Source organism: Pinus tabuliformis, chromosome X, assembly GCF_031772625.1.
Source record: "Pinus tabuliformis cultivar Carrire ecotype Pingquan chromosome X, CPIR1, whole genome shotgun sequence".
NCBI lineage: Eukaryota > Viridiplantae > Streptophyta > Pinopsida > Pinales > Pinaceae > Pinus > Pinus tabuliformis.
Genome location: NC_142308.1, coordinates 487,122,480 through 487,548,077, shown reverse-complemented (window position 1 = coordinate 487,548,077; position 425,598 = coordinate 487,122,480). Strand labels below are relative to the sequence as shown.

The 425,598-nt window shown below is 39.5% G+C and overlaps 1 protein-coding gene across 1 annotated transcript; it reads left to right on the top strand.

Annotated features, from left to right (window-relative positions):
• Positions 1-108,940: 108,940 nt before the first annotated feature.
• Positions 108,941-369,421, top strand: LOC149140797 (bifunctional purple acid phosphatase 26-like). The gene is made up of 10 exons (XM_089446580.1): positions 108,941-109,454; positions 173,942-174,147; positions 227,384-227,584; positions 228,628-228,739; positions 275,880-276,103; positions 324,874-325,012; positions 338,373-338,593; positions 368,025-368,146; positions 368,332-368,493; positions 369,096-369,421. Exons 1-10 carry the CDS (start codon positions 109,310-109,312, stop codon positions 369,184-369,186), a joined length of 1,623 nt encoding a protein of 540 aa, XP_089302706.1. The 5' UTR covers positions 108,941-109,309; the 3' UTR covers positions 369,187-369,421.
• The last annotated feature ends 56,177 nt before the right edge of the window (positions 369,422-425,598 follow it).

The window sequence follows — 425,598 nt, the reverse complement described above, 5'->3', positions numbered from 1 at the left end:
TTTAAATTTGGATAGAATAAGAGTCCAACAAAGGGCGAGAAAATGTTTCAAACTGATAGAATGTCTATAGATTAGAATTGGATCATTATATTGTTTGATCCAAGTCCTAATCCACACAGCATAAGTTGTCCATATAAGTCTCTCACGGTGAAAAATAACCCACCCCCACACCCCCGCCAACCACCTAAGTATTATTCTTTGAGGAACCATAAAAACAAAGAATATGATGGGATTAAATACATAGCCATTGATCAAACTCCTTCCAGGGAGGGAAAACTGTAGATTTTCTTTGCAATCCAAAGTCTTGAGAGATGAAGAGTATGGGCTTGAATCTTGAGAGCTGAATTGAGATGACCAAATATTTTCCCTAGGAACCATTATTTGAGAAGTAATGTTAGCATTGGATTTGTGATACCAATATTATAAAAGTAGAGAGAGAGAATTTACAATGGTGGAGTGGGGTTGGGCTCTTCCTTCATGAAAAGCTACTCTATTTCTAGTTAACTATACTTTCCAACAAACAAATATTGGCAGGTACAACCATTTTTGCTTGAGAGAGGACTTACTTTTCAACTTTCCAACATAATGCTTATCCCAAGAATAAAAGTACTTTGCATAGAATTCAATTAGACCAATCTCACTGCAAAGGGTTGTAAGACAAGATTCCATATGGACTGTGAAATTTCATTCAAGGAAGAGTTGTTGAATATATTCTCCCTTACTTTGACATAGAGAAAAATGGGAGGGACCACATATCTTGTGTTTCTTTAATTTTTATGTTGTAAGGATTTTATGATGGGCTAAGGAGTAGTTGAAGATATTGATTTTGGGAAGAACATCTAAATGCCACAAATTTGACCAAATATGAGATTTAGGAGGAGTTCCTCGAGGAACAAATAGTGTTAAGTATCCATTTTTAATAGAATATTCAACTACCTTCCATCTCCGAGAATATTCCTCATCCAAGAGATTGGAAGCATAGTCTGATAATTGACTTTTTGATAAGCACACTGCTAGTTTTAATTGGGTTGAAACCTCATGGAAATCCCAATATACCTAGTGGCCATCCCCTGAACAAATAGAAATATCTGCAAGAGAATATTTACCTTGGTTAGCAAGCCATTCACGTAGAGGCAAAAGAGACATATTTCATCCCAAAGGGGGCCATCCCATTATTCCACAAGTTCAAATTTTTGCCAACCAATATGGTGAATCTAAGTTAAATGGTCCTTCATAAGAGAAGCAACTACTATCATAAGCTTCCAAGTAGATGAGCTACCCCTATGGCACGATGCAGAGTCCAAACAAGGTTTCCTATGTCTAGGAAAATATTTATGCCTGGTCATACTTTTCCATCATTCTTCTAGTAAAGTAATCATACATCACACTAGCTTAACACCAATGCTGATATTCATTAAAGAAGGATCTCGTATTCCCAATACCCCATGAATTTTGGGAGTGTAAATAATTTCCCAACTGACTAGATGGAATTTTTTTTATTTTTGTTTAACTCCTTTCCATAGGATTTTTTGAATTTCTTTAGCCATTTTCATATGGATCCCTGTAGGGGCCCACAAAGTTGAGAATCGATACAAAGGGAGAATAGATAATACCACTTTTATCATAATCACTCTTCCAACTAGATTCAACCAATGGGAACCCAAATTATCAAATTTCTATTTAAAGTTGTATACAACAATCGTCCAAGAAGAGTGAGAAAAAAGCTTCAAATTGATGGTACTTAAATTCCTTCCAGACATTAGAAACATGAAATTCTAGAGTGTGCAATAATTTTGATTCGATTATTTTACTAACATTCAAGATATAGATTTGTATTTTTTTCTTTGTTTATCATTCCTCTAGAAACCAATACATTTTTTCTAATATAGAATAATAATCGAGACTCCTAAGAGTAGAGTATCATATGCAAATTGTGAATGGTTGACGTTTTTCATACCTCTGAAATATCTTATCCCTAGTACAAATTATATTATTTGTACAAAATATAATCTTATGTTGAGTGAGCTGACCATTAAAATATACATAATAGAAGATAAAGGGAAGTCATGCCACAAACCTCTAGAGGCTTTAAAACAATCAATTGATTTCCCATTTACCAAAGGGGAGATCCTAGGACCAAAAATACAAGAAGGAATCCAATGAACCACTTGTTCCTCAATTCCAAACTTTCTCAAAACCTCAAATAAGAACTTATGGTAAGCCACGTCAAAGGCATTTTACATGTATAATTTAATTAGCATCCCTTTATCTCCTATAGATTTTTAAGAATACTATAATATATTGATTACCAAAAAACCATCATTAATTTTCAAAGATTAATTTAGGGAGTAATGGTTAGATTCAAATAGCAATAATTTTGGATATTAGCTTGTAAGAGACATTGCAAAAAGAGTTAGGCTTGAATCAAGAAAAAGGGGGAGGATTCACTTCTTTAGGATCCAAGGCCAAGAAAGAGGAATTGATACCACCCCCTACATAATTTTTCTTAAACACATAGACAATCATCCAACATAAATCTATTTTAATGATGTCCCAACATTTTTGGTAATAATGTGTTGAAAAGCTATCTAGTCTAGAAGCCTTGTTTGGATTAAACGTATTCAATACTTTCCAAATTTATTCTTCTGTGACAGGTTTAAGGATTGAGTCATTATATTCTTGTGTAAGTTTATAGGGGATATCTTCCAACATATATTGCACATATTCCTCTTCATAAATTATAGGTTCCATGAAAAATATTGCTAAAGTGTTGAATTGCCACTTCTTTAATTTGGGGATATTCAGTAATATTTTTCGCTTAACAACAATATATTTTAAGTTATTTCTCCACTGTCTCATTTTGGCTTGATTGCGAAAAAAAATCATTGTTCTTGTCCCCTTTTTGAAGCCACAAACTTCTTGATTTCATCTTCCACAATTATTCTTCTTCCTTTAAGACCTTATGATATAGATCAAACTTATTCCTTTTCTTTTGCAATACCTCCAAATAAATGGATTCTTATTCCATTCTTTGTTGCATGCCTTATAAATTGAATTTATGTTAGAGAGATGCTTTCTCCAGATCGTGGTAGTTTTCTTTTGCCCACATCTTTAGAGTTATCTTTGCCTCTTAATTTTTTTATTCCCATATAAAAATTAGGGAACCAAAGATCCATTCCCCCCATGAATTAGACACAACATATGATAATCCCTACTTATGGAACCATGGAAGGTTGAAATAGAATGGAAGCAAACCATAATCAACATAAGGACGAAGAGTCAAAGTAATTGGTCGATGATCCAATCTTCCCACACCAAAATATGTGATGAGAAAGAAAACTATTGAGCTAGGAAATCACTATGGACTAAAAATATATCAAGTCACACCACAATATGCCCTAGAATGACACACTTGTTGCTCCAAGTGAATTTAATGGAAACTAGTTTGATATCTATTGAGTTCAAGCTAGAAATGAGGTCTTCCAACTTCCTCTGAAAAGGGTCTCTAAGAGGAGAGAATCCTTCTTTTTTGTTTTTGTTTTTGTTTTTGTTTTTGTTTTTGTTTTTTTGTTTTTGTTTTTTTGTTTTTGTTTTTTTGTTTGTTTTTGTTTTTGTTTTTGTTTTTTTGTTTTCGTTTTTGTTTTTGTTTTTGTTTTTTTTGTTTTGTTTTTTTTGTTTTTTTTGTTTTTTTTTGTTTTTTTGTTTTTTTTTCCCTGAAGGATATATAGTTTTGTTGAAGCGTGCCCCCCCCCCCCCCACCGAAAAAGAAATTAAAAAAAAATATAGTTTTGTTTGAACACTAAATCCCTAAGAGTAATAAAAGATGACCAACAAGATATCTTCTTTTGATAAATAACTATCATGTCAACATTGAAAATACAACATACCTTTTGACTTGGAAGGTGAAGAAAAAGAATAATGATCCAATGTAGAGAGCATTGGTGAGAAAGGAACTAAAAAATAGAAGAGTACCATATTGTGTGAAAATGAACAATTATCCAATGGAGATAACATTGGTGAGAGAGGAACTAAAAAATTACCAAAAGAGCATATTGTACATAAACCTCCTGAGGCACCATGAGAGTTTATTACATTTTCCCCATAACCATGCCATAAATTCCTATATTTTCTGAGGACTTCTTGATCCCCCTATTTCATCTCCCATAGAAGGAGGACTAGGGGTTTTCATTTATTAGATTTTTGACTTCTAAGAATATTCTTTCTGAACCTATTCCTGTACAACTCTAGGATATCATTTTCATCATTTATCAGTTGATTTTGAGCACCCTTGAGCAAGGACCTAACTACATCCTTTCTTGGTAATCCTTGGTTCTTTATGAAAAGCTACCTTGATCTTTTTATGTATTCCCATTTACTTTTCCCTAGCCTCATGTTCGTTCTTGATATCCCTACTAGATTTTATCCTTGTCTTTTTATGTTCTTCTTGGGTCTAGTTATTTATATTTTTCTCCTTCATATTTTTCATCTGTTGACCCAAAGAAAAAGGAATCGTTGAATCTTTCTTAGATTTTTAAGAGAAAAATACTTCTTCTTCTTATGAAGCCACATATTCATCGAGTCTTTCATTAAGTGGTACATCTTCTAATGATGACATGTCTTCATTCCTTCCATCAATGTTCTTATTTGGAGAGACTTCCAAAGGGTCTTCTTTATTTTCAATTTTGCCTTCTTCTTCTAGTTGTCCCAACACTTCATACTTATTCCCTTGAGAACTTAGATCCTTTTTTTTGAAGAGGAGCCTAGAGCCTCATTAGAAGATACTTTTGAGGAGAAAGGGGAAGCTTATGACAAACATAATTTAATTCCAATATTTTTGTTGCTACATTTAGATGCATAGGGCCTCTTATACACTTCGGTTGCTACCATTTTTCTTCATATACAACCTACTTGTGTTGTTCCTTTGATTTTTTAATATCACTAGAAAAATGTTCATACTCATGGAACTATTTTCACTTAAAGGGAAGCTAATCATAATCAAATTCTTGGAGAAAAATTCAATTATCCAGATTCAGATGAACCATTGCAAGTAAAATCTTATTTAGATCTACTTCAATGTAGATCCAATCACATGAAAACATCCCTCCCCATAGCTTGACCTAATCAGTATAATTCCCTAGAGCATTCATGATATTTTAAACATCTCATTCCAACAATGAAGGGAAAAGTGAGGTAATTTAACACAAACTAGAAATGCATATGGGACATCATTCTTAGGATTAAAATTAGGACTCCACCTATCCAGGGAGAGGCCTTTATCCCTTGTAAAATATGGCCCAATTCTGAAGATGAGACCCCGATCCACCTTTTCTTCAAACAAAAAGGTAAAAAACCACATCCATAGAAAGAGAGTGAATTTTTTCCTTTGATGAGAAGGTGCAAATTTTTGTTTAGAGATCAAAAAACCTTGGACGAGGCCCATATACCAGTGAATTTCCCTACTAAACCATGATATGCCAACTTTAAAGCCATCACTGATATGCCAACTTTAAAGCCATCACACAAGACCAATTGACATGCACTATGGGGATTTCATCAAATTTTTAAACAAATTGGGCTAGTCTAGCTCACTGAACATGTGGGCCTCCTAAAACCAACACATTGAACAAGAATATGTCAAGAGTAGGTGGAGGTAGTGGAAGGACAAGCCTTCTTGAGCCTAAATCCACGAAGCCAAGCAAATGTGTGACTAGGGTTTAGTTAAAGACACATGAAAAAAAGAAAAAAAAATATTTATATGAGATTTTATCTTTTGACATTATTAAAAATATTATATTATATTTATTTTTCTTCGAACATATAATATTAGATAATTGAAAACATCATACATTTTAAATACAATTAAAATTATTGTATTTTCACAACTTTAAGTTTTAATTCAATGCATAGCTAATAGTTCTAACTAACTAACACCCCACACACATATATATATCAAATAAATCATGTTAGAATTGAAAAAAATAAAATAAACAATATTGTTTTTTTTATACATTTTATTATGTGTTTATAGATTTCATGTATAAAAATAAGAATATGTAATTTTCTTTTTCTTTTTTTCTAAAATAACAATTCCCTTAAAAATACTGACAAAATGTAAATTAAATAATATAATAAACATGTTAAAAACATTAAACATAAAATAACTATATTGAAATATTTATAATTAATGTATAGTTTTAAAGTTCAAAACATTAAAAATATAAATTATTAACAATATGACAAATTGAGTCAAAGGAAAATAGTTTGAGTGGTAGCTAGCGTGTTTAGTTCCCCTTTCATGTAGGTTCTATTCTCCAGACAAATGTTAGCTTATGTGAAAAAAATTGAACATATTGAAAATCATGATGAGTAATTCTTATAAGTTTGGAAAGGAAAGAAAATTTGAATATCTTGATATTGAGGTGAATAATGGCGACCATTGTGATTCGATCATAGGACTTTTCCATAATAGTCTTCTGAAGTTATCATTTAAAAAAATAACATAATAAACTAAACATTTTCTTGAATAATGTATTAAAATTAGTTGATAATATTGAATCTATCAAATTCGTTATTTTCAATAAATACATCTTAAATTTCAAACATGGATTTACTTTTCTATTAAATCTTCTACATGTATAAGTTGTTCAAAATGATACTTTTCAAGAAACCCTTTTGATGGTGGTTGGGGTCCTTTAACATTTTTTCCAGATGTTATGCACTAAATTTTCATTTCTTCCAAGAAAAATCTAACAACAACAATTTTTTGCTTAATAAAATTGTGTTGTGTACCATTTTCAATATATATGCAATATCTTCCTTTATGTGCAAACTTTGAAGAAATTTTTTATATTTATTATATCATAAATGTTACATGAACCTAAATACAAATTCAAAACCTAATTGGCTTCACTTTATAAAAGAATTAATCAATACTTGTGGCTTTGAATAAATGTTAATAACCTCTTCATTCAAATATTTTTCATAATATGTTAGTTTTCTAACCACAACATTATGAGTCAATAATTAACTATGTTTGTTTCCAAAATCTTCATTGGTAGGAATAAAATCATAAGTACCATCTTTTATCAAACATAAAATATGTATGATTTCAATATTATTCATAAATGGATCACTGTTGGAAATGACAAATATTAGGTTTTTACATATAATATAAACTAGTGCAGCCATATAAAATAAATAGATGATAAATTCGAATAGGCATCAACCTATGATAAGTGCCAAAACACTTCATGATACATATCATATTGCCAAGTATTAAAAAAAAACATAAAAAGAATTAATATATGAGCATATACATTCAAAAAACATGTAACAAAATTTTTAACCGTGGAGATTCATCCTCACTTTACCATGGAGATTCTTAACATATATATAGGCTTTGTTATAATATTATGGGTCAATAACATGACCTATCAATACTACATGCACAAAAAAGCATAACTCATTTCATATGACACATGTTCATATGACATTTTTTTTTAATTTAATCAATTTAATTAAAAGGGTGGAAAATACTTTTGAAATAAATCTCAACCTTTGACCTGTGACTTCTACTAAGAATATTCTAGAATATTTCATGGAGGTTAAATCTCTAACGTCCACCTAATAATTATTAATAATTAAATTAAAATTTTGGAAGCCCTATTCCAAAATAGACACACCTATGGGCATAAATATAATATAAACTAGGGAAGCTATAAAAATTAAATAGTTTTTAAATGTCAATAGGCATCAACCCATGACAAGTGTCAAAAAAATTCATGATACATCTCATATTGCCAATAATAATAATAATAATAACCATAAAAATTAACTAAATTATAACTATATTTTAAATTTTTATTGTTAGTTATAAAAATAATTAATACATGAGTATATGCATTTAGAAAAACATGTAACAATTCAAAGTACAAAATATCGAGTGGTACCTAGCAGGTTTATCTCCCCTCTCCACCCAGATTCTATTCTTTAGAGACATTTTAGTCGGTGTGGAAATAATTTGAAAAAGTTGAAAATCTTGACGACTAATTCCTATAGCCCCAAAGGGGTAGGAAAATTTGAATATCTTGATATTGAGTTGAATAGTAGTAGCTATTATGATTCGATCATGGGTCTTACCTATAACAATCCTCCAAAGTTAGTCTATCACCGTAATAAATAAGGACTTAGTCAATTTGCAAATAATTAAAACTGATTTCTAACTTTAAACACTAAATAATACACTTTAAATCTTTTATCAATAAAGTTGCTTTGTTGATCTTGTGACCATGAGGGATATCTATAATAACTAAGAAGTACTCCATTTTAGAAACAATATTTAGAATGTTTTCATAGGTGCATAATGTCAATCCCATTCCAAATGTATTCATTTAGGTATCAATGGATGAAAATTTTAAAAATGTTACCTGTATTTTTCAAACTTTGGCTCTCTGAATGAAACATTTAAAGGTCTTTAGCACTCCACTCATTTTCCCCTTCAATATTTTTTATGAAAAACAATACTTCCATTTTTTTTAATGAAAAAAAGAAAAATATAATAAGAATAAAATAGAAATGGTCAATTGGGTATAATTGAGGTTTTAATTTCCATCTAGGGTTCAAATTGTTCTAATGAGATGTTTGTTTTTTATGATCCATGAAGAATATATCTTCTTTGCTTATTATTATTTTTTGTTCTTGGGGAATCGATAATTAGGCCTTCCCCATACTTGCGTGACATAGGGTTAATTACAACTACTACCACTATAACCCTAGCGTGAACCATGTCACCCCCATCATGCAGCCCAAGGTCAAAATCTCAAGTATTTGAACATGAGACCTTTCACTCACCTTTACTTCACATTTTCAGAGGATTTCCAAGTGAGCTCCCTAAGGGGGATATGTTAAAAATGGTTGTAATTGATGTCAAAGGTTGTCCAAAATGAAAGAGAAAGTTACATAGTCAAATAACATATTTCGAGATCTTTTCGACAATATATGGTACATCTTCTAACTCCTCATGTTTCAAGAGAAATTATTTTTTGAATATTTATTTATATATTATACATCTTACGAGTAGCACAAGTCGACCCAACGAGTGGACAATAAATAAGTGTGAGAAGGATAGGTTTTAACCATTTCTCAAGCCAATTTGGTTCTATTTTAGCATGCAAGAGGAGTAGCTATGAGGTTGATACCTCATGAACCATTAAGAAGTGAAGTAAAGCCGAGTTGTAGTAGTATTTTGTGAAGTATTTTCTACCCTACCAGAGTTGTAAGAGGGTATTTGGCACACTTTTAGGGAATTTTTTTTGGTCCTTTTGGTTTTGGTTTTGGTTTGAAGAAGACTAAGTTCTAATGTGAAGGAGGTTGAGTTATGCTCGATTGGAGGCCAAGCCCTATGTGAGGTCAATTTCTATGGAAGGCAAGTTTTGTTAAGGAGGTTGAGTCTTGTTGAAGGTTGATTTATGTTCTGTTAGACTAAGTTTTATTGGAGGTTGATCTCAGTGTGGAGGTTGAGATCTCAACTAGTTTGGGTGCAAGTTGCCAAAAGGGCATACCTTCTTTTGAACAATTTTTATGCCTAAACATGATTTCTTGAACAGTAAACAACTATAAGTTGGTGCTTACTGAGGATTGGTGTCCTCATCTTCTTTACAGGTTAGAGCCTGCAGTTTTTATAAGTTTGTGCTTATAGAGGATTGGTATCCTCACAATTGGTTGTAATAAACCAAGGAATCTTTGGAAATAATTCAAGTGTTTTTCCTTCAAGTTTGGATTTTTACTTTAATCTCTGTGTTTATGTATTGTATTGATGATTGATTATGTGATGCAATTTTATTTGAAAATAATTTAAATCTAAGTGATATTGATTCACCCCCTCTTGGTATCACTATGTATTTCTAACAGACTCATCTTTACCTATTATTACATTAAAAAAATAGAAATAAAATATTAAAAAAATAACCTGCAAAGTATAAAATAAACAAAAAAATGTCAACACACCTTTTTGGATGCAACAAAACTTGTCTCGAGATTGTTCTAGAGATTGGATTGAAATATTTGCATCCCAAATCTCTTCATTGTATAATATAAACATTTTCTTTTGTTACTTCATATAAAATTTGTAATTAGATAAAAATAATATACATATATATAGATAAAAATAATATATATATATATATATATATAACTAACAAAACACTTACTATGTTAATACATTGAATTGAATTGAATTGAAATGATATATATATATATATATAAACAAACTTTTCAAACTTAGTGTTCATGTCTTCCATTGATAATTTGCTTACTTTTACATGTGATAATATGGTGATGATTATTTCATCCTTAACTCATTACATAAGTTTCAAAGATGCTATATTCATGTCCTTTCTAGAAATTTTAAGAATTAGACAATTAATGCACTTATGAAAATTTACCCTATTTATTTAAGGATTTCTAAATCTAATTATTTTTTTTGAATTTTCAACCTTAAGGATAATTTGAAATATTAAATTATAGTAGTAAAGTTTCGCTCGTGTTAAATCCAATTTTACATAAAAACTTAAAATATACTTATCAATTTGATAATTAGAAAAAAAACCCTATACCTAAAAACTCAAATTTTTGAATTAAAAACACCAAAACCAATAATATCAAGGAATTAAAAAAATATTAATATTAAGATATTAGTGATGTCATGATAATATAATCATTCATATATATGAAGGTGCCACCTTAATTTAAAAGATACAAGGTTAACATAATGACTATATTGTACAATTATAACATATCATTATTATTATAGTTATAATGCAATATACTTTTATCATCTTGGACATTCATAAAATATATCGTATATTTATCATACTACTTACTTTTATCACGAATTTATGTGATTTTTTAAAATATTTTTTTAATTATTTTTAATAGTTTCTAAAATTATTTTAGTATTTTATAGTAACATATTTTTCTGTCCTAAGGATTGGTTTTAATATTTTGGTTTTAAGGGTATTGGATGTTAATATTATGAATTCAAAGAGCTTGCAATCTAATACCAAAAAGGTAGGGGTGGAGTGTGTAGTAACATATTTTTCTGTCTTAAAGATTGGTCTTAATATTTTGGTTTTAAGGGTATTGGACGTTAAGATTATGAATTCAAAGAGCTTGCAATCTAATACCAAAAAGGTAGGGGTGGAGTGTGTAGGGTTGGGTGAGGGAAGGGTTGCAACTCGGAGCACTATTTTTTGACGTAAAAATGTATTTTAAGGTTTTTGTTGCAATAATACTAATTGTATTTTTAACCTCGAAAAAAATGTTGTATTGTTAGCTTCACTTTTGGATTTCAAGGTTGATTTTAAGGTTTTTTCCAACAACATTATGACATTTCTAAGGCCATGGTTACATAAGGTGGTAATTTTAGGCCCCCCAAAAAAGGGTGTTATTTGTGGCACCACCTTTTGAAATAGTGTTGCGGGGGGGTGTGGTTGCTGATGCGGGAATTAGCCACTAACTGCAACCTCTAAAAAATTATAACTTTAGAGGGTTTTCTTCAAGTAGGCGAGTTCTAATAAAATATAATCCATATGCTCATTGTGCTTCATTACCATACTACAATAGCCCTTGAGCAAATAAAAGTAGAATGTCTTATTACAATATTTTATAATAGTGAAAATATACTCTTCTATATTCTAGATATATGTTAAATCAATTAACCAGAGCATTGATACAATATGTCAAATTAATATGAACAATAAGGGTTGAATCTATCATTTAATATCATTTGCAAATGAAATATGCAGCTATTGTTGGCATTATGATACAGGTGTTGTCCTTGATGGCAACTCACATATATGATGAATGATGGCAGTTCACAATGCAACAGGTTAACATCAAAGGATTATAGATAAGACTCCAAAGATTGAAGAAAGATAGTGGTTTAAGAAGTATACACTGGTTCACCTTGTCCAAGTAGCGTATACACGCGGGTTCATAGAACAAAAGGAGTGTATATGTATGCACGCACTTTCACAGAAGGAAAAGCGCATATGGGATGGAAAATCAAGGATAATGAATACCAGGGGTTCCTACCATGGTATTGACCCATGGTAATGAGCACGAAAAAGAATATTGATACCATCAAAGAATACCAGCAGCATAACTATGGTTTTGGTCCGAGGTATTGATAAAGGATATAAGTATATAAGGAGGAGAAGATCAAAGGGCTAGGTGTGCAAGTAATGAATATCTTATGAAAAACAAATATGCATGTTTCTGGTGCTTTGCTTGATCTGAACCAAGTATGCACATAAGTGGTTGATGATGGATGAGATCTAATGATGGATCAGGTTCATAAGACCTTAAATGAATTATCATTATGTGGTCTGATAATGGATAGTTTAGATCTAATTGCTAACACATGTTTTATCCTTTATATGCTATGATCTTAGTATATGTAAAGTTTGGAACAACTGCGAAGTTATAAGTATTTATCTGCAGATCTATATGCTGGTTTGCCTTGGTGAAGGCGTGTGTACACGTTGGTTCAGTTATTCAAAGTAGTGTATACATTATGAAATATGATGTTTGAAGTTACAGTTGGTTCTGGTTGTTGATGCAAAGTTCTGGGTTTTGCTCTATGTTCTTGTGACAGTGTTCTGAATGTTCAGATTGATTGATTGTGATTTGCTTCAGTGTTGATGGGCTTTCAGTGATTGGTTGTATTGCAGTGGTGATTGATTTTGAGCTTCAATGTTGCTGATGGGTCCAGTATAAAAATTGGATGAAATGTGGCCTTCATATTGTGTTGTTGTGTACTAGGAGTATCTAGTCTGAAAATTTATGAAACATGGTCCCTAGAGGGAGAGAGAAGGTCGTAGCCTTCTGTAGGCCAACGCCTATGTACTAGTAAATATATCGGCTAGTACAAGAGCCAGGGGGTTGGAGCTTCCTTCGAGTAGCATCTAGAGAACGAGTGAAGGTTAGAGCTTTCTGTAGGTCGGCGCCTACGTACTAGTAAGCATATTGGCGAGTACAAGAGCTAGGGGGTTGGAGCTCCCTTCTAGTAGTAGTTGGAGAACGAGTGAAGGTTGGAGCCTTCTATAGGTCGGTGCCTACATATCATTCAGTATAAGAGCCAGGGGGTTGGAGCTCCCTTCCAGTAGCATCTGGAGAATGAGTGAAGGTTGGAGTCTTCTATAGGTCGACACCTACATACTAGTAAACATATCAGCTAGTACAAGAGCTAGGGGGTTGTAGCTCCCTTCCAGTATAAGCTGGAGAATGAGAGAAGGTTGTAGCCTTCTGCAGGTGGGTGCCTACGTACTAGTATGAGTTTGTGCCAGTATGAGATTGTAAACAGGTTTTTCTTATATTAAAAAAAGACAGAGATGACAACAACAGGTGGTTTTTCTCCCGCATTGGGTTTCCACCTTAAATATCGGTGTTCATGTGTGTTACTTATGTGTGATGGTTTATTTCGTTATTACTACACATGGTTATTGTTAAATGGTTAATAAAGTATTGATGCACTAATTAAAGATCAACATATGATGAATTAACTGAATCATAAGTTCACTGGATATACGATGGTTGCCTTAAAGACAATTGTGTGCACACGCGAGTTCCCTTCACTGAAGTAGCGTATATAAATCTGATTATGAAATGAAAAAGTTATTGATTTGTAAATACTGATTCACCCCCCCTCTCAGTATTATTCCCAACAACTACACAATATTAGATAGTTGGAAAATTCTTATGTGTGTGTGTGTGTGATGAAGTACAAGTATAAATTACAACCTTATTACAAAGCTAGTACAAGTAAAGCTCTCTAAACCTTATCCAGGGAAACCATAAGAAAACATTAGCTACCAACTCCTCCTAGCGAGGAATCACTCGCAACCAAAGTTTGTCACTCTACCAAAAATCCTTTACATTCTAACATCAACACCAATAAGTCCTCCTTGGAACATACAATAATACTGTCGAACTCTCCACACTACACTATTGTCTTCCATTAGGGTTTACAAACCCTAACCATATTACATCACACAAGTACATAGTAATATAACTCTAGTGCCAACCTCCAAATCTACATATCCATCCTAGGGTTTGACTCTTCAATACTTAGGTATTTAACTCTTACATCAAAACAAGAAACAAGACTTTTTTGGAACACTAAATATATTATAATAATGAATTATTCTAAAAAGGGCATCACAACAAGCTCAAGAATCATCAATCTAGTCGCTCCATGATCTTACCCTAGCCTCATATCCCATGAAAACAAGGATCCAAAATCATACAAGGTATTAGCTCCGCTCTCCGTGTCTTCTGGTAGGGTAGAAACCTGATCACTATAACAAGAGCCTAAATAACTATCATTGATCCCCACCATCAAGTTTTTCTCTAGGGTTTATATGCACATCACAAACCCTGTCATGATAAGAGAAAATCATAGTGTCACATAAGATAACTCCATATTTTCCCTTATCTTATCTTAGGGTTTCTTCATTAACCTTAACACCATGCTCTTAGGGTTTCATCATGAATTCCAGTGTCTTACAACCTATGAGACTCCTCCAAGAAAATATAATTAATAGAATACAATGATAACAATAAATACAAGAGATATCTCTTCCCTTCATATGTCAAAGAGGTGAGGAAGGAAAACATAAAACAAGGACATAATTCTACAAATAACTAGCAAGGAAACCCCACATGGAGTGACCTATTGGGTATGTGTTATATTCTTTGAAAAAATACCCCCACATGCTATACATTACACCGAGCATAATGGGGGGTTGAAGCCCCCCTACTTGGGGGTTTCAGGGTATTTTTGCCAACGAAGAGTTTTTAGGTGGTATTTTGCATTTGTTTTGGTGGTTTTTGGCACACAATTCTTGATTTTAGTGGTTTTGTGGCACATGTAGTTTAGCCCATGGTTCTATAGTTTCAGTTAAGGAACTGTAGTTGTATTTTTATTGAGGGTAATTGGATTGACAAATTTTCCATTTGTATCTATATTATTTCTTGTGATTCCCTTCTTTTTGACATCTCCAACATACCTTTACAAATTTTTCCAGAGATTTATATCTGCCTCTAGATTTAGATCTCCCACTTAAAAACTTATTTTTATTTTTATTGTAGGAGCATCCTCTTATAGACATGGCATCTATTATTTGATTTTCCATGTTTTCCCAACTCATATCTTCTAATAACAAATATAATAATATACTGTAAAAACTTAAAGCAACTAGTTTATGAATGAAAAGATCTATAACTTTCTAATTATAAAGCTAATTATGCAACATAAAAAATTCAATTCTATGCTAAATGTTTCTAACCAAGAAAAAAACAAAAAAATATATATGAGATCAAGTGGTGTAAATGCAAGATGAATTATACTTGCACAAATTTCAGGCAGTGAACTACAAATAAATATTATCCCATTTTTAAAACATGATCTCATATCAATTTGTTAGAGAAATTTGTAAAAATGAGTGAAAAAACTATAAACAACATAAGATTAGTCTATACCATATAAATTAGATTTTACAAGAATCCTAGAACACATGAAAGCAATGAGTAGTATTAGATATGATGCATACTCTGGAATTAATCTCCCAAAAGTTAGACAACAACGTTCTTATGTTAACAAAGAAAGTAGTTTGACAAGTCAAACCAAAAAGCCCCATTATTCTTTCTATTTATAAAAAAAAAGTAAACACGAAAAGAAGTTAAACCATTTCATTTCTCCACCACTTGAACCCCGACAATACTTGTCGATGCTTGTTATTTTTCGTTCTTGTTATCAACGAAAAATAAAACAAGGTATCATTGGCATAGTCATCTTTTATGAAACAATGTTGATCCAATGGAACTTTAAGCAAGGTAAGGTTCCTCTTCAAACTACTTATATACTTTTCCACTTATGATAAAGTGGCTTTAAGCATTGTGAGCCTCTACATAATTATTCAATTTCTAAATGCTAATCATGGGAATAAAATAAGAATTATGTATTTCTTGCAAAATAACATCTTCTTATGCTTTGGTTACTTCCTCCCATGGATAGAAATTCTCAATTGAACGAAAAGAATGAAGACAACTTTCATATACAACCTTTTCTATAATATTCCCCACTTGAATGATGTTAACTATCTCCAATTGAATATTTCTCTAGGCTTTTTTAGCTAAATATTTTTAAAAACCAAGACCACAACTAATGCTTAGTATTTTAATCCTCTCTTAAGTAGCAGATATCTAAAGAAAATATTCCAAGATAATATTGCTATCTTTTAGCAAAGTCAGATTGCAGCTGCACCTATTCCTATTTGATCTTCCATGTCTAGATATTTTTGTGAAGATCTATAAAAGTACTAATCTATTTCTAAAACTATTGAACTTTTTTATAAGACTTTCTCTAAGTGACATTTATCTTATCTTGGATTTCAAATCTATAAAATTATTAATCTATTTCTAAAACTATTGAACTTCCTTAGAAGACTTTTCTCTAAGGCTTTCAAAAGGATTTTAATATCACATCAATTTGACTGATATTATTTCACCTCATTTTCCATCTTGGCTATTTTCTCTGGTTGATTACTCATTTTATTAAAATTTTGTCCAACTTTCTCCATAGTAGCTTCATTAAAACCAAATCTTGCAAAGGCCAAAGCTTCCAACTAGTACCTTTGGCACTACACACAACAAAATTTGAAGCTAGTACAATCTCTTAATATACAACGAGCTAACTTCTCTTGTCCAAACATTTGAATACCTGTTTTGTTTTGTTATCAAATGTCAAAATTTCCAAATTAGCCACATCCACAAATGTGGTTTTGTGCATATCAACCCCTATGATTAATGTAAATGGAAATCACTCAGGTGAAAACTTGAGGAGTATAAAATTCCTTGTTAGGTCCTCTTCCAATAAGTGTGGTTATACCTCCTAGATTCATATATTAATTTTTTTCCAATCTCTCAAATTTGGAATATGTCTCAACCTTCTTTCTTTTCTTCTCCTCTTCAATTATTTTATTTTCCTATTATAATCTTCCCTCAACATTTACCTTTTCGTTGGCTAAAATTTCATTAATGGGTCTTTCTTTCTCAAACTCTCTTGAGAAATCAATCTCTTGTTGCAACTTCTCTACCTTGTCGTTTACCTCAAAATTATTATTCATTTCCTATTAAATTTTCCTAGCAACTTCAATATCTACCTTCTTGTTTTCTTTTTTATATCTTCTACAATAATTATTTATTCTCATATTCTTGCAATTTCCTCTATCATAATTCTTTAAAATATTTCCCACCTCACCACCATTTCCTTTTCTTCATCCTAATCTTCATCGGAATATAATCAGGTGAAATCTACCTCCATAGCATATTCCTCCACTATTAACCTTATATTATGGATTTTGCCAATGTGTCATCTCTAAAATTATGTTTTTATATGCATGAGCTTCCATTTCTATAAACTTGGATGTTTTCAAACTCTAAATTCATATGTAAATAGGACATGGTGGATAACACTTCTCGTGAGCTTCACTTAAGGATGTACTAAAACCATGTAATATTGTTTGATAGGTAATATTCCTTATTTCTAGCCTAAATGGAACAAATTTATGCAATACATGTGTTGGATTATTTTTCGTATATATCATAACATAGGGGCATTTCTCTTCAATGTAACAATGACATATCTCACTCAATATTGTGATAGCCTTGGTAGTCAATCTTAGTATTTCTTCGCAAAATATAAATTCATATAATTAGAAAATAAGCAATCATATATCTTAGTGTATTGCCCCATGTATTTTTGTCTCCATAAAATTTGATAATAAACCTATATTGTAGTTTCTATTAGTCTTCATGACCAATCCATTCCTCTAAGTTTGTCACTCACACAAATGATATCTGAGAGGTAGGATAACACATAAAACTATAGAGGAGAGATTAGCTCAATGAATTAACTCTTACTAAATCCTTCTTCCTATCTTCCTATTTATAAATATTAATCAATTCTAACAATAGTGTCACAATGGAGGCATCTAAGAAACTTTGAATTTGAGGGCATCATTTTCCTTATATAGCCTACTAATGAAAGTCGCACCATAAATCAAAGGTTCTCTTAAGTTTCTATATGGATAAATTTCATTACTTCATGATCTAAAATACTTACCCTCAATCCACCATTTCTCAAGTTATCTTGACACAATGCAACATAGAGAACCTTATAGTTACATACATTCTCATAAGTTTTGGTACACCTCTTCATCCTTCTCATCATCATCATCAACTGGGTCTACGAGCATAAGTAGTGGATGATATCTCTTATATTTAAAGATTTGAAACAAATATGACCATTTTTATAAATTAGATGACCATGGATTATTTCAGGTAATAAGGAAAATTTCCCTCTCATGATCTATCAGAGACCTTTATAGGTATTTGTTCCTTCCCCAGTTTCTGGTTCTCTTTCTTCTGAAGTTTAAGAGTCTGCTTTTCTGCAAACATGTAGGAATTTTTAGCAAGTCATTTTAAATGATAAAATATCTTAAAACTATTAACTTAGAATATGAAATCATTGATAGTTCACATGGAAAAAATCATTCCCTCTTCTTAAAGTAACATTCTAGTGCTTAAGTTATAACACAAGAAGATCAACAATGAATTTATTGACAAAAATTGCAATCAACATGAACCTTGATTTCAAATGCATATCAATAATAACAAACAAAAAACACAAGTAAAATTTATTGCCGTTCAAAAATTTGACATCCCCGATTTTGGTTGGGATCATAATTCAAATTCAATTGAAAATCATGTGTAGGCTCTAAAAATAGATTTTAAGATATCATGAATAGGGGACTCAACAAGGGAATTACTGACTAAACTGCGACGCCATAAATAAAAATTAGAATGAATGGGAAAAGTATCAAATAACACCAATAATCCACAAATTTAATATGACAATGATTAATAGACAATTCCAATCTAACAACTAAATCTTAAGAATTCAAGACAATGTTAAAATTCAATATATGTAAACACACACACAACACCTAATATGGCAAAAATAGAATCAAATTCACTTAGTAAGCACAATTAGTTTTTCAAGATAAAATATTTATTCTTTGTTTTTCATATTGAATAAAAAAAACATGTACATGCCCAATTTTGCAGCTTTTAGCATGACAAATTACATATAACTGTAAAAAGAAGTATGACAACAATTATAGAAATAAACACCAATACAATCTATTATGACATAAAATATTCCCTTGAAACTTAAGTAAGTACATAAAAGCCTTCATTATACATAATTGACTACTAAGGAAAAATCATAGATTAACCTATAGACATCCATGTACTTCCATAAACATGACAAAATGTTGCATGTATATAGAGGCATGTAGTTTAAAAAATGGCAAAATACAAAACCACTGTATACTTAACTTATGACCATAGTACACCATCATAATGACCTGTAACCTATGTCTAATAGAGACCAATAGTATCAGTACTTTGCAAAATATTGCCAATGTATTCTTCATAAATTAGAAAACATGTGTCCAAGTATAATGCTCTTTTAGACAGAGCATTAGTCGTAGAGTTTAATTCTCTATGAATATGTTGGAAGGTGATTTCCTGGAAGTTCTCCTTCATCTCTAGGATGGATTTCCAATAGTCCAAGTTTAAGACCTCAAGTTGTGTTATACCTACCAACCAATCTATCACACATTTGGAGTCACCAAGAATTTGTAAGCATCTTATTCTTTTAAAATTAGCAAAAAACATAAGTTCCCAACACAATAATTTCCGCTTTCATATTTGATCCTTGTTCAATAGAATTTCTAAATTGATAGGACTTGTTTCTCGATAATCTGATAAGACCTCCACCCCCACATCTTTCCCTTTGGGCTTCACCATCAAACAAGCCCACTAGGAAGCACTATAACATATTAGGTATTCTAAACCTTCTCTAATGTTTTTCTTTTTGTTTAGGATTTTATTCCCTATAAATACCCTCAATCCTAGGAGTTTGTACTTTTATATTAATAGAAGAAGTCTTAAAGATAACCTTGTTCCTTAAATTACATTTCCACAAGCCACAAAGATGGGAAGGGTGCAAGGTTTCCTTATCTTAATACTCCAATATTGCAAAAAATACACAAAGGGGATTTGACTTATCTTTTCTTTTATGCCTAAAACTTGTAAACTAATTTCCACTATTCCTGTGCGATTTTACAGAAGAAAAATAGATGATCCAAGGTTTCTTATTTAGTCTTATAGATATTACATAGGTTTAGGCCAAAAAAGTATATTTGCTGGTGGATTTCCTAGGTTAAGATGAACCAACTATATGAAACATCTTAGCTTGTTTGCAATGCTCCATTTCAAAATTAAATTGGTCCACCAGTGGACATTATGGTCTACAACTAAGTGTGAGATGGCTTCGTAAGCAAGCCTTGGTTTCACCTTTCCAAAAGTATTACCCTAGCTCCAGACCATGGAATCATTTGATTCATTTAGGAATATGCCATTATTATAAATTCCCTTTACAAAGGTATTTCATTCTTCAGCTAGTCAACTACCAACCCAATGTCCGCAGGACCCATCCAGTAGCCACTAGAAAAGAGATGTGAATCAAACTTCTTGACATTTTTCAAAAAGTAATAACCCTTACAGTTTAAGATACTTACCAAGTCCAATGAAAATTTATACCAGGTTGCTTTTCCATGCATCACCATTTTTCCATCCCTAATCTTCCAAGCCAACCATTTGTTAGGAAAAATACTAAGAGAAGGATGAGGGTGGGGGGTTGTGTGTGGTGGGGTTGAATCAATATTTTCAATTCACTTTAACTTTCAATTTCGATTTCAGAATTGTGTATGCTATTGTTATTAAGGCAACTCGTGTGTGTACATGCCTTCACTGAATTAGAACCAGGTATATCCATATTACTTATTTTTCATAATTTCCATAATATGTTTAACTTTACCATTGCATTATTAATTCATTAGCCATTCGTAAAGAGAAAATAAATCAAAACACACAAGCAGCACAACAACACATAAGGACGTCTGGAATTTAGATGGAAACCCAATGTGGGAGAAAACCAACATTGTTGTCATATTTATCTTCTTCTTTTATTATAAATAAAATTCTTCTTACAACTTTGTACTAGAGCAAACTATTAACAACACGTAGGATCCTACCTGCAAGAGGCTACCCCCTAAATAAGTTTATTGGCTCCTACCGGAAGGAAGCTCCTACTCCCTCAACAAGTTTACTAGCTACTACTGGAAGGAATCTTTCACTCCCTCACTAAAAGCTCCAACCCTCAACACCCTTTGTGGATGACGTTTCATAATATTTCATATTGGATCCACATGAATAAAACCAATAAAACATGCAGGCCACCTTTCACGAAATTTTCAAACTGGACCCACACCCACCAATATGCTCAATAACAATTAACCATTGTAAACTCAAACACCGAATTCTAAACCATTGCATCATTGAATATTGAACCAAACACTCAAATATAAATACTGAATCATTGAATACCAATATTGAATTCCTACAACCAGATCAAATCAATGCACAACCAAAGGTATACCAATCCACAATAGATACAAACCATCCTGATGAAGACATTATTGACAAACAACAAAAAATAATACATAATTCATCAAATTTCATCACCAAGCAGCAATTACAAACCCTCGAATATATACGCGATTGTAGTAAAACGAACTCATGTATATACACGCTTCTCATTCATGGAACTTGCGTACATATTTCAATTCACCAACAACTTCTTAACCAAGCCATTCGGTTTAAGTCGATCACATCTATAAGCATCATACTCATCAGTCAACATCAAATAAACTAACAACCATCCAAATGAAGCAACAATATAAAGGAAAATTATCTCATAATATATATGCCCGACTATACTGAAGCAGATATGTGTATGTATGTGACACTAAGGAGGCCAATCCACGTACAAATCTCGACGCATCAATAAACACATCAAACCTTTATCGGAACACATAATCCAGGTCAAACATAGATCCCTACATATTTTCAGATCTCTACAAACAGATCATATTCACCATAGATCTTACATCATTAAATACTCAATCATAAACAAATAAGTCAAGTATATCCCCTAGTTCTCAATTCACTTTCATATCTATCAGATCTAAGCCTTCTCCTTACTCCCTGGTGTACACCTATTTCAAATCATATCACACATGAATAATCCATTTCATTTCCCACTGAACTCCTTGATCTCCATCTCCTTATATAGTTGTTATTATTTCCAATACCATAGGAAAATCCCTTAGTAATGTTGTTGGTAATTGTTGATGGGATCAAATAGACGTTGACGTCGCAATAATATGGGCGATTATTATGGTAAAGACTCTTGGTTTTTATTTTCCATGTTTACTGTTTCTATACGTCACTTTTGTTCATAGAAATTGCATATGTATGCGACTATTATTCACAAGAGTTACGTATACTTTTCAAACTTCAAACTTTCAATATTTCTCAAGTGAAACCTAAACAATGTTGCCAATACCTATACCAATATTCCTGACATCTGCATTAGTTCCATAATCATGATATTATAACCAAGTTGACATCAAGGGCATATTTATAATGCAGGCTTCCATCAAGGACAACACATTAGCCATAATGCCAACAATATCCCCCTTTGGAATTCATGGAAACCACTTTGGTATTTGAAAAACCTCCTGCAAACACAAAGTCTCTCTCCCTTTAACATAAAGGGAAAAGGGTTGAACCAGACTAAATGAATTACTTTACCTTGCAGCACTCATAACTGTAAGTCATATTTGCTGGTACAAACTATGATGTTTGCATACGACCATGCTCCCTCTGAGCATATGTTGGACCTTCTAAAGAGAGGCAATAAACAGACAAGAATTTATGATTCAAATACATGGCTATTCATTACATATCCTATAATCAATGATTCTATGACCAGTCACCCAACATAATGGGGTCACACATTTGACCCAAATTTTACATCAATCACCTAAAATAATGGGATTACATACATAGTATGACTTGATCCCAAAATCCCATACATAATTGAAGTTTGCAATGACTACAACGTGGGTAATTTTATGACCTTTACATCAAGAAACATATGGGACATCTATAACCATAAACAAGAATCCCAAACTCAAGAGATCATAATGCCAACAATGAACCATTAGAATCATAGAAGATGCTCCCCCTGAACCTATGCCAACTCTTCATCATAAATTCTGATCACATTATATCCTTCTTACCAACAACAAAGAGACATATCATCAACAGTAATAAGACTTTGCAACAATTCATCACTCATCATGAACCAATACTCTTTCATACATTCTAAAACTTGCATAAGGGTATTATCAATAGACTTCAGCAAACCAATGTCAGAACCAAAAATGCCAAAAATGCACTAATGAAAGCATATAAGAAGCTCACCCTGAATTTGCGTCACTTCTTTATCATCAAAAAAAATGTACATGACTGTTTAATTCAAAAACTGCATACACACGTGACTGTCATTCATATGAAATGTGTACAAAATATGAAATGTTGATTTTTCCTGGCAACAACTCCCCCTGAACATGTCATGTCTGTTCCTGATCACAATCACTTCATCAGATGCAACATTAATAATATAAACATCACCAAAAGAATAACATAACAACATATGGAATTACCATCAAGGTACACATGCATAGCTCCCCCTGAGATCATACACCACTAATCTCGTGGACTTGATAATCATCACCTATTTTCCATTAGGCTATGTACCTCACATTTACTTTTGCATTCTCTATTAGAAGTATGCATTAAGAAAAATAGACTGTGTTGTCGCTTCCAGAGACAGGCTCAGATTGCTTACAAGACTAGTGTCTGGTAACATCTAGATTTTATGTGTCTCGTATGATTTTTAGGAAAATATAGACATCATATGCATTTTATACACGTATGTAAATACATACAATAAACAACATGGGTTGGTTCATTCATCCAAGGACATAATCCATGTATTTTTGGTAATCTTTCACATATACAGTTCACAGAAATATATGTATGAACTAGTGGAGGCCGAGGAGTTCGAGGACCTACAGTTTAATTAGCTTTTGCAGAGCAATGAGAGAAGAGAAGGAGATAGAATAACTCATCATATAGAGCTTGAAACTTCAAGAATTCTACACTTATCTGAGTTGAAGACAAACATAATGGATGAAATAGGATTCGGTTAATCCCAAAGATACATACAGACATGTTCATTAACAAGTCAATAAAAATGAATCTGTAAGAACATATGAAATATTTCTAGCAGCTACAATTACATGAAATCAGAGAGGAAATGTGAACATAATGGAATTTAAACAGAGAGGGAACATACTGTAGTACTCGAATGTAGGAATCACCACCATTTCATTAATATTCTGAAAGATGCAAGTCTTGAAGTCATACAGTCTCAGAAATAACATGTAGTTAATCTTTAGGATTCAGAACCCTTTTTAAGTATTTCTTCCTGCCTTTTATAAGGAAAGGGAGAACATGGAAATTAGTTACAAAAATATCTTTAGGATAGAGTTTCCATCTACCTCTATGACTAGTTGTCTCAGCGTGCAGGCTTTGTCGCCTCCAATTATGACAACATAAAGATACCTTTCTTGGAAATAAAACAACATAACAATATCAATCAAAAACAATAAAACAAATTTAACAAGTGAATTGAAATGATGGTCTTGTAGAAATATCTCCACGCCACTCTCTTTGTTGACCTCTGGTTCAACTGAGTTTTTGCTACATCATGCCTCATCCTCTCTCGGTTGGTTCCATGTCGCTCTCGATCTTAACAATTTTAATTATTTTCTTTCAGGAAGTGGGAGAGATCACCCATAACGGCCATAACATATTCAAAACACCGCTGCCAACTCATCCATCCCTTTAACTTCCTGTATCATGCTATCAGAGCCATGATATGCCCAATAATACTACCTTAACGTTGAATCAGGGGTTCTCGTTATTAGCCCTTTGCACTTAAAAACATTACAAAATAGGCAAGTTCCAAGATCTTTAGGCCCCTTATGTTTATCCCTTTTCTCCATTCCTTCTCATATTACCGGGGGCAGTGACCTGGTGCTTATCCTTATATCGAAGATCAGCAATCATGACTTTTCTAATCCATGCCTCTGGTTGCACCCTCCTAACTCTTGCGATTATGATATGCGATGAGCCGAGACCTCCGATCGTTGATTTGCGATATGACATCATACTTTACCACGTGTCAACTTGTGAGTGGTGACACATGTCACCCTGTGTTGGCCCCTTATGACCCCTAAAAACGCCAAATTTGCATGCCATGTGTCCTCTGTACTACCACGTCATGATGACGTCAGCCACCACGTGGGTTTATCGGGACCAATAGTATTTCATCACGTGGCATGTTGGAGGAGAGAGAAAAGGCCTGTCCTTCTCTAGTTTTGCAACTGATTTCCTTTGTTAATTGCAATTGGCCTTTCCTGACACTTTAACACTAGAGGCCCGAATCTCGGCAATTTTTGATGTTATCGGCCTTCGGAAATTTCATGACGTTGTATTTGGTTGTACCCTCCAATACTTGCGATCATCGATATGCTAATTCACCTTGAACCTATGATTTCCTACTCATCCATCACTGCCAAGACCTCCAGTCGCCGATAGACTATGGTCCATGGACCTCCGATCACAGATTGCCAATATTGGCGATTGCTGATCGCAAGTTTGTTGTGCCCTCTCTTGCTGCTGCTTTGTCAAAACTCCGATTGCAATCTAAACATGACTATGACCTCCGATGCACGAGGCCACTGATATAGAACCTCTGATTGTCGATAGACCGTGCCTTGAAACTCTGATTTTTGATTTGCGATATCGAAATTACCCTTGGTCCTTTTCTCTTTGTTTTCTGGCTTTCAAAGGGTAACTTCAATCTGCTCTAACTTCTGATCCAAGAGTCCATTTTTGGACTTCCATATACTGTTGGAAAGCTTATTCCAAGAACTATCCAATGGAGAAGCCTAATTTAGTTTTGAGAGCTTATGTGGCTTTGAATATGGCTTCAAAATTCACTTCTCTTTTTCACTTTGGACAACTAGAAACACATTTGGCAGTGAGTGACAACATTGGCTCCACCGGGGGACGAGGAATTGGATTGCAATGCATCGAGAACCTACAGTCCATGAACTTCTCTTTTTTGGGAATGGAGTCTTTTTTAAACAAGTGAAATTTTTTAAAGTGGAACTTTAAAGAGAAAAATGAAATTTCATACGATAATTACGACACACACACCAGTATTTACAATGAGTGCAAGATAGGTACCTTTAATTCTGGAAATAGAGTTTGAGGAACTAACCATTTATTGGTAGCTCTAATGATTCAACTTCTAGATTTTTGAGCACATATGTATTATTTCCTTTCTCTTCTAAAATTTTGAAAGGGTCGAACCAAAGTGAATCAAATTTTCCATGTTTACCTTTTTCTTCCCGTTGACATCCCATCGGAGAACTAAATCCCCTAGTTGAAGAGTTTGATCCTTGGCCTTTCTATCAAACAAGGATTTCATCTTCTGTTGGTAATTTTCCAATTTAGTCCCCACTTGTTCCCTGTTTTCATGAAGCTCAACTAGTTGGTTTATCCTTCATGTCAAAGAACTTGGCTCCTCCTCAGCTTCTTGTAGTAACTTCACCACTAGCATTGCTAATTGGATTGGGAAGACTGCAACCTTACCATACACTAGCTCAAAAGGAAATTTTCCAATGGAATGTTTAGGAGTCACTCGGTTGGCCCAGAGGGAAAACTTCAATTGGGTGTCCCAGTTTCTTTGATTCTTGGTGATGGTCTTCTTCAGCACTCTCACCACGGTTTTGTTTGAGGACTCAGCTAAATTGTTTCCTTGAGGATAGTAGGTAGTGGAGTGTCCGATGATGATATTGAACTTCTGATAGAGGCTGGTGTATTTTGCATATTCGAAGACTTGAGCATTATCAGTGATACTTTTGATAGGACAACCAAAACGAGCTAATATGTTCTCCTCTAAAAACTGATTACCATTGAATCTGTAGTGTTTCTGGCTAGGATGGCCTCTACCCACTTGGTGAAATAATCTGTGGTCGTTAATATCCACTTATGTTGGCCACTGGAAGGTGGGTTTATCTCTCCTATGAAGTCTAGTCCCCACTGTCTGAAGGGTTCTTCCACATGCACTGGGATCAGGGGAAGAGGAGAAAGTTTTTGTCTCTTAGCAAAGACTTGGCACTTCTGACATGACCTGACTTGTAAATGAACATTTCCAAATAGTGTAGGCCAATAGAATCCTGCCTTGAGGATTTTGTGAGCTGTGGTCTTCCAGCTGTAGTGACCTCCACAAACTCCTCCATGGAATTCCTCAATCAGTTTATGAGTTTCGCCTTCTACCAAACATAACAACAAAAATCCGTCGGGTCCTTCCAGTAGAGTTGACCATTGGATATGATATACTTTTGAGCTTGCAGTCTCAAAGTCCTGTATTTAGATTTGTCCAGCCTTAGTGGGCACCCTAGGAACAAGAGATAATGGATGATATTCTTATACCAAGGTGACCCCTCATATTTAGCATAGATCTTTTTCTTTGATGTTTTAATCCCGTTCTGTTGAACTTCTATTATGCCTTCCTTTGTTATCAGGTTTATTCCCAAAGCTTGGAAATTAGATTCTGATAAAATCTTAGCCAACCCCTGGCCTTTTATGAGCTTAGTAGGTTTTATGTCTAACTCATATTCCTGTATCTTTGCTATCCACCTACCCCTTTTTCCTTCACTGTCTCCTTGCACAAGGATGTCCTTGACCATTGTCGTTGGGACAAATGTTGTGTTTTCTGGCTGTAGCACATACACGCAAAATGCCTTCAAATATTTGACTAGTGCATATGCTTGTTCTTCTAAGATGTTATATTTCAACTCAACATCCCTTAGGAATTGGATGAAGAAGGCGATGGGCTACTCATAATATTCTTTATTCTTCTGTAACAAAACTACAACAATAGTATGCAGAGAAGCAAAATAAAAGATATAGAAAGGTGTTGAGTAGTCAGGGTTGACTAGTACCGGTGCTTCAGCAAAAGCTTCTTTAATTCTGGTAAAAGAATCTCGAGAGGTAGGGCTCCATTTAACTTCATTTTCCTTTTTAATCATATATGTAATACCCTTCACTATTTCTGCATAGTTGGGTGTGAACCTTCTCAAGATATTGCTTCTCCCTAAGAAGACTTGGACCTATTTCTTATTTTTGGGTAGAGGAATGTGACTGATAGGTTCGACTCACTTATGATCAATTTTCACTCCTTCTTGTGCTACTATATGTCCTAGTAGCTTCCCCTCACTCAAGGCAAATTGAGATTTCTCGGGATTCAAAGAGAGTCCATATCTCCTGCATTCCTGAAAGGTGAGCTTCAAGTGGAGGATATGCTCTTCATCGGTCTTAGAGAAGACTATGATATCATCCAAATATATCACTATGAACTTGTCTTGTTCTCCTACAAAAGTTATATCCATATCTCTCTAAAAGGTGGCCCCTGCATTGATAAGACCGAAAGGCATGTGAGCATACATGAAATTTCCCCAAGGGGTGGTGAAAGCAGTCTTCTTCTGATCATTAGGGTGGACTGCCACTTGGTTGTAACCAGAGAACCCATCCATCATGGACATTCTAACTGATCCAACCACCTTCTGTAATATGTAATCCATCTTGGGCAGTGGGTAATTATCTTTCAAAGATGCCCTGTTAAGGTTACGAAAAGCCACACATAACCTTATTTCTCTATTCTTTTTTCAGACTCGGACTAAGTTGGCCACCCACTCCGAGTACCTTAAAGGCACTATGATTTTAGCCTATAGAAGTTTCCTCACTTCTTTTTCAATAGAGGGGAGTAAGAGTGGATTAATCTTCCTGAGCTTTTGCTTGCATGGTTTTACTCCACTCTTTAGAGGAATCTTATGTTGTATGATGTTAGTATCAAATGATTTTAAATCCTCATAAGACCAAGCAAAAACATCCTTATATGTTTTGAAGATATTTAAATACACATATTTATATTGCGGGGGGATTCCTTTTGATAGTTTGACCATCTAGGGTTCATCTTTTGAGCCGATATTTCAATATTCTACTTGTTCATCCATCTTCGGAGCCATTGTTTTGAAGGTTACGTCATTATTGTTAAATAATATTTCGAGTGGAACTAGACCACGAGGAACAATATTCCCTTCCATTTGTAGAATTTTCTTTCCAACCACTATGTCTTCCCACAAAGTTGAAACTTGATCTGCCTCTTTTTCCTCTCCTTGATCAACAGTTTATCTAGTGAACTCCCCAACTACTTCTATAAATCGTTTGATCTGCTCATCGTCCTCGAATACCTGCCAGTGCTTGACATTATCAGGTATAGAGGGTCTGTGTCTGACCTCCACCTCGTACCTGAAAAGCGGATTTTGAGGATATTTGAAATTGCTTACTGCTACCACAGGGAATCAATCATTATGTTTCCTTCTCTGGGCAGAAATTGGATACTAAAGGCTAGGAAGAAGTTATCAATTAAATCCAATACTTCATTCTAGAAAGTCCTCAATCTCGAGTGTTTAGCCTAGCATTGATTTCAGATCTGCTTTACAATCATCTCAGAGTCTCCATGCACAATTAAGCATTCAATACCATATTCCTTGTTGTTTGTAGCCCAAGGAGCAATGCTTCATACTTTGCCACATTATTAGTTGCCTCAAACTCCAGCTTGAATGAGAGGGGTATCAAGCTGCCCTCAGGACTTAACAATAATACTCCTGCTCCATTTCCTTCTTTGGAATTCGCTCCATCAATGTATAATTTCCATACTTTGTTTTTATTTATATGTTTTTCGTCAAACTGCATCATTATATGTACTTGTCTTTCTTCTAAGATGGTCTCATCTTCTTCTAGGAACAGGTAGGAGAGGTCGCTTTCTTTTCCATACATTGGAGAATTTTTAGAACCTTCAGCTCGGGTCACAGTTTTTACAAATCTGCACTCTCTGTACAATCTCCTTTCTTCACCTCCAAAAGTGATCCGGATGTTGGGGGTAGGCCCCCAAGATCTAAAAAAAATAGAAATGTATCTTAGGGGGAGGCCCCCAAGATCTGAAAAATTGCAGTGCCAAAAGAAAAAGAGGAGAATGCCCAATAAACAAAACCATAAAGAAATTTTTTATTAAAACGGAGAATAACTATAAAAGCTACATTGTGGTGGACAATCTGTCCTTTTACAAAATGTGACTTGTTACTTATAGTATTTTCAGTTACAATACCACGGGTCAATTCCATGGGTGAATGAATACCATAGGTGGATGTCACAATACCATGGGCAAATACCATGGGTGAATGAATACCATGGGTGGATGTCACTTACAATACCATGGGTGGATAAATACCATGGGTGGATGCCACTTACAATACCATGGGTAAATTCCATGGGTGGATGAATAACATGGGTGGATGAATACCATGGGTTGATGCCATTTTCCATTTGGATCATTCCTCCCTCCTTAAGAAGCAATGGTCCCCATTTCATGAAGTTCCCTCCTGTGAAGCCTTTGTTGAATATGAAGAGCCACTGAAGAGAAGGGTTTTATCTGGTTAACCCATAACCATGATGAACGAAGATCTGAGGATAGAGATACCTTGTAATGCTTGTGACCAACTATGACACTGACAGTGTGCAGCCTAGCAAATGGACTTCAATGAAGTGTGGGTTTGTGGATGACCCATAACCATGATGAACGAAGATTCGAGGATAGAGATACCCTGTAATGCTTGTGACCAACTGTGATACTGATAGTGTGCGGCCTAGAAAATGGACTTCGATGAAGTGTGAGTTTGTGGATGACCCATAACCATGACAAACAAAGATCTGAGGATAGAGATACCCTATAATGCTTGTGACCAACTGTGATACTAATAGTGTGCAGCCTAGCAAATGGACTTCGATGACAAGGATTTTGTGTGGTTGACCCATAATCGTGATGTTGGTTATTGATGAAGTAGCAGGTGCCTACATAACCTGGGGTGGGATGACACGTCTCCAAAGAACCCAAGCTGAATGCTGCTATGCTGAAACTGATGAATGTGAAGCAGGTGCCTACTAAAGCGGGGTGGGAGAGCACGTCTCCAAAAGGAACCCGCTCCGAATGTTGTTCCAGAATTAACATGGACATAACTTGGTCAATATAACTCAAAATATTTATTATAACCTATTTTTGGAAACAAAAAGACCATTTTGGATCTTCCCATGTGTTGGGAATCCTTATCTGGACACTCCAGAATCTCATATTCGTGCTGCAATTTTTCTGTCGTCACAAAAGTTTTGAAAAAACAACTGATTTTAAATCACTGATATCTCTCACATCTGAACTCTGATTCGACCCTTTTTTTCTGGAACTAAGTGACTTTTCAAGAGGAGATCAGATCTGAAATCACTTTTCTAGAATTCTACACAAAAATTGCAAAAAAAATAGGAGAGTCATCATCCACGAATTTCTGTCAAAACATTTCTGCAACATAGCTGATTTTAAATCGGCAATATCTCCCTCATTTGAACTTCGATTTGATCGATTTTTTTTTTAATTTGGGTATTTTTTCGTAAGGAATCCAAATCTGTTATTTTTTTCATAAATTTTACACCAAAAATTTCATATCGGATCTGAAAACTCGCCACCCAAAAACATTCCTGCAAATAAATGAAAAAAGAAAAATTCTTCCCACTTGGCCCAAGAAAATGCTCCATGGAGGATGTAGCACATGCCTGAATTTTTTTTAATATTGCTGAAAAATTTGAAACTGAAATATGCATCAAACCCTCATTCCCATGGAATCATAACATGCTCTGATACCACTGATTCAGATCTTGGGGGGAGGCCTTGAAGATCTAAAAAAAATTGAAACGGATCTTTAGGGGAGACCCCAAGATGTAAAAAATTGCAATGTGAGAAGAAAAAGAGGAGAACGCCTAGTAAACAAAACCACAAAGAAATTTTTTATTAAAACAGAGAATAATTGTAAAAGCTACATTGTGGTGGACAATTTGTCCTTTTACAAAATGCGACTTGTTACTTATAGTATTTTTCAGTTACAATACCATGGGTCAATTCCATGGGTGAACGAATACCATGGGTGAATGTCACTTACAATACCATGGGTGGATGCCACTTACAATATCATGGATGGCTGAATAACATGGATGGATGAATACCATGGGTTGATGCCATTTTCCATTCGCATCATTCCTCCCTCCTTAAGAAGCAATGGTCCACATTGCATGAAGTTCCCTCATGCAAAGCCTTTGTTGAATATGAACAGCAAGTGAAGAGAAGGGTTTTATCTAGTAACCTATAACCATGATGAACGAAGGTCTGAGGATAGAGATACCCTATAATGCTTGTGATCAACTGTGATACTCACAGTGTGCAGCCTAGCAAATGGACTTCGATGAAGTGTGGGTTTGTGGATGACCCATAACCATGATGAACGAAGATCCGAGGATAGAGATACCCTGTAATGCTTGTGAGCAATTATGATACTGACAGTGTGCGGCCTAGCAAATGGACTTCGATGAAGTGTGAGTTTGTGGATGACCCATAACCATGAAAAACGAAGATCCGAGGATAGAGATACCCTGTAATTCTTGTGACCAACTGTAATACTAACAGTGTGCGACCTAGCAAATGGACTTCAATGACAAGGATTGTGTGCGGTTGACCCATAACCGTGATGTTGGTTGTTGATGAAGTAGCAGGTGCCTACATAGCCTAGGGTGGGATGGCACGTCTCCAAATAACCCAAGCTGAATGCTATTATGTTGAAACTGATGAATGTGAAGCAGGTGCCTACTAAAGCGGGGTGGGAGGGAACGTCTCCAAAAAGAACCCGCTCTGAATGTTGCTCCAGAATTAAAATGGACGTAACCCGGTCAATATAACTCAGAATATTTATTATAACCTATTTTTGGAAACAGAAAGACCATTTTGGATCTTTCCAGGTGTTGGGAATCCTTATTTGGACACTCTAGAATCTCAAATTTGCAATGCAATGTTTCTGTCATCACAAAAGTTCTGAAAAAACAGCTGATTTTAAATCACCGATATCTCCCACATCCGAACTCCTATTCGACCCATTTTTTTTTGAAATTGAGTGATTTGTTGAGAGGAGATCAGATCTACAATTACTTTTTTGGAATTATGCATAAAAATTGCAAAAAAATATAGGAAAGTTGTCGTCCATGAATTTCGATCAGAAACATTTCTGCAACATAGCTGATTTTAAATCAGCGATATCTCCCTCATCCGGACTCTGATTTGGCCGATGTTTTTTTTTGTTTTTGGTATTTTTTCGCAAGGAATCCATATCTAGTATTTTTTTTTTTTTTTTTTTTTTTGTACACCAAAAATTTCAGATCTGATCTGCAAACTCACCGCCCAAAAACATTCCTGCAAAAAAATGAAAAAAGAAAAATTATTCCCGCTTGGCCCAAGAAAATGCTCTATGGAGGACGTAACACATGCCTGAATTTTTTTAATATCGCTGAAAAATTAGAAACTGAAATATGCATCAAATCCTCATTCTCATGGAATCATAAACTGCTCTAATACCACTGATCCGGATCTTTGGGGGAGGCCCCCAGGATCTAAAAAAATGAAACAGATCTTGGGGGGGAGGCCCCCAAGATTTGAAAAATTGCAGTAAGAGAAGAAAAAGAGGAGAATGCCCAATAAACAAAACCACAAAGAAATTTTTTATTAAAATAGAGAATAACTGTAAAAGCTACATTGTAGTGGACAATCTGTCATTTTACAAAATGTGATTTGTTACTTATAGTATTTTTCAGTTACAATACCACAAGTCAATTCCATGGGTGAATGTCACAATACCATGGATGAATGAATACCATGGGTGGATGTCACTTACAATACCATGGGTGGATGCCACTTACAATACCATGGGTAATTTCCATGGGTGGATGAATAACATGGGTGGATGAATACCATGGGTTGATGCCATTTTCCATTCGCATCATTCCTCCCTCCTTAAGAAGCAATGGTCCCCATTGCATGAAGTTCCCTCATGCAAAGCCTTTGTTGAATATGAACAGCGACTGAAGAGAAGGGTTTTATCTAGTAACCCATAACCATGATGAACGAAGGTCTGAGGATAGATATACCCTATAATGCTTGTGACCAACGGTGATGCTCACAGTGTGCGGCCTAGCAAATGGACTTCGATGAAGTGTGGGTTTGTGGATGACCCATAACCATGATGAACGAAGATCCAAGGATAGAGATACCTTGTAATGCTTGTGACCAACTATGATACTGACAGTGTGCGGCCTAGCAAATGGACTTCGATGAAGTGTGGGTTTGTGGATGACCCATAACCATGAAAAACGGAGATCTGAGGATAGAGATACCCTGCAATTCTTGTGACCAATTGTGATACTAACAATGCGCGGCCTAGCAAATGGACTTTGATGACAAGGATTTTGTGCGGTTGACCCATAACCGTGATGTTGGTTGTTGATGAAGTAGCAGGTGCCTACATAGCCTGGGGTGGGATGGCACGTCTCCAAAGAACCCAAGCCAAATGTTGCTATGCTAAAACTGATGAATGTGAAGCAGGTGCCTACTAAAGCGGGGTGTGAGGGAATGTGTCCAAAAGGAACCCGCTCTGAATGTTGCTCCAGAATTAAAATGGACATAACTCGGTCAATATAACTCAGAATATTTATTATAACTTATTTTTGGAAACAGAAAGACCATTTTGGATCTTTCCATGTGTTGGGAATCCTTATTTGGACACTCTAGAATCTCAAATTCGCACTGCAATGTTTCTATAATCACAAAAGTTTAAAAAAAACAGTCGATTTTAAATCAGCGATATCTCCCACATCCGAACTCCGATTCGACCCATTTTTTTTTTGGAATTGAGTGATTTTTCGAGAGGAGTTCAGATCTACAATCACTTTTCTGGAATTCTGCACCAAAATTGAAAAAATAATATAGGAGAGCCACCGTCCACGAATTTCCGTAAGAAACATTTCTGCAACATCGCTGATTTTAAATCGATGATATCTCCCTCATCTGGACTTTGATTCGGCTTTTTTTTTTTTTGAATTTAGGTATTTTTTCGCAAGGAATCCAGATCTATTATTTTTTTCATAATTTTTACACCAAAAAATTTCAGATCTGATCTACAAATTCGCCGTCCAAAAACATTCCTGCAAAAAAAAGGAAAAATAAAAATTCTTCCCACTTGGCCCAAGAAAATGCTCCGTGGAGGACGTAGCACATGCTTGAATTTTTTTGAATATTGCTGAAAATTTTGAAATAGAAATATGCATCAAACCCTCATTCCCATGGAATCATAACCTGTTCTGATACCACTAGTTCGGATCTTGGGGGGAGGCCCCCAAGATCTGAAAAATTGCAATGCTAAAAGAAAAAGAGGAGAACGCCCAGTAAACAAAACCACAAAGAAATTTTTTATTAAAATGGAGAATAACTGTAAAAGCTACATTGTGGTGGACAATCTGTCCTTTTACAAAATACGACTTGTTACTTTTAGTATTTTTCAGTTACAATATCATGGGTCAATTCCATGGGTAGATGTCACAATACCATGGGAAAATACCATGGGTGGATATCACTTACAATACCATGGGTGGATAAATACCATGGGTGAATGCCACTTACAATACCATGGGTGGCTAAATAACATGGGTGGATGAATACCATGGGTTGATGCCATTTTCCATTCGCATCATTCCTCCCTCCTTAAGAAGCAATGGTCCCCATTGCGTGAAGTTCCCTCATGCGAAGCCTTTGTTGAATATGAACAGCCACTGAAGAGAATGGTTTTATCTAGTTAACCCATAACCATGATGAACGAAGGTCTGAGGATAGAGATACCCTGTAATGCTTGTGACCAACTGTGATACTCACAGTGTGCAGCCTAGCAAATGGACTTCGATGAAGTGTGGGTTTGTGGATGATCCATAACCATGATGAACGAAGATCCGAGGATAGAGATATCCTGTAATGCTTGTGACCAACTATGATACTGACAGTGTGCGGCCTAGCAAATGGACTTTGATGAAGTGTGAGTTTGTGGATGACCCATAACCATGAAAAACGAAGATCCGAGGATAGAGATACCCTATAATTCTTGTGACCAACTGTGATACTAACAGTGTGCGGCCTAGCAAATGGACTTCGATGACAAGGATTTTGTGCGGTTGACCCATAACCATGATGTTGGTTGTTGATGAAGTAGCAGGTGCCTACATAGCCTAGGGTGGGATGGCACATTTCTAAAGAACCCAAGCCAAATGCTATTATGTTGAAACTACTGAATGTGAAGTAGGTGCCTATTAAAGCGGGGTGGGAGGGCACGTCTCCAAAGCGAACCCGCTCTGAATGCTGCTCCAAAATTAAAATGGACATAACTTAGTCAATATAACTCAGAATATTTATTATAACCTATTTTTGGAAACAGAAAGACCATTTTGGATCTTCTCATGCGTTGGGAATCCTTATCTGGACACTCTAGAATCTCATATTCGCACTGCAATTTTTCTATCGTCACAAAAGTTCTGAAAAACAGTTGATTTTAAATTAGCAATATCTCCCACATCCAAACTCCAATTCGACCCATTTTATTTTTGAAATTGAGTGATTTTTCGAGAGGAGATAAGATCTACAATCAATTTTCTAGAATTTTGCACCAAAATTGCAAAAAATATATAGGAGAGCCGCCATCCACGAATTTCTGTCGGAAACATTTATGCAACATAGCTGATTTTAAATCGGCGATATCTCCCTCATCCAGACTACGATTCGGCCATTTTTTTTTTTTTGAAATTGGGTATTTTTTCGCAAGGAATCTAGATCTGTTATTATTTTTCATAAAATTTGCACCAAAAATTTCAGATCTGATCTGCAACCTCGTCGCCCAAAAACATTCCTACAAAAAAATGAAAAAAGAAAAGGTATTCCCGCTTGGCCCAAGAAAATGCTCCGTGGAGGACGTAGCACATGCCTGAATTTTTTTTAATATTGCTGAAAATATTGAAACTAAAATATGAATGAAACCCTCATTCTCATGGAATCATAATCTGCTCTGATACCACTAATCCGAATCTTAGGGTGAGGCCCCCAAGATCTAAAAAAATTGAAATGGATCTTGGGGGGGAGGCCCCCAAGATCTAAAAAATTGCAATGCCAGAAGAAAAAGAAGAGAACGCCCAATAAAAAAAAATCACAAAGAAACTTTTTATTAAAACGAAGAATAACTGTAAAAGCTACATTGTGCTGGACAATCTGCTCTTTTACAAAATGTGACTTGTTACTTATAGTATTTTTCAGTTACAATACCATGGTTCAATTCCATGGGTGAATGAATACTAAGGGTGGATGTCACAATAACATGGGCAAATACCATGGGTGAATGAATACCAGGGGTGGATTCCACTTACAATACCATGGGTAAATTCCATGGGTGGCTGAATAACATGGGTGGATGAATACCATGGGTTGATGCCATTTTCCATTCGAATCAAAAAGTGGGAATAATGGCATAAGTTAGATCTAATTTAATAGAGCCCCCACCTTGGAACCCCAAGACCTAGATAGGAGCATGTCGAATCAATGGGGAATATCTACCACTACTATGTCCATCACTACGCTCTTCACAGGGATTTTAGCTAAGTTTACCACCATATCTTTTATCATTCCCAAGCATTTGACTCTCTTAGAGTCAAAGGAGTATAGGTCCTTGTAGGGTTTGGTGATCTGCAAGCCAACTTGTTACATCACAACTAAGTGTATGAGGTTATGTGAGGCTCCATAGTCCAATATACAGTTATGAAATAAGAGGTCATGAATTACCAAGGTCAGATAGAAGGGTGATGTGGAAGGATCAAGTTCTTCAACATGAGGCCCAAGGACAACCATTGGTCTCTCTTCTTGAAGGTTTAAACAATCATGGGTCGGTATTGATCTGGATGGGAGCATGAACTAGGAGACTTGAGCTTTATAAGTGGATTGTTTTAGAAGTTCAGTTAGAGGAACATGGATCTTTACCTTCTCAAGTTCCTTCTAAATATTGAATGCAAACTGGCCCTTTTCTACACCTTCCAGTTTTACCTCTCTTTCTTTATCATTAGTAGCTTTTATCGGAACAGGTGCCTTCTCTTCTATGTGTTCCTCAGAGCTATTGCATTCCTTATTTAAGGAGACTTTTACTTTGGATGAGTCAGGGTTCAACTTCCCTTTCCCTTTATTTAACACTAGGGGAATATCTTGGGGAGCAATTTCCTCTTGTTGTTCAGGTTCCCTTGACCTCTTTTTTGAAGATCTGAGATCATACCTTCGATGTAGTTGTGCTTGCATGAAATCCGCAAATTGTTTACAATAATCCCCTATGTCCTCCTCATTTACTGTTGCTTCTCTATCATGGCACATCTCATGGTGAGCCATGTTTTCCTGTTCCTCTTCAGAGAAGGAGGAATACAAGTTTCCCTGCATCTCAGGTGTATCTGGTGGTTGTTCATCTAGATAATATTCTATATATAGAGGAGGAGGGATTTGATCAAGTTGATCTTTTCTTTCCCTTTGAAGTATTTGCAATGGTGGCCTTTTGTACTGTGGGTTATGTTGTAACATGATTAGTTTTGATAATTTAAATTTGTTGATATAATAGGTTTTAGTAGTTTAGAAATAATAAATGGGTCTACAAGAGTAAATGTGCCCTCAAAATGTAAATTTAAGTTTCATTAGCTGGTTGATTTAGTTAATCATGCATTTAAACATGATTAAATGATGTAATAAAGTAAATTCAAACATGGTTTACAAATCTCTGAGAATGAATTTTCAAAAACTGAAAGAAATTTTTGTTGATAACATCCTCATGTACAAAAACCTCTCTCAGTTTTGTAACAACTATTATGGATTTGGAGATGCAAATGCATCTTTGAAGGAATGTTTTCCATAAATTTCCTGTTTTAGTCACCTTTTTGCAGAGAATAGTGTGAATAAACAAAGATGAATATTTGGAAACTAGAAGAGGTTTTGGTTCATAAGATTCAAAAATACAAAATCTTGCCTCACTTTTCACACAAGTGTCAGGGGTTGGTATATACACTCTCACCATGTTTAGCCTATATTTCTGATTGTGCAATGTCTTGTTTAAGCCACCTTTTTGCAAAAACTATTATGGATAATCAGAGATGAATCTTGGAAAATTGGAGGATTTTTTGTTCTTAAGATAATAGGCTACAAAAACCTCTCTCAGTTTTCACACGGCTAGCACGTATTGAAATATTCAAAGGGATGACTGGACCCTATTTTTCAGAAATTCGTGAGCAAAAAGCTCAAAGAGAGTTAGTGACTTGGAGGCCACCTCATCAAATATGAGTTGCAATCAAATTCAAATTTATCTTCTTTATCAATAGAAATCCTCAAGGATAGTACAAGAACTCTTCAAATAGTTTTAGTTACATTTATTTGTATTTTTGTAATACAGTTTTCAGATATTTGTAATAGCACTTGATATTTTTTTTTTTTTTTTTTTGACAATATCGGTTGCTATATATTGATTGAAAAAAGTGATAAGGCATGAAGCCGTACATAGATTACTTCGATAGCACTACAAATCCAAGGATAGAGCATGAGGTTCCTATCCTTGAATTGGTTTCTGTAACTTCTGACTAATAAACAACTAGTACTACTATAAATCCGGACGTATTGATGACACAAAAGTTTGCATTTACAATACATAGTTAATCAATGGAAATATGACTGATATTTCTCGCTGTGGAGTCCTCTGGGTGCTGTTCTGCTTCCATTGGCTTTGCGCTTGAAGATGTTGATTTTTCTTTCTGCTTTGTTTCCATGATTTCCCTTAGAATTGCCAGCGATTCCTCAGCATGAATGCATCTATTGTTGAGCCCGTTGAACTGCTCCTGAAGTGAATGAACCCTGTGGAGAAACAAATTCATTTCTGTGCGGTATTTGGAGTGGAGATTTCTGAACTGTTCATCGAATTTTGCTTCCAGGCTTCGTATCTGCTCAGCGTGCCTAGCTTCCATATTTCGCACTTGATCTTCCAGAATTCGTTGTTGAGCTCTGACCTCATCAAATTCGGCTTGGAGGTCGCGGCAATGGAAGCATTGCTCAGAACGAGCCATCACAAATTGAGATTGGATTCTAAGAGGGACAGTTTCACTGTGATGGTCAGTTGACTCCTTCTGGCTGCAGGAGAAGAAGGGGAGGGGCCGGGTTATGATGCACGGGTTATCGACAGAGCTGTAAGAGATTGAAGATAAACAGAAGAACTTCGAACCCACCGAACTCACTTCCAAGGAAAAGGAGAGGTAATAAAGAAGGTTCTGATTGATAGCGCACAGAACAAAGAGGTATAAACTTGAAAATAGAGGGGATGAGCCGGTTAGAGGCGAACTGAGGAGGCAGGATGGAAGGAAGGGGGACGGCCAGCAAGGGCGCAGAGAGAGAAGCAGAAAATGGTGAAGGAGGGGCACTAAAGCTCTTAGCTTCCCTCCGAAGCTATTCCTGAAAAAAACCACGAGATTGATTAGAGAAAAGATAGACAGAGCATAAAAAGCCGATACCAGAGCAGGGGATCTCCGTCGTGACTGATCCAGGGCGCCTTCTTCGTTCCCGCGGGGCTGCTCTTGATCATAGTGATGAATGACAATAATATGCCTTCCTGAGCCCGTATTTATGGATCGGGACCAACTGCAACGGCCTGAATGCATATCAAAGATCGGATCCTCTAAAATAATTAGATATTTTTCTATATCTCTAGGACGATTCACTGTGGCAGCAGGATCATTCTTCCGTCCTTCTCTGTGGTGATGATTTTTCCTCGGGATATCAATTGATCTGAGGATCGAATCCTGAGTGTGACTGCTTGAGCACTTCGAGCTATGCCCTGAGGCTGTTTTTGCCATACCCATCACACGCTTGCTGGGATTGCGCGCCTGAGCGTTGTCAGTATCAACCTGCTTCATGGCAGAGGCTGGAAAAATGCTCTTTGACTGTGCCTCAATGCACCTTCCGCTTGTCCGACTGCTTTATTTGCATGTTTATCCGCTTCCCTATTGTATGTGCGAAGGATGTGACAGAATCGGATTTTTTCAAAATGTTCGATGAGGAGGTTGATGCGTTGGATATGCTGTTGAAGACTACTGTTTGGGGATTTCCTGTAATGGTTCATGCAGCCAATGATTATAGAGGAGTCTCCTAGAACAAGTGCATTTCTGATTCCCCTGCTTTTTAATTGCAACAATCCTTGATACAGAGCAAGAGCCTCGGCGTTATTGTTTGTTTTTTCCCCTAGACTCCATTCGTAGTTGCCTATTTCTTCTCCTGATTCGTCTATGATAATGCCTCCTGCGCCTGCTGGTCCTGGATTGGACTTGGAGGCTCCGTCAAAGAATAGGATTGGGCAGTTGTTGCTCAGTATCCATCTTTTGAATTCCTGAGATGGTAGCCTTATTTCCCAGTCTTTGGTCTTATGTTGAAGCTGCATGACATTTCTCTGAATGCTCTGGTGTTGGCCTGAGCTACCTAGGATATGCCTGATCATGAGCCTCTCTTCAATTGTATAATCAGTTGCTTTAATTGTTCTTGAACATTTGACAGCCATTGTCTCCTGCGCCAATAGATGAGCACTGCTACACGTTTTCCAGACATTGCCTTCTTTGTTTTGAAATATTTTCTTGTTTCTAGTGAGCCAGATTTTCCAAAGGAGGTTGTGGGGAATGATGTCCCAGGTTCTTGTAACTATCTTGCTCCGTTTATCTTTCCAGGGGCAATTCCTTCTCCAATCTTGGATTGTCTCAGCAATGTTTTGCTGAGGCTGCCATGTTATGTTGCCCAGATTGGCCATGATGGTCCAGCATTTCTTCGCAAAGGCGCAATCAAGAAATAGATGGTGGATGGTTTCCTCCTCGGAGCAGCAGTTAGGACAGATTGAAGGTCCATATATCCCTCTCTTTCTCAGATTTTCCGAAGTGAGGATTCTGCCCTTAAGCAGCAGCCAAATGAAGAATTTGACCTTGGGGATGGCCTCAGACTTCCATATTATTCTCCATTGGTTCCAGACCGGAGCCTGATAAGTATTGTTGCAAATGAATTGGTAGCCAGATTTAATGGTGTAACATGAGCCCGTGGGGTCCCATCTAAACCCATCTAAAGCTCCTTTTTTAATAGGGGCTCTGTTTTGAAGATTTTTAAGGAGGGCTTGGTAGCTAGAATCCAAGTATGGGGGAATAACTGGGAATTCCCAGCTAATCCAAGCACCGCTCTCAGCATCCCATTTTGAAATTTGGTCCAGCCTCTGTATGCCTTTGCTGTGAAGATAAAGGATGAAGGGAATGGCTTCTTCAACAGTGTTTAAGGGTTGAAAGCCCATGATTTTGTCAGTGGCATAATTAATACTGCTCCCATCCCCCGGAATCTTTGAGGTGTTTTGAATAAGAGTGGGGATTGCTTTCTTGCAAAGATGCCAGATTTTGGTGGAGTCTCTTATAGGAATATCAGATTCAAGAAGTCTTTGTCTGTTGTCCGAAAGATATTTGCATTCAATGACCTGTTTCCACCAGGCTTTTGGTTCACTAATTAGTCTCCAAGCCATTTTAATCCCAAAGGCGAGGTTTAGAATTTTGGGGGATCTGATTCCCAATCCACCTCTGTCTGGAGATTGAATTACACTTTTCCAATTGACCAAATTGTATCTATTTTTTTCTTTTTTCCCTCCTTGCCATAAAAAATTGCGGAGAGCTATTTCAAGCTTATTGTGGAACGAAGCAGGAGCTTGGTAAAGAGTGAAACGATATAAAGGTAAGGAGGAAATGCCTGATTTGAGCAGGATTAGTCTGCCCGCTGGGTTAAGCCATTGAGTCCCCCATTGCTGTACCTTTCTTTTGACTTTGTCGATTATTTCATTCCAGGTGGAGGCTTTAAGAGAGCCCAAGGTGACCGGCATCCCAAGATAGGTGAAGTGGTCCCAGGTTTCTTTGTAGGCTACTCCAAAGATATTGGCAATATTGTGGGCTGTTTGGTTGGAGATGTTCCATCCATAGATGCAGCTTTTCTGAAAGTTGACTTCTCCTCCAGAGCACTCCATAAATTGATCGAGAAGATTTTTGAAGCGCCTTGCTATTGTGGTGGAAGCCCCACCAATAAGCAGGGTGTCATCAGCAAATTGTGAATGATTGATATTTTTTACTCCATTCCCAAACTTTATACCAGAGATGAGGCCAACTCTTCGGTTGTGATCGAGGTTGCTGCTGAAGGATTCAGCCATCAAGATGAATAGGTAGGGAGAAAGAGGACATCCTTGCCTTAGTCCTCTTGAAGATTGAAAAGCTTCACAAGGGCGGCCATTAATGAGGGGCGAGATCCAGGGTCCAGAGATGCATGCGGCAATGGTGCTAATGAAGTCAGAATTGAAGCCCATTTTTCTCATGACAGCGTACAAGAATGAATGTCTGACTCGATCGAAGGCGTTGGCTAAGTCAAGCTTGAGGACGAAGCCTTTCTCTTGCCTAGAGGTGCTAGAATGGATAGCTTCTTGAACCAAGGTGATGGAATCATGTATTTGCCTGTTGGTCATGAAGCCCCCCTGGTTTTCAGATATAAGGGAAGGAAGCAAAGGCTGGAGCCTGGCTGCTATAATTTTTGCAAAAATCTTATAAGAAGTATTGCACAAGGAGATAGGTCTAAATCTGGAGAAGGAAGTGGGCCTGGTTTCCTTGGGAATGAGGGCGAGAAAAGTTGAGTTTGTGAAACCCCCCATTTTCTTTTTTCTTTGTATTCCTTTCATCATTTTTACAAGATCTTTTTTTATCAAATGCCAATGGTCCCTGTAAAAATTTATGGAGAAACCGTCTGGACCTGGGGACTTGTCTGGTTGAAGAGTCCAGATAGCTTTTCTTATCTCTTCCTCTGTTATTTCACTGTTTATTCTCTCATTCTCCTGAGCAGAGATTTTTTCTGGTAGGTACTTAAGGAAAGCCGTATAGTCCGTGGCTCCTTGATTTTCAGTGAGGAGGCAATTGTAATGATGGAAGGCTGCTCTTTTAATAGATTCCTGGTCATCATGCTGGCTGCCTTGACTATCTGTAATAGTGGTAACAATGTTCCTTGATTTTTTTACAGCGGCCTGCTTATGGAAATATGCCGTATTTTTATCACCTTCCTTTAGCCATATTTCTCGCGACTTGAGCCTCCATTTGATCTCTTCCGCTCTCTTAATTTGAGTTAGCTGTCCCTGTACCTCCCATTCCTTACTTTTCAGCTGATTAGTGAATCCATGATCTTCTATTTGTTTATGAATCTCTTCCAAACTCTGCTGCATTTTTTTCTTTATTTTTTCTGGCTCTTGGTAGCTGACTTTTGCCCAATCCTTGAGCGCTTTCCTTGTGTTTCGAAGTTTTGTTTCCCAAATGAAAGTTGGGGAACCTTCCACGTGATTCTTCCATGTATCTTCTATGATTGACTCGGCCTCAACGCTGTCTCTCCACAAGGGATTATACCTGAATGGGATTGGTCCCAAGTTGGCGTGGGAGTCCAACGTTAATAGAATGGGGAAGTGATCTGAGGCTGTGGCGCTAAGAATTTTGGTGTGGCCTGCTGCAAAGGAGGAAAGAAGGGAAACATTGATCAGAATTCTGTCCAACCTTTCCATAATGTTACCTGGCCCCAATCGTCTATTGTTCCAAGTGAATTTTCTATTTTTTGGAATGATGTCCATCAATTCGTGCTCAGCCATTATAATTTCCAGCTGCCTTCTGAAGGGATCGGGGGTGAAGACGCCCCCCCTTTTCTCATTCGCATGGAGAATTAAATTGAGGTCTCCAGCAAGGATAACATTTGAATTCTGCTCCTTGTCGATTTCCTCCTTCAATTCCTTCCAGCATTGTTCCTTATCCCGGAAATGGTTGGGGATATAGACATTGTAAATAATTAAGTCACAGCTCTCTTCCTTGTTGACAAGGTTGGTCCTGATCCAGTTTTGCTTGAGGACAGAGGATTTACAATTCCACTGCTGCTTATTCCACATAGTTGTGATTCCTCCAGAGGCTCCTCTGGAATTACTACTGGCCCCTGTGAAAGACTTTTGGGCTTCTATGATTAACTGCATTTCACTCTGATTTTGTTTGGTTTCCTGAATTAGAACAATTTCGGGTCTTTCTGATTGAAGGAGATCTCGAAGGGCCGCTGATTTAGAGGGGTGCCCCATACCCCTGCTGTTCCAAGATAAAAGCTTCATCATGAGACATTCGAGCGAGGAGGTGCTCGCCTCTCAAGTTCTTTAGCTGCTGTATCTTTCTCTTGTGAACCTGTAATAAAAGAGTCCATAGGAGTTTGGATCCCTAGAGCTATGTCTTTTTGCGTGCTTTCTTCCCGATGCTGCTTGGCTGATTTTCTGCCTGGTCCAGGTTTCTTGTGGATATCCCCGGATGCACCAAGGTCCTTGGAGGAACTTCTGGTAGTTCTGATGAGGGGAGGGCCAAGGACAGGCTGAGATGGGGTCGAAGAGATCAAGGGGGGCTCAGTTCGAGTCAGTAATGATTGATCAGGTTGAGGATCATCATAGGTTACCTTCGATTTGTTTTTTGATAAGGTCCTTTCCACTGAGGGAGGAGGGGAGGCTTGGAGGGGGGAAGAGGGGGAGGTTCCGGGGCCTTTGGGGGAAGGAGGGGGAGATGGGAGATCCTCTGAAGCCAGGGATCCAAAGGGGTTGGAGGACGAGGGGAAGACAGAGGGGAAGGGAGGGGTTCCGGAGTGAGGCTTCTCAGACTCAGGGGGAGGATGTGATTTCTTCTTTTTCCTTACTATTTCCCATGATTCCTCAGGGGTTTCAGCATTATTATTGATTTCTGTTTTAGATTTAGAGCACCTATTGGCAAAATGACCATACTCATGACATACCTTACACTTGAAGGGGAGTTGCTCGTAGTCGACCTGTTGAATATGCGTCCACTGATCCACTCTGAGCTTAACTGCCTCTGGAAGACCTTTGCCCAAATCTACCTCCACACAGATCCTCGCGCATGCATGCATATTTTCTTTTGGTTCAGATCTATCCACATATTTGCCTATTGCATTTCCAATTGCTCGAACAGATTCATCAGCCCAACAGTGGAGCGGTAGATGCGGAAGGCGAACCCAAACAGGGACTGCGTTGGGGACATCCATTTCAGGGTCGAAGTCCGGGGTCCAACGGTTGAGATAAAGACCTCTAGTGTCCATGAAGTATGGCCCATTCCTGAAAATAAGGTTGCGATCCTCGACTGTTTCGAAAAGGAAGGTAAAGAAGCCTCTTCCACAAAACCTTATCGCAATTTTCCCCTGGACCATGGCATTCCAATTTCTTTCCACCCAACGCTGAACAGAGCGAGGGGAGGGCCATAGCCCCGTGAACTGGCCAACCAATCCTCGTTCAGCTAATGCAACAGCAGATCTCCTTGGAAGAGAAGGAGGGAGAGGGATTTCCGGAATTTCATCAAGTTTTTTGATAAATTTGGAGGCAGTAGGTCGAATCCTTTCAGAGTTATTCTCAGGAATAAGTGAAGCAAAGGCTTTCTCGAGGTCGGACTGATCTGAAGAAGGAGGATCCATCGAGCCTGGGGCGCTCGACGAAGGGCAAGGGGGGAAAGGGGGGGCAGGAGGCCCAGGAAAGCAGAGAAGCAGCAGAAGGCTGCCCTCAAAGGCAGCACGAAAAGCCAGAGACGGGCAGAAGGCCCAGGAAGCAAGCAGAAGGAAGGGCGCAGCGAGGGGAGCCCGTAGAAGGCCTGCAAGCCCGGCAGCAGGGCTGCCAAGCTCGATCGAGGGCGGTCAGGGCGTCCAGGGGCGGGAGAGCTCCATCTCCAGCGCGCGCGATCAGATACACATATAATTTATTATATAATAGCACTTGATATTTTTATCAAGATATTTTGTGAGGAAATTGTATAAATACTTCATCAATTGAAGTAATATGGGTTGGAATTTGATGACAAGGCTCTTAAACTATGTAATAGCTTCTCTTGTAGAATTCCAATGAAAGCCTTCCGGCTCCAGTTATGATAGAATTTTGTGTTTCTCGTATGTCGTTCTGGTGTTTTCATAACTTATTTCTACATATGTTCAAAGCAATTGTGGGAAGGTATGGGTAAGGTAGATCAAGTCTTAATCTCTCTGTAATTCTCTACAAAATCATAACATTTAGAAAGAGATTATCTTATTGGACTGTTTGTCCAAGATAAATCCTCTTTGACTAGTTTTTGCTTTATGTTTTCTGATATTCATTAAAAGAGATTAGCTTATTAGAATATCTATCTAAAATAGCTCCTCTTGGAATCGGTTTCACTTTGGCCTTATGCTACCTTTGAATATGTTTTTGTTGGGTTGTAGAAATCTTCTACACGCATCTAAATTTCCCTAGTTGTTAAGTAGTTAGTCTGACTGCTCAATTATTAGGAATCCCCTTACATTCTTCTACCATAATTCTTGAAAAAGCTAAGTCATTATGTCAGGCTGGAAGCTGACACTTTCAGAAGGGACCCTGTGAGAGAGGCCTTTAATCATGATTAGGGATTGTCATTGATCACCAACCACCCCAATTAAAACCATAAATCTGTCCATTGTGCTTCATAGGCTGTTGTTCAGTGATAGGTGAACAACGTTAAACAAAGCCTCGTAAACATTGAGGGAGCCCCCTCTGGTTCAAGGGCCAGCTTGAACCTAAAGGCTGGTTGAGTTGGTTTCCTGGCGTAGTTTTTGTAGCCAAGGACTACCTACAGGAAACAGGTACAACAGGTTAAAACCTCGGTTGTTACCTTGAGCATTCTATTTCGGGAGACACTTGTTCTCAAGCTCAAACTTCACCACCTTATGAGATAAACTCTTAATGAGTTTATCCATTTCTTCCCACTTCAGATCTGGTAATTCTTTAGCTTGACCAGAGGAGGAAGTTTCTTCTTTCCCCTTTTTCTTCTTAGTAGGTTCATTCTTTCCTCTTGACTTCACTACAGAGGTGAAATTTGTTTCTACCTTAAGAGCATCAACTTGGAGTTGATACAAAGTACAAGACTTCCTCTCCCTTAGGGTAAAGCCAATTTCATACTCAAATTCTCTCACAAATATTACATGAGCAACAACTTGAGGAGGCTTTATCTCAACAGGCAGGTTATTATACTGCTTATTGAACCTTTTTATGAATTCTGAAATATCCTATTCTGGCTTCTTCCTTATATCATTGAACTCTGTGAGGACATACTCATGATCTCCCTTCTCATCCCACTTTTGTGTGAAAGAATTTTCGAGTTCTTTCCAAGTAGTGATGGATGCATTTGGTAGGGCTTTAAACCATTTTCTATCTTCTCCATCAAGGGATTGCACAAAGAGTCTCCATCAAGGGATTGCACAAAGAGTCTAAGGACCACATCTAGTTGTTCTACGTTTAGATTCTCAGCAAAAGCATATAAGGTTTCAATGTTTCTCTCTGCAGTGTTTTCATCTTCCCCATTGAACCTAGGAAAAATATTTAGGTATTCCTGAGGCATAGCACTTAGGGGTTGAGGTAAATCAAGAGGGGCATAGTTATTTAGTAACAAACCCAAAACAACCATCTAGATTAATGGGGGAGGATTAATATTCATAGGAGGAACTTGGGCCAAAACCATAGTGGTTGGAGTAACTAGACTGGGAGCAGTGTGAATGAGTGTATAGTGGATATTACTATTATTGAGGATAAATTTTCCTTTTTCAATCTCAATAGGAGGAGGAAATGAAATGAAAGGAGTCATAACTGAGGTTTCTTCCTCTTTAGTCTCTGATTTGGGGGCACGATGCTCTAGATCATCTTTTGTAGGGTATGTAAGGACCTTAGGAGTAAAATTTGCAGAGTGGATGGCAGCATGTTGGGAGATGGATGAGGAAGCTTCAAAGGATGATGAGACAGTAGCACAGGTATTAGGTATTTTCTCCTTCTAGACTCTCCTGAAAATTAATTTCTTTGGGTCAGATACAGAAGGGGTTTTCTATTGAGAGGTATCTGAGCGAGTGTGAGGCTTTCTAAAAGCCAGGATGATAAATGATAATGAGATTTGTGGAGTCACCAAGGTGATGAGGATGCAATCAGAACGTCTTAGATCACGTACACAAAGAGTGCTTAACTTGTCGTATCCCAGGGGAAAATCCTTCAATGCGTTCCCCAACAATGGCGCCAAAAGATGTTGTCACTTCCAGAGACAGCCTCAAATTTCTTACAAGACCAGTGCCTAGTAACATCTAGATTTTATGTGTCTCATATGATTTTCAGGAAAACAGAGACATCATATACATTTTATACACATATGTAAATACATACAATAAACAACATGGGTTGGTTCATTCATCCAAGGACATAAGCCATGTATTTTTGGTACTCTTTCACATATACAATTCACAAAAATATATGTATGAACTAGTGGAGGCCGAGTAGTTCAAGGACCTACAGTTTAATCAGCTTTTGCAGAGGAATGAGAGAAGAGAAGGAGATAGAATAACTCATCATATAGAGCTTGAAACTTCAAGAATTATACACTTATCTAAGTTAAAGACAAACATAATGAATGAAATAGGATTGGGTGCTTTGATTCATGGAGCGCTATTTAAAGATATAATCCCAAAGATGCATACAGGAATGTGCATTAACAAGTCAATAAAAATGAATCTGTAAGAACATATGAAATATTTTTGGCAGCTACAATTACATGAAATCATAGAGGAAATGTGAACATAATGGAATTTAAACAGAGAGGGAACATATTGTAGTACTTGAATGTAGGAATCACCACCATTTCATTAATATTATGAAATATGCAAGTCTTGAAATCATACAGTCTCAGAAATAATATGTAGTTAATTTTTAGGATTCAGAACCCTTTCTAAGTATTTCTTCCAACCCTTTATAAGGAAAGGGAGAACATGGAAATTAGTTACAAAAATATCTTCAGGCTAGAGTTTCCATCTACCTCTATGACTAGTTGTCTCAGCATGCAGGCTCTATCACCTCCAATTATGAAAACATAAAGATATCCTTTTTGGAAATAAAACAACATAACAATATCAATAAAAAACAACAACATATTTAACAAGTGAACTGAAATGATGGTCTTGTAGAAATATCTCCACGCCACTCTCTTTGCTAGCCTCTGGTTCAACTGAGTTTCTGCTACATCATGCCTCATCCTCTCTCGGTTGGTTCCCTGTCGCTTTTGGTCTTAACAATTTTAATTATTTTCTTTTAGGAAGCGGGAGAGATCACCCATAACGGTCATAACATATACAAAACATTGTTTCCGACTCATCCGTCCCTTTAACTTCCTATATCATGCTATCAGAGCCATGATATGCCTGGTAATATTGCATTAAAGTTGAATTAGGGGTTCTCGTTATTAGTCCTTTGCACTTAAAAACATTGCAAAATAAGCGAGTTCCAAGATCTTTAGGCCCTTATGGTTTATCCCCTTTCTACATTCCTTCTCATATGACCAGGGGCAGTGACCTGGTGCTTAGCCTTATATCGGAGATAAGAAATCATGACTTTTCTAATCCATGCCTCTGGTTACACCCTCCTAACTCTTTGAATTATGATATATGATCAGTCAGGACCTTTGATCGCCGACTTGCGATATGACATCATACTTTGTCACGTGTCAACTTATGAGTGGTGACATGTGTCACCCTGTGTTGGCCCCTTATGACCCCTTAAAATGGAAAATCTACATGTCATGTGTCCTCTGTATTGCCACATCATGATGACGTCAACCACCATGTGGGTTTATCGGGACCAATAGTATTTCGTCACGTGGCCTATTGGAGGAGAGAGAAAAGGCCTGTCCTTCTTTGGTTTTGCAACTGATTTCCTTTGTTAATCGCAATTGGCCCTCCCTGACGCTTTAACACTAGAGGCCCGAATCTCGGTGATTTTTAATGTTATCGGCCTTCAGTAGTTTCATGACACCATATTTGGTTGTACCCTCCGATACTTGCGATCGTTGATATGTCGATTCACCTCGAACCTCTGATTTCCTACTCATCCATCGCTGCCAAGACCTTTGATTACCAATAGACTATGGGTCATGGACCTCTGATCATTGATTGCTGATATCGGCAATCACTGATCACAAGTTCGTTGTGCCCTCTCTTGCTACTTTCTTTGTCAAAACTCTGATTTCAATCTACAACATGACTATGACCTCCAATGTGCGAGCCCACCGATACAGGACCTTCGATCACCGATAGACCGTGCCTTTAAACTCCGATTTGCAATTTGTGATATCGACCTTACCCTTGGTCCTTTTCTCTCTTTTTTTCTGGCTTTCAAAGGGTAGCTTCAATCTACTCTAACTTCTGATCTAGGAGTCCATTTTTGGACTTCCACATACCGTTGGAAAGCTTATTCCAAGCACTATCCAATGGAGAGGGTATGATTTAGTTTTGAGAGATTCTATGGCTTGGAAGATGGCTTCAAACTTCACTTCTCTTTTTCACTTTGGACAACTTAAAACACATTTGGCAGTGAGTGACAACATACTACAATAGGGACGGTCTTCCTTTACTCTAAATCTGAAGAATATGAGATAAACCTCTTATTTCTACCTGGATTCTTCTTTAGCACATATAATTTTTATGAAATTTTGAATCCTTTTTCTATAGTTTTCCCAATGTCTTCTTCTATAATTTTTCATCCAATATAGGTAAATAAAATTACATGACCTTTCTTAGCTATTTGACTTACACTTAGAATGTTATCCTTTAGCCCATCAACCAGTAGTACATTAGTTGCTTTTGTATTTTTAATATCAACATCAACACTATCCTTACCTAGTACTTTTGCAAATGTAACATTTCTAAGAATAATATTATCACTCTTATTTTTGAGAAAGATGAATTTTTCCTTATTTCTAGACATGTGATGAGAGCATCCATTGTCTATGTGTAATTGATCTTCTTCTTCAAATAAGCATAGAGCAAGGCCACACCTTACTTATTCTTCTTCTTTCTGCTTTGTATGAGGAATGTTGGTGGGTCCAACAATGTTCTTGTCTTTCTATGTGTTTTGTTGTTTGAATGAATTCATTGATTTGTTCCTGCATTCTTTTGCTACATGCCTAAAATCTTTACAAGTATAACATCTCACATGACCAGAGAAGGGAGGAAAAGAATCATAATATTTATGTTTCATATTCCTCCTATTGCAATCAATAACTTTGTGACCAAACATATTACAAGTAAAACAATATCCCTTGAAGAAACTTGAGTACGTCGAGGATGATGATCTTCCTATGAATATGCTTCTATAATTGGCTGCAAAGTCTCCAAATTTATGTGAGATAAAACATTCAACGTCATTATCTAGAGGAGAGAATGAATTGTTATTTCTATTGTTAGGAGCAAATGATTTCCTTTGAAAAGTCACTTTTCTTGGTTGTTGATTTGATTGACTTCTTTATTATTTACCCAATTTATCAAAGTTTTCTTTGTTAACCGCAAGATTTCTTGCACCAACTTGTGAATTGGATTCTCCTTTTACATTTTCATGAAATCCAAGACCAGATTTAATGGAGGGATATCTTTTACTGTTAAGTATATTATCCAACATCTTTGATCTATCTTGAAATATCAATTTCTTGTCATTTTCTTCTAATTTAACTTATAGAATAATTACCTCAACCTCTTTTTATGTTTTTGTCTTTTATAGCCAAGTTCTCAACTTGATGATCTCTCCCTTAAGTTCATTTTCTTCATCTTCAAATACTTGAAGTATCTCCTCGTATCATTTGTTTGACTTTTCAAGATCATGTTTGAGAGAGATGATTTTGTTTCAAGTCCTTCATAGTAACTGATTCCTTCTTTAAGTTTCTTGATTGTTGGATCTTTTTCAAAAACAAATTGCCTCCTGTGGCTAGGAGAATTTCTATCCGAGTTCATTTCTCAATGAAGCTACTTCATCCTCCAGTCTTTGACACTAATCTTCTTTTTCCTTATACTTCTTCCTCATTCCTTCTTCAATTTTTCTTCCCTCTTCCAACTGAGTCTTTAACCTGATAATTTCTTCTTTGTAGGAACTCTCCTTTTCATTAAAAATTTGTAATAACTTTTGATGATCTCTATTCTCAGTTTTGAGCCTTTTAATCTCTACTTCTAAGGCCATTATTTTTTAATATGATTTCTATATAGAATGATTACTTTCACTTCTACCCATGAGAGCAATTTCAGTTGATTCACTATCATCATCACTATGTGAGCAAGAGAATGGAAAATCATTTATACAATGTTCATCACATATAAAATTAAAACAAAAACCAATACCTAATGATTCTCGGTCACTATCTTCACCATCTTCCTCATCCTTGATCAAAAGAAAATGGGGTGTTACTGAAGATGAAAATTTATTGACATATTTCAATACAGTTTGTCATTGATCTATAATTGTTGAAACTACTACTGCATCTGATATATCACTTTCATTGCCACAGTGTTCTTGAACTGACTTCTTCATTTGAGTTGCCTTCTTATTTTGCTTCTTTCCCATTGTCCCTAATCCACTCCCAAGCAGTTAAGCTTCTACTGGAGTGACATGTTCTGATACCAATTGTTAGGAAAAATACTGAGATTGTGGGGGGGGAGAGAATTAATATTTTTAATTCACTTTAAATTTCATTTTCAAATTCAGAATTTAATACGCTACTATTATTCAAACAATTCGTGTGTGTACGCATCTTCAGTGAATTAAAATTGTGTATATCCAGATTACTTCTTTTTCATAATTTCTATCAGATGTTTAACTTTACCATTACATTATTAATTCATTAGCCATTCAATATGCAATAAAGAGAAGATAAATCACAACACATAAGAAACACAACAACACATAAGAACACTGGGATTTTAGGTGGAAACAAAATGTGGGTTAAAACCACAACTATAGTAATCTCTGTCTTCTTCTTTTATCATAAAAAATAAATAAATAAATAAATAAAATTTAAAAAATTTAAAAAATCAAAAAATAAATAAATATTAATTCTTAAAATTTTGTACTGGCGAAGACTCTTACCAACATGTAGACTGCTACCTATAGGAGGCTACAACCTCCACTCATTCTCCAACACCCACTTAAGGGAGCTACAACCACCTACATAGTTTTATTGGCTCCTATCAGAAAGATGCTCCCTTCTCCCTCAACAAGTTTACCAGCTACTACTGGAAGGAAGTTATGACTCCCTCACCGAAGGCTTCAACCCTCAACACCCTTTGTGGACCACGTTTCATACTATTTGATACTGGATCCACATGACTAAAACCAATAAAACATGCAGACCACCTTTCATCAAATTTTCAAACTAGACCCACACCCAACAATATGCTCAATACCAATTAACCATTCTGAAATCAAACATTGAATTTTTAACCATTGAATCATCGAATATTGAACGAAACACTGAATATCAACACTGAATTCACTGAATACCAATATTGAATTACTGCAACTAGATCAAATCAATGCACAACAAAAGATATACCAATCCACAAAAGATACAAACCATCCCGATAAAGACATCATTGACATACAATGATAAATAATTCATAATTCATTAAATTTCATCACCAAGCAACAATTACAAACCTTGGAATATATATGTGACTGTAGTAAAGCAAACTCATCTATATATGATCTTCTCATGCATGGGACCCAGGTACATATTTCAATTCACCAAGAACTTCTTAACCAAGTCATTATGTTTAAGTTGATCACATCTATAAGCATCATACTCATCAAACGACATTAAATCAACTAACAACCACCAAAATCAAGCAACAATATAAAGGAAAATTATCTGAGAATATATATACGTGACTATAGTGAAGTAAATACGCATAGGTACGTGACACTAAGGAGGCCAACCTGCGTACATATATTGACACATCAACAAACACATCAAACCCTTCTCTAAACACATAATCCAAGTCAAACATAGATCCCTGCATACTCTCAAATTTGTGCAAACACATCATAGTCACCACAAATCATACATCATTATATACTCAATCATAAATAAATCAGTCAAGTATATCCATTAATTCTCAATGCAATTTCAGGTCTATCATATCTGAGCCTTATCCTTGCTCCCTGGTGCAAACTTGTTTCAAATCATATCACACAAGAATAATCCATTGCATTTCCCACTGAACTCCTTGATATCCATATCCTTATATAACTTTTAGTCTTTTCAATACCACAGGAAAATCCCTTGGTAATGTTGTTGGTAATTGTTGACGGGATCAAATAGATGTTGACGTCGCAATACTATGGGTGATTACCATGATAAAGGCTCTTGGTTTTTATTTTCCATGGTTAGAATTTTCGTACGTGACTTTTTTTGACAAAAACTGCATATGCACACGACTATTATTCACAAGTGTCGCATACACTTTTCAAACTTCATACTTTCAATATTTTCTCAGTGAAACCTAAACAAGGATTCCAATACCTATGCCAATATTCCTGACAGATGCATTAGTTCCATAATCATCATATTATAACTAGGTTGACATCAGGGACATATTTGTCATGCAATTTTCGATCAAGGGCAACACGTTAACCGTAATGCCAACAAAATATAAAGAAAAATGGAAAGGAATACATATTAACCTTCTAAGAAAGTGAACCCCGAAGCACCAACATAACCACCATTGGCATTATGATACAAGTGTTGTCCTTGATGGTAACTCACTCACAGGTTAGTTCAGGTTTGATGAAAGGCAACCAACAGCGTAATAGATCCATTCAGATGTAGCAGAGCATTAGTACAGAAGAACAGGAAGATGGAACTAAAGTCTACTAATGAGAATGAAGAAGTTGAAGGTAAAGGATGGTGAAAAGCAGTTTAAGATGTATACGCAGGTCCACTTAGTCAAAACAGCGTGTACATGCAGGTCCACAGACCAAAAAACGTGTATACGTATACACACACTCCTGCAAGAGGAAAAGCACGTACAGGTTGGAAAATCAAGGAATTTCAAGAGTAGAGAATACAAGGGGTCAATACCATGGTATTAGCCCACAATAATGAGCGAAGTAACAACTATTTGATCTTGCCCAAGAATACCACGAGTCCTACATGGTTTTGGGCTGAGGCATTGAGAAAGGCCTAAAACTATATAAGGAGGAGAAGATCATATGGCTAAAGTGTGCAAGTGAAAAAGGTTTCTAAGGAATACTTCTATCTGAAGTATATTTTATGTTGCAGGGGCTATGTTGGTGATTTGATCTTAAATATTTTTTGCACCTTGAATTCAATGTTGGATCAAGATCATGAGACCTAAAATGACTTATCATTGAATGATCTGATTTTGGTTAGGCCAGATCTAATTGTGTGCACTTGTTTTATTCTTTGAATGTCATGATTTGGGTTTGTCTAAAGTCCAGAATAGCAGCGAAGTTATGAGTTAATATTTACAGATCTGTATGCTGGTTTGCTTTGGTGAAGTTGCATATACACGCTGGTTCAACTCTTCCAAGTAGCCTATGCAAAAGAAAAGTATGTTGTTCAAAGATGACTGATATATTTGATTAGTACTATTGTTTTACTGTTGTCTGTCAATGAAGTCTTCTTAGATCTTTTTGAAAATTGAATGCATAAGGAGTTTGATATCTGATTGATTGATTGTATAAGTGAGAAGGTGATCTCTGCTACTGCCTATGTAAAGCTCTGTAAATTGACAGTAGATGTTCATAATATTGTTGGTTGGTACAAACTTGATTCAGAAGTTTTATGTTTCAGTGGTTTTGAAGGTATACGCAGGTTTGATTAAAGAAAGTAGCGTATACACGCAGGTTGGGTTCAGTAAAGTAGCGTATACATTCTAATGCATGATTTTTAAGGTTGTAGCTGGTTCTGAATGATGATGCAGTTTTATGGGATCAACACAGTGTTCTGGTGACAGTGATCTGATTGTTCAGATTAACTGATTGTTGGTTGATGCAGTTTGAGTTTCAAAGTTTCTGATGGGTCCAGTATGAAAATTTGATGAAATGAGGCCTTCATGTGTATTGTTGTGTACCAAGAGCATCCAATCTAAAAATTTATGAAACGCGGTCCCTGAAGGAAGAGAGAAGGTTGTAGCCTTCTGTGGCTGATGCCTACGTACTAGTAAACACATTGGCTAGTACAAGAGCTAGGGGGTTGTAGCTCCCTTCCAGTAGAAGTTGGAAAACGAGAGAAGGTTGTAGCCTTCTGCAGGTGGGTGCTTGCGTACTAGTATGATTCTGCACCAGTACAAGATTGTAAACAAATTTTCTTATTATTAAAATAAGACAGAGACGACAACAACAGGTGGTTTTCACCCACATTGGGTTTCCACCTTAAATCTTGGTGTTCATGTGTGTTTCTTATGTGTGATGGTTTATTATATTTTTACTGCACTGTTTAATAAGTTACTGATGCACTGGTTATAGATCAACACATGATAAATTAACTAAATCACAAGTTCTCTGGGTATACGTTGGTTTCACTAATCATAGTAGTGTGTACACACTAGTTCACTTCACAGAAGTAGCATATATAAATCTATTTGGGAAATGAAAAATTATTGATCTGATAATAATGATTCACCCCCCCTCTCAGTATTATTTCCAACAATTGGTATCAAAGCAAGTCCTTCAGAAGAAGCTTAATCGCTTGAAGGAAGATCTTTCAAGATGAATAATCACAAAGGCATGGGATCCATCAGACCACCAATCTTTAATGGGAGAAACTTGGTATATTGGAAAGTAAGAACCAGACCCTATCTACAATCGTTTGGAGCCGATGTTTGGGAAATTGTGGAAGGAGGATATCAATTTCCAGCAGCAATTCCTACAGACTCTACAGGTAAGAAGTTATACGAAACCAATGCCAAAGTTGTCAATACGTTATTGGGAAGTCTGTCAGAATCAGAATTTTTCAAAGTCATGCAGCTCAAGACAGCCAAAGAGATATGGGACAAAATCATTCAGAGCTACGAAGGAGACTCTCAGGTAAAACATGTTAAGCTTCAAACTCTCAGAATTCAGTATGAAACTCTTAAGATGCATAGTGATGAGAGTGTTGCTAGTTACTTTTTACGTATAAATGAGATTGTTAATTGTATGAAGAATCTGGGTGAAGAGATAAAGGAAGCTACTTTAGTTGAGAAAATTTTGAGATCTTTGTCTTCTAAATTTGAGTCAAAAGTGTCTACCATAGAAGAAAAACAGGATCTTCAAACTATTATTGTGACTCAACTCCATGGAATCCTAATTTCCTTTGAAATGAGAAAAGGAGGTCCATCAGATATGAGAGAAGCCACTTTTAAAGCGTCAGCAAAGGGAAAAGAAAAGGAAGAGCACAATGAATCAGAACACATTTCAGAAGAAGAAGATGAAGTAAATTTTGTCAAGAAGCTTCAACGGGATTCGGGAAGATTCAAAGGTAAGCTACCTTTCAAATGCTTTTCTTGTGGTAGAGTCGTCCATTATGCTACCAAATGTCCACATAAAGATAAATATGAAAAAGGAAAGGAACATGCAAAAGGAAATATAAAACGAGTTGTGAATAGAAGGAGTTACTATACACATGAAGATAGTGATGGCTTATCCAATAGTGATGAAGATGAAAATGACCAAGATTATAGACTACTCATGGCTTATGACAGTGCTGATTTTTTGGATACCTTAGAAGAGGAAGACTTTCTTGAAGAAATTACTAAACTCAAAATCTATTCAGAAGAAAAGAATATGGTCATCGATATGTTGACACACCAACTCACTAAAAGAGAAAAACACAATGAAAATCTAGAATGTGAAATTGTGGGTCTAAGAAAAGAACTTGAGAAGACAAAATCTCTTAATCTTAGATTTTCTAAAGGATATGAAACTTTAAATGAAATCATCAAATTTCAGTGTTCTCTTCTAATAAAGATAGGTCTTGGATATACTGAAGAATCATCTCAATCACAGAAGCCATCAGCCTCCACCAGAAGCTATCTTGATGCATCAAATACCAATGAACAGTATGTCAATCATTAGCAAAGGCCTAAAATTACTCATCAGGTAAATCATACCTAATTTACTCCAAGGATCAATATCAATAGAATCTTCAACCAACAAGTAAACAATGCCAAAAGATTCTATGATCGCAGAAACTTCTTTAATGGGCAATGTTTTTCATGTCATAACTTTGGGCATAAGGCTGCTCAATGTGCTGCTTACAAAACCATCATGACTAGAGAAGCACGAAATGAAAAGAGTGTAACAGGGATCAAGAAAAGTTGCTATAATAACTTTTATCCTCTTGAAAATGAAGTAGAATGTTTGATTTGTAACAACTTTGGTTATGAAGAATCTAAATGCGGGAGAAAATTTCGACCATCACTTCAAATTTAGGAGCAAACATCATTAAATCCCAAGATATGGAGAAAGAAGGAATCTCGATCAGAAAGATGTGGCATAGCTCTGTATGCAGGACAAGAAAATCAGTGGTACATTGATAGCAGATGCTCCAAACACATGACATGTGATAAAGAGAAACTTCATTCATATAATGTTTTAGAAAAAGAAAAGAATGTCTCATTTGGAAATGACACTCCAATTTTCATTAAAGGTAAAGGTGTTGTCTTCTTGAAAGAAAAGGTTAAAGCTGGAAATGTCATGTATGTAGATGGCTTAAAGAATAACTTGTTGAGTGTCATTCAAATGTGTGATCAAGGAAATGAAGTTGTGTTTTGATCAAACAAATCTGTGGTTCATGGGCTTGATACAGGAAATACCGTGATCAAAGGAACAAGAAATCCAAACAACTTATACATACTCAAAGGAGGACAAAAACAATGCTATCTAAGCAAAACCGATGAAAACTGGCTATGGCATAGAAGATTGGGACATCTAATATTTTCTCAAATAAGAAAAGCATGCAGGCTCAAGGAAGTTCGTGATCTTCCAGATATCAGAATCCAAAAAATACTATATGCAAACCATGTCAAGTCGGTAAGCAAACCAAAGTTCACTTCAATGAAAAATAAGGATCAACAAGTAAGCCTCTTGAACTCATCCATACTGATTTATGTGGACCAACAAGGAAAAAGTCACCTCATGGAGAAGAATACTTTATTTTATTTATTGATGATTTTTCCAAGATGTGTTGGATAGGTCTACTAAAGCATAAAGATGAAGCATTTGAAAAGTTTAAAGCCTTCAAAGATTTAGTTGAAAATGAATCAGATCGAAAAATAAAATGTCTCAAATATGATAGAGGGGGAGAATTCATATCAAATGAATTCTTTGACTTTTGTAAACAACATGGAATAAAGAGGCAATTCTCTGTCGCAAGAACTCCTCAACAAAATGGGCGTGGTGGAAAGAATGAATAGAACAGTTCAATAAATGGATCGAGCAATGCTTGATGAATCTGGAACTCCTGCAACCTTCTGGAGTGAAGCTGCATTTGTTGCCGTAACTATTCTCAACAAAGCATATGTTCAGATAAATAGCAATCAAACTCCATATGAACTTTGGTATGGTAAGCCTCCTACTGTAAAACACTTTAGAGTGTTTGGAAGCAAATGTTTCATCAAAAGGACTAATGAAAAACTTGGTAAGTTCGAACCTAGAGCAGACGAAGGAATTCTTCTTGGTTATTCATCCAGAAGTAAAGGATACAAATGTTATAATAAATGACTTCGGAGAATTTTTGAAAGCATTGATGTTGTAATTGATGAAGCATATAGAAATATGGAACAAATGAAATCAACAGAGGAATATGATAGTGAGGAAGTTGGGGAATGATTTCCCGCATCAAATCAAAATGATATAGAAGAAGAAACCAATGAAGCACCAGAAGAAGATAGAACAGATAGGGAAAAGACTCCATCCAGGTATGTTCAGAAGAATCATCCAGAATCTCGAATTCTAGGAGAACAGGGGGCTGGAGTACAGACAAGAAGAAATCTTATAGGGACCTAAAGCTATCTAGCATTACTATCCTCCTCTAAACCTTAGAATGTAAATGAAGCTTGCAAAGATGAATGTTGGGTCAAGGCCATGGATGAAGAACTTGACCAAATTGAAAAGAATGATACTTGGGAGTTAGTTCCTAGACCTCATGATAAAAATGTTATAGGAACAAAATGGATATTTAAGAACAAGCTAAATGAAAATGGAGAAGTTATTAGAAACGAGGCCAGACTTGTTTGTAAAGGGTATGCTCAACAAGAAGGTATAGATTTTGAAGAAATTTTTGCACCTGTTGCCAGACTTGAAGCCATAAGGATCTTTCTTGCTCTTTCTAGTTTTTGAAAATTCAAAGTATATCAAATGGATGTAAAATCAACCTTCCTTAATGGAGATTTAGAAGAATAAGTTTATATTGAACAACCAGAAGGATTCATTCTTGGAAATGATGCAAAACTCGTATGCAAGCTTAAAAAGGCTCTCTATGGTTTGAAATAGGCTCCAAGGGCTTGGTATTACCGCCTTGAAAAATATCTACAACAACAAGGTTTCATAAAGGTTCTGCAGATAGCAATTTATACACAAAGGTTGAAAATGATAAACTGCTAATTATTGTTGTTTATGTTGATGATATCATCTTTGGTAGCAATGAAGAATCCATGAGTCAAAATTTTGCTTCAGTAATGCAGCAAGAATTTGAAATGTCCTTACTTGGTGAACTTACTTATTTTCTTGGTCTACAAGTACAACAAACAAAAGATGGTATCTTTCTTTCACAAACCAAATATCTCAAGCAGATCTTGAAGTACAGAATGGAAGATTCTAAACCAGTATGTACTCCAATGGTAACAGGATGTAGTCTCAGTTCTAACGATGAATCACCAGCAGTAAACCAACCAACTTACAAATCTATGATTGGAATTTTTATTTATCTAACATGTACCAGACCTGATATCATGCATGTAGTAGGAATTGTTGGAAGGTTCCACGCAAATCCAAAGGAATCACATCTCCAGGTAGTCAAAATAATTTTCAAATATATTCAAGGAACTCAGGACTTTGGACTATGGTATCCTAAAGATACAGACCTTACTTTTCATGCATATACAGAGGTAGATTGGGTAGGAAATGTTAATGATCAAAAGAGCACTAGTGGAGGTGCATTCTATATGGGTGCTCGGTTAGTGTCATGGTTCAACAAGAAACAAAGTTTGATTGCCTTATCTACAGTTGAAGCAGAATATGTGGCTGCTGCATCTTGCTTCACACAACTACTTTGGATAATGCAAACATTGCAATACATTCAGATCACATGTACTCCACCCATCTCCATTCTATGTGATAATACAAGTGCCATTAATATTTCGAAAAATCCTATCATGCACTCCAAGACCAAGCACATACCCATTATGTGCCATTTTCTACGAGAACAAGTGCTTGAACAAAAGGTTAAATTGGAGTATGTTCCCTCCAAAGGATAGGTTGTTGATATATTCACTAAACCGCTTCCCAGAGAAATATTTTAATATCTCAGACAAAAGCTGGGAGTAGTTGTTGCGTCATCCTGCTATTAAATCTAGTTTTCAGAGGAAGGTTATTATACACGGGTTTCATGAAGTATAGTCATGTATACACATAGGTTTCTATGGTTGAAGGAGCGTATATGTTTTTCTGAAAGAAAAATAGTGGGTCAGATTCTGATATGGATGCTCTGTCTGATATTGATGATTACAGTCTGACAATATGCTTTGTTCATTGATTTTTATCTGACTAACAAAGATGCCTTGATGAATGACTTGTTGACAATGCACAGGTAACATAGGTTCAAGGGGAGCATTAGCCTTCACTCACATTTAACATTGTTGGCATCATGGTTGTTGAGTTTAGCTACGGCTTCAGATACTTATATAATTTGTTTCATAAGTCATGTAAAGATCTAGGATGTGATATGACTTCTTTTGTCATGGTCTATATTTCAATAAGTCCTATTGAACATATGATGTAATTTGTATCCCCACTTTGCATGGGATGGATGATGTAATAATTGTTGTATTTATGTCATGTATAAACAATTGGTATATCCCCACTTGGTTGGGTGATTGATGTATGTATGATTCATTGGTCATAGGGAGGTCAAACTCACTTAGTTGAGTTATAGAATCATGTTATTCTTTTGAAACATATCTCTGTAGACTCGGCATGTACTCAGGGGGAGCATGGACAACATAATGAATATCAAAGGGGGGAATAACTTGGTCCACCCTTTACCCTTGATGTCAAAGGGGGAGAATATTTTGGTGTTGCTTGTTATCTCTAACAGTTTCTACAGCTTGCAGTAATCAACACCAACATGGTTGCCATCAAGTCCAAAGGGGGAGATTGTTGGCATTATGATACAAGTGTTGTCCTTGATGGCAACTCACTCACAGGTCAGTTCAGTTTTGATGAAAGGAAACCCACAATGTAACAGATCCATTCATATGTAACAAGGCATTGGTATAGAAGAACAAGAAGTTGGAACTAAAGTCTACTAATCGGACTGAATAAGTTGAAGGTAAAGGATGGTGAAAAACAGTTTAAGATGCATATACAGGTCCACTTAGTCAAAACAGCGTGTACATGCAGGTCCACAGAACAAAAAGCGCATATATGTATACACGCACTCCCACAAGAGGAAAAACATGTACATGTTGGAAAATCAAGGAATTTCAAGAGTAGAGAATACCAGGGGTCAATACCCCCACAATATTGAGCAGAGTAATGACTATTTGATCCCGCCCAAGAATACCACAGGTCCTAAGTGGTTTTGGTCTGAGGTATTGAGAAAGGCCTAAAACTATATAAGGAGGAGAAGATCATATGGCCAAAGTGTGCAAGTGAAAAGGGTTTCTAAGGAATACTTCTATATGAAGTATATTTTATGTTGTAGGGGCTATGCTGATGATTTGATTTGAAATATTGTGTGCACCTTGAATTCAATGTTGGATCAAGATCATGAGACCTGAAATGACTTATCATTGAATGATCTGATATTGGTTGGGCCAGATCTAATTGTGTACACCTATTTTACTCATTGAATTCCATGATCTGGGTTTGTCTGAAGTCCAGAATAGCAGCGAAGTTATGAGTTAATATTTGCAGATCTGTGCATTAGTTCGCTTTGGTGAAGTTGCGTATACACGCCGGTTCGGCTCTTCCAAGTAGCATATGAAAAAGAAAAATATGTTGTTCAGAGATGACTGATCTATTTGATCAGTACTATTGTTTTACTATTGTCTGTCAATGGAGTCTTCTTAGAACTGAATGAACACTGAATGCATAAGGAGTTTGATATATGATTGATTGATTGTATAAGTGAGAAGGGTGATCTCTGCTACTGCCTGTGTAAGGCTCTGTAAATTGACAGTAGATGTTCAGTATATTGCTGGTTGGTACATACTTGATTTAGAAGTTTTATGTTTTAGTAGTTTTGAAGGTATACGCAGGTTTGATTAAAGGAAGTAGCGTATACACACAAGTTGGGTTCAGTAAAGTAGCGTATACATTCTGATGCATGATTTTTAAGGTTGCAGTTGGTTTTGAATGATGATGCAGGTTTCTGGGTTCAACACAGTGTTCTGGTGACAGTGATCTAATTGTTCAGATTAACTGATTGTTGGTTGATGCAGTTTGAGTTTCAAAGTTTCTAATGGGTCCAGTATGAAAATTTGATGAAACGAGGCCTTCATGTGTATTGTTGTGTACTAGGAGCATCTAGTCTGAAAATTTATGAAACATGGTCCCTGGAGGAAGAGAGAAGGTCATAGCCTTCTATAGGCCAACGCCTACGTACTAGTAAACACATTGGCTAGTACAAGAGCTAGGGGGTTGTAGCTCCCTTCCAGTAGAAGCTGGAAAATGGGAGAAGGTTATAGCCTTCTGCAGGTGGGTGCTTGCGTACTGGTATGAGTCTACACCAGTACAAGATTGTAAACAGATTTTCTTATTATTAAAAGAAGACAAAGACGACATCAGTAGGTGGTTTTCACCCACATTGGGTTTCCACCTTAAATCTTGGTGTTCATGTGTGTTGCTTACGTGTGATGGTTTATTCTATTTTTACTGCACTGTTTAATAAGTTATTGATGCACTGGTTAAAGATCAACACACGATAAATTAACTAAATCACTAGTTCTCTGGGTATACACTGGTTTCACTAATCACAGTAGCGTGTACACGCTAGTTCACTTCACAGAAGTAGCGTATATAAATCTATTTCGAAAATGAAAAATTATTGATCTGATAATATTGATTCACTCCCCCTCTCAGTATTATTTCCAAAAACAACTACTTTTATAATCCAATTTACCACTATCAATTTCTAAGAAATTTATCCCAAATAACTTGAATCCAAAGTCCTCTTCCAAAAATTCCTCACCATAAGTTTTTCATTGCTAATTTCTTTCCAAACCAAACTAGATTCTTAAATCCCCAACCTCCTAGCTTTTGGCCTAGACAAATTTTCCCAATTAACAAGATGAACCCCTTCCCTACTTTTATTTCTTGTCCACAAAAAACTAAACATTTTTTGTCTTATTTTGCTCAAAAAAGATTTGGTAATCTTCAACAAGGGTAGCCAAAATACTGGAATATTTTCCAATACAGATTTCACTAGAACCATTCTTCCTCCCAGAGAAAGCCATTTATAGCACCACAAGCTAATAGATTTCATAAATTTCCTAAGAAGCCACATCCAATCCTCCTTTTGATAACAATTAGGTTTGAGATAAAAACCCAATTATTTGAAGCCTTTGTCTAGTTCTTCCACTTGAAATGGTAGGAAAGACTTTATGTGGGATAGGGTATTTGTATTAACCCCATTCTGTAGAAAATAATATTTTTTCCCACTTACCTCCATACCAGAGGCCTGACAAAATAATTTTATCACTATAGAGAACACTTGTCATTCAAATACTATTCCAGCCCCCATCAATAGTACATCATCCACAAAAAGAAAATAAGCAATGCACTATGAGATCAAGACTTTTATCCCTTTTATGTTTCCTTAATTTTTTTCCTTTAGCAATAAGAGGCTCAATCCTTCCACAACTAGAAGGAAAAGGAGAGGGGATAATGGGCACCCCTATCTAAGACCTCTTGTGCTGGTGAAATTGTTAGAAGGGGACCCATTGATCAAAACCAAAAAGTTTGTTGAAGTCACGCAACCCATTATCCAATTCATGACTTCCAACTCCAAACCTATCTGAAGTAAAATCAATCTTAAGAATGTCTAGTTCACTTTGTCATAAGCCTTAATAAGGTCTATCTTGAGGACCATGGCTTCCAATTTTTTTATTTTAATGGAGTGAAGTGCCCCTTGGGTTGCACAAATAGCATTGTGAATCTGCTTATCTGTCAGGAAACCAAATTGTTCTTGGGACATCTTCTCTACCAACTTATCTTTGATCCTATTGGAAATAAATTTAGAGATGATCTTATAAACCAAGTTGCATAATGAAATGAACATATAATCATTAAAGGTCATAACTTTAGACATTTTGGAATCAATGTTAAATAGGTTGCATTCATGGCTTTAGAAACTTTCCCATTCATTCTAGAATCTTCCACAACCTTACAATCATAAGTTCGATAAATAAAAGAAAGAGTTCCACATCCCACCATCTAGCCATAGACTTTTTAAGATACGTATGCTTTGACATTGGCTAGAGCTCTAGTGTAAATCAAATAGTAAATGCAAAATAATTGTATTATGTAAAACCATTTTGCAGCTCGAAAACAACCGATATTGCGGCTCGTGAAGGAATATGCAATGATTGGCCATGTCAAATCAAAAGGTATGAAGCCATGATGCAATTATAAATTGGTATTAAAAAATTGTTCAAACCATCAACGTTGTTTGAAAAGTGTTTGTAGTGTCGGAGGAAAAGGTGGCATTGGTGTTTAAATGGTCTTCCAATGCTATCAAAGCAAAACAAAAACAAAAAATATGGGTTAAAAGTTCTTGATATTATTAAAAGCAAGTGAAGCAATTATTGCAATAGGAACTTTGAAAATGAGTTGTTTTTAATGTGATTTTTTGGAAGTTTTTTCTAGTGAAGTTTTTGGGTCTAATTTCTTTAAAATCGGGCAGGAATTTATTGAAATTACAAGCTTGATGGGTAACCCTTGCACAATCGAAGTGCCCTAGAAGTTTTTCAGGGTGTTAAGCTATATATAGAGTCTAAAAACCAGTTTAAATAACACAAATCAAGATTTCATGTCAATTTTTTCTACGGGTTTCGGCACCAGAAAGTCCAAAAAATCACACTAAAGACAACTCCCTTTAAAAATGCCACAATACATTATCAAAAAGAAATATGAAAAAAAAATAAGGTTAAGTCTGGTAGACCATTGGGTATCCCAATAGAAAGTGAAAATGGCTTCAATACGTTATGAAAGAGTTTGAAAATTATGAAGTAGGCGAAAATTTAGATTAAAAATATTGCTTTTAAAACAATATTTTGATAAATTAGTGAAATAAAATGAAAAACGATAATGATTTTTTTTGGGTGTGATTCACGGACACCCTGGTCATTGGGTGGCGGCTATGTCCATGGAATATCTGGGCTGATCAACCTCAAAGGGAATCGAGCCCCGCAACCAATAACTAGGCCTAATCCAAGGGCTTCGAGGAGAATTAACCCTGTGACCTCCTGATTGGCGAGGCACTGATTTAACAGATTAAGCTAACATTTAGAGTTGAAAAATAATAATGATTTGTTAGTATATTAAAAAAATTTAAAAAAAGATGGAGCGCTGGTGATGGAGCTCTTCCGCCGCTGTAAACCCTGATCGCTCCCGCTCGAGCTTGGCAGCCCTGCTGCCGGGCTTGCAGGCCCCCTCGGGCTCCCCTTGCTGCGCCCTCCTTGCTCGTTGCTTCCTGGGCCTCCTGCCCGTCCCTGGCCCTTCGTGCTGCCCTGAGGGCAGCTCTCTTCTGCCGCTATTTCCTTCCCTGGGCCTCCTGCCCCCCTCCCCCTTGCCCTTCGAGGTTCGTCCCAGCCCGATGGATTCTCATTCTTCTCAACAGACCGATTTTGAGAAAGCCTTTGCATCTCTAGTTCCTGAGAATAACTCTGAAAAGATCCGTCCTGCTGCCTCCAAATTTATTAAAAAACTTGATGAAATCCCGGAAATCCCTCTTCCTCTCTCTCTTCCAAGGAGATCGGCTGTAGCCTTAGCTGAACGTGGATTGGTTGGCCAGTTCACGGGGCTATGGCCCTCCCCTCGAACTGTTCAACGTTGGGTAGAACGAAATTGGAACGCCATGGTCCAAGGAAAAATTGCCATAAGGTTCTGTGGAAGAGGCTTCTTCACCTTCCTTTTCGAGTCAGTGGAGGATCGCAATCTAATTTTCAGGAATGGCCCATACTTCATGGACACAAGAGGCCTTTACCTCAACCGCTGGACTCCGGATTTCGATCCAGAAATGGATGTACCCAATGCAGTCCCTGTCTGGGTTCGTCTTCCGCATCTGCCGCTCCATTGCTGGGCTGATGAAACTGTTCGAGCGATTGGGAATGCGATAGGCAAATACGTGGACAGATCTGAACCAAAGGAAAATATGTATGCATGCGCGAGGATCTGTGTGGAGGTAGACTTGGGCAAAGGCCTTCCAGAGGCAGTCAAACTCAGAGTGGACCAGTGGACGCATATTCAACAGGTGGACTATGAACAACTTCCCTTCAAGTGTAAGGTATGTCATGAGTACGGTCATTTTGCCAATAGGTGTCCTAAATCTAATTCAGAAGTCGCCAATAATAATTCTGAATCTCATGAGGAAGCATGGGAAATAGTAAGGAAAAAGAAGAAATCAAACCCTCCTCCTGAGCCTGAGGTACCTCACTCCGGAACTCCTCCCTCACCCCCTGTCTTTCCCTCGTCCTCCAACCCCTTTGGATCCCTTGCTTCAGAGGACCTCCCATCTCCCCCTCCCTCCCGCAAAGGCCCCAGAATCCCCTCCTCTTCCCCCCTCCAAGCATCCCCTCCTCACTCAGTGGAAAGGAACTTATCCAAAGACAAATCGAAAGTGTCTGATGATGGCCCACATCCTGATCAACCAGTTCTAATCCGCGCTGATCCTCCTTTGATCTCTTCGACTCCATCTCAGCCAGTCCTCGGATCACAGCCCATCAGGGCTACCAGAAGTTCCTCCAAGGACCTTGGTGCATCTGGCGAAATCCACAAGAAACCTGGACCAGGTAGAAAATCAGCCAAGCAGCATCGGGAAGAAAGTACGCAAAAGGACATAGCACTAGGGATACAAACTCCTATGGACTCCTTCATCACAGGTCCTCAAGAGAATGACACAGTAGCTAAGGAACTTGAGAGGCGAGCACCTCTCCATTCGAAAGTCTTATGATGAAGCTTTTATCTTGGAACAGCAGGGGTATGGGGCACCCCTCTAAATCAGCTGCCCTAAAAGACCTCCTCCTTTCAGAAAGGCCTGAAATTGTTCTTATTCAGGAGACCAAGCAAAATCAGAATGATATGCAGTTAATTATAGAAGCGCAAAAATCCTTCACAGGGACCAGTAGCAATTCCAGAGGAGCCTCTGGAGGAATCACAACTATGTGGAATAAGCAGAAGTGGAACTCCAAATTCTCTGTCCTCAATCCAAACTGGATCAGGACCAATCTCGTCAACAAGGAAGAAAGCTGTGACTTAATTATTTACAATGTTTATATCCCCAACCATTTCCGGGAAAAGGAACAATGTTGGAAAGAATTAAAGGAAGAAATTGATAAGGAGCAGAATTCAAATATTATTCTTGCTGGAGATCTCAATCTAATTCTCCACGCAAATGAGAAAAGGGGGGGTACCTTCACACCTGACCCCTTTAGAAGGCAGCTGGAAATTATCATGGCTGAACACGAATTGATGGACATCATTCCAAAAAATAGAAAATACACTTGGAACAATAGACGCCTGGGTCCAGGTAACATTATGGAAAGGTTGGACAGAATTATGGTTAATGTTTCCCTGCTTTCCTCCTATGCAGCAGGCCACACCAAAATCCTTAGTGCCACAGCCTCAGATCATTTCCCCATCTTATTAGAGCTGGACACCCACGCTAATTTGGGACCCATTCCATTCAGATACAATCCATTGTGGAGAGACAGCCTTGAGGCCGAATCAATTATAGAAAATACATGGAAGAATCACGTGGAAGGCTCCCCAAACCACATTTGGGAAACCAAACTTCGAAACACAAGGAAAGCAATCAAGGATTGGGCAAAACTCAGCTACCAAGAACCAGAAAAAATAAAAGGAAAAGTGCAGCAGAAATTGGAAGAGATACATAAACAAATAGAAGAACATGGATTCACTAATCAGCTAAAAAGTAAGGAGTGGGAAGTGCAGGGACAGCTAACACAAATTAAGAGGGCGGAAGAAATCAAATGGAGGCTCAAATCACGAGAGATATGGCTGAAGGAAGGTGATAAAAATACGGCATATTTCCATAAGCAGGCCACAGTAAAAAAATCAAGGAACATTGTTACTACTATCACAGACAGTCAAGGTAGCCAGCATGATGACCAGGATTCTATTAAAAGAGCAGCCTTCCACCATTACAAGTGCCTTCTCACTGAAACTCAAGGCGCCATGGACTATACGGCTTTTCTTCGACACCTTCCAGGAAAAATCTCAGCTGAGGAGAATGAGAAGCTGAATAGTGAAATAACAGAGGAAGAGATAAGAAAAGCTATCTGGACTCTTCAACCAGATAAATCTCCAGGCCCAGACGGTTTCTCTATTAATTTTTACAGGGACCATTGGCACTTGATAAAAAAGGATTTCGTAAAAATGATGAAAGGAATCCAAAGAAAAAAGAAAATGGGAGGTTTCACAAATTCAACCTTTCTTGCTCTCATTCCTAAGGAAACCAGGCCCACTTCCTTTTCCAGATTCAGGCCTATCTCTCTGTGCAACACTTCTTATAAGATTTTTGCAAAAATCATAGCAGCTAGACTTCAGCCCTTGCTCCCTTCCATCATATCTGAAAATCAGGGGGGCTTCATGGCTAACAGGCAAATACATGATTCCATCTCCTTGGTCCAAGAAGCTATCCACTCTAGCACCTCTAGACAAGAGAAAGGTTTCGTCCTCAAGCTTGACTTAGCCAACGCTTTCGATCGAGTAAGACACTCTTTCTTGTATGCTGTTATGGGAAAAATGGGCTTTAACCCTGAATTCATAAGCACCATTGCTGCATGCATCTCTGGGCCCTGGATCTCGCCTCTCATTAATGGCCGCCCCTGTGAAGCTTTTCAATCTTCAAGAGGACTAAGGCAAGGATGTCCTCTCTCTCCCTATCTTTTCATATTGATGGCAGAATCCTTCAGCAGCAACCTCGACCACTGTCGAAGAGTCGGCCTCATCTCTGGTATCAAGTTCGGGAATGGAGTTAAAAACATTAATCATTCGCAATTTGCTGATGATACCCTGCTTATTGGTGGGGCTTCCACCACAATTGCAAAGCGTTTCAAAACTCTTCTTGATCAATTTATGGAGTGTTCTGGAGGAGAAGTTAACATTCAGAAAAGCTGCATATATGGCTGGAATATCTCCAAACAAACAGCTCATAATATTGCTAATATCTTTGGAGTAGCATACAAAGAAACTTGGGATCACTTCTCCTATCTTGGGATGCCGGTCACCTTGGGTGCTCTAAAAGCGGCTACCTGGAATGAAATAATCGACAAAGTCAAAAGAAAGGTTCAGCAATGGGGGACTCAATGGCTTAACCCAGCGGGCAGACTAATCCTTCTTAAATCAGGTATTTCCTCCTTACCTTTATATCGCTTCACTCTTTACCAAGCTCCTGCTTCGTTCCACAACAAGCTAGAAATTATCCTCCGGAATTTTTTATGGCAAGGAGGAAAAAAAGAAAAAAATAGATATAATTTGGTCAACTGGAAAAGTGTAATTCAATCTCCAGACAGAGGTGGATTAGGAATCAGAATGCCCAAAATTCTAAACCTAGCCTTTGGGATCAAAATGGCTTGGAGACTCATTAGTGAACCAAAAGCCTGGTGGAAACAGGTCATGGAATGCAAATATCTCTCGGATCATAGACAAAGACTCCTTGAATCTGATATCCCTTTAAGAAACTCCACCAAAATCTGGCAACTATGCAAGAAAGCAATTCCCAATCTTATTCAAAACACCTCAAAGATTCCGGGAGATGGAAGCAGTATCAATTATGCCACTGACAAAATCATGGGCCTCCAACCCTTAAACACTGTCGATGAAGCCATTCCCATCATACATTACCTTCACAGCAAAGGCATCAAAAGGCTGGATCAAATCTCAAAATGGGACGCTGAATGCGGTGCTTGGCTTAGCTGGGAATTCCCAGCTATTCCCCCAAATCTGGAATCTAGTTATCAAGCCCTTCTCAAAAATCTTCAAAACAGAGCCCCTATCAAAAAAGGAGCTTTAGATGGGCTTAGATGGGATCCCACGGGCTCAGGTTACACCATTAAATCGGGCTACCAATTCATCTGCAACAATACATATCAGGCCCCGGTCTGGAATCAATGGAGAATAATTTGGAAGTCTGAGGCCATCCCAAAGGTCAAATTCTTCATCTGGCTGCTGCTTAAGGGCAGAATTCTCACTTCGGAAAATCTGAGAAAGAGAGGGATACATGGTCCTTCAATTTGCCCTAACTGCTGCTCTGAGGAGGAAACCATCCACCATCTATTCCTTGATTGCGCCTTTGCGAAGAAATGCTGGACTATCATGGCCAACCTGGGCAACATAACTTGGCAGCCTCAACAAAACATTGCTGAGACAATCCAGGATTGGAGGAGGAACTGCCCCTGGAAAGACAAGCGGAGCAAGATTGTTAAAAGAACCTGGGACATCATCCCCCACAACCTCCTTTGGAAAATCTGGCTAACTAGAAACAAGAAAATATTCCAAAATAAAGAAGGCAATGTCTGGAAAACAAGTAGCAGTGCCCATCTACTGGCTCAGGAGACGATGGCTGTCAAAATTTCGGGGACAATTAAAGCAACAGATTACACAATTGAAGAGAGGCTCATGATCAGGTATATTCTAGGCAGTCCAGGTCAACACAATGGCATTCATAGGAAAGCCATTAAACCTCAGCATAAGATCAAAGATTGGGAAATAAGGCTTACTTCTCAGGAACTCAAAAGATGGCTAAGGAGCAATAATTGTCCAATCCTATTTTTTGACGGAGCCTCCAAGTCCAATCCAGGACCAGCAGGCGCAGGAGGTATCATTCTAGATGAATCAGGAGAGGAAATATGCAGCTATGAATGGAGTTTAGGGGAAAACACAAATAATAATGCTGAGGCCCTTGCTCTGTATCAAGGATTACTGCAATTAAAAAATAAGGGAATTAAAAACGCTCTTGTCCTAGGAGATTCCTCAGTCATCATTGGCCATATGAATCATTACAGGACCTCTGCAAACAGTAGTCTTCAGCAGCACCTACAACGCATCAAACTTCTCATTGAAAACTTTGAAAAAATTCGATTCTGCCATATCCTCCGCACTCACAATGGGGAAGCGGATAATCATGCTAATAATGCAGTCGGGCGCCAGGAAGGGGCATTGAGGCACAGTCAACAAGCCTTCTTCCAACCTCTGCCATGAATCAAGTCAATACTGACAATCCTCAAGCGCGCAAATACAGTAAGCGTGTGAGGGGTATGGTAAATTCTGCTCCAGGGTACAGCTTGAAATGCGTATACAGTCACACCCAGGATCCGCCTTTCAGATCAGCTGAAATCCCAAGTAAAACTCATAATCACAGCTACATGAAGTGCTCAAGCCGTCACGCTCAGGATGCGATCTTCAAGACAGTAGATATCCTAAGCAAAAATCTTAACCACAGCGAGAGATGGAGGACGGATCCTGCTGTCACAGTGAATCGTTCTGGAGAAATAAAAAAAAATCTAATAATCACAGAGAATCCGATCTATGATAAGAAACCAGGGCGCTGTAGATGGCTTCGATCTATAAATTTGAATCCAGGAAGGCATCCTAATGACATTCAGTGCTTCGATCAAGAACAGCCCCGTGGAAGCGAAGAAGGCGCTTTGGATCAGTCAACAAGGAGATTCCTTGCTCTGGTATCGGTTCTTTTCTCTCTGTATACTCTTACTTTAACCAAGCTTGCGGTTTTTTTCAGGATCAGATACGCAGGGAAGCCAAGAGCCTTGGAGCCCCTCCTTCTCCAACTTCTGCTTCTCGCTAAGTGCCCTTGCTGGCTGTTACCCTGCCTCCCATCTTGCCCTTCCAGTTTGCATCTATCTGGCTCACCCCCCCTTCTTCCTTATCTTCTTCTTCGGATCGATCATATTCAGACCCTTCCCTCTTATCGTTCCTCCCTCTTGCAAGAGCGTTCGGTGGGTTTGACCTGCTTTAAACCTGCCCCTTTCAATTCTGTCATCCTCCCGCGCCTCCCTTTACGGCCCCTCCCCTTCTTATCCTGCAGACAAAAGGAGTCTATTGAACATCTCTGTGAACCCGTCCTTCTTAGAAACCACCTCATTTTTAATATGGCTCGATCTGAGCAATGCTTTCATTGCCGCGACCTTCAGGCGGAATTTGATGAGGTCAGAGCCCAGCAACGAATTCTAGAAGATCAAGTGCGCAATATGGAAGGTAGGCATGTCGAGCAGATTCGAAGTCTGGAAGCAAAATTCGAGGAGCAGTTCAGAAATCTCCATACCAAATACCGCACAGAAATGAATTTGTTTCTCCACAAGGTTCACTCTCTTCAGGAACAGTTTAATGGGCTCAGCAACAGATGTATCCATGCTGAGGAATCGCTGGCAATCCTAAGGGAAATTTTGGAAGCAAAACAGAAAGAAAAATCAACATCTTCAAGTGCAAAGCCGATGGAAGCAGATCAGCACCCCGAGGACTCCACAGCGAGAAATATCAGCCATATCTCCATTGACTGATTATGTATTGCAAATGCAAATTTTTGTGTCACCAATTTGTCCGGATTTATAGTAGTATTAGTTCTTTAGTAGTCAGAATTTTCAGAAATCAATTTCAGGATAGGGAACCCAAGCAGTGTCTTTGGAATTGTAACGCTCTTGAAGCATCCTATGTACGGCTTTATGCCTTATCTCTTTTTTCAATCAATACATAGCATCCGACCTTGTTATAAAAAAAAAAAAAAAAAAAATTTAAAAAAAATCCAAAAACATTAAAAAAATATAATATATTAATTTTTAAAATTACCAAAAAAAATAATATTCTAAAATATTAAAATTAAAATTCTACTTTATTAATATTCCAAAGCAAATCAAGAAACAAATTTAAGTGAAAAAATCCTCTAAATATATAGAAAAGAACATAATTCACATTTGAACAAAGAAAAACCTTTTTCAAATAAAAATTCAAATATAAGACAAAGAAGATTAAATAATATAAGCAAATATAACACAAAGAAAAGTAAATGATATTAAGTAATCCATAAGTCAAAATGCATTTAAAATAGAGCTTCAGGTAAAATCGCTGGTTCACACAATTCTAGAAAAAGGGAGCTCCGAATTTCTTAATACCTCAACCCATTGAAAGGCATAGATGACAGGTGTGATATTCGATTTCATAGAATAAATTTATATTATTTATTATTATTATTATTATTATTATTATTATTATTGCATGAATTTTTTTGTTTATAGAATAAAGAATTTGTTTCTATTTTATGCAATAATTTGACTATTAAATTTAAAAAAAAAACATACATATTTTATTTTTTTTAATTTTAAATCTATAATTCCTTTAAAAAAACACATACTCTTAATTATTAAACTCACTCAAACTATACAAATATAATATTATAAAATTTAATAAATAAAAATAAACAAATTTATTTTAATTTTTAATATCCGCTATGTGAAACTTTCTTCTATATTATAATTGCTCATTTTGAAAAATATATAATCTTGCTACATGTCCTGTAACAATCCAATTAGTCCGTAATTTAATTACATGTGTTCACAAATTAATGTAATATAAAAATATGTTTACTCGTTAGGTCAAGAATGGTCCACGTTGTTTTACTCCGACGTGGATTTTCAATTCTAACATTTTTCATAATCTTTTATAGCTCAATTACCAAACCTCGAACACAAATGATATTATTTTGTTTGCTAGCAATTTTAGAAGCTTGATTGTAGTTTTGGAGACTATAATCATAAATATGATCTTTATAAATACCTTTCTTAGTTTCATTTTCCTAACCTGAAAAATGTATAAATCATTATCTTACTAATGATAATATTTCTATATTAAAGTAAAAATAAAAATAAAAAACCTCATAAACAATTATTAGAAACAAAAACACCTAAATTATATATTTTTAATATACATTAATTAAAATTAATAAAAAATTGAAACTATATTACTTCAAAAATAAACCCATCTAAACCAAAAAATAAAAAATCAAATTGAAACTATATTACTTCAAAAATAAACCCATCTAAACCAAAAAATAAAAAATTAATTTTGTTTTGTTTACATGATATAAATACATGGATATTAAACAAAACTTCAAAGATATATTTTAGAACAAAAATTAATTACTATTAATAATGATAAAAAGATATTAATTAAAGAGCTAGGATTTACTTTAATTTGAATCATGGCTAATTTTGTTTGGTATAATTGTGGATTATCATATTAAGTAATAGAGAATTTTTTGGCAACAAAAATATGTGATTCTTAGTGGAAATAATGATATAACAATTGAGAAATGAAAATTAAAAGAAAATTAATAATACTAATTCATTTTTAAGGACATTATGAATCTAAACACCAAATCAGTATATAAATTCTCTTCTTTGTGGAACAAGAGACCCTTCCATACAATAATTTGATTACTAGTCTATAGAAATGTACATTCTCTAGCCTTATTTGTATTTGAACCTATAATTTTTAAAAAAGAAACACATGTTTTTAATCATTAAATCTACTAAAAAACAAAACATACACAAAACAAAACAAAAATAAAAATAACAAAAATTAAATTGAAATTTTCAATAACAAGAATCTCTCTTCAACTACTTCCCCATTTATTTCTCACATCCCTTCTCTAAACATTTCCCTTCACCATGGTATAAGTTAGGTGAATGGGGAAGAATTTTCAAAATCTCACACCTCCCATCCCATTTATATGCTTGAGAGCTTCTTCCATGGCCACTTAAAGCAATGAGAGGATTTGGGTTTAGAATGGTGAATAGAAGTCCAAGGACTAGGGAGAATTATTTATTTATTTTATTTTATTATATATAAATATATATACGAAAAGTGAAATATATATATATATATTTATTTATTTATTGGTTTTGAAATTTTATTTTTTATTTTGGTTTAAATTTTTCATTTAATTGTTGTTTACATAAAAATTTTAAAACCACTTTAAATATTTAAATATTTGTTTTGATAAAAGTGAAATTAAATAAATAAATTTAAAAAATATATAAGGTTTAGCATTTGTTACAAAAATATTTGTATTTCTAACTATAAATATTGAGAATTGGAAAAAAATTATTGTTTTTTTTTAAGGTGTAATAAAGTATCATCGTATGGGATGACAAGGGATGTTACATGTGGGAGGGAATTGAGGCCATCATCCCATTGGACAATGAATGGGGAGAACGTTGCACATTGCCCCTCCCACTTGAGCAGATTAATACCACTCCATAACTGATTTGGGTCATGTAAGATATTTATTACAGTGATTGCCTTGTCACACAAGGAGGATGTGGTTATAATGTTCCATCTTGTAACATAATATGACCCTATTCACTCCTAGTCACTTCTCCAATAATTATATATTCCTCTTTCAAAATCTGTCGTCACCCCCATCCCATCCTCTAGACTCTTACACACCAATTGTTTGTTGTTTCCTTCCTCCACATATTATTTTGGAAATATCTTTGTTATCATCTTTGAATTATATGCCTCACCTTAACCTTGAATGGTTTACCCTTGCATCACTAAAGTTGTTTGGGTGGGTTCTAAGCCCTCCTTCTCCTGATTGACATTCCTTCTACCTTTGGTGTGGTTCTTGTCATTCTTCTTCTACATGGACCATTTCCTATTATTGTACTTTCTCCTAAATTTACCAATGACACATCAACAAGGCCAAAGCCAAAGAGGAGTTGGAAATCATGGATCTCAAGGGTGTTCACATGCTATATTTAGAGAAGAGTCTCCGGCCAAGTTGTTTTGAGCTCAAATTCCTATGGACATTCAACAAGAGCTTTAAGAGGCCAAACGGGAAGCTACTAAAGAAATAGAATGATTATCATATACTAAAAATTGTTTTATTGGTTAATGAGAATGTCTTTTGGATTAATCAGATCATTAGGATTTGATTGATGTTTCGAACCAACTAATGTGGTTAATCCTTAGGACAAAGGCAAAAAAATCCATTAATCCTAAAGAATAAACAACAAGGATGCATCAAGGTCCAGAGTTGGCCGTTAGGATTTAGTTATTGAATTAACTAAAATAATATTTATTAATGTTTAGTTATAGACTAGTTGTTATAAATTAGCCGTTATTTATTTATATCTATATAAAATTAATTAATTATTGGTTGTTGCATGGGTTCTTGATATAGAGCATACCATAATATGATAGAATTAGTGTCTTCACACTATAGACCTCTATTAGGAAATGAAGATGCTATTGGGTAAGATGCTCCTAGAATGAAGCAATGTCAAGGACGAAATTCTTCTTATGCTCGACGAAATACATCTACAAATGAAAGATGTAGCCAACATAATGGAGCACATTAAAACCCTCCTAGCCCCATCATTTGATCCGGGGACAACTAGTAAACATGTTGAAGACTCCATTATGGTGGACACCTTTGTTCTCTTCCTTGATTTATATGGTTTTCAATTTTTCAAAGGTACTCTATAGGTTTTCAACCTTAACATGTTAGTCTAGTGCTAGATAATTACAATTTTGAATAGAAGCATACTATCATATTCTTTATAAATTTTGATTTTAAAACTATCATGAAAAAGTGTCTCTTGCATTGCCACCAATTTGGTTTCCCTTGTGGCGGACTAGGGCCTTGCACTAATCTTCTTAATTTAAAATCTTAATGAAAATTAATAGAACAAATTAGCTTAAAAAAAGTGTAATAAAACAATTAATTACCTAATGTATACGAAAAATTAATAGAAAATTTTTATTTAAATTGAAACATTCTAAAATATGAATTAGAAATATTAGAATATATAATAATAATATAGTATTATAATTAATATTTAAGGGGATGTTTTGGAAATAAACTTAAGAGAAAATTGTATTCTCCAAGTTATGAGGTTATTTGTGGAAGGGTGAATAGTTGTATAGTTCTTTGCTTTTAATGAAAAATCATTAGTTCATTTAATAGAGAATATTCTTTTTTTGAATCTCTCATATTTTGTGTACTTTTTAATTTGGTATCAATGAATGTTATTTAGATACTTCCATGTTAATCAAAAGTTATATTTTTTTTTCCAAGTGAGGAATTGATTATAGCATTGTTGACTACTTTTTCCTATTAAGAACTACAATCAATCTTTCAGGGGGAATTCTTAAAGTTTCCTCTACGTTTCTATAGAGGTGGTACTCTTTTTTTCCACTTAAAATTTCCAATTAACTCAAATAATGATAATTAAGAATTAAACACATTCACATCTATGAATGAATGAAGTGATAAAGAATAAAAAATAAGTAAAACATAATTAAATAATAACCTCACAAATGATTCATTCCACCATATACATCCATTCACACATAATGAGGAAGACACATTTAAAGCAATATGAATAAACAGAAAATAAAAGAGACACTCAAGGTATTTCAAAGAGCTTTAAATGATTTCATTCATTCAAGATCATAAGAATCATAGGAGAACATTCATGAGGTCTCATGCATGATAAAATTATATAAAATCGCAAATGTTACACACTCTTGAAATAGCTCTCTATGAGACTGAAAATATTACAAATTGGAATTTAAGTTCGAATAGAATGTATGCCTAAACTATTCCACAAAATTCTTAATACTTAAATAAAAATTAAATGCATTTGTCCCTAAAAGACTAGAATGAGGCTCATATGGACCAAATAAATAGTACAATAACATAGAAGAAAGAAAAGAATTGCAGTCCGCAATTAACTTTACAATTAAACAAAACAATTCATAAAATTGGATGATCTGATATTGAGATGAAATAGAAAAGAAAAATTACTTCAAATAAAATGCAAGAAACTTTCAAAGTTGCAAAAGAATGATGGGTGGAATGAATCCTCTATCCACCTTTTCAAAATCTAGATGTTGGAATATATGTTGGCTTCAAATGTGTAAACACCCTTGGCATTTATTCAAGATTAACAATTTCAGTAAAAATCCTTTAATCCCATCATCAATGTAGTCCTTCACGGGATGAACAATTATCTCTTATTTCACTCTTAACCTAAAGATTCACCTTCCATTTCCTTAGAATATGAGTGTAATTGTTTAATAATCAATAGGAGATTTTCATGATTTCCTCTTCTAGGGAATTAGTAAGATTGTCGAAATCATTGGCTTGGGACGTTTTAATGACGTTTAAGTTTTCCTCTCGCTGGTCCTTCAAAATCAACATATAATATGAATATTAGCCCTTCAAGGTTTTAAATAACCTTGATTTTAATCTTTGCACAATTAATTATAGTATCCTTTGACATATAAATTCTTACAAACTGTCTTTCTCGTATCTTTTTTATTTGCTTTCTTGATGGAAGTCCCTAATGAGTCTTCTAAAAATCACTTAGAATGGTAATTTTTGTCATGAATGTATTTAAATATTGTTTGAAAAAATGTTGATTATGGTCAAGGTCATTAGTAAAATAAGAATTTTTCCAAAATAATTCTTAAATACAAAATATTTTATGTTGAAGAAATGATGCTTAGTTGTTTAGTAATGTTTTTTGCAACATAGTCTTATTCCACTAAGTAGATTTGTTGCCTTCTTTATCTTATTGGGTGTGTCAAGTTTAGTTCATGGTACATGATCTCGAGGTACAATATCCAAAGAGGGTGTAAATAGAGGTGTAGAGATTAGGGCTTCTTGAAGCTCATTGAATTTCTTCTTTAATCACATATTTTGCTCTATGACAGAATGGGAAAAAGAATCCCTTGTATTCGTATTAAAAGTCTAAAAGGCCCTATTCTTGAAACATCTACTCTAGACTTCAATTACTTTGTAATGTTTTTATTTTTAACATGAACCCTTTCAATTTGTAATTTTCTTTCGACCTTATTATAATGGGCATTGTACATAGTCAACGGTTGTTCTTCAAATATTATTGGATCTTCAGTAGCCAACTCCTCTACCATCTTTTGACTTTGTACTATTCATAGTGCCACCTTGTTGGGCACTATGGCATTGTCTACCTATATATCCATGGGTCCTTATGATTTTTTGGATCCTTTCTTACTAGAGATTATCTTACTTTTTGATGGTGCAACAACATGAAAACTTTCCAAATCAATATGCAGGGGTCATTCTTTGGCATCATCTCCTCTAGAATGTTGATCATTACCCTCTTCTCTAACCATGCATATTTTGTTATGAAACCAGCTCAAGAAAAGATAGATCAACGCCTTAGAATTCAGCCTCTTCGAGGGGGCAACCTCCTTTACATTACATAAATGAACAATTCTTGGATGATACAAATGACAAAACCTCCTTTCTATATATAGGAGTCTAAGGAGTCACAATATAATCCAGCCGACCTAACAATAATAATATAAAGCCACAAAAATAACAATAGAGGGATTCTATGGGGCACAGAAATAACAATATGGGGGTAATAGGGGCACAACAATATAAATAAGGGGTATAACTACAATAGTAATGGGGTAATCACTAGTATTATAGGGACCCAACATGCCCCTCTCCTTCAAAAAAGTGTTGTCCTCAACGCTTGAGTAGTTCTGGATACTTCTGCATAAAATTCTCATCCTCCCATGTGGAATCTTCAGCGGATAAGTTCTTCCACTTGATAAGATACTCTGAAATTGATCGATTTCGTAGCTGTCGAGTTCTTGTTTCTGTGACTGCTTCCGGTTCCAATATAATTTTTCCTTCCTCGTCAAGTTCTGGCAATATTGTTTGAACTGGGAGCTTGTCGCCTATAACCTTCTTTAAACATGAAACATGGAAAACTGGGTGCAATCGAGAAGCTGCAGGAAGCTCCAATTTGTATGCCATAGTACCAATCTTTTGCAACACCTTGTACGGACCATAATACTTTGGTGATAATTTATTATCCTTCTTAGCTTGCTTTAGGGACATTTGCTTATATGGTTGTAGCCGTAGGAATACCCAATCACCTACATCAAAACTTCTTTCACTGCGATGTTGATCTGCCTGTTGTTTCATTCTATTTTGTGCCAACACGAGGTTATCCTTTAAGAGTTGGAGGACTTGTTGTTGATGTTCGATGTGATGTTCCACTGCCTGAACCTTAGAATTTTCTCTTAAATATGATGTGATGGATGGTGGTTGATACCCATAAAGTGCCATAAATGGGGTCATTTTTGTTGCTGTATGGAAGGAAGTGTTATACCACCATTCAGCCAGAGGCAACCATTTGACCCATTGTGTCTGTTTATCAGATACAAAGCAACGAAGATATCCTTCCAAACATTTGTTTACTATCTCAGTTTGCCCATCAGATTGAGGATGATAAGATGAGCTATGAGCTAACTGAGTACCAAGACAAGAAAATAATTCTGTCCAAAAATTTCCAGTGAAAATGGGATCTCTGTCACTTACAATAATCTTTGGGTTTCCATGTAGCTTTTGAATTGTTTCCATAAATGCAGTAGAAACTGTACTGGCTTTAAATGGATGTGATAATGCACAAAAGTGTGCATACTTGGTAAGTCTGTCAACTACCACCATGATGACACTCTTTCCCTCAGACTTGGGTAAACCTGTGATAAAATCCATTGAAACCTCCTCCCAACGTTGGCTTGGAATGGATAAAGGTTGTAATAGACCCGGTGTCTTAATTGTTTCAACTTTATTTTGTTGGCAAACCAAACATTCCGCCACAAACTTTTGAATATCTGATTTAAGGCCATCCCAAAAAAATTCCTTCTTAACCCTGTGGTAAGTTTTTAAAAATCCTGAGTGCCCTCCTAAGGGAGAAGTGTGCAATTCCATAAGAATCTTTTGTTTTAGCTGGGAATTCTTACAGAGGTATAAGCGATCTTTGTACCATAACGAATCATTTTCCAGCTAAATGTATCAGACGTACTGGAATCTTGTTGTAGCTTTCGAATAAGTGCCCAAACTTCTTCGTCATTCTTCCATTCCTCCCTTGCTTCGTTTATCCAATCTGGTTGGATAATAGAAATGGCGCACAACAATGCTTCCACATCCTCATCCTTTCTTGAGAGTGCATCTGCCACCACATTTTGCTTCCCTTTTTTGTAGATGATTTCAAAGTCATAACCCAACATCTTTGTGACCCACTTTTGTTGCTCTTCAGAGGATAATCTTTGTTCTAAAAAGTATTTAAGGCTATCATGATCCGTTTTTACCTTGAAGTGTCTTCCCATTAGGTAGGGTCGCCATTTCTTAAGTGCATGGAGTATTGCCAACATTTCCTTCTCATAAATAGCTTTGCTTAAAAACTTTCCCTTGATTGGACGACTTTCAAAAGCAATGGGTCTTTCATCTTGCATTAGAACAGCACCAATTCCATTTCCTGAAGCATCACATTCCACAATAAAGGTTTTTGTGAAGTCCGGTGTAGCTAAGACCGGTGCTTGGCACATTGCCTCTTTAAGATGTTCAAAGGCCTTTGTTGCTTCCGGAGTCCATGAAAATGCATCTTTCTTCAATAATGTTGTTAGAGGTGCTGCTATTCTCCCATAATTCTTAACAAACTTGCGATAATACCCTGTCAACCCAAGAAATCCTCGCAGATGCTTTATGGATGTGGGGATTTTCCATTCCTTAATGGCTTTAATTTTGCTAGGGTCTACCTTAACTCCTTCATGAGATACAATATGACCCAAATATTCCACCTCCTGGACTCCAAAGAAACATTTGGATCTTTTTGCATATAATTGTTTCTCCTCCAATAGTTGTAGCACCCTGTCAACATGTTCAACATGATCCTTCCAAGACTTGCTGTAGATTAGTATATCATCAAAAAATACTAACACAAATTTTCTAAGGAATGGTTTGAAAATTGAATTCATCAAACCTTGAAATGTTGAAGGTGCATTGGTAAGGCCAAAAGGCATGACCAAAAATTCATAATGACCCTCATGAGTTCTAAATGCCGTTTTCGGAATGTCTTCAATCTTCATTCTGATTTGATGATATCCCGAACGAAGATCCAACTTGGTGAAGTAAATTGATCCATGCAATTCATCCAGTAATTCATCAATGACAGGAATGGGGAACTTATCTTTAATAGTGAGCTTGTTGAGCTCCCTATAATCCGGACACATGCGCCATGATCCATCCTTCTTGTGCACCAATACTACTGGAGCAGAGAAAGAACTTTGACTCGGTTGAATTATACCAGCCTCTAGCATTTCTGCAACCATACGTTCAATTTCACTTTTTTGGACATAGGGATATCTGTACGGCCTGATGTTTGGAGGAACACTTCCTGGAATCAGATGAATAGCATGATCATGATCACGCATAGGTGGGAGACCTTTGGGAGTCTCAAATACCTTGGAATGATTGTCCAGGACTTTTTGGAGATCTGGAGAAATAGATGATTCCAATGTGGAAACATCTAGCGAACATAATTGTGCAATTACACCTCTTTGCTCCTTTTTTAGAAGCTTTGTCATACCATTAGAGCTGATTATCTTTCCTGGTTTCCCTGCAATACCCCTTAATTCAACTTCCTTTCCTTCCGTAGAAAATTTGATGAAAAGTTCTTGAAAATTAAAAGCTATTGTACCCAAGGATTGTAGCCATTGGACTCCTAGTACAACATCAGCACCTCCCATTGGAATGGAAAGCATTGGGCTAGTCAATACATATTCTCCCATGGATAGCTTGATATTATGGCACTTTCCAGAGCAATTTATTGTTCCTCCATTTGCAATCATCACTTGACACTCTGGTGCTGGATATAGGAAGCAATTCAATTCTTTTGCTACCCTACAATGAATAAAATTGTGGGTGCTTCCTGAATCAATCAACACTATTACCTTTTTCTTCTTGATTTGTCCTTCTATCTTGATGGTTTGAGGAGTGGTAATTCCCGCCAATGCATTACAAGATATGGTCGGATTTATTTGTTCTTCATCTAGGCTTTGTTCCTGGAGTATATCCTCTTCTTTTGACCTTTCTTGCTCCTTTTCTTCTTCCTCTTCACAATCTATGTAGAATAATTTCTTCTCAGCACACTTATGACCTTTAGTGTATTTGCTATCACAACTGTAACAAAGCCCTTTTGCTCTTTTTTCTTCCAATTGTTGTGGTGTCAACCTTATAGGTTGTGGAAGACTAGGGGCAACAACACTTCCGTCTTTATAGTTGTGAGTGGTATGCTTCCTAGTTGCCATAATTTTGCTTTCCATTTTTCTTGCTAACCTGAATGCCTTCTCTAATGAATCAGGTTCCCAAAGGCGAACATCATGTTGGATATTATCCTTTAAAGACCCTATGAACACATCAATCCTATGCTCCTCTGGAATATCTTTTACCCTTATGTTCAATTTTTGGAACTCCTCAATGTGCTCCATTATTGAACCCTTTTGTTTGAGACTTATCAATTGGCTAAAAAAAGTGTTGCTTTTTGTATCCTCATAATGTGCTATCAATTCTTCCGTAAAAATTGCCCAAGTGATAAATTTTTTACGAGAGCAAAGCCATTGATACCATACAAACTGATTTGGTTCCAAATATACAGTTGCCATACGTACCTTTTGTGTGTTTTGCACATTATTGAGATCGAAGAATTGCTCCATCTGTAATATCCATGTGGCGGGATCCTTGCCATCAAACTTCCTCATATCGATTTTTGGAATATGGTGAGTCTTCGATCCAACATTAGAGTCTATGGAATCATGATTAACATTTCTTTTGTTCTCATCATGAGTTTCCTTTACTACCTTTTCACCATTAGTAAGTATTTCTTGTAGAAAATTTGTCAAATCTATCTTCAAATCTGCCATGTCTGTCTTCAAATCTGTCTTCAAATCTGCCATGTTTGTCTTCAAATCTGTCTTCAAATCATCCATCTTAGCTTCCATGCCCTTTATCTTAGATTCCACGCCATTTATCTTAGATTCCACGCCATTTATCTTAGCTTCTGTTAGCTTTTGTGAGCGTGACATTTGTTGCACTTGTTCTTGTAATTTTGATATATCATGTAGCATTTCTTCCTCTTCTTCATGAGTCATGCTAGAGCTTTCAGGTTCCTTACTAGGTGTTTGCATTTTCTTTCCTCGGGGCATCAGTTACCGATAATAATGCTTTACTATGCCCTTTGAATTCCGTTAAACCAAGCTTACACAAAAATTTAAAAAAAACTACACACCTTTTTTCACTTTATAGAAGCCTGATATTGAATCTGATGTATCTCTGTAATTTCAAATCATCCGATTCTGAAATTGCAACCTGTAGTAGCCTTCTGTGTCCTCTTTCCAATGCCACAAGTCTGACCCAAATTGGATTCTCCAAGGAAGAGTTATGTGAAATCTCCCACAGTGACTTGCTTTTAGACTAGTTCAGTAGAGCGAACTTGTACGACGTGCCACGAGTCACTGTTTCAACCTTTGGATCTGAAACACGTATACAAGAAACTACAGTCCGTCCTCTTTCTGTACCTTCTTACGAAATTTCAATCCGATCCCCAGAGAGAAAGTTATGACGATTTTCCCCAGGTCACCTGTTTTGAATGTAATTCAGGAGTCTGCAAAAAGACCAACTTCCTCAGATCATATCTCCGCAAATATCGCGCGAAAAGCTCTGAAATTCGGACCCAAGGTTCAGCGCGATTTCTTCTCAAATGGGTTTTTTTTTGCGACTTCTGAAACGTCACAGAAAAAAAGTTATAGCGAAAATTCCACGATGACCTGTTTGGAGCAGCGAAACCCTAGAATCCAAAGCTCTGATACCAAATGTTATGAAACCAGCTCAAGAAAAGATAGAAAAGATAGATCAACGCCTTAGAATTCAGCCTCTTCGAGGGGGTAACCTCCTTTACATTACATAAATGAACAATTCTTGGATGATACAAATGACAAAACCTCCTTTCTATATATAGGAGTCTAAGGAGTCACAATATAATCCAGCCGACCTAACAATAATAATATAAAGCCACAAAAATAACAATAGAGGGATTCTATGGGGCACAGAAATAACAACATGGGGGTAATAGGGGCACAACAATATAAATAAGGGGTATAACTACAATAGTAATGGGGTAATCACTAGTATTATAGGGACCCAACATATTTCCTATTTCTTACATACAAAAGGAGTGGAGGAAGATTGTATATTGTTGGTGCTTTTTACCCATTGTTTGGTTTTAGTTTTTTGTTGTCGAGAGTTTATACTGATTTCGGTGCCCAGGTCTTCATTTATTATTTCTTCTTCCTTTTTATTTACAACCTATAGGTCACTATCTCCTATTACTTTTGTAATACTAGTAAATAAATTACCATACCTAAGGGATTTTAAATGTTCTAAGAATATCCCTTCAAGGTCAAATCCTTTAATATGTTTAGCTTATTTTAAATAGAATGCCTTGAGATTTTCAAGCACTTTGTGTAAATCAGAAGACTTATTTACTATAACATTATATACATGAAAGGATAGAGGAATACCTTGTTTCCTTTTCCTTTTATTAAATAATATATACTAAGAGAGATAGTTCATATAGACTTCCACAAAAAAATATTTATCACAGATGAAGACAAGAAGAAACAAAGGGCGTACTTCATACCCATACATTCTTATGTAAGTGTGATTTTCTTCATGTACACAAAATCCTTAAGGAAATTTTGTGTTTCTTGAGTTTGTGTTTCAAGTCCTATTAACATATGTTTTAATTCTTGAACAAAATTATCTTGAAGGTAGCAAAAATGAAAAGGGTGCCTTATGTCTCCAAATGATAGGGTACCAAAATTGAACTAATTCAATCTTAGGATTCACATTATTCCTTAAAGACAAGTTGTTCAACAAATTAAAATATACGACTGATAATACCAAATAATACATCATGAAAAATATCTAGGTCTTTAAATGATTTTTCAATTGGAATGAAATTTCATTGGAAATCACTTATGCCTAGTCAAACATAGTTTCCCTTTTGAAAGAGAAGTATATATTGTAAAGGACCAACTTGGGTATATGGGATGTTGAATCTTGTCCCATTATCCTTACAAGTAACTGGGATAATTCTTGATAAGGCTTTGAAAATACCAAAATATCAATGGATGAGAGATTTTTTTGGCATGTACCGATCGAGCCATGATTTCCTTGAGTACATTTAAGAATCCAATTTTGGATATTTAAGTTCCCTATTTAAGTAAGGAAAAGTTAGCAATTTTTTGAAGACCTTGGGAGTTAAGAATATTGCATTCATTCCCTAGAGAGTCACCCTAACCTTTCTGGTCTTGGAGTCAAAATAACAAGCACACCAGGAAATGAGTTCTCTAAAATCAAATACTTTGTGAATGTACCCAAAATTTGTTAGGCCATTTCTCCATATTTTATTATTTAGCTTCTACTTGTAGAAAATCCTGTAGATTCACAAGCTCATGTAATCTACTAAAACAAGAGACAAGAATCTACTTCTACTCTTTACAGCAGAATCCCATAAACGTCGAGAAAACAATAATCAATAGAGGAAGAGAACCAAAGGCACATAACATAGTAAATATCCAGGGAAAGCCACAGCTCAAAACCCCATTATCTATTTTGTATTAATCCAGAAAATCAAGATGAAATTACAATGCTTGTTCTCTCTAGAACAATCCTAGCACTCAGAAAATTCAATCTCCAACTCATAAGCAAGCTCAAGGCCAAATCTTAGCCTTTTCACAAGCTCTCCAAGTCTCTATTCCAATGTGTAATTCCTATGAAGGATAGCTTGTATTTAAAGGGAAATAAAGCCTCTAAAAATAGCGCAATCCCTCAAGGATCAGTTCCTGATTACATGCACTATCAGTGCAACTCAGAAAAATCTAAAACAAATAGTACATTGTCCCTACACTCTAGTCTCAATTGGGTCTTTCTCATAATCAACATGCATGAGTTTCTGATGGTGGAATCTTCAGTTAACTAGAGTAGCACTAATTAGGTCACTAGTGTCCCAACTGGCTGTTTACTTACTATTAGTTCCTGAATCTGATTGGAACTTATTTAACTGGACTTAACTCAATAAACTGAGTTAACTAATTACAACTCATTCATAACTCATCCTTAACTCCTATAAGTTAGGGAGAACATATACATGTCTTCTAAAATACTTCCAATTCGAATTTCCTAAATTAATTAAGTTAATTAAACTTAATTAATTATTTTCAAATTTCTATGAGAAAAGAATTCTATTTTAATTCACAGTTTAATTCAAGGACAAATTAAACTGGAATTTCTTGTTGCCATTTCTCAACACTCCCTCTCAACAAGAAAGGGATTATCCACTACCCCGATCATGTCTCTGTGAAACTCGAATTTACATCTTGGCAATGCCTTTGTCAAGATGTCAACATCTTGCTCCTCCGTGGGAATGTAATCTAACAACATGATCTGCCTCAATACACAATCTCTGAGATGATGATATTGATATCTATATGCTTGGACCGATCATGAAAAATTGGATTTTTAGAGAGTTTGATACAACTCTGATTATCACAATAAATCATTGTCAGATCCATCTGCTGACCAAACAAACCAACCAGGATCTTCCTCATCCAGATAGCCTCACATGTTGCTTGACTTGCAGCCATGTACTCTGCCTCTGTCGAACTGAGTGCAACCAATATTTGTTTCTTGTTGTACCAAGAAACTGCAGCTAACCCAATACTAAAGATCCCTCTTGTTGTTCTCTTCCTGTCAAATGGACTCCCCGCCCAATCTGCATCGGTGAAGCCTTGAAGCTTCACTCCCTCTGTCCATCTGTACCACAACCCAAATTGAGTAGTGCCTATGAGGTATCTCAATACATGCTTTGCCACCTTCCAATACAACTTGGTAGGCCTAACCATCACTTGACTAAGTTGGTTAACTGCATAACACATATATGGTCGTGTTTCACCAAATACATGATTGAACCCACAAGCTACCAGTAAATAGTAGCTTCCACTACTTCCCCTGAAGTAGCATCCTCCTTCCTCCAGTTACTAGCTAGAGGAGTCTCCATGGGTTTACTGCTCTCCATGTGGAATCTCTTGAGTATCTCATTGGCATACTTGCCTTGAGAAACAAACAACTCCCCATCTCCCTGCCATACCTCCATGCCAAGAAATTAATGCATGAGCCCCATGTCCTTCATCTCAAACTCTCTTGCAAGGTCCTCCTTGCAAGATTTGTTGAGTGTCTCTCATCACCTGTCAGTATGAAAATCATCTACATAAAGTACAATGATCAAAATCTTACCTTCCACCACTATGTGATATAGGTTCGCATTTGCTTCACTCTTTGTGAAGCCCAACCCAGTGAAGTAGCTACCTATCTTGTTGTACCAAGCACGAGGTGCTTGCTTCAACCCATACAACGCTCTCTTGAGTTGGCACACATGCGACTCACGGTCCAAGGTTTCAAAACCTTCGAGCTGCTCTATGTACACCTCTTCCTCAATCATTCCATTGAAGAAGGTAGTCTTCACATCAATTTGATGGATACTCCAACTCATATGTGCAGATAGTGGCAAAATAGATTTGATAGATGAGTACCTTGCAACAGGAGCAAAGGTCTCATATAGCCAATCCCCTCTACCTGTGAAAAGCCACGGGCCAGAAATTTGGCCTTATACTTCTCCACACTACCATTTCCAGCTTTCTTTACCTTGTAAAGCCAATAGGAGCTCAAAACTGACTTGTCCTCCGGTCTTGGGACCACATCCCAAACACTGTTTCGAACTATGGAGTCATACTCCTCCACCATCGCATCAACCCAAACTCACTGTTGCACTACTTCCTAAAAGGAAGATGGCTTTGTCACAACACATGCACCCATAAGTGCCATGTATCTAGTGTACCTCTATGGTGACCTCCTTTGTCTGCGTTGAGAAGAGAGTGCTCCCATATTCTCCCATGCATCATCCAACAATTTGTCAGCCTTTCTAGTGCACTTTCTTCCCTCTCTGGAAGACTCTGCCTGAGTGGATGTCTCCACTCCCAGAACCTATGCATGTGGCTGCTCCACATCAATCTGAGGCTCCTCAACCTTAGGAACTAAAATTTCCTCCTCTGCATGTAGCTCAAGCTCCCTCTCAAGGGATACTCGCATGGCCTTCTCCTCATCAAACTTGACATCCCTACGAACCACTATCATCCGATTGGTCGACATGTACACTTGATAGTTTTGGTGTGTATCAGTGTGCCCCATAAAGATCACCAACTCTTCTATTGGCTCAAGCTTCTTCCGTGCATCTTTGGTCACGTGGCAATAAACCGATGACCAAAAATCCTGAAGTGACCAACATATGGCCTCTTACAGGAATAAGCCTCCTAAGGTGTCTTCATCTCAAGTATCCGATGTGGGCTACAGTTCTAAACATAAAAAGTTGTGTTGCATGCCTCAGCCCATAAGTGTAGTCGTAGGCCCTAATCATGCAACATCACCCTTGTTGCCCCTACAATGCTCCTGTTCTTCTTCTCGGAAAACCCATTTTGTTGAGGGTTATGAGGTGCCGTCAACTCTCGTTTAATCCCTTCGGCTGCATAGAATTTCTTAAACTCATTGGAGACATATTCTCCACTGTTATAACTCCGTAGAGATTTAACCTTCTTTCTTGACACATTCTCAGCCAACAAAGTACAAAAATAATACTTTAGATAATACTTCACCTGTTCAGGAAGGACAACAAAGTACGAGAAAATGTCAAATTGATCCATTAAAGCAATCAAATTGTATCAAAGCCCATATCTTATTGTAAATTTGGTTGGTGGTCAATTATGACCCCTCCACACATAGGTTAGCAGAGATTTTTTGTGAACAAACTCTATATATACCTAGAAGAAATATGTAATGAGGTTGATGACTCTTATTTTGGTGTAAACTTCAACTTCTGGAGACTGCAACTATTGTGACACCTGTAGCTTCTGGTCTTCATTTTTAGCTAGTGCAAGCTTCTTTTGTTGTTAATTGCTCACTTTCCACTTCTTCTTCTTTGTTCCAGGCTGTGCCTGTTGTGCATTTATTCATGTGCTACTAATGTTTAGCATTAGAGGGGCTGTCATCCCACCTCTGTGTTAGAATCTAGTTAGTTTCATTGAATTTGTATGCAGGTTTCTGTTGTTTTAATGCCAGAGAGTTGTCATCCTGTCTGTGCATTAGGAAATAGATTTACAGACCTTTAAACTGGTTGCAGCTGGCCATCACAGGGTCTTGTGCATCTGCTGGTGTGATCAGTGTTCTCCATCATCACATTTTCCTTAAACTGTGAGTAATTGGTGGTCTAAAGCCTTGTAGTCTGGGGGTGTTCACCCATGTCTGGGGTTAAGCATATTAGAAGTGGTTAACTGGCTTGAATATGCAACATTTCTATCATTCATCCACCATTTTCCAACATTTTTGTTGAGTTTGTAATGTTCCCGAGCATCTCTGATATACAACCTAGGAGAGTTTTTTGGGGTCATAACATTAATTGGTGCCATTGCCGGGGAGAGGAGAATTGAAGCACAGCTTCCCTGGGAGAACGACACAGTTTCAAGCTTTAATGATAGACAAGCTTTGAACACAGTTTCTGGTTGTAATCATCTATCTGACGACTCCATTGGAGGAAGACCATCCTTTGGTAACTCCACATTGAAGTTCTGGCTCAGTTTGTGAGACATACTTGAAGAAATCCTCAGAAATCCCCAACTGAACCAGTGCCTGAACCTGAGAGGATTGTCAAATTGAAGAAAGCATCATAGAAAGGGGCATCAAGATCAAGTAAGCATAAGAAAACTCATGTATCTCTGAAAGATAAAGTTATAGCTGAAGATATACAGATTGAGGATTTAGAACTCAGCACTGTTAATAAAGAAATTCCTTCAGAGATTAATTCGGCTCCTTGTTCAGTTAGTTTCCCTTTCAATCTCAGTCCAAAGAAAGCTTCCCATTCAGTCCAAAACATCCCTTTGTCTCTGCCATCCATCACATTACTTCCTAGTGCTCAATCTGCTAGTATTCTTCCACATATTCCAATCACGGCAAGCCAGCAAACACCCACGAATATAGAGAGAATTGTTGCTGCCAGATATGGACCTTTGGTCTTGCCTGTCCCTTTAAATCCTATGCCTGTGGGAGAATATCAGAAATATATGCCTAAATTCACTGGCACAGAGGGAGTAACAGCAGAAGAACACTTAGAAGCTTTATACAGTTATGCTGAGAACTTAGATATAAGTGAAAATGATGTATGGATGAGAGTTTTTGTCCAGAGCCTTGATGGAGAGGCTAGGAAGTGGTTCAAAGAATTACCCCAGAGATCTATAACATACATTGAAGCATTAGATGATGCGCATTTATGAAGCACTGGGGAGATAAAAAAGACCTATTGTATTACCATACTGAGTTTGGTAACCTGAAGAGGGAAATTGGTGAATCTTTGCTTGATTTTAATAAAAGATTTAATCGAATGTATAGTAAGATACCAGCTGAGGTAAAACCTACCCCCACCTCTGCCAAACTCACCTATACCAATGCTTTTGACTCTAATTTCTACTTGTTATTGAGAGAAAGAAGATGTGCCACTCTAGCTGATATGCAGGATGCAGCATTAGAAGTGGAATCCAATATTATGGCAGCAGAAAAGCTTAAAAATCAAGCTGACAGGAGGAGACAGAGAAATCAGGCTTCTACTTCTTCTGCATCATCTTCAGAGCCTAAATTAGACAAAATGACTAAGATGATAGAGTCATTGGCTGCTGAAATTTCTAAGCTGAAAGTTGAACAGAATTCAGGGAAAACAAGGCAACAGAACACATTTGCTCCAAGAAATCAGAATCCATTCAGAAGAGAAAATGAACAGTTGCAAATTATTCAAAGGGGTGAAGAATCAAAAGAAGATCAGAAAGTTAAAGCTCCTTTCCAAAATGTAGTCATGGAGGAGGAACAATTTGAAGAATATGAGGATGAAATTCACTGCATGGAAGATAAAGGCAGTGCTGCATTTTTGACTTTGGCTGCTTATGAAGAGTCTTTGTTGTAGGAACAAGACAGTCAAGAATGGGATAGAGAAGCTGTCCTACAAGCTGAACAGCAGCAGAGATATAACATGAGGTCGAATGAAAAGAATGTCAAAGAAAACTATGCCCAAAGAGCTGTTGTCCAAACAGAGTCACAGAATAACAGGCAGAGAAGACCAGTAGTTGATCCAGTCATCCTCAAAGCTCCAGTTCAAGAGGTAAAAGGTTCTGATAAGTTAGCTTCTTCTTTCAGCTTTGAGTCAGAAGTCCAGAAAATGAAAATTTATGTGCCTTTGGTAGAGTTGGTGAAGAGTGAAGTATTTAGAAAGCCTATCCTTGAAGCCCTTGAGCTAGAAACCACACAAACCTCCATTGACTTTGTCAATTTGCAATATGACAAGCATGCCATTGTGCTCAGCCCTATGATTGAACCTGCTGATAATAGTTCTCCATCTTTTTATGTCTCCTTGACCATTCATGACAAAATCCTTCACAATTGCCTGCTAGACACAGGGGCCAACCACAATTTGATGCCTAAAGCTATCATGGAAGAGTTAGGCCTTGATATCACCAGACCCTATCATGATTTATTCTATTTTGATTCAAGGAAAGTGAAATGCCTAGGATTGATCAAAGACCTGGCCATTACCTTAACTCAGCTTCCCATGAAGAGTATGATGATGGATATTGTGGTAGCAGATGTCCCTCCTAAGTTTGGCATGTTGCTTTCCAGGGGTGGATTAAGAGACTAGGTGGGACACTACAGATATTTCTTATGCCACTGTCCCAGTTTTTGGAGGGGAAAGCAGGAGATTGTATAGAGAAGCATAGTTGACATACATCATCAGTGATGAGAAGAATCCTATAAATCATCCCATATATGCAGTGGACACTGATTTTGGAGCATGTATTCTCCAAATAGAAGAATCTCATAAGGCCTCAATGCAGATCAGGAAACCAACAGTTCAGGCTGAAGAAGAGCAAGGAAGTCAGGTTTGGGAAATGTTTTTTAATGGAGCATGTTCTAAGGAGACTGCAGGAGCAGGAGTGGTGCTAATATCTCCACAACAAGAAAGCATTCAACTGTCTTTTAAGCTGGTTTTCCAAGTCACAAACAATATAGCAGAGCATGAGGCTTTACTATTGGGCCTTAATGCAGCAAAAGACAGAGGAATCAAGAATCTGAAGGTGGTTGGAGATGCTGATTTGATCATTCAGCAAGTAAATAAAACATTTCAAGCAAAGCACCCAAGGTTGAAAGCATACAGAGATGAGGTATGGAGAATCAAAGATTTCTTTGAAAATCTTTGTATTTCATATATTCCTAGAGCCCAAAATCAGCTTGCTGATTCCCTTGCTGTCTCTACTAGTCTATTTATACCTCCCATGCCTCCCAGACTGGTTTATGAAGTCCAAATGAAATATAGACCATCCCTGCCCAATAATGTCCACCATTGGAAAGTTTTTGATGATGATGATGAGATAAATAGGTTTTTGCAAGTCATTGATGAGTTTTCTGAGATGCAAATTGTCCAATAGAATGATGCCTTGGAAGAAAAACCCCAGTCCCAGCTTAGAAATAAAATTGGCAAAAACAACATTGTTCAGCTTCCCAGCAACCATATTCCTAAGGGTTTAATTCTTCTCGAAAGGCTGTTTGACCAAAATGATGTGCCTTACAAGGCTGTCCAAAAAGAAGACCAATCTGCAGTATGTAAGCATGATATAGGAAGTCCAGGTCAGCCTAGGTATGTGAATTTGTCCACTCATTTGTTTGCTGATCAAAGTGTTGAATACTGCAATTTAATGAGGCAATTTGCTGATGTGTTTGCCTGGGAGTATAGTGACCTGAAAACTTATGATAAGAGCATAATTCAACATAAAATCCCTCTGGAGAAAGACACTATTCCTTTCAAACAAAAGCTGAGACCAATAAATCCCATGCTTCTTCCTCTAATTGAAAAAGAAATTAAAAATTTGCTGGCTACCAAGATCATTGTCCCTCTCAAGTATTCAAAATGGGTAGCCAATTTGGTGGTGGTGAGGAAGAAGAGTGGAGAAATCAGACTATGTGTTGATTTCCGAAACTTAAACAAGTGCTCCAAGAAAGACAACTATCCTTTACCAAAGATGGAGCATTTGCTGCAAAAAGTCTCAGGAGCTAAAGTAATGTCTTTCTTGGATGGATTTTTAGGCTTTAATCAGATTGTTGTGCACCCAGATGATCAAGAAAACACTGCATTTACCACTCCTTGGGGCACTTTTATGTATGCCAAGATGCCTTTTGGATTGATGAATGCTGGAGCCACTTTTCAGAGAGCTATGGATATAGCATTTGTAGGGGAGAAGGATAAATTTGTCCTCATCTACCTTGATGACATAACTGTTTACTCCAGCAGCCATCAAGATCATTTGCAGCATCTGAAAATTTGAAAAAGGTGTTTTTGAAGTGCAGGAGGTTTGAATTTCAGTCAATCCCAAAAAATCACAATTTGCTTTAGAAGAAGGCAAGCTGTTAGGACATGTTGTGTTTGTTGCAGGTGTCCGAATTGACCCAGAAAGAGTAAAAGCAATACAGACTTTATCTATTCTGAGATCGAAGAAGGATATCTAGTCCTTTCTGGGCAAAATTAACTTTGTAAGGAGGTTTATCCCAAATTTTGCTAAATATGTGAAACACATTACCTCCATGTTGAAGAAAGGGGCAGAAATCAAATGGACTGATATAGTAAGAAAATCATTTGATTCCATCAAAAAAGCTATTATGGAGGCTCCCACTTTAATAATTCCATATTATAGCAAGGAGTTTCATGTATTCTCATTTGCCTTTGAAGAAACCATTGCAGCAGTTTTATTGCAGCAAGATGAAGAAGGTTCAGAACATCCAGTAGCATTTTTCAGCAAGAACTTGAGGGATGCTGAACTGAGGTATGATATTATTGAGAAACATCTATATGCTCTTATCAAATCCTTAAAAGCTTTCAGAGTTTATATCTTGCATTCAAAGATAATAGCATATGTACCCTCTGTTGCAATAAAAGATGTCTTGACACAACCTGATGCTGATGGAAGAAGGGCAAAATGGATTGCAAAAATGATAGAATTTAATATAGAGCTGAAGCCCACCAAGTTGGTTAGAGGTCAGGGGCTTGCCAAGTTGTTGGCTAAAGAAAATTGCAGATCATTAGATATAGATTTCCTGTGCACAATTGCAGAAAATGGTCAGGCAGAAGAGGAAGAAACAACTGAAACAGAAAGGAAGCAGTTAGTGGCTGAGAATCTAGCTTCTTGTAATTGGTATGCTACAATAATTAATTTCTTGCTGAAGCTAGAAATCCCTTCAGAACTTACTCAAAGTCAAGCCAGAACTTTGAAACTTAGGGCAGCAAAGTATTGCATCAATGAAAATCTGCTTTACTGGAGGGATCCATCTAGAATATTTTTAAGGTGTCTGGACAAGGAACAGTCAAAAGAAGTTATGCAGCAGTTTCATTCCAGCATGTGTGGAGGACACCATTATTGGAAAACTACAGCCCATAAAATTCTCAGAGCTGGGTACTATTGGCCCACTTTATTTTCTGATGTATTTTCTTTTGTTAAGTCTTGTGACAGGTGCCAAAGGTTTGAAGGAAAACAACAGTTGAATTCCCTACTCTTGAAACCAATAATTGCAAAAGGACCTTTTCCGCAGTGGGGTTTGGATTTCATTGGAGAAATCAATCCACATTCCAGTGGCCAGCACAGGTGGATATTAGTAGCTACTGATTATTTCACTAAGTGGATTGAAGCAGTCCCTACTAGGAAGGCTGATCATAATGTGGTCATGAGGTTTTTGACAGAAAATATCTTCAGTAGATTTGGTTGTCCACATAAACTGATCACAGATAATGCAACAACTTTCAGGGCAAAAGAATTGGTGGAAATGTGTGATTCAATGGGTATTAAACTTGTTCATTCCACCTCATATTATCCACAAGGAAATGGTCTGGTTCTTGAGACCTCACAGGGAGGATCTCATCCCCAAAAGGAGCCAGTGTTAGCTCTGCTACAGTTTGAAACATTTGATGGGTAAAATCAGGTTAAGCAGTGCTAGTTTGGTTGTATAAGGCTAGCAGCAGTTTTTCATGCTTTCTCCTTTATTTGCCCTTTTCTCCTTATAACTCCCACACCTTCGTTTCCACCTCCTCTTTCGTTCTCCTTATTTCCCCTAAATCCCATTATTTCCATCTTCCTCATTCTTCTTTAAACCCCGCTTAAGCCCTTTTTCTGGCTCCCGGGCGTTTTTGTTTTAATACTATAAAACCCCGCATTAACCTATTTTTCATTGTAACGCTGGCACTAAAGTCTTAATCCTTATAACGCCGCGCATACAAAGAAAATCATAACCCACCGCGGCTTTACCTGTCACATCAACCCCGAAACATGTGTGTTAACCTGTCAACCGTCCAATCCTCCGCTTGATGATCCAACGACATGCGCAGCCCCCGCTCCCATAAACTGCACGTCCTATAACCCACAGGGAAGCAGTTTCCCACCAGACCCTACAATCACATGTCATAATTTAACTGGATCGTACCTTGCGGTATGAATACCGCCCACTCCCGAAAAGCGGTGTGGGGAAACCGCTTACCGCCCTTTCGGTATGGCTCCCTGCTTGTTAACCCGCGCTCACCTCCGTCGCCCAATAGCCGTCGGATCTGCCCGACCGCAATCCGACGGCCCTCGATCCTCCATTCCTGTTTGCTCCCAATGGCTTCTGTAATCTAATCTCCACCATTCGATTTGCCAGATCTAATGGCTAATATTCCATCGCGCTTCTGTTTCCTCCCGACGCTGCCCTCCAAGAGATCTAGGCCGTCCATCTGAGCTATCCAACGGTCAGCATTCATGCCCAGTTCATCGTCCATTTTCAATGTATTTTTCAGTGTTTTCGGCCTGTTTTGTGCGCACGAAGAAGGAAGAGATGATCCGGTACTCAGTGCATTGAATCCTCAGCAACTTCATTCAAAGAGCAGCACGGCCAAGGACGAGAAGGACGATCCTCGAACAGTTCAATGACTGCAACAGTTATTGAAATTTATTCAGATAATACTTCACCTGTTCAGGAAGGACAACAAAGTACCAGTAAATGTCAAATTGATCCATTAAAGCAATCAAATTGTATCAAAGCCCATATCTGATTGTAAATGCGGTTGGTGGTCAGTTATGACCCCTCCACGCATAGGTTAGCAGAGTTTTTTGTGAACAAACTCTATATATACCCAGAAGAAAGATGTAATGAGGTTGATGAATGTTATTTTGGTGTAAACTTCAACTTCTGGAGACTGCAACTATTGTGACACCTGCAGCTTCTGGTCTTCATTTTCAGCTAATGCAAGCTTCTTTTGCTGTTAATTGCTCACTTTCCACTTCTTCTTCTTTGTTCCAGGCTGTGCCTGTTGTGCATTTATTCATGTGCTGCTGATGTTTAGCATTAGAGGGGTTGTCATCCCACCTCTGTGTTAGAATCTAGTTAGTTTCATTGAATTTGTATGCAGGTTTATGTTGTTTTAATGCCAGAGAGTTGTCATCCTGTCTGTGCATTAGGAAATAGATTTACAGACCTTTAAACTGGTTGTCGCTGGCCATAACAGGGTCCTGTGCATCTGCTGGTGTGATCAGTGTTCTCCATCATCACATTTTCCTTAAACTGTGAGTAATTGGTGGTCTAAAGCCTTGTAGTATGGGGGTGTTCACCCATGTCTGGGGTTAAGCATAGTGGAAGTGGTTAGCTGGCTTGAATATGTAGCATTTCTATCATTCATCCACCATTTTCCAACATTTTTGTTGAGTTTGTAATGTTCCTGAGCATCTCTGATATACAACCTAGGAGAGTTTCTTGGGGTGATAACAGATACCATAGAAAAGAACACAATGAGATGATAACGATGGAAATATTTTATTAAGATCTACAACAATAATGTTCACTTTGTTAATTTTTCTTCGGGATATATTTTTCTTTGCTTTGATAATTGCATTTCATTATTTCCATATTTAAATTCACCCCATGGCATCATATCATTATTCAGATTTACATCATTATTCAACAACATACGCAACTATGTAGAAAGAACAATATCACCATCAATGCACCAAAACATAAAGGAACAATAGAAGACAAGCATTCACACATAGAGACAATAGGATTGGTCGGAGGCCAAGGAAAAACCCACTATGGGGAAAACCCTTTCAAATTCTTCTTCTTATTAGATTTTCATTGAATGATTTAACAAAGAGAGAGTACAATGATCCATATCTTCAACCATAACCCTATCTAACAAAAATCAACTAAAAATTATCCATGAGATGAACCTAACCATGCCAATAATCAAAACCATGATTAATAGCATGTAATCAACTCTCACTCTCTATGCTCAACTGGCAAAAACTTTGGTCAACTGAAAAATTAATCTTTAGATTCCATTTGCATGGAGGAAGAGACATGCATGTGACTCAGAGCTTCCTGTCACTACCTTTAGCCTTCAAGCTTGCGACTACAGTCGAAAATTGCTTTTGGCAAGCCTGCAACTGAGACCCAAAACCCTAGAAACAAATGCGAGCTTTGGACCCTGTGATCTTGGACCTCTGCCAACCAATTTCAATGAACTTACCTCAAACTTGTGCAAGCCAAACCAAGGAAGAGAATAGAAGAATGTCTCATGATGATGTCTAAAAGAGGTTGAGGTCACTTGTATTTATAGCCTTTTAAGGGTGTCCAATTTTCTTTGAGGCCGACCTGATCAAATATGCACATGTGGGATTTTAATTCAAAAATACACCTTCCCTTATCCAAATTAAGCACTTCACTAGGCAAAATTCATCCTCTTGAAAAGAGGAATCTCGACCCATGGTTGGAATTTGTCACTGAGCTGCCAAATTTTCACTCCCTCTCATTTAGGGAGAAATTCCAACTGCACCATGTAATCATCGCAAGTGTCTTGTCATCAAATCATTATCTCGTCATCAAATGTGATCACTGATCATCTCTGCTTATCTCTTGATTGTTTCTGCTCATATGCTGAACATTCTTGAATCTAAAAGAAGAATAATTTAACATCAGAGTGGAGCTCAATCTACCACCCTCTATCCATCGGGGAGCCACTACTACCACTCAGAATCATTGCCAGTAGGGAGCCCAATGCCACTACTTGGAAAACATCAGCAGGGAGCCAAATCTACGACCCACATCAACATAAAAGAGCCTAGCTCAATCCGAAACAACATCATGGAGCACATCTCAACTTGAAACCACATCGAGGAGCTTAATATCAACTCGAAATGTCATGGGGGAGCAAAACATCTTCAACCCCATATCAAGCAATATGTGATATATGGGAGCACATCTCAACCCATCCTATTGCCCACTGATCTTCCCAATAATGACCCTCAAGATTCATGTGGTATAACACCTGCATCATAATCAACTTGGGTTGTACACCCCCAAGTACACTCTCAACCCGTTGGCCAGACGAGGAGCAGTATTCCCAACAAGCCCATCTTGTGGGTATAATGCCAACTAGGGTATACTATGCAAAGACCAAGATAGGGGAGCAACATATCCAACCCTATGGGTAACATATGGGGTAGAAACATCTATGACCCTATTGTCCAGAGATACCTCAACTCTAGGAGCCCTCCATCTTAATTCCTTACCCTGGGAGCTTAGACAGGGGGAAAGGGTTGGCTCAGTGTTCTTGATCGGTCCTGCTCCCTGTAGATCAGAAACATATCATCATGCTCATATATGGTCATATATATCATCAAAAGGATACCTTGTTCAACCTCCCTCTAATGAAGGCAACAACCACAAGCCTAATCTTGTCTCGTACAACAACACTGTCTCAATATATGAAGGCATCTCAGTCCCAACAATATACATGATTCTTTGCCAATTAGATCCCACTCATTATTGTCACAATGTATTCATGTCATATTTAGAACCTGCTCAAACAACTCTCCAAAGAGCTTCTTCATATTGCTTAACAACTAGCCATGCTAGCAACATCGTACTTAACCTTGGTCATGCTTAAAGTTACAGACTTCTCATTCAAAGTATCATGGAAGATATCATACTAAGGAAGCACCCAAATGTGCTCATCAATAACGATCCAAAACATCATCAATAAATCCATGTAATCACATATCATAGGATGAATATCACAAATCAAAAATTTATCATCCCATGCAAATATCTTGAAGGGTGCTTGGTGACAACTCAATGTGTATGAAGTGGCTAAATCATGAATTCACTAAGGTTCTATGCATAACATATTTATATATATATACGGACAAGTGTTCAAACAGAACGTCAATGCTTCAATCGAATGTCAGTTTCCAAGTCAAGTTCAACAATATCTCTTCACAACTTCTTGAAATTCAATCAGAGTGTCCAAGGATTTTCATTTCCACTTTCAAAAAACTCTTCAATAGTTTTATGATGTAGATTTTATTTTCCAAACTTTAGAAAGTAATTCATTATGCCATGATTATTCATTTTGAACTTAAGAGGCCAACTCCCTCTTACTTTGATCATCAGAGGCTCATTGCCTGTCAAGCGAAGACTACCAGTATGTAAAACCAAAATCAAAGTCATACCTTGGACCACTTTTAAAGAAGAGGTTTGATTGGAACATCTTCCTCGCTTCACGAGGTAACTGTCAATGCAGACACACCGGGATCGAGGAGCTTGCTTTATACAAACATAACACTTGAACAAACCAATATGCTTAGCCTTACATAAATCAATATTGTGCAATCAAATCAACTAAGTCAGCTTATCAAAGTTTAGATGCCAGATCAAAACTAATATCAAAATCATCAATATCATTGTAACAAATTCTTTGGACCAGGTGACAGATAGATCTCACATCCAAATATCAAGTTATGACTTCATCTATTGTCATGCCAAAAAATTGTCATTTACCAAGCAATATCAAACCAAACTTCATCAAGTCATCCTCATGATCATAATATAAATCATTTTTTTCATTAGATGCAAATGCATACACCAAGGATAAATCATGCAAACTTTATCCATTTATTATGAGGTTACTTCATACTGAATCACAATTGTTTATACTTCAACCATTGTGCCAAGGACAATGAGGCCAATACAAAACCATTATTGAATACCAATATTAGTCATTGAAAGTTACTATGCTCACATAGCACTGTCATCAAGGCAACTCATCAGATATCAAGTCAAAACCCTAATTTGTTATCATAGTGAGTTCAATCAGTCCATAACCCAAAAACATATGAAGCATCATGTCAATGTTCTAAAGAATATTTATGAACTATCAAGCATAATGTCATTGCTCATCTATATTAATCAACCATATCTTGTCAGACCCTCGCAACTGTTATCAAATATTGTCATACACTAGCTTTAATGATCAAATCAAAATAACATACTAGTATGCATATTTTGGTCACCTGCAAACACAAGTTTAATCAACATATTCACATTATAGTAAGTCAAACATTCAAACTTCCTTGCTCATAGAAATTTTTGTTGTCTACTCCATATCTGTAGGACTGCCATACTCCTGGTGCATTCCTGATTTTATGCATAAAGCTTTAGATTTTATGACCTGCAGGCATAACCACACCCATAGGCTTTCTTCCATGCGGTTGTGAGGCTTATAGTCGCATTGATAAGATTGATTTCATGCGGTTGGGGTTTAAAATAAGGGAACCCCTCTCCTCTTAGACCAGAACTTGTTGCAGAATATCAACATCATATATTTAGTATCTTCATGTCGAAAATCTTACTTCTCTATTCATGTCGAAAAGCTTACTTCAACAATAAAGAGTCTTCTATACATATACTACAAATGATAATAAGTGTAGGGATCTTATGGATAGATTCTCCATCTAAATCAACAACCCTTTCAACAATTATTATTCAAGTCATCAACTTGTCTACAATACTGTCATGTATCAAAACTGTTAGATCATAAAATAAAGCTATATCAGATTCTAAAACATATATCCATCATGGTCATAACATGTCAGCATCAACTACTTCATCATCACATCAAACTTTTATCGAGGGTTAGAGTCATATGATTAGGGCAGTTGATAAGTCTATTATCATACTTCAAGGATTATGATCACTTCATCACTTCTTTATAATTAACCATCAAGTTAGGGCATCCAATTTTACCACATGTTATAATTACCAAGCTAGCCAAGGTTAACAAGAAGACCTTGAATATCAATCTTATTGTTGCACTTCTATCATCAAGGTTGTCATGCGTATCAAAAGCATTATCAATAGTATCAAGCTACCATATAAGAATCAATAAGCTAGCCTTCTATACGAAATCCATCATGACTATAATGAAAGATGAATGCCAAATATCAACTATACCAATATATCAAAATTCAATGTAGCTTTACCTAACTAGAATGTAAGATACTTGTCCAATACCAAGTGCACCATCTCATCGTAAATACCGCAAATCAAACTTACTTTCATATGCATGCATGAACCATTTGTGAAGGTGATATAATCATCATACCTTAGGGCTTACCTTTCCATCCAATATTGCAGCTGAAATATAACATCGAAACAATATACCATGCATACCTTGTAGTATTCAAATACATGTGCACCTTCTTATTTTACATAGGCAACTGTAGCACTTTGTCACCTTTTCATCAAGTGCATTTTCCAATGCTAGTTATTCTCTTCCTGCACTAGCCATGATCCTCAAGAAGGATCCACTTATCACAACTCATTAGGAGGTTAGAAGCATCCAAATACTCAAATATACATGTAGGAAGTATAAGTAATAATCAAAACAACAATAAGATCTAAACAAAAGTAAAGACATAAAGGAGCACCATAAATTGAAAAGTACATATATTCAATGAGAGGTGATCATCTCCCTCTTGAATCAACCTTCAAGATCCATGGCTATCCATTGGCCATATAACATTGTTTCCTTCAATATATCTACCAACTTCATCAACAACCAAGCCTAATAGAGACTATCCCATCTAGGGCTTCAACAAATCTGTCACAAGTGCTTGAACATCTTCACATTGATCATGCTAGGGTCTCTAGATTGTATATCTCAAATATTTTCCATAAACCAGGGTTTCTTCCAAACCATAACCTTATAATATCCATTAAACCCTAATAAACAAATTGCCTAGGGTTTCCTTCAAACCCTAGAATTCTTTTAGGTCTCCTCCAAATTCTCTTGCATCCATCAAGGGTGTCTTCATATGGGTGATCTTCAATGACTTTTTTTAGCCCAACTATGATACCATGTTAATTTTTCTTAGGGCTATATTGTCCTTTTCTTTGATAATTGCATTTCATTATTTCCATATTTAAATTCACCCCATGGCATCATATCATTATTTAGATTTACATTATTATTCAACAACATATGCAACTATGTAGAAAGAAAAAAATCATCATCAATGCAGAGGAACATAAAGGAACAATAGAAGAAAAACATTCACACATAGAGACACCAATATTGGTTGGAGACCAGGGAAAAACCCACGACGGAGAAAACCCTTTCAAATTCTTCTTCTTATTAGATATACATTGAATGATTCAACAAAGACAAAGTACAATGATCCATATCTTCAACCATAAACCTATCTAACAAAAATCAACTAAACAATATCCATGAGATGAACCCAACCATGCCAATAATCAAAACCTTGATTCAAGAGCCCGTAATCAACTGTCGCCGTCTACGGTCAATTGCCAAACTCTGCAGGCAACTGGCGGAAACTTTGGTCTACTGAAAAATCAAGCTTTAGATTCTAGTTGCATGGAGGAAGAGACATGCGTGCGACTAAGAGCTTCCAATTTTTACCTTAAGCTTGCAAGCCTACGACTATAGTCAAAAATTTCCTTTGACAAGCCTACCACTGTGACCCAAAACCCTAGAAACACGCGCGAGCTTCAGACCCTATAATCTCAGACTCGTGCCAACCAATTTCTGTGAACTTACCTTAGACCTGTGCAACCCAAACTAAGGAAGAGAATATAAGAATGTCTCATGATGATGTCCAAATGAGGTTGAAGTCACTTGTATTTATAACCTTTCAAGGGTGCCCAATTTGCTTTGAGGCCGGCCTAATCAAATATGCACATGTGGGCTTTTAATTCAAAAATACACTTCCCTTATCCAAATTAAGCGTTTCAATAGTCAAAATTGGTGCTCTTGAAAAGAGGAATCTCGTCCCATGGTTATAGTTTGTCACTAAGCTTCCAAATTAACACACTTGCCTCTTCGAGGGGGTAACCTCTAGTAGAGAAGAACTCAATTACACAAGACAAGACGAGACAAGACTCTCCTTACTATCTTTGACAATATATAGTTTCATGAGACCCAAAACCCTAACTACTTGCTATCCCTTTTATAATGCAAGTTAGTCACTTTAATTATTAGCTTTGTCCTATTATAACTGATTGTGGTCCCTTTTTATAATGCGGGTCAACCACTTACAATGCTTACGGGCTTTATTTACTAAAATAACTATTCATGACTCTTATGGGGCCTCTTGTGCTTATTACATTAATAAAGGGGTTAGGGTTGAACCCTAACATGGAACCTCAAGGGAAAAATAGTTTTGGAGCTAAGAGAAAACTGGTTCTTGACAATATTTTTTTCCATCTAGGAAGATAGAAAGAGGGTCTTACTTTTGATAATGTTGGGCTCTTCATGTGATTGTTAAAAGAGTGGTTATGAATATTTCGTAGCCTCTTCTAGCTTCAATAGACATTTATTATCGAGATAACATTTAATAATAAACACTAGATTATGAGAATGTCCCATTTAGATGCAAGTGTTGTCACGAAATGAGCATCTTTTTAGAAATTATCCTTTGATTGCAAATGATTTATCAACATATCAATCAACTCATAAAAACAAGATGGTTTTGGAAAATTCCCCCAAAGGACAAGGAATTTGAGACCTCAGGGAACCACAAATTCTAATAAGAACCCCAGATGTGGAAATAGGTTAGTGTCTCTCTCTTCTATGGACGAGACCTCAACTTGAGAAGTTAACCAATTAGTCCCTCAATCAATTGCTGGAAGTATTCCCAAGTCTTTGTCGCCCACAACAAAGCCTGATAAAAAAAATCAAGAAAGTATTTTGCAAAATTCTCTGCCGAAGGAACCAACTAACACAATAATGGAAAAGGATGAGACTAAAGACCTCCTAGAAGACATGGATCTAGATGTTCAACACATGATTGCTTTGGCAAAGGCTCGCCTTAATAAAGATCTGCAATCCATGGCAAACCATCAAACAAATAATGCTCATTCTGGTTCAAGTTATTCAAATCCCCATTTAGGAGTTCATACACAATCTTTCAAAGACCCCCCAAAATGTTTCAAGAGGACAAAAAAAGGGGGTGCAAGAGCATTAAGGCCTTGGTGCAAGTAGATGGAGAAAAGTTAGTCAACCTAGGGAAAGTCATGCCAATATAGGAGGCATTTCTTCCTTTTCAACCTAAAAGACTTTGAAATTTTCATCCTGAATCTTTAGAGAATAAGCATGTTCTTAGTTGTAATTACTATTATTGTGAATCTATGAAAATTTACTATTAATTAGTAAATTTACTAATATCTTTGGTTAGTAAACCAGATTTGTAATCATTTAATAAACCACAATTTATAAACTTCAAAAAACCAAATTACATGTAATTTTTCTCAAAAAAACTCTTATACTTCACATATATATATATAAAATTAATAAAATAAAATAAATAATAAAAAAATTAAAATTAAAATTAAAATTAAACTTTTATCTTTACAATAATAATAATAATAATAATTTATTTTATTAAAAAATTAAATATAAATATAAATTTTACATTTTGTTATACCATACCATTCAAAATAAACTCATACCACTATATAGATCCATTTCCAACAACATTTTAATCATTCTCAAGTATCCAACTTTATATCGAAGTTGCCATATCAACCTCAAAACAAACTCAATTCTCAATCATTTTGGTATAACAAAATAGCCCACACCAATATATAAGGCCATTTCCAACCACATTTTAATCATGCTTAAGAATTTAAAAGTTTGGCCATGTCAACCTAAAAAGCAAACTCAATTCTCAATCATTCTAAGATTAAACCACCCATTTATGTCTCAATCCAAATTCAAACTGAAATCGATAATTACATTTTATATTCTTTTCAAGAATGGATATACCTTTGAAGTGGGCCAGGCTGTCTAAATGAATGACAACATTAGAATATGATTTCCCAATAAATCCCTACGAAAACGGGCCTTTGATTTCTGAGTGGATCTCTATGAAAATGGCCTTTGAGTGCCTTTACAACAAAGCTTGCCCACAGGAAAATCCACTCCACTAACACCGTGGTTGGATTCACCAGCGACCCCGCAGGCTAGTTTTAATCCAATAATAATTATCGACGGCTGGTCCACTTATTTATCTGTCGCACTCGGTTTGTAAAATGCTAATCTAACTTGTGAGGAATTCGTCAAATTTACGTTTGGCCCAGTTAACTTTAAAATTCCTGTGACATCCCTTAAGTTAATTATCCATTGCACTCAGTTTTGTGAAATATCTTATGTTAATTTGGAGGAATTAATAGCATTTCGTAAGTTTTGCGAGGGGAGCGGTAAAATGTGAGTTTGGTATTCACGGGCTCCATGGTGCTGACTGGCCACCTGCTCTGGTTTCACAATGTGCGATTTTGGGGACAAATTTATGAAACAGTGATGCCATTCTCCGATTCAGGATTTTATTCCTCCTGCCTTATTATTTCAAAGGGAGCGCTCTGGAATTCAATGCCAGGTTCATTCTGTTTTGCATTTTCTCGTGGAGAAATTTATCCATATTGTATTGTTTTTGTATTTTCAGCCTTTGAAAATCAATGGAGTATGGAACTTGGTCTCCGTGGATTCCACAAAATTGAATGATTGAAATATATCGTGTATGTAATTAATCAAACACATGGGAACTATTGAATTCTTGTGAACTTGGGGTTTTTCTTAATATTGCTACCTTGTAGATGCCAAATCGACTGGCCTTTGAGGTTTTTCTTAATATTGCTTCATTGTAGATGCGAAATCGATCGGCCTCTGAGGCCTTCAGGTTAGTCGAGTTGAGTTAAGGACTGATCAGATCTGTCAGTTGAATGTCATAATTGCCAGTGGAAAATTCCCCTTGGTTAAAAAAAACCAATTATGGAACTTTACATCCAAAATATCGCCAAAAACTGTCAACATAAAGCCAAGTAATGGCCGAATATGGAAACTACAAGCCGATAATGAAAATATGATTGGCCATGATCATGCTCATGCAACCCGAAAACCAATTAGACGTGGAACAAATATGGCATACTAGAGTTGTAGGGCGTTAAAATTATCTTTTTTGGTATTAAGACAATCTGGGAACCACATGGAGAAATGCTTGGTTCGTTTCTTAGTTAAGGATTGATAAGGAGATGACAGGTTGACGCTAGATTGATACCACTTTGTTAGCTAAGGGTTGTGAAGGAAATGGATGGTTTACTTCACTTTGTTAGAAAGAAGAAAGAAAGAAATTATTTTAACGTCTACGAGGCTAAAGATAGCCTATGGGACACATTGCTTCTTCATCTGCTTGATGTATTCGACCCTTTTTCTGTGAAGCTTCAAAATAAATGCTCCCAGCTTCTTGACAAACCTCTCGCTAAATAGATTATCCCAAGAGCTAGCTGTCAGCATATATGCATAACTTTCCTTGTTGTCTTTGAAGGCCTCATATTCTAAAATGAAATGTTTTTTTGTTTCCACTTTTCGGGAAGAAAAAAAATGCATACTTTTTCCTCCCACACTTTCTTGGGCCTTTTCCAACGCTTTGTTTCACAACGGAGTTGATGAGAATTAGTCCTTAACTGAGCAATATGAATTTTGGCTCTCCAAGAGATATTGGCCTCTATGTATGCTTTTGGTTGATGACTATGAGTGAGATTGAACACTTCAATATAGTAATTTTTCTTTCTTCCTAGCCCCTTATCCCAAGTACGCTTGTGCAACTTTTCCATAACAAAATCTTTTATCTCTTTGTTGTTTATGGGACACGCGTTCAAGCAAATAACCCATTTACTAAACCATTTGTTATTTTGCTGCATCCAAGTTTTTTTGCTCTTGTATAATCTATCATTAAAGACAACCTTAGGCCATCTACCCTCTTCCATTTGCTCAATTTTTTTAAATACCTTATGACTTGCACCATATCAATTGCTTCAATAGGAGCAGTCCCTGTTTCACTTAACAAGATATCATAAAGAATTGCACTTTTAATCTTAAATTTGTTTGTAATCAAACGCTTCTGAATTTTCTCAATTTGCTCCACTGCATGTCAAATGTACTGCTGGCCCATAGTTCACAACCATAGAGAATCACGGAATCGCTAGAAGCCCAAAAAGAGTTTGAGTGGTTTTCCAGTTCCATAACTCTACCTCTCTACACCTATTTTGAAAAGCATAAAATGCTTTCCAACCCCCCAAAGTTCTTTTCTTTCTACAACCATTCCAGCTTAGTTAAAGGTTGATAAGGAGATATTTGTTTATTTAGATTGATATTTCTAGCGAAGGGTTTATAAGGAGATGGAGGATCTTTCTCAATCTTTTTCCAGATTGGAAGTCCTATACAACACAACATTAGGCAATGGAGATTATTAAAGTTGAAAGGAAATCTATGGCTTGCTTAATTTCCCTGGTTGGAGGCAATCTAGTAGCTGGTCAGACTGCACCTTGATATTCCAATATGTTGTGCTTGCTATTGCATAGCTTGTACGACCCAGAAAATAAATATTTGATCGATCCACGTAGTCTCCACCTTGAGCAAATAAACTTTTGCTAGGCATAAGTTTTATAGACTAGGTTGTTGATAGGCATTGGTATTTTTCCAAACACTTTTAATCACCTTGTCCTTATTAGGGTTACACTTGTACATGGCATTTGTACAAGGCATCTCTATCCAAATATAACACCACAAATGTCAATTCATGTTACACCACTTTCTTTCAAATTAATGAAAGAAAAGAGATTGCAAACACGCTAAAGTGCCTTTTACTTGGTGAAGGCAGCCAAAGAAGTATGATGATGCATATGGAGTGGTCATATTTAATTTATTGTCTAGTGTCTACAAAACATTTCTTCTTGGCTTCTAGGATCAAAGGTTTTTGCACCTTAATTTTTTATTGTTTTGGATAATTCTTCTTCTTCTTTTTTCTTTTGTCTTTGAAGCTTCTCTATTGTTCATGTATTGCAAGTTAGCTTGTGCAAAGTTTGGTAAATGAATATGAGCTTCTTCATCACCACAATTCTATCATGAGGCTTTTATTTTATGATGACAAACTTGGACAATCATGTGTTATGTGGGTATGTTTCTAGCTAAGTGGTTGGGATGGTGTGCCACCATGTAAATAGCCTAGTTTCAAACCCTACTGGGTGTAGAGCTGTTGTGTGCACAAACATGTCTATGAGGGAACATTATTGACATTTTGGAGTTGGTTTCCCTTTACCATGAAAGTGGCTTAACACATGTCAAACAAATTAATTTTTTTAAGTGGACGTTAGTAGGATACTTTATTCTTTATGATGCCTGCCAACCCTACATTTTTTGCAATTGCTCTATGATATTTCTTTCAAAGTAAGGAACTTTGGAAGTTATTTTCTTAGGACATTTGTGTCATAGGTTCCTTGCTTTTGTTACGTAGGTGGTGATCTAGGAAAGGACTTGACATGTTTTGAATTTTTATGATCTAAGTTAAATATAGTCTAGTTTTACAAGGCCATAGAGACTTGATAAAGTGGAAGAATCTATGAATTAGAATTTGTGGCATTGTTGAGGGCCAAAAGGCCTAGTTGTGATAATGAGAAATACGACCATGATGCAAGTATAGATTGCAAGTTATGTTGTGGTGTTGATCATGGAAACAATTCCAAGTTTGTGGAAAGGCATATTTCCATTACCCCATAGTTGTGGGATGGCTCTATGTTCACAATCATAAAGTTATATGGTTCTAGACAAGACAAGGTCATGGGACAATCAATTCTTACAATATAAATTGCATAGTTGGATGGGATTACAATCAAATGTTGTAAAAGAGCTACTGTGAGACCCTTGGTGCTCAAGATAGGTGTGTGTGCCCACCTCTCATGCTAGAGGTTCAATTTAGGCAAAGGTCAGTCCAAATGAGTAGGAGTTCGGGTGGAATGACAGTTTGGGCAATTAGGTGCATGAAGGTATGGATTGTGTGCTTGCATGAGGCACAAGGCAGCCAATGGACTACCTTACTTATAAGGCACAAGGCAACCAATGGACTGCCTTACTTATAAGGCGTAGCAGTACAGTGGGGCACGGCCTACCCAAGGAGATCCATGCCAAACCTTGCACAAGATGATATTTGGTTAGAGAGTTGGCGTGAGACAAAAGGAAGTGGACCAAGGGAACGTTGGATGCGAAATGGTTCAACTGTGGACATCTTGGTGACAAGTGACAACATGACTCATTTGGATGAGCGTTAGCACATTAGCTTGAGTTGGAACCAATGATTGGTGTATTAGTTCGCCCATGCACCTCAATAGTGCGATGACCCAACAACTTGGTTGGATGTGTATAAGTAGGGCAGTGGAACAAGTCGAGACAACAAGGTAGATTGGGCAACAAGTCGATGACAAATGGAAATAGGAGAAGGAAGACAGAGAACAAAGGAAGGTTGAGGTGTGGCCCATGGTCACCTATTTTGGGGTAAATGGGTGAATTGCAGTGCACTCCATTAGCATGGTTGGTACAACTAGCAACCTACACGACAAGTTCAGCTAGGGATGATATTATATGTTTATATACGTATGAATTGTGAGGTAATCATATGAATTTCCCGTTTGTATATATATGAGCTACATGCTCCTTGTAATTGTTGTAAACTTTGTATTGTAAGGAAAGGGCGTTAGGCATCAATTTGTGTTAAACTTGTGTTGTGCTTACTTGTTGGAACAATTATTAAAAGGGTTAAGGGTGAAGTCTTGACTCACCCGTAGCTCGAAACGAAGAATGGGTAGTTTTGAGTGAAGAGGTTTAGTCTGAACTTGGTGCGAATTGAGCTAGTTGTACCACCAATCCAGAAACATTGTGGTGTTGCATACTCATGGTAAAGAAGGATTGCTGTTATTTGGGCATGAACCATAGGAGGGTGAAAAGTGGTATTATAACATATTCACACAACTCTAAGGAATTGTTAGGCATTCTTCACCATGATGGGCAAGGTAGAATGCAGTTCGATAGACTTTATGCAGTTTGAGAGTCGTTCGACCTAGGCACCGAACAAATCAATATGTTGGACAATAGAGGCAATTAAGATGGTGATGCAATAGGTTGTGAAGGACTACAAGTCCAGTACTTGATTGCAAATTGGAAAGACTCATACGATGTGGCATGACAAGTTAGAAAGCGTAGGGCACATGAAGTCTATGGAAGGATGCGACCTAAAGCAATGTATGCTATATTGTGTTTCTGTATGTTGTTCATTTCACCCGACACAATGGTTATGACAGGGTTCAAAGGGTGAAATGCCACAACGGATTGGTGCCTTGGCAAGGAAACAAGGTTGGCATATTCATGGATTGTGTTTTGTTGACATGATTGTAAGTGGAAGAATGATGCAAGCCTTGGTAGACTCGGGTGCATCGCATAACTTTTTGCAGTCAAATTTGGCCAAAGAATTGGGAATTAGGGTCACTGCAAGTGGAGTTGCTGTGAAAGCGGTGAACTATAAGGTGAAGGCAACCACATGACTTGCCTTCTTGGTTCACTTACAACCGGGGAAATGGAAGGGTTGTGCCAACTTCACAGTGTTGCCTATGGATGACTTTGAGGTTATATTTCGGCTAGTATTTCCCAGGAGAAGAAGTTCACTTCTCGTGCCATGGATGGATAGATTGGTTATACTTGGTGAGTAGCGAGCTTGGTTTGTGTGCACAATTGCAAGGAAGCCTGGTGGATGTTGATTTGGGGTAGCATCGGATGTGCTCTAGTCATGAAAATTGGTGGAGAAGCTAAAACACATGAGATCTCCAAGACCCAGAAATGGTTTGCGCAGATTCTAACCGGTTTGGGAGATATTAAAATAATTAATATTTTTAATGGAGTACATAAGTCTAAACTTAGGAAAAATAAAATATTAATGGGTATTAATATAAAACTGGGTTAGAAGGGTCCAAAAGTCATGGATCAAGCCAAATCTAATCTTAGCTGTTGATTAGAGATTTAATCTCGGTCGTTGATGGACCAACAAGAAAAGTATAAGAGGAGGCTTGAGGGTCAGTTGGAGAACACACCAAGAGAGATCAAGAATTCAATTTTCTGGGGCAGGGTTTGCTGAGGAAATCGAGTGAGTGATCTGAGTTATAGTTGAGGGGCAGTGAATACATAGCAAAGAGGCAGAGTTAGTACCAGGAGGATCAATGCAAAGCCGGGAGAGGTTGACGTAGAGCCAGCTAGAGGCCATGCAGAGGCAACCAGGAGCTGCGCAGAGCCAGAGAGGCTAGCGTGTGAGACGCAGAGGGTCTAGGGGCTGATGCAGAGGCTCCAGAAGCTGACGCAGAGGCCAGAGAGGCTGACGCAAGGACTAGAGGCAGCGCTAGAGGCATTGTTTTAAAAAACGGCTGAGTCGGCTTCGATTCGGTCGAGTCAGACCGAGCCAATGCTTCACCGGGTCGGCTTGGTGGCTGAAACAGAACGGCTGGCCGACTTGTTACCGAGCCAGTCATTGACTCGGTCGAATCGGTAATGACTCGGCCGACTCGGTAATGACTCGGCCGACTCGGTAACAATTCGGTCGGCTCAACTCTTTGACAAAATTCTTGAAGCACATTTGTCAAAAGTTGTTCCGCCTCCTACTTATCAAAGGTTGGGTTGTTGTTTATTGCATATTTATAGCCCTAAAGTAATCTATCAATGTGAGAAAGTTTTGAAAATTACAAGGCCAAAGTATGGTTATCCTAGTGGCATGAATTAGAAAACTAAAACAATGCATTGAGCCATATAATGTTTTTAAAAAGGCAAACGTTTTGGCAATGGACTAATAAATACACATTTACCTCTGATTGTTCTGGAGCTTGACCATAATTAAATCAAGGGTTTTGAGACTTCATTAGGGACAAAGAATTGGTATTGTTGTTGTTGTAGTCTAGTGATTGTCCTTAGGCTGAGGCAGAAAAGAATCCTGGCATTGGTGGCTAAGTATGAACTTTGTATTGGACAGTGCACTGGGTGCCATTTTGATATAATGGATATATTCATGAGCCTACTTTGATAATATGTTGTCTTCTCTCTATATTCTAAAGCTTTGTGTTTGGAAACATGAATGAAAATCTTTAAAATTATGTTCTTCATAAAAAAATAAATATTTAATGTATTTTTTACAACGACCGAGTCATTGAAATCAAACCGGCCGAGTCGATACTGAATCAGAGCCGACCCGAGGCCGTTTCCAAACCGGAGTCAGAGTTTTAAAGCATTGGTTGGAGGATTTCGTGAGACAGACTGGCAGCTGGAGAGTCGGATAGGGTGACGCAGTCCCTATCAGTGTAACGCAGAGCAACAAAAGCTGCATTGTTGTTGTGGGATTGTTCATCCGGTGATTTAGCCAGAATATCTATCTTCGACTGAGATATACTACTGCCGAGGCCATTCTTTGTTGGGTGAGCCATTTCTGGCACCCAGGTTGTATTCTGAAACTGCATAATAATAAAACCCTCTGAATAGCTGCACCGGTTTTCCCGCATTGGGTTTTTCCGGGGACATTAGTCCAAAAACAACGGTGTCACTTGTGTGCTTGTTTACTTTCAGTTGATGATCTGTATGTGTTGATACTGTACTTGTATTTATTTTCATTTTTTACATGGTAAATAGCTTGTTAAGTAATTGAACAAGTAGGAAGAAATAAATAAGATAGTACAGGAAGAATTTCTAACAGGTTAAACTTAGAAATTCCAACATGGTATCAGAGTGTGGTTGCAGATCACAGGATAACTGAAGGCATCAGCCGAGCAGAGCAGTAGCAGCAGAAACAGCTGTCCCGAGTGACAAAAGTTGTTCCTAGCAGAAAGCAACAAGGAAGGGGTGACGCAGAGGGCTTGCGTCATTAGTTCGAGCTAGGAGGAGGATTAACGTAGAGGCAGAGAGGAGCAGACCTGACCTACACAGTGCCCGGTCATCTTTGTCAGTTAGGAAGGATCGACTTTGTGGCCAGGAGGTGCAGATTTTGCCAGTGCTGGGATTGCGCAGAGCCTAGAGGCTCAGTGCTTCAAGTTGCTGGGGTATAGGAGGCTGCGAATAATTTGCGGAGCGAAGCTGGTGGGGTATTGTGGTCAAAACAGTACCTAACAGGGCAAGACCAAGGAGGAGGGATTTCCAGAAAGGAAATCGAGACTCAGAGGGAGTCGAACCGAGGACTTCCAGGAGGGAAGTAAAGAGACTCAGAGGAGTCGGAAGAAGAGCAACATAATGGCCGTGAATGGACTAAGAGATCAGGATAGGTTGGACGGAGCATCCAACTTCGTGGTCTGGAAGGCCAAGATCTTGTCCATTCTAGACAAATATCGCATCAAGGACTTCGCCTTGAAAACAATAGCAATCCCAGTTGACCCAGCTGAAAATGAGAAGTACGAGGAGGCAATGGCCAGGGCGAAGTGCATCATTCTTGATGGGGTCAAGGATCATGTGGTGTTGCATATTGTCGAGAAGGACACAACAAATGAGATGTGGGATGCCCTTAGAAATTGTACCAGGATACTTCCGTGCAGAGGAAGATGTTACTTGAAAATCAGCCGCGACCATACCAGATGCAGAAGGGAGAGCAGATAGATGTCTTCCTCGGTGGATTGAAGGAGATTCGTGACCAACTAACTTCCATAGGGGCCACGCTGGATCAGGTACTGATGGTGAGCACCGCATTGAACACAGTCTCAGAGGATTGGGAGGTATTTGTCCAAAGAATACTGGGCAGGTCGAGCCTTCTAGATTGGGAGGAACTGTGGGCGGCTCTTCGTCAAGAAGAGATCAGACGGGTGACCAAGGCGGGTAGTAGCGGAAAAGGGGTTAGAATCAAAAAGGAGGAAGAAGAAGATGCTGCTCTCGCATTTGCGGGAAAGCAGGAGAAGCAAAAGAAGGACCTCTCCAAGGTCAAGTGCTTCCATTGTGGGGAACTGGGTCACTATGCGAACTAGTGTCCGAGGAAGAAGAGTAAGGGAGAGGCTTCTGACTCGAAGGCAGCGCCAGCAAAGGCAGAGAAAGAAGTCGAGGAGGATGACGACTGTGCCATGAGTGCTCATGCGCCACTTGAGAGGAAGTGGGGTGACATCGAGTTGTAGTCTGACGGACTACAGGCGATGAGGGGCAGGATCCTTGAGGTACCCAACCTCTTGGATTATACCTTGCTATGGGAGCCCTGAAGAGGAGTAGTAGGACTAGTAGATGTTGGTAGAGACGGATGCAGATGAAGCGACAAAGAGTGCTACAGTGCAGGAGTCCCGGGACAGCAGGCTGCAATAGTGCGAGAAGCATGGGAGTGTTGCACCAGTGCAAGATGGCACGGAGAGGTGTGCAACAGTGCGAGATGCATGGAGTTGTTGCAGTAGCGCACAGGTCACTAGAGGGAGCTTCAGCATCGGGAGAGTCTCTAGCCTGACAGGGATGTCAGAGTTGGGTGGATCAGTTACTTCCTTCTCAGTAACTGGGTTGCAGTGCAGCAGTTAGCAGTGGTAGTGCTATGGGAAGCACGATGCAGTGTGAGGAGAAGGGGATGCAGTGCAGATGCAGTGCTGGGTATATGGACCAACAACAGCACAGATGCAGAAGGAGTTGCCGTATGGATGCAGCAGTGGCAGTGGCAGGGTCATGGGCAACAGTACATGATGCAACAGTGTAGAGGATGTTGGGCAGGGAGGCTTAGCATCAGCACAGGGACCAATGCTGGATGATCAGGGTGATACTCAGTGAGGAGTATTACTAGAGCACAGTCCTCGCTAAGAGGGAGTGTTGATTTGGGGTAGCATCGGATGTGCTCTAGCCATGAAAATTGGTGGAGAGGCTAAAGCACATGAGATCTCCAAGACCCAGAAATGGTTTGGGCAGATTCTAACCGGTTTGGGAGATATTAAAATAATTAATATTTTTAATGGAGTTCCTAAGTCTAAACTTAGGAAAAATAAAATATTAATGGGTATTAATATAAAACTGGGTTAGAAGGGTCCAAAAGTCATGGATCAAGCCAAATCTAATCTTAGCTGTTGATTAGAGATTTAATCTTGGCCATTGATGGACCAACAAGAAAAGTATAAGAGGAGGCTTGAGGGTCAGTTGGAGAACACACCAAGAGAGATCAAGAATTCAATTTTCTGGGGCAGGGTTTGCTGAGGAAATCGAGTGAGTGATCTGAGTTGCAGCTGAGGGGTAGTGAATACATAGCAGAGAGGCAGAGTTAGTACCAGGAGGATCAGCGCAGAGCTGGGAGAGGTTGACACAGAGCCAGCTAGAGGCCATGCAGAGGCAGCCAGGAGCTGTGTAGAGCCAGAGAGGCCAGCGTGTGAGACGCAGAGGGTCTAGGGGCTGACGCAAAGGCTCCAGAAGCTGATGCAGAGGCCAGAGAGGCTGACGCAGGGCCTAGAGGCAGCGCTAGAGGATTTCGTGGGACAGACTGGGAGTTGGAGAGCTGGATAGGGTGACACAGTCCCTATTAGAGTGACGCAGAGCAGCAAAAGCTGCATTGTTGCTGTGGGATCGTTCATCTAGTGATTTAGTCAAAATATCTATCTACGACTAAGAGATACTATTGCCGAGGGCATTCTCTGTTGGGTGAGCCATTTTTGGCACCTAGGTTGTATTCTAAAACTGCATAATAATAAAACACTCTGAATAGCTGCACTGGTTTTCCCGCATTGGGTTTTTCCGAAGACATCAGTCCAAAAACAATGGTGTCACTTGTGTGCTTGTTTACTTTCAGTTGATGATCTGTATGTGTTGATACTGTACTTGTATTTATTTTTAGTATTTACATGGTAAATAAATTGTTAAGTAATTGAACAAGTAGGAAGAGATAAATCAGATAGTACAGGAAGAATTTTTAACGGGTTAAACTTAGAAATTCCAATAGTGGAGGCTTGCAACTCGTGTCTATACTGAGCGTGAAGAAGGTAGCAAGGCGATCAGGATTACACATTTATGTGGTAGTGATTGGGGAAGTTGAGGAAGATGGAGTGGGGATACCTATTCCATTGGAACTAACTAACCTATTGGATGACTTTGTGGATAGAATGTCAGATGAGTTGCCAAAAGTGTTCCCACCACTGCACAATGGTGACAATTGTATAGAACATGAGGTAGGGCCCTTAAAGCTCCCTATCAATTGTTCAAACTTGAGTTGGAAGATTTGGAGTGTGTAGTGTCCTCTTCCAATTAATTGCCCAAAGGAGGACAAAATAGCCTATCCAACCCCATGGGCTATAGTCGATGATAAAGGGGGAAACCCATTATCCAATGTTTTTGGGGCAACACTGGGTAAATTTGGGGTAAGTAGGGCAAAAAGCTAGAATTGGGGGCTAAACTTGTAACTCTCTCACACTAAAATAAGGACGAGGGGCTCCATAAGGAATCTATAAATAGGAGAGAGATGGAATCATTTGATCATCATTATGGATTGGATATTTCTATTTTTTGAGTTGAGTCTCTGAGGGTTTTCTGGATTTCTAACATTCAAGGAGAGAAGATGTGCGTTGTTTGTTTGGGAGATACTTTATGGCAAAGGACAATGAAGACTTGGGGAGTAGCGAGTCAGTATAGGCACCTAGTTAAGACAACAACCCCCATTTCCAGGCTTGTTGTTTGACATATCAAGAGCAATACCATGGTGAGCTTGACCTAGGGCTTGCGGATGGTTTCCTAAAGAAGATTTTTTGGACAACGGTTGTTTTTGGAGCAAATTTGTTATGTATCCAGATCAAAAATAGCACAAAAACATAAGAAAAGATAGAACAATGACTAAATAATTCCTCAGACAGAACACCAAAGGACACTGCTCACAAACAGATCACAGATCAATACATCAGTATTGTTGACGTGGTTAAAACCCTCAAAGAGGGAAACAGTCCACGGCCTGAGCCAACACGGCCACTTCAGGCAATTTATTAATAAAAGAATGAAAATTTACATAAGCTTCTCTCATGAACGGTTACCCTACAAATGACCCTCCATGCTCTTTAAATAGAGATCATGGACCAATCGGGTGTTAAGCCACGGATCAAGTGTCGGTAATACCGAGGAGAGAATGAACCGTTGGATCACTACATATCGTGACCGTTGGATTGTAAGTTACAAAAGTACATAGTAAAGAAACACACTTTACCTAACTCTACACTAGACCAAGTTATACTTAACTATTTCCTATGTGTCAGAATATCCTAACATCCCCCCTTAAGAACAACTTGGGATAGGATTGAAGGATGTACAAATATGACACAATAGGAGAAGGAAGGAGGCATTAGAGCCTATCCCCCCTTAGTGACAACTTCCTGAACTCCAACCATAAATCGAAGTTTAGTAAACTTCGCCTCTGTGAGAGCCTTTGTAAAGATGTCTGCAACTTGATCATCTGTTGAACAATATTGCACTTCAAGAACATGGTCGTGAATGAGCTTTCTGATAAAGTGCATGTGTAGTTCAATGTGTTTGTTGCGCTGATGTTGGACTGGATCTTTGCATAGTTGAATGGCACTTTGATTATCACACCAAAGTGTAGTCGGATGTTGCTGCTGAAAGCCAAACTCTGACAGGATTTGACGAAGCCACAGGGCTTCCTTACTAGCTTCTACGACACCACGATACTCTGCTTCTGCTGAAGAAAGAGAAATGGCACTTTGTTTCTTGCAAGCCCATGTAATAGGTCCTGAACCAAGAGTGAACACATAACCGGCAGTAGAATTTCGATCATCAGGGTCACCAGCCCAATCAGAATCAGTGAAACCAACCAATAGAGGAGATGCTTCTGCACTGTAATGAATCCCAAACTGAACTGTACCTCGAACATAACGAAGTATTCTTTTAGCTGCTTTCCAATGACTTTCATGTGGGTTTTGCATAAACCGAGCAATAAGGCCAACAACAAAGGAAAGGTCAGGACGAGTATGGGTCAGATACAAAAGTTTTCCTACAAGCTGACGGTATAAGGTAGCATCAACTTCAGGGGTGTTAGGATATTCCGACACATAGGAAATAGTTAAGTACAACTTGGTCTAGTATAGAGTTAGGTAAAGTGTGTTTCTTTACCTTGTACATTTTGTAACTTACAATCCGACGGTCACGATATGTAGTGATCCGACGGTTCATTCTCTCCTCGGTATTACCGACACTTGATCTGTGGCTTGACACCCAATTGGTCCATGATTTCTATTTAAAGCGCATGGAGGGTCATTTGTAGGGTAATCCGTCTATGAGAAAAGCATATGTAAATTTTCATTCTTTTATTAATAAATTGCCTGAAGTGGCCGCGTTGGCTCAGGCCGTGGACTGTTTCCCTCTTTGAGGGTTTTAACCACGTCAAAAATACTGGTGTATTGATCTGCGATCTGGTTGTGAGCGGTGTCCTTTGGTGTTCTGTCTGAGGAACTTACCCTGTAAATTCCTACATGGTATCAGAGCTATTTGAGGGCCGCGTCCGTTGGTGATCCAAATCTGAAGCTGGTAGAACTGCATCCGACTGTTGTTTCCCAGATCTACTGTTTCTGACTACTTTCGGGCCGAGAGGACTGCTCTATTGTGTTGGGAGCATCTGTTCCAGTGAGGAACCCCTTTCGTTTCACGCGAAAAGGTTTCCGGTAGCCCTAGCTGCGTCATTTTTAAGATCTGGAGGTATATAGTGTTTATTTGTAGTTTACAGTTATTTTCTCTCTGTTTATTTCGGTTTTGGTTTATTTAGCCTTTTTTATTACCGGATCTATACCTTTCATTTCTGCGTATGCTCTTTGCCCTGCGACTTTGCGCGATCTGGGCTAATCAGAAACAGAAAGGAAGGATTTTTTTCATGCGTATGCTCTTTTCCCTGCGCCTTAGTGTGATCTCGGAAAATCAGAAACATTGAGGAAAATATTTAGTTTCCGGCTAAAGCTAACTTTGAGCCGCAAGGTTCATTTTTGAAAATATTTAGTTTTTCGGCTAAAGCTAACTTTGAGCCGCAAGGTTCGTTTTTTTTTCGTATGCCCGCGTTGGGTTTTGTGTTTTTTATTTTGTAGGGAAAAAGAGCCTTCTCAAAGCAAGCACGCAACCCAAAGCATCACCCCCCCCTTCTCTCTCTCTCTCTCAAATTTTTTGTATAGCTCAATTGGTTCAAAGCTATTTTAAGAGAGTAGAGGTCTTGGGTTCAAATCTCCTTTTTGTGAGGGCGGATTTTTCATTTCCGCACATTCCCGCACTTCGTCGGCATCTTCAACAACTTTTTTTCAAAAAGCCATAACTTCTTCATCCGGAAGCCGTTTTCAGAGCCGTTTTTTTTAAACCAGCCTAATTTTTCGAGATCTATCCATTGGAACACTTAGTTTCAGCATCTTTAGCTTCAGTTTCCGTTGAAATGGAAAGTCAATACCAAGTTACCCTTGACAGCACCAACTACTTCCAATGGTTGTCCTACATTGAGGATTTACTTAGAAGTAAAGGTCTCTACAGAATAGCCTCAGGCCAAGAAAAGAAACCGAAGGATGAAGATAAGGCTGCTAAATGGGAAAATAGGCAAGATCAAGCACGTGGATTGATAGGGATGTCTATTTCTCCAGATCTTAGATTCCATATTGCAGAACTTGATACTCCTGATGAAGCAATGAAACAAATCAATAAAGTTTTTGGGATTAAAAATGAACTTAGAGCCCATCAACTTGAAAATGAGTTGCTTACATTGGACCCTAATAATTTTTCTTGCATTGAAGATTTCTTGTCCAAGTTCAAGACCCTTAGATATCTCTTGGAAGGTGTTAAGGTTAAGAAAGAAGATAGTAACCTTATCTATTCCATTCTTACTAAGTTGGGACCAGCCTACTCTGTGTTTGTTTCCACCTTCCATTCAGAAGAGAAGCCTTCATTTCTCAAGGAACAGACTACAAGTCCCCTTCCTTTGACTCTTTTTGTGATTTTTTAATAAGAGAACAAGAAAAACTCTTACACCTTGGTCTTCTTAATCTTGGAAACTCTTCCAAGAAAGCGTTAGCCGCCCAGCAGCAACCAAATTCAAAGAATCCTAAGAAGTCATATCCTAAAAAGAATGGTCCTAAACCAAACAAGGGTCCTAAGCAATTTCAGCCTCAAAATGAAAAATCATTTCAACAAAATGATAAGACAAATAAAAACAAAGGGAAGAAGACTGATAGACATTGCAACTTTTGTAATCGAGATGGCCACTTAGAATCCAAATGCTTTAAGAAGATGGAAGCCTTGGAAGCAGCGATGAAGAAACATAACATCCATTTGGAGCAATCTTCAACTTCAACTTCATCTTCAGGAATGGCACTTTCTGCATGTGGTTGTCAAGCATCTCGGTCTGGCTATGCACTAAATGTATCTTCTTCTTCTCATTCTCATGAGTGGCTCATTGATTCTGGAGCTTCTTATCACATGGCAAAAAACAAAGCCATGTTTTCTTCTTTAAATGATTGTAACACCAAAAATATATATGTTGTTGATGATAGATCTCTTAGTGTTGTAGGGACTGGAACTGTTCATCTAGACAATGGTCAGTTTAATGATGTATTATGTGTTCCAACCTTATCCTGCAACCTTCTATCTGTATATCAGATAACTCATTTAGGTGAAGGTAAAATCGTTGAATTTTCACCTCATGATGTTGTAATCAAGGACCTAAGAGATCCTAAACAGATTTTAGCTACTGGCATTGCTGATGATTCTATAAGGTTGTATAAGTTTCACAACTTTGGGTCATCAAATCTTCCCTCAGTATTTGTTGCTCATAACGATGAAGTGAGCAAACTTTGGCATGAGCGATTTGGTCACTTAAACTATCGCTCCCTTCAGCATCTATGTAAAGAAAATATGGTGACAAGTCTTCCTATGGTATCTTGCAGAGATGGTGTTTGTTCCGGATGTGTACTCGGAAAACATCATCGGGACAGTTTTGAAAAACGTGCCTCTTGGCACGCCTCAGCCCCTTTACAGCTTGTGCATAGTGATTTATGTGGTCCACTTCCAGTTGTTTCATTCTCTGGCTGCAAGTATTTCTCAACTTTCATTGATGATTTCTCCAGACGCACTTGGGTATACTTCTTAAAACTCAAGAGTGAAGTATTTAACACATTTTTGGCCTTCAAGGCCTTTGTTGAAAAACAATCTGGACATCAAATTCTTAAGCTAAGATCTGATAATGGCGGAGAATATGTTAAAAACACATTCATCAACTTTTGCACTAAGAATGGAATTCAAATGCAACATACTGTTCCATATACTCCACAACGAAATGGTGTAGCTGAAAGGAAGAATCGCACCTTAAAGGAAATGGCTAATTGTATGCTACAATCTAAAGGACTTGGTCTTAGTTTTTGGGCAGAAGCAATTAACTGTGCAAATTACATAATAAATCGCACTGCTACTAAGGCTTTAAAGAATATCACTCCAGAAGAAGCATGGAGCTCAATCAAACCAGATGTAAGTCACTTTCGTGTTTTTGGAAGTGAAGCGTGGGCCCATATTCCAGATGAAAAGCATAAAGCTTTAGAACCTAAGAGTGAAAAATGTACTTTTGTTGGATATTCTGAAGATGTCAAAGGCTATAGACTTATTCCATTTAAGTGACTGAAAGTGTGGCTCCAGACTGAAAGAGAGAAGGGGCTGGCTTACAGTCTTTCATGTGAAAATGGCATAGAATATCACAAGCATACTTGGACTGGGAAAGGGAAATACCTTCCTTGGATTGCAAGACTTGAAGACCAAGAAAATAATGCAAGTGTCCTAAGTCTGTCATTTCAAACTTCTTTTTAAGGCTGGACTTCACATGGTTTATAAGGTTGGGATCACTACCAGTAAGGATAAGATCATCAACATAAAGAACAAGAATGATAAGAGACTTGCCCACTTTCTTGGTGTAGACAGTATTGTCAGAATGACACCTAGAAAAGCCAGTTTCTAAAAGAAAGCTATCCATTTTGGCATACCAAGCCCGAGGAGCTTGCTTGAGACCATAAAGGGATTTCTTAAGCCGACATACAAGGCTGGAGTTTGTTTTTATAAAGCCAGTAGGTTGTTCCATATAGATTTCTTCATGCAAGTCCCCATGCAAGAAGGCAGATTTAACATCCATCTGATGGACTTCCCATTTGAAAGAGGCAGCAAGGGAAAGAACAAGGCAGATAGAGTTCATTTGGCAACAGGGGAGAAGGTTTCAGTGTAGTCAATGCCTTCAACTTGTGAAAAACCCTTAGCAACAAGACGAGCTTTATGTTTATCAACTTTTCCATCTGGTCCATACTTAGTTCTGTAAACCCATTTGCATCTAACAAGTTTTCGTCCCTTTGGTAGAGGAACAATATCCCATGTATCATTTGCCAATAATGAACGATATTCTTCATTCATAGCTGCATCCCAATTTGGATGGCCTGAAGCTTCCGCAAAGGTGTCAGGATCATAATTCGTTGAAGCTTGAGCCAGTAAAGAAGAAGCTCTATCGAACTGAGAACGTCTATGTTGCTGATCTGTAGGATCACTGGCAAGAGCGCCTGCTGCATCCCGAGTATCACGGACCCATTTTGGAAGCTGAGGAGTTGAAGGAGGATCCTGAGAAGGTGGGGGAGGATTGTCATCCTTGCTTTCATCATCTGAAGAAGAAATATTTTCAAAAGTAAAAGAGATAGAGAGAGGTGGCATATCCGCCGAACTAGGCTCATAGGTCGATATATTTTCAGCAAACTTTACATCTCTTCTAATGATAACATTTTTGGACTTAAGTGGAATAAGTCTATATCCTTTGACATCTTCAGAATATCCAACAAAAATACATTTTTCACTCTTAGGTTCTAAAACTTTATGTTTCTCATCTGGAATATGGGCCCATGCTTCACTTCCAAAAACACGATAGTGACTTACATCTGGTTTAATTGAGCTCCATGCTTCTTCTGGAGTGATATTCTTTAAAACCTTAGTAGGAGTGTGATTTGTTATGTAATTTGCACAGTTAATTGCTTCTGCCCAAAAATTAAGAATAAGTCCTTTAGATTGAAGCATACAATTAGCCATTTCCTTTAAGGTGCAATTCTTCCTTTCAGCTACACCATTTTGTTGTGGAGTATATGGAACAGTATGTTGCATTTGAATTCCATTCTCAGTGCAAAAGTTGATGAATTTGTTGTTAACATATTCTTCGCCATTATCAGATCTTTAGCTTAAGGATTTGATGTCCAGACTGTTTTTCAACAAAGGCCTTAAAGGCCAAGAACATGTTAAAGACTTCACTCTTGAGTTTTAAGAAGTATACCCAAGTGCGTCTGGAGAAATCATCAATGAAAGTTAAGAAATACTTGTAGCCAGAGAATGAAACAACTGGAAGTGAACCACATAAATCACCATGCACAAGTTGTAAAGGGGCTGAGGCGTGCCAAGAGGCACGTTTTTCAAAACTATCTGATGATGTTTTCCAAGTACACATCCGGAACAAACACCATCTCTGCAGGATACCATTGGAAGACTTGTCACCATATTTTCTTTACATAGATTCTGAAGGGAGTGATAGTTTAAGTGACCAAATTGCTCATGCCAAAGTTTGCTCACTTCATCATTATGAGCAACAAATACCGAGGGAAGATTTGATGACCCAAAGTTGTTAAACTTATACAACCTTGTAGAATCATTAGCAATGCCAGTAGCTAAAATCTGTCTAGGATCTCTTAGGTCCTTAATTACAACATTGTGAGGTGAAAATTCAATGATTTTACCTTCACCTGAATGAGTTATCTGATATACAGATAGAAGGTTGCAGGATAAGGTTGGAACACATAATACATCATTAAATTGACCATTGTCTATATGAACAGTTCTAGTCCCTACAACACTAAGAGATTTATCATCACCAAAATATATATTTTTGGTGTTACAATCATTTAAAGAAGAAAACATGGCTTTGTTTTTAGCCATGTGATAAGAAGCTCCAAAATCAATGAGCCACTCATGAGAATTAGAAGAAGAAGATACATTTAGTGCATATCCAGACCGAGATGTTTGACAACCACATGCAGAAAGTGCTATTCCTGAAGATGAAGTTGAAGTTGAAGAGTGCTCCAAATGGATGTTATGCTTCTTCATTGCTGCTTCCAAGGCTTCCATCTTCTTAAAGCATTTGGATTCTAAGTGGCCATCTCGATTACAAAAGTGGCAATGTCTATCAGTCTTCTTCCCTTTGTTTTTATTTGCCTTATCATTTTGTTGAAATGATTTTTCATTTTGAGGCTGAAATTGCTTAAGACCCTTGTTTGGTTTAGGACCATTCTTTTTAGGATACGGCTTCTTAGGATTCTTTGAATTTGGTTGCTGCTGGGCGGCTAAGGCTTTCTTAGAAGAGTTTCCAAGATTAAGAAGACCAAGGTGTAAGAGTTTTTCTTGTTCTCTTATTAAAGAATCACAAAAGGCATCAAAGGAAGGGGACTTGTAGTCTTGTCCTTGAGAAATGAAGGCTTCTCTTGTAGAAAGGAAGGTGGAAACAAACACAGAGTAGGCTGGTCCCAATTTAGTAAGAATGGAATAGATAAGGTTACCATCTTCTTTCTTAACCTTAACACCTTCCAAGAAAAGTCTAAGGGTCTTGAACTTGGACAAAAAATTTTCAATGGAAGAAAAATTATTGGGGTCCAATGTAAGCAACTCATTTTCGAGTTGATGGGCTCTAAGTTCATTTTTAATTCCAAAAACTTTAGTGATCTGTTTCATTGCTTCATTAGGAGTATCAAGTTCTGTGATATGGAATCTAAGGTCTGGAGAAATAAACATCCCTATCAACCTACGTGCTTGATCTTGCCTATTTTCCCATGTGGCTGCCTTATCTTCATCTTTCAGTTTGGTTTCTTGGCCTGAGGCTATTCTGTAAAGACCTTTACTTCTAAGTAAATCCACAATGTAGGACCACCATTGGAAGTAGTTGGTGCTGTCAATAATAACTTGGCATGGACTTTCCATTTTAACAGAAACTGAAGCTATAGATGTTGAAATTAAGTGTTCCAATGGAAAGATCTCGAAAAATTAGGCTGATTAAAAAAAACAGTTCTGAAAATGGCTTCCAGATGAAGAAGTTACGACTTTTTGAAGAAAAGTTGTTGAAGATGCCAACGAAGTGCGGGAATGTGCAGAAATGAATGATAATGTTATATTAAAAAAAAAATCTGCCCCCTTTCCAAACTTAATCTAATTAGTTCAACAAAAAGAAGACTTGAACTCAAGGCCTCTACTCTCATAAAGCATCTTTGGACCAAGTGAGCTATATTAAAATGTTAGTAATTTTTGGAAAAGAGGAAGGGGTGTTTTTTTTTTTTCCTCAGTCACTAAAGCTTTGGGGTGCATGCTTACTTGAGAAAGCTCTTTTTGCCTGCAAAACAAAAAACACAAAACCCAACACAAATATACAAAAAAAAAACCTTACGGCTTGAAGTTAGCTTTCGCCGGAAACTAAATATTTTCCTCAATGTTTTTGATTTTTCGAGATCACACTTAGGCGCGGCGGAAAAGAGCATACGCATGAGAAAAATCCTTCATTTCTGTTTCTGATTTGCCCAGATCGCACAGAGTCGCGGGGCAAAGAGCATACGTAGAAATGAAATGTATAGATCCGGTAATAAAAATGGCAAAGAGCTAAATAAACCGAAATATACGGAGAGAAAATAACTAAAAACTGCAAATAAACACTGTATACCTCCAGATCTTAAAAATGACGTAGCTAGGGCTACTGGAAACCTTTTCGTGGGAAACGAAAGGGGTTCCCCATTGGAACAGGTGCTCCTAACACAATAGCGTAGTCCTCTCAGCCCGAAAGCAGTCAGAAATAGTAGATCTAGGAAACGACAATTAGATGCAGTTCTACTGGTTTCAGATTTGGATCACCAACGGATGCGGCTTTCAAATATCACTGATACCATGTAGGAATTTACAGGGTAAGTTCCTCAGACAGAACACCAAAGGACATCGCTCACAAACAGATCACAGATCAATACACCAATATTGTTGACGTGGTTAAAACCCTCAAAGAGGGAAACAGTCCACGGCCTAAGCCAACGCGGCCGCTTCAGGCAATTTATTAATAAAAGAATGAAAATTTACATAAGCTTCTCTCATGAACGGTTACCCTACAAATGACCCTCCATGCTCTTTAAATAGAGCTCATGGACCAATCGGGTGTTAAGCCACGAATCAAGCGTCGGTAATATCGAGGAGAGAATTAACCGTTGGATCACTACATATTGTGACTGTTGGATTGTAAGTTACAAAAGTACTTAGTAAAGAAACACAGTTACCTAACTCTACACTAGACCAAGTTATACTTAACTATTTCCTATGTGTCGGAATATCCTAATAGATTCAAATGACAAGACCTCCTTGGTATATATAGGAGCCTAAAGGGTCAAAATATAATTAGGACCTACATAACAATAATAATGTAAGGGCACAACAATAACAATAGTGGGCTTCTCTAGGGCACAACAATAACAATATGGGGGCTACACTAGTATTATAGGGACCTAACATGCCTCTCTCCTTTAAAAAAGTGTTGTCCTTAACGCTTGAGTAGTTTTGGATGTTCGTGTATAAAATACTCTTCCTCCCATGTGGAATCTTAAGCAGGTAAGTTCTTCCACTTAATGAGATGCTTTGAAATCGATTTATTTCCTAGCTACCAGATTCTTGTTTCTGTGATTGCTTTGGGCTCCAAAATGATTTTTCCTTCCTTGTCAAGTTCTAGCAATATAGTTTGAACTGGGAGCTTGTCACCTATAACCTTCTTTAAGCATGAAACATGGAAATCTAGGTGTACTCGCGAAGATGCAGGTAGCTCCAATTTGTATGCCATAGTACCAATCTTTTGCAACACCTTGTAAGGGCCATAGTACTTGGGTGATAATTTATTATCTTTCTTAGTTTGCTTGAGGGACATTTGTTTATATGGTTGTAGTTGTAAAAATACCCAATCGCCCACACCAAAACTTCTTTCACTACGATGCTGATCTTCATATTGTTTCATTCATTTATGCGCCAAAGTTAGGTTATCCTTTAAGAGTTGGAAAACTTGTTGATGCTCGATGTGATCTTTCACTGCTTGAACCTTATAATTGTCTTTTAAAGACGATGTGATGGACGATAGATGATATCCATAAAGTGCCATAAATGGAGTCATTTTTGCTGTGGTATGGAAGGAAGTTTTATACCACCATTCTGCTAGAAGTAACCACTTGACCCATTGTGTTCTTTTATCAGATTCAAAGCAACGAAGATATCCTTCTAAACATTTGTTCTCTATCTCAGTTTGCCCATCAGATTGAGGATGATAAGACGAGTTATGAGTTAATTGAGTACCAAGACAATAAAATAATTCCGTTCAAAAATTTCCAGTGAAAATGGGATCTTTGTCACTTACAATAATCTTTGGGTTTCCATGTAGCTTTTGAACTGTTTCCACAAATGCTGTAGCGACTGTAATGGCTTTGAAAGGATGAGATAGTGCACAAAAGTGTGCATAGTTGGTAAGTCTACCAACTACCACCATGATGACACTCTTTTCTTCAGACTTGGGTAAACATGTGTTAAAATCCATTGAGACCTTCCAATGCTGACTTGGAATGGCTACTGGTTGTAAAAGACTTGGGGTCTTAATTGTCTTAAATTTATTTTGTTGGAAAACCAAACATTCCACCTCAAACTTCTGAATATCAGATAAAAAATTCCTTCTTGACCATGTGGTAAGTTTTTAAAAATCCTGAGTGCCCTCCTATAGGAGAGGTTGCAATTTCAAAAGAACCTTTTGTTTGAGTTGGGAGTTCTTACATAGATATAAGCGATCTTTGTACCACAGTGAATCATTTTTCTAGATAAATTTATTAGATGCACTGAGATCTTGCTGCAACATTTGAATGAGTGTCCACACCTCTTTATCATTCTTCCATTCATCTCTTTCTTCAGTTATCCAATCAGGTTGGATAACAGAAATGGCACAGAGTGTTGATTTGGGGTAGCATTGGATGTGCTCTAGCCATGAAAATTGGTGGAGAGGCTAAAGCGCATGAGATCTCCAAGACCCAGAAATGGTTTGGGCAGATTCTACCCGGTTTAGGAGATATTAAAATAATTAATATTTTTAATGGAGTTCCTAAGTCTAAACTTAGGAAAAATAAAATTTTAATGGGTATTAATATAAAACTGGGTTAGAAGGTTCTAAAAGATATGGATCAAGCCAAATCTAATCTTAGCCGTTGATTAGAGATATAATTTCGGCTGTTGAAGGATGAACAGGAAAAGTATAAGAGGAGGCTTGAGGGTCAGTTGGAGAACACACCAGAATGATCAGTCATTTGATTTACTAGAGCAGGGTTTGTTAAGTAAAGTCGAATCAGTGATCAGTTTGCAGCGAGGGACAGTGAGTATTGGACAGAGAGGCATAGATAATGCCGAGAGACCAGCGCAGAGGCAGACGCACAAGTCAGAGCAGGCCACACAGAGGCTAGCTGAGACAACACAGAGGCCAGAGGGCCTGCGTCATCCACGCAAAGAGCTTTTGGAGTGACGCAGAAGGCCATAGAGGCTACGCAGTGCCTTAGAGGGCTGACGCAGAGGCATTTGAGGCTGACGCAGAGGCCAGGATGGCTGATGCAATGCTTCAATGGTGTTGGAGAGGATTTCGTGGGGCAGATTTTCTGAATATCTGCTTCCAAATAGAGAGGTATTATTATCGGTTATTTTTCTGTCGGGTGAGCCAGTTTGGCACCTAGTTGTACTCGAGGATAGACTGCATAATGAAATAAACCCTCAGAATTGTGGCACCGGTTTTCCCAAGTTGGGTTTTTTCCCGGGGACGAGTTGCCCAAAAATAACAGTGTCACTTGTGTGTTTGCTATTCCTTCAGCTGTTGATCTGTAGATGGTTGAGACTGTATTGTGTTTATTTCGATGTTTATATGTTTAAATAACTTGTTTGTAATTAACAAGTAGGAGAAATAAGCCAGAAAAATACAGATACAATTTCTAACGGTTAGACTTAGAAATTTCAGCATTGTATCAGAGTTTGGTTGCAGATCACAGGAAATTTGAAGGCATCAGCTGAAGCAGAGCATTTGTAGTAGAAACAACTCTCCCGAGTGATAGAAGTTGTTCCTTGCAGAAAGCAATAGAAGAAGAGTTGACGTAGAGGGACTGCGTCATCAGTCCGGGCCAGAGAGAGGCCAGCGTAGAGGCTGAGGAGGGCAGAAAAGGCTCATGCAGAGCCACGCAGAGACCAGAAGGGTTGACACAATTGGCTAGGGGAGCATTTCAGCCAGTGCCAGGATTGCACATAACCTAGAGGCTCTGTGCTTCGGTTGCTGGGGTTTAGGAAGCTATGGGCAGTTTGCGAGGAGTGAAGCTGGTGGGGTGCTGTGGGCAGAATAATACCTAACAGGGAAAAACCAAGGTAGAGGGAGTCGCTACCAAGGTGGATTTCTAGCCAAGGAATCCAGATCAGTGTTGCAGGTGCACAGGAGATCGGAGAGGTGCGACTCGACGGTTGGCAGGCAGATTTCCAGAGGGAAATCGAGACTCAGAGGGAGTCTAGCAGAGAACTTCCAGATGGGAAGTAGCAACTCAGAGGGAGTCGAAGAGAGAACTTCTAGAGGGAAGTAGAGACTCGGAGGAGTCGAACGAGAGAGCAGAGAGATGGCCATGAATGGACTGAGGGATTAGGACAGGCTGGATGGGGCATCCAACTTTGTGGTCTGGAAGGCCAGGATCCTGTCCATTCTAGATAGACATCGCATCAAGGCCTTCGCCTTGAGAATAATGGCTATCCTAGTTGACCCGGCTGATAATGAGAAGTACGAGGAGGCAATGGCCAAGGCGAAATGCATCATCCTTGATGGGGTCAAGGATCATGTGGTCCAACATATTGCCGAGAAGGAGACGGCAAAGGAAATGTGGGACACCTTGAAGACATTGTACCAGCATACTTCCGTGCAGAGGAAGATGTTACTTGAGAATTAGCAGTGGTCATACCAGATGCAGAAGGGGGAGCAGATAGATCACTTCCTTGGTCTGTTGAAGGAGATTTGGGACCAACTGACTTCCCTAGGGGCCACGCCGGATTAGGAGTTGATGGTGAAGACCGCACTAAATGTAGTTTCCAAGGAGTGGGAGACATTTGTCCAGAGCATACTGGGTAGGGCGAATCTTCCAGATTGGGAAGAATTGTGGGCGACTCTTCGCCAAGAAGAGATCAGACGGCTGAGCAAGACGGGAAGTAGCAGCAAAGGAGTCCGGATCAAGAAGGAAGAGGAAGAGGATGCAACTCTGGCATTTGCGGGGAAGCAGGAGAAGAGGAAGAAAAAGGACCTCTCCAAGGTTAAGTGCTTCAACTATGGGGAACTGGGTCATTATGCGAACCAGTGTCCGAGGAAGAAGAACAAAGGAGAGGTGTTTGACTCCAAGGCAGCGCCAACGAAGGCAGAAAAGGAGGTAGAGGAGGATGACGATTGTGCCATGAGTGCTCATGTACCTCTAGAGAAGAGGTGGGGAGACATCGAGCTGTAGTTAGGAAGACTACAGGCAATGAGGGGCAGGATCCTTGAGGTACCCAACCTCTTAGATTATACCTTGCTATGGGAGTCTTGAAGAGAGAGTAGCAGGACTGGTGGATGTCGGTAGAGACAGATGCGGATGACGCGGCGGAGAGTGCTACAGTACAGGAGTCTCGGGCAGCGCAGAGCTAGCAGGTTGCAGTAGTGCGAGAGGCACAAAGGAGGTTGCAACGGTGCAGGATGGCACATAGAGGTTTGCAGCAGTGCGAGATGTAGGGAGTTGTTGCAGCAGTGGAGAGGCAGTAGAGGGAGCACTTGTTAGCGACAGAGAGTTTCAACATCGGGAGTGTTTCTAGCCTGATAGGGAGGTCAGTAGTTGGGTGGATCAATTACTTACTTCTTAGTAACTGAGTTACAATGCAGTAGCATGATGCAGCATGATGAGAGGGGGTTGCAGTGCAGATGCAGTGTTGGGAGAAAGGACCAGCAGCAACACAGATGCAGAGGGAGCTGCGTATGGATGTAGTAGTGGTAGTGGCAGAGCCATGGGAAACAGTATAGGATGCAGCAGTGCAGAAGATGTTGGGCGGGGAGGCCTAGCATCAACACAAGTACTGATGCTGTATAATCAGGGTGATGCTCAGTGTGGAGTATTACTAGAGCACAGTCCTCGCTAAGAGGGAGTGTTGATTTGGGGTAGCATCGGATGTGCTTTAGCAATGAAAATTGGTGAAGAGGTTAAAGTGCATGAGATCTCTATGACCCAGGAATGGTTTGGGCAGATTCTACCTGGTTTAGGAGATATTAAAATAATTAATATTTTTAATGGAGTTCCTAAGTCTAAACTTAGGAAAAATAAAATATTAATGGGTATTAATATAAACTGGGTTAGAAGGTTCTAAAAGACATGGATCAAGCCAAATCTAATCTTAGCCGTTAATTAGAGATGTAATCTCGCTTGTTGAAGGACCAACAAGAAAAGTAAAAGAGCAGGCTTGAGGGTCAGTTGGAGAACACACCAGAGTAATCAATGATTCGATTTACTAGAGCGGGGTTTGCTAAGTAAAGTCGAATTAGTGATCAGTTTGCAGCGAGGGGCAGTGAGTATTGGACAAAGAGGCAAAGATAGTGCTGAGAGACTAGCGCAAAGGCAGACACAGAAGCCAGAGCAGGCCACGCAGAGGCTAGCTAAGACAGCGCAGAGGTCAGAGGGCCTTCCTCATCCACACAGAGGGCAATAGGAGTGACGCAGAAGGCCGTAGAGGCTGCACAGTGCCTTAGAGGGTTGACACATAGGGTTTGAAGCTGACACAGTACTTCAGTGGTGCTGGAGAGGGTTTCGTGGGGCAGATTTTCTGAATATCTGCTTCCGAATAGAGAGGTGTTACTGCCGGTTATTTTTCTTTGTCGGGTGAGCCAGTTTGGCACCCATTTGTACTCGAGGATAGACTACATAATAAAATAAACCCTCAGAATTGTTGCACCGGTTTTCCCAAGTTTGGTTTTTCCGGGGACGAGTTGTCCAAAAATAACGGTGTCACTTGTGTGTTTGCTATTCTTTCAGCTGTTGATCTGTAGATGGTTGAGACTGTATTGTGTTTATTTCGATGTTTATATGTTTAAATAACTTGTTTGTAATTAACAAGTAGGAGAAATAAACCTGAAGAATACAGATACAATTTCTAATGGTTAGACTTAGAAATTTCAACACAAAGCAATGCCTCCACATCCTCATCCCTTCTTGAGAGTGCATTTGCAACAACATTTTGCTTGCCTTTTTTGTAGATGATTTCAAAGTCATAATGCAACATTTTTGTGACCCATTTTTGTTGCTCTTCTGAAGATGATGTTTGTTCCAAGAAGTATTTATGACTATCATAATCCGTTTTTACCTTGAAGTGTTTTCCAATTAGGTAAGAGTGCCATTGGTTCAGGGCATGTAGTATTGCCAACATTTCCTTCTCATAAATAGGTTTGTGTAAATATTTTCCCTTGATTGGAGAACTTTCAAGAGTAATGGGTTTTCCTTTTTGCATTAAAACAAGACCAATTCCATTTCCTGAGACTTCACATTCCACAATAAAGGTTTTTGTGAAGTTTGGTGTAGCTAAGACCGGAGCTTGGCACATTGCCTCTTTAAGATGTTCAAAGGCCTTAGTTGCTTCTGGAGTCCAAAAAAATGCATCTTTCTTTAGTAATGTTGTTAGAGGTGCTGCTATTTTCCCATAATTCTTAACAAACTTGCGATAATACCTTGTCAACCTGAGGAATCCTCGAAGATGCCTCAAGGTCTTGGGGATTTTCCAGTCCTTGACAGCTTGAATTTTGTTAGGGTCTACCTTAACACCCTCATGAGATACAATATGACCCAAATATTCCACTTCTTGTACCCCAAAGAAACATTTGGAGGGTTTTGCATACAATTGTTTCTCCTCCAATAGTTTGAGCACCCTATCAACATGTTGAACATGATCTTTCCAATACTTGCTATAGATTAATATATCATCAAAAAATACTAACACAAATTTTCTAAGGAAGCGTTTGAAAGTGGAATTCATCAGACCTTGAAATGTAGAAGGTGCATAGTAAGGCCAAAAGGCATGACCAAAAATCTATAATGACCTTCATGAGTTATAAATGCTGTTTTCAAAATGTCTTTTGTCCTCACTCTAATTTGATGATATCCTGAAAGAAGATCCAACTTGGTGAATTAATTACTCCATGTTGTTCATCCAACGATTCATCAATGATAGGAATGGGAAATTTATCTTTAATAGTGAGCTTGTTGAGCTCTCTATAATCCAGACACATACACCATGATCCATCCTTCTTGTGTACCACTACTACTGAAGAAGAGAAAGAACTTTGGCTAGGTTGAATTATACCTGCTTCTAGCATTTTTGCAACCATGTATTCAATTTCAATGTTCTGGGCATAAGGATATCTATAAGACCTAATGTTTGGAGGAGCACTTCTTGAAATCAAGTGAATAGCATGATCATGATCGCGAATAGGTGGAAGACCTTTGGGAGTCTCAAAGACCTTGGAATGATAGTCAAGGAATCTTTGGATATTTGGAGAAATGGATGACTTAGATGTTTGAACATGTAGTGAGCTTAATTGCATAATTACCCCTAATTGTTCCTTCTTCAAAAGCTTTGTCATGCCATTAGAGATGACTATCTTCCCAGGTTTTCTTGTGATACCTTTTAATTCAACTTCCTTTCTTTCCTAAAAAAATTTCAAGAGACATTCTTGAAGATTAAAAGCTATCATCCCCAAAGATTGTAATCATTGGACTTCTAATACAACATCAACACCACTCATTGGAATGGAAAGCATCGGACTATTCAATACATATTCGCCCATGCTTAAATTGATATTATGGCATTTCCCTGAGCAATTTATAGTTCCTCCATTTGCAACCATCACTTAACACTTGGTGCTGAATATAGAAAGCAATTCAAATCCTTGGCTACAATGAAAAAAATTATGGGTATTACCTGAATCAATCAATACTATTGCCTTTTTCTTCTTCATATATCCTCCTATCTTGAGAGTTTGAGGAGTGGTAATTCCCGCTAATGCATTACAAGATATGGTCAGATTAATTTCTTCTTTTTCAACCCCTAAGGTTGGTTCTTAGTGTATATCTTTTTCTTTTCTTCCTCCTCTTCACAATCTATGTAAAATAATTTCTTCTCGGCACATTTATGACCTCTAGTGTATTTGCTATCACAACTGTAATAAAGGCCTTTTACTCTTTTTTCCTCTAGCTGTTGTGGTGTCAACCTTGTAGGTGTGGGAAGCTAGGAGCGACAACACTTCCATCTTTATAGTTGTGAGTGGTAGACCTCTTTGTGGCCATAATTTTGCTTTCAACTTTTCTTGCCACCCTGAATGCATTCTCCAATGACTTAGGTTCCTAAAGGCGAACTTCATGTTGGATGTTAACCTTTAAGGTCCGTATGAAGACATCAATCACATGCTCTTCTAGAATATAAGTTACCTTGTCTTTCAATATTTGGAAGTCATCTATGTGATCCCCAACTGAACCCTTTTGTTTGAGATTTATCAATTGGCTAAAGAAGGTATTGGTCTTTGTATCCTCATAATGTGCTATCGATTCCACCGTAAAAATTGTCCAAGTGACAAGTGATTTATGAGAGAAAAACCATTGATACCACACAAACTCACTGGGTTCTAAATATAAAGATGCAATGCGTACCTTTTGTGTGCGGGCAGCGCTGGGAGGATTTTCGTGGGGCAGATTGGGTGATGAGCCAGATAGGGTGACATGGTCCCTATCAAAGTGACACAGAGAAGTGGAAGCTGCAATTGTTGCTGTGGGATCATTCATCAGGTGATTAATCAGCCAGAATATCTGTCTCCGAGGAGAGGTACTACTGCCGAGGGCATTCTCTGTTGGGTGAGCCATTTCTGGCACCCTAGTTGTATTATGAAAACTGCATAATAATAAAACCCTCTGAATAGCTGCACCGGTTTTCCCGCATTGGGTTTTTCTGAGGACATTGGTCCAAAAATAATGGTGTCATTTGTGTGCTTGTTTTCTTTCAATTGATGATCTGTAGATGTTGATACTGTACTTGTGTTTATTTTCAGTATTTACATGGTAAATAACTTGTTAAATAATTAAACAAGTAGGAAGAAATAAACCAGATAGTACAGGAAGAATTTCTAACGGGTTAAAATTAGAAATTCCAACATTACGACCCCTGGTTGCATGGACCCTTTAGACTGACAACGATGTTAGTGCATGAATTGGAATGCTCCTGTGGCTCCGTACGCATATGTAAAGGCGCTACATATGTTGGGACTTCAGTATGGAAATACAAGTTATAAAGCCAGAGATGGGGCTTGCACCATTGTTTATGGAGGGTTTCCCTCTAGCACTTGGCATTACGCCTCTGCACAACTCCTTCCCGACACTGTTTTTTATATATATAAAGAACGTTGTCTCTCTTGAGCTTAAATGGGATTTCAATCCATTCCAGCCAATAATACATAAATGGAATACATGCTTCCCGTGAACACTTTCCATAATGTAGGGCCTGCCTGTGAGAATCTTTTTAACACAAGATCAGTCAATTAAACTGAGACATGATACATCTCTTACCCTCATGCAATTAGATTGGATTTCAAGCTCGCAACTAGACACAAAGGTTAGCCATTTTTCATCAATCACACAAGAATCATCATTTCTCATTTTTCCTGTAGGAAATGAACCTTTCCTCATTAATTCACACAAACATGGCATTCTTTATCATTGACACAAAGATTAAACCATTTATACAGGAAATGAGCCACTCCTCATTAATCCCACAAGAAAATAACTTTTCCTACTATTGACACAAATAATAAACATTTCCCAAAACCATGCAGGAAATAACATTCCTTTCACACAGGAGATGACATTCCTCAGCATTAGCATGAGCATTCTAACAGTACATTAAACATGTACACAATATTCACATGCACAGGAACTTAAGTAAGCACTTATCTTACCATCCTCATACTGACTTGCACGCACATAAACATGTTTATATATATCACTATCTCCCCCAAGCTTTACCATTACATATCCAGATCTGTTATTCACATTGTTTCTATACAAGAACTTAATCACCACAGAGATTACAAATCTGCTGTATTCAGGCCGTTATTCTGAGTTTAAGCTTATGAAATAAACACGGGAACTAGACCATTCCTCAAGAATTTCACCAGAGATGAGCATTACAGGAAATTACATTCCTTAGCATTAACATATGCATTTTACCATTAATTAGAAAATACACAGGACATCAACATTCTATATTCATATAGGAAATAAGCATTCCTCACATTCATAATGACATTTAAATAGCATAGCAAGCATACATATGGAATTCACTTGCACATAGAGCAAATAATCAGTTATCTTATGGTGAAGGACCTGACAACTGAGATTGGGACTCTAACTCTCCACCCAACCTCAGATTTCCCTGCACTGCAACCTGTCTTCCATCCATTCACCTCCGAGCTAGATTTAGAGCTTGAGGAGCTTAGAGGTTAATGCTAAAGGAGCCTAGAGCACCTATGTTTCAAATCTTTCCTTAAAGATGCCAATGGTCTTAAGATAATAAAAGAACCCAGAAAAGGGATTTCTGGGGTTCATCTCCCCTTTATCCAAGGGACCACTGACAAAATTGCTAGGATCCTAAAGAAGCACAAGGTTCCTTCAACCTTTACACCCCTAAAAAAAATTTGGAGCTCCCTAAGATCAGTCAAAGACCTGGTGGATCCTAAGGATACAAAAGGTGTGTATATAATCCCATGTTCTTGTGGGACCCCCTGCATTGGTGAAACTGGCTGCTCAATTAATCAAAGGATTTATGAGCATGCAGCTGACATCAAACATGGTAGGACTCGCTCCTCAGCATTGGCAGAACATGCTGAAAAGACAAAACACCACATCTGTATTGAAGAGGCCCAGGTCATTGCAAGGATTGATCATTTCCATCACTGAAAGTTCAGGGAAGCCTTAGAGATTGAAAGGAGGCCTAATAACCTTAATAGAGAAGATGACTGGAAAATCAATAACTATTGGATCCCCACCCTTTCTTCTTAAGGGCTTAAGGTTTTTGGTCCTTGCATTTCCTTTGGTTTGACTCTTCCTAATTGTCTTGGCTTCATTTTGTTTGTTCTTTTATTAATTATTATTATTATTAGTTAATCACTGTTGTTATTTATCCTTTTTATTTATATTATAATTTCCTAATTTTTTAATTTCCTCTATTTATTATAATTCTCATTGAATCTTTTAATTTTGTATTCAAATTTACATTGGATTGATTTACACATATATGTATATATGTATATATTTTAGTTTTATTATTTTCTCCATTGTTTTAGTAGAATTATTGATAATTTTCTAAAGTATTAATTTAATTTTAGTGTCTTTCTAATTTTAAATTTTTTTTTTTTTGGGTTGAATTTTGGAATTTTGATAATTGATTCATATATATATATATATATATAATTTCTATTTGGTCCAATTCCTCTCATTGTTTACTAGTCTAGTTTATCCTTTCTTTAAAATACTTTATAGTTATTTGATTTTTATATATTTTTAATGTTTTAGTTAGTTTTTATTTCTTGACTTTGTTATATCCTTTTTATTTTTATTATTTTGATATTTGTATTTAATTTTGTCCTTATGATTCTATTGTTAGGTTTGCTTTTAATAATATAATTCTTCTTTATTCTTATTTTTCTATTTATATATTTTTAATTTAATTTTTTGATTATTTTGAACAATTAGTTATTCTTTAGTATTTTTTAGTCAACATATGAACGTTATATTCTAAATGTTTGAATGATTGTTCTTCATCACTTTCATTATTTATTCTCATGCCTAGATTAGACTCCCATCTTAGTCTTGACGATGAACCAGACTGGGTGGTTTGAAACACGTAGACTCAACAAATATAATGTAATCTCTACCGAAAGTTTTCTAATATACAAAATATGGATCACAAAACCCTGAATTCAGAAATATACAAGGGTTATGCAAGTAAAATATTTATAAAATTATTTACAAATCTAAAAAGGCTATTTCGATGGAATATGAGTACAACTCAGTTCCATGATTAGCAAATAATAGCTCTATGTTTAGCAAATCTATTCAATTAAGCACTTTAGAATAAGAGAAATAGATGAAGATTAATAAGCTTTTTTCCAAAGCAATGACTAAGAAGTTCCTGCAACACTCGTTAGATAAATCTTTGGGAAGAGACAAAGTAGGCTCTTCGATCTGTCTTGGGAGTTGGTTGGTCCAACCAAAGACTTCCCCTCACGCCCAAGATCTGAAAGTGATTGATCTCTACACACTTAAAATACAATTGTTAAATCACAAGGGTCAAATAACAAAATTGAAACCAAAGATCTAGAGATACCTGCTAGATCTATTAAATTCCAAATTGATTCTTTAACCCAAAAATTAATCCAAGATACCTATGCAAATAGTTAGTCCACAAATGGCTAGTGAAATAACAATATATCAATTTAGATCCAATAGAGAATTAAGAGCATTATTCAAAATACATTACCATAGAGGAAAGAAGAGAAACACCACCATGAATGAACCCCAAAGACTTGTGCTTTTATTATTCAGGAAAAAATACGAATTCCAGCAGAGCTTTGCTATTCTAGAGCTTGATTACATCATCCAAAGATTTTACAATGAGGAGCATAAGCTTCCTTATATAGAAAAAATGAGAGATCTAGATCCCTATCCAAGTGAAAACGGATAGGTGCACAAAGTTGACTTGATCCCGGAGAAAAACGACTAGTTGAAAGGTTGATCCATGTCAAATTAATCTCGACCCTTGATTGCCTTGAGAAAAAAATCGATCTCCTTGATGATGAGCTAGAGTTGACCAAAAAATAATTTTTCTAATTCCTTTTCTCGAAAATCCCTCATTCAATTTAACCACCTCGGTCCACTAATTCAATTTTCCTCAAAAAATCGATTTTTCTTGGTAATTAAACCCTTTTTTTTTCTATCCCGATGAATTTTTCTAGGACTTTTCTTCGCTTGATTTGTGGAGATTCCTTTCTTGGAAAGTGCACATTCCTTTTTAAATATTTTTCACTTGGAGAGAATTTTATTTTTCTCTCATTTTTATTTTTTTACAATTTCCGACTAATTATTTTGTCATTTTTGCCGGAAAATAGAAAATATGACTCTAGGGGTATAAACATATTTTTCCACCCTCAAAGTGTGTCTAAATAGAAATTTTAGGCGATGAGGTCTAATTATGATTACTCATACCACCTATAACTTTTATAGACAACACCTTTTTACATTTTTACATCAAATATTACATAAAAATCCCGTTTAGAAGGGGAAATTTGACAATTAAAAATTGACCCCTAGACACAACCAAATTCTGCGAAACTTTAGACATGATCTAGTATGGTAATTTACATTGAATCTATACACTAGGAATCACTGAACTTTGAAGACTTCACCATCAAACCCCACTCTAGCTTTGGGGTATGTTTGGGAGAAAAACTCAACCAATTATTTGCAATTGAAAAACACAAATAATTACTCGAGGAATAAAAACTCCCTAGAGTGAAACTCTCTAGCAAAAATTCTTAAGCTTACCTAAGTGTGTTACATGGCTTTATAAACATACTAGAATCATTTTTACATAATGGCCCACAGGGCTGCAGGATTTGGATTACATTTGAAAACCAAACTCTGTAGATAATGATGAAATCTAAAAAAATTATGACTGCTCTGACATGTGTTCTACTCATGGGGTAGTTGACACTTGGTGGTCAACAGGTTCAAGGATGACAATAATGAGGGATGCCCACATATTGGGTGCATAGATGTAGGAGGGAACAGTCGCAGATACATGAGTTACTTTGGCCTTTGTTTTTCCACTCCTCTTTATTTTCCTTTTGCCTTTTCTTGTTTTTTCTTTGTATTACTGCTCGGGGCTCCAGGAAATGAGAGCATGCTATGTATGATGTGAAGTAGTTATTACCCCCTTAAGGTGGGGCAATTCATCGCCCACCAGGGGTTGGGATGTGCATGGGTTCCTTGATGATGTGGGGGCACTCATGGGGCCCTAGGAACTAGGGTGATGGCCATGATAAGGGGTAGAGCTCATGTTTGGCTTTTGCCCACGCACTATATTAAATGTCCCGACCATCTTTTGAATTTTATAATATTATTTTTCTTTTGTTTTTTGCTTATGACCATGATATGTTTTTAAATTTATTTTAGCTACGTCAACCTCCGGGGAAACATTTCTAGGCCCGACCTAGATATGTGGACAAGGGACCTTGTGGACCTAGTGGTCATGTGGACCCAAAGAAGGAAAATGATGAAAAAGGGCTTGCATTGTGCAAAGGGGAGTGAAAATTTGGAACAGGAAAATGGGACCATGCTACCAAAGTCGAGGTTTCCTAAGTAGTGCCCTTCCTAAAACCATAAGTCAATAGGGGATATCCCATGGGACTAGGATTGAGGAATAACCCCCCATTTAAGGTGAGGGAAAAAACCATGGTCAAAGCCCTTCCTTCTTCCAAGTCACCTAATAATCCATGCCCCAGATGCCCAAGAGAAACAAGCATAAGCACCTGATTGTACAATGAAAAACATACATTTTGGGTTGGATTGCCCACCTTTTAACATATGCTCTCGATAGATGGGTGGGGGACATATGACTATTGTAGGGAGCGGAGATCAGGTGGCACAATATATCGGCTACATCGGTGGCTATCAGGGGGCTATTGGCTGCCTGCTGAAGAGATATCTAGGAGAAAAATTCTCCTATGGGGTCACCCACTTTTGGTGGGTAACAAGTCCATTGAAGGCTATGCATGCTGTCTTGTTCTAGAAGAAGCGCAGTGTCATGATGAGGTACACTCGCATAAATATAAGGGTTTGGTAACTTAAATTCCCTTTCAAATTTCTGAATTTGTTGAGGAGTCTTATGATGAATTGGAGAGGACAAACTTTGTAGAGATACCGTTGGAAGGTGAAGAATTTTCAGATGTTCTCAATGCTCATTCCCTCGTGTGAGGGGGAACATGGCAACCAAAAGGATGAGGATTTGAGCACTCTTTTTTGATTGGAAGGCATAGATGGGATTTGGATCATTGGTTTCCTTATGAAGGTCCCATCTATGATGTCACAAACAGTAAGAGCTCAATGAAGAAAAATATGATCTGCAATACTCCACTTCCAAGATGACGCTTCAAGCCTAATCTTTGACGATCTTGGAAAGCTAAGCATGGTTGAGGTATGTGAAGTATTTTTCATGGTGAATGAGCAGCCATGTGTCTCAATCAGTGAGGCTGATTTAGCGCAGCATAAGGAACATTTTCATGGTAATAAAAATGCAGAATTTATTTAACCATTAATGTTTTCACCTCTTCCCCAATTTGTGTAAAATGTCAGTAAGAGAACGTGTTCTTGACGCTTCAATTTCTTTGGGACAGCATTGTTTTTAATCTTTGATTTATTGCAGAAATTTTCAGCCTCCCAAAAGAGAGCAGCAACCCTAAATTATGAACTTGTGTGTGTTTTCAAATCTTATATTTTATATGCTTGTTTGATAGAGTGGCAGCAAAGATTTGTTTGCAGGATTATCTTGGAGTCACGCTCTAATTCTTTTTTGTTTGAGGGCATTTGGTGCAATTTTAACAGCAGCAAGGGAGGGAGAGTATTGGATTTTTCAGATCAGTCTTTGAGGATGCTTTGTGCAAGTCCTTGTTATGATGGTTTACTAAAAGGAGGGTTGTCTTATTCTTCCAATATATTAGCCCTTCTTGATATTGGATAGAGCATACTTGTAGCAGTACATGCAAACCTTGTTATGATCTTAGTGTTCTTGATGAGACTCTAGAATGGTTACATTGGCTGTATAATTTCAGTTAGCATGTACATCTTCCTATGTTAGAGTAGGTTAGGAATAATAATCTCGAGTCCTGTTTGAGATTTTTCTTTCCGTTGAAAGATTGCACTGTAAGTTTTAGTCACGGTGAAACTTTCCTCTTGTTTCTGGCCTGGATTGCCTGGAATTGGCCAAACTATATCTTAATTCTGCAATCATAATTCTCCTCCCCATTTTTTGCCTCCTAATAAATCCCAAGAGGATCAGTCAATTTGTTTAGATCTACTGTAGTTTGACTGCTTTGCAGACTTTAGTCTTGTCTAGGTTTTCCTTATAGATAACAGAACTATGGTGCACAGGTTTGAGCATAACCCTATGTTTGACAATTAATAAAGTATATCTAGATCTTCAACTTGACTGTGAAAAAGGAAGCACCTGACATCATGGAAGATTATTATTAATTTACATGGTTGAATTTGTTTCATTGTTTTAGAAAATGTGGCAGTTCTGCATGCTAATCACACTATACAAGTGTCATGAGTCGTGACAAGGAAATTATACACGATTTGAGTAAGCCTTATGTAATATTCTAACTAGGGAAATACAGTGTAATATCAAAACACGAACTAGCTACAACAAACAAATAAACATGCAATCTGAAAACTCCACAAGAACAACAAAGTTAGAAAACTGTTGAGCAGAAATTATAGAGCCGAGAGATTTTATTGAATATCCAATGAGAAGCTGAGTACAAAATATAGTGGAATGTGTGCACCTAGGCTTGCTAAAGCAAGCACACAAAACCCAAGTGAGAATGAAGAAAACTCCACGCTAAAATGGCTCACTGGCTGTACGCTCTGCCCAGAAATTTACTGCTGCTGCTGCTGGAGGCAAACTGATATTTGAGGCCTCAAATCTGCTCCAAAAATTCTGAAAAATTAGGACAATGCTCTCCAACCCCGGACCAACAAAACCCAAAAAGATTTTGGGCTAATTCCAACCTCCTAAAATTACCCAAAAATCAAGTGAAATCACCAACTGCCCAACTCTATGTCCCACCAGAAAATCTACAACTGCTCCACCCAAAATCCTCCACAAAAATAACTGAGAAACCACTGAAAGATAGCACTGAAATGATAGAGTGAAATTCCAGCTATTTCCCGGCACAAGGTTGCAACAATTGCTTCAACAAAAACGGCCCAGAAAACCCCTGCGCAGGCCCTAAGGAAGAATAATACGGCCCACACAAATGCAACAGTCTCGGGCTCTGAAACTCCACAAGGAAAGTCGTCCTCCTCCAAGTGAAATTCCTGCAAATTCTCAAGGCAAATTTCCCTGGCAATCTCTTCCTCCAAGCAACTCTACTTCTGCTACTGTGTCCTTTGAAAATTTCGTCCCACCTATTACAGAGATGAAATGGATCACAAAATGTAGGAAAAGAAGTATCCAATCAACTCCAAATTTCTCTTCTAGAGTGGCACTCTCGGTTCACCAAAAGAGAGTTGGGATTCTCCACTTGGAAATCCCTGTGCTAAGCAGCACTGGTTGACTTAGCTCAACAACTTAAGCAAACCTTCCAATTTAGAAATGAAATGCCAAAACCAGAATGATCAAAATGAGGCTCTAACCTTCCTTTTATTTTTGCTTTCCCTTCCTCATACCATGGTTCAATTTCTTTCACACTATGATTTGATACCATGGTTTGATTCTTCCCATGGGTCGATTTCCATGCTTGGTAATCTCCACAACTTAACTTCACTTTAATTTTTCTTCTTTTCCTAAGTCCCAACCATTGCCTTTTCTTCAAAATTTATTAAATATCTCCGCAACTTATTTCTCCTAATTTTATTTATCTAAATATATATATTAATCGCCAAAATTGCAAAATTGGGAATTTCCTTGTCAAATTTTTTAATTGGGGACATGACAATCCTCCTGTCCCAAATGTTGCTAGTCCTCAAGCAACTGTAGTGCCGGATGCTACAAATATGTTCTCCCTCCCAAGTGGCATCTTTTTCAGGCAAATCCTTCCACTTGACAAGGAATTCTCTAATGGTCTTGCTCCTCAACTTCCTTTCCCTCTCCTGTAAAATGGCCTCTAGTGTCAAAATCAAATGCCCCTCATCATCTAATGGTGGTAACTCAGTGGCAGCCGTCACTTGTTGTCCCAAAGCCTTTTTCAAGCAAGAGACATGGAATACATTATGCACCCTGCTTCCTGGTGGAAGCTCCAACTCATAAGCTACCTCTCCCACTCATCGGATCACCCTATATGGCCCATAAAAACAAGGTTGAAGCTTCTCAGCTCCCTTATGCTTCAGTGTGGATTGCTTGTATGGTTGCAATCTCAGGAAAACCAAATCTCCTACCTCAAAATGTCTCTCTATTTTTCCCCTCTTTGCATCTAACTTCTGCTAGTTTTGTGCCATTTGCAAGTTATCTTTGAGTGCTCTAAGGATATCTTGGCTCTCTTATATCCAATCCTTAGCCCCTGGAGCTCTGCTATCTCCAAAAACAATATTAGCAAAATTCAGTGCATCATAACCATATAAAGCACGAAAGGGTGTCATACCTATGGACATATGGTATGATACTCCCCAAGGTGCAACCACTTCATCCATGCTCTTTCCTGTCCAGTCACATAGTTGCACAGATATCCGTCCAACCACTTATTCACTATCTCTGTCTGCCCATCTGTCTGAGGCTGTTTGTTAGTGCTCGGAGTCAGCGCCGTGCCCACAAGGAGAAATAACTCTTGCCGAAATCTACCCATAAATTTGGCATCCCTGTCACTAACAATCGTCTTAGGCAACCTCTGCAGCCTAAACACCTCCCAAAAAAACAACTTGGCCACTTGTGAGGCTGAGTATCGAGCTGGAATAGCGAAAAAGTGCGCAAACTTCATCAGCCTGTCAACAACCACATAGATACAATCTCTCCCTTATACTGTTGGAAATCCTATGATAAAATCCATCGATATGCTCTCCAACTTCCTCTCAGGAATAGGAAGAGGCTGTTGCAATCTAGTTGGGTGTGCTTGCTCTCCCTTGTTCCTCTGGCATGTATCACACTCCCTAACATGCTTCAGAACATCCTCCTTAAGACTCCTACAAGTGAAGTGCTCCCTAATGGCCCTGTAAGTCTTGTAGAATCCCTGATGCCCTGCCAAAGGTGAGTCATGAGCTGCGTGCAGGATCTTCTCCCTCAACTGTGAACCTGGTACCAAATAAATCCTGTCTTTGTAGTAGATAACATCATCCATCACTCGGTACCTATCATCCCCATGAGTACCATCCAAGATCTCACATGCCTGCTGATCCTTGGAGTACTCCACCAAAAGCTACGCCTTCCAATCCTATGTGATATCCATTAAAGAAAGCGTCACGGGCCTCCATGATAATGCATCAGCTACTATGTTCTGCTTTCCCTTGACATACTCAATCTCAAAATCACAGGCTTGGATCTTACTAACACATTTATGCTGCCTCTCTTGCAAGTTCTGTTACTCCAAGAAAAATTGAAGACTATTCTGATTAGTCTTAACCTTCAACCTGTTCCCTACTAAGTATTTCTGAAACTTAGCCAACACATGCATGATTGCTAGCATCTCTTTATCATATATGGGATACAATCTCTCATATGGCTGAAGTTTTCGACTCTCAAAGGCTATGGGGTGACCTCCCTGTGAGAAAACTACTCCAATACCTTCTTTCGATGCAACACACTCCAAAACAAACGAGAGTGAAAAATATGGAAGGGCCAAGACTGACAACTACTCATCACCCTCTTGAGGCGCTCAAAAGCCTCCTGCGCCACATCAATCCACTCAAAATCTCCTTTCCTTTTCAAATCTGTGAGGGGTGTTGTTAGCTAGGAAAATCCTTCACGAACCTCCTTTAATAAGTACAGATGCCCACGAATCCCCTCAACTCTGTCACAATCTTGGGCGTAGGCCAATCCAAGATGGCCCTAATCTTCTCTTGATGCATCCATACTCCATCCGCCCCAATCACATGTCCAAGATATTGTGAAAATTTCTAACAAAAAATTCCACTGCAGTAACTAATTTATTTCTCCTACTTATTTTCCACAACAAGTTATTTACGAAACACTTCAGTAAACATTAAAATAAATTCTACTACAGTTATCACATAATTACATAGAGAAAATAACAGTGATATACAAGCACAAGAATCATTCACACCAACACAGTTGTTTTTGGACAATTGTCCCCGGAAAAACCCAATTCGGGAAAACCGGTGCAACATATAGAGGGTTTGTATTATTAAGCAGATTTCTGAATACAACTAGGGTGTCAAATCCGGCTCACCCAATAGAGAATAAACCCAACAAAAGTACCTCTATCCAGAGATAGATGAACAAACCCCACAGGTGGCTGAACTGTTCCAAGTGTTGGGCAGCAATCGTTGCTCCAAGCTCTGCGTTGGAACTGCGTCACCTCCTCTAGGAGCTGTGTCACTGCGACACTGCGTCAGAGCTCTCCCTCTGCGTCACTGCATCAATCCTCTCTCTCTGCGTCACTGTGTAAGAGCTCTCCCTCTGTGTCACTGCGTCACTGCGACACTGTGTCTGTACGTCAGAGCTCTCCCTCTGCATCACTGCGTCAGAGCTCTCCCTCTTCCTTCACCCTGCAACTCTCCCTCTAAAATCAAATTCCTTCTCCTTGAGAATCGATTTCCCTCGGGTTACTGAGTATTTGCCCGGTGTGTCTCCAAATGACTCTCAAGTCTTATCTTATACTTTTCTTGTTGATGAATCAACGACCGAGATCAAGTCTCTAATCAACATCTAAGATTAAAACAAACTTGATCCTCGTCTCTTAGAAGCTTCTCTCCCATATCTTTATTAATACCCATTAATGTTTTTATTTTCCTAAGTTTAGACTTAGGAACACATTAAAAATATTAATTATTTTAATAACTCCTCATCTGAGTGGAATTTCTCCAAATGATTTCTGGGTCTTGGAGATCTCATGTGTTCTAGTCCCTCCACAAAATTTCAGAGCTAGAGCACATCCGATGCTACTCAAAATCAACACTCCCTCATAGCTAGGAATGTGCTCTAGCAATACTTCCCAATCGAAACATCACACTGATCCAAAACATTGGTCCTCTGCACTGTTGATGATCGGCCAACTGCTCCTCATCCAATGCGCTGCTGCAACCTGTACTGTTGCCCATGACACTGCAATTGTCACTGCTACATATGTACTGCAGCTCCCTCTGAATATGCTGCATCATGTTGCCCATAGCACTGCCACTGCTAACTGCTGCACTGCAACTCCTTATACTATCTGCTTCTGCTACTGGAACAGATTCTTCACCATCCCCATCTTCTCCCTGAAGTAAACAAACTTTGTTCTCCCTAGAGCCTTGGTGAGAATGTCTGCCACCTGTTCTCCTGTTGGGGTGTACCTCAACTGTACTGCCCCTCGTTGGACAGTGTCTGATAAAGTGACACCTGATATCAATGTGCTTCGACTGATCATGAAAGACTGGATTCTCAAAGAGCTTGATGCAACTCTGATTATCACATAAAATACTGGTCGCTTCCATCTTTCTCCTGAATAGATTCACAAGCAATTTCCTAAGCCATATGGCTTTGCACAAAGCTGTGCTAGCTGCCATATATTCAGCTTCAGCTGAGCTTAGAGCCACAGATTTCTGTTTCCTACTACACCAGGAGGTCATTCTTGATCCAATGTTGAAACAGTACCCAGTGGTACTTTTCCGATCTACTGAACTTCCAGCCCAATCTGCGTCAGTGAACCCACTCAACCTGATGTCATTGCCTTGGGTGTACATTAGTCCATGCTCGACTGTTCCTCATATATATCTGAGAACATGCTTGGCTGTTGCCCAGTGCACCCTCTTTGGTTCCACCATGAACTGACTGAGGGTGTTGACAGCGTAACAAATGTTCGGCTTGGTATTGACCAGATACATCAGGGACCCTATGAGCTGCCTGTACAAGGTGGGATCGACTTCTTTATCTTCAGATGCATCAATCTTCTTCCAATTGGTGATCATTGGAGTAGCCATAGGTCTACAGTCCTGCATTCTGAACCTTTTCAAAATCTCTGTAGCGTATCTCCCTTGCCCAAGGAAAACTTCACCCTTCTGCTGCCAAACTTCCAATCCCAGGAAATAATGCATCCGTCCCAAATCCTTCATGTCGAATTTTGTGGCTAGGTTCTCTTTGCAATCTTTGATGAGCCTGGATGAGCCTGTCATAAAGAGATCACCCACATATAAAACTAGGATTAGAGGCTCATTCTCTATAACCAGATAGTAGAGGTTAGGATCTGCGTCACTCTTGACGAATCCCATCTTCTGCAAGTAGCCATCAATTGTTGGAAATAATACTGAGAGGGGGGGTGAATCAGTATTATCAAGTTCTTTTAATAAATCTTCCTTATTTATACTTTGAATTATTTTTGTATGTCAGTACCATAAAATAATGAGCATGAACAAGAAAAACAGATAGTCACACCAAAGAACACCAGATATAAGGTGGAAACCCAATGTGGGTGAAAACCACCTGCTGCAATATGTCTCTATCTTCTTTCAAATTAGAAACTCCTTTTACAATGATTTTGTACTGGTGCAGTCCTTTACTAGTACGCAGGCTGCAACCTGTAGAGAGCTACAACTCTCTCTCGTTTTCCAGTCTCTCTTGGAAGGGAGTTACAACCCCCTACTTCTTTTCTTTCAAGGATCACTTTTCATAAATTTTCAAACTGGATCCATAAACATCAAGTGATCATCAAGTACAAGTAAATCACCCAGTCAACTGCAGTAACAAGATCAATAGTAACAGTAAACAAAATCCAGAACACCTTATCAACAGAGAAAGGTCAGTCAAATAAATGCCTTAATACAGATCCGCAGTTTTTCTTTATCTGGCATGCGTTGCTACGCACTTCACCTCATGCACCTCTGCGTATCCCCGCACAGAGCCTTGAACTGCACTGCGTATCCACGCACTGTGCCTTTAAATGCGCCGCGTACCTATACTGTGCCCCCGCACCCACTGCTTCTATCGCGCCGCGTACTTTCACTGTGCCTCCGCAGTCACTGCTTCTATCGCGCCGCGTACTTTCACTGTGCCTCCGCAGTTACTTCTTCTATCGCGCCGCGTACTTTCACTGTGTCCCCGCACCTGCGGCTTCTGTCGCACAGCGTACCTCCGCGCTTCTGCTTTCTCTTCACTGCGAACCACCGCACCTGGACTTCTGTCGCGCTGCGTACCCACGCACTGCGCCTTCTTCTGCTATGCGTACCCCCGCACTTGCACCGTTAATCACCTGCGAACCTCTGATTAGGGCCAAATTGGCAGTCCACCAGTGTGCCACAGATAGTCAGATGCCCAGATCTGATCATGCGCCCGAGAGATCACACTTCATAGATTCACTTTCAACTTCACTTTTATATAGATCAAGCTTTTAAACCGATAACCCAATATTTCAGATCTTAAGATATTCAATTTGCAAAAGATACCTTGGCCAAGTGATCTCCTTCCCTATTTATAGTCAAGCCCTCATTCACACCATGGGACAAAACCATCAAATAACCAAAACAAGGGATCCAAACCGGGACTAAATTAGATCCTATATCACGGGCCAAAACCATAGGATCATGAACGACGGGCTAAATACCACGGGCCATACATAAGAAACCCCATATGAGCGCGCTTCTCTGCCTTGAAGTGAGTGAATTGGGGGACCGCACCTTCTGAACGGGTAACTTGCGGGTATGACCGCATTTCCTACACGGTGTACCTGCGGGTACGCACGCTTTTCACTGAGCACATGCGGACCTCTTAATTTTTATCATTTTGAGAGCCTGATCAGAGTTTTGCCACCTGTATGAGTTGCCATCAAGTACAACACATGAACCATAGAGCCAAACCAGAAATCATAATGCCAACAATCTCCCCCTTTGGACTTGATGGCAACCTCAAGATTCTCCACGTCATTCTCCCCCTTTGACATCAAGGGCAAAGGGTTATACTCCCCCTGAGAACATGCTCCCCCTGATTATAGACCAGATCTGCAAAAGAATGATCACCAAACACCATAAATGAACATGAAAGAGATAGAGACATATTGCAGCGATATTTGGATCAACATCCATGATCTCCTTTTGTACTTTTACCATAATGCCAACAATGCATTATATGCTCCCTCTGAACCTGTGCCATCAAATGTGTACCCCATATGATCCTCACATACAACAACAGATGAGATTCAACAACAAGATGATGCATCAACAACCCCCAGCTTTTGCCTGAGGTATTCAAAGGCCTCCCTGGGTAATGGTTTGGTGAGTATATCAGCGACCTGTTCCTTAGAAGGAACATACTCCAACTTGACCTTTTGTTCAAGCACTTGTTCCCGGAGAAAGTGATACTTGATTGGTATGTGCTTGGTCTTTGAATGCATGACTGGGTTCTTTGAAATACTGATTGCACTTGTATTATCACATAAGATGGAGATAGGTGGTGTGCAAGTGATTTGAAAATCCTGCAAGGTCTGCATCATCCAAAGGAGTTGAGTGCAGGAAGATGCAGCAGCAACATATTCCGCTTCAGCTGTAGACAAGGCAATCGAACTCTGTTTCTTGCTGAACCAAGATACTAATCTGGAACCCATAAAGAATGCACCACCACTTGTGCTCTTCCTGTCATCCACGCTTCCGGCCCAATCTGCATCTGTATAAGCATGAAGTGTGAGATCTGTATCTCTAGGATACCATAAGCCATAGTTTTGAGTTCCTTGAAGATATTTGAAGATTCTCTTCACTGCCTGAAGATGAGTTTCCTTTGGATTAGCCTGAAATCTTCCAACTATTCCCACTGCATGCATGATGTCTGGTCGGGTACCTGTCAAATAAAGTAGACTTCCAATCATAGATCTGTAGGTTGGTTGATGCACTGCTGCTGATTCATCATTTGCACTGAGGCTACATCCTGTGACCATGGGTGTACATACTGGTTTTGCATCTTCCATGCCATATTTCTTCAAAATCTGCTTGAGATACTTGATTTGAGACAAAAAAATCCCTCCTTTTTGTTGGATTTGCAAACCAAGAAAATATGTCAGTTCTCCCAGCAAGGACATTTCGAATTCTTTCTGCATCACCAAGGCAAAGCTTTGACTCATAGCTTCTTCGTTGCTGCCAAAGATAATGTCATCTACATACACAACAAGTATTAGCAATTTGTCATTTTCAACTTTTATATAAAGATTGCTATCTGCTGATCCTTTTGAAAAGCCTTGTTGATGAAGATATTTGTCCAAACGATAGTACCAAGCCCTTGGAGCTTGTTTGAGACCATAGAGAGCCTTTTTCAATCTGCATACAAGATTTGGATTATTTCCAAGAATGAAACCATCTGGCTGCTCAATGTATACTTCTTCTTCTAAGTCTCCATTCAGAAAGGCTGATTTCACGTCCATTTGAAATACTTTGAAGTTTTGAAAGCTTGAGAGAGCAAGGAACATTCGGATGACCTCAAGTCTTGCAACAGGAGCAAAAGTTTCTTCAAAATCTATTCCTTCTTGCTGCGCATACCCTTTACAAACAAGTCTGGCCTTGTTTCTAATTACTTCTCCATTTTCATTCAACTTATTTTTGAAGACCCATTTTGTCCCTATAACATTCTTATCCTTTGGTCTAGGAACCAACTCCCAAGTGTTGTTCTTTTTGATCTGCTCAAGTTCTTCATCCATTTCTTTGACCCAACATTCATCTTTGCATGCCTCTTTCACATTTTGTGGTTCAGTAGAAGAGAGTAATGCCAAATAGCTTGAAGCTTCTGCAATTGTTCTTGTTTGTACACCTGCTTCTTTCTGCCCCAAAATCTGAGATTCTGGATGATTCTTCTGAACATACCTGGATGGAGTCTTCTCTTCTATCCTTATCTGCTCCTCTGGTGCTTCTTGAGGTTCTTCTTCTTCATCATTCTGTCTTTGAGGGTAGTCTTCATCTTCTTCGATATTTTCATGATTTACTTGCCTAGGAATGTATCCCTTCTCATCAACCACTACATCGATGCTGTCAACAATTCTTCCAAGTCTTTTATTGTAGCACTTATATGCTTTGCTGTGTGGAGAATAACCAAGAAGAATGCCTTCATCTGCTCTAGGTTCAAGTTTGCCAAGTTGCTCATCAGTATTCTTAATATAGCATTTGCTCCCAAAGATTTTGAAGTGCTTTACCGAAGGAGTCTCACCATACCAGAGCTCATGAGGGGTTTGAATGCTGTTCACCCGGACATTTGTTTTGTTGAGAATAACAACCGCAGCATATGCAGCTTCACCCCAGAAAGTTGCGGGAGTTCCAGACTCATCAAGCATAACATGAGCCATTTGTTGGACTGTTCTGTTCATTCTTTCCACCACTCCATTTTGCTGAGGAGTTCTAGCTATAGAGAATTCTCTTCTTATCCCATGTTCTTCACAGAAATCGAAAAATTCATTTGAGGTAAACTCCCCACCTTTGTCGGACCTAAGGCACTTAATTTTGTATCCTGATTCATTTTCAACCAAGGCTTTAAAGGATTTGAATTTTTCGAGTGCTTCATCTTTGTGCTTCATAAGTCCGAACCAGACAAACCTGGAGAAATCGTCAATGAATAATATCAAGTATTCTTCTCCTCGAGGTGTCCTTTTCCTAAATGGACCACATACATCTGTATGTACTAGCTCAAGAGGCATGCTAGCTGATCCTTCCTTCTCCGGAAAGTTAGTTCTGGTTTGCTTTCCAAACTGACATGATTTGCATATGGTGTTGTCTGGAATTTTGATATCTGGAAGACCACGAACTGCCTGATATTTGCATGCTTTCCTTATTTGTGAAAAGCTTAGATGCCCCAACCTCCGGTGCCATAACCAGTGTTCATCATCCTTGCTCAAATAGCATTGTTGTTGTCCTTCTTCAAATATGTATAGATTATTTGGAGTTCTTTTACCTTTGATCACTGTTTCACCTGTATCAAGATCACGAACAAGACATCCATTTGATCTAAATATCACCTCGGTTCCTTGATCACACATCTGGCTGACACTCAGAAGATTATGCTTCAATCCATCAACATACAAAACATTTCCAGCTTTGACCTTTTCTTTTAACTGAGCAGTGCTTTTTCCTTTTATAGCTGCAGGAGTATCATTTCCAAAAGAAACTTTCTTTCCCTTTTCTAAAGCAGAATATGATTCAAGTTTTTCTTTATCACCTGTCATATGCTTCGAACATCCACTGTCAATGTACCATAGATTTTCCTGTCCCTCTGCATAAAATGCTATCCCACATCTTTCTGTTTGTGGTTCCTTTATTCTCTATGTTTTGGTGCTTGAGGCTTGTTCCTTTGTCTGTTGATACCTGCTCCTGCATTCAGAATCTTCATGACCAAAGTTATTGCAAATAGAACATTCAACTTCATTTTCAAGGGCCGAAAAGTTGTTATAGGTCCTTTTTGTAATCCCGGTCATACTTCTTTGTTTTTGAGCTTCTCTAGTCATGATTGTTTTATATGCAACACATTGAGCTGCTTTGTGACCAAAGTTATGGCAAGAGAAGCATTGTCCATTGAAGAAACTTCTACGGTTATCAAATCTTCCGGCCAAATGATTGTAATTTCTATTGTCATCCATTCTTGAAGCAAATTGAGAGAATTTTACCTGTGGTTGGTTGTAGCTTTTGTTCATCCTTAAGACGGATTGCCCCTGGTTTACCTGATAGTCTTTGTTTGTTCTTGATGTAATTCGTCCCTGTTTTACCTGGTGATCTCCATTGTGCGTTTGCTCATTCCTTCTTGCTGCATCAAGATAACTCTTTGAGGTGGATGGTTGAGAAGTTTTTCCATTATACCCCAGACCTGTCTTGTTTAGTGGAGAACGCTGTACATTGATGATCTCATCCAGAGTTTTAGATCCTTTGACAAACTTAAGATTAATAGCCTTTGTTTTCTCAATCTCTTTTCTAAGACCAACAATTTCACCTTCTAACTTTTCAAGATATTTTTCTTTTTCATCAATTTGAAATTGTAGAGTATCAATGATCATATTGTTTTCTTCTATACATGTCTTGAGTCTAGAAATTTCTTCATAAAAGCTATCCACATCTATAGCATCCATGTAATCATCATCTTCAAATGCCATTAAAAGTTTATAGTCATTACCTCGTTCATCTTCATCACTATTTGATAGACCATCACTATCTTCATGAGTGTAGTAGCTTTTCTTATTTGCATTCTGTTTCTTGTTCCATCTAGCAGGTTCCTTTCCTTTGTCAATCTTATCCTTATGAGGACATTTCGCAGCATAATGACCTACTCTTCCACAAGCAAAACATTTAAAAGGTAACTTACCTCTGAACCTTCCAGTACCCCGTTGAAGATTTCTGACAAAATTTGATTCTTCTTCTTCTTCTGGCACGTGACTTGCTTCATAGTAGTCTCCTTTGCCTGAAGCCTTGAAAGCGGCTTCTCTCCTGTCTGATGGACCTCCCTTTCTCATTTCATAAGCAGTTAGAATTCCGTGTAGCTGAGACATAGTAAGGGTTCGTAGATTTTCCTTTTCTTCTATTGCAGACACTTTAGATTCAAACTTGGGGGACAATGATCTTAGAACTTTTTCAACCACAATAGCCTCTTTTATTTCTTCACCCAAGTTTTTCATGCAATTAACAATCTCGTCTACCCGAAGGAAATAGTTAGCCACACTTTCATCATTATACATTTTGAGATTCTCATACTGAATCCTGAGGGTTTGAAGTTTAGCACGCTTTACCTGTTCATTTCCTTCGTAGCTCAAGACAATCTTGTCCCATATTTCTTTTGCGGATTTATATTGCATAACCTTCACGAATTCTGTTTGAGATAAGCATCCCAGCAGAGTATTGACTGCTTTAGCATTTGTTTCATATTTCTTTTTTTCGGCCAGATCTGTAGGAGTAGCTGAAGGAAAAGTGTAGCCTGTATCTATGATATCCCAAACTTCTGTACCAAGAGATTGAAGATAGGCAGTAACTCTTACCTTCCAATAATTGAAGTTTGTCCCATCAAAAATTGGTGGCTTGATTGATGCTTCCCTCTCGTAGTTGCTCATGATGAATGATCTTCCTTCAAGCGATCAAGCTTCTCTGAAGGACCTGCTCTGATACCAATTGTTGGAAATAATACTGAGAGGGGGGGTGAATCAGTATTATCAAGTTCTTTTAATAAATCTTCCTTATTTATACTTTGAATTATTTTTGTATGTCAGTACCATAAAATAATGAGCATGAACAAGAAAAACAGATAGTCACACCAAAGAACACCAGATATAAGGTGGAAACCCAATGTGGGTGAAAACCACCTGCTGCAATATGTCTCTATCTTCTTTCAAATTAGAAACTCCTTTTGCAATGATTTTGTACTGGTGCAGTCCTTTACTAGTACGCAGGCTGCAACCTGCAGAGAGCTACAACTCTCTCGTTTTCCAGTCTCTCCTGGAAGGGAGCTACAACCCCCTACTTCTTTTCTTTCAAGGATCACTTTTCATAAATTTTCAAACTGGATCCATAAACATCAAGTGATCATCAAGTACAAGTAAATCACCCAGTCAACTGCAGTAACAAGATCAATAGTAACAATAAACAAAATCCAGAACACCTTATCAACAGAGAAATGTCAGTCAAATAAATGCCTTAATACAGATCCGCAGTTTTTCTTTATCTGGCATGCGTTGCTACGCACTTCACCTCATGCACCTCTGCGTATCCCCGCACAGAGCCTTGAACTGCAATGCGTATCCACGCACTGTGCCTTTAAATGCGCCATGTACCTATACTGTGCCCCCGCACCCACTGCTTCTATCGCGCCGCGTACTTTCACTGTGCCTCCACAGTCACTGCTTCTATCGCGCCGCGTACTTTCACTATGCCTCCGCAGTTACTTCTTCTATCGCGCCGCGTACTTTCACTGTGTCCCCGCACCTGCGGCTTCTGTCACACAGCGTACCTCCGCACTTCTGCTTTCTCTTCACTGCGAACCACCGCACCTGGACTTCTGTCGCGCTGCGTACCTACGCACTGCGCCTTCTTCTGCTATGCGTACCCCCGCACTTGCACCGTTAATCACCTGCGAACCTCTGATTAGGGCCAAATTGGCAGTCCATCAGTGTGCCACAGATAGTCAGATGCCCAGATCTGATCATGCACCCGAGAGATCACACTTCATAGATTCACTTTCAATTTCACTTTTATATAGATCAAGCTTTTAAACCGATAACCCAATATTTCAGATCTTAAGATATTCAATTTGCAAAAGATACCTTGGCCAAGTGATCTCCTTCCTTATTTATAGTCAAGCCCTCATTCACACCATGGGACAAAACCATCAAATAACCAAAACAAGGGATCCAAACCGGGGCTAAATTAGATCCTATACCATGGGCCAAAACCATAGGATCATGAATGACGGGCTAAATACCACGGGCCATAAATAAGAAACCCCATATGAGCGCGCTTCTCTGCCTTGAAGTGAGTGAACTGGGGGACCGCACCTTCTAAATGGGTAACCTGCGGGTATGACCGCATTTCCTACACGACGTACCTGCGGGTACGCACGCTTTTCACTGAGCACATGCGAACCTCTTAATTTTTATCATTTTGAGAGCCTGATCAGAGTTTTGCCACCTGTATGAGTTGCCATCAAGTACAACACATGAACCATAGAGCCAAACCAGAAATCATAATGCCAACATCAATTTGACCGCACCATGCTCTAGGTGCCTATTTAAGCCAATATAGAGCTTTCTTCAACCTGCATACATGAGATTTCTTCTCATGTGTCTCAAAACCCTCTGGTTTTCAATGTATAGTTCTTCTTCTATCACCCCGTTCAAGAATGCCGTCTTGACATCCATCTGGTGAATCTCCCACCCCATCTGTGCTGCAAGGGATATCATGGATCTAATAGAAATATACCTGGCTATTGGGGCAAAGGTTTCTTCGTAGTCTATCCCTTCCTTCTGAGCAAACCCCTTGGCCACAAACCTGGCTTTGTATTTTTCCACACTACCATCTGTAGTGTATTTGACTTTGTAGAGCCATCTCGACCCTACAACTGACCTGTCCTGAGGCCTAGGTACCACTTCCTAGACATCATTGACCATTATGGAATTGTATTCCTCCACCATAACATCTACCCATACTTGATGCTGAATGACCTCTTGAAAACTGGAGGGTTCTCCAACCTGAGCCACCAAGGCTTGGTATCTGTCTGGCTGTCTACGCTCCCTTTTCTCATTCCTGGGTGCCCCGACGAAATCCTCTGCATCTCATAGTATCTGTCGAAGTTCCCGGCTTGTTCTACCACTGGTAGTGGGTATATCTATTTGCTCCTCCTCTTCCTGAGGCTCCAGCTCTGGAGTTTTTCCTTTAGGAGAAATACTAGTGCTAGTTTCTGCTGGTCGAAGTGGTTGGACCAACGGATCATCCTTTGACTACTCTCCGGAAGGCATTTTTTGGGATTTCCTGAAAGCTCTGTCCTCCATGAACTTTACATCTCGTCGAATTACGATCTTCCTATTTCTCGGAAGATAGACTCTATATGCCTTAGCATTCTCTCTATATCCCATAAGATATCCTTTCTCCGCAGTCTGATCTAATTTCTTCCTCTTTTCTTCGAGTACATGGCAGTATGCCAAACTCCCAAATATCCTGAAATGACTTACCTCAGGCTTCTTACCGGTGAAGACACTCTTCGGAGTAATCTTGCCTAATGCCTTGTGAGGAGTCTTGTTCTGGACATACATTGTTGTGTTGCATGCTTCTGCCCATAAAAACTTGGGCATATCCTAATCATACAACATTGCCCTGACTGCTTCAACAATAGTCCGATTCTTCCTTTTTGCTACTCCATTTTGCTCCGGATTATAGGAGGTTGTCCACTCTCTTTTGATGCCTTCCCTTGCGCAAAAATTAGTGAAGTCCTTGTCAATGTATTCTCCACCATTGTCTGAGCGCAATATCTTTATCTTCTTTCTTGTCAGATTCTCAACTAGAGCCTTGAACTCTTTGAATCGATTGAAGATGTCATCCTTGGTTTTTAGAAAGTAGATCCAAGTCTTTCTGGAATGGTCATCAATGAAGGTGACGAAGTATTCGGCACCACTAAGAGCTTTTGTGGACATGGGTCTGCAAATATTTGAGTGTATCAATCCCAGAACACTCTTAGCCCTATTGTTGCTTCTGGAAAACGCTGCCTTGGCGTACTTGCCTAGTGCGCATCCTCTGCATACATCATCTCGTTTGGTACTTAATTTTGGAACTCCTGATACTATTCTCCTGAGAATTCTTAGAGCCCCATGGTGTAAGTGTCCCATCCTCTTGTGCCATAGTTCATTCAAATCTTTTTCCCCACTGCTGCCTATCAGTGCCATTGGAGATTCTAGCTGTAATCTATACAGCCTGTTACTTCTGACTCCAATCTGGGCCTTCTTTTTCCAACTTGGGTGTTTGACATATACTTTCTCCTTAATGAAGAAAACGTCATAGCCCTTGTTTTGAAGTTGAGATACAGAGAGTAAGTTCATCCCCAATCCTGGCACATGCAGCACATTGGTTGCTCGAAGCCGATCCCCTGCTTCTGTTTGAAATACTACAATACCTCTTCCTACGGGGGTACATTTTGACTTATTTCCCATGGTGATTTGGAAGTTCATCCTTTCTTCCTGATAATTCGAAAAACATTCTCGTATTCCTGTCATATGCTAGGAAGCTCCACTATCTATATACCAAACCTCAGAGGAGGCAGAATTTGTTAAGTAAGCGACTTCTTCTTCCAGTCTGGAAGCTAACATAGAATAATCATGATCCATATTCTTCATGCTCTCTTCTTTCTCTGGAGATCTGTGTGAGTCCCTCTGAGTTGATGCCCTGACATCATGCTCCTGACTCATAGAAGATTCTTCAATCGTATTGCTCGATCTTTGCTCTGATACCATGTAAAAATTTCTAACATGAAATTTTACTACAGTGACTGATTTATTTCTCCTACTTATTTTCCACAATAAGTTATTTATGAAACCCTTCAGTAAACATTAAAATAATTTCTACTGCAGTTATCACATAATTACATAGAGAAAATAACAGTGATATGCAAGCACAAAAATCAATCACATCAACACAGTTGTTTTTGGACAATTGTCCTTGGAAAAACCCAATTCAGGGAAACCGGTGCAGCATATAGAGGGTTTGTATTATTAAGCAGATTTCTGAATACAACTAGGGTGCCAAATCCAGCTCACCCAACAGAGAATAAACCCAACAGAAGTACCTCTATCCAGAGACAGATGAACAAACCCCACAGGTGACTGCGCTGTTCCCAGTGCTGGGTAGTGATGGCTGCTCCAAGCTCTGCGGTAGAACTGCGTCACCTCCTCTAGGAGCTGCGTGTAATATTCCTAATTAGCCATGGCTAATTGGAATATTCGATTTTGCTCAATTTTGCCTTGTATAGCTGTTTATAAATAAAAAGGTGAGGAGAGGGGGACATACTCACTTCATGAATAAAGACACTCCCTAGTAGCACAACGTTGTAACTTAAAAGGTGAGCCAAGGGGGGCCAAAGAACCACGTAGAGGAGGGGCCCACGTAGACACATGGAGTGACTGCGCAGATGGTGAGAAACACATGGCAAGAGGAAAGCTACGTTGGAGGAGGTGAGCCTTGGGATTGAGAGAGGCCAATGCTATAAAGGAGAGAGGAGCCTCCTCATTTTGGCATTCGATTATGTGCATTTGAGCTAGTCGCTTCGACTTAGAGCACGCTGGCTGTTTAGCTAGTTTGCAGCACTGTTTAGTGCATTGAGTGTCTCCGTTCGGAGATCTCACCCTTAGCCCCGGGGGACTTCGAGTGCCTGCTCGGGCAAGGTATTTCCATCAGTATTTTTGTAGTAGTTTCATCAGCATTTTGGCAGGAGGATTGAGCATCTTGGATGATTGCGCAGTCTTGAGAGGGATGACGCAGTTCTTTCTGGGAGCAGTTCTAGATTGAGGTTTTGCAGGGGGATTTGTGCTGGGAGGTTGAGCAGGGGATCAACCCTTGCATATTGGAGGATTTTGGTTGAGTTTCAGGCAGAGTTGTGGTGGGTTTATTTCAGTGGCAGCGTAGAGCCTTGAGGGATTGCGTGGGTCCTCAAGGGGGCGATTTTTGGGGGTCGACCATTTCAGAAAAGCTTTCTGGGTTTTTCTGGGTTTTCTGAGTAGAATCTGATTCCAGAGTTTCAGCATTTTCTGAGGAGGGGAACAACCCCAAATCCTCATTTGATTTCTAGCAGCAGCAGCAGCACGACAGTTCTCTAGTAGCTTGGACGCAGTTCAGAGAGAGGCCATTCCTTTGCTATTCTGAGTGTATTTCTTCACTTGCCTTGTGCAAGTTGAGGTGCCATCTTTCTGATCACTTTCTGTACTCATTCTATTACTCAGTATAATAAAATGGCTTAGCATTTCTCTCTACATTTCTTGAGTATCTGCTTATGGTTATATTGTTATATGTTGCACCATTGTTATTTTTATCTCTTTGAGCTTCCCGGCTACTATACCACTTGTGTGTTTTCTCCTATACTCTTAGATAGAGTCTGGAAAGGGCTAGGTAGCCTCCAGATCTCGTCCTCTTTTCAGAGGCGACATATTTGGTAAATGCCCTCCCAGTCCATCTTTGGATGGAGTTTGCTTGTGTTTGAGGAATATTCCTGATAAGGGATACTGCACTGCGTCACTGCGACACTGCGTCAGAGCTCTCCCTCTGCATCATTGTGTCACTGCTCTCCCTTTGCGTCACTGCGACACTGCGTCAGAGCTCTCCCTTTGCGTCACTGCAACACTGCGTCACTGTGTCAGAGCTCTCCCTCTATGTCACTGTGTCATTGCTTCAGTACTCTCCCTCTTCCTTCACCCTGCAACTCTCCCTCTGAAATCAAACTCCTTGAGAATCGATTTCCCTCGGGTTACTGAGTATTTGCTCGGTGTGTCTCCAAATGACTCTCAAGTCTTCTCTTTTACTTTTCTTGTTGATGAATCAATGACCGAGATTAAGTCTCTAACGAACGGCTAAGATTAAAACAGATTTGATCCTCGTCTCTTAGAAGCTTCTCACCCATATCTTTATTAATACCCATTAATGTTTTTATTTTCCTAAGTTTAGACTTAGGAACACATTAAAAATATTAATTATTTTAATAACTCCTCATCTGGGTGGAATTTCTCCAAATGATTTCTGGGTCTTGGAGATCTCATGTGTTCTAGTCCCTCCACAAAATTTCGGAGCTAGAGCACATCTGATGCTACCAAAAATCAACAGATATAACATCTTTGTCAATCCTAACTCACACTCGGACATTTTCGCATACAACTGCTGCTCCTCTAGTATGCGTAAGACCTTCTCCAAGTTTTGGAGGTGCTCCTCGCAAGTCCTGCTATATATCAAGATGTTGTTAAAGAATACCAAAACATACCATCGCAACTGCTTGCGGAACACATGGTTCATACAAGACTGAAACATGGTTGGTGAATTGATTAACCCAAAGGGCATCACCAAGAACTCAAAGTGTCCGTAGTGGCAACAAAAGACGGTCTTGGGAATGTCCTACTCCCTCACTTGGATCTGGTGGTACCTTGAACGCAAATCTATCTTAGAGAAGTACTTGGCTCCTCTAAGCTCATCCATCAACTCATCAATGCGTGGAATAGGATACCTGTTCTTCAATGTCTTCTTGTTGAGGGCCCTGTAGTCTATGCACATGTGAAGGGTCCCATCCTTCTTCACCAACACTACTGAAGAAGCGAAAGGACTCGAGCTAGGCCTGATATGTCCCAATCTCAACAACTCCTGTATAGCTCTCTCAATCTCATCCTAGTATGCCTTGGGATGCCTATAGGGAGTGGTGATGACTGCGTGCACCCCCTCCTCTAGCTCAATGGTGTGCTCGAACCCTCTGTTTGGTGGCCTGCTTGGTGGAATCTCCCTAAATACTACTTGATGCCTCTCCAAAAGAGTCAATATGTCTGGATGTGTCTGCTGCTTCGGTCCCCTTGTCTCTGAGATCCTCAACTCTACAACCCACTCTATGTCACCACACCTCAAGTCAGCCTCCATCCTGTGCGCTGATACTATATGAGGTGGGTATGAATGCATGCCTCTCAATACTACCAACTTCCCGTCTAGGCCAATGAACTCCATCTCCAACTTCTTCCAATTTGTAGTAGCACGCCCCAAAGAATACAACCACTGCACTCCCAACACTACATTGGTGTCTGGAACGTCCACCACGAAGAAGTGATCTGTCATCGAGTAGTTCCCCATGGTCAATGTCATGTGGGGAACATACCTCGTACACTGCATAGTCCTATCACCAGGCACCAAAATTGAAAATCCCTCAAAAGCCTCTGTCTGTATGCCTCTCCTCTCCACCAGTTGTGCATCAATAAAATTGTGTGTTGCCCCATTGTCCACCAATACTGACACTTGCTGTCCCTACACGATGCCCCCTAATCTGCAGTGTAAAATACTTAGAAACCTTGAAGTGATGCAATAACTCCTCCAGTGGACAAGAAAGCTCCGCCGTTAGGTGGGGGCGATGGGCCACCTCCTCTCGAGCTCTGAGGTCCACCCTTTCCTGTGTCTACCTCTTGATCTGCATCCTCCTCCTCCTCTGGCTCAATGTTTGAAAATACCTCTATGTAGTGGGCCTTGCCCTTGGTACACCAATGCCCTGCTGCCCATGGCTCCTGACAATTAAAGCACAATTTCCTCCTTCGGAGGTCCCTCCTAGTCTCATCATCCAACGACCCTTTCCTCGTCCATTCCTTCTAAGGAGGTTTGATGTCTTTTCCCTTATGAGGGAAAGGAAGTCTAGAAGGTGCTGGTGCCATCGTCTTCGGAACAACATCCAACATGTCCTGTGCCCTGCTAATGGCATCCTGCAGTGATGTTGTCCTATAAGCTCGCACCCAACCTCGTAGTGGCTCGACCAAACCCTCAATAAATGGCATGATCAATCTCGCCTCCGAAATATCTGAGACCATCACTGCTAGTCTCTAAAACTCTGATATGTAAGCCTTTGCGTTGCTTGTCTGCTTCAGGTTAACCAACCCCCTGAAGTGCAATTCTGGATCCTTCCTATGAAATCTCTCCACTAGCCTGCGAGTGAACTCGTTATAGGATGTGATGGACATATGCCCAAGTGCAACCAATCCGTGATACCACCACTCCTATGCATCACCCTCCAAATGCAATGTAGAAAATCTGATGGCATTTGTCTCCTGCATAGGATTCAAATTAAGGTAAGCGTCTAGTTTCTGAACCCATGACCTCACAGAACTCCTGGCTGACCCATCAATCCCTGTCAATGTCACCTTCCCTGCTAGCTTCTGATTATACCAATTTTGTTTCTGTTGTCCTCTTCTGGAAGTCCCTACTCCAGGCTGATACTTCTCCTTTAGATGTCTATAGTCTGCAAAAGTAAGTATCCTCCTGATAGTGAGATCCAACGCCTCATACTCATCAACGCCATTTGTGAATGATCTGATCAACTTGGTGAATGCATCAACTCCTCTATCTCGCTCTGGTTCCTCAGTGAAGCGAGGCATAGCTGGTCTAGGAGTCTGTCGTATGTATGATTTGTGCGTGGAGGCACATGGTTCCCTTTTCCTATTTCAGAACCTCCTTCTCCTTCATTGTTTCCTCCTCCACCACCTTGAGGTCCTCCCGACATATTTTGCATTTGTAGTGCTATCATTTGCCTCATCATTTCCATCATTTGCTGATTCGATTTGGCCAACTCCTCTAGTAGTGGGTCATGCCCACCTTGCCTAGGCTGCTCATCACCGTTGTCCCCCATGTAGTCCCTAGTGTTCTCGAACTCTATATCAGAAAGATGCTCAGGCTTGTCTTTTCTACCACAGCCCCTTCCTCTACCTCTAGGACAAAAAAAAAAACAACAAATTTAGAACAACGTTCAACAGAAATAATAGAGCTGAGCCATTTTGTTGAATATCCAATGAGAAGCTGAGCACAAAATACAATGGAATGTGTGCACTTGGGTTTGCTAAAGCAAGCACATAAAACCCAGGCGAGAATGAAGAAAAATCTATGTTGAAATGGCTCACTGGCTGTACGCTCCACCCAAAAATTTATTGTTGCTGCTGCTGGCAAACTGATATTTGAGGCCTCAAATTTGCTCCAAAAATTCTGAAAAATTAGGACAATGCTCTCCAACCCCAAACCAACAAAACCCAGAAAGATTTTGGGCTAATTCCAACCACCCGGAATTACCCAAAAATTAAGTGAAATCACCCACTGCCCAGCTTTGCATCCCACCAGAAAATATACAACTGCTCCACCCAAAATCCTCCACAAAAATAACTGAGAAACCACTGAAAGATAGCACTGAAATTATAGAGTGAAATTCGAGCTATTTCCCGGCACAAGGTTGCAGCAACTGTTTGTGCAAAAACGGCCCAAAAAACCCCTGCGTAGGCCCTAAGGAAGAATAATATGGTCCACACAAATGCAACAGTCTCGGGGTCTGAAACTCCACCAGGAAATTCGTCCTCCAAGCGAAATTCCTGCAAATTCTCAAGGCAAATCTCCCCCACAATCTATTCCTCCAAGCAACTCTACTTCTACTACTGCGTCCTCCTGAAAAATTCGTCCCACCTGTTGCAGAGATGAAATGGCTCACAAAATGTAGGAAAAGAAGTATCCAATCAACTCCAAATTTCTCTCCTAGGGTGACACTCTAGGTTCACCGAAAGAGAGTTGGGATTCTCTGCTTGGAAATCCCTGTGCTACGCAGCACTGATCAATGTTGATAATATCGGTATCGGGAAAATATCGGCGAGGGTCCAGAAAATATCTTATCGGCAATATCGACAAATATCGGCAAGCATAAAAAATGCATAATATATTCAATTTTTATTTTTATTTTATTTTATTTATTTATTTATTATTTATTATTATTATTATTATTATTATTTATTATTTATTATTTATTTATTTATTATTTATTATTTATTTTATTTATTATTTATTATTTATTATTTATTATTTTATTTATTTATTATTTATTATTTTATTTTATTTTTATTTATTTTTTATTTATTTTTCTTCAGATTTTTAAACATATAAAGCAATAACAACATGAAATAAACACATTGGCACATAAATATGAAGAAAACACTGATATATATGATGTCAAATAGAAATGATATATCAAAGGCGATACCAAATCCTGCTGATCCCTGATAATTGTCCATTCAAGGACTCAAATGTGGAGAACCAATACAAAATAACATCACATATATAGAAGTATCTCATCATCGTGAGTTATATGTAGCATAACAAATAAAACTAGCAGCTATCTATCTGAAATCACTGCCCTCTCCCCCTTTTACGGGAAAACATGATGGGTTGTTTGCCAGGCCTACCCCTAGTAGTAGAAGGCCCTGACCCTGCCTCTGCACCTAATGTCAAATAATGAGTGCTAGGTATGGGGCTATGCTCTTCTATATCTATAGCAGATGGTGTTGATGCTGATGCTCCCGCAGTGTCCTCCTCCTCCTCTGACTCTGAGTCCTCCTCTTGCTGCCCCTGCTCTAATGGATCATCTGCCACTGGCTCTAACCATGAAGGTGACTCCTCCAATATGGGCTCCTTAGACTCCACCCTCCACGAAGACAATACATCAATATTGTCTAAGGAAATGGCATCTGGATCCATTGGTGATTCTATTTGCCTCACTCGAAGTCGGATGTTGTAATGCACATACACCAAATCGTTGAGGCGTGCGAACTCCAACCTGTAAGAGTGTCAAAAAAAGTAATGAGTCTTGACTCTTGACTCTTGACACTTGAAGGTCATAAATTAAAAATTAAAAATTACAATAAGTGTAATTGCTCAATTGAAGGCTTGAGCTCAAAGTTATACCTGTTGCGCTTTTTGGCATGTACTTTCTCAAATACACTCCAATTGCACTCACACTCTGAAGAGCTACATGTTTGACTCAAGATTCGTATGGCCAATTTTTGCAAATTTGGTGCCCTTGCACCATAGCTTCGCCACCAAATATCTACAACAAAATAATGAAATAAAAAATTCAAAAACTTAAAACATAATTAAACTTTCAAATAAAAGTTACATAATTGAATTTAAAAAAAATAGAATTATAAATTTATAAGTAAGGAAATTCTAAATTGAAAATTCTAATTTCTAATGAGTGATGACTTGTCACTTACATGGCATGAAGAGGGTCCTTTCCCTAATAGCATCATCAAAGCCAAATAGGTCAACACAATCTCGATAAGACTATATCTTGCGATTGATTTTGCTACGAAGCTCAGGATCAGGTACCATCCTCTGAATACAGGAATGGAGCCCTTCCATCACCTCGCCATCAAAATCAAAGTTGCATTTGTATGAAAATGCGGGGTTGAGGAAGAGTGCTGCTGCATGAATGGGTCGATGAAGCATCCTTGTCCACCGACTATCGATCACATCCCATAACATCATCTGCCTATCAAGGCCAACAAAACCCTTGTCTGCATAATAGGAACGAATGGCCTCCTTGGCCCTATCCATGCCCTCATACAAATAAGGCATTGCAGGCTTCTCTCCATCCACCAATCTAAGAACCTTTACTATAGGTTCGCTAACTGCACATGCTTCTTCTACTCCATGCCAAAATGTCTCAGAGTACACCATTTTTGCAATGGCTTTCCCGTCATGTCTCCTGTTGTATCTACAATTACGCCAATCATCAGACACAAACATTTGCTTCAACTCGAACTGACATCGAAGCAAAGACTGAAGAGTAATAAAGGTTGTGGCAAAACGTGTGATGGCAGGACGCCGCAACTCCTTGTTTCTAGTGAACCTCCTCATGAGGCTAAGAACAAAAGCATGGTTATAAATAAACTTGGGGATGCTCCTAGCCATATCAACCGCCTCCTTGATGAAGGAGAGTTTCCCCATATCCTCAAGCAACAAATCGAGACAATGTGTTGCACACGGAGTCCAGAACAATGTGGGATGCCTCTCCATAAGCATTTTGCCGGCAGACACATAATTAGCTGCATTGTCTGTTATGACTTGCACCACATTCTGCACACCAATCTCCTAAATGAACCCATCTAACAACTCACATATCGTTGCTGCATCTTTGATATGTTCTGATGCATCCAACGATTTAATAAACATGGTACCTTTAGGACAATGTACCAAGAAATTTAGAAGGGTCCTACCCTTCCTATCTGTCCAACCATCAGACATCACTGTGCATCTAGTGACTTCCCATGTCTTTTTCAACTCCGCCAATCTAGAGTTGATGTCCTGCTTTTCTGCTTGAAGAATTGGCCCCCGCAACTCCTCATATGTGGCACTTTTGTACCTTGGGCCCACAACAACAATAGCATCACACATTGGTTGCCAAAATGGATTGGTTTTGGTGATGCTGAGAGGTAAGTCACTCCAGAAAATACACCTCCCCATGACTCTATCTGCTTCTTGCTTCTCCTTCTTTTTAACAAGCGATTTTATGCCAGGTTGTGCTCCAGGTCCTGTTCGTGGAACAAAAAATGATGACCTCGCAGTGGCACTAGTAGTAGCATGTGATGGTGTGCCAGCTGTGGAGCCCCTCCCACTAGGGCCACTACCCTCAACATCAAAATCAGGAGAAGATATCCCGAAAGATCTACCTGCACGTTCAACTTTGTTTCTTTCTGCCTCTTCCTTCTTTTTGTCCTTTTCATCAATTGCCTCAAGAGCTTTTTGTATAAGCTCCGGACTAGAAACTGTACAAACCCCAACATCATGTCCACTGAGTCTAGCAAGATGGTATTTCAGTCGTGTAATCCCACCTGTCATCCTGGTCCCACACAATTTGCATGTAAGATATGCACGATTTGTCCCACCATCAGGGCTCCCATACTCCCAAAATGGGTCCAAGGCTTTTGGCATATTTGTATTTTGTAGTGGGCTAACTCAAAAGGAAACCTAGGGCACCAAAAAAAATTGGAATTAGTAACTTAATAAGTAATACAAAATTACAAATAACCACATCATTTTACAAAACAGTTTTAACTTTTTTTGCTACATTATTTGCAAATTTGCAATTTTGCAATGGGCATGAAAAAGAGAGCAGACTTAAGAGGGCAGTGAGCTTGTATCATGCAATAATTGCCACTTTAACCAAAGATGCCAAGCAATGAAAGAGCCTAACAATGCAAATGATATGCCAAGGAAATGAGGTGACTGTATATTACTTATTATATCACTGTTACGTAATTATACCACTGCTGTAGGTGCATTATCAGACCTCGGTATTCAACAAACAGTCTTCCAAAATTCACTTGTATGACACCAGTGTTTCAAACAAGGTTCCTTATGAATTAGATTTATTTCTTCATTAATTTATAGAGACTTTAGAAGCCAAATTTTACCATTGTTAACTTATTACCAGAGATCCAAATCATTCATATTAAACGCTGAAACTAGCATGTCAATCTTAAAAATTTATGAAAAAAATGCTAAACAGTGACTAACAAATGAATGCAAATGATTTCTCAATATATTATGGTGACTGTTAATTAGTTTTCTGGCCACTGTTTAGATGTATTATACCACTGTAAACAATGTTTCTCGAAGCTGCAAGTGAAACAGTGAGGAAGAGAGAGGGATAAGGAGGCAAACTTAAAACCCTTGCATTTGGTCATGGGCATGAAAATCTTTTGAATTGGAAAAAAAAAATCAAGCAAAATGATTGTAGGGAAATAGGCAAGCAAGAACAATCCTAAAACTAACAAAAAATTCATTAAAATAGGGGTTTATTGTCAACATACCTGTTAATGGAAGAAATGAAATTGTCTCACTGTTCTTGAAGCTTATATCAATGAAATCTTCGTTGTTGGTGGCGATAATAGCTATGGAACGCTCAAACCCTCCTTGGCAGCAACCACATAGCTCTCCCCTTCCTTCTCCAGCAATCAGAAATGAAAATGATATGAAAAAAACCAAAATCGGATTTTTATGGGCCGCGCGGAAATTTTTGCCTGTCACCGGGTGATTTTTTCGATCGTCGCGCGAAAATATCGCGATATTTTGTCGGTGATATTTTGGCTCGCCGAAAATATCGCGATATTTTGTCGGTGATATTTCGGCTCGCTGAAAATATCGCGATATTTCCGAATATCACCGATATTTCGGCGATATTATCAACACTGGCACTGATTGACTTAGCTCAACTACTTAAGCAAACCTTCCAATTCAGAAATGAAATGCCAAAACCAGAATGATCAAAATGAGGCTCTAAACTTCCTTTTATTTTTGCTTTCCCTTCCTCATACCGTGGTTCGATTTCTTTCACACTATGATTTGATACCATGGTTTGATTCTTCCCATGGGTCGATTTCCATGCTTGGTAATCTCCACAACTTCACTTTAATTTTTCTTCTTTTCCTAAGTCACAACCATTGCCTTTTCTTCAAAATTTATTAAATATCTACGCAACTTATTTCTCCTAATTTTATTTATCTAAATATATATATTAATCGCCAAAATTGCAAAATTGGGAATTTCCTTGTCAAAATTTTTAATTGGGGACATGACACCTTATTTCTGAATTTGAGTCAGTAAGTCAGTGATCTTGCTCTCTAAAAGTGCATGTCTATCACATGGCTTGGCTTGACTTGTGTTCCTTATTCTGCTAAGAAAGTTTGGACTTGAAGATAAAACTGTAGGTGTCAAAAGAATATCCTTTTCTATACTCTAGTATCTTGCTTCTTGTTGTTGGCTTGATTAATTTCACTTTTAAAATTTGATGTATATATTATTTACATGACTTGCATTGAGAAGACAGGATATCTGCTTTCTGATAGTGTTAAGATTTTAACAGCTATACAAATTTGATTGACTAAGTGTTCTGGTAGCTTCTTCTAAAGTCCTCTTTTATGGTGACTGCCTATTGTCTGTTTCATTTTGTCTTACTGTTTGCTCATTTGATCTCTGACAGTGAATTTGCTTTATGTTACAGAAACTTCATCGATCATTTCACTTACAAGAATGTTCAGTAGGCAGCTGCGACTTCTATTGGTTTTATGCACAATACTGTTTCCTCAACCTAGTAATAGCAATGCTGGAGTTACAAGCTCTTTTATGCGGTCTTTGATGGCATCTGTTGACATGCCTCTTGATAATGAAGTTTTTGCAATACCTAAGGGCTACAATGCTCCAGAACAGGTAGATAATGATGAGCCTACGTCTAAGAACCATGAATACAGAACATGTTGTTATGATATAATTTTCTCAATACACTCAAATAACCTCTTGAGTTACTGAATTCAGAATGACATGCAGAGAACAGATAAGAAAGTAGGAAATGCTTCACAAGTGTATCTTTTAACTCATGGCTAACCATAAATAGCAGAGAATATAGAGTATGCTCTCATTTTATTATGTAAGGTTGTATAGAGGATCAGTTCTTTATGGACTCATCAATGGAATGATATACCCACGGTAAGACTCATAGAGAATGATCAACCTTTGCATTTTCCTCATCTCCCTGTGGTCTGACTTATGATGGTCAGGAAGTTAGGCAGTTGCAACAGTTGACATATTTCCCCACTTGTTGATAGCTTAATACGTGAAGGAGTTACTTATTACTCCTCTTTTTAGTCATATTCATACTTTGCAATAGATAAATAAAATTCCATGCCCAACATCTATCTTCCCTTTTCAAAAATTAAGCATCCTACTCAAATACAAAGACAAGGGCACATCGCCAACAAATGAGGAGGAAAGTTGAAACACAAGTATAACCATTGACAGCAGTAGTAGGTATGGTAGTTTGCCATTATCTCAGTAATACTGATGGAGGTTCTGTTGGTGCGGTTGATGAAGAGGGATCTAGCAGCATTAAAAGGTACGTACGAGGAGAACTAAAAGTTAACTATGGCTTTATGTGCCTGCTCATGAAGCATTTGCCCCCATTCTGTGCTCTCCAAGGTGGGTTGAGATTCAAGTTGGGTATGGGGAGCAGAAAAAGATGGTACAGTAGGGCCTAGGCTGAGTGGGTGTGGCAGTTGCACCTAAAACATGTTGGGGTGAAGCATGTTGAGTTGGACCACTGAACAGAAGGTGAACTTGTTACTCACCTTTTTTATTTCAACTTCAAATTTTCGCCTCTTAGACTTATGTTCCTTTCTGGCATCTAGATTGGAAATGCATTAAGGCATTATTTCCACAGTTACTAGAGGATAGTACATTTTTCCTTTTGGCCATACATTTTGGCAAGGTGCTACTTGAGATGGTTCACTCACCCATTTGTCAGTTTTTATAAAAATTGCATTTGACCTTTCCCCCACCAAGGTCACAAATCTACTGATGGCCTTATATGCCTGTTCATGAATCTTTTGCCCTCATTTTGTGCTCTCCAAGGTGGGTTGAGAATCAGGTTGGTTAAGGGGAGCAGAAGAAGCTGGTACAGTGGAGTCTGAGGACTGAGGGAATGTGGCAATGGCACTTAAATCATGTGGGGCATAGAATATTGAGTTGGGAACACTATATACAACGGGGCTATTACTGCTTTCAACAGTAGAAGGTGAACTCACCCCTCTTATCTCAGCTTTCATTTTTCTTCTCTTTGACTAAATTGACTTTATGGCATCTAGATTGGTAATGCATTGATGCATTACATCCACAGTTATGTTGCGATAGGTAGTACATTTGGCCATTTGGCTATAGATTTTGGCAAGGTGATACTTGAGATGGTTCACTTGCACATTCATTAGTTTTGGTAAAAATTGTATTTTACCTTCCCCCCACCCAGGTCCTTGCAATTTTGCCAAGCAGAGCCTCTTTGTGTTGGCATTTTGCAGGTTTTCGGAGATATTTATGGAATCTTTGTAAATACCAGCAAAAATAAGAGGCAGTATACTTCAAATACCTCTCATAGGGCATGCCCTAGCTCTTTGTGATCTACCTACTTCAAAAATGGGCCAGATCACTTAATGGTGAAACCATAGATAGGGTTGACCCACATAACTAAGCACAAAGGAAATGTTATTGCCCAAGTGGTAAATAGACTATGATATCATGGGGTTAATGATGGAGGTTGTTTTTCTGCATGTTTGATGCATATTCTTTCTTTGAGGAAATTTTGAGGTATTTAATGCTTTCTGAGGCAAAGGTACATATTTGGAGGCATTTCTCACCACTTGAGGTCATCTGACATCACATAAGGCATTTCTACATCTGTTAAGGCACGACTCATCATTTTGTGGGCTTTAGGGATCATCTACAAGGCAATAAAGAGATTTCTAAGGAACACCCCTCATGGAGATTGACATCTGTCACCTAGAAACCCTCTTACAGTTGTCAAAGACTCTTCAGGGAAGGAATGCCCATCATTTTAATGGATATATGGGGGTTTTCATGGCATAGTCAAGGGTCATATGTACAAAAGAAGAGGAATGCCCTAGTCAAGAAGATGACTCTTGGACATCAAGAAGAAGGACATTTCTGAGGAGCTCTCCATTTAGAAACATCTAGAACAACTCCTTTAGTCCTCTTTCCAATCAAGAGAATATATCTTTTGATAGAATGCCTAGATTACCACTAGACCAATGTCAACATGTGCAAACTGTCGATATTTCTGAATTGTCGTTATAATAGAGGTTCGAATAAATTTGGAGGGAGTTATGGTGATTTCAAATTTTCCACTTCAAAATTCTAGTTGCATTTGACCATTTTTAACGGAGCACTCAAACTTCTTGAGTTCAATAATACTTCAATTACTATTTTGGAAAAGGAAGCTATAGATGGTCATTCTTGGAGAACACCTAAGCTAGGAATGGGACATGTGGCACATAAACCCTATGGGGAAGGTCAAACACCATGATTTGAGGGAGCACCGTTTATGAGAAAGGGATTTGTGGCAACAAGGAACTATTCAACCCCTATTTTGTGCATCTTTCACCCTCAATAAGGTGTGCCTATTGTTTTTTCTAATGATTTAAAGTTTTAAACATTGATGGGGAGGAAGCTATAGATGGTCATTCTTGGAGAACACCTAAGCTAGGAATGGGACTTGTGACATTAAACCATATGGGGAAGGTCAAACGCCATGATTTGAGGGAGCACCATTTATGAGAAAGGGATTTGTGGCAACAAGGAACTATTTAACCCCCATTTTGTGCATCTTTCACCCTCAATAAGGTGTGCCTATTGTTTTTTTAACAACTTAAACATTGATGGGGAACTAGAAACTTCCCCAGATATATGCAACAACCTGCGAGCCACATATATAAGAAACTCATAGTTCAGCCTAGGACTAAGATGTCCAGAGACCACTAGAAACTAGAGCTAGGATCCCAGACTCCAACGGGGACAACATGGTAGTTGTGTCACAGGGATGTTATCCCCTCCACCGAGTTTCAAATCCCACGGGGGGACACTATGTCCTATTATAGTAAGGCTGGAAGGAAGGTGTTCCTATTGTTACCAATTTTTTTAGCAGGGTTGCTAAGGTCCTGGTAGCCTTGCTAGATGTCCACACACAAGGTAGGGATTCACTAGTACCTTAGCCCTATTTAGGCCCAACATTTCCTAAACAACCAAGGGAGAAGGTCCTAAATATTTGTAATATTCCTAACCCAGAATATTCCTCAAACCCTAGCAAAAACTCCAACCAAATATGTGCAAATGATATAATAACCCAGAAGTGATAAAATAACAGTGGAACAACATATAATAATGTAAACCAGAAATATAAGCAGATACACAAGAAATGCAGCGAGAAATGCTAAGCCATTTTATTATACTGAGCAAAAAAATGAGTACAAGAGGTGATTAGACAGATGGCACCTCGACTTGCACAAGGCAAGTGAAGAAATACTCTTAGAATGACAAGAATGGCCCCTTTGTGTGGATGCTGCTACTGTGCTGCTGTTGCTGCTAGAAAACAAATGATGGTTTGGGGCTGCTCCCCTCCTCGGAAAAAGCTAAAAATCTAGATTCGGGCTCTACTCAAGAAACCCAGAAAAACCCAAAAAGCTTTCCTGGAATGGCCGACCCTCGAAAAACACCCTCTTGGGGTTCTGCGCAGTTCCTCAATGCCCTGCACTGCCACTGAAGAAAACCCCTCTAAACTCTGCCTGAAACCCTGCCAAAAATCCTCCAATGAGACAAGAGCTGGACCCCTGCTCAATCTCCTAGCATAACTCCACCTGCAAAACCCCAATCCAGCACTACAACCAAAAAGAACTGCATCCCTCTCCAAGTGCTGCGCAGTCCTCCAAAATGCTGATGAAACTGCTGCTGAAATGCTGATAAAACTACTGTTGAAATACCGATGGAAATACCTTGCCCGAGCAGGCACTCGAAGTCCCCCGGGGCTAAGGGTGAGATCTCCGAACGGAGACACTCAATGCACTAAATAGTGTCGCAGACCAGCTAAACAACCAGCGTGCTTAGAAGTCGAAATGACTAGCTCAAAATTCACATAACTGAATGATCCAAAATGAGGGGGCTCTTGTCTATTTTATAGCCTCTGCTTCTCACAATCCCTAGGCTCACCTCCTTCTGCGTGATTCCCCTCTTGCCATGTGTTCTTCCCTCCTGCGCAGTCCCTCCATGTGTCTGCGTGGGCCCCATTTCTGCGTCCCCCTTTGGCCCCCTTGGCTCCTCCTTAAGTCACAACGTTGTGCTACTAGGAAGTGACTTTTTATTCTTAAAGTGAGTTATGTCCCCCGTCCTCACTTTTTTATTTATAAATAACTATAGAAGGCAAAAATTGGGCAAAATCGAATATTCCAATTAGCCATGGCTAATTACGAATATTACAATATTCCCCAAGAACTCCGGTTTATGTCCAGTTCCTTGTATGGAGTTAATGGGGTGGAGGTGTTTTTGGCTTGTCTGTTGTCTTGCGTAAAAACAATGCTAAAAGCCTAGAAGAATTCTAACAACATATATTAGTAGCCAAAATGCTTCAAGGATATAGCATATGACCTATGAATTTTGGTCTATTGGAATTGTCCAAACTAAATCTACAATTATTTACTAGTTCTGAAATCTAGTTAAAAAGTTACAAGTGAAAATAGCCCATTGTTTAATATGAAAAATTGTAAAACCTATGTAAAAACATAGGGACAACGATCTATTTTGTTGAAACAGCCAATCCACTATGTGCGATGTGAAAATTCCTGAATCTAAGAGATTAGAAACCCCTACTGCAATTTTTGGTTTACTATCTCCTACTTGTTCTTTACATTAACAAGTTATTTAATTTGCATAAACATCGAAGTAAACACAAATACCGCCTTCACAGATATACAGATCATGCACTGAAATAAACTGAGACAATCACGCAAGGGACACCGTTATTTTTGGACAATCGTCCTCGGGAAAACCCAATTCGGGAAAACCGGTGCAGCATATAGAGGGTTTGTATTATTAAGCAGATTCGTGAATACAACTAGGGTGCTAGAAATGGTTCACTCTCCAGAGAATATCCTTGGCAGTAGTACCTCTATCCGAAGACAGATATTCTGGCAAATCAACAACCAGATGATCAACTCCACAGTGACTTTGACTGTTCCTTGTGCTGGATAGTGGAAGCTGCTCCAAGCACCCTTCAGGAATTGTGTCACCCTTCAAGAACTGTGTCACCTTCTCCCGGCTCAGGATCTGCTGATCAGCTCCCAGTCTGCCCCATAGAATCTCCTAGCGCAGCCTCTGCGGCCCTCTGCGTCCTCTACGTCAGCCTCTATGGCCCTCTGTGTCCTTTGCGCTGGCTCCTTCGGCTTCTGTGTCATCCCCTGCTTCCTCTGCGTCAGCCCTTCTTGGGCCTGCGCTCTCTCCCGACACTTCACTGCCTCTTTGCTATGTATTCTTCGGCCTCCTGCCGAACTGCCCCTCACTGCAACTGATCACTTGCTCGATTTCCTCAGCAAACCTCGCCCTAGAAAATCGAATTGACTGATCTCTCTTGGTGTGTCTCCAACTGACCCTCAAGCCTCCTCTTATACTTTTCCTGTTGACGATTCAATGGCAGAGATTAAGTCCCTAATCAATGGCTAAGATTATAATTGGCTTGATCCTCGTCACTTAGAACTTTTTCACCCATATTTTATTAATACACATTAATATTTTTATTTTCCTAAGTTTAGACTTTGGAACTCATTAAAAATATTAATTATTTTAATAACTCTTCATCCTGGTGGAATTTCTCCAAACGATTTCTGGGTCTTGGAGATCTCATGTGCCTTAGCCTTTCCACGAAATTTCAAGGCTAGAGCACATCCGATGCTACCCAAAATCAACACTCCCTCTTGGCGAGGAATGTGCTCTAGCAATGCTTCACCATAGAAGCATCGCACTGATCTTCCGCATCTGTCCTCTGTGCTGATGCTTGGCCTACTGCCCCACATCCACTACACTACTGCTTCATGTACTGCTGCCCATGACACTGCCACTGCCATTGCTACATTCGTACTGCAGCTCCCTTTCAAAATGATGCTTCATGCTACCTGTTGACCACTACGTGTCAACTACCCATAGCAGTACACCCCATTTTCTTTGCAAAAGGGATAGCGCTTGATCAATATGTCCGTGCCATTCAACAGTCATCGTCGACCTGATCATGTTATGTTGTAAACCCAGTTTGCATGTGTAAATTGTAAATAATCTTAGCAGATTCAAGTCATGTATGTAAATTGCCTAGGCAAACCTAATTTTCTAGTGATAATCTACGTTCCGGAAGGTTTTTTGTCTCACCGATCCATGATCGGCAAAGTTTTCCTTTAGCCTAACCCCAAAGCCGGAATGAATTTTGTCATTAGAATCTTAAGGGAATCCTAGTGTGTTGATTTGCTAGATTATAGTTGTGTCGCAGAACTGGGTGGTCTATGAGGGTCTATGTCAAATGGGTTTTCCCCCTTGAGATGTAAAATTGTAAAAGTCATGATGTAAAGTGTCTTGAGTGTTAGAAAATGTTTTAATCCCCTCATAAGTCCTAAGTCCTAGGTCCTACGTAATTTTTCCAAAGGCTAAGTTCGAGGATCCAAAAAATAAAAAATAAAAAATAAAAATAAAAATAAAAAATAGATAAAAAGAATAATAAAATAATAATAAAATAAAATAAAAATATAAAAAAATAAAATAATAATTAAAAAAATAAAAAATAAAATAATAAGTCAAATTTTTGAGTAAATAAATACAGAATTTTAATTTTTTAATATATTAAAATGCATTTAAAAATTCGACAGATGAGATTAAAAGGGATTTTGATCCTCATTGACGGTCGAGATCATTTTGACATGGATCACTCGAACTAGCCGTTGGGAAATTTTCCTTTAAATAGGGTGTTAGGGGTCATTTGAGATCAGATTGGATCTGAGAGTCTGGTGCTAAAGAAAGCTCTCTTGTAGTCATTTTTTGTGCAATAAAGAAAGACTTTAGGGTTAAAAATCTTGTTGGTGTTACTCTTCTGAAAGTGCTGTAAGATGATTTATTTTTCTGCATAATTTTATTTTTAGCCATTGATAATAGCTTGATGAAGATTGATTTAGGCACAAGTATCTTGTCTGATCTTTGGGGTTTGAATGATAGTTTAGATTCTGAAATATAATGGCAGGTATCTCCATTTGATCTGGATTTCACTATTGTTTTCTCCCTCTATGTTAATGGTTGATTTTAAGCTGTGCAAGAAATCTTAGTTTTGAGTTTACTGGGCGTTAGGGGAAGTTCTCGGCTGAACCAGCCAACTCCCGGATTGTGTTTTCTGAAAGAGCCCTGCCAGTTTTAACCCCGGGCTTATCATCTGAAATTTTTTATGCATGCATGTAGGGTTTTCTGAAGTATCTCACATTAAGTTTAAAATTCTGAAAATATTACTGTGGATTATTGACAAATTTGGCTGCTTAAGAGTCGAAAATCTGTAAATACTGTAATTATTTCGCTGATTTAGGGTTTTCAGTTTTGTTTCTTGCACATATTACTTTCGTGTGTTATTTTTTTTTTTGCGATTGCAGGTTGCAAGTATAGGCTTTGAGAATTTTTCAGGGTTTCATCAGGCAATTTGGAGCAGGAAAGATTTAAAATTTTGATCAGGTTTCTGGACTGCAGGTTTGCAAACTGCATTTTCATTTTTCACTGCTGCCTGGGGTTTTACTGTTGCAGAAAAATTTTGATTTTTTTTTAAGGGATCGCAGTTTTTGCCGCTGCCACCGTCCAACATTTTCCACCATCCTCACATGCTGCCATATCCACACAGTGTTCACCATGTCCGCTCAGCCACCCCTGTCAGCAGCTATCACTCCACACTCTTGCTGCCCATCCATTGCACCCATATCCCTCAGTCTCCACGCAGTCATATTCCTTGCCTACACGCGTTTCCTTTTTGCTGCCTCTCTGCCGCTACCCCCTGCACATGCAAGCCACCTTCGCATTTTTCCTCCACACGCCTTCTCTTCCTCTTCACCTGAGTGTGCACCTGCTGATGCCCACGTTTCACCTCCACGCAGCCATCACCACACTGTGCCTGCGTTTTCCTCCCTCATTGCGGCTCTCACCATCGTGTTGTTATCTCTCAACCCCATTGTTGACTTATCCAACCTGCAAACGCACCACAAACTCCAATACAAAATCCGCAGATCCTCCCTCGACTTGCTGCCGTCTTGTCTACGCATCCCTCTGCCGACATCCATTGCTGCAAATTGAAACATTGCTGCCCACGCATTCTTTTTGCTCTCCTCCCTGCTCGTTGCTTTCTTTGTCTGTAGCTCTATTCAACTGGTTTGGAGTCCATTCCTATGTTGCCCACGTCACTCGGTCAGCCTGCGTCTCCTTCAAACCCTGTCAATACCCCTCTTGCATTGAACCATTCTTCCGTCGTCTCAGCTCCTCCTCATTAACCTGCACGGCAAATTCAAAACTTTCGATTTGTATGTGTATACTATAGACATTAGGTTAGTCACTTAGATTAGCCGCATTTCTTTTTTTTATTTGCTATTTCATTTTGGTTAGGGTTAGATAGGTAGTATTGGTTTTTGTTTTATTTTTATGAAGTATAAAATAAAAAATAAAAAGAATTGATTTTCTTTTCTTTTTTTAATTTCATTTCCCCTTTTTTAATTTTGATTTTGAAAAGCTTTAAAAATCATAAAAAGTTATAAAAATATAAAAAAATCATAAATGTTTAAAAAAAATAAAAAAATAAAAAGGCCCCTTTAGTTTAGTTTAGATTAGGACTTTAATTTTGCTTTATTTCAACCTTTTAAATTAAAAAAATATTTAAAAAAAAAAAATAAAAAAAAAAAATAAAAAATAAAATAAATAATAATAATAATAATAAAAGGAGCAGAAAAATGTCCCTTTAGTTTCTTTTGATTAGGTGTTAGATTTAATTTTTTAAAATTTTGACCAAAAAAAAATAATAATAATAATAACAAAAAAATACATACATACATACATATATATATATATATATATATATATATATATATATATATTTAGCAAGTTTTAATCTTTAGTTTTTTGTTTAATATTGTCATTAGCTTTTGATTTATTAATTTAATTTTTAACTTAGGTTTTAGTTTTAAATTAGACATTTTCAGTTTCATTTAAAAAATATAAAAATATATAAAAATATAAAATATAAAAATTTTGAATTATTTTTGTGTTGCTTTTAGTCTTAGCATATTTTGTCACGTTTCCAAATTTTAGTATATTTTGCTAAGGCTAATAAATTTTTGATGTGGGATTAATGTTTATCATTTTTATATGGTTAAACATGCTTAAATGATCATCTGAAGATTAGCTATATGAAAGTGATAACTGGTTGGCATTTGAAATTTACGTGGTTATTTAAAGCATTTAATCTTTCGTATTTTAATTGCTGGAATATCGTTAAGCCATTGAGCATTTATCGTTTGTCTCGCATTTGGCAAAATTTAACCGTTATTTGATGGTAAATGATTGTTAATGAGCTCATATTTCTGCAAGCATTTGATAAATAATCATTCAGTCATTAACTCCACAAGGCACTGGTCTATTAACTTAATAAAATCAAATAAGTTATAAAATCAAATAAGTGCTTGTTTTCCCTCGTGTCTCCCAACCCAACTGGTCTACATTTGGTCATCCATTGTCCCATAGGGTCTACCCCCTTTAGCCGCGGGAGACAGGCTTAAAAGGAGAGATCGGGATCAGGGTGACAACGCCCGGTCTGAGCATTGTCGTGACAATTTGTGCGACAACATTTTTTGGCGCCGTTGCCGGGGATAGAGTTTTTTTTGTCCCTGGCGTTTCAACGACAGTCATTCTTCTCATTTCTCATCTTTTCATTTGGCCCGACAACGACAACATTTTTTGGCGCTGTTGCCAAGGATAGAGTTTTTTTTGTCCTTGGTTTAGTCGACATTCATCTTCTCATTTCTCATCATTCTTTCATCTTTCTCATCTCTCATTTGAGCTGGCAGATTCAACATTTTTTTTTTTGGCATCATTTGGATCTTTTCATCACCTTATCTTTCGTCATATCAGTACCTACTCTTAGGTTCGTTTCTTGTTTGGGTGGCGACTCCATTTCTTTTCATTTATTTTTTCTCAGACAAGAAGCCTCTCTCATATAAGCTTGTTTGTTGCTTTTTGGATCCTAGAATTAGATTCATTGTTCAAGTGGCGACTCCACTTATTTCATCTCTTGATTTTCTTGAGCAGAGATCTCTTTCTATCATCTATTTGGTCCCTCGTTATTCATCATGGATTATTTGTTTAAACCATTTCATTTTACTGATGATCTCCATGATATTCCGGAAGTGGCCATTTCTAAATTACCTTTGTTCTCAAGTGGTGATTCAGTCGCTGTTAAAAGACATCTAGGCTTGTTTACTCGTATAATGATCATATATTGTAGACCCCCTCAGTATAATCATGAAGATGTCAAAATGTGTCTTTTTGTCCTTTCTTTAGAGGGTGATGCTTTGAATTGATTTAACAATTGTCCTAAGGATTCTTTTACTTCTTTACAAGACATTGTCAATGCTTTTAAAGATAGATATGGTAATCCAGATAGCTCGCCTTGTGCCCCTAAAATTGTGCAACAAAATGAAAGTAATCTTATGAAAGGTTCAGCTGTCAGTGAAAGATTCCAAGACAATTCTTCATATCAGAATGTGCCATCCACCTGTACCATTGCAGATCAAATCCATGATAGTGGAAAAGCAGGGACAAATGACAATGAAAAGGAAGATCAAAAGCAAATTATACAAGAACTAATGCGGTTGGTAAAAAATATGGAGATCAATCAAACTAATTACGCCAATGATGTGAGAACTTTATTCACCCACTTGGAAAAACGTAATAAGGAGATGGAGATCATGAAAATTAAACACTCTAATTATATAATTGACATGCAAAATCAACATGCTAAGGAAATTGAGGCCATGAAAACTAATCATGACACAGAAATTAGTTTTATGCAAAGCAAGTTATTAGGCTTAGAGGAAAATATGACGACCATGCAAGCAAATCATAAGAAAGAGATAAACTCTATGCAACATTACTTGATGACCATAAAGCAAAAGGACGATAAAGTAATAAAAGATATGGAAGGTAATCAAATATGTCTTCAAAATAAGTCACTGACCATGGAAGAAGACCATGCCAGGGAAATCATTGCTATAAAGGTTGAGCACTCTAGTCAGATGGATGCCATTAAAATACAGTTTCAGAAATTTCAGCAGCAGTGGGAAGATGAAAGAAACCAGGGAACATCAATAGATCAGGAGCCTCCTTATCTGTTATAGCAAGCTCCATCTTATTATGAGGTCCTTTGTTCCATTGAAAAGTGGATAATTGAAGGTGACTTGGATAAAAGGGAAATTAATAATCAGGTTGATGCTCACACGGTTAATCCACTAGTCATAGAAGATCAAGTTATAACTCATGGCACCTGTGAGATTGATCCATCATCCTTGACAGGGCAGATGCAGAATGAAGAAAGACATGTCACGCATATCTTACATACTTCATCTGAGAGCTTTGAAGCAAAAAGTTCCACGTCATCAGTGATACAGCTTGCCATGAAGAAAAAGTGCAAGAAAAAGAAAACAAGAAGAAGATTTGATGCATCAGACGGCCGCGAGTAGCTTGATTTTCGGATAGGGAAAAGCCCTATCGTATGCAGAATTGGACATGGCACATCCGACAAGCAGCCAACAGATTTGCCTGAAAGCATGCAAATTCTCAGTGTACACTATATTGAACACATCTGATGCCATGGGGCATCCTCTGTATTTCTAACCCTACTCCTTGTTTTTTCAGCATTTTCATTTCTGTTTTAGGATTAGATTTACTTTTCATGTTGTTAGACTAGTTAATAAATGAAGAGCTTATATCTTTCCTGTGCTTAATGTTATATGATGATTTTTGGATGGACGCTACTTATGTTTTATTGTGTGTTGCATGGATGCAGATTCTGGATTCTCACATTCCTACAATGCAGCAACGTGTCCCCAAGTAGAGCCAGATGTTGACCACTACGTGTCAACTACCCATAGCAGTACACCCCCTTTTCTTCGCAAAAGGGATAGCGCTTGATCAATATGTCCGTGCCATTCAACAGTCATCGTCGACCTGATCATGTTATGTTGTAAACCCAGTTTGCATGTGTAAATTGTAAATAATCTTAGCAGATCTGAGTCATGTATGTAAATTGCCTAGGCAAACCTAATTTTCTAGTGATAATCTACGTTCTGGAAGGTTTTTTGTCTCACCGATCCATGATCGGCAGAGTTTTCCTTCAGCCTAACCCCAAAGCCGGAATGAATTTTGTCATTAGAATCTTAGGGGAATCCTAGTGCGTTGATTTGCTAGATTATAGTTGTGTCGCAAAACTGGGTGGTCTATGAGGGTCTATGTCAAATGGGTTTTCCCCCTTGAGATGTAAAATTGTAAAAGTCATGATGTAAAGTGTCTTGAGGGTTAGAAAATGTTTTAATCTCCTCATAAGTCCAAAGTCCTAGGTCCTAGGTAATTTTTCCAAAGGCTATGTTTGAGGATCCAAAAAATAAAAATTAAAAAATTAAAAAAGTAAAAATAAAAATAAAAAATAGATAAAAATAATAATTAAAAAAAATAAAAATAAAAATAATAATAAAATAAAATAAAAAAAATAAAATAATAAAATAATAATTAAAAAAATAAAAATAAAATAATAAGTCAAATTTTTGAGTAAATAAATGCAGAATTTTACCTTTTTAATATATTAAAATGCATTTAAAAATTCGACAGATGAGATTAAAAGGGATTTTGATCCTCATTGACGGTCGAGATCATTTTGACATGGATCACTCGAACTAGCCGTTGGGAAATTTTCCTTTAAATAGGATGTTAGGGGTCATTTGAGATCAGATTGGATCTGAGAGTCTGGTGCTAAAGAAAGCTCTCTTGTAGTTATTTTTTGTGCAATAAAGAAAGACTTTGGGGTTAAAAATCTTGTTGGTGTTGCTCTTCTGAAAGTGCTGTAAGATGATTTATTTTTCGGCATAATTTTATTTTCAGCCATTGATAATAGCTTGATGAAGATTGATTTAGGCACAGGTATCTTGTCTGATATTTGGGGTTTGAATGATAGTTTAGATTCTGAAATATAATGGCAGGAATCTCCATTTGATTTGGATTTCACTATTGTTTTCTCCCTCTATGTTAATGGTTGAATTTAAGCTGTGCAGGAAATCTTAGTTTTGAGTTTACTGGGTGTTAGGGGAAGTTCTCGGCTGAACCAGCCAACTCCCGGATTGTGTTTTTTGAAAGAGCCCAGCCAGTTTTAACCCCGGGCTTATCATCTGAAATTTTTTATGAATGCATGCAGGGTTTTCTGAAGTATCTCACATTAAGTTTAAAATTCTGAAAATATTACTGTGGATTATTGATAAATTTGGCTGCTTAAGAGTCGAAAATCTGTAAATACTGTAATTATTTAGTTGATTTAAGGTTTTTAGTTTTGTTTCCTGCACATATTATTTTTGGGTGTTATTTTTTTTTTTTGCCATTGCAGGTTGCAGGTACAGGGTTTGAGAATTTTTCAGGGTTTCATCAGGAAATTTGGAGTAGGAAAGATTTAAATTTTTGATCAGGTTTCTGGACTGCAGGTTTGCAAACTGCGTTTTCATTTTTCACTGCTGCTTGGGGTTTTACTACTGCAGAAAAATTTCGAATTTTTTTTTTAAAGGATCGCAGTTTTTGCCGCTGCCACCGTCCAATGTTTTCCACCATCTTCACATGCTGCCATATCCACACAGTATTCACGTTGTCTGCTCAGCCACCCCTGTCAGGAGCTATCACTCCACACTCTTGTTGCCCATCCATTGCACGCATATCCCTCAGTCTCCACGCAATCATATTCCTTGCCTACACGCGTTTCCTTTTTGCTGCCTCTCTGCGGCTACCCTGCACATGCAAGCCACCTTCGCATTTTTCCTCCACACGCCTTCTCTTCCTCTTCACCTGAGTGTGCACCTTCTGATGCCCACGTTTCACCTCCACGCAGCCATCACCACACTGTGCCTGCGTTTTCCTCCCTCGTTGCGGCTCTCACCATCGTGCTGTTATCTCTCAACACCTCCGTTGACTTATCCAACCTGCAAACGCACCACAAACTCCAATACAAAATCCGCAGATCCTCCCTCGACTTGCCGTCGTCTTGTCCACGCATCCCTCTGCCGACATCCATTGCTGCAAATCGAAACATTGCTGCCCACGCATTTTTTTTGCTTTCCTCCTTGCTCGTCGCTTTCTGTCTATAGCTCTATTCAATTGGTTTGGAGTCCATTCCTATGCTACCCACGTCACTCGGTCAGCCTGCGCGTAGTCTCCTTCAAACCCTGTCAATACCCCTCTTGCATTGAACCATTCTTCCGTCGTCTCAGCTCCTCGTCATTAACCTGCATGACAAATTCAAAACTTTCGATTTGTATGTGTATACTATAGACATCATGTTAGTCACTTAGATTAGCCGCATTTCTTTTTTTATTTGCTATTTCATTTTGGTTAGGGTTAGATAGGTAATATTGATTTTTGTTTTATTTTTATGAAGTATAAAATAAAAAATAGAAAGAATCGATTTTCTTTTCTTTTTTTAATTTCATTTCACCTTTTTTAATTTTGATTTTGAAAAGCTTTAAAAATCATAAAAAGTTATAAAAATATAAAAAATCATAAATGTTTTAAAAAAAAGAAAAAGAAAAAGGTCCCTTTAGTTTAGTTTAGATTAGGACTTTAATTTTGTTTTATTTCAACCTTTTAAATTAAAAAAATATATAAAAAAATAAAAAATAAATAATAATAATAATAATAATAATAATAAAAGGAGCATAAAAATGTCCCTTTAGTTTCTTTTGGTTAGGTGTTAGATTTATTTTTTTAAAATTTTGACCAAAAAAAAAAATAATAATTGAAAAAAAATACACACACACACACATATATATCTATATATATTTAAAAAGTTTTAATCTTTAGTTTTTTCTTTAATATTGTCATTAGCTTTTGATTTATTAATTTAATTTTTAACTTAGGTTTTAGTTTTAAATTAGACATTTTTAGTTTCATTTAAAAAAATATAAAAATATATAAAAATATATAAAAATATAAAATATAAAAATTTTGAATTATTTTTGTGTCGCTTTTAGTCTTAGCATATTTTGTCACGTTTCTAAATTTTAGTATATTTCGCTAAGGCTAATAAATTTTTGATGTGGGATTAATGCTTATCATTTTTATGTGGTTAAACATGCTTAAATGATCATCTAAAGATTAGCTATATGAAAGTGATAACTGGTTGGCATTTGAAATTTACGTGGTTATTTAAAGCATTTAATCTTTCGTATTTTAATTGCTGGAATATCGTTAAGCCATTGAGCAATTATCGTTTGTCTCGCATTTGGCAAAAGTTAACCGTTATTTGATGGTAAATGATTGTTAATGAGCTCATATTTCTGCAAGCATTTGATAAATAATCATTCAGTCATTAACTCCATAAGGCACTGGTCTATTAACTTAATAAAATCAAATAAGTGCTTGTTTTCCCTCGTGTCTCCCAACCCAACTAGTCCACAGTTGGTCATCCATTGTCCCATAGGGTCTACCCCCCTTAGCCGCGAGAGAGGCTTAAACGGAGAGATCGGGGATCAGGGTGACAGCCCCCGGTCTGAGTGTTGTCGTGACAATCTGTGCGACAACACTACCCATAGCATTGCCATTGCTAACTGCTAAACTGCAACTCAGTTATCGAGAAATAAGTAACTGACTTCATCCAAACACTGACTTCCTGGTCAGTATGGATGCCTTGTGATGCTGAAGCTACCTTTGCTGCTATCCTGTGCTCCCTCTGCTGCAACTGCGCCACTGCAACCTCTTTTGTGCCTCTCGCCCCGCTGCAACCTCCACTGCGCTGCTACAAACTTCTGCACTCTAGCACTCCCTTGCTGCTCCATCACACGTTGCTCCACCCGACACCTGTCATCATGCTACTGTCGTTAAGGGCTCCTGTAGCCGTATGTGATCCAAGAGTTTGGGCACCTCAAGGATCCTACCCTCGCATGTAGTCCTCTCGACTACAACTCTATGTCTCCCCACCTCTTCTCTAGAGGCGCATGAGCACTCATGGCACAATCGTCATCAATCTCGACATCCTTCTTCGCCTTTGTTGGAGTAGCCTTTGAGTCGGAAGCTTCTCCCTTGCCTTTCTTCCTAGGGCACTGAGATGCATAATGTCCCAGCTCCCCACAGTTGAAGCACTTGACCTTGGAGATATCTTTCTTCTTCCTCTTCTGAACCCCCTGCTGTCCCGTAGATGCTAGAGTTGCATCCTCCTCCTCCTCTTTCTTGATTCGAACTCCCTTACCGCTACTCCCCGCCTTGGTCAATCTCCTGAGCTCTTCCTGTCGAAGAGCTGCCCACATCTCCTCCCAACTAGGGAGAGTCGCTCTGCCCAAAATGCTTTGGACAAACGTCTCCCAGTCCTCAGAGATTGCATTCAGAGCAGTCCTGATGTTAAATTATGGTATGTTCTATGCTTAAGAGCAATTTACTACAAATTTTCTTACTAGCCCAATATCAATTTCCAGAATAGCAATCACATCAGCATGATAGTAAAATGCAGATAGAACAAAAATGTAAACCAGTGTTACTTGGGAGAGAGAGCGGGAGTGAAACGGGTGCGGGAGCGACATTTTCAGAAGCCTCCCAGTTTGGGAGCGAATCCTGGAGCGTTTTTTATATAATATATATATTTTTAATATTTGTATATTTTGATACATATATGTCAACAAAAACATGTAGAAGGATGAATTAGATATAGAAAACATAAAAAAACATAGATTGAACCATATAACAACAATCATCTAGAAGTTATAATCTTCATCAACCACGTCCACAAGTTAGTAACATAGTAACATACAACATATTGAGTCTCATGATTCATCAATCTTAAAGTTTCAAGCTTTCAAAATTCAATATATAACATTTATCATCATCGATCACCAAAGTTGTAAGTTAAGTGTAACCATTACAACAAATAATATCTAACATGAAATGAAATGTTATAAAATGAAATGAAACAATTTTCAACTTTCATGAAGCATCATATTCATAATTCATTACTAATGAGTTATAATTGCTAACTTCAAACTTAAATTGTCATATATTGTTTAAAAAAATATCATAATAAATATGAAAGAGTCACTAGTTATAAAAACTACTAGAAACTAGAAAAGACAAATAAATCTAAGAGAAAAAGTTTTTCGGCGTAAATCACATGATAATACATTTGTGGACAAATGTATTATCTTGTGATTTACGCCGAAAAGCTTTTTCTCTTAAATTTAATATGGATCACAGAAGCCTCAATTCAACAAATAAATTTATTATCTATTGCTTATGCTTGGGCCTCTTGCCACCACGAGAAATGTCTAATTTTTTAGTCTTGTTGGAAAATTAGGATCTTTGTCATTAATATCACCCTCTAAGCATTAATATCCAGAGGTATCTTTGTCATTACCTCTGTATCTGTATAGGGATCTTTGTCATTAATATCACCCTCTAAGCATTAACATAAGATAGAAAAAGCATTGCATGTCAAGTCAAGATTTTGTTCGAGTGATGCGTACATTTTTAGGAGGGTCATGATAGAGGAGTTCGACAACCAATGTCACTAACATCAAGGTACATAGAGGGATTGGTGCTCTTGATTAAATACGAGTTCCATACTCTAATACATGACAAAATTCAATGGAAACATTGCAATCCTAAAATCCTGAAAAACTGATAAGTCTGCTGGATTACGAATGAAATCTAAAATTCTACTTTCTCCATATGAAATCAAATGAGGTCGGAACCACTCTCAAACATCCTGAGTCATTTCATGGTAATGTTAAAAATTTAAGTAAAAGGATGAAAATGAAGATTAAGGAGAATCAATACTAGGGCCATAGGCTTGATCATTTAGCTGCCCCACTCAAAACTTAATTGTTTCTTTGAAAAAAATTGCATTTGGAACATTACTGCATAAACAATTTTGCAAAAAAGGCTAAACGCTCCCAAAAAGGCAGGGAGTGTTTTTTTTAGGGAGCGCACTCCCAAAATCGCTCCCTTTTTCGGGAGCGCGCTCCCGACCCGTTCTTGAGTTGCTCCCGCCTGGAGCGCGGATTGGGAGGGGATCGAGGGGGGGGGCGCTCCCCCGCAACACTGATGTAAATAGTAGAAGACAAGCCAAGATAAGAGGGCACAAGATGTGGCACCAGCGAGGGACAAACCCTAATGCGGGGAAACCCTTGATCAATTCTTCTTATATTCTTCAATAATTCAACAGAGAGAGAGAGATAGTACAATTACACAAATATGTAATTTTATGACAGCTGCAACAAAACCCTAACCAGCAAAGTCAAAGCTGGTCAAACAGGTCAGAATTGACCTCAAGTCAACCTCAGTCAACTCGGCCTCCAACAGCAAGAATGTACAACCCAAAACAGTCCGAAATGATGGTCAAACTGCAGTCAACGCAGGGACAGGTCTGCGGTCAACCCTTGACAGTCAATGCTGGTCAAAGGGTGGTCAAATAGGGGTCCGAAATGCTGATAAGAAATGCGGCTAGCCTAGGAGAGGTTGCCCAACCCAAACCGCAGTCAAAGTATCCTCCACGCTGGTCAACGCTGCCAAGAATCAACCTTTCTGCTCCACGGTCAACCCAAGTCAACGCTGCCCTAATTCTGCGTCCTCCTTCTTCCAGCCACACGTGTGAGAGATCTGCTCCTCTAATGCGTAGGAGAGAGAGAAGAATGAGTGATGAGATGAGTGGAATAATGCCACAAGGTCTCCTCCTTTTATATGAGACGTTGAGGATAAGCTGGGGGTGTAAAACACTGTTTTGCTTGCTGGCTGACCTTGACAAATTGTCAAGAATACAAATAAATTCTTATTTCCATGAATACATGTCGGAATTGGATGATCGTTAGACCAATCCTACACCTCTCGATGAGAGGAATCCAAGACAAATATCAACTGCCATAAATAAGGTGACCCACATGGAGTTTGGCCCTAGTTGCCAATTTTAACACCTGACCATGAACTTTGGATCTGGTGTAGACCCCATGGAAGTAAGCTGGTTGCGAATTCCTTGCAACCTGAGAAGGAACAGATCTATCTCCTCTCCTTTCTGCATCTGATATGACCTCAGTTGATTCTCTAATAACATCTTCCGCTACACGGAAGAGCCCTGGTATAAGGTGGTCAACGTCTACCACATCTCCCTTGCTGTGTTCTTCTTAGCAATATGTGGTATGACATGATCCTTGACCCCATCTAGAATCATGCATTTCGCCTTCGCCTTGACCTCCTCATACTTCTCATTTGCATTCGGGTCAACTGGGACAACTACTGTTCTCAAGGCATAGTCCTTGATGTGATGTTTATCCAGGATTGCCAGGATCCTGGCCTTCTAGATGACAAAATTGGAAGCCCCGTCCAATCTGTCCTGATCCCTCAATCCGTTCACTGCCATCTCTGCTCTTCTTTAGACTCCCTCTGAGTCTCGACTTCCCTCCTGGAAATCCTCCGGCCAATTGTCGAATCACTCCTCTCCAATCCTCCTTTGCCGCTGCAACTCAGATCTAGATTTCTTGGCTAGAAATCTGTCGAGGTAGTGATTCCCTCTACCTTGGTTCAGTCTCCTTAAACACTGTTCTGCACCGACAGAAACAACGTCCCACCAGCTCCTCAAATCAAAGTTTGCACAACTCCCTTTGCCCCGACAGCTCAAAGAGTCTGAGCCCTTCTGGCTCTGCGCAATCACAATGAGAATTGGATCAACTCCTGGCCACTACGTCAATCCTTCCTGGCTGAGAAAGATGACTTGGCACTGCGTAGGCCTGATCTGCCCCCCTCTGCCTCTGCGCTGGCCTGGACAGCTGACGCAACTATTGCGTGGGCTCCTCCTAGCTACTACGTCTTCCTCTCTTGGCTCAGAATGCTGATGCAAGCACTGCGTGAGCCTCTGCGTCACCTTCTCTGCATTGTGTCACTCCTCCTTCTGCGTCTCTAGCTCTGGAACAACACTGTCTCTCAGGACAACTGCTTCTCTGCTGCAAACTCTCAGATTTCCCGACTGATGCCTTCAGTCTCCTATGATATGCAATCGCTCTGATACCATGTGAAAATTCCTGAATCTAACACATCAGAAACCCCTACTGCAATTTTTGGTTTACTATCTCCTACTTGTTCTTTACATTAACAAGTTATTTAATTTGCATAAACATCGAAGTAAACACAAATGCAGGCTTCACAGATATACAAATCATGCACTGAAATAAACTGAGACAATCACACAAGGGACATCGTTACTTTTGGGCAATTGTCCCTGGAAAAACCCAATTCAGGAAAATTGGTGCAACATATAGAGGGTTTGTATTATTAAGTAGATTCGTGAATACAACTAGGGTGCCAAAAATGGTTCACCCTTCAAAGAATATCCTTGGTAGTGGTACCTCTATCCAGAGACAGACATTCCAGCAAATTAGCAACTGGATGATCAACTCCACAGTGACTCTGACTGTTCCTTGTGTTGGACAACGAAAGCTGCTCCAAGCACTGCTCTAGAACTGTCACCCTTCAGGAACTGTGTCACCCTCTCCCGGTTCAGGATCTGCTGATCAGCTCGTAGTCTGCCCCACAGAATCTCCCAGCGTAGCCTCTGAGGCCCTTTGCGTCCTTTGCGTTAGTCTCTATGACCCTCTGTGTCCTTTGCGCTGGCTCCTACGGTTTCTGCGTCAGCCCGTGTTGCCTCTGCGTTAGCCCATGCTGCCTCTCCGTCAACCCTTCTTGGGCCTACGCTGTCTCTCTCGACACTTTACTGCCTCTCTGCTATGTATTCTTCGAACTCTTGCCGAATTGCCCCTCACTGCAACTGATCACTTGCTCGATTTCCTCAGCAAACCTCGCCCTAGAAAATCGAACTGACTAATCTCTCTTGGTGTGTCTCCAACTGACCCTCAAGCCTCCTCTTATACTTTTCTTGTTGATGATTCAACGGCTGAGATTAAGTCCCTAATCAACGGCTAAGATTAGTACTGGCTTGATCCTCGTCACTTAGAACTTTCTCACCCATATTTTATTAATATAGATTAATATTTTTACTAAGTTTAGAGTTAGGAACTCATTAAAAATATTAATTATTTTAATAACTCTTCATCCGGGTGGAATTTCTCCAAACGATTTCTGGATCGTGGAGATCTCAAAATTTTTTGTTGGGCAGATCTCTAGTTGGACGCAGAGGGTTTTGCAGCAGTTCGCTAGTGCAAGACCAGCGTCGGGGTGGAAGAGAGGAGCGCATAGAGGGAAAATTTCTCTCAGGGAACTTCTAGTCTCAAGAAGTTCGATTTTTCTTGCAAATTGGCAGTAGTTGTGAGCAGATCTTCTCACTCCAGAAGGGAGTGCAAATAGCTGGGCAGCAGCCAAGCAGAAGGAAAGAGGGAGTTTTCGACAGTTCGTTGAGATGGCCACTACTAGGCTTCGTGATTAGGATAGGTTGGATGGAGCTTCCAACTATGTCATCTGGAAGGCAAGGATGTCCTTCCTTCTAGATGAATATGGCCTGAAAGCCTACATTGATAATGTAGTGGTAGTTCCCCAAGATGAATATCAACAGAAAGAGTACAGAAAGAGATGGCACAGGCAAAGTGGTTGATCCTGGATGGAGTCTGGGATCATATAGTCTCACATATAGCTGGCAAAGATACTGCCAAACAGATGTGGGATGCTCTCTCCACGTTATACCAGGGAAATTCTGAGCAACGAAAGATGTTTCTTGAGGAGAAGTTGAGATGCATCCATATGCAAAAGGGGGAAGGCATAGATCCCTTCCTTACCTGGATTCAAGAGGTCCAAGACCAACTGTCAGTTGTTGGGGCAATGCCTTAACCCATGGAGCTAGTGCGATTGACACTCAACAATGTCTCAAAGGAGTGTCAGGTCTTTGTCCAAAGCATATTGGGCAGAGATAGATTACTAGAGTGGGACAGGATGTGGGCCGATTTGCAGCAGGAGGAGTTGAGACAAGCTCTGTTAAAGAACTCCATCAGTGGTAGCAACAACAGTGGATCGAAGATGGTGAAGGAGGAGCAGAATGCGGCCCTCACATCAAAGGGTCCTAGTTAGGGGCAAGGGGAGCAGAGGAAAAAGAAGAAGGACCTGTCAAAGGTCAAGTGCTTTAGATGTGGTGAGCTTGGTCACTACAGTACCCAGTGTCCTCTCAGAAAGAAGGACAAGGAGGAGAAGCAGTACTAGGTGGCAGCCTCAACAGAGATCGACAAATTGTCCTCCAGATTGGAGGAAGAGTTCTCGATGTTTGCAGATATACCTCCAGGAGTGAGGTGGGGAAATTCGGTACTGCAGTCCCAGAGAACTACAGAGTTTGGGCAAGATCCTTGAGGAGTCTACCTCATGGATCATTACCTGGATATAGGGGCCCACAATATACAGTAGCATGATGGATTAGTGGCAGTTGATGCAGTCAGTACTAGAGTGACAATTGCAAACTAGTAGCAGTCAGATCTTGAGGAGCGCAGTGCAGTGTTGACAACAGAGCAGGTAGTTTAGTGCAGAGTTGGCATCAACGTAGATTCTTCAGTGACAGTGCAAATACTAGTCGTAGCCAGAGACTTGGGAGACAGATGCATCATATTAAACACGGTTGATTTAGTATTTTGGATGCTTTTTCAGTTGCGGATGTTGTAGTTGCAGCAACAACAGATGAGAGGGAGTTGCAGTGTTGGTAGCAGTATGGCAATGTCAACAACAACATAGATGTAATGTATATCAGAGTTGCACAGTGGTTGGTGGGAAGTATGGTAGGACATTAGTAGCGTGACAGAAGATGATGCAGAGACAATGTGTTGTGGCAGGTAGTGCAGCACTAGAACACATTCCTCACTAAGAGGTTGTGTTAGTTTTTGTAGCATTAGATGTGTTCTGGCCAGGAAATTTGGTGGAGGCTAGAATACATGAGATCTCCAAAACCCATAAGTCGTTTTTGGAAATTCCTCATAGAAGTGTCTCAATTAGATTATTAACCATTTTTTAAATATTTCCTAAGTTTAAATTTAAGTAATATGGTTAATTAATCAATATTAATTAAGATAAGGTGAGAATGATTTAGAAAATCACACGGATCGATCCAAAGATGATCCTAGCCATCGATTATGTTTTAATCTTGGCCATTGGTGCTCCAACAAGAGGAGGTCGATGTGGTGATGGAGAAGACACTTGAGCAGATCGATTTCCTGAGTAGCAACAGTCAGTTGTCGGAGAGAGCCAGAGATCAAAGCAATGAGTGAGGGGCAGTGACAGTGATCTAGAGGAAGTTTTCCAGATCCGGAGAGGCTACAACAAGAGGACGAAGTTATTCTAGTGAGGCAGCGCAGAGCACTGCGCAATAGCTTCAGAGAGGGTAGTTCAATTTGTTGGAGAGAAAATCGTTCTCAGTTCCAGAGGCCGGGAAGAGGTTCCAGAAGGCCAGAGAGACGATTTCCTCAATAGTTGGAGGCAAAACGACTTCATCAAAGATTGGTTGGAGGCTTGACGTCAAGCAAACTGCCTAGAGTAGTGCAGAGGTTGACGCAAAGGGTTAGAGGGCCGAGTTTCTGAAGGCAGGTTGTGCCAAAATTGTTGGTGGAGGAAGAGTAAATTCCCTTCAAGAATTTTTCCCAGAATTTCTTGCTGTGGATTGCCAGTTTCAGGCATCCAGATTGTGCGTCGATTTTCACTGCCGCATAATAATAAAAACCCTCACTGTTGCACTGGTTTTCCCGCATTGGGTTTTTCCGGGGACATTTGTCCAAAAATTACGGTGTTAATTTTATGTGTGTGTGCTAGAATTTCTTAGATTCTAGCGCTATTTTTATTTCCACAGTTTTTATTTGTGAAGGTTGCGGTGTGTTTATTTCGATGTTGCTGTAACAATAAACTGAATAATTAATTTATCAATTAGAAGAAATAATACCAGTTGCTGCAATAGGATTCCAGTTTTAGAATTTTCACACATTGCTCAAGTAATTGATCCACTGAGTCTTTGACGGCTAGTTAAATTCTCTAATGGCTAGTTGACATCAGCAACGACTATTTTTGACTTGACTTTTCCTTTTATAATTTGACTTAGCCACATGGAATTTGGATCTCTAATGCCTTTGTCTTTATAACAATTTTGACACTTGGACATGTTGAAACCGTCCTGGATCGGAACTAGGTATCTCTCGGAATATTCATATCTTGCCCAACATTGCCATGTCATCAACTACCTGCGACGTTAGGTTGCCTTGTTGGAGCGCTAATGCCCTTGGAAATTTGGAGAAACCAAGACATGGGTTTTATTCATTTTGTTCCGTAGACCAATTTTGACATATTATACATCAAATTTTGTCAAGTTTTCCCCCTATTAAGCCTCCTGAAAACCTATCTAGCCACATTATCATGCTCAAGTGGATGATCTCTAATGCCCGTGAGGATTTGAAAAATATGAAACATGGGCTTTGTTCCTCTCATTGAGTAGACCAATTATGATGTCATGCATGTCACAAACAACACAATGCATTGCCTGAAAATCCACATGGAAGCTTTTCTTGTACTGTTGCCCAAGTTTGACCAAGCTATAACTAGCCACTAGATGCTCTGATTGAGAAAATTCCACATGACATGGAAAACTCTCATCATGCTCTATAATATGAGATTGGGTTGAATTTTTGACCATGTCACCCACCAAAATGGGTAACCCTATAGGAGAAAACTTTTTCCCTATTCTAGACAACCAACTGGTTAGTCACATAGCCAGCAACCCTTAACAACCACCACTAGTTGATGGTATCCATTATATCTTTGCCACTTGCATCAACCGTATGCCTCTCACCCATTCGACATGAACACATGGATGAAGGTGGGGCTTCCACTCAAAGGTACTTTAATCATTTTGCAATCAAGTGCTTATGCTTGTTTGTCTTTGGGCATTTGGTATGGATTGTGGGGTAATTTGGAAGAAGGATGGGCTTTGACCGTGATCTTGTTCTCTCACCTTAAGCGGGGATTTAATCTTCGATCCTAGTCCAGTGGGACCTCCCCCAATGGCCCAATGGGTATAGGAGGGGTACTACTTGCGAAGCCCTGATTGAGATAGCGTAGTTCCATCTGCCCTTATGTCATACTTAACATTTTCCATCATACATTACAAGCCCTTATATCACTTCCATTTTCAAGTTCAATTGACTATTGGTTCTTTGGGATTTGGCACCCATATGTTCACATACTTGGGTAGGGTCTGGAAACTTTTCCCTAGGAGGTGCAACTAAAAGAAATAGAAAGAGCATATCATGGCCACAACAAAATTAAAAAGAATGAATATCAAAATGTGAAAGATGGCCAGTGACATAAAGATTAGCACGTAGCCAAAATCCTAGCATGAGCTCCACCTCACTCATTATGGCCATCACTTGGTTCCTGAGCACATGTTGCTCCATTACATCAAAAGAAGGAACCCTTACATGTCCCAACCTCGATGAGCAATGAACTAACTCATTATTTAGGGGTAATTCAACTACTAAATCATTCAAAGGAAGCTCTAACCCTTAAGCTACGAGCAATAATACAAAGAAAAATCAAGAAAAAGTAAAAGACGCATAAGAGGGATGGAAAAACAAAGGCCAAGTTGGTAACTTATGCATCCACGAATTCTCCCTCCTCACATCTATACACTCAGGATGTGGATACCCCCATCAACTGGTCCCTTTGACCATGGCACTTGGCCATGAAGTCTTATCCCCTTCGTTACCATCATTATTATTCACTAACACCTATCAATTGAAGGGTGGACTGAGGAAATGCTACTTCCCATCAGGGGCTAGAAACACCTAAGAGGGTTGTCCTTTAGCCACTCCTACCTAGGGAGGAAACACCATTGCAAGTTCAAGGTCATGATTTTGGAAGGGGATCCTTGTATGAAGTATTAAATAGCCCATGACACTCAAGCTTGGTTCACTTAGATGCAATAATGATTTTTGTCCCTAATGACTAGTTGCTTTCACTAGAATCTGTGTTGTGATTGTCAGGTGGTTCAACAACCCATGTCTTGGGCACCTTTCCACAGGTACCTAGGCCATTAGAGAAGTATATTGGCACAAACAGGTGAAGCATTGAGACTCTTGGGCCTCCTAGCAACAACAACATATCACACATGTTCTAGGGCACCTCCTACACCCAGGATGTTGTACCACTTTGCACTGGATTTGATGATTCTTCAAGATGACACACCTGGACCTAACATGCCCCCAGGCCGACCTTAGCACCAATTGATGGATGGCAGTTGATTCAAGGCCCAGATGAGGATATTCTCACCTTCAGAGACTAGGGAGGGATAATTACACCTAAAAAACCTTCAATTCTCGAGCAAAGATGGACACTTTGAGTAGTTGGAGACACATAGAGATCACTTTGTGGTGCCCTAGTTGGATCTTGGGTCCACAGGGAGCCATCGAGTTGAATTTGAGGGACAACCCTCAAATCTTGATTTTTACATGCTTCTCAATCACCTTGGACACCTAGTAGCACTTGGTCATGGCATTAGGAGCCTATTTCATGCATGATGTGCATGATGTCAGCCCTAGAAGGCTAGTGGCCCTCACATGTGGGATTATTTGAGCACTTATGATTGAATCTAGTGGGTTGGCTTATAATGCAAGCATATTTTGTGATTGTTATCGCTCAAACTAGCAGGGGTCCTAAAGGGAATCCCAATGTTACTTGGGAGCGGGAGCGGGAGCGACCATTTTCAGAAGCTCCCGGTTTGGGAGCGAATCGGGGAGCGATTTTTTAAAAATATATATATTTTTTATATTTTTTAATTTTTGATACAGATATGTCAACAAAAACATGTAGAATGATGAAATAGACATAAAAAACATAAAAAAACATAAATTGATCATTGAACCATATATCACATCAATCATCTAGAAATTATAATCGTGATTCTTCATCAACCATGTCCACAAGTTAGTAAAATACATATTACAACTGCAACATAACATGAAGTTGATACATTGAAGTTGAAAGCTTTCAGAATTGAAAATTCAATAACATTTATCATCATTGATCACCAAAGTAACAAGTTGTACTTGTAAGCCAAGTTTAACCATTACAAGAAGTAATATCGAAGATATTTCTAAGTCCTAACTTCTAACTATTAACATGATATGAAATGTTAAAAATTTATAAAATGAAACATGAATAATGAGATGAAATGAAACAACTTTAGTCTTTCACAAAGCATCATATTCATAATTCACAATCATTACCAATGAGTTATAATTGCCAAGGCCCAACTTCAAACTTCAAATTTTCATTGTCACAGTGATATAATGTTTACAAAAAATATCATAATGTCATAATGATATGAAAGAGTCAAGAGTCAAGAGTCAAGGACTCAAAACTCAACACTGAACAGTTATGAAAACTAAAGTGACAAGTCTAATAGAAACTAAAAAAGACAAGTAAACTGTAAATCTACAAGTGGCCCTTGCCACGAGAGTCTCCAGGAGTATAAGTAGGTCGTGGTGGTCTTCTAGGAGTCTCCCGCCCAGACCGACGACCAGAACTAGAGCCTCCACGCGAGGGTGTCGATGGAGGTGGCGACAGCAATGGAACAAGACTCGGGCCCCGAGAACTGCTACTGGATGGTGGAGGTGGAGGTGGCATGGCTGCTGCAGCTGCTTCAGCTTCATCCCGTACAAGCTCCTCTTCTAGTTCTTCCATATGTACAATGCCATCCTCCAAATTGTCGTCCTCAGGGTGATTGTCCCAAATTTTATATGTGGGATCTTCATTAGCCCGATCACAGTAATGGCTCAACAACCTCAAATTGTAGTGCACATAAACCAAGCTTTCTGCTCGGTTTTCGTTGAGCCTGTTTCTTTTCACATTATGTATATAACTGTAGGTGCTCCAACACCTCTCTGCAGAAGAAGAATTTACAACCTGTGCAAGAACTTTTTTTGCCAATTTTGGCAAATGTCCGTCGCCGCCATATGTTTCCCACCATGTGAGAGAATCAAATTTATCTTTGTCGTCCATTGCATGGAAGTTACCATACAAACCACTGCCAGTGAAGTATCTGCCTATTTCAAGGCGCACAGCTGCACATTCCTCCCTGTCAGGCACCAACTTTTCTAATGCTTCCAGATATCCTCTAGTTACCTCTCGATCTAAATGGGGTTTGGTCCTAACACCACCCCCTGCTGCAGGTTTGCCCAACCAAGAATCTGAGTAGTATTTTGGCGTAAGGATATACGCCAAGCAATGTAGTGGAAGGTTAAGCCTATTCCACCGTTCACACACACAATCGTGAATCAGTTTGTACAAGTCGGGATCTCTGTTATGAACAATGCCTTTTATTTCCCCCAACATGGTATCCATTTGCTCATACACCTCGCCAATCACTGGTTTGTCTGTATCTGCAAACCGAATCATGTTATAAATTGGCATGGTGAAATCCAATACCTGTCTCACAGTTGTCCAAAACTGCCCATCAAGAGCGGCCTCCTCCACCGTTTCAAAACCTGCAATGTCAACTACATTTGTAGCCCTTTCCTTTAACACCTGCCAATGTGGACTTGATACCATGCTAGCTAATGCCTCTCTTACCTTCAAAAGGCGCCTGAAGGTGAGGTAATAGCTACCAAATCTAGTCCTCGCAATCTTCAGCAACTCCAATCTCGAGTGACTGCGGAAAAGGCCATGGGTATTGCTATGATTTGTAATAAATTTTATCATTTTTTTTCCTTTCTTGTACAAATCACCAATCCATTGGTATTGTTCATTTTTGTTTTTGACAATATCATGCAACAGAAGGTTCAATGTGTGAACCAAACATCCAGACCAAAATATGTTCGGGTATTTATCCTCAATAATTGCTCCCGCTGCCTTACAATTAGGAGCATTATCAGTGATGACTTGGATGACATTGTATGGGCCAATACGCTCAATTGTTTCAAGCAATGCTTCTGCAATGTTGATAGCGGTCTTGAACTTGTCTGAGTAATCATGTGCAGCTAGAAAGATGGGACCACTTCGGGACACAGCAAGAACACTTATCAATGGCTTGCCTTTTACATTTGTCCATCCATCAGATACAATGGACACCCCATTGTCAGTCCAAGAACTTGTCATTTTATTCAAAGAATGTGATATTTTTGCTTTTTCATGATCAAGGCCAACAGTTCTTGCCTTGTCATACCCAGGGCTCTTGTATCCTTTAGGGGCATCATTTATGGCAGAAACCATTTCGTGCCAATAAGGTGAGCGTAGAACATTGAATGGTATCCCACATGCATAGAGGAACCTGTAAACTTTTGAATCCACATCATTCCTACACCCCTCATCAAGGAAATCTGATATGGTTCTACGGCGTAAAGATGATGACCCTGTGCCTCCATGTGCATATCCACTGCCTTGGGAGGATGCTGAAGGAGTTCTTTGTGAGCTTGGTTCAAAGAAACCCCTTGATCTTTTTGCTCTGTATTGGGCGTCCTCCTCTTCCTTTATGTATTTGGCTCTATCTGCTGTTGACACCGCGTTACAAGTTTTGATTCCTATTTGTTTCTCTCCATCCCATGGCCTTTTCCCGCAGAGGTGTCTTCTAGCACGGGTGTATGAGCCTGTGTAATCAGTGTTGCAATGGGGGCAATGAAATTTAGTGGTTCCACCCCCTCTCCCTGTTTCAGCCCTGTGAACATATTTCCACAATGGAGTTTGGTCTTGTTTAGTTTTTTGACCCTCATGTTCACCCTCCTCCACATCCTCCTCACTGGGGTTTTCACCCATTTGACTTCCTCCGGCTTCTTCATCCACCTCTTCAGTTTCAGGCCCCCTCCGTTTCCTACTCTCCACCACCATAATAACCAGAAAGGGGACCAGGAAGAGGAAAATGCCAATAAAAATCCCCAGGTCCATCGTGTTTGATGTTTGTAGGGTTTGAGTCTTGAATCTGCAAATTAATTTAGTTTATTGGGATTAATTCATTTAATTTATTAATTTAATTTAAATTAATGATCTTTAAACTCAAACAGGTAAATTAAACTAACCAAATTAACTACCTAACCAACTAAACTAACTAAATGATTAAGTTACTTACCTCTGCAAGCTTGCTCCTCGCTCCTTGGCACTTGCTCCTCGCTCCTCAACTCTGGCTCCTTGCTCCTCAGCTCTTGCTCCTTGCTCCTTTGCTCTTGCTCAGCTCTCAATCTCAAGCTCAATGAAGTTGAAATGAGTTTTTTTTGGCCCATTGGGCTTATAAACAAAAAAAAATTAGTTAAATTTTTTTAATTTTTCGGGTCCGGCGGAATTTTTTTCCGCCGAACCGCTCCCGGCCGGTTAAAAATCGCTCCCGGAGCGTTTTTTAATGCCCGGGAGCGATCAGGGAGCGATCGCTCCCCGATCGCTCCCGGGCATTAAAAAGCGCTCCGGGAGCTCGGGAGCGATCGCTCCCTGAAACGCTCCCTATCAGAGCAGGGAGCGTAAATTTTTTTAAGGGAGCGCGCTCCCGAAAATCGCTCCCGGATTTTGGGAGCGCGCTCCCGACCCGCTCCCGCCCGGAGCGCGCTTCGGGAGCGGGTTCGAAGGGGGGGGGGGGGGGGGCGCTCCCCCGCAACACTGGGGAATCTTAAAGGGGCAACTACTAGGACAAGGGCAACAATGGAGACCTAGCCCACTGTCACCTCAACTAAGGCTCCCTACTCTTTACCGATGGGAGGAGACCTGGTATGAGGACTCACTTACAAAGAATATATCAATGCAATGGATAACAATCACCATTTCCATGGAAAAACTCAAAATTAGGGCTTGCTTTGTAAGTAAGGTGTAGGATTTTTCTAGGAAAGGTTGATGAGGATTTGAGGGTTAGGGTTAGGAAGTATGTCATGCAATGGAGCTTCTTGTTCCTCAAAACCCTTATGGAACTTGGATTCCTAAGTGATCCTTGAAAAGTTAGCTTTGATAGGAAACGGGACCACACGGGACCAAATGGACCCCAGGTTAGGTCAAGGGGGGAGGGTTTAGCAACCAATGATGAGCTTGACCTAATCAGGGAAGAGAAGGGGATCAAAGAAAATTTTTCAATGAAAGGTGGCACAATGATCCCTATGAGGTAACTAGCTTAAGGAAAACCAAGGGCAAGAATTGGTCTTTGAGGTAGGGCTTGTGATATCTCAAGATCCCACCATCGGAATCTCATGAAATTTGTAGGGCTTTTTGAGGACACACTAGCGCAGTTGTGGACCAAAAATCGAAGTATTTGGATGGCTAGATTATGAGATATTTGATGCCCTAGGTAACCTATGGGGCTAGACCTAGAAAGAAGAGAAGGCAAAGAAAAATAAGTTTTAGGGTGATCACCTATGGTAGACCAGTGCCTAATCCTTTGGGGAGATCAGAGTCAAGAATGATTATGAATTCGGATTTGATTTTCTTGGTCAAGGAGGCCTTAAAGGCAACTTCACTTAGCACTAGGGCAAAGGAGAGCAACTTCAAAGACTTTATACTTCGTTTTGCAAAATAGATGGCTTATCAAGATAAATTTCAACCATGAAATATCCCTAGGAACATTCACTCATCATACATGGCCCATACATGAAGCATCACTATCTAGAAACAAAATTTCCACAACTTCGCAATAATAGATGCAACAAATTAGCCCTAGAATAGCGAAATCCCAACAAAAATGTATGTGACAAAAATAGAGCAAAGAATAGCATTAAAATTGCACTTACATGTATTAGAGTATATCCAACCATCAAAATTTTCCAAACAAGAAGCTCCAAGACAAGAGAAAATGATCCAAACATCAAAATTCATTCCATGCTCCAAAATTTCATCCACCAAGAAGGATAGCGAAGTTCTCTAAAGAGATACAAGTCCAACCAAGTGATGATGCTAAAATGAATTCACATCACTTGTATTTATACTCTTCTAATGAGTTTGATTTAGCTAATTAGGCCTACATTAGACCGTACAATAAAATAATGTGCAAAATAGCTAACTTTTGGTAACAAGCCCATCAAACTAGCTCATAAACAAAAGAATAAGCCTCTCAAGGGGTCGAATAATGAATAGTGCATGTCGTTGGGCCTTGGAGGAGGCCTAATGGAGTCCATATGTGCCATAATGTGTAGTTGAACTCCCAAAAGTAGTGGAAAAGGGGTTGGCCCCTTGTAATAACTTGTGGTGCTCCAAATGACATGTGGGGGCACACAAGTGTCTTCATGGGTCTCCAAACAAATCGAAGATGCCTGTAGATTGCTTGCAAGGGCTAGGATGATGGTGTAGGTGATGCCACATCATCGTGCAAGTCCTGGATCATCTATCAAGTGTATGGTGCAACTCTAGGGCCAGCTGGGCATGATGGATCAGGTGCATCTTCCTCATCCAATAAGTGAACCACGAGCAATCTCTGAATGGCTGTGGGGATCCATGGAGTGCTGTCTGCTGCTGTGGAGGCCCATGGCTCTCTACACACACCCTACATGTGCCAATGTAGCCCTCTGGGGTTAGGACCTTGTATAGGGAGACCAAACCCAAATGGAAACTACTTGCAATCCTGCATAAGATCCAATGCATTCTCGTGCCTTCCAACACACCAAGTTATTAAAGAAATCAAGTAAAAGAGTTTAAACCATGGATGACAAGTGAGCACTTCATAATGGCATGCCTTTCCATAGTGGACTTTGGCATGTGCTAATGTCTCCCAGCTTTAAATAGGGTTAACTAGGCATCCTATTAGGTGGTTTCTACCTCTAAAGCAGGTGGTATGTCCGTGGTACATCTTTCAAATGGTGGTGGCATGTGGAATAATGATGGAATGGAGTAGGGAATGAAAGGGGGCAACTTGGATCACATGCCATGGTACAAGGGTAGCTAATAAAAGGGAAATCCACACTTGGGTAAATAATGTGTAGGAGGGAGCAATCATGGTGCATGAGTTACCCCGACCTTGATTTTTCCACCCTTCTTCATATGCCTTTTGCCCTTTTATGATTTTCTTTGGTTAACCGCTCAGGTCTCTAGTTAATGAAAGCATGATGTGTAAAGTATAGCAGTGGATACCCCCTTATAAGGTGGGGCAGTTCATTACCCACCTGGGCTTGGGAGAATCATGGGTCATGTATAATGATAAAGGAGGCTCATCAAGGGCCATGTAGGAACTTGGGTGATGGCATGGAATGGGGTAGAGCTCATGTCATGGTTTTTGCCCATGTGCTAAATGCTTCTGTCCCGACCCTCTTCTGCATTTTGTGGTACAATTTCCTGTTGAATGTGGCCAATTATGCTTTTTCTTTTTCTTTTAGCTACATCAACCTCCAGACATCATTCCAGGCCCAACCCAAGATGTGGGGCAAGGGGAGGGGGTGGCTGACCCTATGTGGACCCAGGTGGGAGGAGAGATGATTGGGGGTGTAATGAGTGGAAGGGGAGTAATATATGTGAATCGGGGAGTGGGACCACGCAACCAAAATTAGGGTTTCCCATGTAGTAACATCCCTAAAACCAATAGGTCAGTAAAAGAGATCTCACGGGACTAGGGTGCAAGGTTAACATCCCAAAAGAGACCTAGGGGACAAGAGCACAAACCTAGACCACTTTCCATCGAATCCCTCCATCAATCCATGCCCAAAGTTTCTATGATAAATAAACTAGAATACTTAATTACCAAATAACAAGGCATACCTTTAGGTTTGGGAGGCCAACCTTCAAACATACGATCATGACAGATGGGTGAGGGACGATCATGACAGATGGGTGAGGGACCACATGGCTGGCTCAGGTGGAGGAGAATGGCACATCAAGCTAGTTCGTCTCTGTTGGTTGCCGGTTGAGGACCATCATGGAGAATTTTTTTCTCCTAGGGATATCACCCACAAAATGGTGGGTAACAGCTGGCTCCAACTTGGACATGGTCTCTCGGAAAAGTGGGAAAAACTACTCGAATGGGAGGTCATAAGAACACCAACAATCTCTTGGTAACCGTAGACCTGTTACCTACACATATCGAAGACTAAATCCATGGGGCAACATGTTTTTATGGTGTCTTATGATCACCCATGCTTAGTGTTAGGTCGTAAAATCAATAGAAGAATAAAATGATGCAAATTTTAATCTAAATGCAGCTAATCTATCATGAGAAATATCATATGTCATTAGTTCTAATGTGAAAATCAACATGCAATGCATCCTACCCTAACATGCATGTGGTACAAAACTAATACTAAGTGTAATCATAAAGTTAGTGCAACCAACATATCATCAAATCAATATAAATATTGCGGTCTATATGATTACTCATGTAGCAAATGCCAAAGCGAACGTTGTTAAAATTGGCAACCAGGGCAAAACTTCATGTGGGTCATCTTATTCATGGCTGATAATATTTTTATTAGATTCCTCTCGTTGAGAGGTGTAGGATTGATATAAAGATCATCCGATTCCAATAAGTATTCATGGAGATATGAATTTATTTTGATTATGGAATTATTATCAAGCCGACCTACAACTCATGTAGGCTCAGAAGCCCAACAATCACATCTATTCAAACACCAACGTTGTGTATAAATATAAGAGGACTTTTCCTCATTTGCACTCACTCTTCTCATCACATCTCTCTCTCTCTACTGCGCAGAAATGGGTCTCTCTCTCACACATGTGAAGCCAGAAGCTATTGAACCTGAAGCTGCAACTGCAGATCCAAAGATTGACCTGCGTGGCCTAAAAGATCTCCTCATCTGATCTGCACTATAGGTTCATCTGAACCTCCTCTGAAAGCCGCAACTTTTGGTGGTGGAATGAAGTCAATCCGACGAACGGTTTGTCAGATATCGACTGCCCTAGTTTGAAGCCGGACACTGCTGAAACTGAAGCTGCAATTGTAGAAGTAAAGATTGACTTGCGTGGCCTAGAAGATCTCCTCATCTGAAATGCGCTGTAGGTTCATCTGAACCTCCTCTGAAAGCTGCAACTTTTGGTGGTGGAATGAAGTCAATTCGATGAACGGTTTGCAAGATATCGACTGCCCTAGTTTGAACCCGGAAACTGGTGAAACTGAAGCTGCAACTGCAGAAGTAAAGATTGAGTTGCATGGCCTAGAAGATCTCCTCATCTGAACTGCACTGTAGGTTCATCTGAACCTCCTCTAGAAGCCTGAACTTTTGGTGGTGGAATGAAGTCAATCTAACGGTCGGTTTGTGAGATATCGTCTGCCCTAGTTTGATAATGAAGCCGCTAATGCTGATGTTGCTGATCTAGGGTTTGCTACTGCTGATATGAATCAGATTTATTGTACTATTTCTCTCTGCTAAATTATTGAAGATAAAAAAAGATTTGATCAAAGGGTTTCCCCACACATTGTGGGGTTTGTCCTTGGCTAGCCACCACATCTTGTGTCTCTTGTCTTGGCTTGTTTTCTGTCGATCATTTAATGTTCTATCTGCACTTTACTTTATGTACATGTGATTGCTAATCTGTGGAATATAATAAGAAAAGGAAGTAAACTATTATAAGCATAGAACATACCATAACTTAACATGGTATCAGAGCTGAGGTGAAGACAAAGCCCGAGCAAGAGCAAGAGCAATCACCGAAGAGAAGATTGGCAAGGCTATCCTAAAAGAACTATGGGGTCCTCAACACTCTTTCCTGCCGAAGACAAGCTCCGTGAGAAAGATGACTATCACGCATGGAAGATGTCTATCGATCTAACCCTAGAAGATCCAGGAGTGTTGGACCATGTAAGAGGCAATATTGTTGAGCCTCCATCAAATGCATCCACTGCTGCATGGAACAAATGGAAAACCGAAGAAGTCAAAATAGAAGATCATCTGGGACTTTATCGACAAGCACTTGGTGGCCTACATCTCTGAACTGTACACCTCCAAGGAAATCTACGATAGACTGGGAAATGGCACTCACGACTATTGGAGGATTACCATCCGAATGGTACGTGTTCAGGACTACTCTTTTGAACTATAATGTAATTCCTGGTTTCGAGGAATTAATGGCTAGATGCATTCAAGAAGAAACAAGGGAAGAAGACCAAGAAATGCCCATGCCTAAAGGTCCTCTTGCTGCCTTTTCTTCTCATGCTAAGAAAAGAAATAATTCCGGGACTAAATCAAAAGGAAAGGCTGGACCTAAGGGTGGAAGAAAAGGATGATGTTACATCTGCGATAAAGCAGGTCACTATGCAAGGGAGTGCCCTGATAGAAAGGACTCACACCGGGACGATGATCAAAATCCCTCTGATGGCAAATCAAAGGAATGACAAATTCAACAGCAAAGGTAAGAGGAGAGCTGGGGATCGAGGAAGAGGACAACCATTCAAGAAGGCTAGAAAGTCCAGGATGTATTAAATGCACCTGACCTCAAAAAGAACCTAGTGTCTATCTCGGCGATGGAAGACAAAGGCTACAAGGTAACCTTCAGCAATGGCAAGGTATGTATATGGAAAAATAATGTTAAAGATGCCTTTACTCTTGGGTTTAGTGTTGATTCATTATATCAGGTCGATGGAAGTCTGCTAGGTGTCATGTCTTATGACACATCTCTTCAGTCCGAACTTTGACATCGGAGGTTTGCCCACCTTCATTACAAAGCTCTACCCGATGTAAGATAGATGGTAACAGGGATGCCCGAATTCCAAGTAGAGAAAGAAGGTGTATGTCCGGGATGTGCCGAAGGAAAGCTCAAAAGGGGACCATTCCCCTCAAGCCAAAGCAAGACCTCCGATATATTACAGTTGGTTCACTCAGGCATATCTGAGGCTGGCATTAAGAGGGAGACTACTACACCACATACTCCTGAGTAGAATGGTGTGGCGAGAAGGAAGAACCGCACGATTGTGGAAGCTGTCCAGGCCATGCTACATGATCAAAGACTTCTGAAGTTTCTATGGGCTGAAACTACAAACACTGCCGTATATGTACAAAATCAATGCCCTCGTCAAGCATTGGGTTCCAAGACTCCTGAAGAAAAGTTCACCGGTAAGAAACCTGATGTTTCTCATTTTAGAATTTTTGGAAGCCCTGTATATTTTCATGTGCCGAAAGAGAAAAGAAATAAATTGGGTGCATTTGAAAAGAAGGGAATTTTTCGTGGGCTATGGTGAAAATACTAAAGGCTATAGAATCTATGTAGTCGGTCAATGGGAAGTCGTAATTAGTCATGATGTCACCTTTGACGAAGATATGGCTCTCAGCAAGGTGAACAATCTTCCGACTTTGAGGAGCTCTCAAGAAGCCGACACCAGGGAACCGAAAGAAAAGGATGATGAATCAATGCCTGATGTAGAAGAACCCATGGATTTGATTGATCCTCCTCCACATGAGCCTTCCTCTTCTAGGAAGAGGCCTTCATGGCTTAGGGGGCTACTTGATGATGCTGAAGGACATGCTGCACCCCGAGGAACCTTTTGTGAAAGTAAGAAACCTAATAGGTATCAGGGATACCTGACCATCATGAGCACGATCATACAAAATAAGCCTTCATCATTCTCAGACGCCGTCAAGCATCAAGTATGGAAGGATGCTATGACCGAAGAATATGAGTCTGTCATGAAGAATGATGTCTGGGAAGTAGTTCCTAGACCCCAAGACAAGACAATTGTTACTTCCAAATGGCTTTACAAGATAAAGCATGCAGCAGATGGAAGTATGGAAAAGTATAAGGCTCGTTTTGTTGCTCGTGGTTTCTCCCAGAAGGAAGGTATAGACTATGATGTGATATTTGCACCTGTTGCCAGATATATGACCATCCGCTCGATCATAGCCCTTGCTGCTTCACAAGGATGGAACCTACATCAAATGGATGTCAAGACTGTGTTCTTACACGGCTCGATCAAAGAAGAGGTCTATATGGAGCAACCCGAAGGATTTGAAATTTATGATTGAAAATCTCATGTATGCAGGTTGAAGAAGGCTCTCTATGGGCTGAAGCAAGCACCCCGAGCATGGTATGAGAGGATCGACAGCTACTTGATGAAGCTGGGATTCACTAGGAGTGAAGCTGATCCTAACCTTTACTTTAAGGTTGAAGATGACAAGCCTCTCATACTGGTGCTGTATGTGGATGACCTCTTTCTAACAGGTGCAGATCCTCTCATTCACAAATGTAAGAGGGACTTGGCTTCTGAATTTGAAATGAAGGACCAAGGACTTGAAGTATGGCAGAAGCCAAGGGAAATTTTCCTATCTCAAGGAAAATATGTGGTAAAGATATTGGAAAGATTTAGTATGATGGATTGCAACCCTGTGACTACCTCGAGGATCTTAACTTTTAGAAGTTATATGGTAGTGATGTCGGACCAGATTTGGGAAATGCCTCTAAGTTTCAAAAACTCATTCGCATTGATGTTCTTGGTGAACCTCCGTCTGAACATATGTTTTGCAGTTAGCACTGTGAGCTCAAAAACTCATTCGCGTTGATGTTCTTGGTGAACCTCCGTCTGAACATATGTTTTGCAGTTAGCACTGTGAGCTCATATTTGGTTGAGCCTCACTGCATTGATGCCAAGAATCTTCTAAGATATCTTCATGGCACAATTACTAATGGATTGAGATACACTACCAGAAATATGAAACTGCATGATTATTCGAATGCTGATTAGGCAGGTAGTGTGGAGGATCACTGGAGCACTTTTTAGTGCTATTTCTCTTTGGATTCTGCTTCGATATAATGGATGAGCAGGAAGCAGAAGTCAGTCGCCATAAGCACCACCGAGACCGGATACATATCTACGAGTATGATCTCGTATGAAGCTGCCTGGTTGGGGAAGCTCTTCAGTGAGCTGTTTGAACACATACCATTGTGATTCTCTGTAACAACCAGAGGTGGGATTCGATTATTGAGGAATCCCGTATTCGTCGATTGCTCCAGCAGATAGACATCATCTGGGATATGGTAAGTCGATGAGCAAGGAGGCTCCATCGCATTAAGATGATGTACAGGTTGATACACCTTGTCAAAGCCCCGAGAAAAGATCTAATCTGTGATTTTCCCAAACGACTTGGAGTCGTCAAGAAACCCTTGTACAAGGGTCCTGCATGTTGCATACATTGAGCTCTAGGAGCTCTGAGGGCTTGCGGTTCTTACTGGAGCAACATACGACCACAGGGTGACTCACCCTCCCCTGGTGGTGCGCACTGGAACAAGATGACTCGCTCTCTTGTGGGACAAGATGATTCACTCTCTTGTGGAACAGGATGATTCACTCTCCTGTGTAGCAGGATTGATGTGTTCTCCTGTGAGGCCTGGATTGATGTGTTCTCCATGGCGATTGTAGCAGGATTGATGTGTTCTCCTATGAGGCCTGGATTGATGTGTTCTCCATGCGGATTGTAGCAGGATTGATGTGTTTTCCTGTGAGGACAGGATTGATTAGTTCTCTTGTCGAGGCATCCTACCCATGCAGTGTGGGACTCATGGGAAGTACCTCTCATCTGATCAATGAGCAGGGAAATGAAGTTAGGGACCATAGTAGTACCGATGGACGCATCGTTGTATCTACCGTACTCCCTACGCTAGGATGACCTCCATTGATCTGGGATCAATGATACTGGTCTGGGACCAGTAGTAGGAGTTGTACCATACTATGACGCTGACTTCGGGTTGGTTGAGACTGGTTTGGGACCAGTGGTACATACTTCGAGACTGACTTCGTGTCAGTGCAGTACTGGTCTGGGACCAGTGAGAGTGGTACATACTATGACGCTGACTTTGGGTCAGTTGAGACTAGTCTGGGACCAGTGGTACACTCTCTGAGACTGCGATACTGGTCTGGGACCAGTGGTAGGAGTTGTACCATATTATGACGCTGACTTCGGGTCGGTTGAGACTGGTCTGGGACCAGTGGTACATACTCCGAGACTGACTTCATGTCAGTGCAGTATTGGTCTGGGACCAGTGAGAGTGGTACATACTATGACGCTGACTTCGAGTTGGTTGAGACTGGTCTGGGACCAGTGGTACGCTCTCTGAGACTGCGATACTGGTCTGGGACCAGTGGTAGGAGTGGTACTTACTATGAAGCTGACTTCGAGTTGGTTGAGACTGGTCTGGGACCAGTGGTACGCACTCTAAGACTGACTTTGAGTCAGTGGAGGATGATACTGGTCTAGGACTAGTGGAGTTGTACTCACTATGACATTGACTTCGGGTTGGTTGAGGCTGGTCTGGGACCAGTGGTACATACTTTGAGACTGACTTTGAGTCAGTATGATACATCCTCGATCATTTCTTCTTCTTCATAATTCGGACAAAAGCAGAGCAGAACAAAACAATGCAAGGGCAGAGCAGAATAGAGCAAAACAGTACCGATCGTTACAGGGCAGAACAAGACAAAGCAGAACAGGCAGAATAGAGCAGAGTAGGGCAAGGGTCAGGCTGTACAGGGCAGTGCATTTGATGGATGAATAGTAACGACCGATAGACAGATTGCAGATGAAGTTCTCCCTGGTTGAGAGGGAGTGTTAAAATTGGCAACCAGGGCAAAACTTCATGTGGATCATCTTATTCATGGTTGATAATATTTTTATTAGATTCCTCTCGTTGAGAGGTGTAGGATTGATATAAAGATCATCCGATTCTGATAAGTATTCATGGAGATATGAATTTATTTTGATTATGGAATTATTATCAAGCCGACCTACAACTCATGTAGGCTTAGAAGCCCAACAGTTGCATCTATTCAAACACCAATGTTGTGTATAAATATAAGAGGACTTTCACTCATTTGCACTCACTCTTCTCATCACATCTCTCTCTCTCTACTGCGCAGAAATGAGTCTCTTCTCTACTGCACAGAAATGGGTCTCTCTCTCACACATGTGAAGCCGGAAGCTGTTGAACCTGAAGCTGCAACTGCAGATCCAAATATTGACCTGCGTGGCCTAGAAGATCTCCTCATCTGAACTGCACTATAGGTTCATCTGAACCTCCTCTGAAAGCCGCAACTTTTGGTGGTGGAATGAAGTCAATCCGACGAACGGTTTATAAGATATCGACTGCCCTAGTTTGAAGCCGGAAACTGCTGAAACTGAAGCTGCAACTGCAGAAGTAAAGATTGACGTGCGTGGCCTAGAATATCTCCTCATCTGAACTGCGCTGTAGGTTCATCTGAACCTCCTCTGAAAGCCGCAACTTTTGGTGGTGGAATGAAGTCAATCCGATGAACGATTTGCAAGATATTGATTGCCCTAGTTTGAACCCGGAAACTACTGAAACTGAAGTTGCAACTGCAGAAGTAAAGATTGACCTGCGTGGCCTAGAAGATCTCCTCATCTGAACTGCACTGTAGGTTCATCTGAACCTCCTCTAGAAGCCGCAACTTTTGGTGGTGGAATGAAGTCAATCTGATGGTCGGTTTGTGAGATATCGTCTGCCCTAGTTTGATAATGAAGCTGCTAACGCTGATGTTGCTGATCTAGGGTTTGCTACTGTTGATATGAATCAGATTTATTGTACTATTTCTCTCTGCTGAATTATTGAAGATAAAAGAAGATTTGATCAAAGGGTTTCCCCACACATTGTGGGGTTTGTCCCTGACTAGCCACCACTTCTTGTGTCTCTTGTCTTGGCTTGTTTTCTGTCGATCATTTAATGTTCTATCTGCACTTTACTTTATGTACATGTGATTGCTAATCTGTGGAATATAATAAGAAAAAGAAGTAAACTGTTATAAGCATAGAACATACCATAACTTAACAAACGTGGACAGAATCACATGGATGATAAGGTTGGTGGGAGGTAGGAAAATAGAATGCCCACACATGGATGATCACGTGAGAAGAGAAAAGAAAATGATGTAATCTAGTCCTCTTCTCACGTGATGGACAACTCAGAGGGAGTCGAAGAGAAGAGCAGAGATGGATGATTGTGCCATGATTGCTCATGTACCTCTAGAGAAGAGGTGGGGAGACATCGAGCTATAGTTAGGACGACTACAAGAGATGTGGGGCAAGATCCTTGACGTACCCAAACTCTTGGATCATATCCGGCTACGGGAGCCCTGAAGTGACAGTAGTAGGATGGCGGAGGTCGGCAGAAGCGAATGAAGCGACAGAGAGTGCTAGAGTGCAGTAGTCCCTGGCAGCGCAGAGAGGGTTGCAGCAGTGTGAGAGGCACAGAGGAGGTTGCAACAATGCAGGAAGGCACAAAGGTGTTTGCAGCAGTGTGAGAGGCACAGAGGTGTTGCAGCAGCACAGAGGCAGTAGAGGGAGCACAGGATAGCGGTAGAGAGAGCTTCAACATCAGGAGGGTTTCTAGCTTGACAAGGATGTTAGTAGTTGGGTAGATCAGTGAGCATCGTCTTAGTAGCTGATTTGCAGTAGCAGTGGTAGTGCTATGGGCAGCACGATGTAGCATGAGGAGAGAGGGTTGCAGTGTAGATGCAGTGTTGGGAGGAAGGACCAACAAAGACACTGATGCAGAGGGAGCTGCTGTACAAATGTAGCAGTGGCAGTGGTAGAGCCCACATTAAGGTGAGGAAGGCCCATAAGGGGATGTTGTAGGCCCCATAGGGGCTATGGCCTAGGGGAAAGAGTCCCTAGAGGCCTTCCACAAGCCCTTAAGCATTGTGTCTTGGGGAAAGAGGGAGAAAAGGGCAGCGGGATGAGAAAGAAGAGGGGGCCAAGGGCAGACGGTGGGATAAGGAGGGTTGGAAGGAGGTGCCAAGGGGAAAGGGAGGGCCTACAGCTAGGCCTTAGTGGCCAAGGAAGGGTTGCCGCAAGGCTTGGAGGGCCTGTGGCTAAGAGAAAAGGAGCCTAGGGCTAGACGACTAGGCTAGAAAGGTTGATGCTGGGCTCAAAAGCCCTAAAAATTTACAAACCTTTTCCAAAATTAAAATTTGCTTAAGATCTTTAGTATTTGCCCAAAATTCACTGATGTTGGCCCTGCAAAAATTCTAGAGACTAGATCTTACCCTCAAGGGCCTAGATCTAGCTCTAACCCAACAAATCTTCTTGAATATCACCTACACAAATGAAAATAAAATGCCCAAAACCCCAATATATATAAAAAATTTGAAAATAAAATCTCAAACCCCAACTGCTGCAAAACAAGGGTTAGAAAAACTATTTACAAAATTTTATTCTACCAAAATAATTTACAAGTTATATACAAATATACAATGCTTGAAAGATTTTTTGAAGAATAGTTTTTTTTATAAAATTTGACAATGGCTTGATGTATTTCGAAAGATAGATATTAACCATAGCCTTAGCGAAGTAAGAAAATCACATAAAATATCCAAGGTCCAAACAAGGTCAGCTTGTGCCCACAGTCTGTGAACTTGGAGCCCAAGGGTTGGGGAACCTGCAAACTCTATATATTTCTTAAGAAAAATCATTAGATCATACAATGAATTGGATCACCTAAGATAAGCCCAAAACTTACCAATAGAATGTTCCTATCATCTACAAATGAAATAACAATTCATATAATATTGAAGCACAATATAGGAAAGCACATACCCAACACATACCACAGATCAATGAGACAAAGACACCATGAACTGTACCCCAAAGTCTTTTATTATGAAATTCAAACATTCCCAGTAGAACAATGGCTTCACACCAGTGTTTACAAAATTACATTTGACCAAAGATGAAGAATAGAAGCAAAATGTCTTTTATTTATAGAGAAATTCCTCAAAGTGGAAAATAACGACTAGTTGGCTTGATCCTTGTCAAAATAATCTCGACTGTCAATAAATCTTTGATCAACTTTTAATCTCTGTTGTCGAAAATATTTATTTTTGAGGAATTTTCGAATTTCTCATTAAAACCATTTTTTATTAGTTCAAAAATAATTATTTTGAACTAATTTCCTCAAAAAATTGACTTTAACTCAACCACGAAGGTCCAAAAGTCCAATTTTTTTTGAAATTTTCAATATTCCCTTGGTGGGGGACCTTAGTATCTGCCAAATTTGGTTTTCTCTTGTTTTGGTTTGTTTCTGCATTTTGTTATTCATATTCTATCTATAGTTACTGTCAATGTGATTTACGATTAATGTGATTGCTATTGGAAAGCTAAATTGGAAATTGTCATTGGACTGCTAAAGGACATTGAAGTAATTGTGCTAAGCATAGAACATACCATTGTTAACTAAAATTAACATGGTATCAAAGTCTAGGCGAAGACAAAGCCTAAGGAAGAGGGAGAAAAGCAATCACCAAGAGAGATCTATTGGACAAGTCTGCATGGCTTCTACATCCTACTTCAAGACCGAGGACAAGCTCAATGACAAATTTGACTATCATGCATGGAAGATGACTTTGGACCTGACTTTGGAGGAGCACGAAATATTGGACCTTGTGCAGGGAAAAGTGGTGGAGCCCCCTTCAAATGCACCGGTTGCTGCTAAGACGAAGTATAGAAAAGGTGAGGTCAAAGCAAAGAAAATTTTGATCGACCCTATTCAAAAGCATTTGGTTGCCTATATTTCTGATTTGGGAACTTCTAAAGAGATATATGATAAGCTAGTTGGGATGTTCAAAGTGAACAATGCAAATCAAATCCTCTTTCTCAAAAACAAGTTGAAGGATATCAAGATGGATAAAGGGGAGTCTATTCAATCCTGCTTCATGAGAATAATGTGAATCAAGAATGAATTGCTATCTATTGGAGAAGTTATTTCTGACAGAGAAGTCTTGTTCATTGCTCTTGGAGGTCTTCCAAGACCATGGGATGTATTTGTCACCACCATTCTCAACAATGACATGATACTTGGTTTCGATGAGTTATTGGCTAGAAGCACTCAAGAGGAGACTAGGATGATGTAGAGAGACAAGCCCTCAAATGGAAATGAACCTACTGCTTTCTCTGCTCATGCAAAGAGGAAGACTAATGCTGGTCCAAGAAGACAGGGTCAAGGATTCAAGAAGGGATTCAAAGAAGGAAGAAAAGGAAGGTGCTACAATTGTAACAAGTTCAACCACTATGTTGGAGAGTGTTCTCACAAGAAGAATTCTCCAGGGGATGACGACGATGACAACAACAACAATTTCAAAGGCAATGGCAATCAAAGGAACAATAAGTTCAACAACAAAGGAAATAGGAGTGCTCCCGCTACTCGAAATGGAAATGGTTGACCTCCCAAAAGGACGAGAAATACTAGGTATGATGAAAGTAATGTTGTAGAAAAACAAGATGAATTCTATCTTATTTCCTATCTACTGCCTCTCCTCCAGATACTTTGGATCATTGGTTGATTGATAGTGGAGCCTCAAGGCACTTCATTGGTTACAAGGAGGCCCTCTCAAATTTGGTTGAAAAGAAGACTAATTTGAAGATCATTCTTGGAGATAATCCTACCTACCTTGTGAAAGAGATAGGTACTGTCACTCTTCACTTAAATCAAGGTCAAACCATTCATCTACAAGAAGTGTTGTATGTGCCTGATTTGAAGAAGAACTTGGTGTCTATTTTTACGATGGAAGATAAACACTGAGGTAACATTCATTGATGGAAAGGTTCGTATTTGGCAAAGAAACCCTAAAGATGCATTTACTCTTGGATTTAGGGTTGATGGTCTCTATCAAGTTGGAGGAAGTCCTTTGGGAGCTTTGGCTAGCGATACCTCTCTTCAATCTGAGCTATGGCACCAGAGGTTCGCCTACTTACATTACAAAACCTTACATGGGGTAAGAAAGATGGTCATAGGTATGCCCGAGTTTAATATGAACCATGAAGGTGTTTGTCAGGGTTGTGCAGCTGGGAAACTTTCAAAGGGACCATTCCCTTCTAGTGAAAGCAAGACCACCAATATTCTCCAATTGGTCCACTCTGACCTGTCTGGTATGTTGCCCGTAACATCATTGGGAGGATACCTATATTATGCAATCTTTTTGGATGACTACTCTCACAAAACATGGATCTATTTCTTAAAGAAGAAGGATGAAGTGTTCAAATGGTTACGTTACTTGTTGGAAAATCAAACAGGGAAGAAGATCAAGATATTAAGGACCGACAATGGAACCGGGGATGAATCAAATGAATTTAATGACTTTTGTAGAGAGGCTGTCATTAAGAGGGAGACAATTGTTCCATACACTCCAGAGAAAAATGGTGTTGCTGAAAGGAAGAATTGAACAATCATGGAAGCCACTCGTGCCATGCTCCATGATCAAGGTCTACCAAAGTTCTTATGGGGAGAAGCTGCCAACACTGCCGTGTATGTTCAAAATAGGAGCCCACATCAAGCATTGGATTTCAAGACACTCGAGGAGGTCTTCACTAGTAAGAAACTTGATGTTTCTCATTTTAGAATATTTGGTTGTCCCATGTATTTTCATGTGCCTAAAGAGAAAAGAAACAAGTTGGAAGCATCTAGGAAGAAAGGTATATTTGTTGGCTATAGTGAAAATTCAAAGGCATATAGGATCTATGTACCTGGTCAAAGAGATGTGGAAGTAAGCCACGATGTCACCTTTGATCAAGATACTGCCCTTGGGAAAGCTAGAGATCTCCCTATCCCAAGGAAGGACAATGATGATGCTGCGGAAAATCAAGATGAACCTCTGACAGATGAACCTATGCTCGATGTTGATGGTCTGATGGATCCTATTGATCCACCTTCGAGTGATCCCTCTACCTCAAGGAAACGACCTCTATGGCTCAAAGATACTCTCGAAGATGTTGAAACACACACTGCTCCAAGAGGGACATTTCGTGAAAGTAAGAAGTCGAACATGTATCAAGGGTACTTGGCTGCTATGAAAACTATTGTTCAAGTTGAACCATGCACATTTGAAGAAGACGTAAATCACCAAATATGGAAGGATGTGATGAATGAGGAATACGAATCGACCATGAAGAATGATGTCTGGGACATGGTGCCTAGACCTAAGGGCAAGTCAGTAAGCACCTCAAAATGGCTTTACAAAATCAAACATGGAGCTGATGGGAATGCTAAAAAAAGAAGGTTAGGTTCATTGCTCCGGGCTTCTCTCAAAAAGGAGGACTGGACTATAATGAGATATTTGCACCGGTTGTCGATATACCATTATCCAATCTATCATTTCCCTCCCTACTAATCAAGGATGGAGCCTACATCAAATGGACGCCAAGACTGCTTTCTTGCATGGCTTGCTTAAGTTGGAAGTCTACTTGGAACAACCTCAGGGGTTCGAAGTACAAGATTGAACGACACATGTATGCAGTTGAAGAAAGCTCTCTATGGGTTGAAGCAAGCCTCTAGGGCTTGGTATGAGAGGATTGACAATTATCTTATGAAGCTAGGATTTACGAGGCGTTGTGCTAATCCTAACTTATACTTCAAGGTTGAAAAGGATATGCCTCTCATTTTGGTCGTTTATGTTGACGATCTCTTTTTGACTAGTGCAGATCCTCTCATTTATCAATGCAAGAGGGAGTTGACTTCTGAATTCGAGGTGAAGGCCCTAGGGCTGATGCGTTGATGCACTATTTCCTAGGCTTGGAGGTCTGGCAAAATCTAGGTGAGATTTTCCTTTCTCAAGGAAAATACATTGTGAAGTTGCTAGAGAGATGTGGGATGGTGGATTGCAAGTTTGTGTCTACTCCTATGGAGCTCAACTTCAAGAAGGTATGTGGAAGCGCTACTGGGCTCAAATTGGCAAACACTTCCGAGTATCGACAACTTGTGGGGGCCCTGATGTTCTTTGTAAACTCCCGTCTGGACATATGCTTAGCTGTGAATATGTTGAGTCAATTTATTGTTGAGCCTCATCACATACATTGGATTGCTGCTACGAATCTCTTAAGATATCTCCGTGTCACAATCAACTATGGACTAAGATACATTGCCAAGAATTTGAGGCTTCATGGATATACTGATGCTGACTAGGCTGGCAGTGTGGTGGATCGAAAGAGCACGTCAGGATGTTGCTTCTCATTGGGGTCTGCTTCGATTTCTTGGATGAGCAGGAAGCAAAAATCGATTGCTTTAAGCACCACTGAGGTCGAATACATTGCAGCTAGTATGGCCTGTTGTGAAGTTGGTTGGTTGAGGAAGCCCTTTAGTGATCTATTTGAGCACGTGCTGGATACCACGTGATCTATTGCGACAACCAAAGTGGGATTTTCCTTTCAGAGAATCTCGTGTTCCATGACCGCTCCAAACACATTGATATCAGATACCACTTTATCTGGGATATGGTACAATGGGGAGCAATAAGGCTCCAACACATCAAGACCGATGAGTAGGTTGCTGACATCCTCACGAAGCCCTTGGGGAAGGTCAAATTCTTAGCCTTCCGAGAGAGACTTGGAGTCGTGGAAGGACCCTCCCATGAGGGTCCCGCTTGAGTTGGACATTGAGCTCTGGGAGCTCTTGGGGGCTTGGGGTACTTCTTGGAGCTATGAGCGACCATAGGGTGAGTGGTTCACCTTCCCCTATAGGTGCGTTGTGTACAGGGTGAGTGGTTCACCTTCCCCTATAGGTGCGTTGTGTACAGGGTGAGTGGTTCACCTTCCCTTGTGATACCCCATGATGGTTGACATGTGTGTAGGGTGAGTGGTTCACCTTCCCCTATGATTGATGACACGTGTGTAGGGTGAGTGGTTCACCTTCCCCTACGATTGATGATATATGATAAGATTAGTGGTTCACCTTCTTCTATGGCATATTGTTAAAATTGGCAGCTAGGGCCAAACTCCATATGGGTCATCTTATTTATGGCAGCAGATATTTTTCTTGGATTCTTCTCGTCGAGAGGTGTAGGATTGATCTAAAGATCATCCGATTCCGACATGTATTCATGGAGATATGAATTTATTTGTGTTACAGGACAATTCGTCAAGGTCGGCCAGCAACCAAATTGCCCCCACTTGTGCCCAACGTTTCAGTATAAAAAAAGGTGGCCTGTTAGTCATTTGGATACACACTCTTCTTGTGATCTCTTCCTCTCCACTTGTCTTTGGGTTTTGGTGGGAGGAGAGATCCTAGGAGATAACGTTGCCCTAATGAAGAGATGCCCTAGATATGAAAGTTGCCATAGGAAATAAGGATCTACGAAGCCCTAAAAAAGATGACCTAGCTTCTAACGCTGCCCTAATAAACACAGTTAATGGAGGAAGTCTCAACGCTGTCTTAGAAGAAAGTTCAAGACCTAAAACGCTGTCATGGTGAATCTGCCCTAAAATGCAGTTATGGTGAAGCTACCCTAAAATGTTGTCATGGTGACGCTGCCCTAAAACGCTGTCATGGTGAAGCTGCGCTAAAACGCTGTCATGGTGAAGCTGCCCTAAAACGCAGTCATGGTGAAGCTACCCTAAAACACAGTCATGGTGAAGCTACCCTAAAACGCAGTCATGGTGAAGCTGTCCTAAACGCAGTCATGGTGAAGACCTAAACATAGTCATGGTGAAGACCTAAACGTTGTCCATAAAAGATCTACACGCTGCCTTATCTAGGCCCTAAAAGAGATCCCTCATACGCTGTTTTAGGCCGCAGTTTGAGGAGGGTTTTTCATGTGCCCTAACTATTGTGAGTGCAAGCCCTAGCCGCAGTCCTATTAGGAGGACCATAGTCTTTACCTAGCTGCAGATAATGAGAAGAGTTGGCCACAGTCCTAAGGGATCTCTAGCTATCAAAGAGTGTAACCAGACGCTGCCTAAACACTGTCCTAGTGGTGTCATAACAACAGAGAAAGAAGGGGCATAACGCAGTCCATGGAGAGGCCTGTCTCAGCCCTCATGACTGTGCAACAATAAGAGGAAGACACTATTGTTCAAGGGTAAAGATAACTCAACCTTGCTGTTGGGCTAGGTCGCAGGCCATAGCCAACAGCATAGAGGACTAAACACAATGGAAGTACAGTGCAGCACAATGGACAGTATGGTGCAACACATGATGTAATAAGATGCAACATGGTTGTATTGTCAACATCAGCATGGTTGTATTGACAGTATGTTTAGATACAACATACTTGGATGGATGCAGTATGATAAATGCAGTGACTGTTGTGGGCAGCATGTATGCAGTTCAATGCAACACAATGGTACAACATGGTGATGATGGGCATGTAGTACAGCGGCAGCTCGATGCATTGCAACAGCTAGTTGATGATGAGTACAACATGATGATGAGGTGCAACACAATGATGGGTGCAACATGGTGATGGAGTCACCTTGGAGGTTCAGTTGAAGCAGTATGCCTTCACCTAAGATTAGATTAGCTACCTCATTATGTTATCTTCATGGTGAAGATCTCTGCTCTTATCTTATCAAGTCAAAGTGTTGACTTCTGATGTATATGTACTATCGCTCTCTTCGTTGAACAATTGAAGAACACAAGAAGAATTGATCAAGGGTTTCTCCACATTGGGGTTTGTCCCTGGCTAGCGCCACATCTCGTGTCCTCTTGTCTTGGCTTGTCTTCTACGATTTATGTTTATGTTCTATTTGCATTTTACTATCATGCTAAATGTGATTGCTAATCTGGAATTGATATTGAGCTAATATGGAAAATTGAAGTAAATTTGGCATCAGCATAGAACATACCTAAAATTAACACATATGAGCCAGATGAGTGGTTCACCTTCTCTTGTAGATGCCCCAACATACATTCTACCCATGTAGTCTGGGACTCATGGGAAGTACCTCTTATCTGGCGAATGAGTTGGGAAAAGAGCATAGGGACCATAGCACTACAGATGTACGCATCGTGTACTGTTGTACTCCCTATGTCTAAGATGCATGGTGTTCAACAACTTGATCCAGGATCAAGTCTGATTGGGGTTCTACCCCTAGACTGTCTTTTGTCAGTGGAGAGTGGTAAGGTCTTGTGACTCACTCTTGATTGATTCTTCTTCATTATCTATACCAATGTTCAACAGAGTAGTGACAAGATACAAAGATGGTACATGACGACAGGATGGCATGATGATCAATGATGATGGATGAATTGGCAGGTGGAATTCTCCGTAGTTGAGAGGGAGTGTTAAAATTGGCAACTAGGGCCAAATTCCATTTTGGATAGCTCATTTGATGGAGATTATGATTGCATTGAATTCCTCTTTTCGAGAGGACCAAAATTGACCTATAGATCATCAAATTTGGACAAGCAAAAATGTGTTTTTATGCCCACACATGCAAATTGTCAAGGTCGGCCACATCATCATGTAGGTTCATGAAGCCCAAGAGACATGTCACTTCACCCTCAATGACTTGTATAAATATAAGTGACCTCCAACCTCATTTGGCATCTCACTCACTCACACGTTCTTCTCTCTCCTCATCTGATTGGTTTGTACAACTATTGGGAAGCTATTCATCTCACAGGTGTGCCTGAAAGGAGGACAAATTTCTGGGCAGATTACAGGGCCAAAATTTCAGAGCTGTTGTAGGGTTTGACCAGCGTTGACCAGGCACTTTGACTCATCCTTTGAATGCAATTTTTGTGGGAAAATTTTGCTTTTGGTAAGCCGTACTGTTTGGCACAAAAACCGAGAATTTCTGGGCACTTTGACATGCATTGACCACAAGCTTGTTTGACCGCAGAGTTGACTTCAGGTTGACCGAGTTTGACTGCTGTTTGGATGACTGTTTTGGGCTGACTTTGACCAGCTAAGGAGGTCAAGTTTGACTGCCTTTAACCAAAAATTTCTGGGCACTTTGATCTGTGTTGACCACAAGCCTGTTTGACCATAGAGTTGACTTTAGGTTGACCAAGTTTGACTGCTGTTTGGATGACTGTTTTGGGCTGACTTTGACCAGCTAAGGAGGTCAAGTTTGACTGCCTTTGACCGAGCTTCAAAGGGGATGTTTTGCTGCTGCATTGACCATCTTTGACTTTCTAGTGAGGGCTGAATATGGCTGCAGATTTGACAGGGCTGTTTTGACTTTGATTTGGCAAGTCAATTTTGACTTTTTGTACTCTCTCTCTTTGCTGAACATTTGATATAATAATAAGAAGAATTGATCAAAGGGTTTTCCCCAACTTGGGGTTTTTCCGTGGCATCTGCCAAATCTGGTGCTCTTGTTTTGGCATGTCTTCTGGATTTTGTTATTCATGTTCTATCTACAGTTACTGTCAATGTGATTTATGGTTAGTGTGATTGCTATGGGAAAACTAAATTGGAAATTGTCATTGGGCTGCTAAAGGACATTGAAGTAATTGTGCTAAGCATAGAACATACCATTATTCTAGAGTATTTGTCCAAGCTACAATGTTTAACATGCATGAAAGTGTCAACAATGAAAACACTCACATAGTTAAGATGCAAGAGATGAATTGTGTTAGTTGTAGACACCCTACACTCTTTATTCCATTAGATATATATAGAAGTGCAAAAACTGGCAGGTGGAAGTATTCATGAAGAGTAGGTGAGAGTTAGACGAGATATACAAGTGGTAGGTGAGTTAGGTGGAGCAGTAGGTGAGATTTACAAGTTTTCTCTTAGAAGAGGAGTACACATATAAAGGTAAAATATAATACATGATCCTCCTTTCACTTATTACTAAATATCATTGATTACTTATATATGTGCACTCAAATACGCATATTTGGATATCGTGACATCAAGAAAAAGTTACGAAAGAAGATAACATTTTCAAGGTTCCAATAAAACATATTCTTTGTAAACAATCATTACATGGCTGAGATGAGAATAATATTACAAGCATTCTGAAGCAGCTCATGATCCTATATTAGGCCCCAATATGTGTTTGCCAGTGCTAAATTACCGTCTCTGCTTATCACCTTTAAGATGGTACAATACTTTTATAACAAATATGCTACACATTCAAAAGGGTATTTAGATGAAAACGTTTTAGTAGTTTGGTTTATTTTCTAGGGGATAATTGTGAAACTTGAAGTCAGAATGTGTTTAAAAAATCTAAAATATCCACAATGCTTCTGTTAACAGGTTCATATTACTCAGGGTGATTATGAAGGGAAGGCAGTTATTGTTTCTTGGTTGACTTCAGCAGAGCCTGGATCCAGTGAAGTGTTTTATGATACCGTGGAACATAATTATAAGCATCGTGCAAAAGGAAATGTTACGACCTATAGATTCTTTAACTATACATCTGGGTTTATCCATCACTGTCTTATTAATGACCTTGAGGTATTGCATTGCTTTATCTAGAGTTAAATTTGCTTTTATTTTGTTTACCCTTCATTGATGGATGGCAAACTGAAAACTGTTTTCCATGGTCAATGTCAATGCTTTAGCTGGAAATACATTTCAAGGGAGATAAATTTCTTGTTGCATTTCCACTTTTCAATGCTTCTTTTGTATGATATGGAAGATAATAATTTAAGGCAATGCATGCATTTCAATTCTCCTTTATCTCTATTGATGACAAGCTGTTCAGGGGGATACGTACACTAGACCACAGGAATGATAAATTTGTAGTATATAAAGTTCACCTAATAATCAACCCTAGCTCTTGAGGAATTAAATTTATATCTCTGTGTCCACTCATAAGATTCCTGATTCCATCTAGCTGAAGTCGTGATTCTGTACAGGGAATATCAATGTGTGGTAATCCAAGATCATTTCTTATATTCACTTAAGCACAGTCCACATTTTTGTGTTGGTGGAATATCGTCAGGATTTCCAGTCCAATTTTTCATCATAATATTCATTGTTTTCATTCTTATGCATGTACCCTAGTTCATCTTTTGCATGAATTATCTCAGATTCATTCATTTTAATTTTTCAACTTTCAAAGTGTCGAATTAGAATATCTAATTTCTCAGAGTTTCTCTTATATCGCTGGTGTCTGGTATGTTGGTTAACACTTTTGCATCTCTTGCAGTGATTCAAGAAATATCATGCTCCATTTTCCATTCTGCTTATTTATTCAGTGTCTTATTCCTCAAGTTTCTGATAATCTATGTCTTGTTCTTCAGATTGTTATTGGTTTCTGGGGAAATGAACCTTAATTCCTGCTTTACCATAATATTTTCATTAATGTTAGAGTATTTTCAATGTCATTAAATATTTCTAACATCTGATCGGTGAAACGAAACTTTACTGTGCTTGCAACTTTCCCTTTGTAATATAGTTTATCCAGATTCCTAACTTCGTGGATATATGATGGTGTTGTATGAACTCACATAAATTCTGAAGATCGTTGTTGATTTAAATTCCCCTTTTTTCAGTATGACACCAAATACTACTACAGAATTGGAAATGAGAGTTCTGCTACGGAGTTTTCATTTACAACCCCCCCGAAAATTGCTCCAGATGCTCCTTACACTTTTGGAATTATAGGTAAGTAGGCATTCCTTTAGGTAGTTTTTTTTTTGCATTGTACTTGTCTTATATTGAATGAAAGCATTCAGAAATGATTATTGTTGTACCCCTGTATTGGAATATTGCATTTGTATTTGCAAGGTTGTATAACATGATTAGTAAACGTGATTGTGTATCCATAGACTAAGATAGTTCTAATTTGAAAAGAAAATGTGCTGGTGTCAATGAGAATGTGGATCTCCCTTTATACGTGAATGTAGTGTATTGATGGTTGACGAACCACATCATTAGCTTAAAGAATAATAAAACCCTAATGGCACTTCAAAAAATAGATATCTTGCAAGATGATGAGAAAGAGTAAAGGGCATTCTGAGATTGCACTCCTAACAACATCAGTGCATGTACAGAAGAATAGCATGAGTTATTAGCATCTAAGAGACACTAGTCATAATGACGTACTATAAATTAGATGCTTGCTTTTACAAGGACTAAATCGTGTAAGTTTGTTTTGAAATCTTAGCTAATAGAGGAAGGGGCTACTTGGATGTACATAAGACCAAGGACAGATTTAATAATATGTTATTCGTCTTATAGAAAATACCAAGGCATCTGCAAGCGACTTCTTTAATGGCTTATAACTTGATATGTGACCTGATAAACAAAAGCTAACGAAAAATTACATAACACAATGCTGAGAGCAACATGGAAGAGTTGCATGAGGCTATAGTATCAGATGGCTAAGTGATATGTGCAAAAGTGAGACAACAATGAAAATACTCACACAAGAAGAAAAATTGAAATTTGTGTTAATGTCCACTTAAGACTAAAATAATTAAAATGAAATGACATAAGCACGTGTACAAGTAGGTTAAGTCAAGATGGAAAACCCTATAAAGTGAAAAAGAGCCAATAAAGAAACATACCATGAACAAAAATGTGGATGCTACAAGTGAAGGAAGGAGTTATCCATTCTTATTGTATGAATCAAAAGAGAAGATGTCAACACCAAGTGCTTGGTAGATAATGTTGTCTAGAGTGTGGCTTGGATGGAAGATTCCCTAGGGGTAATTTTGGGAGGTGTTGTCGCACAAAGTGTCTAGGCACCACGACAACGCTCAGAGTAAGAGTTGTCACTCTAATCCTTACTCCGTTTAGACTCTCTCCTAGAAAGTCAAGAGGGGTAGTGCTTGGGGTGAATGAATGAAGATAGCCTGTAAAACACGGGCTCTAGGAGACTTAAAAATGGACAACTTGACGAATGTAAATGAGTCTTGGTTAACTGAGATGGATAGATCTAATAAAATAAGACACAACCACAAGATAAAATTGATTTTAGACCAGTGCCTTATAGAGCAATTTATAAATGTGGCGAAAGTGACGATCATGATGATTAAATGTAAATGCCCAAAACTGCAATATATTCTAGCAATTAAATCCCATGAAGAATTATGAAAATTAACTGCTAAGCAATGATTCTAGATTAAAAATGATTTTCTTCAATAACCCAGATCTAGAATTAATTATCTTTCTCCTATAGTCAATGATTTTAAAACATTAATCGCACTTGACAATAGAGAAATCACTACCACAAAATTTAAAATTTTACACTTAACACAAAAGACACCAAGGAACTTTAAATTAGAATTTAATTATCCCTTAGGTAAGTTTAATGCACTAAGCTTATGAAGCAAAGTTTAATGTGGCAATTAAATTTTTTAATGTGACCAAACAAATAAAAAAAATCAAAAGTACTTAATTAAATTTAAATTTTTATGGGCCATAGGCCACATAAAATTTTTTTTTTTTAAATGTGAGGGCTTAAGCTCTGCTTTTGATTTATTTCATTCAATTTCAAAGTCACCAAAAAAGTTTTTTTTTTTTATTAAGATTTTTAAAATTTTTAAAACAAAACCAAAATAATGAAAGAATCAAAACATAAAAACCAAAGTCATAAAAACAAATAAAAGGAAAAGGAGAACCACCAAAACAAAAAATCAAAGTTAAAATAAAAAATGAATTTAGAAGTTAACAAAAGGTAAAAAAATCAAATTAAAACAAAATAAAAAGAAACTAACTAAACCCTAACGCATTCCCAGCCATAAAGCAATTAAAAAAAGATAAGTCGAATGAGCCTTGTGAGTGCTGTGTATGCAGGCAGACTCCGACAACGGCGGGAGCAGGGCTGAGGGAGCAACAATGAGGGAGCTTGAGGGATGCGGCGGACAGGTCTTGCAGGTCGAGGAGGAGCGTTTTGCTGAAAGGTAGAGTTGCAGGCAGAGATGGAAGGCTGATGGGTGATCAACGTTCGAAGGAGAAGGGGCTCGACGGAGCTAGAATGGAAGAACGAGTTGGATGATACGCAGAGGAGAGCGAGGGTAAGGCAAGTGGAGATAGGAGCAAGGGATATGCAGAGGAACACGCAGGGTTTGAAGGTAGCGAAGGGAGGATCCGCGGGTTTTGTAGGCAGATAAGGGGAAGGTGGAAGGGAAGAAGGAGCCATGGGTTAGAAAGAGAGGGAGCCGCAATGCAGAAGACGAGGGCACGCGGAGGAGCAACAGATGAGGCAACTGGTTTTGCAAGAGGGGTATGACAACAGATGGGGGAATAGAGGCTTTCCTAAAAATTTCGAAATTTTCTACAACAAAAAATAAAAAACCCCAGGCAGCAGACAGGAGAAAAATGGTAGCCAAAAACCCAAGAAAATTTCTCAGAAAATCTTATTTTAAAATGATATGCTTCTGCTTCAGATTTATCCGTAAAACCCCTATGAAAATTTCCAGATCTAAGAATTTTTAAAAAATTTCAAACCTCTAGACTGCAAAAAAATTGAATAATATCCCTGAAAAATTATGTTGATAAACCCCAGAGATCTAGATCTTACCCTCCAGGGCCTAGATCTGGACTCTACACAAATTTCTTCCTCAGATCTGTAGCTGCACGACAACAAGAAAACACCCAAACGATATATACAATGATAAAAACTAAAACCTAGAAAAACCCACGTTAGAAAAATAATTACAAAATTTACAAATTGTAGGCTCTAATTAGCTAGATCTATCATTATGCTGCACAATTTATTTATTTATTTTTTAATTTTAAAGGAGGTGCTAACTCGAAACCCTTCGTGCATCACCAACAAAAATCTTATGATAAGCTTGGAGCTAATTTAGCTGGACTCTTAAGAAAACACGGATCGGGATTTGGCTGGTCCAACTGAAAACTTCCCTTAACGCCCGAGGATAAAAAAATCAAGATTTCTCTGCAAAAATCGATCCAACCATTAAAAATAGAGCGAGAAAATAATAATAAAACTCAGACAAATAGAGATACCTGCTATTACGTTCAAAATTTAGATTATTATTCAAATCCCAGCAACTAAGAAAGATAACTGTACTCAAATCACTCGTTAGAAGCTATCATTAATGGATTTAGAAAAAATTATGCATGAAAACAACACATCTTACAGTATTCCCATGAGTAACATTAACAGAACTTAACCCAAAGTCTTTATTTCTTATCCAGGAAAAGATTATACAAGAGCTTTTTGCTAAGCACACGACTCAAAGGTTGGATGGATTGATTGACAAATGACTTCCTATTTAAAGATAAATCCTCCAACGGCTAGTTCGAGTGATCCTCATCAAAGCAATCTCAACCGTTGATGAAGATTAAAATTCCTTTTAATCTCATCCGTCGAAATATTTAAATATTTGGGGAAATTCGAATTTTCAATTAAATGCATTTTAATTAACTCAAAAATTAAATTTTTTGAGTTAATTTCCCCAAACTTTTGACTTTGACTTAAACCCCAGGGATCAAAGGTTTGAAATTTAACAAAATAATTAATTTACCTTAGTCTCGGGACCTTTTAAAATTTAATTGTTAAGGACCGACAAATTTTGCCTTTGGAGAATTTAAATTTGCATAGGACCTAGAATTAATTAAATTTCTGGCTTAGGATTTTAATTTATTTTTGGCCAGAAAATTTAATTAATTAACCTACGAGGGGATAAATAATTTTTCTAACCCTCAAGACACTTTACATCATGATTTTCATATTTTTTACATCATAAGGGGGAAAACCCATTTGTAATAGACCCTCACAGACTACCCATTTTTGCGACACAAATATAATCTAGTAGACCAAACAATTTGTAATAAAATAACTTAACCAAATAGTTAGGATTATTCTCAAATTACTTTTACATAGACTCGATCTAGAACACTAGGACTCGCCTAAGATCCTAGCGACAAAATCCATTCCAGCTTTGGGGTAAGACTGGAGGAAAACTCTGCCGACCATCCGAGAATGGATCGGTGAGACAAAAAACCTCCCAGAATGGAGATTGTCACTAGAAAAGTAGGTTTACCTAGGTCGTTACATACATGACACATATCTGCTGAGATTATTTACATTATACACATGCAGAAAGGGTTTACATAACATCTTGGAAGTCAAGCTGATGATGATAGTTGGATGGCACAAACACATCGATCAAGTGTTATCCCTTTTGCGAAAAAAGTGGGTGTACTGCTATGGGTCGTTGACACGTAGTGGTCAAAAGGAGGCATCATATTGCCCTTGTTGGTGTCAAGAATGAGGAAGAAACAAACTCGTTGCCTCTTAACTCCTCTAGCCCAACCTTTTGATTAAATTTGTTGATGATACCTTTGTAATTTGGCCCCATTGTAAAGAATTTGAAGTCAAACATAAATTAGATTTAAAGTCATTCATAATACTCCGTACAATATTTAATAATTTTCAATATTATGCTTACATTGTTTTCTTATCCTCTATAAACGATAGAGAGTGTGATAGGTTGCCGTTGAATGGAGCTTCCAATTTTGTTTCATGGAAACCCAAGCTTTAGATTCTTATGGAGGAGGCTGATCTTTGGGAGCACGTTGAGAAGGAAATTTCAGAGCCTACTGATCCAACATAGTTAGCTTCTCACTGAATGAAGGAAGCATAGGTGAGATAACACTCTTGATTTTGTGAAGAATCATTTCATCCTATACATATTAAATAAACAGTCTGGTAAGAGCATGTTTGATGCTTTTGTTAATTTATTTGAGAATTCTTGTGCTTCTTGGCAGATGCTCTTGCAGAACTAGCTCGTAGTCATTCACATGATGAAGATAGATACTATGGTGAGCCACCTAACTAGTATCAGTGAATTGATGGATTGATTGGCTACCATTGGAACTAAGGTGCAGGATGAGGGGATAGTGTCCATCACCCTTAATGGGCTTGCTCCTTCTTGGAGGTCTTTACTTTAGGGCATTTGTGCTAGAGAGAACATACCAAATTTCCAAGAGCTTTTGGTTGACGTTGTGTAGGAAGAAATTAGATTTTATTCTTGTTGGAGTAAAAGGGTAAAGTAGATTCTATAAATCTTGTTGGGAATAAGAAGGGTAGCATGAAATGCTTCAAGAAGAAGGATGGAATAGAGACATGAAAGAAGGACTTGAGTCAAGTCATGTGCTTTTGACGTTACGGGGTGGGACATTGTATAGGATAGTGTCTACTGAAGAAGAGAAAAAATGTGGAGTAGATTGTAGTCAAGATTGTAGTAGGTTAGAGGAGTTGGCCTTTTCCATGACTTCTTGTTTATCTTCTAATTCCGTGTCTACTGTTGGCTGATATGTGAACAATGGAGCTTCAAGACACATGAGATATGATTATTTTCTATTCAATAGGATTAGGAGCAAGAGGGAGACATGACTGTGGAGCTTGGTGATGATGCCATGTACACTTTGAGGGGAGTTGGCTTCACTTCATTCTAGATGGCTTCAGATGATGTTCTTGAACTAAGTGATAGTTTATTTGTTCCAAGTTCAAGGAAATATCTTCTTTCAGTTTCTTGCATGATAGATATACATTGGAGAGTTGCTTTTGGGGGACCATAGTGCACCATCAATGATTGTAATCTACCTAGTACAAAGACTCTTGAGTTGCAGTTCATGGGAGTATTATACAATATAGAGCTAGGATGGATTGGATTATCTTAGACATAAAGTTTCCATTGGTGATACTCTTGGTTCTACCTTGGTTCTATCCCATTAGGTACTGTTCTGCTTCGACAAAAACATCACCCCACCAGCTTCCCAATCCACAATCTGCCCACAGCTCCCTAGGCCCCGACAACTGAAGAAACTGAGCCTTCTAGCTCTACGCAATCCCTGCAAAGGCTGAATCACTCCTCTGGCCAACTACGTCAAGCCTACTTGGCTGAGTAGGATGACGTGGCTCTTTGTGAGCCTCTTCTGCCTCTCTTTTCCTTTGCGCTGGCCCTCTCTTTGGCTCAAAATGATGATGTAGGCCGTCTGCGTCACTCCTTAATTGCCTTTTGCTTAGGAGCAACTTTGTCTCTCGGTACAACTGCTACTGCTGCAAATTTCCGATATCGCTGATGCCTTCAGTTCTCCTGTGATGTGCAATCCTCTGGTACCATGTTGAAATTTCTAAGTCTAACACGTTAGAAATCCCTACTGCATTATCTGGTTTAATTTCTCCTATTTGTTCACTCCATTAACAAGTTATTTATAAATATAAATATTGAAATAAACACAAATGCAGCCTTAACTCATATACAGATCATCAACTGAAATACTGAAACAAACACACAAGGGACACCGTTATTTTTGGACAATTGTCCCTGGAAAAACCCAATGCGGAAAAACCAGTGCAATAGTTCTAAGGGTTTTATTATTATGCATTTCTTGAGTACAACTAGGGTGCCAAAAATGGCTCACCCAACAGAGATTGTTACACGACAGTAATACCTCTTCTCGGAAATAGATATTCAGCCTCTCGGCTCTAGTTTGCCCCACGAAAATCCTTCCAACGCTTCCTCTTGGCTATGCGTCAGCTCTGCTAGCCTTAGCGTAGCTCCTGAACCCTCTGCGTCAGCCTTTTGACTCTCCGTGTCAGCTCTCTGGCCCTTTGCGTCACCCACGCAGACCCTTCAGCCTCTGTGCAGTGCCCAACTGCCTCTGCGTGGCTCCTGCTACCTCTGCGTAGCTCTAACTGCCTCTACGTCACCCTCTTAAGTCACTGCGTTGACCCTCTGGCACTATCTTTGCCTCTCTGCTATGTACTCACTACCCCTTGCTGCAACAGATCACTTGTTCAAATTTTCTCAGCAAGCCCCGCTCTAGAAAATCAAACTGACTGATCAATCTTGGTGTATCTCCAACTGACTCTCAAGTCTCCTCTTATACTTTTCCTGTTGAGTCTTCAAAGACCGAGATTAAGTCTTTAATCAATGACTAAGATTAGATTTGGCTTGATCCATGTCATTTAGAACATTCTCACCCAGTTTTATGTTAATACCCATTAATATTTTAATTTTCCTAAGTTTAGACTTAAGAACCCTATTAAAAATATTAATTATTTCAATATCTCTCCAACCGGGTGGACTTTCCCCAAACCATTTTTGGGTCTTGGAGATCTTATGTGCTTTAGCCTCTACACCAATTTTCATGGCTAGAGCACATTCGATGCTACCACAAATCAACATCTATATTATTAAATAACTTGTTAATGTAAATAACAAGTAGGAGATAATAAACTGCATATTGCAGTAGGGGTTTCTGATGTGTTAGATTCAGGAATTTTCACATGGTATCAGAGCGATTGCAGATCACAGGAGGATTGAAAATAGCAGCAGGAGAAATTTGAAAAATTTGCAGCAGAAGTAGTTGTCTTGAGAGAGCGTTGTTTTAGAGTTGAAGCAGAGAGAGAAGAGGTGACGCAAAGGCTCACGCAGAGCTTGTGTCAACATTTCAAGCCAAGGGAAGAGTCAGCGCAGAGGAAGAGAGAGGCAGAAGAGGCTCACGCTGAACCACGTCATCCTTCTCAGCCAGGTAGGATTGATGCAATTGGCTGAAGGAGCAGATTCAGCCTTTGCTGTGATTACGTAGGGCCTAAAGGGCTCAATTCTTTAGTTGCCGGGGCTAAGGGAGCTATGCAGATTGTGATTTGAGGAGCTGGTGGGACACTGTTTTTGTCTGTGCAGAACAATGTCTAAGGAGACGAAACCAAGGTAGAGGGAATCACTACCTCGACGGATTTCTAGCCAAGAAATCCAGATCCTAGTTGCAGTCGCAAAGGAGGATTGGAGAGGAGCGGTTTGACAGTTGGCCAGAGGATTTCCAGGAGGGAAATCAAGACTCAGAGGGAGTCCCAAAGAGGAGCAGAGATGGCAATCAATGGATTGAGGGATCAAGACAGATTGGATGGGGCTTCCAATTTTGTCATCTGGAAGCCCAAGATCTTGACAGTCCTAGATAGACATCACATCAAGGGCTATGCCTTGAAAGTAGTGGCTATCCTAGTTGACCCAGCTAAGAATGAGAAGTATGAGGAGGCTCAGGCTTAGGCGAAGTGCATGATCCTAGATGGGGTCGAAGATCATGTCATAACACATATTGCTGAGAAGAACACAACAAAGGAGATGTGGGACACCCTGACCACCTTATACCAGGGCTCTTTCATGCAGCGGAAGATTCTATTGGAGAATTAGCTGAGGTCATATCAGATGCAAAAGGGAGAGGAGATAGATCCCTTCCTCCTCAGGTTGCAAGAAATTCGGGACCAACTTACTTCCGTGGGGTCTACACCGGATCCAGAGTTTATGGTTAGGACTGCTCTGAATGCAGTCTCCGAGGACTGGGAGACATTTGTCCAAAGCATCTTGGGCAGAGCGACTCTCCCCAGTTGGGAGGAGATGTGGGCAGCTCTTCGACAGGAAGAGATCAGGAGGATGACCAAGGTGGGGAGTAGTGGTAAGGGAGTTCGAGTCAAGAAAGAGGAGGAGGAGGATGCAACTCTAGCATCTGCGGGACAACAAGGGAAGAGGAAGAAGAAGGACATCTCCAAGGTCAAGTGCTTCAACTGTGGGGAGTTGGGACATTATGCATCTCAGTGCCCCAGGAAGAAAGGCAAGGGAGAAGATTCTGATTCAAAGGCAGCTCCAGCTAAGGTGGAGAAGGATGTCGAGACTGATGACGATTGTGCCATGAGTGCTCATGCACGTCTAGAGCAAAGGTGGGGAGACATAGAGTTGTAGTTGGGAGGACTACATGCAAGGGCAGGATCCTTGAGGTGCCCAAACTCTTGGATCACATCCGGTTACGAGAGCCCTTAACGACAGTAGCATGATGACAGGTGTCGAGTGGAGCAAGGTGTGATGGAGCGACAAGGTAGTGCTTGAGTGCAGAAATCTGAGACAGCGCAGTGGAGGTTGCAGCAGTGTGAGAGGCACATAGGTGTTTGTAGCAGCACAGTGGCAGTAGAGGGAGCATAGGATAGCAGCAGAGGTAGCTTCAACTTGACGAGGCTTCCAGAGTGACCGGGATGTCAGTGGTTTGGGGAAGTCAGTTACCTACTTCTCGGTAACTGAGTTGCAGTGCAACAGTTGGCAGTGGTAGTGCTATGGGCAACATGATGCAGCATGTTGAGAGGGAGCTATAGTACAGATGTAGCAATGGCAGTGTGTTGTAGCGGCTGCAACACCCTCCAATATTTATGCCGGCATCCAATCTCAGAGCCTCCTTTAAGAGTTTGACTTGATGCCTGCACGCACTCGGGTTCACCCTGTGAGCTCGTGTGAGTCTTCGCACCCACCTTGCTTGTTCATTCGACAAACAACTTTTGCATGTTGATCTCAATGTTATGCTTGCGACCATGTTCTGGTCATACACAAGGTCTTCGCTTCGTGTGTACATGTTGTGTTCGCTATGTAAACATCCGTCGCGCTCACACATGAAGTCATATACATTGTCGCACAAGCGTCGTCGCGGTTGTCCAATGATCAATCACAAGCGTTGTGCTTGTCGCTCACACCGTCGGTCAATCATGTTGAGCATGTGTGTCTGGATGGTTTGAGTCGTCTCGTCGTCAAGTCATGTAAGTGTGTGTTTGCAAGTTCACGTATGCACCTTTTCACTCGCTCACACACTTAGTTGTTTTGTTGAAGTTCTGACGACCGGATTCCCCTCTGACAACCAGACCTTCACCTCGCCATCGACTCGATCGACTGTCACCCAGAATAGCGCAGAAGCACCAAGCAAGCCATTTCAAGTTGCGCTGCCCGCAAGCTGATCAATCAACCTTCCTGCTGGTCAATTAGAGAGTTTGACTCGGTAGTCACCCCGGGACTGACTCCCCTCAAAAATTGCGCAGAAGCTGCAGACCTTGCCCGCTCCGTTGACTGAGAAAATTGCGTAGACAGGCTAGACATACACCCAGTGCCCGTCCCTCTCTCTCTAAAAAAATTGCGCAGTTTTTCCAGCCAGCCCACCATTCAGTCGACTGGCTGCTCACTTGGAAAACTGCGCAGATTCCATGAGCAAGCCCTCTACTGCCCCGCAGTCTGCTCAGCCCAGAAACTGCGCAGAGGTGATCAACAGGCCAACCCACCAGCATCAGCACAGTGTTTCCCGCCAACAGCTCCTAGCAGCTGACTGTCAGTTCCCTCCAGGAATTGCGAAGATTTCGCTGCCAAGTTCCCAGTAGCCAGCTGTCAGTTCCCTCCAGGAATTGCGCAGTTTTGGCTGCCAAGCTCCGGCCACCCACTCCTTCCAAACATTGTGCAAATTTTGTCTGCCCAGCCTTCTCGCAACCCAGACTGCTCCTCCCAAAAATTGCGCAGTTCTGTCCTCTAACTGAGCCAAACCTCGTAGACAATGACTGTCGATCTGGATTGCTCGTCTCCATCTCTGAGTGACTTTTGCGCAGTTTTCACCAGCAGTGCCCGGAGCCTCCATCCTAGCCGAATCTCGCAACCTTGTCTTCTCTCCCAGTCATTGTTGATTTGGGGTAGCATCAGATGTTCTCTAACCACGAAAATTGGTGGAAAGGCTAAGGCACATGAGATCTCCAATACCCAGAAAGGGTTTGGGCAGATTCTAAACAGTTTGGGAAATATTAAAATAATTAATATTTCTAATGGAGTTCCTAAGTCTAAACTTAGGAAAAATAAAATATTAATGTGAATTAATATAAAACTGTGTTAGAATGGTCCAAATGTCATGGATCAAGCCAGATCTAATCTTAGCTGTTGATTAGGGACTTAATCTCGGCCGTTGATTTGTCAACGAGAAAAGTATAAGAGGAGGCTTGAGGGTCACTTGGAGAACATAGCAAGAGATCAAGATTTTGACTTTCTGGGGCTGGGTTTGCTGAGAAAGTTGAGAGAGTGATCAGAGTTGCAGCTGAGGGGCAGTAAATACAGAAACAGATAGGCAAAGATAACACTAAAAGGATCAACGCAGTAGCAGGAGAGAGGGACGCAAAACATGCCAAGGGTTCATGCAGAGCCAGCTAGGGCTCACGCAGAGGCAACCAGGAGTTGCGCACTGCCTTAGAGGGCCAGCGTGAGTGACATAGAGGGCCAGAGGACTGACGCAGTGCCTCCAGAGGCTGATGCAGGCCAAGCCAGAGTGACACTGGGCTAACGTCGGGCTAGAGAGAGCGACGCAGTACCTAGAGGTTGAAGCTGGGGTTTCATGGGGCAGATTGGAGCTGTGGAGCTACCAGAGTAGTGTTTATCCGGGGTTTTAGCCGAAATATGTGCTTCCGAGTAGAGAGGTACCACTGCTGAGATTTTTCTCTGTTGGGTGAGCCGGATTTGGCACCCAAATTGTATTTTGAAACTGCTTAATAAATCAAACCCTCAGATAGCTCTACCGGTTTTCCCGCATTGGGTTTTTCCGGGGACATTAGTCCAAAAACAACGGTGTCACTTGTGTGCTTATTTCTGTTTCCTTCAGTTGATGATCTGTAATGTGTTGAGCATGTACTTGTATTTATTTTCAGTATTTACATGGGAAATAACTTGTTAATTAATAGAACAAGTAGGTAGGAATAAATCAGTAAAGTACATGAAGGGTTTCTAATAGCTAGACTTAGAAATTCCAACATGGTATCAGAGTGTGGTTGCAGATCACAGGAGAACTGAGGGCATCGACTGAGTAGAGCAACAACAATAGAAAACATCGGTTTCGAGTGATAGAAGTTGTTCCTAGCAGAAAAGAAGCAAGGAAGGGGTGACGCAGTGCCTGTGTCATCAAGTTCGAGCCAAGAAGAGGCAGCGCAGAGGCTGAGGGAGGCAAAGACAGGCTCACGCAGAGGCTAGGAGGGCTGACGCAGTTGGCTGAGGAAGCTGATTTGTCAGTGCTGGGATTGCGCAGAGCCTAGGAGCTCTAACCTTCAGTTTGTTGGGGTTTAGGAGACTGTGGGTAAGTTGCAGAGTGGAGCTGGTGGGACACTGTAGTCAGAATAGTACCTAACAGGGCAAGGCCAAGGAGGAGGGAGTTGCTACCGAGGATTTCTAGCCGAGAAATCCGGATCAATGGTGCAGCTGCACTAACGATCGGAGTTGGGGCATCTCGACATTGGCAGAAGGGTTTCTAGGATGGAAATCGAGGCTCAGAGGGAGTCACACCAAGAAATTCCAGGAGAGAAGTAAAGGAGCAGCGAGATGGCAGTGAATGGGGTAAGAGACTAGGACAGAATGGGCAGAGCCCCAAACTTCGTAGTCTAGAAGGCTAGAATCCTATCCGTTCTAGATAGGAATCATGTCAAGCACTTCGCCTTGAGGATGATAGCTATCCCAGTTGATCCAGCTGATAACAAGTACGAGGAGGCAATGGCGAGGGCGAAGAGCATTATTCTTGATGGGGTCAAGGACCATGTAGTACCACATATTGCCAAAAAGGACACAGCAAATGAGATGTGGGAGGCCTTAAAGAAATTGTACCAGCATACTTCTGTGCAGAAAAGGATGTTACTAGAAAATCAGCTGCGATCATACCAGATGCAGAAGGGAGAACAGATCGACCCCTTCCTCAATTGATTGAAGGAGATCTGGGATCAGTTGACTTCCATAGGGGCCACGTCGGATCAAGAATTGATGGTGAGAACAACCCTGAATGCAGTCTCAAAAGACTGGGAGGTGTTTGTCGAGAGCACACTGGGCAGGGTGACCCTTCCAAATTGGGAGGAAATGTGGGCTGCTCTTCGCCAAGAAGAGATCAGAAGGCAGAGAAAGGTGGGAAGCAGCGACAAGGGGATCAGAATTAAGAAGGAGGAGGAGGTGGACGCTGCCTTAGCATCTGAGGGAAAGTAGGAGAAATGAAAGAAGGACCTCTCCAAGGTCAAATGCTTCTACTGTGGGGAGCTGGGTCATTATGCGACCTAGTGTCCAAGGAAAAAGAGCAAGGGGGAGGCCTCCGAGACCAAGGCTGCGCTAGAAAGGGCAGAGAAGGAAGTGGAGATAGACGATGATTGTTGCATGAGTGCACACACAACACTTGAGCGGAAGTGGGGAGACATCGAGCTGTAGTCAGACGGACTACAGGCAATGAGGGGTAGGATCCTCGAGGTACTCAGCCTCTCGGATTAGGCCTTGCTACGGGAGCCCTAAAGAGGAGTAGCAGGACTGGTGGATGTCGGTAGAGATGGATGCGAATGGAGTGAGAGAGGGAGTTACAGTGTAGGATTCCCAGGACAGCGTGAGGCAGCAGTGCGGGAAGCACGGGAGTGTTGCACCAGTGCATGATGGCATAGAGAGGTGTGCAACGGTGCGAGATGCATGGAGTAGTTGCAGCAGCGTAGAGGTCAAAGAGGGAGCACTTGTCAGTGACAGAGGGAGCTTCAACATCGGGAGTGTTTCTAGCCAGACAGAGATGTCAGAGTAGGGGAGATCAGTTACTTACTTCTCAGCGACAGTGCTATGGGCAGCATGATGAGAGGGGTTGCAGTGCAGATGCAGTTGTGGCAGTGGCAGGGCCATGGGCAATAGCACGGATGCAAAGGGAGATGCCGTGCGGATGCAGCAGTGGCAGTGGCAGGGCCATGGGTAGCAGTACTGGATGCAGCAGTGCAGATGATGGGCAGCAAGCCTAGCATCAACACAGGGATTGATGCTGGATGATCAGAGTGATGCTTAGTAAGGAGTATTACTAGAGCACAGTCCTCGCTAAGAGGGAGTGTTGATTTGGGGTAGCATTGGATGTGCTCCAGCCACGAAAATTGGTGGAGAGGCTAAGGCACATGAGATTTCCAATACCGAGAAAGGGTTTGAGCAGATTCTAAATAGTTTGGGAAATATTAAAATAATTAATATTTTTAATGGAATCCATAAGTTTAAAAATATTAATGTGAATTAATATAAAACTATGTTAGAATGGTCCAAAAGTCATGGTTCAAGCCAGATCTAATCTTAGCCGTTAATTAGGGACTTAATCTTGGGCGTTGATTTGTCAACGAGAAAAGTATAAGATGAGGCTTGAGGTTCACTTGGAGAACACACCAAGAGACCAAGATTTCGACTTTCTAGGGCTGGGTTTGCTGAGAAAGTTGAGAGAGTGATCAGAGTTGTAGTTGAGGGGCAGTGAATACAAAAGTAAAGAGGCAGAGATAGCATCGGGGGGATCAGTGCAGTAGCCAGAGAGAGGGACGTAGAACCAGCCAAGGGTTCACGCAGAGCCAACCAGGGCTCACGCAAAGGCAACCAGGAGCTGCGCAGTGCCTCAGAGGGCCAGCGTGAGTGACGCAGAGGGCCAGAGGACTGATGCAGTGCCTCCAAAGGCTGACGCAGGCCAAGCCAGAGTGATGTTGGGCTAACGTTGGGCCAGAGAGAGCTAACGCAGTCCCTAGAGGTTGACGCTAGGGTTTCGTGGGGCAGATTGGAGCTGTGGAGTTGCCGGAGTGTTTATCTGGGGTTTCAGCCGGAATATTTGCTTCGAAGTAGAGAGGTACTACTGCCGAGATTTTTCTTTGTTGGGTGAGTCGGATTTGGCATCCAGATTGTATTCTGAAACTGCTTAGTAAATCAAACCCTCAGATAGCTGCACTGGTTTCCCGCATTGGGATTTTCCAGGGACACTAGTCCAAAAATAATGGTGTCACTTGTGTGCTTGTTTTTGTTTCCTTCAGTTGATGATCTGTAATGTGTTGAGCATGTACTTGTATTTATTTCCAGTATTTACATGGTAAATAACTTGTTAATTAATAGAACAAGTAGGTAGGAATAAATCAGTAAAGTACATGAAGGGCTTCTAATAGCTAGACTTAGAAATTCCAACAGTCACCTGCATTTGAAACGATCATGCATCATGGTAGACTAGGAGGTTTATGGATTTGATGTCGTCTCGTCATGAGTGATTGCAGACATAGGTACACAAACAAACATGGCACGACGACGGATGGGATGAACAAAGGGAGTACATGCAGAAGGACATGTTCGCCAATGGACGAACAAACGATGCATGCAAAGAGATGTGCTTGCGAACGGACGATCATGCAAAGATGTGTTCATGGACGGACGGACGGATGAACATGCAAGGATGTGTTCACACACGGACAGATGGACGAACATGCACTTTTTGTGAACGGACGAACCTGTCAAGCATGCCAACATACAAGCAAGGAGCAACATGCGAATGCAACATCAAGCGAACCCAACGACCATCGAAGACTCCGCGCACTTTGCCATGCGGAGGTGAAGCTGTGACACACCATGAGGACATCCATCACCCAGCAACACTGCAGCTTGGCATGCACACCAACATCGACACGAATGTACCAGCACTGTCATGTCGAGTCTTGTCATTAGTCATGTCGTCCACATCTCTACTGTGGGCCATATTGTCAATCAATGTAACGTGGAAGTCTAAGAGACCCACTTGTCATATCAAGAGTCATGTGAAGTCGAAATGTCATGGAAGTCAAATAGTCATGAGAGAAGGCAAACAACCATAAGGGTCAGTTTCACCCTTGGCTACAAATACCCCCTCATTTGTACATGCAAAGGACTTTTTACCTCGGCTCCTCCCACATAGCCTTGAGAGTCTGTAATCTTTTCTTTGAGGAGTAAGTAGTGGCTCCAACACCTCGCACACGGGGTTAGTGATGTATGGTGTAAACGATGTGTTTTGGAACTGTTGACCCTGCCGCCTACACCTACCTACAAGTCAGTGAGAAAAGCCTTCAACCCCACAAGGTGTGGTTGGTGGCAGGGAACTCAGAGAAGGGGTTGTCACACTAATCCCGACTCTCTTCGTTTGAGCTATCTCCTAGGTTAGCTAAGGGGGGTGGTCCCTAATGAAAAGTTAATTTAAAAAAGATGTGAATTTCAAGGAGAATTGTTAGAGTTAAATAGATTATCTTTTTAAGATTTATAAGTAAAAAATTGATATGAGCAATAACCATCATAAGATGAGCATGAAATACATAAATACCAGTGCCTTCCAAGTATTTGCTCTTTAAGAAATGAAATTGTATTTTGCTTAAAATGAAGTGAAATGTTTTCAAATGGAAAGCCAAAATAAACCTGAAAAGTGAAACACTAAATTGTTAGCACAAGATATTATAAATGTTTTCAAGATGAATAAATCTACAAATCAAAGCATGGAAACTATCTTAGTCAAAAGGATACAAAAATAACTCAAATGTTAGACCAAGATGACAACAAAGTATGTTACAAAAATAATCTACAAGAGGCTAGGCCAAAGTGTATGAGCAAACTCTCCTCTTTGACTAGCCATGACTTAGCTCTTTGAAATAGTCAGATATTGATAAATGAAGTACAATACGTAAATAATAAATTTTTCCAAGTTTGATATTCAGATGCAAGAAATAAAAGCTTTAAGAAACTTGAAAGAATCACTGCAAGACACAAATAAGATATAGACGAGACTTTGGAATTCAAAACATGCGGGTTCTCCTTGAATATTTTTCAAGAATGGGTTGATTCCTCCGAGAATTTCCCTTCACGCTTGAAAAGCTTGACCAAATAATGATTCATCTACAAAACTTCACCACAAATCATTAAATCGACATGAAATTAAATAAGTGCAGTGGAAAGAATTCCTAGAGATACATCTATTATCCACTAAATGTTTTCGTTTTCTAAAGCAATAATTAATCCTTATGCTAATATGAGATAGCTGCATACTAACATAACTTGAAACAAGCATGAAAGAAATAATGACATGATGAACTAAATATAAACATAACAACAAGTCAAGGATTTACAACACATGCAAGGAGAAGAAAATCATCACGCTTTACCCCAAAGACTGTTGTATTATATTGCAAGTAGTGAATACAATCTTGCATAGTCTCCTCAAGCACAATAGCTCGTATTACATGATACCATATGAGAGCCCATGGCTCTATTATATAGAGAGTTAGGAGCAAATCCCAATGAATAATGACAATGACAAATGACATTGGAGCCAATCCCAATGTAGAAGTGATTAAACAAGTGGCATGAGGTGACAATCCCAAAGAGAAATTTGAATTTGCTGAATGGAGCTCCAATGCCAAGTGTAAAAATCGAATTCTGGCAAGTGGACCTCATTTTCTTTTTCCCTTATGTGCCAAATTCGAATTTTATGATAGAATGACAAGTGCATATGGGTGGTAACCCATGTGGGGACAATTTCCCACAAAAATCTCCACCAAATATTCTCCAAAATCCTCCAAAATGTGTATTAACTTCACAAATTCGAATTTCCAAGTAAGCAACTTTCTCCTTTAATGCCAAAATTTCGTTTTTATTTGAGCACATGTCCTCTCTTTGATTTTAGGAGTCCATATCACCTTGGGACTTCACTTTAACTCCCCCATAATTTTCCACCTCATTTCCACAACATTTAGCATGTGTGGATATTTATTTTTCTCCATTTATTTAATTTCTGGTTTAATTAATTGCCAAATTTTCCACTAAACTTAGGAAATGTGGGTTTTGAGGGTTCAAAACACATTTTTAACCCTCAAAGTGTGTCATAGTAAAAAGTTGAGGATGAGAGGTGTAATTTTGATTACTCATACCCCATACAACTTCTCTAGACTACACTTAATTCAATTTTTGCCCTGCTGAAAATAAAAAAAAATAAAAAATGACTATCTAGACACTAAGATGTGTTAGGGGCTCAACCTTCACACCGTCACCCCAACTTTGGGGTAAAATGTGAGTGAAAAAACCCATAAAATTATCTGTCTTTTAAAAAGAAGGGATAATTAACCAGATAAAAAGAACACTCCAAGGTGTACTCGTTTGCTGATCAAGTCCCAACATTCTAGGCCTGTTACAAACTCAAAACTCATCATTACTAGTATCACTTATTACAAATCCCCGTAGGGTGTGGAATTTGGGTACAAGAAAGATGGTGAGAAGATAAAAGTAGAGTTAAAAAACTCTGTTGACTGATGATATCTCATGGTACAAGTGTTCTCTGGATCATCCTTGGGCATGGAGTCTTCATATAATCATCATGTGCCATTCCAGTTGTCAACAAGAACTCGTTCTTAATTCAGAAGCCTGCTAACAGGCCAACACGTTTTCACACGTGTTGTAACTGTTGTAAGACTAAGCTTGAACACTTGTAATGCATTTTGCTTTAACCTGTGTTTAACACTTGAAATCATTCAATTGTTGTAATACATATATATTAATGAAAATGTGTTGTATGAGCTGTTAACGCTGTCGTGCCCGTGTTGGTTACCTCCCACGACATCAGACTGACCTTTCACGTAAACTTGCTATATCGATCGTCGCACTTGCACGGAGTCCTCCGCTGTGTGTTGTACGTGTTATCTTTCCTTGTGTGTTGTGACTGCCACATCCGTGTGGACTGCTCCTCTGGAAGCTGTGCACGTCCTGTTGTGTTGTGTGTTCCTAACAGAGTTGGGGCTTCCTCCCATTCGATTTGGAACTCACTCCCACCCTCTCCCTCTTCGGTGAAAGAACCATTGACATAAGTAACATTAACAATCACCAGGCATGCGAACCTCACTACTCGAAGACAAAGTAGACCACTCTCCTGTGCTGACAAGCAAGAGTTGAGACAAATCTTTAAGATAATGGCAACCGGGCCATCATACCATATGGGACTCCCACACCAAATGGTGTGAGGTCTAGTTGCGACTTCATACCTGGGTGATCCCCTGAATGTTGGCCGGTCCAGCACTATCAACACAGTGGCAGTGTCATGGGCAACAGTACAGGGAGAAACAATGCAGGGGATGTGAGGCAGTAGGCCAATTATCAACACAGGTACCGATGCGGAGGATCAGTGTGATGTTTCAATGGTGAAGATTACTAGAGCACATTCCTCGGTAAGAGGGAGTGTTGATTTTTGGTAGCATTGGATGTGCTCTAGCCATGAAAATTGGTGGAGAGGCTAAGGCACATGAAATCTCCAAGACCCAGAAATCGTTTGGAGAAATTCCACCCGGATGGAGAGATATTAAAATAATTAATATTTTTAATGGGGTCCCTAAGTCTAAACTTAGGAAAATTAAAATATTAATGTGTATTAATATAATATGTGTGAGAAAGTTCTAAATAACGAGGATCAAGCTAGATCTAATCTTAGCCGTTGATTAGGGACTTAATCTCGGCTGTTGAATCGTCAATAGGAAAAGTATAAGAGGAGGCTTGAGGGTCAGTTGGAAACACACCAAGAGAGATCAAGAATTCGATTTTCTGGGGCAGGGTTTGTTGAGGAAATAAAGTGGGTGATCAATTACAGCGAGGGGCAGTGCAACAAGAGGTTGAAGAATACATATCAGAGAGGCAGCAGAGTGCTGGAAGAGGCAGTGCAGAGCATAGGAGGGTTGACGCAGAGGTAACAAGGGTTGACGCAAAGGCTAAGGAGGCTAGCGCAGAGGACGTAGAGGGCCAAAGAAGCTGACACAGAGGCCGTAGTGGTTGACGCAGAAGACGCAAAAAGCTTCAGAGGCTACATTGAGGTGATTCAGTGGGACAAACTGAGCGCTGATTGGCTTACATAGAGCCAGAGAGGGTGACACAGTTCCAGAGGAGTGCGTGGAGCAGCTTTCACTGTCCAACACAAAGAACAACTAGAGTCACTATGGAATTGTTCATCCGGTTGCTGATCAGCCGGAATATCTGTCTCCGGATAGAGGTATTGCTGCCAAGGAAATTCTCTGAAGGGTGAGCCATTTCTGGCACCCTAGTTGTATTCAGAATCTGCTTAATAATAAAACCCTCTATATGCTGCACCGGTTTTCCCACATTGGGTTTTTCCAGGGACGATTGTCCAAAAATAACGGTGTCCCTTGTGTTGTCTCAGTTTATTTCAGTTGCTGATCTGTATGTTTGTGAAGGCCGCAATTGTGTTTATTTCAATGTTTATATTATTAAATAACTTGTTAATGTAAATAACAAGTAGGAGATAATAAACCAGATATTGCAATAGGGGTTTTTGAGGTGTTAGATTCAGGAATTTTCACAGATTTCAGCGCAGTTCGCTTCAAAGGCACACTGAAGGGCCTACAACGTTATTATCTCACCCTTATGGATTGCATTGAGAGAGGCAGAGTTGGATAGATAGATCATAGGGGTGACCAAGTCAGTAGGGCCCAACGACTTGAGTTGAGTATGGCACAACGTCAGCATGGAGGGCTTATTCCATACATAGGAGATTGTACATTTGATTCCTCTTTCGGGATTGGATGATGAGAGGTGCTGAGCTAGTACCCAATGGTGCAGGTTAGGTGGTTGGGTACATCCATGGCCACATTTCAGTAGAGGTCTTGGATTACCAGAGGGGCTTGAGGGCTAGACTATTGTTGGGATCCAAATGGGGTTTCCCATCACATCATAGAGCCGATAGGTGATAGTAGTAGCTGCTTGATGGATCCAATGATTGGGCTCTAGTGATAGGATGGTTTGACAAGAGAGTAGGCAGATTTCACAAGTTATATTGGCATATTGATAGAGCGTGGGATCACATGGTGATTAGCCTACTCTGGAAGGAGTTGGTAGCATCGACAGGCCACTAGACATGGCATCATATGGAGATAATGCTCTCTCAATGATGTATTGGGCACCAGAGCTACTGAGGTTTGACACGATAGCATTGTTACCGATTGCATGTGAGGAGTTGGGTCACTCAGGTGTAGCTGGTTAGATGAGGAAGTGTAGATCACATCGTGGTGGGTGTACTAGCAAAGTGATGGATGCATGGGCACATATGGGATGCCCTATGGTACATGGTGGCATGGCATTGAGCGTTGGTATCTAGTGGTGCATGGAGTTGTGCCATAGAGTTCAGTGCTATGCAGAGGAGTGTAGGGGTATGTATTTGTGTGCAACAAAGCAAGATGATGCACAACAGGTTGTTGGAGTGTTTCCGCCAGAGAGATCTTCTAACAAGGGCATCACGCACACAATTGGGTTTGGCACACTCAAATTTGGAGAGCAAGGTTATCATCGGGCTGACCATGAGCTTCCATTTATCACTCTTCAACATTGCAAACTGACACAGGGGACTTCGATATCGTCTCTTGATGCTCTTGTCGTGAGCAACAAGACCCAATAGGTTCATCTGAGACAGTTGGATGGGACATGGTGCATCGGGAGAGAGGCTTTCTAGCTGTGACACATGGTCAGGGCACGAGTTGGTGGATGCAGGCTTGGGAGTAATCCGATCTTCTGTAGAGGTAACACTTGCACCACCCTTAAGCCCACACTCAGGGAAATGTATGGCCCCTTTTTGGCGAGACATTCTGAGGTGTTTGAGGAGCATCTACAGCAGTTGGTGGACCTTACTTGCAGGCAGATGTTTAGACTCTAGGCAATATTGGGAGGCACTTTCAAGAGGTAGGATGACAAATTCCATTGAATGGTATGGCCGACGCAGGGCAATTTCGCACACACTAGATTGGTTCGTGATGTATGGAGTCCATATATTGATTGCACGCAGGGACTTGAGATGTGGTACATGTTGGTGCCAGCTGCTGTCAGGAATATGTCGTAGCCTTTCTAGCTGCGGGATCCCAGGATTTGGTTGGTTGATTGGACACTTTGTTTCGTGATGAGCGGGACCAGGACATAGGATGACTCAACTCACACTTGGTTTGACATGCGGGGGAGCATTGAGTTCCTTGTTTCGTGGCAAGGCTAGTTTTCCTTGTTGCTGCTACGGATCATGGTGAGTGTTGGATGGGTAGGTTGTGAAATCGTGGAGTTGCTTGGGCTAGATGCATTGGGGCTTTATAGATATTTTGCCATTAGGTCCTAGGAGAGGAGGATACAACTTGCACATGATGGGCAGACCGTCATGGTCAGAGTTGCGCAACAACAACATGGTGGCACCCTTTTTAGACTAGCATGGGATATAGGCATCACAGAACTTGGCAGTACAACTACCCTTAGGGATGAGCTGATTTCTACAGGGGAAGATCACTCAAATCCATCGGGCTTTTGTGACTCACTGATGGCATGGGAGACTTCATCAACATGGCAGGTTGGTTAGCAAGAGGATATCAGGGGAAGCCCATGTAGGAGAGACTTCATCCCGACAGGGATTGGGTTGTATCTTCAAGAGTTTACCCTTGGAGTGCAAGAGGTGGACTAATCGGTAGGGAAACTTCATGGGGAGTTGGACAGAGTCCTACATTGTCATGATGCTCTACTTATTGGTAGTATGCTGAGAGCTTCTAGTACCCTATACCTGGCTGGATAATGAGTGGAGCAAGGGGTACTTCACAATGATTAGGATGGCTTGAGATTTGAGTATCGAGGGATTCCTTCATGACCAGACAGTGCAGAGATTGGGGGTGACTCAGTGGCACATTTGGGACCTCAATATTACTGGTGGTGATTGTTGATTTCTGGTAGCAACTTTCATCTTGTTGATTTCTGGTAGCATCAGGTGTGCTCTAAGTCTCAAATATTGCAGGGAGGCTTGGGCAAATGTATTCCAAAGAACCCAAAAAGCATTTTGGTAAATTCCACCCGCAGATAGTTTTATCAAAATAATTAATTATTTTTAATGGGCCTCTAAGTCTAAACTTAGGAAATTAAAATAATTAATGGATATTAATCTAATTGTGGATGTAACTTCTAGAAGAAGACGAGGATAAAGCAGAAATGATCTTAGCCATTGATTAGCTTCTAATCTAGGCCGTTGAATGTCAACGAGAAGATTACTTAAGGAGACTTGAGGGTCATTTGGAAGACATACAGAGAGTTGATCAGTCAGATCGAATTGCTGAAGCTAGAGGCAGCGTAGTGATTTTGTAGTGATCACGCAGAGAGGGGCAGAGAGAGTTTTGGCTGGAGGATCTTTTTTGGAGCCAAGAATACTCAGCAAAGAGGTAGAGATACACACAAAGGAGGCAATGTAGTGGGCAGAGAGGGTGACGCAGAGCCAGGAAGGACTCACAGAGGGCCCATGCAGAGTAGCACAGAGCTTTCACGCAGAAGTTCGAAATGTGTTGGAGAGTTGGACGTTCTGAGCCGAGAGGGTTGGAATTAGCTCCAGAGAGCAAATCGATTCCCAACAGAGGTGATGCAGTGCCTTAGAGGCTGACGCAGGCCCACGCAGGGGCAGTGCAAAAGTAGCCGGGGACTCATTGGTTCAGCTGCCGGATCAGTCGGGACTTGCAGTGTAGAGTGAGGTAATCTCACTAATTTCTTCTGTCGAGTGATATTCTTTGTATTGGATTGCCAACAAGGCATCCAGAGGTTGTATTCAGAAATACTTCTGCTTAATAATAAAAACCCTCAGATTTGTTTCACTGGTTTTCCCGCATTGGGTTTTTTCCGGGGACGTTTGTCCAAAAACAACTATGTCATTTGTGTTGTATCTTTCTCTATTGTTCAGTTTCTTGTTTCGGCATATTATTTTAAATGGTGTAGGCTGCAGTGTATGCATTTCGATGTTTGCTGTAGGAAACTACAAATAACTTGTTCATGTAAATCTAACAAGTAGGAGAAATATAATCAATTGCTGTAGTAGGGATTCTGGTTTAAGGAATTTTCACAGTGATAATGGTGATCAACAATCAGAGGGGCTGCTTGTTCAGGCATTGCTTGAGGACAAGCAATTTTTGGCAGGGAGGACTATAATATCCCCAATTTTGATTTTTTGCATTAGAGACAATTTTTGGAAGAGGAGGCAATTCCAACATTGGGACTTAGGAGGAAAAAAGGGAAATTGCAGCTCTAGTGGAATGTGGGGCCCACGAAAAAGAGAAATTTGGCCAAGAAGGGAACTCACACTCTTGGAGGAGAGAGAGAGGAGGGGGTGCGAATTAGGAGAGAGAAAGAGTGGGGGCCACCAAGGGAGAAAAGGAGGCCAACAATTATAAATAAGGAGAAGAGGCCTTCATTTGTATCTTTTGTCAACTTTACTTCTGAACACAAGTTCTCTTGAGCTGTTTAGCCAAGACAACCAGTGCTGTTTAGCACAAGGGATTCCCAAGTGGGGATTCCACATCTACCTTTAGTGAATTTCGAGTGTCACCCTAAGAGAGTAAGGGGGAGTTTGTTTCGAGTGTTTTAGAAGCTAATTTGCATATCATTCATCATCTTGGGCGTGTTTTTCTTAGGGCGTAGAAAGTGAATTCATGGGTTGAGAGGAGCTAGCAGAAAGTGGAGATTGGGTTGAAGATTTTGCAGGAATTTATCCATTGGAAGGGCAAGTTTCCTCTAAGTATTTTGTAGAGCTAATAGTGTTGTATTTTGGAGGGTTGAATTGCCTCAAATATGGGTCTGCGCAGATATCACTAGACATCTACTACACAACCATAGAGAGCATGGAAATTTCGTGGGAGTTGGGCAAGGAGAGATAAAGAGATTTTGGAGGAGTGGTTGCAGGGGTTGGAGGAGATTTTCTAGGAATTGATTTGGCTACCTACAGTAGGATTCTTTCTATAGGGCATTTTTCTAGCTAGTTGGAGCCACACATACTTCTTAGGGGTCACCGGGGCATGTTGGATTCAACCCAAACCCTTTCTCGGTTTTTGTGGGTTTGGTGAGAGGAGGCTAGGATTAATTTTACAAAATTTTTTGAGCACTTATGAGGGCATAATTCCTAGTTCCATTTAGCAGCCAACAACATAAATTATTGGAGGGTGTAGTTTACCCTTGGGACTGTTTCCACCACTTGTGTCCGTGAGATATTTTTGGGTTCTGTTGCAGATAGTGTGGAGAGCCTACATTTAATTTTGCAGAATTTATAGTAGATTTGAGGGCCGAAATCTTAGTTCACCTACAACAACAGTGGCAATAATTTTCTGGGTCAACACAAAGGTTTTTGGTGGTGCCATTCCAACACTTGGGCATCACAATTCCAACCTAGGTTTCACCTAGCTTGCTGTAGCAAGCCCACGTTCCTCTTTCCATACTCATTGTACTCCATTTTGTTGAATTTCTTAGTTGTTGTTATAGTGCATGTTTCTGTTATTCACTTAATATTTTAGTTAGGAATATTACATACTTCTAAGTCAACAACTAGGTCAAACCTGGTCCATCCTCCTTGTCAGGTCAACTGGCCCATGCTTTTCTCTATCCTTCTTCTTCATCCAGAAATTCATCCTCAGAATCTTGTCTTAGATATGTGAGATGCCATGCCTCAGATATGCAAGCTTCTTGCCTCAGATATGGAAGCTTATGGCCTCAAATATGTGAGCTTTTGTGCCTCAAATTTCGCTCCTCTTTTTTGCCTTAGACATATACATTCGTTACCAGAGAGACGATATATTCACTTCTTAAGAGATGATATATTCACTGCCTTAGAGATGATATATTCGCTGCCTCAGAGATCATATATATTTTGCCTCAGACCATCAGAAATTACCTCAGAAGATGCGAGTCTTGCTTGGCCTTGGAGGAGGATAAAATGTCATATATTTATAGTCTTTTGTTGTGGTTGAATAGGTGTGTCTTTTGCTGGAGCTAACCTGAGCATGTGAAGGGTCGACTTGACTAGAAGGAGGTCGACATAATCTTTTGGAACTAAAAATTTGACTTCTACAAATTCAAATCTTTTTCTTTTGAAAGTTCAAATGGGACATGACTCAACAATATTTTTCCTGTTGTTCCTAGCATGAAGAACATGCTTACAAATACATAAATGAATCAAAATATACATTATGAACACTGACCATGGTTACAAAATTTCAACAAATAAGCATATATGAGTAACGTAATCATGATAAACTCCAATCATCAATGTCTTTATTGAAAGTTAAACATACATTGCAATCTACAATCACACATTGCAAAAAGAAGTAGAACATATTTTTTGAACTTCAAAATTTAAATGGATGTCCATAATGTCTAATACTTATAATCTCATAAAAAAATTGGTTAGATTTTGGACATATAGTACAACTACAAATTACAAGATGAAGTAGAACATATTCTTCAAATTTCATTTTTTTTGTTTTGTTTTCTAGTTTGTCCATGACTTGTGAGACTATCCAATGGCTAAGAAATGCGATCCAGGGGCATCTAAACCATCAAAATTGCCCAAGGATTGCACTTGGCTTGGGCAACACCAACACTTAACATGGCTAGATTTTTTATACTTGTTACCCCTTTTTCAGTAGGGGTACACATATACATATTTTCATTTTTGGCAGCACCATTGTGAGCCCAAAGGATGTAAATCAAAAGCCTTGTATGCCATGTGGAGGCTATGTGTTTAGTATCCTAAGCCTATTATGGTTGGGCATGGATTGTCCCGTTAGTACCCACTCTCAACTTTTGTCATCTTGTATAGGATTGGAGTACTCAGTGTGGATCTTTTGAGACTCGTGGTTTAGAGGAACTGTTGCCGCAAAATGTAGTAGGCCTAGTGCAAAGCCTCACTAGGTAGATTTAGACCTCAGGACAATAAGAGATTAGCTAACATTGTCACCTCAACAACCTTTCTCTAGCTATTTAGTGGTGTTTGCACCTCAAGGGAGGCTTCCCCATAAGGATCACCTAAAGGATATTAAATAAGAATGGTTGAAGGTGATGGATGAGGTCTAATAATGTGATAGGACAAATCTTGGATGGCTTGGATAATCTTTACCAAAGTTCAAACACTCTATACTTAGACCAATACAGTAAATTAAAGGGCTATTATAAGTTATAATTTTATATATTTTCAATGATGGGGCATACAATGTCATATAGCAGCCAGAGGAAAAAGTATTACAATGGTAAATCAACAAAGGATCAAGACTTTCAATTAGATATGAAGGATCTAGGGTTTTCAATGGAGTTTTTATGTCTGAAACATACATAAAACAATAGAATGATGACTTCAGCTCTATAGATAGGGTTTAACATTGAAAGGAATGCTAGATTTTGCTTTAGGATAATTATTAAATGTAATTTCTATCTAAAGAGCAATTACACATCAATGAAAATTACTTTCTAGCAATATTTCATAGAAACCCTAACTTTAATTCTAAATATCTAGAATTTAAGAGAGGAGGATTTATTAAAAAATAGGGTTTGATCAACACCACCTAATCTAGTGCCTTGTTCTAAATGGGAAAATGGAGTCTTCTAGGGCAAATTCAATGATAAATTTTTTGTTGAAGAGGGTGAGATGACTAGAGCATCCACTTATAAACCCTAACAGTTTCCTTGTGAGGGGAGATTTCGAATTTAAGAGATGCGCACTCAAAGTTTTCTTAAAGGATTCAAGGAAAACAATTTTACATATTAGCCTGGAGGGTTGGCTCAATTGGTCAAGTCCTTGTTGTTAAAGCACCTTTGCTATTGAGAAATCACAGGTTCAATTCTCTTGACACTGTTGGGGTTAGGTTCTGTGGTTGAGTTGACAGGGCTGTGAAATTTCCACGAATGCAGTAACCGGAAGTTTATATTCTAACTTATGCAGTTTATTTGTCTTCTATAAATTAATTTATGACAAATAATGATAAATTCACAACTGCAATTCTTCACAAAATAAAATACTAGAACTGAGAAAATAATGCACACACATAAAATTGGACAACCGTCCCTAGAAAAACCCCAATGTGGGGAAACTAGTGCAACAAATGAGGGTTTTATTATTAATTCTTCGACAAAATAGAGAATATAATTGCTTACCTATTCACTGGCAAAGTTTCTGGCAAATTTATCTCCACTAGAAAAATAACTCGGAAATCCCTTTTCCATCCCGCAAATCATTTCGACCTCCTAGCCACTTTCACTCTTGCCTGGCACTTGCACTGGTTGACTGGACAATGAAGATCTGCTGCTAGGGAACTCATATAGCCTTTAGAAACCCTCTCTGGAACTCGCATTGCCTGCTTCGACCTCCTTTGTTGGAAATTTCAACCTCCCTTCCTAATACTGGAATGCTGGAAACCTCTTGAGAATTTCTGCGAAAATTCTCACTGCTGAAAACCTCCTTGCTGGAGTTTCCCTTTGCTTCAAATATGCCCTTGCTAAATCATTTCAACTGGGTAAGTCGAACTGCTCAAGTGTTGTGGTTTATCTCTCCAAACCCAATCGCCTTGCTTTTTTAATCTCTTGTTGAGCAACCAACGACCATGATATAATCACAATCGATGGCTAAGACCATCTTGACTCCATCAAGTGACTTTTTCGGAAGTCCCTTGACCAAAATCGATTTTTCTCAATTAATCTGATTGCTAGACTTAGGAAATATTTAATTATTGGTCAGTTAATCTAATTAAGGTGTTTCTAAGGCGTTTCCTGCAAAACCTTTTTCTGGTTATGGAGATATTGTGTTCCTTAGCCTCGTAGATGTGAAAATTCCTATCCTCAAGGAACCCCTATTGCAGCAACACTGAATTTACTTCTCCTACTTGATTTTAATTATCTAGTTATTTTCTGAATATTGAAGTAAATTGCTTCTGCAACCTACACTACTTTAAATTTGATTACACAAAACAAAAAACTGAGCAAAGAACAAGATACATAGGACACAGTTATTTTTGGACAAAATAGTCCCCGGAAAAACCTGATGCGAGAAAATCGGTGCAACAACTTTGAGTGCTTTCTATTATTAAGCAGTTCTGAATACAATGCTGGATGCCCTCCCTGCAATCCAATGACAGAGAAAAAATATAATGGCGAAAAACTGAGTGAGATTACCTCACTTCACCCGGTAGTTTTCGGCTGATCCGGCAACAAAACTGGCTAACCCCGACTATCTCTGCGTTGGCCTTGCGTAGGCCCTGCATCAGCCTTACAGACTCTGCGTCAGCTTCTGTGCTGTCTCTTCTGCATCCTTGAACTTTTGCGTCAACCTCTCCCGGCTGTTCCAACAGTTCCAGCTTTCTGCGTCGAGGGCAGCTTCTGCTTTGCGCTAGCCCTTCTGGCTCTGCGTCAGGCTTGCATGGGCCCAGATTGGCCCAGCGTCAATCCTTCTAGCTGCTGCGCTGCCTCCACTAGTGGATCTCTGCCTCTCGATCTAGTGTTCTCGAACTATCCCTGCCCTTCTGCTGTAGAATGATCACTTAGTTCGAATTCTTAGCTTCCTAGCCCCAGAAATCAAACTCCAAATCAATCCATTCTCTCTGTGTGCCCCTCTAAATGAACCTGAAGCCTCCTTATACTTTTCTTGTTGAGACTTCAATGACTGAGATTAAGTCTCTAATCAACGACTAAGATTAAAACATGATTTGATCCACTTTCTTGAACATTCTCACCCATATTTTGGTTAATACCCATTAATACTTTAATTTTTCTAAGTTGAGACTTAGGAACCCCATTAAAAATATTAATTATTTTAATAAAATACAATCCGTGTGGAATTTCACCAAACGATTTTTGGGTTCTTTAGAATTCATGTGCCTTAGCCTCTCCACCAATTTTCATGGCTAGAGCACATCCGATGCTACCAAAAACTAACACTCCCTCTTAGCGAGGAATGTGCTCTAGCAACAATGTCCAACTGCATGCTGCTTTGTCTTTGAAGCATCTCCTTTCCACACTGTTGCTGCCACCAACACTGTGCTGTTGCTGCTATTGTATTGTTGCCCATGACACTGCCACTGCCACTGCTGCATCTGTACTACAACTCCCTCTGCATCTGCTGCTAACACTGCCACTGCTAGCTCTGCATTGCGTCATTTTCCAATTGCTGCTGCTCAACAATGGAAAAGCATCCGAAATTTCTGAACTAATTGTGTTCAACATAATACCATGTGAATGTCGGAATCTCACTGCTACTAGTCTCTGACCCTCTGAATCTTCTGCGCTGCTACTGACTTCTACACTGTGCCATCTGCACTGTTGCCAACCTTGCTCTGCATTGATTAGTCTCTGGTCTCAAGCTACTGCATTTGTCTTTCCAATCAACCCATTGCATCATCTAATACTAAGTCCATCTCGCTACTGCTGAATCTCAGGCTCCCGTAGCAAGGAATTGATCCAAGAGGTGGACTCCTCAAGGATCCTACCCACATGTAGTCCTCCTGACTACAGCTCAATATCGCCCCATTTCCCTCCTGGAGATGCGTGGGCACTCATGGAAAACTCATCTTCGTCAATTTTTGCTGGAGCAGCCTTAGGATCATGTTTCTCATCCTTATCCTTTTGCTTCAAAGGACACTGGGATGCAAAGTGGCCCAACTTGCCACATCTGAAACATTTCACCTTCAAAATGTCCTTCTTTCGCTTCTGCTTTTGTTGTCCCTTTGATGCTAGAGCTGTGTTCTCCTCCTCCTCCTTGGTCTTCGTGCCACTCCCACTGCTGCCATTGAGGTTTACCTTAACCAGATCCCTCCTTAATTCTTCTTGTTGAAGGGCTGCCCACATCTCCTCCCACAAAGGTAGTCTTTCCCTGCTCAATATACTTTGGACTAAGACTTGCCATTCATCCGAGACTCCATTGAGGGCTGTCTTTACCGTCATGGTAGACTGAGGAGTAGACCCCATTGCAGCAAGCTGGTCTCTGGTGTCCTGAAGACGTTGAAGATAGGAGTTAACCCCTTCTCCCTTCCGCATCAATGTTTGTTGCAACTTTTGTTCTAAGTACATCTTTCCCTGTTCGGAAGAACCTTCATACAGTGAAGACAAAGCTTCCCACATTTCTCGGGTTGTATCTTTGTCCTACAAGTGTGAGACCACATGATCTTGAACTCCATCGAGTATGAACCTCTTCGCCTTTCCTTGCACGACCTTGTACTTTTTCTTCTAATCATTGTTCGCGGGAATAACCACAACACTCTTGACGTATGCTTCGAGATCATATTCCTCGAGAACAAGTAAGATTCTGGTCTTCCATATGACATAGTTGGAAGCTCCTTCCAACCTGTCCCGACCTCTAAGCCCATGTGATGCCATCTCACCCAAATTGTTGAATTGACTCCTCTAGTCACTGCTCAGCACTGATCTGCTGTCTGGCAAGTGAAGAATTCAGCCTTTTGGCGAGAAAAGTCCTCTGAGGAGAAAAAATCCCCTTCTATGTGTCTTCGCTCTTTTTTGACGGATTTCTGCCTCGGTAGAAACTGCGCCCTTCAAGCACTGTGCTGAGGCTCTGCGTCACTCCCTTTGCCTCTGCAAACTCATGAACTAGAAATTGTACCTCTCTGTCAATTCTCTCAGAGAGAGATTTCCTCAGAATCTCTACTTTCCTGGCAAGGACTGCACAATCCCTTCAAGCGGATTCGAATCGCTGCCAAATGCAACTATTGGCCTCTTTGCTACGCGCTAGATCTGTTCTTCCTGTTTCAAAATCAATGCTCTGATACCATGTGAAAATTCCTATCCTCAAGGAACCCCTACTACAGCAAAACTGAATTTACTTCTACTTGATTTTAATTATCTAGTTATTTTCTAAATACTGAAGTAAATTACTTTTGCAGCCTACAGTCCTTTAAATTTGATTACATGAAACATAGAACTGAGCAAAGAACAAGATACATAGGACACAGTTATTTTTGGACAAAATAGTCCCTAGAAAACCCCAATGTGGGAAAACTGGTGTAGCAGCTCTGAGGGTTTTCTATTATTAAGTAGTAGTTTTGAATACAATGTTGGATGCCCTCCCGACAATCTAGTGACAGAGAAAAAATATAATGGCGGAAAATTGAGTGAGATTACCTCACTTCACTTGGCAGTTTCCGGCTGTTCTGACAACAAAATTGGCTAACCCTAACTATCTCTGCGTTGGCCTTGCGTCAGCCTTACAGGCTCTGCGTCAACTTCTGCGCTGTCTTTGCTGCCTCCTGGAACTTCTACGTCAACCTCTCCTAGCTGTTCTGGCAGTTCCCCGATAGTTCTGTTTTTCTGCGTGGAGGGCAGCTTCTGCTCTACGCTGGCACTTTTGGCTTTACGTCAGGCGTGCGTGGGCCCAAATTGGCCCAATGTCAGTGCTTTTAGCTGCTGTGTTGCCTCCACTAGTGGCTTTCTGCCTCTCTGTCCAGTATTCCAGAACTATCCCTGCCCCTTTGCTGTAGAATGATCACTTAATTCGAATTCTCAGCTTCCCACCCCCAAAAATCGAACTCTAGATCAATTTATTCTCTCTGTGTGTCCCTCTAAATGAACCCCAAGCCTCCATCTTATACTTTTCTCGTTGAGACTTTAATGACCGAGATTAAGTCTCTAATCAACGACGAAGATTAAAACTTGACTTGATCCACTTTTTAGAACATCCTCACCCATATTTTGATTAATACCCAATAATACTTTAATGTTCCTAAGTTTAGACTTAGGAATCCCATTAAAAATATTAATTATTTTAATAAAATACAATCTGGGTGGAATTTCACCAAATGATTTCTGGATTCTTTAGAACTCATGTGCCTTAGCCTCTCCACCAATTTTCATGGCTAGAGCACAACCGATGCTACCGAAAACTAACATTAGACACCATAGAGACTAGAACACTTTTTTGCTACTACCAAAAACTAACACTCCCTCTTAATGAGTAAGGTGTTCTCCACTACTCCCATGTTATTGCTGAAGAAGAAAAACTTTGCCTTACCCAAGGCATTTGTCAGTATATCTGCAACCTGCTAATCTGTGGGAACATGTTATAGCTGAACTAATCCACGCTGCTAGTGTCCAACATCTGTGATTGAAAAATATTTCACTAGTTGCTGAAAATTATCAAACCTTCGGTAAATTTCATTTCTTCACATCTGCTAGCCGATTTTCCCTCCTGGAAACAACTCGACCCCTCCAAACCAATTCAGCCTCCCTTTGAGACCCTGAACCGACTCAACAACTACATTATGACAATTTACTACGTCTTCTCCAACAAACTCGCACTGTTGGGAAAATAACTCAACCTCCACTGAAAATCGAACCATCAAAGTAGGAACTGCTTCTCCTCTACAAATTGACTTGATTAGCAAAGTACCTTGTTGCTCGACAACTCCCTCTGCCTCAGTCAAATTGTACTACTGTAGAGGTTGCATCCTCCCTAGTAGATAAAAAACGATCTCCCCCTGTCACTGAGAACCTGGAAATCTTGTGAAGAAAATCCTTCGACAATCACTGCCCACCATGTTATCACTACGCTACTCTATTCTCACACTGCTGATACCCCTGCACTATTGCTATCACTGCAACAGTGAGTCTTGATCTCATTGCTATTTTAATATTTGGGCTCGTGTAGCAAAGATAATGGTCCAACTGAGAAATTACATACTCAACAACTGGATCTGATCTACTGATCATGTCCTCCTTGGATATGATCTAGATCTCCTTACTGTTCCTTCCTTGGACCTTGCCTAATTCGGTATACTGGAGTGTCATACTCCTCCTCGTCCTGAGGATACTTCTACTATAGGTGCAAATTCATCCTCCAACCTGGAGGACAAATCCTCGATATCTGCTGAAGTAGCTGTCTGCTTCCCCTTCTTGTCCTTATTCCGATTAGAACATTAGCTGACGTAGTGTCCAAATTCACCATAGCTAAAACATTTGACCTTCGACAGGTCCTTCTTCTTTTCTCCTTTTGAGTCTTGTCCCTTGTTGGGCCCCTTCTTCACTTTTCCTTTTCTTGCTAGAGCGACATTCTTTTGTTCTTCTTTCACCTTCGGTCCCTTGCCACTGCTGTTGGTAGTGCCTTCGACTAAGTTTTGCCTCAACTCCTCCTGAGTGGAATCACTCCATAAGCAATTCCAATCTGGAAGCTTTTCATGCCCAAAGACCACCTGGGTGAATGTTTGCCATTCCTTGGTGTTGGAAAATTAATAAGGCATCTTCTTAACTTATTCTTTTCTATTACATGACATTTACTTGTGATATTATTCTTCTTCTTCTTGATTAGGATTATGTTCTCATCATCAAATAAATGCCAAAACATGAAGATCACAACCATAAAGAGAGACACCAGAAATAGGCTCAAGCCAAGGCAAAACCCCTCCAAGGGGAAAACCCACAAGAACTTCTTCTTATAGAATCAAATTCAAAGGAGACTTCCAAGACCCAAAACAAGACCCTAGACCTTTACCAAGTGGCAAGACCCAAATTAACCAAACTTCTTGCAGATAATTCTTTTGCAATTCGGGACTGAGGAAACCCTAGAAGCACTAGGGTGCTCGCACATGAGAGCAGTAGATGGATAAGTTCAGACTTCCGAAATGTTACAACTTCTCTTCCTCCTTCGCAAGGCTCTTCTAGCCTCTAAGGATCTTTTCACTTCTTCTTAGTCGTAGATACGGTACAAGAACATGGGTGTGATCTCTTTCTTCAAGGAGGTTGAGATTCCTCCTTTATATACCCTTTCCAATAGCTTCCATTACCATTCTCTAGGCCGACTAAAGGGATGCTGACCGACTTGGTCTGGGGACCTTTCTATATACTTCCAATTACAACACAATTTCTCTTTCTTTGATACAAGTGCCCAAAGGGGTCTTTTACATGATGACAATGACCATGATTCATCACAAAAACCTAAAAACATACAATGGATGCTTTGACCTATTGATCAATGACTCAAGCATGAAACCCATGCTTCATAAATATTTTCTTTTACAATTTTCTATCTTGTTTCACATAAAATGAAAATTGATACAAGTACATAAATAATTATGAAGACCGAACCTAGTTACTTTTCCAACACTTCCTTTTAACTAGGGGGGTATTCATAATAGTTCAACTGGTACAAGGATAGTATTCATTTTGAAAAGTTCTTAGAAGAAGAATATAAACAACATGTACAATTCTAGGGATCTAGATACCATCTAGGCTAATTGCCAAGGTATCAATTCATCTAGGTACCATGCATCCCAATAGGGATCCAGAATGATTCTGGCTATGTTGATATGCAAGGTATATTTATCAATGTTATTTTGTGTTGGTAAATATGTTATTGCAAAAAATCTCATCTTCAACGTCGGGGACAATATCAGAAAATTTGAAAAAATACAAAAATAGTTGTAAACTGTTAAAATTGGCAACTAGGGCCAAACTCCATGTGGGTCATTTTATTTATGGCAGCTGATATTTTTCTGGGATTCCTCTCGTCGAGAAGTGTAGGATTGATCTAACAATCATCCGATTCCGACATGTATTTATGGAGATATGAATTTATTTGTATATACTTGACAATTTGTCAAGGTTGGCCAACATTAAAATGTGTGGCAGACATCCTCAACAATTCATATAAATAGAAGATACCTTGTGGCATTATTCACTCATCTTATCTCATCTCACATTCTTCTCTCTCCTTATTTGATTGGGTACACATCTAGGAGCAACATCTCTCTCACCCGTGTGGAAGGACGAAGTGATTTCTGGCTAGGGCTGCATTGACTGAGTTTGACCAAGGCTGCAGAAAGATACTTTGACCAGCGTTGACCAGTGTGGACTCCTCTTGGACTGTGGATTTGGTGTGGCTGCTTCTCCTTGGCAGGTTGCAGATTTTGGCACACAAACTGAGGTGATCTGACCTCAAGTTTGACCAGTGTTGACTACCCTAATTGCTGGCTGTAGGTTGACTTATGTTGACCTTCGTTTGACTGAGTTTTCAGACTGTTTTTGGGCTGCCTCTTCTTGCTGTTGGAGGCCGAGTTGACTGGGATATTGACCAAGCTAATTGGAGGTCAATTCTGACTTGTTTGACCAACTTTGACTTTGTTGGTTAGGGTTTTGCTGCTGCTGTCATAAAATTACAGAATTGTATATTTGTACTATTTCTCTCTGCTGAATTATTGAAGATTATAGAAGAATTGATCAAAGGGTTTCCCCACATTGGGGTTTGTCCTTGGCTAGTCGCCACATCTGGTGTCTCTTGTCTTGGCTTGTCTTCTGTCGATTTATTTATGTTCTATCAGCATTTTACTTTATGTTAATGTGATTGCTAAACAATGAAATTGACATTGGGCTAATAAGAAGAAATTGAAGTAAATTGTACTAAGCATAAAACATACCATAACTTAACATGGTATCAGAGTTGAGGTGAAGACAAAGCCCAAGCAAGAGCAAGAGCAAGAGCAATCACCAAAGACTGTTGGAAAAGTCTTAAGACTTCATGGGTTCCTCATCACACTTCCCCGCCGAAGACAAGCTCCGTGAGAAGTCTGACTATCACAGATGGAAGATGTCTCTCGATCTGACATTGGAAGAGCAGGAAGTGTTGGACTATGTGAGAGGCAGAATTATTGAGCCTCCATCAAATGCACCAGTTGTTGCAAGGAACAAGTGGTCAAAGGGTGCAGTGAAAGCAAAGAAGATCATTCAGGATATTATTGACAAGCGCCTGGTGGCCTATGTTTTCGAGTTGAACACCTCCAAGGAAACATACGATAGATTGGTAAGCTTGTTTAAAGTTAGTGATGCAAATCAAGTTTTATTCCTCAAAAATAAGCTGAAGGAAATTAAGAAGGGTAAAGATGAGAATATGCAATCCTACTTCTTAAGGATCATTGAGATCAAGAATGATCTTCTATTGATTGGGGAAGTCATTTCTGATAGGGAATTGACTATCACAACTCTTGGAGGGCTTCCATTCAAATGCTATGTATTTAGAACCACTCTTCTCAAAAATAATGTAATTCCGAGATTTGAGGAATTGATGGCAAGATGCATTCAAGAAGAGACTAGGATGGAAGAGCAGGAAATGGTTGCATTTAAAGGCAACCCCACTGCTTTCTCCTCTCATGCTAAAAGGAGAAATAATTCTGGGCCTAAATCCAAAGGAAAGGCCGGATCAAAAGGTGGAAGCAAGGGAAGGTGTTTCGTTTTCAACAAATTCAGCCAATATGCGAGGGAGTGTCTAAATAGAAAAGACACATCTCATGACGATGATCAAAATCACTCCTGGGGCAATTCCAACCACAATCAAAGGAATGGCAGGTTCAATGGCAAAGGAAAGAGGAATGCTAGAAATCAAGGAAGTGGTCAACCCTCCAAGAAGGCAAGAAACTCCAGGTATGAATCTAATGTTATTAACAATAAGAAAGATGAATATTATCTGATATAGGCCCTCTCTATTACTCCTCTGGACTCGTTGGGCAATTGGCTTATTGATAGTGGTGCCTCAAGGCACTTCATTGGTTACAAGGAAGCTCTCTCTAATCTGATAGAGAAGGAGACCAACCTGGAGATTATTCTTGGAGATAACTCCACCTATCCCATAAAGGGTGTAGGGAATGTTACTCTTCAATTAAATCAGGGTAACACAATTCATTTACAAGAAGTCCTATATGTACTTGATCTCAAGAAGAATTTGGTGTCCATTTCAGCAATGGAAGACAAAGGCTACAAGGTGGACTTCATCGATGGTAAGGTACGTGTATGGAAAAATAATTTTAAAGATGCTTTCACTCTTGGGTTTCGAGTTGACTCTCTATATCAAGTTGGAGGAAGTCCATTGGGAGTCATGTCTTGCAACACAACTCTTCAGTCTGAACTATGGCACCGGAGGTTTGCCCACCTTCACTATAAGGCTCTACCCGATGTGAGACAAATGGTGACCGGGATGCCTGAGTTTAAAGTGGAGCAAGAAGGTGTATGTCTGGGGTGTGTCGAAGGAAAACTCAAAAGGGGACCATTCCCCTCAAGCCATAGCAAGACCTCCGACATTTTGCAGTTGGTTCACTCCGACATATCTGGTATGATACCTGCGAACTCTTTAGGAGGATATTTATATTATCTCACTTTTACAAATGACTATTCTTGCAAGACATGGATATACTTCTTGAAAAAGAAGGATGCCATGTTCTCCTGGTTCTGTCACTTCAAAGCCTTGATCGAGAATTAAACCGAGAAGAAGATCAAGATCTTAAGGATTGATAATGGGATTGAGTATGAATCCAATGAGTTCCATTACTTTTGCAAAGAGGCTGGCATTAAGAGGGAGACCACTATACCATACACTCCTGAGCAGAATGGTGTGGCGGAAAGGAAGAACCGTACGATTTTGGAAGCTGTTCGTTCCATGCTCCATGATCAAAGACTTTTGAAGTTTCTATGGGCCGAAGCTGCAAATACCGCCGTATATGTTCAAAATCGATGATCAAAGATTTTTGAAGTTTCTATGGGCTGAAGCTGCAAATACCGCCGTATATGTTCAAAACTGATGCCCTCATCAAGCATTGGATTCCAAGACTCCCAAAGAGATGTTCACTGGTAAGAAACCTGATGTCTCTCATTTTAGAATTTTTGGAAGTCTCGTATATTTTCATGTGCCGAAAGAGAAAAGGAATAAATTGGGTGCATCTGGAAAGAAGGGAATCTTCGTGGGCTATAGTGAAAATTCTAAGGGCTATAGAATCTATGTGGCTGGTCAAAGGGAAGTCGAGATTAGTCATGATGTCACCTTTGACGAAGACATGGCTCTTAGCAAGGTTGACAATCTTCCTATTCTAAGGAAAACTAAAGAAGCTGACACCAAGAAGCCGGATGAGAAGGAAGATGAGACGATGCCCGAAGTGGAAGAACCTATGGATCCTATTGATCCCCCTCCGCAAGAGCCTTCCTCTTCTAGGAAGAGGCCCTCATGGCTTGGGGGGACACTTGATGATGTCGAAGTGTTAACTTTTGGTATGTTTTATGCTATGTGTATACCATGATGCATATATTAGTTTGTTACGCATACATCATGTATAAAGATTCTGCGTATGACAGTGTATATGTTATGCGTACATCGTGTATAGAGTTGTTGCGTATGACATTGTATAAATGTCTCCATGTCTGCGTAGAATCCTCATCATGAATAACGCGTAATCCATCATGGACAGCGTGTAAATCTTCGTAATGAACTGTGTATAGATCTCCATGAACAACATAAGAATGTCTTCCCTTACTGCAGCTGGGTGACTCCATTACAGGACTACGTTCAAATGTGTTAGGTCTTCTTGAACAGCGTATCAGCTAGGGCATCATACTTGGCTCAACATATCTACTTTTGTGTCTCTCCTTCACCAAAAACCCAAGACGTGGAGAGGAGGAGATCACATGAAGAGTGTCTAAATGACTTCAAGTCCTCTTCTATTTATACTAAAACATAGATGATGAATAGGCATGCCTATTGGGCTTCTGAGCCTACTCAAGTTGTTGGTCGGCTTGACAATTTGTTTTATAACATAAATAAATTCATAACTTCATAAATACTTATCGGAATTGGATGATCTTTAGATCAATCCTACACCTCTCAATGAGAGGGATCCAATGAAAATATTATCTGCCATAAATAAGATGACCCACATGGAGTTTGGCCCTAGTTGCCAATTTTAACACTCCCTCTCAACTAGGGAGAACTCCATTCGCTAATCCATATATTTGATTGTACTATCTTTGCCATCAGTGCCCTGCACTACTCTGATCTACTCAGCGCTGCTCAGCTCAGCTCAGCTCTGCTCTGCTCAACTCTGCTCAACTCTGCTCTGCTCAGCTCAACTCTGCTCAGCTTTGCTCAGCTTTGCTCAGCTCAGCTCAGCTCAGCTCTGCTCAGTTCAGCTCTGCTTTGCTCAGCTCTGCTCAGCTTTGCTCAGTTCTGCTTTGCTCTGCTCTGCTCAGCTCTGCTTTGCTCAGCTCTGCTCTGCTGAACCATGGAGAAGAAGAATTGATCGAGAATGTCTCATACCATTCTCCACTAACCCGAAGTTAGTGTCAAAGTGCGTACCACTGGTCCCAGACCAGTCTCAACCGACCCAAACTCAGCGTCATAGTGGGTACAACTCCTACTATTGGTCCCAGACCAGTCCTCTACTGACTCGAAGTCAGTTTCAGAGTATGTACCACTGGTCCCAGACCAGTCTCAACCGACCCAAAGTCAGTGTCATAGTGGGTACAACTCCTACTATTGGTCCCAAACCAGTCCTCTACTGACTCGAAGTTAGTCTCAGAGTATGTATCACTAATCCTAGACCAGTCTCAACCGACCCAAAGTCAGCGTCATAGTGGGTACAACTCCTACAACTGGTCCCATACCAGTATCATTGATCCCAGATCAATGAAGGTCATCCTAGCATAGGGAGTATGGTAGATACAACAATGCATCCATCGGTACTACTATGGTCCCTATCCTCATTTCCCTGCTCATTGATTAGATGAGAGGTACTTCCCATGAGTCCCAGACTGCATGGGTAGGATGCCTCGACAGGAGAATTAATCATCCTGCTACACAATCGCCATGGAGAACACATCATCCAGGCTTCACAGGAGAACTAATCATCCTGTTACACAATCGTCATGGAGAACACATCAACCAGACCTCACAGGAGAACTAATCATCCTGCTACACAATCGTCATGGAGAACACATCATCTAGACCTCACAGGAGAACTAATCATCCTGCTACATAATCGTCATGGAGAACACATCATCCAGACCTCACAGGAGAACTAATCATCTTGCTACATAATCGTCATGGAGAACACATCATCCAGACCTCACAGGAGAACTAATCATCCTGCTACATAGTCGCCACGGGGTGTCACAGGGAAAGTTTTGATTCTTTTACCCTGTACATGTACACCACCAGGGGATGGTGAATCACCCTGAGGTCATATGTCGCTCCAAGAAGTACCCCACGCCCCCCGGAGCTCCCAAAGCTCAATACATCATACAGGACCCTCATTAGAGGGTCTTTGAACGACACCAAGTCATTCTCGGAAAGTCAGGAATTTGACTTTCCCTAGGGGCTTTGTCAGTATGTCGGCGACCTGTTCATTTGTACTGATATGTTGGAGCCTTATTGCTCCTCGCTGCACCATATCTCGGATATAGTGGTACCTGATATTGATATGCTTGGAGCGATCATGAAATACGGGATTCTCTGACAAACGAATCCCACTCTGGTTATCACACAGGATCATAGTGGTATCCAAACAGCTCACTGAAGAGCTTTCGTAACCAAACTGCCTCACAGGTGGCCATGCTAGCAGCAATATACTCTGCCTCGGCGGTGCTCAAAGCCACCGACTTCTGCTTCCTGCTCATCCAGGATATCGAAGCAGATCCCAAGGAGAACCAGCACTGAGAAGTGCTCTAGTGATCCTCCACACTGCCTGCCCACTCAGCATTCAAATAATCATGCAGATTCATATTTCGGCAGTGTATCTCAATCCATGAGAGATTGTGCCCTGAAGATATCTCAGAAGATTCTTGGCACCAATCCAGTGAGGCTCAACTGAATATGAGCTCACCATGCTAATTGCAAAACGTATGTTTGGACGAAAGTTCACCAAGAACATCAACGTGAATGAGTTTATGAAACTCAAAGGCATTTCCCAAATCTGGTCCGACATCACTACCATATAACTTCTGAAAGTTAAGATCCTCGAGGTAGTCACAGGTTTGCAGTTAATCATTCCACGTTTGGAATCCAACTCCCTCTCTCTTCTGCAAATGAGAGGGTCTGCACCTGTCAAACATAGGTCGTCCTCATAAGGTGCTGGTATGAGAGGTCTATCATCCACAACCTTCGGGTAATGGTTTGGATCGGTTTCACTCCTAGTGAATCTCAGCTTCATCTGACAGCTCTCATACTACGCCCGAGGTGTTTTGCTTCAAGCCATAGAGGGCTTTCTTCCTCCTGTATACATGAAATTCCCGATCATGAATCTCAAAACTCCTCGGGTTGTTCCAAACCTGTGGACCTGCTGCATGAGGGGAATGGTCCCCTTATAAGATTTTCCTTCGGTACTTTTCAGACATGTACCTTCATGCTCTTTTTGAATTCAGGCATCCCTGTCACCATTTGACTCACAGACCTCCGGTGTTGTGTCAGTGGACATGGTCCCTAGTGGACTTCTGGCAACTTGATACAACCCTAAACTCAAAACATCTTTGAAAAATCTATTTTAAAACACGTACCTTTCCATCGATGAATGCCACCTTGTAACCTTTGACTTCCATTGCTGAAATGGACACCAGGTTCTTCTTGCGATCAGGGGCATAAAAGAGATTTTGTAAATGAATCGAGTTACCCTCATTCAATTTAGCGGTAACATTCCCTACATTCTTTCCGGGATAGGTGGTATTGGCTCCAAGTATAATCCCACAATTATCTATCTGATGAAGTGCCTGGGATTCCTTGCTTTCTTTGAGGAGTCAACCATTTCTCCTTGATGAACTGTATTACCTGTCATTCCCTTGACCCTGGAATGATTTGTTTATCTTCATCAAGAGAAGTGTCTTTGCCATTCAGACACTCCATTGCATAATGGCTGAACTTATTGTAACCAACGCATCTGTCTTTCCTTCCACCCTTAGATCCGAACTTCCCAATGAAGTGATCTTTAGGTAGGCCATCAGAACCTTCTGCTGTGCCATTTTGATAATATTCTATGCTTCGACTTCACCCTTGGTGAATTATGAGGAACCCATTGATCCTTTTGTCTTGTCCCAACTGTCTTTGGTGATTGCTCTTTCACTCTTTCTTGGGCATTGTCTTCACCTTAGCTTCGATACCATCTTAACTTTTGGTATGTTCTATGCTATGCATATACCATGATGCGTATATCAGTCTATTACGCATACATCATGTATAGAGATTCTGCGTATGACAGTGTATATGTTATGCGTACATCGTGTATAGAGTTGCTGCGTATGACAGCGTATATGTTAGCATGAGTTTCCATGACTACGTTATGACTGCGTATACATGACAGCGTATAAATGTCTCCATGTCTGCGTAGAATCCTCATCATGAACAACGTGTAATCCATCATGGACAGCGTGTAAATCCTCATCATGAACTGTGTATAGATCTCCATGAACAGCATAAGAATGTCTTCCCTTACTGCGGCTAGGTGACTCCATTACAGGACTGCGTTCAGATGTGTTAGGGCTTCTTGAACAGCGTATAAGCTAGGGCATCATACTTGGCTCAACGTATCTACTTTTGTGTCTCTCCTTCACCAAAAACCCAAGACGTGGAGAGGAGGAGATCACATGAAGAGTGTCTAAATGACTTCAAGTCCTCTTCTATTTATACTAAAATGTAGATGATGAATAGGCATGTCTATTGGGCTTCTGAGCCTACTCAAGTTGCTGGTCGGCTTGACAATTTGTTTTATAACATAAATAAATTCATAACTTCATAAATACTTATCGGAATTGGATGATCTTTAGATCAATCCTACAACTCTCGATGAGAGGGATCCAATAAAAATATCAACTGCCATAAATAAGATGACCCACATGGAATTTGGCCCTAGTTGCCAATTTTAACATGAAGGACACATTGCACCCAGAGGGACTTTCCATGAAAGTAAGGAACCGACCAGGTATCAGGTATACTTGACCATTATGAGCACGATCATTCAAAATGAGCTTTCATGATTCACAGAAGCCGTGAAGCATCAAGTATGGAAGGATGCTGACTGATGAATATGAGTCCATCATGAAGAACGATGTCTGGGATGTGGTCCCCAGACCCTAGGACAAAACAGTTGTCACCTCGAAGTGGCTTTACAAAATAAAGCATGGGGCTGATGGAAGTGCTGAAAGGTATAAGTCTTGTTTTGTCGCTCGTGGCTTCTCTGAGAAGGAAGGTATAGATTATGATGAGATATTTGCACCTGTTGCCCGATACACCACCATCCGCTCGATCATAGCCCTTGCTGCTTCGCAAGGATGGAACCTACATCAGATGGATGTCAAGACCGCGTTCTTGCATGGTTTGATCAAAGAGGAATTCTATGTGGAACAACCCGAAGGATTTGAGATTCATGATCGGGAATCTTATGTGTGCAGGTTGAAGAAAGCCCTTCATGGGTTGAAGCAAGCACCCTGAGCTTGGTATGAGAGGATTGATAGCTACTTGATGAAGTTGGGATTCACTAGGAGTGAAGCCGATCCAAACCTTTACTTTAAGGTTGAAGATGATAAGCCTCTCATACTGGTGCTGTATGGTGACAACCTCTTTCTGACAGGTGCAGACCCTGTCATTCACAAATGTAAGAGGGAGTTGGCTTCCGAGTTTGAGATGAAGGATCTAGGAATGATGCACTATTTCCTAGGGCTGGAAGTTTGGTAGAAGCTAGGGGAGATTTTCCTATCTCAAGGAAAATATGTGGTGAAGATATTGGAGAGATTCGGTATAGTGGACTGCAAGCTCGTGACTACCCCGATGGTGCTTGAATTCAAGAAGTTAAGCGGTAGTGCTGCCGGACCTACTTTGGCAAATGCTACCGAGTATCGTCAACTCATAGGAGCATTGATGTTCTTGGTGAACTCCCGTCCAGATATATGTTTTGCAGTCAGCACATTGAGCCAACATATGGTTGAGCCTCACCACATATGGTTGAGCCAACATATGGTTGAGCCTCACCACTCACATTGGATTGGTGCCAAGAACCTTCTGAGATATCTTCGGGGCACAATCACTCATGGGTTGAGATACACTGTCGGAGATGTGAGGCTACATGGATATACCGATGCTGATTGGGTAGGCAGTGTGGTGGATCGAAAGAGCACTTCCGGGTGCTGTTTCTCATTGGGATCTGCTTCAGTATCCTAGATGAGCAGGAAGCAGAAGTCGGTGGCTTTGAGCACTACTGAGGTGGAGTACATTGCTGCGAGTATGGCCTCTTGTGAGGCTGTCTGGTTGCAGAAGCTCTTCAGTGAGCTGTTTGGATATACATTGGATACTACCGTGATCCTTTGTGACAACCAGAGTGGGATTCGTTTATCAGAGAATCCCATATTTCATGATCGCTCCAAACATATCGATATCAGGTACCATTTTATCCGGGATATGGTACAACGAGGAGCAATACGGCTCCTTCATATTGGTACATATGAGCAGGTCGTCGACATTCTGACGAAGCCCCTGGGAAAGGTCAAATTCTTGACTTTCCAAGAATGACTTGGAGTCATTGAGAGACCCTCTTATGAGGGCCCTGTATGATGCATGCATTGAGCTTTGGGAGCTCCGGGGGGCTTGGGGTTCTTCTTGGAGTGACAAGCGACCATAGGACGACTCACCCTCCCCTAGTGGTGCGCTATGTACAGGGTGAATGGTTCAGCCTTCCCCTATGACCCCGTGGCAACTTATGGACAGGATGAGTGGTTCTCCTGTCGAGGCATCCTACCCATGCAATTTGGGACTCATGGGAAGTACCTCTCATTTGGCCAATGAGTAGGGAAATGGGGTTAGGGACCATAGTAGTACCGATGGATGCATTGTGTATCTACCGTACTCCCGATGCTAGGATGATCGACATTGATCTGGGATCAATTGGAACTGACTTCAGGTCAGTAAGAGTGATATAGCTCACTCTCTTTTGGCACTGATCTGGGATCAGTAAGAGTGGTATGACACACTCTCTTCATTGGGATTGACTTTAGGTCAATAAGAGCACTATTGGGCACTCTCTTTTATCTGGGACTGACTTCGGGTTAGTAGAGGATGGTATGATACATCCTCGATCATTTCTTCTTCTTCATAGTTCAGCAGAGCAGCACATTTGATGGCAGAGATAGTACCCACAGACAGATGGATTAGCAGATGGAGTTCTCCCTAGTTGAGAGGGAGTGTTAAAATTGGCAACTAGGGCCAAACTCCATGTGGGTCATCTTATTTATGGCAACTGATATTTTTCTTGGATTCCTCTCATCGAGAGGTGTAGGATTGATCTAACGATCATCCGATTCCGACATGTATTTATGGAGATATGAATTTATTTGTATATACTTGACAATTTGTCAAGGTCGGCCAGCAATAAAATGTGTGGCACACATCCTCAACAATTCATATAAATAGAAGACACCTTGTGGCATTATTCACTCATCTCATCTCATCTCACATTCTTCTCTCTCCTTATTTGATTGGGTACACATCTAGGAGCAGCATCTCTCTCACACGTGTGGAAGGACGAAGTGATTTCTGGCTAGGGCTGCGTTGACCGAGTTTGACCAGGGCTGCAGAAAGACACTTTGACCAGCGTTGACCAGCGTGGACTCCTCTTGGACTGTGGATTTGGTGTGGCTGCTTCTCCTTGGCAGGCCGCAGATTTTGGCACACAAACCGAGGTGATTTGACCAGCGTTGACTGCCCTAATTGCTGGCTGTAGGTTGACTTATGTTGACCTTTGTTTGACTGAGTTTTCGGACTGTTTTTGGGCTGCCTCTTCTTGCTGTTGGAGGTCGAGTTGATTGGGATATTGACCAAGTTGATTGGAGGTCAATTCTGACTTGTTTGACCAGCTTTGACTTTGCTGGTTAGGGTTTTGCTGCTGCTGTCATAAAATTACAGAATTGTATATTTGTACTATTTCTCTCTCTCTGCTGAATTATTGAAGATTATAGAAGAATTGATCAAAGGGTTTCCCCACATTGGGGTTTGTCCCTGGCTAGCCACCACATCTGGTGTCTCTTGTCTTGGCTTGTCTTCTGTCGATTTATTTATGTTCTATCAGCATTTTACTTTATGTTAATGTGATTGCTAAACAATGAAATTGACATTGGGCTAATAAGAAGAAATTGAAGTAAATTGCACTAAGCATAGAACATACCATAACTTAACATAAACCCTTTGTTGTCAATACCTTGCTTCTTCTCTTCTATATGAGCAAAAAAAATCCAAAAAAAAAAAAACTATAATCTCGATTTGGCTGATATTTTATGTATTCTCCAGTATATTGCCAATATATCTATTTTGAAAATATCATGATATCTTCAAAATTTGAAAAAATTGTGATTTTTTGTGGCAATAATATCATCGGCATGGAAAACTTGCGATATATCTCCATGTTGGTGATATTTTTGCAATATTTGCAGCACAGTATTAATGAATTATAGGAACCCTTTAATTTGTAGGATTGTACGTATTTTCACCATTTTGAGAATTCATATTTTGACTCAGAGGATTCATTTGTACTTTTAGAGAGAGAGTGAGAGAGTAAAATGAAAACTAGCGTGATAATTATTACATGCATCAAGTACCATTGGATTAAAATATAAGAAAAGGGAAACTCATAATTGATAGAAAACTGCAGGTGACATGGGCCAAACTTTTCATTCGCTTTCCACTTTTAAGCATTACTTACAAAGTAATGGACAGGCAGTACTATATGTTGGAGATCTTTCTTATGCTGATAATTATGAATATGATAATGGGATTCGCTGGGATACATGGGGCCGCTTTATTGAGCCAAGTGCTGCTTATCAACCATGGATCTGGACTGCAGGAAATCATGAAATAGAATATAGACCAAAACTGGTATGCATTCCTGTCTCAACTTCAATATTTAAATTGAAATAAGATCATTGCATCATGGTATAATAAGATATCTTAAGATAATTTTATTAATGTCCCGTAAGTGATCACGAGAAGGTCAATGTGATATAATTCCATTAATGTCCAGCAAGTTACCACCAGTAGTTCAATGTGATATAATTTCATTAATGTCCAGTGAGCGACTACCGGTAGGTCAATGTGACTGCTAAGGACAATAGATGGATTGTTGTCATTTTTCTTCACTCTGTTCATTATTCCTTTTGCAAAATTGAAATGAAATCTTACAGAAGTATGCTTGGTTTGTTTCCGATTAATTTCTGTTTTCTTGTTATGTTATCAAATGACTGTTCAACTTTACTTTATATTTGGGATTTGTCAAAAGAGGAAATAGAGATATATCATATTACATTATTTGTTATACTGCAGACGATGAATATAGTGTCATAGACTTTGAAAATAAACTGTTTTCTGTTGTTTACCACGACTATTGCTGACCTTTCACTTGTTGACTACCTCTTTTTAACATTTATCTAGAAGTAAATTATATTCCTATTGAAATGTCTATGCTCCTAATTAATGGCACTCACCTTTTCCAAAGAGTAAATTTGCATAGAGCTTTTTACATGCTGTTTAGAGCTTGAGAAATTGCATCATTTTCCACCTAAATGCATGTAGATATTTAAGGTTACATTTGGAAGAAATTTTGTGTGAGGATGTTGGTCCATCAATATGCATTGAATGACAAGGACATGTCAGTCTTTTTTTAGCCGTGAGATAGAGTGACCATGATTTGGTTTTAAATTACAAGCGGGTATAAAGAACTCTAGTAAACCAAAAGCAAGATGAGGTTATAGAAGGTGTTGTTATTGATGCCAATGTCAGTCTTTGAATGCTCTTAATATACATCTGTGGATTACATTGATTGGAAGTTCCAATGGTCAAGAAGCCCTGGAAGGATGAGAAGCTCTTGTGGTGTAGTCATGATGCCCCACTTTTGATGAAGAAATCGAATAAGAAGATCAAAGTAATTGCAAGCAAGTCCATCATCAGATGATAGAGCTTGTCATGCCATTTCCATCAATTGGATGTATGCCACGTGGGTCCTCTCGGATGAAGAGTTATGCCCTCCTAAAGATGAAGCCCCAGAGTGATGGTTGGGGTGCCCCAAACAAATAATACTTTCTTTTAGAGAATGTACTACGTGAAGTTTAAGCAGCAGTACTAGAAGTTTCTTCCTTTGGTCACCTAGTGCCACTTATTCATCCTTTTTATAAAAGGTCATTGACTTGGGTTTTGACATCAGTTATTGTTGAATTTTTTGTAGCTGTGCTCGGTATTCAAGTCAACCAAATTAAAAGAAAGAAAACTATTATTTTCGTGTTCATGTTAGCTCCAAAAAGACAAGTCGGCCCCACCATATGAATGGGTTTGACCCTTGGTCAAAACACACCTACTTTGATCTCTATAAATTGACATTCGATCTCTCTCATTTGGCAAGCAATTCAGATCATCAATTCTTCTGTTTTCTTTCCACACATGCGAAAGAGAGAGAGAGAGACAAGACCAATGAAGTTTGACTCAAGTTGACCAGCATTGACTGAGACCTTTCTGGGCTGTTTGACCTATGTTGATTGAACCTACTTTTGATCTATTTGACCGCTGTCTGACTGAAGTAGTTGACCGAAAGTTTGGGCAGTTGACCAAACATGTTCTGAGTAGTTTGACAACCGTTAACCAAATCTTTTTTGGGCAGGCTTGCTGTAGGTTGACCGAATTTCTAAGGAAGTTGCAGAGTCTGAAATTTGCCCTGTTTGACTAGCAGGCTTGCCGAGGGTTGACTGAATTTCTGAGGAAGTTACAGAGTCTGAAATTTGACTTGTTTGACTATATTTGACTGAATGTTTTAGAAGGCTGAACATTTCTCTATTTGACCAAGTTTGACCTGTGTAGTTTCTATGGTCAGTTTGACCTAGTTTGACTGGAAATTAGATTGTATTTCTTGTTGAATTAGACGATTTCTCTTATGAAAAAGTTGCTGGGTTTTTCCCTAGTCAGGGTTTTCCCAGGGTAAAATTTGCTGTCTATTGTGCATTGTTCTTCTACTGTGATCTCTACTATCCTAGCACATTTATGGTTGAAATTTTCTGAAGTATAATTGCTTAATGATCTGAAATGTGCTAAAGTAAGAACAATATCATTGGAAGTAATTATCTGTAGTAGAAAATTTTGATTTGTCTATATTGCACTTGAAAAATCAACATGGTATTAGAGGTTTGGTGAAGAAAAGGGCAATGAGATCACCCCTGCAGACACCTACTTCGGCAATCTATTTGTAACCAGATCTTTGAGCAAATGGCTCCCTCTATAAAGGCAAAAAATAAGCTGGAAGGTGTTGGCAGCGTGGTGCCAGTCAGGTTGTGTTAGTTTTTGTAGCATGGAATGTGTTCTATCCATGAAATTTGGTGGAGAGGCTAGAATACATGAGATCTCCAAAATCCAAATTTTTTATTTTTTATTTTTATTTTATTTATTTATTTATTTATGAAAATTCCACCTAGAGATCGCTTAATTAGATTATTAATCAAAATTAATTAAGTCAAGGTGCGAATCATCTAGAAACTCACACGGATCGACTCTAAGATGGTCCTAGCCATTGATTAAGTTAATCTTGACCGTTGGTGCTCCAACAATGGATTATAAGAGGAAGTAGATGGGCATTTGGAGAATGAATCAGAGTAGACAGTCAATGATCTAGGAAGATCAATTTTCCAGTGGCGGAGTAATTCAGCAGGAAGATTCGAGCCAGAGATCAACTAGCAGGTGACAGAGGAGTAAAGCAATATTCCGGTGAAGGTTCTCAGTGCCGGAAGAGTCAGATTAAGGGAGTGTGAGTTTTCCCAAAGGGACTATGCAGGCAGCAACAATAGAGCAATTCGATCTAGCTGGGGGAGCACTCAATGTAGTAGTTGGTGGCCAGGATTTTGATCAGGACCAGTGAATCAGTTCCAGAGCCAGAGAGAAGCAGAGTTGTAGATTTCAAGCCCTGCACAAAGGTTGATGCAGAAGGCAGTACAAATTGCTGAGGTGTCAGTCTCAGGAGCTGAAATCAGTTGTGTGGTGAGGAAAAATCCTCAGAATAATTTTGCTAGTGATTTTCTCAGATTGGATTGCTAGTTTGACTTCCTAATTATTGTACTCAGATTTACTGTGGAAGAATAATAATAAAACCCTCATCTGCTACAACGATTTTACCAAATTTGGTTTTTTTGAGGACAGTTGTCCAAAAATAATGGTGTCAAAATTCTTGTGTGTGTGCTAGAATTTCTCAGTTTCCAGTATTTTGTTTTCTGCAGTATTTTTATGGTGAAAATCGCAGTTGTGATTTTATTCATTGTATTCCATACCAAATAAATTGCATAATTAAAAATACAGTTAGGAGAATAATTTCCAGTTACTGCAATAGATGGAATTTTCACATGGTATTAGAGCATAAGTGATCAATTGGGAAGCTCAGTAGCACATAAATGAATTTCTCTGTTCAAAGCATTGTTTTAAAAAACGGCCGAGTCGGAGTCAGACCGAGCCAATGCTTGGCCGGGTCGGCTCGGTGGCCGAAATGGAACGGCTAGACGGGTTTTTACCGAGACAGTCATTGACTCGGTAACAACTTGGCCGACTCAGTAATGACTCGACCGGCTCGGTAACAACTCAGCTGGCTGGGCTCTTTGACAAAAATCCTGAAGCACATTTGTCAAAAGTTGTTCCGCCTCCTACATATCAATGGTTGGGTTGTTGTTTATTGCATATTTATAGCCCTAAAGTAATCTATTACTGTGAGAAAGTTTTGAAAATTACAAGGCCGAAGTATGATTATCCTAGTGGCATGAATTAGAAAACTGAAACAATGCATTGAGCCATACAATGTTTTTAAAAAGGCAAACGTTTTGGCAATGGACTAATAAATATATATTTACCTCTGATTTTTCTGGAGCTTGACTAGAATTAAATCAAGGGTTTTGAGACTTCATTAGGGGTAGAGAATTGGTATTATTGTTGTTGTAGTCTAGTGATTGTCCTTAGGCTGAGGCATAAAACAATCCTGGCATAGTGGCTAAGTATGAACTTTGTATTGGACAGTGCATTGGGTGCCATTTTGATATAATGGATATATTCATGAGCCTACTTTGATCATATGTTGTCTTCTCTCTATATTCTAAAGCTTTGTGTTTCGAAACATGAATGAAAATATTTAAAATTATGTTTTTTATTAAAAAAAAAATATTTAATATATTGTTTACAACGATTGAGTCATTGAAATCAAACCGTTCGAGTCGATACCGGGTCGAAGTTGGAGTCGGAGTCGACCCTCAGCCATTTCTGAGTCGGAGTCGGAGTTTTAAAACATTGGTTCAAAGGGAGCAGTAGATCGAAATTCCTAGAGAGACTATGCAGAGTCCAGGATAGGAAGTTCGAATTACTAAGGCATGAGTTCGATTTGTCATTGCAAGATTGGCAAAAAAATTCGATTTGCCCAGGACGGTGATTCTAGCAGTCAGAGGGAGCAACAACAACTCAAATTTTCGCTTAGTAAATTTCTGGTTGGACACAGAGGGTTTTGCAACAGTTTGGAGTTGCAGAATTAGCTTTGGTTGGAAAGAAGAACAACACACTGTAAATTCTTCAGTATGACCATGGACATAATTGACATTCAGGAGGCTTCAGATTTGTCTTCTAGATTGGAGGACGAATTTGCTTGCTTGTTAGGATCAACTTCACAGGTGTCTGGTATATAGATAGTGGAGCATCTGTTGGAATTTCTAAGTCTAATTGTTAGAAATCCTTTATGTACTTTCTGATTTATTTGCCTATTTGTTCTGTTTAATTAACATGTTATTTACCATGTAAATACTAAAAATAAATACAAGTACATGCTCAACACATTACAGATCATCAAATGAAGGAAAAACAAGCACACAAGTGACACCGTTGTTTTTGGACTAATGTCCTCGGAAAAACCCAATGCAGGAAAACCGGTGCAACTATTTGAGGGTTTTATTATTAAGTAGTTTCATAATACAATCTGGGTGCCAAACCGGCTCACCCAACAGAGAATGATCTCGGCATTAGTACCTCTCAGTCGGAGACAAATATTCCGGCTAAAACCTCGAATGAACAATCCCACAGCTCTCAGGTACAATCTGCCCCATGAAATCTCCAATGTTTGCTTGTAGGGACAATGTCAACCTCTTTGGCCCAGTGTCAGCCCAGCATCACCCCAACTCACCCTGCGTCAGCCTCTGGAGGCACTGCGTCAGCCTCTAGAGCCTTTGTGTCACCCACATTGGCTCTCTTTGGCACTGCGCAGCTGCTGGCTGCGTCTGCGTGGGCCCTGACTGACTCTGTGTGGCCTCTAGCTGGCTCTGCGTTCCTCTCTCCTGGCTTCTGTGCTGATGCTCCCGGTACCCTCTCTGCCTCTCTGCTTCTATATTCACTGCCCCTCAGTTGCAACTCTGATCACTCCTTCGATTTCCTCAGCAAGCCCTGCCCCAGAAAATCGAATTCTTGATCAACTTGGTGTGTTCTCCAAGTGACCCTCAAGCCTCCTCTTATACTTTTCTCATTGACAATTCAACAACCGAGATTAAGTCCCTAATCAACGGCTAAGATTAACTCTGGCTTGATCCATGACTTTTGGACCCTTCTAACACAGTTTTATATTAATTCACATTAATATTTTATTTTCCCTAAGTTTAGACTTAGGGACTCCATTAAAAATATTAATTATTTTAATATCTCCCAAACTGTTTAGAATCTGCCCAAACCATTTATGGGTATTGGAGATCTCATGTGCTTTAGCCTCTCCACCAATTTTTGTGGCTAGAACACATCCGATGCTACCCCAAATCAACACTCCCTCTTAGCAAGGATTGTGCTCTAGTAATACTCCTAACTGAGCATCACCCTGATCATTCGGCATCGGTCCTTGTGCTAATGCTAGGCCTGCTGCTCAACATCCTCTGCATTGCTGCATCATGTACTGCTGCCCATGGCCCTGCCATTGCCATTGCTGCATCCGTACGGCAGCATTGTGCTGCCCATAGCACTGCCACTGCTAACTGTTGCACTGCAACTCAGTTACTGAGAAGTAAGTAACTGATCTCCCAACTCTGACATCTCTGTCAGGCTAGAGACACCCATGATGCTGAAACTCCCTTTGTCGCTGACAAGTGCCCCTTCTTTGACCTTTGCGCTGCTGCAACAACTCCATGCATCTCGCACTGCTGCCTCACGCTGTCCTGGGAATCTTGCACTGTAGCTCCCTCTGTCGCTCCATCTGCATCTGTCTCTATTGACATCTGCCAGTACTGCTACTCCTCTTCGGGGCTCCTGTAGCAAGGTATAATCCAAGAGGCTGGGTACCTCAAGGATCCTGCCCCTCATCGCCTGTAGTCCGTTTGACTACAGCTCGATGTCTCCCCACTTCCTCTCAAGTGGCGTGTGAGCACTCATGGCACAGTGATCATCTGTCTCCACTTCCTTCTTCGCCCTTGCTAGCGCAGCCTTGGTCTCGGAAGCCTCTCCCTTGCTCTTCTTCCTCGGACACTGGCTCGCATAGTGACCCAGTTCCCCACAGTGGAAGCATTTGACCTTGGAGAGGTCCTTCTTCTTCCGTTTCTCTTGCTTTCCCTCAGATGCTAGGGCAGCATCCTCCTCTTCCTCCTTCTTGATTCTAACCCCCTTGCCGCTGCTTCCCGCCTTGGTCAGCCTTCTGATCTCTTCTTGACGAAGAGCCACCCACAGTTCTTCCCAATCTGGGAGGGTCGACCTGTCCATTATGCTCTGGAAAAATACCTCCCTGTCTTCTGAGACTGCGTTCAGGGCTGTCCTCACTATCAATTCTTGATCTAGCATGGCCCCTATGGAAGTTAGCTGATCCTGGATCTCCTTCAATCGACTGAGGAATGCGTTGATCTGTTCTCCCTTCTGCATCTGGTATGACTGCAGCTGATTTTCTAGGAGCATCTTCCTCTGCACGAAAGTATGCTAATACAATTTTGTCAGGGCCTCCCACATCGCATTTGCCGTGTCCTTTTCGGCAATATGTGGTACTACATGGTCCTTGACCCTATCAAGGATGATGCTCTTGGCCCTTGCCATTGCCTCCTCGTACCTATCGTTCTCAGCCGGGTCAACTCGGATCACTATCGTCTTCAAGGCGAAGTGCTTGAGACAATTTTTGTCTAGAACGAACAAGATTTTGGCCTTCCAGACTACGAAGTTTGAGGCTCCGTCTAGTTTGTCCTGGTCTCTTACCCCGTTCACTGCCATTTCGCTGCTCCTCTACTTCCCTCCTGGAAGTTCTCGGTGTGACTCCCTCTGAGCCTCGATTTCCCTCCTGGAAACCCCTCTGCCAATGTCGAGATGCCCCCACTCCGATCGTTAGTGCAGCTGCACCACTGATCCAGATTTCTTGGCTAGAAATCCTCGATAACAACTCCCTCCTCCTTGGTCTTGCCCTGTTAGGTACTATTCTGACCATAGTACCCCACCAGATTCACTTCGCAACTTACCCACGACCTCCTATGCCTTAGCAAGCTGAAGGTTAGAGCTTCTAGGCTCTGCGCAATCTTGACACCAGCAAAATCCACACCTCCTGGCCACTGGCGTCAATCCTTCCTGACTGAGAAAGATGATCGGGCACTACGTAGGTTAGGTCTGCTCCCTTCTGCCATTGCGCTGATCGTCCTCCCAGCACTAACTTGATGACGCAGGCACTGCGTCACCCCTTCCTTGCTGCTTCTCCGCTAGGAACAAATTCTGTCACTCGGGACAACTGTTTCTGCTGCTGCTGCTCTGCTCGGCTGATGCCCTCAGTTCTCCTGTGATTTGCAACCTCGCTCTGATACCATGTTGGAATTTCTAAGTCTAACTGTTAGAAATCCTTCATGTACTTTCTGATTTATTTCTGCCCACTTGTTCCGTTTAATTAACAAGTTAGTTACCATGTAAATACAAAAAATAAATACAAGTACATGCTCAACACATTACAGATCATCAACTGAAGGAAAAACAAGCACACAAGTGACAGCGTTGTTTTTGGACTAATGTCCCTGGAAAAACCCAATGCGAGAAAACTGGTGCATCTATCTGAGGGTTTTATTATTAAGCAGTTTCAGAATACAATCTGGGTGCCAAACCGACTCACCCAATAGAGAATGATTTTGACAGTAGTACCTCTCAGTCGAAGACAAACATTCCGACTAAAACCCCGAATGAACAATCCCATAGCTCTCGCTACAATCTGTCCCACGAAATCTCCAGCGTCTACCTCTCTGGCCTAGCGTCACCCCAACTCGCTCTGTGTTAGCCTCTGGAGGCATTGCGTCAGCCTCTAGAGTCTCTGCATCACCCACGCTGTCTCTCTTTGGCACTGTGCAGCTCCTGGCTACCTCTGCGTGGGCCCTGACTGACTTTGCGTGGCCTCTAGCTGGCTCGGCATCCCTCTCTTCCAGCTTCTGCGCTGATGCTCTCGGTACCCTCTTTTCCTCTCTGCTTCTATATTCACTGCCCCTCAGTTGCAACTCTGATCACTCCTTCGATTTCCTCAACAAGCCTTGCCCCAAAAAATCGAATTCTTGATCAACTCGGTGTATTCTCCAAGTGACCTTCAAGCCTCCTCTTATACTTTTCTCGTTTACAATTCAACGACCGAGATTAAGTCCCTGATCAACGGCTAAGATTAACTCTGGCTTGATCCATGACTTTTGGACCCTTCTAACACAGTTTCATATTAATTCACATTAATATTTTATTTTCCCTAAGTTTAGACTTATGGACTCCATTAAAAATATTAATTATTTTAATATCTCCCAAACTGTTTAGAATCTGCCTAAACCATTTCTGGGTATTGGAGATCTCATGTGCTTTAGCCTCTCCACTAATTTTCGTGGCTAGAGCACATCTGATGCTACCCCAAATCAACAACATCAACTCATATGACAGGGGTTAGAGAATATTTCTCTAGCTACAATGAGGAGCAAATTATGATGGGAAACAAAACGAAGTGTACTCCAATAGGGAGAGGTACCATCGATTTTTAGAGGGAGTTAGGAGCAAGCATCGACGCTACAGATGTATTGTATGTGCCAGGATTGGGTATGAACCGGATTTCAGTATCCTAGTTACAGGATAAGGGATATGATATCCACTTTGTAGGGAAGAAATTGTTTGTCAAACACTCACACTGGAAGAAGGTATAATAGATTGGAGTTCGAAGCAACAGATTGCAGAGGTTGCAACTCGACTCTCTAATGGCACTAATAGGCAGTGACAGTAGCATTAGGAAGGAATTGAATGAGTTATGGCATAGAAGAATGAGATATCTACACCATGAAGCACTCAAGATGCTTAGGGAAACAATAACAAGGGTTCTAGAACTTAGTACAAAACGTGATGATGTGTGCAGAGGATGCGTACTTGGGAAGTATGCTAAGGCAACATTCCCAAGAAGTGACAATAGAGCAGATGGCGTGTTAGGACTTATACATTTAGATATTTGTGGCCTGATGTCCACTAGAGCTCTCAGTGGTGCCGAATACTTCGTCACCTTTATTGATGACCATTCTAGGAAAACCCGGATCTAGACCAAAGATGAGGTTTTCGATCATTTTAGAGAGTTTAAGGCTCTCACGAAGAATGCGACAAGGAAGAAGATCAAGGTGCTTTACTCAGATAATGGTGGAGAATATATTGATAAAGACTTCACAAATTTTTGCGCAAAGGAAGGCATCAAAAGAGAATGGACACCTCCATATAATCCACAGCAGAATGGGGTAGTAGAGAGGAAAAATACAACCATAGTTGGGGCTGCAAAGGCTATGTTGTATGACTAGGATTTGCTCAGGATTTTATGGGTAGAGGCATGTAACATGACAATGTATATTCATAATAGGACTCCTCATAGAGCATTGGGGAAGAAAACGCCAGAAGGGGTCTTCACAAGGAAGAAGCCAGAAGTTAGTCACTTCAGGATCTTTGGTAGTGTTGCTTATTGCCATGTGCCAGATGAAAAGCATACCAAATTGGATTAGACTGCAGAGAAGGGGTTTCTCATTGGGTATAGCGAAACCTCAAAGGAATACATGATCTGCATTCAGAGCAGTAGGAAGATTGTAGTAAGACGAGACGTGAAATTCATGGAGGAATGAGCTTTCAGGAGATCTCGTGAGATGTCTACAGGTGATCAAAATCAGTCAACAGAAGCTCCTTTAGTCCAGCCACAAGGGCAGCCAGTGGGATCGGAAGTAGGAAAGTCACAGGGATCGAGTACATTGACTAGTACCAGTGTTTCCTCAGGGGCAGGAGATTCGGGGAGTTCACAGCAGACGGAGTAGTAGAGGTAGGATGAGGAGGAGCTGGTTGAACCTCCCACCACTAGTGGTCGAGACAACAAAGAGGTTCGTCAGACATTGAGAGATGTAGAGGAGTTTATTGGAACTCCTATGATGAACAAGAGAGAACACAAAGAACCTAACAGGTACCAAGCATTGGTGGCTCAGGGTGCAGAACCTTCCAGCTTTCAGGAGGTCGCATAACATTAGGTGTGGGTAGATTCCATGGTAGAAGGGTATAGCTCTATCATGACAAATGATGTTTGGGAGGTGGTGCCAAGACCCGAAGACAGGTCAGTTGTAGGTTCAGAGTTCTAGATGGATCTACAAGATCAAGTATGTTGCAGGTGGTAGTGTGGAAAAGTACAAGTCTAGGTTTGTGGCAAAGGGGTATGCACAAAAAGAAGGGATATTTTATGAGGAGACCTATGCCCCAGTTGCCAGATACACTTCTATCCGGTTAGTTATATCCCTAGCAGCTCAGATGGGATGGCAGAGTCACTAGATGGACATCAAGAAAACATTCTTGAACAGGGTTATAAAGGAAGAGGTGTACATAGAACAGCCAGAGGGCTTTGAAACTCATGAGAGGTGCACTCATGTGTGCAGACTAAAGAAAGCTCTATACGGACTCATGTAGGCTCCCAGGGCGTGGTATGGTCACATTGACAACTACTTACAGCAGATGGGATTCGCCAAGAGTGATGTAGATCCCAACCTTTACTATTTAATGGTAGAGGGTGAGCCACTCATCCTAGTATTGTATGTGGATGATCTCTTCTTGACAGGATCATCAGGGTTCATAGAGGACTGCAAGAGGAACCTGACAACAGAGTTTGATATGAAGGATTTGGGGTTGATGCACTATTTCTTAGGATTGGAAGTGTTATAGAAGGATGGGGAGATCTTCCTTAGGAAAGGAAGATACGCTAAAGATATTTTGAAAAGGTTCGGAATGCAGGATTGTAAACCGATGTCTACACCCATGATTACCAATTGGAAGAAGATAGATGCATCAGATGACTAGGATGTCGACCCCACCTTGTATAGACAACTTATTGGGTCTCTAATGTATCTGGTCAACACTAGGCTAGATATTTGCTTCGTAGTCAATACCCTCAGTCAGTTTATGGTAGAGCCGAAGAAGGTACATTGGGCAGCAACGAGGCATATTCCGAGGTATGTGCGCAACACAGTTGAGCATGGGTTGAGATATACCCGAGGGGATGGCATCGGACTATGTGGGTTCATAGATGTAGATTGGGCAGGCAGTTCAATAGACAGGAAAAGTACCTCCGAGTATTGCTTCAACGTTGGATCAGGGATGGTTTGGTGGTGCAGCAGGAAGCAAAAGTCAGTAGCACTGAGCTCTGCAGATCATAATACATGGCAGCAAGCACAACTACGTTCGAAGCTCTATGGTAGCAAGTACAACTACTTTTGAAGCTATATGGCATTGGAAGCTGCTAGTAAGCTTGTTTAGGCAGAGGACGGAGGCGACTAGTATCTTCTATGGTAACCAGAGTTATTTCAAGTTCTCTGAGAATCCAGTGTTTCATGACAGGTCGAAACATATAAATATTCAATGTCATTTCATTAGAGATTGTGTACAACGTTGTGTGGTCTAGCTACAGTATGTTCCCACAAAAGAGAAGGTTGCAGATATACTCACACAAGCTCTAGGGAGAGCTAATTTCATCTATTTCAGAGAACATATGGGTATGGTGGAGAACCCATTTCAGTAGCAAGGACGGATTAATTTTGTATGCTTCCCAATTGTAGTAGTTGCAGTTGCAGCAGCAACAAATGAGAGGTAGTTGTAGTGCAAATGTAGAATTGGCAGTGTCAGCAACAACACAGATGCAACATTAGAATTGTGCAGTAGTTGTTGGGCAACAACAACCAGACATAAGTAGTGTGACAAAAGTGATACAGAGACAGGGCATTCTGGCAGGATGTGCAGCACTAGAGAGAGAACACAATTCTCGCTAAGAGGGAGTGTTAGTTTCTGTAGCATCGGATGTGTTGTAGCCATGAACTTTGGTGGAGAGGCTAGAATACATGAGATCTCCAAAACCCAGAAATCGTTTATGGAATTACACCTAGAGATGTCTTAATTAGATTATTAACCAGATTTTAAATATTTCCTAAGTCTAAATTTAGGGAATATGGTTAATTAATCAAAATTAATTAAGTCAAGGTGCAAATCATTTAGAAACTCACACAGATCGACTCCAAGATGATCCTAGCCATTGATTAAGTTTTAATTTTGACCGTTGGTGCTCCAACAGTGGATTATAAGAGGAAGTCGATGGGCACTTGGAGAATGAATCAAAGCAGACACTCGGTGATCTAGGAAGATTGATTTTCCAGTAGCAGAGTAATTCAGCGGGAAGATTCGAGCTAGAGATCGAGTAGCAAGTGGCAAAGGAGTAAAGAAATATTTTGGTGAAGGTTCTCAGTGCCAGAAGAGTCAGATTAAGGGAGTGCGAGTTTGCCCAGAGGGACTGTGCAAGGACTGCGCAGGCAACAACAACATAGCAGTTTGATCTAGCTAGAGGAGTAGTCAATTTAGTAGCCGGTGGCCGGGATTTCGATCAGGAGGACCAGTGAATCATTTCCAAAGCCAGAGAGAAGCAAAGATGTAGATTTTAGAAGTTTCCAGACGCATCAACAACAAGTCCTGTGCAAGCACTGCGCAAAGGTTAACACAAAAGGCAGTATGAATTGCTGAGGGATCAGTCTCGGGAGCTGAAATTAGCTGTGGGGTGAGGAAAAATCTTCAGAATAATTATTCCATTGATTCTCTCAGGTTGGATTACCAGTTTTCCATCCAAATTATTGTACTCAAATTTGCTGCTAAAGAATAATAATAAAACCCTCATCTGCTGCATCGGTTTTCCCAAGTTGTATTTTTCTGGGGACAGTTGTCCAAAAATAACGGTGTCAAAATTTTGTGTGTGCTAGAATTTCTCAGTTTCCGGTATTTTGTTTTCCACAGTATTTTCATGGTGAAAATTGCAATTGTGATTTTATTCATTGTTTTCTGTAGCAAATAAATTGCATAATTAAATTTATAGTCAGGAGAATAATTTCCAGTTACTGTAATAGATGAAATTTTCAGAGGTTGGCATTGATGTCAGTAGGTCAATAAGCTTGTGCACAATCATCAGGTGGTTGTAGAGGTTGTTAAGGCTTGTACAGGTTCTAGAGCTTGTGATGATGCTTGGGAGTTTGTTAGAGGTTTGTTGATGTTATGAGGTGCTATAGTAGAGTTGCAGGAGTATGTAGAAGTTGGACAAGCTTTGGAGGTGCCTAGCAAGGTGATGCAAAAGTGTGGCAAAGTCTTGGGCACAACAGTATGATTTTCCTTAAGTTAGAGCAACATTGCTAGGATGATAACTAGCACAGAGCAAGGATTTCAGCAACCTCCTTGGGTACCCACTCTATCCCTGCGATGATCATCCATGGGTGACAGTTCTATCCTAGCGATCCTAGCGATGAGGCCTGTAGGCTATGTCACACGGTTCGAGTTTGACAACGATTAAGTTCGATTCGAATTCAAATTTTCAGATCAGGTTCGAATGAGGTTCGGCATTAGGTTCGACTATACATATTTTTCAATATATATATATGACAAAATATTCTATATAAATAACAATTATATTTTCAATATATTTTCTCAAAGTCTCTCAATCTCAATAAATGTCACAGGTTGCCCAAATTTCCGAGTGGTCGTTTGCAATCAATTTGCAAGCACACCATGCTATAAACTAAGATATGATATTTATAAGAAGTTATTAAAATTAAATTAATAATGGAGGCTTATGCTAGGCACTAAAGTTGTTAAAACAAAGATAACGATAAAACATGCACATATTAGTTAATATATGGTCTTGTTGTGATCCCCAATTTAATAGATTTATAACCATGATATTTTAATAAGGTTGTTATTATTTTAATAATGGATGGTTATATAAGAGATTTTTTTTTAAGGTATCAATAATTTAGGTAGCACTATTTACTTTAGAATATATGTTTTGATATTTCTCATTTATAACATGTGAATTATTTTTGCAACTGATATCTCAAAATGAATTAGGTTACACTAAACGAATTTTGAAGTTCGTTTATAGAGAAGATTTTAATCTAAAAAAAGTAGACAAAATAAAATTTCCCACCAACTCATGGTTCACTTTATGCGTATTAGATCATGAAATTATCTCAAAGTGATCTAACTCATTGAAGTATCCTTTAAAAAAGGTGAAAGACATTTTTTCATGATGAACATTCCCCATTCAAAAGGAATGTTAAAATTTATGCTTTACATCTTTTACATCCATTACCTTCTGCATAAGTGAGACATTTCGCATATGACACAGTAAGATGTTGTTGCGAGTGACGATAGCCACTCTAAAAGAAATGCTCCAGCCTGAGGACCAGGAGGTACAAAATACTAACATAAATTTGAAAATACTTACAAAATATCTGAGGTTTCTCAATCGACTTATAATATTTATTGTATTAGATAATTAGACATCCTAATAAAGTTAGAAAAATAATAATAAAAAATTCAAGTTCTTCTCTAACACTGGTGCCGCGGTGCGTCGGTGGTCTGCGACTGCTCAAGCGGCAAGCCTCGGCCCTCAGGCTCACACTGCGTGCCCACTGCCTCAGGCCTGCACGTCTGCAAAGTGCAAACTGCACAGCGCTATCAAGTTATCAACTGAGAACTCTACAAACAAATGCTCAGCCTCAAATTTCAATCAATACTCCCTTCCCGACAGTGTGTGCCAAAACGGTAGCCAGCCATCGTTTATAAAGAATTATTTGGCGGGAAGAGTTGCTAAAAAGCGGTATGCGGCCCCTGGTTTTTCTTCTAAAACCGTCAAGAAAACCGTCGAACCTCAAAAAATTCGTTTAAGTTCGCGATTAGGTTCGTTTAGGTTTGATTAGGTTCGTTGAGGTTCGATGGAGTTCGATGAGGTTTGGGTTTGACTTTCAGGTTCAGCGAACCTGAACGAACTTCAAATTTTTTTTACAGGTTCGCTGAATTTCGAACCTGAAGCTTCAGATTTGCCGAACCCTATGACATAGCTTGTAGGTGACAAATGCGCATTATGTCGGGCCTAAACCAAAGTAATTTCTCATGGTATTTGGTGAGAAGGTTCGAATGGACTTGGTCATCAACGTTACATGGATTTGGTCTCAAGATCGTTGCCTTCATAGTTGTGAATGCATTGATAATTATGGTGTTTGTTGATTTGGTCCACAAATATTGTTGATCTAGTCAATGGTCCAATGATGTGCATGCATTGATCATTAGAGTAGTAGATTTAATGGCAAATTTTGGTCATCGACACTTAATTATTGTCCAAGTGCCCCACTTAAAGATTATTTTATTAATTTGGTTAAATTGGTCCATCATTATTTTCGAAATGCCATCAAATAATCTAGGATATTTGCCCATGGTAATCAACAAGTCGACTTGGTTAAATACGCAAGGTGATTAGACAATTAGGAGTGCACTTTAGGGTGATCGATCTGAGCATTTTGAAGACTACCTTTTCTGCGGATCGATCTGGCTCTAAAGATGGATCATTCTAACTTCTGACTGCTTTGACATAGGCACATATATTTTATGTTTTGGTTTCTTTTGAATTTTTTTGGCTCAGGTATAAAGGATCAAAGGCATGATTGTCAAAGCATATTATGATGGTGCGTATGCAGTCTCTAAGACACTTGTGTGCATGGAATCTGGTCAGAATGCAGTGTGAGAACATTATTTGAGTTTGGAGTGGAATTAGCAGAGATTGACTTGAGCCAAAAGGAACCTGTGTGCATGGAAAAATTAAATCTGCCTATGATGGCAAAGTGATCATACAAAGTATTTTCCAGTGAATGGAGTATGGCACCTGTAGCACGAGATTGTTAGACAATGCATGGTAAGTGTAACTATGTGCATGATCATGTGTGTTGGAATGAGTTGTTGGTGCGAATGAAGCTGCATTATTCCAGAACTAATGACTGAGACAATTACCAATGTGCATGACAGAGATTAAAGACATCTGAAGCAAATATAATAAGTAGAGCATAGAGTCAGAGGATTGCTACTGTTGTGTATTCCTTGTGCTAACAATATGCTTGCAGGGATCATGCTGCCATAGATGATCTTGTAGCTCTCATTTTATTGATATATTGCTATGGTGTGTCCTTTTGCCAGTATGGTAGAATTGTTGTGTTTTAGCTAAGTGTGAGCCATGTTGAGATATATGCTGCTAAGGGCAGAGTATAAGTCTATTAATATGTATGGCTGAGGGATGAGGTGTTTGGATGAGTTTTCTTGAGGGCAGAATAAAACTTGTTTGATGGAAAGACATTATTCATGGTACTAACTGATGTGGTTATAGGGACAGAGTGTTGTATGACAGTTTGATATAGTTCGTATATATGTTGTTGACCTAAGAGAGGATGTAATGTATGGGTTTAATACCTTGATGAGTGGTTGGTTGGCTTATGGTTTGTAATGATCCTGTTCTGTAGTTAATGAATTATACAGCTATCTATTGTATGGTACTAATACAAAGAGTTTGTCAGAGAACATGGGTATGGCTGAGTAAATTTATAACATCTTACTGCCTACGTATTTCAGTGTATGTTGCTGGTTAACATGGCAATTAGGTGCATGGTAAGAGTATGATTGCTGCTAGGGTTTTATGAATGTATGCTGCTAGGGCTTGTCACAATCGATGGGCAGAAAGGTTTTATGATGCAGAGATATTTGGTATTATTGTGAGCAGAGGTTATGCTATTGTTGTTTGCAGCAGAAATGATGATGAGCTAGGGCTTTGTCACTGTATGAATGCTAGTAATTGCTGCTTGTATGGTTAAAGTTTTTGTTGCTAGGGTATTGAGCAATTTGTATTGAGTTGTTGTAATTGAGGTTGAGATCATTGTGTTGGTGATTGTATATGCCAAAGTTTGTGATGTGCTAATCTGCATAGTTGTTGTGTTATTGTCATGGTGGTATGCTACTAGATAAGTCTTGTATTGATGCCATTATGGTTTGACGTTGTATTGATGTTCTAGCTGAGTGACATTGGTGATGCGACAGTTTGTTGAATCTATTGAGTCACAAATTTTATCAGCCCTTAAGCAGGCAGCAATGGAAATCATCCAGCACATAGGGAAAGAGGCTACAATAAGGGTATTGGTTGCTGAGAGAAAGGCTACTCTTTTTGAACAGGAATTGATTAATACCAAGCAAGAGGCATTAGCTATGCTTTTGCGGTTGAAACACAGCATGGATGCTCAGATTATTCAAGCAGAAAGGGCGTGCGTGATTAAAAGGAAACAAATACAAGAAATGGGAGCTAAATTACTGACATCACAAGATACAGTGACAACATTAAAGACTGAGTTGAAAAGAAAAGGAGAAGTATCAGAGAAGATGAAAAAAGTGATGTGCCCATTGGATGATAACTGTCTTGATCTAATGCATTCTTCCTCAAAATATTCAACAATGCAAGTACATTGTCAGCAAAGCAATCACCTGAGTGCATGCTTACTGGAAAACCTAGTCTGCCATCTGTAATCTTTAAGTGCAAATAACAACATATACCTGCAAATGGAGATAACCAGGGAAGATATAGAGAAATTGCTAATGAATCAACTGCAGATGTGTTGCTTTTATCAGAAGGAAATGAGAACAAAGAATGCATGTCTACTGAGAATGATTTAAGGTCACGATCAGTGGAGGAAAGACAGATGGCAAGCACTGTCTGTTTTCAAGGCCAAACAGATATACCTGTAACTACAGTTGCAAGTTTAACACAGGATTACTGTACACATGCAAGGGGGCAACATGTTTCTATTGCAATTGTTGATTTGGGGTAGCATCGGATGTGCTTTAGCCATGAAAATTGGTGGAGAGGCTAAGGCACATGAGATCGCCAATAACCAGAAATGGTTTGGGCAGATTCTAAACAATTTGAGAGATATTAAAATAATTAATATTTTTAATGGAGTCCCTAAGTCTTAACTTAGGGAAAATAAAATATTAATGTGAATTAATATAAAACTATGTTAGAATGGTCCAAAAGTCATGGATCAAGCCAGATCTAATCTTAGCCGTTGATTAGGGACTTAATCTAGGCCGTTGATTTGTCAACGAGAAAAGTATAAGAAGAGGCTTGAGGGTCACTTGGAGAACACACCAAGAGATCAAGATTTTGACTACTTGAGGCTATGTTTGTTGAGAAAGTTGAGAGAGTGATTTGGAGTTGTAGCTGAAGGGGCAGTGAATATAGAAGCAGAGATAGTGTCGGGAGGATCAACGCAACAGCCGAGAAAGTTGACGCAGAGAACAGAAGCCGAAACTGTCGGAAACAGCCAGAACTGTTGGGAAAGCTGATGTAGATGACAGAAGCCAGAACTGTTGGGAATAGCCGGAACTGCCAAAACAGCAGGGAAAGCTGACGCAGAGGGCAGAAGTCGGAACTACCGGAACAACTGGGAAAGCTGACGCAAAGGGCAGAATCCAGAACTGCCGGGAACAAAGCCGGAAATGCCGGGAACAACTAGAACTGCTGGGAATTGCCGGAACAGCTGGGAAAGTTGATGCAGAGGACAGAAGCCAGAACTGTCGAGAACAACCGGAACTGTCGGGAGAGCTGACGTTGGGGTTTCGTGGGGTAGATTGGAGCTGTGGAGCTACCAGAGTGTTTATTCGGGGTTTCAGCCGGAATATCTGCTTCCGAGTAGAGAGGTGCTACTGCCGAGATTTTTCTCTGTTGGGTGAGCCGGATTTGGCACCCAGATTGTATTATGAAACTATTTAATAAATCAAACCCTTAGATAGTTGCACTGGTTTTCCCGCATTGGGTTTTTCTGGGGACATTAGTCCAAAACAACGGTGTCACGTGTGTGCTTGTTTCTGTTTCCTTTAGTTCATGATCTATAATGTGTTGAGCATATACTTGTATTTATTTCTAGTATTTACATGGTAAATAACTTGTTAATTAACAGAACAAGTAGGTAGGAATAAATTAGTAAAGTACATGAAGGGTTTCTAACAGCTAGACTTAGAAATTCCAACATGGTATCAGAGCGTAGTTGTAGATCACAGGAGAACTGAGGACATCAGCCGAGCGAGAGCAGCAACAACAAAAACCCACTGTCCTGAGTGACAGAAGCTGTTTCTAGCAGAGTAGCAGCAAGGAAGGGGTGACGCAGTGCCTACATCATCAAGATTGAGCCAAGAAGAGGTTGCGCAGAGGCTGAGGGAGGCAAAGACAGGCACACGCAGAGGCCAAGAGGGCTGACGCAGTTGGCTGAGGAAGCTGATTTGCTGGTGCCGGGATTGTGCAGAGCCTAGGAGCTCTAACTTTCAGTTTGTTGGTGTTTAGGAGGCTGTGGGTAAGTTGCAGAGTGAAGCTGGTGGAGTATTATATTCAGAACAGTACCTAACAGGGCAAGACCAAGGGGAGGGAGTTGTTGTCAAGGCATATTTCTAGCCAAGGAATCCAGATTAGTGATGCAGATGCACAAACGATCGGAGAGGGGAAACTTGATAGTTGGCAGAAGGATTTCCGAGAGGGAAACTGGGACTCAGAGGGAGTCCAAAAGAGAACTTCCAAACGGGAAGTAGAGAGACTTGGAGGAGTCGAACAGAGAACTTCCAGATGGGAAGTAGAGAGACTCAGCAAGAGTTGAACCAAGAACTTCCAGGCGGGAAGTAGAGAGACTCGGAGGAGTCGACAGAGAAGAGTAGAGAGATGGCCATGAATGGGATGAGGGATCAGGATAGGCTGGACGGAGCGTCCAACTTTGTGGTCTGGAAGGCCAGGATCTTGTCCATTCTAGATAAACATCGTATCAAGGCCTTTGCCTTGAGGGATGACGATTGTGCCATGAGTACTCATGTGCCACTTGAGAAGAAGTGGGGAGACATCGAGCTATAGTCAGGTGGATTACAGGTGATGAGGGGCAGGATCCTCGAGGTACCCAACCTCTTGGATTATACCTTGATGCGGGAGCCCCGATGAAGAGTAGTAGTACTCGCAGATGTTGGTAGAGACGAATGAGGATGGAGCAACAGAGGGAGCGACAATGCAAGATTCCCAGGATAGCGCGAGGCTAGCAAGCTGCAACAATGCGAGAGGCACGGGAGTGTTGCACCAGTGCAGGATGGCACAGAGAGGTGTGCAACGGTGCGAGATGCAGGGAGTTGTTGCAGCAATGCAGAGGTCAGAGAGGGAGCACTTGTCATGGCAGAGGGAGCTTCAACATCGAGAGTGTCTCTAGCCTGACAGAGATGTCAGAGTTGGGAGATTAGTTACTTACTTCTCAGTAACTGAGTTGTAGTGCAGCAGTTAGCAGTGGCGGTGCTATGGGCAACACAATGCAACATGATGAGAGGGGATGCAATGCAGACGCAACAGTGGTAGTGGCAGGGCCATGGGCAGCATCACGGATGCAGAGGGAGTTGTTGTACAGATGCAACAGTGGCAATGGTAGAGCCATGGGCGGCAATACGAGATACAACAGTTCAGATGATGGGTAGCAGGCCTAGCATCAGGGACCGATGCTGGATAATCAGAGTGATGCTCAGTGAGGAGTATTACTAGAGCACAGTCTTCGCTAAGAGGGAGTGTTGGTTTGGGGTAGCATCGGATGTGCTCTAGCCATGAAAATTGGTGGAGAGGCTAAGGCAAATGGGATCTCCAATACCCAGAAATGGTTTGGGCAGATTCTAAACAGTTTGGGAGATATTAAAATAATTAATATTTTTAATGGAATCCCTAAGTCTAAACTTTGGGAAAATAAAATATTAATGTGAATTAATATAAAACTATGTTAGTATGGTCCAAAATTCATGGATCAAGCCAGATTTAATCTTAGCCGTTGATTAGGGACTTAATCTCGGTTGTTGATTTGTCAACGAGAAAAGTATAAGAGGAGGCTTGAGGGTCACTTGGAGAACACACCAAGAGATCAAGATTTCGATTTTCTGGGGCTGGGTTTGCTGAGAAAGTTGAGAGAGTGATCTGGAGTTGCAACTGAGGGGCAGTGAATACAGAAGTAGAGAGGCAGAGATAGCGCCGAGAGGATCAGCACAACAGCTGGGAAAGTTGACTCAGAGGCAGAAGCCGGAACTGTTGGAATAGCCGGGAAAGCTGACGCAGAGGGCGGAAGTCGGAACTGTCGGGAACAACCGGAACTGCTGGGAAAGCTAATGTAGAGGGCAAAAGTTGGAACTGTTGGGAACTGCCGGAACAGCTGGGAAAGTTGATGCAGAGGGCAGAAGCCAAAATTGCTGAGAACAAAGCCGGAATTGTCGGGAACAACAGGAACTGTCGGAACAGCCGGGAAAGCCTGACGCAGAGGGCAAAAGCCGGAACTGCCGGGAACAACCGAGAAAGCTGACGTAGAGGGCAAAAGCCAGAACTGTCGGGAGAGTTGACACTGGGGTTTCGTGGGGCAGATTGGAGCTGTGGAGCTGCTGGAGTGTTTATCCGGGGTTTCAGCTGGAATATCTGCTTCCGAGTAGAGAGGTGCTACTACCAAGATTTTTCTCTGTTGGGTGAGCCAGATTTGGCACCTAGATTGTATTCTGAAACTGCGTAATAAATCAAACCCTCAGATAGTTGCACCAGTTTTCCCGCATTGGGTTTTTCTGGGGACATTAGTCCAAAACAACGGTGTCCCTTGTGTGCTTGTTTCTGTTTCCTTCAGTTGATGATTTGTAATTTGTTGAGCATGTACTTGTATTTATTTCCAGTATTTACATGGTAAATAACTTGTTAATTAACAAAACAAGTAGGTAGGAATAAATCAGTAAAGTACATGAAGGGTTTCTAACAGCTAGACTTAGAAATTCCAATAGCAATGACATATCCTTGTGCCAAGTTGGAGAATACCAATGTAAACACTGATTTCGAAGACATGAATTCTGTGCAAAAAGAAAATGCTGGGTGTTTTCTTTCTCAATGCTGGGTGTGTACACTTGATGGAGGTTCAGTCCATTTGGAAAGAAAAGCATCTCCAACTTCAGAGTCTGATGCTTTCCTAGGTGTTGAGAGAAAATTAGTTATGACTGATATAGGTGCTATTGCAGTTAGAAATGCAGAAAAGAAAAAAGATCGTCTGTCTTTTCCAGATGTATATAGTGCAACATTTCTTCCACAAGATAGAGAAGCAAGTGCACGGGAAGCTGAATCTTCTCAGACTTCTGGTGGAGATGAGAAAGCTGCATCTTCTACTAGGGAGAGTCTAGGCATGAAAGTTGAAAACAAAGATGCAAATAGTTGTGGACTGGATACCAATAAGCATGTTGAAGAGAAGGGAAATTTAGAAGTTGATTTTAGTACCTCTAGCAAGCTTCTTGTTGAGGATAATATTATTTTGTAGTATCACAGGAATAATTTTTACATGGCACTGGATAATATATTAGACTATTTGCAAGAAAAAATTAAAGCTGATGGGTAGTGTTGTGTGACTCTTGGAATTAACATCAGAAATGGATGCTTTCTTCTGCCTTCTTCTTGGAGTCTTGTTTTATCATCTGCAATTACAGAAGGTAAAGAGGCATTGAATCAAGGTAATCTGAGACCTAATGAAGAGTACATCAGTGTTCGTAACAAGAGTATTTTGCATCTATTGGAAGATTGTTGGGCCTAAAAGTGTATAAAAAGGGGCTTGCTACAGCCAAAATACCAAAATCGTTTATTCCAGGATCACATCTGCTGCTCATAGGGAAAGAGACAAACTTGCAGAATCAAATTTCTGAGTGTTGGATACCATCAACTGTAGACAGCATGGAATTGATGCAGCAGCCAGACATGCCATTGTTTCAGGACAAGCAACGTCGGGGAGGAGGAACTGTAATGTTCACAGAGGATTAATTGGCCCAAGGGATGAAGTAGCCTATCCATCCCCGTAGGCTATAGTCCTCAATAAAAGGGAAAACCTCAAAATACTGGAGTGAATTTTACTCAATCAACTGGAAGAGCCACTCTGGGGAGAATCTATAACTACAAGAGGGTGAATTCGTTTGAATCATCATTGTGGATCTATTTCTCTTTTTTTCTTTGAGCCTGAGGCTCTGAGGGTTCAAGACTCCTTTCCCCTTGTCAATTTCGATTGTGAAAGATTCCACCTTAGTTAATACATTTTCTATTTATCTTCTCTTGTTCTGGCACAGGAAGAAGTTCTAGAAGAGCAGCGAGTTCGGTGATAATAAATCTCTTTTTTTGGGGCGGCGAGTTTTGTGGTGATTGACTTCTGTAGGAAGCAAGATCCTGTAAAGTTTCTCCTCTGTTTGACACAAGATTACCAACTGAGCAACGAAGTTCTACGATATTTAATCTCTGTTTGGCAGTAAGATTCGCTGGAGATTGATCTCTGTTTGGCACAGGGGTCCATCTAAGGTAGAGAGACTGTAAAATTACTATCTATGAGGGTAGCGCATTCTACCTACAAGGAAGAAATGAAGCACGACCTTTCCTGAAGAAATCATATCCCTTGAAAGTCTAAGAAGTACTGGTGCAGGACCGAACCCTAGTCCCTTGTGGAATTCATTGATTAAATGAACGTGGGAATGTATACATATCCGTCTACGTGTCGTACCCCTATTTGCGTCAGATTAATACAGGAGGAACAAACATCGGATTACGCCAAGCATAGATTGTTCTGTCAGCCAAATCGGACACCTGAGTCAGCGACTCTTAGCACAACGGTTGAAGAACGGAAAAAAAATCCATGCGACGGGTTGCCTGGTGAGTGGATCAACGGAGGTGACGTTGGCGTCGGCTGTGGTGGTAAAAATCATTGAGACAGACCGTGAGACGTCGTGTGGATCAACGGAGGTGACGTTGGCGTCGACTGTGGTGGTAAAAATCATTGAGAGAGACCGTAATTCCTGAGTCACGACGTCTGGTTGAAATCTGAAACCGAAAACCGACGTGGCTGGTGATTCGAGACAAGGTGAATTTTGAAAGTGCTCGGCTGAAAACAGGGTGCGAGCACTTTATTGGTATCTTGGGAAATAACGGAGATTCTAATCTGCAGCGGGCCCGAGATTATCAACGCGGTCAAAGGCGGTGCATTTAACCTTGCGTAGTGCTTTTAAAAGTATATGTAGTATTGTTAATTGAGGGCTACATTTATTACATTAGTTTTTTTTCAGAGGGAAAATCAACATATGGCCTAGGCCAGCAGATATTTACAACATATGGCCGAAGCCAGCAGAATTCAGAAGCAGCATGTAACTAACTAATGTAATAAACATTTGTTAGATTAGCATGAGAAGCAGCATGTAACTAACTAATGTAATAAACATTTGTTAGATTAGCATGTAACTAACTAATCTAACAAATGTTTATTACATTAGTTAGTTACATGCTAATTGAATTTCTCTGGTATTATTGGATCGCCAACAATCTGAGATTCTGAATTTAGACGTGAAATCTCTATTATCGAACTAGTTCTGTTTGCCACCACTGAACGTTAACCATTTTGTGAGTGAATTTTTAGTGTTGTGCCAGATTGCTGGTGAAATTGATGATCAATATACTGAACTGTGGGATTTATTTCAATTATTGATTGAAGCTTGAATTTATTGAATGCTGCACTTTCTGTTCAGTCTATTGTATCACTGAGAAGCTGTTACTGTTGCGTTGAAGAATGCAATATTTGGTATTGAGTTAACTATTATTTGGAAAGAGAAATTCTTCTAAAACCCTAGTACTGTAGAAACCCTAGGGCAAAATTGCCCTAGCTTTTTACACCTAGAATGGTATCAACTTACAATCTGTAAATGATGCTAGTCACATGCCTAAAAAATAATACTGAGAATCAGATGGGGTTTCACGAGAAGCTTTTGGCATGAAAAGAAAGTGGGCAGTGAAAATATTTCCTCCAACGAACTATGACATATTCTTTCCAGCATTAGATTGGCGACTGGGGTTCAGACCATCCACATGGAAATTTGTCCCGAAGCTGCCCAATTTTAATCGGGTTGAGCATGAATTAAGAGAAAAATATTTTCTCAAGGTTGTGGGTCTTAATATTATTGTCATTTACATTTGGCAAAGCCAACCTTTTCTTAAGTCAGATCTAGTCTAATTTATTTTATATCTATATATCTAGATTTGGTTGTTGTAGACTAGGTCCAAAGCAATGTTGCACGAAGCGGGAGCGAAGCGGAAGCGCGGAGCGCGGAAGCGTCATTTTCCAAAAATCTAGGGAGCGAAGCGTCCGCGGAAGCGTCTGCTATATATATATATATTTTTATATATTTTTTTGCATTTATACTCAAAACAAACATCCCAAATACCAAATTAATTGTAGAAGACATGAAAACATGCATATTTTTGCATAAATCAAGATAGATATGGCATCCATGATTCCATTGTAGTTACTAGTATGTACAACAATCATCTATATTCTAGCTATTACAAACATACATCAAATTTTTAAGCATATTATAAAACATAAAACTATAAAAAGTATTAACCCGCGTATATGAAGACCTAGACCTTGCTGTAGCAAAACCGTGAATTGTAGGAGGCTTGAGGAGGAACCTTAAGGCTTAAGCCCCACCAGCAGTACATTGAATACCTAGTAGATCAGCATAGGTGGAAGCATAGTTGGACATAAGATCACAGTGATTGGGCAACAAACTACATTAGCAAGAATTGCAGACTTTACAAGGAAGTCTCTCAGATCTACTCTCACAGTGTATTGATAATTTGATACTGCACCTCTGGAATAATTGGACGTTCGTTATATGGCTATGCTCTTGCTCCTGGTATGATTTACCAATAGTGTCATATGATCATTGGCATATGCTTCAGTATGATTCTTTGCATTATGACATTTGTTCATGACATCAATTCAATATGGACATGTCACTTGCTTCAGTCATATATATGTTATCGTTTCTCATATAGATCAATATTGGTATGGCTTCCCAATATTGGCAATGATGGGTATAAACCTATAAGCAGAGACTTCTTCATTCTTATATGCACTTAGCATTATGTATGGATATCACTGCTCAAATAGCTTGAGTATGGTATTGCTATGTTCTAATTACAGCAGTATATGAATATATAGAAGTGCATCCATCAGTTCAGTAGATGACTGCGCTTCCGGTTGCGCCACGCAATCCGCCCTTTTTCAATGTATATTCATTGAGTTGACATTGTATTCAGAGCAGTAAGACCGTATATTCAGGCTACAATGCTCAAGTTATATGGTATTAGGAATCCTATATGAGAATGATGTCATATTGGTGGGTTGCGTCCAGGTTGCGTCCAGGTTGCGTGCAGGTTGCGTGCAGGTTGCGTCCAGGTTGCGTCCAGGTTGCGCGATTCCGGGGGGCCGCAACCTCAAATGGCAGGAATCGTTTTTTTAACCCGGAATCGCGCCACCTCAAAAACGGAATCGCGCTTCCAGTGTGGATTCCGGGACGCTTCGCTCCGATCCGCGATTCTGGGTTTGGATTTGGCGGGGGGGGGGCGATTCCTGCAACACTGGTCCAAAGTACTCCAAAGATAATATTATTTTATTGTAAGGGAAGTCAAAACCTCCTTACAATGTAGATACTTCCTCATTTTGAATCATGGTTGGAGGGTGGGAGTATTTATGTCCCCAAGGACATAATACAATTTTTTTTGGTTTGTTGGTGTTTCGGGTTGATCCTTTTATGCTTTTTCTTCTTAGTTCTTGCCTATAAATTGTGCTTTAAAGATTAATTTTACAGGTATAATTTGGTAATCACAATACTTCCCTACTAATCCGTTTGAGGGATAGATGATCACTTGGAAAGGGAGGTCTAGGCTCTAGGTTCTTCATCTCGCCCTTAGTTTCCCTGTAGGAATACTGTTGTGTTGGACATGGCCTCTGATCGTCAACCTTGTGGGACATTGGTGTAGTGGTATTCCAAGTGAAGTCAAATCCCTTGTAGGTTAGTCTAGATTGGTTTGAGTGGGATTGTTCACCCCCAACTCCTCGCCCATCTAGTCCTAAAGGATGAGTTGACAATGAGAGGGTTGTGATTGCAACCTCGCCTATCTCATTTGTGTTGGACATTGGATAAACCAACGTTCCCCGTGTGTTTCGCGACATGGACTAACCGCCTCTCGTGGATCCCTATCTCTGGTGATGCGATCATTGACTAACATCTGCCGGTTTTGTTCTAATGATAATCGTGATTCCCAACAAGTGGTATCAGAGCGTAGGTCACGAGTTCGACACATGCCCGGCTCGCGTTGCGGGGGGGGGAGGCAGATGTTGATTTTTGGTAGTATCTGATGTGATCTAGACATGAAATTTGGAGGAAAGGCTAAGGCACATGAGATCTCCAAGACCCATAAATCGTTTTGAGAAATTCCACCCGGATGAGGAGTTATTAAAATAATTAATATTTTTAATGGGTTCCTAAGTTTAAACTTAGGAAAATAAAAATATTAATGGGTATTAATAAAGATAAGGGTGAGAAGCTTTTAAGAGATGAGGATCAAGTCTGCTTTAATCGTAGCCATTGATTAAGGACTTAATCTCGGTTGTTGATTCGTCAACATGAAAAGTATAAGAGAAGACTTGAGGATCATTTGGAGACACACCTACAGATACTCAGTATCTCAAGGAAAATCGATTCTCAAGTAGAGGAGATCGATTTCAGAGGGAGAGGAAGAGGAGGGCATCAACAACAAGCAGTGACTGAGGAGGAGGTGACGCAGGGACAGTGGGAGACAGTGCAGAGAGAAACGCAATCCAGAGGAGAGACGTAGAGCTGACGCAGAGCCACTCAGAGCCACGCTGGGCCACGTAGAGTGACGCAGGGGTGACGCAGAAGTGGGAGTAGGATCTCCAAAGTGTCAGAAGGTCTCAAAGGGAAAGGGAAAGTCTTAGGAGTTTCTTTTAGTTTCTCTGTAAAATTATTTCTTGTAAAAGCAATTGCTACTGAAGATTAATAAAGCCCTCGTCTGTTGCATCGATTTTCCCACATTGGGCTTTTCTGGGGAAAATTTTCCAAAAATCACTGTGTTGATGTGATTGGTTCTTGTGCATGTATTTTTCTCTAGGTAATTGTGTGAGAACTGCAGTGGATTTTTTTTAATATTTGCTGAAGGGATTTCGTAAATAACTTATTGTGAATAATAAGTAGGTGAAATAAATCAGTTGCTGCAGTAGTAGAATTTCAATTTAGAAATTTTCACATGGTATCAGAGCAGAAATCCGGCAACAGGAGAGGAAAATCGATTATGGGTCAAGACCATGATGCAGAGGCATCCACTCAAGGGGATTCATGCAGATTTCTAGAAGAATGCACAAGGGACATGAATTACGATTATTCCATGTTAGCTTCCAGATTGGAAGAAGAAGTTGCTTGCTTAGCAAGCTCTGCCTCCTCGAAGGTTGTGTATATAGACAGTGGAGCTTCCTGGCATATGACAGGAATCCGAGAATGTTTTTTCAGATTATCAGGGAGAAAGAATGAATTTTGAGATCACCATGGGGAATAAGGCAAAGTGTACTCCAGTGGGAAGAGGTACTATAGTTTTTCAAACCGAAGCAGGAGAGCGGCATCAAGCAACCAATGTGCTGCATGTGCCAAGATTGGGGATGAGCTTACTTTCCGTATCTCAACTTCAAAACAAGGGCTATGATGTTTTCTTCATTAAGGAGAAAGTATATGTCAAATACCCGAGTTGGAAAAAGAACGCCCAAATTGGAATCATAGGTAATAGTTTGTACAGGTTGCAGCTAGAATCACCAATGGCACTGATTGGTAGTAATGGAGACAAAGATTTGAATGAACTATGGCACAGGAGGATGGGACACTTACACCATGGGGCTTTGAGAATTCTCAGGAAAACACTATTAGGAGTTCCAAATCTTAGTACTGAACGAGATGATGTATGCAGAGGGTGCACTCTAGGCAAGTATGTCAAAGCTGCGTTTTCCAGAAGTAACAATAGGGCTAAGAGTGTGCTAGGATTGATACACTCAGATGTCTACGGATCGATGTCCACAAAAGTTCTTAGTGGTGCTGAATACTTCGTCACCTTCATCGATGACCATTCTAGGAAGACTTGGATCTACTTTCTGAAAACCAAGGATGAGGTTTTCGTTCGATTCAAAGTGTTCAAGGCTCTAGTGGAGAATCTGACAAGAAAAGATAAAAGTGTTGCGCTCAGACAATGGTGGGGAATATGTTGATAAGGACTTCACTGATTTTTGCACTAAGGAAGGCATTAGAAGAGTGGACAACTCCCTACAATTCGGAGCAGAATGGAGTAGCAGAAAAGAAAAACAGGACTATTGTGGAAGCAGCTAGGGCAATGCTGTATAATCAAGATATGCCTAAATTTCTGTGGGCAAAAGCATGCAGCACGATAGTTTATGTCCAGAACAGGACTCCTCATAGGGTATTGGGCAAAATCACTTCGGAGAAGGTCTTCACCGAGAAGACACCCGAAGTCAGTCATTTCAGGATATTTGGGAGTTTAGCGTTGCTGCGTATTGCCGTATACCCGAGGAGAAGAGGAATAAATTAGATCAAACTGCTGAGAACGGATATCTTGTGGGATATAGCGAGAATGCTAAGGCATATAGAGTCTATCTTCCAGGGAGTAGGAAGGTAGTAGTTTGGCGGGATGTAAAGTTCATGGAGGATAGAGCTTTCAGGAAATCCCGAGAAATGCCTTCCGAGGGGCAGCCACAAGATGAGCCGTTGGTCAAACCACTTCTACCAGCGGAAACTAGTACCAGAAATTCTCCTGAAGACAAAGCTTGAGAACAGGAGGAATCTCAGGAAGAGGAAGAGCTGATAGATGTGCTTAATACCAGTGGAAGAACGAGCCAGGAATTCTGGCAGATTCTACGGGATGCAGAAGACTTAATTAGTGCACCCAGGAATAGTAAAAGGGAGCGAAGATAGCTAGACAGATACCAGGCCTTAGTAGCTCAAGTTGGGGAACTTTCCAGTTTTCAGGAGGCCGTTCAGCGTCAAGTATGGGTGGATGCTATGGTGGAGATATACAACTCTATAATGGTCAATGATGTCTGGGAAGTGGTACCTAGGCCTCAGGACAGATTAGTGGTAGGTTCGAGATGGATCTATAAGGTCAAATATGCTGCAGACGACAGTGTGGAGAAATATGAAGCCAAGTTTGTGGCTAAGGGGTATGCTTAGAAGGAAGGGATAGACTACGAAGAAACCTTTGCCCCAGTACCCAGATATACTTCTATTAGAACTGTGATATCTCTTGCAGCACAGATGGGGTGGGAGATTCATCAGATGGATGTCAAGACGACATTCATGAACAAGGTGAAGAGGAAGTATATATTGAACAACCAGAAGGTTTTGAGACACATGAGAAGAAATCTCATGTATGCAGATTAAAGAAAGCCGTGTATGGGCTTAAACAGGCACCTAGGGCATGGTACAGTCGAATTGATAGCTACTTGCAGAAGATGGGGTTCGTCAAGAGTGACGCAGACCCTAATCTCTACTATCTGGTTGTAGAGAATGAGTCTCTAATCTTAGTGTTATATGTGGATGATTTCTTCTTGACAGGATCATCCAGGCTCATCAAAGACTGTAAGAAGAACTTATCCATAGAATTCGACATGAAGGATTTGGGACAAATGCATTATTTCTTGGGGTTGGAATTTTGGCAGCAGAAGGGTGAGATCTTCCTTGGACAAGGGAGATATGCTACAGAAATATTGAAGAGATTCAGGATACAGGACTGTAGGCCTATGGCTACTCCAATGATCACCAACTAGAAGAAGATTGATGCATCAGAAGATAAAAATGTTGATCCCACCTTGTACAGACAGCTTATAGGGTCCCTGATGTATCTGGTCAATACCAAGCCAAATGTTTGTTACTCTGTCAACACCCTCAGTCAGTTCATGGTGGAACCTAAGAGGGCGCAATAGGCAGCAACCAAACATGTTCTCAGGTATATACAAGGAATAGTTGAGGATGGACTATTGTACACCCGAGGCAATGACACCAGACTGAGTGGGTTCACTAACGCAGATTGCGTTGGAAGTTCAGTAGATCGGAAATGTACAACTGGGTACTGTTTCAACATTGGATCAGGAATGACCTCCTGGTGCAGTGGGAAACATAAATCCGTGGCTTTGAGCTCAGTTGAAGCAGAATATATGGCAGCTAGCACAACTTTGTGCGAAGCCATATGGCTTAGGAAATTGTTTGTGAATCTATTCAGGAGAAGGATGGAAACGACCAGGATCATGTGTGATAATCAGAGCGCATCAAGCTCTCTGAGAATCCATTATTTCATGATCGGTCGAAGCACATTGATATCAGGTGTCATTTTGTCAGAGACTGTGTCCAATGAGAAGCAGCATAGTTGAGATACACTCCTACAGGAGAATAGGTGGAAGACATCCTCACGAAGGCTCTAGGAAGAACAAAGTTCGTTTTTTCAGGGAGAAGATGGGGATGGTAAAGAATCCATTTCAGTGGCAGAAATGGATAAGTGTCAGGAGTTGCAGTGCAGAAGTTAGTAGTGTTGATTTGGGGTAGCATCGGATGTGCTTTAGCCATGAAAATTGGTGTAGAGGCTAAAGCACATGAGATCTCCAAGACCCAGAAATGGTTTGGGGAAATTCTGCCTGGTTAGAGAGATATTAAAATAATTAATATTTTTAATGGGTTCCTAAAGTCTAAACTTTGGAAAATAAAAAATATTAATGGGGATTAATATAAAACTGAGTGAGAAGGTTCTAAATGACATGGATCAAGCCAAATCTAATCTTAGCCATTGATGAGAGATGTAATCTCGGCCGTTGAAGACTCAACAGAAAAAGTATAAGAGGAGTCTTGAGGGTCAGTTGGCGATACACCAAGTTGATTAGTTAGTTTGATTTTCTGGAGCGGGGTTTGCTGAGAGAAATCGAACCAGTGATCAGAGTTGCAGGGAGGAGCAGTGAGTGCATAGCAGAGTGGCAGAGATGGTGCCGGAAGACCAATGTAGAGGCAGAGACGCAGACACAGAGCCAATAGAAGCTGCACAGAGGGCCAAAGGGACTGCACGAGTGACGCAGAGGCTTCTAGGGCCTGTGTGAGTGATGCATAGGCCAGAGAGCCTGCGCAGAACATTAGAGGGTTGATGCAGAGGGTTTCAGGCTGACGCAGATGCTAGGAGGGCTGACACAGTGCCTCATAGAGGCTTTGGAGAGTTTTCGTGGAGCTAACTTTTCGAATATCTGCTTCCGAAGAGAGGTATTACTGCGAGTTTGATTTCTCTATAGGGTGAGCCAGTTTGGCACCTAGTTGTAGTCAAGAAAAGCTACTTAATAATAAAACCCTCAGAACTGCTGCACCGGTTTTCCCAAGTTGGGTTTTTCCGGAGACAATTGTCCAAAAATAACGGTGTCCCTTGTGTGTTTGTCTATTTCTTTCAGTTGTTGATCTGTAGATGGTTGAGACTGTACTTGTGTTTATTTTCTATATTTATATGGTTAAATAACTTGTTCAGTAGTTAAACAAGTAGGTGAAATAAACCAGATAGTACAGGAAAATTTCTAACGGGTTAGACTTAGAAATTTCAACATGGTATTAGAGGGTTACAGATCACAGGAGAATTGAAGGCACCGGCTTAATTAGAAGATTTGCAGCAGAAACAATTATCCCAAGAGACAGAGTTGTTCCTAAGTAGAAGGCAACAGAGAGGGAGTGACGCAGAGGGCTTGCGTCATCATTTTGAGCCAGAGAAAGGGTCAGTGCAAAAGCAGTGAGAGGCAGAAGAGGCTCACGAAGAGCCACGTCATCCTGCTCAGCCAAGTAGGAGTGACGCAGTTGGCCAAAGGAGCGATTTAGCCACTGCCGGGATTGCGCAGAGCCAAGAGGCTCAGTTTCTTCAGCTGCTGGGGCCTAGGGAGCTGTGGGCAGATTGTGGATTGTGAAGATGGTGGGGTGTTGTTGCTGTCAAAGAAGAACAGTACTTAACGGGACAGAACCAAGGTAGAGGGAGTCGCTTCCTAGGCGGATTTCTAGCCAAGAAATCCATATTAGCGTTGCAGGAGCAAAGGGGATCGGAGAGGTACGATTTGTTGATTTGGGGTAGCATCGGATGTGCTCTAGCCATGAAAATTGGTGGAGGCTAAAGCACATGAGATCTCCAAGACTCAGAAATGGTTTGGGAAAATTTTAACCGGTTTGGGAGATATTAAAACAATTAATATTTTTAATGGAGTTCGTGAGTCTAAACTTAGGAAAAATAAAATATTAATGGGTATTAATATAAAACTGGGTTATAAGGTTCCAAAAGTCATGGATCAAGACAAATCTAATCTTAGCCGTTGATTAGAGATTTAATCTCGGCCGTTGATGGACCAACGAGAAAAGTATAAGAGGAGGCTTGAGGGTCAGTTGGAAGACACACCAAGAGAGATCAAGAATTCGATTTTCTGGGGTAGGGTTTGTTGATGAAATCGAGTGAGTGATCTAAGTTGCAGCTGAGGGGCAGTGAATACGTAACAGAGAGGCAGAGTTGGTACCAGAGAGGCAGCGCAAAGCCCAGTGAGGTTGATGTAGAGGCAACTAGAGGCTATGCAGAGGAAACCAGGAGCTGTGTAGAGCCAGAGACACCAGCGTGTGAGACGCAGAGGGTCTAGGGGTTGGCATAGAGGCTCCAAAAGCTGACGCAGAGGCTAGCAGAGCTGATACAGGGCCTAGAGGCAGCGTTGGAGGATTTTGTGGGACAGACTGGGAGCTGGTGAGCCAAATAGGGTGATGCAGTCCCTAACAGAGTGATGCAAAGCAACAGTGGTTGCAATTGTTGCTGTGGGTTCGTTCATCCGGTGATTTATCAGTTGGAATATCTGTTTCCGAGTGGGAGGTACTATTGCCGAGGGCATTCTCTGTTGGTTGAGCCATTTCTGTCACCCTGGTTGTATTATGAAAACTGCATAATAGTAAAACCCTCTGAATAGCTACACCGGTTTTTCCACATGGGTTTTCTGAGGACATTGGTCCAAAAATAACAGTGTCACTTGCGTGCTTGTTTTCATTCAGTTGATGATCTATAGATGTTGATACTGTACTTGTGTTTATTTTTAGTATTTACATGGTAAATAACTTGTTAACTAATTAAACAAGTAGGAAGAAATAAACCAGATAGTACAGGAAGAATTTCTAACGGGTTAGAATTAGAAATTCCAACATGGTATCAGAGCGTGGTTGCAGATCACAGGATAACTGAAGGCATCAGCCGAGCAGAGCAGTAGAAATAGAAACAACTGTCCCGAGTGACAAAAGTTGTTCCTAGCAAAAAGCAACAAGGAAGGGGTGACGCAGAGGCCCTACATTATCAGTTCGAGCCAGTAGGAGGATCAACATAGAGGTAGAGAGGAGCAGACCTGACCTACGCAGTTCTTGGTCATCTTTCTTAGTCAGGAAGGATCGACGCTGTGGCCAGGAGGTGCAGATTTTGCCGGTGCCGGGATTGCGCAGAGCCTAGAGGCTCAGTCCTTCAAGTTGTTGGGGTATAGGAGGCTGCAGATAATTTGCAGAGTGAAGCTGGTGGGGTATTGTGGTCAGAACAGTACCTAACAGGGCAAGGCCAAGGAGGAGGGATTTCCAGAAGGGAAATCGAGACTCAAAGGGAGTCGAACCAAGGACTTCCAGGAGGGAAGTAGAGAGACTCGGAGGAGTCGGAAGAAGAGCAACATAATGGCCGTGAATGGACTGAGAGATTAGGATAGGTTGGACGGAGCATCCAACTTTGTGGTCTGGAAGGCCAGGATCTTGTCCATTCTAGACAAATATTGCATCAAGGACTTCGCCTTGAAAACAATAGCGATCCCAGTTGACCCAGCTGAAAATGAGAAGTACGAGAAAGCAATGGCCAGGGTGAAGTGCATAATCCTTGATGGGGTCAAGCATCATGTGGTGTTGCATATTGCCGAGAAGGACACGGCAAATGAGATGTGGGATGCCCTGAAGAAATTGTACCAGCATACTTCTGGGCAAAGGAATATGTTACTTGAAAATCAGCTGCGGTCATACCAAATGTAGAAGGGAGAGTAGATAGATGTCTTCCTCGGTCGATTGAAGGAGATCTAGGACTAGCTAACTTGCATAGGGGCCACACCGGATCAGGAATTGACGGTGAGGACCGCATTGAACGCAGTCTCAGAGGATTGGGAGGTATTTGTCCAGAGCATACTAGGGAGGTCGAACCTTCTGGATTGGGAGGAACTGTGGGATGGGTGACCAAGGCAGGGAATAGCAGCAAAGGGGTCAGAATCAAAGAGGAAGAAGAAGATGCGGCTCTCGCATCTGCGGGAAAGTAGGAGAAGAGAAAGAAGAAGGACCTCTCCAAGGTCAAGTGCTTCCATTGTGGGGAACTAGGTCATTTTGCAAACTAGTGTCCTAGGAAGAAGAGCAAGGGAGAGGCTTTTGAGACCAAGGTAGTGCTAGCGAAGGCGGGAAACGAAGTCGAGGAGGATGACGACTGTGCCATGAGTGCTAATGCACCACTTGAGAGGAAGTGGGGTGACATCGAGTTGTAGTCAGATGGACTATAGGTGATGAGGAGCAGGATCCTTGAGATACCCAACCTCTTAGATTATACCTTGCTACAGGAGCCCCGAAGAGGAGTAGAAGGATTGGCAGATGTTGGTAGAGACAGATGCGGATGGAGTTACAGAGAGTGCTACAGTGCAGGAGTCCCGGGACAACAGGCTGCAACCGTGCGAGAAGCACAGGAGTGTTGCACCAGTGTAGGATGGCATAGAGAAGTGTGTAATGGTGCGAGATGCATGGAGTTGCTACAGCAGCGCAGAGGTTAGTAGAGGGAGCACTTGTTAGCAGCAGGAGCTTCAACATCGGGAGTGTCTCTAGCCTGACAGGGATGTCAGAGTTGGGTGGATCAGTTACCTACTTCTCGGTAACTGAGTTGCAGTGTAGCAGTTAGCAGTGGCAGTGCTATGCGCAGCACGGTGCAGCATGATGAGAAGGGGATGTAGTGTAGATGTAGTGCTGGGAGTATGGACCAACATCAACACGGATGCAGAGGGAGCTGCCGTACGGATGCAATAGTGGCAGTGGCAGGGCCATGGGTAGCAATACAGGATGCAGCAGTGCAAAGGATGTTGGGCGGGGAGGCCTGGCATCAGCACAGGGACTGATGCTGTATGATCAGAGTAATGCTCAGTGTGGAGTATTACTAGAGCACAATCCTCGCTAAGAGGGAGTGTTGATTTGGGGTAGCATCGGATGTGCTCTAGCCATGAAATTGGAGAGGCTACATGAGATCTCCAAGAACCAGAAATAGTTTGGGCAGATTCTCACCGGTTTGAGAGATATTAAAATAATTAATATTTTTAATGGAGTTCCTAAGTCTAAACTTAGGAAAAATAAAATATTAATGGGTATTGTTGGAATTTCTAAGTCTATCCGTTAGAAATTCTTCCTGTACTATCTGATTTATTTCTTCCTACTTGTTCAATTACTTAACAAGTTATTTACCATGTAAATACTGAAAATAAATACAAGTACAGTATCAACACATACAAATCATAAACTAAAAGAAACAAGCACACAAGTGACACCGTTGTTTTTGGACTAATGTCCCCAGAAAAACCCAATGTGGGAAAACCGGTGCAACTATTCAGAGGGTTTTATTATTATGCAGTTTCAGAATACAACCAGGGTGCTAGAAATGGCTCACCCAACGGAGAATGCCCTCAGTAGTAGTACCTCTCAATCGGAGACAGATATTCTAGCTAAATTACTAGATGAATGATCCCACAGTAACAATATAGCTTCTGCTGTTCTATGTCACCCTGATAGGGACTGTGTCACCCTATCCAGCTCTCCAACTCCAATCTGCCCCACGAAATCTCCCAGCGCTGCCTCTAGGGTTTGTGTCAGCCTCTCTGGCCTAGCGTTAGCCCAACTCCAACCTATCTGGCCCAGCTTCAGCCCAACGCCAGCCTATCTGGCTCACCGTCAGCTGTTCGGGGCTCTGCGTCAGCCTTTGGAGCCTCTGCGTCTCACACGCTGGCCCTCCTCAGGCTCTGCGCAACTCCTAGCTGCCTTTGCATGGCCTCTGGTTGCCTCTGCATGGCCTCTTGCTAGCTCTGTGTTAACCCTCTCCCGGCTTCTACGCTGATGCTTCCGGTATTAACTCTGCCTCTCTGCTATGTATTCACTGCCTTTCACCTGCAACTCTGATCACTCACTCAATTTCCTCAGCGAACCCTACGCCAGAAAATCGAGTTCTTGATCTCTCTTGGGTGTTTTGTCCAACTGACCCTCAATCCTCCTCTTATACTTTTCTAGTTGGTTCATCAACGACCGAGATTAAATCTCTAATCAATGGCTAAGATTAGATTTGGCTTGATCCATGACTTTTGGACCATTCTAACTCAGTTTTATATTAATTCACATTAATATTTTATTTTTCCTAAGTTTAGACTTAGGAACTCCATTAAAAATATTAATTATTTTAATATCTTCCAAACTTGTTAGATTCTGCCCAAACGATTTCTGGGTCTTGGAGATCTCATGTGCTATAGCCTCTCCACCAATTTTCGTAGCTAGAGCACATCCGATGCTACCCAAAATCAACACTCCCTCTTAGCGAGGATTGTTCTCTAGTAATACTCCTCATTGAGTATCACCCTGACCATCGAGCATCGGTCCTTGTGTTGATGCTAGGCCTCCCTGCCCAACATCCTCTGCACTGCTGCATCATGTACTACTACCCATGATCCTGCCACTGCCATTGCTGCATCCGTACGATAACTCCCTCTGCATCAGTGCTGCTGCCCATGGCCCTGCCACTGCCATTGTTGCATTTGCATTGCATCCCCTCTCATCATGTTGCATCGTGCTGCCTATAGCATTGCCACTGCTAAGTGCTGCACTGCAACTCAGTTACTGAGAAGTAAGTAACTGATCCTCCCAACTCTGATATCTCTGTCAGGCTAGAGACACTCTCGACGCTGAAGCTCCCTCTGTCGCTGACAAGTGCTCCCTCTTCGACCTCTGCGCTGCTGCAACAACTCCATGCATCTCGCATTGCTGCCTCACGCTGCCCTGAGGCTCTTGCACTGTAGCACTCTCTGTCGCTCCATCCGCATCCTTCTCTACTGACATCCGCTGGTCCTACTAGTCCTCTTCGGAGCTCCCGTAGCCAGGTATAATCCAAGAGGTCGAGTACCTCGTGGATCCTTCCCCTCATCTCTTGTAGTTCGTCTGACTACAGCTCATTGTCTCCCCACCTCTTCTCTCGAGGTGCATGAGCACTCATGGCACAGTCGTCATCAGTCTCCACTTCCTTTTCCGCCTTAGCCGACGCAGCCTTAGTCTTAGAAGCCTCTCCCTTGCTCTTCTTCCTAGGACACTGGTTCGCATAGTGACCCAGTTCCCCATAATGGAAGCACTTGACCTTGGAGAGGTCCTTCTTCTTTCTTTTCTCCTACTTTCCTGCAGATGTGAGAGCCACATCTTCTTCTTCCTCCTTGATTCTAACCCCTTTTCCCTTACTCCCCGCCTTGGACACCCGTCTGATCTCTTCTTGACAAAGAGCCGCCCGCAATTCCTCCCAATCTGGAAGGTTCGTCCTGCCTAGTATGGTTTGGACAAATACTTCCCAATCCTCTGAGACTGCGTTCAATGCGGTCCTCACCACCAGTTCCTGATCCGGTGTGGCCCCTATGGAAGTTAGTTGATCATGGATCTCCTTCAATCCACCGAGGAAGACATCTATTTGTTCTCCCTTCTGCATCTGATATGACCGCAACTGATTTTCAAGTAACATCCTCCTCTGCACGGAAGTATGCTGGTACAATTTCTTCAGGGCTTCCCACATCTCATTTGTTGTTTCCTTCTCGACAATATGTGGCACTACATGATCCTTGACACCATTAAGGATGATGCACTTTGCCCTGGCCATTGCCTCCTCATACTTGTCATTTTCAGTTGGGTCAACCAGGATCGCTATCGTTTTCAAGGCAAAGTGTTTGATGCGATACCTGTCTAGAATGGACAAGATCTTGGCCTTCCAGACTACGAAGTTTGAAGCTCCATCCAGTCTATCCTGATCTCTTAGCCCATTCACTGCCATTTCGCTGCTCCTCTTTCGACTCTTTCAAGTCTCTCTACTTCTTGTCTGGAAGTTCTCGGTTTGACTCCCTCTGAGCCTCGATTTCCCTTTTGGAAATCCCTCTGCCAATGTCGAGATGCCCCACTCCGATTGTTTGTGCAGCTGCACCACTGATCCGGATTTCTTGGCTAGAAATCCTCGGCAACAACTCCCTCCTCCTTGGTCTTGCCCTGTTAGGTACTGTTCTGACCACAGTACCCCACCAGCTTCGCTCCGCAACTTACCCATAGCCTCTTATGCCCTAGCAGTCTGAAGGTTAGAGCCTCTAGGCTCTGCGCAATCCCGACACCGACACAATCTGCACCTCCTGGCCACAACATCGATTCTTCTTGGCTGAGAAAGATGACAGGGCACTGCGTAGGTCAGGTTTTTACTCCTCCCTACCTCAACGTTGATCTTCCTCCTTGCTCGAATTGATGACGCAGTCTCTCTGCGTCACCCCTTCCTTGTTGCTTTCTGCTAGGAACAACTTTTGTCACTCGGGACAACTGTTTCCGCTATTACTGTTCTTCGCGGCTGATGCCTTCAGTTATCCTATGATCTGAAACCACGCTTCGATACCATGTCGAAATTTCTAGGTCTATCTGTTAGAAATTCTTCCTGTACTATTTGATTTATTTCTTCCTACTTGTTCAGTTACTTAACAAGTTATTTACCATGTAAATACGGAAAATAAATACAAGTACAATATCAACACGTACAAATCATAAACTGAAAGAAACAAGCACAAAAGTGACACCTTGTCTTTGGACTAATGTCCCCGGAAAAACCCAATGCGGGAAAACTGGTGCAGCTATTCAGAGGGTTTTATTATTATGCAGTTTCAGAATACAACCAGGGTGCCAGAAATGGCTCTCCCAACAAAGAATGCCCTTGGAAGTAGTACATCTTAGTCGGAGACAAATATTCTGGCTAAATTACCGGATGAACAATCCCATAGTAACAATACAACTTTTGTTGCTCTGTGTCACCCTATCCATTTCTCTAGCTCCAATCTGCCCCATGAAATCTCCTAGCACTGCCTCTAGGGTCTGCGTCAGCCTCTTTGGCCCAGCGTCAGCTTATCTGGCCCAACGTCAGCCTTTCGAGGCTCTGCATCAACCTCTGGAGCCTCTGCATCTCACACGCTTACCCTCCTCAGGCCCTGTGCAACTCCTGGCTGCCTCTGCGTGGCCTCTTGCTGGCTCTGCATCAACCCTCTCCCGGTGTCTACGCTGATGCTTTCAGTATTAACTCTGCCTGTCTGCTATGTATTCACTGCCCCTCAGCTGCAACTCTGATCACTCACTCAATTTCCGCAACAAACCCCTGCCTCAGAAAATTGAGTTCTTGATCTCTCTTTGTGGGTTCTCTAACTGACCCTCAAGCCTCCTCTTATACTTTTCTCGTTGGTTCATCAACGGCCGAGATTAAATCTCTAATCAACGACTAAGATTAGATTTGGCTTGATCCATGACTTTTGGATCATTCTAACTTAGTTTTATATTAATTCACATTAATATTTTATTTTTCCTAAGTTTAGACTTAGGAACTCCATTAAAAATATTAATTATTTTAATATCTCCCAAACTGGTTAGATTCTGCCCAAACCATTTCTCTGTCTTAGAGATTTCATGTGCTATAGCCTCTCCACCAATTTTCGTGGCTAGAGCACATCCGGTGCTACCCCAAATCAACAGGTATTAATATAAAACTGGGTTAGAAGGTTCCAAAAGTCATGGATCAAGCCAAATCTAATCTTCGCCATTGATTAGAGATTTAATCTCGGCTATTGATGGACCAACAAGAAAAGTATAAGATGAGGCTTGAGGGTCAGTTGGAAGACACACTAAGAGAGATCAAGAATTCGATTTTCTGGGGCAAGGTTTGCTTCAGAAATCGAGTGAGTGATCGATTTGGGGTAGCACCAGATGTGCTCTAGCCACGAAAATTGGTGGAGAGGCTATAGCACATGAAATCTCTAAGACAGAGAAATGGTTTGGGCAGAATCTAACCAGTTTGGGAGATATTAAAATAATTAATATTTTTAATGGAGTTCCTAAGTCTAAACTTAGGAAAAATAAAATATTAATGTGAATTAATATAAAATTAAGTTAGAATGATCCAAAAGTCATGGATCAAGCCAAATCTAATCTTAGTCGTTGATTAGAGATTTAATCTCGGCCGTTGATGAACCAACGAGAAAAGTATAAGAGGAGGCTTGAGGGTCAGTTGGAGAGCCCACAAAGAGAGATCAAGAACTCGATTTTCTGAGGCAGGGTTTGTTGCGGAAATTGAGTGAGTGATCATAGTTGCAGCTGAGGGGCAATGAATACATAGTAGAGAGGCAAAGTTGGTACTAGAGAGGTAGCACAGAGCCCAGTGAAGTTGACGCAGAGGCAACCAAGAGCTGCGCAGAGCTAGAGAGGTTAGTGTGTGAGACGCAAAGGGTCTAGGGGCTGGCGCAGAAGCTCCATAAGCTGACTCAGAGGCTAGCAGAGCTGATGCAAGGCCTAGAGGCAGCATTAGAGGATTTCGTGGGACAGGCTAGGAGCTGGTGAGCCAGATAGGGTGACGCAATCCCTATCATAGTGACGCAGAGCAGCAGAAGCTACAATTGTTGTTGAGGGTTCGTTCATCTGGTGATTTATTAGTCGGAATATCTATCTCCGAGTGAGAGGTACTACTGTCGAGGGCATTCTCTGTCAGGTGAGCCATTTCTGGCACCCTGGTTGTATTTTGAAAACTGCATAATAATAAAACCCTCTGAATAGCTGCATTGGTTTTCCCGCATTGGGTTTTTTCGGGGACATTGGTCCAAAAATAACAGTGTCACTTGTGTGCTTGTTTTCTTTCAGTTGATGATCTGTAGATGTTGATACTTGTGTTTATTTTCAATATTTACATGGTAAATAACTTGTTAAGTAATTAAACAAGTAGGAAGAAATAAACCAGATAGTACAGGAAGAATTTCTAACAGGTTAGAATTAGAAATTCCAACACGATTCGACTGTTGGCAAAAGGATTTCCAGGAGGGAAATCAAAACTCAGAGGGAGTCTAGAAGAGAACTTCCAGGAAGGAAGTAGAGACTTAGAGGGAGTCGAAGAGAGAACTTCCAGGAGGGAAGTAGAGACTCAGAGAAGTAAAAAAGAAGAGCAGAGATGGCAATGAATGGATTGAGGGATCAGGACAGGTTGGATGGAGCATCCAACTTTGTCATCTAGAAGGCCAGGATCCTGTCTGTTCTGGATAGACATCGCATCAAGGCCTTCGCCTTGAGAACCGTGGCTATCCCAGTCAACCCAGCTGATAACGAAAGGTATGAGGATGCGATGGCCAAGGCAAAGTGCATAATCCTTGATGGGGTCAAGGATCATGTAGTTCAGCATATTGCCGAGAAGAATACGGCAAAGGAAATGTGGGATACCTTGATGATATTATATCAAGGCACTTTTGTGCAGAGGAAGATGCTACTGGAGAATCATTTGCAGTCGTATCAAATGCAGAAGGGGGAGCAGATAGACCACTTCTTCAGTAGGTTGCAAGAGATTCGGGACCAACTGACTTCCAGAGGGGCCACGTCGGATCAGGAGTTAATGGTGAGGACTGCCCTGAACAGAGTCTCCAAGGAGTGGGAGACATTCGTCCAAAGTATTTTTGGCAAAGCGACTCTTCTAGGATGGGAAGAATTGTGGGCAGCTCTTCGCCAAGAAGAGATCAGATGGCTGACCAAGGCGGGAAGTAGCAACAAAGGATTCCAGGTCAAGAAAGAGGAGGAAGAGGATGCTGCTCTGGCATCTGCGGGGTAGCAAGGGAAGAGGAAGAAGAAGGACATGTCCAAGATTAAGTGCTTCAACTATGGGGAGCTGGGCCATTATGCAACCCAGTGTCCGAGGAAGAATAATAAGGGAGAGGCTTCTGACTCAAAGGCAGTGCCAGCTAAGGCGGAGAAGGAGGTAGAGGATGATGATGACTGTGCCATGAGTGCTCATGCACCTCTAGAGAAGAGGTGGGGAGACATCGAGCTGTAGTCAGGAGGACTATAGGAGATGTGGGACAGGATCCTTGAGGTACCCAAACTCTTGGATCATATACGGCTATGGGAGCACCGAGAGATAGTAGCAGGATGACGGATGTCGGTAGAAGCAAGATGCGGATGGAGCGACAAAACAGTGCTAGAGTTCAGTAGTCCCTGGCAATGCAGAGAGGGTTGCAACAGTGCGAGAAGCGCAAAGGAGGTTGCAGCAGTGCAGGAAGGCATAAAGGTGTTTGCAGCAGTGCGAGAGGCACAAAGGTGTTTACAGCAATACGAGAGGCACAAAGTTGTTGTAGCAATGCAGACGCAGCAGAGGGAGCACATGATAGCAACAGAGAGAGCTTCAGCATCAAGAGGGTTTCTAACTTGACAAGTATGTCAGTAGTTGGGTAGATTAGTTACCATCGCCTTAGTAACTGAGTTGCAGTGCAGCAGTAGCAGAACCTGTGCTGCCCAACATCCTCTGCACTACTACAATTGTTGTTGTGGGTTTGTTCATCTGGTGATTTATTAGCCGGAATATTTGTCTCCGAGTGAGAGGTACTACTGTCGAGGGCATTCTCTATCGGGTGAGCCATATCTAGCACCCTGGTTGTATTTTGAAAACTGCATAATAATAAAACCCTCGAATAGCTACATTGGTTTTCCTGCATTGGGTTTTTTCGAGGACATTAGTCCAAAAATAACAGTGTCACTTGTGTGCTTGTTTTCTTTTAGTTGATGATCTGTAGATGTTGGTACTTGTGTTTATTTTCAATATTTACATGGTAAATAACTTGTTAAGTAATTAAACAAGTAGGAAGAAATAAACCAGATAGTACAGGAAGAATTTCTAACAGGCTAGAATTAGAAATTCCAACACGATTCGACTGTTGGCAAAAGGATTTCCAGGAGGGAAATCGAGACTTAGAGGGAGTCTAGAAGAGAACTTCCAGGAGGGAAGTAGAGACTTAGAGGGAGTCGAAGAGAGAACTTCCAGGAGGGAGGTAGAGACTCAGAGGAGTCAAAAAGAAGAGCAGAGATGGCAATGAACGGATTGAGGGATCAGGATAGGTTGGATGGAGCATCCAACTTTGTCATCTAGAAGGCCAGGATCCTATCTGTTCTTGATAGACATCGCATCAAGGCCTTCGCCTTGAGAACCGTGGCTATCCCAGTCGACCTAGCTGATAATGAAAGGTACGAGGATGCGATGGCCAAGGCAAAGTGCATAATCCTTGATGGGGTCAAGGATCATGTAGTTCAACATATTGCCGAGAAGAATACAACAAAGGAAATGTGGGATACCTTGACGACATTATATCAAGGAACTTCTGTGCAGAGGAAGATGCTACTGGAGAATCATTTGCAGTCGTATCAGATGCAGAAGGGGGAGTAGATAGACCGCTTCCTCAGCAGGTTGCAGGAGATTCGGGACCAACTGACTTCTAGAGGGGCCACGTCGGATCAGGAGTTAATGGTGAGGACTACCCTGAACGGAGTCTCCAAGGAGTGGGAGACATTCGTTCAAAGTATTTTGGGCAGAGCGACTCTTCTAGGATGGGAAGAATTGTGGGCAGCTCTTCGCCAAGAAGAGATTAGATGGCTGACCAAGGCGGGAAGTAGCAGCAAAGGATTCCAGGTCAAGAAAGAGGAGGAAGAGGATGCTGCTCTGGCATCTGCGGGGTAGCAAGGGAAGAGGAAGAAGAAGGACATGTCCAAGATTAAGTGCTTCAACTATGGGGAGCTGGGCCATTATGCAACCCAGTGTCCGAGGAAGAATAATAAGGGAGAGGCTTCTGACTCCAAGGTAGTGCCAGCTAAGGTGGAGAAGGAGGTAGAGGATGATGACAACTGTGCCATGAGTGCTCATGCACCTCTAGCGAAGAGGTGGGAAGACATCAAGCTGTAGTCAGGAGGACTACAGGAGATGTGGGATAGGATCCTTGAGGTACCCAAACTCTTGGATCATATTCGGCTACGGGAGCACCGAGAGACAATAGCAGGATGACGGATGTCGGTAGAAGCAAGATGCAGATGGAGGACAAAACAGTGCTAGAGTTCAGTAGTCCTTGGCAGCGCAGAGAGGGTTGCAACAGTGCAAGAAGCGCAAAGGAGGTTGCAGCAGTGTAGGAAGGCATAAAGGTGTTTGTAGCAGTGTGAGAGGCACAAAGGTGTTTGCAGCAATGCAAGAGGCACAAAGTTGTTGTGGCAACGTAGAGGCAGCAGAGGGAGCACATGATAGCAGCAGAGAGAACTTCAGCATCAAGAGGGCTTCTAGCCTGACAAGGATGTCAGTAGTTGGGTAGATCAGTTACCATCGCCTCAGTAACTGAGTTGCAGTGCAGCAATAGCAGAACCTGTGCTGCCCAACATCCTTTGCACTGCTGCACCTGTTTTCCCAAGTTGGGTTTTTTCGGGGACGATATGTCCAAAAATAACAGTGTCCCTTGTGTGTTTGTCTATTTCTTTCAGTTGCTTATTTGTAGATGGTTGAGACTGTACTTGTGTTTATTTTCAATATTTATATGGTTAAATAACTTTTTCAATAATTAAACAAATAGGTGAAATAAACAAGATAGTACAGGAAAATTTCTAACTGGCTAGACTTAGAAATTTCAACAAGCAGTGGCAGTGCTATGGGCAGCATGATGCAGCATGTTCAGAGGGAGCTGCAGTACAGGTGCAGCAGTGGCAGTGTCATGGGCAGCAGTACAAGAAGCAGCAGTGCAGGGGATGTGAGGCAGCAGGCCAAGCATCAACACTGGTACCGATGTGGAAGATCAGTGTGATGTTTCTATAGTGAAACATTGCCAGAGCACATTCCTCGCTAAGAGGGAGTGTTGATTTTTGGTAGCATTGGAAGTGCTCTAGCCTTGAAATTTGGAGGAAAGGCTAAAGCACATGAGATCTCCAAGACCCAGAAATCGTTTTGAGAAATTCCACCCGGATGAGGAGTTATTAAAATAATTAATATTTTTGATGGGTTCCTAAGTCTAAACTTAGGAAAATAAAAATATTAATGGGTATTAATAAAGATAAGGGTGAGAAGCTTCTAAGAGACAAGGATCAAGTTTGTGTTAATCTTAACTGTTGATCAGGGACTTAATCTCAACCGTTGATTCGTCAACAGGAAAAGTATAAGAGAAGAGTTAAGGATCATTTGGGGACACACCTGCAGATACTTAGTATCTCAAGGAAAATCGATTCTCAAGTAGAGGAGATCGATTTCAGAGGGAGAGTTACAGGGTGGAGGAAGAGAAGGGCATCAACAACAGGCAGTGACTGAGGAGGAGGTGACACAGGGACAGTGGGAGACAGCGCAGAGAGAGACACAGTCCAGAGGAGAGACACAAAGATTACGCAGGCTGACGTAGAGGGACGTAGAGCCACTCAGAGCCACGATGGGCCACGCAGAGTGAAGCAGGGGTGACGCAGAAGTGGGTGCAGGGTCTCCAAAGTGTTAGGTCTCGAAGGTAAAGTCTCAGGTGTTTTCTTTCAATTTCTCTGTAAAATCATTCCTTGTAAAAGCAATTGCTGCTGAAGATTAATAAAGCCCTCATTTGTTGCACCAGTTTTCCCACATTGGGTTTTTCTGGGGACAATTGTCCAAAAATAACTGTGTTGATGTGATTGGTTCTTGTGCATGTATTTTTCTCTGGGTAATTGTGTGATAACTGCAGTAGAATTTATTTTAATATTTGTTGAAGGGATTTCATAAATAACTTATCGTGAATAATAAGTAGGTGAAATAGATCAGTTGCTGCAGTAGTAGAATTTCAGTTTAGAAATTTTCACAGGGGATTGTTGGACACTGGATAAAGCAATGCTCCCCGTGTGTTTTGTGACATGGACTAACCGCCTCTCATGGATCCTTATCTCTGGCGATGCGATCATTGACTAACACCTGCGGGTTTTGGTCTAACGACAATCATGATTCCCAACAATTTGAACATTGAAATTGGTCTTCATATCCTTCCATCATCTTTATCTCTTTTTTTGTTAAAAAGCCATTTCAGCCCCTGGGTTTACTTGTGATATCGCCTTGACCCATATTGTTTAAGCCCTAGGAGAGCTGACCTAAAGAGGTAAGGTAGGTCATCAAGGTGACAATGGGTGATCTACCCAGTTTCCACTTGGATTGTGTGGCATGGTTTGGAGATTTCATCACTTTAACACAAAATTCGAAGAGGTAACAATTTCCATTTATGTGCCACAACACATGCCTCCAACATTAAATTGTATGAAAAGAAATCTAGACTAATCCTAGGATCATTGTTGCCAGGATTTTGAAAATCGTATTCTCCATTTCTTAATTCACTCAAACAGCGGTTCAGCTTTTTCAAACCGATATTACATCTTCTGTTCAACTTTCAAAGGAAGTCTCCTTATAGAAATGGTAACCCCTGAAACTTGTGATGTCTGGTCATCAAGTCACTTCAAAAATTCCTTAACATCTTTCACCTAAACATGTACCTTGTTAGCATATACGCATGGGGGCATATTTTGAGTTAGCAACACCAAATGTGCCATTGAGGCTTAATAGATGTTAATTGATAGCTGTACTCCTGAAATACACTTTCACAAGTATCTAGATAGTTTGTGGAGTCGACAATGACATAAATAATTTACTTTTTGGTTGATGAAGCATTCAGTCAGTAATCCCCATTTTGAGCTTAATATTCTACACTGATACCAGGTAGTTTCGTGGTACATTTCATTTTCAGGGGCTGAATTTCTGAAGCACATGTGAAATTATAAATGGAGTCAGATGTTAGAAATCTTTCAGTTATATGTTTGATGTCTTTCGGTTCTATACACTAGCTATGGTTGTAACAAATGATAAGAATGTCTTTCACAAAACTGTGAAACCCTTTAGAAATGTTATGTCCTCAGAAGGACCATATCCATCGTAATGGGCTTTTAGTTCTTCACCTCTTCTCTATGCTCTCTTGGTTACTTCTAATTACTATTTGAAAATTTTTGGTTCAGTAAAGAATGTTCCTATGTTTGACGTTTGATAACTCTGATATATTGAAAATCTAAAGTATTACTGATAGATAACGTTTTGCCTTTCCCCTTTTTCTTTGAATAATTTGAGCTTCCTTCTTTTTACTTTTAGGTCACCGCAAATGTAAATAATATTTTGATCAAATTTTCTGTATATCATTGTAATAGTCAACTCTTGTCCTGTACAGGGACAAACTGTTCCCTTTCAGCCTTATTTGCATAGATATCAAGTTCCTTACATTGCATCTGGTAGCACCTCACCTCTTTGGTATTCAGTCAAACGGGCATCGGCGCACATCATTGTACTATCAAGCTATTCACCATTTGGTAGGATTTTATCTATTACATTCTGTATCTCACTGGTGTTTGTATTACTCATTAAAATAATGGTACTTTATGGCAAAACTTCTCTAGAAGATTGCTAAGAACTAGCATCATGCTTCTTTATGAGGGTCTTCACATGAGTAGAAAAAAATGAGTATGAAGCTTATTATAAAAACATGCCTTAAGAGTTATGTTAATTCTGGTCATGTAATCCATTTTGTGAAGCAAGATCCAAAACTCTTATGTAAAATATTCTATGCAATAGTTAAAACTTAGTACTGTATCACAATTCTTACGCTTCCATGCATTTTGTCCTGTACTTTGTAGTTGGAATGGTTTCTTTTAACTTACAATTCCCTATTTAAAATTGGAAGTTACTTTCAAGGAAAGCTAAGAAATAATGAATCATGCAGTTGTGTACCCTACACTCCTTGTATATTGGGGAGAAGGGGACACTGTGGAAATGTGTTGACGTGGCTCAAAGATGTCCTTGGAAAACTTCTTGTGAGCTGTCTCGAGGACATTTTGGGGTGGTTCTTTGATCCCCACAAGTGATGCTTGTGTTTCCCGTGAAAACTCTTCTTAGAAAAGAGGGATTCTTTTATTTTTTCCTTTTAATGATAACAGCTTGTAGGGTTTAGAACTTTATTTTTGACCCAACTTTCCTCTCTCGAAAGCCTGAAACGATTATTCACCTATTTCAAGTTTGGTCTGTCACGTTTGTTTTTTTTGTACGTCATTAATCATCGATTCAAATGTTTGAGTAGACGTTGCATTGTGATTTATTACTTGTAATTATTTTTATGTAGGTTTGCATTATATATATGTTTTATGAGGTGCTATCCCATGAAATATTGGGGTTCTCACTAGACATCCTTGAAAGTCATACTCTTATCACCCAGTTCTTGAACATTGGTATAACCACATAGATTTAATTTGAGGAACGACAGATTCCTTATAGCGATATTTTATGAGAGTGTATTTTCATCATGTGGTGGTTGAACATCTTGTTGAAGGAAATGTAACTAGGTTCGGTCTTCATAAATGTACTTTTAATGTTTGTATTTATTCAAGAAAAGAAATGTTATTTTAAAAATATATATCAATGAGTTTCTTGCTCATTGAAATAGGTCTAGCACAAGTCAAAGTGCTATAGGTGAGTCAAATAGTCAAAAGAAAATGTTGAAGACCTTAAAGGCATGTTACACTATGCATATAATTGTATTAGAGTCAAAAGGAATACCTCCAAGCAAAGTCAAGTCCTCTCCATGCAACGACATCCTTCAAGAAGCAAAAATGATGAAGAATCTTCAAGTCAGCCTGCAGTCTTCAAGTCGGCCTAAAGGAGGGACAAACCTCTATATATAGAGGTTGTCCACTCCCTCAAACGACAAGCACTTACCTCTGAAATCAGCGAAGAAGGATAGCCAAGAAAAGGTGAAGAGAAGACGAGTTTGAGGAGCCTCTAGTGCAGCGAAGAAGGAGAAGTCAAGACCGAAGTCAAAAGGACTGTTTTTAGGGTGAAAAACAGTCACACATGCGAGAAACAGAGTCATCTCTGTGGTCATAACAGCAGCAATATAACAGTCCCATATCTATCATTGTTTGGGCTAGTAAGTTAGGCCTATAAGGCCTTCTACTCTAGCGAAGGAAAGACTCATCTAAGCAAAGATCAAAGGAGCATAATATACAAGTAAACCATCCACACGTGCGAAGAACTAGGACTACTATACAGCCACACCAAGTCTACATCTACATCTCAAGAATGAGCTCATTTGGTTGAAAGAAGGAAAGTATCTACATAAGGATATCATTGAGTATAGAAGAGAATCATCTCATATAGAGATCACATAAAGAAGGTCTATCTATAGCTGGAAGAAGGAGGACGAAGTGCCGGGGAGTGAAGTGCCGGAAGAAGAAAGACTAAGTGCCGGGGAACAAAGTGCAAACATAAGGGAGGACTTGACTTGTGCTTGGAGGATATTCTAGTCAGGGGTCTAGGGTTTGGCATTAATCAATAAGAAGCTTCAATAAGAGAAAACTTACCGAAGGATTTTCCTCTCAAGAGAAGAGAGGTTTTGGCCCTGGCAGAGAGCCAACATTTTGTGTTCTTGTTCTCATGTTTTTGGTAGCAGTTTGATGAAGTACACACGCATTAATAAGAAGAAGAAGATTAAGCTAACAAGAAAGTACAAAGACTCCACAAGTTGTTATCAAAAGAAGAAGAATCACACTACACCTAATTGCCCTAGATTCTTCAACACATCTTACAACCTATCCAACCACAACAATAAAAAGAGTGACAACTATCTCACTTGAGTATGTTTCTCTAATATGCAGTGGTCTCGTACTTGTGTTTTTGGACTTTATCTTGAGAAGTGCAAGATTTTCCTGTAACAGGGGCAATGTTACTCATTCTGCTCTGTACAATGCGCTTGTCAGTAACGTCATGCAATTATTAGTGTCCTGGGTGGCCTGCTAAAGTCACTTCACATTATATCTGCTTCAAAGGCTAGGCCTGAGGCTAACTAATTGAAAATTCATACTATCATTATAGGGAACCATCAAAACCAATCAACAGGTAAACATATCCTCTTACTAGTACATCCAATCCTTCATAATTGCTCCTATTCTGCTCCAACAACTCAATTATATCACATATTTTGCTTGGTTTCTATGTTAGTAATGTGCACCTTAAGAACTGTTATCCACCACCTGTGGGTAGTATGTGTAGGAGAAAAGTTTTCTCCTAGATGGTCCTCAGCCAGTAGCCCCTTGCAGCCACCAGATAGCTCGATGTGCCCACTTGAGCCAATCATGTTGTCCCTCACCCACTTGTTATGATTGTATGTTTGAAGGTGGGCCTCCCGACCCCGAGGGTATGGCTTTCACTGGTGTAGTTGAGTAATTTTCCTTACTTGTCATGGGCACTTTTAGGATTGATTTGTGGGGGGATTCGGTGGAAAGAGTGAGTTAGGTTTGTATTCTTATCTCCATTCCCCGATTTCGTGGTTACCCTTGTATCCTAGTCCCGCAGGATCTCCTTTACTGGCCATTAGCTTTAGGGTTGGCACTGCTTGGGAAATCCCGACTTTGGTTGTGTGGTCCTGCATCTTGACACCACGTACATCACCCCCCTCCACTCATTTTAGCCCTATTCATCTCTTTTCCCATTCAGGTCCACATGTGTCCACTGGGTCCACATAGGGTTAACCTCTCCCTCCCCTTGTCTACACTTTGGGTCAGGCTTGGAATGATGCCCCAAAGGTTGATGTAGCTAAAAGGAAAAGAAAATGCATAATTTGGCCACTCTCAACAGGAAATGTACCACAAAATTCCAAAGATGGCTGGGACATACAAATATAGCAAGTGGGCAAAAGCCAAACATGAGCTCTACCCCTTATCCATGGCCATCACCTTGGTTCCTATGGGCCTTAGATGAGCCCCTTCCATCATTAAGGAACCCATGATTGTCCCAACCCCTAGTGGGCGCTGAACCGCCCCACCTTTCGGGGATATCCACTACTCTATACTACACATCATGCTCTCATCCCTTGGAGCCTCGAGCAGTTATGACGAAAAATCATTCAAAGGCAAAAGGCAATTGAAGAAGGGTGGAAAAACAAAGGTTGGGGTAACTCATGTACCACGATTTGCTCCCTCCTACACTCATATACCCAGGTGTGGGCTTCCCTTATTATAGCTACCCTTGTACCATGACATGTGGTCTGGATGATTCCCTTGATCCCCACTCTGTTCCATTACTATATCATTTGCCACCTGCCACTTGAGGGATGTACCATGGACATGTCCCCCCCTTTAAAGGTTGAAACCACCTAATAGGGTCCTTGATTAACCCCCTATTGAGCTTGGAGACACTTGTACATGCCAAAGCCCACTATGGAAGGACATGCCACCATGAAGTGCCCCATTGATTCCATGACTTGTAAGCTCTTTTACTTGATTATTCTGATGGTTTGTTGTATTGAAGGGCAAGGGGACGCATTGGATCTTATGCAGGATTGCAGGTGGGTCTCCATTTGGGGCTTGGTCTCTCTATACAGGATCCTAGCCCTCCAGAGGGCCACATTAGCACTTGTAGAGTGAGCATTGAGAGCCATGTGCTTCCAACATAGCAGAGAGTACTTCATGGATCCCCAACACCACTCGTTGATTGCTCGTGTTCCACCTTTTGGATGAGGATTATACGCCTGTTTCACCATGCCTAGCCGACTCTTCACATGCACCATACACTTGGTAGATGTTCAAGGGTCTAGAGGATGTCTCCCACTGTAGATGGAGGGCTTATGTCATCATCATAGCCCTTACAGATGGTCTCCTCGATCCACTTGGAGACCCATGAGGATGTTCTTGTGCCCCCACACCCACTTGGGAGCACCACAGGTTCTTGCTTGGAAAACAATGGGCCAACCCCTTGTCCACTATGTTTGGAGTCCAGTGCTACATCATGGCACCCATTGGACTTCATTAGGCCTCCTCAAAGGCTTAACAACTCACTATATTGATCATTCTTCCCTCTTGAGAGGCTTATTCTTATGTTATTGAGCTATTTTGGTGGGCTTGTCACCAAAAGTATTGTTATTATGCACATACTTTTATTTTAGGGGCATTATTAGTCCAAATTAGGCCATTCGAATCCCCTAGAGGATTGTATAAATAGAATAGAGACATTCTATCTCATTCATCATCACTTGGATTAGGTTATTCTCTCTTGTGATATTTTCGCTATACCTTTTGGAGGACGAGTTTGGATCATATTGATGAATTTTGATGTTTGGTTACCTCTCTTTGTCTGGGAGCTTCTCTATTGGCATATATTGATGATTGGATATACTCTTTAATGCATGTAAGTGCTCTTTTAATGCTATTTTTGTTATTTACTTTGTCACATGCATGTTGCTGGGATTTTCGCTATACTAGGTTGAAATTTACTGCTTTTTCTTATGCGAAATTGTGGAAATTGTGATCTTTTATAGTGATGCATAATGTCATGGGCCATGTATGATTGAGTGAATGTTCCTAGAGATAATTTGGGTTAAATACATCTTGATAAGTCATCAAATATTGCAAGTCGAAGTATAAAGACCTTGGAGTAACTGTTGTCATGCCCTAATGCCATTCAGAGTTGTTTTAAGTGCCTCCTTGATTGAGTGAATCCATTCCAAATATTAAAATTCTCCTTGACTCCATCTCTTCCAAAGGACAAGGCACTAATCATCCATTGGTGATCATTTTCAACGCTTATTCTTTAAACCTCCCTCTTTTTCTAGGCCTAACCTACATAGGTCACCTAGGGCATCAATTATCTCACAATCTAGCCATCCAAACACTTCGATTTTTGGTCCACAACTACGCTGAGGTTTGCTCTAGAGGCCCTCCAAATTTGAAGCAAATTCGATGGTGGGATCTCGAGATATAGCAAGCCCTAGCTCAAGGACTGTTTCTTGCCCTAGGTTTCCCTTGGCTAGTGACCTCATTTGGATCATTGCATTCTATTCCAAGAAGATTTTCCCATTGATCCTCTTCTCTTCCACAATTAGGTCAAGCCCCTCCTTGAGTGACCAATTCCACTTACTTGACCTAATTTTGGGTCCACTTGGTCCCGTGTGGTCCCACAACCTATTGAAGTTAATTTCACAAAGACCACTTGGAAACCAAGTTTTCACAAGGATTTCTAGGACTAGGTATCTTCCTTACAAGTCTTATCCTCAAACCCTAGCCCTTGAAATCCCCTTGGCCCTTCCTAGGGAGCCTTATACCTTGCTTCTCAAGCAAGAAAACCATACAATTGAGTCTCTCTTGTGAATAGGCCTTAGGAATCACTCCTCATCCTTTCATTGACTCATTCATCTAGTGATTCCCTTTATACCAGGTCTCCTCCCATCGGTGAAAGTCCGTAAAGAGCAGGGAGCCTTAGCTGAGGTGATAGTGGGCTATCGCTCCATTGTTGCCCTTGACCTAGCAGTTTCCCTTTAGGATCCCCTCCTAGGACCCCTGCTAGTTTGAGCGGTAACAAGCACCACATGACATTGCATTCTATATTTTCTCTGCACGTTGTGCATTTTTTAAGGCTCCCTCAACCTTCACCGCTTTGTTAAATCGGTCACAAAGAAGGGAATATTTGTACCAAACTGATATTTTCATAGTTCTGTAGCAACGGACAGAATTATGCCACCCAACTGTCCAAGTTACTCTGTGGAAGGTGGACTTTGTTTGACTTTTATTGAGAAAATTGCCTTGTAAAATATTGTAAATTTGTAGTCAATGTGGGCTGTTCATTAAGCGGAAGATCTGATGATAAATTTAGGGTTTTTTTGCCCTAGAAGGCAACCCTCCATTTATATGTGCGAATTGTATTGCGGCTAGGTATTATTCTGTATCTATTCTTCTCTTCTGCTAGCACTTGATCGCAAGTTTTGACTCATACAGTGTTATTTTCATCACATGGCATAATCTTGTAGAGATGCTTTTTACACAAGTTTATGATCTAGTGCAAGTTGTTTTACAATGGGAGCATGTAAAATTTGTTGTGCAAACCCCTTTACTTCTCACTAGCTTTGTCTCATACTTTTACAAGGGTTTTTTTGTGAAGAAAAGCTAGTGAGTGAAATTTGTTTGCGGGAGCACGCTACTGAAAATTGCTCGCAAATGGGAGTGATTTGTGTCAGGCCAGGAGGTAACTCCTCAAATGAAATTTGTTTATTCATTTAGATTGCTCATAGTTATATACATGAGGGAGTGACTCTTGGGTTTCATCTCCCGATGACTCTTCCTTTTCCATTATTTATTATTTACACTATTTACAACTGTTCACCCAATCCCCATGATTAGGTGTCAACATTCCCCCCTTAATCTGAAGGGATGTTGGTGAGTCCAAGCATCATTTTGAATCTTTCAAGCTTTTCTCTTCCAAGTGCTTTGGTGAAGATGTCTGCAATCTGCTCATTAGTGGAACAATGGCGTAGATGGATTGTCTTGGCCTCAACATGATGTCGAATTAGATGGTATTTTGTATTGATGTGCTTTGTTCGATCATGGAACTTTGGGTTCTTGGCCAACTTTATTGTAGAGGTGTTGTCAATCATGAGTGGAGTCGAATGTACTTGTTTTACCTGCAAATCTTCCAAGATTTTCCTGAGCCACACAATTTCTTTTGTTTCCTCAACTGCTGCCACATATTCTGCCTCTGTTGTGGAATATGTTGGAACTGATTGTTTGCATGATCTCCAGGAGACAACTCCTGATCCAAGACTCATAGCATAACCAGAAGTAGATACTCTAGTTTCTTTGTCTCCATCAAAATTTGAATCAGAGTATCCAATGACGCTGAAGCCGCCCACCTGCGTATACTTGAGTCCAAAGTCTTGAGTTCCCTTCAAGTACTTTAGAACTCTTTTTGCAACAGACCAATTTCCCTCACAAGGCTTTTGCATAAACCTGGAGAGGATTCCAACAACAAACGAAATGTCTGGTATGGTAGTAGTCAGGTAGTTGAGACTTCCTACAAGCTATCTATACTTTGTTGCATCCTCAAATTCTTTTCTTTCAATGGATGTGAGCTTTAAGTTTTGTTCCATTGGAGTAGTTAGAGGATTGCATTCAGCCATGCCAAACTTGTTCAACAAATCTCCAATGTACTTCTTTTGAGAAAGGAATATAGACTTCAAATGTTGAGTTACTTCAATACCAAGATAGTAATGAACATAGCCCAAATCAGTCATTTCAAAACCTTTCCTCAATTCCTTCTTTATGGATGCAATGTAGCTCTCATTGTTCCCTGTCATCAAAAGATCATCTACATATACCACAAGATATACAACTGTTTTGCCAACTTTCTTGACAAACAAAGTTGCATCATCAAGATCATAATGTTTGAAATTGAGTTTCAGAAGATGCTCAGTTAATTTTTCATACCAAGCTCGTGGTGCTTGCTTGAGGCCATACAAGGATTTCACAAGTTTGCATACTTTATGTTCATGTCCTTTGACAACAAATCCTTCAGGATGGGACATAAAAACATTCTCTTTTAGATCTCCATTCAAGAAAGTAGTTTTTACATCCATTCGATGGACTTTCCAACCATTTTGAGCTGCTGGGGCAAAGAGTGTCCAGATGGTAGCCCATTTTACTGTGGGGGAAAAAGTCTCCTCATAATTGACCCCTTCCTTCTGTGCAAAACCTTTTGCCACAAGCCTGGCTTTGTGCTTTTCAAGTGAGCCATCAACTTTATACTTGTTTTTGTGGACCCACTTGCAGCCAATCGGTTTGGTTCCCAATGGAGGATCAATCAGCTTCCAAGTGCCATTCTTTATCAAGGCATCATACTCTTTTTGCATCGTTTCTTTCCATTCATCATGAGAAGTAGCTGCTTTGAATCATAAGAAACATCCATATCAACAAGTGGATCGGAATCATCTACATCACCTCATTTTGCCTTGTTGAATTTCTTGTTCCTGTCTTTCCAACCTCATCAAGATGAACACTTTGAAGTGTCTTTGTCAGCCACTTTGGGGGACCTTTCTAAGATGGTCAAGGCTGCTCAGTTGATTGAGTTGGGACTGAATTAAGATTGAGTCTCCCAATTCTGTCAATCACATCACTCAAAGTATCATCAATGGTTGGAGTTTCATGTGGGTGAGAGAGTGTTTCAGAAGAAAATTCCACTGATTGATCTAGTATAGGAATCTCCCCTTCAAGATGTGGAATCTGATTTTCAAATTCTTGAAATGATTTTGCATTTGCAAATTTATCCAAGCGATCAAGTTGACCCTCAACAACATTGTCAGCTTTGGAAGATTCAAGAAAGATTACATCTCTAGATACAACAAAATTTTTATTAACTTCATCGTAGAGACAGTATGCTTTGGAGGTGTTTGAATACCCCAAGAAGATACACTTACGACTCCTTGCACCAAGTTTGTTTATCTGTACCTTTCGTATCAAGGCATAACACTTGGAAACAAAGACCCTGAAATGCTTTACCGAAGGAATGTGCCCATACCACATTTCATAAGGAGTCTTGTTTCTAATAGCATTAGATGGACATCTATTCTTTACATATACAGCACATAGCACTGCATCAGCCCAAAACATCAATTTTACATTCTTGAAAAACGTCATGGAGTGCACCATATTTAAGATTGTCCTATTCATTCTTTCAGCTACTCCGTTCTGTTGGGGATTATAAGGCACAGTTGTTTGATGTTTGATCCCATGTTGGCGAAGATAGTTTTCAAATTCATTTGAAGTGTATTCTTTTCCATTATTAGTGCGAATAGAGCCAATATGAGATTGTGCATAATTTTCAATCCATGCATGAAAGTTCTTGAATGTTTGAAAAGCATCAAAATTGTTCTTCAATAAATAAACCCAACACATTTTGGTGTAGTCATCAATAAATGTCATCATATATTTATTTCCATTTGCAGAAGGAACAAGCATTGGACCACATAAATCTGAATGAATGAGTTCAAGTTTTCTATGTGCTCTGGAATGTGAATCATGAAAAGACTGTTTGCTAGGCTTTCCTAGAATGCAAGCATCACATTGCTTGAGTTTCCTAGGAATTGTAGGCAACTAGTAATACCATTTTTCTTCAACAAGTGAAGGTTGTCATAGTTCAAATGTCCAAATCTAACATGCCATAATAAACTTGATGGAAAGGTACCTTCATCATAATGAGAATTGTATGAGAAATTTTTTGCACGAGTAGAGGTACCTTGCAGCTTGATAAGCCTTTCTTCTTCTATCCCCATCATGACAAGTGAGTGATCTAATGCTTTTGTCACCTCAACCTTGCCATCAAACATATGAATGGAGTGTCCTTGTTGGTGAATGTGGAACAAGGACAACAAGTTTCTCCTCAGCTGTGGGAGATATAAAACATCATGCAAAAGAAAGTTTGGAAGACCAGGCAATTTAAGCCTGATTGTGCCAAGCCCTGATGGCTTGAGTTTTGATTTGTCTGCAAAGTATACTTCTCCATCAACATTGTCAATAAATTCTTCAAAAAAATTTCTTCTAAAATTCATGTGGCAAGTTGTTCCTGAATCAAGCAACCAATCATTTTTCCAAGAAGCAAGTGAAGCATTAAATAAGTCTTCATTTACTCCAATATTACAATGTGCCACAACATAGTGAGCGGATTCAGGTGCTTTACCTTTCTCTTTGTCATTAGTTTTACCTTTAGGTTGATTTCTTTCCTACTCAATTCTGTCCCAAGGCAACTTGCATGTGGATGCATCATGTGATCCATCTCTATTGCAACTTATGCAATGCAAATCTGGCATTTCTCCTTGAGAGTGTCTGGCCCCCTGCCTCTGAAATTTCTTCTTCCTCTTCCTCTTCGACCACCTCTTCCTCTAGAAGAACCTTGAGCAAGATTCTTTTCTCTATGTGCAAGACAAACAACCTCTTCAGAAGACTGAGGAGTTGTCTTCTTCCCAAAAGCTTTCTTTCTCTCAACAAATTTATTCACAAGGGAGTCAAAGGTAATTTCTTTGAGGTTTCCATTTGCTTGCAATGACTTAAGATAACTTGAGTAAGTGGGATAAAGTGCCTTGACAAAAGGTATCAGAGGAATGTCCAGTTCAACATTAGTGACTTTGATATCATGCATAATAGATTTTACTTTTGATGCAAGAGGATCATCATTTTGTAATTCAAGGCTGAACAATTTAATCATGAGTTGAACAACTTCAAGTGCGGAGTATGAGTCATAGAGTTCCTTCAGTTTTTGTAAGGCTTCGAAAGCATTTGAAAATGGCGAAATATGGTGACTCACCTCTTCATTTACTGATGCTGCAATCAAGGCATAAGCCTTGCTGTTCTTATTTTCCCAGTGCCAAATTCCTTGTTTGAGGTAGGCTTTTCTTGTTCTTTGTCTCCTTCTCCAACACACACTCCTTTCCACAGCGCATTAAAAATGAGAGTGTTTGATTTTCCGCGACCATTCTGGATAGTTCTCCTTCTCGGTGAGAACCACTTCCACAATAGATATCAATGAATGCATTGTAAAATCTATGTATTGTGGAAAAAAATACTTCTGCTGCAAAATTTTACAAAATATGATTCTGATATATGAAAACAAAGGTATTATTTTGGGTGAGGTGTATATGGAGCGAGATTCATTCAACGTGATATCATATGGTGGTATGGCGTGCAGAGATATGACCAAGCGGGAGAATTGTTGGTTGACCAATCATATATAATATAGGCTTTATACCATTGAACAGAGTCGGGGCTCATCCACAACGTTATATATTAAAAAAACGGTGGTATAAAATGTTCATCCACAATGTTACATATTAAAGAGGAGGCCTTACATGTAAAGGCCGGGGACTGTCAGCCATGCTTCTGCTGCGAGGAGGGTCGAGCCAACTATGCGGGGTTATGAGAGTATACGTGTATGCATTATTTGACAGGGCGTGAGGGCAGACTAGTGTTATGAATATAGTAATATAAAACCAACATCATATGGGATTTTGGGCATAAAATGCAGTGACAGAGTTATAGTTTGGGAATATAACCAGATGGAGGAATGTAATGGGAATGTGAGCCGAGCAGTGAATGGAAACCAATGGAATGGTATTAACACGTGGGAAATGTATGACTATGGGAGGTATTATAGTGGGATGATATTATCAAACAACGGTTTCAGGCTTGCGTGGATACCAAAGCTATGCCAAATATGCCAACAATGTAAGGAAGTGTTGCCACAACCTGTGGTTTATAGTGGTATGTAAAACATCAACACAGTCACAGTCACATATAAAAAATCTACATATACCAAACCTCAACATTGTCACAGTCACAATGTTGTCCACAGCACCACGCTTCTGCTGCGTACCTCCAAGAAATGCACAGTGGATGTTCAATGCACCAGGTTGCCTCAACACAACAATACGACCCCTTCAACAATAAGATTGAATACGAAACCCAGCGTTTAACGCACCAATGCATTCAACAATGCACAAAATTTTGCAAGGATTTGACAGAGATGTCAGTCTGCAAAAGATGCAGAACATAGGCAGAAGGGAGTTACAAAGTAGAGAGGGAAGCCAAAAATGGTGTTGGCTTTGATACCATGTCAGGCCAGGAGGTAACTCCTCAAATGAAATTTGTTTATTCATTTAGATTGCTCATAGTTATATACATGAGGGAGTGACTCTTGGGTTTCATCTCCCGATGACTCTTCCTTTTCCATTATTTATTATTTACACTATTTACAACTGTTCACCCAATCCCCATGATTAGGTGTCAACAATTTGGGAGCACGCTCCTGGGGTTGCTCCCTGAGCACTTCTGTTCGGAGTGCACTTTGAGAGCAGCAGCAGGGGCCGGGAGGGGGGGGGGCACTCTCTTGCAGCACTGGCTCCAAGTGATATAAAACTTCAAGTAAAGTAGGGTGTTCACCATGTCGGCTCAAATCAATCCCATAATATCAATTGTATCCATGTGAAAGAAGATGTATATGCAAAGTTCTATGATGTCAATCATGCGAAGATATAATCAACATGTGATATAGAAACTGAAGTACTATGATGATCCCCCACACAACTGATAAGACATGTCTTATTTCACACTGCTATGATCCAACCCCTTGGAGGGTGAGAACCATCCTACATGAGCAAAGGTGAAGAATTCTTTGGACAAGATGAGCAATATACCATGAACAACACCATGATGTTGGGATGTTTTGCATGATCACCAAATCCACCAGGTGATTCATCACTCAAAGTTATGAACTATGAGAGGAGTACCAAGCCATAATTTATCAAGCATGATCATCCAACAAGGAGAAATGAGTCCCCTCCAATTTAAAATTGCTCATGTAACTGAATGGAAGTACGATCCTCATGAAGAAATCATCCTATAGGCCCCTATGACATGTGATGAACATCATGTGTAATCCTCATGCTATGTGAGGGGTAACACTACATTTTCTCCTTATTTTTGTTTTGATGTCATTTTGTTAGCTCTTTGTATTGAAATTAATTCTGGCACCTTTTAAAGTGTTCTTATGACTAAAGAGTTCATTAATGCTGCTTTCTTCTTCCAGTATTTATTCCTATTGGTTCGATAATTTTCAACTTGTTGCATACAAATGCATCTGGATTCTGTTCCTTCTTATCTGCCTTGTCACTGATCATTGATTACATAAGAAAATAATATGAAATATTACAAGGGAATGTATTTCGTAAAATACTTTGATAACAAAGAAATGCAGATCATAATTGTAGTTTGAAATAAGTGACAGTTATAGCAATTAATAGAATTCCTTTTGATTTATGGGACAATGATGTGCATATTGAAATTTACTTGTGATTTTGTCTTCAACCAGCGAAATATACTCCTCAGTGGGTATGGCTAAAGAGTGAGATACAACATGTTGACAGAGAGAAAACACCTTGGCTTATTGTTCTTATGCATGCTCCACTTTACAATAGTAACAGTTTTCACTACATGGAAGGAGAGAGTATGCGAACTGTGTTTGAGTCATGGTTCATAAAATACAAAGTCGACATTATTTTTGCAGGCCATGTTCATGCATATGAGCGATCTGTAAGATCCTTCTACCTTCTCTTTCAGATATGTCAGTATTCTTCTTTTCGATGAATATTAGACTTGCTGATTTGTTTGCAAATTTTATACAAAGTTAGAACATGATGATCAATCAATGAGTTGCATTTTGTTCTCAGCTAATTCACATGACACTGGACCATGCAGATTCAAGTTTCTGACACTGAGCATAGAGAGCCCTCAAAACATGACATGGGGAGCATGTTACACACACATTAGAATTACAAAAATAATATAGACTTAAAGATGCAAATTTTTAGAAGATTTACAAATTGTTGATACAATTAATTACTCCATCAAACACAGGAGAAATTAGAATATTCAATACAAATAAAATTGAAGTTTGGGAATGCAAATTGCAGTTTTGTCATTAAGTCATTTCTTGTCATCAAAATCAAAATGCATTACATAGATAAGAACATAGATTATCATCATACTAATACTATAGGTAGGAATGCCCATGAAAAATAGAGAATAGGGTTGATTTTTGAATTGGATAATCTCTTAGCTCATGAATTTGTTCTCCTTCATGATGTAACCAAAACCATCAAGATCACCACCACTACCACTATCATCTCCTCCATTCTCCTCGTCATCCATATCCAATCCAAGATCTGCATTTGCTAATGTGGAGGTGGAACCCTCAAGAGGATCACCATCATCAAAACTACTTGGCTCTAGCATTGGTGCATTAATATCGAAGTTAGCTATTGCCATCTCAATGTTGTTGTCCATACAAATATCATCAAGAATACATCCCACATCTTTGTCTTTCCCTTCAACCCTATGTGACCAAGATGCAAAAATGGATCCGGATAAAGATCTGCTATATTTTTCAAAAGTCAAGATCCAGATACGACAAGGATATGACAAGTACAAAACTATATAATAATATTATTTTTAATTATTAAAAACATATTTGATATTCAAAATCAAAACCATTCATGAATCACAACATTAGCACTGAAACCATTATATATTTTATAACTCTGAACATTGAACTGATGCATTTTACCTCATACAAAATGATAATAGTAAATACAAAAATGAGTGTCTCATCAATGAACACTCTACTAATATGATAACATAGAGAGGTCTAACTACAAATCCTGAAATGGGTTTACATCCTCATCATCTTCATATTGCAACTCTACATCATGAATAGACAACAATGGGCTGGGAATGATGAAAGTTGCAGCATGAGTAGGAACTGGTTTTGTAACATCCTCAAGTGGGTTGTAGTGAGTCATGCCATTCGATGTCATGTTTAAGTTAGATCTTGCTTGTTCCACTTTCAACATCATGCTCAGACCTTTCTTATACTATGGACCAGAATGTGATAGAATATCGAGGTTGGAATGAACATATACAAGATCATCAACCTTTGCCACTCTTAGTTTGTTTCTCTTCACTGAATGGATGAAGCCATATGTGCTCCAATTCCTCTCGAGTCTCAGCAAATGGGGAACTGGAAACTTGTGATAACAACCTCATGGCTAGAGTTGAGAGCTGAATGTTGTGTTGAAATATGTAACTAGGTTCGGTCTTCATAATGGAATCTTGATTTTATGTATGTGCTTCTAGAAACTTGTTATAGAGTCAAAGAAGTCAAAGAATCATTATCATATGTAAGAGACTCTATTGGGCATTTTGTATCAAGTCAAAGTAATTTATTTGAGTCATAAATTGTGTCAAAGTCCCTCCAAGGCCAAGTCGGCCTGCAAGAAGACAAGTCGGCGTCATGATGAAAGTGTGAGCTCCAAGGAAAGCCTATATATAAGAGGTATTCGACCTCATTTGAAGCACAATCCAAGGCATTCGATAAATCAAAGAAAGAAGTTCGATCTCAAGGATAAAGAAGTCAAAAGAGTAAGCCAAGGTCAAAGAAGAGAAGCTGAATTTTGACGACTGTTTTTGGGTCTCTATCTCCCACACGTGTGAAGAACTAGGACATCATTGCAGTCAGCTTAGGAGGATGAAATTTGGTGTCAACAAGATCAAGTTTGAAGGCCGAAAATCTAAGGATAGGAGACCAAGCCAAGCAAAGGAGAGAAGGACCATATTTCTGCCCTAAACCACTCACACATGCGAAAATCAGCTGCTACAGGAGGGCCTAAAAATTTTAGACCTGTAATAGAAGCAGAAATTTTGAAGTGAGGCTGAAATATAAAGTTTTCAAGCAGTTTGACTTAGGTTGACTTTGTGGAAGAGAAGGTTCATCAAAGGAGAGGTTGACTTGGTCTTGGAGGGGTCTTTGTCTTGGGTCTATAGGTCTTGGAATTTGTCATTTGAAAATTCTATAAGAAGAGGAGAATTCTTGTGGGTTTTCCTCTCGTGGGAGAGGTTTTGGCCTTGGCTAGCAGCCTATATCTTGTGTCCTCTTGTTCTATTGGTCTTCATAGTTTGGTAGTTGTTTGATGATAAAAGAACACAATAATAATCAAGTCAAGAAGAAGCTAATTACAAGCACATCAAGTTAAGTAAAAGAACATCACAAGCGTTATCAAAGTAAGAGAAATCACCTTAATCTAGCTGCCCTAGATTTCTCAACATGGTATCAGAGCTAAGGTGACAAGAAGAGGCAGCTTGAAGATCACTCAATCAAAGAAGGATACATAAGGGAAAAACACAAGAAGAAGAGCATCAAGGAGTACTAGTCATCACATCTCAAAGATCCTATCATCTTAAAGGAAGAACTCTTGGAAGAAGAAAGAAAGACCTTAAGGACCCTTCCTCCACTCAAAGAAAGAAGGAATCACACTTGAAGTATTCTTGGAAGCTTCCACATTCTACAATCATCAACCAAAGGAAGCAAGAAGGGCACTTCATCATCATCAAAATCAAAGTGATCTCCCTCACATTGAAGTAAGATTACATTTCAATCATCTTTGAAGGAAGAGAAACATCTCTCCTTTTATTGAAGATAGAAGCATTGCCATTTTTGAAGAAGGAAGATCATCATCAAGAAAGGCGTCTTGTAAAGTTTTGTAGATGTTCTATGCTAAGAGCAATTTCACTTTTCTCACAGCGATAATACAAGTAGTTAAGCAAAATGCAGATAGAACATATAAGCAGATCTTACAGAAGACAAATCAGAAACAAGAAAAATGTGTGAGTTCGTTTCGGCGGTCAACAGGATGCTTCAACCAGCAAAGTCTCCTTTGGTCAGCCAGCCCAGATGTGTCACAAGATCCCTCCAACTAGTAGATGAGTCAACCCAAGTCAATTCTACAAAAAGTCAACGCTGTCCTGAAAAGTCAACGCAGGGGCAGCAAGCTAAAAGTCAACGCAGCAGCAAAACGGTCAACCCTTTGACCTCGATTTTTGTGCCAGATAGTACGGCCTTCAAAAATCGAACTTTCCACCAATTTTCAGCTTGATTGGACCAAGCGTTGACCAAAGTCAACGCTGGTCAAACTTTCTGCGAAACCCTAGCAGCAGAAACCCTAGCAGCAGAAAATCCGTACGGTCTGTCCTCTTCGTCCTTCCCACGTGTGGCTGAAATTCGTCCTCCAGGTAGCGTACTCTCTAAGATGAGAGAGGAAGATGTGAGTTGAGTTGTGATAAAATTCTCTCCAACTTTTCCTGTATATATATCCATCAATGAGGGTGTGTGACACATCTGTTGGGCATGTGAGCCTACATTACAAAACTGGCTGACCTTGCACATATAATTTATTAAGAATAATAAATTCACAATATAAGTTCTGCTCATCGGATTAAGACTATTTTTATATGGATTTTACACCTCTCAGAAAGAGGAATCCAACAAAAATATTAGCCTCTTAATCTGAGCATCAGAACATGGAGTTTGGACCTAGTTGTCCAAATTTAACACTCCCTCTCAACTAGGGAGAACTCCATTTATTAGTGCAATCAACATCGTGAGTCATCCCGCCGAAACTTGCTTTGCTGGCTTCTTTATTTCAGAACAGAAGTGGGTTAGTCACAAAGACATCATTCCCCGACTGACATAATCAGTCCAGAGGTCCCAGACCTCACAAATCTTGATCCCAGATCAAGAGGTTGGACCATGCCATCCTAGATAGAGAGTACGGCAATCTCTAATGCGTCCATCAGTCTTTGCTAATAGTCTCTAGCTTTTCCACACCTCATTGGCCAAATGAGAGGTACTTCCCATGAGCCCTGAACTCAATGGGTAGGATGCATACGGGGCACAGATTAAATGAGTGGCGAACCAGCTCAATAATCACAAGGGTGGGGCAGAAGCATTATGAGTGCTTATAGCTTCGAGAAGCTATCCCCAAAGCCCCCCAGAGCTCCCAGAGCTCATCGTCCAACAGGACCCACATCATAGGGTCTTTCCACGACACCAAGACTCTCACGGAAGGTTAGGAACTTGACCTTCCCCAGGGGCTTAGTGAGAATATCCGCGACCTGCTCATCAGTTCCTATATGATCGAGCCTTACGGCGCCTCGCTGTACCATATCCCGGATAAAGTGGTACCTGATATCAATATGCTTGGATCGGTCGTGGAACACAGGGTTCTCAGTCATACGAATCCCACTCTGATTATCACAGAGTATTACAGTGGTATCTAGCACATGTTGGAACAGCTCACTAAAGAGCTTCCTCAACCAAACTGCTTCACAACAGGCCATACTAGCAGCAATGTATTCGGCCTCCGCGGTGCTCAAAGCCACCGACTTCTGCTTCCTGCTCATCCATGAAATCGAAGCAGAACCAAGATTGAAACAGCATCCAGATGTGCTCTTACGATCCACCACACTGCCAGCCCAATCGGCATCAGTATATCCCGGAGTATCACACTCTCGGCAGTGTATCTCAGCCCATGGTTTATCGTGCCCCGAAGATATCTCAAAAGATTCTTGGCACCAACCCAGTGAAAATGATGAGGCTCAACCATCTGTTGGCTCAAAGTATTCACTGCAAAACATATGTCCGGACGGGTGTTCACTAAGAACATCAAAGCTCCTATGAGTTGACGATACTCAGTAGGATTGGCCAAGATAGGCCCTGCAGCGCTGCCACTCAACTTCTTAAAGTTGAGTTCCATTGGTGTCGACACGGACTTACAGTCCACCATCCCAAATCTTTCCAGAAGCTTCACAATATACTTTCCTTGAGAAAGGAAAATCTCTCCAGGTCTCTGCCAGACCTCTAGGCCTAGGAAATAGTGCATCAGTCCTAGGTCTTTCATCTCGAACTCAGCAGCAAGCTCCCTCTTACATTGATGAATGAGAGGGTCACCACCTGTCAGGAAGAGGTCGTCCACATACAGCACTAGAATGAGAGGCTTTCCTTCCACAACCTTAAAGTAAAGGTTTGGATCAGCATTGCTTCGAGTGAAGCCCAGCTTCATCAAGTAACTATCCATCCTCTCATACCAAGCTCTGGGTGCTTGCTTTAACCCATAGAGGGCTTTCTTCAACCTGCAGACATAAGTGTCTCGATCTTGAACTTCAAATCCCAGAGGTTGTTCTACATACACCTCTTCCTTTATTGCACCATGCAGAAAAGCGGTCTTGACATCCATCTGATGAAGACTCCATCCTTGCGTAGCAGCAAGGGTTATGATGGATCGGATGGTGGTATATCGAGCCACAGGTGCAAATATATCGTCATAGTCAATTCTCAATCATCATGGATCTGCACCTCAATGACTGTAATGTTGCTCTCATTATACAGCATCACATTGCTACCCCAAATCAACAAGAATGACAGATCTGGTCTTTTCATTGTAATATACTCCTAGTGGAGATTCATATCTTCTTTGCTGTCTATGCATCATCACGCTGCATGCTACCCATGCTGCCTTTGCATCATCACGTTGCAACACTACAACACAGTCAGATCTGCACTAATTGAGGCTTACGATCACCCAATCAAGCCTCCAAATTTGCTCCCACAGGTTGCCCAACCATCTGATCCAAAACTGATCAAATTCCTTGACCCAACACAAGGCATAAATTGTTGTTCCAATCTGTTTTCGCTGCTGCTCCTAATTGTGACTGGTTAGGGCATCCATATGCTGCAACAGCCCTTAACCAAGTCACCAAACAGCCTTCAAAAACTACGTGCTACCCTTGTATAAGTCCTCTGCATCCACGCTGTTGATTAGGGCTCAATCTAGCCCCAAAACAGTCCCACGCAATGCCTTTTCAGTGGGGTAAGGGCCTGCGGCCTACCACAGGTGGCTTCCTGTACCCACGGCCTGCTGAAACAGAGTTTCCAGCCCGCACATAATATTCAAATCAACCCAGAATTTTGTCTCCTTTATTGAGGCCTTTCTGCTGGTTAATTTTCACTCCAAAACAGTCATAGGAGTGACCTAAACGTCCCCTCTTCCTTCACTGGAAATGCCCTTACCTGCACCCAATAAAACAGAGATTTAGGGCCCAATATACTGCAGATTTAGGGCTCCTATTCTTAGCGTGTAAGGGCCTCTTGGGACAGCGTATGAGGGCTCTTTAGAACTGCGGATTCTCCTCTAGATCTCTCTGTCCACAAAACCCAAACACGTGGAGAGAGTGCAGTGGTAGTCTCCCTCTTAATTCCAGCTTCTCTGCAGAAGTCTTTGAACTCATTTGACTCATATTCAGTGCCATTGTCAGTCCTCAAAATCTTGATCTTCTTTCCGGTCATATTTTCCACCAAGGCTTTGAAGGTACGGAACCACATGAAAGCCTCATCCTTCTTTTTCAAGAAGTATATCCAGGTTTTGCGAGAGAAGTCATCAGTAAATGTCATATAGTAAGAACATCCCCCCAAGGATGTTACAGGCAACATACCAAAAAGATCAGAATGGACCAGTTGCAATATCTCAGATGTCTTTGTGACACTTGAGGGGAAAGGTCCCCTTGTATGTTTTCCTTCAGCCCTTACATACACCTTTATGATTATTTCCAAAATCAGGCAGCCCTTCATGTTCATGATCTTATAATGCTGCCTATGCATCATCATCATGCTGTCCTATATATCATTGTCACATCACAGCCATATAAATCACTGTCATACAAGAATCACTTCCATACATCAAGAAACATTGTCCAAATATCACTAAAGTTGCTGCCCAAACATTATTGTCATAGGAACAAATATCTCTTCCATATATCATCTCCATTTGTCAAGAGAACAATATCACTGCTATGCATAACTGTTATAAGAGTAAGTGACACTACAATGAGTGCAGAAGATCACTGTCAAAAACTCTGTCATATTGTCATATTTCACTGTCATACGTACAGAAGATGGGGTCTGATAATAAGCCCACTTGACTACCCTTAAGCTCTTCCATATATCCATTTTTAAGACTCCAAATCATCTACCTTCTAACAGCCCTTGTTGTCCTTCTCAAGGGACTATTCTTGGAGCTTTACCAAGCATCTTCTTACAGCCCATTATACCAGAATTGCAAACTGTCTAATCTGGACCATAGTATCTGGCAAATTCATCATTATAAAAGACAAGCACATACCTGTGATAGACGTCATATTTCTGTCCACAACTACATTTTGACCAATGCATAGGACCCTGAAATTTCGGCCCTGGTTAGGGCTTTCTGTGGCTTCTACGACAGCCCACTATACAGCCTTCAAACCTCTTTAATTCCTACGTTGATGGTCAAGGGTACTGCGGTCTTCTTCCTGCTCCTTGCTGGGCCTCTCGGCCCTCTCAAAACAGACTTTTGTCCCATTGTAAAACTCAAAATCACTCAACGGCCTGTGCATAGAGAATAACCCTTGCATTTATGCTCAGAACTCCTCTTTACAAGCTCAGCTAGCCTCCTTCCTTACTTGGCCAATCAGATCATAAACAAAAGACACAGAAATACTCCTCTTCGCACTTTGGCCAGAGCCTTAAGCCTGCAGATACCTCTTCATCACTACGACTTGACTCTTCATGACTGCAGCCTCATGTCCTTATGACTGCGGCTTCCTTTACTGCCTAAACATATCCTCTACAGCTGCGCTGTATATCTTTCCGTTACAACGTATATCATTGATAGCGTATATAATCCTCTATGTACAGCGACACAAAGGCATCCATTGACTTCGATTAGGGCATGATTATTTCGATGATGATTGCTATAGATAGAGTTTGTCTTCACCTCAGCTCCGATACCATGTAAAGTTTTGTAGATGTTCTATGCTAAGAGCAATTTCACTTTTCTCACAGCAATCATACAAGTAGTTAAGCAAAATGCAGATAGAACATATAAGCAGATCTTACAGAAGACAAATCAGAAACAAGAAAAATGTGTGAGTTCGTTTCGGCGGTCAACAGGATGCTTCAACCAGCAAAGTCTCCTTTGGTCAGCCAGCCCAGATGTGTCACAAGATCCCTCCAACTAGTAGATGAGTCAACCCAAGTCAATTCTACAAAAAGTCAACGCTGTCCTAAAAAGTCAACGCAGGGGCAGCAAGCTAAAAGTCAACGCAGCAGCAAAATGGTCAACCCTTTGACCTCGATTTTTGTGCCAGATAGTACGGCCTTCAAAAATCGAACTTTCCACCAATTTTCAGCTTGATTGGACCAAGCGTTGACCAAAGTCAACGCTGGTCAAACTTTCTGCGAAACCCTAGCAGCAGAAAATCCGTACGGTCTGTCCTCTTCGTCCTTCCCACGTGTGGCTGAAATTCGTCCTCCAGGTAGCGTACTCTCTAAGATGAGAGAGGAAGATGTGAGTTGAGTTGTGATAAAATTCTCTCCAACTTTTCCTGTATATATATCCATCAATGAGGGTATGTGACACATCTGTTGGGCATGTGAGCCTACATTACAAAACTGGCTAACCTTGCACATATAATTTATTAAGAATAATAAATTCACAATATAAGTTCTGCTCATCGGATTAAGACTATTTTTATATGGATTTTACACCTCTCAGAAAGAGGAATCCAACAAAAATATTAGCCTCTTAATCTGAGCATCAGAACATGGAGTTTGGACCTAGTTGTCCAAATTTAACACGTCTAGTTGAAGACATCATCATCAAGGAAGCATCTAGTAGGTATCTTCATTTGACAAGTAAGTACTTTATATTTTATGTCTCAATCTACAAACCAAATGACTTCTTTCTACAAGGAAAACAATAAACTTGTTGGGACATCAAACTAACTTGCATGGAAGAAGAGAATAGATTTAATTCTCATGGAAAATGAAGCTATTGAATATGTCAAGGGTTCGATCTCCAAACCTCCACTAGAGAAATCTCAAGCACTATCAAAGTTTATGAAAGGAGAAATGAGGGCTCAAAGAATCCTCATTGAATCAATCAAGGATTCTCTCATCCCCTATGTAGCAAAATTGAAGACATCTAAAGAGATCTATGACAAGTTGGTGGAATTGTTTTTTGTAAGTACTGCAGGAGAAATAATATTGTTATGAACCGAATTATACAATATGAAAGTATCAAGGGAAGAAGGGGTACCTTCATACCTCATGAAGGTATCTCAAATAAGAGATCAACTACGAGAGCTAGGAGAAAATATGTCAAATCCAGAGATGACCACTCTTGTACTCAATGTATTACCCGACGAATGGGGCAACTTTGTATCAAGTATCTATGGAAAGAAGGAAACCAATTTTAGTGATCTGTGGTCATTATGTAAGATTGAAGAATCTAGATTAAAGGTGAAGAACGATGTTGAACAATTGAACAAACACAAACATATGCAACTATGACAAGGGGGAAAGGGAAGTTTGGAAATTTTGATCCTCGAAAGAAATTTCAAAAGAAAATTGACATGTCCAAGATCCAGTGCTATGAATGTAATGAATATGTGCACTTCAAAAGGAATTGTCCTAAACTCAAGAAGGGAAACAATAAAAGGAAGAAAGAAGTGAAGCCCATGTGATCGAAGAAGTAGAAGAACTGGAAGAGAAGAAGTCAAAGAAGGAAGAAGTAAAAGAACTCTACCATTGAAAGTCTCTCACGTTTTCAGTTTATTTTTCAGTATATAGAAGTTAGCAAGTCATGGTAGCAAGCATTACAATCAGGATAAGATGCAGTGTAGATAATAGAAGTATTGAGATAACATCATGTTAGAAGCATGGAAGAATAACTGAAGTATTAGTTTGAATGATTGAAGCAAGTCATCTAGCAAGATAGAACGGTAGATCATCATACATCATCATCATTAGAAAGAAGCATTTGCAGAATAAGGATCATCAGGATCCTCCGTTGGGATCTTTGTTAGAAGGTTCACCTCTACCTAGAAGAAGCAAGTGTCACATAGATAGTCCACACTCCACCCTATGTGGGATCCATAGTTTAGAAGGATGAAGGTATGGTGATAGAGAAGTGCAGCATGACAACTTAGTTGAAGCATTTTCATATTCAAGATAGGAAAGGGAAGCCACTGAAGGAAGCCTAGATGATCACATGAAGAAAGAGGTATGCATATTTTGATAGATGGATAAAGTCATGTCATCACTTAATTGCAGATAGAATGGTTAGAATGCTCTATCTCATGAGCATGATTAAAGAAGAAGGGACTCTTCCTTATGAATGATACATGAAGGCATGAATACAATGTGCCTTGAACTCTTCTACATGATGGAATCAACACTATATGACCTCATGAAGAATATGAGGTGGTTGGAAACAACTGTTCCTATGATGAAGGAACTATGTATTGAGATCCCAAGGAAGCAATATATGATGAAGTTGGAAGAAGAGTTCGTGAAGATGTACCTATAGTCACTTGAGATAAGATGAGTAATCAACATCTGATAACAATTAGAAGGATTAGCTATGACATCTCCATGAAGAAGGTATGAAGACCCTGATAAGTATGATGAAGAAGAAGAACCTTGATAGTAAATGTCTTGGAGATGGATTTGTACAGTATGCAGGATGTTGATGTTGCAGAAGCTGATATTATGACGAAAGGCCATCATGAAGAGGTAATTATATTTTTGACGTTCACTTTTTTATTTTTGAAAGCAAAGCATCTGGTTGGGTTGGAACAGGGCTATCAGAAGAGGGTTGTAGAAATTGACCTACAACTAGTACACATTGACTTGGATGGAAGACTTTGGAAGGAACATGAATTAGAAAAGGTAGCAGTATGAAGGATAGCCAGATGATGACGAAGAAGGTCACTTTCCGATGAAGAGAAGGATGACATGACTATTGGTTCAACACTATGTTTCATTGAAGGGAAGTGATGTAGAAGATGGTCGAAGCCCTACGAAGAAGTTACAAAGAAGTTGGCTCCATGATGAAGAAGTTGAAGTTCATCCATGACATGATGATGCAGAAAGGAGGAGCCCTACAAGCAGCTGATAGTACCATGATCTCCATTGAAGAGCAGATAGTTATTGTTGAAAACAAGTCCCTAGTTAAGAGGGAGCTTGGGTATATTCCTTTTATAGGAATGAGTAGATCCTCCCTAGTTGAGAGGGAGAGATAGACACATCATTCTTGTCTTCACATCATGAAGAAAGAATGGAGGATTGGGTAAGCATTTGAGACTGATACCAATACTCTTTGAGGATGAGGTAGGGCATCCAATAGGTAAGAGTAGTTGAAGAGGAAATTCCTTGAGGATGTGTAAATCCAAGACAGGAATGGTCCTAAAAGGACATACCTTGTGAACATCTGGATGGGGTATGTGCCTTGAGAGACAATGATGAAGGTGTCTATAAATCATTTGTCTCCCCAACATTGTGCTCTAATCTAGTGGAGAGATAGAGTTGTTAGTCAATGCCTTACTATATGACAATGTTGATTAATATGATGAAATGCACTGATATAAGCTGAATAGATAGCTTATCAATCTGACTCTTCTTATGATAATTCTTCAGTATGAGAATGTCCATGTACCTTGTATGTATTATGAATACCTCCCTAGTTAAGAGGGAGTGTTGAAATATGTAACTAGGTTTGGTCTTCATAATGTAATCTTGATTTTATGTATTTGATGTAAAAAAGAAAATAAAATTATTATTATTATTATTATTTTCATAACATGGGTTTCATGCTTTAGGTCAATTTGTTTTAGGTCAAGCACCCATTGTGTGCTTCTAGGAACTTGTCACAAAGTCAAAGAAGTTAAAGAAGTTAAAGAATCATTGTCATATGTAAGAGACCCTATTGGGCATTTTGTATCAAGTCAAAATAATTTATTTGAGTCATAAATTGTGTCAAAGTCCCTCCAAGACAAAGTCGGCCTGCAAGAGGACAAGTCAGCCTCATGATGATAGTACGAGCTCCAAGGAAAGCCTATATATAAGAGGTATTCGAACTCGTTTGAAACACAATCCAAGGCATTTGATCTAGCAAATAAAGAAGTTCTATCTCAAGGGTAAAGAAGTCAAAGGAGCAAGCCAAGGTCAAAGAAGAGAAGCTCAATTTTGAAGCTTGTTTTTGGGTCTCTATCTCTCACACGTGCGAAGAACTAGGGCATCATTGCAATCAGCTTAAGAGGACGAAATTTGGTGTCAACAAGATCAAGTTTGAACGCCAAAACTCTAAGGATAGGAGACCAAGCCAAGCGAAGGAGAGAAGGAACCTATTTTTGCCCTAAACCTCTCACGTGTGAAAATCAGTTGCTACAGGAGGGCTGAAAAATTGTAGACTTGTAATAGAAGCCAAAATTCTCAAGTGAGGCTGAAATCTGAAGTTTTCAAGCAGTTTGACTTGGGTTGACTTTGTGGAAGAGAAGGTTCATCAAATGAGAGGTTGACTTGGTCTTGGAGGGGTCTTTGTCTTGGATCTATAGGTCTTGGAATTTGTCATTTGAAGGTTCTATAAGAAGAGAAGAATTCTTGTGGGTTTTCTTGTCAAGGGAGAGGTTTTGGCCTTGCCTAGTAGCCTATATCTTGTGTTGTCTTGTTGTATTGATATTCATAGTTTGGTAGTTGTTTGATGATAAAAGAACACAATAATAATCAAGTCAAGAAGAAGCTAATTACAAGTACATCAAGTTAAGTAAAAGTACATCACAAGCAGTTACCAAAGTAAGAGAAATCACCCTAATCTCGCTCCCCTAGATTTCTCAACATGTTGTCCCTATTGACAAAATTTTGCACCACCTCTTCTATGTCAAAACAGCCAGCAACAAGAGTTGATTGTGCTCCTTTGATAGAGCATAATGCATTAAACACCAATGACCTAGATCAGACCTATCAAATCGGTAATTATCTTACTACCTGGTGTTCACATGCTGAAGATGTTCTGGATGATCTAGGATCCCAGACTGAGTTAATTCTAGCTAATCTTAAGCTTCTCTATGATGGACAGCAAGAAGAAAAACAAAGAAGAGAAGCCAAAGAGAAAAAGAAAAAAGAAAAGAAAAGGAGAGAATCAAAGGCTCCAAAATTTTCTATTTCAATGGATACTCCTAACTATTGGGATATAGATGAAAAGCAAGAAGGAACTGAAGCTGAGTCTAGTGCCCAAGATTTTGAAAACAAACTAGAGCCAGTGAAATCACTAAACTTTCAAAAACCAAAAAGTGAGATAGCCACTTTGGAAAATGCTGCCTCTAAGTTTCCCTCCTTCATTTTGCCATCTCTCCAAAAGGCCCATGTTTTCCGTGAAGTCCCAAAGTATCCGCGGATTGAAGAAGACTTGTTTGCAACCAATTCTACTGGATATGTTTTAGACTGAGACAAATCTACAAATCTAGCTGAATCTATCAGAGTTTGGATTGGTGCCCTATATCAAATGCAAGTTTTCTCTAGATTAGATAATATTTCTATTTTTGCCTTAGCCGAAAAAGAATGGCCGGAATTGTATATGACTGGTGGATGGGACCATCAGAAGAAGAAAGAATGAATGTAGCTGCTGCAGGATTAGCTACTTTAGAATTGCTACTCAAAACTCAATTTGTCCCAGAACCAGCAAATGAAAAGAAACAGATTATAACAAATCTAACACGAATGGAATTGAAAGATTTAAAGTTTTTAGATCAGTTTGGCAACGATTATATGGCTAAAATCTATAAAGCTAATCTTACTTGTCAGGCCAGGCAGTAACTCCACAAAACAAATAACTGATTCGTCTATTATTCCATAGGTAGGTCATTGTTATATACAATAGGAGTGATTGTTCAGTTCATCTCCCGATGACTGTTCACATTCCTAATTTATTTATTTACACAAAATTCCCCCAATCATGAAGATTAGGTGTCAACATTCCCCCCCTTAATCTGAAGGGGTGTTGGTGAGTCCAAGCATCATTCTGAATCGTTCAAGCTTTTCCCTTCCAAGTGCTTTAGTGAAGATGTCTGCAATTTGCTCATTTGTGGAACAATGACGGAGATGGATTGTTTTGGCCTCAACATGATGTCGAATCAGATGATATTTAGTATTGATATGCTTTGTTTGATCATGGAACTTTGGGTTCTTGGCCAACTTGATTGCAGAGGTGTTGTCAATCATGAGTGGAGTTGATTGTACTTGTTTTACCTGCAAATCATCAAGAATTTTCCTGAGCCACACAATTTCTTTCGTTGCTTCAGCTGCTACCACGTATTCTGCTTCTGTTGTGGAATCTGCTGGAACTGATTGTTTGCGTGATCTCCAGGAGACAGCTCTTGATCCAAGACTCATAGCATATCCTGAAGTAAATACCCCAGTTTCTTTGTCTCCATCGAAGTCTGAATCAGAGTATCCAATCAAGCTGAAGTCGTCCACCTGTGTATACTTGATTCCAAGGTCTTGAGTTCCCTTCAAGTACCTTAGAACTATTTTTGTAGCAGACCAATGTCTCTCACAAGGCTTTTGCATAAACCTGGAGAGGATTCCAACAGCAAATGAAACGTCTGGTCTGGTAGTAGTGAGATAGATGAGACTTCCTACAAGCTATCTATACTTTGTTGCATCCTCAAATTCCTTTCCTTCAATAGATGTGAGCTTTAAGTTTTGTTCCATTGGAGTAGAAAGAGGATTGCACTCTGTCATGCCAAATCTGTTTAATAAATCTCCAATGTATTTCTTTTGAGAAAGAAATATGGATTTTGGATGTTGGGTTTCTTCAATGCCAAGATAGTAATGAACATAGCCCAAATCAGTCATTTCAAAACTTTTCCCCAATTCCTTCTTTATGGATGCAATGTAGCTTTCATTGTTCCCTGTCATTAAAAGATCATCTACATATACCACAAGATATACAATTGTTTTGCCAACTTTCTTGACAAATAAAGTTGCATCATCAAGATCAAAATGATTGAAGTTGAGTTTCAGAAGATGCTCAGTTAGTTTTTCATACCAGGCTCGCGGTGCTTGTTTGAGGCCATACGAGGACTTCACAAGTTTGCATACTTTATGTTCATGTCCTTTCACAGCAAATCCTTCAGGCTGGGACATAAAAACATTCTCTTTTAGATCTCCATTCAAGAAGGCAGTTTTTACATCCATTTGATGGACTTTCCAACCGTTCTGAGCTGCTAGTGCAAAGAGTGTCCGGATGGTGGCCCATTTTGCTGTGGGGGCAAAATTTTCCTCATAATCGACCCCTTCCTTCTGTGCAAAACCTTTTGCCACAAGCCTAGCTTTGTGCTTGTCAAGTGAGCCATCAGCTTTGTACTTGTTCTTGTAGACCCACTTGCAGCCAATTGGTTTGGTTCCAAATGGAGGATCAACCAGCTTCCAAGTGTCGTTCTTTATGAGGGCATCATACTCCTTTTGCATCGCTTCTTTCCATTCATCATGAGAAGCAGCTTCTTTGAAGGAAGTTGGTTCAAAATCTGTAGACAAGTTCAATTCACAATCATAAGTAACATCCATATCAACAGGTGAATTAGAGTCATCTACATCACCTCCATTTTGTTGGTTTGAGTTTCTGGTTCCTGTTTTTCCAATTTCATCAGGATGAACACTTTCAAGTGTCTTTGTCAGCCACTTCGGGGGACCTTTCTGAGATGGTCCAGGCTGCTCTGTTGATTGAGTTGGGATTGAATCAAGATTGAGTCTCCCAATTCTATCAATTACATCACTTAAAGCATCATCCGTTGTTGGAGTTTCATTCAGGGGAGATTGTTCTTCAAAAGAAGATTCCACATGTTGATCTAGTATAGGAATCCCCCCTTCAAGATGTGGAATCTGATTATCAAATTCTTGAAATGATTTCGTTTTTGCGAATCTATCCGAGCGATCAAGTTGTCGCTCAACAACATTGTCAGATTTGGATGATTCAAGAAAAATTACATCTCTAGATACAACAAACTTTTTATTTACTTCATCATAGAGGCGGTATGCTTTGGAGGTGTTTGAATACCCCAGGAAGATACACTTACGACTTCCAGCACCAAGTTTGTTTCTATGTACCTTTGGTATCAAAGCATAACAGGTGGAACCAAAGATCCTGAGACGTTTTACCGAAGGAACATGTCCATACCATAATTCATAAGGAGTCTTGTTTCTTATAGCATTAGATGGACATCTATTCTTTATATATGCAGCACACAGAACAGCATCAGCCCAAAACATTATCTTTACATTTTTGAAGAAAAGCATGGATCGTACCATATTCAAGATTGTTCTATTCATTCTTTCAGCTACACCATGTTGTTGGGGATTATAAGGCACAGTTGTTTGATGTTTGATCCCATGTTGGCGAAGATAGTTTTCAATTTCATTTGATGTATATTCTTTTCCATTATCAGTGCGAATAGACCCAATATGAGATTGTGCATCATTTTCAATCCATTTATGAAAATTCTTGAATGTTTGAAAGGCATCAGATTTGTTCTTCAATAAATAAACCCAACACATTCTGGTGTAATCATCAATAAATGTCATGATATATTTATTTCCATTTGCAGAAGGAATAGGCATTGGACCACATAAATCTGAATGAATGAGTTCAAGCTTCCTATGTGCTCTTGAATGTGAATCATGAAAAGACTGTTTGCTATGCTTTCCTAGAATGCAAGCATCACATTGCTTATGTTTCCTAGGAATTGTAGGCAAACCAGCAACACCATTTTTCTTCAATAAGCAGAGACTGTCATAGTTTAAATGTCCAAATCTAGCATGCCATAATAAACTTGATGGAAGTGTACCTTCTTCATGATGAGAAATATATGAGAAATGTTGTGCATGAGCAGAGGTTCCTTGCAGTTTGAGAAGCCTTTCTTCTTCTATTCCCCTCATGACAAGTGAGTGGTCAGAAGCTTTTCTTACCTCAAGCTTGTCATCAAACATATGAATGGAGTGACCTTGCTGGCGGATGTGGACCAAGGACAGCAAGTTTCTCTTGAGCTGTGGGAGATATAGAACATGATCCAGAAGAAAGTCTGGAAGACCAGGCAGTTTAAGCCTGATTGTGCCAAGCCCTGATGGCTTGATTTTTGACTGATCTACAAAGTATACTGCTCCATCAACATTATCAGTGAAATCTTCAAAAAAATCTTTTCTATGAGTCATATGACAGGTTGCTCCTGAATCAAGCAACCAATCATTTTTCGAAGAAGCAAGTGAAGCATTAAACAAATCTTCATTTACTCCAATGTTACATTGTGCCTCAATATAGTGAGCGGATTCAGGTGCTTTACCTTTGTCTGTATCATCAGTTTTACCTTTCTGTTGGTTTCTTTTCTGCTCAATTTTGTCCCATGGTAGCTTGCATGTAGAGGCATCATGTGATCCATTTCTTTTGCAGCAAATGCAATGTAAGTCTGCCTTTTCTCCTTGAGAATGTCTGCCCCCCTACCTCTGAAATATCTTCCTCTTCCTCTTTGTCCACCTCTTCCTCTTGTAGAATCTTGAGCAGGATGCTTTTCTTTATGAGCAAGGCACACAGTCTCTTCAGAAGATTCAAGGGCTGTCTTCTTTCCAAAGGCTTTCTCTCTTTCAGCAAACTTTTTCACAAGAGAGTCAAAGGTTATATCTTTAAGATTTCCATTTGCTTGTAAAGATTCAGGATAATTGGAGTAAGTAGGATAGAGTGCCTTGAGAAAAGCAATAAGAGGGATATCCAACTCAACCTTAGTGGATTTGATATCATGCATTATAGATTTTACTTCAGATGCAAGAGCAAGTGGATCATTATTTTTCAGTTCAAGAGTGAAGAGTTTAATCATGCACTGAACAACTTCAAGTGCAGAATGTGAGTCATAGAGTTCTTTCAGCTTTTGTAAAGCTTCAAAGGCAGTTGAATATGATGAAATATGGCGACTCACCTCTTCATTTACAGATGTTGCGATTAATGCATAGGCTTTGCTGTTCTTGTTTTCCCAAATGACGAGCTCTTTTTCTGAGGTAGGTTGTACTGGGTCATTGTCTCCTTCTCCGACACACACTCCTTTCCACAACTCATTGAAGATGAGGGTGTGTTTTATCATCCGGGACCATTCAGGATAGTTCTCCTTGCCAGTGAGAACTATTCCTACCATAGAGATGATTGAATGCATTCTGTAAAAAAAAACTTCTGCTGATAGAAAAAATACTTCTGCTGATATACAGTGAAATTGTACTCAAAAGGGCAAAAAGATTTCAAATACTTTTATGTACTATGTTTCTTCAAATCCCTCCAATGTTTATAAAAGGATCCTCATATAATACATCCACCATATTCCATTCTACAAACTCAGTTCATATTCCATTCAACGCATTCAAATATCTACAAACTATTCAATATATATATGCTGGTCAATATATATCATTCAATATATATGCTGGTCAATATATACCATTCTACGCATAAACCCATAGCGCACATATAAACCCATAGCGCACAGCTTTAATATCATATAAACCACAGCGTTAATACGCATTCAATAAACAGTTGCACATGTACAGGCATATGTATAAACCCACAGACTTCAGCGTGTACCCAACAAGCAAGTAATGCGGTCAACAGTAGTGCGGTCACAGCGTGTCAGGCATAATGAAATTTGAGGATAGCTAGCATAATTTCTCCCTTTTGACAGCTCAAATAAACTCACTCACCGAAGAATTTCTTTACTCCTGTGTATAACAATAATTTCGGTTTCCGCTGATCCCTTGATACTGTGGTAGCAAAATTTTCTTGGAACTTGGCCGCTGGTCAGTAAAAAATTGTCGGTGTTCAGCTGGGAAGAAGAGAGGTTCAATTACGGCTCTCCAAGAACATGCTCATCCCCTCGATCCGCTCAAAGAAGGCCCGACATCTCGGGTTCGCATCTCCATTCGACCAACGATAGAGTAACGTGACCAGGTTTGGGATTTACGGACTCCAAGCTCACGGCATCTCCACGATACCATGCATCTCTACTCGACCAGACTCCAAACGGAAACCAGTTCTATTTGTCAGGCCAGGAGTGCGTTACTACAGTTCTGTGTGTTCTGAGTTTTGGGCAGCAACCATTTTGGATATAATTGTTTGAACAGAGATGTAAAGATGTTGGCAGCGGGTCGGAAAAAGAATGAGCAGGCTCTGGAAAAATCACATGGGTCACCCCCAAGCAGGCAGAGATTGCGCATTTACACTTCTCAGAACCTGGAGCAGATGCAGTACCATGAAGGACAGCGCTAAAACATTATGAAACGTTTATGTATTCAGAAGAACAGGCAGAGAGCGATTAATATATTCAGAAGAACAGGCAGGCGCAGGCTTGGGTTGAGACTCACAACGAATCCATGCGTATAACGCATAGCAAAATGGAACTCACACACAACGAAATTATTAAACAGTGACTGAGATTTCGCAGGGATATGACAGACATGTCAGCCTGCAGAACATGGGCAGAGTATGAGCAGACTATGCAGGAGGGAGTTACAAAGAACAAGAGCTAAAAAGAAGCTGGCTCTGATACCATGTCAGGCCAGGCAGTAACTCCACAAAACAAATAACTGATTCGTCTATTATTCCATAGGTAGGTCATTGTTATATACAATAGGAGTGATTGTTCAGTTCATCTCCCGATGACTGTTCACATTCCTAATTTATTTATTTACACAAAATTCCCCCAATCATGAAGATTAGGTGTCAACATTACCAATGATTCAACTCAGAAGATTTCATTCCTGTCAAAATTGCCTGGTAATTTAGGTGATTTGATTATGAAAGATCTGGAAGTCCAAGGGAAAAAGATTGAACAAACTTATTGGGTAGATCTCTTATTTCGGTGTCAAGAAAAGGTTAAATATCTCTGCTGGCAGAAGAAGGCTCAAGACTTTTCTCCTGGTCTTGATGTTTGTCGTTCTGTATTACCATGGACACCATTTAGAAAGAGAAAATCTAAAAGATATGGAAAATTCAAGCCCAAGAGAGTAGCCAATCCTAGAAGGTTGTTCCGAAAATTTAAATATTTAAAAAGCGCAGGCAACCAAAAAGAGACAATGCATGTTTTATTTGCAAACAAGAAGGTCATTTCGCCAGAAAATGTCCTAAAAGCTCTTCCAACAAGTTGAAAGCCTGTATAGAAATTGATGATTTTGTAGATAATTGGTCTATGGTTGATTCTCAAGACGAAGTATCAGATGTGTATATATTAACTGATGCTTCTTTGTCAGATACTGAGTCAGTTCCCGACACGTGTCAGAAAATGAATAGATGCTATGATTGTTCTGAACCAGAGAATGAAAATGAATTGCATTTCAGTGATGAATTTAGCTCAGATGATTATACTGATGAGACATCTGAATACATTTCAGATGATACTGTCTCTATTGTTCCTTCTCTATCTACTTCTACGGATCGAGGTATTATGAATTCACAACCCATTTTAAACTCTTTGCCTCCACAATCCATGTTGAATTTTTTTTGCCCCTATCCAAAGACAGTTTCTCAATCATCATCTTTGCCTTCTCCAACATCTGTTAATCTTGAAGAAAGTTCTTTTCTCAAAAAGATTGTTAAAACAAACAATCTCCTCTATATTCCTGTTGAAGTTCAAGCCAAAGGAGAATGGATCAATGTGGATGCCTTCATTGACATAGGAGGCTCCAACAATTTAGCTCGCCCATCTTTATTCAAAGGTTTATGGAAGCCTTTGCAAAATATTCTTATTTCCGAGACCATTGGTGGCTCCGTCAATCTCACCCACTATGTTGATAATGTTTCTTTAAAAGTTGGGGGGAGTATAGTAAAATTTTCTGCAATCCAGCACTATGATGCCTCTGCAAGTTTATTTCTTGGCATGCCTTTTATTAATTTTGTGTTGCCAGTTACAATCAGTGAAGACAAAGTCATTTTAAATATAAAAAAAAGAGCAATTTCAGTACCAAGATTGACTTTGGCCAATTCAGAAGCTTAAAAAGAAAATAGCCAGGTATAAAAAGGCCCCAGAATGATTCTAATAATTGGCAAGAAGTATTGCAGTTTTATGAAGAAAGGAGTCAAACAAAAACTAAACAAAAAGCAAACAGAAATCCTGACTGGTCTCCCGAACAAATGGCTATTTATGATGAATTATTTAAAAGTTGTTCTGAAAACCCTCAAGCATTTTGGAGTATAGAGAGTCCCCAGCAAGAAATAGTTACTCTTCATGACAATGGGGTTAAAGGAAAACTTATACCCTGCACTCCAACTGATGAAAAAGAAATAAAAAGCAGATCGAAGAACTATTAAGTCTCAAGCTGATTGAACCTAGTTCTTCTCATTATTCCTGTTCTGCTTTCCTGGTAAAAAATCATTCTGAAATATTCAGAGGTAAAGCTCGAATGGTAATTAATTATAAGCCATTAAATGCAATCACAAAGAGCTTCAATTATCCTCTACCCCGCCAGGAAACAATTATGCAAAAAATTTAGAACAACAAGGTCTTCAGTAAGTTCGATATGAAATCCGGTTATTACCAGATAAAAATCAAAGAAGAAGATCGTCACAAAACTGCTTTTACATGTCCTGCAGGTTTTTACCAATGGAAAGTAGTTCCATTTGGTCTGAAGAATGCTCCAGCTTTCTTTCAACGGCGAATGGACTATATTTTTGGTAAATATGATTTTATTGTTGTCTATATTGATGACATCTTGATTCATAGTCAGGATCTCGAATCCCATCTGAAGCATTTGTAGATATTCCTTGAAGAAGAAAAAAAGCATGGCATTGTTTTGTCTGAAAAGAAAATGCTTCTGTTTCAAGATAGTATGGATTTTTTGGGTATCCATGTTATAAATGGTAAAATTCAGATGCAGCCTCATGTTTTGACCAAGCTATCTGAATTTCCTGATGAGCTACAAGATACTAAAATGATTCAGCGATTTCTAGGAATACTAAATTATGTTCATAAATACATTCCTAGATTGTCAGAAAAAACTGCTCCAATCCGAAGACATTTGAATTCTGGATGGTCACCAGAAGCCACTGCAGTAGTCAAATTGTTAAAAGCTGAATGCAAACATCTCCCCGAGCTCAAACCGCCAGGTAATGGATTTCTCATCCTTCAAACTGATGCATCCGATAATTTCTGGGCAGTCGTCCTTTTTGAAAGGAAGGAGGATACGGGAGAAGAAATTTTATGTGCATATGCATCTGGAGAATTTTTGATACACCAGAAAAATTATTTTACAGTTGAAAAAGAAACTCTTGCCATTTTCAATGGCATACAAAAATTTGAATTATATTTAGCCCCTGCCAAGTTTCTGATAAGAACAGACTCAATGAATTTCAAGTATTTCTTATCAGCAAAAATATCAAAACAACTCGCAAGAGGAAGACTACTGGCATGGAAGATATGGTTTCAAATGTATGATTTTGATGTTGAATGGGTTCCAGGTATTTCAAATTATCTAGTTGACTCTCTTACCAGAGACATGAACAAAGTCCATACTCATAACCAAAGAACTGATATATTTGTTTTTCTTGGTAAGACCCCTGCAAATGATAATTTTGAAACCTTTGTAAAAATATTCCAGATTCTTGAATTAGTTCTTGTTGATTTGGTTGAAGAAATAAAAAAGGTTGTTGGGCTGTGAATTAGAAGAAATCAATGGATACAAAGATGTCAAGCCTGGCAGTCTAAAAATGTTGGTATTTTATTGGGTTTAGATGAAGAACTGGTAAAAGTATATCCTCTACCCAATATGAAGGTGAAGCTTTATTTTAAGACTCTTGATGATTACTGGACAAAAGAGTTTACTGAATCCATGATTCAAGTGTTGCAAACTTTGAATTATTATCAGATTATCGGTGGTATAGATTTCTCCTTTGCTATTTATACCTCTGCTAAAATGCTGGATTTAGATGAAATAAATATGACTGAAAGGGTTGGAAGGTTTTTAAAGTCTTTAAGAATTCCTGATCTTTTCGAAGAAATTGATGTTGCATTTCTTCAAAGAAATGATGAAAATTTTGCAGGTACAGACTCATTTCCCCAATATGAACTTTTTGAACCATTTGCAGATTGGGAAATAAAAAATGGTTGTTGCAGGAAGAAGCCACAAGTGAGAGCTTCTCAATGTATTGAAAGGACATTGCAATATTTGAGAACTTTCTCGACACCTTGGGATTATCAAAGTTTAGAATTCAGAAATCCCATTGTCCCAAATCCTTTTGCACAACTCTATGGACTTGAAAGAGTTGATGAATCTGTGTTAGCTGACAACACTGAAGAAGTCAAGAAAATTGCTCTTTGGCTCAAAGAATTTTATAGACTTAAGTTGCCTGAAAAATTGTCTATGATCAAAACCTTAGAAGAACTTCAAGGAAGATTAAGAGTAATCAAATAACTAATCAATCAAAAGGCATTAATTACTGTTAGTGTTATGGCAGGAAATTGGAGTGATGATGTAGTTTGTCTGATAAGCTTATTACTGTCAACCAAGGTATGTTCATCCATGATTTTTGAATTGGCAACAGGTGGCACATATCAATCATAACTGCAAGCTTTGGATCATCTGCGCCATAGAACGCTCTGTCAGCGTGTTTCAAATTTTCAAATGGGAATTATTAGATGGAGTTGAAATGTCAGTTCAATCAATGCCTGAATTCCGTAAAAGCAAAAAAGATTCCTTCCTTGACATAGAGATAGATCCAATGGCTTATGTTAATCGGTGGACAAAGTCCGATGATAAATATCTCCTTCCACAGAAGAATCTCTATGTTACAACCGACACGATAAAGTTTGATATAGGACAATCATCAAAGGCACTACTAAAAGGAGAATCTTCTACAGTCTCAACAAAAGAAAAAGCAGCTACAGCAAAAGGAAAAGAGAAGGTATCCAATGATAAAGCAACCATTTTCGTAGATTTGTACCAAGATGCACAGGAGCAACAGGACCACGCATGGGAATCAGAATATTTGGAATGGTTAAATCAGTCATGGCTAAAGCAAAAGCTTCCATCATCCTCATCAGAAGCAGACGAACTCAACTACGAATATGATAGTGACCGAAGTCGGAAAGGACCTTGGTAGTGCATTTTCTTTTAATTATTGTACTCGAGAATGTTGAGCAAACATTGTCTGGACTAAGTAATGTCTGACAGGACCCTCAATAATTCTCATATGTTCTTAGGATTTATATATGTGTGTGTGTGTGTGCGCGAGAGAGAGTGTTTGTATTTTGTGCTTTAAGAGACCAGAGACTAAAGGCTCTACTCTGAGGCATTACTTGGTATGTAACATATTTATTTGAATTAATACTGAAGCCTGTTGAGCCGCCTATCTGAGGACAGTTTGTTCCAAGATCGCCTTAAGTCGGGATTTTAAAGCGAGTAGAAGACCAGAGGAGTCGTGTGTGTTCTCGTATTTCCCGTGCCCGTGGTGGACGGTGTGAGGAATTTCAGCTATTCTTCAGTGATTCAAGTAAGTTACTGAGTCCATCATCCCCATATGGAGCCAAAGGTTGACCACTGGAGTGGCACCTGATGATTCTATGAAGACTCCATGCCCAAGGATGATCCAGAGGACACTTGTACCATCAGATATCATTAGTCAGCAGAGTTTTTTTAACTCTACTTCTATTTTCTCATCATCTTTCTTATACCCAGATTCCACACCCTGTGGGGAATTGTAATAAGTGATACTAGTAATGATGAGTTTTTGAGTCTGTAACAGGCCTAGGATGTTGGGACTTGATCAGTAAACAAGTACACCTTGGAGTGTTTTTTTTATCTGGTTAATTATCCCTTTTTTTCAGAGGCGGATAATTTTTTGGGTTTTTGACTCACGTTTTACCCCAAAGCCGGGGTGACGGTTTGAAAGTTGAGCCCCTAACACATCTTAGTGTCTAGAGTTAATGTATATTACCATACTAGATCACACAAAAAATTTCGTGGAATTTGGTTAGGTCTAGGTAGTCATTTTTTAATTTTTTATATTTTCCGCACTGTGGAAATTGCTAATAAAATTGTATTTGTAATGTAATAAGTGATGTCTAGAGAAGTTGTATGGGGTATGAGTAATGAAATTTGCACCTCTCACCCTCAACTTTCTACTATGACACACTTTGATGGGTTAAAAATGTGTTTTGAACCCTCAAAACCCACTTTTCCTAGGTTTAGTGGGAAATCTGACAATTAATTAAGCCAGAAATTAAATAAATAGAGAAAAATCAATATCCACACATGTTAAATGTTGTGGAAATGAGGTGGAAAATTATAAGGGAGTTAAAGTGAAGTCCCAAGGTAATGTGGACTCCTAAAATCAAGGAAATGACATGTGCTCAAATAAAATCGAATCTGTGGCATTAAAGGAGAAAGCTGCTTACTTGGAAATTCAAATTTGTGAAGTTAATGCACATTTGGGAGGATTTGGGAGAAAATTTGGAGATTTTTGTGGGAAATTGTCCCCACATGGGTTACCACCCATATACACTTGTCATTCTATCATAAAATTCGAATTTGGCACATAAGGCAAGAAGAAAATGATGTCCACTTGCCACAATTCGATTTTTACCCTTGGCATTGGAGCTCCATTCAACAAATTCAAATTTCTTTTTGGGATTGTCACCTCATGCCACTTGTTTAATCACTTCTACATTGGGATTGGCTCCAATGCCATTTGTCATTGTCATTCTTCATTGGGATTTTCTCCCAACTCTTTATATAATAGAGCCATGGGCTCTCATATGATATCATGTAATACGAGCTATTGTGCTTGAGGAGACTTTGCAGGATTGTATTCACTACTTGCAATATAATATAATAGTCTTTGGGGTAAAGCGTGATGGTGTTCTTCTCCTTGCATGTGTGGTAAATTCTTGACTTGTTGTTATGCTTCTATTTATTTCCTCATGTCATTATTTCTTTCATGCTTGTTTCAAGTTATGTTAGTATGCAACTATCTCATATTAGCATAAGAATTAATTATTTGCTTTAGGAAAAGAAATCTTCTAGTGGATAATAAATGTATCTCTAAGAATTCTTTCCACTGCACTTATTTAATTTCATGTCGATTTAATGATTTGTGATGAAGTTTTGTAGATGAATCATTATTTGGTCAAGCTTTTCAAGCATGAGGGGAAATTCTCAGAGGATCCAACCCATTCTTGAAAAATATTCAAGGAGAACCCGCATGTTTTTAATTCCAAAGTCTCATATATATCTTATTTGTGTCTTGCAGAGATTCTTTCAAGTTTCTTAAAGCTTTTATTTCTTGCATCAAAATATCAAACTTGGAAAAAAATATTTTTTACGTATTGTACTTCATTTATCAATATCTGGCTATTTCAAAGAGCTAATTCATGGCTAGTCAAAGAGGAGAGCTTGTTCATACTTTTTGGCCTAACCTCTTAGATTATTTTTGTAACATACTTTGTTGTCATCTTGGTCTAACATTTGAGTTATTTTTGTATCTTTTTTAGCAAGAAAGTTTCCATGCTTTGATTTGTAGACTTATTCATCTTGAAAGCGTTTATAATATCTTGTGCTAACAATTTAGTGTTTCACTTTTCAGGGTTATTTTAGCTTTCCATTTGAAAGAATTTCACTTCATTTTAAGCAAAATACAATTTCATTTCTTAAAGAGCAAATACTTGGAAGGCACTGGTTGTTTATGTATTGCATGCTTATCTTATGATGGTTATTGCTCATATCATTTTTTTCTTATAAATCTTAAAGAGATAATCTATATAAATCTAACAATTCTCCTAGAAACCCACATCCTTTTTAAATTAACTTTTCATTAGGGACCACCCCCCTTAGCTAACCTAAGAGATAGCTCAAACGGAGAGAGTCAGGATTAGTGTGACAGACCCTTCTCTGAGTTCCTTGCCACGAACCACACTTTGTGGGGTTGAAGGCTTTTCTCACTGACTTCTAGGTAGGTGTAGGTGGCAAGGTCAACAGGTCTCATATCTTTGATCAACGAACTTTCAAGAGCTAGGATTTTTGTCAATAGAAACCTTTGAGAGGGAGCTTAGCATCAAATTGGCTATTCTTAGCATTGTTTCTGACCATTTGTTTTATCGTTTTCGTGAAATGTTTATTTTGTTGAACATGTTGAAAATTGGCAGTTGAGGGAGCAATTTACAATTCCCTCCTTGGAGAAGCCCTGCAAACCCTAAGGAGACCCCTCTTGCACTTGGAAAAAATAAATTTGCACATGGAAAAATATTATTCTTAATGTTGGTACAAGTCGGCCTAAAGAGAGAAATTCATCCTCTTAACTTACATATAAATAGACCTAAATTGACATCACTTGAAGGAAACACATTACACATCACATCTTCTTCATCTGGTTCGATCTCTTCTTAAAATTGTAGGGTCAAGTTCACATGTGCAAGGGGAGAGAGAAGTTTTGTTGACTGCAATGACTTTTGTTTTTAGGCATCTTTGACCAACATTGCCCGGGGGCATAATTGACTTGGTTGACCGAATTTTCTGATCTGTTTTGGAAGGTTGAATTCAGGGCGACTTTCACTGTTTTGACGTGGGCACTTTGACCATCTTTAATCGTAGATCTGAAAGTAGGGTTTCTGCAGGTTGACTATTGGCTTTGACCAAATTGCAGGAGGAATTTTTGGATCTGTTTTGATTGGCTTTGACCAAGCAAGGCTGAATTCTTTGCTGCTTTGACCAAAGTTTTCTGGGCACATTTGGCCATTGACGTTGACTGGTTAGGGTTGTTGTTGACTGGACTTTGACAGGGCCGATATTGCAGCACTAGTACTTTGACCAGATTTGACTTTTATGCTCATCATTGATTGGATATTGATTTGTTGACTTGGATGGTCAAGGCTTTGATCTTTGACTAGTTGATAGATGTACTTGGACTATGTATCTTTGTTGAACATTTGATGAATATCAAATAGAAGAAGAATTTGGTTGGGTTTTTCCCCTTGTGGGGTTTTCCCTGGTCTTTGACCTAGATCTCTGTATCTCATTGATCTTGGTTGTCTTCTATTGTGCATATTGTTTACTGTTCTATCTACAATTGCTTACTGTTATTGGGTGATTGAAATTAAATTGGAAAAGTTATTGCTACTAAAAGAAGAAATTTTTCAAGTGATTGTTACAGCATAAAACATTGAGACAAATTAACAGAACATGTCCATTTTTCTTTAGATATTCATAGACAAGCATGGGACTAAGAGCATTGGCCTCATAGTGAGGTGGTATATCAATGACTTAGATGGATGTCTCTGACTGTGACCCTGTTACATAACAGTGAGTTAGATACATACAGTGACCTTGTTAACAATGAACCTGATGTTTGACTGTAACACTATATGACTTTGATCTTGACAGTGACTTAAATGGTGAATGTCAGTAAAAGCGATGGATGGTTATATTACAACAGAACCGTATGGTTTGAGGATGATATGACAGTGATAGCAGAACTTCTATGACAACAATAGTCAAGTAATGTTCTTATGACAATATGATTTGTTGTCGGATTGGCCCTAGGTGGCCTATGCAATTGATAATGATGTCTCATGATGTTGTACTTTGCATCTTATCTGAACAATTGATGAATATCTAATAGAAGAAGAATCTGGTTGGGTTTCCCCCCTTGTGGGGTTTTTCCTGGTCTCTGACCTAAAGGCTAAATCATGGTGTCTCTGTGTATGCTTTTCTGTTGTTGTTCCTTATTGTTTCACTGCATTGTTGTTTATTGTTCTCTCTACATAATTGGTAATGATGATATGATATGGGGTGAATGTTATTTGGAAAATGTGATCTGTAAATAATTAGTAGATTTGAAAATGCAATTATCTTCAGCAAAGAACAATCAAGCCCTAAAAAAAATTAACGAAATGTCAAAATCTTGTGAATATGGTCTATGCAACTTCAATAGGGTGCAATTAAATAACAATAAGTTTATCAACTCTCACATGCACATGCCAAGCAATGAAATCCTGAAATCCTGGACACATCTGTGAAAAGCCTGGAGTTTTCTTTATATTTCTATTTTTATTGATAATAATATTGCTTAAATATTAAGTTCATAAAAATACACCTGTCCAATATAAGCAAAATAAGTGTCTTTCTTCTTTGCTTTCTGTATGACCTGTTGCTTCAGTTTTGATATGTCTATATTGCAAGATTCCCTTTGATAAAACTTGATGCTTTGAACTAACAAACTTCCGATGTCTGTTTGCTTTGCAGTATAGAATGTCTAATGTAAAATATAACATTACAAATGGAGCATGTAAACCTGAGCAAGATGAATCAGCTCCAGTGTATATAACTGTTGGTGATGGTGGCAACTTAGAAGGCCTTGCTGGGCCGTATGTAATTAAGCCAAATTTTTAGTAGATTCGATTTTCATTTTGATGTTTTTATCAATATATGTTTAGTAAAAATAAATAATATGAGGCATATACATGCATGCATTACTTGTTGCTTTTAAATCAGCTTGAAGCTGTTTTCCTTCTTAAAATTGATCAAAAGCTAATTTTGTATCTCTACACAGCTTCAAAGACCCACAGCCTGCATACTCAGCTTTCCGTGAAGCCAGTTACGGTCATGCTATGCTAGAGATAAAGAACCGTTCCCATGCTTATTTCTACTGGAACCGCAATGAGGATGGAGTATCTGTGGCTTCAGATTCACTTTGGTTATACAACCAGCATTGGTATGTATGAGGCTACGCAGACTAGCTTGGTGTTTGCGGTGTTATGCAACTGGACATATCGAGCATTAAGAATAAATCTTTGTCAGTCTGTATTTCAAACCATCAAACAAAATAGAAATTTCCATGTTCTGCATCTGGTCAATGTATTTAGACATCTTCGTGCATGCTCTAAATTAATAGAATAGCATATATCCATCTTAACCTGGGATCTGTGAAGATCAGAGATGGATATAATAAACTCAAGCTGCAAATCTCGATCCTGTTTCAACATTATATACATCATTTTAATAATTATTTAGGTTTACACCTTGGCTTTTTGAAATCCCTGTCGACATTTAATAGATCAAGATTAATAGATTCAAGATTAAGATGAATATACCTTTGTTTAGGTATGACAGGATAAACAATATGCAATATGCAGTTTTTTTGACGTTATGTTATTTAAAAAAAACCATGCTGGGTGGCGTTATGCACATGACATGGAGATTGCGCCCATATCAGGCTGTAGAGTTCATTGCTTCACTCAGTACAATAATTCTATGTTACGTTTACAAGAATGTCTCCAGAGTTGAGGGTGCTGATTCTTTCGTTATCTTTTGCAGGTGGAGCAAACGCCAAATAAATCCAAGGCGAAGATTGAAGAAAAACCATGACAATATGCGCACTGAGCACCTTGGAATATCTTTCATCTGATTGGAAATAATCGATAAAAGTGGAAGTTCTCAAGAAATGTAATAATATGTATCATAAACATGCACGACCTAACTGTGAAATTAATTCAGTTGTTATATTATTTAAATCTATCATTTTGTAGAGCCATAGAAGCTCCTATTTGGACAAAACAGCTTCATGCATTTTCAGCTTATTACTGCCAATGTAACTGGCTTATTTAAACAAGAATAAAATTTCCACAAAAATTCTCGAGTGATGTTGTTCCCTGCAAGCCATTTTGTCCAATCTTCTTTAAACATTGTGGCAAAACTAAATACATGTCGCATTGAACATGTGCCTTCCAATTTTACTCTATACAAGGTTCGTATTACAAAGTAGAGAAATGCCCGAGTTTCTTAAGCTTGGATAAGATGGCTCATTGTGGAGCAATTTTACTTTATGGTTTTCAATATCTAGATGGCTCATTGTGGGACAATTTTATTTAATGGTTTTCAATATCTAATCTTCTGTAGTTGATTCAACTTTGATCTTTGGATATTTGATCTCATCTTTGGATATTTTTACGTAGCGTTATAGCTATATCGATGGTATTGATATCTAATTCTGGTTATGGAAATTATATTTACATGGTATCATTGGAGCAAATTCCTAATGTTGCCTCCTCTTCCCAATTGGAGGCTAAATTCAATGTCAAATATTTTTAATAAGAACTTGGAGTAACTAACTAGTATGTTACTAACTGATATGGGATAGAAACCATTTGGATTATTGCAATTGAAAATTTGATACTCCTTTGAATAAAAAGTGTTTTATGGAATTGTTTGAAGAAGACTTTTCTGTTAAAGATGCAAATCGAAATATTTTTAGTGGGTGAATTTTTGTCAATTGGCTAATTTTCTTTTCTTGAAAAAAAAAAAATTGTAAATTGACAAATTTTACTCCAAAATTTTGTCATTTTTATATCAAATATTAAATATGCTTATATTGATAATATTCACCAAGTTTACAAGTTTTAATAGTAAATTATATTTTCAAATTGAAATAATCACCGAAAATACTATATTAAGTATAATTTTTGAACCAAAAAAAAAACACCTTATCTAAGCTAGGAGTAACTTATTACATTGTGATAGAAACCATTTCCATTATTACCATTGAAATGACACTCCTGTAATTAAATGGACCGTTATGGAATTTCCTTAGAAAACCTTTTTAAATTAAAAATTCATATTATATTTCATTCACATCCCCAACATGATATACAATGCAGTGATACATTATTTGGAAGATGATAAACATGTGAGTGTCCCCTTCCTAACATATGCGACAAGAGCTTACATGTTTGCTTTGGTGCTCATTGTAACAAATTCCAATTCTCTACCTATTCTAACATAATGTTGGATGTCTAAATTTGATTCCTTATGGTAGCATGGTATCATCTCCATGAAATGCTAACTAACAATGTCTTTTCCATATAAAGGAGATGCATGTTAGGCATATGGTGTCCCATATTTCCTTTCATGTCGGCCTAATCACCCATTTGTCCTTGTGGATGAGCCCTTTCTATTCGAGGGGAGCCATATAGAGTAGGGAATGTTTAGTGGCTTTCAATTCCCTGAATCATTGCATTGATTTATATCCATTGAGGACATGTTTAACTATTTTAGGGTTCTAGCATATCAACAAGAACCAATTTTAATTCCAAAGTGATTAATCCTATACTTCACTATTGGGAAATTATTGAGGACTAGCCACTACGCATGTGTTCCGACTCCCTACACTATGAGACAATGGGGAAAATACAATAGTAGTAATGTATATGGCATGTAACTAAAATTATATTTGCAATGGTGATTCTTCTAGCGAGTGGGGTATTTTAATGATGCAATTTTTTCGTTTAATCTCATATGTATTTAGGACCTATTAGCACTTGGAACTGTCCTTGGGGAGTTTAGTTCTAAGGAATTCGAATATAAGGAAAATTCCAATGTCATCTCACATAGTCCCTTTTTCTTTGGGGTACTGCTTACTTGCCTCAAGGGGGCGTCCCTAGAGAAATTGGAACCTAAAATTCAAATTTAGAAGAGAAATCAGTCCAAAATCTAATCGGTGGCAGAGAATATGGACAAAAAACGTTAGCACAACAATCCTAAATCAAATCTTAGTAGCTAAAAAATCCTTTCCACTAAATAAAAGAGATAAGGGAGCCTTTTTCTTTGAGATTCCCACAATAATATAACTTCACAAACTGAACTAGCAAGTTTTACATTAATCAAACATGCTAATGCATAATTTTAGTACAAATCAAGATTAGTCCATTTCATGGAACTAGAGAGGATATAGATAATAGTGACCACTCAAGACATTGTTGGCCTCAATGTTATCATGACTAGTTAGTTATCAAATTGGTTGACCCCAAAAAATAGAACTAGTAAAAACATTGAAAACAAAATTGGTTGATTGAAAAATAGTTATACTATTCAAATATTGATGTGCATCCATGTGAATCTAAACCATAAAAAACAAATATGCAAAGTTTTCTCATGTTATATAGAAAGTGTGCATTTAGAATTAAGTTTAAGGTTTAAGGTTTTTTATTTGTTTTCCATTTTTTAGGTGAATTTGGTGGGTTGAAGTGCACCCATATGGAGCTATATTTGATTGGTCAACTCCATATGAAATCAACTGATGCAAACTACAAAGATTAGTTCCAAAAAAAACCAATCAATTATAGTTTGATGGATTGGTTCCACTTAAAAACTCTTGGAAACTAATATCACTATTTAGTTTAGTGGATTGAGTCACTTTTGGTTTGATGGGCTAGTTCCACCCAAAAACCACTCAAAACTTGTTCAACAAGATAGTTTAGTCAATTTCAATCTAGATTTTGATCACACCAATTGACCTATGATGAAACCCTAGAGTAGTGTCAAGACTCAATGTAAAACACTAACAAACATGAAGATGAGTAGAGGAAGAAGAATGGATAATGGCATTGGTCCTTGTCTACCTTACTTGCATCATCATTTGTTTTCAAGACAAGTTAAAAACAGGAGGAAGATCAAGTATAACTTGAGCCTTAATTAAGTGCATTTAGGATTCTTACACACTTAATAGGGTGCCTCAATTAGGTAAAAGGAGCCCAAAATCATGCAAAGAATGACATCCTCTTCATACCTTGTGAAAGCATTGTCAAGATATTATAAGGCATTGAAAAAGTGGTTGAAAATCCTAAAAACTACCTAGAATATTTTATGTAAGGGTGCCCTTCTCTTGCTAAAGATAACTTGCATTCATAAACAATTTGGGAAAATATAAATATAGAGAAGAGCATGTCATGTTAGCCCCTACAAAAGCATTGGTATCTCCTTAAAATATCGTCAATTAAAATGCCCTTATTTTGACTGGAATAAACTATATAGTTGGAGGAAGAGCTAAAGATTAATGGTCTCAAGGACGCGTCACTTCTGTCAAGACTCAATGTAAAACACTAACAAACATGAAGATGAGTAGAGGAAGAAGAATGGATAATGGCATTGGTCCTTGTCTACCTTACTTGCATCATCATTTGTTTTCAAGACAAGTTAAAAACAAGAGGAAGATCAAGTATAACTTGAGCCTTAATTAAGTGCATTTAGGATTCTTACACACTTAATAGGGTGCCTCAATTAGGTAAAAGGAGCCCAAAATCATGCAAAGAATGACATCCTCTTCATACCTTGTGAAAGCATTGTCAAGATATTATAAGGCATTGAAAAAGTGGTTGAAAATCCTAAAAACTACCTAGAATATTTTATGTAAGGGTGCCCTTCTCTTGCTAAAGATAACTTGCATTCATAAACAATTTGGGAAAATATAAATATAGAGAAGAGCATGTCATGTTAGCCCCTACAAAAGCATTGGTATCTCCTTAAAATATCGTCAATTAAAATGCCCTTATTTTGACTGGAATAAACTATATAGTTGGAGGAAGAGCTAAAGATTAATGGTCTCAAGGACGCGTCACTTCTTTAGCTCATGATTGAAAGGAAAACACGTGACAAGAGGATAGGAAATATTCTTAAGAAATCAACTCCACTTGGAGAAGATAAGACAAAAGGAAAAATACATGCAAAAAATTGAAAAGGGAAATCTCCAAAGTAAAACATGCAAGTAGAGTCCAAATAAAGCCACATTTTCCCAACATATAAAGCTTTTGCTTTTAAAGAAAACCCAACAAAAGAAACTTTCCTAACATTGAAATGTTTTTAGAGTGCAAGTCAACATGGACAAAGTGTGGAGGCATTGGAAAACTAAATGAACTAAAAGAATCCATTTGCATGGTGTGAATACATAAGCATTGGAGGGACATTCCTCCAAGGTGTGAATAAATGAGTTGAAATCTAGCACTAGAGGAATCAACCAGTCAAGGGTCAATGAATAAAACCCACTTCTAGATGCAAAAACACTTATCAATGATGAATGTAGGTACGTAGGTAATAATAGCCTCTAGATTGGACTATTAGTGGAAATGTTGTAAGTCGATAACAATATATCCATTGGAGGAAACACAATAATGAATCACCTCAAAAGAAAATAGGTATGTAATGTAATGGTGAGAAATAATGAAGTCTTTGACCAAATTTACATTTTTTCCATTGATGATGACTTATCTGCTATACAGAGTAAAAATTAATATAGTTAGCTTGTCTAGTCAATGACCAATAGTGATCAATGTTACTTATGACAAGGTATCCCACTATTGAATAAAATGCAAACCTAGTCCAAATATGAAACTATACTAAGTGAATAGATATGTTGATGTCAAACACATGAGGAACCACTTGGTGAGGAATCAATGATGAATACTCATAATTGAGTACAACAAAACCTACCAATGTTGAAAGTAAGTTCCTAGATACTACAAGTATCTAGGTCATTCCCATAGAGAAAGGTATCATAATCAATAGGGTGGACCTGCCAAGTGAAAGGCAATGATGTTTTCAACTAGCATGATATAATGAACATTGATATTTCAGGTATTTGAGCAATTGGTATTTGAGTCGAGGAATCACTAACATGGGGCCTAGGATATCTAAGGAATGGCTTATTCAAAAATTCAATTAAGGCTTCCATTGATATAGCCCAAATATGAAAATGATGTAGGCAACAACCAAAAATAAATAAACTATGGATACACTAACTCCATAAGATAAACACTCTAAGAGATACTCCACCTATGCTTGAAAGGGTAACCAATTGGAAAGAGTTCATTAATAACTCAATACCATGGTGATAGTGAAGGAGGTGTTGATAGATAGTTTGAAGGTTCAACCATGGTGTAAATATTCAATGCAAATGCTTCATTCAAGGGAGACAACAATACCCCCCTTTTTTATCGCTTATTATATTTTTTTTAATTTTTTCATATGAAGTGAAAAGAGTGAGAGAATCAAAAGAAGAGGGTGTTAATGTTGTAATAAAATGGGTTCCCAAGAGTGTGAGGGACATGTGGTTAAAATCAAGTAGAACTGTAGATAAATATCAATCAATGAACACCGAAGAGTTTTCCTATCTTGTAATGATGATGGTTTACTTCATAAGCACAATAGAGACAAAAAATTACACGCTGCAAATGTGTTGCCCCTCAATATGTTTTCCTAAAAGATGTGATTCTAGGGAATCAACAAGAGGTTTAATACCTCTCACTTTAGGCTTAGAGGAAAAATTGTCTAGCCAAAAAGGGAGTTCCCTAAATTCCTTAAGATTCTTAATAATTATCTAAATTTAAGGTCATGGCCAAGTCAAAAACCAAATTGGTGTATGAGACCCCCTTGTTTGTGGGACAAAGGACCCTTGTTTGTGCATATTTGACCACTAAATTTTACAAAGGTGTACATATTCTACCACCCTTTGGATTTGAACATGTGACCTCTTAGGAGGAAACACATGTTCTTAAACATTACGCCCACTTAAACATGGTACCATTGCTTTTGTTAAAGAAGTGAGCACGTAATAATGGTTTCCCAAATTTGCTTCTAACTCTAGCCAAAACCCCCACCTTCGACTCAAGTGGTGATGGAATAAGAGTGCCCAATCTTGGTGTCGCCATTGGGGGATAAAGGATGGGATCATTTTGCAGAATAAGGATAATACTAAAAATATTATTACTTCAAAATATAAGAAGAAATTGTATGGTGATAAAGATTTAGAGGGAAAAAGGAAACTAAGATATTATAAGAAAGTGATAAACATGGCCCCAAGGGTTAGCTCAACTGGTCGAGTCCCCGTTGTTAAGTAACTCGCCGATTGGGAGGTCACATGGTTAATTCTCCTTGACACCCTTAGGGTTAGGCCCTGCTAGTTTGGTCGACGGGCTTTAAAAGATTCCCTTTGGGGTTGATCTGCCCAGATCTTTCCAAGGGAAAAAAAAAGAAAGAAAAGGATAAACCTCAATCTCGAAAATCAAAAGTATCTCTCTATCTTGACTAATGTTAAGAAGAAAATGAACATTGCTAAAATAAGAACAAATTCTCATGACCTTCATTGTGAAAATAGATATCTGTCAATTCTCAAAATGCTATGAGATATAAGATTTTTTCATTTTCATTGATCTGGATTAGATCCATTAGGGAATTTTGAGGTCTAAAATAGGCCCCTTAAGGAAAATAATATAATAATAGTTAAAAAAATAAAGTAAGAGTTATGGTTTTTTTTAAAGAAAAAGAAAGGAAACTACTTTTTTTATTGTATTTCCTACTCATTTCCTTATAGGTTTACTCAAATGTCAAGTGTAAACACCCATTGTTTGCGGAATTAAATTTCACATCCAATGAGTACCCACGTTGCATACTTATGAGTATACTCACATCGAAAAAATTTAAAAATACATGAAAAAGGTATGTTCACACTTTTTTTCATGTATTTTCAATTTTTTCGATACGAGTCTACTTAGAAGTATGCAAAGTGGGTACTCTTTGGAGGTCGAATTTAATTCTACATCCAAAGGGTGTCTACACTTGACATTTGAATAAACTTATAAAATGAGAAGTGCCAAAAATACAATTAAAAATATGGTTTTCTAATTTTCCCTCCAAACAATTTACCCCTAGGGATGACATCATCATCTTGAATCCTATTGGTTTTTTTAAAGTTAATTTTGTTAATACATTTTTTTAGACCCATATTTTACCTCAAAATTCCCCAAATGATTATATTATTTGTCATCCATTTTGATGATTTCATAATACAAAAGTTGGAGGAATTAGCTCACAAGACCAATTGTACTTGCGAGACCTAGTTTGGCAAATTGGGGTCTAAAACCTTTCGGAATCATTTTGAGGCATTAAATAGAAAAATTTTGTTGAATGGGGATGTCATTGATGCCAAAATTGGTCCTTGAACACTCTTAATATTTTTCTAGTTTACATTGATTAGAAGCTCCAAATGGAAAGAAGCCCTGGGAAGCCCTACATGCCCCACACTTATTGAAGATTTTGAGGATGAAGATAAGTGAATTTGCTTCAGTGAACATCTTCATTTGATTCTCCTCATCGTGTTGATTCTAACGATAAGTGGCATGATTTGTGGTTCACCTCCCTTGGGGAAATATGCTAGTTTAAAGATAAAGCCCCTAAACTTAGTCAAAGTCCCCAAAACAAGATAATGAGGGTAGATTGTGATTAGATTATTTATGGCATTTTATATTTGAAAAATATTTGGAAGAATATGTTAATTTTCTAGTAAGCCTCCCAGAAGGGAAATTATTTTGGCTCCCATTATTCAAATTTGAATTTCCCTCCTATTTGCACAAGCCAGCCTAGATTATTTGTGGCTCCAAGATTTGAAAATTTGAATTTAATCCTGATGTCCGTTGGCCTTCAATTAGTATAAATATGTGTCTCATCTCCTTCATTAAGCAACCATTCCATGCCTACATTTTGTGTATCTTTGCTCTGAATTGGTATGAGGGCGAGTGCAGCAGAGAAGGTTAAAGTTCTGAGGTTTTTAGTTTAAAAGTTTTCTTTTGGGCTATGGTTTTTCATTGTGGACTAAGCAGATGTTGAGGCCATTAAACCTCCCTCAAAGACACACCTGTACACTCCCTAAGGCACACATATTTGGCCTACCTTGATCAGATCTGGAGCACATATATTCGACTCTCTTTGGATCAAATTTATGACAATACTCTGAGCCTATCTGAGGCTGTGACTGTGTCATTCTGCAAATTGTTGAAGAGTGTTTGGATGAGAAAAAATGTGGCTCTTATGCGAATAGCTTATGCATCTTCGTTGGTTTATTCTCATCATCTTGTTTGAAGTAGCAAAGGCCACACTCACAACTATGTTTTATAGTCGACAAATGGTTTGAATCGTGTAATGGTCTATGTGATGATCTCTATACTGGTTTTTTTGATGGTATAAAACTTCTGGCTGGTGCGATAATATGATGGCCTATGGCCTACCTAAGTGATGTGATTCTCTGATTTTTGGTGTGATGATCTTTCTTCTGATCGATCAAATGGAAAAGATAAATTAGATATTTGTTTTGGTGTGATAGCAGCAACGCCCTCATTTTTTAGTCGAGCGGTGACGGAAACCCAAGGTAGCAAAGCATATAATGCTTGACTCTAAGTGATGGAAGCAAGGCATAAATATCTGTCTCACATGATGGGAGAAAGACATGTAGATCTCTGGGCCAAGGGTCAATGCATGCATTCTTGGAGAGCAATAGTGTAATGTCTAATGCACTTCACAACATTGGGAGAATAGTTACATTTCGTGGATAAAGTTTTATTTGTAGGATCGAATCTCATTATGTTCAAATTCACTGTGGGAGGTCGATCCCTTTAAAGTTAAAATTTCCATGAAGGGGATTTGTCGAATTGGCCCAAGATATTTGTAATCATAAATCCGGATACAATTCCTACACTATGATGCAGACTGTATCCAATTCACAGCACATGTTCCATATATACCAAGAAACTCATAAATCAAAAGAATTCCTATACGGCTGGTCAAAGGCTCCTTGTTTACGTTGCTGTAACAAAGATCAAACATAACCAGAGTTTGTGCGAGTTGTGAAATTCGAATTACAGTGTGTTTGAAGTATATAAGGATTTATTCCCTGTGTATTTACTAGTACAGAGATCGTTGGCCTGCTAAGGTTGATTGAACATTTTTGTTTGTGCATTTTACTTGTGCGGTTTGATGACTGAACAAAGGTTAATTGTTGAGCAATCGCATTTGTAATTGTGTGCAAGGTATGGTTGTCATGAGTGTAGACAATATGCCATATAATTAACGGACAGAATGCATGCCCTATGTGCTTGGTAAAGTTGGAATGATATCGCATGACTAGAGTAATGTGACTGAAATGTTTTGATGAATGAACTTGCTAGTGATCCGCATACAGATGATAGTTGAGATTAGAGGGTTGAGTGAGATACTGTTGTCTCTCAGAGAATTTGTATGGATAGCTTTTTATTGTCATGTTTTTTATGTTGTGTTGTCAGTAATTTGAGTCATTGTTGCAGATGTATTATCTATATAAGCTATAGTGTTGATGAAAATGTGTGTTCCTATTGCAAGATGATAAAGTATGATGCTAATGAGATAATGTTTTGACAATGAAATACCATGTCTAGCTGAGTTGGAGTGTTGCTATAGTTTTCATATTGCAGATGACATATATACTTGATTTGTTGTGTTGCTATGGTTTGAACACGGGTGGGTAGGACTACTGCAAATCGATTCCAAACACCAAAACTCTAGAGGTCGGAATTGGTGATGAGGCTTGTTTTCATATTGCTTGTATCCTCCTACACTATGGGCGTATGGGTGACACCTCCAAAGATTTGAACATGGGTGGGACTACTGCAAATCGATTCCAAACACCAAAACTCCAAAGGCCAGAGTTGGTGATGAGACTTGCTTTCATATTGCTTGTATCCTCCTACACTATAGGCATATGGGTGACGCCTCCAGAGATTTGAACACGGGTGGGACTACTGCAAATCGATTCCAAACATCTAAACTCCAGAGGCCGGAATTGGTGATGGGACCCGCCTTCATATTGCTTGTATCCTCCTACACTATGGCCGTATGGGTGGCGCCTATAGAGATTTGAACACAAGTGGGACTACTGCAAATCGATTCCAAACACCAAAACTCCAGAGGTCGGAGTTGGTGAGGGGACTTGCTTTCATATTGCTTGTATGCTCCTACACTACGAGCGTATGGGTGACATGTTGTTATTGTTTACATGTTGAGCAGAGTTTTCATTGTGAAGTTTCTTGATAAGCAATATGTTGTTATGGTTTTATAGTAGAAAGCATTGTATTTCTGAGATCAGTTTGGTTGTGGAATGTTAAGCAGAAGTAGAGGCAGTGAAGTGGTACATTGGTAATAGTGATAGTACCATGATGACAGTAGTAGCAATTATACTAGAATTGTGACAATGATATGATAAGAGCAGAGGCAGTGCAACAAATGTTATTGAAAACAATTTATTTTGAAATTCTGATATTGAGCACAGGTGGATCTAATCTGAAAATTGTGAAACATGGTTCGCTTGTTGAATAGGGTGGCAGGGTGGTACAAGGTAGGAAATTGGATATTCCTTTAGGTTGGATCCTGAGAACACTTCAGGGCAACAAAGTGATACTAGGGCAGGTTGGAGTCTGTTGAGGGTGTTGGAACATTCCTTCAGTCAAAGTAGATAAATCAAGGCGTCAGAGCGTCCTTCCAGTTGGAGCTGGTAAATCAGGGCATTGGAGAGTCCTTCCAATTGGAACTAGTAAATCAGGGCGTTGGAGTGTCCTTTAGGTTGGAGTCTGCAAACTATGGGGTTAGAGTCTCCTTTAGTTGTTGCTAAAAACCTTAGAAGTTGGAGCTTTCTAATTGATGAAATTGAAGACCTATATTAAGAAGTGTTTGGTGGTTTTTCTCCCAGAAGGGTTTCCACTTAAAAATATCTTGTGTATTGTCTTCATGTTGTGCATTGTTGAATGGTGTTGTTTACTATTCATGTGATGTGATGTTGATCTAATGTTAATGTGAATTTAATTCTCTGAATATTAAAAATTTACTAATTGGAAGGAAATATTGATTCACCCCCCTCTCAGTATTTCCAACATTTCTTGAGGGATAAAATTTGGATGCTTTAGCTTCACATATTTGTTTCCTACTCTATACGCAAATACCTTTCCAACAACATAAGAATTGCCTCAATCGAAGATTGTATGCAAAAGTTATGCCACTCAAAACTTGACCTTCCTTTTTTAACCACCATAACTTGAGAGGATGCCATATCAACCCCCATTACTATGGGAAAAGGGGCTAGCCATGTGATCATGATGAAAAAGACTCTAGAAGAGTCAATATTGTAACTCTAGTTAAAAGTTGGAGTCAAACCTAACCACTAATAGGCTATCGAGATGTGTTATAACCGGGACGTTAGGAGGAAAAGGGGTTCCATTCTTTTTTAGTGCATTTTGTTCCATAGACAAGCAGAGTAGCTGAGAGGGATAGGAAGAGAGCACATAGAAAGGATCTTTGCACTATAGTAACCCATCAGCCATCAACCTTGCTTCTTTGTATTGGAATCCATTTTTCTATTCAAAGATAGAGAGAAAAGCACCCTCACCTTCCAACTTGGTTTCTCTAGAAAGGGTTTCTCGAGACATATCTTGTGTCAATTCTGGTTTTTGAGGATTAATTCATTGTTTTCTATTTTCTACAAAATTATAATATACATACATTTGCAATAAACAACGATATACATATCCATAAATCTAAAGAGAAATAAACCCTCATAGTGTAGATTTCAGATTTTTAAGTATAATTTTATCAGATCTGTTGTGATGAACCGTCCATTGCAATATTCATGGAATTTCATAGATCATATTGGTATTACCAGAATTCTTTAATTATATTATGAATATTTGCAAGGGATCTAGATCAGCTAAGCCAAACTCATAAAACCCCAACCATGGTCAATGAATCTATGAATAACCCTCCTAATCCTACAAAGGAGAGGTTTTCATAGATGGAAGCACAAGTTGCACATATAGACCGTAATGTGAATCTCCTCATGGAAGCCTTGACCAATAAACTCAGGTTATTCAGATAATATGGGATTTCTAAGATAGAGGTATGATCATAGGGAAGATCAGGATATCGGGAAGAAACAAAGAAGGAGCCAAAGAAAGAATCTAAAAAAGATCAACCCAATTCAACTGCCATGAATCATTCATAGTCGCTATTAAAAATGGAATCGAAGGTTGATATCAAGTTGTATCAAGGCGAGCTTGATGCTCTAAAGCTAAATCATTGGTTATAGCATTTAGAAGTTTATTTTAGTGTTCATCATATAGAGGAAAAACAAAACATTTCATTTGCACCACTAAAATTAGAGGACCATGCCTTAACTTGGTGGGAAAGCCACAAGGAGGCTTTGAGGTTAGAGGAATATCTTCTAGTGACTAAGTGGGAGGACTTTAAAACCCTCATAAAGTCACAATTTTACCCTATGAGGTGAGAGTAGAGAACCAATGGATCTAGTGGCACTACTTCGAACTGAAGTCAGGGAAAAATGTATAGGAGCACACCATAGAATTTAGAAAGATGGCCATAATGTTAGGTATCTCCATAAAGAACCCAGATGTACTCCTTTAGTATTAGGGAACTCTACACAGTGATTTGTAGAAGCAAGTGATGTTGTTCAAGCCCATATCAGTGGAAAAGGCCTATGTATAAGCAAAGTACTTAGAGAACATATGCCAAAAGAAAGGGAAATCAAGTGGATCAAAGTAGGAGGAGCACTGGGATGCTTCTAAAGAGGGGAAGAAGAAGTGGAAAGGGGGGAAGATAAAAAACGATAGCCACAACACATTAGTGAAAATATTCCAACAACCACTATATCATTAATGGTCATACAAAGGAAAAGTGTTGGAAGTTGCAGCTAAAGCTTAACGTGAAGAACAAGAAGAAATATAACAAGAAGAAGAATCTCATGGATACTGATTCGAGTAACCAGGTTGAAAGAATATCAGAAGTGGATAAGAAGGTTGTATGTCATTAGTGCCAAAGGGGGTGAAATTGAGTAGCGTTCAAGAATAGAAAGATAGTGAAAAGACCAAACTCTTCCATATAAAGATATAGGTTAAAAATACCAAGGTCGATGCTTTGTTCGACTCGGGATCACAGGAAAATCTCATTGTAGCAGAGATGGTCAATAAATTGGGATTGGAATTTCGTGATCATCCAAGTCCATATCCATTGGGATGGGTAAATAAGGATGCAGAGATAAAGGTAACAAAATAATGAAAAATTAGATTTGCTATGAATGCTAATTTTATTGATGAAGTAGAATGAGATGTATTTCCCCTTGATGTATGCAGAGTGGTGTTTGGAAGTCCCTATATATACCTGTGGGATGTAATCTTCATGTGGAGAGCCAACTAGTATTGTCTTGTTAAGGATAAAAAATAATTCACCATAAACAAACACAAAGGCAATTCAAAAATTTTGTTGGTAAGTGCAAACTAAGCCAAGAAACTAATTAGTTCTAATAAGGAGAAGAGTTTCCCTCCTCCCATTTGATGTCTCTTTTCTTCACAACTTAAGAAAATGGTTTGTTTTTCCTTCCCTCCAAATGAGGGAAGTCAGAAAGACACTTTGTGAGTTGGAAAATAACTCCTAAACTCTAACTCTTGGACTTACTCCAATCCTACATTTACATTAAGTATTTAGAATTCCAAAAAAAAGAAAAAAAAATGCTAGCTTAACATGTGTCCAGTCCACCACATTGTCAATCTCTGCTCCTTTTCTTCATCTTGAGCTTTATCTAATGCTCCTGCATCAACCAAGCAAAATTAGGGTAAAAGGAACGGTGAGCTTGGAAAATGGAAGAGGTAAAGCTCATAATTTACTCTTTGTAGACGAGCTCAAGCACAATCTATTAAGTGTGAACCAAATGTGTGATCAAGGGTATGATGTTACCTTTCAATCCAAAGTTTGTGAGATAAAGTCAGAAAACATAGGGAGGGTAATAACAAAGGGTGTGAGGACCTCAAATAATGTGTACATACTGAAAGAAGAAAATGAGAATTGTTATCTTGGGAAGCTTGATGAGAGGTGGTTGTGGCAGAAGAGACTTGGTATTTTGAATTTGAACCATATTGTAAAGCTCAGCGAAAACAGAGTTATAAGAGATCTATCGAAAGTTTCTAAGCTAAGCAACACAATTTGTAAATCATGTCATATTTGCAAGCAAATCTAAGTGCCTTTCAAAACCAAGGAAAATTCATCCACCATGCCACTAGAACTAGTTCATAGAGACTTATGTGGGCTTGCAAGAACTAAAACTCCAAGTGGTGTGATTTGCTTCATGTTGATTATTGATAATTATACCAGACTTATGTGGGTTGCATCTCTGAAGGAGAAGCCTGAAGCATTTGAAAAGCTCAAGATATTTGAAGCTACGGTTGAGAATAAAACTGATTACAAACTAAAGTGCGTAATATCGGACAAAGGTGGGAAGTTCACTTCAAATGAGTTTAACAATTTTTGTGAAGAACATGGCATAAGAAAACATTTCGCCATTGCTACACCCAACAACAAAATGGTGTACCTGAAAGAAAAAATATATTTGTGCCGCAATTGGCAAGAGTAATGATGGATGAAATAAATTTGCCAAAAGCTTTTTGTGTTGAAGTTGTTCACAAAACAATCCATTTTTTAAATATAGCTCACATTAGTCCAAATAGTAACAAGACTCCATGCAATTTGTGGTATGGAAAAATGGACACAATAAAACATTGTAGAGTCTTTGGTAGCAAGTGCTACATTGATACACGTGATGGCAATCTAGGCAAATTCGATGCAAGGGCTTATGAAGGAATATTTCTAAGATATTCTACTAAGACCAAGGGTTACAAATGCTACAATAAAACGTTGTGCAAAATAGTTGACTACAATGATGTCAAAGTGGATGAGGAGTTACTCCCTAAAAGCCAACAACAAAGATTTATTAGCCCATCTAATATGACCAGCAGTGAAGATGAAGCAAAAGAGTTTGAATATTTAGTAGAAGAGGAAGAAGAATAGGGAGAATGCTCTCACCCAAAAACTCTCTCAAGGTATGTACAAAAACATTGCCTTATAAAGTAGATTGTTGGTGCTAAGGAAGTTTATGTTCAAACTCAAAGAAGGTTAATGAATACCTCTTGTCAAGTGCATATGACTATATTGTATATGATTGAACCAAAATAATTTTCTCAGGGAAGCTAAGATGAGCACTCAATAAAATCCATGAATGAGGAGTTGGATCAAATTGAAAAAAATAAGACTTGGGAATTGGTTCTAAGACCAGAAAATAAAAATGTTATTGGCACAAAATGGATCTTTAGGAACAAATTGGATGAGAATGGACAAGTTGTAAGAAACAAGGCAAGATTGGTATGCAAAGGCTATGCTAAAATTGACAGAATAGATTTCGAAGAGACTTTTTCCCTAGGAGCATGATTAGAGGCAATATAAATGTTCCTCAAATTTGCATGTCACAAAATTTTTAAAGTATAACAGATAGATGTAAAATCAACTTTCTTGAATGGCAAACTTGAAGAAGAAGTTTACATTAAACTACCTAAAGGTTTTCAACTATTAGACAATCATGAGGAAGTGTGCAAGTTGAAAAAGGTGTTGTATGGACTTAAAAAAACACCCATGGCATGGTATTCCAAATTAGATAAATACCTACAGCACCAAGAAGTCAAAAGAGGAGTAGTTGATGTTGAAGAATCTAGGGCAGTGAGTTAATGAGATTCTTCTTTCACGATAACTATTTGTGAGGAATTTTGTATTTAGATTATGAGCACAATCTTTTTCTTATTATCATTAGTGTGTGTATTTCTTACTTCAACAGATAGATATCAAAGTAAAGAGACAAGAGCACAAGACATGGAATTATGTCAGGACCAAAACCTCTCCCTCTTGGAGAGGAAAACCTACACAAAGTTCTTCTTATAGAGATTCCAATTGATGAACACCAAGACCATGACTCTTGACCTTCTGAGCCACTCCAAGACCAAGACACCATTCCTCTTCACTATTGTGATCATCATCATCACTTATTCTATACTAGGGTCAATAATATTATATCACTAAAGACATTATAGCAACATCATCGCCGAAACAATGATTGTACATTCACTGAGATCTGTTACATCCTTCATTGAGATCATTGTTGCATTCTTGAGATCATCTTTTGTGTTTTCACTGAAATCACTATCATACCAATGAGATCTATATGTATATAGATCCATGAGAGTTGTATTGATAACCTTTTCATGACCAAGACTTCATGACTATGTTATTATCAATCTCATGACAGAGATCAAGATCATGACAAGTCTTGATGTGTTGCTGTGGGATCATACCAAAACGTGTCACTGCAATGATATGCCGAGAGTGTAGTTTTCCATTCACAAGTATGTGACCTCTTTCCTTTTAGAACTGAGGTCATCATCATGAGACTATCATCACTATAGTGTTTCTTCAGAGTAATCTGAGACTGTAATGATCATGTTATCTTTCCATCCATGAGCATGCCGAGATTATATCACAGTGACTGTGATTTGTATAGGTCATGACAACATTGAGTATGCAAAAACTGTAAGGCCGAGACATGGAGATATTTGCCACTAAAATTTCACTGAAGTTGCAGAGGTATCCTTACTCCAGACTTCCGAAAATCTCAGAAAAATCCGAGATTGTTCTCCTGCACTTCCTGTACCCATCCAAAGCTCCGAAACATTGTGATCTCATCCGAAAATCTCAGATGAATTTGAGATCTGTCTCTATGATTTTAGGATACCCTAGCTAGGTATTGATAGTTGTTTCATCCCCATATTTATCCGACCTATCAGTGTGAACATATGTGTGTCTATTTGCAAGCCGACATGACCTTTATTTAGTTCATTTGATGGCCGACTTCATCTAGAGGATTGTGCTTGTCTTGGAGGGTTCTTCTAGACATTCAGTTTGACCTATATACATTACACATAGGCTCAATAAGGGCTCTTCAATTTTCTTTTGACTCTTTGAATTTCCTAGAACTATGGAATGAGCAACAAACTCATTCATATAATTTACAAAAATAATATTTCTTTTTCTTGACAAGTACAAAGATCAAAATTACATTGACAAATACCAAACCTAGTTACACTTTTCTTCAACACTCCCTCTTAACTAGGGAGATATTTACGATGGTACTTGGTTATTCTCAATCTAAAGAATTTCTCATAAGAAGAATCAAATTGGTAACCCATCTGTATAGCATCATAGTAACCAACATTGTTTCCATAGCAAGGCCTTCACTGACAGCTCTATCTCTCATCATATCAGAGCACAATGGTGGCGAGATCAATGACTATAGACACCTTCGTCATTGTATTTCAATGTACATACCCAGCCAGGTGTTCATTGAGTATGACCTTCTAGGACTATTCTTATCTTGGGTTCCCAGCCCTCAAAGAATATCAGTCCTCTTGCCTACTCTTATCTTGGATGCCCTACACATCCTCATAGAGTATCGGATGTTAGATGATTTCTCAATCCTCCCATTCTTTCTTCTGATGTGGACAAGAATGTTGTGTCTATCTCTCCCTCTCAATTAGGGAGGATACATCCACCACGTGTCTACATTTCTCTTCATGGCCTTCACTAAGACTTACGGTTGTTATTCCTAGTCTAGTTAATGACAGATGAAATAGAAAAACACAATTGTCACTCCTTTGTAATAAGGGGTGATCTAATTCAAGCTCCCTCTTGATCAGGGACCTGTTAGAGCTTCCTCATGGCTAGGGACTCTTCTATACATCAACAACTTCTTCTTCGTGGGTCCTTCAACTGTTTGATCAACTTCTTTCCTTGATGTCATAAAATTCAGTTGAGCTTCTTTCTTGTAAGGAATCAACCATCGATCACTTTCCTTGTTGGTTCGTCATGTCATTCCTTTCTTTATGGAAAGTGGCCTTCTTGATACATATCTAAGTGATATGACCTTCTTAACTTCATTTAAGAGAGTATATCTTCTAGCATTATATATATATATATATATATAGATTATGTCTCCTTTCTGGCTACATAGGGATGATACGACTTTTAGAGTTGCCTCCCATGAATTCAAAGGAAACCTGTTCACTAACTTCTCTCATCTATGAGGATTGTGACAATCCTCCTTATTCCATGGAAGGACCTTTGATGACCCATTCACTATCCACAGATCTCCTTGTAGTCATGAAGTCATTTAACCAAACTTGATTATAAAAATAAAAAATACTTACTTGACAAGTGAAGATGAACTCTTCTACTTGATCACTTTGATGCTGGTCGGAGAAGATGTATTGGAGTTTCCCCTTGGATGATCTTCTCTTTGATGGAAAGCCTTCGTTCAATGGAAAAGGTTGCTCCCCTTTTATGAGGATGATATGTTGCTTCCTTTGGATGATCTTCTTCTAAGGCAAGGAAATGATCCTTGCTTCTATAACCTTGAAGGTGATGACAATGCTTTTTCTTATTCAATATGCTTTGCCTTCTTTAGTAGTGTAGACTAGGATTGATGCACGGGTTTCAACCTGTTTCTTTGATTTTGAGATCCTTTGAGTTACCTTGCTTTATAAACATCTTGATGAGGGTCTTGGTGTCCTTTTGATGATGGCTTGTGGAGACACAAGTTCTTGTTGTTGTAGATTGCTTGTTGTAGACTTGATGCTTCAATCTTGAAAAAACCCTTCAACTTGCTTTGATGCCCTTGAAGACTGGTCCTTGTATGTCTCTTTGTTGCCCTTCCTTTGACTTCTGAACCTTTTCTCTCATACCATATTGAAGAATCTAGGGCAGTGATTTAATGATATTCCTCTTTCACAATAACTATTTGTGAGGCATTTTGTATTTAAATTATTAGCACAATCTTTTGCTTATTATCATTAGTGTGTGTATTTCTTACTTCAACAAATAGATATCAAAGTAAAGAGACAAGAGCGCAAGATATGGCATTCTGCCAGGGTCAAAACCTCTCCCTCTTGGAGAGGAAAACCCATATACAATTCTTCTTATAGAGATTCCAATTGACGAACACCAAGGCCATGGCTCTTGACCTTCAGCCACTCCAATACCAAGACACCAATCCTCTTCACTGTTGTGATCATCATCATCACTTCTGCTATACTAGGGTCAATAATATTATATCACTAAAGACATGTTAGCAGCATCATCACTAAAACAATGACTGTACATTCACTGAGATATGCTACATCCTTCATTGAGATCATTGTTGCATTCTTGAGATCATCTTTTGTGTTTTCATTGAAATCACTATCATACCAATGACATCTATATGTTTATATATCCATGAGATTTGTACCGATAACCTTTTCATGATCAAGAATTCACGACTATGTTATTATCAAGCTCATAACAGAGATCAAGGTCATGACAAGTCTTGACATGTTGTTGTGGGATCGTATCAAAACGTGTCACTGCAATGATATCCCGAGAGTGTAGTTTTCCATTCACGAGTATGTGACTGCTTTCCTTTTAGAACCGAGGTCATCATCATGAGACTGTCATTACTGTAGCGCTGCTTCAGAGTAAGCCGAGACTGTAATTATCATGTTATCTTTCCATCAATGAGCATGCCGAGATTATATCACAGTGACTGCGATTTGTATAGTTCATGACAACGTTGAGTAAGCCGAGACTGTAATTATCATGTTATCTTTCCATCAATGAACATGCCGAGATTATATCACAGTGACTGCGATTTGTATAGTTCATGACAACGTTGAGTATGCCAAAACTGTAAGGCCGAGACACAAAGGTATTTGCCACTAAAATGTGACTGAAGTTGCAGAGGTATCCTTACTCCATGCTTTCGAAAATCTCAGACAAATCTGAGATTGTTCTCCTGCACTTCTTGTACCCATCTGAAGCTTTGAAACGCTGTGATCTCATCTGAAAATCTCAGATGAATTTGAGATCTGTCTCTGTGATTTGTGAATACCATAGCTGGGTATTTATAGTTGTTTCATCCCCATATTTAGCCAACCTGACAGTGTGAACATATGTGTCTCTATTTGCAAGCCGGCATGACCTTTATTTAGTCCGTTTGCTCCCAGACTTCATCCGGAAGATTTTTCTGGTCTTGGAGGGATGTTCTAGACATTCAGTTTGACCCATATACATTACACATAGGCTCAAGAAGAGCTTTTCAATTTTCTTTTGACTCTTTGACTTTCCTAGACCTATGGAATGAGCAAGAAACTCATTCATATAATTTACAAAAATAATATTTATTTTTCTTGACAGGTACAAAGATCAAAATTACATTAACAAATACTGAACCTAATTACACTTCTATTCAACTGTTGATAGTAACCAATATAGCAAATTTGAGAATGTAATCCTTTATTTTTTTTTATTTATGTTGATGACATTTGTTTTGCTAGCAAGGCAGATTCACTCAGCCAAAACTTTGTCGTGGATATGCAAACTGAATTTGAGATTTCCAAACTTGGGGAACTCTCATTTTTCCTTGGCTACAAATCGATCATTGAAAGAAAGGCATATTCATCTCCCAAAGAAAAATATTAAAGAAATGCTAAAGAAATTTTGGATGGAACAATGTTCTCTTATTAGTTCTCATATGGTCACTGGATGTAAACTCAACAAAGAAGATGAGTCGCCTAAGGTAAATCAAACAATGTATAGATCCATAATTAGTTGGCTATTGTAACTAACAGCGTCATAGCTAGACATTATGCAAGTTGTTGGTGTAGTTGCAAGGTATCAATCAACCACTAAACAAAGTCATTTCTTAGTTTCCAAGAGATTTTTCAGAGATTTAAGAGCCACATTGGAATATGGCCTATGGTATCCAAAGGGTCAAAAAATTTCACTAATGCATACATAGATGATGATTGGGCCAGAAGTATAGATGATGGGAAAATCACAAGGGGAGGTGCTTTCTTTCTTATAAATTTCTTAGTGGCATGGTTCAACAAAAAGAAAATGGTTATCTCTCTTTCTACTGCTAAAGCCAAGTACATAGTAGTTGCAGCAAGTTGCAGCTAGATTTTGTGGATGAAACAAACATTACAGTGCATTAAGGTAATGTATAATAAGTCTATCCCAATTATTTGTGATAATACAAGCATTATCAACATATCCAAGAATCTTGTTCTTCATTCTAGGACCAATCATATCATTAAGTACAATTTTCTTAGAGAACAAGTGATTGATCAGATTGTGAAATTGGAATTTATCCCAACAAAAGAAAAATTTGTTGATATCTTTACTTATCCTGCCCAAGAATCTTTTGAGTATTTAAGGGAGAAGTTAGGGGTGATGTCTCACTCTTCTCTTCACTAGATTTCTTCACAACAAAATACAACAATTGTCCAAATATGTACAACGATGGTTGTACTGATTTGAGCCACACGAAGTAACCAAACTCAAGGGGAGTCTTTCGTATCAACAGGAGAGGTACAGGCTCAGGGGGAGTAGTACTCAAAACAATGCAACAAAAATAGTGATGGTGCTTTCTAAATGGTTAATTCCTTGATACGGGAAGCTTGGTGACAAATAAATATGATATATTAAGGTAGGTCCATAAGAATATCATATTGGCCAAAGAAAATGCAACAACCTACTATACCAATTTAGGGGGAGTATGGTTGCAACAAGTATTGTTGGAAGCATAAGCATATGGGGAGAATATCATAACATAATCGGGGGGAGCAACTCCTCAATTAGCAACAAATTTAGATCAATTCCAACAAGTGAAGTAACATGAAGTTGATTTCATTCAAAGGGGGAGAATAATTAGAAGTTGGATAGTCAGATATATTTGTTTAGGGGGATGACCTAAATGCTTTTCCATTGATGTCAAAGGGGAGAGTAACAAACATTGCATGTATTATATTTAGAAAGTGCTCATTTATCAATAACACAGGGGGAGAAAGAGAAAAAAACGACATGATAGGAGAGTGTGCTTCCTAGTGGTAAAGTTGCCATCAATGACCAACAGGAAATGTTTGGCAGTGTTACCATCAATGCCAAAGAGGGGGATTGTTGGAAATTTGTTGTTATTGATGCCAACTATTGTCATTGATTTCATAGGAAGTATGGTTAGTACCTATGTGCAAAGATGTGATTGAGGTGTTCCATGAAGTGATGTGGATGGATCAATTGTAAGGGTCATGGAAAAACCCCATGTAACAACCCCTAGTTGATTTTCCATGTAAATAAAATAAGACCAAGGTCATGTGACACGTATTCCAAGTTGAATGGTGGGAAAACATTATAGTGGGCATCACTTGTGGATTAATAATGGCTATGGAAATTGGCAAAGGAAAAGAGGCAATAAATGGCATTTAATTATGAAAATAAAGGAAAATAGGAGAAAAGGAAGGTGAAGAAACACAAATTTGCATGTAAGGGAAATAAGCGGGAAAATGAAGAAAAAAAAGATACATCAATGATAAAAAGGCATCAGAGAAATAGTTCATGGCTTTTGGTAATTATATATTTTGTTAATTCAGTTTTGGTTCTCTCCTTCCACACTCTCATACTCGTGCACACTTAGAGTATTCTTGGAGCACTCTAGCAATCACTTGGTTTTGGAAGAAGACAAGCAATAAAGTAAAGGGAAAGCAAAGGAAAGAAAGGGAACATAAGGAGACAGTTTGATCAGCAGCTACAACAAGCTTACTTTTAAGGTAACAGGTTTCATGTGTGATCTCCTTGCTGATTTTTGGATGCATGGTATATGCATGTGGTTCCTTGGTTATGTATTTTCATTGGCATGGATATTTGCCTGGATTGAAAATAGTTTCAACCTTTCCTTGCCATTTCCTAGATAGCCTTGGTGTAGTGGGTTTTCCCATTTAGATTTCTAATTGGTTCTTAGGTTTCCTATGGATGTGGGATAGGACAAATTATTTGGAGCCCTGAAACAACTTGGGTTCCCTGGAGGTTGTGGGTTGAATTACTAGTCCCTGGAGCTTGTGGTTGAGACAAATTCTCTGGAGCCCTAAAACATCTTGGGTTCCCTAGAGGTTGTGGGTTGAGTTACTAGTTCTTGGAGCCCTGGACAACTCGGGTAGAGATTGATATGGTTGATGTTAGTGATTTCTAGACCATATAGGTGAAATCATTGTGGTTGAGGGTTGAGATGGTTTGGCCTCTGGAATCCCTAGTTGGTTTAATATTTTGGTTTAACCGTTATTATCCTACATTCATACTTGGAATATAGCACAAGGATGATTGCCTAAAAGAGAGATTTTGATTTAGCCAATCTATGGTCAGGTGGTATGTGGAAGTCCCTAACTTAGTTAATATGATTTGTTTTCCTATTGTGATATATGAGCACTTGTACTGGTTATTATGGTGATCTTATGTTGATTTGTCATAGTTTCTATCCTGATTATATGTTGGTTAGGTTTTATGATGTGCCCTAGCTATGGCTCTTGTTCATGATTTGATAAGTTACTAGTTAGTTGATGAATGCATGGGCTAAAAAGTGTTGTCACAGCTATCTTGAGAGGGCACTGAGCCTTCTTGGTGATTCTCATATGAAGTTCAGATGTTTATGATCAGATATGCATTCATGACCTGCAGCTTAAATGTTTACTATGTATTTGATGAAATGTTTGTCTTGCATTAGGTGTGTCTAGGTCAAGATCTTACTCAAGTTTTGATTGATTAACATTGTTATCATCATTGCCATGATTCTAGAAAGTTACAGGCAGTTTTGGGTAGTGGTTTGGAGGATAGCTTGAACAAGTGGCATAGACCTTGCGACCGCATGCACAAAACACAGAATTTGGGGTCACAACCACATGCAGGTAGGCTTATGGGTGCGGTTTTAGCCTCGTAACCGCATGCATAGTGTGTCAAGGGTGCGGTTGGGGTGTAAACCAAGTGAAAATGAGCTTCAAATCAAGGATTAATCACCTAGGGTGGTTGATAGGCTCATGAGTGGTATGTAGTCTCTGGGGGATGTCAGTATGTGTTCTTGTTTGTAGGCCCCACTTCCATTACTAGATTTTGGAGGTCGGCTCATATCATAGTGATACTCAACTCATGTCTACCCTGGAGAGTTTGTAAAAGTGGGTAAGTGTGGGAGGAGGCGTTACACCCCAAAATTCATTTGATTCATTTGAAAATATAAAAATTCCTATTTTGTGCACATGTTGTAGAGAACTCATAAGCGAATCGAGGAGGATTACGTAATCAATAAGTGTAAAAGTCCAAATATACGCGGGTGTTAAACCCCACCCAATAGCTAAGTGGTGTGCATGCTTCAAGTTTGACCATCATTGATCTGGTAGAGTTTTAAGATCAAGTCGTGCTCATTAATTGTGCCACCCCCCTCCCCAATTGTGTCAAGGTTTAACAAAAAGGGGGACCGCAAAATGGTTTAGCACCAAATCATTGATCGTCATTGTCAAGATGATAAATGGTTGTGATAGACCATGGACTCCCCTCCCCCAAATAAAATATCACCAGGGGGGGCACAACACTAATTCTTTTGCAAATAATTATTTTTCAAGTGGACAATGGTAAAAAAGGTGACGTTGTTGACAGCATAGCAAGACACCAACATAACTAACACTTGGAAAACTAACACAACAAAAAATGGTAGAGGTGTCAATCTAGTCAGTGTTGATGTGGCAGATGACTTAGCAAGGTAACATGGTCCTTGACACGTTGTTGTACAAAAGAGGACACATGTAACGTATTTTGGGTGGCCAAGTTGGCCAGTTCCATGTGACACATGGCACCACTTAGGGGATGTCATGTGGCATGATGACATCACCATGATAATAATATGGTGTCAGCAAGATATGGCAGAGGAGGCATGAAGTGGCAGATGTGACATAACAATGATGAAGTGGCACAAATGTCACATGGCTAGCAGTAATTAGTCCATTGTGGAATAACTTGGAAAACTTTGAGGTCTTGGGATTTGTGCCAAAGGAATGTTTGGCAAGGTTTCATTATGCACTTTTATTTGGCCAAAATAGCCCAAACAATACCACAAGGAGTTGATTCTAACACATGAGACCCAAAAGCTAAGAATTGGTTCTTGTTGCCTATCAATGGCTCTGAGAAATGAGAATATTCCCGATAGGTAATGTTTTATCTGGGCATAAGAATGTTAGATTGTGTTAACGATGTTGGACCCACCAACATTCAAGGGATCTCCCCAATATGAAGTCCCAATTAGACCTCACATTGTTTGGTGTAGGATACCCGTCCGGAATATGACCCGGTTGTCGATGCAATGGATTTTAATGATGTGCCTTGGCTGCAATAATGCATAGAGTGGTGTATGGTGACTTTGGTGGGAACAAGTGTGTGACTCTGCAGAAATTCAAGTACAATGCATCGGGTTCCAACACACGAAGGGAAAATGAGTGAGTCCCTTAGAATCCTGTAATAGTACACAGCTTGAAAGGAGCACACGAGCATAAAGACATCACAAGCTAATATGCGAAATAGTTCACAAGTTAATAGTGATGGAATTAAAAAACAGAATGCATTTAACAAGATTCATACCAATGCAAACGAAATAGCTCATAAGCATAAGCGTAAGTTAAATAACATATATTGCAAACATAACAAGAATAATCCTACTATATTTATAACACATGCATGAAAATATGCCAACTCTGAGCGTTTATTAAGTGAAAGTTCCAATCATACAATACCATTGGCGGACCACTAGCCCCAATAGTGGAATATGCATTCAACACATTCTCCTCCAAAGAAAGATACTTCCTCTATGCTACAGAGAATCCAAGGCTCTCATAAACACCCGCGCTCCTGATTTTAAGCCTAAGCCTAGCCAAAAGTTTGGCTCCCCAAAATCCCTTTACATGAGTTATGAGGGTCTCTTGGACTTCCCTCGTGACTCTTCAAATTCTTTACAAAATGACTCTTTACATTTATTACATCATGACTCTTCACATTCCAATATTGACACTTGGAATTCCACTTACAATTAATTACAAAAAAAATATTACAATACACTTGTATCCATATAAGACAAAATTGGGTAGAGCCAACTAGACAACCTAATAAGACAAAACAGTTAAGCTTGAGTTTGGGGAAACTCCAGCTCAGCGACTTCCACTTGATGTTTCTCGGTTATGTAACAGTGCCAAGCTTTATACTGTGTGATAGCATCCCTAAAATGTGCAATGGTGTTAGGCTGGAAGCAGACTCTAGCCTCCATGGCATATGGGTACACTAACTTGGAACCTATTTGTGTTTCCTCCTTGAGCAAGACCAACATCATGTTTATTTGGATAGGGCCACCAATGTACTTGTGCACAAGGTTACACGAAACGGGGAAACAGGTACGAGTTTCTGAAACGGGAAGCAATACGAAACACGACCTCCCCAAATTTTGGAAACAGGGAAACACAAATATATATATATATGTGTGTGTGTGTGTGTGTGTGTGTGTGTGTGCAATCATAAAGGATAAAGGATACATTATAATTTATTACATTTAAACATTAAGATTAAATTTACATCACATTTACTCATGAATAATCACATAATGAAAATAAAAATATCGGAATATCCAAAAGCAACCTTTATTATATATCCAAATCTCAAAATCAGCCTTTCTTTATATTAATATATGAGGATGCAAGTACAATAAAGACTATAAGGTTGCACGAACTATAGAGACAAAAGACTAATCCTCATCATAACAATTCTCATCAAAAATAGAAGCAGTACAATGCTCAACAGTGGATAGTGGTGCTGAAGAAGATGATGTGCCAATTCCACTTCCAGACTCGGCGTCAATATTTAGGGCTGCAAGAGAGAGATCCAAATCAGGATTTTCTGCATCCACATCCCATTCTTTAGAAGGACCATTGTTGTATTCTGGACCCCTACGAGATGCAAGGCCAAGGTTGGAGTGCACATAAACAAGATCCTCTACCTTCTGTGAGCCCAACCTATTGCGCTTCACAGAATGAATAAAACCATAAGTGCTCCAATTCCTTTCTACTAATGAAGAGCTTGCCACTTGTGAAAGAATACGAATGGCAAGGTTTTGCAAATGTACACCATTTGCTCCATGAAAAATCCACCACCTAACTGGATTCATGGTGCTTCTCTCCTCCAAAGCTGATATATCTGCATAATCATCTATTCCTGCAGCAAAACTGGCAAATTCCTCCTTTACCTCCCTATGTAGATGAGAAGGAAACATTCTCATAAGGAATTTTTTCACCCCATTAGCCACCTCTCTATCCTTATGGGGTGCCTTCCTCTTCCCATTGCTTTGAGCAATAAGCTCCTCATCATAAAATTTGGGGTTCAAAGCATGTGCTAAAGTGTGCAATGTGTTATCACTCATATTTTCCTAGAAGTTGTTGGGAAGAGGAAAGGGGTCCGAGGTAACCACAAACCAACTTTTAGTTACATAATCTAACCAATATGTACCCAGAGAGGGCTCTCTCTTTAAGTTTTAGCTTTGTTTTGAAAAATATTAGGCTAGTTGTGAAAGTTTAGGGGTTTTGATTGTATTTGGTGGTGAAATTCAATAGCGGAGGGGAGGACTGAATAGTTTAGGCCATTGGGCTAATGGAGTCAAAGAAAATGGCTTAACTGGATTTGGTTTCTTAACAATGGATGGTTTCACAAGACAAGATAGCTAAACAGGGAGAAAATAGAGACTTAAAAAGATGGAATGGACTCAAAATGGATGAAGGGCAATTAAGAATCCTTCAACATATTTGAGAAAGGGAACTTAGATGATTACCAATAAAGAGAAATTAAGAATTCTTTACTAAATAATAAAAAATGAGTAAACTAGGAAACAAGAGCAATTAAGAATTCACTGCTTATGCTAGTTTAGAGGAAAACATTAAGAATAAAAACGATTGAAAACATATTGCACTTAAGCACTTTCTGAATTATTCTTCTTCGTTTACTATTCAGATATGGAACACAGTTGATAATAATAAACAAGAAAACTTTAAAACATGAGATATAGAATACTTATTGATATGATGTCTGACACATGAATCCTGTGAAAAGTCCTTTGCATTAATTCTTCATCCAGCCAGCCATACAAAAATTTGTCCAACAACACTTTATTCCAAAGCAATCAGTTATACAACAATGTCTAAGAATCCACCAAAATACTTCAAATGAATAAGTATTTATACTAATTGTAAACTGAAATATCTTGAAAAAATATCAAGATTAGTTTCACAAATATCTCCAACTGTTTTACCATAATATAACTTAAATAAAGGACATTCAAAACTAATGAATCTATTTGGCACTATTTCTATGGATTAATGGTGACAAAGAAGAGAAATTTGAATTTGATAGCAACTCTTAGTTGATGATGAGGCATCCTAGTCATTATCTGCATTCTTCCTTTGTGCATTCTGCCCTAGAAATTCTACAAACTTAGGGTCCAATGATACGCTTGTATATCCCAATCCGTGATAGATATGTAAAAAGTGAAAGAATTTTTTGTAGATAAGAATGTTTTTGAGATAAACCTCTCTCCGTTTCGAAAACGTCATCTCCATATATTCAAAATATTCTCTACAAAAAGATGTCAAAAACAGGACTTTGCACAAACTGAAACATAGGCTGTGAAGACATGCACTTATCTCCTTCTTGGTAATACCTGTGTAAAAAGTGAGATAGGTTTTTGTAGATTGGCCTGTTAGGAACAAAAACCTCCTCCAGTTTCTTGAAATACTTCGTGGATTGGCCACAATAGTTTCTGAAAAACTATGACTTAAACAGGAAATTTCTAAAGAATGTACCATTTTTTCTCTAATTTCATCTTTTAACATTAAACTTCTTTTGACTGTTTTTCACTTTTACTTTAGATAAACTTCATTGTAGCTGGTGAAAGTGTTTTTATCTTTGTTTAACCCTCAATGTCTTCCTATTTACTTTTACTGTTTACTTTTTACTTTTACCGCTCTGTTTTTTCATCTGTCTTCACTTTGACATGAATTTGTATACTCTGTTTTATAACTGTCTTCCCTGCTATTTATCTTCATGATAGCTAATTTACTTGACCTGGTCTTCAATCTGATACTCTTTAATCCTGATACACTTTGACTGTTCTTTACTATGTCCTTTTACTTTCAATGTGTAGTTTAGGTTTTTACTATCTATTTCAACAATAAATCCTTTTAATCCCATGTTTTCTCTGCTTGTCTTTCAACTGTATGTTTTATTTTCCATCTCTGTTTGAATAGATTTGATAAAAATCTTGGAGTAAACAAGTCTTATGACTAGTATTAAGACTGTTTATCCAAGACTGCAGTCTTTTGATCACCTGTAAAACAAAACAAACTGTTAGGAAAACATTAGGTTGACAGGGAGGGTTGAAAAGGTTTCATTTGAGCTTGAGAGGTAAGTGGAGTGAGTCCAGAATACTTTTCGGGAGGTAAACCATGCTTGAATCAGTTAACAGAGGCTTCAGGTGGCACAGATGGGTTACATAGGGTTTTACTGCACAATCAGGTGAAAACGAGCAAAACTGGGGTTTTTGTGTTTAAACAGGTAAATGGTTGATATTGGCGGGTGAATGACAATTGGCAACAACTGAATGACGAAAAATTTTGTCGTTTATGGGAGGTGGTAAGCAGGTTTCATCACACCACTTGGGGGGGTGGTATTTGGGCTTGTCCGCGTGATACCATAGGATGAATGACGCGTGGCAAGGGCACTGTTCACAAAACCGCTCTGCGATCGCACGCTAACGTTCGATCACGAAGGGCCGTGTGATATGCATGACAATCGTTGGATCTGGGAGGCTTGATTGAACGGTTGTCAGGGATGCGAGGTGACGAGAGTTTAATGAGGGCAAGCCCGATGTAATTAAAGTTTTTTAATCATATAGGGAGCAATGGGATTGGTCAGGAAAGCTATTAATTAACCGTGGGGGTTAATTAATCCTTTGTTAATATGGCGGGGGCGGGGTTATTAATTAGTTACAGATTAACTAATTAATCCCAATTAATGATGTATTATGGTTATATTTAACCATCAGGGTGGGATATGTAAAAATTTGGGGTTTTGTATAATATAATAATACAGGCGTGGGTAATGTTGTTTTATTCGGGAATTACATAATAATAACATTAGTGGTTAATATGACCAAATGAATGGGAAAGCGCTAAGTTTAATGTTTTCCGAAAATGCATTTCATCATACAACACTTATACCTTAGGCTAATGATATATGAGGGTTTCATGTAGATAAAATGTTTTCAGTTTTCCTAAGTAAAATAGGATTTACTTAGGAAAAGCTTTATAAAGGGAATGAGTGACTTTATGAAGGGGTGAATATTGATGAAGGGGATTTAAGTGCTTTAGGTATTTCAAATTATTGGGCCGAGGGTCCGGTCCCTCCAAAAGTCATAGAAATGCTCTGAGCCCCCCTAACTTGTTTATAGGTACCTTTAGCACTTAAGGGAAATTAGTGAATATTTTGGGAAAAATGGAGTAAGGAAGTTAATCAGTTTGACTTTGTCTCCTTGATGTGTTGTCTCCAATGTGAGTTGTGCTTTGTCCAAGTGATGAAAGCAAAAGATTTAAGCATTAAACTTAACCATTCACCACACATTTATTCTGTAACTATCATCTACTTACCCTACCTACTTTATCCTAGCATTTTTACTTCTTTATTAGGGTGCATTTAAACTGGCAAACCCTTATCACACTTTCTTTTCTTTTACATGTAGATATCTATCTAAGTCTAGCCTTATTACATCCAAGGGCTCAGATTAAACTGTTGAGCTCCTTTTATTCACTCTACCTCTCTACTTATCTGCTAAGATTAAATAGTTTGGTCAGATTTTATTCTCTACTTCTAAAAGATGAAATTGAAAATATGAACTAGTCAAGCTTAAACTATTTGACTATTCATGAATTGTGGCATAGGTGACAAGCTGCACAAAATTGTTTATTGTAAAAAAGTAAAAAAGTAGAGGCATTTAGACTTGCACACTTTCCTGGTCTTTTCTTTTTGTTGGGGTTCATTTTCTTTCTTTTTTGACCTTTTTCATTTTTTTTTTGCCCTTTGATTTTTCTTTTATGGCATACCCTCTTTACATTTTTTTATTTTTTTATTTTTTACAAATATGAAAAACCTTTGCAACAAGTAAAGGTATGAGCATATTACATAGCTCATCAAGTCAATCATGATATATGACACCTATTGGTATAGGGGCATAACGCAATGGAGAGTTGAAATTGTTCCACCTATCAACAATGATTTTCTTGACCAAACCAGCAAAATGATCATCAACAAACAAAAGTTGTGGAGACTCTTGCGAAATGATTCCCATAGTTTTCTCAACCATGGAATCCATGCCATCATATACCTCTCCTAAGAAAGGTTGGTCAGTGTTAGCACTCCGGAGAAGCTCAAATGCAGGGGTTGTGAGCTTTAGCAAGAAATATACCTTGCTCCACCAATCTTCATCAAGGCACAATCTACGCACCATGGATCCCCGCTCTGAATCTACTTGTCTCCACTCAATCCAAAGTTGACTCACCACCATAGAAACTAATGCATGCTTAACCTCAACAAGGCAGCGCAACATCAGGAAGTTTGAGGCATATCTTGTCTCAACAACTTTTAACAACTCCAATTTGGAGTACTCTTGAAATATGGCCTAAGATTGGTGGTGGTTGGTGATGAATTTGACAATATCCCTTGCTTCTCCTGTGAGTTCCTTTATCCAGGAAACTTTGTTGTTGATCTCCTCTAAGATCAGATTCAGATTATGGACAATGCATGGTGTCCAAAAGATGTGGTCATACCTCCCCTCAATAATTAAACCTGCAGCTTTGCAAACTGGTGCATTATTCGTGATAACTTGCACCACCCTATTAGGCCCTGTTTGTTCAATAGCTTTTCTAATAACATCAGCAATGAACTGTGCATCTTTCACCTCTCCTGAGCAGTATTTTGCCTTGATAAACGTTGCTCCTTTGGGGGAAGTGGCAATGATATTTATCAATGGTATGCACCTTGTATCTGTCCATCCATCTGACACTATGGTAACCCTAGAGCTACTCCAGGAAGAATGAATTGGAGCTAAAATATCCTCCACAAACTCCTCATTTTTTAGAAGTTGGGTTCTAACTTTCTCATAATTGGGCCCCTTGTACCCTTGAGGAGCTTTGTTAATTTCCCTTATCATATCTTGCCAGTAAGGAGAGCGAACAACATTGAATGGGATACCACATGCATAAATGCACCTAGCCACTCTGGAATCAGTTTCTTCTCTTGCTTGCACATTCACCAATTTAGCAATTCTGCTATCCTGAACTGAAGGGGATGCCCCTTTGGTATTTTTGGGTGCTGGTTGTTCATGTTGTTGAGTGGGAACAACTCTCCTCTTTCTTGCTTCAGCTACAATCCTTGGCTCAATGTTAGATGGAGCTTGAGTAAGGTCATCATGCCTTCTCTTAGTACTATCCGCCTCATATTACTCTCTTTGATATGCCCTCCTTGCCAATGGATCTGTTGTTTTTGTGCAACCTGCAATCCCTTGTCCTCCTCCATGCAAAAGATGTGCCTTCACTCTTGGGTAGGAGCCCTTGTACGAATTATTGCGAAGATTGCATCGCCATTCCCATAAGCCACCACCCGCACATCTTTGAAGCTTCATCACATACCTCCAAAGAGGATAATATTTAGCCCTTGGGTTGGCCCTAGGGCTTGAACTTGTAGCTACACTTTGGTTGGAAGCCATTGCTGCAAAAATAAATTAAAAAAACAAATCTGTAAATAAAAAACGTTTTTCATATTTTTGGCAACATAAACCCTAGCAAAATTGAAGAAATAGTAGGAAAAAACTAACAAAATGAATGTTGCTTACCCAAATTAATTTTCTATAGTTGAAGCTACCCCAAAATGCCAGAAAAGAGAAGAGAAATATGGTTGTAGCTGAGCCAAAAAGCCAAGAATGTCGTAGCCGGAAACTCTGGACTCCAAATCTGCTACTGAAATCTCTTTCGCTTGCTGCTGAAATCTCTTGCTCTTGCTGCTGAAATTTACTTTGCTCATTGCTCAAAACACCCTAGCTGAAACAACTGCTCTCTTCCTCTCTTCTCCTTTGCTAAAATTGCTAGTCTCCAAGAGAAACGACTTGCTGAATAGTGTGATGAGAGAATGAGACAAAGTTCACTTTTATAACTTTAGACAGGCATCTAGAAGCAACTAGAAGTCACTAGGATAACCTAAAAATAAATTAGAAAACAAATTTAATAAAATAAAACAAAAAAAAACACACACACACACAAGTAAAAAGCTGAAACGTGAGTCGTACGGTCGTAAAACGTGTTTCAGCCCGTACTGGCCACATTTCAGTTTCGTGAAACGTGGCAGTATGGCCTGAAACGCATTTCACGGCCGTACCACACACGTTTCAGCGTTTCATACTCATTTCCGTATGGAAACGGCCTCCTGCACTACGTTTCCTGCAACTTAGCTTGTGCAAATTCTATCTATTTACTTCAAGATCTTCCTTGATGGCTACCTATCTCAATTGTTCCAAGTATTCTTCAATCTCTTGTCTGACCTGGTTTGTGGGTTTGGCTTTAGTGTGTGAGTCATCTGATGGGATCACGTGCGATTTAACCAAAAGTACATATTGTTTTATAACCATGCATACAAGGCCTGAATGTTACCAATCAATGAGGTGAGTTGTTTGTTAGTCTGGATCAGCATCTGAATCTTGCTTTCTCCAGCTCTGCCTGTTGCTTTGTTTTCTTGCCCAAGTCAAGTGGTGCCCCTTTGGATTGTATTGACCATTCATGCATGGAAGTGATGACAACTTGCACATTCCTAAGAGTTTTGAAAAAATATTTACACTTCCGTTGCAATCCATGCAAGTGGAAAACAACCTTATACACGGTGACGTGCTCCTCATAAAGGCTCTACATGGTCTCTCCTAGTGTTGATACTTCACCAAGTATTGTTGGCTTCAGTTATTCCATATGGACTTGTGCGAAAGTTGTGTTTTATACCTCTGCTCGGAGTTGTTCAACCTCTTTCCTAGCAACTTGCAAGTTCTTTGCGAGTTATTTGTTCTCAACCATCAAATACTTTGTGTTTTACTTCATAGCACCTATGAAGGCCAAGTTGGCTACGACAATGGCACCTAGATTTATTTTGGTGTATGTCATGATCACCCTTTCTCTAATGAATGCAGAAGATGCGAGGTCATCTTGAAAATGTTACTTCCTTGCTTGTACAATCTTTTTCTGAAGCTTGTCATAAGTTAGATTGTGCGTGTCCATAACCAGACTATCATCGAAATGAACAATTTCCTCTTTCTCGCTTGAAGCTTGCTCTGATGGAGGATGGGGAGACTGAATGGTGACCTGCTGTGTATTGGGCATCAGGTCGACATATTGATTCTACGACTCTGGTTCCTCCTCCATGTCTTGGATTTTAATCAACTCCTCTAAATCTTGAGTGAGCTCCTTGTCCTGCATATGTTTGCTCTCCCCCTCTAGTTGTCAGTTATGTTCTTTTCATTAGGAGAGTTTTGAGGTCTAAAATGGGCCTCCTAAGGAAATTATAAAATAATAGTGGAAATAATAAAATTAGATTAGAATACATCATCAAATTTTAGAGGGAAAAAAGAAAAAACTATTTTTTCAACTCATATTTTCAACTTATCTCCCTATGGATTTACTCAAATTTTAAGCGGAAACACTCATTGGATGTATAATTTGATTGCTCATCCAAGGAGTACCCATGTTGCATACTTTCTATGGACTCTACTACACGAAAAATGAGAAATACATCAAAAATGTGAATGCAATCATGTTTTTTCATGTATTTTTCATTTTTCGTGTAGCAGGGTCCATCAAAAGTATGTAACATGGGTAATCTTTGAATGAGGAATTACATTTTGCAACCAACATGTAATCCCACTCGAAATTGGAGTAAAACCTTAGGGAGATAAATTGAAAATACGAATTGAAAAAATAGTTTTATTATTTTATTGTTTTTTAATCTTTTTACTTTTTTACTCCAAAAATGATGAATCATCCCCCATGGTTGACATCATCATCTTGAATCCTATTGGTTCTTATAAAGTTTATTTTGGTTGTACATTTTTCTTAGGAGGCCCATTTTAGACCTCAAAATTCCCCTAATTCTTCAACTTGTTTCCGCGTTGTTTTTTCTGCTATTATTTTTTGCCTTTCCTCTTCTTCCTGCTTATGCCTTTCTTCCTCCAATTTCTTCTGCTCTCGTTCTTCCCTCTACTTCCATTCTACTTCCACTCTGCTTCCTCTTCTTCTCTGCTGCTATTTCCACTCAATAATGACCAGATAATCTTTCATCTTATGGCTTCTCTCTCCTCCTAAAATGTGCACAACCTTCCTCTTTCCCTTCTCGTGAATTGGGTTGCGCTCTTCCACTGGTGTTTCCTCTGGAGTGACTTCCTACTGTGGAGAAACTTGTGAAGTTACTGCAAAATTGATCAACTCGTAGGATTTGGAGGCATTGTAACAATTCTTTCATGGTTCCTCCTCCAGCTAGTGAAAGGTCCCACCTAATCACTAATAATGAATCCTTGCATAGTGGTTTCTACAAACATTTTGGGGATTGTATGGATTGAATTCCATAGTGTCAAATGCAAACATTTCTATAGCCTTTCCTTCAGTATCCACGACTCTCAGATTCTTGATTTCATACAATTTGATTTGCGTAGGAAGAGTAGGCCAAGGTGATTTCTTCTTCCTATGGAGAGATGATATGTAACTTCTTTCATGACTAAATTATCGATGGCATACCTCCGTAAAATATGTGGAGACCTTTGTCCGTCAAACACCCTAAGGAATTCGCCATATGGTGAGGCAAACCAAAATGCTATATGTGATACTTATTCCATTTCCCCATGTGACATGCAAGGTGGCTCGGGCCTCAAAGATAAACTTTTACAACGGAATGAGGAAGTGATCAATTAGCTTCTCCATTACTCCTATGTGGTTGCACTCTGAAAGCAGCTTGCAATAAACATACATGGTAGCGTCTCATGGTGTCCAAGTCTGATTCATGTCAAGGAATACATTGTGTGCATAGATTGCATCCAGTAGATATGCAAACATGTAAAATCTAGCTTGCCCGCCCTTGGGAGGACTAAGGGTGTTAGATACATGGATATGCAGTTATTAAGCCAACAAATCTAACCAGTTGAATGGTTTACCTTCATTCACAACCTGATCCAATAAGAAAGCCCACCCTTCAGGAAAGGTCTCAGTGCTCTGCTAGACGTAGATTCTGTAACATAGGATTATCAACAGCTGAGAGGCCCTCCTAAGAGATGTTTTCTTGTCTATGTTGGTGGGTGTCTGAAAGAAGTTTGTTTACTCTTTCACCCAGCCTTTAACAATCTTCTTGGTGCTCAAGTAGTTGGTTTTCACATAAACGTTTGAACCCATAAGTATTTTGTCTCAGGCAAATGGTACATGAGATGATATTCTGGAGCCGGAAAAGAAGCAAGCCTTCGTCTACTGGTACTGCTAAGAGTCATAGTCTTTGGATCTGTGTGAAACAGTATCCAACTAATAACATTTTCACATGGTAATGTTGGGTACCTGTTGCAACCCTGCGTAACACCAATTTCAAGACATTGACATACACCTGTTAGTCTTCTAGATATTCTTTGAAGGTTCTTGATAAGAAAATTCCATTCACATTATGCCAGGTGATATTTGATACCTTTTCTACAAATAGTTGAGTGTCTGAGTATACTGGAAAATAAACTGGTGTACTCTCAACTGCCTCCCCGGTGTTGCTCTCTATGGTATCCTTTGAAGCATTTTTCTCGGGTGCCATGATAATTGTGACTAATGAAGAGAAATGCTCAACACCTGCAATATCTATGGGAGGAACTTGCACTCATGGCAGACATAAGTTAGATTCATCAAATCAACTTTCAAATCAAGATCAAGAAACAACCACATGGACTGATGAAGAGGAATGCGCAATTCTTGAGCAAGGGAGGGAGACGGGCTAGAGGAAATGTGCATTGCGCAATCTCAACATCTAGTGATGTATCCTGAGGCTAGAGACTGCGTAATGTACAATTTTTCCTGGGCAGACTGGGGTGGAGATTGTGCATTGTGCGGTCTCAATGGCCAAGGGTGAGGGTTTGAGCCCTAGAACTGCACAATGTGCAGTTGGGTTAGCCTGGGATTGTACATTACATAGTCTCAGAGGCCAAGATGACAGCTTGAGCCTCAGACTTATGTAATACCCAGCTAGACAAGGTGATGCATGACCAGTTGAAGGGAAAATCTACCCGCACTGAGTGTGGGAAACAAGGAGATTTGAGTGATAGTGCATGTTAAAGTGTATATTTGACTATGTATGGATAGATCGGTGCAAAACAAGTGCATAATATCAACATGCAAAAGGAAAAACAAACATGCATGGAAAGTCGCCGCAACGATGACCACTTACTGGAGAATCCAAACGACAAAAAGCAACAAAAGCAAAACTCACATGTAAAAGCATTGCAAACTCCATGGAAGGCTCCTTGATCTCCTAATTAGTTAATCCCTATTTTCTAGGGATGTTTTTTGCTTATTTTTCTTTTTTTCCTTTTTTGGAAACTTGCATGCGCACTACCAAGAAGGATTGTGTAATTCCCAAGGACTGAGCAACTTCTTAACTCATTGAATTGCACATTTTCTGAGCTCAAGGAATGCTTTGTGTAGTTTCCATTAACAAGGCTAGGCTGCCATCCAGAATTGCACATTTTTGATGCTCAAGGCTGGACTAAGAAGAATTGTGCAGTTTATAGAGGCAAGGCTAGTCTGCCTTCCAAGATTGTGCAATTTCTGGAGGCAAGCCCAACAATGCTGCAAGGTCAAGTCAGAAGCTAGCTTTTGTTTGAAGGATGTCAAGTCAGCATCAATACATCACAAGAAAAGAATGAAAAGATAAGTCTTGACTACAACATGGATACTTGACGATAGTAAAAGATAAGATCTTGTGGACAAAAAGAAGGCTCTAAAATTAAAGCATAGAAACAAATTTGGAGGGTGGTTGTAGTAGCTATGACACTTGGCGACACACTAGTAGAACTACGGCTCTCTGTATGGATATTGTCTCATGCAAAATAGTTCTAACTCTTCAGGAAGTATTGTTCAGTTCATTGATCATCATAGCTTCTTCACTTAGCTTGCGTTAAATATATAGTCTCTACCATTCTCTTCATCGGAGACACACTTAACCGAGCCAAGTCAAACTAAGTTTTTTTGTTTGGGGATGAGTATATAGTTACACAAGTGAAAATAATTTTCATAGTCTTAGTTTTCATCTTTGGTGTTGCTCCGGTGTCAGCAGGCCTGGACAGTACACCAATGGAGTCACTTCAGGGCCAAAAACATTGCTCCACTGCCAGCGATCCTAGACAGTACCTTAGCAGAGTTTCTTGCTTCACCTCTCTATGCAGGAATCCTTTCTCTCATTTCACCTTTTATTATATTTTTAATTTTTTAATTTTGTTCAAAGAACTGTGCATAGGCACTTATTGGTTTAATGAGGCAGAAGACGGATCCAAAATTATTGAGAGAAAAAGAGGTTGTCCCTTCAAAGAAGGATATTTATATACCTCTGACATGCTTTTTAAATTACCCTCCCCTCCTTACTCTACTCGACTTAGCCAACAAGGAACCAAAAATTATAAAAGACCAATTAGAGTAGGCGGTACTAGTTATAGATTCAAGAATCATGATTCTACTATGGTTTTCTCTGAGAAAGAACATATTTTCCATCAAGGTATCATCGACTAAAGGATGAAAGATTCATGCAAAGAGAGGAAATAGACAGATAACCAAGCATTGATAGTATTTCTTGAACTTCACCATGCTTGCTTCAGAGACCAAACATGGTCTCATGCAGAATCTATCCTATAACAGAAAGAAGAGAAAATAGCATAGCAGAAAATAAATTAAAACAAAAAAAAATGAAACAACAAACTACCCCTACTCCTGCACTGATCAAGAATAGGCCATACCTACGTAAAATGAAACTTCCAGTGTAACCACTAACACATCGGTTGGCCTATATAGGTGAGGGAATGTACATCAAGAAAGATATGAAAAAATAACAAGGCACAAGAAAGATAAAGTGATGCATATCGTAACATTCAAAGTTTGAAAATGCATGCAGAGAAATACAAAAGAAAAGTGCATGGAAGACACTCTGCGGAAGTATTATGGTGTTCGAAGACATTGCGAAAATATGCCACGCAACAACAATATTTCGAACTTCTAAATTGGGCGAACATAAAGAAAGAATACAAATTATGTTTCACAACAGAGCTCACCAAGTACGACTCCTCCAAATATTAAGTGATAGTATCGTGCAAAACAGATGGAGGATGCGTAATTTGAGATATGGATTGATTTTCAATTTGTGTGGAGGAGTGATGAGGAGACTTTAAAGACACAATGTTGTTTTGGTCAGAATTAGAGCTAGCCTCAAGACTGCGAAGTCCTAGCATAACCATCAGCTCAGGCTCAACTGCCTTGACAGCTTGCACAAGTTCCAAACATCCGAAGACAGATCATAAAAAACCGGTGGCTTAGAAAGATCAATCATTGAAATATCAGAGTCATGACTAGATGAGTCAATGAAGAGATCACAACATCCATAACTAGAAAGTTCAAGATCAAAAATAGAGGAATCCTCATGATTTAATGAAACGTAAAGAGGGGAAGATTGAAAACAAGAAATTTCACCCTCTAATTCTTCACAAAGATTAGATGATAGATTGGAGAGATCAAGAAGAGAAGATTCTCCTCTCCGCATTCAGCTGTAAAACTAACATCCCACGAGTTCTAGGTGTGATCGGTAATAAGATCATCAGAAACTGATTCTTTGAAATATTCAATAGGAATGACAGAATCGTGGAATATGTCAGGATAATGAGGGAGAGGTGTGGAAGGAAAAAAATAAACCTTCATCATAGTTTCTTGTTCAAAGATAGACTCCCACACATAGTCATCGTAAATGATATCACAGGTTTTCTTCCCAACACTAACTCCATCCTGAAATTGATCCTCATGAACATCAATAGAAACAGTTGAAACAGGGGAACCAAACAACTCACAATGAGGAGCACCAAATGAACCTACTGATGGAGGACGAGGAGATAACACATCATCACAAACATCACATTTGCAATCCGAACTTACGCTATAATTCTAAGTATATGGGGTGGGGGAAGATGGTGGTAAATTAGCGGATGAAATCTTAAGTTCTCCCACCTCAACCTGCGGAAATGGAGTTGTTAGATGAGGGGAAAATGAACATTTACTTGGAACAGTAACTTCATTCATCGCAGATTTACAAGCTCTATAACTAAGGTAGGTTGGGAGACTTTCGAAAGACTGATATTCTTGTGGATTCATCAAAATATGAATAATAAATTCAGATTTCTCTTCATTAAATTCTGATTGATATCATCTTGAAGAAATTCAAGACCAAAATGAATGAAATGACCGTAAAAATCATCAAGAGATTCATCAGGTGCTTTTCGTAATCGCATGATTTTCTCGAAAATAGATTTGTAATCATACCTATCAAAGGCACGATAAAGCTCCTTGACAAGATCTACAAAAAAATGAGTGGAAGCGGATTGGAATGTGTAACACCATTTTTTGACACATGCTTTGAACGTGAGGATGAATAACTTGCATGCAGTATCCTCATAGTGAATGTTATGTTTTGTGCAAATTCGAAAAAATGAGCGGTATGCTCGAGAATGGTTGGTTTACCCTCGCCATCGAATTTCAAATTTGACAAGTCATTGATTATTCCAGTGGGCACTTTCATATTTTCGGTTCTTGAAAAACATGTTGGGTTAAGATTTGGGAAGAAACCATTAAAGATGAGGAAAGTTAAAAAAAAATCATGGGCTCAACTTGTCATCTAGCCCTCCTTCTAGCGCTAAAAATGTTGACGATGTTGGACCCACCAACCTTCAGGGGATCCCCTATATGAAGTCCCAATTAGACCTTACACCATTTGGTGTAGGATTCCCATCCGGAATACAACATGGTTGTCGATGCAGTGGGTTTTAATGATGTGCCTTGGCTGCAATAAAGCATAGAGTGATGTAGGGTGACTTTGGTGGGAACAAGTGTGCGACTCTATGGCAATTCAAGTGCAATGCATTGAGGTTCTAACACACGAAGGGAAAATGAGTGTGTCCCTTAGAAGCCTGTAATAGTGCGCAACTTGAAAGGAACACATGAGCATAAATACATCATAAGCTAATCTGTGAAACAGTTCACAAGTTAACAGTGATGGAATTAAACAATAACACACATTCAAGAAGATTAATACCAATCTAAATGAAATATTTCATAAGCATAAGCGTAAGTTCAATAACATACATTGCAAACATATCAAGAATAGTCCTACTATATTTACAACATATGCATGAAAACGTGTCGACTCTGAGATTTTATTAAGTGAAATTTTCAATCATATATATACCATTGACATGCCACTAGCCCTAATAGTGGAACATGAAGTCAACACCTGATCCTCCAAAGAAAGATACTCCATCTATGCTACAGAGAAGCCAAGGCTCTCACAAACTACCAAGTTCCTAATTCTAGGCCTAAGCCTAGCCAAAAGCTTGGCTCCCCAAAAGCTCTTTACATGAGTTATGAGGGTTTATTTATAACAAAAGGGGTGACTATTCACTTCCCCTTGTGACTCTTGGACTTCCCTCATGACTCTTCAACTTCTTTACAAAATGACTCTTTACATTCATTACATCATGACTCTTCACATTCCAATATTGACACTTGGAATTCCACTTACAAATTAATTACAAAATAATATTATAATACACAGATACCCATATAAGACAAAATTGAGTAGAGCCAACTAGACAACCTAATAAGAAAAAACAATTAAGCTTGAGTTTGGGGAAACTCCAGCTTAGCAACTTCTAGTTGATGTTTCTCGGTTATGTAATAGTACCAAGCTTTGTACTGCATAATAACATCAACAAACTGTGTGATGGTGTCAGGCTAGGAGTGGACTCTAGCCTCCATGGCATCTAGGTACACTAACTTGGAACTGGTTTGTGTTTCCTTCTTGAGTAGGAGAAACATCATGCTGATTTGGATAGGGCTGCCAATGTACTTATGCATATTTTGTCTGTTTACTTCAATATATTCATGGATGGCTACCTATCTCAACTGTTCCAAGTATTATTCAATCTATTGTCTGCCTGGTTCTTGGGTTTGGCTTCAGTGAGTGATCCAACTAATGGGATCCTGAGTGATTTCACCAAGAATTCCAAATTGTTGTATAATTGTGCATACGAGGCCTAAATGTTACCAATGAAAGAGGCAATTTATTTGTTATTCTAGATAAGCATATGAACTCTTGCTTTCTCCAGCTGTGACCATTGCTTTGTTTTCTTGCCTCAGTCAAGTGGTGCCCCTTTGTATTGCATTAACCATTCAAGCACGACAGTGATGGAAGCTTGTACATTCCTGAGAGTTTTGGAAAAAATATTAACACTTCTGTTGCAAGACATGCAAGTGGAAAATTTCCTTATGCACGTTGACGATCTCCTCATAAGGTCTTTGCATATTCTATCCTTGTATCACTGCCTTCAGCTCTTCCAGATGGGCCTATGCGGAAACTACGTTTTGTACCTCTGCTCGGAGTTGTTCAACCTCTTTCCTAGTAGCCTGCAAGTTCTCTCCTAGTTGTTTATTCCTAGCCATCAAATACTCTATGTTTGACTTCGCAACACTTACAAAGGTCGAGTTGGTTGCAACAATGGCACCTGGATTTCTTTTGGTGTCTATCACGATCACCCTTTCTCTGATGAATGCAGGAGATGTGAGGTCATCCAGAAAATGTTTCTTCCTTTCTTGTACAATCTTTTTCTGAAGCTCATCATAAGTTATATTGTACTTGTCTATAATTGGACATCATCGAGAGGAACAATTTCCTCTTCCTCGCTTGAAGCTTGCTCCACTAGAGGATGGGGAGACTGAATGGTGACCGGCTATGTCCTAGGCATCAGGTCAACATCTTGATTCTATGTCTCTGGTTCCTCCTCCATGTTTTGGATTTCAATCAACTCCTCTATCTCTTGAGCGAGCTCCTTGTCTTGCATATGTTTTCTCTCCTCCTCTAGTTGTTGGTTTTGTACTTTTTCTTTAGCTTTTTTCCACATTGTTTCTTCTGCTACTACTTTTCACCTTTCCTCTTCTTCCTGCTTCTACCTTTCTTCCTCCAATTTATTCTACACTTGTTCTCCCCTTTTCTTTTGTTCAGCTTCCTTCACCCTCTATTTCCTCTTCTTGTCTGTTGTTATTTCCGCTCTCATAATGACTGGATCATCTTTCATCTTGCGGCTTTGCTCTCCTCCTTGATTGTGCACAATCTTCCTCTTTCCCTTCTCGCACACTGGGTTGTGCTCTTTCGTTGGTTCTACATCTAGAGTGACTTCCTGCTGCAGAGAAACTTGTGAATTTCCTGCAAAACTGATAGTCTCGCGAGACTTGGACGCATTGTAACAATTCTTCCATGGTTCTTCCTCCGACCAGTGAAAGGTCCTGCTTAGCCACTAATAATGAATCGTCACACAGTGGCCTCTATAAACATTCTGAGGATCATACAGATTTAAGTCTAGAGTACCAAATGCAAGCCTTTATATATCGTTTCCTTCGGTAACCGCGACTTTCACATTCATGATATTGTACAATCTGATTTAAATAGGAAGAGCAGACCATGGTGCTTCATTCTTCCTGTGAAAAGTCGTTGACAACCCTGTGGAGAGATCATACACAAATTCTTGCATGACTAACTTATTAGTGGCATACCTCAGTAATAGATGCGGAGTCTTCTATGTGACGAACACCCTGAGTAAAGAACCACCCAATGAGGAAAACCAATCTGCTATATGTGATACTGCTTACATTGCCTCATGTGACATGCAAAGTGGCTCTTCATCAAAGATCAACTTGTACAACGGAATGAGGAAGTGATCAGTTAGATTCTCCATTACTCTTATGTGGCTTCACTCTAAAAGAAGCTTGCAATAAACATACATGACAGGGTCCCGTGGTGTCTGTTTAGTCAATTTAGTGTTCCTAAATTGATGTCATTAATTGTCAACCCGGGGCTCGTAAGCTGATGAAGTGAAGGTGTATTATATGTACTTAAGCAACCTCTTAGAGCTTTTTGTCGTTTGGGGTGTTGTTTGTGGTTAATTTATCTTCCTAAGATGGAGTGATGATTTATAAACAGATGAGTGATAGTGTGTGTAAGGTGAGTTCTAGATGAGTGGGAGTGTGTGATTAGTGGTTTCTAACTACTTGCTGAAAAGGAAAAGCTTGAAAGAAATAAATAACTTGAAATGACTTGAAAGCAAAGAACCACTTTCTAATGGCATTAGACACCATTCATGCTGCTGCAAATAAAAGGTAAGAAAATCACTTTAAAAACCAATGATAATGTTTATCTCTTCCTAACTCCCTGCTTCTAACACATAGTACTGTGTAAAACACGATTAGGAAGTAGCTAAAGATGAGTTAGAAAAGTGATCAAAAATGAGAAAAATCTACTTTAAAGACTAGTTATAATGTTTTGCTCTTTCTAACTCTCTGCTTCTAACACATAGTACTGTGTAAAGCACGATTAGAAAGTAGTTAAGGATTAGTCTAAAAAGCACTCAAAGCCAGCTGTAAGTTATCAGTATTCTGATCTCTAAAAGATAAACAATTTGTGATAAAGAGATCATTCATATGTTAGCAGACAACTTTGAGAAATTAAACTAAAAATCAGCTATGAAAATAAAGTAAAGGCAGCAACTTTGAATCTGTCAACTGAAACTACCACTAGATATAAAGCAAATACATAAACACAAAAACAATCCCGGGTTTAAAAACCTGCAGAAAAACAAATCTGATCAGTCAAAATGAATGCTGCAAATGAAATAACAATGAAAGTGAATTAAGCTGTACATGTTTCAAGAAAAGGAATTGCTGAATGGAAAATAAAGAAATAGCAAGAATATAAACATGAAATACTATACAAGGGCAGTCATGAACAGGGGCCCTCCATTCATAATACCCAAAGAAGACTCAAGGAATTGAAAACTTCAGAACAGCGCTGCTTCTATTACTCCATGTGCAGAAAATTACAGTCAAGAGTGCTAGAACAGCACTATTAAAACAGAGTCTTGGAATGCACTAAAATGATAACAAGTTCATAAAACACAGCAACTAAAAAGTAACATTAAGCGTATGCAAACGCTAGTTTTTATAGGCATCTGAAAGATGGCCTAATGCGTACAGCTAAAACTTGAAAAATAAACTAACTGTCATGCGTAATTAAGGTTCAATAACACGTCATAAGCCTCGTGGATGAGCTGGAGGTTCTGGTCGTTATGGGCATTGAATCCAGAGTTGGATTATGTCCCCCACAACCTGCGTAACATGGACAAATCACCGTTTGAACTGACGTGACCCAACAGCTTACGTATCACCGTTAAGCTGCCTTTGTTGACCGTAACTTGACCGGAGGTACAGATGACGTGGCTGGCTGAACCAATAGCACAGGAACCTCGAGCACCTTGATTCCTAAGTGCCCATGTGGCTCGTTTGGCAAAATGACACGTGGAACCTTAAGATTAACAAAAAGGCTGCAGAATCATCAGATGGCTGCGGAATCATCAGATGGCTGCGGAATCATCAGATGGCTGCGGAATTCCTGTAAATATGTCAAAATCTAAACAAAACAGTCACACATTAGCAAAGATCCTTAATCATGCTTAAAGTCATATAATGTAATGATCTGGGTTGGTTTGCAAGGAAAATGAGGCAAAAGAGAGAGATGAGTGAGGGAAAACTGTAGGTAAATGATGGATAATCAAGTGCAAAGTAGAGGCTCTACATACCCCCACTACGAGGGCATTGCATGTCCTCATGCAATCAGAACATTGTTCAGTCCACCTGCTGGGATGCCTCTGCTAAGACATCCAGCCTTCTCTTCTTTCTCTGTGTGGCTATATTGACTCTTGGTCTTTTCATCAAACACCTGAATTTTAGATTGATCAAAGCTCTATTTAACTTCCTGCATCTCTTCTTGAGCTTTTTGTTTTCCTTTTGCCACAGGCCCATATGAAGCATGGTGTTATCTTGGACCATCTTGTCCACATTGCTCTGTACCTTCAGTTTTTCATTTTCTTGTTGGATGTGGCGATTTAGTACCTCCAGCTCAAATATTTCCTGCTTCAGTGATTGAACTTGCTGCTCCAAAGGTTGAACAGTACTGGGACCAGCAGCTGCTTGTTCCAACGTCTCCAGGTAATTATAAACTTTCTGCTGATCCGGATCAACCTCAGGTGACTTCTTAGGACTGGGCTCATACTGAAATTCGGATCCATGTTCATGTTCAGGTTCATGCTCAAAAGGACTTTCCTCACGTGGAGGACTGGTCTCAACATACTCAGCGTGTGGAGGGCTTTTCTCAAAGTCAGGACTTGTAGCAACCTTTTCAGGTGTGCTCAAGTCAATGATGAGTGACTTTTTACCCTTTGTGGCCCCCACTTTTCTTTGTAACCTGCTGCTTCTTCTCACGGTGGTGATGTTCTGTTTTTCTTTTTGTGCCTTTTGCTTTTGTTTTTCCACCTTCTTGGAAAGGGCAGTTTCATGGAGTTTGGCCATTCTTTGTGCTAAGGGCTGAGTATCTTCTTCACTAGAGTTCTCAGGAGTAGCGTAAGTTTCTTGGGCTACAGCTTTGCCTTTATCTTTCTTTTGTTTCTTCCTGCTCTCTTTTCTCTTTTGAGCAACTTCTTGGGCAAGTTCTGAAAGGGTTTCTGTGATGATTCTTTGAGCTGTTTGATCAATGTCCACAGCAGGCTCAGGATCAATTTCATGTTCAGAATGATGTACATCAGTTTCTTCCTCAATCTGTTCTTGGACAATTTCCTCTTGGACAACAGTTTCAGGGGTAGCCTCTTTTCTTTTTCTTCTACTCTTTCTAGGCACAGAGGTTTCTCTTGCTTCTTCAAAATGGTTTCTCACAAGAAATCTCTCCCAGGTATCTCTTTTTGCTTTCAACTGTTCCTCAACTAGCATCTTAACAAGACCATGATGATATAGATGTGATTCAATGTTTCTTGGGTTCCTTTGGACAATTGAACACATTTTTCTAAGACTTGAGAGTAGAAAATATGGAAGGTTAATATCATCTCCTAAGAAATGCATCATGACTTTGGCATGGTAAACATATAAAACTCCAAACCTTCCCTCACAAGTAAAGAATTTTTGCACTAATAAAAGTAAAGTTGTCCATTCTTCCTTGACATAAGTAACAGGAATCCCTTTTGTAAAAATGCTGGTATCCATACCTGGATTCTTTAAGATTTGCTTCCACTGTTGGTCTTGTACTGATCTATTTTTAAACCATCTTTCTCCAGTTTGTGGGAGTGAAGTGGCCTGTGCTATACTGCTCTCAGTGACTGTAAACTTCAGGTCCCCTATCTCCACTTGATTGTCTTTGTCTCTGAAGGAACGTGCAAAGGCCTTCGTAACCTCTTTGTGGTAACCTCTGAATTTCTGGATGCATTGGAGCCAGTTTGCTTTCTGCAAAGCTTCTTTAACTTGAGGATATCCCTCCAGAAATTTTGAACCCTCTGGTTCTACTCTTAAGAGTTTACCCATTGGCTCTACGGCTCTGTTCTAAGACTTTTGGAAAAAAGGTTACACGGCTTCAACAGTGGCCCTAACACAGTAAATTTACGGCTCTACTGTAACAGCCGTAACATACGTTCACTGATACCCAGAATTAGCAGAGAGGAAGAAGTAAAACAGAGTATGGCTGAGGTAGCAGCGTAGTGAGCACAGCGGAATAAGGGAACTGTGGAAATGAAACAGCGTGAATGGAATGATACGAGAGTATGAGGGTTATGAAATGATGGGTAGAAACGGTTAGGTCCTTAGGTTTCGGTCATAGGTTCACACTTGGCTGCGGGATTATGACTTAGAGAGACGTAGTACAGTAGTCTACGTCACTTAGGTACGAAAATCTTAATGGAGGAGCAGCCGCAATTGAGTTTCAAAATCGTGAGGATCATGACCGATAAGTGTGGGGGATACGTGGATTTTTGGTCGTATGATGGGAAAAACTGGTAATCATTACATTAAATGGCAAGAAACATAACCCCGGAAACTTTGCAAAATGAGATAACCGTAAGTTTAAGATTTAGATCATACCTCAGATCCGCGCTTGGATTACCTTTGATCAATTTCCACTAACCCTTCATTGTTTTATTGTTGTCGCATGACTCTTCTCCACTTATTGTTGATGACTTCTGAACTGTAAATTTCTTTTCAAACAGACTGTGTTTTTTTTATGCAGGTGCAGAGAGCTGCGGAATCGTTAGATGGCTGCAGAATTGCCAAACAGCTGCGGAAACTGCAGTGATACCCTCCGGCTGCACAAAACAACTTCAGTTATCTAAAAAAAATGACTTTATTGATGGAATGAAATGTAATGAATGGATGGATGGATGGAAAGGAATGAGGTGGAGTGAGAGTGATTAAATGAATGAGATGGTGAATGAAGTGGATGGAATGGCGAAATGAGATGGAAGAGAGAGAGATTTTTTTTTTTGGAAAACATGAGGTGTCAGGTGACCCTGATTTTCACCTCAGGTTTTCTGCATGAGACTGCCAATCAGAGATTGGTTTTCAGGCTCATACATTTATTTATTTTTATTTTTTTTTTTTTTTTTTTTTTTCAAAAACCAAAGATTAGGCTGATGGAGGAGAAGAATTCTTCTCCACCAACCTGATTGCAGAATATTCTTTAAACAACTTGACAAACTCTTCTTTTGAGAATGGCTTTTGGTAGATTTTCAAGCGATGGCCATTCACAATAAGAGGAGTATGAAATTCATCAATAGTTTTCACTCGAACTGCTCCATTGCTAAAGACTTCATCAATCTCATATGGCCCAAGCCAATGAGTTTGAAACTTTCCTTTGAAGTCTTTGAACTTTGAATCAAACAATAGAGCCCAATCTCCTTTCTGAAACTTTCTTTCTTTGATATGACGATCATGCCATTTAGATCTTTGGTGCTGAACTAGATCGGTCCTTAGAATTGCATCTTGTCTTATTTCATCTAGCTCATTTAGCTGGTCCATTCTGTGTCTTTGAGCTTCTGAGAGGCTCATTCCCAATTTGACTGCCATCTTGAAGGTCTTGATTTGGAACTCAATGGGGAGCAGGACTTCCTTCCCATAAACAAGTTCATAGGGAGAATGTCCTGTTGTGTTCTTCCATGTAGTCCTATAGGCCCATAAGGCTTCAGGGAGCCTTTCCGCCCAATCTCTTCTATGAAGATGAACAGTCTTGGTGATAATTCCTTCAAGAACTTTATTGGTAGATTCCACTTGGCCATTGGATTGCGGATGGTAGGGAGTAGATGTTCTGTGCTTGATCTTATATTCCTCCATCAGCTTCTCCATCAATTTAGATGTAAATTGGCTGCCCTGATCTGTTACAATTTCCCTTGGGACACCAAAACGAGTGAAAATATCCTCAAAAAGAAATTGAACAACTGAATTTTCAGTGGCAGAAGGCAATGCTTTTGCTTCTACCCACTTAGTAACATAATCAGTACAAACCAGTATATACTTCTTTTGCTTTGATGGTGGATTAATTGGTCCAACGAAATCTAGAGCCCATTTCTCAAAGGGTTCGATGCATACCTAAGGCTGTAGAGGCATTTCATTTGAAGGATTTGGTTTCCCAACTCTTTGGCAGTTGTCACACCTTCTAACATACTGCTTTGCATCTTTAAAGAGAGAAGGCCAATAATATCCTAGAGAAAGGATTTTATAGGCTGTCCTCTTGTCAGCAAAGTGCCCGCCGCATGGTTCATCATGACATGCCTTAAGGATGTCAGGCATTTCATCTTCCTGAACACACCTTCTGATTATACAATCTGGCCCTGTTTTGAACAATTCATTAGAAATCCAAGAATAATGTGCACTCTCCTGAATGATTTTCCTTTTCTCATTAGGAAATAAGTGTAGAGGAAGCTTCCCTGTAACTAGATAATTAGCCATATCTGCATACCAAGGAGTCTTGGTAGTCACTGCAAACAAGTATTCATCTGGAAACTTGTCTTCTACTGGAGAATCTTCATTAGTGTTTTGGATTCTAGACAAGAAATCAGCTACTGTGTTTTGTTTTCCAGGTCTATCTAACACAGTAATGTTGAATTCTTGTAAGAGTAAAAGCCATCTTGTAACTCTACCATTAGTGACAGGTTTGTTCATCAAATATCTTATGGCAGAGTGATCAGTATGGACAAAGGTTTCATAGCCGGTTATGTAGTGTCTAAACTTGTTGATTGCATGTACCACAGCTAAGAACTCTTTTTCTGTAACAGTGTAATTTAACTCAGTGGGAGTCAAATTCTTACTTGTGTAATAAATGGCATAAGGGATCAAATCCTTTTGTCCCAAAACAGCTCCTAGAGCTGTATCTGAAGCATCAGTAGAAATGTGGAAAGGGAGTTTCCAATTTGGCCCCCTTAAGATGGGTGCTTCAGATATTCTAGTCTTTAAAGCTTCAAAGGCAGATTGACACTCAGGATCCCATTTGAACTCACAGTCCTTGGTAAGCAATTTGAAAAGAGGGGATGCTATCTTAGTGAAGTTTTCAATAAATCTTCTGTAATACCCAGTAAACCCAAGAAAACTCCGAACATCCTTTTGGCAATTTGGAACAGGTAACTTGGAGATGACTTCGACTTTGGATCTATCAACCTTAATCCCATCTCCTGAAATATGATGTCCTAAAACAATCCCTTCAGTAAACATCATAAAACACTTTTCATGACTTAAAGAAAGATTTGTTTCCTTACATCTTACCAGTACTTTTTCCAAATTTTCCAAAGCTTCTTCAAATGTATTACCATAAACTGTGAAATCGTCCATGTATACCTCTACACAATCATGAATCAGATCTGAAAAGATTCCTAGTACAGCCCTTTGAAATGTAGCGGGTGCATTGCACAATCCAAAAGGGAGTACTCGGTAGGCAAAAGTTCCCCAAGGACAAGTGAATGTGGTTTTGTCTTGATCTTCAAGTGCTACCTGAATTTGATTATACCCACTAAAACCATCCAAGAATGAGAAATACTTTTTACCTGCTAAAGTGTCTAGTACCTGATCAATAAAAGGTAGAGGGAAATGATCCTTTAAGGTTGCCTTGTTCAATTCTCGATAATCAATGCAAACTCTCCATTTACCATTCTTTTTGGGCACTATAACCAAGGGAGAAACCCATTGGCTATCTGAAATGGGGTAAATGAAGTTTACCTTGAGCAATTTCTGGAGTTCTTCTTTCACGATTTCCCTAAGGTTTGGATTCATCCTTCTTTGTGGTTGCCTAATGGGTCTGCTATTTTCTTCAATATAGATGTGATGAATACAAGTCTTAGGATCGATTCCTTTCATGTCAGTGTATTCCCATGCAAAGGCAGTGGAATGTTTTTGCAACAGTTTGGTTAATTCTTCTTGCTGTGGTCTTCCCAAGTTTTTGTTAATGTTCAATGTTTTTCCTGGAAGGATTTCAACTGTAGAACTACCAAACTCTTCCATTGAGAAGAGAGACATCTGTCTAGAGGAGAGATATTCAATGTCTGCATCTAACTGAAACTGTGTAGAGTCATATTCTAAAGGTATTTCAAAATTTTCTAATGTATTTAGAATTTGACTATCTTCACTGATTTCAGAGATGGTTAGAACAGGTTGAATAGTATCCTCATCATCAACCCACTCATCTTCTCCTATTTATGTTATTGCCTTTGCTGGAGGATACAAGTTGAATTTCTTGGTGGAATTACCATCTGATATATACATGTCCCCAGACCTACAACTGATGAAGGCATCAGCTGTGGCCAGCCAAGGTCTTCCTAAAATAAGAGGATGTCCTCCTAGATTGTTCTTGGGAGTTAAAATCATAAAATCAACTGGATATTCCCAAGAATCTAGAGAGACTGGAATATCTTCCAATACACCATCAGGTTTAATGATTGATCTATCTGCAAGTTGCAGTAAAGTAGGTGTAAAGAGAAGGTTAGGAAGCTTTAACTGATCCATGGTCTGTCTACTCATGATGTTGATCGCGGCTCCTAAGTCAATTAAAGTATTTGGGATTTCAACCCCATTAATATGAGTTTTGACAATAGGGCTACCGGGATCCACATATTTTTGCATGGTAATCTTACCCATCATTATGTCTGCAATTTTTCCAACTAGATGTATCCTTTTAGTATCTCTGGTTCTTTTTCCTGTTTTCTTCAAACTCAACTCCTTTATTGTTTTCGCTAGAATGGGAATTTCCTTAATGGCTTGTAACAAGGGGATCTTGATACAGACATTCTTCAATTCATCTAGGAAATTATAGTCAGGCACCCATATCTGCTTTTCCACCCCTTTGTCAATTTGCAATCTTTCAGGAAAAGAAGGTGTAGCTAAAGGTGTAGGTTGCTCAACTATGGGAGTTGTAGAGGTTGATTCTTTTTCTTTTTCTTTTTGGATATTTTGGTTTTGAAGTGATACTTCAGAACCTTTATTGACTTTGAGAGATTCTTCCTCAGAAATGCTTGGTTGTTGAACACTTGTAGAAGGTTGATCTAAGATTCTACCTGATCTGAGTTGTACTTCATTGAGAGGAACAACCATATAGGTAGGGAATGGTTGACCTTCCATCATGTAAGCATTTTGAGGGTTCCTATTATTTGGATTTGGTAATGGCTGAGAGGGAAGTTGATTTGATTTCTGCTGGGATTGAAGTGATAGTTGAGAATTTTGATTTTGTGGAGGAGGTTGTTGTTGTTGAGGGTATGGTAATGATAATTGTTGACCTTGGTTTGGAAGTTGTGGGGCTTGCTGATTCTGAAATGATGGAGGATATTGGTAGAATTGAGCAAATCTCCCATAAGGATTTTGCATGCTTTGCATCCATGCTTGAAAAGCATTTTGAGGTTGAGGCCAAGGTTGTTGCCAAGGATTCCAATTTGGTTGGGATTGAGAATTCATAGAGTTGTTAAACCCTTGATTCTGTTGTCCTTGCCAAGGTCTCCTTGCAATAAAACAGAGAGATTCAAGTGTATCTGGATCCTCTTGAAAGACTGCTTTGAGGCCAGGAATTGAAGGACAATCCTTGGTCTCATGAGTTTCTGAGCAAATTACACATGTTTCTACAACGTGTGCATCTAAGGGACATTCCCTTAAAGCATGTTTCTTTCTACACTTCGGGCAAAAGATAGCCAAAGCCTCAGCTTCTGCTTTTTGTTTATTGTGAATCTTAAGGGTATCAAGTTGTTCACTAAGACTCCCTAAGATGTCAGTTTTAAATTCATCAAGCATACTGCCGATTTCAGCCCTACTCATTGATCCTGTTGCAGATTTATTTGCCCTAAGGAGAGAAGGATCTCTAGGCCCTTTTTGAGTTTTTGATTTGCCCCTTGAGAGATGGATACAGAGTTCTGCTATATCATTGAGTGAAAGTTGAGAAATATCCCCTTTCCCCATCATGTTTAAGATGTCTATCCATTCATCCCTAATGGCTTTTAATAAGAGGGCTTTTAAGGTCTCTTCATCCAAGGTACTCATTTTTGCTCTTTTCAAGTTATATTGAAATCTTTCAAGTAAATCTTCTAAGCTCTCATCTTCTTTTTGTATCATTTTAAAAACCTCGTCCTTGTGATTAGTAGGCATACAATAGTCCAAATACCTATCCAAAAATGTCTGTTTCATTTCATCCCAAGTCCTAATGGATTGAGTGAGTAACCCCATGAACCATTTCAAGGCTTGATCCTTCAGTGTTGAAGGGAACAATTTGAGTTTCTGAGAGTCATCCAGGTAGTCATAAGTTCGACACACCACTTCAAACTCGAATAAGAATGTTTCAGGGTCCTCAGTCCTTAACCCATGGAAGTTAGGGAGGACAGATGGTGATATGTTTTTCATGGTGGCTCGGGAATCCTCATTAACAATGGGAAACCCAAATGAATTATCCCCATCTCTATTTCCTCCTCCAAGGGGACCTCTACCTCCATTATTGTTATTGTTGTTTCCTCCTCCACCTCTACCTCTACCTCTACCCCTACCACCTCCTTCTTCCTCTGCCATGATGATTCTCCTAGGGATTTCAAAATCTTCTGGTTCCTCTACAAAAGGTGAATGAGAAGAGATTTCTCCTTCTTCTTCAGATGATTCCACTTCCTCAATTACAATTGGTCTTTCTGTAGGAGAAAGAGAAGAGTCTCTTCCTGGTTCAAATTCAATAGAAGGTGTAGGAGAGTCAACTCTTGGCTCTTGAATTCCAGGAATTCTAGGACTAGGATTTTCGGTTGGAGATAAGGGGGGTGTCTCTTGTCTATCCCTTGAAGCAGATGGACTTGTAAAAATTGAACTTCGAGCTCTAGCTAAAAACCTTCCTCTAGAATCTCTAGCTCTATGCATGTCATTTTTTATTATTTTTCTTCAAGTCAAGTTAATAGTTCTTTTTCTGATCTTCCAGTTCACTCTAGGTGCAAGAAGAGAGCATACTCAAGAAACTACCAAATCAATAACTTTCTCTTTTCTGATCCTCCATATCACCTTGCAGTGCAAGAGGAGAGCATACTTTGATAGGTTATCAACTTCTTTCCTTGAAATTTTTATGTTTTTTTTTTTCTAAGAATATGGCTACTTAATTTCACTTCCCCGGCAACGGCGCCAAAATGTTTAGTCAATTTAGTGTTCCTAAATTGATGTCATTAATTGTCAACCCGGGGCTCGTAAGCTGATGAAGTGAAGGTGTACTATATGTACTTAAGCAACCTCTTAGAGCTTTTTGTCGTTTGGGGTGTTGTTTGTGGTTAATTTATCTTCCTAAGATGGAGTGATGATTTATAAACAGATGAGTGATAGTGTGTGTAAGGTGAGTTCTAGATGAGTGAGAGTGTGTGATTAGTGGTTTCTAACTACTTGCTGAAAAGGAAAAGCTTGAAAGAAATAAATAACTTGAAATGACTTGAAAGCAAAGAACCACTTTCTAATGGCATTAGACACCATTCATGCTGCTGCAAATAAAAGGTAAGAAAATCACTTTAAAAACCAATGATAATGTTTATCTCTTCCTAACTCCCTGCTTCTAACACATAGTACTGTGTAAAACACGATTAGGAAGTAGCTAAAGATGAGTTAGAAAAGTGATCAAGAATGAGAAAAATCTACTTTAAAGACTAGTTATAATGTTTTGCTCTTTCTAACTCTCTGCTTCTAACACATAGTATTGTGTAAAGCACGATTAGAAAGTAGTTAAGGATTAGTCTAAAAAGCACTCAAAGCCAGCTGTAAGTTATCAGTATTCTGATCTCTAAAAGATAAACAATTTGTGATAAAGAGATCATTCATATGTTAGCAGACAACTTTGAGAAATTAAACTAAAAATCAGCTATGAAAAATAAAGTAGAGGCAGCAACTTTGAATCAGTCAACTGAAACTACCACTAGATATAAAGCAAATACATAAACAAAAAACAATCCGGGTTTAAAAACCTGCAGAAAAACAAATCTGACAGTCAAAATGAATGCTGCAAATGAAATAACAATGAAAGTGAATTAAGCTGTACATGTTTCAAAGAAAAGGAATTGCTGAATGGAAAATAAAGAAATAGCAATGAATATAAACATGAAATACTATACAAGGGTAGTCATGAACAGGGGCCCTCCATTCATAATACCCAAAGAAGACTCAAGGAATTGAAAACTTCAGAACAACGCTGCTTCTATTACTCCATGTGCAGAAAATTACAGTCAAGAGTGCTAGAACAGCACTATTAAAACAGAGTTTGGAATGCACTAAAATGATAACAAGTTCATAAAACACAGCAACTAAAAAGTAACATTAAGCGTATGCAAACGCTAGTTTTTATAGGCATCTGAAAGATTGCCTAATGCGTACAGCTAAAACTTTGAAAAATAAACTATAACTGTCATGCGTAATTAAGGTTCAATAACACGTCATAAGCCTCGTGGATGAGCTGGAGGTTCTGGTCGTTATGGGCATTGAATCCAGAGTTGGATTATGTCCCCCACAACCTGCGTAACATGGACAAATCACCGTTTGAACTGACGTGACCCAACAGCTTACGTATCACCGTTAAGCTGCCTTTGTTGACCGTAACTTGACGGAGGTACAGATGACGTGGCTAGCTGAACCAATAGCACAGGAACCTCGAGCACTTGATTCCTAAGTGCCCATGTGGCTCGTTTGGCAAAATG

Coding starts and splice junctions, on each gene's coding strand:
- LOC149140797 (XM_089446580.1), top strand. CDS start 109,310: ATGGTGCTGACTGGCCACCTGCTCTGGTTTCACAATGTGCGATTTTGG. Junction 109,455..173,941: donor GCTCTGGAATTCAATGCCAG/GTTCATTCTGTT, acceptor TTTATGTTACAG/AAACTTCATCGATCATTTCA. Junction 325,013..338,372: donor ATCAAGCTATTCACCATTTG/GTAGGATTTTAT, acceptor GTCTTCAACCAG/CGAAATATACTCCTCAGTGG.